Raw genomic sequence first — 576,716 nt, 5'->3', positions numbered from 1 at the left:
AGGAGGAGAATGGGTCTGTCTGGATTGCTCTGCAGAAAGATGACATGGACTTGATGGGTCAAATGGCCTCTTTTTAGCTATGACTATGAAAACCCCTGGGGTTTCTGCGTTCCTCCAACTCTGAGCTCTTGTCCAGTCTTGCACTGCCCTCCACAGACCCCCACCCTCAAATCCCTTCGTCCCACCATTCGTGGCTATGCAGTCAGTCCCAAAGCTCTGGAATTACTTCACTAAATATCTCTACCTCTCCACATCTCTCTACTTTAAGACACTCCTTTAAACTTACCTCTTGGACAGAGTTTTGTGGCCATCAGTCCTCATAGCTCCTTCTATGACCTGGTGTCGATGTTGCTTTATCTGTTTACGCAGCTGTGATGTTTTGGGACATCACACTATGTTAAAAATGTTATTTATGCAAGTTGTTGTTGTTAATAGTGCTAAAGAAGTGGAATTACTGTTTGATGACACTGATACAAAATCATCTGATATACAGGGGATAGTACTTGACTCTAAAAGAAATGGTCTGGATCAGATTCCATCTGTGCAAAATCTGTTCCTGATCTAGATGTGTGGTCCTTTAAGACAACACCAGAGCAAAGAATAGTGAACAATTTGAACGAGAATAAGTTTAGTTACAGTTTGGAAGAGGTATAGATGATTGTCACAAAGCATATTAGGAGAAAATTTCAAGAACAAATCATTTGTAAACTACAGGAGTGGATGGTCACTCATCAACGATGATTGGCAATCATTGAAATTCATCATCTCTCATACATACTAAGAAATCCTTGGACACAACACTAAAAGACACCAAATCTGAGTTTGTATTGCTCTTATCATAAGACCATAAGACACAGGAGCAGATATAGGTCATTCAGCACATCAAGTCTGCTCTGCCATTCAATGAGATCATGGCTGATCTGATAATCTTGAACTCCACTTACCTGTCTTTTCCCCATAACCCTTGATTCACTTACTGATTAAAAATCTGTCTATCTCAGCCTTGAATATACTTAACGACCCAGCCTCTACAGCCCTCTGTGGTAAAGAATTCCACAGATTCACTACCATCTGAGAGAAGAAATTCCTCCTTATTGCTGTCTTAAACGGGAGTTAGGGCTCTGAAATTATGCCCTCTGGTCCTAGACTCTCCTACAATGGGAAACAGCCTCTCAGCATCTATCTGTCAAGCCCCCTAGGAATCTTATATGTTCCTGTAAGGTCACCTCTCATTCTTCTAAACTCCAATGAGTACAGGCCCAACCTACTCAACCTCTCCTCATAAGAAAATACCTCCATACCCAGGGTCAACCTAGTGAACCTTCTCTGGACTCCAATGCCAGTATAGCTTTCCTTAGATAAAGGAAACAAAACTGTTCACAGTATTCTAGGTGTGGTCTAACTAGTGTCTTGCATAGTTTTAGCAAGACTTCCCTATTTTTATACTCCATTTCCTGTGAAATAAAGGCCAACATTCCATTTGCCTTCCCCATTATCTGCTAAACTTGTATGCTACCTTTTTGTGATTCATGCACGAGGACCCCCAAATCCCTCTATGCTGCAGCTTTCTGCAGTCTTTCTCCATGTGAATAATTCTCAGCTCCTCTATCCTTCCTGCCAAAGAGCATAACCTTACATTTTCCCACATTATATTCCAACTGCCAAGTTTTTGCTCACTCAATTAACCTGTCTATATCCTTCTGTAGACTCTTTGTGACACCCTCACCACATGCCCTCCTGCCTATTTTTGTGTCATCTGCAAACTTGGAGATAGTACATTCACTTCCCTCAGCCAAGTCATTAATATATATTGTAAATAATTGTGGCACCAGCACTGATGCCTGTGGCACTCCACTAGTTGCTGGTTGCCATCCTGAAAATTTCCCCCTTAGCCCAACTCTCTGTCTTCTATTAGTTAGCCAATCCTCTATCCATTCTAATACACTAACCCAACACCATGGGCTCTTATCGTATTAAGTAGCCTTACGTGTGGTACCTTATCGAATGCCTTTTGGAAATCCAAATATATTACATCCACTGATTCCGCTTTATCTATCCTGCTTGTTACCTCCTCAAAGCATTCTAATAAATTTGTCAGGCATGTTTTCCCTTCATGAAGCCATGCTGACTCTGCTTGGTTATATTATGCATTTCTAAATGCTCTGATATTACATCCTTTATAATAAACTCTAACATTTTCTTAATGACAGATGTTAAACTAATTGGCCTATAGTTACTTGTTTTTTGCCTCCCTCCCTTTCTGAATAAGGGTGTTACATTGGCAGTTTTCCAATCCTCTGGGAATTTTCCAGAACCTAAGGATTCTTGGAAGATCACTACCAGTGCATCCACTATCTCTGTAGCTACTTCCTCTAATATCCTAGCATGCAACCCATCAGGTCCAGGGGACTCATTAGCCTTTAGCCCCATTAGTTTCCCTAGTACTTTTTCCCTAGTGATAGTTATTGTATTTATTTCCTCCCCCACCTCCTTTTGCCCCTTGATTATTTAATATTTTTGGAATGCTATTAATGTCTTCTACCATGAAGACTGATGCAAAGTATTTATTCAACTCCTCTGCCATTTCTTGGCTCCCCATAATCATTTCCCCAGCCTCATTCTCTAAGGGGCCTATGTTCACCTTGGCCTCTCTCTTCCTTTTTAGATATTTAGAGGAGCTCTTACTGTCTGTTTTTATATTACTTGCTAGTTTACCCTCAAAGTTTATTTTCTCCCTCTTTATTATTTTTTTGGTCATCTTCTGTTGGTTTTTAAAATTTCCCCAATCATCAAACCATTGATTGTAAATGGACAGCATTACAAACCTGGCAACAGCACCCAAGCTCCATAGAAAATAAACTTGCCCACCAGCCAGCCAAAGCCAAAGTTCAGAGAAGAACCTGGAATTTGAAGGACAAATGGTGGATAGAGAAGGCTGGGAAATTCAACTCCTCCTTAACATGTATGTCACACATACCTTTTTTAAGGCAATCAAAGAAATCAATGGACTCTCAACACATGAACCAACACCAGTACAATCCAAAGGTGGCAAGACCCTCCTCACAAACACAGACAGTAACTACACCCACTGGAAAGAGCACTTTATAGGACTCTCAATCAGAACTCCACAGTGGACATGCAGCTGCTCAAGAACCTCCCACAACATACAATCAGAAGTGAGATAGACAATGATCCAAAGCTCAAAGTGATAACTTCTGTCAGCCAGATGAAAAGCAACAAAGCTACTAGCCTTGACAATATTCCTGCGGGAGTATTAAAACATGGAGGAGACATAATGACCTCTCAGAAAAAAAATCTTTTTATGAAGCTCTGGCAGAATGAAGAAATTCCAGTGACCTTAGAGATGCCATGATGATCACAATCTTCAAGAAGGGAGACAAGTCAAACTCTAGCAACTACAGGGGCATAGCATTGCTCTCAACTGTTTGCCAAGTACTAGCTAGTTTACTTATTGTTTGCTACTCGCCAATTGAAGAGGAAGTTCTTCCAGCGACCCTGTATGGCTTCTGATCCACTGCTTCAGGAAAAGTGCAGAGAGCAGAACATCCCTTTGTACATGGCTTTCTTCAATTTCACAAAGCCTTCAATTTGATGAGTTGCACTGTCATTTGGAAGGTGCTGCAGTGATATGGTTGTCCAGCTAGGTTCATAAATATAATTTTTCTCCCACATGCAAACAACAGCATTATGCAATGGTTCCACCACAGACCAAGGACCAAACAGGAATGTGTCATTGCACCAAAATTATTCTCAGTCTATTTGCAGTAACATCTAATGTTCTTGTATTTGAGGTGTCGTTAATGACTATTGTTGGAGTCTTCTGAGGTAGGGTTTAACATTAACTTTATTCAAAACATAACAAAGAATAACTACATCTAGAATCAGGCTTGCCATGAGGCTGCAAGAGACAACCCTGATCATGATAGACATGTGATCTTATACTACTTCCCCAAGATGATGTGAACTCTCATTTACATATTCAGATCAATATTCCGAATCATGGAATGATAACTTACCTGTGCCAGGCTAATGTAATTGCTCTTTTAATAAAGCCTTTACTGTCCACAGTCCCCTTTCAGTATCACCATTAGATTGCAGGTATCTCAGTGAGCTAGTTGCATGGACAAACCCATAAGATTCACTGAACTCTCTGAAGTATTCATTAGCAAACTGTGGGCCATTGTCTGAAATGACGAGGTCTAGAATCCCATGTCTGGCAAAAATTTCTTTCAATGCTGTAATGACAGCCTCAGGCAAATGACCATGTAGGTGTTTTACCTCTATCCACCTTGAATAGTGGTCAACCATTATCAATAAAGGTTTTCTCTCGGAGTTCAAAAAGATCCATCCCGAGATGTTCCCATGGTCTGGATGGAAATGAGGATGCCAGCAGTGGTTTCCTATGCTCCTGCTGATGGATAGCACATGTGATGCAATTGGATACCATTTCTTCCAATGATCTGGAGAACCCTGGCCACCAGACAGAATTACTCACTCTGGCATGACACTTCGTGATATCCAAGTGACCTTGGTATAAACTCTGAGGTATATCGGGATTGTAGGACTCTGGGTATAACCAGTGTCTCATCAGATAGATATTTGGTCATTAGTGAAGTATAGGTCTCCACATCTTCAACAAAATGTATACCCCCTTGTTCCGGCCTCGCTACAGGAATATACAACAATGCATCCACTGTAGTCTGTTTCACATACTTAGTTTCACCTCTCATCAACCTCATACGAAATCTTTGCACCCCTGATGGCATCTTTGCTAATTCCTTTGCATTCAACAGAATAACCAAAGATTTGTTGCCAGTCTCAATTGTGAATTGAGGACTCAAGAAGTAGTCTGCAAATTTCTCTCAAGCCATAGCTAAGGCTTCTTTTTCAATAACTGTGTACCTTTTCCTGTTTCGGACAAAGAACAAAATTCATAGTACACCAGTCTATGTTTACCATTCCTCTGGTTCTGGAAAAGTATAGCCCTCAATACAGTTGATAATTATTCTGCAGCAACAATTGTATGCAGTTCTGGATCATAATGAGCCAACTTTCTGGTGATATTAACATTTCCTTGATCCTTTCAAATTACATCTGTTGGACTTCTTCCCAGCACAAAGCTTGGTCCTGTCTTAGCAGCTGATGTAATGGTTCATTCACGTTTGCTAAGTTGCATAAGATCTTCCCCACTTGATTTACCATCCCCATAAATCGCTGGAGCTCTGTGACATTGAGGAGGTGGAAATTCTTTGATCATTCTAGTTTTCTGAGGATCTGCACTGACCCCTGACACTTGCACAATATGCCCTAGGAATTTAATAGTTGGTTGTGAGAACTCACACTTGTTATTAAGGGTAAGCCCTGCTTCTTATAGACATTGTAGCACAGCTCTCACCCTGGTGTCATGCTCAGTTGTAGTGGAACCACGAATTAGGGCATCTCCATGTGGCAAATTACTCCCTCTAGTGCTTCCAGGATACATGTCATAATCTGCTGAAAAATCTTAGGTGCAGATGTGATACCAAAAGGCAATCTGTTAAAGAATCATATCCCAAATGGTGTAATAAAGGCTGTAAATAATTTGGGTTCTCATCTTAGGGCAATTGCTGAAAGGAGCTATTTGCATCTAGCTTAGTGAAAATTGAACCCTTTCCTAACTTTGCCAGATTCTCATCCACAGGTGGCATTGGATGAATTTCCCTTTCAACAACTTTATTTAACTGTGTGAGATCTACACAGATTCTTAGTAATCCATTTGATTTCAGCACTGGAACCATGCCTGAACGCCAACATGTGGGTTCTGTTACAGGTGAGATTATTCCTTGTCGTAACATTGAGTTAGCTTCCTGCTTTACCTGCTGCTGAAGGGGGCGAGGAACTTTCCTCAGTGTAAACAAACACGCCAGCTTTGCTTTGGGAAGCAAGGCAATGTGATAAGCTGTTTTCAGCTTCCCAAGTCCTTTGAACAATTTTGGAAATTCAGCTCTAAAATCTTTAGACTGCTCTAGGTTTTCCAATTCCTCCACTCTGTAAATTAATTGTAAATCTGCACCAGCTCTTCTACTTAAAAGTGAACATTCCCGGTTCTGGCTTATGTATAAGAATTTGGTGATTCTTCTCTCTTTATATTGAAGTGTAGCATTCATCTTCCTCTGAATTTAAGTTGTCTACCTCCTGGTCCATGGAGTTGTTCACTTGATGGCTAAAGAAAATTTCGTTTCAACAGTTCAGCATCAGAAAGAATCAAAACTCCAGCTCCAGTTTAAAACATATTTTATGAACGTCCACTAAAATTTCAATATTCCAACATCTTCCCATTGACCCTTTAATCCCATCCAGAAATGGCACCTCTAAATCATTTACATCTACAATTTATTGGAATTTATTAACCTATGAAGATTGCACTTTCTGTTTCTGCAATATAAACTCCTTGCTATGACACACTGCTTTGAAAAGACCCATCTTCTTACGAAAATGGCACTCTGCAGTTTTGACAATGGACATCACTTGATTATGGCAGTTGCCACGCCCTCTTCGTGCTTCCCTTGTTTCTCCCACGTTTTTACTCTGAAACTTAACAAACTCCACTGAATTAGTGCTTCTGTGCACATGTGTCTCCCTGTCACCTTGAAGTACTGAATGATAATGTTTCCTAACCTCAGCTTGCCTGGTCAGTTGAATGGCCTTGGATAGTATTAAGTCATCCTTCGACTACAAAAGGTCAGACAAGTTTTTGTTTAAATTCCAGCAATGATTCTATCTTAAATCAATTCTTTGTTTAAGGTGCCATTCTTGCAATTTTTTGCCAATTGGTATAGATCATTAACCTACAAATCGACACTTCCTTGGTTGCTGTGTGCACTTATTAAACTTTGCCAACTGAAAAAATGGTATTTTTCCCAAGGCCAATGTAGGCATTGAGTGCTTTCATTACTTCATCATATGTAACAGTTTTGTTGTTAATTCCTTGTCTGACTAGGGTATTGCCTGCACAACCACCCATTGCATACAGATGTGTACTCACCTGCTCCTTGCCCGGCATCATAGCGAATCCAAATGTGGTGTGGTACCTTGCAAATCTTTGGCGCCAGTTCAGCCGTGCTTCAGCTTGGTTTGGGCCTGCAATTTGCTTGAAACAAACTGGTAATGGCAATGACTTCTCCATTCCATTCTTTTTATTAATCTGGTATTTTTCCATGGCAATAATAGCTGGGCTAGGCAGCAACGCCCACATCCCATGAGCGAATTTAAAAAAAACATGCTATTCAGTCACTGACTTTGTTTCCCTGCTGACCGTTTACCTGCTGCCACCATGTAATGTTCTTGTGTTCAAGGTGTTGTTAATGACTATTGTTGGAGTCTTCTGAGGTAGGGTTTAACATCAACTTTATTCAAAACATAACAAAGAATAACTACATCTAGAATGAGACTTCACCCTTGCCATAAGGCTGTAAGAGAGAGTCCAATCATGAAAGTCATGTGATCTTAAATAACTTCCGCAAAATGATGTGAACTGTCTCAATTACATATTCCCTGCAGATGTGGAAATAACTTACCACACTGACCGTTAACTCTTCAACCTCTACCAGCTGAAGGCTAAAAATAAGACAAAAACCACCTTTGTAAAACAGTATGCTGATGATGTACATGTTAGTGTTCAGTTTGAAGAAGCACAACAGATAGTCCACGTATTCACTGAAGTCTAAGCAAGCATGGGTTTTACCCTGAACACCAGGAAAACCAAAGTCCTCTACCAACCCACTCCGAATGTATCAAATCCAATGTTTTCAATTGGGATTCATAGTGAAGTGTTGGAAAATGTCCCTCAATTCTGTTTGTCCCAAAGAGCTGACATTGATGAGGAGGTGCACCATTGAATCCAGTGCACTGGCTCAACCTATAGTAAACACTCGAGTTTGAGAATTTAATACCAGATGCGACACTAAATTCAAAGTCTATCAGGCAATGGGTCTCCCCACACTATTCCAAAGTGCTGAAGCTTGGACAATTTATGGACACCATATTAAGACCCTAGAACAACATTGTCAACGGTGTCTTCGAAGGATCTTGTGAATCAAGTGGGAGGACAAAAGAACAAACATTTGCGTGCTTCAGGCACATTTATGCCAAGTATGGAGGCCATGATAATCTCACATCAACTAAGATGAATGGGACACATCATCAGAATGCTAGACTCAAGACTGCCTGAACAATAACTCTAGGGAACCAATTCACAAGGTGGGGCTAAAGAAAGTGTTTCAAAGATAATCTCAAAGCCTCAATGAAGGCTTGCTCTATTAACATTAATACATGGGAAGCAGATGCACAATTGCAACGTAAATGGTGATTCATTACTAAAAATGGTGTCAAGGCCTTCCATTCAATGAGAGCAGCCACTAAAAGAGAATGGTGAGAGAGCTGGAAAAAGAGGGCAGCTGCTCGAGCCAACGTCCCATCACTAACTCTAACAGCTGACAGCCGATGTCCTCACTGCGAGAGAGCCAGCAAGGCTGAGATAGGACTCATAAGCCATTTGCGAAACCACAGTCAAAACTGACATCTCACTTCCACCCAGCCATTTGCAAGAAAGAATCATCCTCAATAAGAGAGATTGCAGATAGATTAAGAGAAACTAGCACTGATTTTCCATTAGTATAAAAATGTATGGACTATCCCTATTAAGTTACGAGATTTAATAAACTGCACCTTTACCCTTTATTTAGAATGGAAATGATTGGACAAATTGAAAATGTGATACTCATTTGAGAAGTTTATTTTGTAAATTGATTAATGTATACCAGCAATTTTAACCTTGTTTGTATCTCTGGTCATGATCAAAGCATCAGCCTCAGCGATAAATACCCTACCATCAGAGAATAATCTCTGCAGGAACAGTCTGAAATCAGAAAAATATTGTTAGAATAGGAACATAAGAATGGGAGTTTGCCATTCAGCTCCTTGCATCTGCATTGCCATTCCATTAAATCATGGCTGATTGGGTACTTTAATTCCATTTACCTGCCTTTCCTCCATTTTCCTTGACATCCTTATCTAACAAAAATCTATCAATCTCGGTTTTGACACTTCCTACTGACCCCCAGCACCCACAGCATTTTGGGGGAAGAGTTTTCCAGATTCCACTACCCTTTGTGTGATAAAGTAAATGTCTGATTTCACTCCTAAATTACCTGGTCCTAATTTTAAAATTATGCTGCCTTGTTCTGGTGTCTCCCATTAGAGGATTTTTTTTAACATATCTACCCTATCAAATCATTTTTCATTTTAACGACCTTCTATAAATCGACACTCAGTCATTTCGACCAAGTGGAAATGATTTAGGAAAATATTGCAGTCCAAAAGTCAAAATAAATAGGCAATGGTGAATGATCAGAGACATTGAAAAAATACATTCTGTTCACATTATATTTTTGTTACTTTTACCATGCTGATTTTGAATTACTATCAAAGTAAAGTGATCCAGAATGCATCATTGTTACAGTTAAAAATAAAAAAAACCCTGGAAAATTCTGGAAAACACTCACTAGATCAGGCCGCATCTGTGGAGAGGGACACAGTGCTGCAGTTCACAAGAACATAAGAAATACGAGCAGGACTTAGCCAAATGGTCCCTTAAGCAGCTCTGTCATTCAGTAAGATCATGATTGTTTTCCTCAACTCCACTTTCTCACCTTATCCCCACATCCCTTGATTGCTTTAGTGCCAGCATTGCTGCATCTGACTCAGAAGATTATGGGTTCAAGTCCTACTGGACTTGAGCACAAAAATCAAAGCTGACACTTCAGTGTAGTGGTGAGGGAGTGCTGCACTGGCAGAGGCGCCATGCATTAGAGATGTTAAACTGATGTCCTGCCTGCCCTCTCAGTCAAATGGTACTATTTCAAAGTAGAGCAGGGAAATTATCCCTCAGTGTCCTGACCAATATTTATCCCTCAAGCAATGCCACATAAACAGATTATCTGATCATTATCATACTGATGCTTGTGGGAGCTTGCTGTGTGTGAATTAGCTGCTGCTGCCTTTCTTACATTACAGCAGTAAGTACACTTCAAAAGTCTATCATCTGAGTACAGCATCTTCTACTCCATCTCACCTCAAAGGACAACCTGCTCATTCCAGAAATCAATCTAGTGAACCTTTGTGGCACATCTCTAATTCAAGTATACCCTTTCCTAGGTAAGGAGAGCAAAATACGTAATACTCCAGGTGTGGTCCCACAAGAGCCTTATACAATTGCAGCAAAACTTCCTTACACTAATACTCCAACCCAATGCTCCCACTAAGCTGCTTGGGTGCACAGCCACACAACAGCCTGAAAGGTGTTGCACAGGCCTTGTTCTGTGATAATGTGTGTACAGGCAGGCAAAAACTTTAAAGGGATCATGCTCTACAACTAAATTTTAAAGAGAACATTTCTCCAACCTCTTGCAACAAAGACACTGTTGGCACAGGTAGGGAGATTGGATATTAATTTGAGCTTCATTTGTCAAGTGAGGCTCCATGGAATTTGGGGAGGGGAGATAACTAATGAAATTTATTGAAGGGCCAGATATTGCTACGGTGGTCTACTGTATTTGCTACTCCCAATGTCATCTCCTCTACATTTGGGGGGGGCTAAATATAGACTGGATGACCACTTTGCAGAACACCTTCGCTCAGTCTACAAGGATGACCCAAACCTCCCTGTCACTTGCCATTTCAACACCCCATCCTGCTCTCATGCCCACATGTCCATCCTTGGCCTGTTGCAATGTTCCAGTGAAGCCCAATACAAACAGGAGGAACAGCACCTCATCTTCCGATTACAGCCTTCTGGACTTAACACTGAGTTCAACAACTTCAGACCATAAACTCCTTGATCTTGAACCCATTTTTAACATATTTATTTATTTGTTTTTATTTATTTATGTTTTTTAAAATATATTTTATTCTTTTATTTATTTGTTCATTTGTTATCCTTTTCCTCCAACCGCACCCCCCCCAGCCATTCTTCACTTGTTTTATGTTTTGCTTTCACAGCGTGCTGACCATGCTCTGTTATTAACACCTTCAACTATCTTACCTTTATGCCACTATCAGCACCTTCTCTACGCTTTACTACTACCGTTTATGCTCCCTTTGTCTTGTGTCCATGACATCTTTGTCAATTTCTTCTTACCTGCCACCTATCCCTGACCTTCTATCTCACTCCACCTGCTCCACCCCCTCTTAAACAGTATAAAATCCATCACATTTCTACTTCTCTTTAGCGTTGAAGAAAGGTCATACGGACTCGAAATGTTAACTATGTTTCTCTCTCCACTGATGCTGCCAGACCTGCTGAGTTTTCACAGCATTTTCTGTTTTTATTTCAGATTTCCAGCATCCCCAGTATCTTGCTTTTATATTGTATTATATTGCTACAGTGGGGGCACCTTGCATGTACCCTCTTCATCAGGTTTGTTCATGTTTAACATTTTTTTGCCCACAAAGTTGTTGGAGTGTGAACTGATTCAATGAGGGCAACAAGGCATCTGGGTCCTTAGTGAAGAAAAGGACAGAGTTTGTTCTTAACCAACTGAGATTTAAGGATTATGCAATCAACAGAGGAAGGACTGAGAATTGGACAATGAATTCAAGTGGATGAATTCATTGCCAAATCAGGTACAGAAAGAGAAGTAAAGTGAGGGATAGAAAGGTTGGATTAAAAGGGAGAAAACAGACAGAAAGGTAAAGTAAAAAAATGTAAAACTTAAAGTTTGACATTTTAAAAAATTTCCAACATGAAGGAATGAGACTCCAGTTTTAATTGTTCACTTCCTGTGCCAGGGATGTTGATTTGGCAGTTAGTAACAATTATCACATCATTAAAGAGGTACTTAACCTATTAATTACTCGACTGAACGTGGCCAATTCTGTGGCCAATTTAATGGACAACTAATGTGCAAACACAAATCAGAGTACAGTGTGTGTTTTAATCAATGCGGAAGGGAAGCGCGCAATTTGATAAGATGTCTGAAAGCATTTAATTCAGGGACAGTCTGAAATAGTGCAAGAATGTGCGGAGCCAGTTAAATCCCTGTAATCACAGCTGGGATCCTGAAACCGTATAGCGTCCGTCCAAGCTTTCACATAAGTGATAATTATTGCAGTCACTTTCTGGTCTAGGAGTTAGCCCGTACAAGGAGAATTTTGGCTGCTGGCGCTTTCACAGTCACCAAGAGGTCAGGTTTTTGGAGGGAGGTAAAAAAACACATTGCTATATACAGTGAAATACATGTTTCAATAGCTGGTGATTAGAATCGTATGCGCATTAATAAGTGTATATTGTAATGTAGACAATTAGAGGCTATTGAATTTAAGCCTTAAATCCACCGTTTTTTAAAATACATTTAATTATCTTCTACAAATTTTAATAGGTTTTCAATACTTGATTAATGCATTCACTTAGGACAGTGGAGGTTGTTTATAGGAAGGGGACACCAAGTTGTTTGTTCGTGGATTTGCAGAATAGCGAATTGATTCAGTGCAAACGGTTCTCGATCCTTCGTTGTTATTGCATTTTGCTCTTTTGTAAACGTTTTTTCAATTTCGCGGAATACCTGGATAAAAGACCGTGTGTGATGAGAGAAATTGAGGCTATTTCTTTTCAACTGAGATATGAAACCAACAGCTGACCCGAGCAGGTGCCTCTCCCACTTGCTGTCCAGCATTCATTTGGATTAGGGAGTGAAGAGTCATCGAATCCGCAATCTTCGCAGCAAGTGAGGCTGAGCCCCGGTTTGGGGTTGAAGATTATGTGGACTGAAATCTGCAATCATGTTCAGCTTCGTTTCAGAGTTACATTGAAGGTTACAATGAGGCGCAGAGTTAAATAAGGCCAATAGCTGGACCCTCTAATATATCATAATATATGTGCATAAATATATAAAATCCGTATCAATTTTATGTGAAAATGCAGCCCATTCAAATATCCGATTGTGCTGGTCAGTCTGCCTGTTTTGTCACAACCATTAAGCATTCAGAATAAGGGTTGGCTGATGTCAGAGTCCAATACACTAGGTGACATTAACTAGAGAGAACCTGATTCATTATCGCCCGCAAAGAGGGTTAGACTTCTTGTAATCAAACAGTTCTTAACTCAACTAACATTATCAACTATACATTAGATCTTAAACTTGGCTTGTCGCATCAACCGCCTCTCTACTTTTTAAACTAGCACACTGTTGGCAGAATGATTTCTGTAATTTGAGTTGCCAGATGGGCGGAGTTGGAGACCGTTATCGAATTCACTTGATCAAATTTATTCTATTTATATAGGGGATGGGGGAAGGAGTGCCTTCGTATGAAATTGCGTGACACTGGCCGGATTAACTTTTGTTTCATCAGATTTGCTTTAGCTGACAGAAAATCGAGGACGTCGGCATCTCCCTGGGAGTAAAATAACGCCTCGCTTTTAATCGAATTGACACTGCTCACAATCCAGAGAATTGGGTTACTATCCATTCATTTCAGCCTAGATAGATGGTAGCAAACCGGCATTTGATTTTTCCACGTTTTAAGTTTATCTAACAGCAGTCTTGGTGCCCCCTTTTTCCTCCCCCCACAATAGTTGATTCCTAAAGTGCGCCAGATCTGGCAGTTCGCGCACAGGGGGGACCAATTTAGTGTGAGACCTGATCGCTCGCTTCATTGACAAATTTAGGACATGCCTATAATTCATGGAGCGGTTGACAGTTCCTTTTAAGGTGCTAAAAACAGCAACAAAATATCTGCGAAAACAAAGCTCAGCAAAAAATAAAATAAACATCTTCAATAAACGTGATATTCATTCCGCAGGATCGCTTTCACAAAACTCCCACAATAAAATTTCAGATGCACGCCGTCTCCATTTAGCCTGCCTGTGAGAACCTATATATGGCTTGGGGAGATAGCGGAGATTTAATAACACCGCCCGCGGCCTGATAATATTTAAATGTAATCAACCAAATATTCGCAAAAGGGCACAATATCCGGCATGAATGATAATATTGATGTAAAAGGTTGGGCTAAAATACATGAAATATCGGGGAAAAAAACCTCTCATTTTGCATTCCTGCGGTGAATATTGTTTGGTTTTCGTTTGTAGCACGTTTCACTGTTCATCGATCCCAACGGAGGGAACATTTAAAGAGACGACGACTTCTGGGAGTGAGGCATGGTCAAAATAAAGACAGATAAGAGTAAATATGGCCAAGTATCCTCTAACCACCGTTTCTATATCTATTCGGTTTTAGAAATGGTGAGATGTCGTCCTCTGCTTAAAAAGAGAAAAGACTTGCATTTCTGTAGCGCCGTTCATGACCATAGGATGTTCCAAAGCGCTTTATAGCCAATGGATTACTTCTAAACAGTAGCCACTGTTGTAATGTCAATTTGTGCTCATCAGGGTTCCGTAAATAGCAGTGTGATAATGACCATATAATCTGATGTTGGTTGAAGCATAAATATTGGACAGGACACTGGGGAGAACTCCCCTGCTCTTCTTCCCAAAAATGCCTGTAGGATTTTTGACCTCCACCTGAGAGGACAGACAGGTCCCTGGTTTAAAGTCTCATCCAAAAGATGGTACCCGTCGGGGCAGGGCTTAAGTTAAAATTGATGACCTAGTCATTTATTTCATTGAGATAAAAACAAAAAACTGTGGATGCTGGAAATCCAAAACAAAAACAGAATTACCTGGAAAAACTCAGCAGGTCTGGCAGCATCGGCGGAGAAGAAAAGAGTTGACGTTGACTCGAAACGTCAACTTTTTTCTTCTCCGCCGATGCTGCCAGACCTGCTGAGTTTTTCCAGGTAATTCTGTTTTTGTTTTTTCATTTATTTCATTGCTGTTTGTGGAACCCTGTTCGGTACAAATTGGCTGCAACATTTCCCACATTCAACCAATGTGGTTGACTCTTCCCACATTGCACCAAGGTGGTGGATTCTTGGCTGCCCTATGAAGTGGCCTAGAGAGACATACAGTTCTATCAAACTGTATCTGCCTGTCTTGCCAGTAGTGCCCAGATCCAGAAAATGATTTTGTTTTTAAAGCTGCTTTTTTCTTATGTTCAATGCTTACTTCATTCAAAGTCATCAAAAAATGCTGTCTTCTGCTGTCAGTTACACAGCATCATTGTGGATGTGAAGAAATCCCAGCAATTGGAGGGAATGTACATCGTTTTGTGAAAGGGAAGTTATGTTTAACCAATTTATTGGAGTTCTGAGTCACATGCTGTGGATAAAGAGCAACCGGTACCAGTACTGTACTTAGATTTTTGGAAGGCATTTGATAAGGTGCTACGTCAATGATTATTGCAGAAAATAAAAGCTCATTGTGGAGGCGGTAACATATTGGCATGGATATAAGATTGGCTAGAAACCAGCTTATATTTCACCCCTCTCCTTGGATTCACCCAGTTCTGCTGAAGGGTCATGAGGACTTGAAACGTCAACTCTTTTCTTCTCAGCTGATGCTGCCAGACTTGCTGAGTTTTTCCAGGTAATTCTGTTTTTGTTTTGGATTTCCAGCATCCGCAGTTTTTTGTTTTTATCTAGTCATAAATTGATCTTTTTTCCGGTTGGCAGGATGTAATGAGTGGTGTGCCACAGGGATCAGTGATGCGCCCTCCACTTTTTACAATTTTTTATAAATGACTTGGATGAATGGACAGATGGTATGGTTACTAAATTTGCTGATGAGACAAAGATAGGTAAAATAGTAAGTTGTGAAGAGAAGTAAGGAAGCTACAAAATAACATAGGTTGTGAGTGGGCAAAGACCTGGCAAATGGAGTACAATGTGGGTAAAAGTAAAGTAGAGTAAAAATTTAAAAAAGCATATTATCTAAATGATGAGAGATTGCAGGCTCTGAGATTCAGAGGGATCTGGGTGTCCTAGTGCAAGAATATCACAAAAGGTTAGTATGCAGGTACAGCAAGTAATTAGGAAAGCTAATAGAATGTTATTGTTTATTGCGAGGGGAATTGAATACAAAAGCAGGGAGTTGTATAGGGCACTGGTGAGATCACATCTGGAGTACTGTGTACAGTATTGGTCTCCTGGTTTAAGGAAAGATGTAAATGGGTTAGAAGCAGTTGAGAGAAGATTTACTTGGCTAATACTAGGAATGGGCAGATTTTCTTATGAGAAAAGGTTGAACAGGTTAAGCTTGTATTCACTGGCGTTTAGAAGCATAAGAGGCGACTTGATCGAAACCTTTTAAGGTCCCGAGGGGCCTTGACAGGGTGGATGTGGAGAGGATGTTTCCTCTTGTAGGAGAATCAAGAACTAGGGGGTCACTCATTTAAGACAGAAAGGAGAAATTCTTTTTGAGGGTGGTGAGTCTTTGGAACTCTCTTTCCCAAAAGGCGGTAGAAGCAGAGTCTTTGAATATTTTAAAGGTAGAGCTAGATAGATTCTTGATTAACAAGGGGGTGAAAGCTTATCAGGGGTGGGCGGGAGGCCACAATCAGATCAGCCATGATCTTATTGAATGGTGGAGAAGGCTTAAAGGCCGTGTGGTCTAGTCCTGCCCCTAATTCGTATGATACTTACTAAACACAGTGGAAATAAAAGGACTGTTCAGCAATAAATACAAATTCAATCCAGATAATTTAAGACAGGTCTAAAAACACAAACAATTTATTTTAAAACAAATGCTTTGATTTCTTGATACTCTAGCAAGTGTTTATGTTAGGGCAAAAAATAAGTGCAAATACAGAAGATCTGAAATTTGCATCAGTCCAGTCTACAACCAAAGGTAAAAAATTAATTAACTACTTGGGGAGGAGTGGGAATGGGGGTTTGGTGGTGGGGAGAGCCTTGATTAGAAGTGGTAGGTGGTGAGGGGAGTGGAGAATTTTTAATAAAATTTATTATAACACAGGGGATGATGACAGGTCATGTTCAAATGTACAGATGGGCCAATTACTTTCATAATGACACAGCTGATGGATTTAATTGCTTGAAGTTAGATGTGTTACATGCAATTTAAGTAGTGTCAAGGGATAAATATATTTGGGGTTATATACTATTGGCTGTATTAAGATTTGTGTCTGGATAATGCACAGCAATTAATGGGGAAATACTCTTAATGGAAGGTCAGAAAAGCTATTACTATGTAACAGCAGAAGCTATGTGGCACAGCCCACAACTTGGATTTCGATGTTTACTACCACTATGGTATTGATTGAATTAAGTTGGCAATCTTGGGGGTGGGATAGCTTATTATTGAAATAATTTATTTCAGCTCATTACTTAAAACAATGGCATGGGTATACTTAAAAACTGCATTGTAGTAATAGTTTATTCAACATACCTGGAACTCATGATAACAGGAATAGTGTAACAAAGTGCTGGCATCATGACTGGCATCTGTGTATTCTCCAGCATGGACAGCAAATGATAAAATATGGAGTATGTGCCTGTTACAGAATATGGACTGTATTATATGATATGAAATATGGATCAGTGTATAGACTGTATTGTATAATATATAGAATAACTCCTGGCTGGACTTCCACATGTTACCCTCTGTAAACTTGAGGTCCTCTAAAACTCTGCTGCCTATGTCCTTATTTTCATCAAATCCTGTTCACCTATCACCCCTGTGCCCACTGATCATCATTGGGTCCTAGTTGAGCAATTCCTCAATTTTACACAGTATGGATTAAATTAGAAAATTGATAAATGTATTCGCAGAATCACAGAATTGTAACAGTGCAGGAGGCTGCCATTTGGCCTATTGTGTCTACACTGGCTCTTTGAATGAGCACCTCGCCTAGTTCCATTCTCTTGCTTTCTCCCCTTTATCCTGCACATTCTTTCTTTTCAGATGAGTCTAGTTCCCTTTTGAATTCTTCAATTGAACTTGCCTCCACCACACTCTGAGGCAGAGTATTCCAGACCTTGATCACTCGCTGCATGAAAAATATTTTCCCCACATCACTATTGCTTCTTTTACTAATTATTTTAAATCTGTGCCCTCTCATTCTCGATCCTTTCATGAGTAGAAGCAGTTTCTCCCTATCCACTCTGTCCAGACCCCTCATGATTTTAAATACCTCCTATCAAAGATCCTCTCAGCCACCTTTTCTCCACGGAAAACAACCCTAACTTCTCCAATCTATCTTCATAACTGAAATTCCTCATCCCTGCCCTGCCACTTTCAATGGCTTATACCCCTATTAATAAAGCCCAGGATACTCTATGCTTTATTAACTGCTCTCTCAACCTGTCCTGCCACCTTCAATGACGTATGCACATATACACCCAGGTCCCTCTGCCTCCCTTTGGAGTTGTAGCCTCTATTTTATATACTTTCCATGTTCTTTATACCAAAATGAATAACTTCACACTTCTCTGCATTGAACTTCATCTGCTACCTGTCTGCCCATTTCACCAACTTATCTGTCCTTTTGAAGTTCTACACTATCCTTCTCACAGTTCGTAATGCTTCTGAGTTTTGTATCATCTGCAAGCTTTGAAATTGTGCCCTGTATATCAAGGTCTAGGTCATTAATATATATCAGGAAAAGCAAGGATCCTAACACTGACCTCTGGGGAACTCCACTACAAACCATCCTTCAGTCCAAAAAAATTCCATTAACTCTGTTTCCTGCCACTTGGCCAAATTCTGTATCCATGTTGCTACTGTCCATTTTATTCCATTAGCTATAGCTTTGCTCTCAAGTCTGTTGTGTGGCACTGTATCAAATGCCTTTCGGAAGTCCATGTACACCACATCAACAGCATTACCCTCATCAACCCTCTGTGTTACCTCTTCAAAAAAACTTCCAGCCAGTTAGTTAAACATGATTTTCCTTTAAGAAATCCAAGCTAGCTTTTCTTAATTAATCTGCATTTGTCCTGAATGGTTGTTTCATAATAAAATGTATGACGGAAGATGGAGAGTATACTGCAGGATAAGAACTGGTGTGTGTATTACCAAGTATGGAGTTGGTATGTTAGATTTTCTGCACCATATGGATAAAATAAAAATACAAATGTTGGCAATTGTAAGCAGTTTGGTCTGCAAAGGGAAAAGACAGATTGATGTTCAGGCAAAGAGTCTCCTGGAGGTTCAGGAGCTGAGCTTATACATTAGTGTCAATCTCTTCATCGGATTTCAATGTTTCCTGTTTTTAGTTACAGAATACATCTGTTTGTATTGTTAAATTTATGCTGTCTCAACCATGGCTCAGTGAATAACACTCCCACTTCTGAGTTAAAGTCCCATGCCAGAGATTTGAACACAGAGCCTATGTTGACATTTCTAGTTCCATTACTGAGGGAGTGCTGCACTGTTGGAGTTGGTGTCTTTCAGATGAGATGCTAAGCCGAGGCCCAGTCCGCCATCTTGGGTGGATGTAAAATATCCCATGGTATTATTTCCAAGAGAATGCGGAGAGTTTTCCAGGTGTTTGGAACAATATTTATCCATCAACCAGAATAAACAGATTATCTGGTCATTTATCTCACTGCTGTTTTGTGTGTGCAATGTGGTTGGTGCATTTACCACAGTGGGCATCAAAAGTACTTTATTAGCTATGAAACGTTTGGATGAGATGTTAACCTGAGGCCCCATTTACCAGCTCCCCTGGATGTAAAAGATCCCCAGCGTCCTGTCCAATATTTATCCTTCAATCAACAACACAAAAACAGTCTGGTATTTTCACATTGGGGCTTGCTGTGCACAAGTTGGCTGCATTATAACAGTCCTCTTTTGGCTTTTCCCATGTTACCTGGGTTGCTACAATGTTGGTTCATGATTTTCATAACCATCATTTTTTGGATTTGGCAGGTGATGTTACAGCCAGATGTCCTTCCTGCATCTAACGCTCCCCATTTATCTGGCCTGAGGACCAGCATGGATACACACTGGCTTTCCTGCACCAGTGGCTCGGTTCTTTCTTCCTGGAGTGGGACTTGAACCTGGGGTCTCCTAGTTTACAGGCAAGAGACTTACTGAACTGCTGCAGCATTACAACCCGGTCTATCCTTCAAAAAGTACTTCATTGGCTGTAAAGCGCGTAAAAAGCGCTAAATAAATGCAAGTCTCTCTTTAAAACGTTTTTGGCAGCTCCTGAAGTCGTGAACGGCGAGATTTAAATCCAAGTTTAACATTTCTTTCAACAAAATCAATCCCAAATGATATACTCTGTACAGTGCCAATGCTGAAAACATACAAGGCTGTGTGTGTGTGTGTGAGAGAGAGAGAGAGAAAGTAGGGGTGGGGGACAGGAGAATGGGACTAACCAGACGACTCTTTTAAAGTGCTGGCAAAGGAACAACTATCCGAATGGGCTTCTTTTCTGGAGAATAATTCTAATGTACGATGAATCACCCACCCTGTGCTCGAATTTCCTGTCGTTGTCCCGCCAGATTGGTGAATGAGGAACCGGGCTGTGCTGCCTCTCTAGTCTGGTGCTGACATCCTTGCCTGAGCAAGGCTTTTTGAAATATTATGCAGCGCACACGTTTATCCCAAGCTGTGCGAACGCTTCTTTCTTTATTTAGGTCTTGCATCAGGGTTATCTTCGGATTGGGCAGCTCGGCTCGCTGCTGGCTTTTCTCTCTGCTATGGTAGGAAATTCCAAACTGGGGAAGCCTATCCGATGTCACACTGCCGAGTAGGATTCCCGGGGCCTATCCGGTCCTTCTGATCAGTACATAGCTCAGCTTAATCCAGCCGCGGCCATATCAGAATCAGCAGCCATGCAGCCGGAGATGAGTACCAGACGGATCAGACTCAAAGACAGGTTGCAGACTCTGTCACTCTGTGTGCCCGTGTGTGCGTGTGTGTGTGTGTGTGGCGGGGGTGTATCCAGCCTTGTGTATTCTTCAGCACACTAGCCCGAGACTGTGACTGTCGTCTCTCCCGGCTCAGGATACTGGCATGTACGTTGTGCTGTTTGAAGACGATCCCGACCGAGTTGATAACGTTGGGCGCCCGTTTCCACTCAATCAAACCCGAAGTGCTCGGGTGAGGTGGTCGATTGCGAATACTGGCAGGGCGGTCTCCGCGTGGCGAAAGTTCCCGCTCTTGCCCGTCTTATTTTTCGCTCAGACATGAGTTTGCACAAAAGATTAACAGGGTCTTGCAATTGGCGCCGCACAATTATTGATTCCATTTAACTGGACTGACCAGCTGCAGGCGGTTTCCAGTTGCGTTCCCTGGCATCAATGGTCTAATTCTAGGCCATAGCCCCTTCTAAGCCAGTGCATCCATCAGTAAGAAATAGTCTCCAATTTGTTCGCACAAACTAGTGATGCCATTTGGGCAAGAATGAGCACGAGATTAGGGTTGAGGATGAGAAGGATGATAAACCCAAATCCAATGTCGACTGATCCTGCTTCATCCCAGAATAACAATTAAAAAGTGCAGTGTTATGTCACACCTTGGTGATGCGGGAGTTACTCCGCCACAGTATTGCAAGGTAGCTAAACTGATAATGCACTACCTTGTATCGGGCAAGATCATCACCTTGGCTGTTTTCTAGCTTATCCTGAACTTCCATTTTTCAGGATCTGGCTCCGAAATGCCATTTGATCCTGATCTTTGTGCATTTTACATAGTAGTGGCAGCATTCATTGGTTGAGCCTGAAATCCCTTTGACACTACTCAAAATCTGCCTCATTGAAAAGTAGGAACTTCCAATGTAATTACACAACTGCAGGATTTCTTTGGCTGAATTTACCATACAAGCGACCATATAAACGATATAGATGACTATGGGGGTGGGGGTGTGGTGGGGGTGGGGGGGGGAGGGCGGTGGGTAGGATTAGTAAATTTGCGGATGACACAAAGATTGGCCAGATGGTTAACAGTGAGGTTGAGTGTCTTGGGCTATAGGAAGATATATACGGGATGGTCAAATGGGCAGATAAGTGGCAGATGGAATTTAACCCTGAAAAATAAGGTGATAAACTTTGGAAGGAGTAATTTGACAAGGAAGTATTCAATGAACAGCATGACACTCGGAAGTTGTGAGGAACAAAGGGACCTTGGCTAGTGTGTCCATAGATCTCTGAAGGTGGAGGGGCACGTTAGTGGGGTGGTGAAAAAGGCCATTGGGACACTTGCCTTTATCAATCATCAAGGCATAGATTACAAAAGTAGGGAGGTCATGTTGGAATTGTACAGAACCTTGGTGAGGCCACAGCTGGAGTACAGTGTGCAGTTCTGGTCGTCACACTATAGGAAGGATGTGATTGCACTGGAGGGGGTGCAGAGGAGATTCACCAGAATGTTGCCTGGGATTAAACATTTAAGTTATGAAGAGAGGTTGGATAGATTTGGGTTGTTTTCGTTGGAGCAGTGAAGACTGAGGGGTGACCTGATCAAGGTGTACAAGATTGAGGGGCATGGACAGGATGGATATGGAACAGCTGTTCCCCTTAGTTGAAGGGTCAGTCACAAGGGGACATAAGTTCAAGGTGAGGGGCAGGAGGTTTAGAGGGTATGTGAGGAAAAACTTTTTTACCCAGAGGGTGGTGATGGTCTGGAATGCGCTGCCTGGGAGGATGGTGGAGTCTGTTGCCTCACATCCTTTAAAAAGTACCTGGATGAGCAATTGGCACGCCATAACATTCAAGGCTCTGGGCCAAGTGTTGGTAAATAGGATTAGGTAGGTAGGTCAGGTGTTTCTCACGTGTCGGTGTAGAATCAATGGGTTGAATGGCCTCTTCTGCACTGTTGGCTGATCAATAGAGTCGAAATATTACCAGGACTACTGGAACATTGGAGAAGTTTGTGGCTAAAATTGTGGGTTTTCTTTATTTTTGGAGGAAAATTATAGGCTACTGTGGATAGGTATTGGTACTCTCTGGCTGAACTCGATTGTTAAATTACTTTAGAACAGTCTATTAATTCCCTTCCCAATTCAGAGTTACTCTTCTTCTCACCTAGTTTGTGCTGGCACCCCATCTTCACCCCCTGCACCCTACCTCCGGTCACCCCTGCACCCTACCTCACAGTCACTTCTTTTTCCCGCCAGCCAGTACACATGGGCACACTTCTCTTGCTTCCCACATCACACGAGTAATTTTCTCCTCCTTCAGAACACAAAGGCAATCGCCCTCTGCAACGAGTAACTCACCTCCTGACTCCCCAAAGCCTGTCCGCCATGTACAAGGCATAAGTCAGGAGTGTGATGGAATATTCTCCACTTGCCTGGATGAGTGTGTCTCCCACAACACTCAAGAAGCTTGACACTATACAGGACAAAGTAGTCTGCTTGATTGGCACCACATCCAGAAACATTTGCTCCCTCCACCACTGACAAACAGTTGCAGCAGTGTGTACATCTGCACTGTGGGAATTCACCAAGGCTCCTTCGACAGCACCTTCCAAACCCATGACCACTATTGTCTAGAAGGACAAGGACAGCAGACACATGGGAACACCACCACCTGGAAGTTCCCCTCCAAGTCACTCACCATCCTGACTTGGAAATATAATCGCCATTCCTTCACTGTCGCTGGGTCAAAATCCTGGAAGTCCCTTCCTAACAGCACTGTGGATTTACTTGCACCACATGGATTGCAGCAATTCAAGAAGGCAGCTCGCAACTAGGGATGGAGAATAAATGCTGGCCCAGCCAGTTAAGCCCACATCCTGTGAATGAATAAAACAAAGAGTGAGGGGGAGAAAGAAACACCTCCCTTATAGCAATAGTGGGTGCTTGTGGTAATACTGCTGGATGTTTTATAGGTTAAGAATCTATTTGGACTGTTGCCTGAAAGTGGTGTGTAGTTAGGGGTCTAGTTAAGCAGAAATTTTTTGGGAACTTTTATAATACTATGTTTAACTGTGTAACTGTAGTCTTGTGCATTTAACTTTTTTTCTTCTGTTAATAAATGTTTTAACTTAATCTTTAAAACCTCCAAAGGTGGTAGTGGACTCTACTTCTGACTTCAGTGCATATATCCTCTGGTGATAGATACAAATTTCAAAATTGTTGTGATAGCTTGGCCAAGTTTCCCTTTGGGACTTAGTTGACCTGGCAAATACCACCTGCCATATAACAACTGTGATGAGATAGATATGCAGAGTTTAATCTGTCTTGTAGGTGATGGTACAGAATTTTGAGCAGAAGCAGTGTAGATTGGGCCAGGTGTCCCAACAGCCAGAGCTCCAAGTCTGTAAGCCTGCTTGTAGGATGGTAAAAAGCAAATTGACTTTGCAATTCCACAAGGCAATATCACCTGTTCCATAAACCAGAGGTCCGTGTGACATGACTCCCATCTCTTCACACTGCCTTTGACAAAGGTGGTGTATCCCTTGTCTGGATCCTCAAGATTGTTAAATGTCTCAACCATTAATAATTCAAAGGATGGTTGTGGGGCTCTTTGCCTTAGCAGATGAGCAGACTCCTGTTGACCAGCCTGGGTTATGAAATGCAGATGGCCTTTGTATAACTCTCTTTGAATTTGGCCTGTGCAGCCCACAGGGGAGGTCATTAGTGGGTCTTCAGAGATAATAATGTGCAAGCCTCCCTGATACTGCCAGGTAGATTCCTTTGAGAGTCACAGACATGCATAACTTCAGCCATTTTAGGTCTTTATCCAGTTTTAGAGATAGCAATGAGCATATCTCTATATATATTTTATATTAAAACATACAGGGTGAGGGTTTAGTCGCTCACAATGTTGTTGATGTTTATATCCTTAGCTTCTCCTCTCATTGCATTGAAAATTATTGCTAGATGTTTCTAATTTAATTATGTTTGTTTTCCAGGTTGGCTGGCTTCTCAGTGCATTGACACAGTATCTGTGTCAAAGAGTACTCCTTCAATGCCAGCTTTCCCTCATGCTAGCTGCTGCCTGGCAACTGTATTTTAATTACTCTGATATACATGCTTAGTAACAGCTTTTAAATCATAAATTTTCTGCAAGGTTTACAACATCATCCAGATGTTCAGCATTCATTCCCTGAGAATTTGCTTATGAAACACTAACTTTTTAGTGATTATTTTGCTTGGGGCTCACTCTCAGGAATGCTGTAGCACTTTGCACCATGGAGTGAGGGGTTGGGCCTGCATTATCACATCCTCATATGTTGAGCTTTAAATTTCACATGAGCCACTGAATGTAGGCCAGGCATGTCTCATGATAGAAGAAAGAAAGACTGCAGAACTAAACCTACACATAGTATTAAAGGAACACATTCACTTGCTTCGCTTCTGCCTGTATTCCTTTCCTTTTTTTGGCCACTGGACTGCAAGAGCAACATATAAGGAACAGTAGGTTGAGTGATATGTGGGGACACAGAACAGCATCTCTACCAAGGGCCATAGGCAAAGTGGGGGTGAGATACAAGCGAACACAACTCTCTTACAATGACAAAAACAAAAAAACTGCGGATGCTGGAAATCCAAAACAAAAACAATTACCTGGAAAATCTCAGGTCTGGCAGCATCGGCGGAGAAGAAAAGAATTGACGTTTTGAGTCCTCATGACCCTTCAACAGTCATGAGGACTTGAAACGTCAACTCTTTTCTTCTCCGTCGATGCTGCCAGACCTACTGAGTTTTTCCAGGTAATTCTGTTTTTGTTTTCTCTTTCAATGACACTCAGCAGATAGTATTCAGTGATGGTCGCCATGAGCCCTCTGTCCTCATCAGATTATTTTATATTAACACCTTCATTTACCTTTCTTCGCAAAGTTGTGATATTTCTGCTTGAATGGCCCGTTGTCATACAGTTTTAAGTAACCATCTCTGAAAATGGAAATGTGCAAGGCAAGATGTAGCTTCTGTTGGGAGGGATCAGAAGGGAAGAGATGAGGAAGGAGTAAGAGCATGACACAATGATAACGTCTTGGCTCTTATTTTTGGCCATTGTTAGCCTCATCGAGTCATCATTTGCACAGTTAAAAGGAGAAATTACACTGCTGTATGTTTTCAATTGTCAAAATGTTTTACCTCCAGATGCAAATTCCAATATGAGCTAGGCACCTATTGGCACTATATAAATGCAAGTTGTTGTTGCCTTTGGAATTACAGCAATCCCAAATCAAAATCGTCTTTGCTGGTGAGATCCCCAGTAGGTGCCTGAGGCGTCCTGGCCTCATATAAGTGAAGCCCAAGTTCAATATCAGGTGTGCTTTGGCCTATTTGTTCTGGTGCAGCCATTAGTTCCTTCTTTAAGTTCCTGCTGTTGGCCCACCTCTGTAAACGTTGAGTGTTCAGGCCAGGTATGTCCTTTCTTTCAGAAATAAATCTAAAAAGTTTTCCCACAACAAAAAGTAGAGGTTTTGATAAATAGCATGGCAAATTGCAGAACTGTTCAGGAGCACACAGGTGAAATTATAAATTAACATAGAGGAGTGCAAAGTGATGCATTTTTGGGAACAATAAACAAGAATGGTAGTGCAGACTCAATGAAAAGACACTGAGGAATGTGGATGTAGGGAGACCCTAGTGGCTTCAAAATATTGCCACCTGAAAGTGTGAGCATAGGGAAATAGTCATTAAAGGAGTTAATTGTATTTTTTTTTATAAATAGAAGCACAAAATACAACAAAGATATAATGATAAATTTCTATAAGGCAATAATTTGTTTTAATATCTTTTATATAATAAACTAAGATATGTCCATTTAGGGGTAAAGGATTTTAGTATGAGCCGGAAACCAATCATGGTAGACTTTGATCCCCGAGTATATAACTAAGATCTTGCACCCAGTCTCCAGGTAACATCTTGCAGCAGCCATTGTGCCAGACAACAGAGTTTTTCCATCAGCTATCCTCTTCAGCATTGTGGAAACTCTATGCAGAACAATGTGCCAGTCACTGTGATATTCTTGATGTCCAAATCCAATGCTAGATACCAAACTTACTTATAATGATTGTTTAAAGCCGATCCTTGAGAGGCTGAGTTTGTCTTTGACAATTAGATAAAATGGGCTAATTCATTCACTCAGTAGCATGTGTGGATCCTGATGGGAAGTTGGTAGTGTAACTACCACTATAATCTGAACTGGTTGGTGCAACATAGTTCTACAATCCAAATTTACATGTTGTTAACTGCTCGGAATGACCAACTATTAGGAATAAACAGGGTGGTTAACCTTAAGACTGTTCCTTAATAAGAAGTTATGGTGAAGTAATAAGGAATCATTTGGCTCTGTTGATGAATATTTGTAGAATAGAATCATAGATTGATTATACCACAGAAGGAGACCATTTGGCCTGTCTAGTCTGTGCTGGGTCTCTGAAAGAGCAATTTAATTAGTGCCATTCCCTTGCCCTTTCTCTATAGCCCTGCAAATTCTTTCCCTTCAGATGCTTATCTGATTCCCTTTTAAAAGCCACAAGTGAATCTGCCTCCAGCACCCTTTCAGACAGTGCATTCCCAATCATAACCACTCACTGCGTCAAGAAGTTTTCCTCAGATTGGCAAAAGAACAAAAGGCTTATGTCTGTGTCCTCTAGTTCTCAACCCTTCTATGTGGGGTATTAATATTATTAATCCCTGTATCCTTATGAGAAGCCTATATATTTGAACGGAGGACTTTTTGGTCTATATGGCTCAGTACCACATTGGACAATGTACTTGTCCATTAAGCCATTGTGTGAGCACCTTGAGACCACTTTTAAAAAAGCAGGCATTATGTACATTGATTAATTCAGTCACATCTATGCATTCCACCATCCCCACCATTTCCCTTTATGATCCCAGCTGACGTTACTCTTGGCCAAGTCAGATCCTAGGGTGGAACACTGCTTGATGGACCCTAACTTGTACTTTTTGTTTAGAAATGTGGAGGGCAGCTACTGAAGAGCCACAGGAGTCAGCTGATGAACATTTGACAAAATATTTATTCAACTGGAAAAGATGAACTATATTACAATACTCCTTCACCCACACCTTTACAGATATATTCAGCTTCATAAGGATAACAAGTTACAAAAGCTATCTTATATTCTTATATACACAGTCCATGTAAACCAATAGGTGACCTGTGGTCAGGCACACCACACTCTGAAACTAAGTGACAGATGTCGCCCCAAACAGATGCTATGGATCTCCCATCAATACTCCCCAGACACTTGTCCCACCATCAGCCAAACCAGTCTCACTGAACTCTGTCTTTCACACAAGGGTTTCCAATCTCCACTCTCAAAGAACCCGCTTTGGAATCTTCTCCCAAACAATGCTTTCTCTCTCTCGTATGCCTTTCACAAGGATCCACCTCCAGGGTTTTGAACTCTTTCTGATGTTCCTCTCCCCAGATCATCACATGCATTCAAGCTTTGCCTTCCACGTACTATCTCACGGATACTCAGCTGTGCCAACAGAACCACTGTTTCACAGACCTATAGTAGGGTTACAGGCCTTCGGCTGTCTCCCTGGACCTTTTGGCCTCTTGCAAGCCTATTTTGTTTTAAGTCTGCATCCTGCAGTTTTCTGTCTTTAAACCTGGAGCCTTCCTCTGCTCCTCACTCTTAACTTCACTTAAGAAGTCCTTTTCCAGATTCCTGTTCTTTTCCTTGGACTAGAAGGTCTTCTTTGGACACCCCTTTCTTCTGTTCCTTTGGGAAATCTGCTCTCTGCAGCTTCCTCCTGTTCAGCTTCTCCTAGCTACTGTTTACAGCTGAATTATAACTGCTTTCTTCACCTTAGAGCATAAGCACCATCTGAACTGCTTTCTGTTTCTCTGGGTCCTCTTGCCAGGCAACAGCATAGTTTTTTTTCCTACTTCAAGAGTCATAAAATCTCATTAGAATGAATGTTTACAAACCAACCCACAGATGTGCAGGCAACATTCTTTAAAATGAAACTAGACCCAGGTTTCACTCTTATCCCACAAATAAAACCTATAACTTATTTAAGCTTAAAGCTATAGCTTATTCCTAATACCCACAAATACAACTTATTAAACTATATTTAGTTCCTAACACCTTGCATAGAGGTTGATCACTCTAAATTACACCCTGCTGGAAGTGCTTAGCAAATTCTGCTACCTTAGATTGTTTGTCACTGTGGACCTCTCTCTCAATGCAGAACTCAATACATGTATAGGGAAAGCAGCTACCACCTTTGGCCAACTCACAGGGCGAAATTTTACAGCAGCGGGATTTTATGTTCCCGCTGAAGCCAATGAGGTTTCGAATGTCTCGCTGCATTTTAAGGCCCCGTCCCTGCCAAAACGGGGCCGTAAAATTCTGCCCACAATGTGCATGGAATAACAAGCTGACTCATAGGACCAAGATGCTGGTTTATGAGGCCTGTGTTCTCAGCACCTCGGTGTATGGCTATGAAACATGAATGACTGACAGCTATCAAGAAAGGAAGCTCAACAGCTTTCATCTTTTTGTTCTGTGCATCTCATGGAAGGAAAAAAAAATCTCATGCGGCTGCCCCCTCAAAGGCAAATCTCCCAATTATGTTGGCACTCATCAAGAAAGGTGACTTCACTGGTGCAAGCATGTTCACAGGATGGATGACAGACATATGCCCAAGGATTTTCAATATGGTGAGGTAGCCAGGGCCAGAAGACTACTAGGACATCCAAAGCTGTCCTTCAAGGATGCTTGCAAGTGTGACATAAAGGCCCTAAACATCAATTTTCGCTGCTGGCAGACACTATCCATTATCCACAAGGCACAAGTGTATTGTGATGGAATATTCTCCACTTGCCTGGATGAGTGCAGCTCCAACAACACTCAAGAAGCTCGACACCATCCAGGAAAAGCAACCCATTTGATTGGCACCCCCTCCACCACTGACACACAGTAGCAGCAGTGTATCCCATCTACAAGATGCACTGCAGGAACTCGCCAAGGCTCCTTTGACAGCAACTTCCAAACCTAGAAGGACAAGGACAGCAGACACATGGGAACACCACCACCTGCAAGTTCCCCTCCAAGTCACATACCATCCTGCCTTAGAGCTATATCATGTTCCTTCACTATCACTGGGTCAAAATCCAGGAACTCCCTTTCTAACAGCACTGTGGGTGCTCCTACAACACATGGACTGCAGTGGTTCAAGAAGGCAGCACGCCACCACTTTCGAGAGCAATTAGGGGTGGGAAATAAATGCTGATATGGTCAGCGATGCACACATCTCATGAACAAATATTTTGAAAATTGAGTCACTGACAGAGGGAAATGGACATTGCCTGTCACATGCCACCATGACAATCAGTGGCTACCAGCTGCTTGGCAACAAGCACCAGCACTGAAAACAGACCACAATAACACCTGACAGCCACTTCATATACAGCACTTGTAGCAAAACCTGCCTCTCACAGGTTGGTCCTTCAGCTACAAGCTACCCTATCCTCAATGGATTTGATTTGCTGCATCTTATTGTAAATGGAAGGGTGCTGATGAGTGTTTGATAAAACTGATCCTTATCATATTGTTGCATAAATGCCATTGTCTTTATTGCTGATAGTGTGTGATTTTGTGCTCAGTTTTTAAAATGCTTTCTGTTAGCCTTCAACAAATTTTTTGACCTAAAGTACCTAGTACATTGGATGACAGATTTAGCATTTCTATGTCTCTACCACCTGCTTGGTTCACCTTGAGCCATAAATACTTTTTAAACAGCTCCCGAGCATGCCCACAGCCAATGCTGAATAAAGTGAAACACTATTTGCTGACATCTCTTTAATCAAATCTCTGTCAAAATGATAATTTAAGCAAATATTGTACATATTACATTCCCATCTTTATTGCTATGTTGTTTTCAGTATTTATAAATACTCACAACAGTGCCAGTTCACGTAATAAATCTAAAAATAATTCATGGAAATGAAAAAACATGGAGAGTTTGGAAGTTGAAAAGGAGAAGTGCTGCACATTCTTTTCCCAACGTCTGTCCAAGACCATGTCAGATTTGCAAAATGAAGAGCCTGCAGGCACAAAGAATGTAAGGACATACAGACATTTTCACCAGCAGCGCCTCTGCTGTACTTTGCTGCCACTGTCTGGACACATTTCTCTTTACATTTAAGCCAACATAGATGCCTGATATCTTACAACTTGAAGTAGTTATAAAAACAAAACTGTTTTCCAAAAAAAAAAACACTTACTTCATTTATTTAGCATTGTTCAGGCTGTAAGAGTGTTTTACAGTCAGAGGTACTTTTGAAGTATAAACACTGCTGTAATGAAACATGACAGCCAATATGCATTCAGCAAGGTTCCTCAAACAGCAAGATAATGACCAAATAACCTTTTTTTAAATTTCACTCAAATTCCAACTACTCATCTGAACATTCAATTGCATTTTGAACCATCCCAATGTCTTTGATTTTACTATCCTAACTGGTAGATTATTCCAATTTCTTATCGTCTATTGGGTATAGATTAAAACATGATTCTTGAACAGGTAGTTTGTTTGAAGCAAATTAAATATCCTTTCACTGTCAGCCCTTACCGCTCAGGATTGAAGGTACAACCCAACATTTTGCTCTGGTGAGGTGCAATAGATTTTCACTCTTTGAGGAATAAATACTGATCCCTGAGAAGAACTCCCCTTGCTCTTCCTTGAAAAACGCCATGGGGTATTTTACATTTACCTGAGAGGACAGGCTTGGTTTAACATCTCATCCAAAAGATACCACCTCTGACTGTGCAGCATTCCCTCAGTACTGCACTGGAATATCAGCTGGGATTATGTGCTCAAGTCTCTGGAGTGGGACTTGAACTTCAAAACCCTCTAATTTCTAATCTGTATGTTCGCAAATGTTGTACTCCAAGTTAGTGCAAGAAATATTTTGACTTTCTCTTTGTGACTAATGGATTTCTCTCCCAATTTAGTGGATTATATGTCTGAAGCTGTAACTTTAAGTCTGGTGGTTTTAGCAGAATCCAAGCTGGTTGGTGAAGTCAAAAGCAAGACACAGAACTTTTCTTTACTGAAAGAGTTTATTGACTTTGTTCAGTCTCATACTTGTCCTCTAATACCTAGTGTCCCAGCTGTCCCCTATTTATTTGCTCTTTTAAATAAACAATATACCAATAAAATAAACTAATTAACAAAGTGACAGCCCCTTAAGGGGACACTGTAACAAAGGACAAAACTTTAAAGGAGTCCCCTATTTATATGTGATCAAAGTACTTAATTAACAATGCCCCTCACCTTGTTATGCTCCCAGCTGGTGTTAATACTGGAGAAGTCAGATCCTAGAGTGATAGATTCTAACTTTTATTTCCTTTTAGAAAAAGGAGGTAAGTCACGGAACAAATTCACAGGAGTCTGCTAATGGACTTTTAACAAAGAATGAAACATTTATTAAACAAGAAAAATGAACGACATTACACAAAAAAATGGAAAGCTCTCAATGCAAACATAAGAAAATGATCCAAATATTCATTATTCTTTTATCCCAGCTATCTCTTTACAGTCACATACAAAATCAGAAAGATAAAACAATTTACCATATCTATCTTATACTCTAATATTCAGGGTAAGTATGTGGTACATGTGAACCAATTGTGAACTGACACACCACAATCCAAAGTAAATGACACATGTGACCAAAGCAGATTCTATGGATTGTTCAACAACCCACCCAGACACTTGTTACATTGAGCCAACCGATCACACTGCAACGCTCTTTCTGAGAAGGATTTCCAATCTCCACATTTGAAACTTGCCTGGGAATTCTCTCCCACAAGTTGCTTTCGTTTGGACGGCTTCAAGCAGGATTCACCCCCAGGGTTTCAATCTTCCCTTCTGAGATTCTTTCATCCTGGATCTCCACACACATTCAAGCTTCACCTTCCAAGCACACATTCAGATCTCTGGCCATCTCAAACAGAACACCATTGCTTCAAAGGTAAGGGGTTGCCAACTGTCTGCTGCCTCCTCAATTCTTCTGGGCTTCTCTGGAGCCCACTTTACTTCAAGTCTGCTCCCTGCAGCTCACTCTCTTTAATTTGGATTTAATTGCTCTCCTCTTTTGTCTCAATTTTTTTTAAACTGGATCTATTTCTGATCTCCATCCTTGACCTTTACCTAGGACCTGTTTCAGTCCCACTCCTTTGTTTGGGACCTTCTACTTGGTTTGGGATTGCTCCCTGTCCTGTTCCTTGGGACACCTTCTCCTCTGAAATGGTCATCTGACCTGCAGTTTCATGCTGTTTCACTTTTCTTTTTCTTCTGCGCACGTGCACAGGGCTGGTTCCCAGCCTAAAGGTGTAAAAGTGGACAAACTACACATGTGTGCAGGGTTGGTCCCTGGCTTGAAGACATGAAAGACATCAACTGCACACATGCAGCCCTTTCCCAGCTGACACATGTGCAGAAGTCCCAAGGCCCAATGGGAACTGTAGTTCCTGAACTATGACTCCGATTTAAACTTAAGTTTTTTTTTCCTCTGCTTTTGTTTCATCACAACCTGTGTATCTTAATATAATTACCATTCTATTAACCGATTCACCTTTCTTCCTTTAAACATACTTTATAAACACACACAAATAATTTCAAAACAAAGGAAAAAAAGATTTTCCATATTTCGTATAACCCATCATAATGCTAGATGTCCCTCTAAGACCTCCAACAATTTCTTCAAGCAAGCATTCCTTTTTGTAAAACAGTCCAATAAATGGTGATTTGCGTCAACTCATCTTAGCGAGCTCTCTTCTCTCTAACATCTTTTATGCTAACAAGGCCAATCCTTAACCTTTTCTCAGTCACACTCTTTGTTGAACATACATTATTCCATAGAAAATGATTATTCACATAACCTTCAATGGGCAAACTTTTCTCAGAATACCCCTTGTATAGGATTTCCCACAAAATGTTTGATAAGTAAAATCCCATATCTATTGCTTCTACTAGAGCCAATGTTTCTCCAGCTTAGGTGCTTTTAACCACCCTTTTTATTTTCTTCATTTCTCAGGCAATGGACATCATCTGTTATTTGTTCCCACCAAGAAAATCCTGTTATACTAGAATATCCATCTGGAAGATTGGTATGTGAAGCATTGCTAAAAATGACAAACTTCATATCTTCTGGATCACCCAAGGCTGGAAACTTGTGTGCTTTTCTCTGAATTTAATTTTTAAAATGTTTTATTTGCTCTCAGAACTTCCCCAGCTGTAGCATGTTTCATCATCAGTTCCAATATATCAAAACTAGAATCAGGTATAGTCTGAGTGCACAACCAGTTCAGCTGTCCAAGCAAACTTGGTCTATTTCTTCCTTGGATGCAGGATCCTCTTCTTGTGAGGATCTCACCCAATTAATTGGGATGCGATTGACATTTTCTAAATAAGACTGTTGATTCAAGGTCATTCTCGACTTATTCTGCTTAAAATCTAACCCTATATATTTAAAGGCCCCTTGAAGCCTGACTTCCAATCTTAAAGTCCTCCTTTTATTTTATCTATCACCCATCGCTCAAAATCTGCAGAACCTCCCCACAGAAAATCATCAACATGCATCACAAAGATGCCTGCTAGTTTCTCCTTGTGATACCAATTGAACACCGCTAGGTCTGCTTTTAGCTGAACAGAACCAGTTTTCAACAGGACAAACTTAACTGAGAAATACCACACCCTTGACGTTATCATTCAACCCATAAACACACTTGTTTAATTTTCATAGCTTCCCTTCTATATCGCAGGTTGCTTTAAGTGGTTTCGAAAACACTTCCTTTTGATATTTCTCACTTTGCAAAAATGTAGCTTTTATATCAATCGATTAACATTCCCAGGAATATGTTGCTAAAAGAGCTAAGAAAATCTTCAAGCTCACTTTTCCTGCAGTGGGGAATCCACTCTGACAGCTTGATCACCAAGTCTCTCCCCCAAGCCATTAGTCTGACTTCAGCCAGGAAGTAGCTTTTCTGTGCATACCCACCAGTGTGATATGGCTGGCATCCCCTGTCTGGTATATCAGTGTAAAAAACAAATTCTTTCTAACTCTTTTTATTTGGCATCCTTTATTAACTTCTAATTTGTTAGTAGCCACTAAAACTTCAGTCATAAGGGCTTCTACTGGCATTCCTAGCCTGTTCCATGATCCTTATTCTTGCCAAACTATGACCTCTTACTCCCCCTTCTCTCTCTATCTGGATTAGGCCTAGGCAATCTCTTCCTCCTATGATCAGAGTCCCTTTCAAAAGTCTGATCTTTCCTAGGGCTGTGATCATTTCCTGGTCCACTTTCAGAATTCACATTGTTTTCTGGCTTTCTACATCTTTAGCTCATTTTGCCAATCCATGGGTCTTACCTTCTGTCCCTCATCTTGCACATTCAGCCAATTTGCCAATGGCTTTTCTTGCTCTCCCTATAATGGTGACAACCTTCCATTCACTGGCCCCTACTGGCATATATGTTACTCTACTGCCAACTTTGGGTAGTTGTCCTTTGGGATAAATAGCCTTATCTTGCGCTTCAGTATCACTTCGTTCCTATCCAATCAGCCCTTTATCTGCCATAATCTGCTCCTCATACGTATCTACCATATCTGTATGTGAAGTGCATGGTGCTTCTTCACTTCTTATTACCTGTCCATATCCTGTAAATGTATAATCAGTGCCAATTGGCCTTGAGGAAAGTACCCTAACGGTTTGATTATCATGTTGTATAATTACTGTTCTTCCATCATTGCCTATAACCTTACCTTGGCCTTTTCACTCTTTCTGCTCTTCTATTCATAATATACCATGTCCTCTGGACTAAAATTTACTTCTGATGGTTCTACATGGTGCTGTAAGGCTCGCTGAATTTTCTCTAAAGCTTCAGCCTTGATAAATGCCCTTCTCCATGCAAGGCATTCAAGGGCTTAGGAAAAATTTAACTAGTCGTAGTCCCTTCTAAGGCCTGGAGGTGATCCCCAATCACTAAAGGTATTTTTTGGATTTCTCCCATAAACTAATTGATCAGAACTGTAGCCCCCAACCATATGAAGTGAATTTTTTGATTGACCTCACCAGGGTAGATGTCAGTTTACAGCTTGGTTGGTCAGCTAAGATTTTATGAAGCATCTCATCAATTACTATGTGATTTCTTTCACAAACCCCATTAATAAAAGGGACTTTCTGCTGCTGTGTTCATTACTATGATGTTCATATTTTCACACATACTTTTAAATTCTTCGTTGGCAAAATCCACCCCCCCCACCCCACCCCAACCCCCACCATTGTCATTTAGGAATTTAGCTGGTGCTCCCAGTTCCTATCCATTTTTTCATTATCATATCCACAATTACCTTTTTGTCTTTAATATTACTGTTTGCATACTGAATCTAGTTACCATGTCTATAAAAAGTGTAAGAGAAAAATGTTTTTGTCCTCTTCGCATAGTTTCAAGTCCATTGCTACAATTACATTAAAATCTCTTGCTAATGGGAGACTCACTATATGCTGTGGTGGTGTCCTATTTTTTTTTAAACATACACTGCATTTCTCACAGATCTCTTCTATAAGGTTGGTATATTCATCATCAATTACCCCTGCATCCTTTAGAATTTTTAATCTATGACAAGATGGATGGGCAAACTGCTGATGTCATTTCAAAACAATTTGCCTTTTTTCCTTAAAACTCCTACCCTAGATGTCATCAACACACCTTTAACATGCTGCTTAAAAACATTATGTCTTAAGGGGACCTAATGTCCCGATTGTGTCAACTGTAAATCTACAGAATTCTCAAAAACAATTGCGTTAGTGTGTTCCATATTTAGTTTCATTTCAGCCTTTTTCATAGATGGCTTACTAAACAGTAAGGGTATTTCATTGCTATGCTGATAAAATGGTTTACCCCAACTATTTTATATGGAATCACCACTCTCTAGTAACTTTAATGTGTTATCATCCCCAAACCTGAACTTTCATATTCCCTAGCCTTACCTCAATCTTTACTATTTAGAAAATCCAGGTAACACTTCAACGAATGCACTCCACATACTGTGGACATGCATCCACTTTCTAATACAGCACAAGCAACTAGAACACCCATTACTGGACTAAAGTTTCTGGTGACCAGTACAATTCCTTCTAACTGATCAGTATTGCTTTCTTCCCCTTCTCATGTGTCATTTCAAAAATCTTGTTATTCCATTTCGGACAATGAAACATCGGTTTATCATTCCTCAGTTATTCCTGGGATTCATTCTTCTGCCATGGTTACCCAATTCCTGTCATTTGTTAGAGCTACCAAAAGGTTCTCTATCCTCAGTTGTGTGTTTCTTCTTTTGTACTGATGCTGGCACCCCATGTCCAAACAATCTCAACATTCTGCCATGTCCCATCTTTCGTGTTACTACTGAATGTCCCATTGCAGCCATGAAAGTGGCTAGAAATGAAAGTTTCCTCAGACATTTTTTATAGCTTCAGACATCTGTTCCAAAAGCGTATCTCTTTCTGAGAATCTAAATCCAGTCAAGACCAGAAGCCTATCCGTGTTTGATACTTTAGCACAATCCAACAATTTGAAAGCAAGCACAGAATTAGGGATCTCCAAATTGAATTTCTGCAATCTTGTATATTACCTGTTAAATTCCATGATACATTCTTCTATGGAACAATTGTCCATCCTTCTAAATTTAAAGTCTGAATATGCCTCATAAGCATTTAACAGATCATTTTCCTTATTAATTTTGTCCACAAATATTAAGAGCTTATCCAAACCTCCTTCAGTATCCAATTGATCAGCCTCTAGTTCCAAAAATTGTTCAGACTGATACCTCACCTCCTTCACCCAGTGTCCCAGCTGTCCCCTATTTATGTGATCAAAGTACCTAACTAAACAATGCCCTTCTTGTGTTTCTTAACAATATAATTAACATACTATTAACAGGTGGCATCAATCTTATAAAGCAGATTTCAGAATAAACAGTGGCTCACAAATCCCTACCTACCCTTTACATTAATGGTATAGTTTTCTTCAGGATCTGAATGCTTCAGTAACACTGGTGAAAAGTATCAGTGTATAAAATAAGGCCTTAAGTCAGACAATGAAATATAACTGCAATGGACACCATGTTGGTTGTAACTCCACACCTGTTCTCTGCTGCAAACTCAGTCAACACATTTTCATCACAACTTTTCCTTGCTACTGTTAATGCACAATCACTTCTGGAGATGGCATTTGGATCACAACTTTGGCCCTTAGGTGATATGCTTGAAATTGGCCACATAATATAATTGTTGAACAATGCATGGCATTTTTCCTCACCATGTGTCCATGGTGATCTTGAGCACTTCAGATGTGTCTTGCTCTGTTCTACACAACGCAGCGTCTTCCAATTCTACTATCTAAGAAAAGGCAAGAAAAGGCTATTCACCCAGCTGAATATTCAATTGCATTTTGAACCCTCCCAATGTCTTTGGTTCCATTATCCTAACAGGTAGATTATTCCAACTGCTTTTCACTTATTGGGTCGAGATCATAACATGATTCTTGAACAAGTTTGTTTGAAATAAACTGAATATCCTTGGACTGTCAACTCTTGATGCCCAGAGTTGAAGGTTAAGCCCAATATTTTGCTTTGGTGAGGTGCATTGGACTTTCATTTTGCATTAAGCCGATATTTGGAGTGATGCAAACTTTGTGGCGTCTTTATACTCCAGCTAATAATTTTTTTGCACAAGTGAAGTACTGTTTAACAAATGGCATATTTGATGCCATTAGTCAACGAATTCTAGGTAATTATATAACTGTGATATGAATCATACTACACAAATAGAATAATAGTGGTGTTCAAAATTCAGCATTAGAGAAACAGTTTTTTACAAATGGGCCAATAAACTTGTGCAGACATGGACAGAAACGTGAACTTAATTGTGCAGTGAGAAAAAGCATCGTGTACAATACCAGTATTTTGGTATCATAATATAACCGTTAAATGGACTTACTGTCATCTTGCAATATACATTTTGGCCGTAATAGCCCTGTAATTTTGTTCCCCACTCTTATTATATTGTCCTGTGAGTCGTGTTATTACAGTTTCATCCAAAGATTACATCATGGTCTAAAATTATGTTAATTTTAGCATTATGTTTTATTTGGTACTGCTTTCATTTCATCAAGATATTATTGAATGGTCAGGAGTAACTGCCAGAAAGTAAACTGATCCGAGTTCAAATCAGATTCATACAACACTCAAGCTTTCCATTTTGGGTCGACAGGACTCAAAGCCACCAATTAAAGTGTAGTCATGCTACTCTCTTCAAACACTCCACTATACAGGATTTTAGTACTATACAGAGTACTGTCCATTCAAGTAATATGCTTTATAGTAACTGTTCAGTATGCAAAAGCAATTCTAATTTCCAAATAGAAATTAAATTGGGGTAGAAATTATTTGGTAATCATCAATGTGTTTTACTGCAAACAAGAGAGGAAAGAATACATTTTCACGCATTCAATGTAAAGAGTCATTGTGGAACAATTAAATCAGGGATGCTCAATGTTAATGGTGTGTTAATTTCATTAATAAAGTTAAGGATACACAGGTGGAGAGCATTGATTGATTAAGTAACTTGACCACATGGAAAGAGAGACTTCAGTGACTGGTGGGCACATTGGGGGCGGGAGTGCATCATCACCCCCGGAAATTATATTTTAATTTGATTTTGTAAGTTTCCTTTCACATTCTTGTTTTAGTTACAGTGCCCCACCAGGGGCTGTAACCCCTCAGATTTATTGGTTTTCAGTTTAATTTATTGAATTTTGTTTCCCAAGAAGAGTATAAAAAGAGACTTCAATGACTGGTAGGCACCGCAGGGACTGGGGTGCATCATCACCTCCGGAAATTATATTTTAATCTGATTTTGTAAGTTTCCTTTGACATTTTGTTTTAGTTACAGTGCCCCACCAGAGACTGTCACCTCCTCTCATTTATTGATTTTAGTTTAATTTATTGATTTTGTTATTTTACACAAGAATCTATAAAGAGAGACTTCCATGACCGGTGGACACAGTGGGGTCTGGGGTGCATCATCACCCCCGGAAATTATATTTTAATTTGATTTTGTAAGTTTCCTTTACTATTTTTGTTTTAGTTACAGTGCCCCATCAGGGGCTGTCAACTCCTCTCGATTTTAGTTTAACTCATTGATTTTTGTTTTATTAAAAGAACCTATAAAGACAAACTTCCGTGACTGGTGGGCGCCACAGGGGCTGGGGTGCATCATCGCCCCTGGGAATAATATTTTGGTTTAATTAGTTAAGTTTCCTTTTGATGTTTTGTTTTAGTTACAGTGTCCCATCAGGGGCTGCTTACCTCCCCTTTTTTGTTAAACAAAAACAGAATTACCTGGAAAAACTCAGCAGGTCTGGCATCATCGGCGGAGATATATTTCACCCCTTTCTTGGATTCACTCAAGTTCTGTCGAAGGGTCATGAGGACTCGAAACGTCAACTCTTTTCTTCTCCGCCCATGCTGCCAGACCTGCTGAGTTTTTCCAGGTAATTCTGTTTTTGTTTTGGATTTCCAGCATCCGCAGTTTTTTTGTTTTTATCCCTTTTTGTTAGTTGGACTCATTGATAATTTGCTTTATTCTAAAGAGAATATAAAGAGAGGCTTCTGGAGTGTATCAGCAGCCCTGGAAATGACATTTCAATTTAATTTGATAAATTTCTGTTGAATAATTTATTTTTAGTTACAGTGCCCCTTTGGGAATGTCAACTTGTTAAATAGTTTATATTTGTTTCACAGAAGAGCAGCAAGAGGGATTTGTAAAAACAAAAAAACTGCAGATGCTGGAAATCCAAAACAAAAACAGAATTACCTGGAAAAACTCAGCAGGTCTGGCAGCATCGGCAGAGAAGAAAAGAGTTGAAGTTTCGAGTCCTCATGACCCTTCGACAGAACTTGAGTTCGAGTCCAAGAAAGAGTTGAAATCTCGTCAGGACTTGGAAAAATTTATTAATTTTGCTTCCAATCTCCACCCCTCCATCATTTTCACGTGGTCCATCTCTGACATTTCCCTTCCCTTCCTTGACCTCTCTGTCTCAGTCTCTGGTGATAGACTGTCCACCAATATCCATTACAAACCCACCGACTCCCACAGCTATCTCGACTACAGCTCCTCACACCCCACTTCCTGTAAGGACTCCATCCCATTCTCTCAGTTCCTTCGCCTCCGTCGCATCTGTTCCGATGATGCTACATTCAAAAACAGTTCCTCTGACATGTCCTCCTTCTTCCTTAACCGAGGTTTTCCACCCACAGTCGTTGACAGGGCCCTCAACCGTGTCCGGCCCATCTCCCGTGCATCCGCCCTCACTCCTTCTCCTCCCTCCCAGAAACATGATAGGGTCCCCCTTGTCCTCACTTATCACCCCACCAGCCTCCGCATTCAAAGGATCATCCTCCGCCATTTCCGCCAACTCCAGCATGATGCCACCACCAAACACATTTTCCCTTCACCCCCCTTATCGGCATTCCGTAGGGATCGCTCCCTCCGGGACACCCTGGTCCACTCCTCCATCACCCCTTACTCCTCAACCCCCTCCTATGGCACAACCCCATGCCCACGCAAAAGATGCAACACCTGCCCCTTCACTTCCTCTCTCCTCACCGTCCAAGGACCCAAACACTCCTTTCAAGTGAAGCAGCATTTCACTTGCATTTCCCCCAACTTAGTCTACTGCATTCGTTGCTCCCAATGTGGTCTCCTCTACATTGGAGAGACCAAACGTAAACTGGGCGACCGCTTTGCAGAACACCTGCGGTCTGTCCGCAAGAATGACCCAAACCTCCCTGTCGCTTGTCATTTTAACACTCCACCCTGCTCTCTTGCCCACATGTCTGTCCTTGGCTTGCTGCATTGTTCCAGTGAAGCCCAACGCAAACTGGAGGAACAACACCTCATCTTCCGACTAGGGACTTTACAGCCTTCCGGACTGAATATTGAATTCAACAACTTTAGGTCGTGAGCTCCCTCCCCCATCCCCACCCCCTTTCTGTTTCCCCCTTCTTTTTTTTTCCAATAAATTATAAAGATTTTCCTTTTCCCACCTATTTCCATTATTAAAAAAAAACCCACTAGAGCTATACCTTGAGTGCCCTACCATCCATCCTTAATTAGCACATTCGTTTAGATAATATCACCAACTTTAACTTTAACACCTATGTGTTCTATTGTACTATTGTTGTTGACATCTTTTGATGATCTGCTTCTATCACTGCTTGTTTGTCCCTACAACCACACCAACCCCCTCCACCTCTCTGTCTCTCTATATCTCCGCCCCCCACACACACACCTTAAACCAGCTTATATTTCAGCTCTTTTGCCCTACCATCCATTCTTAATTAGCACATTCGTTTAGATAATATCACCAACTTTAACTTTAACACCTATGTGTTCTATTGTACTATTGTCGTTGACATCTTTTGATGATCTGCTTCTATCACTGCTTGTTTGTCCCTACAACCACACCAACCCCCTCCACCTCTCTGTCTCTCTATCTCTCCGCCCCCCACACACACACCTTAAACCAGCTTATATTTCAGCTCTTTCCTGGACTCGAACTCAAGTTCTGTCGAAGGGTCATGAGGACTCGAAACGTCAACTCTTTTCTTCTCCGCCGATGCTGCCAGACCTGCTGAGTTTTTCCAGGTAATTCTGTTTTTGTTTTGAAATATAAGCTGGTTTAAGGTGTGTGTGTTGGGGGCGGAGAGATAGAGAGAGAGAGAGAGAGAGAGGTGGGGGGGGTTGGGTGTGGTTGTAGGGACAAACAAGCAGTGATAGAAGCAGATCATCAAAAGATGTCAACGACAATAGTACAATAGAACACATAGGTGTTAAAGTTAAAGTTGGTGATATTATCTAAACGAATGTGCTAATTAAGAATGGATGGTAGGGCACTCAAGGTATAGCTCTAGTGGGGTTTTTTTTTATATAATGGAAATAGGTGGGAAAAGGAAAATCTTTATAATTTATTGGAAAAAAAAGGAAGGGGGAAACAGAAAGGGGGTGGGGATGGGGGAGGGAGCTCACGACCTAAAGTTGTTGAATTCAATATTCAGTCCGGAAGGCTGTAAAGTCCCTAGTCGGAAGATGAGGTGTTGTTCCTCCAGTTTACGTTGGGCTTCACTGGAACAATGCAGCAAGCCAAGGACAGACATGTGGGCAAGAGAGCAGGGTGGAGTGTTAAAATGGCAAGCGACAGGGAGGTTTGGGTCATTCTTGCGGACAGACTGCAGGTGTTCTGCAAAGCGGTCGCCCAGTTTCCATTTGGTCTCTCCAATGTAGAGGAGACCACATTGGGAGCAACGAATGCAATAGACTAAGTTGGGGGAAATGCAAGTGAAATGCTGCTTCACTTGAAAGGAGTGTTTGGGTCCTTGGAAGGTGAGGAGAGAGGAAGTGAAGGGGCAGGTGTTGCATCTTTTGCGTGGGCATGGGGTGGTGCCATAGGATGGGGTTGAGGAGTAGGGGGTGATGGAGGAGTGGACCAGGGTGTCCCGGAGGGAGCGATCCCTACGGAATGCCGATAAGGGGGGTGAAGGGAAAATGTGTTTGGTGGTGGCATCATGCTGGAGTTGGCGGAAATGGCGGAGGATGATCCTTTGAATGCGGAGGCTGGTGGGGTGATAAGTGAGGACAAGGGGGACCCTATCATGTTTCTGGGAGGGAGGAGAAGGCGTGAGGGCGGATGCGCGGGAGATGGGCCGGACACGGTTGAGGGCCCTGTCAACGACCGTGGGTGGAAAACCTCGGTTAAGGAAGAAGGAGGACATGTCAGAGGATCTGTTTTTGAATGTAGCATCATCGGAACAGATGCGACGGAGGCGAAGGAACTGAGAGATTGGGATGGAGTCCTTACAGGAAGCAGGGTGTGAGGAGCTGTAGTCGAGATAGCTGTGGGAGTCGGTGGGTTTGTAATGGATATTGGTGGACAGTCTATCACCAGAGATTGAGACAGAGAGGTCAAGGAAGGGAAGGGAAATGTCAGAGATGGACCACGTGAAAATGATGGAGGGGTGGAGATTGGAAGCAAAATTAATAAATTTTTCCAAGTCCCGACGAGAGCATGAAGCAGCACCGAAGTAATGATCGATGTACCGGAGAAAGAGTTGTGGAAGGGGGCCGGAGTAGGACTGCAACAAGGAATGTTCCACATACCCCATAAAGAGACAGGCATAGCTGGGGCCCATGCGGGTACCCATAGCCACACCTTTTATTTGGAGGAAGTGACATTAGTCGTCTCAATTTCTCTGCTCCTCTCACCCATTCTAACCTGTCTCTCTCTGAACTTACTGCATTCCATTCTCTCAGGTCCAACCCTGACATTGTCATCAAACCCGCTGACAAGGGTGGTGCTGTTGTTGTCTGGCGTACTGACCTCTACCTCGCGGAGGCTGAGCGAGTGTCTGAGTGAGGCAGACACTTCCTCCTACCTCTCCCTGGACCATGACCCCACCACTGAACATCAAGCCATTGTTTCCAGGACTGTCACTGACCTCATCTATTCTGGGGATCTCCCTCGCACAGCTTCCAACCTGATAGTCGCCCAACCTCGGACGCCCCGCTTCTATCTCCTACCCAAAATCCACAAACAGAACTGCCCCGGTAGACCGATCGTCTCAGCTTGCTACTGCCCCACAGAACTCATTTCTCGTTATCTTGACTCCCTTCTCTCTCCCCTTGTCCAGTCCCTTCCCACCTACATCCGTGATTCCTCTGACACCTTACGTCACATCAACAATTTCCAGTTCCCTGGACCCAACCGCTTCCTCTTCACCATGGACGTCCAATCCCTCTACACCTCCATCCCCCACCAGGATGGTCTGAGGGCCTTTAGCTTTTTCCTCGAACAGAGGCCCGAACAATCCCCATCCACCACTACTCTCCTCCGTCTGGCTGAACTTGTTCTCACGCTGAACAATTTCTTCTTCAACTCCTCTCACTTCCTCCAAATAAAAGGTGTGGCTATGGGTACCCGCATGGGCCCCAGCTATGCCTGTCTCTTTATGGGGTATGTGGAACATTCCTTGTTCCAGTCCTACTCCGGCCCCCTTCCACAACTCTTTCTCCGGTACATCGATGATTACTTCGGTGCCGCTTCATGCTCTCGTTGGGACTTGGAAAAATTTATTAATTTTGCTTCCAATCTCCACCCCTCCATCATTTTCACGTGGTCCATCTCTGACACTTCCCTTCCCTTCCTTGACCTCTCTGTCTCAATCTCTGGTGATAGACTGTCCACCAATATCCATTACAAACCCACCGACTCCCACAGCTATCTCGACTACAGCTCCTCACACCCCGCTTCCTGTAAGGACTCCATCCCATTCTCTCAGTTCCTTCGCCTCCGTCGCATCTGTTCCGATGATGCTACCTTCAAAAACAGTTCCTCTGACATGTCCTCCTTCTTCCTTAACCGAGGTTTTCCACCCACGGTCGTTGACAGGGCCCTCAACCGTGTCCGGCCCATCTCCCGCGCATCCGCCCTCACGCCTTCTCCTCCCTCCCAGAAACATGATAGGGTCCCCCTTGTCCTCACTTATCACCCCACCAGCCTCCGCATTCAAAGGATCATCCTCCGCCATTTCCGCCAACTCCAGCATGATGCCACCACCAAACACATCTTCCCTTCACCCCCTCTATCGGCATTCCGTAGGGATCGCTCCCTCCGGGACACCCTGGTCCACTCCTCCATCACCCCCTACTCCTCAACCCCATCCTATGGCACCACCCCATGCCCACGCAAAAGATGCAACACCTGCCCCTTCACTTCCTCTCTCCTCACCGTCCAAGGACCCAAACACTCCTTTCAAGTGAAGCAGCATTTCACTTGCATTTCCCCCAACTTAGTCTACTGCATTCGTTGCTCCCAATGTGGTCTCCTCTACATTGGAGAGACCAAACGTAAACTGGGCGACCGCTTTGCAGAACACCTGCGGTCTGTCCGCAAGAATGACCCAAACCTCCCTGTCGCTTGCCATTTTAACACTCCACCCTGCTCTCATGCCCACATGTCTGTCCTTGGCTTGCTGCATTGTTCCAGTGAAGCCCAACGTGACCTGGAGGAACAACACCTCATCTTCCGACTAGGGACTTTACAGCCTTCCGGACTGAATATTGAATTCAACAACTTTAGGTCGTGAACTCCCTCCCCCATCCCCACCCCCTTTCTGTTTCCCCCTTCCTTTTTTTTCCAATAAATTATAAAGATTTTCCTTTTCTCACCTATTTCCATTATATATAAAAAAAACCCCACTAGAGCTATACCTTGAGTGCCCTACCATCCATTCTTAATTAGCACATTCGTTTAGATAATATCACCAACTTTAACTTTAACACCTATGTGTTCTATTGTACTAATGTTGTTGACATCTTTTGATGATCTGCTTCTATCACTGCTTGTTTGTCCCTACAACCACACCCCCCCCACCTCTCTCTCTCTCTCTCTCTATCTCTCCGCCCCCCACACACACACCTTAAACCAGCTTATATTTCAACTCTTTCTTGGACTCGAACTCAAGTTCTGTCGAAGGGTCATGAGGACTTGAAACGTCAACTCTTTTCTTCTCCGCCGATGCTGCCAGACCTGCTGAGTTTTTCCAGGTAATTCTGTTTTTGAAGAGGGATTTGTGTTTGATGCCTTTCACGGCCAGTGGGCACCACAGAGGCAGGAATGCGTCATCAGTCCCTGGAACATTATTTTAAGTTTCCTTTAAAGTTTGTTTCTGCTTTGTTACAGTGCCCATTTAAGGGGTTGTTAATTAGTTCATTTAATTATTAGTTCATTTGTTTATTTTGTTGTTCTATTCAAAAGAGTACAAGACACTTAGCACATTGTCTCCACAGGGTAGTGGTTATCAAGTTCTTCTCACATGTGAAAGGTCCCTGATTCAAAACCAGGTGCAAACATGATAAAGAGAAACCGAGGAGCTGAAATGGCTCAGTGGGTAACTCTCGTGCCTCTGCCCTGGGTTCAAGTCCCACTCCAGGACTTGTTGGCTATGGAAGAACTGAGCCATTGGTGCAGGCAAGCCAGCTCAGGTAGATGGGGAGCGTTGGCTGCAGGAAGGGCTGTAAAACTAATCAGCATTGTGGTGACCCCATGGAACATGGTAACGGCTGAAAGAGGACTGTTGTAATGTAGGAAATGCAGCAGCCAATTTGTGTACAGCAAGCTCCATTGTAAAAATGACCAGGCAATCTGTTTGGTGCTAGGGTGTACTGGAGTGGGAGCTTGTGGTGGTATGCTTGAGACCTTCCAGGACCAGTGGGTGCCACAGGGGCTGGAGTGCATCATCAGTCCCCAAAAGTATTATTTTGATAAATTGAAATTTTTGCTTTTAGTTACAGTGCCCCTTTAGGTGGCTGTCAATTTGTTAATGAGTTTATTTGTTTTACTGGTATACTCAGAGTATGGAGAGAGACTTTTTGTGGTTATGTTCACACCCTGGTGTCTCTGTAGAGGGAGCATGCAGTGTCCACCGTATATATGCTTGAGGCCTTTCACAACTGGTGGGTGCAGGGGTTGCAGTGCATTATCTCCATCCAAAGTGACATTTTAATTTAATTTACTAAGTTTCCATTTTAGTTTTGTTTTTGTTACAGTGCCCCTTTAGGGGCAGTTCATCAGTTAATTAGTTTATTTTGTTCATTTGATGCACTCAACAAAAAAGGTATAAAGACAAACTTTTCATGGTTACATCTGTGTCCCAGGTGAGCCCAGAGAGGCAGCATGTGGTGTCCACCAGTATGCTTGAGGCCTTCCATGACTGGTTGGTGCCACAGGAGCTGGAGTACATTATTAGCCCCCAAAACCATTTTTAATTTAATTTGCTAAGTTTACATTGAAAGTTTTTTTTATTACAGTACCCCTTGAAGGTGCTTTCAATTAGTTAATTAGCTTACATTTGTTCATTTGGTACAGAGAGTATAAAAAAGGACTGTCTGTGAACATTATTTTAATTTAATTTTGATAAGTTTCATGGAGTCATAGAGGTCTACAGCACAGAAAAAGGCCCTTTGGCCCATCAAGTCTGCACCAGTCAAACAAGTACTTAACTATTCTAATCCCATTTTCCAGCACTAGGCCCATAGCCTTGTATGCCATGGCATCGCAAGTGCACATCCAAATACTTCTTAAATGTTATGAGGGTTTCTGCCTCTACCACCCTTTCAGGCAGTGAGTTCCAGATTCCCACCACCTTCTGGGTGAAAAAATTCTTCCACATATCCCCTCTAAACCTCCTGCCCCTTACCTTAAATTTATGCCCTCTGGTTATTGATCCCTCCACCAAGGGGAAAAGTTCCTTCCTGTCTACCCTATCTATGCCCCTCATAATTTTATACACCTCAATCATGACCCCCTCAATCTCCTCTACTCCAGTGAAAATAACCCCAGTCTATCCAGTCTCTCCTAAACTAAAACTCTCCAGCCCAAGCAACATCTTGGTAAATCTCCTCTGCACTCTCTCTGGTACAATCACATCCTTCCTATAATGTTAATTTCAGAATTGCACACAATACTCTAGCTGTGGCTTAACCAGTGTTTTATACAGTTCCAGCATAACCTCCCAGCTCTTATATTCTATGCCTCAGCTAATAAAGGCAAGTATCCCATATGCCTTCTTAACCACTTTATCTACCTGTCCCGCTACCTTAAGGGACCAGTGGACATGTACACCAAGGTCCCTCTGATCCATTCATCGTGTCATCCCGTGTCTTGTTTATCCTGCCCAAGTGCATCACCTCACACTTATCCAGTTAAATTCCTTTTGCCACTGATCAGTCCATCTGAGCAGCCCATCTATATCCTCCTGTAAACTAAGGCTATCCTCCTCACTATTTACCACCCCTCCAATTATCGTGTCATCCGTGAACTTACTGATCAACCCTCCTACATTCAAGTTTAAAGTGTTTATATATCCACAAACAGCAAGGGACCCAACACCAATCCCTGTGGAACCCCACTGGACACAGGCATCCAGTCACAAAAACACCCCTCAACATCATCCTTTGCTTCCTGCCACTCAGCCAATTCTGGATCCAATTGCTAAATTGCCTTGGATCCCATGGGATCTTACCTTCGCTATCAGTCTCCTATGCGGGACCTTATCAAAAGCCTTGCTGAAGTCCAAGTAGACTACGTCAAATGCATTGCCCTCGTCTACACACCCGGTCACCTCTTTGAAAAATTCAATCAAATTGGTCAGACATTACCTCCCCTTAACAAAATCAAGCTGACTGTCCTTGATTAATCCCTGCCTCTCCAAGTGTAGATTAATCTGTCCCTCAGAATTGCTTCCAATAGTTTCCCCACCGCTGAGGTTAGACTGACCGGCCTGTCATTCCCTGGTTTATCCCTTCCTCCCTTCTTGAATAATGGTACCACATTGGCTGTCCTCCAGTCCTCTGGCACATCTCCTGCAGCCAGAGAGGCATTGAAAATTATTGCCAGTGCCCCTGCTATCTCCTTCCTTGCCTCACTCAACAGCCTGAGATAAATTTCATCCGTGCCTGGAGATTTATCTACTTTTAAGCCTACCAGACCACTTAGAACCTCCTCGCTTTCTGTGCTAATTTCTTCAATTATATCACAGTCCTTCTGCCTGATTTCCATACCCACGTCGTCCCCCTCACTTGTGAACACTGACACAAAGTATTCATTTAGAACCCTACCTACATCTTCCGGCTCCACACACACATTACCACTATGGTCCTTAGTGGGCCTTACTCTTTCCCTAGCTTTCCTCTTACTCTTAATGTACTTTTGAAATAATTTTGGATTTTCCTTTATTTTACCTACCAATGTTTTTCCATGCCCCCTTTTTGCTCTCCTAATTTCCTTTTTAAGTTTCCCCCCTGCACATTCTATACTACTGTAGGGCTTCTGCTGTTTTGAGCTCTCGGTATCTGCCATAAGCCTCCCTTTTTCTCTTTATCCAATCCTGTATATCCTTCGACATCCAGGGTTCCCTGGATTAGTTGGTCCCACCCTTTTGTCTTTACTGGAATATGTTGGCCCTGTACTCTCCCTATTTCCTTCTTGAATGAGTCCCACTGCTCAGATGTAGATTTACCTAAAAGTAGTTGCTCCCAGTCCACTCTGGTCAAATCATATCTGATCTTATTAAAATCAACCTTCCCCCAGTTTAGAACCCTGATTTCTGGCCCATCCTTGTCCTTCTATATAACAGTCTTGAACCTAACTGAGTTATGATCATTATCTGCAAAACGTTCCCCCACTGATGCCTCTACCACTTGGCCGGCTTCATTCCCTCAAATTAAGTCCAGGACCGCCCCGTATCTTGTGGGGCCTTCTACGTACTGGCTTGAAAAGCTCTCCTGGATGCATTTTAAGAATTCTGCTCCCTCTAAACCTATCATAATATGATTAACCCAGTTAACATTGGGGAAGTTGAAATCTCCCACTATTACTATCCTATTATTTTTATACTTCTCTGAAATTTGCCTACATATGTGCTTTTTTTATTTCTCTCTTGATTGTTTGGGGGCCTATATTACGCTCCCAGCAATGTGATTGCTCCTTTTATGTTTTTAAGGTCTGTCCATATGGCTTCATTTGAGCAGCCTTCTAAGATGTCATCCCTCCTTACTGCTGTAATTGATTCCTTGATCAATATTGCGATACCCCCTCTTCTTTTACCTCTTTCCCTGTCTTGCCTGAAGACCCTATATCCTGGAATATTGAGCTGCCAATCCTGCCCCCCTCTCAACCATGGCTCTCTGACAACAATGACATCATACTTCCATGTGTTTAATTTGTGCCCTCAACTCATCTGCCTTATTCGTCAGACTCCTTGCATTAAAATAAATACCATTCAACCTTGCCAAACTCCCTAGTGCCTTAACTGGTCTATAATTTCTATGCTTTCTAGATTCACTTGCTCTGTCTTCTAATTTTGGCTGTGCATCTCCCCCTGCTGAGCCTCCTCTCAGGATCCCATCCCCCTGCCAAGTTAGTTTAAACCCTCCCCAAAGCACAAGCAAACCTCTCTGCAAGGACAAAAACAGAATTACCTGGAAAAACTCAGCAGGTCTGGCAGCATTGACGGGGAAGAAAAGAGTTGACGTTTCGAGTCCTCATGACCCTTCAACAGAACTTGAGTTCGAGTCCAAGAAAGAGTTGAAATATAAGCTGGTTTAAGGTGTGTGTGGGGTGGTGGGGGGGGGAGGGGGGGCGCAGAGAGAGAGAGAAGTGGAGGGGGTTGGTGTGGTTGTAGGGACAAACAAGCAGTGATAGAAGCAGATCATCAAAAGATGTCACCAACAATAGAACAAAAGAACACATAGGTGTTAAAGTTGGTGATATTATCTAAACGAATGTGCTAATTAAGAATGGACGGTAGGGCACTCAAGGTATAGCTCTAGTGGGGGTGGGGAGAGCATAAAAGATTTTAAAATATTTAAAAATAATGGAAATAGGTGGGAAAAGAAAAATCTATATAATTTATTGGAAAAAAACAAAAGCAAGGGGGAAACAGAAAGGGGGTGGGGATGGGGGAGGGAGCTCAAGATCTAAAGTTGTTGAATTCAATATTCAGTCCGGAAGGCTGTAAAGTGCCTAGTCGGAAGATGAGGTGTTGTTCCTCCAGTTTGCGTTGAGCTTCACTGGAACAATGCAGCAAGCCAAGGACAGACATGTGGGCAAGAGAGCAGGGTGGAGTGTTAAAATGACAAGCGACAGGGAGGTTTGGGTCATTCTTGCGGACAGACCGCAGGTGTTCTGCAAAGCGGTCGCCCAGTTTACGTTTGGTCTCTCAAATGTAGAGGAGACCACATTGGGAGCAACGAATGCAATAGACTAAGTTGGGGGAAATGCAAGTGAAATGCTGCTTCACTTGAAAGGAGTGTTTGGGTCCTTGGACGGTGAGGAGAGAGGAAGTGAAGGGGCAGGTGTTGCACCTTTTGCGTGGGCATGGGGTGGTGCCATAGGAGGGGGTTGAGGAGTAGGGGGTGATGGAGGAGTGGACCAGGGTGTCCCGGAGGGAGCGATCCCTACGGAATGCCGATAGAGGGGGTGAAGGGAAGATGTGTTTGGTGGTGGCATCATGCTGGAGTTGGCGGAAATGGCGGAGGATGATCCTTTGAATGCGGAGGCTGGTGGGGTGATAAGTGAGGACAAGGGGGACCCTATCATGTTTCTGGGAGGGAGGAGAAGGAATGAGGGCGGATGCGCGGGAGATGGGCCGGACACGGTTGAGGGCCCTGTCAACGACCGTGGGTGGAAAACCTCGGTTAAGGAAGAAGGAGGACATGTCAGAGGAACTGTTTTTGAATGTAGCATCATCAGAACAGATGCGACGGAGGCGAAGGAACTGAGAGAATGGGATGGAGTCCTTACAGGAAGCGGGGTGTGAGGAGCTGTAGTCAAGGTAGCTGTGGGAGTCGGTGGGTTTGTAATGGATATTGGTGGACAGTCTATCACCAGAGATTGAGACAGAGAGGTCAAGGAAGGGAAGGGAAGTGTCAGAGATGGACCACGTGAAAATGATGGAGGGGTGGAGATTGGAAGCAAAATTAATAAATTTTTCCAAGTCCCGACGAGAGCATGAAGCAGCACCGAAGTAATCATCGATGTACCGGAGAAGGAGTTGTGGAAGGGGGCCGGAGTAGGACTGGAACAAGGAATGTTCCACATACCCCATAAAGAGACAGGCATAGCTGGGGCCCATGCGGGTACCCATAGCCACACCTTTTATTTGGAGGAAGTGAGAGGAGTTGAAGAAGAAATTGTTCAGCGTGAGAACAAGTTCACCCAGACGGAGGAGAGTAGTGGTGGATGGGGATTGTTCGGGCCTCTGTTCGAGGAAGAAGCTAAGGGCCCTCAGACCATCCTGGTGGGGGATGGAGGTGTAGAGGGATTGGACGTCCATGGTGAAGAGGAAGCGGTTGGGGCCCGGGAACTGGAAATTGTTGATGTGACGTAAGGTGTCAGAGGAATCATGAATGTAGATGGGAAGGGACTGGACAAAGGGAGAGAGAAGGGAGTCAAGATAACGAGAAATGAGTTCTGTGGGGCAGGAGCAAGCTGAGACGATCGGTCTACCGGGGCAGTTCTGTTTGTGGATTTTGGGTAGGAGATAGAAGCGGGCTGTCCGAGGTTGGGCGACTATCAGGTTGGAAGCTGTGGGAGGAAGATCCCCAGAAGAGATGAGGTCAGTGACAGTCCTGGAAACAATAGCTTGATGTTCAGTAGTGGGGTCATGGTCCAGGGAGAGGTAGGAGGAAGTGTCTGCGAGTTGACGCTCAGCCTCCGCGAGGTAGAGGTCAGTACGCCAGACAACAACAGCACCACCCTTGTCAGCGGGTTTGATGACAATGTCAGGGTTGGACCTGAGAGAATGGAATGCAGTAAGTTCAGAGAGAGACAGGTTAGAATGGGTGAGAGGAGCAGAGAAATTGAGACGATGTTGGTCCCATTCCCGTTCAGGTGCAACCTGTCTGCCTTGTACAGATCTCACTGCCCTAGAAACGGTCCCAATGTCACAGAAATCTAAAGGCCTCCCTGCTCTACCATCTCTCCAGCCACGCATTCATCTGGACTAACCTTCTATTTCCATACTCAGTAGCACGTGGCACCAGAAGTAATCCAGAGATTACTAACTTTGGGGTCTTGTTTTTTAATCTGTTTCCTAGCTCCCTAAGTTCTGCTTGCAGGACCTCATCCCTCTTTCTACCTATGTCGTTGGTACCAATATTTACCATGATCTCTGTCGGTTTGCCCTCCCCCTTTAGAATGCCCTGCTTTAATGTATTTTTTTGTTATGGTTCCCCTTTAAGGGATGGTTCATTAGTTAATTTGTTTATACTCTTTTGAGTAAAATCAAATAAAAAGACACCCACCCCTTTAAGCTGTTGTTCACTTGTTTATTTGATTTCTCAAAAGAGTATAAAAAGAGTTACACTTGAGGATTTCTATGACTAGTGGGCACTGCAGGGGCTGGAGTGCATCTTCAGCCCTGGGAAGGTTATTTTAATAGTGCCCCTTTAAGGAATGGTTAATTAGTTAATTTGCTCATTTGTTTCTTGTTTACTCAGTATAAAGAGAGACTTCTGGGACTCTGGGTGTGGGTGAAGCAGAAGGTAGATATTTGTAATGTTGCATTCTGTAAATAAATCTAGTATTAAGTGAAAGGTTAGCATCAGGCTTCCTACTTCACCATCTGGCTTCAGAATGAATTGACACTCAAGAGTTAGAATTAGATGAACGCAGACATCTTGGAGGGTTGTGGGGCTAGAGGTTACAGAGATAGGGAGGGTGAGGCCATGGAGGGATTTGAAAACCGGGATGAGAGTTTTAAAAATGAGAGGTTGCTTGACTGGGAGCCAATGTAGGTCAGCTGGCACTGGGGTGATGGGTCAATGGGACTTGGTGTGAGAAAGGACACAGACAGCAGAGTTTTGGATGACCTCAAGTTTAAGGAGGGTAGAATGTAGGGGGCTGGTCAGGGGTACATCGGAATAATAAGTCTAGAAGTAATAAAGGCATGGATGAGAGTTTTGGCAGCAGATGAACTGAGGTAGGGGTGGAGTCAAATGATATTACAGAGATGAAAATAGGTGGTCTCAGTGATGGTACAAATATTTGGTCAGTAACATCTCTGGGTCAAATGTGACACCAAGGTTGCAAACAGTCTGGATCAGCCTCAGACAGATGCCAGGGAGTAGGAAGGAGACGGTAGCTAGGGAATGGAGTTTGTGGCAGGGACTGAAAACACTGGCTTCAGTTTTCCCATTTTAAAATATTTATAATTAAGCTACCAGTCATTTTTTATTATGAACCAGAAGAACTTGACATAAATCAAAAATTGCACATGACCTTGTTATTAAGTCTGTGGGCTCATTCACTTCCTATCTCAGTGCAGTAAGGAAGCTTGAAAGCATACAGAATCCTGAAGGAAATAGGTCATACCGCAAGCACCTTTAAGAAATAAAATGAATAATTTTGACCTGTTTTCTAGCTTGTCAATCTTTTGGTAGCAAAACTTTGAAAACTATGTCCATGATTTTAATTGAACGTCATCAGTATTCTTGATATCAAGATCAAATTTTAGTTTAAAGGACTTGTGTGTTAATTATGAAAGGCTTAATAATGTGAATATTGCTTGCTTCACAGCTTTTTGTCATAAAACTTTAATTGGAATTTACAGGAAAAAAGAAAAATTTAATGGTAAAAACAATTCCCATTGTGAATAGGCCATATTGAAATAGAGCCCCCCATGAGTACAACGCTAAACAACCTGAAACATAATAATGTTCAGGAAGATATAGTAAAAGTGTGATGTAGCCATTTTAGGATTCTGTCTGTACTTACAATTTCAAGACCAAATCCTCATTTTGCATATAAATGAGCACATCAATTTTGAGGAAATTAAGTGAGCCAAAGTTTCTGTTTATAGTGGGCATCTCACAGATTTTAAACATACTGCTGTGTTTGCAGCAATAGTATATTAACAAAACAGATCTTCCTCAGCTTCCCTGCTATATTTTAAGTTTGTAATATCTCAGATTTTCATTTCCCTCCTATCTTATTGTCCTGACAGTTTTGAATCCAATGAATCTAAAACATGCTAACCTTCCCCTGTCTAAATCCATCATCATGTCACCACTGATTGGAACATTGCTTCATTGGCTTTCCAGTCCCTGAACTGTAGCAACTTACCAAACTGAAATCTTAGCAAATTAAATTGACCTCCAATCTCAGGGCCATGTTCTGTAACTTCCAATCAATTTGAATCTACAGAAATGTTAAACTTAGCAAGAGGAGATAGATTACATGAATGTCTGCAGCAGAGAAACAGAATAATACTTGCCTACAAGCAGATATGAGCTTTAGACCCACAATTAACTTTGATATTCTGGAACTCATTATTCTTATCACATGACTTCAACATATTTCTTACGCAACTAACAATCAGCATTCATCGTTGAACCAAAGTCCTAAAAGTATAGATAATTATTTACAGTTTAAGATCCAACAGTGAAAATGTTGCTTGTTTGATTCACAGGCAAGGCTGGAGGTTCCAGGAAGATGAATGGAGACAGGCACCTTTGCTTAAATGATAATATTTTACTGATGGATCCATTTCAGTTCAACTTCTGCTGACAGAAATTTTTCTAGAAACTAAGAGAGGCAGAAATTTGCCTTGGATGTTAGCACAAAACAGATGGTATTGTGATAGCCGTCTGTTATACGTCCTGCTCGATATTCTGAATATGGGCTGGCATGTATAACAACTGTTTGCGGTACCATCCAAGACAAATTTCTACCCCCATGTCTCTAGTTTCCCACCTCATGAAAAAACTGCAAGACCCCAAAAAATTACCAATGCAGTTTATTTCATCTTTCGTTTGGTCACTGCCCGTCTCCATGGCCAGGCAGGTGCCTGGCCCCATGACCTCTGCAAAGCCACTCTTGGACTAATTGCTCAGAGGTAGGTGAAAAGCGATTGGGAATCTGCCAGTTACCATTCTCTTGTGATGAAGGATGCTTTCAAAGAAACATGTTTTAACATTTGTTGGAATTGAAATAATCTTGGAAATACTTTTACTTCCAATGAATTTTAAAAATGTAGGAAATGAACTTCAAAATTTATCTGAGGTTATTTTGACCTTTCTGTTTCAAGCTTAGCTTTGAAAGGTAATGAATTTTTTTCCATTTTTAGTCAATTTGTTATGGACAGTTCAATGCTCCCTGCTGGCTCGATTGAGGCTGCCTGAAATTATCTTACTTTGCACCCTGGTAACTGCAAGAAAGAAAAAACTTCTTTTCTATCAGGCTGGGTTGAAATCAAAGTCACAGAATTGAAAGAACAGTGATCTTACTTACTGCAACACCCAAATCTACATCCTCTGTACTTTAAGTGCACAGTTATATTAATATTTTCGGTATTTTAAAATTAATGGGATCTGCAACTACACTTTACAGACACCATAGCCTGGAATTTCACCAAATTGGGATGACTCAGGAGTCCTTGAAAAATGGCAGGCAGGTCCCAATTCCAGGCTTCTTAACCTCATTCCCAGGCTTTCTGATTTTCAGGAGTGCCTTTTAAAGGTGCAGGCTGGTTTGTGTCACGAGCCTACACCCAGCAATTCCTAACTGGCTGGCTCCACTGTAGAGACAGGCATGTCGTCCTCCTCCTCCGCAATTTTCATGGAGTCGCGTCAGCTTTATAAAGAGTTGTGGTTCATAGCACCTCAGAGGTTTCATGAACCATAGTCTGCGTGAGAGAACTTTTTGAAAGGGAAGTTCAAAATGTCCTCATGCTTCCTATGCCAATCTATGCTCCCCCACCCGACCCCATGGCCCCTCATGCCCTCTATGCCAAGCTATGGCACTTCCATGTTCATTCACTCACTATACACTTGATAGAACTAATGAACCCGGAATGCATAATGAGGCTTGGCTGAGAGCCCAGAAATCTATTACTCTGTTGAAGCACCTGAGCCCCAGGAAAACATTGTTTGACAGCTCTGATCTCTGCTGTCAATTGTACAATGTTTATTTACAAAAGTTTGAGGTTTCAATTGCTTGCAGTTCTACTATTGATACTTTAAAGGGTCTGGGTAATTGACGTGTTTGTTGCCCTGTAGTGAAAGGATTTTTTAAAAATTGGAAAGTAATGAATGACTTTTTAAAAGTTTTTTTTTACACATCCTATTGTCACTATAGGTCCATTAGTTCTGTGCAATGTATAGTGGGTGAATGGACATGGAAGTGCCATAGCTTGGTATACGGAGCATGAGGAACCATGGGCGTGGGTGGGGGGCATAGGGAGTGCGTGGGGGGTGAGGGGCCATGAGGGGTGAGGGCTAGAGGGCCTTACTTTTTTAAATTATAACTGGAACAAAGTCCAAGAACACTGAGGCAGACGTTTTAAACAGCCTGCTTTGGCACCCAGCAGCCTCTGTGGCTGTCTCTGACCTCTTTCCCAGGTCAGCTGGCCTGACTCCAGCCTGCACCTGGCATTGCTCCCTGGCAATGAAGATCCCATCTTTGCAGGCACTTTCTCTGGAGACAGATGCATGAAGCTGCTACCCCCCGGGTGATGAAAATCCAGGCCTATGAACCTTAATTCAGCTTATGATATACAAATATTGGTAAATCACATGGAGACAACAGGCGAGATTTAAACTCATTCAAAACCCATCCACTTACAACGGGCCCAATTCATCAAAAGTGGCTGATAAAAAAAAGTTTCAAATTAATATTCTAACACTTCCATTGTACTCCAGTTTCAATGCAATATTACTGTAATGGCCATGTGGAATATGGATAGTGCTAAGATTAGATTGAAAGGCAGCAGTGAGGAATGTGGTGCAAAAGGTTTCTTTGCCACTGTTTATGTAAGGTTATTGTGAGGCACACTCAAGCTGCATTAGAGTTTCAGCAATGTCGGTTACCTTTAGACCATTGACCTGAAAACTAGGTAATTCAGTGACAAGATGCACAAATAAGTTGCATACTTTGAGGTTTGATATCTGCTTTATTATCCCACTACAATCAGATTGTCATGGAAAGTACCAAGGGAATGCCTTGCTCTCCCATTTTCCTATTGGGTGGGAAACCTTTTGGATGCTTGCACTGTTGTTAATTTGGCCTCACTGTCAATGGCCATCAAACCCCACTTTCGCATTAGGAAGATTCTGCATCAGCATCACACAGTCTCCTTGTATTCTGGCAACTCTACTACTGCCTTTGAAACATATTTATGAAGGAGATTGAAGGAGTCAGGGATTTCTTAATATTCAAATCAAATGGAAGAACACAAAAATACCACCAATCTCTTGCAATTGATTTGCAGATCTTTTTATTTTTCGCATTTGACTGACAACAAAGATGGAAATATTTCAGTATTTTTCAACCCTCAGATATATTGGATACTGGATATGGTGGGGCCTTCTCCTTCCGTGGACGTGACATCAAATCCCATTGGACTTCCAAACCATTTGCTTCAGAGGACTCGTGATGGGTGTTGCTTGTATCTGGCTTAGTAACAAGTGGATAGGGTCAGTGAGTGGAATGGAGATTTAAGCATACCAAATCCTGGGAAATGAAGTAGGCTTCCAATTCTCCTATCTGTTGCTTGCTCTAAGCCCTGTTTGCTTTTAACATCATCTCCCTTAGTAATTCAGCATATAACAAATGTGGACTTAGAAAAGATTTATTTTAGCGTCTTCTTTATTTACACTTTGTCAATGTTATATGCAGCAGCAGAAACAACACCTATGGTGTGGATGTGGGGAGGCAACATCCCTTTCAGCTTATATTGTTAACTCCGGGAGGCATTACATGAAAAAGCAACAATTAAATCCCAATAAAGAGATGAATAAACAAACACAAGAGATTTGGCTTGACTTTGCTCTGAAAGCCTCTTCTCTCAGTCCCATGGAAAATAAGGCTTTTATTCCCTTTTAATGAAAATTGAGCCTATAAAGGGCTATATCTTTCCAGACCCCGGGATCTTAATGGGTCGTCTTTAAATTGCATCAAAGTGGTGCACTCCTAATCAAGTTCTAGTATAGCTACAACATTGGCATCTACCCAAAAATGTGGAAAATTACCCAGTTGTGTCCTGTCCATAAAAAAAGGACAAATCCAATTTAGCCAATTACTGGCCCATCAGTCTACTCTCTTACCATCAGCACAGCAATGAAAGGTGTCATAGACAATGCTATTGAACAGTACACTCAGAAATTACCTGCTCATCGATGCTCAGTTTAGGTTATGCCAGGGGCATTCAGCTCCCGACCTCATCACAATCTAGGTCTAGACATGGACAAAAAAGCTGAATTCCAGGAGTGAGGTGAGAGTGACATCAAAGCAGCATTCGAGTAAGTGTGGCATCAAGGAGCCCTAGCAAAAGTCGTTGGGAATCAGATTAGCACAAAGGAAGATTAAAGGGGTCTTTGGGGGTCAATCAGCTCAGTCCTAGGACATCGCTGCAGGAAGTCCTCAGAGTGTCCTAGGCCCAACCATCTTCAGCTGTTTCTTCAATGACCTTCCCTTCATCATAACATCAGAAGTGGGGATGTTTGCTGATAATTGCACAGTGTTCCATACTATTCACAACTCCTCAGATTCTTAAGCAGTCAGTGCCCATGTGGACCTGGACAACATTCAGGCTTGGGCTGATGTGCGGCATGAATGTTATTTACCACCTAAATGCCAGACAATGACCATCTCCAAACTGAGAGAATCTAACCATCTCACCTTGATGTTCAACAGCATTACCATCACTTAATCTTCCAACATCAACATGCTGGGGTTTACCATTGACAAGAAATATAACTGGACCAGCCATTGTGGCTACAAGAGCAGGCCAGAGGTTGGAAATTCTGCAACAAGTAACTTACCTCCTGACTCCTCTTAAGTTTTTCTGCCAACCGAAAAACACAAGCTAGGAATGTGATGGGGTGCTCTCCACTTGCCTAGATGAGTCCAGCTCCAACAGCACTCGAGAAACTTGACACCATCCAGGAAAAAGCAACCCGCTTAATAGACACCCCATCCACCACCTTAAACATTTATTCCCTCCACCACTGGTGCACAGTGCACCAGCTTGCATCATTTACAAGTTGCACCAAGGCAACGCCCAAACCTCTTTCAACAACACCTTCCAAACCCACAACCTCTACCACCTAGCAGGGCAGCAGACGCATGGAAACTCTGCCATCTGCAGGTTCTGCTCCAGGCCATACACCATCTTGAATTGAAATTATATCACCATTCCTTCACAGATACGGAGTCAAAAAACTGGAACTCCAATTCTAACAACCCTGAGTACCTACACGTCATGTACTGCAATAGTTCAAGAATGCAGCTCATCTCTACTTTCACAAGGGTTATTATGGATAAGCAACAAATGCTGGCATTGTCAGTGATGCTCACATCTCATGAATGAACAAAAAACTGTTTTGCCTTCTATTTAATAGCTAAGCATTCCAAATTAATATTGTCTGGTAGTTAGTGTTTTAATATGGATTCAGGAGCCTATGCACTTGGATTTGCCTCAGGCCGTGCTTTATAAAAATAACTTGTTTAAGATTTGATTGGAGAACATGTGAATCAGCAGACCTACTTAGAAGGCTTGTATTTAATCTCCCTTCAGGGCAAATCTATTCATATGGCCAAATAGCAAATATTTAGGCAACAAACATAAAGCAAATGTGAGGTGGAGAAATTTGTGGATGATACTGCACAGGTTTTACTAGGGTTAGTTGTGATTGTCTTCCCTCCTCCTTCTAGAAAAACAACTGATTCCATTGATACAATGACACAATGCATATGCTGCAAGGTGAACCTTGTCTTGCCATCCCAGTATATTGATCACAGCACACTAACAAGGAACACAAATAGGATTAATACAATCATTTTTTTCAAATATTGTGTTATGCTTATTAATCTTTTTGCACCAATATCTAAATGACATAGTGTAAGCATGACCATCTTTCAGGACACCCACAAAGCTGGACCATGGAGCAACTAGCCCTTCCACCCCCACAAACCACGTTAAGAAAAGTCTGGAGTGCTTTCAAGGCTATAATCTCATTTTAGCATTCAAACAACAGCTATAAATAACTCAAGATTCAATCTTGTGGCTTATGATGCTACATGAATCCCAATGAAATACTAGGTTGGACTTAAAACAGTCATACCATTTGCCTGTAATCCACTGCAGATAAATGACTAACCTCGCAGAAACTTTGGATGATGTTTTAATTGTTATTAAATTACTGAGGAAAAGAATAAAAGTCAGAATGCACAATTTGGAAAGGGTAAAATGTCTTTGCACATTGCATTTTATGTGTGAGGGGAACTTCACATCGTGTGACGATAAAACACGTAGAAACATTCCAAAGATAGGAATACAGAAGACCACACAAGTGGGTGAGGAGAACATCATGTTATATGACAAAATATCTTGTAGGCTTTCACAGGTAGAAACAACAATATAATAAAAGCAAAATACTGCAGGTATTGGAGATCTGAAATAAAACCAGAAAATTATGGAAAAACTCAGCAAGTCTGGTAGCATCTGTACAGAGAGAAACAGTTAATGCTTCAAGTCCAATATAACTCTTCTTTGGAACTGGAATGGAAATACAACAGGTCACATTTAATTTATTTTACTATAAATAATGCTGTTTTTATGTCAGTCTATATATGCTATTAAAAATCTTGCGTAACGGCAGTTCCTCATCAGAACCAGCTGTATAAATATTTCCAAATGGAGCTAGTGTTAAAATGTTAACATTTTTCCTGTTACACTCACCTGTAACAATTACCTGTCAATGCACTAGGTGGCATTGTACTTCTCTCAAATTTTAGCTACCATTTTTCTCAGTTTGTACCGTGCAAATTTTATTATGCTTAAAGTTGTATATAAATACAAATTGTTGCTGTACATTATGTGCAATTGCAGTTTATGTGATTTCCCAGCATGTATTCTGAGCATGAGCTCAGAATTAAGAAGTTCCTGCAGGCTCCTTAATAATTACCTGATTTATAATGGAAGATAAATCCCAACAAATATAGTCCCCGTAAGTAATTTAACTGTCAAAGTATGCATTGCAAAAAAGCTGCATCAATAACAGTTGGGAGCCAGCAATGGGAATTGTGATACTTGCAACCAACAGTTGGAAGACAGAAAGATAACCCATTCCAGCAAAAGTTAGGACAACATTTTGGTGCCTGGTTTTACTTGTTCCACCTGCTGGCTCCAAGAATGAAACATTTTCATATTTCACCTTTTCCCCCCCAAGTGTAAATTCTAATTTACAAATAAAGAGTTGAATGAAACACCCGATACATAGTAGTTCTCCTGTCTTTCATGTGAAGCTTGCTAACTACATGGTATGTCCATTATATACCGAGCAAGGAACAGTTAGAGATATGCACCAAAGGTAAAAAGCCCTCACAGTACTGCCAGCACAATATATTACAAAGATTGTAACAGGACTCCAGATGTCACACAAAGTTTAATGCAAATTTCAGTATCATTCTTAATGTCGACCCTGCAAAGTGCTCCTTACTAACATCTGAGACCTTGTGCCAAAATTCGGAGAGTTGTCTCACAGACAAGTCAAGCAATAGCCTGACCAACTCATCCTCACAGAATCATACCTTACAGACGATGTCCCAGACACCATCATCATGATCCCTGGGTATGCCCTGTCCCAACAGCAGAACAGATCCAGCAGAGGTGGCAGCACAGTAGTATACAGTCAAGAGGGAGTTGCCCTGGATGTCCTAAACATCAATTCTGGACCCATGAAGTCTCACAGCATCAGGTCAAACATAGGCAAGGAAACCTCCTGCTGATTACCATGTACTGCCATCCCCCCCAACCCACCCCTTGCCCCAGCTGATAAATTAGTGCTTCTCCATGTTCAACACTACTTGGAGGAAGCACTATGGGTGGGAAGGGTGCATAATGTACTCTGGATGGGGGAACTTCAAGTTCATCACCAAAAGTGGCTCAGTAGCAACACTACAGATTGAGCTGGCTGAGTTCTAAAGGACATAAGTGCTAGACTGGGTCTGCGGCAGGTGGTGAGGGAATCAACAAGAGGGAAAAACATATTTAACCTCATTCTAAACAACCTGTCTGCTGCAGATACATCTGTCCATGACAGTCTCGGTAAAAGTGACCATCGCATAGTCCTTATGGTGATGAAGTCCTATCTTCACATTGAGGATACCCTCCATTGTGTTGCGTGGCACTACCGCCATGCTAAATGAAATAGATTTTGAACAAATCTAGCACTCAAGACTGGGCAATCACGAGGCGCTGTGGATCATCAGCAGCAGCAGAACTGTACCCGACCACAATCTGTAAACTCATGGCCCAGCATATCCCCCACTCTATCATCACGACCAAGCTAGGGGATCAACCCTGGTTCAAAGAAGAGTGCAGGAGGGCAGGCCAGGAGCAGCACCAGGCATACATAAAAATAAGATGTCAACCTGATGAAGCTACAACACAGGACTACTTGTGTGCCAAACAGCATAAGCTGCAAGTGATAGGCAGAGCTAATTGATCCCACAATCAACAGATTAGATCGAAGCTCTGCAGTCCTGCCACATCCAGTCGTGAATGATGATGGACAGTTAAACAACTCACTGGAGGAGGAGGCTCCACAAATGTCCCCATCCCCCATGTGATGGGGGAGCCCAGCACATCTGTGCAAAAGATAAGGCATAAGCATTTGCAACAATCTTCAGCCAGAAGTGCCGAGTGGATGATCCATCTGGGCATCCTCCACGAGGTCCCCAGCATCACAGATGCCAATCTTTAGTCAATTCAATTCAATTCACTCCACATCCAAGAAATGGCTGTAGGCACGGTACACTGGAAAGGCTATGGGCCCTGATAATATTCCGGCAAAAGTAGTGAAGGCTTGTGCTCCAGAACTTGCTGCGTCCTTAGCCAAGCTGTTCCAGTACAGCTTCAATACCAGCATCTACCTAGCAAAATTGCCTGGGGATGTCCTGTACACAAAATGCAGGACAAATCCAACACGGCTATTAGCGCTCCATAAGTCTACTCTCAAGCATCAACAAAGTAAAGGAAGGGGTCATCAACAGTGCTATCAAGCGGTATTTGCTTTGCAATAACCTGCTCACTGATGTCCAGTTTGGGTTCTGCCAGGGTCACTCAGCTCCTGACCTCATTACAGCCTTGGTTCAAAGAAGAACAAAAGAGCTGATCTCCAGAGGTGAGGTGAGAGTGACTGTGCTTGACATCAAGGCAGCATTTGACCAAGTGTGGCATCAGGGAGCCCAAGCTAAACAGGAGTCAACAGGAATCAGATGGAAAACTCTCAGCTACTTGGAATCACACCTACCACAAAGAAAGATGGTTGTGGTTGTTGGAGGTTGATCATCTTAGTTCCAGAACATCACTGCGGAGTTCCTCAAGGCAGTGTCCTAGGCCCAACCACCTTCAGCTGCTTCGTTAATGACCATCCTTCCATCATAAGGTCAGAAGTGGGGATGTTCGCTGATGATTCCACAATGTTCAACACCATTCACGACTCCTCAGATACTGAAGCAGTCCACATCCAAATGCAGCAAGACCTGGACAATATCCAGGCTTGGGCTGACAAGTGGTAAATGACATTTGCGCCACACAAGTGTTAGGCAATGACCATCTCCAACAAGAGAGAATCTGACTATTGCCACTTGACATTCAATGATATTACCATCGCTGAATCCTCACTATCATCATCTTGGGGGGCGGCGGCAGCGGCGGGCGGGTGGGGGGTGGGGGGGGGGAGTGGTGTCACCATTGACCAGAAACTGAACTGGACCAGCCATATAAATACTGTGGCTACAAGAGCAGTTAAAAGGCTTGGAATCCTGTGGTGAGTAAATCATCTCCTGACTCCCCAAAGTCTGTTCACCATCTACAAGGCACAGGTCAGGAGTGTGGTGAAATATACTCCACTTGTTTTGATGAGTGCAGCACCAACAACACTCAAGAAGCTTGACACTGTCCAAGACAATGCAGCTTGCTTGATTGGCACCCTATCTACAAACATTCACTCCCTCCATCACTGATGCACCGTTGCAGCAGTGTGTACCATTTACAGGTTGCACTGTAGGAACCCACAAAGACTCCTTAGACAGCACTTTCCAAACCCACGACCACTACCATTTAGAAGGACAAGAGCAGCAGATAGATGGGAATACCACCATCTGGAAGTTCCCCTCCAAGCCACTCACCATTCTGACCTGGAAATATATCGCTGTTCCTTCAGTGTCACTGGGTCAAAATCCTGGAACTCCGTCCCTAACAGTACTGTGGGTGTACCTACACCAAATGGACTGCAGCGGTTCAAGAAGGCAGCTTACCACTGCCTTCTCAAAGGCAATTAGGGAGGGGAATAAATGCTGGCCTAGCCAGCGAGGCCCACATCCCATGAACGAATAAAAGAAAGTCTACTTGCAGCTCCTTAACTGACCTTCCTAGGAAGAAAGCTAGGATTCTGATCTACAACCAGACCTGTAACTCACCTAAGAATAGAATTCAAGAAAGCAGAGCTATTAGCACTTTTAGTCTTAAAGAGAAATGCACCTGGTAGCATAATACATTATTCTCTACACTCTATACCATTTCTTACCTTATCAAATGGTACATCCCTTACTTAGTATGAGCAGCTCCACTTATTCTATAATGACAACAGATGGATGGGAATTATTACGGTGGAAAAGATTAATCTTGACGTTCAAGGTGACAAATAATCCAAGTAGAATCCCATTGTTCTCTGTCATTAAAAACTCTGTACGATTAGTTTGCAATCATTATCATTGTATCCAAACTGCACTAAGAGTCTGATTCTACTTGTGATGATACAGTATTTTGAAATCATTGTTTTGTTATTTTTGAGTTTCGAGAGTCTGGCAGGTTGTAAAGGGCTGCTATTACTTCTATTGCCCCTTTGCTGGGTGAATCCCAAATCAGAACATCAAGGGACGAATTTTCACTCTGCAAACCTGACTCGGGAGCAAATGCCCTGAATGGTTGTATTTTCATTCCATGGGGGTGGGTGCTAACAGGAGTCAGGCTGCCCACATCAGAAAGAGTTCAGAGGCAGCCACAAGGGGGTGCTGAGGCAGGCTGGATAAAAGATTAACAAAGACAACTAATCTCTTTATAATCATTTGGAGCTGTCAATCAATCTATGAATTTACAGGCCCCCCACTGTGATAAGGATAGGTTGTGGAAGCAGTCAAGCACTAATCCTATAATTCTATAATGACAACCCTGAGGCTTATGTTAACAAACAGTGAAATAGCAAGCACCAGTTTCTCAACTGCAGGTTGGATGTTTCTTTTTTAAAGGTTTAAGGGGCCTGGGGATTTAAATGACGTGACACTTCTACAGAGCTTATCCACTTTTTATGCACATTTATGTCTACTCTTAACAATCCCAAAGAGCACCTTACCTCTCCAAATAACTCCGGCAGCTTTAGACTTTTTCTCAAATGTCTAAAGCCCACGAGGCGTGTTTTGGAAATTTGGAAATTCACTTTTACATGCATTTCTACATGCAAAACATGGATGTACAAAGTATTACCTGTCCCCTTCCCCCATCCCCTGCAGTGAAAATGGTGGATGTCAGGTTTGGGGGTGGACTTTCGGTATCAGGGCTCCAGCGCCATTTTGGTTAGGTCATGGAGTCATTGCTCAGGATATTAATTTCAGCAATTTGACATACCGTTAACATAACAGGAATATTTTAGACAACATTTAGATATTGTCCGTAAAGCTCCATAGCATGCATGATTTAACCACCAAAGACCAAAAGCTCATGGATCCATGCAGCTACTCATAAGAAGTAAAGGATGTACTTATTGATAAGGCAAGAAATGTTATACAATGTAAAGGATAATGTATATACGCTGCCAAAGTGTAGGTGCATGTCTCTTTAAGACTAAAATTGTTCACTGTTTTTTATTCTTGAATTCAAATCTTAGGTGAGTTACAACCCTCCCCCCACCTTCAAGTACTCATTATTCATCTCTAAGCCCAAACCCATGGAGTACTGTGATAACTATTAGACCCATCCTATCATTCAGATAATCACACATGCCATTTCCAGCAAGGTCAATAGATAGAAATCAGGGATGGGAAGCATGGATTGATTCTCCCCTGTAGAAAGCCCAGATTAAATTGCTTCTGCAGCTGCTCCATGTGCAAACGGCTAACTCAGCAAAGATGATGGATTAAATTTAGAATTTTTTTGGTTGATGCGACTAACAATAACAACTTGCATTTATGTAAGCACCTTTAACAATAGAATACCCTAGAAGCCTCAAGAGGCAAAAAATGACACTGAGCCAAAGGAGGAGCTATTAGGGCTGGCAATCAAAAGTTTGGTTACAGGTCGATTTTAAGGCGTGTCTTAAAGGAGGAAAGGTGGAGTGGCAAACAATTAATTTGAGTATTGAAATTTTACACTGAGCCATTGTGGTAGCTTGTAAACATATTTTAATACATACATATCAAAATAATTTTGGAGGACAGCAAAGATACCTTTTTCCTCAGAATCAACCCTTCACATCAAGTTCTCTCTAATAAAACAGTCATGGGTCGATCACTAGTTGTAACAGCGACTCAATTTGGTTTCAAATAAAGTATGTTGACATAGCACTGTTAGAAATCAACAGGTCCATTAGTGCATAATTATAAATCTCACACCTAGCATTTTGTCAATGTTGGCAGACACACCAGACGCCAATAGGTTTAGAATTTAATTTTTTTTAACCTGAAATTCAGTTTTAACTACAGTTCTGTTGCAGCAAGTTTCAATTTTAGAAACATGAATTTAAGTTTCTTGGGGACATAGAAAATGGTCTTACATTCATTGGATGCTCTTCCAAATTAATTAAGAAATACTTATAATGATTTTTCTCCTTAGAACAAGGAAGGTGAAAGGGAAATTTAAAAGAACTGTTGAAAATTATGAAGGGTTTTGATAGATTAATGACAATAACAACAATTTGTGTTTATATGGTGCCTTTAATCTAATAAAACACCCCAAGGCACTTCACAGGGGCCTTATAAAACAAATTATGGCACCAAGCTAGGAGACATTATGGCAAATGACCAAAGCTTAGTCAAAGTGTCTTGAAGGATGAAAGTGAGGTAGAGAAGTTAAGTATCTAAGAAGCTGAAGGCATGATGCTGGAGGTCTAGCAACCTGGTGAAACAGATTTAAGATAATTGCCAAGAAAGCCATGGGTAGATGCAAAGATCATTTTTTTTAAAGCAGCGAGTCGTTATGATCTGGAATGCACAGCCTTCAATTCTGACTTTCAAAAGGGATTTTAAAAAAGCAGAGCTAAGTGGAAGAAGGGGTAATAAGACTCATCCCTTTCAAAGAGTTGATGCACACATGAATGGCCTTCTTCTGTGTTGTAAGATTCTCTACGAAAAGTCTATTGTAAAACTTTTGCACCTTGATGCAATTAAAATTGAGTCATATAAAGAGTTGGCAACAGTTACATTCAAAATAAACATTGAAAAAAAGAAAAACGATACTGAACTCGAGGATACTGCTCCAGCACTTGGCCCTTTAAGCAACACATTCTTCGCAGAACAAAAACAGAATTACCTGGAAAAACTCAGCAGGTCTGGCAGCATCGGCGGAGAAGAAAAGAGTTGACGTTTCGAGTCCTCATGACCCTTCAACAGAACTAGGTGAATCCAAGGAAGGGGTGAAATATAAGCTGGTTTAAGGTGTGTGTGTGTGTGTGTGTGGGGGGGGGGAGGGGGGGGGTTGGGTTGGGTGGAGGGAGAGAAGTGGAGGGGGGTGGTGTGGTTGTAGGGACAAGCAAGCAGTGATAGAAGCAGATCATCAAAAGATGTCACAGCCAACAGAACAAAAGAACACATAGGTGTTGAAGTTGGTGATATTATCTAAACGAATGTAGGGCACTCAAGGTATAGCTCTAGTGGGGGTGGGGGGAGCAAAAAAGATTTAAAAATATTTAAAAATAATGGAAAGAGGTGGGAAAAGAAAAATCTATATAATTTATTGGAAAAAAACAAAAAGAAGTGGGAAGAAACAGAAAGGGGGTGGGGATGGAGGAGGGAGTTCAAGACCTAAAGTTGTTGAATTCAATATTCAGTCCGGAAGGCTGTAAAGAAGATGAGGTGTTGTTCCTCCAGTTTGCGTTGGGCTTCACTGGAACAATGCAGCAAGTCAAGGACAGACATGTAGGAAAGAGAGCAGGGTGGAGTGTTAAAATGGCAAGTGACAGGGAGGTTTGGGTCATTCTTGCGGACAGACCGCCGGTGTTCTGCAAAGCGGTCGCTCAGTTTATGTTTGGTCTCTCCAATATTGAATTCAACAACTTTAGGTCTTGAACTCCCTCCTCCATCCCCACCCCCTTTCTGTTTCTTTCCATTTCCTTTTGTTTTTTCCAATAAATTATATAGATTTTTCTTTTCCCACCTATTTCCATTATTTTTAAATCTTTTATACCTTGAGTGCCCTACCATCCATTCCTAATTAGCACATTCGTTTAGATAATATCACCAACTTCAACACCTGTGTTCTTTTGTTCTGTTGTCTGTGACATCTTTTAATGATCTGCTTCTATCACTGCTTGCTTGTCCCTACAACCACACCACCCCTCCACTTCTCTTCCCCCCCCCCCCATCCCCCCACCCACACACACCTTAAACCAGCTTATATTTCACCCCTTCCTTGGATTCACCTAGTTCTGTCGAAGGGTCATGAGGACTCGAAACGTCAACTCTTTTCTTCTCCGCCGATGCTGCCAGACCTGCTGAGTTTTTCCAGGTAATTCTGTTTTTGTTTTGGATTTCCAGCATCCGCAGTTTTTTGTTTTTACATTCTTCGCAGAGCCTGTCTCAAGACCCTACCGGCCTCCCTCAGTTGCTAAGTTCATGACTCAACATCCCAGGAACGAGTTCGTCCATCTCCGTCACCAGGCCGGAAGCCCCGCCCTATTTGTCCCATCCCCCCCGGCCGATTGGCTGAGAAGCCTTGGTCAGGGTGGCGTGCGATTGGTCAGGGAGCACTGTCAATCACAGCGGTGGGATGGAACATGTTGTCTTCTGACGCGGGATGCGTATCATGGCGGCCGTGGGAAAAGCGTCGGGAGGTGGGCGGTCGTGTCGCTAGTGAAAGCGCAAATAAAAAAATCACCGCCACTGCAAAAAAAAATGTACAGATTGTCACCGGCCGGTAGAATAATGGTTAGGGGCTGGGATCTGAGAGGAATATCGGCGCGGAGTGGCGGTCGAGGCCTGTGAGTAAGGATGAGTTTCTGTGGCCCAACTCCAGTGACTGTTTGTTGCCGAAAAATCCGAAAGAAAAGCGCCGCAAGGGGAGAGCACTGTTGCCGGTCAGTTGCCGGCGGTGTTTAGAGGGTGGGTGGGGAGGGGGGGGAGGTGGTGGGAAGGATTATTGTTAACATCGACTCTTATTGACGGGGGATCGATCCGTCCGTCCGTATAAATGCTTCAGATCGACGATCGTTTGGGTCCCTGACGACGACGAGCAGTCAATCCCGGTCGAGAATGGCGATACGCGCCGGCATTCTCTTACTGACACTGTTGGTATTGCGCAGCGTCCAGGGTGCTCCACTTCCGCAAACAGGTGCAGGTCAGTGCACATTGTATTGATAAAATAAAACTTGGACTGTAGCATATTGTACACGTGCAAAAACAGCAAAATTTAGCTATTGGGTTGTGTGGAAATATACTCTGCAAAAAGTGATGTGTTTGGCCGGTTTGTTTAAGTTGCTCATTTTTAAAAATCAAATGTGTATGTTATAATGGGAGTTGTAACTGGATGCCTCTGCGTGCCTTAATTTTCAATTATATCACTTACTGAAATCCGTAAATGGTATAGGTTACTTCATGGCTAGCTATGGCGTATAGTATTTGTATGATTGAAGATGATAGAGTTTCACAGTTTATTCTCTCTGCCAAACTGATTCTTTGTTCTAATCAAGTGCTGTAAGCTGCCTCCTTCAAAAGTGACTGCCTGCCATTTTGGAAAATCTCCTCAGGGATGAAGCAGTGCCGTCTCAGCATTGTATACAATTTATTCAATGTTAAACTGAACTATGGTCCCAGCTGGACCATATAAAGCCAAATGTACCATTGCTGTGTCAAAGTTTGGAACTGTATGAGTTAAAATCTCTGCTTTTTAAAATTAAAATGTCTTGTTACCAGATCAGTACTGTAAAGTGGCTGAACTGCATCTCAGGATTCGTATCAAGCCATTAACTCAATTCAAATCCAACTTCGTAATTCTGGAACATGTTTTAATTTTTGCTGAATTGGCTGCTTGTATGCTGTTGCCTTTAAATAGGAGTTTAAGTTTTCTCTTATAATATTGGTATTGAGCAGAACTGCAGCTCCCGTGTTTCATTCATGTGAGAGCTGGAATTGATCTCTTAGCAATCAGACTAATTTATGCAGCGAAACAGATGGTTGGAGGTACATTGCACCTTTTTATTTCAAAGCACTAAATATTACAGCGATGATCTACTTTAGTCATTATCCAGATCTTCAGCAAAAAAAAATGGCTCTTGCATTTTTGTTTGGCATATTATGCAGTATTAATTTGTTGAATGACAATTCATGTTGCAATACCAGGGAGTGTAGGGAATGTGTTTTGATTGACAACATGACTAACCATTTTTGAGTTAGGGTGGGAGGCATGAAGCACCTTTCCAGAATGAACATTTCAGAAAAGGTTGATTGTCACAGTTTTGGACAGCTGTCAATGGACCTGAAGGCAGTGGTTTCCTTGTGCAACCTTGGTTTTGGGGTGGAAGACCCAAGGATCTAAAGAACAGTAGGAGGTAACAAAAAATATTGCTAATCCTACATTTAAAATAGCTTAACTTCAAACCATGGAATGAGTACTTGCTTGTGCCTTCTCACCTTTGTGAATAGGAGCATTGGCTGAAAGCTTAAAGCAGCCGCAACTAAAAATATGCAAATGCCACTGTGAAGAACTTCATTCCCCGCTCCCGCCACCTCTACCTATGGTGCTCCCTGGTCAGGGAGCTGTTGGGGATGCAAGGAAAAGATGATAGATTTGTTTTACACAAAAGAGAGAGTAATACAAGTTGCATATGCACATCTATTCACCTTCCTTTACAGTACTCTTCCTTGTTTAAACTAGTTTGTACAATGGATATAAAACCAAAGGAGGCCTTCGCTAGTCATGGCCATTTTTATTTGTTCATAGTTGATTTTTTAAAATCTAGTTGGAATTTAAAAGTGGGCAGATTTTCGGATGAAGTGTGTTCTCTCTTCTCTCCCACCATCAGCTGATGATAAAAGTACCTTGTGTAATTTGGGTGATTTCATGAAATAGCAGTCAGTTCAGTTACTGAGAATATGGATTTGAATCTAGCTATAATTATTGTGACAGGGTTGGAATTAAAAAAAAAATGGAGGGACAAGGAATATGTTTCAAATGTAATGTTGCTTTTAGAGAATGTGCAAATGCAGTTTGGATGGTGGGTGGGTATCCAACATTTGCTTGAAAATCTGTGGTTTTGACTCCCACTACTCATTGATAAAACTTATATGTTTCTAAAGAAATTTCTTTGCATTTTTCACCTCATTTAGTGATTTCTTGAAATTGATAATGCCTTGCTGCTGATTTTTCAATCAGAGGAAATGGTCTTTCCCTATTTGTTATTAAAATACATCATAGTTTTAACAGACTTTTACAATTCACCTTTATATTTTTTGCTCCACTGGAAATACTTCCAGTATCTCATCATAATTATAGTTCCCCATCCTTAGCACCATCAGCGAATCTATATTGTGTTCTTTAGGACCTTAATGGTATTTTATAAAAGGGTACCTGAAGCTGTGGCTTAATTAATATTCATTGTCCTTACTTTGCATTTTAGATTGTTGTTGTCATTTCCCAATGGTTCTTAACTCACATCTCACCCTTCATTTCCTAGAACTAAATCAAGCAATGCTTCTTTCCTTAATAAAAACAGAAAATGCTTGAAATACTCAGTAGATCTGGCAGCATCTTTGGCGAGAGAAACGGACTTAAAGTTTCAGTTCAATGATCTTTCAACAGAGCCATTTGATATCCTTTGCTTCTACAATATCTCTCATTACTTAAAAGCCGTTTTCTGATCCCTTTACCTGAAGGTATTTCCCCGCTGTTGTAACTAAGTCTTCCACTTCTTTCAGTGTAGCTGCTGTTCCTCTCTTAAACGTTGATTTCCCTACATCCCCAGCTACGTTAGCTTAAATCCTTCTCGTTGCACTATTTAATCTCTGTGTCATTGGTTCAAACATGGACTGCAGTACAACTTTTCACTGCTGTCCTTTTGTTTTCCCCCTCCCACTTCCAAACATTTATCCATCCATTCCATGATGTCCTTCAGTCTGTACCCCAACCAAAAAAAAATTTGAATACTACCACTATTCTTGTCTACCTGCCTTGCAATCCCTTGGGTACTGTTTGTTCAACAGTGACATGATTTTGCTTAGGATCATATTACTGAGTTAACTATCAACCTCACACTTGTCTAACAGGTATCTATGGATAGTAATAGTAGCCTAAAGAGTCCTTGAGCCTTTTTGACCTTGCCTCTCTGTTACCCTGGAGGTCACCCATTTTGCTCTTTGCGCATTATTCTGAACTGTGTGGCACTTCACTTGGAGTACTATCCAACTGGATCTCAAAGGTGATTACCTCTACCTTCTGTCCTCTTGCAGTTCAAACTTATGACTATCCTAACTTGTGAAATAGCAAATCGTATCACTTTTATAACCAACTAATTAGCTATTACCATCTGCAATCAGTTCACAATCCTGAGGTCAGATGCACAAAGTATCGGTCTTCGTCTGAAGTCTTGAGATATTTTTAGGCAATCATGGGATATTGGAGTATTACTTCATTGCAGCACAACTTCGTGGACAGCTGTTGGTGTAGCAATCCAGTTGCAGAAGTTTGGACCATGTACTAGATTCTCTGTGCAACATTTACAATCACAGTACTGTAGCAGGGGTGCAGAACAAAAATCCCATAAACAAAAACACTCTTGTCTCTTCTTCTGGAATACAGTAAAACATTTTATTCAAAAGTTCTAGGTTTGCCGATAAATATCAGAAATGCTTGACTAATCCAAAAATGTGGTTACAGCCATCTAAATGATCTTGGTGTTTATTTATGTGCATTTTAGCTTAACATGTTTTTAAACCACCATCAGTTGAATTTCAGGTTACAAGAAGGTGTTAAAATACCTTGTGGTAAAGCAACATGTGACCAAATGAGGAGTGGCACCCTAAACCTACCTGTTTGTTTGCAGCACATTACTAATTCAGCAAATATAACCTGGTTAATAAAATGCCATGCGATAGATGTGTTGGGGAGGGGACAGTGAAAACCATATAGTTATTAGAAAATGATTACAAGTGTTTTTAATCATTTAATTTGTGACATTACTGTATACCTATTTACCATAAATTACAGTTGAACCTGTTTTCATCTTTAGTAGTGGTATTCTTGCGGGCCATCTATTGTAAATGTCAGTGTCCAGTGAATTCAATACTTATTGTTTTCATACTGTTATGAATTCTTAAATGTTGTCCTTTCACCATGTTAGTTTTGGCTTGAGTCCACATAAAAGCCTTAATGGGTGGTCTCAAAGCTACCGGTTTGAATTTCATCTTGACTGACACTGATACTCCAACTTCACATAGAGCAAGCTTTTCTAGCCTCACCCAATATCCTTTTCCATATTGTCCAATTAAATCTTTTTGTCCATTTGTTGAAAATGAACATTGTTTTCATAGGTGCTGGATAGTCATAACTGGAATAAAGGGAGAAAACTGGTTTTTCTTTTGATCAAAGTTTAACAGTTAAAATTCTATAATAAGCTATTTCTTTGAATATCTTTAAGGCAGAGGTAGATAGATCATTGATAAGCAAGGGGATGAAAGGTTATTCGGGGTTATTCGATGCAGAGTTGAGGTTAAAATCAGATCTGCCATCTTATTGAATGGTGGAGACAGCTCGAGGAGTTGAGTGGCCTATACTCCTAATTTGTAAGTTTGTAAATATTTGCATGCCAACAATACTATAGTGCAAATATTGTTAAAAGGTGTCTTTAGACTTGAGATGAACCATTTTTTTAATGCATAAAATTCAAAAGTTTGCAAGATGAGATATCACAAGCCCCTCCGCACCCGGTCTCTTCATGCGCGTGGATAGCTCTGCATGGACAAAAGAGCCAGTAACCTGCCTGCCAGTTCACTGGAACGTGCTGTCAAATGACAATGCGGAGAAAGCAACTTTTAAAGAAAGAAAATCATCAAACTCAGCTTATTATTCTGTGATGAACATTGGAATAGAAGTAGATTAGTTAAAAAAATTTAGGGGAGAGAAGAGGCAAGATATAGCAATTTATAGCCATATGTGAATAAGGCTAAATGACAAACAGCAAATGTCGATGCATCAAGAGTCTGACTGTTTAAAATTTTTTTGCATACACAAAATTTGTATCCTGTTCTTAATATTAACTTTGTTACAAATTCCATTCTTATACTTCATGTATTCCGTTGCAGTGCCTCCTAGATGGTGATGAATCAAAATAAGACGACGGAGGTGTTATCAGAAGGAAAAATGCTGTTCTGATTTGCTATATTGAGTGTTTTTAGGCATACCATTGTCTGTGATTACAGTGCAAGATGTGTAAACTCCTCAGTCAGCAAATAGAATTGTGTACTTTGAACAAGGAGGAGAGAGTTGACTATCGTTCAGCTGACACAGCAGTAGCATAAATTCTTTTTGTAGGCAAGTGGTAGGTCAATGGCTGGTAGGAGGTGGTTGGAGCAGATGAACCAGTCAAGTAAATCACTTTTTTTTTTATTATTTGCTTGTTTTCAGCTGTTATCTTTCTTGCTGATGTTTGCCTAATTCATAGAATGATAGAGCAAAGAAGGAAGGGCCACTTGGCTCCTGACACCATTACAGCCTTGGTCCAAACATGGACAAAAGAGCTGAACTCAAGGTGGGGTGAGAGTGACTGCCCTCGACATCAAGGTAGCATTTGACTGAGTGTGGCATCAAGGAGGCCTGGCAAAATTGAAGTCAATGAGAATCAGGGGAAAGCTTTCCACTGGTTGGAGTCATGCCTTGCGCAGGGTAAGGTGTTGTTGTCATTGTTGAAGGCCAATCATCTCAGTCCCAGGACATTGCATGAGTTCTTCAGGATAGTGTCCTAGCCCCAACCATCTTCAGTTGCTTCATCAATGACTTTTCTTCCAGCATAAAGTCATAAGTAGGGATGTTCACTGTGCAGTTGTTAATGTTCAGTACCGTTTGCAACTCCTCAGATACTGAAGCAGTCCATGCCAATATGCATTAAGACTTGGACAACGTTTAGACTTGGCCTGATAAGCAGCAAGTAACATTCGTGCCATGCAAATGCCAGGCAACAACAATCTCCAACAAAGGAGGACCTAACCAACTCCTCTTGACATAGTGGCATTACCACAGCTGAATCCCCCACAATCAGCGTCCTGGAGGTTACCATTGACCAGAAACTGAACTGGATCAGCCACATAAATATTGTGGCTAAAAAAAGCAGGTCAGAGGCTGGAAATTCTGAGGTGAATAACTCACCCCCTGACTCCCCAAAGTCTGTCCACCACCTACAAGACATAAATAAGGAGTGTGTTGGAATGTTCTCTACTTGACTGGTTGAGTATAGCTCCAACAACACTCTCGAAGCTTGATACCATACAGGTTAAAACAGCCTGCTTGATTGACACCCTATCCACCAACCTAAGTATTCATTTCCTCCACCACTGCATATTGGCAGCAGTCTTTACTGTATACAAGATGCACTGCAGCAGCTCTTCAAGGTTTCTTCGACAACACCTTCCAAACCCGTGACCTATATCACCTAGAAGGACAAGGGCAGCAGATACCACCAGCAAGTTCCACTCCAAGCCACACACTGTTTTGACTTGGAACTACGCTGTTGTTCCTTCACTGTCGAAATCCTGGAACTCCCTTCCTAACAGCACTTAGGATGTAGATGCACCAGATGGACTGCAGTAGTTCAAGAAGATGGCTCACCACCACCTTTTCCAGCTCAGTTGGATGCTGGCAAATGCTGGCCTTACCAGCAACATCCACATCCCATGAAAGAATTTAAAAAAGACCCTTCAGCCTTTCGTGCCTGTGCCAGCTCTTCAAAAGAGCTATCCAATTAATGACCTGACCCTGCCTTTTACATACACCCCTCTGAATTTTCCCCCTCAAGTAGTTATCCAAGTTCTTTTTGACAGTTATTATAGACTCCTCTTCTGCTGCTCCTTCAGGTGGTTGCATTCCAGATCATCATAGCTTACTACTTACATGAAAAATTCTCCCCATCTGCCCTCTGGTTCTTTTGTCAATGACATTAAAGCTGTTCCCTCTGGTTCCTGACTCCAGAAACATTTCTTCCCTATTTATTGTATCAAACCCTTCGTGCAGTCTGTTACTTCCGAATTGTTCTGTGTCATTTCCATGACCTGTTGCAGCAATCACCCCACAGTGCAATGTTGAAAAAGAAGGAAATAATCTTGCAAAAAAAAACGAACAAGAGGGAAATAGAAAAAAGGGGATAAAAAGGGAAAGTGAAAAGTATAAGTGAGGTAGGAAAGGTCAAGCACACACATAGCGGGATTGAGAGACAAGCATCAGTCCTCTAACTGAGACACTTAAACAGGAGGAAGGATGCAGAGGTAGAAGAGAATAAATGTTCGGGAGGTGGTTTGGGGAAGCCTGTCTCTTTCTTTTGGGAGTGGTAGCTGTTGCAGCTTAGCAGACCTGCATTATAAAACATTACACCCTCCAACTCATCATTAGTTATATCGCAGAAGAACTGCTAATGCAGCCAAATAATCTTTCTTGATAAAAATTCCAGTGTGGGGACAGCCAAGGTGAATGTGGCAGACCTTTGTGTCAGTTTGAGAATAATGCCAGGAAATGGCTTAACCATGATGTCTGGCATCTCAATGATGCACATGGTCAGTGTTAGCACACACTGTTTAGCACGACAATAAGCAGCCCTGTATCAAGGCAACGAACAAATTCACACTGCTCAATGTATAAAGAACAATTCACTGGTATCATTGTAGTCAGTGTCCTCTGTAATTTCTCTAGGCCTTGACACCCTTCGAAAAACGTGGCACCAAGAACAGAACACAGTACTCCAGTTGGAGTCTAACCAGTATTTTATAAAGAGTTTGAAGCAGGTTCAAGTCGTTTTTCCCCTCTAGTAGCTTTGAAAAAAAATTCAATTCTAAACTGAAGGATTTGGGCACATAGTGTAGGGTGGCATCAATGTTAAAAAGAATAGAATACTAGAAAATAATGGTCAAATGAAGCCAGGCCTCAGTTTTAGAAGTGGAATTTGAGTTTTTAACTCCTGGGGAAAGATTAGGAAATCAAGTAGTGTGTCTTGATTTCAATTTTTAAAATTCTTTAATTGGATGTTGATGTAGCTGACAAGACCACCATATGTTACCCAGACTTAATTGCCCTTGAGAAGGAATCGCTACAGTTCATCTGGTGTATGTATATGTGCTGTTAGGAAGGAAGCTTCAGGATTTGGTCCCAGTGACAGTTATTCCCTTTGTGTTCCCCTGTGTCTGCTTGTCCTAGGTGGTAGAGGTCACGGGCTTGGAAGGTGCTGTTAAAGAAAGCTTGGCAAATTGCTGCGGTGCATCTTGTACAGTGTATGGTACACATTGCTGTCTCTATGTCAGTGGTGGAGGGAGTAAATATAGGGGATGTAAGAAAGAGCAAGCAGAACAATATATTTGGAGCTTAGGTAAAAAACAAGAAAGGAAAGCTGGGAGTACTGTTAGTCTGATGGAGAAAGGGTGCAATAAAGTTGAAAGCAAAGAGAGGTTAAAATTAAGAAAAGAATTGCTGGTTAGGCAAGCCGTTTGTCATTATTATTTACTTAGGAGCAGTGCGAAGTTCTAGAAGATTCTTGTGAGATGAAGGTCTTTTATAGTGAACTGAGAATGGGATTGCAGTTTGAGAGAAATTTTTGGCGTGAGGAAGGAAAATAAGCTTCCTGGCAGCACCTTCAACAGTGGAGAAACTTTTTATTCATTCGTATTTATTGCCCAACTCTAATTGCTCCCGAGAAAGTGATGGTGAATTGTGTTCTTGAATGTAGTTCAGTGGTTTGGTCATTTGAGGATACTAAAGTGTCGACATTGCTGTGGATTTGAAGTCATATATAGACCAGGTACAGATGACAGATTTCCTTTACTAAATAACATTAGTGAACCAGATGGGGTTTTACAACGATCCTGCAGTTTCATGGTCACCATAAGTGATACCAGCTTTTTATTCAGCCCAGTAATGTAACTACTATATTACCCATACTATTTTGTTTAAGGAATTGAATGTTGATTACAGGACTAAAGGTGGAGCCATTAACACTATGAGCTGGTAGTTTTCAGTTAGACTTGAGCAGCATGAGCAAGCTGTTTCCCTGAAGAATTTAAAGAAACAACATTTTTGTTGCCCCAAGCTGTGAAGGAGATCAAGGTGGGGTGATTCAGGCACTTGTGCTGCTCAGAATTTTGTTCAAATTTTGCCTTGCATTTCCAGTTTCTCTTCCCATTTCTCTATTGGTGGGTTGGGTTATAGCTTCAGTCCCTACTGCTCAGTCCCTCAGATTGTTAAATTGCTCTTTGCTTGGCCATTAATGCCCTGTTAGTATACAACACTCCAGATTTTCCACACAATGTCAAGCTAATGAACAGGATTGTCAGGAAAATGTTAGAGATGTATTTCTATGTGAATGATGACAACTAAAACTAATTTCCTGCTGATTGCTGCCTAGTTACTATCAGCATTAATGAATGTGTTTTTCTGTCCACTACCTCCACATCTCAAACTACAGAAATTAACCAAGATCTTAGCTGCTTGTTGGGCAAGATAGTACCTTAACCTTTAACGTAGAACAACATCCCAGGGTGCTTCACAGAACTGTATTCAGACAGAAATAGACTCTGGGACAGCATGTTTAAACAATAACAGTATCTGTTCTAAGTCACAACACTGCAGGAGGTTGCTTTTTTCCTCATTCCCTCCCCCACCTTGCGCTCAGTCGCATAATGGAATTCGCCTCCCTTACCCAAAATCCAGCCCTGCTTCATACACCCACTCTCCCCTAAATGGGAGGAGCCACAACTCCACCTTTTCTTAGCCTAGCTGCACCTTTCAGGATTGTTACACAGGAGATGATTGTTTCTTTGGTCCTGAGTATGGTTCATAATATTATTTGATGAATTCCCAACTCTTTGTTTAATCCATTTACTTTGTAACTTGAGTGCCTTTTTAATACAATTTTGAGGCCTTTATTTTGCATTTTACAGTAAGCTGCGGTATGCTTTTAGTGCCCTGATTGTATTAGGACAGACAGCTGGTGGTGTAAAACCATTCGTCGGGTAAAAGATGCGGGTGAATATATGGATTCCACACATACCTGACTAAAAATCAAGTTATTAGAATGAAACAAATTCTATTGCATGAGTTGAAATGATGACAATTATAAGATAAACAATGAAAAGAACAGACCCTCTGAGTAACTAGACCATGATAGAAATCAATACAGTAAAGAAAGAACACATGCCTGCCAATCCCCCACCAGTGAGAGTAAGTACCTGAAACACACATCAACAACTCCAAATTCGGAGCACCCAGAACCCATTAAGGACTAACCAGGTGGCAACCACTAACGTAACCCAAAGCGGTTGTGCATAAAGCAACTGTTGTTCCAGTGGTGAACTGGTAACCACAGCTATTAATCCCAAAAGAATCTCTACAAACAAACTCTTATTAACTAATCCAGGAGTAGTAACAAATGCGGGTGAATCAGATATCTGAAGTATGCTTTGGTGACAAGCACCTCCCCTCTCGGGAATGCTAATTTCAGGGTGACTCTTTCTGGGTGGGGATCTGGACCAGGTGTTTTCATAGACAGTCAGAAATTGAGGCAGTCTCCAGACAGCGAAAGAGACTCTTTTGGAATAATTTCTACACAGCAGTGAAGACTGGAATGATAATTATGCTCTATGAATTGATTGTTTTTGTTTTAAAGTTATTCCTTCATTTCAGGATTGCTAACCTGTACACTTCTCATGAAAAATATGCACAGTCCAAGGCCAGCTTTATAAATTCAAATTTGTTAACTTTTTGCAGTATAATTTTTCAAGCATTTTATTGCTTTCTGCAATACTATGGTTTGAGCTAATGTATAATATCCCTAAAGATGGGCAAGATTGAAATACATGAGTGCTGCTCCAACCTCAATTTGTTTGATTAAGCAATAGTTGTATCACTTTGATTTCTCCATAAATTATTGTTGATTAATGATAGCTGAGAAAAGCTTATACCTGTAACATCTCACAAGACAAAATGCTGAGTTAAATGGATGGTTAGACAAAATGGGCAAATTCCCACTGAGGTAGTAAGGTTAAGGCCCATTATTAGGAAAAAATGGGAGTTTTTATTCTGTATGATACCAGCTTTAATATTGTTCACTGATTCTGCAATGTTTGAAATCAGGCAGATCATTTTAACCTTCAAAAACTTGTGGAATAAATGTAATGGCTTACCAGGCATGTCGTCCTCACCAGTTGTGCCTTCGTTTCAATTGCTGCCCGTTCCTTAACGGATGCCTCAATCACAAGACACATTAAGCCAATATCTGAAACTAAATTGAAGAATCTATTGGTGTGAAATAGTAAAATTAAGTCTATTAGAAAATTGCATTTTCTGGAGCTTAAATCTGCTTATTTTTGTTCATCTAACCAAGGCCGTGTTTTTCCCAAGTACAGATTGTATACTGCTGTGCGAAAATATTTAACCAACAATAAACTTGAAGCACAGGAAGATAAGTGGGAGTTAGTTAATGTTGCTCTTGAGATTTTCTAATGTCGTGCATGGTGTGAATCAAGTTCACAGGGTGAAAATTGTTGTATTAGTGAGACTGTTTTAGAAGCTATTTTATGTGTGGATTTCAAGTCCTTTCACAAAAAGATATAGTAGTTCAAATAGCTAGACTCCCAACCTAACATGTTCAGTCACGTGTCCAATTGAGGTGGATTTTTTTCTACCCAAAAATAATTTGTGCCTTTCCTTCCTATTGAGTGGATTATTGTTGCGTAAATCCAGCTGTTTTTAACTGATTTGTATAAATATGTTTGAAGTAATGTATAATTAATCAAGTTATTAAAATCAACATCAGAAAAAATGATGAGTATGCAGATGTTTCCAAGTTCCAATCTGATCCATTTGTGTTCTGTTTGATTTTATAAAGTATATGGATTTAAAAATGTATCATTACTTGTGTGTACCAGGATTCTACTGTTTCCATCATTTAGAATTCACTTGTGGGTGTAGTTTATAGGCCCCCTAACAGTAGCTGTACTGTAGAACAGAGTATACAGGAAGAAATAATTGAGGCTTGTAAGAAAGGTACTGCAATAATCATGGGCGAAGTAAATCTTCACATAGATTGGGCAAATCAGATTGGCAAAGGTAGCCCAGAAGATGAGTTCATAGAGTGTATTTGGAACAATATTTTTAGAGCAGTACGTTCTAGTGTGAACCAGGGAGCCGGCTATCCTACACCTGCTAATGTGGAATGACACAAGATTAATAATTCTGTAGTAAAGGAGCTGCTAGGCAACAGTAATCATACCGTGATAGAATTTCACATTCAGTTTCAGGGTGAGAAGTGTGGGTCTTAGACTAATGGCTTGAATTTAAAGGCAATTACAAGGGTATGAGGGAAGAATTGGCTAATGTGAACTGGGAACATAACTTAAAAGGTAGGATAATGGAGAAACCATGGCAGACATTTAAGGAAATATTTCATAACTTTCCACAAAGATAAATTCCATTGAGAAAGAAAGACTCCATTAGAAGGACACATCTTCCATGGTTACCTAAGGAAGTTAGGGATAGCGCCAAATTGAAAGAAAAAGAAAATTGTGAAGATTATTGGTAGGTCAGAAGAATGGACAGATTTTAGAAACCAGCAAAGAATGACTTAAAAAAAGGGAGAAATTAGAGTATGAGAGAAAGCTAGCAAGAAATATAAAAACAATCAGATTCTACAAGTATTTAAAAAGGAAAAGAGTAACTAAAGTGAACATTTACCCCTTTGTAGGTGAGACTGGAGAATTAATAATGGGAAACAAGGAAATGGCAGAAGCGTTGAACTGGTGTTTTGTGTCTGTCTTCATTGTAGAAGACATAAAAAACATCCCAAGAATATGTGAAAATCATGAGGTGAAAGTGAGGGAGGAACTTAAAGCAATGACTAAGAGAAAGCTACTAGGAAAACTATTAGAACTAAAGGTTGACAAGTCCCCTGGACCTGATGGTTTGCATCCTAGGATCTTAAAAGATGTGGCTACAGCGATAGTAGAGGCATTGGTTGTGATCTTCCAAAATTCCTTAGATTCTGGAAAGATCCCAGTGGATTGCAAAATCGCTAATGTAACACCTCTATTCAAGAAAGGAGGGAGGCAACATGGGGAAACCATAGGCCAGTTAGCCTAATATCTGTCATAGGAAAAATGCTAGGATCCAGTATTAAGAAGGTGATAGCAAGACACTTAGAAAATTAGTAGAACCTAGATGTGGTGTACTTGAATTCCCAAGAAGCATTCATTAAGGTGCCAATGAAGATTACTATGCAAAAATAAGAACTCATGGTGTAGCATGCATGGGGGATTGGTTGACTAATAGGAAGTAGAGAGTAGAGATAAATAGGTCATTTTTGGGTTGGCAAGCTGTTACTAGTGGGGTGCCACAGGGATAGTTGGCGCCCAACTATTTACAATATATATTAATGGTTTGGATGAAGGGATGAATGTGTGGTAGCTAAATTTGCTGATGAGACAAAGATAAATAGGAAAATAAGTTGTCAAGAGGACATGAGACTGCAAAAGGTTTAGGTAGGTTAAGTGATTGGGCAAAAATTTAGCAGATGGAGTATAATGTGGGAAACTGTGAGGAAATGGTCTTTGGCAGGAAGAATAGAAAAACAGTATATTTGAATGGAGAGCTGTATGGTACAGTGGGATTTGGGCATTCTGGTGCATGAGTCACAAAAGGTTGGTATGCAGGTGCAGCAAGTGAGTTCGAAGGCAAATGGAATGTTGGTGTTGCTTGCAAGGGAAATGGAGTATAAAAGTAGGGAAGTATTAGGCCTTAGTTAGACCGCATCTGGAGTATTGCATACAGTTTTGTTTCCTTAATTAAGAAAGGATATAATTGCAGTAGAGTTTAGAGAAGGTTCACTTGATTGATTCCTGGGATGAAGGGGTTATTTTATGAGGAAAGGTTAGGCCTTTACCCATTCAGGTTTCAGAGAATGTGGGGTAATCTTATTGAAACACACAATCCTAAGGGGACTTGACAGGGTGGATGCCGAATGGATGTCCCCCCTAGTGGGGGAGTCTAGATCTTGGGAGGCACAGTTTAAAATTAGGGGTCTCCCATTTAAGATTGAGATGAGAAATTTTTTTTGAGGTCCATTAGTCTGTGGAATTCTCTTTCCCATAGGAGGCGGCGTCATTGAATATATTCAAGCCTGAGTTAGATAGATTTTCGATAGACGAGGGTCAACTCCCTCGACTGGGTTACGGGGATCAGACAGGAATGTATAGTTGAGGCCACAATCAGGTCAGCCATGATCTTATCGAATGGCAGAGCAGACTCTAGGTGCCAGGTGGCCTACTCCTGCTCCTGATTCTTATGTTCATTGACATTTAGAATTTTTATTAAAGCAATCACACTTAAATAGTGCGAGCATACTTTTTTTAATTTAAAAAAGCTTGAGGTATCTGCCATGTAAATCTAGAAACTTTGCAGAAAAGTAGAAACACTATTAAATGAACTAATTGAACAGAAACCAGGGATTTGACCAGCGAACTTCCTGACTCTGATGATTTGACATCCCGCTAGGCATTGCTCTTATGCTCAGCATTTTTGAGGAGGAAGCTTGGAACGTTACTTTTAAGCTGCAGATTAAAGAAGGATAGGGAAGGAGATAAGGTTTTTATAGTGAGCTTGAACAAGTTTTTCAAAGAGGAAGTACTTTTTAATTAAATGGGTGGTTCTGATGTCTTAACTCAAGATTATATCTACAAATTTCAACAGAGCATCTAAGGTTGAGAAACATCCTTTTAATTTGGCTATCAGCCATGAGATCCATGCTTCCTAGTCAGAAGGCTGTGGGTTCAAGTCCCACACCACAAAAATCAAAACTAACACTTCAGTACAGTTCTGAGAGTTGCCGCCTTTTGGATTAAACATTAAACTGAGGCTCCCCTTAAGTGGAAGTAAAAGTTCCCACGGCACTATTTTGAAGAGCAGGGGCGTTTTCCCCGGTGCCCTGGCCAATATTTATCCCTCAACCAATATCACAGAAACAGATTATGTGGTCATTATTACATTGATGTTCGTGAGAGCTTGCTGTGTGCATATTGGCAGCCACATTTCTATGTTACAACAGTGATGACAGTTTTCAAAAGCACAGTACTTTGTCCGTTGTAAAGTGCTTTGGGATGTCCTGAGGTTGTGAAAGGTGCTGAATAACTGCAAGTCCATCTTCTTCAAATTTATGTAATAGTTTATTATAAATGTAGTGTATGGGTTGGTGTTTTATAAGACCCTAAAAGTCCTGCACTGATGGTCTTGAATAAAATGTGTGTATGTATATTATTGCTGAATCTCGATGAGCACTTACTGTAAAAACTTGCTGTTTGAAGCAATATTCCAATTGTTACAGATAATAAGCTGATAGTTATTTGTGTAATTGTCCATCACTACCACTAATAAGATTCCCAGTAGCTAGCCTTCATGTTTGTAAAAATTAAATAGCAAATTGTATTTTCTGGTTAAAAACATATTTTAAACTTATTTGCAAACTTTCCTGATATCTGAAATTTTCTAATTAACGATTGAATCATATAAGCCAGAACTACCCCTGGTTGGAGCTGAGTTAATTAATCTGGGGCAGAAAATACTCAGGTTCTACTCAGCAACGTTAACTATTTCTCTCTCCACAGATGCTGCTGGACTTGCTGACCTTTTCTAGAACTTTTTGTTTTTATTTCAGTTCTCCAACATACACGGTATTTTGCTTTTAGTTTACTCAGATTCTACAGTTGATGTTGGGGTTCATGGGAATAATTAGCCAAGGTTATCACTCCCAATCTACTCCAGTGACCTCAGTTGGAAATACTTGTGCACAGTGTGGGCTACAAAGCAGGAGTGAACTTGGCTATATCGTCCCTGTGGTGGAGTAGCCTACTGATGCTCATTGTCAAGATCCATGCACCATTGGTCACTTCAATGGTAACAAGAACATATGTTTATGTAATGCCTTTAACATGGTAAAACTTCCCATAGCACTACACAGAAATGTTATCAAAGAAAATTTGACACTAAGCCACTCAAAATATTGGGACACTTGAGTAAGACATTGAAAGACATGGAACTGAATCCCAACAAAGAGCTGCTGTTTTCAGAAAAGGGAGAAAATTGAAGGAACTTTTTTTTATGCAAAAAGAAGTATTTGTTTATTTGTAAATATCGAATCTCTGACCTGAATATTCAATGTTAAATCCAACCAGCTTCAAAAACATCCTTGCTGAAATATGTAGAATATAGGAAAGAAAGCAGGAAATGGATCAGGACCATTCTGCTCAATGTTGAAATATTAATACACAAAAAAAATCCCCCACTAGAGCTATACCTTGAGTGCCCTACCATCCATTCTTAATTAGCACATTCGTTTAGATAATATCACCAACTTTAACACCTATGTGTTCTATTGTACTATTGTTGTTGACATCTTTTGATGATCTGCTTCTATCACTGCTTGTTTGTCCCTACAACCACACCCCCCCCCCTCCACCTCTCTCTCTCTCTCTCTATCTCTCCGCCCCCGACACACACACCTTAAACCAGCTTATATTTCAACTCTTTCTTGGACTTGAACTCAAGTTCTGTCGAAGGGTCATGAGGACTCGAAACGTCAACTCTTTTCTTCTCCGCCGATGCTGCCAGACCTGCTGAGTTTTTCCAGGTAATTCTGTTTTTGTTTTGGATTTCCAGCATCCGCAGTTTTTTTGTTTTTATTACAGAATATCAAAGCCTGTTTAAAAGGAGGAAAAACAGTGGTTTATTTTGAGGTCAGTTACACTTAAGAGGACAATTTAAACACTTGCTGGGACAATTAAAGCAGTTGTGTTAATGTGAATTAATTTGCGTGAAGCTATTTGGTTGTTTTGTAGCAGATTAGATGACTGATGTAACATCTGTGGTTTGATCCTTTCAACTGTGGGTGCTACTGCTAATGGCTTGCTGCCATCTTCACAGCAGCCTGTGTTTTGCTTTTAATTGTATTTCAGATTTTTCAAAGAAAAATCTTATTCCAGAGTGTTCCTCCAACAAAATCTGGTGATCTTTTTGGCTTTTGCAGGGATCCTATTTATGATCCTTTAACTTGACTACTCGGTACAAAAAGTGTTGCAAGATTTTGGCTTCTTGTTTGGAAAAGAGGTATCGTTTGACAAAGGCCACTAATTAGTCTGAAAGTGACCTGACTTGAGCAGTTTTTAATTTAACACAGATGCTGCCAGACATTTTGGGTACTTCCAGCATTTTCTGTTATTTATGTATCGGTGCCTGGTGCAGTAATACATATTTGATTTGACAATTTTTTAAGAATGTGGGTAAAATTCTGATTCAAAACTGATTCTTTGGTTAGGTCGGTGCCTTTAAGTAGCTAAAAGTACATATTTTGATTAGAGGATCATTTGCATTCTGACATTCTAAGTGTAGCCTTCACAGCAAAGAATAAAGGACTTGATTTTTTTTAAAGTTTGGTAGGTGTGGCTACAATTTTAACATTCTCAGTATAGAATTAGGGAATATGATCCTAGTTTCTTGAACATTTGTTTTATTATGTAGTGTTGAAATTTAACCTACTTTCAGTTTTTTTCAGAATGCCAGATGACTTAATCAAGATTGATCTCAATTTCAAAACAACATATAAACTAATATTAGAAGTTTTTAAAAAGTTTTTGTTGAGATTTATTCATAATGGCACTAAATTGTACTTGCTATAAATGGAGCATTGCAGACCGCATGAAGGCAGCAAGATGTGTGTATTATGGCATTGCAAGGATTTGTACTTGTGGAATTTGCCTGCAACATTGAATTACTTAAGTGGGATCTTTGTAGATGGATACATGTGGATGTGGGAATGGGTGGGTGGATGTGTGGATATTCGAGAGAGAACATATTTTTAAACAGACTTCATTTGAGAAGGTTAAGGTCCTACAGATATTCAGTAAGAACCCAAAACTAATAAAAATGGAGCACTTTTTGAACCCCTGAACTGAGCCAAATAACTGGTATGTTTTATAATGCACATGGTTGATTAGGGCAATCAATTCAGTGTTTGATCTCACCATTTAGAGTTGTTATATGTAATGCAGTTTGTTGCTTGAATAATCTGAAGTCCTGGAGACATCAAAATACTGGTTTCTTAGCAGTAAATGATTTTCAAAAATCATGATGGAATTAATGCAGTTCTGTTGTCCTGTGCTTTGCAGTATCTTGCCAGCAATCTGACCATTGAGTTTTGCACTTTTTCTGATTTGCTCCTTTATGTATCTACAAAAAATAGATAGGATAGATGTCTTGCTTTGATGGTTTTTGTTTCAGAATAGTTTAACTAGGTAAGAACATTTTTTATATTTTGACGACACAATTTACTTTTAATTTCAAGAGATATATCAGTAGTTACAGATCACATTTTCTCTGCAAACTCTAAAGCCAGTTTTAAATTCTCATCATGCTGTCTGCCTGAAATCAGATCAGAATGATATGCCATAGAAATGTTCCTGTTTAAGGCATGGCAGAGCTCTAGGCCCTTCACACTGCTTAGCAGCCAAGAAACATGAGTGCGAACCTCTCAAGGCTAAGACAGTGTTGTCTAATTGAAATTGCTGATGGATATTTCACCTGCGATACTCCTAAATAAGGTAATGAGCAGGAGTAGGCTAATCCGACCTTCAAACCTGCTCCGCCATTCAATATGATCATGCATGTTCTGATGGTGGTCTTAACCCTACTTTCCTGTCATCCCCTATAACCCTTGACATCCTTGTAGATCGAAATTCTGTCTAACACAGCCCTGAATATATTCAGTTAGCCACAGGCACTAATATTAATAGAAAACCCTTTAATAGATTGATGCAAGAGAAATAAATGTACTTGATGTGTATATTTATTTAACAAACATCTACCATTCAGTAACCAAGGAAGTAAAGCACTCTCAATGGTCAAAAAATACTTGCACCCTCTGCTTTTCGTTTTAGCATTTTACCGACAAATACACAAGGTTGAAGAACACATGCATTTGTGGTGCAAATATGAAACTCAAATCACGTGCTCAACAACTGTATTTGTTTAATTTACTAATTGGAAATTCAATTGGCCATCTCTGGACTCCCAGTTAGCCGTAAGTGACTACTTGCTAATGTATTGGATAACACTGGCCCATGATTAAACTACAATCTTAGCAGATAGATTAAAAAATATATGGAGATTGTTTTGTTACAATGATTTATTTAAAATTGAAGATTGCTTTCTTGGTTCCTGATCTCAGTGAGAAAATAGATTAAAGCTTTTGTGCGAAAACAAATACTGCGGATGCTGTAATACTGAAATAAAAATAGAAAGTGCTGGAAGCACTCAACAATCCTAGGGCACCATTTGTGGAGAGAGAAGCAGAATTAATATTTCAGGTCTGTGACCTTTCATCAGAACTAGGAAAAATTAGACATGTAATAGGTTTTAAGCAAGTGAAAAGGGAGAAGGTAGAGAACTAAATAAAATAAGTGACCAGAAGCTTGAGGTCCTGCTTGTGGACTGAATGGAGGTTTGCGTTTAGTCTCTGTAATGTAGAGCAGACTGCATTGTGAGTAGTGAATACAGTATACCAAATTAAAAGAAGTACACACACTTTTCCACAGAGATAAAAACAAAAAAACTGCGGAAGCTGGAAATCCAAAACAAAAACAGAATTACCTGGAAAAACTCAGCAGGTCTGGCAGCATCGGCGGAGAAGAAAAGAGTTGACGTTTCGAGTCCTCATGACCCTTCGACAGAACTTGAGTTCGAGTCCAAGAAAGAGTTGAAATATAAGCTGGTTTAAGGTGTGTGGGGGGGGGTGGAGAGAGAGAGAGAGAGGTGGAGGGGGGGGTGTGGTTGTAGGGACAAACAAGCAGTGATAGAAGCAGATCATCAAAAGATGTCAACAACAATAGAACAATGAAACTGTGTTTCAATGAAGCCACTTGCAGACTTCGACACTTGACACAGTGTTCAACAATTTCAGGCCATAATGTCAGCCCACATTCTGTTGATTTCTTTTTGCTTGTTTTAGTCTTCCTTTCCTCTTGACTTTTGCTTTCAGATGGCACCTGTACACAAACACACACACACACACACACACACACACACACCGTGCCCCCCCAGACCCCACCGAGACACATAATTTATTTCTTGTCCCAGCGCCACTTCCTCTGACCCTGCACCACCAACCATTTTGTCATTTTGTCAGTTCTGTCGAAAGGTCATGAGGACTCGAAACGTCAACTCTTTTCTTCTCCGCCGATGCTGCCAGACCTGCTGAGTTTTTCCAGGTAATTCTGTTTTTATTTTGTCATTTAACCTGTCCTGTCTTCCACACTATCACAGGCCTTCCCTTTTGTTACATTTCGCCCTCCCCCCTTTTGCTTGCTTAAAATCCATATTATGTTTCTAATTTTTTCCCAGTTTTCTCGAAAAGTCATTGACCTGAAACTCTGTTTCTCTCTCCATGGATCTGCCTGACCTGCTGAGTATTTCCAGCATTTAATTTTTTATCTATTATCCTTGTTTAGAGTAGAGGTAATTTGGGAGGAGACAACTGGATAATAAAAGAGTGACTCGATTCAGATAGTTTTAGCTCGTCTCAGAAATAAGTATCAATATTTATATTGCAAATACTTAGCTTAATTTATATATGCAATGCATGACAGCAACAAAATTGTCCTTGCGTGAAGGGCTTATGACTTAGTAGGGAAAGGTTTGACCACTGGAGCTGGGTTAGAAGTTTATAAAAATTGCTGCCTTCAATATTGATTACTGAAATGTTCTTGAAATATGCCTCCAAGTTGCTGAAACACCCATTATGTTAAGGAATTTTGTGGAGATTGCTTTCAGAACACCAACTATAGAGCCAGAGACTAAATCCCTGTGGTTAAATCATTAGAGTAATTACATACCTTTGCCGTCTCTCCATTAATTACTATGATCCTTTCTTTTTCATGTAATCAGGTAACTGAGTTTGTTTCTGCCAGCTTTGTTGTCAAGCACCCTCTAGCCTGCTGTGAAATGTGGGTCACCATGGACTTGTGGATCGGTCACTTATCATCTTTAGTTCTCCACCTTCCCCCTTTTCAGTTGCTTAAAACCTATTATGTGTCTAATTTTTCCCAGTTTTGATGAAAGGCCAGACTTGCAACGTTAATTCTGCTTCTCTCTCCACAGATGGTGCCCTTGGATTGTTGAGTATTTCGAGCACTTTATTTTTATTTCAGTATTACAGCATTCGCAGTATTTGTTTTCGCACAAAAGCTTCCACAAATACAGTTGTTGGGCACATGATTTCAATTTCATATATGCACCACACGTGCCTGTGTCCTGCAACAGCATCTTGTATAAAGTCCTATATCCTTTGGTACCATTCTTGACATTCAGTTGAACAAAATAGGAAAGGGATGACAAAGTAATGCAGTCACTTTGTTACAAGGGCTTATTCTCCTTTGAATTGAGTTCTTTATTCCTCCGTTGTTTTAGTGATTAACTTTTAATGTTTTAAATGTAATTCTAGATTTTAATAGTACTGTTAAAATGTCTCATGCCATTTTAGACTGACCCTTTGTAGTTGACCTTATGCAACATATAGTGCACAATGTACTGTGCTTAAAGTAAAAGACTTGAGGTTTGTTTGTGTGGTTGATAAATTAAGCTGGAATTATTATGCATTAATGAAAGCTTTATCTGAGCTTTATGGCTCAGAGTAAATGCTCATTGTGGTACTGAGCCACACAGATCAGTAAGGCTTGATCCTGCTCTGTAGCAAATGAGTCAATCTTTGTTTGGTGGCATCTTGTGTCCCGAGACAAGTGAGAACAGAGGAGCAAGAGTAGGCCAGTTAGCTTGGTGTGCCTTTTCTCATTCAGACTGATTGTGGCTGATCTGTTTCATAACTCCATATCCCTGCCTTTGCCCCATATCCCTTAATACCAGTGGTTTAAAAAAAATCTAAATCTAACAATTGATCTAGAATCAATTGCCATTTGTGGAAAAGAGTTCCAAAGGCAACAACCCTTTGTGTGTAGAAGTGTTTCTTAATTTTAATCCTGGAAGGTCTGGCTCCAATTTTTAGATTATATTTCCAAATTTTAGACTTCTGAACCAATGGCAATAGTTCTGTATCCACTCTATCTGTTCCCCATAATATCTGAAAACTTTGATCAAATCACACCTTAACCTTATTCGAGGCATTACAACCCTAGTTTGTATAATTTCTCCTCATAATTTAACCCTTAAGAGATCAGGCATAATGCTCCCTTTGAAGCCTACATAATACTGAGCTGCTCAAAGTTCTGTTGCCAGACAGTCAGCATAATTTTATCTCTGCTGTTTGTATACAGCAGGTCATCAAGTCAGCAACATCTGTGCACTAACATCCCATGTTTCATCATGTGTGCTCAGCCTGAAGGCAAGGCCTTGGCTCATAGTAGTCTTCCATGTCTCTATTCTGTGCCAGTCTTCATTTGCCAATAGCTTCCTTCAATTTTCAAGCCATCCAGCATTAATATTCTGTTCCTTCCTCTTCCTCTCTTTCCTTGAAATCCTCTCTCTGTAATTTCTCTTACAAGACTGTTTCCTCTTAAAATATGCCCTATCCGGACTCCCATTCACTCTCTACAGCACTTCAACATTTGTTACTTTTTCTGTCCAACAGATCCTTTCCGTTCTCCTCCAGACCTATGCTTCAAAGCTATTTAGCAAGTTAGCCCCCTCTTTCCATAAGGTCCAAGTCTCACCCATACAAAACAGCACTCAAATCAAGCTCTTTACAAGTCACTGCTTGAGTTTCTTGTTTGGCATTCCGGTTAGTTTTCTAGCAACCATCTCTACCAAATATGGTCTTTCCCAATGTTATCCTTGTTCTTATTTCTTTATTGTACCTTCCATCTTTTTATGCTTCCTAAATACATGAATTCTTCATCTGTTCCAGTTCTCTTCCTTCTATGAATATGTGAATATTTCTTGGTGATTGTGAGATATGCGTCACTTTGGTTTTTGCCAAAGTTCATGCCTGTTGTTACTTGCCTGTCTACAAGTTCTTGAAAGGTGCCCAGAATAAGGATTACAAGTGTTTTGGCACCTGCAAGTCCAACTGATATCATTCACACTCCAATCTTAACACCCGTTTCTGTGCCTTCAAACAATTCTTTGGTCACTGCTTCTGCATGGACATTAAAGAGGACTGGTGATAAACACCCTTGCCGAACTCCCCTTACAATTGCACAAGTTTCTGACTCCCTTATTGGCTACTCTCACTTTTGCTGTTTGTCCCATGTACAGAATAAAGCCAGGTCAGACATGCGAGGTCTGCTACTGGTATCATTGTAGCCCAGTGCTACCTGTCACAATGGTTGAGATATCAATGACTAAACCGAAACCGACAGTAGAAGGCAATGATGAATCACCACTGAAAATAGCTACAACTCAGGATGGCATCAGCACAAACAAACTCCAACAGCGTAGATGGGAGCCCCTGTCAAAGGATAAGTGATGTTGCGTTCGACAAGGGATGGAGTGCGGCCTCCTATGTTGTCATCCAGTGAAATCTTCATATATGCAAGCTTGGCAGTATCAAAAGAATAGGAACATGGAATTAACAAACAATCAACAGGAATGGAAAACTAGAGAACCTAAAGCAAGAAATGGCAAAGGAGAAATTAAACATCCTAGGGTTATGTGAAGTATGGTGAACAAGTGAAGATGGCTTCATGAATGATGAAGTGAGAATGATATACTTGGGAGGAAATGAAAAGGAATGGAAGTAGCAGTAATGCTAGAAAAGGAAGCTGCCAAATGAATGAGTGAAGTGAAATATGAGCCAAATAGTTTCACTGGCATCAGTCTAAGGGGACAAGCAGTGGCAATTCAGTTATATATGCCCACAAGCGAAAATCCAGATAAGGAAGTTGATGAAATGTATGATAGAATTAAAAATCTAATTGAACAAGAGAGTGGAAAGGGTTATGTGATTGTTTTGGAATTTTGGAATAGAATTGTTGGAGAAGGAAGGGATGACAAAAAAGCAGAACCATATGATCTTGGAAAAAGAAATGAGTGAGGCTAAAAACTGAGATTTTTGCAGTAGAACAAGATTCATGATAATAAAGACTCTTGAGAATTAAGAATCGGCAAGCCTACGGGCATCCTAGAAGATATTATAGATGGAAAATGTTTGACGGTGCAGGAAGATTTCAATTGGACTATGTAACGGTGATGTTAACTGTTAGTCACCATCCACTGATGCATTCTCCATGGTAATGCCTCAACTAATCAGAGTCCACATGCCAGCCAATCAGCACCCTCTTTCATATAGTATAAATATGTTATTTCCCCTGACATTTGTATTTTCTCGCGAATTGTCCTGGTGAGTGCAAGGCAAAAAGCTTTGACAAAAAATGCCCCTCTTTTTTCAGCAGTTCTCAAATTTGGTATTACCAAATGACTATAAGTAAAAATTTGTTATTATAGGTGTATGATTACCTACAAGTGTAATTATAATGATTTACAAAATGTGTGGTAGTTAGAAGGATTGGTTAAAAAAGAAACTGCTCATGGGGGTAAGCAAAAAGTTGATAAAGCTGAATAGGGGTAAACAACCAAATAAATTTGGGAACCACTACAAACAAAGGATGGAACAGAGCACTTAGTTCACAAGGCTTTCCATAGTGCAGCAGGTACTTAATGCTGATGTTCTATGAAAGGCATTTTAAAACAATAAAATAGTGGAGATTTGATCCAAATGAACATCTATGTTGTATGTGCACACGCACAGTAATTCGTTGAAGGGAGGCAGTATTTAGATCAAGAACATTCTTGATATTTCTATTCAATACTTTTAACTCATATCCTTTGGAGCTGTTAAATTTGAAAAAAGGAATCCCTCAACAGTAGGGATAAATTTGATACATTTGATTGAGGATTTATATGCTGATGACAGATTTAGTCTGGGTGCAGGGAGCCAAGATCTGCATTAAACTTATTAAATGGCTACTTAAATGTTGGCCACTATGGACTAATTGGCTCTAAGTGAAACAGAACTTGGTCCCAGGAGGATTGTAAATCATAAACGAGTTAAGTTAAATTCTTTGAATATTATAAATCCAGTTGGAGATTACCCCAATTTCTGTTTTCTGAAAATATTCAAAAATCATATTCTTGAAATGTAATAACTGATTTTAAATGCATTGTGTTTCAAAAAAAAGGCCTCAGCCAGAGTGGCAATGAACACTTTGAGCTAGTGAGGAGAAAGAGAATCCATGGTTCCTGCTCCTTGCTAATATCTAGTAACAGCTATTGAGTTTGGATGTGCAGTGAGGGAAGAATCTAGTTTGACTATGATACCCTCCACACTTGGATGTGCTGCTGACCATAATGCCACATGGCCATTTAGGTCAGGCACTGAGCTTCCTGCATTCATGGAGTTCCATGGAATCCAACATCTCCGACTACTGGCTTTATTGGCCATTCTTCGTGTATGAATTTTGATGGACATTGCTGCTAGGCTCTTCAGCCATGGGGAGCAGTGTAACAGCCGAGTCTACTCTGTCCTTGGTCCACCATCTATGCTTAAGATTGGGGCATCATTAGATCAGTAGGAAATCGTGATGATTGCTGCCAACACCCCTACACCCTACTTCTTTGTGATTAATTGTAATGGTGCTACCACAACACCAGCTGAAGCTGGCTAACTTAGCCCAGATTAGGGACAAACCTGGGACCTGCCTGCACTGTATGGTTCAGTTCCATGCTGAGCTGTGTCACTGATTTTAAAAAAAACGAAGTTGCTTGTTGTTCTGACTAGGAACACAAAGTTGCTTTGAACTCACCCATGACTAGGGTTGCCAACCCTCCAGGATTGGCCTGGAGTCTCCAGGAATTGAAGATCAACTCCAGCTCACTGCTGTGTGCAATCCTGGAGAAAAATAATTGAGACATTAAAAGATAGAGTTTCTTAAAATTTTCTTTGAACATTTCTTTTTACCAGATATAGAATTATTGAAAATGGGGGCAAAAAAGCTGTTTGGCTGATAGTCAAGCAGCTTCCAATTGGATAATGAGCCTTTTTGCTTTGCAATTGACACAGGAACAGTATGTCACAAGTATGGCTACGTTGATTGATTAATGGCTGGAGCACGGGGCAAGTCATGTGATGAAGCCCCCAGGAATACATTTAATCACAGTTAGCAACCCTACCTGTGACTCGTGATAGTTGATTGTATGTGCAGAAGCATGTGGTAATTCAGAGTCTTTGCTTTTTTTCAGGTCTTTGTTCATAATATCTGCATTACAATTGTAGTAATCACTCTATCCCTAAAGAATCTTCTTGGTAATTTGGCTGCTTTTCTTGCCCTAAGTCCTTTAACAATTCTGTGATTCTGGAAAGGCATCTTCTTAACATTCCCTGATACTCTTCTGATCTTCCAAATTTTGCATACATCAACAAACCATTTCCCTTAGATATATCACTTCACAATGAATGACTTTCTAGCCTAGGAGTGTCTGCTGAAGCTTCCCATTTTTTTCCAAACACAATAAATTAACATCAGTTATCATTGTTGTGACAATTTAAATATTTTCAGAAACATATAGTAAAATATAATACTTTCAATGGAACAAATATTCCAATGCATTCCATTATGCCCTTGTGTTCCCATTATTAATTAATCCCCCAAATTTAAAAAGAAAGTATAGTTTTTCCTCTTTCTTGCTTCCAGTCTAGAAGACTAAAGTTCCATAGTTTTCGGCAGTCTTCTAGTAGCTCACCCAAGAGGCCATTCCTCCATGTAAGCCTAGACAGTGAATATTGATGGACTGTTTCTTCAGAGGGTCAACTTGGCAGGGCCTGATTCTGTTCAGATTCCACTATCTATACGTGTGATTTGGAACGGAAGTTGCTGGGTAGCCATTTGGAGTGCGAACCCTATAATTTCCTCCCCTACCCCAATCTACTTCCATGTCACTCCAATCCCAGCAGGTTCTAACTGCTGTTGGAGCTTATTTTCCTCCTTTACCATCCCCACCTCAAACCCAACTGTCTGAGATCAGCTGCCTCAGATCAGAGTGGCGGTGAATTTTAGTACTACCCGCTAAGTTGTTGGGCAACTGAAGCGATGATTTTCCACAAATAGCACCTGAGATGAATGATCCATTGATCTGTTTTTTGGTGGTAGTTGGGAGATGAATATTGGCCACGACTAGGGGAAAAACTTCTCTGGTCTTGAAATTTGCCCTGGGACCTCCTTTTATATTGTTCTGAGCCGGCAATCAAGTCCTTGGCTTAGCCTGTCATCTGAACTTGCCCATGCACGGATGCTAACTTTCGCCAGTATCGTTACATTTACTGCGCTTAGAAAAAGAAATCAGTGATAGTGATAAAAGCAAAATACTGTGGATGCTGGAAATCTGAAACAAAAGCAGAAAAATCTGGAAAAACTCATCAGGTCCACTAGCATCTGTGGAGAGAAAGACAGAGTTAACGATAGTGATGCTGGCTTACACAGGGGCTGCAAGAGCTGATGATGTTTTTTAATTATCCCCAAACAATCCATTTTGAGTTTGGTGCATTTGGTGCAGCGGGTTGAAATCATCTATATTTATTGGGAGTGTATGTGATTTTGGTAACTGGCCTCCTACTTTGTTTACATTTGTTGCTTGCCTCAGTCTTTGGAGGACTATTAATCTGCCATCAAGCCGTGAATGGAACCACCACAGAAAAACTAAGTATTTGAATTTAATTTGAACCTTAAGTGGGCCCTAGCTTTATTGATTATTGATTTTTAAAAAATAGTTGTAGCTTCCGATCTTCTAAACGCTCATGTTAAAACCATCTCAGAAGACCTAGGGAGTCTTGATGGGAATGGTGCTGTACTTGCTAACAAATACAGCAGGAAAGCTCAATTCTGACTTGGCCTCGTGTTCAGTTTTGACTAAATTTAACCTGTGGTAATGTGTGATGACCACCCATTTTGGTTATTGGCTAGCCTTGGGCTGAAGTGAGAGTTCAGATTTAGAGAAGAGTGGAATGAAGAAAGTTAATGACTTAACAAGTCAACCTATCCATTGTACAGTGGATGCTTCTGCCTCTTCATGCGGATCTGTTTCTAAATGTTCGCAAGTTTCCCAGCATTACTTTTTCAGCAGATTATCCTGCTTTATTTACAATATGTTTGTAATGTTAAAAAAGTGTAAAATGCATTATAGAATCATAGAATGATTACGGCATAGAAGGAAGTAATTTGGTCCATCGTGTTTAGGCCAGCTCTCTGCAAGAGCAGCTCAGCTAGTCCTACTCTCCTGCCATGCCCTTTTCCCATTGCCCTGCAAATCTTTTCGCTTCAGGTGTTTACCTATTTACTTTTTGAAAGCCACAGTTGAATCTGCCTTGACCACACACTCGGGCAGTGTATTCCAGATCTTAACCACTTGCTTTGTAAGAAAAAAAAGTTTTTCCTCAAGTTGTCGTTGGTTCTTTTGCCAGTCACCTTAAATTATGTCCCCTGGTTCTTGACCCTTCCGTCTATGGGAACAGTTTCCCCCCATCTACCCTATGATTCTCATCATCTCTATCAGATCTCCTCTCAACCTTCTCTAAATAAACTGTTAGTTAAGAAGATAACTTTACTGTTCATTCAGGTCTTCAGCATAGATCATTAGGCACCGTAAAGACTTGTTGAAGAGCCATTGATGTTTAGATTGATTGATCAACATCGTTTCAATCCATTTGAGTCCATGGCGCAGTAAATATTTTGGAAGTAGAGAGATCATCATTGTTGTTAATTGTGTTACAAAACCACATTTGAAAAGCCTTTAATGTGCCTTTCTCCTTTTGGTTTAAAAAGCATGTCCAAGAATAAAATTGGTGCTTGATTACCCATCCTGATAATGAACCTTTACGATAAGCAGCTTCTGAAAATAGCACTTTGTTTCCTATTTAACAAATACTATGAAGACTAAGGCACGTGCTGCATCTAGTAACTATTATGCGGGAGGCCAATGTAAACAAGTTGCCTTTGGGAGTGCCAGATTTTCAGCCTGTGTTCACAGGTAAATTATGACAGCAAAGTTATGCGCTCAATATTTTAGGGGGAGGCGGGAAATGTTAGAACCCTTTTGATCACTGTGGGATCAGATTTTCTTTGGTTTTACCTTTGGCAACAGTAAACACGAGACACACTTTTGCTCCCATTTCATCTGTGGTACATTTTCAAACTAGCCACTAGGCCAAGGGACTAGTTATTCATCCTGTTTTCATATATATTCCTAAGAGCATAGATTAATTTCTTGATGGGTGTTGACAATAGAGAGATTAATGATGTTTCTTTGCCATTGGGATGTAAATTTGGTGACTCGAAGCATGTTACTGATGAAGGTTCTGTACTATGATCTTCATATGCTGTTTTAATAGGGAGATTCTGTTGTTTTACTGTAGATATATATTTAAGTAGTTTTAATATTTTAAAGAAATTATGGACTTTTGTTACATTTAATGTTTACTCTTTGCCCCTAAAGAAATTTCCACAAGATTGAGTTTAACCTTTCCCTTCTTTGCCAGTAGTACTTAATACAGAATCCCCTGCATTGACCCCACTATGCAACATTTTAAACTCGTATCCGTGAGCAGCGTGATATTATGTTTCTTCTGAGTTGGGCAGAATCACACTTAAAGATCATGCTCAACTCCCTGGTCTTTTTAGACTGCCTCGGCCCATGCCATTTGCACCAGACCATACTGTTCCTATGGGAAAAGGTCAGCAACGATATTATATTCTGAGTATACACAATATACAAAATGTACCTCTCCTCAGTAACATTGAGTAGTTTGTAGTAACCTCGGTATCCAATGCTATAGACTTGCAGGGAACACTAAGCAGGTGCTGGCTTCAGTTCCAGCTCCACTGCAATACGCTGCAAGATCTCTCTGCAGCCAAGGGATGGGTCAGAATAGTCAATTCACAATACGTTTTTCCAGGTAATTCTGTTTTTGTTTTGGATTTCCAGCATCCACAGTTTTTTGTTTTTTTTGTTTTTATCACAATACTCTTCTTTGGATTGCAGAATTATCACAAGCAACTGTTCTTAACTCTTTGCATTTGTAATATGTACTTGATCACTTTTCATGTGAAGGAAATGCTGAGCCCAACAAAGTGCCCCATTCTTTACCCTCCCCTAAATATCTCTGGTGAGAGGGTTTTGCTTTCAGCCTCTGTTGCTGTATGTATGTATGTCTCTTTCTCTCTCCCCTTGGCACGCATGCCCCCTCCTTTACATGTGTGCTTTGTTTCTCGCATTCACACGTTCTCAAGCACACAGAATTAGGCTTTTGTTTTGTCAGTTTTAAAAATTAGGAATGTTATCTTAGTATACAGCTGTTTTCAGCATGTATCATGGGTGTTTCTGCTTTATGTATTTAATACATCAATATATTTATTGTAGTGTGCTGTGCAATCAAAATGAATGAAAAGCTGTTTCTATTTGGATCAGTGTTGTGCACTTAGGTAATAAGTATGTGTAGTTCAAAATTAGTTGTGTCTTTGCACCACATTTAAACATTTTATGTGGACTCAGCAGCTGGTAATGTGAGTAAGTTTTAATTGCCGTAACTTGAGTAATTTGCAAACGAGTCACCTTGACAGTTTATGAATGGAAAGTTCTTGTTTTTTTTTATGCCTTTCCTAACTCAGGTGTTCTAAGAGAAGTTTGTGTAATGTCTTTACCATTGCCCTAGTTGAGTTATGGAACATCAGTTAACACAGAGCAGAGCAAGAACCTGGAATATCCCAGGTGTACGTTCCAGTGCAGTCTTTGTGGAACCATATAATTATCATCTGGATTGCAATCAGGAATTAATAATATACATTATTATTAGCAGACCATTTCCAAAGAATGTAACTTCAAAAGAACCATTTGGTTATTAAGACTGATGTCAGTTGAATGCTGTTTGGACTTCTGCTAATCTGAAATGATGGATCTCTATTGAGGTGCAAGTTTTACCTTTCCTCAACTTTCATTTCCTGGCTGAAGCTGGTGTAGATTTAAAGGTACTGGCCATTTTCTAGTCCAGTGCCATTCTTCATGTGAGCTGAGACAATATCAGGTGTTGGGGAGGTTTGTAGCCAACTATGTTGTTTTACAATCTTCTGCAAGATGTGAGAAATTGTAACATGATGTGGGTACTTTTGGGGAATGGGAATATTTTTGTATTGTAATTACCCCTTCCTTTAGTAATGTTTGGTTCAGAAAATTATATAGTTAATTTTCCTTCCATGCTCACAGAAGTGCGGAGAGATTTGTTGACTACTCTGTCTACAAGCATTAACTTGTACCGTTGTTCTTCATTACATGTTTAAATTTACTTGCTTAAACTTAAAGTACCCTATTTAATTATTAGCTGTGAACTGCTCTTTCAAAATTGGGAGCTGGATGGCATTTCTTTGCTGCCTGACAAGTTTGGACATCAGCTGTAGTGTCCGGTTACATTTGTTTGTCCATTGTAGTTTTTAATGGCATGGCACTAGTTTTTAACTAAATAATGTTCCTTGCAGATTGAGCAAGTTGATATTTTTTGCACAGGACAAATATTAGGTTTTGTGAGAATTTGAAGATTTTTTAAAATCCAGATTTTATACTCTCTGCACCATGAGAAATTGTAACATGATGTGGGTACTTTTGGGAATGGGAATATTTTTGTATTGAAATTATCCCTTCCTTTAGTAATGTTTGAGATATCTGTCCATGAACACGGTGCGTGCCTTTTGAACCTAGTAAAGTTAAAACATCTAAATTCGAGTTTTATTAAACCTAACTTTACTGGATGAATTGCCACATTTACTTAGTAAACCTTATGAGTCAGTTCCACGTAAATTGCCAAGATTCTAGTTCCACGTAAATTGCCACGATTCAGGTGTTATTAGACACACTAGAATTGCCTGCAATAATATGCAAAGGATATCATACTCCCAAACCAGGATAGCAGCATGCAGTCCATGTCAAGAGCTGACTTCAATGCTGTTTTTTTAATGTGTCTCCAAAATGATGCATTCAGGCCAATGTTCAAGCTCTGGAAACTCCTGAAAAGCATAAAATCAAATATGTTTTATGTCACCATCACAAAGCAACAAGAAATCTATCCTCATAAGCACTGTTGCATGATCAGAAGTATTTTAACAAAAGCTACTGACTTGGATTTACAGAAGGTTAAGACCTGCCCTTATTTAACAACTGTTTGGCGATAGCTTAGCTGTTTCATGTGAAACAGCTGTTTTCACTAAATGGATTTTTTTCCTTTCCACTGTCTATCGGGAAATTCCCACTGGAATTCCCAGGACAATCAATTGTGTTGACAAATTGCCAGATCCCCCAGTACCAATGTTTCTGCCAGAATATTAACAGAATCACAGAATTGTTATGGTGCAGAAGAAGGCCATTCAGCCCATCGTGTCTACACCGGCTCTCTGAGCATTTTAACTTAGTGCCAATCTCCTGTCTTTTCCCAATAACCCTGCACATTGGGTGATTATTTAAATAGAAACAATGCCCTCTTGAATGCCTCAATTGAACCTGCCTCCACCACACTTCCAGGCAAGGCATTCCTAACCCTAACTACACTTAGTGTGAAAAAGTTTTTTTTCTCACCTCCCATTTGCTTCTTTTGCAAAGCATTAAAACTGTGCCCTCTGGTTCTTGATCCATTTACACGCGAGAACAGTTTCTCCCTATCTACTCTATCCAGATCCCTCCTGATTTTGAAAACTTCTATCAAGTCTCCTCTTGGCCTTCTCCTGTCTGAGGAAACCAGTCCCAACTTCTCCGATCTTTCCTCGTAACTGAAGTGTCTCATCCCTGGAACCATTCTCATAAACCTCTTCTGCACTCTCTCCAGTGCGTTCACATCTTTCCTATAGTGTTTATTGAGCACAAGTACCAACAGGTTCCATACAGGTTAAGACAGAAAGTCCATGCTAAGACTGAGCTCTGGGTTTAGGATTTAGTTAATTCTCATCACCAGACTTTTCCAGTGGTCCACACAAGTGAATTTATGTGCACAATGTTTTCTCAAAAATTGTTGTGCCACATGTGTGTTATGGTTTATGTGGATTCTGTTTTGCCAAAAGACTCAAAATACTGGAAAGCTAAAGATACTCATGATAAACATGGTCAGATGCATCCACTCTGGTTATATTAATCATAAGTGTCAGCTTGGCTCAGCCAGTAGTACCATTGCCTCTTGAGTTCAAGCCTTGACTTGGCCACATAAGTGCTGTCAGAGACCTGTCTTGGATAAAATATGACCTACTCCAAGAAAATGTAAGTTATCCCATGGTACTATTCAAAGAAGAGGAAGACATTCTCTTGATACCCTGACCAAAATTTCTCCTTAATCCAACAGTGTAATTGGTCATTCATTTATTGTTTGTGGGATCTTGCTGTGTCCACATTTGGTGCCATATTTGCCTACCCAGCCTCAAAGCAGCTATTGATTGTAAAATGCATTTGGGTGACCTGAGGATATGATAGTGATGTGCAAATTCATTCTTCACTCCACCTAGACTGTACATCTTGTCTGCTTATTTTGGATATTGTGCAGTATCATCATCTGTTTTTAACCTCAGAACTAGAAGATCTGCTTGGGGCCAACTGTTATAGAGACTATTAGGTGTGATAAATGTATCGTTTAATTTCAGATCTGTTGTATATAATTTTACATTCTGGTGAATAATCTATAAAGCTTCTTTAAACAAATGATTTATTTAACTATTGGAATTAACTGTGCTATTCTAGATTTGGCAATACAGTTTTATCCAGTTGAATTTTTATATACCAAAGTGTGTTTTTTCTTGGAATATGCATTAAAACGGATGTTGGAAAATGATTGCAGTCCTTTTTTCCAGGGGAAGCAGCTGTTGAAGTCTCCTCGTCACTGCTCATACTGTCTGGGTGCAGCTTAGTTTTCCTCATCATCCTGCTCGTGAACTGTGCATCCTGCTGTAAACAGGCAGAAATAAATTTCAAGGTGAGCACATAGGATGCACCTTAGTTGCTCTGGTTTATTTCTAATGAGCTACCAAGTTATTTATTGATTGTGACAGTGAAGCTGCTCACGCAGTGTGTTGGCAGTATATCACATAAATGGAATTTGGGTTGCATAATCCCACACTGATTAGAGCAGGCTGTTTTAGGAGTATCACTTCACAACTTAGATTTTCAACTCCGCTTGATTCAGATTATTTTTCTGTCATCTGTGATTGCCAGCCATGGGGGCAAGTCTGAGATTATCTGTTACTCATTCCAGTCTACTAATTTGTTTGATTTTTTTTGGGGGGGTTGGGGATCTGTAATTATTGATTTATATTTCACCTTATGCAGGAATATTACTTGTATCAGAAACTTGGATTCAGGTTACATAGGGTGAAACCTCTTCAAACAGGCAGGATGTAGAAATATACGCTGTCTATACACTGTTTGATTCCAGTTTATTAAAAAGCCAGAGCAGAGACAAAACTGATGAAAAATAATCAGAAGGTCAAATAAAGTCAAAAATTTCACTTTAAGAAGTTCACAAATCACTTGTACTGAAGAATTTTTGCCGTGATGTATGACACAAAAGATGTGGTGCATTACAACGTGATTACAACATTGCAGTTTTACTGAAACTAGTGCAAGAAAGTGCATTCTAATGGAAATAATGACCTTTTAAATGATACCAAACCGCACTTACTTGAATTTCAGGAATTTGAAGATGATAATCTTGATGAAGAAAATGATTTCATACCACCAGCAGAAGACACTCCTTCACCTCCAGCACCCACTGAAGTTTACACACTTAGAGTTCCAAATATTGTACTTTCTACTCCAACACAGCTTCAGTCATCTAAGACGCAAGGTATGAGCTGGCCTGCATTTCAGACAATCTTTCACTTTTTTAACAAGATTGATTAAATGGTACTAAGCATTGCTTGACGCGTTGGGAGTTCAGTTCTTGTTTTTAATTGCATACATTGATTTGAAATAAGTTGAAATTTACTGCAGTAATATTTTTGTGAGTTCAGCAGTGAGTCAGCAAGGTTATCTCGGTGGATAGCTGAGTCATGCAGACCAGGAAGATCCCAGGTTCGCCCCTTGGGTTGCACTGAAATAGCTGATTTCAGCTAGGGTGGTGATATTGGTGTTCCAGTGACCTTGCCCAACCTGTGTTAGGGAGGGCCACATTTTTCAGGGTTCCCATTCCTGATTTCCATTAAGAAAGGGCAAATAAGGATGGGCAATAAATGCCGGCCCAGCCAGCAAAGCCCACATCCCATGAATGAATAAAAAATAAATCCATGCTGTTCGTGTGGGGATGTCAGCTGTTGGCAGAATCAAACTTGTCTGTGATGCTTCCAGCAGCTGACTAACCTGCCAATGCTGTGGTGTGCACAATGGTCACTGGAGCAGATACTGCTAGCAATCACCGAGGCCACCAGTTTGCTTTTCCTATGCGAATATTTGGATGAAGTTGCTGACTGAAGTCCCTGGAACACTAGTTAAGAATCCTGGAAAAACCTCTGGATAATCTCAAATTGTTGGTAATTTCAGAATATCATGTAATAAAAGAAAACTTTTGAGTAAAGTTGGCCGTAGAATTGTCACGCGTGTGGCTTTATGCCAGCAAGGAGTCAGCCTCTGAAAGGGAGAATGAGGAAATAGAAGTCACATTGGGTTGGAGGGGGTCTTATTTTTACCTAATCTTTTGTTTTATTCAGGACAGCAAAGCCAATGAACTGGCATTCGTTGCTTGAGTAATTGCTATCAACATCCCTGAAAATGTTAACTTTTGATAATCAAAACTCCTTTAAAGTCAGTTGAATTGTGTGTAGCTTGGTAAATTATACTTCAGAACAAAAGCATTACATTAAGTAGCATTAATGTAGAAAGAAACAATGTGAATATATAAAATAAATACTTGAAAAGTATACTACTCTGAAGTCTGTGAACTTAAATTTCATTGATCCAGGGCAATTTTTCACTATGCCATTAAATATATTAAAAGCAGGGTTGTCAGAAACATCTAATTACGTGAAAAGGCAACACATTTTTATTAAAATTAAAGATTTATCTACAGGAGATAATTATATCAGATGAATTTGAAGCGAATGAGAATGTTCCAATATTTTCTGAACTAAGTGAAGTTGACTGCTTTTGTAAAAGGGCTTCACAGTTCTGCAGTTATGCAGCTTTCAGATATTTCAGATCGTGGCCTAATTCAAATATAAGTGGAAGGCTGGTGATTTAAGAGAGGTTATCCACCAGCTGCATAATCTTTTTCGTCCTATAAATGCAGAAAGTATATTGCATTGATTTTAAAGGCTTGGGCATTCATTTTTGGAAAAAAAATTCCTTTGCAACGTGAATTAGTTTTTCGTGAAAATTCCAGCAGTTGCCTCACTCTTCTAGCCCACCAAGGCCATTAAACTATTCTATACCAAGTTGTGATCTTACAATATATTGGAAGTTGACTTTTTTTGTTCCTATCTTTTCTACAGAATTTTATTCAGGTGAAAGTGTTGAATCTTCACAAAATTGCAGCATGAACAGAAATACAAACCCGCACTTTCCTGGAAGTAGTTATGCTGATAAAAGCATTACTTTAATTGTGTAATTAGGTGGTACGAGAAAACAGCCCGGCATTGAACTATAGAAAATAGCAGTGTGTCACCAGTTAAATGTATGCTAAGGTGCAGGTTGGGCTGATTGAACAAGGCTGTTGCCTTGAACCCTCCATAAACTTGGAGCTCATTCAAAAATTGTGCCTGTATTCTAATTAGCACTAAATCCTATTCATCGATCACCCCACTGTGCATGCAGATCTACAGTGGCACCAAGTCTACAACACCTCCTAATATTAAAATTCTTTGTTTTCAAATCATTCCATGGCCTTGGCCCCCCTTATCTCTTTAGTTTCCTGAGCCCTACAATCCCCTACGATATCTGTGCTCCTCCCATTCTGGCCTTTTGTGCATCTTTGCTTCATTGGCAGCTGTGCCTTCAGATGCCAGGTCCCTAAACTCTGGAATTGCCTCTCTTACCCCTCTCCCTTGGTTTACTACAGTCTTTAATGCTAACCTTCTCGACCAAGCATTTAGTCACCTGTCCGAATATCCTTGTGTGATTTGTTTCAATTGTTGTTTGCCCCTGTGAAGCACCTTGGAATATTTTACTACGTCAAAGGCACTATATAAATGCAAGTTGTTATTGTAAACCAGTAGACATAGGTTATATTTGAATCTGATGGAAGTACTGTTTTTCCTTTTTTTTAAAATCCATGTTGCTTATTGTGGATTTCCTTTCTGGTCCCTAAAAGCCTTTGCTGTGGCAAGGCGTGACATCTTGACTTTTGGCACAGTTTCACCGTAAACATCCCACTGTATGCTATTGTCACTTTGCAGCTTCCTCTTGAGTACATAGGACGTATGTACTTAATTGGAAAGATGGACCATTCTAGTGACTGAAATATTTTTTCCCTCTTATTTTTATCCTTTAATCAAGTTCCTCATTCAAAATATTTTTTCAAAACTTTTTTTTTGGAATTGTTTATAGATATGTTGAAATCAGTAATGATTTGCTCTTATTAGAATCCAAAATTTATAAATAACATGGACCTGCGTAATGTTTCATGCAATCCAAACTTTTGCTTTGCTATTTTTACAGAATGTTGCAGTGGCAAAGTACTGGACACATTTGTAACCGATGTCTGCACATTTCCTTTGTCTTGATCTATTCATCATGGATCTGGAAGTCATCTTTTCTCTTCCTCCCCTCGCGCTTCTCCTACCCTCCCCACACCTTTAGAAATTGTTCAGAACTTTTCTGATATCTGCTGCTCTGTACAATTCATCTAAAACTAGAGGTGCAAATTCAAAATGTGAAATTTGGGGTTTGGAAAATTGTTGAAAATTAAAGTTGAACATCTTGTGTTAGTGCATTTTTATAAATATAGTTGATCATTTTTTTTGCATTTTACAGGAGTATCCAAAGCATCTCTTGCACGTCATCGTCTTAGCTACATCCAAGAAATTGGAAATGGCTGGTTTGGTAAGGTAAGCACAGCTTTTACAAGCTAAAGCTGACAACCCCAAATTGGTTTTAATCGGAAAGTGCTCTACATAATAATGCCCTGGATCTGGGTCGTTAACTGTGATTCAAACATCTGCTAGAAAAGGCAAAATTTGCACCATAAGTGTTGATTGTTCATGTAAATGAAACTGCATATTAAATCAAGTTATAGGATTTTTAAGTTGTTGGAATCAATCCGAGATGTGTAACCATTGAAACTAGGTCTCAAACCTGATTTCCATTTATATTGCCAAGCAAGATTAAGCCATTGAAATTAATTGCAGGTGTCCCAACTTCTGATACGGGCAAGATATTCTTCTAATTATGTCTGAATACGATAACTTTCAAAGGGACAGGGTGCTGCAGTGGGTTATAAAATGTCCCCTCAGTTACACCTCACCACCACCATCTCAAGGGCAACTTGAGATTGGCAATTAATGCTGGCCTTGCCAGCGATGCCCACATCACATTTAATTTTTTTTTTAAAGTCTTCGAGTGCAAGGGTCCTGTGTGGCATTAATGGAGACATACTTAATCCAGTTAATAGTTTCTTAGTGGGCTTATATCCCTTGAATTAATGTGCCAGGAACAGGCAGTATCATTCAAGGTTCGTTAGACAGGGTCAGAGAAAAATTGTCATTGCTGTAGAAGAGGGTTCTCTGTGGAATTTGGGAATTTTTCACTGGATGTGGGTATTGTTGGCAAGGTCAGCATTTATTGTTCAACCTTGATTGTGTTTGAAAAGCTGCCTTAAATTCTAACTGAGCAGTTTTGTAGGCCATTTCAGAGGGAAGTTAAGGATCAACCACATTCCTATGGGTCTGGAGTTGTGTCATAGGCTAGATTGAGTATGGGACTGCAGATTTCCTTCTCTAAAGGACTTCAGTGAACCAGATGAGTTTTTATGACAATCTGGTAGGTTCATGGTTACCTTCTATTGTGGATAACTAGGTTTTTTTTTAAATTTTAGGTTTATTTACTTAACTGAATTTAAATTCCCCAGCTACCGTGCCAGGATTTGAAGCTATGACACAGCCGATGGTAAAGGCCGAGTTGTTCAAATTCCAGAGGGAAACTTGAAACAACTGTCATAATCCATTTTTGCAATTTGTAATTTCGAGATGCGGACTTTGAATTCAGTAGAAATAATCTTGTGGTTTTTATATAAAACTAAAACATTTATTAATTTAACAACAAACTAAACGCATACACATATCTACAAATTACTGCTATAATAACTTTTTAACAAATCCCCAAATTAATCACCCCCAGGTAAATCTCCACTAAGGCAACAGGAACCCATAGACTTTAAATAGACACCAGGCAAAGCACATTTGACCTTATGAATTCCAAATGAGTCTAGTTGGTTGGAGGCATACAGGCTGATTAGGTCTTAAATGCCTCTACCTTACACACAGAAACTCATTTCTTTATACACCTAGCTTTCCCTTTCGAATGTAAATTTTCCATTGTATCACTAGGGCTTTTGAACTTCATCTGTTCTAACAATAAAACCCCTTTCATTGCACCAATTTTATTAGTAAACTGAAAAAATAAGCACATTGTTTGGCTTCTTCTAGCTAGGTTCAAGATTTTACCTGCAATCTTAAATGGTTTATTCAACAAATGCAAATGAACACTTTTTACCTTACTGATCTCCTTATTGTTCACCCAATTAACATCTCAAAACTACTATACATCAAAGCACCCAGGCACAGACCTCCACTAAAATTCTATTTTAATAAATAATTTCCAATAACATTATACACATTAATATCTCTGTGACAAACTTGTGTCTCTGGATCATTAGCCAAAGAATGAAGGTGAATGCAAACTCAGTGGAACACTGTTGATTCTTATGTGATTGAACATAATGTAGCCTTCAAGCCTTACAGACCAGTTCTGAATACATTGGTTGACATTGTGTTGCAGTGCTTAGTGAAATACCTTAAATCCATTATTTTGGTTCTAAAATAAGGTTGCAATACAAATACAAATCTATAAATTTGCCAGTGCAAGCGTTATAAGTAAAAAGTTTGCAGGACTATGGGGAAAGAACAGGAGCAGTGGGACTAATTGGAGAGTTCTTTCAAAGAGCTGGCATGAGCACGATGGGCATTTTGTGTTCTATAATTTGGTGGGTATATAACTTAAATTAAAATATAGGTTTGTACTTGTCATGTTCAGTGTAAACCATTTAATCTTTTTTGAAAAAGCCCACAACAATTTGTTGGCTTTGTAGCATTTTGATTGTTCTGTACGATTTTGATAATATATGTTTACTGGCCTGACATAAATGTAGCTCAATCAAACTGTGTTTTAAATTAAATGCGGAAGGTTCAAGCTCTTAAAATTGATGTTTTTTTTAAATACTTTTTTGATGAGGCACTTTACAGCCTTTGGGACACAATATTGAGTTCAACAACTTCAAGTCATAATCTCTGTCTCCCTTTCCTTATTGTTTTTGGATAGTAGATGATTCTAGTTTTCCCTTCTAGAGCCAAATTTTGGATACTTGTCCTATTACTATTTCCTTTTGCCTTGCACCATCATCCCTTTTGCTATTTAATCTCTCCCATCTCTCACCCCATCTTAGACCTTCCTGTTTGTGCTCCCCACCACCACCCTACCCCCTGCTGACTCTCCCTGTACCACCCCCAACCTTTCCACCCTCTATACTTACTTAAAACCTGTTACACCTCTAACTTGTTCTGATGAGAGGTTGCAGACAAAACATTTACCCTTTTTCTCTCTCCACAGCTGCTTCCAGACCTGCTGAACATTTTCCATTTTTATTTCAAAATTGCAGCACCTGCAGTATTTTGCTTTTGTTTTAAATACTGTGGATTGTCATTAGGTAGATTTTGAGAGTTTGTTTTGTTGTGATTTTCAAATAAGATCAGCATTAGTATTTTTACTTAGGAACTTGTCCCAGTCAAGCAAGGATGGGTCACAGCATTCCTGATTTATGCCTATTTCCTGTTGTTGTCCTTCACTGAGGATGAAGGCTTAGTCACCCAAGCTGTGTGATGTGGACTTGGCAGAGAAATGTACAAACGTCCTTTGTCACTTGCTACAACGACCTTGTCCTTTTCCACATTCTATGTAATCAAGACTGTACATGGGAAATTGGGAACTTCCCGTTTCAGAGAATTGAAGTATATAAAAGTACTTTTCTACATACTTTTGAAAGGTTCTTCTTGGAGAAATCTACGAGGATGCCAGTTTAGCCAGAGTGATTATTAAAGAACTGAAAGCGAATGCAAGCTCAGCAGAGCACCGTCGATTCCTTAAAAATGGAGAAGCTTACAGGTTCGTTGTATTTCACATTTCTGTACTTCAAGTGGGTGTGAAGGTGGGGAGGAATCTAGGGGAATAGGGTAGGAAGGTGTAGTTAAGTTGGAAAATTAGCCATGAAGTTATTGAATGTCAGTAGACTTGTGGTGCGATATGCCTACTCCTCCTGTTTCGCTAAAATTAAGGCTCTGTAATTTTCTGCACAACTTGAAGTCAAAAACTTTTGACTTGCCTACACAGGCATAATTAAGAATGGAAGTGAGGGGAATGAAGGCACTTCATGCTGTGATTCTATCAGACTATAGACATTACTGAAATTAAAATGATTCGCTAGAATTAAAGTTTGTTTTTATAAATTAATTCCTTGCAGAGTGAATAATTTGGGAATGATCTTTGTGCAGTTATGCTTTTTGATATTAAATTCATCCTATAGTAAAACTTCTTTCGTTGGATAAATGTGAAAATTAAGGTGATTTAAACCAGACTTTTGGCTTCTTTCATTCGTGCCTATATTAAGAATGGTACACTTCTGTGTACTTTTCTAATGAATTGAAACTGCTTTAGCAGATGTAAGATATTTGTCAGACTTTTGTTTGGAACTTTCATTGTACGTGTAGAAGTCATATCCCCCCTCATGAAATTGCTTTCGTACCCAAGAGCAAAGTGATAGACCAGTTTTGCAATGACCCATTGTTCCTACACTGTTCTCATCAAACTCATTGTCAAATGATTAACACACATGTTTACTGTAATAAAATGCACTAAAACAGGCTATATTAAATGCTTTGTTTCTGTAATGCGCAATGGGGTTTCCTATTAGATAAAGTGGGGTATTGCAAAGACTGAACAGATGTTGTCCAGGAGGTGATAAACAGAATTGTGCATCGCACATGTTCAGAGTATGGAACCTTTTCTTGCATTATCCTTTATTGAACTTAATTACAGAAGGAAGCAAATGCATGATAATTTTTGTCATCAAAATTACAGTGAAAGTAGTTGAAATATACCCTTACATTTGGATCTTTTTATCACTAGGGACCTCTGCAGGACTCTGTTCACATAAAACCTGCTCTGTAAGCACAATGTCTTGAGGTTTTGTGATATGGTTGTTCTGCAAAAGTGATGCTGGGAGCTGGAATGATATATCAACAAGATTGGTATAATAATCAAAATAGTTTATAAAGATAGATGGAGAGTAAGATGCAAGAATTGTTTTGCGTGAAACCACTTTTGCATGCGAGTCTTAATCATTATTTTTAATTATAGGGTTTTGCAGCACCCAAATGTCCTTCACTGCTTGGGACAATGTGTGGATGCTGTTCCTTATCTGTTGGTGTTTGAATTTTGTCAGCTGGTAAGTAAACAACCAGTTGTTGGTGCATTTAACTTTCCAATATTGTCCGCAACAATGTTTCTAGCGCTTTCCATCCCTTCTAATGGAGGGAGATATTATTTTTCTTCAAATCTGTATTAGGTAGTAGCAGAAGTAGGCTACATGCAGCAAAAAAACACAGTACCAGTCAAAACAGGCTCCAACATGGTTTTGAATCTCTCATACATGTTTTAGGGCTGCATCTGCATACTTCCCATTCTTGAGTGTTGATTCAATCTGTCCTTAAAGCAGCTGGTCAGAGGAGGGGCCTGCTGGATATCTTCCAGTTATGAGACCTGACATGTCAAGTCACAACCAGATGCTTTCTGACCTTAAACAATGTAAATATTCCCATAGGGAAGAGATGTATTAAGTATTTTCCTAACCAACCTTATGGGAAATACTTTGCATTGATGGTACTTTCACCCCAGAGTGATTTGCCTTTTGATGCTTTAGATTTCCCCAATTAACTTGCATTTATTGAACGCTTAAAAGCTGTTAAGCAACGCACATTTAGCCTTCTTAATAATTAACAATTGTTTGCAATTGTTGCTTTTGCATATTCACAGTATAGAAAGTTGAGAATGTAATTAATATATGCAAGAAAGTTATAATTTTGTCGAAGGATCAGATGAGATTGTAACTTAGAAGAAAGCATTTGAGCAGTTTTTGAATGTACTGTTAATCTTAATATGAAATTATGGCCTTATCCATTCTGCCAATTTAATATTCTTCCATCAATAAGTTAAAACTATGTTGAGTTACAAATTATGCCAGAACTGTGAAGCATGAGTCAGTATTGTAATATGAAGGCAATTGTGGGTGTTTGTGCGATTCACAGGATGATTCAGTGAACATTTAAAAAATTCTAAAGTTAAATGTTAAGTGAGGTTCAGATGCAGAAAATACATGCTGATTAACCATTGTGCATTTTTAAAATTTGCCATCAGCTACCTGATGTGTGTGAACTTTATTTTTGAATTATCATAGCAGTCCTATAGAGTGATTTTACTTTCAGTTAAGTGGAACTTGGGCATCACTTGACATTTTTCACATATACTATGTGTGTAAGAATTTGTCATGTCAAATAATACATGATTTTGAAAAAATGAATTTTGTTTTCCATTTTTTTTCGAAGGAGTTATTTGTAACCTTATCCACAGGTGGAACTTTGTCTATTTCAATCATTTTTGTTACGTTCTTTTACTTGCATCTCAGTGACCAGTACAGGACACTGCTGCAACTTGGCATACTCTCTGAATATTATCGTAGGTGTTAGGTTCACGTCAAATGGTGCAATTAGCATTGCGCCAGGTTAAGGGAGCAGTGGGCTGGGTACACTACAATACATCAACTTATATGCAACACTGTAAGTTAACTCTGCTATTGTCATTCTATTTTCCTCTTCGGTTTTGAAGATGAACATACATCATGATTGATTTGCAAATGTGTACAAGTTAGTGGGCAAAAGTAAAAACCGTATGCATAAAAGTAATAATGTGTGCTTCAGTTATACAGGGCATTGGTGAGACCACACTGTGTGCAGTTTTGATCTCCTTATTTATGGAAGGATGTAAATGCATTGGAGGTGGTTCAGAGAAGGTTTATTAGATGGAACGAGTGGGTTGTTTTACGAGGAAAGGTTAGACAGACTGGGCTTGTTTCCATTGGAGTTTAGAAGAGTGATGGATGACTTGATAGAAGTATATAAGGTCCTGAATGGTATTGACAAGGGTGATATGGAAAGGATGTTTCCTCTTGTGGATGAGCCCAGAACTTAGGGCCACTGTTTTAAAATTAGCGGCTGCCCTTTTAGGACAGAGATGAGGAGAAATTTTTTCTTTGAGGGTTGTGCGACTTTGGGACTTTCTGCCTCAGAAGGTGGAGCAAGCGGCGTCTGAGAATATTTTAAAGGCGGAGGTAGATTGATTCCCTTGCTTAACAAGAATCTAAGGTTATTGGGGGTAGATGGGAATGTAGAACTTGAAACACAAACAGATCAGCCATGATTTTATTGAATGGTGGAGCAGACTTGAGGAGCTGAATGATCTACTTCTGCTCCTATTTCATAGGTTAATATACAAACATAACAGCCAAGCGCCAGCTCTAGGTTAAAATATGTGACCTTCAATAAATCAGTGCTCATTTCAGTCTTTGAAGCATAATTGAATCAAAGGTTATTGGGGGTAGTTGGGAATGTGGAATTCAAAACCCAAACAGATCAGCCACAATCTTATTGAATGGCAGAGCAGGCTTGAGGGGCCAAATGGCCTACTTCTGCTCCTATTTTGTATGTTTGTATATTTCCCTCACGAGCTTAATTAAAGCTTTTGTTATGAGCTTAGCAAAACAATTTAATCAGTCTTTGAATTCCTTCCTCTATGGTGAAGATTTCATTGCATTTGTGAAGTCTTCAATATATGAATTAGAAAGCAAAACACTGACCTCGTTTCATGGGATATAATGTTTTTGGTAGAAGACCATAGTTTCCCCTGCTGGTTTCCTTAGGATTGGAACTTGCTTACTTGGATGTGAAGAATTCAGCTTCTTAGTGCACTTCACCCCCAGTATTGAAGGAGATCTTGAATGATATCTGTATCAGGTACACAAAGCAAATCGCACATAAAGATGTTGAGTGCATACCCTGTTTACACAGAATCATTACAGCGTAGTAGGAGGCCATTTAGCTCGTTGTGTCTGCACCAGCTCTCCAAATGAGCAGGTAAACTTGTGCCATTTCCCTGATATCTCCCCTTTAACCCTGTACATTCTTCCTTTTCTGATAACAGTCTAATTCCCTTTTGAATGCCTTGATTGAACTTGCCTCCGTCATGCACTCAGGCAGTGCATTCTAGACCTTAACCACTTGTTGCATGAAAAAGTTTTTGCTCATGTTGCTATTGCTTTTGTTTGGATTACTTATTAAGCCCATGCTTATTCTATTTCTAAAGTCTGTTGAATGCATTAGAAAATAAAACCTACATGGTTTGGTTGTGAAAGAATCGCAAGCTGTAGATGCAGAGTCTACATAATTTAATTCAAAAATGTCATTTTGGAGAGTTAGCAAACCAAAAGAAAGAAGGGGAAGAAAACAGCTAAAAATGACCAGTTACTCTCTTAGCTTATTAGAGTATTGCTGCAGGTGGTGATGATAGCTAACATGAAAGAGTCCATTCTAACCAGTTGATATGTCATCTGAGTATTAGACATAAGTGCTTGAGGCTCTCGAACATTGCCAGTCACAAACATCTGGCTCAAAGGCATCGTTGATAACTGTCCTCTTCTTTTCATTTCTTCCACCTCTTCTTTTAGCAATGTTTATTTACCTTTCCTAAGGCATATTACTGAGCCTGATGCACTTTTGTTGATGTTAAGTTATATAGTCAGCAATTTTTTAAGCACAAAAGTGATCGAGATATTCATTTAAAAAATTTTTTTACACTAAGTTATATGTACCAACCAAGTTAGCAACAATATGCCCAAATCTGTGTGCAACAAAAACATGGATATTGCATACAGGAATTTTTTGTTGTACAAGTTTAGTGTAATAAGCCTTGCACAAGTATGCTGTCTTTTTTTTTACTGCTCCTTAGTAATCAGCCAGTGTTGCACTTCTTTGCAGGGAGGTGGTGGTGGATGATGGTGAGCAAGCAGGATCTTTTTGGGGTTGAATGGGTCCAAGATTATGCACCTGGTGATGGAAGGTGGTCACCAGGTCTGTGGGTTAATTCGGTAACAAACCAAGCATATCCGCAGTTTTCCATGTCATTGGTGGTCCTTCATCTGTCACTCTGGCTCATTAGTGGAACCTGTAGGAGCACTAGGATTCTTGCCCCTTTGCTCCAGAAAGTCTAGTGATTCAACATCCTAATTTGGCTTAACTGAATGAATGGTAGGAAGCTTCAATTCAATTTTACTTTATTTTCCATATGGAAATTCATTTCAGGTACGTTGCTCGTTCATTCAAAAATTACATATAAATGAGTAACAATAAAAGGAAAGAAAATTAACCTATCACAGAAGTCTAACTTTAATTAACTATTCCAATTCATTAAAGTAACTGGTACTTTGTACTAGTAAGTTGAATTGTTTAACTAATTAAACTCCAAACCTGCAGTGGGGATGGAAGGTTCTTGCCAAACTCTGCTTAAGCAAGGATAACTGGGACGTTCGTACAGGGAGAGGAGGAAGGAGAATGTACACTATATGGGTGATAAGAAATTCTACATGAAGATTTCTTGTATTTGTGAATACAAATACTTAATGAATTCGTTTTCTGTGCATATCAAATGCCTGACTGACTGAGGTGGTGGAGGAAACAATATATTCCTGCCTTAATAACAGGACCATGGAACTGTAGTGTGAATTTGGAAAGGATTACCCTACAAATCATTATTATTCAGAAGTGGTTAATTTGTACAATTGTTCCACAGCATTCTTTAATATTTTGCTATGTTAATTGGTCAGCTGCAGTGTTTAATATACCAGTAAAATATGTAACCAGTGTGAACAACTTCTTAAAAAGGTGAATGCAGTTAATGGTAATTCAACTTAAACTGAAGCTGATCTATCTCCTGTTAAACTGTAATGCCATCTGCTGGCTAGATTTGGTGACAATTAATAATATCAGTCATATAGAGTAACAGTTGAATGTGTGGGAACTCAACACATTTATATGGTGCCATCAGAATACTGGGATTGTTGGTGGTCCTGGCATTCAATATCTAGCTGTGCATATGAGGTTTATTTTAAAAAATAGATTCTGGAATGCAGTTGTTTGTCTGACCTCTCATTAGGATTCTGGATCCTTAACTACATTACTGAAGTAACTCAAATAACAGAATGCATTTTCTTTTGTTCATGTGATGTGGGAGTCATTGGCTAGGTCAGCATTTATTGCCCATCCCTAGTTGCCCTTGAGAAGTTGGTGGTGCGCTGCCTTCTTGAACCACTGCGGTCTGTGTGTTGTAGGAACACCCACAGTGCTGTTAGGAAATGAGTTCCAGGATTTTCACCCAGGGACTGTGAAGGAACAGTGATATATTTCCACATCAGGATGGTGTGTGATTTGAAAGGGAACTTGCAGGCAGTGATGTTCCCGTACATCTGCTGGCCTTGTCCTAGTTGGTGGAGGTCACGGGTTTGGAAGGTGCTGTTGAAGGAGTCCTGGTGAGTTGCTGCAATGCATCTGGTAGATGGTACACACTGCTGCCACTGTGTGTTGGTGGTGAAGGAAGTGAATGTTTAAGGTGGTGGATGGGGTGCTAATCAGGCGGGCTGCTTTGTCCTGGACGGTGTTGAGCTGCTTGTGTTGTTTGAGCTGCACTCATCCAGGCAAGTGGAGAGTATTCCATCACACTCCTGACTTGTGCCTTGTAGATGGTGGACAGGCTTTGGGGAGTCAGGAGGTGATTTACTCAACACAGAATTCCCCGCCTCTGACCTACTTTTGTAGCCACAGTATTTAGGTGGCTGGCCCAGTTCAATTTCGGGTCAATAGTAACCCACCAGGATGTTGATAGTGGAGGATTCAGCGATGGTAATGCCATTGAATGTCATGGGTAGATGGTTAGATTCCCTCTTGTTAGAGGTGGTCATTGCCTGGCACTTGTCTGGTGCGAATGTTACTTGCCACTTATCAGCCCAAGCCTGAATGTTGTCCAAGTCTTGCTGCATATGGACAATGACTGCTTCAGTATCTGAGGGGTTGCAAATTTTGCTGAACGTTATGCAGTCATCTTCAAGCATTCCTTATGATGGAAGGAAGGTCATTATGAAACAGATGAAGATGGTTGGGCTTAGGACAGTACACTGAGGAGCTGCTGCAGTGATGTCAGAGACTGAGATGATTGACTTCCAAAAACCACAACCATCTTCATTTGTGCTAGGTTTGACTCCAACCAGTGGAGAGTTTCCCCCCGATTCCCATTGACTTCAGTTATGGTAGGGCTCCTCGATGCCATAATTGGTCAATGTGGCCTTGCCGTCAAGGGCAGTCACTCTCACCTCACCTCGGGAATTCACTCTTTTGTCCACAAGGCTGTAATGATGTCAGGAGCTAAGTGGCCCTGCCGGAACCCAAACTGTGGATCAGTGAACAGGTTATTGCTGAGTAAGTGCAGTTTGATAGAATTGTCGAAGACTTTTTCCATCACTTTGTTGATGCTTGAGAATAGACTGATGGGACGGTAATGGCCGGGTTGGATTTGTCCTGATTTTTGTGGACTGGGCAATCTTCCACAGTGTTAGATAGGTGCCAGTGTTGTAGCTGTACTGGAACAGCTTGACTAGGGGCACGGCTAGTTCTGGAGCACAAGTCTTCAGTACTATTGCCAGAATGTTGTCAGGGCTCATAGCCTTTTCTGTATCCAGTGCCTTCAGCTGTTTCTTGATAATGCGTGGAGTAAATCAAATTAGCTGAAGATTGGCATCTGTGATGCTGAGGACCTCATGACGAGGCTGAAATGGATCATCCACTCAGCACTTCTGGGTAACAATGGCTGCAAATGCTTCAACCTTGTCTTTTGAACTGATGTGCTGGGCTCCCCCAACATGGAAGATGGCGATATTTGTGGAGCTGCCTCCTCCAGTTAGTTGTTTAATTGTTCACCATCGTTCATGACTGGTTGTGGCAAGACTGCAGAGCTTTGATCTGATCTCAAACAAAAATTGCCGGAAAAACTCAGTAGGTCTGAGATGTAAAGAGAAATAAAAATGTGGTGCAATATATACTGTTTAAGGGGGTGGGACAGGTGAAGCTGGATAGAGGGCTGGATGATTGGTGGAGGCAAAGGAGAGATTGCAAAAGATGTCATAAAGAAAAGGTCGAAGGGGTGTTGATGGTGGTGATACTGGTTAAAGGAGGTGCTAATGGTGATATTAAGAGTAGAAAGTAGAATGAGCAAGTGACAGACAGCCCTAGTGGGGGTGGGATGGGGTGGGGGGTGGGGACAGTGTGGGGGAAAAAAGGTCGAAATAGGCTAAAAGGTGGGGATAAAACAGTGCCCTTTTCAAGCGCAACTAGGGATGGACAATAAATGCTGGCCTAACCAATGACACCCACATCACATGAACAAAAAAAAAATGCACTCTGTTATTTGAGTTACTTCAATAATGTAGTTAAGGATCCTGAATCCTAATGAGGGGTCAGACAAACAACTGCATTCCAGAATCTATTTTTTAAAATAAACCTTTCTGATCTGACCTGTTGTTTGTGGGATTGCTTAGCTTTGTCTGTTGCATGCTGCTTCTGCTGTTTGGCACGCAAGTAGTTGTAGCTTCACCAGGTTGACACCTCATTTTTAGATATGTCTGGTGGTGCTCCTGGCATGCTCTCCTGCTTTCTTTATCGAACCAATACTGATCCCCTGACTTGATTGTAATGGTAGAGTGGGGATATCCCGGGCCATGAGGTTACAGGTTGTGGTCATGTACAATTCTGCTGCTGATGGCCCACAGCATCTTATGGTTGCCCAGTCTTGAGTTGCTAGATCTGTTCAAAATGTATCCCAGTTAGCACAGTGGTAGTCCCACACAACACGATGGAGGGTATCCTCAATGTGAAGACGGGACTTTGCCTCCACAAGGATTGTGCCGTGGTCGCTCCTGCCAGTACTGTTATGGATAGATGCATCTGCGACAGGTAGATTAGTGAGGACAAGGGCAAGTAGGTTTTTCCCTCTTGCTGGTTACCTCAGCACGTGTCACAGACTCAGTCTCACAACTATATCCTTTAGGACTCAACCAGTTCGGTCAGTGGTGCTACTGAGCTACCCATTGTGATGAGCATAGAGTATACTTTGGGTGGGACCTGCAATTCCTTTGCCACCCTCAATGCCTCCTCTAAATGCTGCACAAAATGGAGGAATACTGCTTCATCAGCTGAGGAGGGAAGGTAGGTGATAACGGCAGGAAGTTTCCTTGCCCATGTTTGAACTGATGCCATGAGACTTCAGGGGGTCCACAGTCAATGTTGAGGACTTCCAGGGCAACTCCCTCACAACTGTATACCACTGTGCTGCCATCTCTGGCATGTCGGTGGGGCAGGAAATACCCATGATAATGGTGGCATCTGGGACATTGTCCGTAAGGTATGATTCAGTGAGTATGACTATGTCGAGCTGTTCCTTGACTATTCTATGGGACAACTCTCCCAATTTTGGTAAAAGCTCCCAGTTATTAGTAAGGAAGATTTTGGATGGTTGACAGGGCTAGGTGTGCCGTTGTCATTTCTGGTGCCTAGGTCGATGCTGGGTGGTCCATCTGGTTTTGTTTCTTATTGACTTTCCAGTGATTTGATGCAACTGAATTGCTTGCTAGGCTGTTTAAGGGGGCAGTTAGGAGTCAACCACATTGCTGTATGTCTGGAGTCACATGTAGGCCAGACCAAGTAAGGCCAACAGATTTCCTTCCCTAAAGGACATTAGTGAACCAGATGGGTTTTTATGACGCACAACAATGATTTCACAGTCACCATTAGACTAGCTTTTAATTCCAGATTTATTAATTGAATTTAAATCCCACCAGCGGGTGAAATTCCCGCTGTGTCACTGCCTCCCGAAATTGCTTGTCATTTGTAGATGTGTCAGTTGGGGGCAAAATAAAAAATATTCTATGATTCTATTCCTATGTTCTCTGTATTGCAGTGAAAAGTCTGCAGCATATGTCGGAGGTGGGATACAAGATGATACAGGAAAATGATTCACTGACCCACCTTTAATTGCCTCAGTGAAAACATCATACTTACCCCTTGGGAAATGTGCAATAATGGACGCTTTACTTTAATAATGGTCATATACCATCTGTGTGAAGAAGGAAAAATAACTCTTCCTATTTAGGCATTATGTAAAATTGTCAGCAGTCAGTGTACAGCTATAGATACACAACACAATGTGGAAGTGAGTGTTACCTGTATGTTAGGGAATCCATACAAGAAAGGGGACAGCAACAAGACTGATCTTAAAGCTGGGGGCAAAAGCTAGCGAATGGCTCAAAGCTAGAATTCTGGGGGCTCTTCAACCTAAGAAAGCTTGCTCTGGAGGGGCAGGTGTTATATAAACATTAAACAGCATCTTCAGGCACTCTAGAGCAGCAGGGAAAAAAGGATAGAGGTTCAGGGATGCAAAGTGCAAATGTAGCACAGATGTTGAGAACACTGAATTAAACAGCAGGTGATCAACAGCTGGTACATGTTGCCAGGAAGACTGGCATTGAACTAATTTAAGAAACTGCTAGAAGCTGTATTTGGAATTGATTGGGTCCAACTTCTGAAAAGATCATTCAATTGGGTTAAAGGGTCTTCATTTAAGCGTACCTTATGATCTTTCTGGAAGATGAATCTTAGCATGGATTCAGCCAGATTAGCCTAATCCGGTTAATGATTTGTACCATTATTGAGCTACAGAGCTGAAGAAGACTACGCTAAAGGAGGCCACTCCTTTTGAGCTGGCTGCTTCTAGAACAATTCAGAACTAGTCCCATGGTCCCTGTTCCTGTTTCAAATATTGATCCAATTCTCAAAATATATGATAGAATCTGTCTCAGCCACTACCAGTGGGAAAACATTTAATGTTCCAACATTATGCTTGATCTCTTAATCTCGTAATATTTGTCTGTAATAATTATAAATTTCATGACGACTCCACATCAGTGCCTCCAGCCAAAGGAAATAGCCTTTCCTTGCTCAGCCAATTAAACCTTCATTAATGTTAAAAATCTCTATTATATCTTCTGTTAACCTTGCCTGTTTGAGTGGAAATATTCCCAGTTTCTCAAGTTGCTGTTCGTAACTTTGCAGGAGGTTTTTTTTTGTAAGGTTGCCAAGTAGATTTTCAGACTGTGTTAATCACTAATTGATATGGACCTTGTGAAATACTGATATTGCTGATTGTGACAAATAGGATTGAAAATTCTTAAAATATTCTCTTGTGTCAGTATTTTTTTAAGTAAAGGGTCTGCATTTTTAAGAATTCCTTCATTTTTAATAGGGTAGGAATGGGTGTGACAACATTGCAGTCAAGCTCTCAATCAGGTCTATTTATACTCTTTGTATTAATGTAACCCATCATTTAAATAAATTAATTAAATTGAGCAAGCTGTATGAAGTTGAAAAGTTTGACATAAAAGAAAATGTAGTTGGCGTCAATTCTTAAATAACAGTTACATGGTGATAAGCTTGTTCTAATTTTTTAAATTCTGTTGAAGCTGAGTACTAACATTTTTACCTTGCTGAAAAGGTGTTTTAGTTTTGTAGGCAATGAGATTAAGGTGTTTTAAAGTTTTTGGAGGCATCTGATTTATTCTTGAGGGGTAAGTAGTGCTTTTTTGTGCCATATACATTGATTTTGACATTCATTTCATTTTTCTTTCTTTGAGCCACCTCACATGATCTGTATTTACCTTGTCTAGCTAGCCCTGAAATTTACTATGACTGACTGACTGCATTAAGCTAAGCCAAAAATAGTTTTGTGCCTCATACTAGAACCTTGATATTTTGCCAATTGCACTTGCCGGAAATTTTCAGTTGCACAAATTAATGCTCTCTAATTTTGGCAACATTGTAAATTTAGATTTTCCTGGTGCAAAGGGTAAAAGGCTTATGGATCTTCAGATCCATCCTTATAATCCAATTTGAGTGATTATAAGCTGATTCCCTTGAATATGCATTGTACCACTTAAGTGCCCCAAATTCAAGTCTACCATAGATACTTCCTCTGGTTTAGTAGTGTAAGTGCATCAAATGCCCCTTGCCTTCCATAATTGACCAGCTACTGCTCAGGATCTGCTTAATGTTACATAACTCATAAAATCTAAACATTGTGTCCCCCTTGATGTACAAACAGGATAATGTGAACATGTTTGTGCCCCAGCTGAGATTCGTCCTTAGGTGGAATTGATGAAATCTGTGGTAAGATGAGGTGAATGCCAATTGTAGAAACTGTTTTATTTTTAAAAATACACATGACTGAACAATTCTGGGCTGTTCATCGTTCTTCTCAGCGGTTCTTTTGTCAACCACCTTACATCTCTGACCTTTGCTTATTAACCCTTCAGCCATTTCTGTTAATATTTCCCTCTTATGTGTGCTTCCAACTGGGAAAATCTGTACCTTAATTCCCAGTTCACGTCAATGCATATCTTCACATTGTCATTTTAGGCCTGATTGATCCAGATCATTTAACTTTTCTCTGCTTTTAGTAAGTTCTGACTTCAGGAGGCAATGTATCAGATATTGAGTTTAAACTAAACTGGTCATCCGTACCAAAATCAATGACCTCTGAAATGTCCCAAGTTAACATTAATTGGCTGAAACATGCTTGTTCAGGTCCCCATCTGAAGCCTATTGTACATCTCCCAAGTCCTGGTGTATTTTGAATTTGAGCCTTATGAGCTCAGTTTAACTCAATCATAGCATTGTTAACATGTTACAAGCAAAGCCTCTATGATCAGGAATCCTGAAATGTGACATTGCCAAATGGTAAATTACTGATGGATCAAAAAGTTTTCTGTACCATCTTTTATGTGTAAAAAGACTGAAGCCTAATTAATTAAATCCAATTAAAATTAATTTGCACAACAATGGAGTAGACAGTGAAAAAACTTGTGCGAAATTTTCAAGTCTGTATGGAGTGTAAAATGTTAGCCTTTAAAGCACAAAAATGTAAAGCTTTTTAAGTTAAAGAATTGCTCCCTGCATTCATCATATTGCTGAAAAAAGAGACCTGTCGAAGCTTTTTGCCTTGCACTCATCAGGACACTTCACAAGAATACCAATATAAGGAGAAAACAACAATACAGTATAAATTGGTATTCTTGCGAAGTGTCCTGATGAGTGCAAGATGAAAAGCTTCAACATGTCTCTTTTTTTAGCAACGCTAAAAAGTTCTGTACTATTAAACAGCTATTTATCATCTTTCATAAAATATTGGAAAACAATAATTTTGAAAGTCCATCGTGTGTCTCTCGATATAAACGTACTTTGAGAATATTTGAATGTACCATGAATTAAAACTTTCACAATTGTGTTTTAGTGTACTTTAAGTACTTAAAGAATTTTGTGATTAATATACTATTGGATTAATTAGAGTTCACCTAAAATCAAAATGTTGATTTTGTTTATCATCTAGACTTAGTTTATCCTAACTTGGTTAGCACAAAATGTTATTTCATAAGCCAAGGAGAGGTTAAGATTGTGCAGTGAGTTAGCATCCGGAACGGGTGGCAGAAGCAGATTCTTCAATAGGGAATTAGATATATACTTAAGTTTAAAATAAAATGCAGGACTATGGGGCAAGAACAGGGGAATGGGAATAATTGGAGAACTCTTTCAAAGAGCTGACAGAGACATGGTATAATTCTGTGATTAACACTTATTAATTGTTTTTCACATATGAGCTATCATTCATTATAATTATTTAAACTATATATATGTATTTTAGCATAACTTATGGGAGGACAGAGCACTGCACGAATACTACTTTAGTGATGTTGAATTGCTCTTGTTTTCAGAATCAAAAGAGTGTAGAATGGCTTTGAGGTGTTGGCAAGATTTATGGCTGGCAGTTTGCTTTTCCCTCTTATCTAGTTTTTGAGAAAATAGAAACAACAATTCTTCAGTGCAAAGCAAATAAAAAGATATAACCGTTTGAAATAAAACTCTGAGTAAGTTTGGAGGAAAGAACAGCAGGAAATATAATTGAGAAAAGGCATATTATGAGCATAGATCACAGCAGGCTTTCTGGCATGCATGATATTTTTGGCAAGAAGATGGATAAATGATCGACTCTGAGCTGTAAACGACGCTTCTGTAAGAGGAACCTCCTGACTCGGTACATTTTGTTCAAACATGTAAGCCTTCCCATTTGGTGTGTACTGCAGTGCACCAGTTGCTGTTTTGCTGCTGAGTGACAGGCTTTCTTATTTTAGTTGGAAAAATAAGCAGATGTTTGCTGCCATCTAGGGCAAACTGCACTGAAATCTGTTACTTCTGCCCTTTCCTTATCAAAACATTGTCTTGCATTCATTAAAATTGACAAAAGGCAAAAATTCTATATGATTTTGGATAGTTGGAGTTGACATCTTAAAAATTTGGTTTGAAAACCAAATTTTGGTGGTAGCATAGTAGGTATTGTCACTGGACTGGTAATCCAGAGACCGGGGTTTGAATCCCAACATGATAGATGGTGGAATTTGAATTCAATAAAAAAAAAACCTGGAATTAAAAGTCTGATGACCATGAAACCCTTGCCGATTGTCATAAAAGCTCATCTGGTTCACTAATGTCCTTTAGGGAAGGAAGTCTGCTGTCCTTACCTGGTCTGTGACTCCAGAGTTTGACTGAACAGGGCAATTAGGGATGGGCAATAAATGCTGGCCTAGCCAGCAACGTCCACATTTCAAAAGAAAATTTAGCTGAACTTATTTGAACTCTACCCCAAAGAGCCTTGTCGTTAAGGCTAAGATGGACAGATATTTTGGTGTCTCAGGGAACTGAGGGATATGTGGAACAGGCGGGAAATTGGAGTTGAAGCCTAAGATCAGCCATGATGCTTTTTAATGGCAGAGCAGGCTCAACAAGCTGTATGGCCTACTCCTGCTCCTGTTTACGTCCTTGTTTTCTTATGTTCTTAATATTGAAGTACCATAACTTTGGAATACAGTGACATAAGTAAGGAAGTGAAAAAACTTATATTGTCAGATGCACTGTTAAACTGAGGCCCACCTGTTGGCCCAGGTGAGCGTCAAAACTCATTGGTACTATTTGAAGATGAATAAGGAAGCCACCCTGGTATCCTGGTGAACATTTATTCTTTAGCTAACACCACCGAAAAAAACTGGTCACCTATTTCTTGCTGTTTGTGGGGCTTTGCTGAGTGTAATAGGCTGCTGCATTCATTGCAAAAATAATTCAGTTGTCATAAATGCAATCATCAGGTTGCATCAGAGATCACGTTTGAGGGGTATGCAGTACTGTTATGGCTATTGCATCTGCTGGGATAGAACTACATTATAGATAACCACTGGGTAGTACAGAACTTGAATATTGCTGAAAAGAGAGACATGTTGCTGAAGCTTTTCGTTTTGCACTCATTAAAGCAAATGCAAGAATGCCAAATTTCAAATGATCACACCAATTTATACTACAGTAGATAAGGATGCTGATTGGTTGGCAAGTCAACTCTGATTGGCTAGGCATTGCCACAGAGAATGCAGTAGGGGACTAGAGGCTTCCCAGGCTCCTAGGTAATTCAATAAATGTGCAAGACTTGAAAATATTCTTTTTGTTTGCCGAGAACAGGTTTGTGTGTATGAATGCATGTCACTTCTAGCAAGCATAAATGAGGCACATTATGAGCTTGATTGGTTATCTTAAATTGGTTGTTAGTGTAACTCAGACTCAGGATTGTTCAGCAAGTGCTGTCTAATCGCAGAATCACGTCTAACAGTAGACATTTTGTTTTGGGTTTTGTAAGTGCAGGCTGGTAGAGTATGGTCTGTACTCTGCATATTAGGAACAACCGAGGGAACATGCTACTTGCTTCAATCAGCCAATTGTTGGGATGTATGGCCTATGCACTTGGCATTGCACCCGCAGTGAAATTCATTCATGACGTTGTTCAATTGCGTGGTAGGCAGAACGTCTTTTTGACCTGATGGCAACATCCTATTAGTGAAAAATACCTCGTGTTGCCACTGCATAGTAACAGCATGAAACGGTTTGCTTAATCTATTATTCAAATTTTTGAGATACTTTGCCTTTCCAGTTTAAGCAAGCTGTTTCACGCTGCTACTATGCAGTGTTTATATGAGTGGTATTTTCCACTAACAGGATGCTGTCAGTCCAAAAAGACGTTCTCCCTACCACAATTGAGCAATGTCGTGTATGGATTTCAGTGCCGATCTGAAGCCAGGCACGTATGCCCTATATCCCAACAATTGGCTCATCGCACCAAATAGCATATTCCTTCAGTTGTTCGTAGTAGGTAGAGCACAGACCATAGTAAACCAGCCTACACTTGCAAAACGTGAAACAAAACATCTGCTTTTGGGTGTGATTCTGTGATTGGGCAGCACTTGCTGAACAACCCTGAGGGCGCTGATAGATACACTATTAACCAGTAATCAGTCAAACTCATAATGTGGTTCATTTATGCCTTCTTCATGGATCATATATTCACACGCAGTGATCTATTTTCTGCAAACAAAAGGAATATATTCAAGCCTTCTGTTTCTGAATTACCTGGGGGCTTGGGAACTTTCACTTGGCAACACCTCAGCCAATAAGCACCCTTTCCCCCCCTGTAGTATAACTTGTTCTGATCATTTGAAATTTGGCATTCTTGTATTTGCCTTGATGAGTGCAAGATGAAAATCCTTGGCAACATGTGTCTCTTTTCAGCAACACATTATATTTGTAATATCTAGGAAGTCCTTTAGGATTGGATTCTGGAGTGCCATGCAATGTGGTTATATTTCCTTTTTAACCTTACTGAAATTACCCATATTGACTGGTCCAGGTAGAGAATGCCTTGCATTTTGAATTAATTTATTTTCCTGCATCAGAAACTCGCCATCTGTAATCAGAAGTTCAGATACTATCCTCCTTATCTGTATTTCACAAAATGTATTTTGCAATATGCCTCCTTTTGGCACTTGATCATTCCCTGAAGTGCTACAATCTTTTTCCAATTGTTATCTAAATCCTCAGTGCTATCAGAGAAAACTCAGTCTATGTATGTGTATGCTTGAATCTGTGTATCAGGTCTCTAATTATGCTTGAGGAACAGCATGCTTCTGACCACAATTATATACCATGAACAGCAGAAAAGAATGTGCATAAAGTACATTCTGTAAGAATACTGTTGAGGAGCATATTTATCCCACAAGTGAAGGAGATGGTAGTTTGATTGTCAAGGTCACAATGAATTGTACAGCTCTCCTGTTAAGTGGAATAACTATTAAGTAGTCTCGCATGCAATATTCCTTGGAATATTGATAGTTGAAAGGGAACATGAGAGGAATTTCGGGCTAGTGCTATTGGCCTTTTGAACTACAATATGGAACTACCAATACTGTTTGGAGTAATGATGTTACTTGTATAGTCCTCATCATTGGATTATCAAAAAGAGATGGTGGCTGGGAGTTTAGTGAGTTGGTTCACATTACTTTGCTGAATTTGGACTTATCAGGATGAAGGGTTCCAGTGCTATTTCGCATTTTATTTTGGTCTGTTGCTCTTCCTCCCTCGCTCTTTCTCTTTCTCTCTCTCTCTCTCTCTCTCTCTCTCTCTCTCTCTCCCTCCCCCCCACCCAACCCAATTCCCTTATAGAATTAAGTTCAGGCGCAACTAATTGCAGAGGGCCAAAATGCGGTGTGTAATATTGGATAGAGAAAAATTTCATTGCAATTTGCCAGATAATTGTAGGTAACAAAGTCTGTTTAGTGATTGATCAGAGTTTCTCTGCTTACCTAATATGTTGTGCTATCTAAATTTTTGCTATTCACAATCAGTGCAAGAAGAGGCCATTCAGCCCTTGCGCTGGTTCTCCAAATGAGCAATTCCCTTGGTTGGGGGAATGGCGCTCTTTGCAGTGGAGTTGCTTCTATCTGTTATCCAAATTAATCATCTGTCTTTACATTTGTAATTCCAGCTTCCTGCCAATACTTTTTAAACTTCTGTGCTAAATCATAAAAGTCAGCTCCTCTAAAGACAGTCACGGCTGAACAATGATGTCTTCTGCCACTAGAGCCTGTATCTGAAATAGGAGAGCCTACCCAACCATGCCGTCTTAATATAAAAACAGAAAATGCTGGAAAAATTCAGCAGGTCTGACAGCATCTGTGGAGAGAGAAACAGAGTCAACATTTTGAGTCCGTATGACTCTTCTTCAGAGCTAAAGAGAAGTAGAAATGTGATGAAATGTTTTACTGTTTAAGTGGAGTGGAGCAGGTGAAGCTGGATAGAAGGTCAGCGATAGGTGGGGGCTAAGGAGAGATTGACAAAGATGTCATGAACACAAGACAAAGGGAGTGTTAATGGTAGCGGTAAGGGCTAAAGAAGGTGCTGATAGTGGCATAAAGGTAAGAAAGAATGTGTTAATAGCAGAACAAGGGTAAGCACTCTGTGAAAGAACAACGTGGAACAAGTAACAGATGGCCCTTTTGGGGGTGGGGTGGGGAGAGGGGGCAGTGCTTCGGGGGGGAAGGATAGAAAAGGGGATTAAAAATTGGGATAAAACAATGAATAAATAAATGCAAATAAAGGTAAGTAAATAAAAATAAATTAAAAAAAAGAAATTTAAAGGGTGGCAATAGGGGAGAGATTTCATGGTCTGAAGTTTTGAACTCGATGTTAAGTCCAGAAGGCTGTAAACTGCCTAATCAGAAGATGAGGTGCTGTTCCTCCAGTTTGTGTTTGGCTTCACTGGAACATTGCAGCAGGCCAAGGATGGACATATAGGCATGAGAGGAGAATGATGTGTTGAAATGGCAAGCGACAGGAAGGCCTGGGTCATGCTTGTGGACAGACCGAAGGTGTTCCACAAAGTGATCACCCAGTCTGCGTTTGGTGCCCCTAATGTAGAGGAGACAGCATTGGGAGCAGCGAATACAATAGACCAAATTGAAGGAGGTGCAAGTGAAGTGCTGCTTCACCTGAAAGGAGCATTTGGGTCCTTGGACGGTGAGGAGGGAGGAGATAAAGAGACAAGTGCATGAGAAGGGGATGCAGTGTTGGGCTGATGGAGGGGTGGACCAGGGTGTCCTGGAGGGAATGGTCCCAACGGAATGTTGATGGGGGCATGAGGGGAAGATGTGTTCAGTGGTGGCATTATGCTGGAGTTGGCAGAAATGGCAAAGGATGATCCTTTGAATGCAGAGGCTGGTGGGGTGAAAAGTGAGGACAAGGGGGACCCTATCGTGGTTCTGGGAGGGAGGAGAAGGTGAGGGCGGAGGCGCAGGAGATGGGTCGGACATGGTTGAGGGCCCTGTTAACCACAGTGGGCGGGAAACCTCAGTTAAGGAAGAAGGAAGACATGTCAGAAACACCATTTTGGAAGGTGGCATCATTGGAACAGATGCAACGGAGGCGAAGGAACTGAGAGAATGGGATGGAGCTCTTACAGGAGGCAGGATGTGAGGATCTGTAGTCAAGGTAGCTGTGGGCTTGTAATGATTTTTGGTGGACAGTCTATCACCAGAAATGGAGACACAGAGGTTAGGGAAGGGAAGTGTCTGAGATGGACCATGTGAAGGTGATATAGGGGTGGAAATTGGAAGCAAAATTGATAAATTTTTCCAGGTCCAGAGGAGAGCATGAAGCGACACTAATACAGTCACCAATGTACCAAAAAAGAGACTTGTGGGAGGGGACCCAAGTAGGACAGGAACAAGGAATGTTCCACATACCCCTTAAAGAGGCAGGCATAATTGGGGCCCATGCAGGTACCCATAGCCACACCTATTATTTGGAGGAAGTGAGACAAGTTTAAGGTCTTCCTGATCTCTTAGACTGTGGAAATGTCATTGTGTAGCTCAGGCTAAAAACTATGGATCAGACCTATTGAGAAGTAAAACTATAACAGACAAGAATAAATTAGATAAAAGCAAAATACTGCGGATGCTGGAAGTCTGAAACAAAAACAAAAATAGCTGGAAAAACTCAGCAGGTCTGACAGCATCTGCAGAGAGGAACACAGTTAATGTTTCGAGTCCGAATGAATCTTCATCAGAACTAAAGAAATATAGAAATTAGATTTAAAATCTTCCCAGCGTTTAAAACTCTTCTATTCGGACCCAAAATAACAAGTCCTGTTTTTATCGTTACAATTGAACCAAAGAATTTGTGGAAAACTTACTTCACTAGACCTAGACAGTTTTTGGCAACAGGACTGTCAATCAAGACTTGGAACAAAGATACCAATGGCAGGCGGTGCCTTGCATGTGTTTGGCAGGAAACACCTGTGTCTGTTTTAATCAAGGGATGCTGACATACAGTGCACCGAGCTAGCTTTTGAAAGGTAGAGCTTATTTTTGATCATTCAGCACCAGTAATAATAGTCTCCTCTTTCATTAGTAACCTTGCATATGCTAGCATATCACAGGATATATGGAATATGGAGTTTCCATTGTAGAAATGAAATGTGTACCATTACAGCTGTCTTCCCTGGCATTTTTAAACACTGGACCAGCGATCTTTCAAAAAAGAAACCTCTTGCTCTGTGAATTCCATTTACATCTGCTAGCTTTCATCTGATGCTGACCTATAGTAGCAAGCAATTTGATTACTCTGTATTTCAGCAAGTGTATTACATATCAACTAATAATCTTTTGGAATGTTGAACCATGTATTTTACAGACACTTGGATCTTTCGTCAGTTTTGTATGACACTTGCTAATACTCCAACCTTAATTTGCAACATGGAGATATATATAAAATATTGCAATGTCAGTTCGTAGTTTTTAATTTCAGGCTTTTACTTGCATCACCTGATTTTTTCATTTCATATTTTAGGCCTCATATATAGCAGTGACAGTTTATTTTTTATGTTTGTTTAGCTTCTAACTCAGTCGTTTCACCTGTAATCTTCTCCAAAACAATGTGAATCATAAAATTGGCTATAGGCACTGAAAAGCATATATGAAAAATAATTAGGTTGAGGGTGGGCTTATTGAGGAATGCTATACACTTTTCCAAGGACTTTCTTGCTAGCGCAACTCAGCTGCTTCAGCCTTCTACGGTTCTTTCTTTCTTTCCTCTCTGGGCCACAACTCCTCCTCATCCAGAGTGGTGATGGAAAGCACTGTCTTGAAGCTAGTGCCACCATTGACTGCCTGTGATGAATCTGTACCCTTTCTTGTCCACTTTCCTAGGACCCAACTGGCCTCCGTGGTACTCCTCTCTAGCTCTAGTAAGATCACTTGAGTTGGCAACCAAAATCTTTCCCCCCCCCCCCACCACCCCACCAGAAGTCCAACACACTGCCTGTGTCACTTTAGGCTTTGGGATTAGTTTCCTTGGTCATGGATACAAAAGACAGCTCCGGTTTGTCTGTCTTTCTTACTCTCTCCGCCTAATTATTATCCAGAACTTTTCGATATAATTCCAGTATTTGAGATCCTGTTGCTTTCCTGATCCATTTTGATTTTGCACACATTCTTGCAAAAATGAAATTAATAACATTATAACATTTTGCATTCCGCTTAAAGTAGTTTCATGCTATTTTTTGTGAAAGGATTAATGTCAACATAGGCTGCTCTACTGTCCAAAAATAGGAAAGACTTTGGTTACAATGGTTCATAATTTATAACAGTGATTTCAAAACAGAAATGAAGATGTAATTTTAACTGGGTGGTATGTATGAACTCGGGGCTATAATTTTCTGAGCATCTCTAACTCCCAGTCATCACTTTGATAAGCACCAAAAAAGTCTAGCCTATCAGTGATTTCTAGGCCCCATTGTTTTGTTTGTAAGCTCTCCAGTTAACCTTTGCAGTATGCAACCAGATTTATGGTGTTTTTAATGAGACTACTTCACCTCCACCTTTGATGGCCTAGTCCCTAATAAAATCATTACTCTCTCATTCTGTTCCCTGTACAGCCTTCATCTCCACTCCCTTAAGTCCAAGGGAAGCAAACTTGAAGGAAAAGGGCAGATAACTGGTTTAGTCATCCACCTCCAGACCTGGTTGCACCACTTAAAACACTACCGGGTCCTTCTCTTGTCTGCTAAAACTGCTCACTATTCCAAGATTATCCTCGAATGCAAGGATAACCCCCAGCTTTTTTCTATTGCAGACAGTTTTCTTAAACCCTATCCCAGTCCCCTCCACCCTCACCTCCAATAAGAAGTACAAAGACGTCATGGACTTCTTTGTCACTAAGACTGAGACAACCCAATCAGATGCCTTTGCCACATCTCTTCATTTCACTAGCCCACTTAGCCACACTTCTTTTAATGCTTCAAGCCCTGAATTTGCATCTTTCTCTAGTTTCTCTCCTATCTCCCCTCAAGCCTCCTCCGAGCTCTCTTTGTCCATGAGACCCACCCCTGTTCCCTTGATCCTATTCCCTAATCTGGTACTGGATGAGCAGAAACTTGATGCCCAACCTCCCCTCCTGGCCCCCATGTTAGCCGATATTGTAAATAGTTCTCTCTCTTCAGGTGTTGTCCCCCTCTCCTTTTATATCTGCCATCATTACCCTTCGCCTCAAAGAAATAACACTTGACCCCTCTATCCTTGCAAATTACTGTCCCATCTGCAACCTTTCTTTCCTCTCAAGTCCTTGAATGTAATAAAAACAGAAAGTGCTGGAAAAACTCAGCAGGCTTCACAGCACCTGTGGAGAGAAAAAAAAGTTAACTTTTTGAGTCTGTATGACTCTTCTTCAGAACTCCTGATTTTTTTCTCTCCACAGATGCTGTTAGACCTGCTGAGTTTTTCCAGCATTTTCTATTTTTGATTCAGATTTCCACCATTTGCAGTATTTTGCTTTTGTCCTTGAATGTAATGTTGCCTCCCAAATCCTTTCCCGGAACTCCATGTTTAAATCTCTCCAATCAGGTTTCCACCCTGCCACAGTACTGAAACTGCTCTTATCAGCGTCACAAATGGGATCCCATGTGACTGTAACAAAGGTAAACTTTCCCTGCTCGTTCTTCATGACCATCTGCTGCCTTTGACAAGGTTGTCCACACCATCCTTCTTCAAAGCCTCTTCACTGTTGATCAGCTGGGTGGGACTGCTCTCACATGATTTCAGTCTTATCTAATCGCAGCCAGAGAATCATTTGCAATATCTTCACTTCAACCTGCTGCACCACTACCTCTGGTGGCCCCCTTCAATTTCTCATCTACATGCTGCCCCTTGACGACATCATCCGAAAGCATAGTGTTAGTTTTCACATGTATGTTGACGACATCCAGCTCTACTTTACTACTACGTCCACGTCTAAATTATCAGACTGCTTATCTGACACCTGGTACTGGATGAGCAGAAATTTCCTCCAATTAAACACATGGAAAACTGAAAGCAATATTTTCTGTCCCTGTTCCAAGCTCTGTTCCCTAGCTACTGACTCCATCTCCCTTCCTGGTAACAGTCTGTGATTAAGCCAGTTTGTTCGCAAGCTTGGTGTCACATTTGATCCAGAGATAAGCTTCCAACATCATATTTGCATCATCACCAAGACTGCCTATTTTCACCTTCGTAACATTGCTTAGCTTCATACCTGTCTCCTGCTTGAAACCCTTGTCCATGCTTTTGTTTCCTCTAGACTCAACTATTCCAATGCCCTGATGTTCTCCCATGTTTTACCTATTGTAAAGAGGTCATTCAAAACTCTGCTGTCTGTGTCTTAACTTGTAGCAAGTCCTGTTCCCCATCACCCCTTTTCTCATTGACTTGTCTGATCAAGCAACTTCCTGGTTTTAAAATTTTCATCCTTGTTTTCAAATCCACCAATGTAGCTTTGCTCCTCCCTATCTGAGTAATCTCCTCCAACCCCACAACCCTCTTGAGATCTCTGCACTCTAATTCTGGTCTTTTGTGCATTCCAAATTATAATGGCTCCACCATTGGTGGCCATGCCTTCAGTTGTTTAGGCCACAAGCTCTGGAATTCCCTCCCTACACCCCTCTGCTTTCCTCCTTTAAGACATGTTTTAAAATATACCTGGTCAAGCTTTTGGTTATCTGACCTGACAGCTTCTAATATGGCTTGGTGTCATACTTTGTTTTAGAATACTCCTGTGAAGCACCTTAGATGTTTCATTACGTTAAAGGTGCTTTATAAATGTGTTGTTGCCGTTGACCATTTTAATACTCTTGAGCAAGTCTCAGAATGGTGCTGGGAGCATGGAATAAACAACTGTATTTAATCAGAAAATGCTGGGAAAAGCTCAGCAAGTCTTACAGCATCTGTGGAGAGAGAAAAACAGAGGTAATGTTTCAAGTCTATAAAGTCATACGGACTCAAAGTTAATTCTGTTTCTCTCTCCACAGATGCTGTCAGACCTGCTGAGCTTTTCCGGCATTTTCTGTTTCTATTTCAGATTTCTAGCATCTGCAGTATTTTGTTTTTATAACAGTATTTAATCGTGGCACTTTTGCCAGGATGATGGATTTTGAGTCAGGGACACATTGGGATGGACCAGGTACGGAGCCAGCCTTTAGGTCGCCTACTTACCATATAATGAACGCCGGATAAGTATTCTGAGAGCTACAGTGCTGAAACATTCATTGATTAACAAAGTTTTGAACATCTTAATGTACAGTCTTAATTGCAACAGACAGCATCTTTTAAATGTATAACCTGATGCTAAAACTGGGATTGCAATAGGTTCTTGTTGTTTCTCGGTGCTCTTGGTTTTTCCATTCAAATTGCCATCACGTAATGGCAGTGATGGTGTTAAATGATTTTAAATTCTTGTAAAGTATTATCAGATGAAAACGATATACATTTAGTAGGCTTTGGAAAGTCTCTTATTCAGCTAAGAATTGGAAACAGCTTGCATATTTATTTTGTTTTTGTAATGTGCAAGTATAGAAGGAAATGTAGAATAAGTTTGCATTTCTGTAGTGTCACAGCCTCAGGAAGTCTCATGATTTACAGCCAATGAAATACTTCAGAAATATACTACATTAAGCATTAGAGGTGTGAAAGCAAATGCCTATCAGGATACTTTATTTGTTAAATGTAGGCTTCTGTATAGATGCATTAGATATTGCCTCTTACCTACAGCTGGCTACAGGAAATTGGAATCAAGGAATGAAAGTCTTAAAAAAAAAACATATCAATCACTGTGCTAATGTGATTTAATTACCATTTGTCAGCACAGGTTGAGCACAGTCCCGTCTAATGGAATCATCAAACTAACTCAGCTGTTGAATAGAGATCTTCTGATATGAATTGCATATGTGAAAAGTGAAAAGATTACTCCAAGTTCAGAATTGTAACCTCTTTCCATTCCTTTTTAAAAATGGCTTGACTGTGTTTTCGATTTTTGATAAGGAAGTAGTGTATTGAACGTCCAGCATACTAGTATAAGTTTATTTATGCATGTCTCTGATATCCCCCCTAACTTTTCTTTGTTGTTTGCAGCCTGTTCGTTACACTGCCTGGTGTCTTTAAGATTATTGCGTGGCTGTGTATGTGTGCATCTTAAAGATAGTGTTGATCGTGTGTGGTTTGTTTGTTGACTGTATGATTTGTTCCAGATTGCTGCATGGCTGTGCACCTGTGTAGCTTAGAGGAGGGAACATTGCATGTACCTAGGTAAACAAAATAAAAGCTTGCATTCCTGGCTTGGAACTATATTGTCATTCCTTCATTGTTGCTGGATCAAAAACCTTTTAGTGCACTTCCTAACAACATTGAGTGTACTACACCAATGGACTGCAGAGGTTCAAGAAGACAGTTCACCACCACCTTCTCGAGGACAGCTAGCGATGGACAACAAATGCTGAATGTGACAGCAGTGCTCACATCCCATGAAGGAATAAAATGGATAAACCAGTAATCGGATGCTGCCACCTATTGGCCACATGTGATTTTATCAGTTTGCTCATCCACAAAGAGCTTAGTTAGGTTTAAGCTCCATCTGAAGGCATAGCTGCCAGTGGTGGTGATGAAAATTGGGAATGTGCAAGAGGCCAGAATTGGAGAAGTGTACATCTTGAAGTGTTTGTAAGGCTGGAGGATGTTACAAAGATGGGGCAAGGAGACAATGGAGTGTTTTGAAAACAAGGATACTGTAATTAGAGACTAAAATTTGATGACTGGTGATCCTCAGCTTTTTTGAATTTCTTTTGATCTGTATTTAGCATTGCTTTAGACCTTATAAAGACTCTGACTGAACTGTTGTCACATATATCTGCTTAACAGAATATATATTCACTAACTTTACAATCCGTACAAGCTATGAATGAAATGGATTCAAAACCCATTCTATTATAGTAAACCTCACCAGAGTAACAGGTATACTCGCTAATCTAGTATTCTGTTTTCTTTTACATTTCTGACAGTGATTTGATTTCTGAGGCCATTGTTCTACTCTTGATAACCTACCAGTGAAGGATAGAACTGGAGCATAATCTTGATAAAAGTGTATAAATTTATTTACAAAGATACGGATTACAAACACACAACTACGTTTTTGGTCTGTTCCTATTTATAGAAGCACAAGTGAATGTCTAATTAATGTTCACCTGCTGAATACAATTAATATACAAGTTAAAATGAAAGGCATGATCTAAATACATATCTAAATATTTTACTTTCTTTTTTTTACTTGTATTATTGCAGTGTGGCACTGTTGTGTTGCTCTATGATCCCAGTAGAATGCTCCCTGAGTTGGGGGAAGTTGTAGGATATTTCACACACCTCAACCAATTTCAGCTTGCCATGTGAACTGTCTCCAATTGGGCACTAGACTTTTCTCCAATCATCATCTCCCTCGCCTAAGTCAGGCAAATTTGGAGAGCTGCTCTCTAAAGCACCTCTTTAGAGCTGATTGTACCATATTGAATTGCATTGTCACTAGACTAGTAATCCAGAGATCCAGGATAATGCTATGGGGACCTGGCCTCAAATCCCACCATGCTAGATGGTGAAATTTGAAATCAGTAAAAATCTGGAATTAAGAATCTAATGATGACTATGAAACCCATTGTGTATCATGGGTGGAACCTTGGGAATAGGGTGACTCCAATTGGCCCTTGGCAGCTGTTTCCTTCTAACCATCTTCCTGCTATAATTAATAAATGCTTTAAAAATAAAATTGCTAAATTTTCAGGACTCAGTTGGAAAACTGCCAATCCAGGCAGGGGAGAGAGGGAGAGGAAAAGTGGACAAGGGGATGAGGATGGATGGTGACAGGACAGGCAAGTATTGCCACAGGGAGGGCAGAAAGGCAAGAAGCCCAAGGGAGCGGAAGAAACTATGGGGGAAAGCAGCCCAAAGCCCTTGCAGATGGAAACAGTATGTTTAAACGCAAAATGTAGATCTGTAGAACCACCTGGAAAACAGATCTTGGATCTGTGGTGTCACATGGTGTTGGAAGGTAAGTATGCAAACCTTAGTTAAAAGCAATACCCAGGCATGATATTGTAACAAAAGAAGTAACTGACAAAAGGGGCAGTGTGTGCTAGATGCAGAATAAGAGAGGTATTTACTTTGCATTGGGTGTAGTGTCTTCCTGTTGGAGCAGTTACCTCCAGTGTTGGGTATTCAGATAATATTCCATTTCTGGAGCATTACTTGGATTGGAAATGTTTCTCTTAATCACATGATGTTCAAAATGGGAACATTCCAATTGACAGACTGGTCACTCCATTCCCTGATCACACTTTTTCCATAGCTATCTGACACCCTGGTGCGCATATTTCTCTTATCTTGTTATATTATCTGGCATTTGGTACCAGCATTTTGGGTCTATTTATTAAGCTTAGTGATTATTTTAAAATATGAATGTATGCTTTTTAATTCACATATACAATTTCAGTAAATACAAGATATGCCAATTTACATTGCCTACTATTGAGAGGCACATTGGTTTGCAGGTTGGGAAGGAGTCAAAGAGCTTTGGCGATGCTGTTAAGAGCAGGTAGCTCAAGTAATATAGACAATTAATGCTACTTTGTTCCTTGCATTCACAGGGTGACATAAAAGGCTACCTGCATAGCCAACAGCAGGAGCAAAGCCCCCATGGTTCAGAGCTGCTACAGAGGATGGCCTGTGAGATTACTGCTGGACTCGCTCACCTGCACAAGCACAGTTTTGTACACGGGTGTGTTTTTTTTTATTCAACTGCACATGGCAGTATTCTTTTGAGATGATATCACAAAATAATGACCTCCTCTTTGTTTCCCTTGTTTACAAAAGGACAGTTTGAGATAATCTTAAACAATTGGGTAGCAGACAATTTAACAATTATCAAAAAAAATCTGCAGAAATGGGGGGGTCTTGCTTGAAATTTATCAGAAAGCATGGTAGAAAAGCAAGATGCCACTCAGCCCAATATGTTGTGCTCCCTAGGTTCATCTACAAATCCATGTACAGCAACTGTGGAATATTTCTCCTACCTTGGCATCAAGGCTTTTTTTAAGTAAAAGTCAAGTTGATTTACTTTAAGTCTGTTAATTGATGTCAGGCTGGGCTTATGATAACGGACAAAGAGGGATCTCAATTTAAGAATTATTAGTTTGACAAACCGACTTACTAACACATTCTAAGACTATGTAACTCTTGGGTGGTTTCACAGGTTAAGTTATTAAGTGCCCAGGGGCTGGCTTTTAGATGTGGCCAACTTGACCGATCTTACCTAGGCTAAAAGTTCTTGTAATTTCTTTATTGCGATGGGGGTGCAATGGGAAGGTGAGGAACAAAATTTGTGAAATTGGAAATGGTGATGTTTCGTTTAAAGTCCTTGTTCATGGTACATGATGAATAGGTAATCACACGTGCAAACAAAAGGTTGCAATGTTCTTTAGTGTAGACTGTGGTTTGATTTGACAACTAAGATAAATCTTCTACCCAAGAAAACTATACTGAAAAATGTTCCCTAATTTTAAGTCTTTTTTTTCCTACTGCATGGATAACTAGCCAATTAAATGGTGCATTAAAAATGTCTGTGTATTTACTAGTGATGGTTTAATACTGTACTTTCTACGGATAATTATGTTGTCAACCTAGGTGTTGATCTGTGTCATTGGTACTAAACAAGGACAAGAGGTGTGAATCACAGATTTTTTTTTCCAAAACCGTAGTAAGTTCTTGACTGCCAAAACTTACATCAACAAATATTATAGCCTGGACATAAAGAATTTGCTCTTCAGCTAACCTCGTGTATTCAACATAATTGGAATAAGACACAGCCGATTAAATTACACAACTCCCATAAATGTTTTGCCTCCCTGGCCACTACCGCCAAAATATGATGAGCACACAGTTTAATGCAACGGGTCAGTTTACATATGATTTATTAGGGCGAACGAAAGCAGAATTTTCAGATTTACATAGATCTCTCCAAAGCTTAACGGCATTGTTACTACCTGTTGATTGAGTTTTATGTATTTGTACAGTCGTTGATGGCTCTCTTGCAACTTTCTCCAGTCTGTTGCAGCCTTTTTTCCCCAAAGATTGTTTACATTTTTTGAAAACATTTGGTTAACCATTGTTACTGGAACTGAAAGTTTGTGTGAATTAGCCTTTGTGAATAATGTGTTCTTTTATTTTAGCAAGTAAAAGTTGTCTGGTTTTACAGATGTGTTGGGATTTTTGTTTTTGTAAACTGAACAAATTCAGCATGTCTGTCAGGTTCTAATATATCATGCGGTAACTATTCAACCCTCTCCCTGAATGCACAGTTTCTGCCCCCAACCCCCACATCCATCCACTTGTCACAGCATTGATTACTTTGCCATCTGCTCCTGAAACCTGCAGTGGAAAGCCACTCTTCTCCTGGATGTTGGTCCTACTGGGTTGCCATAACAAGTGTTCATTTCTGGCAACAATATCCTGCTGCTGTCTGAGTATGTGGAAAAGCTCCAGCATCAGTGATTTTGTTGCTGGTGGTGAATCAAAGCAGCTAAAGGTTTTTGCTCTGCCCCCTTATACATTGGCCGACTGTTTTAGAGATTACGCAAATTTATTCCAAATGATATAGGAAATGCAGAAAAGGGTTATTCTCCTTGCTTAAAATAACATCCATTTCTTAACAGACAGTTAAGTAGTTTCACTCTAATTTGAGACCTAAATGTGTATTTACTATTTATGTGTAGATTACTAAGTATTACATTTACAAATATATAGAATTCTGTATTATGTAAGCATCTGTTTAGCATACTTATGGAACCATGTACACAAGGCATCCAGTTCACAACAAGGTTTGTTTATAAGATGATTTGCATTATCTATTTAAAGGCTGTATCTTTATTTAAATAAAACCTCTCGATCAAGCAATGGCAGCTTGATGGATGGACGCTGGAGAATATAAAAACCCACTCTCCCCCTATTTGCGGGATGAGTTCCCAGCCCAAGCTGCTAGGATTGAAGTCCTTTCTCTGCTGTCTGTAACATTGCAAGAAATGAGTATGGATCTGAATTCTATTCCTAATGGTTACCGATCTCCAGCACACCATGGCTTATTTGGTTGGCTACAGATTGGCATTGAATCATGGAATGGTCATAGCACAGGAGGAGGCCATTCAGTCTGTTAAACCTATGCCTGTTCTCTGCAACAGTATATCAGCTGGTTCCATTCCCCCACCCTATCCTCATTGCCCTACAATTTCTTTTCCTTTAGTTTTTTTTATTCATTCATGGATGTGGGTGTTGCTGGCTAGGCCAACATTTATTGCCCATCCCTAATTGCCTTTGAGAACGTGGTGCTGAGCTGCCTTCTTGAACTGCTGCAGCCCATGTGGTACACCCACAGTGCTGCTAGGGTGAGAGTTCCAGGATTTTGACCCAGCAACAGTGAAGAAATAGTGATATAGTTCCAAGTCAGGATGATGAATGGCTTAGAGGGGAACTTCCAGGTGGTGGTGTGCCCATGTGTCCTCTGGCCTTGACCTTCTAGATGGTAGCGGTTGTGGGTTTGGAAGGTGCTGCTTAAGGAGCCTTCGTGAATTCCTTCAGTGCATCTCAAGATGTTATACACACCGCAGCCACTGTTTGTTGGTGATGGAGTGGGTGAATATTTGTGGAAGGGGTGCCAATCAAGTGGGCTACTTTGTCATGAATGGTGTCAAGCTTCTTGAGTGTTCCTGGAGCTGCATTCATCCAGGCAGGTGGAGAATATTTCATCACGCTCCTGACCCGTGTCTTGTAGATGGTGGACATGTTTTGGGGAGTCAGGTGGTGAGTTACTCGCCACAGGATTCCTAGCCTCTGACTTGCTGTTGTATCCACAGTATTTATTTGGCTAGTCCAGTTTCAGTTTCATTGGTAACCCCCAGGATGTTGATAGTGGGGATTCAGCGATGATAATGTCATGGGGTGATGGTCAGATTCTCTCTTGTTGAAGGTAATCATTGCCTGGCATTTGTGTGGTGTGAATGTTACTTGCCACTTTTCAGCCCAAGCCTGGATATTGCTCAGTTCTTGCTACATTTGGACATGGACTGCTTCAGTATCTGAGTCATTGAGAATGGTGCTGAATATTGTGCAATCATCAGCGAACATCCCCACTTCTGGCCATATGATGGAAGGAAGGTTATTGATGAAGCAGTTGAAGACGGTTGGGCGTGGGGCACTATCCTGAGGATCTCCTGCAGTGATGTCCTGGAGCTGAGATTGACCTCCTCCAGTCACAACCATCTTCCTTTGTGCTAAGTATGACTCCAACCAGTGAAATGTTTTTCCTCTGAATCCCATTGACTCCAGTTTTGCTTGGGCTCCTTGATGTCATACTCGGTCAAATGCTGCCTTGATGTCAAGGGCAGTCTCTCTCACCTCACCTCTAGAGTTCAACTGTTTTGTCCATGTTTGAACCAAGGTTGTATTGATGTCAGGAGCTGAATTACCCTGGAGGAATCCAAACTGAGTGTCAGTGAGCAGGTTATTGTGAAGCAAGTGCTGCTTGATGGCACTGTTGATGACCCTTTCCATCACTTTACTGATGATGGAGAGTATACTGATGGGGCAGTAATTGTTGTATTGGATTTGTCCTTTTTCTGTACAGGATATACCTGGGCAATTTTCCATGTTGCTGGGTAGATTCCAGTGTTGTAGCTGTACTGGAACAAATTGGCTAGGGGCGTGGCAAGTTCTGGAGCACAAGTCTTCAGCACTGTTGTCAGGACCCATAGCCTTTGCAGCATCCAGTGCCTTCTGCCATTTCTTGAAATGTGGAGTGAATCGAATTGGCTGAAGACTGGTTTCTGTGATGCTGGGGACCCACTGAGGAGGCTGAGATGGATCATCCACTTGGCACTTCTGGCTGAAGATTGTTACAAATGCTTCAGCCTTATTCTTTGCCATGATGTACTAAGCTCTCCCATCATTGAGGATGGGGATATTTGTGGAGCAGCCTCCTCCAGGAAGTTGATAAATTGTCCACCATTCACAACTGAATGTGGCAGGACTGCAGAGCTTAGATCTGATCTGTTGGTTGTGGAATTACTTCGCTCTGTCTATCCCTTACTGTTTATGCTTTTTGGCAAGGAAGTAGTCCTTGTAGCTTCACCAGGTTGACGTCCCGTTTTTAGATATGCCTAGTGCTGCTCCAGGCATGCCTTCCTGCACTCTTCATTGAACCAGGGTTGATCCCCTGGCTTGGTAATGATACAGTGGGGATATGCTGGGCCATGAGGTTACAGATTGTGGCTGAGTATGACCCTGCTGCTGCAGATGGCCCACAGCATCTCATGGTTGCCCAGTCTTGAGTTGCATAGTTCAGTGGTGGCACCACACAACATGATAGAGGGTATTCTCAATGCGAAGACGATACTGTCACGTACAGATGCATCTGCGGCAGGGAGGTTGGTGAGGATGAGGTCAAGTATGTTTTTCCCTCTTGGTTCCCTCACGACCTGCTGCAGACCCAGTCTAGCAGCTATGAGCTTTAGGACTCGGCCAGCTCAGTCAATAGTGGTGCTACTGAGCTACTCTTGGTGATGGATTATGGTGTACATTGGGCAAGAGTGAAAGGATTTTCCTCTGCCTATAGCCTATCCTTTACAAGACCTAAGAGCTGGATGTTAAACACTGGTCATAAAATGTACCATCCCCCAAACGTTGATCTCTCGCACTTCAACGAATATAGCTAAGCTCCTGCCTGTTTCACTTGGAACATCAAAGCTGGTGGCAGATGTAATGCCAAATAGTGTTTTGAAATGCAAAATTTGGAATTCCTCTGCATGAATCTAGAAGAGACCAAATATTTGTATGGTTCATTGAAAAGGGCTGATTTCTCTTTCAAATAAATACACTAAAACAGCTGAAAACTGGAATTCAAGCTACCCATTTTACACTATTACAGTAAACGCTGCCATGTTCAATTTTAACTATTGAATATTTCTTTGACAATATTAATGGAATCATCATAAAAGAATTACTGCTTAGACAGTACAATCTTTAAGATGCTACTTCAAGCTTTTGGTCATCTGACCTAATATCCTTATGTGGCTCTGCGTCCTATTTGTGAAGCATCTTCTGTGAAGCATCTTGGGTCAATTTACTGCATTCAAGGCCCTATTATAAATACATGTTGTTGTTTTAACTACCTTGGGTCCATTCCTTAGTAAGGCTATTTAGACTAAATTGCAAACTAGTCAACTCTGTCACTTCCATTATAGTAATAATTTAGGGTATTAATGCAAAAGCTTCTTAAATGGCACCAAGTCAGGGAACTTTCCACTTGGCTGTACAAAGGAACTCTTAGATCAATATTCTGTTTACAAGATAATTGTAGTTTTCTTGAAAAACAGGATATTTTAAGCAAAAGCTGACCAAATTCCAATTCTGCCTGCTATTATGTTGGAACGTGTACATAATTAAAGTATGAAGTTTTCCCTCATTATACAATTCTCACTTTTGCCACAAGATGGCAGCATTAACTGATCTGCACTTAAATCTACATCAAACATTTATCAAAGTTGTCACTCCAGTTGATTTTATATTTTATTCTCCATGATATGGAGAATGTTTCTTTTGCCTATAGCATGTTCTTTCTCTCAGTTTTACCCTGTTGGCTTCCATGATCCCCCACTACTTTTGCCTTCTACACTTCCGATGTTTTCCCTACCTCTTCAACACTTTTGTTCTACCCTTTCCTCAGCCTGTTGTCCAACAATTGATCCTATACTCACCCTCCTGTCAACTTTAGTCCTACTTGCCTTGTTCCCTCTTCCCTACTTGTTTCCTTTTCCTTGCCCCCTACTCTTCCCTTGTCTGTACTTCCCTCTTACCAATCCACATCACTCCATCCAACTCTCTCCAGGTTAGGCTATTAATGTAATACTTAAAGAAAGCAAGTGGTAGATCCTACTGTTTGGTAGAGAACTGTGAAAATGACTGAAGTTAGAACCAGGACGGTGTGCATGATCCCTCTAAAAGGGCCAGGATGTTGCAGGTAATGTGTATGCAACTTATTTATGTATCCACGTATGAATGAAGTTCTCCCTTGTAGCAGGTGTGGGCCCAAGTCCCATAATAGTGAGAAGGCAAACTGCGAGCAAACGGCAGGAAGAGAGCTCCGGTGATGTACCAGGGGGGTCTGAAGGAGCTGCTAGTTGGGATGGGAAAGTGTGCAGAAAAGGGAACAGTTGGGTAAACTTGCAATAGATCTAGAGAGAAGGTAAAGTGTGTGGTGCTGGGGACCACTGTGTCACCTAGCCTTTGAAAGTTTGAATAATAAATGTAGATATAGTACAGCGTAAAAATAATATTCGGGTGACAGACATAACATAAGTAAATGTGGTACAAAGTCTCAAAGCTTTGAATATTTGAATAGATATGTTCCAACACCACCTAAACTGATGTTCATCCATCCTCTTGCAGTTTGCGGGATCTCACTGTGCAAATTTATTGCCATGTTTGCCTGCAAAGCAATAACTTCAGAAGAACTTGCTGCCTCTGAATTGCTTTGGGATGAGCTGAGGGCATGAAAGCTGCTATATCAATGCAAGTTTCTTCTACCAAAGCAATGGAGATTATTTTTGCTGAATAAGTTTGTGGGTCTATTTCAAGGGATTGAAATGGACCAAAAAGCTTTAAAAATGTGACGATACGACGTTGTGTTTTCTGGCTTGTATGTTACAGAAAACATCATTTTATCTTAACCACAAGATATTATCATGGCTGAAATATAGAATTGAAAATAAACAAGCTTACTCTCTTTAAAACAAAAAAGTGTTCTTATTTGAAAATTGCAGAAACTTTAAATTGTATTGTCCTCTCTTGCTCATTTCTCACATTAACTAATTAACAAAGGCTGTGTGTTCGAGTTCCTAGAGAGCTCCCAATCATGGCTGCCCACGCAAGGAACAAGTAGAAGCTGAGCATATTTCCTCAAGATAAGGGGTAAATTAGGAGGCAGATCTGCTCTGGTACCCTCTTGTACCTTTTAAAGATTGAATTAAACAACTTGCATTTATATAGTCTCTTTAATTTAGTAAAACATCCCAAGGAGTGTCATCAAACAAAACTAAGCTACATGTAAATGTACTAGGACGGGTGTCAGAACTCCTGCCTTTTGACTGCACTGGGTGAGCTTAGGGACATTCCGAAGACATGAAAGGCACTATAGAAATTCAAGTTACTTCTCTCTTGCTTTCCAAACACTTTGTTTATTGTGCCATTCCAATTGAAGTAATGTCAAAATAACAACTTCTGGTCAGTTTGGAGGCATTCTGGCAGTAGCGTTTATTGGCGCAACATTGTAATTTTGTGTATAACCTTGAGAAGATTTTTTGTGATTTACTGCGCTTCTAAGTGGCTTGTTTGCCACGTCTCAAGAAAGTATTACTCATCAAGAACTGCGTGCAATTCAAAATTAGTGTGTCAGTATGCAGTCATTCGCTGGATCTACATGAAATATTTTTATTTCACTGCTAGCCCACAGCGTTCACCCAGTGCAGTAATAATTTGATTCTCTGTATAAGTATTGGAGAGTTATCATTCTTTCAAATGGTCTTTCCAAAAAAAATCACTGCCATCCTTAATCGGTGGTGTTCATGCCAAGGTAGTTATTTTTATGCTTTGTGTTCTTTGCATGGATATTACTAAATAAAGAACTGACAGACTTGTCCTGCATAATGGCTGTTTTAAGTTGTTCACTAATTCTTTGAAAACCACCCAGCCAGATTATTACATCTGAAAATTGATGTTGTCCACTGTGGACCCTGTCTGCTGAAGTCAGTATCCTTGGGGATTTGGTGATTTATTTCTTTGAATAGCTGTTTTCAAACTCTTGTGAAGAGATATGATCTATTGGGGGTGGAGAAAAGGAAGAGAATTAATGATCTGGCCAGAGCAAAAAAAAGGTACTGCAGTTTTATCTTATGCACTATGCGCAACAATAACGTTTCCTATTAACCACTACCCTCTTGAGAATCTTAAATATCTCTATTTTGCGCTTTCTAATGAAGCCACATTAATGTTGAGCAAAGCTAGTATTGGGATAATTGAGCCAGGCTGTGTTCATTTCCATTATGAGGATAATTATTACACTGTCAAGTTATCGATTGAATATGCTCAATACTTCTTACTGACATTTATTTCTCTTCTACCTCCTTCCTTTTCCTCATTTGTGTATTGCTCCTGCTTTGATACCTTCTCCACCTCGTCAGTGACCTAGCATTACGGAACTGTTTTCTCACGACAGACTTGACGGTAAAAATCGGTGATTATGGGATAGGATTCAGCCGGTACAGGGTAAGCAGTTTACTACCTGAGAGTTTTTTGATCATATGCTAGTTATTTTAGTGCTCCTCTTGATGTGTATCTCTTGGTAGTGACTGGGCTTACTGTGATTTCAGGCTAAGTCCTGCATTGTTAATAGCATGAGTCACTCCTTTTATTTATGTACAGCTCCTGCAGCAAATCAAATTGAGTCTGGGTAAATGTGTAAAAATTGTATCAGCAAGTGGTGTTAAGTTACGCTACAAAATGTTGACTTCATTGCAGTGATTTGGTAAATATGAATTTGGAGAATGTCACAGAAAATTTCTACTTTAGAGATAGAGACAATGCTGCTCCTTTTTTGGTCTAAGTACAACCATTTTCCACTCAATTAAAATATCTGTGTTTGGCTCTCAAAATTATTCTTGGTATTGAACTTCTCCTGGACTCAATGCTGTTACTATAATTGACGAGATACAGTTGGTGTTAGATTAATGGTGTGGTCGGAGATGCCTCTAGGGAGCTGGAGCTTAATTTCCAGGCAAGGGTAAATAAAAATCATGTATCAGGTGACTAAAAGGTCTCGTAATGAGTAAACTATGTATTGTGGAGATGGTGTTCTTGGAATCTTAACTAGCATCTCACCTAATGGTACTAAAAACCTTACAAGAGACAAAAAGTGCATTTTTTTTTACATCTTGAGTTTTTTTAGTGCAAAAGTTATTGCAGCATGCAGTTACATCTTCAGATCTTAAGTGTGATCCATTAATAGCTGCCTCATCTGTGTAAAATGATTTATAGGTTGTAGGTAAAAAAAAATAGCATCTGACCAAGCATGTTCTGTGGCCCCTACTGTCTCATTCAGCCAAGTGGAGCAGGGTGTGTAGTGACTAAAAGTATACTTCTAAAAAAAAACCTTCTCTGTTTTATATTTTTAAAAACCACAAGGTATCTGTGCATTTCTGGCCCATTTTCCAGTGTACAAAAGTGCATCTGTTCATAAAAACTGGTTTTAGTTTTTTATGATTTCTGTGCAGTTGGCTGTTGGGTTAAATTTTCTGAGAGAAACAATTCTCTTTGTTTTTAACAAAACAGGAGTTCTTACCCAAGGCAAGATTACCTGCAGTACGAAATGTGATACAAATTATTTTGCTGCAATACAAATGCAGTAGAATTCCCTTCACCACCACCCCCCTCCACCTGCAGCTTTAGCTTCATTTTAATACCTGATTTCTATTGCAGCCCTGCCTCCCAATTCTAGTATTGTGGAAAGTAACTCCCTATCCAGAATATAGTTCTATGGTTATGGTGCTAGAATAGCAAGCCTAATGTAACAAATCATAACTTTAAATTTGAGTAAATCTGGTAATTTGTGGCTTTCGCTTTAAAAAAAAATAACGACCATGGAGATTGCTGACTAGTTCACTAACCTGCCACTCCCTACCTGGTATGGCTCACATGGGACTCCAGTCCCAGACTGTGGAAGTCAGTGTACCACCCCACCACTACATTCTTAAGGTAACTACAGGCTGGACTTAAATACAACCTTGCAGCTGTCTTTCATGTTCTACAGCAGCTGACTTGTATTTCAATGGAATTTAAATATTGGAAATGGTTCCACAGTAAAAATGAGGTTATAAACCTTTTCATGTTAATTGTGGTGGGTCCAATATTTTCTTTTTCAGTGAGCCCTAATGTATATTAAACTTTTGCTTTTTTGCAAGTGTCTTGCAAGTTATGGGAATGTCAGTTGAGATATATGCAGCATGAACTGAGAGTATCTCTTAAATTTGAGTTGTAGAATCATAAAATGATGCAGCCCAGAAGAAGGCCATTGTTATGGTGCCAGCTATTTGAAAGGGCTTTCCAATTAGTCTAATTTCCCTGCTCCTTCCCCATAGTCCTGAAAATTGTTCTCCCTTTAAGTACATTTCAATTCCCATTTAAAAATTACTATTGAATATACTTCCACCAACTTTTCAGGCAGTACACTCCAGATCACCATGACTCCTTGCATAATTATTTTTTCCTCATGTTGCCTCTGGTTCTTTTATCAATTATCTTAAACCTGTGCCCTCTGGTCACTGATCACTCTGCCACTGGAAACCGGTTTCTCCGTATTAACTCAGTCAAAACCTTTCATGATTTTGAGCAACTCTTTTAAGTCTCCACTTGACCTTCTCTTTTTTATCTAAAACTAGGAGGATTATATTGTGAGTAATGATGGTCAATATATTCCTCTGCGTTGGATTTCACCTGAGCTTGTAGGTGACGTCTATGGGAGCATGGTAGTAGCCGAACAGACAAGACACAGCAATATTTGGTAAGCCTACATGGATCACATCTGATTTTGAAGTAAATATGGCAATTTTTAATTGTTCCCTGACCTCTGCATACAAGGGTTATTTAGTACCACCCAAGCAGAAGATCACTATTGACTGCATATAGAAGGACTCAACATGCTGAGCAGCTCTTTTGCATTTTAATCATTCTTGCGGTCACAGCACAAAATTTCATTTGAACAAAAACAAAACAACCTGGACGCGAGGAATCTGAAAAATAAAACAAAATTGTTGAAAACACTCGGCAAGTAAGACAGCATCCTTGTAGGGGGAAAGAGTTATTTTTTTCTATTCTGACCTGAATTGACCTGAAACTTTAACTCTGTTTCTCTCTGCACTGATGGTGCCTGAGCTGCTGAGTATTTCCAGCATTATGTATGTTAGAACCTTTCATTTGTTCTTTCATAAAATGTTTTGAATAAAACATTATTGATTTATATGAAAAAGCAAGTGGTGCAACCTGAATCTGGCAGAATTGTTATGCCAGGTTGTCACTGGTTTGTATCTTGTGCGTTATTTAGTGAGTGATGAAAAAGTGATCTCTCTTTATCTTCCTTTTTACAGGTCGCTGGGTGTTGTGTTGTGGGAGTTATTTGAGAGTGCCAACCAGCCCTACGCGCACCTTTCCGACAAAGAGGTGCTAATCTTCGTTATAAAGGAACAGCAAATTAAGCTCCCCAAGCCGCGGCTGGAGTTGACTCACTCTGACAGATGGTAATTGCTTGGTTTTATAGCTTTATGTATTTTGTTGAAAAGTAATTCCCACTGTTTTACCTGTGTTAGTCACAGGGCTTATGTGGACAAGGCATTGTTGCTAGGCAACGGAGATGCATGATACTTTATCTTGACGTAAAATGCCTGCATACATATTTTTGACTCTGCAAATTTATAAATATATTCAGCAGATCTATGCTTCAGAGTGAATCTGCGTCAATGTAATAAGATTGAAACTACTGTTACACAATTGTGCCTGTGGTAAAATATTTGGTGGAAAAAGTCTCTGTTTAAAATGTAACAGGCAGTGAAAGGTACAATATATTATTCAAGCTGGTGCTTGGAACTTGGTTTCTGGCAATTACATGTTTAGATTGAAAGCCTGTTATACAAAAATGGTTCTAAATCTAAGATGATCTTCTGTTTGAAGCTAAAGTGACACTTATAAATTTTATACTTGGGTTAAAAGAATTAAGAGAATGTGGTTTCAGTGTGAATCTACGCAGAAAATATTGCTTCAGTTTGTGGAGACAATACTGTTCATGCACAGTAAACCTTTTCAAATGGGAAACATGTAGCACATTTGTCGAGTGACACAGCAGTATAACTGCGTTGATTCATAAAAGTGTAAATGGTCAAGGGCTTGCAATGAAATTCTTGCGTGTTAGTATCCATTGGGTCAGAGCACTGTGGGTTGTTGCCAACCTGAGAAACCAACTTGTGGTCAAACTGTGCCCGTACTGTCATCTTGTCCACTATGTGTACTCCATCTGCTCACCTGTGCTATCCCATTGGACAAATCATCTAGAGAGGAAAAAAAGAAGGAAGTTTAATCTCTGACTTCCACAAGCAATCAAACAATCCAGGGGACCACAGTGACTGGGAGTCACATACCCACCATGGTCACCTACCTTATATACATAGTAATGTCAGCCTCACTCATTCATCTCGTTCCCTTGTGAATGTTTGCAGCCAATCTGCACACATTATGTGAACTGGCAGCTTGTTTAGTAAGTCCATGTCTTTCTGGAAAAATAAGTATCTCTTGAATCTAGATTTGTTCTATTGCTTACGTCCCTTCGTCCTTCCAACTTGCCTAAATCAAATAACAGCCACATGAACTGAATCTAATTTTACATTGTTTTCAAGACCTCATTATCCTTGAAGTCTTTGCATTTCTAGACTAAAAAGCCCCAGCTCCCTCAGCCTAACTCGGTAATGAACAGCCTTTAAACTAGTTATCAATCTAGTAGTCCTCCTGGGCCTTTATTTCACTCACCATGTGAGGTGCTGGCAGCAATGCGTTGGCTGCTTTCAGCCACAGTGGCATTGGAGATGCTATATTCAACTTCACCGTTAGGGCATCCAGGGAGGGAAAACTAACCAGACTCGCCACTTAAGGCCATTTTCCAGTGATCCCTACTGGAGTGTCTGCATATAATATATTTATCCTTTGCTCATCTTCTTTCCCTCCCATCACACCTCACTGTCCACGTTCACAAACAAAGATATAACTGTATGAGTGAGCCATGGAGGAGCTTCTCGCATCTTTTGAAGCTGGAGATAAGGAAGCAAAACAGGAGAAATACTAACAGGAATATTTCCTTAGGTATTCCCTTTATATTTCTGCAGCATACAAACCACTATTTTGTCCAAGAAATGATTAGAAAAATTGTTGTCCCGAGAACCCTGCTAGATTAATCCAACCATAGACTAACATCTTAACTGAAGCTTAATATAAAGGCTTGCAGCACGAATATAATGCAATGATCGCTTCTCTAATAACTAAGACCTATCTTACAGGTATGAAGTCCTGCAGTTCTGTTGGCTAGCTCCAGAAAAGAGACCAACTGCTGAGGAGATCCACAGGCTGCTAACTTACCTCCGCATGCAAAGTCAAAAGGAATGTGAAGATGACTTTGAAATAAGATGGAATGCACTGAAGTCCAGCAATAGCAATCGGCAAGCTATGGCAAATAATTCATCTTTTCCAATCCTGGAACATTTTGTTGCTGAGCAACTGAACCAGGAAATGGATGATATCCTCACAGTTACTGAAACAAGTAAAGGACTAAATTTTGAGTATGTATGGGAAACTGCTAAGCTTGACCATTTTGAAGACCACGTGCAGGGAACTGATGGAGCAAAGGTAAACTATCAGAGCATCTTCTATCCCACAGGTGCTTTTGAGAAAAGCAGTTTCTCAGTAATTCACACTCATTCAGACAATAAACTGGCTAGAAAGGAGGCTGATGGAAGTCCACTTGCTGTATCGGGGATTGTTCCAGTATTCAATGCCCATTATCCTTCAGTTGGAAGTGAATATTATATACAGCTGGAGGAACAAGATGAAACTAACTTGGATGCTGATGAAAATTCAGATTATCCCATCGAAGGAGTCCCTCAGGCCAAGGACCCTGAGTCCTTTGTTATCCTCAGAGACTCAGGGGACGAGTTGAGTACAGATGTAGATTTCTTCCCAAGCTACAATCAAAACTTGCAAAAATCTGAAGTAACTGAGGTGATGCTTGGTTCCTATGCCTCTAGCTCTACTGAGAGTCCTCGCCACAATAATATCTTTTATGACCATAGGTTAGGCGAAATGCCTTTTAACAAAGGATTTTTAAACACAGATGCGATCATAATGCTTGACCTCCCTGAACTTAGTGAGACTAAAAGGAAAAGTGCATCTGGTCTAGTTTCAAGTAAAGAAACTCCCATGGAGTCCTTAATTCATCAACCTTCACTTGATGTAAGCACTTCTAGCCCCTTTTTGAAAGAAAGAACAGATACAGTTTATGCAGAAAGCATCAATAATCATGACAGTTTGGGATTACTCCAATCTGAACAATTAACTTCTAATTATCTTTTTCTTAAAGAAAATAAACTTCTACATGACTCTTCACCCAAAGGTGATGTCAGAAATGAGGTGAAAGTTGAACATGCTATGAATAATTTGGCCACTTTATCGGATATTAATGTTGCCTCTGCATCGCACATCACTGCTGACAGTGCAATAGACATGGGGTTAACCAATCAAATTAAGCAATTGTATGGTTCTCAACAGCATGGAACCGCAGGCAGTCTTACTAAAGAAGTTAGTTCACAGAGTGGATCTTTGCAGCCTCTGATAGAAAATAAACGGGCGCTCTGCATTTTCTTAGAAGAGGGTAAAGCCACTTGTGAAGAACAGCAAGTTAACCAGGAGTTGGATGAAGGATGTATAATACACGATAGCTCAGGGTTAGGATGTGACACTACTGATGGCTGCATTTCCAAATGCGATATCACTTTGCCTCAAGAACACTGCCAAAAGACTGCTCAGTGCAGTGAAAGTGCTGCTGCTAGCACGTGCAATAATGCCAAAAAGCACCTAGTTACAGGAGATGTAACCCCTAGAACGGCGGAAGAAAATTCAGCTGATGTCACCATACCAGAGTTGACAAAGCACATGGAAGCAGCAGATGACCCTGTTGCTCTAACTCATAGTCTTTGTGCCCTCACTCCGAATGAAGACAACTTAAAACAGCTTGTGCAAGACATCAACAAAATGCCAGCTGTACATTCGCAGCCTGAGCCCACGTTGGAAACATTAGAAGCTGGCCCCCGTTCTGAAGCTCTGAGTCTTTATGAAAGCGTAGAATTATTATCTTCAGTTCATTGTGTTCGCTCTCCAACAGAGATTCGCAAAACACTAGACACTGTTCATCTATCTGAAGTCTCCAGTGGATCCAAAAATATCGAACTGTTAGCCTCCATTCCTTCAGGACACACATCAGTAGGGGCTTTGAAAACACTGGAGACTAGTGATGTACCTGAATCTTCAATCAATAGTTTTGCAAATACTGAATCTATGGTTTCCGTGCCTTCCTCAGATTTATCAAATCACATTAGCCCTGTGGAAGAAGATAGTGCATCTTTCTTGCACCTTAATTCAGAACAGTCTTCAGAAACACCAGATTCTTTGGACTCGCTAGAGATGCATGGGGTGTTGGGGGCTTTAGAAACACCAAGTACAGTTTCTCAGAAGTTAAAGCCACCTCAGAAACAACCTGACAGTGGCTATGAAACTGAAAATCTGGAATCACCAGAATGGACGTCGCAGTGCTACAATGCAGGCACGTCTCCCACCTCAGCTGCCCTGGATGTTCCCAGTGATGAGTTTCCTAAGGTTTGCCCCTCAAATCCACTCATTGTCATATCCAAGGAGGATGCTATTCCAGCTTTGGATATCATGGATGGGGACACTCCCAAAGAGGCCTCAAACACATTAACTAATGGTCACCAGAATTCCCATAGAGACTCTGCTTATTTCTCAGATAATGATTCTGAACCAGATAAAAAAGCTGACTGTGAGAATGCTGGGAGGAGGAATGAAGAAAGTGATCTTAAAAATGCTACTGGTTGTGAAATTGATCAGGTTGTTGCTGACGATGGTGACAAAGTTGCAACACCATTTGATATCCATGATGCATTGTTAAGTACTGCATCAGAGAAAAGCTTGAATATCAAGAATAAGGAATCGTTACTTTTTTGCTCAGACCATGAAGGAGAATTTCCAAATAACTTTAAAACGAAAAGCTATGATAGAATTAATAAAGTAACCAATGATATAAGTTCTGACCAGTGTTTGGATGACTTGGGTGCAGTTGCCACTGATGGGTCAGTATCCATGCCAGAGGTTTTGTTTAACCCCACAGACTTGAGCACTCAGTTTTCCGAAAATATGAAGGATGACTTTGGAATAATTGTTGAGAAGGATATAAAGAAGCCATTGTCAAAGGGTAATGAAGGAACCAGACTGAAGGAACCTGATGTTGAAGGACGCTACCTTGGCAGGCTAGACACATCTGAATTCTTTGACCTATCTGAGGAACAAGATGGCATGGAGGCTGATGAAGAGGATGAAAACAGTGATGATTCAGAGGATGACTACAGAGGTTATTCTATTAATAGCCCCAGTTCAGAGAGTGAAGATGATGCAGCACATCCAGTGCCAATAGTTGTGACTGAGAATGATGATGGAAAAGCTCTCAAAAGTTTGTTGAAAGACTCAGGACCCAGAGCCACTGATCCTTTAAAAGCAGACCTGAGAAAGAGACGAGTGAAGATGGTGTCATTTTTTGATGATGTCACAGTTTTTCTGTTTGACCAGGTAAACAGTTATTAAATGAGCCTTTACCTCTTTTTCCTTGATGGTTTTGTGACCAATGATGTATGATCATTCTTGAACTTTGCTGTAAATGATAATTCCCATTAATGATAGCAAGTGTCATCCTTTTTTTAAAAAAACACAAGTGCACTGCACTTAAGAATTTTTTTTAAAAAAAGGAAAATATGAATTATTTTTACGATTGATTGACTGCTTGGAAGAGATTTCTGACCTGGAAAGGTCCCATCAGATTGGAAAATAGCAAATGTAGCTCCTCTATTCAAGATAGGAGGGAGACAGAAAGCAGGAAACTACAGGCTAGTTAGCTTAACATCTGTCATAGGGGAAATGCTGGAATTTATAATTCACATGGTTATAGTGGAACACAGAAAATCTCAATGCAATTGGGCAGAATCAGCATGGTTTTATGAAAGGGAAATTGTGCTTGACTAATTTATTAGTGTTATTTGAGGAGGTAATAAGCAATGTGGATAAAGGGGAACTTGTGGATGTGGTGTACTTAGATTTCCAGAAGGCATTTGACAAGGTGTCACATCAAAGAGTACTATACAAAATAAAAGCTCGTGGTGTAAGGGGTAACACATTAGTATGGATAGAGGATTGGTTGGCAAACAGAAAACAGAGGGTAGGCATAAATGGGTCATTTTCGGGTTGGCGAGATTTAATGCATGGAGTACCACATAGCTGGGGCTTCAACTATTTACAATCTATATTAATGACTTGGATGACGAGACCAAATGTATAGCTGTTAAATTTGCTAATGACACAAAGATAGGTGGAAGGTAAGTTGTGAAGAGGACATATGGAGCCTGAAATGCGATATAGGTTAAGTGAGTGGGAAAAGTTTGGCAGATGGATTATAATGTGGGAAAATGTGAACTTGTCCACTTGGCAGGAAGAATAGAAAAGCAGTGTATTATTTAAATGGAGAGAGATTGCAGAACTCTGCCATACAGAGGGATCTGGGTGTGCTGCTACTTGAATCAGGAAAAAATTAGTATGCAGGTACAGCAAATGATTAGGAAGGAAAATTGAATGTTATCCTTCATTGCAAGGGGGTGGAATATAAAAGCATGGATATTTTGATGCAATTGTGTAGGGTATTTGTGAGATCACATCTAGAGTACTGTGTACAGGTTTGTCCTTATTTAAGAAAGGACATAATTGCATTAGAAGAAGTTCAGAGAAGGTTCACTTGACTGATTCCTGGGATGAGGGGGCTAGCCTATGAGGAAAAGTTGGACAGGTGGGGCCTGTATTCATTGCAGTTTAGAAGGATGAGAGGTGACCTTATTGAAACATATAATATCCTGAGGGGACTTGACAGGGTGGATGCTGAAAGGATGTTTCTCCTTCTGGAAAAGACTAGAACTAGGGGACACAGTTTAAAAATAAGGGGTCTCCCATTGAAGACTGGGATGAGGAGAAATTTTTTCTCTGAGGCTTGAGTCTGTGGAACTTTCTTACCCAAAGAGCAGTGGAGGCAGGTCATTAAATAATTTTAAGGCTGAGTGAGTTAGATTCTTGATTGACAAGTGGGTCAAAGTTATGGGGCTAGGAAGGACAATGGAGTTGAGGCCCCAATCAGATCAGCCGTGATCTTATTGAATGGTGGAGCAGGCTCGAGGGTCTAAAAGGCCTACTTCTGCTCCTAATTTGTACGTTCATATACTATATAGCTGAAGCTGCAGAATTTATATGCGTATCACAATTGAAACTGAGCTACTTTGCCTTATACTTGGGGAAAAAAAGATTATTTTGTGACTAAGAGACTGCTTTGCTGAATGAAATGTAGTCAAGATGATCATTACATCTTGTGTACTTGATGTTGAGATGGTGCATGGTTCTTATGCCTCCTAAATAACATACTTTCAAAAAGTTATCGGCCAATTACTCACAGTCTTGGTTCCCTTTCATTGATTACATACAAAATCGAGATAGATAGTGTTCATAATTTAGGTAAATGTATTCCAACTCTCCCTTTCATCCTCCAGAGAATCAACAAATGAAAATTCTTTAGAATAATGCAGCATAGCCTCAATCCCTGTAATCTCAGTTTGACAACCCTTTGAGGTCTCTGTAATCCTCCAATCCTGGTAACTTGTGCATCCTGATTTTAATCACTCCACTATTGGTAGCTGTGCCTTCAGATACATAGGCCTTGAGTTTTGGAAGTCCCTCCCTAAACCTCTCCACCTCCCTTCCCCTCTCTCCTTTTAAGATACTCCTTAAAACCTACCTCTCTGACCAAACTTTTGGTTGCCTGTCCTAATACCACTTTAGGTGGCTTGCAGTTAGATTTTATTTGATAATGCTTCTATGCAGCACTTTGCAGACATTTTACTACATTAAAGATGCTATATAAATGCTAGTTGCACAGGTGACTACCACTTCTTGGTTAAATACCCACATTCTGGTGTATATAAGAAACTGTGTCACACAAGCCTATCATGCAAACTGTTATGCCCGGTACGTTACAAATTTTAAAGCTGTACTTTTTAAAATGGACACTGCAGTATTCAAGATAGCTGACAACAAATTATGTGACTTCAGCAATATCGGCTCCAAACAACCTGAAACTCAATCAAATACCTTATTAAATATGAAAAATCCCATTCACTTGTGAAACTCAAAGTCCTTTTGTTAAGGATGAACTGTAAACAGCCAGGACTGTAACACCAGCCAATTCACCTTCCTGCCTTAGTATAGAGAATAGAGACGTTGAAATTCCATCTGTGTTAGATGAATATGGAGTGAGACTCATTGACTAGGGTGTGATAATAAATAATCATCTTTATTTTCAAATTCACAAAAGCTTGCTGCTGGAAATTACTTAAATTGGGGCAAATCAATCTGAGGGTAAGAACACACACATTAGCCTCACACACACAAAAGCACTTTGATCATGGACAACAATAAAACACACAAACTCTGTCCTTGACAAAACAGTAAAATTAGTTATAATATATGCTGTCATTTTGTGAACAATTTAATTAGTGCTATCCAGTGCTGGTGGTGAGGATGTAAAGAATATCTTCCAGGTGCTGTTTGCTGAAAAATAAATTGGTTAGACTTTTATAATGGAACAAAAAAATTTTTTCAAGGATCTGCATATAGAATTTTTACAATATTCTAAGGAAAATGCAAGGCAAAATAATACTTTTTGCACTTGCAAAAGACAATTTTGGTTGTTACATTGTGATAACTATAAGCCATGATATGCTGTATGTGACATACTTACCATAATTTAGATAATTAACTGACTAAAGTAATGAAGATTATAATATGGAAGACCCTAGATGATTATCAAAGAAAAGTTAAATTGTATTGGTAATGAATTGCAACTGTTGTGGAGACAATGTTTTACAATGGGCTACTGTAATTTGCCATTGCAATAAGCCAGGCTGATGTTTCTGGGTAGTGTCAAGATAGCTTTATGGAGCTATCTGTTTACCATGTTTGTATTGATGGTTTAGCTCTTGACTTTTTAGGAGACCCCTACCAAAGAACTGGGAGAACATTCAGCAGCAGAAAACAGTCAGGTTTCTGATGGTGGCAGCCCCATTGCAACAACTGGCTCCCATTTTTCAAACAGGTTCTCAAACTCTGAGAGCTCCACTGATGAAGAAGGTAAGAATACCTCGATTTTGGTGTAGCTGAATTCTTACAATGCACTGATGAGATGCAACCACACTACAATGTCTACACAGAACATGCAGATTGGCATTCCAAAATGATGTAACTGTGCATATCTTGTTTCTGTGATCATTACATTTTCTATACAAAATCATTATTTAAACTGTAGATGGTGTATATTAGTTTTCAGATACAATTTTTGTGGCACTGCATAAATTTTGATGCAAGTTTTTAAATGCACTTTTTGTTCTTAAATCTTCTATCTTGCTTTTAGGCTGGTTTACACTGCTTAGCCTTCACTCTTCTATAATAAAGTTACCAGTGCTGCTAGCACACACCTTCCAAGCCAGTCTTATTTTATTTGTATTTAACTCATCAGCTGTCAACTATTTATCTGTTCATTTCATGCAGCAAGCTGAACTTTGGATTGTTCAATTTAACCATCTGAACCATTTATACCTCTTTGTAATAAAAGAAAAGTCTTGCATTTATACAGCACCATAGCATCTCCTGAAGATATGCTAAAGTGCTTCACATAGTTTTTTTTATGACTAAGCATGCTGTGTAGGCAAAATGGCTGCCAATTTGCAATCCATAAGCTGCCAAAAATGCAAATGTGATGCCTGACCAGTTGTCTGGACTAGGTGGTGTAGGTTGAGAAAGGAACTTGGCCAGAACACTGAGAGAACTCTCTGCTCCTTTTGGAAAAGTGTCAAGAAGCGTTTAGTGTTCATCAGCGTGGGCAGGCCAGGGCCTTGGTTTAGTACTTTGTTCAAAAGATGGGTAATGATTTTCAACCTTTAAACAGTATTTTTGCTAACCTCTATTCAACTGAGCAATGTCTGATGTGACAATGTAACATTTCTCTCTGTACCCATCTTTAATCTATTTTGCCTGATTAGATGTGTACACACAAAACTTGTGTGATATAAATAGGCCAATATCAATCTGTCTGCTCAACTCCATATTGAGGTGTGTGTAAGGCTACTTAGGCAGAAGACCCAGGATTTTGTATGAGATATTCTTGCAAGTTATTTACTGAAAGTCATTTTTCCACTCAGAAGTAGCTGATTTAAAAATCACAACTCCCTTGTCCTCTTCATCATCCTCCCTGGAACTTGTATGGCTTATTTTTCTTTTCCAATTGGCTTCCCTTTCTCTTATCTTTGCTCTTCCACCATCAGCCCTCTCCCTTTGTTATCCATTGGAGAGACTGAAATCAAATAGACATAAACAAGCTTTATTCCATTGTACAATACTGATAAAATGTCTTGGCTTAAGATATCGGCCCAGAACTTCCATGGGGTAGCAATCACCGTTGGATTGCCACTTTGCTCCTTTTTACTTGGGTAAGTTGGGAGCTGAACATTCCTCATCCAGACTTCTGACCTGGGCCTGGTAGGAAAAGTGCAGTGTATCTGGTTCAGGTGACCTTCTAGTGCAGGGCTGCATTGTCAGGAGAAATTTTTTTAAAAATTCATTCATGAGATGTGAGCTTCGCTGGCTGGGCCAGCATTCATTGCCCATCCCTAGTTGCCATTGAGAAGGTGGTGGTGAGCTGCTGCCTTGAACCGCTGCAGCCCATGTAGTGTAGGTACATCCACAGTGCTTTTAGGAAGGGAGTTCCAGGACTTTGAACCAGTGACAGTGAAGGGACGGTGATATATTTCCAAGTCAGGATGGTGAGTGACTTGGAGGGGAACTTCCAGGTGATGGTGTTCCCATCTGTCTGCTGCCCTTGTCCTTCTAGATGGTAGTGGTCATGTGTTTGGGAGATGCTGTTGAGAAGCCTTGGTGAATTCCTGTAATGCATCTTGTAGATGGTACACACTGCTGCTAATGTGCATCGGTGGTGGAGGGAGTGAATGTTTGTGGACATGGTGCCAGTCAAGCATGCTGCTTTGTCCTGGATGGTGTCAAGCTTCTTGAATGTTGTGGGAGCTGCACTCATCCAGGAAAGTGGAGAGTATTCCATCATACTCCTGACTTGTTCCTTGTAGATGGTGGACTGGCTTTGGGGAGTCAGGAGGTGAGTTACTTGTAACAGGATTCCTAGCCTTTGACCTGCTCTTGTAGTCACAGTATTTATATGGTTGGTCCAGTTCAATTTCTGGTCAATGGCAACCCCCAGGAGGTTGATAGCGGTGGATTCAATGATGGTAATGCCATTAAACATCAAGGATGATGGTTGGATTCTCCTGTTTTGGAGATGGTCATTGCCTGACATTTGTGTGGCGCGAATGTTACTTGCCACTTGTCAGCGTATGCCTGGATATTGTCCAAGTCTTGCTGCACTTGGACATGGACTGCTTCAGTACCTGGGGAGTTGTGAACGGTGCTGAACATCATGCAACCATCAGCGAACATCCCCATTTCTGACCTTATGATGGAAAGAAGGTCATTGATGAAGCAGCTAAAGATGGTTGGGCTGAGGACACTAGCCTGAGGGATTTTGTAGTGATGTCCTGGAGATGATTGAGCTCCAACAACCACAACCATCTTCCTTTGTGCTAGGTACGACTCCAACCAGTGGAGAGTGTCCCCCTGATTCCCATTGACTTCAGTTTTGCTAGAATGACAGATTTCCTTCCCTAAAGGACATTAGTGAGCCATAAACTGATAAGCTTAAGACAAAGGTCTCAGCTACCTTGAGAAGCCAAGGAGAACGTAAGTGGATGAGAGATTAAAGTCCCAGCAGACCGATTGTGTCAGCCTGTTCCTGCCCCACGGAACTCATTTCTTGCTATCTTGACTCCATTCTCTCTGCCCTTGTCCAGTCCCTTCCCACCTACGTCCATGATTCCTCTGACACCCTACATCATATCAACAATTTCCAGTTCCCTGGCCCCAACTGCCTCCTCTTCACCATGGACGTCCAATCCCTCTACACCTACATCCCCCACTGGGATGCTCTGTTGGCTCTCCGCTTCTTCCTCGAACAGAGGCCTGAACAATCCCCATCCACCACTACTCCCCTCTGTCTGGCTGAACTTGTTCTCACACTGAACAATTTCTCCTTCAACTCCTCTCACTTCCTCCAAATAAAAGGTGTGGCTATGGGTACCCGCATGGGTCCCAGTTATGCCTGTCTCTTTATGGGGTATGTGGAACATTCCTTGTTCCAGTCCTACTCTGGCCTCCTCCCACAACTCTTTCTCCGGTACATTGATGATTGCTTCAGTGCTGCTTCATGCTCTCATCTGGACCTGGAAAAATTTATTAATTTTGCTTCCAATTTCCACCCCTCCATCATTTTCACATGGTCCATCTCTGACACTTCCTTGACCTCTCTGTCTCAATTTCTGGTGATAGACTGACCACCAATATTCATTACAAACTACCCTCCCACAGCTACCTCGACTACAGCTCCTCACACCCCGCTTCCTGTAAGGACTCCATCCCATTCTCTCAGTTCCGTCACATCTGTTCTGATGATGCCACTTTCAAAAACAGTTCCTCTGACATGTCTTCCTTCTTTCTTAACCGAGGTTTTCCACCCACAGTGGTTGACAGGGCCCTCAACCGTGTCTGGCCCAATTCCTGCGCATCCGCCCTCACACCTTCCTCTCCCTCCCAGAACCATGATAGGGTCCCCCTTGTCCTCACTTATCACCCCACCAGCCTCCGCAATCAAAGGATCATCCTCCGCCATTTCCGCCAACTCCAGCATGATGCCACCACCAAACACACTTTCCCTTCACCCTACCGGCGGCATTCCACAGGGATCGTTCCCTCCGGGACACCCTGGTCCACTCCTCCATCACCCCCTACACTTCGACCCCCTCCCATGGCACCTTCCCATGCAACCACAGAAGCTGCAATACCTGCCCCTTTACTTCCCCCCTCCTCACCGTCCAAGGGCCCAAACACTCCTTTCAAGTGAAGCAGCATTTCACTTGCACTTCCCTCAATTTAGTCTACTGCATTCGCTGCTCCTAATGCGGTTTCCTCTACATTGGAGAGACCAAACACAGACTGGGTGACCGATTTGCAGAACGCCTTCGGTCTGTCCGCAAGCATGACCCAGACCTCCCTGTCGCTTGCCATTTCAACACTCTACCCTGCTCTCATGCCCACATGTCCGTCCTTGGCCTGCTGCATTGTTCCATTGAAGCTCAATGCAAACTGGAGGAACAGCACCTCATCTTCCGATTAGGCACTTTACAGCCTCCCGGACTGAATATTGAGTTCAACAATTTTAGAACATGAACTCTCTCTCCATTCCCACCCCCTTTCCGATCCCCCCCCCATTTTTTCCAATAATTTATATAGATTTTTCTTTTCCCACCTATTTCCATTATTTTTAAATGTATTTCCATCCATTGTTTTATCTCTACCTTTTAGCCTATTTTGATCCTTCCCTTCATCCCACCCCCACTAGGGCTATCTGCCTTGCTCGTCCTGCTTTCTGTACTTAATTAGCACATTCCTTAGATAATATCACCACTTGCAACACCTCTTTGTTCTTTTGTCTGTGATATCTTTTGGCAATCTCCACCTATCACTGGCCCTCTATCCAGCTCAACACCACCACCCCCCTTAAACCAGCTTATCTTTCACCTCTTTTCTATTTTTACTTAGTTCTGTTGAAGAGTCATACAGACTCGAAACGTTAATTCTGTTCCTCTCTGCAGATGCTGCCAGACCTGCTGAGTTTTTCCAGGTATTTTTATTTTTGTTTTGAGAGATTAGAATAGTTGGCGTGGGGGTTAGGACAGTTGGGGGTGGTGGTAGGGTGATCAGCTAGAAGTAGGGTTGGTAGGTTGGGTGGGGCAGTCAGATGCGGGTGAGAGGGTAGTTGGGGGTTGGGGTGTCAGGACCATAGTTACCCAGGAGTTAGAGGTGGTTTTAATCCTTCTAACTTTTTCTGGGTAACTATTCTGCTAAGAGAGTCGGAACCATCTGAAGCCTTTGATTTAAATCGGAGTATTGAATAGTCCCAAGTGCAGGGTAATTGCTCATTGGAACTTTTAAACTTCCCAGGCATTCCCATGCAGCCCTTGCAGAGGGGCGATGTGTGTGTGTGTGTGTGGGGTGGGGGATTGGGGGGTGTTCCCCCGGGGTGTTCCCCTGGTACTTCGGTACATCTCCTGGGGCATTGTTTTCTTAGAGAATGCATCATATAATTAGTGCATCATCAAACCTAGTGCTTAAATTATTTATTTCATGAATCTATAATTTTTTATCTCTTGGATTATACTGGAATTACATTATCCCTTTCAACGCTAAAAATTCACCACAACTTTGAAAACTTACAGCCAGAATAAACATTGAGATCTTTGTAACTGGATTGACCTGTAGATTGGCTGATTTTTGACACGAAGCTGCATTTTTAATGGTTGGATCTTGCTGGCTCACAGGTAAACTGGCAAATGTATAGCTTACAATTAAAATATGAAAGGGTGCAGTTTATGCTAGTTCTGACTTGTCCTTCCACTCTCACTGCTCTGTTGGCATCCATCCTCCTTGACCTGAGGTTCTACTTGTTCTCCACAGTCCTTCTTTCAGTTCCAGAACATCAGAAGTGGCCTGAAATGGATTGATGGTAACACGGACCTGTAGGCCTAAAATCAGAGCGGGGTGGGTGCAGAACTGTGGTCATTCTTCCACCAACATTAGTCTCCCGTGATGCACTGGTTTTTAGCAGCTAGAGTTTGCCACCCACCCTTTGCAGAGTTTCTCCCAATTACATTTCTTCTGAATTATTGAACTTTGGCCAGATAGTGATTTTTTTTCACCATTTTGAATGTGTTACGTCCTGCTCGATGAAGGGTACTTGAGAGGCATGAGGCCGTGTCCAGTAGCAATTGGGACAACCAAAACTCTGTTCTACAACTGATAGAAAAGAATGACTTGCATTTATATTGCACCTTTCACAAGCTTAGGAAATCCCAAAGCACTTTACAGCCAATTAAATACTTTAATTGGAAGTGCAGTCACTATTAAGTAGGAAACATGGTAGCCAATTTGCTCAAAGCAAGCTTCTGCAAACAGGAGACTTTAACATCATTTAGATTAGGTAAAAATTCAAGCCCAGAGGTTATGGGATAGCGTGCTGATCCATTGTACCACCCACTCATGTTAATTTTATGTTAATTTTATGTTAATTGTTTTTAATTGTATGCAGGTGGGCAGATGAAAACTGCTTGTTGGGATTAGAAGGTGTAAACTTGTAATGCATGACACTGTAGATAAATATAGATATGTGTAAAGATTGGCTCCAGTTCTACCCTTTGCCTGCTGGCATTCTGGAATAAAACAACTCCTATAGAATTTCACTTACAGGGAAGGACATTCCAATTTCATTTTCTCCTTGATTTTTGAAAAAAATCTACTGAAGAAAATATTGACCTAATCTTAGCCATGGTTTCATTTTGAAAATATACTTGGTGTAATATAAATGCAGCACGCTGCTTTCCTCTTTCAGGCGGTGGTTTTGAATGGGAAGATGATTTCTCCGTGTCCTCTTCCGAGTCATCGTTTATCACTCAAACGTCAAATCGCCTTGCTTCCTTAAAACAGTCTCCTCCCTCCTCGAGGTACTTTTCCCCTCCACCATCCTCCAGGGCCTTGGGGCAAAAGTGGACAGATACATCATCGTCATATTCTCGTTTTTCTATCTCTCCGTCCAGCATTGCCAGTTTCTCTCTTACTCATCTCACTGATTCAGATATCGAACAAGGAGGTAAGCCTTATTTTCAGCTATTATGGTATTGGCTATTGCTATGTTTTTTTTTTGGAAATCAGAGCTCAAGTGTAACTAAGCTTCCAGTTGAATTAGTATCATAGGGACATGAACCATGGATAAGAAAAGGTTATCTGGGTCCTTGAGTCTGGTCTTTCCACCTTGTGTATGATCTGTCCTATTGTAGATTCCACCCCTTCAGAAAAGAATTGAACAAATGGATATGTATTTTGGAATGGCCATGTGGGTAGGTAAAATTGGAAAGGGTCTGAGTGGAACATCATGATTTCTATGCTGCTAACATTGTGAAAATCGACAGAGACCTGAATAACGAGATGTAAATATTCGTGGTGTTGAATTCTTGCACTCCCCACCGCACCCCCAGCCCCCACCTCCTTCCCCTCCTAAAAGTCTTTTTTGCCAACTCTAAGACTTCTGTAAGGAGCATTGGCCAGTGTTTTCCTCCTGCATCATTTAGGTAGGCTAACCAGGGACATTATTAATAGAATCATGGAAACTCGGCCTGTGCTCACCATGCTGACCTAGGAGAATGGAGGAAAGAAATCTGATTTAATTGCAACAATCTGCACCCCAGCAATCCTGGTGCTAAGTGAATTCTGGTACAATTCTGTCAGAGATGATGCAACCCTGAAGCTGGTTTGCCTGGCATACGTATTTGCAGAATAGATGGGCTTGTTAAATTAATCCCATTTTATTCCAATTACCTTTGTGCCTTTCCTGTCGAAGGCCTTTGTTCACTTTTCACTATTATTAAGCAGTCATACTAATGTAGGCACATCAAAAATTAGTTGTCAGTTTAATTTTTCTATACTTTTTTCTCTGTCTCGCGAGTCTTTTGCATGTGCATGACCTTATGTTTTCTTGAGTGTAAAAGCACAATAGCTAATGCATTAAAACGTCTGATCTGTTTCACTTCCAGAAATACCATATGAGTCAGTTTTAAATGGCATTAGCAAACAGTTATTATGGATCAGGGGGCACACAGGAAGCACATCTGTTGCTGGACTGAGCATAACAGCAGGTTTCAGCTCCTCAGGTTAATACATCATTGTGAACTTTCAGTTAAAAGATATTGAATTGATGTTGAAACAGCAGGTGCTTGATAGTGCAGTCCATGAACTGCACCTGTATTTGCCTTCAGTAACATAAAAGAAAGTGGCAGTCAGCTTCCCCCTTTATTACCATCTTAATCTTTGGCCCATTCAGGAGTAGATTCCATATGCATTGTACTGAGTTGACAATAATTGTGTAGAACACATTGCTAGAGATGATAGTGATTCTAATTTGCCTTTCATGAACAGGATTTTTCAGATGGTGAGATTTCCTGCTCAGCCGCTTGAAGAGTCGGCGGGGAATGCATCCCCGCCAATCATGGCAGCTGCCACAGCCATGTAACGCTCCGTGGAGTGTTAATGGCTGGAGACGGGGACTTAGTCCTCGCTCTGGCAGAAGTCCCTACTTAGGGAGCTGCTGGCCAATCTGATTGACTGGCAGCCCTGTAGTCCCAGCAGCACCGTGGGCAGCAGTAGCCAGCACTGGGACTTACAAGCAGTCCCCAGATTCTAAATCCTGGAGTACAAGACTAGGTAAATGTGGGGTTGCGGGTGGCGGAGTGGGGCGGGGGGGTGTTCTGTGATGGGCTTGATGTAGTGGGGGGTCTTGATAGAGAGGCAGGGGAAGGGACGGGTTCGGGGAGAGGGTGTTAGGGAGGGAGCACAGGCTGGGGGCAGACCTTGGGTTGGGGGGCCCCGATGTGGAAATCAGACCTGAGTTCCGAGGGGGTGATTTGCAGGTCATCCTCCCTACCCCTGAACTCCTCCCACCAGCCTCAAAATTTAGACCAGGCACGAAGTAGCCCTTGAGTGGCCAATAATTGTCCACTTACGGCTTCAATTTGGGTGAGTTCACATGGGCTGCCCTAAGCCTCATCTGACCCCCGTAAATTTGGAGGTTGGTAGGTGGCAGGAAGGCCACTCAGGGAATTTTACAGGCCTGACCTGCTAAGCTGCTGGCAGAGGACCACTAAATTCAACCCTCTGTGTTAATACAATTAAGTTAACAGAAATGCAAAATGAAAACAAAGGAAAAATCCACAAGATAATATTTTACAAGAAAGCAGTTAGTTGCGAGAATCTGGAATATAAAAATACAAAGGATGCTGCATTTCCTTGGGGAAACATTAGGATTGGGAACACATCATTAAAACTGAATTCCAGGGAACGCCAAGCTCTGATTTACATGATCTGGATTTGACATTTTTTTTACCAAGTAAAGAATTTTTTTATATAGCATTTACTTTTGCATGCATTATAATTGCCTAGGTGACCTGGTGTCACTTGCAAGGCAGAATTACAAAACAATCAACAGACACCTCCCTCAACAGTTCATCCCCGGGTGTGCTATTTAGCCTCCTTCCCCAAAGGGAGCAGCTAAATGGTGGTTTTAAAGAAATAGGCTAGGTAAAAAAAAAAAAAATTGCTCCAGTTCAGCAGTGAAACAATACACCTGTGCTCCAGACCACAGGCTGTTTATGAACAATGTTACAGGAGATCAGCTGATGTTTTATAAATTTCATAATTCAGAAGTTAATCTTGACTGACGTGAATTAAAATTGCTGCTCAGTTTGTGGTGTTGATGACACCGAATGTCGAAGCAGGGTTAATGGAAGCTGCTGCAGCTGATGCTTAATTTCTGCTGGTAAAGGATTGGCTTTCTCAGGAAGTTTTGTGTTCTGTTAATGTACAAATTAAATCCTACATCCGTCATTCTGAAGTCTGAGGCTTTAGTTCCGGAGAATTGTGGATAGTTAGAGTCACCTGTAGGAAGTGAAGCAGATGCAGAACCTAAGATAAATGCATTCTCCTGGCCTTGATTCCTAGTCAGCTATGCTGTTTTAAAAGGCAGATGTGCCTATATAAACAGGTTAAGTGTTCTGGCTGCAGCCACTGTGGCACTTAGTGGGAGTTGTTACATTTATTCTGGAGCTTTATTGAGACGCAAGTTTTTGCTTTTTTAAATGTGTCTCCTTGCAGAATAGTCTAATAAATTACACATTGACTGTTTCCAGGAGCATGATGTACTTTTCTAGATAGTGCTCTACTATCTGAGACCAGGGGCTCTTCAGAAAAGCTCCTTGTAACCTGTAGCATTCCATACATCCCTTTGATATTTTCTAGAACTGCATTGTTTGGTGTGGTTGATCACTTTTGCAAGTTTAAAAGGATATTTTAATTTTGCAGTGGTTTTGCTCTTTGCGAATGGAAACCTCCATTTTTATGGCATCTCGGTGTTGGCACCAGACACATTCAGTTCACTAACTCCATGCTTTCTGCCAGTTGTCGCCCCCAGTCTCAAAGGCTCATGACTGCGCCAACCCTGAATTTGTTCAATCCTTACACAAACTGGTGCCCCTGACATCGCCAGTTTGTACTGATGGTGAGTGGTTCGTGCATGGACCCACAAATACTCAAATGGAGCCTGCCCAAGTGAATTTCCCAGCAGTGCTCTTGCAAATGTGGAGGTAGGGAAGATTTTATCCATCAGTATGGAGTGGATTTAAATCTTGGTCCCAGAGCAAACATGCTGTTTCCCGTGATCATTTGTTTTTACATTTAGTTAAGTTGTAGCCCTGTTTAAAATTAATTTGATAAGTTTTGCCTCCTTGTTTACTTCAAAGGTCTTAAAACTGAACATTTTGGTTTGCTTGTCAAACTCTTTTTGTGTAGTGATATATTATGTACTTCAGAAATTCACAGTGACGATCTATCACAGCACATATTCAGTATATTGGAGAGATTAGGGAATCTGGGATTGCTCTCTTTAGAGCCAAGAAGATTAAGGAGAGCAAAAACAGAAAATGCTGGAAAAATTCAGCAGGTCCAACAGCATCTGTGGAGAGACAAACATAGTTAACATTTCAAGTCCGTATGCCTCTTCACAGAATCGCACAGTGCAGAAGAAGCCCTTTGGCCCATTGAGTCTGCACCGACACACGAGAAACACCTGACCTACCTACCTAATCCCATTTACCAGCACTTGGCCCATAGCCTTGAATGTTATGATGTGCCAAGTGCTCATCCAGGTACTTTTTAAAGGATGTGAGGCAACCTACCTCCACCAGCCTCCCAGGCAGTGCATTCCAGACCATCAACAACCTCTGGGTAAAAAAGTTTTTCCTCACATCCCCCCCACTAAACCTCCTGCTCCCCACCTTGAACTTATGTCACCTTGTGACTGACCCTTCAACTAAGGGGAACAGCTGCTTCCTATTCCCCCTGTTCATGCCCCTCATAATCTTGTACACCTTGATCAAGTCGCCCCTCAGTCTTCTCTGCTGCATCAAAAACAACCCAAGTCTATCCAGCCTCTCTTCATAACTTAAATGTTTCATCCCAGGCAACATCCTGATGTATCTCCTCTGCACCCCCTCCAGTGCAATCACATCCTTCCTATAATGTGGCAACCAGAACTGCACATAGTATTCCAGCTGTGGCCTCACCAAGGTTCTATACAACTCCAACATGACCTCCCTACTTTTGTAATCTATGCCTCGATTGATAAAGGCAAGTGTCCCATATGCCTTTTTCACCACCCCACTAACATGCCCCTCTGCCTTCACAGATCTATGGACACACACGCCAAGGTCCCTTTGTTCCTCAGAACTTCCTAGTGTCATGCTGTTCATTGAATACTTCCTTGTCAAATTACTCCTTCCAAAGTGTATCACCTGTCACTTTTCAGGGTTAAGTTCCATCTGCCACTTATCTGCCCATTTGACCATCTTATCTATGTCTTCCTGTAGCCCAAGACACTCAACCTCTCTGTTAACCACCCGGCCAATCTTTGTGTCATCCACAAACTTACTAATCCTACCCCCCACATAGTCATCTATGTCGTTTATATAAATGACGAATATTAGGGGACTCAGCACAGATCCTTGTGGTACACCACTGGACACTGGCTTCCAGTCACTAAAGCAACCTTCTGTCATCATCCTCTGCCTCCTATAACTAAGCCAATTTTGAATCCACCTTATCAAATTACCCTGTATCCCATGTGCCTTTGCCTTCTTTATAAGTCTCCCATGTGGGACCTTGTCAAAGGTTTTGCTGAAATCCATATAAACTACATTAACTGCACTACCCTCATCTACACACCTGGTCACCTCAAAAAATTCAATCAAATTTGTTAGGCATGACCTCCCTTTGACAAAGCCATGCTGACTATCCCTGATCAAACATTGCCTCTCCAAGTGGAGATAGATTCTCTCCTTCAGAATTTTCTCCAATAGTTTCCCTACCACTGATGTGAGACTCACTGGCCTATAGTTCCCTGGCTTACCTCTACAACCCTTCTTAAATAGCAGAACCACATTAGTTGTCCTCCAGTCCTCTGGCCCACCCCCACGGCCAGAGAGGAATTAGAAATTTGGGTCAGAGCCCCTGCAATCTCCTCCCTCAGCAGTCTGGGACACAAATCATCCGGAGATTTGTCCACTTTTAAGCCTGCCAACACCTCCAAACCTTGTCACTCCCTATATCAATTTACTCAAGAACCTCGCAGTCTCTCTCCCTGAGTTCGATACCTTCATCTTCATTCTCTTGGGTGAAGACGGACGTGAAGCATTCGTTCAACACTCTAGCGATGTCCTCTGGCTCCACCCATAGATTGTCCCCTTGGTCCCTAATGGGCCCTACTCTTTCCCTGGTTATTCTCTTCCCATTGATATACTTATAGAATATTTTGGGGTTTTCCCTACTTTGACCAGCCAGAGCTTTCTCATTTCCCCTTTTTGCTCTCCTAATTACTTTCTTAAGCTCCACCCTGCACTTTCTGTACTCCACTAATGCCTCCGTTGATTTGCTTCCCTAGTACCTGCTAAAAGCCTCTCTTTTCCTTCTCATCGTACCCTGAATATCTCTGGTCATCCATGGTTCTCTGGGCTTGTTACTCCTTCCTATCACCCTAGAGGGAACATGTTGAGCCTGTACCCTCCCCATTTCCTTTTTGAACGCCCCTCACTGCTCCTCTGTAGATTTCCCCACAAGTAGCTGTTCCCAGTCTACCTTGGCCAGATCCTGCCTTATTTTACTAAAATCCACTCTCCCCCAATCCGAAACATTTTTTTGCAACTTGTCTATTTCTTTGTCCATAACAAGCTTAAATTGTACCATGTTGTGGTCACTATCACAAAAATGCTCCCCCACCACCACCTCAGCCACCTGTCCGGCTTCATTCCCCAGAATTAGGTCCAGCACTGCACCGTCCCTTGTTGGACCCTCTACATATTGACCTAAAATGTTCTCCTGTACACACTTCATGAAATCTACTCCATCCAAGTCCTTAACACTGTGTCTGTCCCAATTAATGTTGGGAAAGTTGAAATCACCTAATATAATTACCCTATTATTGTATTTACACACCTCCGCAAATTGTGCACGTATTTGCTCCTCAATTTCCCGCTGACTATCTGGGGGTCTATAATAAACACCTAACAATGTGGCTGCCCCTTTTTTATTCCTAAGCTCTACCCACAAAGCTTCATTCGATGCCCCCTCCAAGCTATCATCTCTCCTTACTGCAGTAACAGACTCCTTAACTAATAATGCAACGCCTCCTCCTCTTTTACCCCCTCCCCTGTCTCGCCTGAAGATTCTATATCCTGGAATGTTGAGCTGCCAATCCTGCCCCTCCCTCAACCACGTCTCACTGTTGGCTACTATATCACAATTCCACGTGCCAATCCTCACCCTTAACCCGTCCGTTTTACCTGTAATACTCCTGGCATTAAAGTAGAGGCCATCCAACCTTGCCTTACTGCCTTGAAACGTAATGCAGCTGTGCTCCCTCTGACTTGATTGTTTTACTGTATTATGATGTGCCTCTATTCTGCTAACATTCTGTGTCCCCTCCCCCTGCCGAATTAGTTTAAACTCCTCACAACAGCACTAGCAAACCCGCCCGCAAGGATGTTAGTCCCGCTCTGGTTCAGATGTAGACTGACCCACTTGTACAAGTCCCACCTTCCCCAGAAACGGTCCCAGTGATCCAGAAATCTAAAACCCTCCCTCCTGCACCAACTTTTAAGCCACGTATTCATCTGCACTATTCTCCTATTTCTGAGCTCGCTAGCACGTGGCAGTGGGAGTAATCCAGAGATTACAACCCGAGAGGTCTTGCTTTTTAGTCTGCTGCCTAACTCCCTGAATTCTTGATGCAAGACCTCTTTCTACCTATGTCATTGGTACCAACATGTACCATGACCTCTGCCTTATCACCCTCCCCCTTCAGGATGCCCTGCAGCCGTTCAGTGACATCCCAGACCCTGGCACCAGGGAGGCAACACACCATCCTGGAGACACATTGACAGCCACAGTAGCGCCTATCTGTTCCCCTGACTATAGAATCCCCAATTACTATTGCTCTTCCTCTCCTCCTGTACAGACAGGCTGCTTGTGGTGCCAGAAGCTTGGCTCTGTCTGCACTCCCTGGAGGAATTCCAAAAAGGAACACTGATTTGCAAGCAGGACCCCAGGGGACTCCTGAACTACCTGCTTGTTTCTCTTGGACTGCCTGGTGGTCACCCATTCCCTTCCTTCCTCAAGTCCCTTCAGTTGCAGTATGACCACCTCTCTAAACGCACTATCCACAATGCTCTCAGACCCGTGGATGCTCCACAGTGGCCCCAGCCGCCGTTCCAGCTCTGAAACCCGAGCTTCCAGGAGCTGCAGCTGGACACACTTCCTGCACACGTGCTGGCCCCGGGCACTGGAAATGCTCCCAGCTTCCCACATGGAGCACGAGGGGCACACCACGGCTTTGAGCCCTCCTGCCATGACTTATCCCTTTAAATTAAACCTTTTAAATCAATTACTCTAGGGCCCTTCTTTCCTGATCCTTGTTACTACAGAATATACAAATCATAAACCACAAAAAGAGCTTAAACTAAGCGATAAAAGTAGTAAATACTTACCCGACCTTACCCACTACTTACCAGTCATTCCTTTCCCTTGTAGCCTCTACTGCTGCAGCAGGGCAAGACCACTCTCTGAAGATTTAAGAAGTTGGATAGCAAAGAAAAAATTGCAAAGCGCATCTCTTCCCCTAATTCCCACTGTGCACCAAATTGCCAATACCCATACTCTGGCTGTGTCTCATTCAGGATGAGGTCTCTCCCCTGTTCGAGCGCAAGCAAGACTCTGTAGAAGAGTTATATGGATTCGAAACATTAACTCTGTTTTTCTCTCCACAGATGCTGGTAGACTGGCTGAGTTTTTCCAGCATTTTTTGTTTTTGTTTCAGATTTCCAGCATCTGCAGTATTTTGCTTTTACCTAAGGCTAAGGGGAGATTTAATGGTAGTGACCAAAATTTTGAGATGTTTTTATACAGCTAATGGGGGAAAACTGTTTCTTGCGGCAGAGTTGGTAACCAGAGGGCATAAATTTAAGGAAATTGTCAAAAGAACCAGGGATGAAATAAGTTTGTTCTTTCCCCAAGTGTGTTATGATTTGGAATGCACCCCTCTAAAGGGTGTTGGAACCAGATTCAGTAGTAACTTTTGAAAGGGAATTGAATAAATGCTTGATAAGAAAACATTTGCAGGACTATGTAGAAAGAGCCAGGGAGTGGGACTAACTGGATAGTTCTTTCAAAAGCGCCAGCACAGGCACAGTGGGGTGAATAGCCTCTTCCTATGCTCTGCTTTTCATTACATCAGGGCCTTTTGGAGCAGATGCTCATTTATTGAGGCTTACATGAGAGTCTGTACATTGGACAATCATTGGCCAAATTTTTAGCTGTACAGCTTATAACAAATCCTTTTTGCATATCAAGGCTATGTGACATTGGCACAACAGTGTGAATAGAACACTTGCATGGATTTGAGTGTACCAGCTGTGTAGTATCTGCTGTAGGAAAACAGCCAGTGAAAAAAAATGACCTAGGAGCTCTGCATTTCATCTCTGTCTCCTTATTGAGTTTTTAAAATTAAAAATAAGCCAGAGTTATCTACCCATTTTTTTTTTAAAGCAGAAAGGGTCATTTTCCACATCTACTCTGATTTGTATTGCTACCAGTTACATCAAGTTCATCTGATATCAAATTCTTGATGAGTCAAAATTTCTTCAGCCAGATGTCAACAAGGTCAAAACCATAATTTTTTTTGTCTCTGGCAGCCACTTACTTTGAATCTAATTCTTGTCAATCCTCCCAGCTGCCACTCAGGCTGAAACATGTGATGTACAAACTAGTGAGTCCCATTAGCACTGAGAATTTCATCACTTTGGCATTTGGTCCCCTTGCCCACATAAAGTGTGTCAGCAAGACCCCACTCACCCACCCTGCATCATTGCCTACTTGCACCCAAAACACATTTAAGTTCTATTAAAGATTCTCTACAAGCTTCTCTCTTTCTCTTCCCTCCACCCAGCCATTGGTGCATATTTTCACAGATGTATATGGGTAGCACCCATGACTGGTGAAACATGCTATTAAGGATTTTTCATTGAGGAGCCTTGGTGAAGGGTCTAGATCCATAATGCATGATGTGTGAAGATAGATGATGATCAAGACAAAATAATATGAAGCCATAGTTTTGTGCAAAAAAGCAATGATTTAAATAACCGTGTGGCACAGTGTATTCCCCTGGATGAAGGTTAATGAAAATTGACAACTTTTTTTTTTAAAAAAAGCAAGTAATGAATTTACTTCCTCTTTCCTGCACCTTCCAACCCTGCATGTAATAAGTAACACTTCACTGCCCCGGTGAAGCTTAATAATGCTGCAGTCTCTAATATTTGTTTTTATCCTTTTGCTGATAGGAAGCAGTGAAGATGGTGAAAAGGATTGAAACACAACGTGGAAAGAAGAGTGCATTGATTTTCAATTTTTTTAATGGTCAGACAATTTGACAGATCAAGCCATTTCAGATTTAAAATAAGATGGATGAATCACCAAATCCTCTTCTAAGAAAATGAAATGTGTCAGTTCACAAAAAGGTATAAAATGTTTCAATAATTCTGTAAGGTATATTAAAGATATTGCATCCTTGTAAGGCAGTAGTCAGTGTCACATCAAGGCAGGTTAAGAGAAGTCTGGGGAAAAAACCTTGAGGCTGTCATGGACACAACACTTGTCAGTCTGCTGTTGAATTCCTTACAGCTTTATATATGATTTCAATTTGGCAGAACATAGGATTGTTAGTTGTTCGATAATATTTATGTTCCCTTTAAAATACTGTAATGAAGAGTTTAAAAAAAATCTGCAATTTTCTGTAAAATGTGTTATAACCAGTAAATGCTTGCTTTTTTCAGAGGTAAGAGAGAGAGTAAATGATAAACTAGATGTCATTCTTTACCTCCTAAAAGGTGTATTGGAGTTTAAAAGGAGGTTTTGTTCCAGAATCTGCATTATGCTATTCATGTAAAATGCATCCAGTGATTTTATAGTACTCTGGTTTTGTCGTTGAGCTCTCTATCACCTCCATTTCAGATATTGCTGTCTAGTGTGGCAGTCTTAGATTCCAGTAAGAATATGGATGGGATGCCTAAAACATTGCTTTATGATTGTCATTTTCAGATGCATACTTTTAGCAGCATGAATATTTCATATGCTTTTTGATAACCGTACCTATTCTCTTAAGACTGACCACAATATATATATATATATATATATACACAGCAATAATGAAGTTTGCAAAGGGTTGCAGTCAGCCAGCCAACAACTGTCTGAAATCAATGTCACTGCTGAATTCTTCTTACATTTTGAACACTACAAATGACGCAATTGGTTTTGAAACAAACATCCCACAGCTGTGTGTACTAACCATTTCTATAGGCAAGCCTTCAGAAATTGAAGAAACTCAAATATTTTTAGGGATGTATCTTTACATTGTAGCAATTGAATGTATATACAGTAAGTATAAGTTATACCTTTCTAAAATTCAAACATTGTTTTAAAATTCTGAGTGCTCCTATTTGCCCTGAGGCTCATGTGAGTGGGGTTTTCGCAATTTTATTTTGTTGTAAGTCACTGGTATCCATATTGCAGGCAAGACGGCCAGCTATGGCCCATCTTCCCTAGCCGGTGGCTTTCAGCAGATGGTAATGTTCCGTGTGTCTGCACCCTTATCCACATTCCACCAATTCTATGATGTTGGTGTTTGTATATTAAAAAAGCTATTGAGACTGAGTAATGGTGTCGTAAGTAGTGTAACCATTAGTGACTAAATGTTGTGCTAAGCGTGGCGTACATATAGCAAAATAGTTACACAAGTATGGCACAAGGTAACAAACTGGGTTGGGTAAATCAATAGTGCTTCAGGTACAGTGTTGACTTTAGAAGAGTGAACATTCGAGAAGAGTAGAAAAGGTCTGACTGTCCCAATAGAGCGATGAATGCCCGTTTAGTGGGTGGAGTCCCAGCTTTACTTCAAACAGAAATTGATTAAATTTGCCCCTTCTGTAAACAAAATCAGACAGAACTACTATAGATTAATTTTTGACCAGATAGATTTAGAGATTACAACAGGAAAAATCAGCTAAGTTTCCTGTTAATTGTTAAAATGTGTTTCCTGTTGACTGATGAGAAACAGTTTTGATGGTCACAAGGAATAGTTTGTGTCCAGAATGAAAAACTGTATTGGAATTGTGAACGGGTAAAATATTTATTATTCTATTTCTCCTCCAATTTTATTTCCTTCCTTTTCCTATGGTGAAGATGTAAAGCTGTGCTAGTAGTGTCCTGCCATTATTACCTCTCCCAGGTTGGCCGTGTGAATGGTAAGCATTGGAAGTCATTCACTGAGGGATCCACCACAGTCGACCCTGCCCTTTCCTCAGTATTCAGGCATGCACACATGCACTTCCAGCTGGGGGTTACTGACTAATGATTAGAAGTTCTTTTGCTGCAGTCCTTACTGCAGTCCACTTCTGCTGTTGGTAGCTGTGTGCCAACTGCTGCTGCAGTCAGCAAACCCAGGGGATATGCTACAGGTCAAATCTGCATCCTTGTGGGTTTCAACACAGCAATCATGTATTTTTATAGCAGTACGGATCCATTCAGTGTTTCTCCTTCTCTAATTCTCCATCCCTGCTCCCTGGGAATGTAACAAACTACCTAGCCTTGTGGGATACCACCACAGAGAAGAAAGCACTTTTTTTTAAACTGGAACGCTCCCATCTTCCGGAAGTCTAGTGTCTTGTAAAAATGGAACAAGAGCCTGCTGTCAGAGAGTGTGAGGTGTAAGAAGAATGAGGAATCCAATTGCACCTTCTATTGAATGATTTCAGAGCAGGGAGGTTAGAATTTTCAGGGCATTGAGCTGAATGTAGGTTTTGACCTCAAGTAAGCCTTGCTGTCATGAGAAATCAGCCTGAGGCATTGATGCTGAAATCTCCTTCTGCCTGGTCTTATGGCTATCATTGATTTTTTAGCAAATATTTCCTCATCTGAGCGATTTACCACTGAAAGCTGTGTTTGTTTCTGAATGTCAGTGGAACAGTAGCCAGCAAAGGCATGCTAGCAGGGAAAATAATGAGTGAAGATAGTTGAGCCAGGGACCATGAGCATCTTCAAGACCACGAATTATGAAGTTATCAAGGTTGCTATTTCACTTTTAACATCCTTATTTGGGAATTGATAGCTGTGGAGTTCATGGTGATAAGGAAATGTCTCAGAAGTGTGCCTCAGTGTCTCCGCTTTAATCCCTCATAATACGAAGAGGGTACCTGTTCAGATTTCCTGTGACAGGATCCACTTAGGATTACCTGATGGATGGACTGTCCACTGGCGCATCAGATTATTCATAGATTTGCACTGCTTTGGAGCCAAGGAGCTATTTCATCTAACGACAAACTCAATTGTTGAATTTGCAATTTAGTACATAAGGGAAGTTAAGAACTTGCTTGGAAGACTTGAATCAGAGAAAGTGCTTACAAATCTTTTTCAGTATCAAAGTGGACTTGAACTGCAGTGAGTTGCAGTCCTGGTCTGTCAGTACTTTTTATGGCCCAATTTTTGCCATGGAATTGGAAAATGACAGCATTTGCAGTGGAAATTCTAATAATCTGAGAAGGCCTTTGGTCCCCAAAATTCAATTTCTGAGGCCTTTCTGGGCAATGCTGGTAGGATCTGTAAAACCAGAAATTAATCCAGTGAAAGACACAGTGAAACAGTTTTTGCACAGGGCTCCTCACAACTGAAACAAGCCAAGGGCTTCAAACACCATCAAGACATTTTGTAGAATCCATAAAAAAGTCATATAAAATCATGTAAAGAAGGCTGCTGTTCGTTTGCAAAAGCATCAGTGACAGATGCAGGACTGAAAATTGTCCTGTAGAAGTGGTTTTCTAGAAAGTAGGTTAGACAAATTATATTTGGCCCAGAAACTTCATCAAATGTGCAGACTTCCCTGTGATATCTATTTGGATTGACTAGTTCGCTCATAATATATGTGGGTGATAATAAAGAGCAAGTGCATGCGTTTTGCCTGAACTGTTACAGTTATTTGACTGGACAGCTGCTTCTATCTAAATTGAACAATATGGAAATGGCCATGGCATCATTTTATCTGATGGGATGATTCACCAGGCCCTGACTCTCTGAAATGAAAATCATTGCAAGTGCTGCAACTTCTCACCCAAGCTTACGAGAATTTATTGATTTAGTGTATTCACCAACTCCACTAATTGGTAGTGAACACTGTCAGACAGAATTAGTAAATAAAAGAAATTGGAGGCATTACATCAAGGGAAACTGGAATTTGAATTTAGTCTTTTAATTAGTGGTAAAGTTATTGCAAGTTCTCCAGATCCTACTGCTGAATTTTCAATGATGAAATCTATAGGATTTTCCTCCCTGATTTGACCAGATCAGAGGATAAGGAGAGTGGATGACCCCTTAAAATGTCAGCTCTAAAGAGATATAATTTTCAACTTCAGTACCGTTAAGCCCTGAGCAGTCCAGTTCAGTGACTGATGGTACATAGGTGTCATGGACAATGGAGCAGCAAAAGATTTGAAGAAGTTAGCATTTTATATGTGGAATGTCCACGTGTTCATTAAATTTTAAAGTAATATTTAAAAGAAGTCTATGAATTGTGAAATTGTTCCACCTCATCAGTATTGCTGCTCCTTTTCTTCAGCTACCTGTCAGGGAACAGTTGCTGGAGTTATGAATTCCAGTCAAACAGTATCCTGTTAATACAGCTTGGGGAGTTGGAGTAAGCAGTTCTCTCACCCAGTAGAAATCTCTAACTTTCACTCATTTGCAGTGCACCTTTCCTCATGGGACTGTCCCACACTGTTGAAATATTTTAAAATATTAAGTTTAAAAAGTGTCTAGGGGCCATGTACTGGCTGTGACTAGTTATACTGCAAGTTAGTGCCTCGGCAAAGCAGAAGCCATGTTGAAAGGGTACTAAAAATTGCAGCATATACTCCTAAGAACAGACCCCGATGCACATCATCTCCTGTCCCGTGTGTTTACCAAGGAAGTCATATTTACTATCTAGAAATGATTACCGCAATCCCTCAATTGTGTTACAACTTGTAACACTTCAAAAGTTACTGTTTACATATTTTAAATTTAAACACAAAATATAGCATGTTGATTTTGTACTTGCATGTGTTTCCAGTACTGTGGGCACTGCCCCCTAGGATGACCTTGTAAAAATTAGGAAAGTTTGTTCATCAGGTGATGGGATAAGCATAACAGCTTTGTATTGAGATTGGGTGCATCGTGGCATGTGTTGGTCAGGAATACTTTGTTAGTTCATTAGTTTGAAAACAGCATATGGACTATATATTTGACAGTGAGAGGAACACTTGTTGAATTTGGATTATACTACTATACCTCATTTGTACATGCATATATATTGTGATGGAATACCCCATTACATTGCTGAGGTACTAGCCAAATTCTAACTTTGAAACTGGTAACTTCACCAATTTCAAATAGCTGTGCAATATCATAACCTTGAACACAATTCTTGTTATCTAACAGCTCATGACAGCTGCAAACTATTACTGGAGAAAAATGTACAAAGCAAAAAGTATTTTCATGTTTCTCGTGAAAAGTACACGATATATATTTTCCAGTGACTCAAAAATGTGTCTGTTTATAAACCCAAGTTCTTCACAACCAAATGTAGAAATAATTTAGGGGGAAAAAAACATTTGGACCTTGGACAGGTAATGCAAACTCATCTGTTTTGTATAAAAATATTAGCCCCAGGGGGTCCCCACAATTTCATGGAAATCTAGAGCGCATTGCCTTATAAAGGCACAGTTAAGGTGAGGAATACGCTTAACTCTATTCTTTATGCTAAGTAAAATTATAACATTTTTCTTTGTTCCCTCATAGTGGCAGTCAGTACCCGTTCCATGCTTATTTCCATTGCTAGTCAGTCAGACGGTTAGTTACTTTTTTTGGTGAGATGCTTAAGTGGCAAAAAAGCATCGTGCAAGTAGGGATGATGTGATCTTTTTAATATTGCCCTCCATCCAGTGGTGATATGGTTATCAAACAGACCACCACACCAAGCTCTTTGGCAGGCAGAAGAGCTGACAAATAAGCACTAGTGCAATGATTTTTCTTGCTGTGTGTGCAGTAGCTTTATTTGGTGCCACGCACCATGAATTTTAACCTCACTTCCAGGTTCCAGTTACTTTGAGTTGTTCAGAACAGTACAGCTTTTGGGCTGTTTTTGTTTTTTTTTTAAATAAATGTTCACTTGGTCCCACCTCCAACAGTACTGAAAGTTTTCAGAATACAGTGCTGAAGATGACCAGGATAAATTGTTGCTAACATATTAAAATTAAGTGCAAATATAGGTTCCAGCATGCAGAAGGTTTTGCCGTGTTACTGCACACATCTAAGATATTTTCGATTGAACAATGCAGTATGGTCCTTTATGTGGTCTGACTAATTCTGTAAACATGAGCCATTGGAATGTGCCTAAATGATCAAAAACTGCATGTTCCTTTAAAAAATACTTTCCTGCAGGGGTTCATGCTTGAAAATTATTTGTACATAGTGAAACACTATCCCCCACCCCATCCCATCTCACTTAAAGTCTAAAGTTGTGTATATTTTTTTGTCAGCAATAGCCTGTTCTACATTATTTTGGATCTACTTAAATCATTGATGAAAATACCAGATTATTTTGTTCAATGTATTGCTTTACCTTGCACATTTGAGAAGTGTAACTTAATGTTTGATGGTACTGGATGTATATAAGTGTTTAATTCTGTCTGTAAATGGGAGATGATGTAACAAAGTCATAGGTACAAGGTTTCCTTTTGTAATTTAATAAAAATATATTATGAAATTATTGATTACATATCAGTTAATGAAAAAAGAAATCAGGTCACTGTCCATGAAATATGTACATTTTGATATGTAATATTTTTATTTTGATTTCCATGCATAGTGTAATTCGATAAATTGTTTGTAATTTAAATGCACTATGGATATTTAATATTCAAAATAAAGTCAAATGAATTAATTTACATACTTAACTTCGTTCAACTTGTCTTTTTTCATCTTGTTCCAGATGTTTTAAATTTTGCCTTCCAATTTAATGATTAGATCATTGTTACTGTCTTCATGACATATCCATAAACTAGTCAGACAGGCTAACAACATGAGAAGACGGCTTCATTTGTAATGTTTAGACTACTGCAGCTGCATTTCAATTGGTGAGGTAAATTTGATCAATACACAAGCTATCTGCCTGAAATCATTCAGGATGTGCTCGGTGTTGCTAAAACTGGTTTTGTGAGTTCAAAACTTGCTTTGGTAATAAAGCAGCTTTAAATGCTGCTGTTGTATAAATTGACATGCAAAGTAGCTTTGCCTGTCATTTTCCTGGCAAATAGATGAGCCAAAATTTGATTTGGGGAATGGGTGGTTACAACGCACTTTCTGTTTTATGCACTTACTGTTGAAGCATTCTTTTTAGAGGATGTAGCATCAAAATTCTGTTAACCTTCTGAGGGTTCATTTTGGGTAAGAATGAACATAAAATTGCAGGTATTCTGCCAAAATTATTCTTAAAGCAACAACCCATAAATTGTCAATTATAGGACATAAGGAATATTTGCATTGCTGACGTGCTTTGACCTAGAATTACATGGGCCATTGTTTGTGATAAGATGTCAGGTAAGTAAATAAACATTGTTAACTTGTAAAATCTTTTTATATATGAGACCATTTTGATCCACATTAATGAAATCCCAGTACTGTAGGAAATAATATGGAACTCCCAATTTACCAGATCTAATTTCTTGGTGACCGAGACACTCTTGAAACACGGAAGCAAATCCCTAGAATAATAGTGGAAAGATCTTGACTATAACAAGCACTGGTTATTCATGAATTTGTAATATGAGTTACCAAATTATATTTCAGTGGTGCACTATTGAAGTACATCTTCTTACACCTACAGCATAAGCTTAAGGTAGTTCAACTTGAACCATTATATGTAAGAGAGGTTGTTACATGTTGAGGTATTCTGTTATGTTTTTATTCCATAGTTAAAGTGGACCATCTCCTGTAACTCAAGAACCAACTAGCAGCACTTAACCGAATGTTACCTGTTGAAAGTACACATTTTGTAAGTACACATTCCTGACAAATGTTTCAGTTCTACCAGTAGAATTGAAAAGCAGTGAAACCATATTAAAGCTGCATCAAACTTTGGTTGGACCACACTTGAAATACTGTGCATATTTCCAATCCCCATATTTTAAAGAAAGGTACAACGAGGCGCAGGACAAGGTGCGAAAACATTTGGCAGGATGGTACTAGAACCCAGTCAGGAAAAGCTGAAAAGGCTGTCAACCATGGGCCGAAACTCTCGGTTTCTTTGTAGTCTCCTTCTTGGAAATGCTTCAAATTCGCACCATTATTAGTTTAGGGACTACTTATCACAAAAATCAATGTTCCATCTTCAGAAAGTGAGCATTTTGTAGAAAATATTGTTATGAATCATGAAATTTCTGCATAAAAACCCAGCATAATTGGCTACCTCCAAGTCCATTGCCAGCCCTACTGAGCTCAGTACAGTGAACACAAAGTATCAATATTGCTCAGACTCAGACTGGATAAGCTTATTGTAGTAATGGACCAGAACATTTATGTGAAGGCCCAGAGGATTCATTGGAGGCATACCCTCTTCATGCCGAGACTTATTCTTCGCGGTTAGGGGTGGAGGGGGTGGATTTCATGCTGCAATGGCATTTATATCTTGCATAGGGAAATGATTTGCATTTCCCAACCTTCAGGACATTGTCAATGAGTCTGAACTGGTTGTGGCAGGTTTTGTCAATGGTGTTATAAGTGGCCATCATTAAGACAGTAGTGTTAGTACTCTCAAGATTGTATGAGAAGCACAACAGAGATCAAGATGGCAGGCTTACGTCAACACTCTACCAGATGATGAGCAAGACCTAATTTACAATCAAGCAGTTGAACTTCAGACTGCCATCCCCAAAGATGATTTCAGTGACATCCTCAACTTAGACACTCATTAGTTGCTACAACAACTTTGTTTATAGCAAAAATAGCGTGACTTTTCAGTTCTTGAGCAGATGCATCAATATGGCAGAATTGCTGATACTTATCTGAGCAACCAGGGTAGCCAGCTAGGATCTTCGTCTTCGCTCCATGCTGCCATGGCTCTTCACTTATGAATGAGTCAACAATGCCAGGCATCTTTCAGCACTTTGACTTTACATGCAGCTTGAAGTAAAGTCATCCTATATCAATACGGAGTTGCAGCCAAGACAGTTTGTTGCCCAGATACAATAAGAGTTTGGCTTCTCTCAGATAATATGTTAAGAACATACGAAATAGAAGCAGAAGTAGGCCATTCGGCCCCTGGAACCTGCTCCACCATCCAATATGAACATGGCTAATCTGCTTGTGTTTTGAATTCCACATTTCCATGTTCCCCTGACAACTTTAGATTCTTGTTTGGCAAGGGAATCTATCTATCTCCAACTTAAAAACATACAACAACCCTGCCTCCACTCCCTTCTGAGGCAGTGTTCCAAAGTTGCATGACCCTTTGAGAGAAAAAATTCTCCTCATCTCTGTCTTAAAAGGGTGACCCTTAATTTTAAAATAGTGTCTCCTAGTTCTGGCCTTGCCCACAAGGGCAAACATCTTTTCCACATCCACCTTGTCAAGATGTTCAGAACCTTATATATACTTCAATAAAGTCACTCTCATTCTTCTAAACTCCAGTGGAAACGAGTCCAGACTGCCCAACCTTTCCTCGTTAGACAACCTGCTCATTCCAGGTATTAGTCTAGTAAACCTCGTCTGAATCATCTCTAATGCATTTACATCCATCCTTAAATAAGGAGGCCAAAACTGCACACAGTTTAAGGTGCGGTCCTCACCAATGCCCTGTATAACTGAAGCATAACAAGTGTTACAGCACAGTAAAGTGTGAGGTGATGCACTTGGGCAGGACAAACAAGGCACGATGAATGGTAGGACCCTGGGAAGTACCGAGGATCAGAGGGACCTTGGTGTGCATGTCCACTGGTCCCTTAAGGTAGCTGGACAGGTAGATAAGGTGGATAAGAAGGTATATGGGATACTTGCCTTTATTAGCCAAGGCATAGAATATAAGAGCAGGGAGGTTATGCTGGAACTGTTTAAAACGTTGGTCAGGTCACAGCTAGAGTTTTGAGTGCAGTTCTGGAATCCGCATTATAGGAAGGATGTGATTGCACTAGAGAGTGTGCAGAGGAGATTTACCAGTATGTTGCCTGGGCTGTAGAGTTTTAGTTAAGAGATTGGATAGACTGGGGTTATTTTCCCTGGAGCAGAGGAGATTGAGGGGGGACATGATTGAGGGGTATAAAATTATGAGGGGCACAGATAGGGTAGACAGGAAGGAACTTTTCCCCTTGGTGGAGGGATCAATAACCAGGGAGCATAGATTTAAGGTAAGAGGTAGGAGCTTTAGAGGGGATGTGAAGAAGAAATTTTTCACCCAGAGGATGATGGGAATCTGGAACTCACTGCCTGAAAGGGTGGTTGAGGCTGAAAACCTCATAATATTTAAGAAGTATTTGGATGTGCACTTGCGATGCCATGGCATACAAGGCTATGGGCCTAGTGCTGGAAAATGGGATTAGAATAGTTAGGTACTTGTTTGACTGGCGCAGACTCGATGGGCTGAAGGGCCTTTTTCTGTGCTGTAGACCTCTACGACTCTTACTTTTATGTTCAATTCCTCTTGTAATAAAGGATAGCATTCCATTAACAAACTTAATTACTTGCTATACCTGCATTCTAACTTTTTGTGACTCATGCACTAGAATACCTAGATACCTCTGCAGCTCAGGATTCTGCAGTCATTTTTCAGTTACTCTGCATTTTTTATTCTTCCTGCCAAAGTGAATAACTTCACATTTTCCCACATTATACTCCATTGCCAGATTTTTTGCCCACTCAGTCAACCTATCTGTCTTCAAACTCCTTATGTCCTCTTCACAACACACTTTCCTACCTATCTTTGTGTCATCTGCAAATTTAGCTACCATGCCTTCACTCCCTTAATCTAAGTTATTATATAAATTATAAAAAGTTGAGACCCAGCACAGACCCCTGCTGGACTCCACTTGTCACATCCTGCCAATTGGAAAAAGACCCATTTATGCATACTCTCTGTTTTCTGCCAACCGACCAAACTTCTATCCATGCTAATATGTTACCCACTGCACCATGCATTTTAATTTTCTGCAACAACCTTTGATGTGGCACCTTATCAAATGCCTTCTGAAAATCCAAGTACAGCATGTCTACAGGTTCCCCTCTATCCACAGAGCATGTTGCTTCAAAGAACTCCAATAAATTAGTTAAGCATGATTTCCCTTTCACAAAACCATGTTGACTTTTCCCAATTACCTTGAGTTTTTCTGCCCAGCTATAACTTCCTTAATGATTGACTTGAACACCTTCCCCATGACAGAAGTCAAGCTAACTGGCCTATAGTTTCCTGTTTTCTGCCTCCCTTCTTGAAGAGAGGAAATATATTTGCTACATTCCAGTCTGATGGAACCTTTCCCAAATCTTGGGAATTTTGGAAATTTAACACCAACACTGCCTCATTAGCCACCTCTTTTGAGACCGTAGAATGAAGTCAGACCCAGAGACTTGTCAGCCCATGGCTCCATCAGTTTGCTCAGGTGTTATTGAACTGACAGCCAGTCATGACTCCAAGACAAAGGGAGGTTTGACAGGATTTACTCTCAATAAGGAAACCGTACAAAGATGGACCTGGTAACAGCATGAGGGCTCCTATAAGCAGAGACTGTGAAGGCATAGCTGGTCACAGAATGTCAACAAGATCTCACATTAACTTGGACAAGATAAGAAAGGAGCATAATGAAACGGATGTGAGGATTGTCATGGACACCATTCAAGATATGGTTAATCCTTTTGATCCTTCCTTGGAGATAGTTCAATTGTATCACATTAGCTCAGGCCAAGTTGCACCAGCACCTGTAGTCAATGCCCTTACAGAGGCCAAAGGAAAGGAAGCAGTCATGACTTTTAGTTAGAAGCAACTACAACCCCAAATGTCAGCTTTCATGACCCTGTCAAGAAGATGAAACTGAAGACTTTCAAGGACATAGGACAATGTACAATAACCAAAGTAGGATGTGGGGAGATTGCTCTGAAAGCAGATTGAAACTTACTTGCCAGACTATTAGTTGTTGGAATAGTGAGAAAAGTGGACACCAATGAGATGCTGGTTTATATGGTGGGAATGTTACCTTTGCATGTAGCTAATCATGATGAAACAACCCTCATCAACGCAAAGTAAGTAAAGCTCTTGCACTTTCTTGAGGGGCCAGTCAACCCACCCCCTTCCATTGATATAATTCCAAGTGGTACAACATGGGTGTGGGATGCTAAGGCATCGATTCAAATCATGAAACCACAATCAACGTTCGGACAATTTGCTGACCAATCATTGAAAATTCTCGTGAGACAAGCGAAGGTGGATATATCAAGAGTGATTACTTTGTTCTGGACACATACAAGACAACAGCATCAAGAGTGGTCAAAGGGAATGGAGATCAGTTGGAGGAACGCAAATCACCAAAGTTTTATCTCCTGGCCAGAAAATCGCAAAACAGTGGACAACATTTTGTCTTGCAATGACAAGGAAAATCTGCTCCAGCTCCTCTCTGAAAGATGGTGCATGTCTACAAGAGAGATCATAGATGACAGAGCATTCTTTGTTGAACATAGAAGTGTTGTGCTTTTCATCAGAATGACAGCAAAACAGATCTGGAGTTGGTACCAATCCCAGTGCTGTTCTCCAACCAAGAGCAAGCTGACAAACGACTACTGCTTCAGTGATTTACAGCCAGTTCCAGTGAGCATGTTGTCATAAAAACTGCTTTTGTACTGTGCTTGACATTGCGCAAGGGCATTAATGCTAAGATCTACTTTTGCATAGGAAGAGGAAAAAACTGCAATTGATCATTGCTGTTTGATCATCACTTTGTAGAGATGTGTGTGCTGTTTTCATTGTGTTTCACTCTTTTTCAGGATGTGATTCAGTGAGTGGCTCTGTATGGAATGGGAAAGGTGAAGTCAGCGAAAGTCCTGATCACCAACAAAGAGTTCTGTGCAACATTTGAGAAGTTAGGGACATCATTTGAAACTCTGCAGTCTCTATGTGAAGAACTAGAGACATATGCTTGTGAACTCTATGGGCAGATTGGATGTTGAGATGTGAAATAGGCCAAATGTCAAATATTCAGGACAGGAAGTAATGCAGAGAGCTGCTTGCCACCAGCAAAAAATCATTGTACAAACATATACAGCGTGCCAATTATTAGCCTGCAATACAATGTCTTCAGAACGTTCCAGAAATCCCATTTCTTAAGGACCATGGGTGGCAACTAGAAAATGATGCACTTGTCATCGACTGGATGACACTTCCTCCGGCACCAGGAAGTATAATGGAGCTTGTACGTTGTTCATGCAAAAAGGTAATAACGTGCAAGGACAATGCTGTTGTCTTCTCAGCAAACTACCATACACCGAGATCTTATTTTTATTCGTTCATGGAATGTGGGCTTCACTGGCTAGGCCAGCATTTATTGCCCATCCCTAGTTGCCCTTGAGAATGTGGTGGTGAGCTGCCTTCTTGAACTGCTGCAGTCCCTGTGGTGTGGGTACACCCACAGTGCTCTTAGGAAGGGAATTCCAGGATTTTGACCCAGCGAGAGTGAAGGAACGGCGATATATTTCCAAGTCAAGATGGTGAGTGGCTTGGAGGGGAACTTCCAGGTGGTAGTGTTCCCATGTACCTGCTGCCCTTGTCCTTCTAAATGGTAGTGTTCGTGGGTTTGGAAGGTGCTGTCTCAGGAGCCTGGAGGAATTCCTGCAGTGCATCTTGTAGATGGTACACACTGCTGCTACTGTGTGCTACTGGTGGAGGGAGTGAATGTTTGTGGATGTGGTGCCAATCAAGTGGGCTGCTTTGTCCTGGATGGTGTCAAGCTTTTTGGGTGTTGCAGGAGCTGCACTCATGCAGGCAAGTGGAGAGTATTCCATCACATTCTTGACATGTGCCTTGTAGATGGTGGACAGGCTTTGGGGAGTCAAGACGTGGGTTACTCATTACACTATTTCTAGCCTCTGACCTGCTCTTGTAGCCACAGTATTTATATGGCTAGTCCAGTTCAGTTTCTGGTCAATGGTAACCTCCAGGATGTTGATAGTGGGGGATTCAGTGATGGTAATGCCATTGAACATCAAGGGGCGATGGTTGGATTCTCTCTTGTTGGAGATGGTCATTGCCTGACGCTTATGTGGCACAAATGTTACTTGCCACGTCAGCCCAAGCCTAGATATTGTCCAGGTCTTGCTGCATTTGGAGGTAAACTGCTTCAGTATCTGAGGAGGTATAAATGGTGCTGAACACTGAGCAATCATAGTGAACATCCCCACTTCTGACCTTATGATGGAAGGAAGGTCATTGATGAAGCAGCTAAAGATGGTTGGGCCGAGGTCACTACCCTGAGGAACTCCTGCAGTGATGTCCTGGAACTGAGATGACTGACTTCGAACAACCACAACCATCTTCCTTTGTGCTAGGTATCACTCCAACCAGCGGAGAGTTTCCCCCCGATTCCCACTGAATCCAGTTTTGCTGGGGCTCCTTAATGCCACACTCGGTCAAATGCTGCCTTGATGTCAAGGTCAGTCACTCTCACCTCACCTCGGGTGTTCAGCTCTTTTGTCCATGTTTGAACCAAAGCTGTAATGAGGTCAGGAGTTGAGTGGCCCTGGCGGAAGCCAAACTGAGCGTCAGTGAGCAGGTTATTGGGAAACAAGTGCCGCTTGATAGCACTGTCGATGACCCCTTCCATTACTTTACTGATGATGGAGAGTAGACTGATAAGGCGGTAATTGGAGGGGTTGCTTTTTGTGTACACAATATACCTGGGCAAGTTTCCACATAGCCGGGTAGATGCCAGTGTTGTAGCTGTCCTGGAACAACTTGGCTAGGGGTGCAGCAAGTTCTGGAGCACAAGTCTTCAGTACTATTGTTGGGATATTGTCAGAGCCTATAACCTTTGCAGTATCCAATGCTTTCAGCCATTTCTTGATATCACATGGAGTGAATCGAATTGGCTGGAGACTGACATCTGTGATGCTGGAGACCTCGGGAGTAGGCCGAAACAGATCATCCACTCAGCACTTCTGGCTGAAGATTGTTGCGAATGCTTCAGCCTTATCTGCACTGATGTGCTGGACTCTTCCATCATTGAGGATGGGGGTATTTTTGAAGCCTCCTCTAGTGAGTTGTTTAATTGTCCATCATCACTCACAATTGGATATGACAGGACTGCAGAGCTTAGATCTGATCTGTGGGTTGTGGGATCACTCAGCTCTGTCTATCACTTGCTGCTTATGCTGCTTGGCAAGCAAGTAGTCCTGTGTTATAACTTCACCAGGTTGACACCTCATTTTTAGCTGTGCCTGGTGCTGCTCCTGGCATGCCCTCCTGATTGAACCAGGATTGATCCCCTGGCTTGGTGGTAATGGTAGAGTGGGGGATATGCCAGGCCATGAGGTTACAGATTGTGTTCAAGTACAATTCTGCTGCTGATGATGATCCACAGCACCTCATGGATGCCTAGTCTTGAGCTGCTAAATCTGTTTGAAATCTATTCCATTTAGCACAGTGGTAGTGCCGCACAACACGCTGGAGGGTATCCTCAATGTGAAGTCAGAACTTCGTCTCCATACCGACTGTGCGGTGGTCACCCCTACCGATACTGTCATGGGCAGATGCATCTGTGACAGGCAGGCTGGTGAGGATGAGGTCAAGTATGTTTTTCCCTCACCATCTGCCACAGAACCAGTCTAGCAGCTCTGTCCTTTAGGACTCAGCCAGTAGTGGTGCTACTGAGCCACACTTGGTGATGGACATTGAAGTCCACACCCAGAGTACATTCTGCACCTCCAAGTGGTGTTCAACATGGAGGAGCACTGATTCATCAGCTGAGGGAGGGCAGTACATGGGTGGTGAGACAGGACATACCCAGGGATGGTGATGTCTAGGACATTATCTGTAAGGTATGATTCCATGAGGATAACTATGTCAGGCTGTTGCTTGACTAGTCTGTGAGACAGCTCTCCCAATTTTGGTACCAGCCCCCAGATGTTAGTAAGGAGGACTTAGCAAGGTCAGCAGGGCTGAGATTGCCATTGTCATTTCTAATGCCTAGGTTGACACCAGGTGGTCCATCCGGTTTCATTCCTTTTTTGTGACTTTGTAGCGATTTGTTACAACTGAGTGGCTTGCTAGGCCATTTACATGTAGACCAGGCCAGGTAAGCAGATTTCTGAAGGGCATTACATCTGCATGGATGGCTAGATTTTTGCTGGATTCAAATTCCACCCCATTTGCCGTGGCAGGTTTCAAACCCTGGCCCCCAAAGCATTACTCTGGGTCTCTGGATCACTAGTCCAGCAACAATACCACTGCACCATCCCCTCCTCCTAAATCTGCTCATATGTAGATTATGAGAATGCCACATCCTTGCCTGAGACTTCTAGGGCTTAGGGGTAGATACCCTCGATTTGGATGATGATGATGATTCATAGATATGCAAATGTTAGGCAAAATAAATAATAATGAACGAGGAAAAAAATATGGGTAAAGAGATCCACCTCTCCCACCACATTAACTACCATTCTCTACCTCCCTCTCCTTTGTGACCCAAGGACTATTTATAGCTAAGTGGGCGAATGTAGGGATGTTGGATGATAAATAAGTACAAGTATCCCTCTGAAGTTTAAATAATCTTGCATGGAAGAAATGGTTGCAATGATAGATTTCTTCCTTCGCTATGGATTGGGAAAATAACTTAGATTGACATATAATTGCACCATAACATAATTCCATACCTCAGGTGTCCTCAGTGATACTTTTTTAAAACCATTTCTTACACCACCCATATCCAAAACTTAGCAGTAGTTGTGATATGCCACCATTGCTAGTGAAAAGAAAGTCCATAGAATTTTTGTTTTTCACAGGTTTTGGAAATTCTTTGGTGCAGTTCTTTGCTTTAGATATGTATTTTAAACACATTTGCAGTGGTTCTAGGTACTTCCCAGATGGGGGGCTACTGTGTAAAATCCAAGTCAAAATCCAGCCAAGAAAACAGGCTTCAGCAAATGGTCTGTTGGGGCTCTTTTCTCTTCAAAAGAGAAGGGTGAGCTGAGGACAAGTCTTTAAAATTATGAAAGGGTTTGATTGGGTAGGCATAGAGACATTTCCAGTTGGGGAGAACAAAATTAGGAGCCATAAATGCAAAGTGATCACTAATAAATCGAAACAGGAAATCAGGAGAAGCTTCTTCACTTTGAGTATAGTTGGAATGTGAAACTTGCTAGCACAGGGAGATGAATAGCAAAGCTGCATTTAAAGGACAGTGGATAAGTCCATGAAGAAGAAAGGAACTGAAGGATATGCTGATAGGGTTAATTGAAGAGGGCTGGGAGGAGACTAGAATATAAACACTAGCATAGGCCATGTGGGTTGAATGGCCTATTTCTGTGCTAAAATACTGTGATATTCTCTGAAATTCAATGGTGTGCACCTGTGGTGAGGAAGGAGCAATATACAGGGGGCATAGTGACAAAATTTGCAGATGATATACAAAAAAGTGAGTACCCTGTACAGATTAAATGTGATAATGACTCTGTTATTTCATTAGAACACAGACTCCAAACGTTGGGCTGGGGGATGGGAGGGGAGAGAAAAGAAAAGCAGCAATGGTAGGGGAAGTGATATAGCTATTGGAAGTATTTGTACCACTAGTGAAATGTGTCCAACATTGTGACCCAGCAAGATTTTCTAGTCTGCTCCTGGGATCGGATCTTGTTTGGATTTGCTAATAAGCAGCTTTGGCCAGGAGAAGCCATATACTAATAGAATTCAAACACTCGCCCCTGCTGCTTCCCTTTCCTGCCATCTGCCCCCTCCTCTCTCCAAATGTATTGCAAGATTTAGCATTGGCCCTTTTCACTAGAAATATTCAGGGACTCTTTTATTGAAAGATAGAGTTGAAAGCCTCAATTGTCCATGTCCTGTGCTATCTACCAAATAAATATTTACATTTAACATTCCCGCTGTAGCTCTTTTCCATTTACTTCTGCGGCTTGTACATAGTCATGTGTTGTTTTTATTTATTTTTCATTGGATGTGGGTGCTGCTGGCAAGGCCAACATTTGTGCTCATCCCTAATTGCCCTTGAACTGAGCAGCTTGCTAAGTCATTTCAGGGGGCAGTTAAGAGGCAGCTACATTGCTGTGGGTTGTAGGCCAGACCAGGAAAGGATGGCAGATAATCTTCCCTAAAGGAAAAACATTAGTGAACTAGATGTTTTTTTATGATAATGGTTTCATGGTCACTATTACTGAGACTAGCTTTCAATTCATTATTTATTAATTGAATTCAAATTCAATCAGCTACCACAGTGGGGATTTAGAACCCATATTCCCAGAGCAAAAGCCTGGGTTTTCTGGATTTCTGGCCCAGTGACATTACCACTACACCACCATTGTCCCCTGTTATAAAGAAAGACTTGCACATACAAAGCACCTTTCATGACCCCAGGATGTCCCAAAGTGCTTTACAGTTAATTAAGGCCTTTTGAATTGCAATCACTGTTCTGTAGGACAGCACCCAATTTGCACAGAGCAAGGTCTTAAACAACAATGAGATAAATGACCAGATAATCTGTTTTAATGATGTTGGTTGAGGGATAAAAGTGGTCCCAGGATGTTGGGGAGAACTCCCCTGCTCTTCTTCGAATAGTGCCAATGGATCTATTGTGTTCACCTGAGATGGCAATTGGGGCCTCTGTTTAACATCTCATCCAAAAGATGACACCGTATGACAGTGCACCACTCCCACGGTACTGCACTGGAGCATCAGCCTAGATCTTGTGCTTGAGTCCCTGAAGTGGGACATGAAGCCAAGGTCTTCTCTCTGAGCCATCTTAATGATGTTGGTGCCTCATACACTAGGGTGTGCCTGTTGCCTCTTGGCAAGCCTTTTTGTGTTCCCCATTGAACCAGGATTGGGCTCTCAGCTTAATGTTTTGGGGCTTCACTGAAGAAGTGGCTGAGCACAGTGGACACAAAAGGTTGTGTGCTCTGACAACATCTAGGTTGCAGTGCTGAAGTCCTGTCGATCAGATCCAGCTGACCTCCTTGCCAAGCTGTGCTAACTGCCACTATGAGTCCAGGTATCTTGCCTAGATCTTCAGACATGGCACTAACAGAAATTGCAGAAAAAAATTGCTTTAGAAGGATTGCTACATCAGGAAAAGGCTGGACAGGGTTAGCAGTGACCTGAAACAAAAATAGAAAATGCTGGAAAAACTCAGTAGGTCTAACAGCATCTGTGAAGGTAAAAAGCACAGTTAACATTTTGAGTCTGTATGACTCTTCTTCAGAGTAAAGAAATCATACGGAATCGAAAAGTTAACTTTTTTTTGTCTCCACAGATGATTTTAGACCTGCCGAGTTTTTCCAGCATTTTCTGTTTTGTTTCAGATTTCCAGCATCTGCAGTATTTTGCTTTAATTATAGCAGTGACCGGATGTTGATTTTCAAAATTTTTAAGGGGTTTCCATTTGTGGGAAAATCAAACCAGGACTATAAATAAGATAGTCACTAATAAATCCAATAGGGAATTCAGGAGAAATGTATTTATATAATGTGGTGAGAATGTGGAACTTGCTACCATATAGAGTAGTTGGGTTGAATGACATGGATGCATTTATGGTTCCCCCAAGGATAAACATCTGAGGAAGAAAGGAATAGAAGGTTTTATATCGAGAGAGTGAGATGAAATAGATCTGGTGCAAAGACAGTTGCTGTAAAACCCCCAAGTTTCAGATGGGATTGTGTGATCTGTCATGTTCACCTGAGAAGGCAGAGCTGGGTTTAACTCTTGAATTAAACCAACCCTGAAGTGGCAAGTGAGTTATGTCGAAAACTTGGAACATACAGGAGCTTGGAGCCCTTACTGAGCCGAAGCTGACAGCACAGTTGCAGGGTGGCTGATCTGGACTGGAGTCACTCAGGAGGAACTCGGATCCTGTTTGTGTAGTGGGAATCCACCCCTCAGCTCTCTCATTGGAAGAGGTTAAACGCGTACGTGTACAAAACCGAGCCTGCGGAGCAGACGATCTTGTTAACCGATCCCAGTCCATTCACATTTTGTTTTATTATTTCTTGGTATCTTTCATCCATAGTACCCATCTTTATCGCAGGTGTGTAAAAACATTTTTTTCAGCCATCTACAGTGTGTTAAAAGATGTATTTAGACCCAGATATTGTTGATTATAATTGCCGGTTTTCTTGTTTCTGCACCTGTTCTTTAATTGCTTTGAACCTTTTAAACTCTGCTTTTTAACTGTTGCTGTTGAATCGTTACGGGAACAAGTATAGAATTATATTTCAAATACGTTTAAATTAGATTTAAATGGAAATATAAGGTGCGAGTTAGGTTTTGCATTCCAAGTAATCATCGAAATATAATTTGAAGTTAGAGTAATGTCTTAGCAGTGGGGCGTAATGCAGAATTTTAGAGCTAAGAAATAATATTTTAATAATTTTAAAATGCAGTCCTGATTATACTGGGGTTGTTGATCCTGCCAATAATCTGGATTTGCTAAATGTTCTTATGTTGTCTGGAGAAAGACAGGTTAATAGTGATTTTAAACTTCAAATGGTTGACTTTTCTGTTTCTAAGGTTTTGCTTTGCAATAGGCACCAATTTGCATTTATTCTGTATTATTTTTGTGGCAGGTTCTGCGTTTTGGGCAGTTTCCGCCAGCCGCACAGACGATGCATCTTCGACGGAGAAGTGGCGTAAAGGAGCAGAGATTGAGAGGATGAAATCCAAGCTGCCTTTCCCCTCGTCTTCATCTTCCTCCGGCATGAAAGGCAGGTTCAGTGGCGGTGGAGGAGGAGGCTGCCCGGAGATGGAGCTGCACCTGGGGGCCGAGGCCACCTGCAGCAAGCGCGACACCTGTTGCCAGGTGCGGAACAGGCGCCCGCGGCTGCGCGGGGTGCGCGGGCACGACGGCTGCCCGGTGAGCGGGGCCGGTGACAGCAGCGGGGGCGCGGGCAGCCGGCGCCGCGGGGGCGCGCCCAGCGCGCGTGAGCGCAACCTGCGCCGGATCGAGAGCAACGAGCGCGAGCGCCAGCGCATGCACAATCTCAACAATGCCTTCCAGGCGCTGAGGGAGGTCATCCCCCATGTGGAGGCAGACAGGAAACTCTCCAAGATTGAGACCCTCACCCTGGCTAAGAACTACATCAAGTCCCTCACCTCCACCATCCTGTGCATGACCAAGGAACACCCATCGGTGCCCAGCCTGTCCCCACCTCCTGACAACCAGGGCGATGGCAATGGCACCAGCCCACCCTTGCGCCCCCTCCGCCACCGCCACCATCGTATCCCCCCCAAGGAAGACTCCATCCGAGCATGAAGCTAGAAGAGGCCAAATCAGGGACACCACATCCTCTCCACCCATCAACTTCACACCTTCCAAACAGACCATTGAGAGCCATCCTAGTGTTGGACTTCAGTCTATTGAATCTTCTCAAAGTAGGGTTACTTTTCGTTTTACCAAGTTTCTCCGTGCTGGCAGTGTCAATCCACCAATTGACCAATAGGAGGGCTTCTACTCCAAAAGAGGTGACCTGGACCTTCTACAAAGCTCTCAACCTGTGCCAATTACTGAAAAGGAACCCGTACAGTGCCTTCCTGGACTTTCAGCAAATGTTCTGATGACACTAGAGTCTTTGCTTTTACAAAGAACAGTTTTCAGTTGGAAAGGAAATTGTATGGCAGACGATCAATGGCTTGTGATGCTAATGGACACCACAGAGGCAAACAATTGTAATTGTGGACCTAATATTGGCCAAAGTGGACAATGATATGAAAGGTTTTATCTAGAATCAAAAGAGTTTGTAGAAAGGAGGGTGCCATGGACCAATGCTTGTGCCAGCTCACTTGGAAGATCGGGCAACAAATCTGTTTTTTTAAATGAATGAGGTGTTTTCTTTCCATATGTATTTTTATTTGTGTTTTATTTGAATATTTAATTTGAGTTTTCTAACTTATAAGGGATAAGGGTAAATAACTTTTGGTACAGGTAGTTAAGGAGCTCAAACCTCTAATCCCTACAAGATCCAGCCCTTGCACACTACACCTTGTGCTGTATCTCATATCCATGGGCTGTTCCGAATCAAGCTTGATATAAACTGAGCATGCGAGCCTCCTCCTTCTGTTTGATAAGCCTATAACACAGTAAACATGAGAAGTTACTGTTTCTGGTGAAATCATTCTTGAACAAGTGTCACTAGAAATGTTGTAGCATCATGATAGAACGGATAGTCTTCCTCCTGGGCTGCTTAATGTCTAAGGAGAAAAGGTAGAATTACAGGTGAGGTCCTAAAACTGTCAGATGAGAACAGAGAACTAAACCAGGGCATTTTTAGATGATTGCATAAAAATTATTTGAAGTGCACAGCAGCCTGGAGCACACCATTTACCATTTGTCTGAGAGGTTGTCTTTTAAAGGGACTGCTCTTAGATATCTGGCTTCACTTCAGCTCTAAGCTTTGAGCTTTCTCACCTCGGTACATGATCCAGAGGTAGAGTGGGCTAGTAGGAGGTCCTTCTCACTGGTCTGTTCCTGACCAAAACCAGCTAACCACAGGTGCAGGATGTGTGGGATCCACAGGGTTGCTGTGCCTGCCTTTCTTCTGCAATATTGCATGTAACCGGGTGGCCCTGGTGCGGTCATTCACCATCGGTGGGCACCGCAACTTGTTCAAGTGTATTATTGATCAGCCAAAAAAAGACCAAAATTTAGTTTCACTTTATTTTAGTAAATATATACATTGAAATAGACTATGTGCATTAGTGGTGGCCTCCTCTTATAGAACATCTACCTACAGTGGGGACTTTTGTTTTGACAGCAGAGTCCAGTAGTATTCTTTTGTTCTATCTCAAAATAGTCCGGGCACTCCATCTGTACTGAGCGACATGCCTAATCAAACCTTCAGATAGGATTTACTGATAGTTCTGAAATATTTTGACCTTTGCCAAATTATACAGAGGCTCCCCATGCCTGGGTTATTTTCTGGTAATCAGCAACAGATTATCACTCAGCATTAAGTGACAATTGATAATCTGTTAACTGTGTCGGATAGTCTGGGCGTTAACATCCATTATGGTGTCGGGAATGAAACTGACAGCTTATGTCATCTTGCGTTTAGAGCACCATTTCAAGTGTTGCAGTTTAAGGATTTCATTAGGAACCCTCCATCCCCCTGAGTGGCCAGTAATTGTCACCTGCAGTTGCACTTGTAATTTCCTTTAGCCAGTTGGAAATTGCGAGCAGAATGGTGCATGACTAGGCAGACTGTCCCAAGACAACCTGTACGATGGGTTGATTCCAGTTGCCAGGTACTGTGCTCTGGTCTGGAGTAGAGTCATTCCATAATTATACTTCAAAAAAATTAGTGAGCAGGGCAATTTTGTGCTAATTTTTTTTTAACCGGTGCTACATTTTTTTCAAAAAGCAAGATTTCCATATTGTTTTGTGCACCCTCAAAAAATGGGTATTTCGCTCTCAGCATCACTGACACCCCCCACAGTCAAAACAGCCGCCATTTTCTTTCTTCCAGCCAGTGATACCCCAAAAATTGTGCAGGAAATAAATGTGTGCTATGCATTCCCACAAAACGCAGCAGCATTTACTTGAACTAATGAGGTGCTTGGCATCAGCGGGATCTGTTACACGTGTGCAATGGGTAAAGTAAAAAGACCTTCTAAGATACTGATATTTAATATTTTTTACATGAACACTTTGGGCAGGGAGGGGGTGGTGGTGGAGGAGAAACTAATCATTTTTGAAAAAAAAAATAGAATTTAACAGATTTTGTTTTTTTAGTGTGCATGTTTGGTTGTATGGTCGATGTGACTTTCTTATTGGGTGTGCAATACAATTTTTGTGCCAAAAACTGGATGGATTTTAAAGAGTCTAGGTTAGTGGTACCTGTTACATGGTTTGAGAAGCCTGTAGCTATCCACCTCTCGTTCATATATGGCTGTCAAGACTCATCACTCCACGGGTTTTTGCATATCCACCTATAAACTATTTGACCTGGCATGTGGACCGAGCTGAAATCGAAAGCTCGCTCTCCGCTTTCCAATGAAGGAAATGCAAGGGAATATTACTGAGATGCAGGGTTATCCCAGCTTCTATACCGAAGGTAAAAGAACCCAGTTAAGATGAAACTATAGTGCTATAGTTTTCCCACCTTACTTCCAGTAGGGGAAACACCACCTCTGCTTATTGTTGAAATCAGGAGCTCACCCATCACTTCATGATGCTCCACTTTACAATCTTTCTGTAAGTGGTATCTGAGTAAGATATTAGTTGGGATTGTGGCTCTCATGAAATAATTAGTAACACAAAATTAGAAGTGTTCCTTCCCTTCCTGACATACTTATTGACTCCATCCCTTTCCATCCTCTTAGAAAGGCTGAACCAGCCTGAAACTTTTGGGCCCCTGTTCCCTTATTGAGGCTTTTCTTGTAGCTAAACTTAATTTCTCTAATGTTCCCAGTTGCTGGTCTCTGATTTTCTGACCTGAGTGAACTCCAACTTATCCAAATCTCAACTGCCATTTGCTGCCCTGGCCCCAGTCTTTGCTAACCCACCATGTGCTCTGTCTTCTAACACACTGAATTTAAAAACCTTCATCCTTACTTTCAAATCCCTCAGCGATCTTTCCCTCAGATTCACCAGAATAATACCTAGGCTTAAAGGGTTAAATTATGAAGACATTTGCAAAAACTTAGCTTGTATTCCCTTGAGTTTAGAAAATTGGAGGGTAATCTAATTAAGGTATTTAAAATAATAAATTTGATTAGACTAGAGACAGCGAAACTGTTTTCTCTAGTAGGGAATCTAGAACCAGGGGACATAATCTTAAAATTAGCGCTAGGCCATTTAGGAGTGGTTTCAGGAAGCTTGTTTTCATATAAGGAGTGGTAGAAATTTGGAACTCTCTCGTTCCAAAAGAATGTGGATCATTTGAAGCTCTCATTAATAGATGATTGTTAGGTAGGTTATCAAGGGATATGGAGAAAAGGTGGATAAATGGAGATAAGTTGAGATACAGATCAGCCATGATATAATTGAAAGATAGAACAGGCTGAAGGGACTGAATGATCTCTTGTTCCTATACTCCTAACATGGCATTTCCTACATTTAAAGGTGCAGTGTAAATAATGCGAGTTATTACCTTTACTACAGTTGAACAAGCACTGAAATTAGCACTGCTTGATAGCAGAAATGGATAGGTCACTTAGGTATCTTCCCATAGAGGCCCCAGAGGAGAACTTGAACACAATTACACCCATGATTTTTTGGCAGGGGTAGGGGGTAAAAGAGTTGAAAGAAAGTAACAACTTGCAGTTCACAACCTTGGGACACCCTGAAACACTTTTGAAGTATTGTTGTAAACTGCCACACTAGGAGCCAATGTCACAGAATCACAGAATTGTAACGGTGGAGAAGAAGGCCATTCGGCCCATTGTGTCTGCACTGGCTCTCTGAGCATTTTAACTTAGTGCCAATTTCCTGCCTTTTCCCCGTAACCCTGCATATTGTTTCAATTTAAATAATCATCCAATGCCCCCTTGAATGCCTCAGCTGAACCTGCCGCCAACACACTTCCAGGCAGTGCATTCCAAAAGTATGCAAAGTAGGTCAGCAAGATTATTAGCATCATTTAAGAGTGCTTAGGGTATGGAGGGGAAACTGAGTTAAAACTGGCAGTTGATTCCATCTTGTGAATGCTAACTGTCATGATGATGCCCTCAAGGAGTTGAGGGTTCAAGAAGTGCCTCCCGTACCACTCTTGTTGAACTTGGGAGCTGGGTGTTCCCACTCCACCTGAAATACCCAGGAATAGCAGCAGGGGTTGGGGGAGTGGAGAGGGTGGGGGGGTGGGGGGGGGGGGGTGCGGTGGTGCAGGACTGAACACACCCATTCACAAAAAGCAAGTGACACCAGCTACAACTTTCTACCTCATGGGTACAGAAACCCAAACTGGTGAGTGTCGCTGTTGTCAGTGATTCAAAAGTAGTAAAACAACACTGACCTTAGAGGTAGTGATGGAACAGGTTTTGTTTATGAAAGTCATTAAAGAAAATCACTTCGCAGTTTCTATAATAATAGGGCTGGACAGTGTGCCCTTGGGTTAAAAATAAAGCCAAGGACAACATTTTCCTTGCTTAATACAAAACTGATAAAGAATTCTGATTGCCAAGTGTTTGAGAATATGTATTTAATCAGTGCTTTTAAAAATTAAATGCAGCAGGCTGGCTTTATTGTGGTAGTGCTGAACATTAGTGCAGCACACAAGATAATAAAGGGTGGCTGCAAATTTCTGTCCCAGTCCCAGTCCCAGTCCCAGTCCCAGTCTGACTATATTCATAGGATAGCAGAAAAGAAATAATCTGTATTTATATAGCGCCTTTCGTTACCTCAGGATATCCCGAAATACTTTAAAACCAATAAGTTACTTTTCCAAGTGTTGTACGAAAAATAACAACCATTTGTACACAGATCATCTGATTTTTTAGTTGTTGGTTGAGATATAAGTACTGTCCAGGACACCAGGGAAATTTCCTGCATTTTTCTGAAATAATGCCAAGCACCTGAGGGGGAAAACACACCCTCAGTTTAACTGAAAGACAGTACCTCCAACAACATGGCACTTCCTCAGTGCTGTGTTGGGAGTATCAGCCTGGATTTTGTACTCAAATGTCTGGAGTGGATCTTGGACCCAGAATTTTTAACACAGAGGTGGGAGTACTAGCCGCTGAGGCAAAACTGACACCTTGCATCTTCCAGCAGGATGGATTGAAAATCCGAGGGGTGAGTGTTTGTCAGACATGCGTGAATTTATTTGATGTGGGAACAGAATTGTTAATGCTGGTATGCTCTTCTGAAGTTAGGGTTCAGGCCCATTGTTGAAAGTGGTTTGGGAGATTTGTTCTGTTTTAACCCACGAGTGCTTGGTGTAGTTTAAAATGGAGAGTGTTTCAATTGGCCTAAATGCTGAGCGATTCCACTTTCAACACAGAAAAGAAATGTAAGTTTGAGACAGGTGCAGCACTGCAGAAAAAAGATTGGCCCTAACTTTGATACATGATGCTGGTGACAGCATTTAACAATACCCCATGTACCCTATACCTACATTAGAATGTAGCATTTCACTGCTTCAAACACTCCTGTAGTTTATTAATTTTAAACTTTCTGACTAGCAACAAATAGATTCCCAACAATTTCGAACTGTCTATAGTACATTCAAATTCCCTGGTGTACACATCTTATATTTTTGCATAATTGATAATACCATTTAACTAAAACCATAAAAACCAAAGTACACATTTAAATGTACTGGAAGATTTTTGAAAGTACTCGCATTTAGGAGTTACTTGAAAAAAATTAGACAGCTATAAAGAGGGAAGTGGGGGATGGGCGGGTGGAAGAGATTATATATTTTCAATTTCTAAGTCCTTTAGTCTTTTCTAAGACTGAGGTACAGCAGCTATATTAAGATGCAACTACAGTTATGCATTGAGGCCAAGTCACTGAATATATTTAAAAAGGAAATAGGTAGATAGATTTCTGGACTCTAAAAGTGTCAAGGGGAATGGGGAGAATGCAGGAATATGGTGTTGAGATAGAGGATTAGCCACGGTCATATTGAATGGTGAAGCAGGCTTGAAGGGCTGAATGACCTACTCCTGCTCCTACTTTCTATGTTTCTATGGCTGCAAAGTTGTGTCAACTTCACAGACACAAAAGTGCAGTTCTCCAACCAGATCACACTCTGACCCCATGGTACATTACAGTAGGAGGAATGAAGCCACTTCCTGTCAGACTCACGTACCAGGGAATACATGGAGGTCTAACTCCAGCTTACTGAAGTTCAGGTGCATTCACAGCAATAATTGATTTGTTTCCCATACCCTCCGCCCCCGCCCCCGCAACTTGTTGCTGCATCCAGTTCTTTTGCTAAAGAAGTGGCAGCCATTGCGTTCTTCTCAAACAGATTTGCACCCAGCCTTTCATGATGTGCGATGATATGATCTATCAATCATTCCAGTTTCTGCAGCATGTGCATATCCCTAGGCCCCAGAACCAGCTTGCTTATTGCTGTGAAAAAGAAAATGCAGCAACAACTTACTTTATTAAAGCTGCTGCATGAATGTAAGACATCCCAAGGTGCTTGACAGATGCACCATCAGTCAAAATTTGACACTGGGCCACAGCTGAAGGTATGGCCAACAGTAGCAGAGCGATTAAACCAGGGATATGCAAGTGTCCATGATTGGAGAGATGGAAGTGTGCAGATATCTGAGGGTTGTAGGACTGGAGGAGTTTACAGAGATGGAGGGGCGGGTGGGGGGATGCGAGGCCATGAAGGAATTTGAAAACATAAAATGTTAAAATTTTAACAGAACTGAGAGGCAATGTAACACTGGTCCAAACAAGCCTGAGACCAGTGGTACTTTCTGTACACATTGCTGAAAGTTAACTTGTGAAGGAATCCAAGTTTTCCCTTTACAGCTGCAGTTTATTTGCAATTTAATTCCACTTGATGCAGCTGTTCTACATTTTGTTGAAAAGCAAAATACAGTGGATCCTGGAAATCTGAAATAAAAACAGGTCAGGAAGTATCTGTGGAGTGAGAGAGAGGGACAGAGTTAACATTTCATATCAATGACCTTTTATCAGAATTGTTCTCTCTCTCCCCCTCTCCCTCCACAGATACTACATTTTGCACATTATTCATTTATAAAATGGTGGAAGTTTTTGTCCTGATTATTGTTTCAGGGAGAGAGGGTGCAGGAGGGGAACAGCAAATTGTGAACTGCACATTTTGTGCAGTTGATCTTGTGAATTCATTACACATTGTAGTTCTTTCCTCCATGTTTAGAGAAGTCGTTTAAGTCTTAAAATGCAATAGGTTCAAATGTATTTTTCAGAAGTAATTTTTGTAGTTTCTGTAGAAACCTGGTACAATAGTTTCCTTTTACACTATGTACAGTTTTAAAACCAAAGATGAGTTTTAAAAGCATCTCTCTCTGCATTTTCATAAAACAATTGTGATTTAAAACAAGAATATTAGATAATGATTTTTTGTTCTGTCATTTATATACTGGTTTCCACACATGATTATAAGATTAAAGAAATTAAAGTATTTTTGTGTGTCATCGTCAATAATTACTGAAAAGCAATTTATTTTCAAAGATTGCTACTTAAGTATGCTGAAAATGGCTACAATCATTTGCAGTCATACTTTAGATGGAGAATTTTACAGTGCAGAAGGAGGCCATTTGACCCATCATGTCTGCCAGCTCTTTGATAGATCTGTTCAATTAGTCTCACTCCCTTGCTTTTTCTTCATGGCCCTGCAATTTTGTTCCCCTTTTGGAAGTATTTATCCAAATTCCTTTAGAAAGTTACTATTGAATCTGCTCCACCACCCTTTCAGGCAGAGCATTCCAGGTATTTTGCTTTTGCCTTAAATCTGTGCCTCAGGCTTACCCATCTTTCCACCAGTGGAAACTATTTCTCATTATCTTTGCAATTGAATCCCCCCTTTAACCTTCTTCGTTTCTATGAAATTGAAATTCATCTTCACAATGCCCACTGATTTTCAACCTCTAACATTAGGAACTGAAAGAAAAAGAAAGATTTATTTTGTGCCTGCACATGACTTCAGGTCATCCCAAAACACTTTACAGCCCATGAAAAACTTTTTGAAGTGTAGTCACTGTTGTAATGTAGGAAATGTGGCAGCCAATGTGAGCGCAGAATTCACCCACAAAGAGCAACATGACAGTGACCAGATAATCTGTTTTTGATGTTTGTTGAGGGATAAATATTGGCCAGCACACCAGGCTGGTCTTCTTTAAAACAAATGCCCACCTGGCTTAACATCTCAGCTGAGAGACAGTACTACACTGGATTTTTATTCCTGAGTTGCTCGAACAAAACTTGAACCCAGAGCCTTCTCACTCAAGAGTCACAACTGTTACCTACTGAGCCACAGTTTGTGATTAGTCTCGCACCTCACTGAAAATGGAACTTAGTCCCATTCTGCCGGTGTGCAGTGCAATCTCTCAGTGACTAACGCGCAAGAGTGAAAAGCAAATCACTCAATTTAACTGAAAAATAAGGAAAGTGATGTAGTTTCAGGTTCATGTCCAAGCAATGTATCATGGAGCAGTATGAAGCAGGTTTGTCACACAATCACCGACATGGCAAAGTCCAAGGCTTGGCCTCCCCATTAGTGGAAGATGCAAGGACAGGCTTGGGGTACGGGTGCAAAAGAAACCCAAAGCAAAGGTCAGTCACACAAGAAGCAGATTTTCTACTACACAAAGTCAGAGAATGGAATTGGTTAAGTGGTGGGGGGGTGGGGGTGGGGAGGGGGAGGAGGTTGGGGCAATCTCAAAAGGAAAAAAATCATTCTCACATGGGGAGGAGGGGAAAATGATTAACTTAGAACAACGCCATTAAGCTATCTGGTCCGACATGTTTGCAGATAAACTGAAGTAACAATTGCACCTGTTACCTCTAATCATTCTCCCATGTGAACTGGGATTAGGATGCAGAAGGACCAGCAGTTATGGTTTGGTAATTTCAGAGAGATTCAAAACAGAACCCTAAACAGGCTGGCAGAATTGCTGCTCTGCTGGGAGTTAACAGGCTTTCTATTTAATATTGTAATTGGTGAATTAAGACAACTATTACCCACATCAATTGAGGGTTACTGATTCATTTACACAGGTTGCAGCACTTCAAGGAAAAATCATAGAGGAAGATTTTTTCAGACCCAAAGGAGCTCACTTATCCCTGAATGAGCTTCAGGGCAGGTTGAAAAAATTGTAATCTCAAGTTTCATATCCATTCTTTCCACAAGTGTTGGTTTGGCACACATTATTCTAAATTTCCGTACTGCTATAAAACAGCTTCAGTTAATTATACAAAGGTTACAATGTTAAACAGTAATCAAACAGTCTACAGAGATGTCAGCAGGATAGTATTTAGTTAAAGTTGATGCCTTTTGAGATGAAACAAATTATTTCAACCCGTGATTCTAATTTTTGAGAGTCAAAATCTCAGTTATACTTAAAATAATTAATCAGAATTTAAATCACAATTATGCTGTAGATTTTTTAGACTATTGGCAGTATGATATAATCAGAGCAAGAAACTTAGTAATAGAAACACTGGTGGACACTGAGGACACAGCACTGGAGTATGGTTAACTGAGCTATTATGTTAAAGTTAATTATTATCAATGTTAAAGTAAGCCAAGACTACAGGAGAACAAAAAGTCTTGCAAATATTTAGGAACAGTAGATGAGATTACAGCTGTCATTGTGTAAAGATCCTATTTAACCCTTTCTAGGGACAATGATAAGTTTTTATGTTTCACTTTGTCCCTCAGTGTCTCTGGTGATTTTGTAACATTCTTTTAAGATAGATGTAAGGTTCAAATAACAATGCTCTTACTTAAAATGGGTTAAAGCCTACCCCTATTTATTCTCATGGCTCACATGTATGGTAATTTGGGCAGGGTAATGTAGGTCATGTGATACTGGTGTACTTCCACCTGAGCAAGGAGCCAATACAACAACTTGTTGATGTATCATATAGCTCCTTTAAAATAGTACTATGTCCCAAGGCACATCATAGGTGCTTAATCGAACAAAATATTACACAGAGCCATATAGCAGATATTAAGACAGATCGAAGAGATTTCAAGGAGTGTCTTGAAAGAGGTAGAGAGGCAGAGAGGCTTAGGGCAGAAATTTCAGTGTTTAGGGTGCAAGCAGCTGAAAGCATAGCCATCAATAGTGGAGTGATGAAAATTGTGGATGCACAAGAGGTCAGAATTATATGATCTCAGAATTAGAGGTCTCAGAGGATTGGAGGGATGTTAGAGAGATTGGGAGGGGTGAGGCCATGCGTGGGCTCGAAGCAAGGATAAGAATTTAAAATTTCAGGTGTTGCTGGACTGGGAGTCAATGTAAGTCAGAGAGCACAAGGGCGATGGGCGATTTGATTAGATTCCGGGCAGCACAGTTTTGGAGAGGAGTGTGGGGGGGGGGGGAGGCGGGATTTGTAAGAGATAAAAAGGCTCTAAAATAGATTTGGATGTTTAACAATTACACTGCTTGACATATTAAATGTCTTTTTTATTATCAGATGGAAGATTATAGGTGCTTGCAACTTTGGTTGATCTAGCAGCTGGGGAGCATTATTATTAAGGCAACAGAACTGAAAGATTAGAACTCATTTTTGAAAATATGAAAATTCATTCAGTAATGGGCTAGAGGGTTTTATACCATGTCATGACAAATGATTAAAATATACTGGTTTATAATATGCACATGGCCTCATAATTTAATCTTATCTAATTCAGTCTCTCTGTCTATATACAAACATATGAAATTAAGAGACAGGAACAGATGAGCTGGTCCCTCAAACTTGTCTCCCACCAAATTGGCTGAAGCATCTTGATGTACAACCTCTTTCAAATTTCCAACCCCCTCCCCACCTCCCCACCCCCTCCCAATTTGCTATCTCACCCCAATGCATATGTTATTTATAACTATACCCAGTGGGGTGGTGGGATAAACTTTTACACTTTACTTGCTGATTTTAAAAGCCCTCAGGTGACCCATTACAGGACTCCTTCATTCTAAAGACCTAAATAACCATCCTAGAAAGAAAGAGGTTATTAGAGAAAAAATTGAATTTATTTAGCGCCTTTCACAACCTCAGGATATCTCAAAGTGCTTCACAGTCAATGAAGTACACTTTAGAAGATTAGTCACTGTTGTAGGGAAATTGTCAGTGTGATAATGACCAGATAATTTGTTTTTAGTGATGTTGGGGGAGGGAATTCCAGGATTTTGATCCAGTGACAGTGAATGGCGATATAATTTCAAGTCAGGATGGTGAGTGGCTTGGAGGTGAACTTGCAGGTGGTGGTGTTCACATATGTCTGCTGCCCTTGTCCTTCTAGATGGTAGTGGTTGTGGATTTGGAAGGTGCTGTCTAAGGAGGCTTGCAAAACTTGGCTTAACTTCTTATCTAAAAGCTAGCACCTCTGGCAATGCAGCACTCCCTCACTACTGTCCCTTTGACAGTGCAGCACTCCCCCAGTACTGAGCCTCTGACAGTTCAGTGCTCCCTCACCAGTGCCCCTCTGGCAATTCAATGCTCCCTGCAACTGTCCTTCGACAGTGCAGCATTCCCTCAGTATCGACCCTCTGACAGTGCAGTACTCCCTCAGTACTGAACCAGGTTGTCAGCCTAGATTTTGTTTCCAACTCACTGTAGTAGGACTGACACCGTGCTATCACCCATAGGCAAAAACAAATGAGTTTGAGATCCATGCATGTATTTTACTAATTATGTGAAGATCTTTGCCCTTCTGATACTCAGTACTGACAGCAGCTACTGCAGTCATCACAGACTACTTATTTCACTCACTAAACATGCTCCCAAAACTGCTCTACTTAGCTTCACTGGGACATTATGCTGAAGGTGTGAATCACAGTACTGCTGTGACATAAGACTCTGGGATAACTAGAGGAAGCAATGCGTGTGTGAAGAGGCCTTTCTTTCAGCTCATGCCAAAGAACCACAGAAAAGTTACAGCACAGGAAGAGACGATTCAGCCCATCGTGTCTGCATTGGCTGAAAAATAAAAAATAAAAACTAGTTGCCCATTCTAATCCCACCTTCCAGGACCTGGTCCTTAGCTTTGCTGGTTACAGCACTTCAGGTACAGATCCAGGTACCTTTTAAATGAGTTGAGGTTTTCTACCTCCACCACCAAACCAGGCAGTGAATTCCAGACACCCACTACCCTCTGGATGAAGAGGTTTTTCCTCATGTCCCCTCTAATCCATCTACCAATCACCTTAAATTTATGCCCCCTATTAATTGACCTCTTCCTGTCTACTCTATCAAGGCCCCTCATAATTTTGTCCATCTCTATTAAGTCCTCAGCCTCTTCTGTTCCAAGGAAAACAACCCTAGCCTAATTCAATCATTCCTCATAGTTGCAATTTTCAAGCCCTGGCAACATTCTTGTAAATTTGCAGTAGCTGATTCTCCACTCTCACTTGGCAATACCATCGCAATGTCACCCTCGGCACTCGCAGACTTGGCCATCACTTCTAAACGCTTGCAAAAGGTGTCAGTTCACTGTAATAATCATCTAATACAATATGTGCCTTCAGCAGGCAACTTAACTGCTTCCGATTGAATTTGAGGTATATTGAGGTTGGCAAATCAGGTTATTGTGTAACAAAATGTGCTTTTAAGCCCACACCATTTTCACAATTGATGCATGCTGAATGTTATAGCCTCGGACAAGAACCTTTGAATAAAATTTATAACAAAAAGTGACATTTGTTGCAAGTATTTAATTTATAGTTCATGTTAATATGTAGCGGTAATGTTTAGTTCTTGGAAGATTATTGTTACGAAAGTAACTAAAATGCTGGGCTTTAGGGATTGCCAGAACACAAAATAAAATGGAAGTTCAGAAGGTTACCCATGTTTGTTTAATAGAGTCAGAATAGAAACAGCAGGTGGGTTTACTTAGCTAGAAAAATTGTAAAAGAGGGATAATTGGCTTGGAGGTCAGTTTGAGGATAGACCAGACCAGGCTATGTTGTCATGGAGTTGGGTGGAGCTTAAGCAGGTTCTCTGATTTCAATTTATTTGTGTGCTTGCTGGGAGAGAGGTAGTTTGTACCTCATGTGGTTTGCAGTCCACAGATAAGCCTTAGGAGCTGTTTGATGCAGTTAGGGATCCCTGAGAGCCATTTATAGCTTGGTGCAGCCAGTGCTAGCTTACTGAAGCTAGTGGTCTGAAAAAGAGTTGAAAGTGTGCCAGTAAATATAGGTGGGAGTTCAGCTTTGTGAATCCCATGGGGGACAATCTCAGGAGAGATTGAACCATCGGGAGGTAAGCAGTTATTGAGGCAATCCAAGTCATTGCGGCTTTGAGGAAATTCAGAGGCTAGATCTTCAAAAGTGATGGGTTAAAATCCCTTGTGAAGGAAACAGAGTTTTAACAAGATTCTGTGACTCACAGTGGTCATTGATGTCTGGGTGGGGTAATAAGGAAATCCATGGGATCCATCTTGGTGGCATCTACCAGTTAATGTGCAGTGTAGTATGTTGACCATTGTTCTCTTGTTAATTCATATTTACATCATGTTAATTCTGAATGTTAGATATTGTGGATTGTTTTTACTTATATATAGTAAAGTTTATTTTGTTTGTTTAAAACCATGATGCCTTGTGGCTCTATTTTCCTAGTGGGTAACTGGGATTTCAAATGCTGTCTACTTTAAACAAAAAAAATTACTGGTTCCTAACCAGGTCATAACACATTGGGGTTCTGTGAACAAAATATATCTAAAATGAAATTTATTGCATAATTGCCACACCCGGATAATGGTTTTCAATTTTTAATTTAAAAAAAATATTTAATGTGATGTGGGTGTCACTGGCTAGACAGCATTCTTAAAATTTCATGGGATAAACCCAGTGTTAAGTACACTAACATCTCTGTAGCTGCCAGGCTGAAAAAAGCCTCCCAGGAAACTGCCTTAGAAAGCACTTACTCCTGCACGGATTTGCATTTTAAACAAGTGATATGGTCAGGGTTTTCAAGATCTTGGGAAATAGGACCTAACTAGTACACAATAACAGAAAATTCTGGAAATACTCAGTAGATCAGGCAGCATCTATGGAGAGAGGAACAGAATTAACGTTTTAGGTCTGTGACCATTCATCAGAACTAGGAAAATCATAAATGTAATAGGGTTTAAGCAAGTGAAGTGTTGGGGGCGGGGGGGGGGAGGGTGCTGCAGGAAGATGGAAAGAACAAAAGGGAAAGTTCGTGATAGAGTGGAAGACAGGAGAGATTAAATGACAAAAGGGTTGGTTTTGTAGCCCTAACGAAAGGGATAATGGGACAAGAAACAAAAGATGTGTTTGCAGGAGGTGTGAATGTCAGAAGGGTGAACAGCTACTGCCCAAAAGCAGTACAGTACAGACTGAGCTGGCTGAGTCCCAAAGGACATAGTTGCTGGGCTGGGCAGGTGGTGAGGAAACCATCAACGGGGAAAAACATACTTGACCTCATCCTCACCAATCTGCCTGCCGCAGATGCATCTGTCCGTGACAGTATCAGTAGGAGTGATCACCGCACAGTCCTTGTGGAGACCAAGTCCCGTCTTCACATTGAGTATAGCATCCATGTTATTTGGCATTAGCACTATGCCAAATGGGATAGATTTCAAACAGATCTAGCAATTAAAAACTGGGCATCCATGAGGTTCTGTGGGCCATCAGCAGCAGCAGAATTATACTCAACCACAATCTGTAATCTCATGGCCCGGCATATTCCCCCACCTCTACCATGACCACCAAGCCAGGGGATCAACCCTGGCTCAATGAAGAGTGCAGGAGGGCATGCATGGAGCAGTACCAGGCATACCCAAAAATAAGGTGTCAACCTGATGAAGCTACAACACAGGACTACTTGTGTGCCAAACATTGTAAACAGCATGCAATAGGCAGAGCCAACTGATCCCACAATCAGATCAGATCTAAGCTCTGCAGTCCTGCCACATCCAGTCGTCAATGGTGGTGGACAATTAAACAACTCACTGGAGGAGGGGGCTCCACAAATATCCCCATCCTCAAGATGGGGGAGCCTAGAACCTCAGTGCAAGCATTTGCATCAATCTTCCGCCAGCAGTGCCAAGTGAATGATCTATCTTGGCCTCCTCTGGTGGTCCCCAGCATCACAGATGTCAGTCTTCAGCCAAGTTGATTCACTCCATGTGATATCAAGAAATGGCTGAAGGCACTACATACTGCAAGGGCTATGGGACCGGACAATATTCAGGCAATAGTACTGAAGACTTGTGTCCCAGAGCTTGCCGCGCCCCAGTCAAGCTTTCCAGAAGGCATTTGATAAAGTGCCACATCAAAAGTTATTGCGGAAAATAAAAGCTCATGGTGTAGGGGGTAACATATTGGCATGTATAGAAACTTAGCTGGCTAACAGGAAGCAGAGACTAGGCATAAATGGGTCTTTTTTAGGTTGGTAAGATGTAACGAGTGGTGTGCTACAGGGATCAGTGCTGGCACCTCAACTGTTTACAATTTATATATATGAATTGGATGAAGGGATGGATGGGATGGTTGCCAAATTTGCTGATGACACAAAGATAGGTAGGAAAGTAAGCTGTGAAGAGGACATAAGGAGGCTACAAAAAGATATAGATAGGGTAAGTGAGTGGACAAAGACCTGGCAAATGGACTATAATGTGGGAAAATGTGAAATTGTCCATTTTGGCAGGAATAATAAAAGAGAGGCAAATTATCGAAATGGTGAGAAATTGCAGAGCTCTGGGATGCAGAGGGATCAGGTGTCTTAGTGTATGAAACACAAAAGGCTAGTATGCAGGTACCGCAAATAATTAGGAAAGCTAATAGAATGTTATCATTTATTGCAAGGGTAATTGAATACAAAAGTAGGGAGGTTATGATTCAGTTATACAGAGTACTAGTGAGCCCACATCTGGAGTACTGTCTACAGTATTGGTCACCTTATTTAAGGAAGGATGTTAATGCTTTGGAAGCAGTTCAGTGAAGGTTTACCAGGCTAATACCTGGAATGGGCAGGTTGTCTTATGAGGAAAGGTTGGACACAATAGGCTTGTATCCGCTAGAATTTAGAAGAATAAGAGGCAACTTGATTGAAACATACAAGATCCTGAGGGGACTTGACAGGGTGGATGTGGAGAGGATGTTTCCTCTTGTGGGAGTATCTAGAACTAAGGGTCACTCTTTAAAAATGAGGGGTCGCCCATTTAAAATGGAGATGAGGTGAAATTTTTTCTCTTGGAGAGTTGTGGGTCTTTGCAACTCTCTTCCTGAAAAGGTGGAAGCAGAGTCTTTGAATATTTTGAAGGCAGAGGTGGATAGATTCTTGCTAAGCAACGGGGTGATAGGCTATCGGGGATAGGCAGGATGCAGATTTGACGTTACAATCAGATCAGCCATGGCGGAGCAGGCTCGAGGGGCCGAATGGCCTATTTTGCTCTTTGTTTGTATGTAAGCTGTTCCAGTACAGCTACATTACTGGCATCTACGAGGCAATGTAGAAAGTTGCCCTAGTATGTCCTGTACACAAAAAGCAGGACAAATCTAACCTGACCAATTACTGGTCCATCAGTCTACTTGCGATCATCAGTGAAGTGGTGGAAGGGGTCATCAACAGTGCTATCAAACGACATTTGTTTAGCAATAACCTGCTCACCGATTCTCAGTTTGCATTCCTGCCAGGATCACTCAGCTCCTGACCTCATTATAGCCTTGATTCAAACATAGACAAAAGAGCTGAAATCCAGAGGTGAGCTGAGAGTGACCGTCCTTAGCATCAAGGCAGCATTGACCGAGTATTGCATCAAGCAGCCCTAGCAAAATTGGAGTCAATGGGAATCAGGAGGAAAACTGTCTGCTGGTTGCAGTCATACCTAGCACTAAGGAAGATGGTTGTGGTTGTTGTAGGTCAATCATCTCAGTTCCAGGAGATTCCTGCAGGAGTTCCTCAGGGTAATGTTCTAGGCCCAAACATCTTCATCAATGACCCTCCTTTCATCATAAGGTCAGAGGTGGGGAGGTTTGTTGGTTATTCCACAATGTTCAGCACCATTCATGACTCCTCAAATACTGAAACAGTCCATGTCCAAATGCAGTAAGGCCTGGACAATACCCAGGCTTGGGCTGACAAGTGGCAAGCAAAATTTGTGCCACGTAAGTGCTAGCCAATGACCATCTCTAACAAGAGAAAATCCAACCATCATCCCTTGATGTTCGATGGCATTACCATCACTGAATCCCCCACTATCAACATCCTGGGTGTTACCATTGACCAGAAACTGAGCTGGACTAGCCATTTAAATACTGTGACTTCAAGACAGATCAGAGGCTAGGAATCATGCGATGAGTAAGTCACCTCCTGACTCCCCAAAGCCTATCCACCATCAACAAGGCACAAGTCAGGAGTGTGATGGAATATTCTCCAGTTGTCAGCTGCAACAACACTCAAGAAGCTTGACACCATCCAGGACAAAGCAGCATGCTTGACTGGCACCCATCCACAAACATGCACTGCCTCCCCCATCAATGCACAGTGGCAGCAGTATGTAGCATCAACAAGATGCACTGCAGCAACTCATCAAGGCCCCTTAGACAGCACCTGCCAAACCCATGACCACTACCATTTAAAAGGACAAGGGCAGCAGACACATGGGAACACCACCACCTGGAAGTTCCCCTCCAAGCCACACATCATCTTGACTTGGAAATATATCACTATTTCTTCACTGTCGCTGGGTCAAAATCCTGGAACTTACTCCCTATCGGCACTGTGTGTGTACCTACAGTACATGGATTTCAGCGGTTCAAGAAGACAACTCACTACCAGCTTCTCAAGGGCACTTAGGGATGGGCAATAAATGCTGGTTTGGCCAATGATACCCACAACCCATGGATGAATTTTAAAAAGTTCATTTTGTTGGAGGCCACTATCATGATAAATCATAAATATTCTTCCTCAGCAGTCAGAGAGTGATGGCTTTAAATGGAGTGCTGGAAACACTAGAACTATGCATGCACGGCGATGGCAGCAAATACCGCCACAAAGAGAAAGGAAACACAGTGGAGGCAGAGGGTTACAGTCTGAAATTGTTGAACTCAGTGTCAAGTCTGGAAGGCTATAAAGTGCCTACATAATCTTTCGTCTTTTCTCATCTTTTGGGCAGCAGCTGTTCATTCTTCTTTAAATCTTGAATTAGACTATTTGCTGGTGAGATTGTGTACAAGAAGCCCTTGCAAACACATTGCCATTACAAGAATGAAATTACCAATAAGTCTGATATCATTCTAATATTATTGGGGTTCTGGTAACATAGTGGTATTGGTACTGTAGTAATAATCTAGAGGCCTGAACTAATGATCCAAGAAATGAATTCAAATCCCACCACAACAACTGGGGGAATTTCAATTCAATTGATTAATAAACCTGGAATAAAGTCTTGTTAATGATGATCATTAAATTACCCATAAGACATAGGAGCAGAAATTAGGCCATTCGGCCCATCGAGTCTGCTCTGCCATTCAATCATGGCTGATAAGTTTCTCAACCCCATTCTCCCGCCTTCTCCCTGTAACCTTTGATCCCCTTACCAATCAAGAACCTATCTATCTCAGTCTTAAATACACTCAATGACCTGGCCTCCACAGCCTTCTGTGGCAATGAATTCCATAGATTCACCACTCTCTGGCTAAAGTAGTTTCTCCTCATCTCTGTTCTAAAAGTCTTCCCTTTACTCTGAGGCTGTGCCCTCGGGTTCTAGTCTCTCCTAATAATGGAAACATCTTCCCCACGTCCACTCTATCCAGACCTTTCAGTATTCTGTAAGTTTCAATCAGATCCCCCTTCATTGAATATAGACCCAGAGTCCTCAAACGTTCCTCATATATTAAGCCTTTCATTCCTGGGATTGTTCTCGTGAACCTCCTCTGGGCCCTCTCCAGGGCCAGCACATCCTTCCTGAGAAACGGGGCCCAAAATTGCTCACAATATTCTAAATGTGGTCTGACCAGAGCCTTATAAAGCCTCAGCAGCACATCCCTGCTTTTATATTCTAGTCCTCTCAAAATAAATGCCAACATTGCATTTGCCTTCCTAACTACCGACTCAACCTGCAAGCTAACCTTAAGAGAATCCTGGACTAGGACTCCCAAGTCCCTTTGCACTCCAGATTTCTGAGTTCTCTCCCCATTTAGAAAATAGTCTATGCCTTTATTCTTCCTACCAAAGTGCATGACCTCACATTTCCCCATGTTGTATTCCATCTACCATTTCTTTGCCCATTCTCCTAACCTATCCAAATCCTTCTGCAGCCTCCCCGCCTCCTCAGTACCACCTGTCCCTCCACCTATCTTTGTATCATCTGCACACTTAGCCAGAATGCCCTCAGTTCCTTCATCTAGATCATTAATGTATAAAGTGAAAAGTTGTGGCCCCAACACTGACCCCTGCGGAACTCCACTAGTCACTGGCCGCCATCCTGAGAAGGACCTCCTTATCCCCACTCTCTGCCTCCTGCCAGACAGCCAATCTTCTATCCATGCTAGTACCGTGCCTCCAACACCATGGGCTCTTATCTTACTGAGCAGCCTCCTGTGCAGCACCTTGTCAAAGGCCTTCTGGAAGTTCGAGTAGATCACATCCATTGGCACTCCTTTGTCTACTACTCGTTACCTCCTCAAATAATTCTAACAGATTTGTCAGGCATGATCTCCCCTTGATGAAACCATGCTGACTTTGCCTTATTTTATCATGCACTTACAAGTATTCTGAAATCTCATTCTTAATAATGGACTCTAAAATCCTACCAACAATTGAGGTCAGGCTAATTGGCCTGTAATTTCCTGTCTTTTGCCTCACTCCCTTCTTAAACAGGGGGGTTACATTAGTGATTTTCCAGTCCTCTGGGACACTCCCTGACTCCAGTGATTCCTGAAAGATCACCAATAATGCCTCCACTATCTATTCAGCTATCTCCTTCAGAACTCTGGGGTGTAATCCATCTGGCCCAGGTGATTTATCCACCTTCAGACCTTTCAGTTTTCCTAGCACCTTCTCCTTGGTAATGGCCACCATACTCACCTCTGCCCTCCCGACTCTCTTGAACTTTGGGGACGTTACTCGTGTCTTCCACCATGAAGACTGACGCAAAGTACCTATTCAGTTCCTCCGCCATTTCTTTGTTCCCCACTACTACTTCTCCAGCGTCATTTTCCAGCGGCCCAATGTCCACTTTTGCCTCTCTCTTACCCTTTATATATCTAAAAAAACTCTTGCAATCTTCTTTTATATTACTGGCTACCCGATTATCATAAAAGCCCATCTGGTTCACTAATGTCCTTCAGAGAAGGAAATCTAGCCTACATGTAACTCCATACAAACAGCAATATGATTGAGTCTTAAATGCCATCTGAAATGGCCTTGCAAGCCACTCAGTTGTACCAAACCATACAGAAAAAGCACTGTGGATGTACCTACACCACATGGATTACAGCAATTCAAGTTGGTTAGCCAACACCTTCTCAAGGGCAATTAGGGATGGGCAATAAATGCTGACCTTGCCAGTGACACTCAGATGAATGAATTTTTTTTAAAAAGTGCTAAATAGGCAATATTTTTCCTATTCTGACGTCCCATTTTACAGTCGCTATACACTTGCCTGAGCGGGTAATTGAGACTTCCAAATACCCTGGCACAATAGCCCTTCAAGACAGCTCTTTCAGCAAGAAACCCATTTCCATTAGATGTATCGGATTTTCAGTAATGAGGCCCTGGATTATTGTTCTTTGCCTGTATTCAGACTTAGGGTTACATTGAGTGGTTAACGAGCACTGTTATGGGTATGTTGCTGAACTCATGGAGATCCATAAAACATTTACAAATGGATTTGGTTTGCATGAGCACATTCTGCGAATGGATGTGACAAGTTGGTTTTTGCTGTGAACAAAGGTTAAAAAAAAGGACACGGTTTTAATGCACACAGCAGGAAATAAGTACATTATATCAAGTTTTGGTAAATCTCTGTAACACTGTATTACACCCAATCTTTTCTACAGCAAGAATATCTACTTACATCACAAAGAACTTAAATCACTTTGAAAGGTAACAAATATAGATAACACATAAAAACAGATTTAAATTTGCTACACGCACATAATTTAATACAAGTGCTTTGTTAACACCATCAAGACCCGTGTAACCTCTATAGAACCATTGATTTATGCAAACTTTCTCTAGCATTTCCCTTTTTAAATGGCTCAGAAAAAAGAATGAATCTTCCAGTAAAATGGTATTCCCAAGTTTGAAAATCAAAATTAAATTGCATTTGTGTTATGGCTGATTTATTTCCATTGAAATATGTCCCACCGACAGAAAAGTTCAACAGACCAGTCTACCATTCTGCTTCTGAATGCATTCAATTCTTCACAAACTGACTGGCTCACCAATGCTTTCAATCACATAAACTAATCATTGCTTTCATATATATTTCTGTATAATAATAGTTAATCACCAAAAATCCATGGAGATATAACATTGAATAATTAAGATGCTCTTTAGAGGGAATACATGCAGAGCAGACATAGCAGAGAAAGTGAACTGGTCCTTCTTTTCACATTATTCTTAAGACTACTCATCTTTTTCAAAATGTGGTAAAGATAATACAGCTGTACAACATAAATAAAATAAAATATAATCTAATCTAAAAGAGGCTGTACTTTCAGTGAAGTTCAGATAATGCACACAGAAAAGCCTATTGGTAAAAGGCTTCAATCAAACAACACAGTTACCAAAAATATCCCTGAACATGATTCTCAAATATCTTGTATGGAATGGTAATAGATCCTAACATTGTTTTATTCATCTAGTACTCTTACAGATCGCTGTAACTTCCCAAAGGTTTGCCTTACATAGAATTTGCAGCACAGAAGCAGGCCATTTGACTCAACAGGTCTATTCAGGTTAACTTACCACCTCCAAACTTACTTCATCTCACCCTATCAACGTATCCTATTATTACGTTCTACCCCATGTTCTTAACTAGCTTTCCCTTAAATACACTTATGCCTTCATCCATCAAATAAGATATGCCCTTCATATATTACTTGGATGAGCCAGAGATGCCAGCAAGAAGAATCCCAAGGACAACAGCCCCTGAAAGCGACTTGTAATGTTGGTAGCACCATTTAGCTTAAAGGCTGGCTCCTGTGATCTTTCCTTTTCTGGTGTACCTTCCACCTGGACATCATATTCTTTTCTCATGGACACGTGGAGAAGAACAACAATCAGCGTGGATAGATATATCTTCTGAGCAATAATCAGAACATAACTGTATACAACTTTCAATCCAAAGCAAAAACATACATATGGTCTGTGGAGGACACTTGCTCTTTGAAATGAACACAGGAACAGGAAGAGGCCATTTAACCCCTCAAGCCTTTTCCGCCATATAATGAGATAATGACTGAACTGATGCCGTAAATTCACCTTTGCCCATATTCCTTATCAAAAATCCATCAATCTCGGATTAAAAATTTACACATGCCCCAACATGAACTACCATTTGTGAAGAAGAGTTCCAAACTTCTAGCCCACTCTTTTTGTGAAGAAATGTTTTCTAGCTTCACTCCTGAAGGATCTGGCTAATTTTTAGACCTAGTTTGCGATTTCCCCAACCAATGGAAATAGCTTTTCCCTCTACGTCCTATCAGTACCCATTAATATCTTGAAAGCGTCATCTCTCAAGCTTCTAAATTCCAGGGAAATCAACTCTAGCTTGAGTAATCATGAATATGACTTTACTTGTGCAGGTAATAACTACTTTTTTCATTAACATGTTCCATATATCACTGAAATCAATTAAATAGCATCCTGTCAGGGAAGACAGGTTCATCCAACAAGTGTGCAATGACATTCTCAATGTTAGCTCTATGTAGTCATCTTACACCATAGAAAACAGATAGAAACAACTCTTAGCTATTTGAGTCCCCACCATCCATGAACCCAACTGCCAAATACAATATAACACAACAGCTCAAGTTCACTCAACAAACAGGTTAGCAGAATAAACTATCAGGTGCTGGATACCATGTTTGCCCCACTGGAATAGTAGATCTCTCCTGTGATAAAGGGTGGTCTCACTGGCAGAAAGGAGTTCAGTATCTCTGACAGATGGTTCTTTCTCAGCTAAGTAAAGGCAAAGAATACTGCCCTATCAACTATAGATTCTAATGAATGAAAAATAACAATAGTTGTCTCCAAAAGGAAGCCTCATCACAAAAACATCTTACTCTGGATGCCAAAATGTTAGAACAGGGCACCAGTAATTTCCAAATGGAGGTTTCAGATTGAGGCTGAAGTAAATGGCAAGACCATCACCAAGGATCTATAAACATCTGCATTGTACTAGTAAGTCCAGTTCCTGAAAAAATGGCTAGGCTTTTGAAAATCACTGAAGCTAAGTCCTGTGGGAGGTCTATCAATTACTTGGGTACGAATAGGTGTAAAGGTGACAAGGCCTCAAGGATACTAAGGATACTGTGTGAAAGGTACTTGGCAAAAATTCTGGAGCAACTGGAACTCAAACAGAAGTGTTTAATATCTTAAGGTTTATTTTCTTGAGCATAATAATGGAGAAGCTGTTGTCTTCTCACCGTTTTTGTAAGCACCAATGGGAGAAGCTTGGTTGAAACTTTTGCTCATTGTTTTGTGACTAGATGGAGTGCACTGGCTATCTAGTAGCACTGACCCGAAAACATAAATGCCTGATATAATCACATTGCACGAGTCTCTGGATAACTGTAGGCAGCTCCCTAGCTGACCCTGAACCAGTTAGAGCGGGATTGCAATTATGTCAATGCTCGGGTGAAGGAGTGGAAGACAGCTTGTCAGCTGATAGCTGGGTTTCAGGCTTCCCGCTGGTTATTACTTTGTCTGGAATGCCTTCAGCCTTGATTGGTTTTGGTTTACCTGATAAAATATTAGCTTTATTCAAAGGGTTGTAAATCATTGGAATTCTCTGTCCCAGAGAGTTGTGAATACTCCATCGTTGGCTACATTTAAGGCTGGGACAGACAAATTTTTACTCTCTCAGAGAATCAAGGGATATGGGGAGTGGGCAGGAAAGTGGAGTTGAAGCCCAAGATCAGTCATGATTGTATTGAGTGGTGGAGCATGCTTGACAGACCATACGGTCTATTCCTGCTTCTATCTCTTGCGTTGAATATTCCAGAATTCAAAAATCTCCAAACAGAATGAAAGAAAGAAGGAAGACTTACATTTATATAGCATCTTTTATGACCTCAGGACATCCCAAAGTGCTTTACAAACAATGTAAAAATATTTTTGAAAAGTACTCCCTCTCGTGTTGTAGAAAATGTGGTAGTCAATTTGTGCACAGCTAGATCCCACAACAGCAATGTGATAATGACCAGATTATGTTTTACTGATGTTGTTCGAGGAATAAATATTTGTCAGGATAGCACAGAGAAATTCTCTGCTCTTTTTTGGACTAGTGGCATTGGAGCCTTTTACATCCTCCTGAGATTTGATCACTTGTCCGAAGCACTCATGCATCTCCTTATTGGTATTCTGAAATTATCTTAGTGACATGCAGGGGATGAAGATTAAGGTTCGTACTCTATTCACATTTCAAAGTGTCACAGGAGGGTGAAGGGTGTCAGCAATACAATTTGCTTTAGTGAATCAGGACCTTAAAGAAAGGTATTAGGGCTTTGGCCAGCTGATAAAAACATGATGAACAGTCAGATAATGAAGCTGCAATAACAACTTAATTTTTGGCTTCAAATGTGAAAATCCACATAACAATAAAGATTAAAAATAACATCTGATCTAAATTAAAACAAAAACAAAAATACCTGGAAAAACTCAGCAGGTCTGGCAGCATTGGTGGAGAAGAGCACAGTTGATGTTTCGAGTCCTCATGACCCTTCAACAGAACTGTCAACTGTGCTCTTCTCCACCGATGCTGCCAGACCTGCTGAGTTTTTCCAGGCATTTTTGGCTTTGTTTTTGTTTTGGATTTCCAGCATCCGCAGTTCTTTACTTTTATCACTGATCTAAATTGATGCATCACTCCAGAGTCAACTTGAAGACATTCAGTGTGGCAAAGATAATATAGATTAACTAAAGATTCAAATAGAGACACACAGTATATGCAGTACATTGTTGAATGGAATATAGCTTTTCCGCTGGTACATTCTCAAATACTATTAGTAGGCATCACAGCAGAGGCTCCCAGTAATTGAACAACTATTCCCTTTACCTGTCCTGTTTTCAATACTTTTTAATGAGATTTCATTTCTTTATGTGCAATAAAAGCTCAAAAGAAAACATTCAAGGCTTCCAAAATGCTTTGCATTGCATGTTATTCTCCAAACAGGGTTTGACTACTGTAATACAGAGTTTATGGATCAGTAGTTCAAAAGGACAGGCTGTTCCTACCATATTGCTTTCATCCTCTTTAACTTGCTGTACTAAAGGACCTCAATGCCACCAGATGAATTATTTTAAAACATCCTCCAATAATTAATAAAACACCCTATGTGAACCGACTTGTGATTTAGCAGCAATATCACATCTAACATTCCCAGCTCCTATTACTTTGCTGCCTTCACCTGGCTGTGCTAGAATCTCCATTTTCCCTGGCAAGTCTTCAATCCCTCACTCTGGAAGGGAGTTATGGGCAAGCCTGAAGTGTGAGGGGATGATTTTAACAGGTGGCAGCTGGTTGGGTTGGACTGAAGTCACTGGAAAGCAAAATTGGACTGGCTGTAAATAGGGATAGGGTGTAAATGGATGATGGAGGGTGTAAATGGGAGTTGTAAATGTGAAGATTTAAACGGGAGGTAAATAGGCCTATAAATTGATGGAGGGTGTAAATCAGGGGAATTAAATAAGTAAAAGCAAAATACTGCGGATGCTGGAAACCTGAAACAAAAACAAAACTAGCTAGAAAAACTCAGCAGGTCTGACAGCATCTGCGGAGAGGAAGACAGTTAACGTTTCAAGTCCGTATGACAGACGAATCAGATAAAGAGTCACTCGGACTCGAAACATTAACTGTCTTCCTTTTCGCAGATGCTGTCAGACCTGCTGAGTTTTTCTAGCTATTTTTGTTTTTGAATTAAATAAGTAAATGGATGGGGTGTAAATTGATGTAGAGGTGTTAATTGTTCTGGCTGTAAATGAGGAGTGTTTTAAATGGGGGGTGGGGTGGGACGAGGCAAAAATTGGTGGGTGTTGTAACTGGGGCTGGGTGCAAAATTGGATGGACTGTAATTCGGGCCAGGGTCTAACTGGGGTGAGTTGTTAAAAATAAGACATTGGGCCTGTGAAACTGTAACTCAAGAGTGGTTCATACCTTCAAGACAGGACAGTAATTGGCAGAGAAAATAGAAAAATGGCCTCACCACTGTTAATTCAGTTTCCCTATAATAACCAATTGTCAATACAGCAGCTGAAACCAAAACTGGGGGTCATAAATGTAAGGCAATCTCCAACAAATTCAATAGAGAATTTTGGAGAAATTTCTTTACCTAGAGAGTGGTGAGAATGTGGAGTTTGCCACCAATGGAGATAAATAGCAGACCATTTAATGGGAAGCTAGATAAACACGTGTGAGAAAGGAATAGAAGAATATGTTGATAGGGTGAGATGAAGTAGTGAGGGAGGAAGGAGGTTCTTGTGGAGTGTAATCATTGATTATAGACCAGTTAGGTGAATGGCCTATTTCTATTCTGTTATATAAACATTAAGATAACATTTGGGTATATATTTATCCTATCTCACACTGTTACAAAAGTTCATTTTCCATGGGAACCTCCCATCATATCCTAATCAACAATCCATCATCACACCAACAGCTGGTGCCATGGCGCCTCATTTTTATCGCCAATCATGTTCGGGTTCAATCAAATATTTAAAGATGGGACTGATTCTCAGTTATGTTCAGATACAGTCTAAAAATCCTTGGAACCAAACATTTACTTTGCCAAAACAGGAATCAAGACAACATAAAATGGCAGTGAATAGTTGAGGCAGTACAAACTGTTTCATTGCAAGATGCATTTTTTCAAATTAGTGGTATAAAACAATGGGCGAGTTGAGGACATACAATACAATTTTAGCCAACCAATTAGACTGCCATTATTTGCAAAATAAACTGTATTGGATTCCCATTGTAAATGGCACTAGATGTATGGAGGTGTATTTGATATTGTTTCTGACAGTTGAACGTGTCTAGATTCAGTAGTCCAAACCTGATTTAGTTTGCATTTGGCCCATCCTTGGTAGCATAAGCCGAATTGATCTAAAAAATTTGATAATAAACATCAGGATTTTCAGTGTTGAAGGATGATTAATGTCACATGGGATAACTCAGAACAAACAGTAGAGAAATAGGTCATTCAGCTCAACTGGTCCATGCATCTCTCATATCCCTCCTTACCTGAACCAATTAATTGTAAAGGTAATTCAGTGACTTTAGCTAAAACACTGCCTGGTCGAACAAGTAGCAACATTCAGAGCTGATGTGCCATTGCAGCATGAGAAGCACCATGACGAATAGACCATCCAGCATAATACTGCAATCAATATTATTGACACTCACCTAATCTAAATACACTACACATCCATTTAGAATGCTGCCTTGATCTAAAGTGAACAATACATGGCAACTAGCCATATATTCAATCTGTTTTAAAGAGCTTCCAGTGGCTGTACCCAGTCACTTTTTCAGCACAGACCCTGGTTGTACACACCTTTTTACAGGCGGACCCTTTCCTGAATCTCAATCCACATTGGTGGATTTATGAAGTTCGGGTCAAGTTATGCTTGGCTCTTTAATAGATTCTAAAGATTCAGGGCACGTGCGAATGTGTCAATGTGATGATGTTAACATTTCCACTGCAAGATCCATTATGGGGCACCCTATCCTGAAAGCAAATTGGATTGATGTTTTATTGGCCTTTTGATCCTGCAGAGACTGGGTTACAGATGGACCGCAGTCTGATCAACAAGGCAATGGAGTGGAATCCAACATATTGTACTAGTTTTGGATATTTCAATGTCATACACTTGAGGTAACTGCACTATGTTTTTTGGTATTGGATTTCAAACAAAGTGAGAGCCTTTTTTTTGCCAAAAGTGCAGTACAACTAGGGTAACAGTTAAACACTGTTAATAGAGAAACTTTACAAGAGCATTCTACTTACTTAAGAAAGGGACGAGTCTGAGATTGATCTGGGAAAGAAGATTAGTAGTTATCCAAACTGATAACAACACCAAACAGAAAATATAACACTTCTGGTATAAACTGTCAGTAATTAACAGCACTTCCATTAAATTCCTGTTGTTCGTTGACCATTAAACTGCTTCTGGAATTATCACCGACAGTTCCATCCTGATTAGGTAATTTCACTGGTGTGTTATCCGGTACCTTAGGAACAGGATTATGAGAAGATTCCACAGAGTTTGCTCTGATTGTAATGTGGTCCCAACCACCCTTTAAAAAGAGAAGAATTTCACAAGTTATCTTAATGGAAGAGACCTCACAGTGTGCAAATCAAACTTAAATTACACGTAGCTAAGGATCATTAAAGTTTTTTTTGTTAGTGATTTAAAACCCTGGGGTTCACAAATATTTTGCGCAGAACTGTACAGCAAAGAAGGAGGCCATTCAGCTCTTTGTGCCTGTGCTGGCTTTTTGAAAGGGTTATCCAAATACTCCTGCAATCCAAACCCCACCTTTTTCCCATATTTCTCATTTTCAAGAATTTGGGTGGACTCATCCCAGATTTGCACTAAGTGCAGAAGCGGGCAGGTAAACGCTGTTTTACCCATTAGCCCCAATGGTGGCTTTTCATGTCGTATCATCCCAAACCTGCTGCATTTGTTAAGCATTCCCAGGAAACATGCTATTTCCATGGTGGGTGGGCTCTCATGCGTCCACCAGACCATTACATCGCTGCTGGATCACGCCGGGCATCACATTTAAAGTGCAGCCGCACACACACCTCTCAGTGCTTCCAGCCTAGGACTGCCGCACGGAAGACACCCTAGCCCTGAAAGGCAAAAAGACTGCAGCTCCCAGGTTTAGTGACGGGTCACTTGAGCACCTCTTGAACGATGTGGAGGCCTGCCCTGATGTCTTCTACCCCTGTTCTAGCTGCAGGAGGGGCAACTGCATCACCAGTCCAGCATGGGAGGCATTGATGGTCAGTGCCAATGCCCTGCAAAAGAGGACAGCCACCCAGTACCACTACAGGATGAATGGTCTCATCTGTTCGAACAGGATAACTCATTCTTCTTATTACATTCAACTCACACATTCACAAATCCATCACACATCCGCAGGAATCTCACACCTCAAGGGACAACACCACTAACTCTCACACACCCCCTCACACCTCCATCAGGCTCATACCCTCTCGAGCTTGTGTCCTCATCCTGTCCATGGCTCCGCTCACCACACAAACATTCCACGCAGTGTCATGTGTCCTGCTCACACACTCTCCATCTGTTTTCATGCAGGAGAAATCTGCTCACATCAGCAGGAAGAGGTCCCAGACTGGAGTGGAGTGGCCCACATTAGGCCCCTCACACACTTTGAGGAGTGTGCCATCGCGCTGACTGGTGAGGACATGGATTGTGCCTGCGCTGATGGTGAGGTCCATGGTGAACACCCTCGTGGGGATCCTGCACCACATCATCCCTCTCTCAACGCAAATGTGAGTGCTCTCTCTCCTGCTATTGACTGCTGCCATGCATTACTTATCTCTACTTTGGTTCACAGGGAGATCTGCCAAGCAACCAACACCCTCAGTCAGCCAGTCCCTCACCTCCAGCTAAGAGGTCACTTTCTTCATTGAAGAGCTGGAAATAAGCATCCTGGAAGACCTATCACAATGCTTACCCACACCCTACACCAATGCAGAGACACACACCTCGGTGGGACCTAGATCTAGAGCATGCTCGAGTTCACAATCTGGTGGTTGCTGCACGGGCACTGCGCAGCAGCAGGAGGCAGGTTCATGCAAGCTCCTCGACACTTGGAGGACTGCTGGGGGTTAGGCATTTGTAAGGTAATGAGCCTCTGGATTTGGCCTTCCAACTCATCTGGGAGAGTCAGAAGGTGGCATGGGAACATCATGCAGAGCTGTTGGAAGCCCTCAACAGAGTGGTACGCGAGTTAGAGGAGTGCATCCGCCTGCTCTCTGATGAAGTAGTGCCTACATGTGCGTCTATGGAGATATCCATGGGGAGGATGGCAGATGCCATGGAGACTCTGGTCCAGCAGAACACAGATGTGCGCAAAGCTGCACTCTGATCCAGTAACCATGGGCGAGTTCATGCAGTGGCAACTTGAGAGGGAAACAGGTCACCTTTACATCCCTTCGGGTGCTCCTTCCCCTCAAGGAGTAAGGCCGGAGCTGCCGGGCACCCGAAGGGAGGAGGAGCGGCAGTTGGTCACCCCTGGGTCATCCACTCAAGAATCTCAGAGGCTTTCCGCTCCCTCTGAGTCTCCATTGCCTGTGAGCTCCTCAACCTTGTCCTCTGTCACCACAAAGGGAGCAGCTGGCCAACAAGTGATTCTGGAGGGAGAAGTGTGTGTGACAGGGCCTTTCGGAGCCTCATGCAAGCACTCTCCCACGCATGTGGATCCTTCACATACCATACACACCTGAGTTTTGAATGCTGCCTGCTGGGGTTTGCTTTCAATTGCCCATCTGAGCTGACCTGCATCTCCGCCCACCCAACGATCTCACTCTCATGCAGCATCTAATCTTGCCCACCATGACTGCCATTTCACTTTCGATTCAGACAGCATGGTCTGGAATCGCTTTTTCGTCACCTTCCCTGTCTTTTCCCCTTTCCCAGTCACCCATTTCTTTTGCCCCATCACTGTTGATGCCCTGGCATCACCTTCCTCCTCCCCTCCGTGACCTACCTGGCACAACCCTTTTCCTTCGGGGATGTCCAGGTGAATGTGTATGTTCCTTTCCTTCCCGAAAATCCACATTCACCTCCCTGACCACCTCCTTCCCACCCCCAGGGTCCATGTCAGCCTCCGAGTCCCCACCAACCACCCTCGCTGTTCCTTCTATCGCTATCGTAGAACCCCCACCCTACTGCCTCACTCTGCCCTTGGTCATTCTTGCCATTTCCTCGTTCCACATCCACTCACCAGGAGGCAGTTATGGACTCATCAGGGCCCTCCCTTGTCAGTTGACCTTGACCTCTTCCCCCCCTTGGAACCACTTCCACCCTTGGAGCCCCTCCTTCCCCCGCTCCCCCAGGTTTCCCTCCTTCAACCCAGTACCCCCCCACAACCCCCACCATGGCCGCAATCCCCCCACTCCCAGACTCTACTGCCGCTTTTAGTCCTTCCCCCTTCCTGACTCATTCGGACACCCTTACTCCTTCCTCCAGCCTTAGTCCTTACCCCTTCCCGACTCCTTCCGCCACTCTTATTTCTTCCTTCAGCCTTACTCCTTCCCCTCTCCAGACTCCTTCCACCCTATGGAATCCCTCCCCAGACTGCCCTCCTTCCCCCCTCTGAACTCCTTCCGTTACACCTTCCACCCCTCCCTTACACCTACCTCCCCAGTTGCTGTCTTCTCCCCTGTTACCCTCTCCTCCCCCTGTACTCTCTTCCCACTCCCAACCTCCCCCCAGACACCTTCATTCCCCACTTCCAATCTCACCTCATCCTGACACCCTTCATTCTCCCCTCCCAACCTCAACCCATCCTGACACCTGTCCCTCTCCCAGTCGATCCTAGACCTTCCTCTCCCAGCCCCCGGTACATCATCCCCCGTGACTTTCCAACTTCCGTGTGCTGCTTCACAGCAGAGCCATGTCCATGGGAATTCACCCAGCATGCCATGGACATTCCTCCAGTGTGCCATTGGTGTCGGGCTCCGGCATCATCTGCTCCTCGGATGTCCATGATATGGGCAAGGCCCTGGCAGTAAATCCCGACTTCTGCATGTCACACTTGTCAAGATGTGTTCTGCACTGGTGCACAATCACGCCGATGTGGACGGATGATCCAGCGGGAGATGGAATTTGTCTGGTGGGCTGGTCTTATAATGAAATGCAGATGGATTACAATGAGATTCCCGACGTCCGCTGGCGGGGAATGCGGTCCACCATTCACAGGCTGAGTGGATGATCGAAAACTGGTTTCAAGACAGTTCTTTAGCCTTCTTGCCATATTGTCTGGTCACACCTCTGAGCACGACCGACGCCAGCAAGCAAGGACAATTCCGCCCTTTATCCAATTCCCTTTTGAAAGTTACATTTGATTCTACTTTTTCATAAATTTTTTGTTTTGAAAGTTTTGGTGTGATAAACTGAGTGGGAAAAATCAGGAAGGGCTTAGCCCTTCCCAAATAAAAGTCAGATAAGTCTGGTAAACCAATTAAAAAAAAAATCGATTGGGAACAATACTCAAATTGAACAAATCAAAGAATAGAGTAAGGTACGGCAGCATGTCTATGAGGCTCAATTGTGGTTCTGAAAGTTCTGTCAAGCACATTTTTGCAGCACAAACAGCAGCAAGGGATAAAGTCAACATGAAGGTGCATGTTTTATGGTAAAGGGAAATGAATTCACGCATCTTAAAATGTGGTCATTTTACACCAGACTATGGTACATCTGACATCGTGAATTGGCTCGATTCATTTCTGTCGGTTGCACCTGTAACTTATGCTCTGTATGTTGAATTTAATTATAAAAGCTGTTCTGTCCTGATATTTGGGGAGAGAGATGTGCCCGCATTGCACATTACATCCACATGTTATATATAATATGCAATAGCCTTAAGGCTGTGATATACATGAGTCACTGGCCCCAAGTTTAGTTGGGAAATCAATTGGAAATTTCGGGGGTTGGTGGTAGATAGGCAAATTCGGGAGGAGACTTTTTTTTAAACTAATCTAAAATTTAAAAAGATATCAGGAATTTATGGTGAAAAACGGGTAAAGAAATTATTTAATGATCCTCATACTTAGTTTACAGGAGTGACTTCTTTAATAGATCTCAGCTTCCTAAAATATTGAAAAAAATAAAACAAATTAAGATTAATGCCCTGAAGCTCTTGAGGCTTCTAGCATCTTTCTGGGCTGGATAACAGAAACTTGCACATTTAATTAAACACCACATTAAAAGGAAATGCCCAAGTGAAATGCATTATTTATGATGATTATATATAAGCATTACTACATCCACATCAATTATAACTTGTTAACTTACTCCGATGCCATAGTCCCAACTGCTACCAATAGGCTCTCGTGGCTGGACACCCATTCGATGGCACACTGTACCACAGCTTAAGCTGTGACTGCCCTGAACTTTATCGGCAACTATCCAAACCTGTGTCAGGGACAATAGTATGTTAATTGTTGGTCGACCTGACCTGAATCAATTCAATTTGCATTTGTATAGCAACTTTATAGTAAAATGTCCCAAGATTTCACAGGCGTGAGTAACAAATTTGACATCAAACTATAGAAGGAGATATTAGGCTAGGTGACCAAATGCTTGGCCATAAAAGGAAGAAGTGTCTTCAACGAGGAGGGAGAGGTTTAGGGAAGGTTTTTTAAAAGTTATTCTTTCATGGGATATAGGCATCACTGGCAAGGCCAGCATTTGTTGCCCATTCCTAATTGCCCTTGAACTGAGTGGCTTGCTGGAGCCAGACCAGGTAAGGACGGCAGATTTCCTTTCTAAAGGACATTAGTGAACCAGAAGGGTTTCTATGACAATTGATGGTAGTTTCATGGTCAACATTAGTGAGACTAGCTTTCAATTCCAGATTTTATAATTGAATTTAAATTTCACCAGCTGCTGTGGTGGGATTTGAACCCACGTCCCCAGAGCATTAGCCTGGGCCTCTGTATTACTAACTCAGAGACATTATCGTTGCACTACCGTCTCCCCCTAAATTCCAGAGTTTGGGACCTAGGCAGCTGAATCCAGGGCCACCAATGATGGGGCGATTAAAATCAGGGATGCTCAAGAGGCCCCAATTGGAGGAGTGCAGAGATATTGGAGGGTTGTAGGGCTGGAGATGTTTACAGAATGATGGGGGAGGAGAAGAGGGTGGATCGAGGCCACTGAGGGACTTGAGAAAAACAAGTATGAGAATTCTAAAATTGAGCTGATGCTGGACTGGGAACCAATCTTTATTGTGTTAACTGAAAAGTTCAGTGCAATTCTATAACCTTATTTCCATATTTTTCTGTTAGAGGGTTGTAGATAAATGTCAAATAAGGTTCCATTCTTTGATGCCCCAAATGTGAAACATGAATATTCGTTAACATTGGATATTAATTTTATACAACATCACTAGCAGATTTAGATAGACCTGACTGAAAGAATAAAAGAACAAAACCACACAGTTACACCACAGTTCTCATTTTTCAAGATCAGTAATATCAATCTATATACCTGAGAATTGAAACATTCTTCTCTTCATAAACATAGGGCCCAATTTCAACTCTGTCTAAGTGAATAGGGGGTTTCGAATGGGTTAAAATTGGGCCCTATATAATCTTTAATCTAGCAATTAAAAACCCCTTTTCCATTTCTTTCTGAGAATGGTATTTGTGAAGTTACTATGTTTTTTATTGCCTGATCCTTGTACCTCTTTAAATTTCTTCCCTGTTATTTTTGCATCACATAATACCCTGACTGAGAGGGCATGGGGCCAGAAAAGGGGATACTTTTCACTGCTTTAGAATTACAAGCATGTTCTTGGTGCAGGTCAACATGACCTCTGATTGTATGTCCCTTCTATTCACCGGCTCCCTAATAGTCCAGATGAGATTTGCAGAGGAAGAGTTATTTATTCTGGGACTTTATTCTCTGGGGGAGAGGAAGAGGAGGATAAGAAGATGGGGTGGGGGGGCCTGATAGAGATCCTTTAAGATTTTCACTGATGTAAACAGTTTGTGCCTGGGAATATTCTTCTGTTGGGTGTAGGCTTCCAGGATGTAGTTTAAAATTGGAGATGGCAAAAAATATAATGTAGGCAATTTGGTTTCAGTAAGACAGTGATAGATTTGTGAAACAGATTACCAGAAAACCTTGACAGGTTTTGAAAAAAGACCCGGAAAATTTCCTATTAGAAAAGGTGATACAGAGTGATTGGCTCTTGTACCATGGCAAGGATGGAAGGTTCGAAAGGGTTGAGTAAATGACCCAATGGTCTTGACGCTAATATGTTTCACTATGAGAACCCATTGCTTAGCAACCCATGATGAAATGCATTGTCATAAGAGGAACACTCTAGACCATTGATCCCAATGACCCAGCAGTACTTTCCTGAAAGTTCACGAATTGAAAATCAGCTCAATTATAAATATAGACCATTGCAAATTAGAATAATTTGTTAAGTCCTTTAGGGAAGGAAACCTCCTGCCTGGGTCTCTATGTGACTTCAGTCCACACCAGTGTGCTTGACCTGCATCTGCCATCTGAATTGGCCTAGCATGCCACTAAGTTATATCAGTTCACCTGCTTGCAAGTAACTAGGAATGGGCAATAAATGTCAACCCTACCAGCAATGTCCATGTTGCCAAGAATGAATTTTAAAAAGTTGTTGCTTAAGGAATCCCAATTTTGTGGAGAAATAGAATTTGTTTCTTTCTTCATAACTTGCAGCACATACAGTATCCTGAACATCTGGAGAGATGCTCCAATAACAAATTTAAAATATTCAACAAATTAACCATTCAACATTTCAGCAGAGTGATGTTGGAGGGAGGATATAATGGGGCCTGGAAAACATGGCACTGGAATTACATCAAAAGGTGAGTCAGGTCTAACCATTCTGGGATCCATGTTAAAATATCTGTGTGCCAAAAAATCCAGGCAACAACTACTTTTATTCATATAGCGCCTTTAATGTTGTAAAATATCCCAAGGAGCTTCACAGGAGTGATTGTCAAACAAAGTTTGACACACAGTCACATAAGGAGATATTAGGACAAGTTGCCAAAAGCTTGATCAAAAGGATAGGTTTTAAAGCAGCATCCTAAAGGAGGAGGGAGGGATGGAGAGGTTTTTCTTTGGGAGAAAGGGGAAGGAGAGATTCCAGAGCTTTGGGTCTAGGCAGCTGAAGTCATGGCTGCCACTGGTGCACTGATTGATATCGGGTATGTGCAAGAGGTCAGAATTAGGGGATACCAGAGATCTTTGAGGGATGCAGAGCTGGAAGAAGTTACAGAGATAGGGCAGAAAGAATTGATTTAGTAGGTTGTTTATTCATTAGGAGCTGTCCTGCCAACAATTCTGTCATGCTGAGAAAGTGGGCCTTAGCAAGGTATAGAAATCAAATAAAATGCCCAATCCATCTTCAGTATCTGGGCTAAGCTGTGTCCATAGAAAGCAGAAGGTTATAACACAGGACCAGATTCATAGATTTCCACCGTATTCCCATTTCTATTTATGTTCACTGGTGTGCAGAAATTCAGAGAAGCTTGCAATGAGATCTTCCTCATTGTCCCCTGAAAGCAGGACAAAGGGTGCAAGCCAATGAAACATACCTCAGCATTGTGCCACTATAAACGCAAATTGTTTATTTTAAGGCTGATGCAGAGTTTAAAGCTGGGCAGTGGCTGAAGCAATGAAAAGGGTGTCAGGAACTTTTTTAACATAGTCAAAAAAGTGAGTGAAATTGACCTTCTTGCAGTCAAAATGCTTGCTGACAGGAACAGCTCATAAAGCAAGTGGGTAAGAGAAAAGTGAAGGAACTGCAGACAGCCAGTAGAGGGCAACGCTGTTATAGGGCAAGGTAAGTGAGGTTGTATCACTGCAAAAGCAAAATACTCTGGATGCTGAAAATCTGAAATTAAAACAGAAAACGCTAGTAAAACTCAACGGGTTAGCAGCAATTGTGGAGCGAGAAACATAGTTAACTTTGAGAGCTGTTAGAAGTTCTGGTCTCCCCACTACAAAAAAATAAAGAGGCACTGGAGAATGTACAAAAAAGATATACAAGGATGATACCAGAACTAGGAGCATACAACCATCAGGAAAGACTGAACAGCCAGAGCTCTTATCACCAGAAACGAGATTGCTGAGGGGCGATCTAATTGAAGCCTTTATAATTTCTGATCGGAGAGATGTAGAGAAAATATTTTCACTTATGGGGGAGATCAAAACTTAAGGCTATAAATAGAAGACAGTCACCAATAAATCCAAGAGGGAATTGAGGAGAAACCTTTTACCCAGAGAGTGGTGAGAATGTAGAACTCTCTACAAAATGGAGCGGGTGAGGTTAATAGCATACTTGCATTTAAAGGGAAGCTAAATAAACACATTAGGGAGAAAGGAATAGATGGATATGCTGATGAGGTTAGATGAAGAAGATTGGGAAGGGGCTTGTGTGAAGCATAAACACAGGCACAAACCAATTGGAATGATAGGCCTATTTCCATGCTGTAGATTCAATGTCATTCTATGTAATCGGAATCACAGAATTGTTACGGTGCAGGAGGCGGCCATTCGACCCCCTAAACAGTTCAAGTCTAAGAATCTTTCACTTTGTTCTAATGAAAGGTCATCAACCTGAAACATTAACTCTGTTTTTCTTTCCTGCCTGACCTGCTGAATGTTTTCCAGCATTTTCTGAGGCTATATGAATTCCCATTACTGGTATGGAATGTAATGTGAAGGAACAACCTAAACTGAGGTTTACACATCAGAGAGGACTAACCTGATCAAGAGGACCTACGGACACTTTGCGAACATTGGTAGAAACATGCTGCCAGCACGATCCTTGAGGATAACTTGGTGCAATACCTTGGCGAAACCATAAATTACCTAGAATAAAAGCACCAATAATTTAGGAAAACTTTTCATCGTGCAGAATAGTCGTGTTCAGTAAAATCTTTGTCTTGTTTATTGATTAATTAAAAATACTTACACTGATCCTTTTCTAATTCTCTTTCATTTAAAGAAAATGATTTATATTACTGCCTGAAATGACAGTGGAAACAGATTCAATAGCTTTCAAAAAAGAATTGGATAAAAATTTGAAGGGAAGAACTTGCAAAGCAATGGGGAAGGAGGGGAGTGGGACTAATCAGATAGATCTTCCAAAGAGCCAGCACAGACATGATGGATAGAATGGCCTCCTTCTGTACAGTTTGTGTACATGATCATTCTATCATGCTATGATTTTTCAAAAGGGTGTTTCTATCCAGTTTCAGTTTCCATTTAGGGGAGAGCTGTAGAGTTTGGGGCTACATTTGGGAATAGGTAAGTGACTGACATCTGAAATAGTGGAGTAGTTACACAAATTACCACTAACCACCAATGCATCACAAAGAAATAGACTATGTGGGGGGGTGACATGTAAGTCATGCAATAGCCCCATGCATTGCAGACAAAGGAAATTTCACCCCTTCTTCCATAGCATGACTTGTAACAATGGTGAATACTGTGGGCAGTCCCTTATGTAGCTGTCTGAAGGCTGTGTTTTCTGCCAGTGCCGCAGCCAATGCTGGGCATGCGCAGTCAATTCTCTTGCTCCCTTACGTCATAGCAAGCGATGGAGTCGGCAGCAACCAGGTCCAAAAATGGCACTGCTCAAGTAATCACAGCTGCATTTTCTCCCCTTGATCCCCTTATAAAGATAAAAATGGTTTTTAATCATTCAAATTTATTTCCGCCTGATGCTTTGTGAAATAATTGGGGTTTACTTAAATTATCATGAAGCTTAACTGATGTTAAACAAAAAACGTCAAATTAATAGATAGAAACATTTGGAAATATATGTTACTTTTACTTAAATCTATGCATAGTTTAATAATTTAAAATTGACAATACTTGCTACTGCCCTGTTTGATCTTTACCCAAAAACTTGTAAACAGTGCATGTTCCTGAAGGCACTGATGTATCATAAACTCTGCTTATTCTCAGTAAGTATTTCACGACTTGAATTTATGAGTGGAATTTTTTAAGTAGTTTGAAATTTAGCCAGGGTCACATTGCACAAACTGTCAATGGGTTGTAACATCAACTGGTTGCCAAAACAAGGCTCTCAAATTTACATATAAGAATATAATAACCAGATACATATTTGCCAAACTGCAATGTAAAACTACTTCATTTTGCGTGCTGATGTCATTCATGCATGTACAGAGGTGTACTGGCAGCTGGGCGCAGCGGAGTGTCATTCACCATCCGCACATGCGTGGGGCAGTGCGCACATAAAACCAGATTTGGTCATTTTGCATTGGCAGGAGTTGCATTGCTATCTGAAACCAATATAAGCTTCAGCTTAATTCTACCCTGTTACATTGTGTGACTCAGATTCTTATCTTTAATATGTATCTTAAAAACATAGAATCATAGAATGCTATAACACAGAAGGAGGTCAATCAGCACATTCTGCTGGCTCTTTGGTAGAGCTATCTAATCAATATGCTCTTTTCCCATGGTCCTATAATTATTTTTCCCTTCGAATATTTATCCAGGTCCCTTTTGAACATAACTGTTGAATCTGCTTCTGCTACCCTTTCAGGCAGTGCATTCTAGATCACAACAACTCACTGTATAAAATAATGTTTCCTTCTTCAACTAGAGTATTGCGACCAGTTCTACGCTACGCTTTAGGAAGGATGTGACGGCATTAGAGAGGGTGAAGAAAAGATTCACGAGAACAGTGGCAAGGGTGAGGAACTTCAATTATGAAGATAAATTGGAGAAGTTCGGACTGTTTTCCTTAGAGAAAAGAAGGTTGGGAGGAGATTTGATAGAGGTATTCAAAATCATGAGCTATCTGGGCAGTAGATAGGGAGAAACTGTTCCCACTTGTGAAAGGATCGAGAACGAGAGAGCACAGATTTAAAGTAATTAGTAAATGAAGCAAAGAAGTGATAGGAGAAGAAACTATTTCATGCAGCGTCTGGAATGTTCTGCCTGAGAGTGTGGTGGAGGCAGGTTCAGTTGAAGCATTCAAAAGAGAGTTAGACTATTATCTGAACAGGAAGAATGTGCAGGGTTACGGGAAGAAGATGGGAAATGGTGCTAGATGAGTTGCTCATTCGAAAGCTGGTGCAGACATGATGAGTCAAATGGCCTCCTTCTGCGCTGTAACAATTCCATGATTCTTATGGTGTCCTCTGGTTAATGATCCTCCTGCCAATGGAAATAGTTTTTCTTTGTTCTAGGGGGTGTGGGTGACACTGGTAAGGCAGCATACAGAACCAATCACTAGTTACCCAAAGGACATTAAGAGTAATTCTTATAGTGTGGGACTGGAATTGTATTACTTTTTACTCTGGGGCCAAGGCTCATAGCATTTTTACTGTGAACTCTCCATTCTGTATCACTGGCTCACATGTGCCCCATCACAACATCTCAAAATTTAACAACTGTAAGACCTTAGGGCCTAGCCAGGTGAAGGCAGAATTAGGGAGAAAGAAGTTGGGAAAGGCACAAAAGACCACAGTTGGAAGAATGCAGAGTTCTTACTGGTTGTAGAGCTGGACATACTATCCCCAAATCTCTCTGCCTCCCCACCTCTCCCTCCTCTATTAAGACTGTTTAAAATCTTTCTCTTACCAAACGTTCGGTCACCTATTCTAATATTTCCTTCTTTGGCTCAGTGTCAGATCTTTTCCAATAACACTCCTTAGAAGCACCTTGGGACATTTTACTGTGTTAAAGATGCTACATAAATGCAAGTTGTTGTTGAATGAAAATTCATCTCCTAATGGACAGGACTGGAATTATGTGTGGGTCAGACCTGGTAAAGGATATCAGGCTCCATTTTTTAATTCATTTACAGGATGTGGGTGATGCTGGCTAGAAAACTATTTCCATTGCATTTATTGCCCATCCCTAATTGAATAGGTGGTGATGAGCTGCCTTCTTGAACCGCTGCAGTCCATGTGGTGTAGGTACACCCACAGTGCTGTTAGAGAGTTCCAGGATTTTGACCCAGTGACAATGAAAGAATGGCAATACATTTTCAAATCAGGATGGTGAATGACTTAGAGGAGAAATTCCATGTAGTGGTGTTCCCATGCACCTGCTGCCCCTGTCCTTCTAGATGGTAGTGGTCGTGGGTTTGGAAGGTGCTGTCTAAGGAAACTTGGTGAGTTCCTGCAGTGCATTTTGTAGATGGTACACACTGCTGGCACTGTGCATCAGTGGTGGAGGGAGTGAATGTTTGTGGATGTGGTGCCAATCAAATGGGTTGCTTTGTCCTGGAAGGTGTCAAGCTTCTTGAGTGTTGCTGTTGATGCACTCATCCAGGCAAGTGGAGAGCATTCCATCACACTCCTGACTTGTGCCTTGTAGATAGTGGACAGGCTTTGGGGAGTCAGGAAATGAGTTACTCGCCTCAGGATTCCTAGCCTCTGACCTGCTCTTGTAGCCACAGTATTTATACGGCTAGTCCAGTTCAGTTTCTGGTCAGTGGTAACACCCCAGGATGTTTATAGTGGAAGGAATCAGCGATGATAATGTTATTGAATGTCAAGGGGCAATGATTAGATTCTCTCTTGTTGGAGATGGCCATTGCCTGACACTGATGTGGCACAAATGTTACTTGCCACTTGTCAAGCCTGGATATTGTCAGCTCTAGCTGCATTTGGACATGGAATGTTTCAGTATCTGAGGATATGCAAACAGTGCTGAACATTGTGCAATCATCAGCAAACATCCCCAATTCTGCCCTTATGATGGAAGGAAGGTTATTGATGAAGCAGCTGAAGATGGTTGGGCCAAGGACACTACCCTGAGGAATTCCTGCAGTGATGTCTTTGAACTGAGATGATTGACCTCCAGCACCACAACCATCTTCCTTTATGCTAAGTATGGCTCCAGCCAGTGTAGTGTTTACCCCCGATTCGCTCAAGCTCCTTGATGCCGCACTCAGACAAATGCTGCTTTGATGTCAAGGGCAATCACTCTGACCTTACTCCTGGTGTTTAGCTCTTTGGTCCAGGTTTGAACTAAGGGCTGGTTGGATTTTTACAATAATTCGGCAGTTTCCAAGGACATTTTCTGATACCAGTATTAATAAATTTGCACAACGTAAGATTGAGGGATAACACTTCATCTTTTGATCAGGTACTTTACAACTTTGTCCTTGAATTCAACAATTGCAGGTCATAACCACCGCTCCCATTTTTTCAGACAGCAGGTATGGTAATGGTTCTGATGTGTTGGCCTATATGCCTCCTCTACACCCATCTTTTGTTTGTTTACTTGTTCCATTATCACCCCCTTTTGTTTAACATTATCGCCATTCCTTTTGTCATTTAATCACTCCTGCCCTCCATCCTATCAGAGACCTTTCCCTTTGTTCTTCCCCTTGTTTTTATACTGCTGAATCTCTAACTATTCCCAATTCTGATGCAAGTTCATTGACCTGAAACATTAACTCAGTTTCTCTTTCCACAGACACTGCCAGCCCTGCTGAGTATTTCTAGAATTTTCTGTTTTGACATTATCATATCAGACTGTTTTTAAAAAATGCAATTTTCCATGGTGGGATTTGAACTTTTGACATCTGGCTTGCTAGTCTAGGACCAGCAGGCTACTGTACCTAAAGTATAGTCACATTTCAAATATCTACATACTAATTATATTTTGAAACGATAGACAGTATGTAGTAGCTTTAATGCTGTTGGTCTATCAATACAGAGTAAATGTTCACACAAGTGTGTCAGTTTACCATTTTCATCCACTGTATACACAGATGTCTGGCCCACAGACACTTGTGTCAGCTTCTGTTTGGGAGGGGGAGGAATGTGGTACCAACAGTCACCTGTAAAGAAAAGAATGATTTGCATTTATATAGTGCCTTTTGTAGCCTCAGGACATCCCAAAATGCTTTACAGTCAATGAAGCAATTCAACTTCTAGCCACTGTTGTAATGTAGAAAACATGGCAGCCAATTTGCGCACAGCAAGCTCCCACAATTTGATAATGACCAGATAATGTTTTTGGTGAGGGTAGTTGAGAGATAAATATTGGTCCCTGGATACTGGGGAGAAATCCCCTATTCTTCTTCGAAAGAGCGGGTGTGGGATCTTTTACATCCACTTGAGAGGGCAGATGGGGCCACAGTTTAACATCTCATCCGAAAGACGGCACCTCCGCCAGAACAGCACTCCCTCAGTATTGCACTGGGAGTGTCGGCCTAGATTGTGTGTTCAAGTCGCTGGAGTTGGGTTTGAACCCTGAATCTTCTGACTCAAAGGCAAAAAGGCTACTCACTGAGCCATAGCTGAAAACTAAAAAAAGAGTAACATACACCATTTGTCAGCAGAATTCCAAAAAATTCATTGAGGACTGCAGAAGATTTACATTGCATTGTCACCTTAAATGCAAACTTCGTTATGTGCAAGTTTAAAAAAAAATCAGGACATTAAGCATTTACGAAAACCTCACTGTAGGGGACCCATACAACAATAAAGTTCAGTTTCTTAAAAAAATTGCTTTGGCAAGATTTTAGCTCCTGAAATATGTGTTTACCTGTGGAGTTTTGTGGGGAGACAGAACCACGGTAGAAAGCTGCTCCATCCCTAGCAATGGCCCAAACCTGGTAATAGGCCCCAATAGAGATTGATACAAACGGTTGATCTGTACCGATGTGCAGCCATGAAACACCCTGAAAGAAAAGTTAGTTTACTATGATATTACGTCAAGTGTTTCATACAAAACCATTTACAGACAGATGGTACCAATTCATTCATAGTTGAAAAAATAATAGTGTAGCACTTGCACCTGAGTCAGAAAGTCATTGATTCAACCTTAATCAAAAGACCTGAGCACAGAATCTAGCCTGACACTATAGTACAGTACTGAGAGATTGCTGCACTATTGGAGGTGCTATCTTTTGGAAGACACTTTTAAACCTGTTCTCATGAAGTCGTAAAAGATCCCATGGCACTATGTGAAGAAGTGCAGGGGAGTTATCTCCTATGTTCTGGCCAATAGTTATTCCTTAACTATTCCTTAACATAATTAAAACAGTTTTTTTAGTCATTGTCATATTGCTGTTTGTGGGAGCTTGCTGTACACAAATTGGCTGTCGTGTTTCCTACACAACAATAGTGTTGAGGCTTCAAAAGTGCATCATTGGCTCTAAAGGACTTTGGGACATACTGAGGTCATGAAAGGTGTTATATAAATGCAAGTTTGTCATTCTTTCTTTAACCAACATGATCAAAAACCGTTGAGCTCATTGCTGTTGTGAGACCTCAGTGTCTGCAAAAACAGTTGTTGCATTTGACTGTGTAACAGTACATGAAACCCTTTGGGATGTGCTGAAACATAAGATCCAATGTTTTATAAATCCAAGGATTGTTTTTTCTCTCACAGAGCAGTGGATATATGGAATAACTCCAGTTAAATTAACAAATGATGCTTCAATTGGCACCTTATAAAAAAAATTAAACACCTCGTTAAATTGCCGGTCAGCAATGGGATTAAAGCAAGGGTATACACATACTGTAATGATAATCAAAGGTGTTGTTGCTATGTGTGGGTTCTTTTGCTTGGGAGAGTTGTGCTAAGGAAGGTTACTGGTTGGCATGAGTAATGTAAGGTGCATGGTTAGGTACTCTAGAGTTCAGCTATAGTTGCTTTTTGTGGGGGGATGGGGAACAGGGAGAAGTTTTCCCAAACTCTTACCCCTAGAGATGAAAGGCCATTTGGCAGGATCCACGATAGGGTGGATTGGACATAGTCAGTGGAGGGAATGGCACAATGGCCTTCACACCTCCATGCTCATTTCTTCTTTTAAGTAGGCTCAAAATAAGTCATTTGAGATTTTCTGAAAGGTACTTCAACTTTTCCATTGAAGTCTAGTTTTAAAGAAACAGCACTATCATAAACAAGAGATTTGTTTGAAATCTGCTACAGGCTAAAATGCATTTTCTTACTAAAGCATTTTGCTTTGTTACTCCCAGCCTACACAAGACGTCTCCTTTATTGCTAATGGCCCACAATGCTGATGCATCGTCTGCCTTCTGTGACACACATGGGATCAGCGAAATGTCCCGGAGAGCGATGGGTGCAACCTCAAACCAGGGACCCGTTGTAACTATTTTGCATTTTCTACGGAATTAAAAACAAAAGTGCAATTAATCCTTTGCAATAGAAAACTGAAATCCAGTCAGCAGAGAGAAATTATTTTTTCAAATAGAATAATTTGCAACATTAATGTAAACAACCCTTTCAATTTCAATCTTTACCTTGCCCATCGTTTGCGTCGAACAAAATCTTTTATTGTCTTCTTTCCATGGTAAGAGCTGAAATGGGCAATATTCATTAATATCACGCCTCATATTAATATGATTACAAGCTCATTTCATATTTGATCTCTTTAAAAATCGTAAGACAAAACTGAAATGCATATTGTAAAAAGGAAATTAAAAAACAAACGTTCAAAAGCACCACCTAAAATAATTGAAAAGATTTTTTAACATGCTGGTGAATAAAAATCACATAACTTGCACTGGCAATCATCCCTTATGTTAATGGACACAGCTACACTCATACATTTTGAACAAGATCCATAAAGTTTACAAATGGAGAACATTTGATTAAACTGCATCTCACAATCCCCTGCAGTCATGCTCTATACTGGGTCAAAATCCTGGAACTCCCTTCCTAACAGTGCTCTGTATGTACCTACACTACGTCATGGAATTGTTACAGTGTAGAAGGAGGCCATTCAGTCCATCATGTCTGCACCGGCTCTCTGAGCATTTTGACTTAGTGCCAACCTCCTGCCTTTTCCCCGTAACCCTGCACATTGGATGATTATTTAAATAGAAACAATGCCCTCTTGAGTGCCTCAATTGAACCTGTCTCCAGACAATGCATTCCAAACCTTAACTACTTGCTTTGTGAAAAAGTTTGTTCTCAACTCGCAGTTTCCTCTTTTACAAAACACTTTAAAACTGTTTCCTCTGGTTCTTGATCCATTTACAAGCAGGAACAGTTTCCCCCTATCTACTTTGACCAAATCCCTCATGATTTTGAAAACTTCTATCAAGTCTCCTCTTAGCCTTCTCCTCTCCAAGGAAAGCAATCCCAATTTCTCCAATCTTTCCTCATAACTAATGTGTCTCATCCCTGGAACCATTCTCATAAGCCTCTTCTGCACTCTCTCCAATGCATTCACATCCTTCCTATAGTGTGGCGCCCAGAACTGTACACAATACTCCAGCTGAGGTCTAACCAGTGCCTTATATAAGTTCATCATAACCTCCCTGCTCTTGTATTCTATGCCCTTATTAATGAAGCCTAGAATACTGTATGCTTTAGAGACAGTTCTCTGCTTGTCCTGCCACCTTTAATGACTTATGTACATATACACCCAGGTCTCTCTGCTCCTGCACATCCTTTAGAATAGTATCCTTTATTTTATATTGTCTCTCCATGTTCTTTGTACCAAAGTGTGTCACCTCAAACTTGACTGCATTGAACTTCATCTGCCACCTATCCGCCCACTCCACCAATGTGCCAATGTCCTTTTGAAGTTCTACACTGTCCTTCTCACAGTTTACAATTCATCCACAAACTTTGAAATTGTCCCCTGCACACCAAGATCTAGATCATTTATATATATCAGGAAAAGTAAGGGTCCCAATACTGACCCCTGGGGAACTCCACTACAAACCTTCTTAAAGCCCAAAAAATACCCATTAACCAATTCTCTCTGTTTCCTATCCCTCAGCCAATTTTGTATCCATGTTGCTACTGTCCCTTTTATTCTATGACCTATAACTTTCCTCACAAGTCTGTTGTGTGGCACTGTATCGAACACCTTTTGGAAATCCATATACACCACATCAACGGCCTTGTCTTCGTCAATCGTCTCTGTTACCTTTTCAAAAGACTCCAGCAAGTTAGTTAGACATGATTTTCCTTTAACAAATCCATTATGACTCTTCCAAATCAATCCACATTTTTCCATGTGACTATTAATTCTATCCTGAATAATTGTTTCTAGAAGTTTCCCCACCACCGGAGTTAAACTGACTGGTCTGCAATTGCAGGGCAGATCTTTATAACCTTTCTTGAACAAGGGGCATTAATGTTTGCAAGTCTCAGGTCCTCCAGCACATCCCCCGAATCCAGGGAACATTGAAGGATTATTGCCAGTGCCTCTGCAATTTCCACTCTCACTTCCTTTCAATACTCTTGGATGCATCTCATCCGGTCTTGGTCTCACATGGACTGCAGCGGTTCAAGGTGACTCACCAGCACCTTCTCAAGGGCAATTAGGGATGGGCAATAAATGCTGGCCTAGCCAGTCACACCCATATCCCGCAAAAGAATAAAAAACTATACACAGCAGTAATTTTCAAAAATAAAAAACTTAAAAATGCTACTTTAGCTTTAAATAAGAATATCAGCACAAAAGACTATTTGAAAGTGCACTCCTTACAGCATTGTGCAAGCTCCATCAAGTGAGGCACGTCATTGCCGAGGAATGACATATCTCCCCTTCTTCTCATGTGAGTAATCGCATTGCTGGGAATGTACAATAGGCCCCCAAACAGTCAGAGAGAAATAGAAGAGCAAATATGTAGGCAAATTTCAGAGAAATATAAAAATAATAGGGTAGTAATAGTGGGGGATTTCAACTTCCCCAACATTAACTGGGCTAGACATAGTGTGATAGGTTTAGAAGGAGCGGAATTCTTAAAATGCATCCAGGAGAGCTTTTCAAGCCAGTGCATAGAAGTTCCTACAAGAGAGGGGGCAGTCCTGGCCGTAACTTTAGGGAATGAAGCCGGGCAAGTGGTAAAGGTATCAGTGGGGGAGCATTTTGCAGATAGTGATCATAACTCCGTTAGGTTCAAGACTGTTATAGAAAAGGACAAGGATGGGCCAGAAATCAGGGTTCTAAATTGGGGAAAGGTTGATTTTAATAAGATCAGATATGATTTGACCAGAGTGGACTGCGAGCAGCTACTTTTAGGTAAACCTACATCAGGACAGTGGGACTCATTCAAGAAGGAAATAGGGAGAGCACAGAGCCAACATATTCCAGTAAAGACAAAGGGTGGGACCAACAAATCCAGGGAACCCTGAATGTTGAGGGATATACAGGATTGGATAAAGAGAAAAGGGGAGGCTTATGGCAGATACCGAGGGCTCAAAACAGCAGAGGCCCTGGAGGAGTATAGAATGTGTAGGGGGGGGGATCTTAAATAGGAAATTAGGAGAGCAAAAGGGGGCATGAGAAAACACTGGCAGGTAAAATAAAGGAAAATCCAAAGTTATTTTGCAAGTACATTAAGAGTAAGAGGATAACTAGGGAAGGAGTAGGGTCCATTGAGGACCATAGTGGTAATATGTGTGTGGAGCCGGAAGACGTAGGTAGGATTCTAAATGAATACTTTGTGTCGGTGTTCACAAGTGAGAGGGATGACGTGGGTATGGAAATTAGGCAGAAGGACTGTGATCTAATTGAAGAAATTGACATAGAAAGGGAGGAGGTTCTAAGTGGTCTGGCAAGCTTAAAAGTAGATAAATCTCCAGGCCCAGATGAAATTTATCCCAGGCTGTTGATTGAGACAAGGGAGGAGATAGAAGGGGCGCTGGCAATAATTTTCAATACCTCCCTGGCCACAGGAGAGGTGCCAGGGGACTGGAAAACAGAAAATGTGGTACTGTTATTCAAGAAGGGAGGAAGGGATAAACCAGGGAACTACAGGCCAGTCAGTCTAACCTCAATGGTGGGGAAACTATTGGAAGCAATGCATTTGACATAATCTGCTTGGACTTCAGCAAGGCTTTTGATAAGGTCCCGCATGGGAGACTGATAACAAAGGTAAGAGCCCATGGGAACCAAGGCAATTTGGCAAATTGGATCCAGAATTGGCTGAGTGGCAGGAAGCAGAGGGTGATGGTCGATGCCTGTGTCCAGTGGGGTTCCACAGGGATCGGTGTTGGGTCCTTTGTTGCTTGTGGTATATATAAACGATTTAGACTTGAATGTAGGAGGGTTGATCAGTAAGTTCGCGGATGACACGTAAATTGGTGGGATGGTAAATAGTGAGGAGGATAGTCTTAGATTACAGGAGGATATAGACGGGCTGGTCAGATGGGCTGATCAGTGGCAAATGGAATTTAATCTGGATAAGTGTGAGGTGATGCACTGGGGCAGGACAAACAAGGCATGGGAATTCATGATGAATGGTAGGACCCTTGGAAGTACCGAGGATCAGAGGGACCTTGGTATACATGTTCACCGGTCCCTTAAGGTAGTGGGAGAGGTAAATAAGGTGGTTAAGAAGGCATATGGGATACTTGCCTTTATTAGCCAAGGCATAGAATATAAGAGCAGGGAGGTTATACTGGAACTGTATAAAACACTGGTTAGGCCACAGCTAGAGCATTGCATGCAGTTCTGGAATCCACATATAGGAAGGATGTGATCGCACTAGAGAGTGTGCAGAGAAGATTTACCAGGATGTTGCCTGGGCTGGAGAGTTTTAGTTATGAGGAGAGATTGGATAGACTGGGGTTATTTTCCCTGGAGCAGAGGAGATTGAGGGGGGACATGACTGAGGTGTATAAGATTATGAGGGGCATAGACAGGGTAGACAGGAAGGAACTTTTCCCCTTGGTGGAGGGATCAATAACCAGGGGGCATAGATTTAAGGGCAGGAGGTTTAGAGGGGATATGAAGAAGAATTTTTTCACCCAGAGGGTGGTGGGAATCTGGAACTCACTGCCTGAAAGGGTGGTATAGGCAGAAACCTCATAACGTTTAAGAAGTATTTGGATGTGCATTTGTGATGCTGTGGCATACAAGGCTATGAGCCTAGTGCTGGAAAATGGGATTAGAATAGTTAGGTACTTGTTTGATTGGCGCAGACTTGATGGGCTGAAGGGCCTTTTTCTGTGCTGTAGGTGTCTATGACTCAGCATCAAGCAATGTGAGGTAATGAAGAGCGCAGCCAAGATACAGTGTAAATTTCCTTTGACAATGCGTGATGATCTGATGACTGAGTTCTGTTAATGCACCTACTCATGCACAAGACTGGAATGTTATGAATCTTGAACCTCTTCTGCCATTCAGTGAGATCATGGCTGATCTGAATGCTAACTTTATCCATCCGTCCTGGTTTCATATCCCTTAACACCCTTGGCTAGCAAAAAATCTATAGATCTCAGATTTAAAATGATTAATTGAGCTGGTATCTAGTGCTTTTAACTCTCTTAATTGGCCTGGCTCTGACTCTAAGGTTATGTCCACTTATCCAACATTCTCTCACAAGTGGGAAAAATTTCTCTCTATCTACTCTAGCAATTACTTTCTCAATCCTATAAACTTCAATCAAATCACGCCTTAATCTTTTATAGTCCAGGGAATATAAACATAATTTATTCAATCTCTTTTCACAATTTAAACCTTGAAGTCCTGGTAACTTTCTGGAAAGGAGTGCAACGCAGATTCACAAGGTCAATATGTACATCTGATGCCCAGAACTGTACATAGTGTACCTGATGTTAGGTCACTGCTTGGAGGTTTAAAGTGGGGTAGAGTGGTTCTCTTATGTGAATAATTTCTGTGATAGATGGCATGGTAGCTCAGTCTAAATTTTGAGTATATTTATTTGGAGCTATAAATCCACCAAGTATAAGCAATAAAGAGTTAAATTCAGACAGGTGTCTCTCCTCACTGTACTACAACAGTTAGCACTGTGCAAGCTAAAAAAATCACCAACACCACATATAAAGTTTAATTCTAATCATTGGTACATTTGAGTACTTACGCAGGGAAGTCAGCTGCATATTGCCATCCTTCCCGATCAGTCCCTCCTGGGGCATTGAAATCAATATACCAATCAGAAACCTGCCAGTGAAGAAACATGGCTTCAAAGAAAGAAATAGGTTAGCTAGACAGTGCCTGTGTGTTTGGGGCTACTCTTGATGGATGAGATTTAATCTTTCAGCACAGATATGAATATGATTGGTTCAAACTTTGAATCTTACAGCATGGGAAATTTCACCATATTAACCTTTGACTGTGCTGCTCTCTGCTGCCACCATCGGTCATCTGCCAGGAGTTACAGAATTAATTATCAACTTCCATTGTATTACCATCAATAACTTGCACTTATGTAGAGATTCTAAGGTAGTAAGGAGCACAGGAGCTTTATTAAACAAAATTTGACATTGAGCCATGTAAAGAGATTTTACGACAGGTGACCAAATGCTTGGTCAAAGGGGTATGCTTGAAGGAGCGTTTTAAAGAAGGCAAGTGAGGTAGAGAGAGCTTAATGGCGGGAATTCCAGAGCTTAGAACCCAGACAGCTGAAGGCACGAGTGCCAGTGGTGGAATTGGAGATGTGCAAGAGGTTACAGAGTTAGGGAGATTATTGCAGGCAAAATCTTTACAGAGCATCTTTACTTGTATCGATAACAAAAATTGCTTCACCTGTCTCACCCCTCTTAAACAGTATATATTTCACCACATTTCCACTTCTCTTTAGTTCAGAAGAAGTCATATGGACTTGAAACATTAACTCTGTCATTCTCCCCACAGATGCTGTCAGACCTGCTGAGTTTTTCCAGCATGTCCATCTTTGGCCCGCTGCAACGTTCCAGTGAAGCTCAACGCAAACTGGAGGAACAGCACCTCAGCTTCCGATTAGGCACTTTACATCCCTCCGGATTTAACACTGAGTTCAACAACTTCAGATCATGAACTCTCTCCTCCATCCTCACCCCTTTTTGATCCCCTTTTCCAATATGTATTTTTAAATATTTATATGTATTTTTCCCCACCTATTTCTATTATTATTTAAAAAATTTATTTCCATTCATTGTTTTATCCCCACCTTTTAGCCTATTTTGATTTTTTTTCCACACCATCCCCTCCCCCCACCCCACTAGGGCCATCTGTCACTTGCTCATCCTGCTTTCTACTCTTAATGTCACCCTTAGCACCTCCTTTAGCCAGTATCACCACAATCAACACTCCTTCGGCCTTCTGTTTATGACATCTTTTGCAATCTCTCCTTTGCCTCTATCTATCGCAGGCCTTCTATCCAGCTTCACCTGTCCCAACCCCCTAAAACAGTATATATTTCACCACATTTCTACTTCTCATTAGTTCTGAAGGAGAGTCATACGAACTCGAAACGTTAACTCTGTCTTTCTCTCCACAGATGCTGTCAGACCTGCTGAGTCTTTCCAGCAATTTTTGTTTTTGTTTCAGATTTCCAACATCCACAGTATTTTGGTTTTACCTTTACTTGTATCATGGCCAAGGTACAAGTTGAAGCTCTGTCTCATTAGTCTGCACAGAATGTGCCTTTTGTGCAAAGTCAATGTTTCACATTACTTGGCTTTATATTGAATAGGATAAATTATTTTAGTCATACATCATTAGCAAGATTTAAAACCTGTGCTTTATTTACATATCTTATAAAAGATTTTATGCAAATTGATGCAAGAGGGAACAGAGCTACTGACTGCTGCCCTCTTGACAGGACAAGAGGATCTGTACCACTGGTTGATGTGATTGAGACAGCTGGCTCAGTGGATGTGAGTGAGGATCAGCAGTCAAGATTTCCAACTTCTCTCAGCTCAGGAAAGGGTTGTGGAAGTGAAGGAAGAAAAATACAAAGTCAGGGATTCTGATTTGCTCCTTGGCAAACTCAGTTGAGAATCTGTGAATTTGCAGGTCAGTCCATCCATTTACCCTCACTCCATGAGTGGCATTTAATTCTCTTTCCCTTCACCACCACTCTGCTTCCAGCCCTTTTCTCTCTGTTTTATTAAAATATTTGTTTATCTTCCAATCTTCAGTTCTGATGATCAGTTATATGCTCAAAAAACATGAATTTTCTCTTTTGGACTTGGCTGTGACCTTCCTACAGTTAAGGTAAACTCTCAGCTTGGTATCAAAGGTTCCTACATCAATAAAAATGGGCAGCAAGGTAGAAAAGTTGAGGGGTTTGGAAAGAGTTCCAGGTTGACACATGAAGACTATCTAGTTAGACAAGGTATAAAAGTCCCTGAGTCCATCTAGAGGAGCAAATCCCTGTGTGTCCAAAGGAGAGCGAGAGCTTGCAAGGAAACTGCTGCAAAAGACAATAGTGTTAGCACTGTGACTTTTACCCACTGTTTAAAAACAATGATTTAAAGCTTGCCAGCAGGGGAAAAGACATCAGTGTTAACCCTGCAATCCTGGAAATAAACACAAATAAATATAGTTATTGTAAATGAAAGTGTTAACAGCCCTTCATTTAGATCGCAAAAATATGCGTCTGACAAACATGGATTGAACGTGTGGAAAGAATGAGAGAGAAGTATAGAAGAATTGACCCTCTCAGCTAGACGTAAAGATCCCATAGCCACTCCTTCAAAGAAGAGCAGGTGAGTTATCCCCAGTGGCCTGACCAGTATTCATCACTCAATGATGTTTCCTACATTACAGCAGTGACTACACTTCGAAAGTTCTTCATTGGCTGTAAAGTGCCTTGGGATGTCCTAAGCTCATGAAAGAAGCCACATAAATGCTAGTATTTATTTTCTTCTCCCTCTAAAGAAGATTTAAAGTAACAACAACAGCTTTTAATGGGTATTAAGGCATTATGATGGTTGTGCATACCCAGGTGCATTGTGAAGGAGGTTTGGTGTGCGCCTTGGTACATTCTTGCAGACCTGATGCATCGCTCCACATGTATCTGTCAGTTGGCAGTCCCCTGTAAAAGAGAAACTTTAGCATAGCTGTTAGTACAGCACGCCCTTCTGTCATAGCACCTTATTCACAGCAACATCTCACGTCTGTTTTGTCATCCATCACCTAGAATTATATGTAGGCCGGAACTTTCCAGCACCCCCCCCCCCGACTCCACCCCCCCGCCACTACGGCGGGTTCCCCCATGGCGGTGCAGGCGAGCCATTGAAATCTCTTTTCACATCAGCAAGACCAGAAGATCCCGCTACTGAGAGGGACTGGAAAATCAAGCCCATAGAGCTGGATTTTTGAACCTTGCCAGTTCTGGGATCAGAGACAGGTGGGAGCTAAGAATTGTCCCACTGGTTGGCATGCCGGTTCCTTGGCTCCATCCTGCCTCTGGGCCCTTTTTGCAGAGCGGGATCAGGGAGCGGCAAGGCGGGTAGCCAATTCAGCTCATTAAAATCCACTTAAGGCCAATTAAAGGAGGCTGACTGGGATTTTATAGTCAGTCTCCAGGTTCCAGCAGGCAGCGGGGCCACTTCAGGTGCCTGGTGGCAGGCTCCTGGTGGCAGACTGGGGGAGGATTGCGCCAGCGTTCCAGCCAAGCCTAGAGGCCTTCCTGGCTACTGCCACATCCAGGCTTGTACACGTGTTCCCCCCATCCCCATTTCCATTCACCACCCCCACCCCCAACTCTCAACAGTGGTGGCCTGGTTGCAAAAGTAAGAGTTGGATAGAAGGCACCTCCATCTTGAAGTCTTCTGTTCCTTGCAAGCTGGAAGGCCTCTGGTTGGTTATCCAGCTTCGAGAGCCTGCCCTGTCATCCTTAATTGGATGCAAGCTTGTCTCCATGCTAATCAAGAGGGTGCTCCCATGAAAGTTACAATGAGTGTCTGTTTCCCCATGGGATCCGAGTTTGGCACCCGGAAGCAGTCCTGACTTTTGTGTTCCACCACAAGAGGGAAGACTCTGTCCATAATCTACAGCACAGTAACAGACTATTATGTTACAGGTGTTTATGGTCTACATGAGCCTCCTCTCACCCTATCAGCACATCCTTCCATTCCTTTCTCCCTCATGTGTTTATGTAGCTTCCTCTTAAATGTGTCTATGCTATTCACCTTAAATCCTCCCTGTGGTAGTGAGTTTCACATTCTCACTGCACTCTAGGTAAAGAAGTTTCACCTGAATTCTTTAATGGATTTATTATTGACTATCTTATATTCATGGCTTGTAGTTCAGGTTTCCCCCTATACGTAGAAACATCTTCTCTATGTATATCCCCATCAAACTCCTTCATAATACTGAAGTCCTCTATCAAGTCAGCCCTTAGTTTACTTTTCACTAGAGAAAAGAGTCCACCTTGTTCAATCTTTCCTGATCATTTTGTGATGTCCAAGTAATTTACTGTTCAAAAACACACGTTGTAACATAATCCTAGCCATTTCTACATATTATGTCACAGCCACTATTTTGATTAGAGCAGGAAAGTTCTTTCCGATGTCCTGACCAATACTGATACTAAATCATCACTAAAATAAGTTAACTGGTCATTATCACAATGCTGTTTGTGGGACCTGCTGTGCACAAATTGGCTGCCATTTTTCCTACATCACAATAATGCATGTTGGGAAGACCTTATATGAATGCAGATTTTTCTTTTCTTTTTCATTCAAGAAATCACCTTCGAAGTATGGGCAATAAAGATAAGTTTCTAAATAAATCCTTGTAATAAGTAAACATTCTAACAGGAACTCAGAACCAAAGTTTTCTACTGATACATTTTAGGTTTGTTTCATACCGACTACTGTATCCGGTAACAGGATTCCAACGTTGGTTTTCATAGATGTAAACACACATTACATCTGACTGCGTATAAATATTATCTGTACTGCTAGCCAGTCCTGAAAAAAATACATGACAAATTAATAAGAAGCATGGATTTAGTTAAGTATAATTTATATATTTTCAGATACTAGGGATAAATGAACTTTGGAGAAACAAAATAGCAAGGTGTAACAGCCAGAGCAGTACATGTGTAAGGTGTAAAATTTCCACAACTGATCAACTGATAATTTCTATCAGTGGGTCAATCTTAATTCAACAACAATAACATGTTCATAGAGCACCTTTAACATAGTAAGATATCCCAAGATGTCTCATAGGAGCAATTGTTAAAACAAATTTTGATACCGAGTGGAAGGATGGTCAGATGGGTTAGATGATTGAAAGTTGATTAGAGATAGGTTTTAAGGAGTGTCTTAAAGGAGGATGGATAGATGGACAGATGGAGAGATTTAGAAATAACCTCCTCCAGCCCTACAATTCTCTGAGAACTTTGCCTTTATCCAACTGTGGTCTTTTATGCATCCACCATTTCCTTCGCTACGTGACTGCCTTCACCCGGCTAGGTCCTAAGCTCTTTCAATTATTACAAATTCTGAGATTATGTGTTAAGGCACAAGTGACCCATTGACGCAGAACAAAGAGCTCACAGTACGAATGCAATGAGCCTTAACTCCAGAATAAAAGTTGAATTTCTGCATTGCTCATTTCCTGATGTGAGCAGCATTAAATGGGGAGGTGCAAAGCAGAGGGTGCCTGCAGGAGAGAGAAGACGTGTACTCTGGTTCCTAACACCTCCTGGCAGACAACCCCGGAGACACTTGGGCAGGCAGCCTGGAAGCATATTGAAAGGCCACCTCAACATAGAGGTGCGGAGTCTAGGTGGACCATAAGTTGTGGGGACAATAAGTTAAATAAGTTAATGACATAAAAGGAAAGTAATTAAAATGAATCACCTTGAAAGAAGCCACCTCCATATCCACCTGTATAAACCCAGGCTGTGTGATCATATCCAATGCCCCATACAATTCCTTGGCTGTTGCATTCAACCAAACGGAGATGTCCTCCAATCTGACGCCAGTACCTACAGAAGATAATTTTAGAATCATTTAATCTTGCAGTACATAAGGGGGCCATTCGGCCCATCGTTCCTGTGTCAGCTGTCTAAAAGAAACTACCTGGTTAATCCCACCTCCCCACCCCGCATTCCTTCCCTCTAGCCCTGCAAATTTTTACTTTTTAAGTATTTATTCAATTTTTTGTTGAAAGTTACTAGAGAATCTGCTGCCACATCCTTCCAGGCTTTGCTTTAATACAAAGCTACACACAAATGCACTTGATCTATTTTACCAGAATCTAAAGTTGTTCTCTTTATATACAGGAGAATGTGAATGTAACATATACTGGTTTGTAAACCTCTGTAGCAGTTTTGAAAAGTTTTGCAGATAGTGAATTGCAAATATTTCATGACATGGTTTCTCACATTTCAATCTGTAATTTTGAAATTAAAAATTATATACAGGTATCTGCACTGCGCATAGAAGCCTATCCATATGGAAAGGAAATCAAATGGACGCCTGACGAAAGGCTGGCCATTACCGCCCACTTTGTGCTCCACCCCCGCCCTCACCAAATGTTAATTTTTTAAAATTTCATTCTTGAGATGTGGGCATTACTGGTGAGGCAGGTACTTACTGCATTTCCCTAGTTCCCCTGAGAATGTGGTGACGGTGGGCTGCCTTCTTGAACTGCTGGTTGTGGTTTTGTACAAGTGAGTGTCTCGCTGGGCCAATTCAGAGGGCAATGAAAAGTAATCCATTTTGGTGTGGGACTGGGATCACATGTGGGCAAGACCAGGTAAGGACAACAAGTTTTCTTCTCTGAAGGACATTGATTAACCAATTTCTTTTCAATAACAGGCAGAATTTTTGGTGGGACCAGAAATTCCTGCCAAAGAAAACAGACCTTTGCTGCTCTGTCAAATTTTCCATCCTGCCTGTGACAAATCCCATGGTGGGCAGGACTGGAAAATCCCACTCCACAATCCAACAGCTTTGTGGCACCCTTTTTCCACATGAATTTCAGTACAAGCTATGCTGAATACATTATTGAAGCATACAGATCATGCACTGCTGTTTAGATCTGGGCAACCTGAAAAAGAAAGGACTTACAATTGGTCACTTGGCGTAGGATGTTGTGCTGCTTCCAGATTTGGGGTTGGCTCACTGACGAAGATGTCTCCTTTACACGTGATGGACCAAAGGGCCTGGTTAGATGGGGGTCCTTGGAGTCCCCTGCTATCACAGCATGCTAAACTCAGGACAGCAAGCTGTAGCACAACACATTATACTGCATTACAAACTATAACTCATAAATATAATACAAGGATGATAGCCACTTTATTTAGTTTGGATGAAACTTAACCTGCTGCAAATGTTGACTAAAACATTCCATTTTCTACTCAAACATCATCAACAACAACATGCATCTATACATTGTGCTTTTAACTGCGCTTCACAGGAGTGTTATCAAACAATTTGACCCTGAGCCACATAAGGAAATATTAGGACTGGTGACTAAAAGTGACAAAAAGGTAGGTTTTAAGGAGCACCTTAAAGGAGGAGAGAGATGTGGAGAGTTCATGGATGGAATTTCAGAGCTTAGGGCCCAGCCAGCCCATGGCTGCCAATAGTAGAGCGGTTAAGATCAAGGATTTGCAAGAGCCCAGAATTGATGATATGCAGAGATTTTGGAGAGATTTGGGCTGACAATACCAATAAAGGCACAACTACTAAATCTAGTGCGCCAGGCAAGTAAAAATCTTTGTTCAGTTACTATATCACTTTTTTAAAGTTTCAAACAATTTAAAATTGCAAGTACAAAATCTGCTTTCGTACCTCATTGTTTTGTGAATAAGGTAATGCAACAAGGAGAGACACTATTTCTTGTATGAGATGCTGATATAATTTTATCAGTGGTTACCAATTTGAAAAGGATTGTTAGAAGTGTTTGAATAGTGCGAGTTCACCTTGGATCTCCAAAACATTTTTGGGCTGAGTTGAACAATAAAATGTGGAATTCCAATTGTTTTCCAATCTCTCAATGATTTGCCTGGTATTTGTGCCATGTAGGTTGGTTCAGGAGAATCATAAGATTGGACCGTAATTTGCAATGGGTGGCTGATATCAAGAGGACAGCAACAGACATTACTCCACCAAAATGTGTTGGGGGAGAGAAGGAACAAATAACAATTCAATCTAGAGAACCATGGGAAAGGGACAGTGCATATAAGGATATCAGGGGTTGCCTGTGATTCTGGCCCAAGCCTTTCCATAGCTGAATAGGATAACAACACTTTCTGTCAACCTCATGGCACTTTGGGTCAAAGATTAGTCAGTGTCCTCAGGACAGGATGAGCAAAAAATTAATTGGGGAAAGGGTGAATCAAATCAAATTATTTCTTCCAGGTATAGACATTCCTTTGCAAAGACTCATGCTGAGGTTGACTTGCCCCACTCTAAAGGGAAGCATTTGCTCCTAGACTTTCCCCAGCTCAGTTGAGAAGAGTGACAAAAGATCATGCCCTGCAAGTCTGCGCCAAAGCAAGTTAGATGCTGAGTTTCAAAGCTGCCTTTGTTTGCTAGTTTTATTGAACATGACCATTGCACAAAGACTTGCTTCTTATTTATACCATATGGTTTTGCTCTGCAGAGAAATTTCAAAAATAAAAGCAAATAAGAATCGTACCACAGACAAGATCCTTGGTTCACATCTAAAAATCATATCATAGACACCGCAGTGGCTCAGGAAATATGTTGATGATGATGAACAGGAATTTCCCAGCTTCAATCTCTGATTCAAGTTGAGTTGACTGCACTTCTCCTTCATAGGGCAATATGTTCCTACAATTCAACATCCACTGGCCAAAGAGAAAAAAAATCAACCAGGGTTTTGTTCCTGATCACTATCCTGTGAACTGTGTTAAGATGTGCACTGATGTGGGCAGCATCAGCCAGAACTGAGTTGCACAAACTATAGGCTGACACTCCTGGTGCCAGAACTGAGGGAATGCTGCAATGTTGGAGGTGCCGTCTTCTGGATGAGATGTTAAACCAAAACCACGTCTGCCCATTCAGGTGGATGTAATGAATTCCATGGCACTATTCAATGAAGAGCAGGGGAGTTCTCCCAGGTGACTTGTCCAACATTTATACTTCAAGTAACATCAGATCATGACACATTAACTGGTCACTTATCCCATTGTTGTTTGTGTGAACTTGCTGTGTCCAAAATGTTTGCTGTGTCTTCATTATAACAGTGACTGCACTTCAAAATTATTTCATTGGCTGTGAAGAGTTTTGGGCATCCTGGGATTGTGAAAGACACTATATAAATAGCTTCTTTCTTTCTTTAGAACTAACACAGAATCTATAAATTCTTCTTTTTATCTTGCATTGCTCCCATCCATTTGAAAAGATATCCATAAGATTAGTATGTAAACTACCAGAATTAGAATTTAGAAACTGTTAACATTTCTAGTCATGCAAGTTAGCTTTAAGGACTTGTTGGGCTCCATATCCTTGATGTCAAAACATCATAAGGTACAGAGCTGGCTGATCCCAGCCACACTGGCAGTGACAGATAACTTTGATCCCAGTTATTACAAGGTATTATAAAATATTTACATCAAAGAAACAGGGCATTCGGCCCCAGTGTCTTTATCATTCCACATTTCAAGAACAATTTATTCTTCAGCTGCTGGACTCAGGCAGCAGGGATCTTTGAAGGCATGATTCTACTGTAATTAAGAATGTTTATACAGGCAGTCATTCCATGGGGTAAAACCCACTGAGCTGCAGGAAATGGTTAGCAGACTGAATCATCCCTCATTTAATCACTTACCCAATCATACATTTCTTGCTCTGTAGCTGTTGCCAGCCTGATTGGCCATCTCTGTTTCGTCCTCTCAGCAGTATAAATAGCAAACAAGTGTTTTGTTTCATTAGCAATCGTAACCAAAATTGTAACTTCATTTGAAAACACGTGAAGGTACTGTGACATTTTAAAGAAAAAAATAAGTCAGACAACTTAAAGCATATTAAAATGTTAGAAAATATATCTACATTGAAGACTCAGAGTGATTATTACAGAAAAAGCAGTGGTACTCATAAAAAGAGATGCATCTTTGATATTTATATTTAAATTTAATGTACTCTCAATGGCTGTGAACATGTGTTTGTTAAATAATTCAGAGTCTAATATCTCGGGTTAGGCTGGTGCAGTAAATAATTTGCCAGTTATATGGGTCTACATCACTGTGCAATACTGCAGGGAGAACACACAACTGCAACTGACCACTCATGGGATAGTGAGAGGGTCTTTTTAAATTGATTTTGTAACTTCTCTTCAGGGTTAATCTCAAGTCTCCCAGGTCACCTGAGGACAAGTTCTCTCATCCACCCTGTGCTAAGCCAGGTGATACAAGATATGAAGGCGTGATTTTACCAGGCAACTGGTATCCAATTCTAACAGTGGGATGGCTGAGACTGACAACTGTCTTTTTTTAAAGCGATAAGGGGTGGAAAGCACATCTGCACTCCAAATTAGCCTTCCATTATGTCCTTTTATTTGCCATTTTCTTGAACATAGGCACTGGAGGAGGCAATTCAACCTCTCAAACACATTTTGCCATTCAATTAGATCAGGAGTGATCTTTATCTTAACTCCATCTAGAACCCTTAATAATCTGCACCCAACAAGAACCTATGAATTTCAGTTACTTTTTAGTTGACTCCAACCTCAACAGCTTTTTGAGGGTGAGAGTTCCAGATTTCCACTATCCTTTGTGTGCATCCTGACCATCACATCGCCTGTTGTATCCAGCCTGAATATTACAGGACAGCAGAAGAAACAGACAGAACTCACCTTCTTCTCATCATTGAATGTGTAGTAAATGAAAAAGATCCCATCCCTTTTCCCGTCATTCCCTGTAAACTGTTCCAGTGCTACCCTGACGTCTATCCATTTCTGGGGCTTTCCATCTCTCCACCACTGCATTGCTCCCTTCTTTATCCATACGGACTAGGTATAACAGAGTGAAATGGAGAAGAGAACAGTTACAAATCATTGGGAGCATGTTTATCCATGTATACATAATAGACAACATTGCCACCATTGTTAAAATTAAGAAACCCATTTCACAAGGCTGGAAAGTCACCTGTGAATCATTGAAATATTCAGCTCCTTAGACGATGTTTAATGCGACAATAATTATAGTGCAATTAATACACCGTGTCAAGAATCTCTTCTGATCTACAAGAGTAACCTTAAGGTTCCATTCTCGGATGAAACATCTTTTATAAATTAATCAAGGAATAAAAGTACAAAGCTAGGAGAAATATTATGATGCAAAAATTAAAATGTTCAATTTGTTCTTGTGTCAGCTGTGGGTAGCACTCTTACCTCCGAGTCAGAAGGATGTGGGTTCATGTCCCACTCCAGACACTTAAGCAGACAATCCAAGCTGGAAGTACTTAAGGAATGCTACATAGTCAGAGGAGCCAGCTTTTGAGTGGGACATTGAACTGAGCCCTGTCTACCCTCTCAAGTGGAGATCCTATGGCACTATTCTAAAGAAGAGAAGGGATATTCTCACAGTGTCCTGGCCAATACTCATATCTCAACCAATATGATTAGAACAGATTGTGTGGTCAGTATTACATTGCTGTTTGTGGAAGCTTATAGTGTGCAGCTTGATTGCAATATTTCCTACATTACAAAAGTGCCTGCACTTCAACAAGTACTGCATTGACTGTAAAGTGCTTGGTGTGCTATGACATCATTAAAGGTGCTATATAAATGCAAGTCTTTCTTTAAGATGCTAGAAGTACCTTACCTGCTCTACTGCTTCCTCATAATGCTTAAAATCCTCCAGCTCCCGTTTGGACCGCTCAGTTAATTGATGAACTATCTGCTTTCGCCAAACTGTCTGCTGGGCACAGCTCATGGGCATCGAGAATGACTGCAGAGAGAATAGCTGTCCTGCAAAATCATGGAAACAAAATATGGCGGACCAAGTCTCTATTTTTTACAGTTGTTTTCAAAATTAAATAGTGGAAAAAAAGGTCAAAATATTCTGCCATTATTATTATCTGAACCTGATTGGAGATTATAAAAGAAATCTGTTTCAGGAGGGTGGGGCTGTGAAATGTAATACTGTTTGTTAGTACAAGATTGAATAAGTATGATAGCAAGAAATGATCTTGGATTAGATGATGTAGAATCCATATGGGTGGAGGTAAAAAATAACAAGGGGAAGAAGACACTGGTGGGAGTGGTCTATGGGCCCCTAACAATATCTATGCTGTCGGACAGAGGATAAATCAGGAAATAATGAGGGCATGTAAAAAAGGCAGTGTATTAATCTTGGGTGATTTTAATCTCCATGTAGATTGGGAAGGTCAAATTGGCAGAGGTAGTCACGAGCAAGAATTCTTAGAGTGTATTCGGGACAGTTTCCTAGAACAATATGTTGTGGATCCAACCAGGGATCAAGCTATTTTGGATCTGGCAATGTGTAATGAGGCAGGTTTAATAAATGACCTTAGCGTAAAAGATCCCCTAGGAAACTGACCATAACATGGTGGAATTTAGCATTCAGTTTGAGAGTGAGAAACTTAGTTTGCAAACATCTGTGCTTAACTTAAGTAAGTGTAATTACAAAGGGATGAGGGCAGAGTTAGCTGGAGTGGACTGGGAAAGGAGTTTAGCAGAAAAGACGGTTGATGAACAATGGCAGATGTTTAAGAAAATAGTTAATGACTCACAACAAAGATATATCCCAGTGAGGAAGAAGGATTGTAGGAAGGGGATAAAACAGCCATGGTTAACCAAGGAGGCTAAGGATAGTATCAAAGTAAAAGAACAAACATACAATGTGGCAAAGATTAGTGGTAAGCCAGAGGATTGGGAAAGTTTTAAAAACCAACAGAAGATGACCAAAGAAATAATCAAGAGGGAGAAAATAAACTTTGAGGGTAAACCAGCAAGTAATTTAAAAACGGATAGTAAGAGCTTCGTTAAGTTTATAAAAAGGAAGAGAGAGGCCAAAGTCAATATAGGCCCCTTAGAGAATAAGGCTGGGGAAATAATAATGGGGAACCAGGAAATGGCAGAGGAGTTGAATGAATGCTGTGCATCAGTCTTCATGGTGGAAGATACTAATAGCATACCAAAAATACCAAATAATCACAGGGCAAAAGGGGGGAAGAAGTAAATACAATAAATATAACGAGAGAAAAAGTACTAGGGTAACTAACGGGGCTAAAGGCCAATAAGTCACCTGGACCAGATGGGTTGCATCCTAGGATATTAAAGGAAATGGCTGCAGAGATAGTGGATGCACTGGTAGTAATCTTCCAAGGGTCCTTGGATTCTGGAAAAGTCCCAGAAGATTGGAAAACTGCCAATGTAACACCCTTATTCAAAAAGGGAGGGAGACAAAAACAGGTAACTATAGGCCAGTCAGCTTAATATCTGTCATTGGGAAAATATTGGAGTCTATTATAAAGGACGTAAGAGCAAAGTATTTAGAAAAGCATAATCTAATCAAGCAGAGTCAGCATGGTTTTATGAAGGGGAAATCATGCCTGACAAATTTATTAGAATTCTTTCAGGAGGTAACAACCAGGATAGATAAAGGGGAACCAGCAGATGTAATATATTTGGATTTCCAAAAGGTATTTGATAAGGTACCACACATAAGGTTACTTAATAAGATAAGAGCCCATGGTGTTGGGGGTAGTATATTAGCATGGATAGAGGATTAGCTAACTAATAGAAGACAGAGAGTTGGGATATGGGAGTGGTGGGGGGGGGGGGGGGGGGGGGGGGGGGGTTATTTTCAGGATGGCAACCTGTAATTAGTGGATTGCCACACAGATCAGTGCTGGAGCCACAATTATTTACAATATATATTAATGATTTGGATTATGGAAATGAATGTACTATCGCTAAGTTTGCGGATGACACAAAAATAGGTGGGAAGGCAAGTAGTGAGGATGACAGAGTCTACAGGGAGATATAGACAGGTTAAGTGAGTGGGCAAAAACATGGCAGATAGAACATGGGGAGAGTTTTTCCTATGGTGGGCTGGGTGGGAGCGGGCGTGGAGCCGATCGCCACCCGCGATCGGCTGCGTGCTGCCATTTTACGTGGGCGGGCCAATTAAGGCCCGCCCTGCGTAACACCTGGCTGGTAGCAGTCAGCACTACCTGTGTGGGCGGGGAGAGGAGGGAGAGACAGGGCCTGCACTTTCTCGCACATGCACGCGAAAGATTGCAGCAATCTCCCTAAGGCACAGAACAGCCTCAGGGAGATTGGATAGATTTTAAAACATTTAAATAAATGAAGTAAAAATTTATTTCAACATGTCCCCACCTGTGACACAGTCACAGAAGCTGGGACATGTTTGTGAAGTTTGGAAAATTTGTTTATTTATTTTATATAAGCTTCAGAAAACCTCATCCCGCCTGTGGAAGGCCGCTCAGGCTCTTCGCCTGCCTGATAGGGAAGGTTCACTCAGTTAATCCCAGGATGGACGGATTTTCTTATGAGGAGAGGTTGAGTCAGTTGAGCCTGTCTTCATTGGAGTTTAGAAGAATGAGAGGCGACCTTACTGAAACATAAGATTCTTAGGGAGCTAGACAGGGTAGATGCTGAGAGGTTGTTTCCCCTTGTGGAGAGTCTAGGACCAGAGGGCGTAATCACAGAGTAAGGGGGTGCCCACTTAAGACAGAGATGAGGAGGAATTTCTTCTCTCAGAGGGTAGACGATCTGTGGAATGCTTTACCGTCGGGGGGGTGTAGAGACTGGGTTGTTAAGAATATTCAAGGCTGAGATAGACAGATTTTTAATCAGTAAGGGAATCAAGGGTTATGGGGAAAAGGTAGCAAAATGGAGTTGAGGATTATTAGATCAGCCATGATCTCATTGAATGGCGGAGCAGACTCGATGGGCCGAATGGCCCTCTTCTGCTCCTCCATCTTATGGTCAGTGGTAAGGTAAAACTGAATGTTTTTCTCCTTAAAACAACAGGGGCAGAACCTTTTGTCCCACATACGGGTGTGCGCCCGACCCAAACGGGAGTAAAAATAGTGTGCGACGACATTGGGTGAGTGTCCTGACATCATTGCACACTTGCGCGATATTTTGCTCGGTGGATGCACGTGGTTGCCGGAGCGGTGCCCACCAATAATTAACAGGCCACTTAAGGCACTTAACAGTCTAATTATCTGTGATTTTACCTTACCCGTGCAATTTTCTGCTTGCCGCATGGACAAAACGGACAGCTGACATTTTCACAAACCTCACCAAGGGTGGGATAAAAAAGGGGTAGCAGTATTGCCAGTGTGAGTAGTGAGCAGTTTTGGAGATAGTTTGCAGCTGGTTGCTTATTGGTTTTTGGCAGCTTCATCTCTGTTTGGGGCTTCATTGTTAACATTTCCAGGCCTCATTTCAGGACTCATTACTGTCTGCCAGGCCCCCAGAGGATTCAGACAGTGTGGACCCTTCCAGGTATCAGACAGCCTTCTTTTACCCTGGTAATGGGGATTGTGGTCTCTGCTGGTGCTACCTCCTCTAAGGAGGAAGAGAGGGGCAGAAGGGAGAGGAGGCTACGCAGCTTCCAGGGGAGGGACCGGTGGGAGGAGAGGCGGAGCCACAACGGATGCAGGGCCAGCAGGTAGTCCAAGACGGAGGGGCCGCAGAAGATGCCACTATCCTGTTGCCACAGTTTACAGGTAGCGATGCAGCTACCTCAATATGTCTGAGGTGCAAAATCAAAGGATGTTCCGCTTCTCAAAGGAGACCGTCGCCTCCTCTTGCCAGATGATTGGGCTTGAGGTCAGCTCCGACTGTGTGGGTGGATGCCCCATGCTAGTAGCTCTGAAGGTTACATTGGCCTTCAACTTTTATGCCTCTGGCTCTTTCCAGGGCTCAGCGGAGGATCTGTGTGGAATCGCCCAATCAGCTGTCCGCAGTTGCCTCAAGCTGGTTACAGAAGCTCTGTTCAGGCAGGTCCTGACCTTTATTCTTTACCGTACAGACAAGGTCAGCCAGGCTGAGTGAACCAGAGGCTTTGCAGTGATTGCTGGGTTCTCCCACATCCTGGGTGCCATCGAATGCACACGTGGTTATCAATGTGCCAGCCAGGTGCCTTCCTCAACAGGAAGGGATTCCACTCCATGAACATGCAGTTAGTGTGTGACCACAGGATGCAGATTCTGCAAGTCTGTGCAAGGTACCCTGGCAGCTTCCATGATGCTTACATCCTGAGACACTCCCAGGTGCAGAAGCTCTTCAGTGCTCCAGCATGGCTGGATGGATGGCTGCTGGGTGACAAGGGCTATCTGTCGAAGAGGTGGCTTATTTTTTAACATATTTGTTCATAGGATGTGGGCATCTCTGGCTAGGCCAGCATTTATTACCCAATTGACCTTGTTCATTGCTGTGGGTCTGGAATCACATGTAAGTCAGACCAGGTAAGGACAGCAGATTTTCTTCCTTAAAGGACATTAGTGAACCAGATGGGTTTTTTATTTGACAACCAGCAATGGTTTCATGGTCATCATTAGACTTTTAATTCCAGATTTTTATTGAATTCAAATTCCACCATCTGCCTAGGTGGGATTTGAACCCAAGTCCCCAGAACATTCCCCTGGATCTCTGGATTACCAGTCCAGTGACAATACCACTATGTCACCACCTCCTCGATGGCTCTCCACCACCCAAGAACAGAGGCAGAGAAGCATTACAATACGAGTCATGCCTCCACAAGGGCAGTGGCAGAGAGGACCATAGGTCTTCTCAATGTGCGCTTCTGATGCCTGGACCATTCAGGCGGAGCATTACAATACCCCTCAGAGTGGGTGTCACTAATCGTGGTTGCATGCTGCACTCTCCACAATCTGGCACTGGCAACAGGAGACCCATTAGAGGAAGGGAATCTTGACGCAGCTGCACAGGCCACAGATGATGACTCCAGTAGTGAGTCCGAAGATGAGTACAGTGAGAAGAAAGCTGAGGGCATGGAGCCAGACTTCGGTAACTTCCAGGGAGGCAGGGACACCTTGATCCAACGCTCCTTCAACTAGGCTACCAAAGATCAGCTTCAAATGCACGCCGGGGCTGCCTCCTCCAACCCAGCTGTTTGAAAGGGCCCTTTCATTTGAACACAAAGAACGCTCACTGCCTGTACAATAAAGTTTGGAGCCACTTACGTCCAGCTTTACATACTGGCATACCCTGCACCAATAAAAGAAAAAGGTGAAGCATATTCAGGCCATGATGATAGAAATAAAATTTATCTCATTTTGACAATTCCAAACTATTTACATAAACTTCTCTGGTCTTCATTCCCAGACGAGTATACATAAATTAATCATAAATGAACATAAAATCACCTGTGATCTGTCCCTCTGGTGCTCATGGTGCCTTTAACTTGCGCTTGCTAGTGCTAGTCTAGGTGCTCCCCTCTCACTGGCAATGGAGACAGCCTGCTGACCCTTGGCCTTGATGACCTTGGCGGTTGTTCTCTGGCCAGTGGAGCTTGTGCTGGGCCCAACTGGGAGGGAAGGGCCAGTGCCACGCCTGACATCTCCCCAGTAGCCGCAGCCTCATCAGGTGCCACGGTCACTGGTGGAGGGGTGGAGGAACTGCTGCCATCATCCAGAGCACCTTGAGAGGAGCCTGCAGGGACAACAGGCAGCTCATGTGCCAATGTGAGCTTGCTGTGGCCCTCCCTGCACACCATTGATGGATGGTTTCCTAGCTAGGAAACCTGAGCAGACCCTCATGGATCTCCGCCAGATCCTCCCACACATCTCGACATCCAGCATTTGCCACCGAATGGACAACTCCAGAGGCTCATCGTCAGCTTTCGACAACATCATCCTGGTCCCCTGCAGTCCTCTGACTGCGGGCACCCTGGGCACTCTCTGCCACCGCCTGTGCCTCAAGTGACTGTGAAGTGCTCTCACCAATGTGCACCGAAATACTAGTTGTCGAACTAATGCCAACCAACGTGCAGGTATCTGCACTGGTGCCTGGTTCAGAGAGCGGGTGTGACACAGGTGAAAATGACGCCCGGTGGTCTTCCGGTGTCAGGGGTGGCTCTTTGGGGTCTGCAGATTGGACACCTACTGGCGAACCTAAAAGGGAGAAGGAGGACATGTCATTAGTTAAAGTCATCACACTGTCACTGTGCATGCCAGGCACCCTCGTGAGACAATGAGATCTGCATCACGGTGCCATCATCTTTCAATGATCAATGGGGGCTCCAGGTTCAAGGCTCCCATCAATGAAGAGACTACACTAGAATAGTTGCACAATCTGAAGTCTGACCTCTATGCACTGCGCACTAGCACCCCCGCCTCTCCATGCCTGGTTGCACGGGGAGCATGCTGGCTCTCCAGCTCCAGGGCATCTTGCTCGAACCGGGAGAGCAGCAGCAGGCTGGGTGGGCCTCCATCTATATGTGCCCTCTTGGCTTGGTTATGGCTTGTCTTCTCCTGAAAGGGCATTGATTAGACTACTATCTACCTGCAGTGCCATTACAGCCTGGCCAGCTCCAGCTGAGGAACACCTTACAGGGCACATCAGAGTCATGGCCCTCGAGCTGCAAGGCACTAAGTCCAAGCAGCCATGGCTCACCCCCTTGGCCAGCTCTGGCGTCATTGACATTTGGCACACAGGCACTAGACCCCTGAGGCCCACGGACGGACGGCCACACCTTAGCACTTCTATGCACTGATCCATGCCAACATGGTACTCACTCTTCCTGAGCGCAGCAGTTCATGGAAGCACTTCCGGCCCAGCATCCATGTGTGCTGCACCACATCTTGGCTGCTCACCGCTGCTGCCACGTACTCCCACGCCCTCTTGGTGAGGTGCGGTGGCCTCGTCCTCCCACCTCTGGGGATAAGGGAGTCCCTCCTGGCAGCCACCTCCTCCAGGAGGACTACGAGGCACTCATCAGAAAAGCACAGGCTGAGTGCCCACCTGACCTGCCCTTCCGCCTGGCATTTGCAGCCTCACTCTATTCCGTCGTTACAATGACAGACAGGCGTCCTTCACTAGCAGCCTTTCTGAGGCTGCCTGGGCCATTTTTGAACTGGTCGCCATTGGACCCTGCGACTGACAGGCCTCCATTCAGCCCTTCCCGGTCAGTGCGGAGCCACACTGCACACTGCGCAGGCCTTAACTGGCAGCATGAAATCGTGGTCGGGGTCTGGTCGTGGGCGGTGGTAGGATTCGCGGCCACTCCCAGGCCTGCCTGCCACGCCCACCCGACAAGGCGAAAATCCTGCCCCAGGAGCATCATCAAAGTTGTGCTTCTGAACTTCAAGATTTCATTTTGTGGGATACATTATTTTGCCAGACATTTAGGATTAAGGTGGCAGCAGTGATTAGGAGAGTGGTTAGAAGATCGGTATAAAAACAATCTTTAGTCCATTTTAACTCATCCATTCAAAAAGACTACAATCGCCATCATAGGAACACAATGATAGTCGTTGGCCATTTAGTCCCTCGAGTTTGTACCACTGTTTAATAAACAGGCCATGACTGATCTGCGACCTAACTCGACATTTTTGCTTTTGCCCCTTATCTCTTAATACCTTCAGTTAACAAAAATCCATCATTCTCAGATTTAAAATCACAGCTGTCCCAGCATCAACCGCCATTTGCAGAAGAGAGTTCCAAACTTCTATCACTCTTTGAGATTGTTCCTTAACTTCAATCCCTAAACACCTGGCTCTAATTTTTAGGCTATGTTCCCTAGTCCAATATGGTGTCTAATTGGTTCTTAAATGATTCCAGAGATTTTGCCTCCATTACATTGCATGAATTTGCCTTCCACTAGTTTCAATCAGTATCGCCTTTGTTGTATTTTCAGCTTAGTTGAAAGCCATTTTTTAGAATGTTGCTGGGCCGGGCGTCAATGTAGGACAGTCAACACAGTGGGTGATGGGTTAACAGGGCCTGCTGTGGGTTAGGATGTGGGATAGCAGAATTTTAGATGACTTCAGGTTTATAGAGGGTGCAAGGTGGGAGGCTGGCCACTAGAGCACTGGAATATTTGAGCCTGGAGGCAACAAAAGCACGGGTTAGGGTTTCAGCAGATGATAAACTGAAGGAGGGACGGAGAACTGTCATATGCATTATTCAGTGAATAAAATATATTAAGGATATACTATGTCACTGAGGAGAGATGCAATTACCATTGGTGCATTATACCTATAAGTGCATGATCACTATTACTGGCTGCATGTGCTCAGGAGCAGTACCGACAACAAGAACAACATAAAAGTGACTCACTACCTGACTGGGTGGTGAACCAGTTCAGCTGGGTGTGAACTCCGACATCGCAACCTCCTCCACTGAGCCAGGCCCAGAGTGGGTGCTCATCAGACACGTAATGCTCTTCAATTCCAAAAGGATAGGTGCCTACGGAAGAAACACTGGATGTTTCAGCCAGATCAGAGGTCATTGTGTTTGAGTCTGAGCATGCGATGACCAATTCAGCACCATCCCGCAGAGCACCCCCATGGTCTGTCAAATATTGAGATCGGGCAACACAAGGTTGAGCAACGGACTGCGTCCATTTTTCTGAAGATGCTTCCATTAAAGGGATGGTCTCAAATACACTCTCAACATCGGCACATTTCTTCTCGATGGCAGGACCGGAAGCAATGTCTCCGTCTCCACTGGCATGAGGACAAATTGCACTCTCACCAATTGTTTCAAGAATGCTTTCAGTTTTCTTTGCCAGTTTGTCCATTTCTGAGGGGAAATCGACTTCGCTGCTCGTGGAAGCTTGGGACAGTAATCTAACTTCATCACCAAAAAAACAGCCAGCGCTAAAATGAAAGGAGAAACAAAGTTAAAAGCATTTATGGGTGATTGGCAAAAGAGCCAGAAGTGAGATAAGGAGAAACTAATTTATACAGCGAGTTGATATGATCTGGAATACACTGCCTGATAGGGTGGTGGAAGTAGATTCAATAGTACATTTCAAAAGGAAATTGGATAAATACTTGAAGGAGGAAAATGTTGCAGGGCTCTGGGAAAAGAACAGGGGAGTGGGAGACTAATTGGATTGCTCTTTCAAAAGAGCCAGCACTGGCACAATGGGTCAAATGACCTCCTGTGCTATAAAAGTTCTATGACATGTTATCTAGAATCAAAGAATACTCAATGAACGTGGAAAGGATTTTTCTGTTTTCTTCACAGGAACAGTTAAATATTATGGAATATTTGACCATTGATGGAAGATGTGTAATCCATCGTCATCGATGACCAGGATATCAAAAGCACAGCTCCTCTTTGTGTCGATTATTAACCGACCTTAACAAGGGTAGAGATAAACATAGTGGCCTGGGTCTATCAGTACTAAAATCGTGCATGTAGACAATAGTAGACCATGGGATTAGTAACAAATATTTCATGTGTCAATGGGTAACATGCCAGGCTGATGTGGTGTTACAATTGCTTACTTGAGATGGTTTCTCAGAATTGTGAGCTGGGTGTTTAATGCAATTAAAGGATTTGATAAGGTAAATATAGAGAGAAAATATTTCCTCTGGTATGAAGGAATCCAAAACAAGGTGGCTTAACCATAAAATTAGAGTCACATCATTCAGTGATGATGTCAAAAAGCAGTTCTTCACACAAAGGGTACTGGCAAGATGCAATTCTCTCCCCAAAATGATGTTGAGATTGGGGATCAATTAAAAATTTCAAAAACCGAGGTGAATAGATTTTTATGGGTATCAGTAATAAGGTTATTGAACCAAGGCGGGTTTATAGAGTTATGTCACGGATCAGCCCTTATTTAACTGAATATATATTTGAGGGTCTGACTGGCCTCCTTCTGTTCCTATGTTCATTCCTACAAGTGATTATTATTTACTTTGTAATTTTTAAGTGGCAATTATGAAACACAAAGTCAGCACATGCTCTAAATCCTTTTTTTTTGATGGGTTACTGTACCTTGCAAGACTGGTAGCACTGCCAGTATGAGAAGCTCGGTCATACTCTCTGTTCACTACGATTACTTTCCAAGCCTTTCCACTATATTCAGTAGGTGTCACTCCGTGACGAAAGTAGATATTACGATCTTCATACCTAATTCCCCATACCTTGGTTTAGAATGGGAAAGAAATTGGGTGTAAGCAATGCATAGTACAGCTTGTTGTCCAATTTGATTTTGACCCAATCAGCAACTCAGTGTTTGGGTACAGTAACATATTGACAGGTGAAATTCAAAGCTGAATTTAGTTAATATAATTATGCAACACTCACAACAATCCTCCTACTGAAAAGAATGATCAAAAATATTTTGAAGATAATTTTAAAAGAATTTAGGAATAAAGTAAAGTAAGTAAATGATACTGTAAATGAAATTTGGGATGTTTAAAACGTGAAAACAAATTGCATTATTAAAATGTATTTGCTTCTGAAGTAGCTGAATATAGCTTTGTGTCATTTTAGCGCTTTAAGTCCAACATTCAACTGGTCTTAAAAAACAAGAGCTCTGTCATAAAGGATGTGCAGCATTATTCATACCTGATCATTTAATCCCACATTCAGCATCACCATTTCTACATTCATACAAATCCATCCTGTTCCCACAGGGTTTTCGGAACAGACACCTCTTCGAAACCAAACCTAGTGACAGATAAACACAGTTTGCAAAGTTACGTATATATTGATAAAGTGCTCAAATTTATGAGGAGTTTTGATAGAGTAGACAGAGTGAAACTTTCCCCTGGCAGGAGGAACGATAACCAAATTTAGGATAAAAGGCAAAATAACCAGAGGAGGGATGGGGAGAATTTTCTTATTTTGTGATTTGGAATTCATTATCTGTAAGGGTGGTGGGAAGCAGATTCAATAGTAACTTTCAAAAGGGAATTGGATATATAGATGAAAAGTAGAAATTTGCAGAGGAAAGGTCTGGAGAGTGGAATTAATTGGATAGCTCTTTCAAAAGAGCCAGCACAGATATGATGGGTTGCATGGATTAAAAACAGAAAATGCTGAAAATACTCAGCAGGTCAGGCAGCATCTGTGAAGAGAAACAGAGTTAACAGTTCAGGTCAATGATCCTTCATCAGAACTGAGGAAAGATAGAAAGATCGTAACGTAAAAGGTTTTGAGCAAGTGGAAGGGGGAAGGGGCAGGAAAAACAAAAGGCAAGATCTGTGATAAGGTGGAGGACAGGACAGATTAAATGGCAAATAGTTTCATGGTACAAAAGCCAAAGGAAGTGGTAACGGGACAGGAAAAGAAACAAAAGGTGTCCAGATGAGCTGTGAATGGTAGGATAACGTCTGAATGCAAAGTGAAAGAATAAAGAAAGAATCAAGAAAAAATTGAACCTGCAACAAAAAAAAACATGAAACAAAATGGAGGTGGGTTATGACCTAAAATTATTGAACTCAAATATTAAGTCCAAGGCTGTAAAGTGCCAAGTCAGGAGCATTATCAAACAAAATTTGGCACTGAACCACGTAAGGAGATATTTGGACAGTTGCTTGGCCAAAGAGGTAAGTTTTAATAAGTGTCTTAAAGGAGGAGCGAGAGGTAGAGAACCTTAGGGAGGGAATTCCAGACCTCAAGATCTAAGTCGCTTAAGGCATGACGGTCAACATTGAGGCAATGAAAATAGAGGCTTCTCAACAGGCTAGAACTGGAGGAGCACAGGTACCTTAGAGAGTTGAAGGGCTGGAGGAGGTTACAGACATAAGGAGCAGACAAGGCCATGGAAGGATTTGAAAACAAGGATGAAAATTTTAAAATCAAGATGTCACCAGATGAAGCGTCAAAATGGATCAGCACGTGCAAGGATGATGTGTGAGCAGGACTTGGTGTGAGTTAGAAAACAGGCTACAACAATCATTGAGAGTGAAATGGACGACACTTGGGGACAAAATAAAAACGTGGGTACTGCCTCAGAACATGGCTGAAATCGCAAGATAATAGGCCAAAACTAGGAGCAGAAAACCAGATACATCAAAGTCAGGTTAGATCAAAAGTATTCATGGGTTCCTATGGTCTTTGATATATAAAAGACTGCACTGCATGATATAGTTCAATTTTGTAATTTATTCCCTTTAATTAGTCTCAATCATTTATTAAAAACATATTTTTTCAATATTAATTTATTATGACAGGTAAGTTTGGTTCTAGAACATGGGAAACTGATAAAGCACCCAAGACTGCAACAGAGAAAAGAAATTCCAAGAGGTACTTCAGAAATGATCCAACAAGTTTTGAACATGGGAATGAGAAAGAGGGCATCCCAAAAAATGATTTTAGAGGAGTGGGCAACATGGAAATAAAGCAAACGTATAAAATTATTTATTTGCATTACATCTGATGATCAAAGCAAAAATAAGTTACACAAAGGCTGGCTATTTCAAAAGAGGTATTTGACAACAACGCATATTCATATGGTGCCTTTAATACAGTCACAAGGAACCAAGGGTCCAGTGAGAAGGAGGAATTGATGGAAATTAGTATTATTAAAACAATAGTGCTGGATAAGTTAATGGGACTGAAAGCTGATAAATCCCCAGGGCCCGATAATCTACATCCCAGGGTACTAAAGGAGGTGGCCATGGAAATAGTGGATGCATTGGTTGTCATCTTCCAAAATTCTGTAGATTCTGGAACAGTCCTGGCAGATTGGAAGGTGGCAAACATAACTCCACTATTTAAAAAAGGAGGGAGGGAGAAAGCAGCGAATTACAGACCAGTTAGCCTAACATCAGCAGTAGGGAAAATGCTCAAGTCTATTGTAAAGGATGTGATAACAGAACATGTAGAAAATATAAACAGGATTAGACAAAGTCAACATGGATTTATGAAAGGGAAATCATGTTTGACAAACCTACTGGAGCTTTTTGAGGATGTAACTAACAGAATAGATAAGGGAGAGCCAGTGGATGTAGTGTATTTGGATTTCCAGAAAGCTTTTGATAAAGTCCCGCATAAGAGATCAGTGTGTAAAATTAAAGCAAATGGGATTGGGGGTAATATATTGGCACTAATTGAGAATTGATTAGCAGACAGGAAACAGAGTAGGAATAAATGGGTCTTTTTTGGAGTGGCAGGTGGTGACTAGTGGGGTACCACAGGGATCAGTGCTTGAGCCCCAGCTATTCACAAGATATATCAATGGAGCAAATGTAATATTTCCAAGTTTGCTGATGACACAAAAATTGGTGGTCATGTGAGCGATGAGGAGGGTGTTTAGAGGCTTCAAGACAATTTAGACAGGTTGAGTGAGTGGGCAAACACATGGCAGATGCAGTATAATGTGGATAAGTTTGGTAGGAAAAACAGAATGGCAGAGTATTACTTAAATGGTGATAGATTAGGAAATGTTGATGTACAAAGGGACGTGGGTGTCCTTGTACACCAATCACTGAAAGCAAGCATGCAGGTGCAGCAAGCAGTTAAGAAGGCAAATGATATGTTGGCCTTCATTGTGAGAGGACTTGAGTACAGGAGCAAGGATGTCTTACTGCAGCTGTACAGGGCCTTGGTGAGACCAAACCTGGAGTATTGTGTGCAGTTTTGGTCTCCTTACCCAAGAAAGGATATTCTTGCGATAGAGAGAGAGCAACAAAGGTTCACCAGACTGATTCCTGAGATGGCAGGATTGTCATATGAGGAAAGATTGGGCTGACTAGGCTTGTATTCACTGGAGTTTGGAAGAATGAGGGGAAATCTCATTGAAACATATAAAATTCTGGCAGGGCTGGACAGACTGGATGCAGGGATGATATTTCCTTTGGCTGAGGGGTCTAGAACAAGGGGTTACAGTCTCAGGATATGGGCTAGACCATTTAAGACTGAGATGAGGAGAAACTCCTTCCCTCAGAGGGTGGTGAGCCTATGGAATTCTCTACCACAGAAAGCTGCGGATGTCAAGTCACTGAATATAGTTAAGAAGGAAGGTCAGATTTCTGGACTCTAAATGCATCAAGGTGTATGGGGAGAGCGCGGGAGTACAGTGTTCAGAGAGAGGATCAGCCATGATTATATTGAATGGTGGAGCAGGCTTGAAGGGCCGAATACCTACTCCTATTTTCTGTGTTTCTATGAGTGCTATCAAATAAAATTTGACACCAAGCCACCTAAAGAGATGTTAGGGTACATGACAGAAAGCTTGGTCAAAGAAGTAGGTTTTAACTAACATCTTAAAGGAGGAGAGGGAGGTACAGAGGTCGAGAGGAATAAGAAGGAATTCTAGAGCTTGGGGCTAGGTAACTGGAAGTATGGCCACCGACAGTGGTGAGATTAAAATGGGGGATGGACAAGAGGCCAGAATTGCAGATATATTGGAGCATTGTATGCCTAGATCTTATAGAGATGGATAAGGCATAGCCGTGGAGGGACTGGAAGACAAAGATGAAAATGGTAAAATCAAGGTGTTTCTTAACCAGGGAGTGGGATGGAGTTGGCGGCAAGGGAAGAGAGTTTGTGGCAGTGATCTGAGACAAAGAAGTTGGTCTTCCCAATATTTATGAGTCTCCATACATCCACAAAATCAAGCAGATTTTAAGAAGCAGAGTGTTTAAATATCAGGTACAATGAACAATTTTATATGGAAGTGAATGCTGAGGATGGATGACATATTGGGGGAGCACATAAATTATGATGTTACCAATACATTTTGTAAACGGGTCATGAAGGCTGACTCACAAGAGGGCCCATAAATTGGCAGAGAACAGATTAAATAAAATGAGAACACACCAGTTGTATTATTCCAGAAGCAGAAGGAGATTATTGAGCATTGTTACTTTCTGGTAAAGTTTTTTGTTTTAATTAATCAATGAGATGTGAATGTCACTGGTAAAGTCCACATTTATTGCCCATCCTTAATTACCCTTGACAAGGTGGTGGTAAACTCCCTTCTTGAATACAGGCTTGCTAGGGCATTTCATAGGGTAGTTAAGAGTCAACCACATTGCTGCAGGTCTGGAGTTACATATAGGCAGATTTCCTTCCCTAAAGGAGAAGTGAAGCAAATAGAGTGCAGCTGAGGAAACCAAATTGGAGTTTGGTGAGTGGGGGAGTTCAGTGAAGGGAGGGAAGGATAGGGTTCATTTTTTTTTCTATATTTCTCACCCTGTAGGAATTGGTTCTTACTCTGCTATAGGGAAAGGAGCTAGCTGTTTGGTGAGTAAGTGGTAGATGGTTAAGTTCTATTCTATCCCTAAGGTTTAAATTAGTACAAAAATTGGTGGTAAAGTTCATACAATATATAAAAAGCAACATAAATAAGTGAATAATATAATTAAGTAATTGTTTAAAACACATTAAGGATGGCAGAGCAGGTGATAGGTCAAGGCTAGAGCATGTGGGAGCTACTAGAAAACACTGTGATCCAGGGCAAACACATATGCAGTAAGTGTTTGCGGCTCGAGGAACACTGGCTCAGAGTCATGGAGCTGGAGACTATGCTGCAGATCAGGGAGGGGGAAAGTTACCTGGATGCTTTGTAACAGGAGGCAGTCACACCACTTAGGATAGGGTCTTTTGATTGGTCAGTGGTCAGGGACGAGAAGGTGTGACTGCGAGTGAGGCAGATAAGAGGACCCAGAGGGCAGGAGTGTAGGAGTCTGAGCTTCTGCAATTGTCCAATAGGCTTGAGCTTCTCTCAGCTTGTTTGCATGAGAGCGGGAGCTGCAGGGTGGATGAGCAAACTGACCATGGCACCAAGAAGCCATTCGAGTGAAGGAAGCAAAAAGGAAGGTAATGGTAGTAAGGGACAGTATAGTGAGGGGGATTTACACTGTTCTCTGCAGCAAAGAGTGAGAGTCCAGATGGCTGTGTTGCCTGCCCGGTGCCAGAGTTCGGGATATCTGCTCTGGGTTGGAGAGGAACTTGCTGTGGGAGGGGGGAGGATCCAGTTGTCGTGGTCCATGTGGGTACCAACTGCAGAGGTAGAACTAGAAAAGAGGTTCTGCCTAGAGAATATGAGGAACTAGGTACTAAATTCAAATGTAGAACCTCAAAGGTTATAATTTCTAGATTATTACCTGAGTCATCCGCAAATTGGCATAGGATCCATAAAACTAGAGAAATGAAATCGTGGTTCAAAGACTGGTGTGGGAGAAGTGTATTCCAGTTTGTGAGATACTGGCACCAGTACTGGGGAAAGTGGGGGGCTATACCGTTGGGACGGTCTACACATGAACCATGCTGGGATCGGTGTTCTTGCAAACCACATAACTAGGGAATAGAGAGGGCTCTAAACTAAATACTGGGGGGTCAATGGATCAAATATAGAAATGTGTTATATCAAAGAATAGAGACAAGGTAAGAGAGGAAAACAGTAATATGGGAAATGAGGGTCTGAGAATGGCAGGAAAGGACAGAGAGTAAAAACCTAAGAATGCACCAAGAATCAAGAATAGATGTTACAAAGATAACAAAAAGACAAAGGTAAAGACTCCATATCTGAATGCGCAGAGCATTCATAACAAAGTAAATGAGTTGAAAATGCATATTGAAGTAAATAAATATGATCTGATAGCCATAATGGAGACTTGGCTGCAGGATGACAAGGATTGGGTCCCGAATAGTGCGGGGTATATAACATTCAAGAAGAATAGGAAACAGCATTTGTACAATAGTTAGAGATGATCTTGGTTCAGAAGATCAGGATGTAGAATTGGTTTGAGTGGAGATGAGGAATAGTAGGGGAAAGAAATCACTAGTGCGAGTGCTCTACAGTAACTAACAGTAACCACAATATAGGACAAAGTATACAACAAGAAATATTTGTACTTGTAATAAAGGGACAGCAAAATCATGGGTGACTTCAATCTACATATAAACTGGAAAAATCAGAATGGCAGTAGTAGCCTGGATGATGAATTCATAGAATGCTTTCAAGATAGTTTCTTAGAACAGCACATTCTGGAACCAGCCAGAGAGCAGGGTATATTAGACTTGATATTGTCTAACGTGATAGGATTAATTTATGACATCATGGTAAAGAAACCCCTAGGTAGCAGCGACCGCAATATCATTGAATTTTACATCCAGTTTGAAAGGGAGAAGAGCGGGTCTAAGGCTAGTATTTTAAACTTAAATAAGGGAAACTATGTGGGCATAAAAACTGAGCTAGCTGAACCTAACTGGAATACTAGGCTATGAGATAGATCAACAGAGAAGCAGTGGCAGTCATTTAAGGGGATATTTCAGAATACTCGGAATAAGCATATTCCTACTAATTTAGAAAAATGCTAAAGGGAGAACCGGCCATCCGTGGTTAACTAAAGAATTTAGGAAAAGCATCAAACTTAAGGAAAAGGCATATAACTGTGCAAAGATTAGATAATTGGTCAGAATATAAAGAATGGCAGAGAATAACTAAAAGTTTAATCAGGAGAAAGACAAGGAGGGAGCAGAGAGTAGGCATAAATGGGTCCTTTTCAGAATGGCAAGATGAATGAGTGGTGTGCGCAGGGACCAGTGTGGGACCTCAACTGTTTACAATTTATATAAATGACTTGGATGAAGGGACGGTTTCCAAATTTGCTGATGACACAAAGATAGGTAGGAAAGTAAGTTGTGAAGGGTACATAAGGAGACTACAAAAAGATAGATAGGTTAAGTGAGTGGGCAAAGATCTGGCAAATGGAGTATAATGTGGGAAAATGCGAAATGGTCCATTTTGGCAGGAAGAATAAAAGAGAAGCATATTATCTAAATGGTGAGAGACTGCAGGGCTCTGAGGTGCATGGAGATCTGGGTGTCCTAGTGCATGAATCATAAAAGAGTAGTATGCACGGACAGCAAGTAATTAGGAAAGCTAATAGAATTATCATTTATTGCGAGGAGAATTTAATATAAAAATAGGGAGGTTATGCTTCAGTTGTACAGGACATTAATAAGATCACATTTGGAGTGCTGTGTACAATTTTGGTCACCTTATTTAAGGGAGGATACAAATGCACTGGAAGCAGTTCTCAGAAGGTTTACCAGACTAATGCCTGGAATGGGCGGGTTGTCTTACAAGGAAAAGTTGAACAGACTAGGCTTGCTGGAGGTTAGAAGAGTAAGAGATGGCTTGATTGAAACATATAAGATCCTGAGGGGTCTTGACAGGGTGGATGTGGAGAGGATGTTTCCTCTTTGGAAAAATCTAGAACTAGATGTCACTGTTTAAAAATATGGGGTCGCCCATTTAAAACAGAGATGAGGCGAAATTTTTTCTCTCAGAGGGTCATCAGTCTTTGGAACTTACTTCCTGAAAAGGTGATGGAAGCAGAGTCTTTGAATATTTTTAAGGCAGAGGTGGATAGATTCTTGGTAAGCAAGGGGGTGATAGGTTATCAGGGGTCGGCGGGATGCAGATTTCAGGTAACAATCAGATCAGCCATGATCCTATTAAATGGCGGAGCGGGTTCGAGGGGCTCAATGGCCAACTCCTGCTTCTTGTTCATATATTAGTATGTAGAATATGAGAGAAAGCTAGCTAGAAATGTAGAAGTGGATAGCAAGAGTTTCTGCAAGTATTTAAACAGGAAAAGAGTAGATAAAGTGAGTTTTGGTCCTCTAAAGAGTGAGAATGGGGAGTTAATGGAAGATAATAAGGAAATGGCAGATGAAATAAACAAATATTTTGCTTCTGTCTTCACTATAGAGGATATAAAAAAACTGGAGGTGGAGGGGGCGAGGAACTTGGTAAAATTACAATCACTAGGGAAGAGGAACTAAGAAAACTGATGGACCTGCGGCTGACAAATCTCCGGATCCAGATGGGCTTCATCCTGAGGGTCCGAGATGGCTGATGAGGCAGTAGATGCATTGGTGTTAATTTTCTAAAATTCCCTAGATTCTGGAAAGGTTCCATCAGACAGGAAAGCAGCAAATATAACCCCTTTGTTCAAGAAGGGAAGCAGGCAGGAAACAGGAAGCTATAGGCCAATTAGCTTGACATCTGTCGTGGGAAAGGTGTTAGTTGATCATTAAAGAGATTATAGCTGGGCACTTACAAAACACAAAGTAATTGGGAAGAGTCAGCATGGTTTTGTGAAAGAAAAATCATGTTAACCAATTTATTAGAGTTCTTGAACATGTGCTGAGGATGAAGGGGAGCTTGTAGAGGTACTGGATTTGGATTTCCAGGAGGTATTTGATAAGGTGCCACATCAAAGGTCACTGTGGAAAATAAATGCTCATGGTGTAGAAGGTAACATATTAGCATGGATAGAATATTAGCTGGCTGGCAGAAAGCCCAAGAATATGCATAAATGTGTCTTGTCTGTTGGCACGATGTGACTAGTGGAGTTCTGCAGGGGTCTGCGCTGGGCCTCAACCTTTTACAATTTACATCAATGACTTAGATGAGGGGAGCGAAGGCATGGTCGCTAAAATTGCAGATGACACAAGAATAGTTGGAAAGTTTGTTGTGAAGAAGACATATGGAATTTGTAGAAGCATATAGATAAGTTGAGTGAGTGGGCAAAATCTGGCAGATGGCATATAGTGTGGGAAAACGTGAAGTTGTTCATTTTGGCAGGAAGAATGAAAAAAGCAGAGTATTACTTAAACAGAGAACAACTATAGAATTCTGAGGTACAGATGTTCTCATGCATGAGTCATAAAAAGTTAGCAGGTCCAGCATGTAATCAAGAAGGCTAATGGAATGCTATCCTTTATTACAAGAGTATTGAATATAAAAGTAAGGATAAAAGCAAAATACTGCGGATCCTGGAAATCTGAAACAAAAACAGAAAACGCTGGAGAAACTCAGCAGTTCTAACAGCATCTGTGGAGAGAAAAAATAAAGAGGTGGAGGGAAAGGAGGGATTGCCAGAGATATCATGGACAAAAGGACAAAGGGGTTTTAACGATAGTGGTACTGGCTAAAGGAGGTGCTGATGGTAGTATTAAGGTCAGAAAGCAGAATGTGAGAATAGCAGGGCAAGGGTAAGCTCTGGAAAGAACAACATGAACAAGTGACAGATGGCCCTTGTTGGAGTGGGGTGTGGGGAGGGGACAGTGGTGGAAAAAAGATTGAAAGTAGGATAAAAGGTGGGGATAAAACAATGAATAAAAATGAAAATAAATAAAAATAAAAATAAGCATGCCCACATGTCCATCCTTGGCCTTCTGCAATGTTCCAGTGAAGTCCAGCGCAAACTGGAGGGACAGCACCTCATCTTCTGATTAGGCACTTTACAACCTTCCGGACTTAACATTGAGTTCAACAACAACAGACCATGAACTCTCTCCTCCATCCTACCCCCCCCCCACCCCACTTTTTTTTATCACTTTTCTCAATAGTCATTTTCATTTTTTCTTATTTTTTGACCACTTATTTTAATTTTTATTTATTTTCATTTTTATTCATGTTTTATCCCCAGCTTTTATCCTATTTTCAATCTTTTTTCCTCACCACTGTCCCCTCCCTCCACTCCACCTCACAAGGGCCATCTGTCACTTGTTCATGTTGTTCTTTCCAGAATACCCTTATCCTGCTATTCTGCTTTTTGACCTTAATGCCACCATCAGCATCTCCTTTAGCCAGTACCACTATCATTAACGCCGCTTTGTCCTTTGGTCCATGACATCTCTGGCAATCTCTCCTTTCCCTCCACCATTACTGGTCTTCTATCCAGCTTCCCCTGCTCCACCCCACTTAAACAGTATAAATTTCATCACATTTTTTACTTCTCTTCAGCTCTGAAGAAGAGTCATACACACTTGAAACATTAACTCTGTTTTTTTTCTCTCCACAGATGCTGTTAGGCCTGCTGAGTTTTTTAAGCATTTTCTATAAAAGTAAGGATGTTATGCTTCAGTTATACAGGGCATTGGTGACACCGCATCTTGAATACCGTGTGCAGTTTTGGTCTCCTTATTTAAGGAAGGATGTAAATGTGTTGAAGGCAGTTTAGAGGAAGTTTACTAGATCGATATCTGGAATGAGCGGGTTGTCTTATTAGGATAGGTTGGACAGGCTGGGCTTATTTCCACTGGAGTTTAGAAGAGTGGGGGTTGACTTGATTGAAGTATATAAAATTCTGAATGGTCTTGACAAGGTGGATGTGGAAAGGATGTTTCCTCTTCTGGTTGAGTCCAGAACTAGGGGGCAATGTTTTAAAATTAGGGGTCACCCTTATAGGACAGAGATGAAGAGAATTTTTTTTCCTCTCAGAAGGTTGAGAGACTTTGGAACTTTCTGCCTTAAAAGACAGTGGAAACGGGGTCACTGAATATTTTTAAGGCAGAGGTAGACTGATTCTTGTTGGGCAAGGGAATCAAAGGTTATCAGGGCTAGATGGGAATGTAGAACTCGAAACACAAGCAGATCAGCCATGATCTTATTGAATGCCAGAGGAGGCTTGATGGGCTGAGAGGCCTAATTCTGCTCCTATTTTGTTTGTTCATGTGTTTGTATGAAGCTGATAGTTTTGTACAGCAATCTCGTAACTATTAATGATACTAGCCTTTTACCCCAGATTTTATTTAATTAATTGGTGGCCATTCCTTCAGCTGCCTTAGTAGGATTGAAACTCATGTCTTTGCATCAGTAGTCCAGGCTTCTGGATTATTAGTCCAGTAACATAAGCACTATTTTCACTGCACCCCTATTATGACAACTATTATCCCCAGAAGGCATTGAAGGACATGGTTAAACGACGTGATGGAATCAGCAGGTGCAATATCTGGGGCTCATACAATCCATTCTTGCATAGTCCAGAAAGTATGGAGCGCACTGATCACCAGTCTCCATAGCAGCAAAGCAACATGGAGAGAACAAACGCAAACCCAATTTTTGAGGCAAATATGTATAACAAATGCTTTTACTACTTTTCTTAAAGTGTCAACCATAGCTTAGTGGCAGCACACTCACTCCTAAGTCACCTCTGGGCACAAAATCAAGGCTGACACTCCCAGCGCAATACTGTGGAACGTTGCACTGTCAGAGATGCTGTCTTTCTGATGAGATGTTAAACTGAGGCTCCACCTACTCCCTCAGGTGGATGTAGAAGATTCCACTGCACTATTTCAAAGAAAAGCAGTGGAGTTCTGCCCTGCGTCGTGGTTAACAGTTATTCCTCCACCAAAATCATTAAAACAGATGATCTGATCATTAACTCAATGCTGTTTCTTGGAGCTTGCTTTTCACAAATTAGCTGCTGCATTTTCTACATAACAACAGTGACTACATCATCAGCTGTGAATGTCATGAAAGGTGCTATAAACCCAGCACCAAGTTCATGGTCTACAGGGCTGCAGTGCTACCTGCCCTCCTGTATGTGTCAGAGACATGGACAATATACAGCAGGCATCTTAAATCCCCAGAAAATATCACCAGCAATGCCTCCACAAAATCCTGCAAATTCAATGGCAGGATAGGCACTCCAATATCAGTGACCTCTCTCAGGCCAACATCCCTAGTATCGAGGCACTGGTTATGGTTAATCAGCTCATTGGGTGGACCAAATTACCTGCATGCCTGACACAAGACTCCCAAAACAAGCTCTCTATTCCAAGCTTTGTCACAGCAAGTGGTTACCAGGAGGGCAGCGGAAACATTTCAGGGATGTACTCAAAGACTCTCTGAAAAAATACAACTTCCCCAACAATTTGTGGGAATCTCTTGCTTGAGACTGCCCAAAGTGGAAAAGAAGTATCTGCAAAAGTGCCAACCATTTCAAATGTCTCCGACAGGGCCAGGTGCGGACCAAGCGCAATCAGCAGGAGGAGTGTCCCAAAATCCGAGCAACTCATCTACTTGCCTCATCAAACACTACCTGCCCCACCTGTGGCAGAGTGTGCAGATCCAGCATTGGACTTTATTGTCACCTCAGGACCCATAACCCAAGCGTGTAAGTAAGTCATCCTTGGTCCCATAAGACAGCCTAAGAAAAAATTATAAATGCAAGTCTTTTTCTATTTGTCTCCTTAGCCATTCCATGTCAAGATGATAAGAGATGCATGTATGCAAATGGTAGGACAGGTTTCTGCACTATTTAAGAATATTGATTGCTTTTAGAAAGCAAATATACTTTGGAATTGTCCCTGGAAGTCCACAGCTAATCCTCGCTGCCACCTACCAACCCCATTCCCCCAACCTTACTGATAGCTCACTGTATAAATGCACCATGTAGTTACAGCACTGACCATGCAGGTCACAAAGGTCCCGAATTCAAGTCTCTGGTGTGTTTTGTTCCCCGATCTCAGCTGAGGAACTCCAATCTAATGCATATGTTATTTACTATATTTGGTTTAAAACATCTACAGTGTGTACTTACTCTTCTGTCCCGTGTGATAGCCCATAGCACATTAACGCCCACTGAGGCCTGAACAAGACCATTTTCAGAGCTTGGTGGTTCAACAATCTTCCAAGAATTCCCTATGGACCAAGTAACAGAAAACATACTTATAGCATTCATGGCAAGGCTTTCAGAACAGAACTGCACAGTGTTGTGGGGCTGTTATTTGATTAACATGCAGCATTTCAATTTATGAATAAACATACTAGAAGGCAGGACTGTGCCCATGCAGAAAGGTTTTGGGAAAGTTAAGTTTGAAAAAATATAAACAGAGATGCCATAACATGCCACATTGAACAGAGGCGCTCTGGCCTTTTCAGTTAACTCCAGTTGTCCAGATTTTCTCATGATTTCACTGATTTGATCTGGCTATCATCAACAAGACCAACAGTTGAACTGTAGTCCTGAGCTGTAGACCCATCTTCCTGTGGAACCTCTGCAAAGTTCATTCACTATGACAGCCAAAACCTGACTTCCTGACTTGCTACCAGGTATGAGAGAGGTGACTGATTGCATGAACTGGCTCAATTGGTGACCGTTCCTCATCATCTTCTACCAGTGTGTCACCTTCAGCCACACTTATATGGTCTCTCCAATATCTCCTGAGTCAAAGGGAATGTCATTATAGTATATCCTTGATGCTATTATGAATAAACAGGCAAAATTTCAGTTACCACATAGTTTCCCTTTGTAGTCAAGCTGCAGCCTTTTAAGAGCTGCTGCTTCATCAGATTTTACCATCTCTAGCCAACTTCTTTGGGTAAGTCATTCTTTTCTCTATAACACAATCAAATGAGGGGGTGGACCCTTTATCTCAAAAGTTAGCACAGTTTATGGCTCGGGCCATGGGTACAATCCCATTTCTTCCAAAGTCAAAAAACTGAAACCATGGCTCCAATAGCAACAGGAGGGTGGGGGAGGATGTAATGGGACAAAAAACCTGGCAAGGCTAGGGTTATGGAGGCTCTGCCAATCTTAATGCAAGGCCCTTGGTTAAATAACATACTGCAGTTTCCAGTCTGACAACTGACCAGATTGACAGTCTGGCTGATGTGTCAGAGTGCAATTGAGCAGCAGGAGGCTGCAATGGGGGCCCTCGGGATGATGTCTGGCAAGTAAGAGTGGCATTTAAAAGTTTGAGTCTACAATTGGTGGAGGTGGAGGAGGAAGGCTGAGAGATGGTGCTGTGGGGACAGGATCTTGTAGTATCAGTGGGGGTATTAACTCACACCCTAGAACCAACTATCCCCACTCCCACCCTCAGTTTCTGCTTAGTGGGGGGGGCAGTTAAAATCAGGACCTGTGTTTTTTGTCCTTTTTGAATTTTTGTGGGCCTGGAGTTTGCAAAGAGCTGTTCTTAGTGTTGTTACTTCATTTGTTGATAAATCCTAAATCATGTGAAGATGCATTAGTATTAACTGCTGCATTATGTATGTGAATGGAAGCATAGATACAAAGTTCATATGTGTCATGTGATGTTCCATGGTGTGGAACTAAATGGCCCATGATGACAAGAATGTTGGCACTTCCGGAATTACATGGACATAGTCTTCAGGGGCCTTTACAGCTTCAAACATCATTATACTTGATAAGAAATAAATTTGTTAGCAGTGTTGTTAACTTCTTTATCAAGTGAGTAGTTAGAACGTGGAACTCTCCACCACATGGAATACATGAGGTGAATAGCATAGATACATTTGAGGGGAAGCTAGATAAGTACATGAGTGAGAAAGGAATGAAGGTTATGTTGATAGGATGAACTGAAGCAGGGTGAGGGGAGGCTCGTACAGTATAAACGCGAGCACAGATAACAACAATGTCAATTGAGTTATTTTTAAATACAAAAGGCAACTTATTGTTCCTGATTCACAAGGCGCAGAGTACAAGGAATTTAAACATGAGCACACAAATGACCACTGGGCCGAATGACCTGTTTCTGCACTGTACACTCTATGCAATTCTAATGTATAGAGATTTCATGGTCTATCAATTCAGCGAGGATCTTAATTTTGACGTCCTACTTCAATATATTAACATTAATCATGGGAGGTCATTCATGCTGAATCACAATTGAAACTCTGTACCTTTCGGGTTCTCTCTGTTTACTCCTTCCCTCACAATTAGCTGACCTTCCCATAACACAGCACACAAAAGGTCATTTGGTCCACAGGTGATCTGAACTACTTCCCCAGGAGTCTGTATTTCAGTCCACGATGAACCCTCAGGATTCTGATCATTTATATTTTCTCTATAAAACACCTGAAAGAAACCAAATGCTAAATTATGCACCAATTAAACGTAAGAGCTACTTATATTTTCTAGCACAAAACATGTCCTTTAAAGGACCTATGTGCCATAAAAATGTCTTAAGAATTTTCTGGCTGCAATGTTTAATTGCAGCACTTAACACCAACTTTGTGAAGAAAAACATACAGATCTTTCTAAAAAGATTGTGATAGGAAAAGGCCAGAAGTTTGGTCCATGGCTTATGTGGAGTTAGTCTTAACATCGGGGTAGGAACACTGCCTTCAATGTCACAGAGCCTGTGGAGGGATGTATTGCAGAGGGCTAGGGAAGAGATTCACACTCTTGATTACTAGCCAGTCACTCCTGATGGAAATGAACATGCATAGGTAAGATCCAGTTTGGTTATGTTGCTTTCACGGATATTTTCCAGCTAAAAACCCGGGGCATGGCCAGTTTTATGGGCATGGGCAAATTTACTATTGAACCAGCCTAAATGGTGGCAAGTGTTGGTGCCTATGGGCAATGTTGTCCTAAAGCTGTGTGGGTGCATGGTTGAATAACAGTCTAGAAGGTACATCGCAGGCCTTCTTTGGTGATAAATAACATGTGTACAGCTGTGCAAAAAATTTAAAGGTACTGTGCTGAAAAAAACAGCCATGCACAACTACGGAATTTAAAAGGGAATGTTGGTTATGAGTGTAGCTCACTTGTGTTTTAAACTCCGGAATCTTTTGCACTATTTCAGTTGGTTCCGCCCAGGTCATGCTGATATTTGCATGGAAAATACATGGCAACTTCAGGCTATGTTTATACACTGAGAATTTTGCCAAAAGGATATCCATGACAGTGCCTCTTTACAGTTCTGAATTTATTGTACCTTTCCTTGTACTGTAACTGCCCAGACTGAAAGATGCCCTAAAGGCTCATCGGTGATTTCCCATCCTCCTACTGCAATATCATTAAAGGGATCTGGCAGTTGCCCAGTCTCTTGTGAGGGAACCTGGAAAGAAAAGGCCTGATTTAAAACACTGCATGTAAAAAGCTTCCATTTAGCTGTTCTATTCCAAGTCAATTAGTTTAAAAGTACATAAATTGTAAAGACACTTTGCATTCGCTACATTAGTTACAAATCTGGATTGGCATTGACAGTACTGTAAAAGCATATCTCTGGAATCAGAGCCTTATGGCATTTTACATCATTAACAACTTGGGTCCTATTGGTTTAATGCTATTTTAACTCTCAGGCTCTGAGTCAAATTGTATTGCCATAATCATGTGAAGAGCAAGAGCTAGTGTTAGCTAAATGGATACCAAACATTCTCCACCAAACTGAGGCACGACATTAAAAAAAAAACCACAGATGTCAACTTTTTTTTATTTATCCATTCAAGGCTGGGTCAGCATTTATTGCCCATCCCTAAATTTCCTTGAAAAGGTGGTGGCAGGAACTGTGTGGCCTGCCAGACCATTGCAGAGAGCAATTAAAAGTCAACCACTCTGGGTCCAGTGTCAGATATAGGCCAGACTGGGTAAGGCTAGCAGATTTTGTTCCTTAAAGGGATATTTTAAGTAGTAGTTTGAAGGTCACCATTACTGGTACTAGCTTTTTAACTCCAGATTTATTTAATTAATTGAATTTTTATCCCCCAGCTGCCGTGATGAGATTCGAAATCATAACTCTGGATTACTAGTCCAGCAACATAACCACTATGCTACTGTACCCAACATTGGCTAAAAGATCACCTACACGTTGCACTATGGAACAATTGTCTTTTTGAGTAAGACAATTTGAAAATTTGAAAGGCGGTGCACTGATGTTTCATATTTTGAGGCAGAGAAGAGCAACTTCCTGCATAACTATTGGACCAGAAGCTGACTGTGGATAACCAAATGAATTGTTCAGATGGGCCTTTCATAGCAAACCACTAGTGTCATTTGGTTTTAAGTTGCTTTTCTCTCAAAACATGAAACATCAGTGCACCGCCTTTCAAATTGTCCTACTCAAAAAGACAATTGTGTTGTAATGCAATACTGCACCCTAATGTGAGAGGGATGAAGAAATACTCTAGAAATACTCTAGACTGATATAAGTGGTTTTTGCTTGTACACAACTTAGATCCTGTGAAAGGATTTGTAACATTCTTTTTGTTATGGAATGATACAGCACAGAAGGAGGCCATTTGGCCCATCATGCCTGTGCTGGTTATTTAAAACTTAGTGCATGAGGCTTCTCTGAAGCAAGCAGATAATATGCATGAAGTTTAAAACTATGTCCCCCAGCGGAACATAGTTGACACAGAATGGGATTCATTCTTTGCTATGTTGGCTGAGGATGTGTATGCACTTTAACCTATTTGAAGAGAAGCTGGTAATGATTTAATCTTTTGCATATATGTTATTATTGCCTAAATTGACAAAAAAAGACTCAGCATTCATTACCCACTAGACACACCTAGGATAACACTTGCAATACCATCCGTGTAGTATGCTCTAAAACTTGAAAACTATGTAGGTTTATAATCATATAAAAAGAAGCAAGAATGGGCACTTGCTGGATACTGAATGCAGAAAATGGGCAAATTCATTCAACTTACTACAAAGTCACTCATTCACAAGTCAGTCCAATTCACCTACTGAACAAACATGTATTCCTGTCATGTGCCTTCCATTTAAAAATCTCACTTTCCAAATTCACGCAAAGGTCCCATTCTGAATTATTATTTGAATCATAACGCTACCTGGAGGATAGATTAGTGTACGAACCTTTGCCCATATGTCGCACGACTTGTATCTTCTGTATCGGATCCATCGCCGCCGACGTACGCAAGAGTTCCACCGCTTGTCTTTTGTGTAAGTGGCAGGAAAATCAATGGCATATGTCCAACCCTGAAATGGCAAACACAAATAGCTAATCTGTTACAGGTTTAAAAATTAGTACCATAAAATCACTGGCATTGGCCAGTTGGGTTGGATGGCCTCTTTCTGTGTAACGTCTATGGAATCCTTAAAACAAAAATGAAATCAATAGAACTGCTATATACAGATATGCCAATGGTCTCTCGAGAGAATCCCTTTTCTCCTAAAAGCCAGGTGGGGATCCACAGGTAATAGGCACCGTTGGCCATTTTACTACATTAAAGGCACTATATATGTATGTGCTGTTGTAGTAAACCAATGATTTGCCAGAATAAGCAACAATGGCTGTATGAGAAGGAGCTCAAATGCATTTGTAGAAATTTGTCAGACTACAGGACAATATAGCAATATTTTCTGCAGTTTAGTGTATGAAATAGTTTTGCTGCATGCAAGTTAATAGAGATATTTCATTGTGTAATGTAAGGAGTTGTATTAATCTCCACAAGTGTTATTAAACAAAGATATTTTATCTAGAAATCTTAAATTTTATTCAGTGATGGGAATACGGCATTTACCACAAGGAACACAAATCTGTAATGCAAGGTACAAATGAGCTTTTAAAAAGATCTATGATTCTGAATTTAATGAAACCTTCATTATTAATGGACCTTGTGTTAAGGTGCGCAGATCATTGAATCAAAACAATATATTTTACTTAATGCTTAATTAGAATCAACCCTTTCTTTTATAAAGGGCAGATCTGGCAATAAGTGGGATGTTATAATTGACCAGGTGACAAATAACAACTATTTATCCACTAGGTTTATTTAAAACAATCACACATACACTCAGGAGCTCTTAATGTTGACTGGTTCAATTAGGTTGTGAGTTCTCAAGAGAAATAAAAATGACAAATATGCAGTTTTATAATTTGCAACTAATTAGAAGTGGTCCTTCACTAAAGATTAAATTAAAATTTAAGCCCTATGTTTGTTTTAAATCCCTCCCTTCACCTCTGGAGATGCAATGCACAATGTAAATAGATCTCTGTCCTCTCAGGTCATTCCTGAAGGACACGCAACCTGAATCACAAGGCTATGGATTCAAGTTCAACTCCAGGGAGTTAAGTATAAAAATCTATGCTGACACTCCAGCACAGTACTGAAGGAGCGCTGCGCTTTTGAAGGTGCCGTCTTTCAAATAAGATGTTAAACTGAGACACTGTCGGTCCTCTCAGGTGGATGTAAAAGGTCTTACTGCCACCATTTCAAAGAAGAGTAGATGAATTATCCTCAGTTCCAGGCCAATATTTATCCCTCAATCAACATCATAAAAAATGCATTATAACATTCCCGTTTGTAGGAGCTTGTTATGTGCAAATGGCTGTTTACTTCATTACAACAGTGACTACACCCCAAAAAGTACTTTGTGGCTGTAGAGCGATTTTGGGACATCAGGAAATATACTTTATAAATGCAAGTTTTTCTTTCTTAAAACCAATTTGAATCCAGTTACCAACACACATGACTCTGTAGAAACAAGGAAACAAAATAATAAAATTAAAAGGAGCTCTTTGATATATCTTGAATACAATTTATACCTTGACATGTGTAATGTTTTATAAAAACCATTTTTTTATTTGACAAGTGGAACATGTACATGGTGGGGATAGCTTGGCCGTATGAGCGCAGAGACACCCTGAAGTATTGGCGAGATGTCACCAACCCAGTGATCCCAGTAATAAAGAAAAGAAATAAAATGTTGTATTTCAAGAGAAAATCTATAACATATAAATCAAGCAACCTGATTTTAAAGCTGGACTGGGTGTGGGAACATAGAATCACAGAGAATTACAGCACAGAAGGAAGCCAATGGGGTTATCAGACCTGCTTTGGTACAAATCCTTAACTGGAACTATCTACATTAATCACATTTCCCTGCCCAACCCCTACATTTTTCCTTGTTAAATATTTATTCAATTCATGTCTAAATGGCCGTAATATCTGTCTCAATAGCCACTTCTGGCAAAGCAATCCATGTTCTAATAATCCTCTGAAAAAAACTTCTAATTTACTATTTGTCTTTCTAACACAGATCCTGAACCTACATCACCTTGTTATGCGAGATTCATTGATTGGAGAAGATGGAGAATCAAAAGAGGATGGAACCTCAATACCATGCATGACAAAGCAGTCTGCTTGATCGGGATTTCATTCATTAACCTAAACATTCACTCCCTCCATCACTGGCATTGCAGTGTGTACCGTCAACAAAGTCCAAAGTAGCAACTCACCTCAAGACTTTTTCCAACAGTATCCCAGATTCTTAATCCCCGGCACCCAGAAGGGCAATGACAGCAGATGCATGGGAACACCACTGCCTACAAGTTACCCTCCAAGTCACACACTAAACCAACTTGGAGCTACATCGCCATCCATGAGTCAGGTTTCCCTGGAGAAATTAGATCAAAAATTGGGCTTTTGAAATGAGGCAAAGGTATTTTTCATTCATTGTTAGGATGTGGGTACCCACTGGCAAGGCCCGCAATTATGTCTCATCCTGAATTGACCTGGAGAAGATGGTGGTGAGCCACCTTGAACAGCTGCAAACCATGTGGTGTAGTACACCCACAGTGCTGTTAGGGATGGATTTCAAGGACTTTAGCCCAGTGACGATGAAGGACTTTTTAAATTCATTCATGGGATGTGGGTGCCGCTGGCTAAGCCAGCATTTATTGTCCATCCCTTGAGAAGGTGGTGGTAAGCTGCCCTCTTGAACCACTGCAGTCCATGTGGTGTATGTACACCCACAGCGCTGTTCGGGAGTGAGGTGGGTAGCTGGAACTCCCTTCCCAACAGCACTGTGGGTGTACCTACATCACATAGTCTACAGCTGTTCAGGGTAATTCACCACCATCGTCTCCAGGTCAATTCAGGATGGGTCATAATTGCTGGCCTTGCCAGTGGTACCCATATCCTAACAATGAATGAAAAATATGTTTGCCTCATTTCAAAACCCAATTTTTGACCTAATTTCTCCAGAAAAGCCCAACTCATGATTCTTTTACTGGTCAGGTTCTGAAAGTTTATCTTGTGGCATTTGAAATAGACTTTGCTCGTCCATCTGAGAGAGTACACAGAGGCAAGGGAATATCCTTGGAAGATTAACGGCAAAATTCTATAAAAGGTTATGGTCAGGGACCTTACTGCAGGTCCTTTTTTACAATTGAGTTTTTTTATTTTTTATATATTTTCTGAGGACCAATATTTAATACTTCACAATTTGATTAACAATTTACTGTTAAGAAATCTGTTAGATTCCAGTTGAAACTATGCTCTGTAATGTGTGTTTATTCCACCACTTTCTGAAGTCACGTGAGGGAATCCAAGGTTGCTGGTCGATCCCTGAACACTACAATAGCCTAGACATCAGGCAAATGAAGGCATGGTCTGGTTCACAAAGAGCTAGGAACTGGCCCATGGCTTTGGTTAGATACCAAGAAAAAAAGGGGTTATCAGTTTGGTAGAGTAGATACCCTAATTATCTTTGCCTGCCTGAACAATGTTACTACAAGTATGTTCATCATAAAGAGACACATATTATACGCTCTTACCCCTTTTTCTGTTGGCTCTCCTCCAATGTTTTCATCCACATGCCAGTCAGATTCCCACTCCCAGTGTTGTGACACAAGTTTAAATTCATCCAGTGGTTGGTGGATCAACCCTGTAACATTGCTCCATTGCCAGCGGTCACTGGGTAGAAGGCGGTTACTAAAACCATCCACAGGATTCCAGCGCTACATAAGATAAACCAAACAAATCTCTGAGGCACAACACAAAGATGCTACGCACTTTTGGAAGGCATGGTTACGGGAGTTTACCTTAATTGTGACTTAGCACAACCATAGATTATTGCTGAAAAAAAGGGACCATCTTGAAGCTTTTCGTCTTGTACTCATCAGCACACTTCACAAGAATACCAATATAATGGAAAAAAAAACAATTTATAATGTATGTACATACAGCATAAATTGTTGTTTTCCCTTTACACTGGTATTCTTGTGAAATGTCCTGAAGAGTGCAAGATGAACATGTTTAACATGTCTCTTTTGTTAGCAATACTCAAGTTCTGTACTAAAAAACTATTAGCAATCATAGATATAAATACTCACCCTCTCATATGATCATATCTATCTCCATGGCTATTGGTAGCCAAATAAGTAACTGAATGAGAAACGTATTCTGTTCAGAGGCCATAATATTGAAATTCAAATTCAGTTGCTATTTAAATGCGAAGACACTTTTATGCTCTTACAGAGCAGTCAACCCCGAATGCCTGGAACTAATGCAGTTAACAGCGCTACCATATATCACCACAACAGATTTGGATTCTAAGAGGGCAGGGGAAAGATAAATGAACTCAAAAAGAGTCCTGGCCAATTTTTCTTCTGCCTCATCTCATTTCTGTGGGATCTTGCTGTGTGAAGAAAATGGCTGGCTCACTTACATCTATAACAAGAGTCACTGTACTTCAAAGCAATTTATTACATGTTAAGTGTTTTGTGATATTTCAGAAATATAGATAAACATGTGTCTTTTTTCAGTGCTATATTGGACACTATGCCCTATCTCAGTCAAGAAGTAGCACTGATAGCAACTAGGAAGGCAGGTCATATGTCCAATTATAAAAGGGGAAAATAAATGCCAATAGTAAATTACAGGCACAAAGACAAAAGTTAACCAACTTTAAGTCTCCATACCTGATTTTCGTAGGTCTCTTCTTGGTAACGGATTGGGACATCGTTTGAATGGACAAAGACGTAGATCTGATGGTCGCATGCAATTCCCCAACAGCACTGCTTGACAGCTGCCAGTCTCTTAAACTGTAATCTTCCATCTTTGCACAATTCCCAGTATTGTCCGGCCGTAGAGAGACTATAAACTCTCCCATGTACATCCACAGCCCACAGAAGGGAGCTAGGCATGGCCACTTCTAGCAAGGAGGAGTGAATTCCATTAGTAAGTTCAACTGTCCAGCACTGAACACCTACCGTCAGTGTATTCCAGTGTTTCTCCCCAGCCCTTCACTAAGCATCAATTTCTGAAAGCATACAACCAGGGACAAGATTCACCGAGTTACCCTGAGCAATCTTTTATCATCTGCCAGAATTGATATTCCAGTCGTCTGTTGAATCTATACTAAATAGGAACAAGCTGGCAACAGCTTTCAATTAAAATGGCACTGAAAACCATTCTGAGATTTCTGTGGTTGTCAATGCAGTTTTGAACTTGAGAGTCCACCATGGAATAATCTTCTGATCCATGTGGAGAAATAAAAATCCCTCCAAACATGGATATCAAGGATTAATGGAAGTCATGGTGCACAAGTTTTTTTCTACAGTAAATCATGCAAGTATGTTCTATTTGGTAGCTCTCATCTGGGAACTACTTTTAAACAATAATGCATATTAGGTAATTTCCCCTACTTTCAACCTGATACACAACTACCGCAGTTAATTTTGTAACTATTCTCTACTGCAGTACAAATCTTATCATTTAAATTAATCAGGGAACATGCATTCCAACTTAATTACAATGGAAAGTGGCATGAAAAAAACACTGATAAACTATTTCCATTGGCTGGAGGGTTGTGAACCACAAGATGCACAGATTTAAGATGTTTAGCAAAAGAACCAGGGATGAGATGAGAAAGTTTTTATGCAACGAGTTGTCATGATCTGGAATGCACTGCCTGTAAGGGCAGTGGAAGCAGATTCCATGGTAACTTCAAAAGTGAATTGGATATAAACTTGAAAATCAATTATTTGCAGGATTATGGGAAAACAGCAGGGGAGTGGGTCTAAATAAAAACAGAAAATGCTGGAAAAACTCAGCATCTGCGGAGAGAGAAACAGAGTTAACATTTTGAGTCCACATGACTCTTTTTCAGAGTGTGTCTAATTGAAAAGCTCTTCAAAGAACTGGCACGGGTGCAATGGGCTGAATGCCCAACTTCTGTGCTGTAAGCTTCTATGAAGTAAAATTTAAATATGATAATTCACGTGATATAAATGAACCAATTATATGACAAGGTAAAACTCCAAATCTTAAATATAAAGTGCACATATATCATGAATATATAATAATTTTCATAATATCATTATAATTATTGTAAAGGTACGTTAATAGTTGGGTTTGGATTGGTTTCTGTGTGTGTAGAGGTGTGTGTGGGGGTTTTAATTGAATTATAGACAGCCGATCTGGGTGCTTTGATGTATCAGAATGGAAACTAGGTTTGAAATGCTAAATACATAAACATGGCTGAAGTTTTAGAATGTGAGGCGTGAAGAACATTTGCATTTTTAGATAAACCAGAGTTGTGAATTTCAAAGAGATGGTAAGGTGTTACACCTAGTCACAGAGGCTAAGCCAAACATGGAGCTTATTTTTCCCAAAGATTACTGATAGTATGAGTGCTATGAAAGATTTATATTATGGAAAAAGTAAAGTTGCAAAGACATATTGGAACAATGGGATTTACATTAAAAAGTGAGAAACATATATAAAGGAGATGTGGTTATGTGTAACAAAAAGGCATTCTAGGATCCAACAGGTGTGAAAAGCCTCCAGCCTCTTTGTACCAAGCTGCTGTCTCCAGGAACCAAAGCTAAGAGAATTCATTTTAACTATCACCGTCCAAGGTATTGTGTGCTTTGCCTGGGTATGGTTAAATCTATGTTGCTTTACTGTTGCCTTAACAGAGTGTAACTGGGAGCTAGATTAATTAGGGGATTTAGGAGTTATCACAGTAGTAATTTATAGACCTATGCATGTGCTTAAAATCATTTATTTTATTAATAATTGTTTAATTTAGTTTTGTAAAATAAACCTCTAAGACTCAGTGGGCTTATTACTAAATTGAAGGCATACATCTTGAAATAAAAAATACAAATTTCAAAAACAGCTGTGGAAGCTGTTTCAAGTTTCGCTCTGGGATTTGAGCAGCTCAGCATTTACCATCTACTGTGCCATAACACAGATCATTTTAGAAAGTAATAACCATCTAGTAACTGTCACAATCATTCAACAGCTGCAATCCTATTAAACACCACAATGATATTGCAGTTGGACCTGGTAAATAACCAGCCTAGCAGAGCATTTTTCTTTCCGTAAATCCTATCTTTTAACCTGAACCATTGTTGTTCAGTGTGATCTGTGGTTTCTCTCTGAAGTCAGTTAATGGACCTTTGAAAAGATCCACGCCTGAACAGCTGCAAGAACAACTGCAGTCTTCAAATGAAGGCTCCAAAATGAGGCCCTAAAATAACCTCCTTTTCAAAATTTACTTTGACTAATGTTATGACCAATGCAGTTGGTAAAGCTGGAGTTATTTAAAAATCCCAGAGAGAAACTTTAAACAACTGTCATAACCTATAAGTTTAAGTGTTATGCTTGAGATGCAACTCTAAATTCAGGAATCAGACTCGAGGTTTTACATTAAACTAAATTAAAATATTTTATTAATTTACACTGGTTAAAATATATACACACACCTACAGATTACTACTATCATAACTTTTAACAAATTCCTAAACTAATCTCCATTAAGGCAACAGCAACCCATAAACTTAAGCAAACACCAGACAAAGTATTTTCATCTTACGAATTCAAAATGAGGTTATTTTCACTTTGGTTCCTTGCAGACACAGTGGTAGGCTTACAAGCTTTGATCTTACATTGCCTCTGCCCTGCACACCCAAAACAGTTGTTTTGTTATACATACCACCACTGATTGAATCCAAATTTCATTGTCTCACCAGCCTCTATGAACTCCACCTTTTAACAATGAAACCCCTTTCATAGTACCAATTTTATTAGTAATATAATCAAATTGTTTGGTAACTGCTAGATAGGCATCGTTTCCACCCCACTTCTTGAATGCTCTATCCAAAAAATGCAAATGCACGCCAACTTTCTTATACACCAAAACTAGTACACATCAAAGCATCCAGACTAGCTGGCTTTAATCCAATTAAGACACACCCACAGACTAAACCTCTATTTTAAAGGAAAAATGTTTTACAATAATATATAAATTAATAGCTTCATGATAACCCCTCATCAGAAATGAACCATCATAATTCTAAAAGACAGCTTCATTTTAATAACTCTTCTCATACTATTACATTATCAGATGTATGTATTAACATAACTATATATATACTTACACATATACACAAGTCCTTGGTATCAACAGAAATCACTCCAGTTCAGTGTCCAGGTTTCTCTAAAAATGTCCCATTTTCCTTTTAGCTTTAAACTCTTGATAACACATCTGCAAACAGATTTTCTCTTCCAGCAATATGTATAATACGCAGATTAAATGGTTGTAATAATAGACTCCATCTGAAAAGCCTTGCACTTTTGTCATGAAATTTGTCCAAAAACTTCAAAGGATTATGGTCTTTATAAACGATTGATTCTGATGAATTGTTTGCAACATAAATTTCAAAATGCTGCAATGCCATAACCAAACTCAAAGTTTCTTTTTCGATTGTTGACTATCTTCTCTGGTGTACATTCAGCTTCCATGAAAAATACCCTATCGGTTTTTCAATTCCAGCGTCATCTTCTTGTAACAGTACAGTCTCAATGCCTATATTGCTTGCATCAACGGCCAACTTGAATTGCCTGGCATAATTGGGTACTGCCAACCCTGGTGTCGTAGTTAATACAGATTTCAAATTATCGAATTACTTCTGACAGTCGTGTCCATTGAAACTTTTTGTTCTTTTTAATAGTTCAGTCAGTGGAGCAGCCCCATGGCTAAAATTTGGTACAAATTTCCGGTAAAACCCACTCCTGCCCAGAAATTTTAAAACTTCTCGCTTTGTTGTAGGCACTGGGAAATCCACGATAGCCTTGACTTTCGCATCTCTCAGAGCCACCTTACCATGGTCTAGATATGTAACTTGCGCCTTTGCAAATGAACTTTTAGCCAAGTTCATCACCAAATTAGCTTGTTGAAGTCGAGTAAATATTTCTTCCAGGTGTTGTAAATGCTTCTCCCATGTCTGACTAAAAACAATTAGATCATCAATATAAACCGCACATCAGTCTTTGAAATGTTGCAGGTGAATTCTTCATACCAAATGGCATGACTTTAAACTGATACAGTCCACTTGGCATTACAAAAGCTAATATCTCCTTTGCTCTCCCCGACAATGGTACCTGCCAATATCCTTTTAGCAAGTCAAACTTTGTGACAAATTTCGATTGTCCCATTTTCTCAATGCAATCTTCCAAACATGGTATGAGATACAAATCCGCTTTTGTCATCGCATTCACCTTTCAATAGTCACACAGTCTGTGTGTTCCATCCGGTTTCGGTACCAGTACTATAGGCAAACTCCAGTTACTGTAACTAGAGTCAATTATATCATTTTGGAGCATGAAATCAGTTTCTTTTTGTACTTGTGAGAACTTTGCCAGATTTAATCTATACAGTTGTTGCCTCACTGAAGATGATATTTCTATACATACACCGTGTAAAGCTAAATGTGTCTTTCCCACATTTCCACAAATAGGTTTGTGTGACTGCAATAACTTTTCCAAATCACTGTGACACTTGCTTGGAAGGTAACTCAATATTGCATTTAAATTTTCAAGCACCCTCTCGTTATCCAATTTGATTGGAGGAAAATGAATTTCAGAGTCCTGCACTTCTACCTCTTTCTTATCATCCACCATCACTAACACCTCTTTTTGTTCCTCTTCCCTGTCAAAGTACTTTTTAAGCATATTTACATGACACGTCCTCTGCTTTCTTCTATCTGGAGTATTTATTAAATAATTTACTTCGCTCAATTTCTTTTCAATCCTGTAAGGCCCACTAAATCTTGCATTTAATGAACCACCTAGAACTGGTTAAAAAAAACTAGTACTTTCTCTCCAGAAACAAAACTGTAAATTTTAGCTTTCTTATCTGCTTTCACTTTCATCACCCTTGCTATGATATCTTTAAATATTCCCTAGCCAGCTCACAAGCTCTGTTCAATCTTTCCTTGAAATTTGATATGTAATCCAGGAGGGTAGTTTATGAATTTTGACCCACCAATTTCTCATGAATCAATTTCAGTAGTCCCCTTACCTCATGACCATAAACTAGTTCAAAAGGGCTAAAACCAATCGATGCATTAGGAGTATCTCTAATAGCAATTGGAATTCCTGTATCCCAATCCTGTGCATAATTCTGACAGAATGCTCTGATCATAGTTTTTAAAGTTTGATGCTCTCTTTCCAAAGCTCCTTGTGACTCCAGATGATAAGCTGTTGACTTAAACTGTTTTATCCCCAAACTGTTCATTATTTCATTAAACAGCTGTGACATGAAATTTGGCCCCTGATCTGATTGTATTTCTTTAGGTAAACCATATATTGTAAAAAATTTAATTAACTCCTTCAAAATCTTCTTAGTTGTAATATTTCTTAAAGGTATTGCTTCAGGAAAACTGATAGACACAACCATTATTGTCAATAAATACTGATCACTCCTTTTTGTCTTAGGGAGTGGCCCTATGCAATCAAACATGACCCTGGCAAAAGGTTCTTCAATTAATCACTGCTTGTGGTTTTCCTGTTACTTAACATATATAGTTCTACAGAATTTGACTACATCCCTATGCAATCCTGGCCAAAAAAAATTCTACCTGTGGAAGGGTCGTGAGGACTCGAAACGTCAACTCTTTTCTTCTCCGCCGATGCTGCCAGACCTGCTGAGTTTTTCCAGGTAATTCTGTTTTTGTTCTATCTTTTTCTGTGTTTTCCTAATTCCTAAATGTGCCCCCATTGGAATTTCATGAACAATCCTCAGAATCTCATTTCTATATCCTTATGGGATAACAATCTGATGCACCTCCCTCCAGCTTTCATTTGCTGAGATGTAATCCACTTTCACATTAATATATTCCCTCGAAGATAATACATACTGGAATACATTTTGCTTCGGTTTCTGAATAAGCTTTCTGATATAAATGTTTTAATTGCAAATCATTTTTCTCTAACTCCACTAACCTCTTTGAGTTAAACACTTCAGCTGAACCATCCTGCATTCCTTCCTCCTGAACAATGTTATCAAATACAGTGCCAGCTAATTGGATTTCGACACCTTCTTCCTGCCTTTGAACTGCCTACTTATTTTGTTTATCTTTTTCTTCCCTTTGGACCTTTGATCTCGTTATAACACAATCAGAAAACAATCCAGGATGTTCCTTCTGTAACAGCTCTGTTGAAAACACTTCTACAGGCTGCTCAGCTTCCATAGGCATCACCCACATTTGCGATCCAGCTATATCATTACCCAGAATAAACTGAACCCCTGCAATGGGCAATTTTTCCACCACTCCAACTGTCTTCCATCTACTCTTTAAATTTACCTTCCACAACGGAATAGATTTAGTAATAAAAACAAAAAACTGCGGATTATGGAAATCCAAAACAACAACAGAATTACCTGGAAAAACTCAGCAGGTCTGGCAGCATCGGCGGAGAAGAAAAGAGTTGAAGTTTCGAGTCCTCATGACCCTTCAACAGAACTGAAATAGTTCTGTTGCAACAGTTCTGTTGAAGGGTCATGAGGACTCGAAATGTCAACTCTTTTTTTCTCTGCCGATGCTGCCAGACCTGCTGAGATTTTCCAGGTAATTCTGTTTTTGAATAGATTTAGTATCTCCATGAACCCCACTTATTATTACCTTCTCCTGCAACACTCCCTTTGAACAACAAATATCACTATCCCGCAACATTAAGGATTGACTAGCCTCGTGTCTCTTAAAATTTTAACATCTTTACCTACTCCACCCTGTACATATGGAAAGACTTTCCCTTCACATAAAAAATCTTTAAACATTTCTCTTGAGTAAACTGTGAACACATTCCCACTACTTTACCTTTCACTAATTCTCCCTGTCTCACCGGTACACAAACCACTGGTTTCTCCTGTACCGGAACTTCAGAACCCACAGTACTTTTACTTCCAGAGCTTTTCTGTACCCCAACAATTCCTACAGATATTTCCTCCTATCTCCAACACACTGACTTTGTGTGCCTCACTTTATTACAATGAAAACACCTCAATTTTTGAATGTCACTTCTACTTTCAGCACCTTCCTTTTTAATCTGAGATAAAACTTCCTGGGAACCTCCAGCTACTCTTTCTTTTCCCTGACTACCTACCTTCCTTTCACCATCCCACTTATTATCCTTTTCCAATTTGAAAGCGTGACAGTAAAAGGGTTTAGCTCCATGAACTAACTCATAATCATCAGCTATCTCTGCTTCTTGTCTTACAGAATCAACCCTCTGTTCCTCCACATGAGTTCTCACTACCGAAGGGGTTGAATCTTTGAATTCTTCCCAAAGAATGGCTTTCCTCAGGGCTGCATAGGTTGTCTCTATTTTTAATGCCCGTATCCACTGGTCAACATTACTTTATCTTACTCTTTCAAACTCAATATAAGTTTGCCCACACTGTTTTCCCATGTTCCTAAATTTCTGCCTGTATGATTCAGGAACCAACTCATATGCACTCAAAATAGCTTTTTTCACCACATCATAATTCACTGACATTTCTTCTGAAAGCGAAGGATATACCTCATGTGTCCTACCTAACAACTTAGATTGTAATGATAATGTCTAGTTTTCCTGAGGCCATTTCATCTGTTTAGCTATCTCCTCAAATGAAATAAAGAATGTTTCAATATCTTTTTCCTCAAACTTTAGAAGAGCTTGTAAAAATTTCAACACATCCCCACTGGGTTCTACTCTAGAGATAAATCCTTCCTAACCTACTGAAGTCTCTTTTCTAACTGCCATTTTCAGTTGGAATTCTCTTTCTCTCTCTTCTTTCCTCCTTCTCCATCTTGGCAATTTCTAATTCCCTTTTAAAAGCCATTTTTCTGTCCTTTGCTTCTAATTCAAGCTTTTTCATTTGTAACTGAAGTCTCACTACCTCCAGCTGTGACTCACTGGTGTCAGATTTCACTTGCAACTGTGCTATACTTTTACCTATATCCGATTTCCTAGCCCCCGCAAGTAGTCCCAATTTTACCTTATCTGCCAACTCTGTTAACTCTGATTGGGTTGGACAAAATAACCAAAAGTAAATTATCTCTTCTACTCCCAGACAAGTCTTAGCAATTGCCAAAGCCATCTTGCAGTTTCACCACTTCTAACATACCCCACCAACTCCTGAATTCAAAGTGCCTCTCGTGCTCATAAGCTTTAAGATTCACCAATTCCTATCGAATCAAGGAGTGAAACATATAATTCATCATGGCACAACCCCCAATTGTTATGACTGATGCAGTCGGTAAACATAGAAAATAGCAGGAGTATGCTATTTGGCCTTTCGAGCCTGCTCCGCCATTCATTATGATCATGGCTGATCATCCAACTCAATAGCCTGCTCCTGCTTTCTCCCCATACCCTTTGATCCCTTTCGTCCCAAGAGCTATATCTAACTGCTTCTTGAAAACATACAATGTTTTGGCCTCAATTACTTTCTGCGGTAGTGAATTCCACAGATTCATCACTCTCTGGGTGAAGAAATTTCTCCTCATCTCAGTCCTAAATGGTCCACCCCGTATCCTCAGACTATGACCCCTGGTTCTGGACTCCCCCACCATTGGGAACATCCTTCCTGCATCTACCCTGTCTAGTCCTGTTAGAATTTTATAGATTACTATGAAATTCCCCTTCATTCTTCTGAACTCCAGTGAATATAATCCTAACCAACTCAGTCTCTCCTCATATGTCAGTTCTGCCATCCCAGGAATCAATCTGGTAAACCTTCGCTGCACTGCCTCTGTAGCAAGAATATCCTTCCTCAGATAAGGAGACCAAAACTGCACACAATATTCCAGGTGTGGTCTCACCAAGGCCCTGTATAATTGCAGCAGGATATCCCTGCTCCTATACTCGAATTCTCTCGCTATGAAGGCCAACATACCATTTGCCTTCTTTACCGCCTGCTGCACCTGCATGCTTACCTTCGGCGACTGGTGTATGAGGACACACAGGTCTCGTTATACATTCCCCTCTCTCAATTTATAGCCATTCAGATAATAATCTGCCTTCCTGTTTTTGCTACCAAAGTAAATCCATTCATAAATCCACATTATCCTGCATCTGCCATGCATTTGCTCACTCATTCAGCTTGTCCAAATCACACAGAAGCATCTCTGCATCCTCCCCACAGCTCACCCTCCCACCCAGCTTTGTGTAGTCTGCAAATTTGGAAATATTACCTTTAGTTCCCTCATCTAAATCATTATTATATATTGTGAATAGCTGGGGTCCCAGCACTGATCCCTGCGGCACCCCACAAGTCACTGCCTGTCAGTCGGAAAAAGACCCATTTATTCCTACTCTTTGTTTTCTGTCTGCCAGCTAGTTTTCTATCCATCAATACATTACACAATCCCATGCGCTTTAATTTTACACGCTAATCTCCTATGTGGGACTTTGTTGAAAGCCTTCTGAAAGTCCAAATGAATCACATCCACTGGCTCCCCCTCATCAACTCTACTAGTTACATCCTCAAGCTGAGTTATTTAAAAATCCCAGAGGGAAACTTTAAACAACTGTCATAATCTATAATTTTAAGTGTTATATTTGAGATGCAACTCTAAATTCAGGAATCAGACCACAAGTTCTCGAGGTTTTACATTAAACTAAATGAAACATTTTATTAATTTACACAGGTTTATATATATACGGCTACAAATTACTACTACCATAACTTTTAACAAATTCCCAAACTAATTTCCATTAAGGTAACAGCAACCCATAGCCTTAACCAAACACCAGGCAAAGCATTTTCACCGTACAAATTCAAATTGGGTTACTTTCACTTTGGTTCCTTGCAGACACAGTGGTAGGCTTACAGGCTTTGATCTTACATTGCCTCTGCCCTGCACACCCAAAACAGTTGTCTTGTTATACGTACCACCACTGATTGAATGCAAATTCTCATTGTCTCACCAGCCTCTTTGAACTCCACTTTTTAACACTGAAACCCCTTTCATAGTACCAATTTTATTAGTAATATTGCTTGGTAGCAGCTAGATAGGCATCAAGTTTTCACCCCATTTCTTGAATGCTCTATTCAAAAAATGCAAATACATGCTATCTCTCATATATCAAAACTAGTACACATCAGAGCACCCAGACTAGCTGGCTTTAATCCAATTAAGACACATCCACAGACTAAACCTCTATTTTAAAAGAAAAATGTTTTCCATGATATTATACACATTAATAGCTTCACAACACTAAACCCCAGCTCAGTTTCCAAACCTCAGCTACTTACTGCAACTAATGGCATAGTTCTTGGTTATTGAAAGGCATTTACAAAAGTACAGTATTTACAGCTATTTTTACTGGTACAGATCTTGTTTTACCCAAGTGATTGTATTTGAGGGTTCAAATGCTGCTTACTGACATACTGCAGCCTCATAATCCATAAAGTATGGTCCATCTAGCCTTACTACATCTCTCTCCTACCTTCAAAAGCCATCTCAAAGCTGGCCTCATCAACCCGTTTTGTAGCTATCTTCTAACTCTTCCTGCTCACTCCAAAATAAATTGCAATAAAAGTTCAAATCACTGTCATTAACTATTAAATGGAGCTACTTTCATTCTATTCTACGTGTGCTCTGCCTGAAGGCAGATCTGTGGCTCATTGTCTGCTGATGCCTCAACCTGAGCTGATTCTCTTGGCAGTTTTTGCGAGTGGTGACCTGCCATTGCCTTCCCGCTCTCAGAGGCAGGTTCCAAGTCCATCTCAGCTGGAACAGGAATAGACCTCACGCTGGTGGTGTTAATCTGAAAAACACACTAGCCATCTAGCCAACTGAGCTAACCGACCCCCAGAACTACTTTATCTTTGACAAAATACTGACTTTTCTGACAATGATAGGTTTCTCGAGCATTTTTTAAAACTGCCATTGTATCTCAGAACAGTTCAGCAGTTACTCTCAAGCCAAAGACCTGAACTTTTCGTAAGCGAACGCAAGTTTGCGCCTTTACAGGGTAAGTGTGGATTGGAGGTCAATCTTTCTCAATGGTTCCTGGTGATCTTCTCAAGACTGAGGAGCAGGTACCACCTGCCAGCCCTCAGTCCAATTCTATCTATACTTATCTACATTTATTGTCTTTCAAACAGGACGTGAACCACTCAATACAGGAAATCATAAAGAACTTTTCAAGAGATTCAACTGGTGGTTATTGTAAACAACAATTTATATTCATGTACTACATTTAATGCAGTAAAACATATCAAGGCGTACTATACTACAGGAGTACTATAGAAGAAAATTTAATACCAAACGAGTAGACATTAGGACAGTTACCAAAAGCTGGATCAAGAGGTAGCTTTTAAGGAACATCTAGCAGTGGAGAGGTTTAGGGAGAGAATTCCAGAGCTTAGGCCCTTGATAATTCAAGGCTGGTCTCTGAAGTCGAAGGAATCACGGCATATGATATTCTCACGTCTTCATCTCTAAATAGGTCACAGTAAACTGAGGGGCCACCTCTAAATCGGTCATAGCCCATTCTTCATGGGATAATCACAGTGCAGAAGAGGCCATTCGGCCCATCGAGTCTGCACCGTCTCCAAATCAGAGAGAGCCCACTCTTGGGAAACGACCTCTAAACCGGTCAGTGGAAATTTTTGAGGGGACCGTCCCTAAATGGGTCGAAGCCCATTCTTGAGCAGACCGTCTGTAAATGGGTCAGAACCCACGCGAGCGATTGGGTCAGAGCCCGCTCTTGAGGGGACTAAATGAGTCAAGGTCTAGTCTTCAGGAGTCTAAATTAATCAAAACCCAGTCTCGGGAAGGGACAGTGTCTAAATGGGTCAGAGCCCAGAGTTGGGAAGAGACCGTCTCCAAACAGATCACAGCTCAGCCTTGGCGAGGGACCGTCTCTAAATGGATCACAGCCAACTCATGGGGAGGGACCGTCTCTAAATGGATCACAGCCCAATTTTGGGGGGGGGGGGGGGTGGGTGGGCGACCATCTCTAAATCGGACCCACTCTCTGTACATGACTCCTCCACCTGGACAGCAACCTCTTGCTGCCGGTTCTGAACTGCACCGTAACAAACACGCTGAGGTAAATTCTCACCATTCAAACCAGAGGCGGCTTCCGGAACCTTCTCTATTGACAACTGAAGAGCCATGGAGGCCCCGCCCCTCCGGACTCCATTGGTCATTGCCGCTCCATTGAAACCTCTGATTGGCTGGTCAACTGTCAGTCAGGCGTGAACGCTACGCGCTGACGCCAGATGCAAATCGTACGTGCGTGTAAAGTTCCCGCCCCTAACAGCTGTTGCAGACGGGGACATTCTAACATGAAGCCCCTAAGGCGGTAAAGCAGTGAAAGGGGAATGACTGAATCTTGGTCAAAAAAAATTAAACGTTTTCAAAGCGAAAAGAGACCGAAAACCTTAAAAAGAAACATAAGCATTAGAGACATGCCAACCTCACTGGCAGCATGAATAGACAATATGGCAAGAAGGTCATAAATCAGTTTTACGCTGTTGTGAAGCCAGCTTGTGATTGTCCGCTCTACCCGTCAAGGCCAGGCCACATTTCCCGCAGCCGCACGTCAGGAACTTAATTTCAATACTTTAGCATCTCATTATAAGGCCCTGCTCGCCAGGATCATCCCCCCACTCAGATCATCTGGGCACATTGGCGCGATTGCCCATAAGCGACGTGCACCTGTCGAGCTGCACTTTGCTCAGGACTTTGAGCTAGTTTGTCTACCTTGCTTCGGGCAGCACTTGCAATCATCAGTGTCAGGCTTCGCAGGCAGCACCACATCACTTTTAGGAGGGCTCACAGGCAGGTCTCTACCAGGCTAGTCGTAAGGCGGAGCTGGATTTTCAATGGCTGCAGGGCTAGGGCTTGCTTAGGGAAGGGGAAGAAGTGGCCTCAGGCAAGGGAAGAGGCTGCAGAGCGAGAGCTGTACTGGGGAAGGGAGATATCCCAGGGTATGTGTGGGGGCACGTTGATCTGTGCAAGATGATGAGGGCTGAAGAGGCAGCCTCCAGATGGAGATGTGAGGGTGTGTGTGAGAGATTGAGTGATGATGTCCCTTGAGCTGGCAGTGAGTGAGATGCCAGTGAATGTGCGATGGCCTTGTGAGTATGTGGGTTTAGAGTGATGAGATGGTTGCCTTACCCTGGTGGCATGGATGAAATCATTCATCCTCTTTCTGAACTGGATGGCCAACCCCTTCTGTGCAGCGTTGACCCTGACCACCACTGCCACTGACTACCAAGCTGGAGTGATGAGATTGTTGGACCTCCAGCCAGAGCAGAGGACATCACGGCAGGCCTCCAAAAGGCATTCCAGTGATGGTTAACTGAACTCTTGGCTTTCAGGGCCATGTCTTCACTGGAGCAGTCCTGTGCTGCAAGCATTGCGAACTGTGTGCGCAGCTGCAGTTTAGATATGGCACCCGGAGTGAGGAAACAGTGAGGTAACGGCCTGGCAGGTGGTTCAGAGGCCGCCCACCAGCGTGGTTCCTGTGGCTGCATAATTAATGAGGTGGGAAGGGTATGGTGCAAATATGGTGCAAAAACCTGCCATTTTGGCCAATGGGTAAAATGTCATTTTTCATGTCTGCTATCACACTTAGTGCAATTCTGGTATGATTCGTCCCATAGGTTAACCAACCCTTGACCTGCTCTTGTAGCAACGGTATTTATGTGTCTGGTCCAGTTAAGTTCCTGGAGGGTTGAAGGTTAGATACTCTTTTTTTGGTGAAACTATAATAGTGGCACTTGTTTGGCATGATTGTTACTTGCCACTCATCAATCCAAGCCTGAATGTTGTCCAGATCTTGCTGCATGTGGGCATGGACTGCTTCATTATCTGAGAACTTTTGAGTGGGATTGAACACTATACAATTCTCAGCAAACATCCCCATTTCTAACCTCAAGTTGGACGGAAGGTCATTGTTGAAGCAGCTGAAGATGATGGGCCTAGGACACTTCCCTGAGGAACTCTTGCAGCGATGTCCTGGGGCTGAGATGATTGGCCTCAAACAACCACTGCTATCTTCCTTTGTGTTAGGTAGTGGAGATTCCCATCCTACACACCACCCCCCCGCCCTGATTCCCAGATCTAGAAATAAAATGGATATATTAAAATATTTAAGATAGTAATATTTGTTGACCAAAAAGCCTTGGTTTACTTTTGACAATCATGTGATTTTTTGTGAGTTTAACTTCTTATTTTTTTTACTATGTTAGCACACATCACTAACCACAATGTAAATGTGGAATTGCAATCAATGGGTCTCTGAGTCTCCTGACTTCTCTGTTATTCTCAGTAACTAAGAAGCTGAGTTAAGCTGCTATCCTGCTTTGTGAACACATGATGCATTAGACCTATAATTAATCCTTACTTATGTAGGGTGATAAAAAATAGCTTATTATTTTAATGGAAAAGCAACTAGTTTTCAGGAGAATTGTTTGTATTGCTTTCTCTGAATTTGTTTGTTATGGTTGTTGTTTAATAATATTCTAAGAAACAAACAAAGCAAAGAAAACAGATAAGTTCTTGATATCAGGATAAAGTTAAATAGTTTCCAAACACATGGAGCTTTTGTCTCAGACATTAAAATCTAAATCTTAAAAATATGTTTTTGGAATTATCTGCCGATTGGACCTTTTAAAGATGAGATATTTGTTGTAGGTAATGTCCCTTTAATATAGTATGTTGGAGGCTGAACTTTTTTTTCAAAAAATCTACTTTATTTGTAACAGTTGTAATGGTACATTATTTAACAGTTCAAATTTGACATTACATAAAGTGCAATAGAGTTTAGTTTCTTTTATTACAGCATGTGGCACTCTAAGGTGCCTCACTACACTTACAATTACAGGTTATATTTATAACATACATTTACATTTCATGTCAAAGCATTCTCTGTTGCATAAAGCCTGAGGGGTTTTACATGGATTCCAGTTCCTCATTGTACCACGACAGGGGGAGCCTTAGGTAGTTGCCTTTCCCTGTTGAGCCTTTGGAGCAGCAGCTACCCCAAGCTTTTGTGCATCCCTCAGCACTTAATCTTGTACCTTGGAGTATGCTGGGCTTCAACACTCAGTTGTGGACTGCTCTTTACACTGGAAGACCAACACATTTCAGGCAGACCAATAAGTGTCTCTCTTGAGCTGATGGTCCTCCAGCAGTAGTTGTCTTAGTGTGCGTCTCCGGGAAGATCCCATGGAGCACAGAGCTGTTTAGGATGAACCTTGTTAAAATATGGCCCTTTAAAATGGAGCATTGGAGGCTGGATACCTTTGAAAGGGCAGTGCACATTTGGTTTAATTAAGACAGGTTGGATCCCTTTGAGTTAGGTTGGGTAACCTTAAATTGTAAGTGTAGAGGCCAGACTCCTCTAAGTTGAGGTGGATGTTGTAGGGCAGGCCCCTTTAAGATGGAATAAAAATCAAAAATGCTTGAACTACTTAGCTGAGCAGGCAGTATCTGTGGAGAAAGAAAGAGTTTATATTTCAGATTAATGCCCTTTCATCAGAATGACCTGAAATGTTAACTCTGTTTGTCTCTCCACAGAGGCTGCCAGAACTGTTGAATAATTCCAGTGTTTTCTGTTTTTATTTCAGATTTCCAGCATCTGCAATATTTTGCTTTTGTATAAGTGCCTCTGTAAGATGGAATGAATGCTGCAGGGCAGACCTCTTTAAGATGGGGTGAATGCTCCTTTTAAGAGGGAATTTTGCAGACTGACTCCTGGCAAAATTGGATGTTTGTTGTTGGAAGATCAGGTTCCTTGAAGGCAGGTTTTAAATTGTAGAGAGGGGCCCTTATTGGGCTGTACTTTGCAGGGCTTTTTTTAATTCTTTCATGAGATGTGGGCATCATTGTAAGGCTAGCATTTATTACCATCCCTAACTGCCTTTGAGAAGGTGGTAGTATAGAATCATAGAATGGTTATGGCACAGAAAGAGGCCACTTGGCCCATCGTGTCTATGCTAGCTGAAAAATAAGCCACCCAGCCTAATCCCATTTTCCAACATTTGGTTCATAGCCCTGCAGGTAACGGCACTTTATATCCAGACACCTTTTAAATGAGTTGAGGGTTTCTGCATCTACTACCCTTGAGTTCCAACTTCTATTACCCAGTGGGTGAAAAAGGTTTTCCTCATCTCCCCTCTAATCTTGCTACCAATCAATTTAAATCTATGCCCCCTAGTCACTGACCTCCCTGCTGAGGTAAATAGGCCCTTCCCATCCACTCAACTCTACAATTTTGTATAACTCAATTAAATCTCCCTTCAACCTCTTCTGTTCCAAGGAGAACAACCCCAGCCTATCCAATTTTCCTTCATAGCTGCATTTCCAGTCCTGGCATCATCCTTGGAAACATCCGCTGTACCCTCTCTGGTGCAATCATATCCTTTCTGTAATGAGATGACCAGAACTGCACATAGTACTCAAGTTGGTCTTGAACTGTTGCAGTCCAACTGGTGTAGGTACACCTACAGTGCTGTTAGGGATCTGAGTTCTAGGATTTTGACTAAGCGCCAGTGAAGGAACAGCCATATAGTTCTAACTCAGAATAGTTTGTGACCTGAGGGAAACTTGCAGGGGGTGGTGTTCCCATGCGTCTGCTGCCCTTGTCCTTCTAAGTGGTAGATGTCACGGGTTTGGAAAGTGCTGTCAAGGGAGCTTTGGGTAGTTGCTGCAATGCATCTTGTAGATGGTACACACAGGTGCCATTGTGTGCTGCTGTTGGGGGAGCGAATTTTTAAGATAGTGGAAGGGATGCTGATCAAGCAGACTGGTTTTTCCTGCATGACGTCAGCTTGAGTGTTTTGGGAGCTGCACTCATTCAGGCAAATGCAAAATATTCCATCATAGTCCTGACTTGTGTCTTGTAGATAGTGAACAGGCTTTGAGGAGTCAGGAGGTGTGTAGACAGTGAACAGGCTTTGGAGAGTCAGGAGGCGAGTTACTTGCCACAGAATTCCCAATCTCTGACCTGCACTTGTAGCACAGAAATTATGTGCTGGTCCAGCAAAGTTACATGTCAATGGTGATCCCCCAGGCGGGGGAATTCAGTGATGTAATGCAGTTAAACGTAAGGGGAGATGGTTAAATTCTCTTTTCTTGTTGATCGTGATTGCCTGGCATGAATGTTGAAGAGCGGGCAGGGGGGCATGTTCCCTTTAAGATAAGATGGGAGGTGGAGCTATTGGAGATGTTTATCTAAAAAGAGGCAGAGAGGAGGCCTCTTTAAGGATTGTTGCGGAAGTCACGCTGCCTGTTGTCATGTGATACGCGTCTTGTGACTTTGTATCGAATTGGTTGGGAGGGGGGGGGGGTTCCCTGGAGTGCGCGCGCCGAGCCCAGTGTAATAAACCTCGGGAGACTGGGCGGCGAGTTGTTTGGTGCCTCCTGTGAGTGCTGGACGGCTGCAGAGACTCACTGTGTCCTCTACCTGCTGTTGGGAACCTCTCCCTACAGAGAAGGTCCCAATCCTTGCCCCACATCCTCGCTCTAGGACTAAGAGCAGCGCGTGTCGCCGTTGGAGGAGGGGGAGGAGGCTCCGCTGTTGCTTCCTCCTGGCTCGCTCTTCCTCTCTCTCCACCCATGGATAATAAGCCCCTCTTGCAGGAGAGGCCGCCCGCGTACGCTGCAGTGTCAGAAGGGGGCTACGACTACGGCCACGGCCAGACCTACGGGAGTATCCCACCGCCTGGATACCAGCCTCCACCGTACTCTTACCCGGCCTCAGGTGTGGCCTCTCTTATATTGTGTGCACAGGCAAATCCAGCCTAATCTGCGGCAGGAGCCGCAGCAAAGTAGTGGGTGAACTGCAGGGTGGATGTAACTGCGTTGAAACTTCCAGTTCACCCGACAGAAATATTCTTCTATTAGTATCAACGCTGGGAGTTTAGCTTGGTAATTATATTTAGAAAAGGGCAGGAAGGGCTGTTATGTTGTGGTCACTGAATTCAGGAAAATGGTGAATAAACTGGAAGAAAATTTGATCTTTAAAGCAATGTTGGCTCCCGCATTTAAGGTCCAGGAGGTTTCACTAGGCTGGTAGTTAATAATAAAACTGGATTAACTTTAATCTTACTATGCAGATTACTGCTTTTGGCTGGATTCTGTAATTTAAGTAAACTAATGGTAACTGCTGTTAACACTGAATTGTTACCTTAATCCCATGTTAATTATTTTAAAGATGAAGATGTTTGTTTTGAAGCACAAGGTTTTTGGTGTATTGGGGGGCAGTGTGGCGCTAGTGTATGGCATTTTCAGGTTTTGATGCAAAATGCTTCCAACTAATGCTCCTTTTGTTTCGTAGGATATGTACCACCGGCCCCTGCAGGTATCCAGCCCCCTGTCTGCCCAGGGCCAAACTACTCAAACACTTACACTATTATCCAGCAGCCAGCTGCAGCTTCAGTTGTAGTGGTGGGTGGCTGTCCAGCTTGCAGGTAACAATGTTGTACAAATTTAAAGTCAAAGTTATATGTGTGAACAAAAGACATTGTAAGAATTCAACTTAAGATTTCAAGGAAAATGTGTGTCCTGTAGGAAGCTGTCAATTTTGTGGTGTCATGATGTTTAAAAAGTTAGAGTTGTATGACATGGATGTTAGTTATCAAAGCACACTTAACCACACAACTTCCTAAAGTGCTTTACAGCCAGTGTAATACTTTAAGTGCAGCTGTTGCAAAGTGGGAAACCCAGCAGTCAATTTGCCATTCTGGTAATACAGTAAATATTGTATCCATAATTTACTGAAGAGTATCTGAACTTAAGTTCCATGTCTATGGTATTACTTCAGGCCCTGTTTTGAAAGGTTTCTTTCTGGGGGTACATTCTTCTGATACAGTGGATGTACAAATGTACAGACTATAGTATAATCCATTACCAGCACTTTGGTAAATGTAGATTTTATTGCCTGGAGATTGGCGTCTGAAATCTCCAGTGTGGCAAGAGAAACTCCCAATGGAATGTTCCCAGTTGCCTAACCTTTTAAAATCTTGAATTGGAATTGAAGTTTCTACTTGCATAGCGCAGAACTGAATAAGCAAAGTGGTTCTGCTGGGTCGTTGTTTTCCAGACTGGTGTAGGAATCTGAGCTTTTTTTGTTTTCCACTCCTTTAGGTTGAGGAACTGGAGTGCACCCTCTTTCCATTCTAGTTTGAGATCTATGTTCAACGACAGACTATTCTGGAATCTTATTGTGCTGTGTGGCTCTGCTGCTCACTGTATAAACAATGACCCTTCAATCTAGCTTAGCCCACCACAGCCTGGTGTAGCAGCATTGTTTTTTTTTAAACTGAGTTGGCTAGACACTCAAATCTTAAATGAAATCTTTCTCCACAGTATAACAAATAAGGGGCCCTGCTGAGCCAGATTAAGCAGATACAGAAATGCAAAGCACCTCTGCAGCAGAGCAGGGTTTGATTAAACCTTTCCTGCAGGAATTGGAAGATTTGTTCTAATGGTATGCAACCTATGGGATTATTAATTTTTAAGCACACTTTTGAGGTCACTGGCCATGGTTTCATTATAAAAAGAGAACCTCGATGTCGAATCATGTTGATTTGGATTTACAAGTATTTACATTGGCCAGAGCAATATGTCTCATTCTTTCTACAACAGAAACAAAGTATAGTGCATGTACCACTAATTGTCATCACAAGTTAATTCCCAAAAAATCTTGGGACAAACATGTCAAGATTCCAACTATTGTGGACTAATTTGATTCCTTAGTGTTGATCTGTTTTTTCATAGCCCACTCAAATGTTCAGATATGTAAAAGCTGTGCCCACGCGTTAATCCACAGCCTTGTCAAGACATGTTGACTTAGTGACATTGAACTTTTACCTGAGTGCTCATGATGCAGTTGGGTGCAATCCTCCAACTGTTAATATTTGGGTGCCCCAGTTTTGAGTCTCTTGCTGTTTTAAAATTATTACAGGCCAGATTCCTCTGGTAGCTTGGCAAGTTTGTCCAGTGAGCTGTACAGATGGGAAAGGCCCCAGATCAGGGCCTCAGGCTGTGATCAGTTTGGGGATAATGTGAAATAGTTTCTCTGCATCTGGCTCATCATTGAGATGTCTTGGACAGTGAGTCTTTTAATGCTTATATCCATCTGCGTGTGAAAGCATTTTTTTAAGCTAAACTTAAAGAAAAACACTTGGCACATCCTTAATTTGACTGATCAAGTGTTAAAAGATTTGCCTAGATGTAGTTGTCAGTCTCTTGCCCCAACCTTGTCCCTTTCTAATTGAGGACTTTGCTCAGTATTGTTATTACCTTTTTTTTTGCAGTTGCACGTTTTATGAATTTTCTTTAACTAGGAAAATAAAACTTGCATTTATATTGTGCTTTGAAAGACCACTGGACGTCTAAATATAAAAACAAAAACTGCGGATGCTGGAAGTCCAAAACAAAAACAGAATTACCTGGAAAAACTCAGCAGGTCTGGCAGCATCGGCGGAGAAGAAAAGAGTTGAGTTGCACGTCTAAATGTGCTTTGCAGCCAGTGATCTTCTTTTGAAGTGTGGTCACTGTTATAATGTAGGGAACATGACAGCCAATTCATCGAGCAAGATCCCAAAAACAGCAATGTGAAAATGACCAGAATTTTTGTGATGTTGATTTGAGGCATAAATATTCTCCAAGACACAGGAGAACTCCTCAGTTCTTCAAAAATGTGCCAAGGTTTCTTTTACATACATCCAAGCAGGCAGATAGGACGTGGATTTAATATTTCATCTGAAAGACAGCACCTCTGACCAATGCAGTACTGAGAGTACACTGCACTGAGTGTGGACTTTTCTGCTTGAGGCCAAAGTGAGACTCGAACCTCAGGACTCAAAAGGTGAGAGTGCTACCAATGTGAGAGCCTTACAGAATCTTAGTGAAAGTAGTAAATGAAATTCTTTGGGCTTGATGATACTTGCCCAGTGTGAAGCCAAGTAGTATATGCCAGAAGGCCCCAGGGTTGATTCCTGGTCTCGGCTGCTAATCAAAGTTTCTGTTCTTGATCATTAACTCCTGATATATGGGTGCAGGATGATTAGGATTGGACTTGGCTGTGATATCATAAAGCATCGGCACAGAAGGAGGCCACTTGGTCTATTGTTGCACTGACCAAAAAATCATCCAATCTAACCCCATTTTACCAATTCTTGGCCCTGTGGCCCTGTATGTTATGTCACCTCGGGTACATATCCAAGTATATTTTTAGTGATGAGGGTTTCTGCCTCCACCACCCTCTTAGGCAGTCTGTTCCAGACTCCTACTATCCTGTAGGTGAAAGAAAGTTCTTCTCCACTCCCCTCTAATCCTCCTACCAATTAACTTTAAAATTGCCCCCCCCGAGTTATATACCTCTGAGGGAAATGGGTCCCTCCTATCTAATTTATTCAGGCCTGTCAAATTTTACACAGCTGAATGAAATCTCCTACCTCTTTTCCAGAGAAAATAATTCCAGTTTATTAAATATTTTAAATTAACAAAGTCTAGTAATGTTCAACCTTCAAGAATGTCCACTTGGAGTACAGCAGAATGCTATGCATGTGAAAGAGAGATTTGCATTTATAGCATCTTTCACCATCCCAAAGCACTTTACAGCCTATGAAGTACTTTTGAAGTGCAGTACTTGGCTGCCATTCTTCCTAAATTACAACAACAATCTCTGCACAGCAAGCTCCCACAAACAGCATGAGACAATGACCAGGTAATCTGTTTTTGTGGTATTGATTGAGGGTTAAATATTGGTCAGGAAACTGGGGATAACTCCCTGCTCTTCCACAAGATATTGCCATGAGATTTTTACGTCCAGCTGAAAGGGAAGACCGGACCTCGATTTAATATTTTGCCTGCAGACTGCAGCTCTGTGTAGCATTCCTCAGTACTGCAATAAAAAGTGGCATCCTGGACCTTGCAGCCAAGTCTCATGGAGTGGGTCTTGAACCCACAACTTTGATTCACAGGTGCATGTTATCCTCTGAGCCATGACTGGTGCAACTGTGCTATAAGAGAAAGAAAATAAATTTTGGCAGTTGCATTTTTTTTTACTGTTGGGATCAAATCTGGTGAAACTTGGCATGTGGGACACTGAAATAGAGCTGGAATTTCAAGGAATTCTAATTGTTCCCAAATGGCTGATTTCCATATAGATTGTATATGTAATCTGTAATATTTGAACATGTTGAAGTTCACAAATGTAAAGTGAGTAGACAGGTTCAAGTTTCAACTGTGCACCCTTCAGAATCTAGGGGTCTATTCCTGAACTTTAGCAGTATCTAGAGAGTTGTTTTCCAGCTTTGTCTGCTTCAGACTTCCTGTTTAATTTTTATCTGTCCTGCATTGACCTCTGACCTCCTGTAATCATTGATTGTTCTCATGAGGTTTACACAATTTGGATTCAGAGCTATTTTCGACTTCCACATACTGACTCACTGTCATGTGTTCTAGATGCCATTTTAAATTGCTTTTCCCCAGAGCCTATGGTGAGGTTTTGAAAAAAAAATCCTTCCCCTTGCTGCCTTCCCTTTATTCCTCCCTTCATTCATTTGCTTTAATCTCTCCTTGCTCCCCTTCTCTCTCTCTTCCTCCTCTGTCCCTTCCTACCCCTTCCCCTCTCCTGTCCCCCGCCTTCTCTTTCCTCACCCTTGCAGCTCCTTTCCCCTGCAACACTCTCCTTTCTTGTTCCCTGATCTCTCTCCCTTCCCTGCCTCGCCCTTTCTGCTTTCTCACCTGACCCCCCCCACTCTGTCTGTTTTGCTCTTGTGCCCTTGCCTCTCCTTCTCTCCTCTTTCTCTCCTGTGCTCTTTTTCTCTCCATGTCCTGCCCCTTCGCTCTCTCATACTCTTTTGTTCCATTCTGTCATCCCTCCTGTTCTTCATACTCCCTTCCCTTTCGCATACTCTCCCTCTCGCCCCTTTTTCCCCCTTTCCCATTCCCTCGTCCGTCTCTTCCTCTCGTTGTCTTCCCCTCACTCTCTCCCTACTTCTCTCTTCTCCCCCCACACCCCCCGCGTTGCTCCTCTTCTCTCTCCACCAAGCCCCCTCGTCCTCACACCCCTGCCCGATTTTCCCTCTCTCTCTCTCTCTCTCTCATGCTCTGTGACTTTTGATCTCTCAGTCTTAATAGTCATGCCAGAAAAAACTTCCTTGTTGATCATCTGACTTCTTGGAAATTACTGTTTAAAATTGAAACCTAAAGTCACATGGCAGAGCATTATTGAATTTACTGGCTTTGGTATTCTCCTGTGCAGTTCATCCTCTGGCTGTGAACGGTGTTTGAATGCTACTTTTACTGGATGACTTAAAAATCAATGTAATTAAATTTAATCAGCATATAACTGTTTTATAGAGTTCTGATAGCTGCGTTAATTTTTTTATTTTGAGCTTCTTGACCAGGAGAAAATGGGAAGTTGTTTGCTAATGATTCTGAATAACATTTCAGGTTTTTGTGTAAATGTTTTCCAAAACTCAGCTGTTTCTTGCTCTCTGTCTGCCTCTCTTTTCTCCTCCCCCCCCCCCCCCTTTTTTTTTCCCCTGTCTTGCCTACCCCAGTATTCCCACAGGAATGGTCTAGCTTTGTCTTGAACATTGTTGGATGGGTAAGGGGTTAATTTCTCATCCTCTTTACCCCCACCCAATCATCCCTTTTCATGCCCCTCCTGCCCTTCCTCAACCCCCAAAATCCCAGGATAGCGCACTGCTTAGATTTTCTAGTGTTCAATTTTTATGGTCAAGTATTCACCCCTTTGCTGTAGGTAAACTTCACAATCATTTTCTGATTCCATTTTCTATTTTGTTTTGTTAACTTTGGGAGAAAGCTGTAGTTTAAATTCCCTCTGCAACTGGTGCTGTGTTGCAGCTGAGCATCCTAATAAAGCTCGTTTCTGTGTTATTTGCATGAATGCATTGTCTGTTTGTGTGTGGTTCTGTTTTTTGTACATTGGCTTGAACTTTGTGGTCTGCTGTGAAGTGACAAGTGCTGATTGCACAGATCTAGTCATCACAGTATACTGGATCTCCCCTTTCCCAATATTCAGTCTGGTATAAATCTAGGAGATCTTCAGGCCAGCAGCAGTGATGTCATCTAGCAGGCTCAACAGCCAATCGCATTGAAGAATTTTCACAGGTAGCAAACCAGGAAGGAAAATGCATTTAACTTTAGATTGGGATATAACACATGGGAAGAAGGTAATAGTTGAAATATCAAACTTAAAATCCAATTTGTTTTCAACTTTTATCACCCGGAAATTTGACATTCCACAAAAATAAACTGGTGTTTTAAGGCTGGAGAGATGGTTCAGCAGTAGTTAAAACCCACATGTCTCATTCAACAAGGGTGCCAACTTTTTTTGGATTTTTTTTTACTATAAAAGGGGAAGTTAACATCTGTTCAAGACTGTTGTCTGCTTGGATTTCAACAGTGTGGAAGAGCAGAAAATCACTAACAGCAACTTGCTGCATTTCCTCATTTAACTTCGCATATGTGGACTCCAGAAGTTACTCTCAATTTTCCCAGTTGTAATGAGGGCAAGCACTTGCTGTTTTGCAGTCATTACTAACTGCAGAAGCCAGGCCAATACGTTGGAACCTTGTGTATATCACATGGAGCTGCTGAGGTAATCGCTGAGCCCTATTGTCTTCCTCCTTTCATTGTAACATGAGGGTTGGAGAAGGAAGGGAATCAGTTTTAAAACTGCTTTACTCAAAAAAAAAACCAACTGCTCTTAAATTTCAAAAGCAAGTAGCTAGATGCTTTAGTGTAAGTACGCACATACTTCCCATTTTCTTGCTGTCTAGAAGCAAACAGAATCTTTATAAACAACCAACACTTTGATCTGAAAAACTAAATACAAAATCTTTGAACTCATCAGATATGAGCATAAATTGCAAACAGAGCAATGCAGGTCTGGCTGCGTGCAATGTTTAATCTTGTGGGCATTTGCCTGGCTCATTTGGGGAGCACATTTTTCCAAGGCAGGAGGTTGTAGTTTCCAGTCCAATTCCAGGACCTGGGCACAAACGCCAGGTCCACACTGTGTGGATGAAGATTAAGAACAGGATTGGGTTTGGCTATGATTCCTTCTGCAGTCAAACAACACATTTACTAGGGTTGCACATGAGTGTTTGGGCGGATGGTGGGAAAGGTATTGCAAGGCAAAACACCTGGAAAACATGCATAAGGAAGACCACAAGATGGCATGGATGGAGAACATCAGAATGTGGGCATGCAGTGGAGAATAGAAATTGGTGGAGAAAGATTGTTCATAATGCAGCCAATGCTTGGAATGAGGACGGATGAAAGACATGATGAATGGCCACTTGGGAGAGGCACACAATGGTGTTGGGTTAGTGCATGTGAAACTCTTCCTAGGAACAGAAGGCCATTCATCCCTCTGAGCCTATCCCACTATTCAATTGGATTATAACTGATTTGTATCCTCCATTTACTTGTCTTGGTTTTATACTTCTCAATGTCCTTGCCCAGCAAAAATCTGCCTTGAAGTTTTCAATTGAGCCTCCAGCCTCAACATTTTTTGTGGGGAGATAGTCCTCTACCTTTTGTGAGAATGAGTGCTTCTTGCCATCATCCCAAACAGCTCGGGTTAAATTTTAAATGTTATGCTCCCTTGTTCTGGACTCCCTCCTCCAGAGGAAATAGTTTCTCTCTATTTACTATCAAATTCGTAAGCATTTAAACACCTCATTTAAATCATTCCTTAATCTTCTATATTCAATGAAATACAAGCTTAGTCTCTCTGCAACTCGTACTCAATCCTGTTATCCCCAGTATCATTGAAACTGCATCTGCATTGCTTGGTGCGAATTGGTTCATATGGTTGTAATGAAATGGGAGATGGGGGTGAATTGGCTTTTTAATTGAATTTATTTTATTTTTAAACAGGGTTGGTGTTCTGGAAGATGACTTCACTTGCCTGGGAGTGTTGTGTGCAATATTATTCTTTCCAATTGGGATCCTATTTTGCTTGGCACTGCGACAACGGAGATGCCCAAATTGTGGAGCCAGCTTTGGCTAACTGGATCAAAGAACCAGCCTACCTGTGGCCAAATTTAAATAATTTTTTACTGTAAATTCTCCACCATTGTGTATAAACTACAGATGACTTGCCTTCATTCTGTGATTTAGTTTAATAGAAATTGAGATGTGATCTTTAAAAAGAAAAGCATGACAATTGAATGCCTGCAAGTGACTAGTACTGATATTTTTTTCCCCCTTATAGTTGAAATGTACAGGCAAAAAAATAGATTCTTCACCTTACTGGTTCCTTGAATTGCAACTGAAAATGCTACAATTAAATTTGCATCCTCGTATTACTGTTTTTTTTAACTAGTGATTTATGTGTCTGGTTGTTGAGCAGAAGTGTCCATCATACATCAGGAATGCTTTTGTCTTTGCCAACTTAAATTGTGAGCCATGAGCAGTTGAACTGTTCTCATTTCTTTGCATCTCTATCTGCAGGTACTGGAAGATCTTAGAATTGTGCAGTGTAGATGGAGGCCATTCAGTTTATTGTGAAAGGGCCATCCAATTAGTCCCATTACCCCTTACTCTTTCCCAATTGTCATGCAATTTTCTTCCCATTTGACTATTGATCCAATTCCATTTTGAAAGTTACGATTGCATCTACTCCACCATTCTTTTCAAACTCCACCATTCTTTTCAAACAGCACATTATAGATCACCACGTATTAAATCTTCAACTCCCTTCTGGCTAGTTTTGCCAATTGCCTTAAATCAATGTCCTCTGTTTCCAGCCCCTTCTGCAATAGGAAACAGTTCCTCCATAAGTACTCTTATCAAAACGACTCATGTTTTGAACAGCTGACAAATCTTGGTGCTCTATTTGAGTTTTATCAATTTCAAATGAACCTAAACAACCCTTTCAAAACCTGCAGGCTCCATATCATCCAAAAGGGGCCATCTAACCAAGAAATGCAAGTTTGAATAGCATTGAGTTGTGGGTCTTTCTATGCCAGGGGAAACTGTTTCCACAATTGACTTGTATTGTCAATACTCGGTCACTGCATGGTGTTTCTGCAGTTATTTCTGTCACAGGATGCTCAAGTCTGACTCCACAGGGCCCCATATTTTCCTCTTCAGGTGTTTGGTTGCACAGCAATTACTGATGTCTTAAGGGTTTTCTTCCACTTGTTCTGTGTACAAATTGATTTTTGCTCTAGTGGTCATTCAGTTGGGGGTGTACCTGGAGTTTGGTTCATACTTGGTGTCTTTGGCTAAAGATCATATTACTTGTGTATAAAAGATCTTTGAATAGAAATTGCAAAGGGTGGTTTGCACTTAGTTCCTTTTTATATTTATCAGTTGGTACAACTTATCTCGTTCATAACTAACAGCATCTCAGAGCCTGACATAACCATAAACTGAAGTCTATTACTAAGGAGATAACAACAAATTTCACAGACTATGTAAAGATGAGGCTGCCTTTATAAATCTAGTTTCAACTACCAACTTTCACCTAGCAGATTTTACCTACCTACGTTTGTAGGTTCCCTCTGTCCAAGTTTTTTAACATCTGCAAATGTAACTTGCTTTCATTGGGTTTATGTAAATTAGGAGTGATCCTGAGCTATTCTACCCATTTGCTCCTCTCCCTGTTGCTGTGCCATCACTGTGCTGGCTCTGAAGAAAATTTAATTGGATTGCTCTTTCAATCAATTCTATGTCTAGGCTTTGCCTAGAGTTCCCATCCCTTCCATTGTGAATAGCAGCCTCTGGGTTTTCATGGAGGGTGTTTTGGAAATCTGTAGCTAGTATTTGAGCTGCAATTTGGGATGTCAATCCAGGCTGGTAATGTTTGAACATGTTGCAGTAAGGGGGTGATCAGATGTTTGTGCTGTGTTGGTACCTTGGTCTAAATGAGAGTGGACTATCATTACCAATTAGTCAGCTTTCTGGTATCCAGTGGGAAACACACTATTTCTTTCAGGCCTAGAGATGATGGGGGTGGAAATTGACCATAATTCTTGCTCATTTCTATCCAGTGGCTGTTACTGGAAAAAATGCATGTAATGAGGGAGGGAGAATGGCAGATGAGGACAAGTTTGGGATTGGTTGTAATGTGCTCTGGTCAAAATCCTACCAGCGATCAATGTCTATGTTTAAGCAGGAAGAATGGCTGTGAACAAAGCACTAGATGGCAGCTGGCTCTATTAGCTGGAAAAGTAGAGAGCATTTTTAAGAGGCTAAGAAAGTTGAGGCCATAATCAGCAGCCACAATTTTGATAGGTTTGGCAATTCACAGCTGGTGGGTTAGGCTGTGTACTTTGGGAAATCTAGTGCTAAAATATACACATACTGTTTACTTACCAGGAGATTGGTTGCAATGGATTTCCTTTCTGTGAAGATGTGATATCAGAAGACAAGGCTGAGTTTTTCTGCCTTGAGTTGCCTAGCTCTGGAATTCTCTATGTAGAGCTCTCCTTTTAAGATGTTCCTTTAAAACCTTGATACTGCTTTTGGTGATTTGTCCTAATATCTCTAGCTTGGTATTAAGTTGTGTGTGTAACAGTTGTAAAGTGCCTTGGATCATTCTTACTAAAGGTACATTACAAATAGATTGTTAAACTTGCTGGGCTATCATACAAGCCTAATGGAGGTGTGTGCGCACACATGCTTGATGCAAGCTCTGCTTTCTCCAATTTAGGATAAGTACAAGGGATTGTAGAATAGTGTCTTCTGTTGCAGCGTAATCTCAGAAATGCCCCAGATATTCAAATTGGGGCATATATATTTATCACATCTACATGCTATTGACCCTGCTGTTTGATAAGACTTTAACTGAGTGTTCAAAATGGCCCAGTAGGAACTTCAGCTAAAAGAGTTCACTATTTAAAATATGGGGTAAAAGCATGCATAATAAAAACCAAATTAGACCAATTACCCTCTACACAGATGTGAATTATACCAACTGGACTAGCTGGAGTTTAGATCCACAATCAAGTGTCCTGGCTTTTTAATCAGTTCCCTTTTAGGGTATAACAGCAGCCCTTTAGTTCTCCAATATAATGTGATGCAGGATTGAAAGAGCATCACTTTTTGCTCATTCAATGCTGTAAGCAACTACTACAAAACATGGAGGAATTCTATTTCCTTGCATTAACGTTAGCACACAGAACAAAGCAATCTCATTTTGATGAAAAGTTAGACTTTATGGTTATAAAAACAAACACTTAGCCTGTACACTTACAGCAAGTCATTTTACTTTTTTGTTTTGCAATAATCAAAGATTTAAAAGTACATAATAGAGGTAAATTATAAACAATTAAATGAAAATGCATGAGAAAAAGTTTAACCCACTAACAGGAAGAATTGCAACTAGTCCTAAGAGCACTTTTAATACAGGAATACTTAACTTTTATTTTAAAACCATAATTGATTGATTATTGCACGTTATAAGACCTTGGCACCATTTTACAGTATGTTTTTCAGCATTAGATCACTTCAACCTATACAAATTAGGCAATAACCTTGTATAATCATACAATCTACAATCTTCTTTGCTGAGTGCTTCCCAAATGAGAAAATAAGATATCAGTTCAAACTATTAGAGCTTGACATTTTCTCTTCCCTGCCCATGCTGGAAGTCAATTTAGTCGGGAGCAATTGTCTTCTGGCATTTCTTGCGTAAATACAGACTCCTAAAGGAAGATTTATCAATAGATTGCCACTTGGAATAGAAAATATCATGAGAAGGGAGAAAAGGTGCATCTTCTAGTATTGCTCAACTAAAGAGATACTAATCACAGAGCTTCATCAATGGCAGTCATGGAGCCATATCCTACAGTGAAAGCAGCTTGCAATTGATAACTAGACCATACACACTTTTTTTGGTTCTACATTAGTATTGCTCCTCTCTCAAAATACATTTCCTTAAAAAAGTATCCATTAAACAGGTATGGCATTCTGTAAATGTGGGGTCAATTTTAACCCAACATTGGGTGGGGCATCAAACCATCATTCCTGTAGATTTCCTGACCGGCGAGTTTGACATTAGCCTCCACCATCATTTCTATTTATCTGACTTATGCTGACAAATACTTCTCATTCTTGAAGTTATCTCAGAAAAAATTTTAATTATGCACCTCCATTTTATCCTTTTCGACCCGGAGGTACCAGTTCAGATGATGTATATTTGGAAAATGCAAACACCGTGCAAAGGCAGTAAGCAACTGACAGTATTGAGAAACTACTTTAATACTTCAGAGCCAGGAATTCTCTGGTATCCTGCAAGTAGTCTGGCTGGTTGTGTTACAAAAGATTTCTGGTCATAAATACACCTATACTGTACACTCCTTAAATACTTCAGACTATATGTATATTCAGATCATATTCAATAAGTATTAACACAACTATTCAAAAATACACAATCATCGATGCACACAAGTGCAATTTAAGGTTATACCATTTTAACAGTAGTTTGAGAGCTCTATCTGTACATCTAAATATAATCAAAAAACTCTGCATATTTGATACAAGAATATATAGTGTGTGTATATATATATATATATATATATATATATATATATATATAAGCATTGTATATTCAGTTATTTTTAAGTATGAAGTTGAGGAAAATGAAAAACTGGGTCTCAAAATGAGAGATGACTTTACTGAGATTTACCTTTGACCCATCTAAATCAGTCTAAATAAATGTGTACTTAAAGCTAGAACTAGTTTTCATGCCAACCCAAGAACTAGTATTTTAAAAAGTAGCCCAGTAGAGTTCCCCTCCCTCATTACTGACAACCAACATTAACTTTTAAAATTTCAACTATTAAACCTTTTGAATATGGTGGTGTAATCTATATAAGATTGGTATTTCAGGCTATGCATGGTTGCCTCATGTCAAGTTTTATCTGTGCTGTTTTAGGAAGGTTTTCTGAAAATGTAAATCTGACACCATGTCTGGTTTGTAAATCAGTAATAGATGCTTTTCATTCTTGCAACACAAATGCACTGGTTGCTGGGATTACCAGCATTTGCAATGAATTTATATTAACAGCTGTATTCTGAATAAGGTAAGGGCAGCAGTTTATGATGGTATACTAAAATCAGTATAATAGTAGTCCTTGTAGATTAGCTTCCAACACTGGTTTTAGCTGATAGTTAATGCAGTAGTTACATATATTACAAGTCCTCGTATCTACAGTGAGCTCCTGGCTACGGGTCAGCAATTGAATCTTAGTCTCAAAATGCCTTTAATAAGCACAATTCAAAGTCAAGGTAGTTACTGGACCAGCGCGGGTCATTTGGTCCCCAAGCCTCAAATGCCCTCTAGGAATATAGAGATAATTAAATTGCAGATTTTACACTGACTCCTGCTTACAATTTGATGACCAGACAAGAGGAAATATACATTGCGTGGCTGAATCAGTTTTTGTTCTCTTCATGATTGGATTGCTATATCTCAGCCACTCTATTGCTTACCCTGCTGAAAACACAAAACAGTTTGCATTCATTTAATATCTTTCTTGTCCTTAAGATGCCCAAATGTTTTACAGACCATGAATTACTTTTGAGGTGTTTTTTTAAGGCAGCCTAAGCAGCTAATTTTTATTCAGTAATGTCCCAGAGATGGAATGACCTGTTCATCTATTTTAGATGGTATTGGTAAATCCCAAACATTAGTGAAATTACTGCCCTGGGATTCCTGTGAAGTACAGAAAAACTCAGGAGCTTTTCATGTCAAGCCAAAAATATATGTATACGATTATCCCCAGAATGACATTGTCCACAGAGTTGTTTTTACGTGCCACACACACAGAAACTGTACAGCTATCAGCAGAATTATTCAAAAACTGGGTTCCTAGGGATCCAAAAAATAAAGCCCTTTAACACACAGCTTCTAAAAACATTTTAGAGACATGACAGAATATCACTTGAAAAAATTAGGAATACATACATCAGCGAAACATTGTGCTCAGAATAGCAGAAGCTGGAAACATTTGTACAAGTTTCCAGAGTGGCATTCACACTATTTGTATTTGCAGAGCTTGAGTTTAAATTTTGCTGATGTTAAAAAAACTTTAGTTGCTGAACTCAAAGTTTTCTTCAGCTTAGTGTTCAACCAGAATTAGCTTTAACAGTCGAACAGCTTCATTAAATTCCTGCTGAGTATTCTAAAGGTTTATAATGCTGTTTCATAACTCTGCAATGTTGTTACTAGAATTTCTGGAAAATACAACAGATGAGTAAAGTTTTGAGAACTCTGTCCACTTGAACTGTGAAACACAAAGCCGTACAATTACATTGTTTGGGAAGACAAGAGATTGTACTTTTAGCTGTACGCTACCAGCTGAAGTACTGGTACTTACAGCCTTGCCAAGGGTGTGGTAGTTGAGAGGCAATAGACGAGCATATTGTTCAGCATTAAACCACATTGCATAATTGAGATTTTTGCTATAGAATATCAGTAGCAATATATCAAATGAGTTATCTCATGATAACACTGCATTGTATATATATATATATATATTTTGCTGGATTATGGGTGACTGAATTATTATTGCGGTCCCTATTACTTCTCCCTCATAAGCTCCTGACTAATGAGATAAACTTGCAGTCCAGAATTGTCTCTTTAGCATTGTATTATAAAGCTAATGATTATTGCTTCATCTCTTCATTTTAAATCACATTTTGAGTATTAAGTGAACACTTTGGCTATTGACCTGCATCACTTCCAGGTGGATGGGTGTTGTGCCACATTTCACGTTATCCTACAAAGGCAGATCAGAGACATGAGACAGGATTGATACTCTGTACCTTTTTAAGAGCACAGTTCACAGATGGATATGGCAAATTCATTCTGTTCCCGTTGACCTTCTGGGAATATTACCTGGGTTTATTCTGGAAGCAGACAGCAGTGGTGTAGTTATCTCAAAAGTAGGGGAAGGAATGCGAAAATGGTGATAGTAAACTTGTTGAAAAGCATCCAGTACAATCTGCCCATCCAAATGTCAGAACGAAAATGGAGCCAGATCTCATTCCTGGGTCTGAGTTTTACCTTTGGGTCAGATATTCTAGTAAAATTAGGTACATGTGAAGGTGATGGTGACCGTTACCCGTTATGCTTGACATTGTTTCATGAATTGTTGCTCCACTGTGACATAAACAAAATACTTACTTGGTTAATGAGTCAGCTGAAGGTAAGTCAGATGAGCTTTTAGTGGGAACTAAATGTGCTCTAATCAGATCCCATCAATTATGATTGCTAGCCGGTCTTCAAAGTCCAAAGGATGCATCCAAACTCCAGGTGAAGTGAGGGGTGGGATAATGCATCGAGTAGCCACGAGGCTCATTTCCAACATCAATGGACTGAACTGTGAGGGAAGGCTAGCAAAACAGGGACTTTGGCCCTGAAAAAACCCAGTCAAAAGGAGGCCTTACAGAAGATGAATGATATGAAAAAGTGCAGAAAAATCGAATCTGAAAAACTACTGCAAAGTAATGTCCAACATTAAGAGGAGATGGCATAGGTTCAAACTGACTAAAGACAAATTTGAAGCTGATTTGCCACTTGGAATAATCAACATTTGTAATAGATATCCAAGTAGGGAAATGGAGGTGAAAATTTTAAGGTCCTTTAAGAATTATTTGGATGCAGTTTTTCTTTATTTATTGGTGATCTAAGATGCAACCTTGCAAAGTTCATTGTGCATCTTAAAACTGAGTTTACAGATATATATCTCACCTTTCCACCTATACATTTCCCATCCTTAGTAAGTCACTGGCTAAAGACACACTTTGAAATCATTAGAAGACACATTCTATTTCAATTGCTCCATATTTTACAGTAGTTGCATTTGGTTTGAACACAGTTTTGATTGTGTTCTTTGCCCCATTTTCTCTGCACCTCTGAGGATGATGGTAATATTGCCACCTGTAGCAACCTGTTATATTTTAGCTAGCATACCTACTGTAACCATTAAGGCAAAACATTTCCATGATTGACAGAAATGGAAGTGGCAAATATCTACAAAATTGACTTCCAATACTTCTAGTCCATGCAGAGATGCACATAACCACCACACTTTCAAACTGAGTGCATAAACTCCAGCAAAATTACAGGGAATATAGTTTAATATGCAAATTCACAGTAATTGGTTAATCTCTGAAGTGCTGCAGTGGATTGAAGTGCTGTTTCTTTACTTCTGGTTACAGGCAATGATCAGACTTCCTTATTAGAATCTTGTAATTCGTTACATGGATTTTATGTGTATGAATTAAGAACGCAAAACACATGCAAACAGAAACATTGCTTTAAGAGATCATCTCAATGGCACTTTCTTGAAATAAAAATAAGTCTACAGTATTAACCTGTTAAATATGACTTTTCTTCCAATTATTAACTCTTTGGTTTATATATTTAAAATGCACCACGAATGATTTCTATCAAGATTTTGGTTTTAGGGAAAAACTCAATTTGGTTGGGCTACAACTACAGGGTGTGCATGCATGTATGCAGCATTTGAAAGAAAATCAGAAATGGAACAGAAAATGTTGGAAATACACAACAGGCCCATCAGCACCAGTAAACAGAAAAGCACAGGTTACTGTTTCAAATGGTATGTGGGGGTGGGGGGGAAATCATTGACAGTTCTATATCCAAAATGTTAATCTCAGTCAAAACTGACCACACCCAAACATTAACACTGTCCTTTATCTCTTTACAGGTGCTGATGAATCTGCCAATATTTTGTTATAATTTTGTACTTGCATATTCATAACTGCTTAAATTTAAATGGGAGGAGAAAAAGAGTGAGAGATCTTCTGAATTTTAGATTTTGAGTGAAAATGAGTTAATGAAGCTCCCAATTTTAAAATGATTCCAGTTAGGTATAAATAAAAGGTTTGGGAGGAAGGGCTTAGAAAAAGGGTTTATGGAGGGTACAAAGTTTATGAAATAAAGTTTTTCTTTTTAAAAATACACACACATATTCATCCCTGAGAGAAGAACTGAATGGGTACAATCAGTTGACATCTATGTCTATGGCTTCCATTGTTAACATCAAAACAAAATATGTTCTAGCCTATCACTAGTTTCAAAAAGCACATGCCAATGAGCATGAGGCTTGTTTCTGCAAGATCAGTCACAGCCTTTATAAACAAGCAACCTCTTGTCATACCTCCCATATCCAGTGAAACAATGAGCAATATGTTAGTTTTTTCTCCCCAAAACAATTGTTTTGGCTAAATATTAAAACATCAAAGTAAATACATTTCTGCTTAAACTATAGTTAACATTCTGGTACATAATGCCTAGTGCATCAGGATTTTGGAAGGCAACAGCATTTTCAAACTGAACTTGTCCTAGCAAAAGTTTTTCCCCTCACCCCATAAAAGAACAGCAACAAGATCCGCTGTAAATGCTGTTCTCTTTCACCAGTAAGATCTTTTGTCCCACCATCATCTGTATAAGAGCATCTTTGCAGTGATTAATTTGGACAATAGCATAAATAACTTACATTAATTGGATAATAAACTGTAGAGATAGCAGTTTGTACAGAAGGCATGATTGCTTACATACATTAATTTAGAATGGCATCTGTTGGTTTCAATTTCATGACTGAAAAAAAGGCTACATTTATAACTTGTATGTTAAATAACTGGTGCTGATCTGTCATTTGTTATTGTCGGTCGGAGCTTTACTGTGGCAAAAGGATTTCCTCCGCTGAAATGGGACAGAGAACAAAGTATTAAAACATTGACATATTACTGACATAATGAAGACAATATTTCACTAAAATCACCAAGGAAGACTTCCTGCAAACATTGTTCTTGTAGTTTTTCCACACAGAAAGTACACTGTGGGTACTAATAGAATCCTAATATAAAATAGTGTGCATTATACAAAAATACAAAGTATTAAACCCACTGTTCCAAAAAAAATTCTCTTAAAAAAATCCATCAATATTTGACTTGCCTGTGATGCCCACATCCCATGAAAGAATAAAATAGAAGTTTTTATTCACATAAATATGAATAAATCTACGAAGCAAGATTGCAGTAATGATCTGAGATTTAAAAAAAACTTCAACTGAGCTTTCCATTGAAATGCTATTTCAAGGCTACAATTCCCTTGGTATGCCCATTTTATTAACTTTGCCAAAGATCGCACACATATATGCCTCCACAGAGATCTGCCACACAGATTGCCTTTCTACTCTGTAACATCATGGATAGAGAGATGTTTAAGTGTCTAAAGCAGTTCCATTGTAAACAATGTGGCCACTGGCTTCAGACCAGGCAGAGAGCTGATCCAGAGGAAGGCAACATGTGCAAGCTCAATAGTAGCACTGACAGGAACATCTTAAAACAAAACCAAAACACTGCAGATGCTGGAAATCTGAAATAAAACAGAAAATGTTGGAAACACTCAGCAGTTCAGGCAGCATCTGTGGAGAGAAACAGAGTTAATGTTTCAGGTTGATGACCCTTCATCAGAACAGATGATGGGTCATTGACCTGAAATGTCAATTTTTTTCTCTCTATAGATTCTGCCTGACCTGCTGAGTATTTCTAGCATTTTGTGGGAACATTTTAAAATTGTAGCAACATATCTCTTACCTGAGGAAAGGTGGTTTCATGATGCCATTCGCCTCTGAACTCTTTAAAAAAAAGGAAATGGAAGTTTAATGCTACATGTTAGCAAAGAAAGGGGAGATGGTATTGAAAATGATAACCACATGCCCTGAGTTTACAATCCATGACAACTAGCGCTGGTAAGCTGCTGCTACTTTGGCTATAAAGATGTAAGAATTTGAATTCACAACCTCAAAATGTCCCAAAGCGCTTTACAGACAAATATAATCACAATTGTAAAATTGGGAACATTATTGTTTAAATCCAGGGTCGAAAGCTATAATTGCTCTCCAGTTAACCATTGAGAGGAAAAATTTAGCCCCTGTGAAATTTAAATAAAAATAGAAAGACTTGCATTTATATAGGGCTTTTCATGACCACTGGGTGACTCAAAGCATTCTACAGCCAATGAAGGCGAAAGGGATCAAAGGATATGGGGAGAAAGCGGGAGCAGGCTATTGAGTTGGATGATCAGCCATGATCATATTGAATGGCGGAGCAGGCTCAAAGGGCCGAATGGCCTACTCCTGCTCCTAGTTTCTATATTAAGTACTTTTTGAAGTGCAGTCACCGTTGTAATGTAGACAGAAAACTTAGCTTTCCCACTAGCCATGTGGGCAAGTGAACTGTTTGATATGGTACAAAAAAAGTAAAGACCCTGCAAGTGCTGATCTCAGTCAGTGTAGTATTGGGTCCATATGACATGAAAAGAAATCCTTTTTTAAAATGGACTTTCTGCTGAATCACAAAATGACTGCTACAAGTCACATGACCACAGGATTGGTCCTTTGTTCTGGAAGCTACCAACAGGAGTTACAAAAACAAAAGAATTCCTCTCTCAGCCTGTGGAATCTCACATCTCATTGTATAGATCCCTTGTAGTCATGAAAGCAGGGGATGTACAGATGAACTGGCTCCCCATCCTGAACTATCACAAACAAGAGAGATCGAAACTCATTATAACAGAAGAAATGCTAATATTCATCTCTCTCCTAAGGGGGAAGAATGGATTCTGGCCAGAAGCACAGAAACTGATTGTTAAGCTGCAATTAACCTATTAATGGGCCATGTCACATGACCCAAGCCTCTGGCCTTTTGGACAGTTATAACATTACATCTTTGGCCTCACAGGCAGTCTGTTGTTTAATATCCAACCGGTGAACACCAAGAAGCAGACCTCCAGGTGGAACAACAGCCTGCTCCTCGAAGCCTGTCTTTGCTGCAAGATTTCCTACCATTGCATGCAGACTTGACCCAGTCTCTGTGTACCAACTTCATCGTGAGGTATCAGCGGCAGCTGTAAAGCGAACTCTACAACTCCAGTCTTCGGCTAGCTGAACTCGAGCTCCTACATGAAAGAACTCCTCTTTGGACTCTGACTCTGGAAATCACTTGAACTAATATTCATTTCTGGGTTCTTGTACAGTTACTATCCATAGATGTAAAGGTCTTTTTTCTGTCTCTCCCCACCCCCCCTTTAGAGTGAGAGTGTGTTTGTGTATATGATAGGGAGGGAGAGAGATTGCGAGTGGGTGGGAGAGAGAGGAGGAGAGAAGGAGGGAGACAGAATGTGTGTGTATATGAAAGGGAGGGGGAGAGACAGAGCGGATGGGTGGGCGGGAGGGGGAGCGACAGAGCGGGCGGGCGGGCAGGCGGGCGGGAGGGGGAGCGACAGAGCGGGCGGGCGGGTGGGGGGGGGAGCAACAGAGCGGGCGGGCGGGAGGCAGGGGGAGCGACAGAGCGGGCGGGCGGGAGGGAGGGGGAGCGACAGGGCGGGCGGGCGGGAGGGAGGGGGAGAGAGAGAGAGAGAGCGGGCGGGCGGGAGGGGGTGAGAGAGAGAGCGGGCGGGCGGGAGGGGGAGAGAGAGAGAGAGAGCGGGCGGACGGGAGGGGGGGAGAGAGAGAGAGAGAGAGCGGGCGGGCAGGAGGGGGAGAGAGAGAGAGAGAGCGGGCAGGCGGGAGGGGGAGAGAGAGAGAGAGAGAGATCGAAACTCATTATAACAGAAGAAATGCTAATATTCATCTCTCTCCTAAGGGGGAAGAATGGATTCTGGCCAGAAGCACAGAAACTGATTGTTAAGCTGCAATTAACCTATTAATAGGCCATGTCACATGACCCAAGCCTCTGGCCTTTTGGACAGTTATAACATTACATCTTTGGCCTCACAGGCACGGGAGGGGGAGAGAGTGAGAGAGAGAGGGCGGGCGGAAGGGGGAGAGAGCGAGCGTGCGGGCAGGAGGGGGAGAGAGAGCGCGCGGGCAGGAGGGGGAGAGAGAGCGCGCGGGCAGGAGGGGGAGAGAGAGCGTGCGGGCGGGAGGGGGAGAGAGAGAGAGCGCTCGGGTGGGAGGGGGAGAGAGAGAGAGAGAGCGCGCGGGCGGGGGAGGTGGAGAGAGAGCGCGTGTGAGTGGGAGGGGGAGAGAGAGAGAGCGCGCGGGTGGGTGGAGAGAGAGAGAGCACGCGGGTGGGAGGGGGAGAGAGAGAGAGAGAGAGCGGGCGGGCGGGAGGGGGAGAGAGAGCGCGTGTGAGTGGGAGGGAGAGAAAGAGAGAATGTGGGTGGAAGAGAAAGAGAGAGAGAAGGCTAGCGGGCAGGCAAGCGGACGAGCAGGCGGGCGGGAGGGAAGGAGCGCGGGCGGGAGTGTGCGCGGGCAGGATAGAGTGAGCGAAAGAGTGAGAGGGCGAGCGAGCGGGAGAGAGAGAGCGAGAGCAAGCGAGCGGGAGGGAGCGGGCGGGCAGGGAGAGGGCGGGCGGGGAGAGAGAGGGGGACAGCGGGCGGGAGGGCGAGAGAGAGAGGGACAGCGGGCGGGAGGGCGAGAGAGAGAGGGACAGCGGGCGGGCGGGAGGGGGAGAGACAGGGCGGGCGGGAGGGGGAGAGACAGGGCGGGCGGGAGGGGGAGAGACAGAGCGGGCGGGCAGGAGGGGGAGCCACAGGGCGGGCGGGCGGGAGGGGGAGCCACAGGGCGGGCGGGCGGGAGGGGGAGCGACAGGGCGGGCGGGCGGGAGGGGGAGCGACAGGGCGGGCGGGCGGGAGGGGGAGCGACAGGGCGGGCGGGCGGGAGGGGGAGCGACAGGGCGGGCGGGCGGGAGGGGGAGCGACAGGGCGGGCGGGCGGGAGGGGGAGCGACAGGGCGGGCGGGCGGGAGGGGGAGCGACAGGGCGGGCGGGGCGGGAGGGGGAGCGACAGGGCGGGCGGGCGGGAGGGGGAGCGACAGGGCGGGCGTGCGGGAGGGGGAGCGACAGGGCGGGCGGGCGGGAGGGGGAGCGACAGGGCGGGCGGGCGGGAGGGGGAGCGACAGGGCGGGCGGGCGGGAGGGGGAGCGACAGGGGCGGGCGGGCGGGAGGGGGAGCGACAGGGCGGGCGGGCGGGAGGGGGAGCGACAGGGCGGGCGGGCGGGAGGGGGAGCGACAGGGCGGGCGGGCGGGAGGGGGAGCGACAGGGCGGGCGGGGCGGGAGGGGGAGCGACAGGGCGGGCGGGCGGGAGGGGGAGCGACAGGGCCGGCGGGCGGGAGGGGGAGCGACAGGGCCGGCGGGCGGGAGGGGGAGCGACAGGGCCGGCGGGCGGGAGGGGGAGCGACAGGGCCGGCGGGCGGGAGGGGGAGCGACAGGGCCGGCGGGCGGGAGGGGGAGCGACAGGGCCGGCGGGCGGGAGGGGGAGCGACAGGGCCGGCGGGCGGGAGGGGGAGCGACAGGGCCGGCGGGCGGGAGGGGGAGCGACAGGGCCGGCGGGCGGGAGGGGGAGCGACAGGGCCGGCGGGCGGGAGGGGGAGCGACAGGGCCGGCGGGCGGGAGGGGGAGCGACAGGGCCGGCGGGCGGGAGGGGGAGCGACAGGGCCGGCGGGCGGGAGGGGGAGCGACAGGGCCGGCGGGCGGGAGGGGGAGCGACAGGGCCGGCGGGCGGGAGGGGGAGCGACAGGGCCGGCGGGCGGGAGGGGGAGCGACAGGGCCGGCGGGCGGGAGGGGGAGCGACAGGGCCGGCGGGCGGGAGGGGGAGCGACAGGGCCGGCGGGCGGGAGGGGGAGCGACAGGGCCGGCGGGCGGGAGGGGGAGCGACAGGGCCGGCGGGCGGGAGGGGGAGCGACAGGGCCGGCGGGCGGGAGGGGGAGCGACAGGGCCGGCGGGCGGGAGGGGGAGCGACAGGGCCGGCGGGCGGGAGGGGGAGCGACAGGGCGGGCATGATGGGGAGCGACAGAGCTGGCGGGCGGGAGGGGGAGCGAGAGAGCTGGCGGGCGGGAGGGGGAGAGAGAGAGCGGGCAGGCGGGAGGGGGAGAGAGAAAGCGGGCAGGCGGGAGAGGGGGAGAGAGGGAGAGAGCGAGCGGGCGGGAGGGGGAGAGAGAGAGCGCGCGGGCGGGACGGGGAGAGAGAGAGCGAGAGCGGGCGGGCGGGAGGGGGAGAGAGAGAGAGCGGGCGGGCGGGAGGGGGAGAGAGAGAGCGGGCGGGTGGGAGGGGGAGAGAGAGCGCGGGCGGGCGGGAGGGGGAGAGAGAGAGAGAGAGCAGGCGGGCGGGAGGGGGAGAGAGAGAGAGAGAGTGGGTGGGAGGGAGGGGGAGAGAGAGAGAGAGAGCGGGCGGGAGAGGGAGAGAGAGATTGGGCGGGCGGGAGGGGGAGAGAGTGAGTGAGAGAGAGAGAGTGCGGGCGGGCAGGAGGGGGAGAGAGAGCGCGCGGGCGGGAGGGGGAGAGAGAGTGAGAGAGCGCACGGGCGGGGGAGGTGGAGAGAGAGCGCGTTTGAGTGGGAGGGAGAGAAAGAGAGAACGCAGGTGGAAGAGAAAGAGAGAGGGCTAGCGGGCAGGCGAGCGGACGAGCAGGCAGGCGGGAGGGAAGGAGCGCGGGCGGGAGTGTGCGCGGGCAGGATAGAGGGAGAGAAAGAGTGAGAGGGAGGGTGAGCGAGCAGCAGAGAGAGAGGGAGGGCGAGCGAGCAGTAGAGAGAGAGCGAGAGCAAGCGAGCGGGAGGGAGAGAGCGAGAGAGCGGAAGCGGGAGGGAGAGAGCGAGAGCGAGAGGGCGAGAGAGAGAGCGGGGAGAGGGCGGGCGGGGAGAGGGCGGGCGGGGAGAGGGCGGGCGGGGAGAGGGCGGGCGGGGAGAGGGCGGGCGGGGAGAGGGCGGGCGGGGAGAGGGCGGGCGGGGAGAGGGCGGGCGGGGAGAGGGCGGGCGGGGAGAGGGCGGGCGGGGAGAGGGCGGGCGGGGAGAGGGCGGGCGGGGAGAGGGCGGGCGGGGAGAGAGAGGGACAGCGGGCGGAAGGATGAGAGAGGGAGAGAGGGACAGCGGGCGGGAGGGAGAGAGAGAGAGGGACAGCGGGCGGGAGGGAGAGAGAGAGAGGGACAGCGGGCGGGAGGGAGAGAGAGAGAGGGACAGCGGGCGGGAGGGAGAGAGAGAGAGGGACAGCGGGCGGGAGGGAGAGAGAGAGAGGGACAGCAGGCGGGAGGGAGAGAGAGAGAGGGACAGCGGGCGGGAGGGAGAGAGAGAGAGGGACAGCGGGCGGGAGGGAGAGAGAGAGAGGGACAGCGGGCGGGAGGAAGGGAGAGAGAGAGGGACAGCGGGCGGGAGGGAGGGAGAGAGAGGGACAGCGGGCGGGAGGGAGAGAGAGAGAGGGACAGCGGGCGGGAGGAAGGGAGAGAGAGAGGGACAGCGGGCGGGAGGAAGGGAGAGAGAGAGGGACAGCGGGCGGGAGGGAGGGAGAGAGAGGGACAGCGGGCGGGAGGGAGAGAGAGAGAGGGACAGCGGGCGGGAGGGAGAGAGAGAGAGGGACAGCGGGCGGGAGGGAGAGAGAGAGAGGGACAGCGGGCGGGAGGGAGAGAGAGAGAGGGACAGCGGGCGGGAGGGAGAGAGAGAGAGGGACAGCGGGTGGGAGGGAGGGAGAGAGAGGGACAGCGGGCGGGAGGGAGAGAGAGAGAGGGACAGCGGGCGGGAGTGAGGGGGAAGAGACAGGGCGGGCCGGTGGGCGGGAGGGGGAAGAGACAGGGCCGGCGGGCGGGAGGGGGAAGCGACAGGGCCGGCGGGCGGGAGGGGGAGCCACAGGGCCGGCGGGCAGGGAGGGGGAGCCACAGGGCCGGCGGGCGGGAGGGGGAGCCACAGGGCCGGCGGGCGGGAGGGGGAGCCACAGGGCCGGCGGGCGGGAGGGGGAGCCACAGGGCCGGCGGGCGGGAGGGGGAGCCACAGGGCCGGCGGGCGGGAGGGGGAGCCACAGGGCCGGCGGGCGGGAGGGGGAGCCACAGGGACGGCGGGCGGGAGGGGGAGCCACAGGGACGGCGGGCGGGAGGGGGAGCCACAGGGACGGCGGGCGGGAGGGGGAGCCACAGGGACGGCGGGCGGGAGGGGGAGCGACAGAGCGAGCGGGCGGGAGGGGGAGAGAGAGAGAGAGAGAGCGGGCAGGTGGGAGGGTGAGAGAGAGAGAGAGAGAGCGGGTGGGCGGGAGGGGGAGAGAGAGAGCGGGTGGGCGGGAGGGGGAGAGAGAGAGCGGGCGGGCGGGAGGGGGAGAGAGAGAGCGCGCGGGCGGGAGGGGGAGAGAGAGAGCGCGCGGGCGGGAGGGGGAGAGAGAGAGAGCGCGCGCGCGGGCGGGGGAGTTAGAGAGAGAGCGCGTGAGTGGGAGGGAGGGAAAGAGAAAGAGTGAACGCGGGTGGGAGAGAAAGAGAGAGAGGGCTAGCGGGCAGGCGAGCAGGCATGCGGGAGGGAAGGAGTGCGGACGGGAGGGTGCGCAGGCAGGAGAGAGGGAGAGAAAGAGTGAGCGGGAGGGAGAGAGCGAGAGAGTGGGAGGGATCGAGCGGGAGCGAGAGGGTGGGAGGAAGAGGGCGGGAGCGGGAGGGCGGGAGTAGAGGGCGGGAGCGAGAGGGCGGGAGTAGAGGGCGGGAGCGAGAGGGCGGGAGCGAGAGGGCGGGAGGGAGAGGGCGGGAGGGAGAGGGCGGGAGCGAGAGGGCGGGAGCGAGAGGGCGGGAGCGAGAGGGCGGGGAGCGAGAGGGCGGGGGAGAGAGGGCGGGGGGAGAGAGGGCGGGGGAGAGAGGGCGGGGGAGAGAGGGCGGGGGGAGAGGGCGGGGGGAGAGGGCGGGGGGAGAGGGCGGGGGGGAGAGGGCGCGGGGGAGAGGGCGCGGGGGAGAGGGCGCGGGGGAGAGGGCGCGGGGGAGAGGGCGCGGGGGAGAGGGCGCGGGGAGAGGGCGCGGGGGAGAGAACGGGGGGGAGAGAACAGTGGGGAGAGAACGGGGGTTGGGGGGAGAGAGACTAAGGTACAGCGGGCGGGAGAGAGAGAGAGAGGGACAGCGGGCGGGAGAGAGAGAGAGAGGGACAGCGGGCGGGAGAGAGAGAGAGAGGGACAGCGGGCGGGAGAGAGAGAGAGAGAGCGCGCGGGCGGGGGAGGTGGAGAGAGAGCGCGTGTGAGTGGGAGGCAGAGAAAGAGAAAGAGAGAACGCGGGTGGAAGAGAAAGAGAGAGAGAGGGCTAGCAGGCAGGCGAGCGGACGAGCACGCGGGCGGGAGGGAAGGAGCGCGGGCGGGAGTGTGCGCGGGCAGGATAGAGTGAGAGAAAGAGTGAGAGGGAGGGCGAGCGAGCGGGAAGAGAGAGCGAGAGAGTGGGAGGGAGAGAGTGGGAGGGAGAGGGCGGGAGGGCGGGGAGAGGGCGGGCGGGGAGTGGGCGGGCGGGGAGAGGGCGGGCGGGAGAGGGCGGGGGGAGAGGGCGTGGGGGGAGAGAGAGAGGGACAGCGGGCGGGAGGGAGGGAGAGGGACAGCGGGCGGGAGGGAGAGAGAGAGAGGGACAGCGGGCGGGAGGGAGAGAGAGAGAGGGACAGCGGGCGGGAGGGAGGGAGAGAGAGGGACAGCGGGCGGGAGGGAGGGAGAGAGGGGGACAGCGGGCGGGAGGGAGGGGGACAGCGGGCGGGAGGGAGAGAGAGAGAGGGACAGCGGGCGGGAGGGAGGGAGAGAGAGGGACAGCGGGCGGGAGGGAGGGAGAGAGAGGGACAGCGGGAGGGAGGGAGAGAGAGGGACAGCGGGCGGGAGGGAGAGAGAGAGAGGGACAGCGGGCGGGAGGGAGGGAGAGAGAGGGACAGCGGGCGGGAGGGAGGGAGAGAGAGGGACAGCGGGCGGGAGGGAGGGAGAGAGAGGGACAGCGGGCGGGAGGGAGGGAGAGAGAGGGACAGCGGGCGGGAGGGAGAGAGAGAGGAACAGCGGGCGGGCGGGAGGGGGAGCCATAGGGCGGGCGGGAGGAGGAGTCACAGGGTGGGCGGGAGGAGGAGTCACAGGGCGGGCGGGCGGGAGGGAGAGCCACAGGGCGGGCGGGCAGGCGGGCTGGAGGGGGAGCGACAGGGCGGGCGGGAGGCGGAGCGACAGGGCGGGCGGGCGGGAGGGGGAGCGACAGGGCGGGCGGGCGGAGGAGAGAGAGAGAGCGGGCAGGCGGGAGGGGGAGAGTGAGAGAGAGAGAGAGAGAGCGGGTGGGCGGGAGGGGGAGAGAGAGAGAGAGCGGGCGGGCGGGAGTGAGAGAGAGAGACAGCGCGCGGGCGGGACGGGGAGAGAGAGAGAGAGAGCGAGCGGGCGGGAGGGGGAGAGAGAGAGAGAGAGAGCGAACGGGCGGGAGGGGGAGAGAGAGAGAGAGAGAGAGCGGGCGGGCGGGGGAGAGAGAGAGAGAGCGGGCGGGCGGGAGGGGGAGAGAGAGAGCGAGCGTGCGGGCGGGAGGGGGAGAGAGAGCGCGCGGGCGGGAGGGGGAGAGAGAGCGCGCGGGCGGGAGGGGGAGAGAGAGAGAGCGAGCGCGCGGGTGGGGGGAGAGAGAGAGAGAGAGCGCGCGGGTGGGGGAGGTGGAGAGAGCGCGTGTGAGTGGGAGGAAGAGAAAGAGAGAACGCGGGAGGAAGAGAAAGAGAGAGAGAGAGGGCTAGCGGGCAGGCGAGCGGACGAGCAGGCGGGCGGGAGGGAAGGAGCGCGGGCGGGAATGTGCGCGGGCAGGATAGAGGGAGAGAAAGAGTGAAAGGGAGGGCGAGCGAGCGGGAGAGAGAGAGCGAGAGAGTGGGAGGGCGAGAGAGCGAGAGGGCGGGGGGGAGAGGGCGGGGGGGAGAGGGCGGGGGGGAGAGGGCGGGGGGAGAGGGCGGGGGGAGAGGGCGGGGGGGAGAGGGCGGGGGGGAGGGGGCGGGGGGGAGAGAGAGAGAGGGACAGCGGGCGGGCGGGAGGGGGAGAGACAGGGCGGGCGGGCGGGAGGGGGAGAGACAGGGCGGGCGGGCGGGAGGGGGAGAGACAGGGCGGGCGGGCGGGCAGGAGGGGGAGCCACAGAGCGCGGGGGCGGGCAGGAGGGGGAGCCACAGAGCGCGGGGGCGGGAGGGCGAGCCAGAGCGCGGGGGCGGGAGGGCGAGCCAGAGCGCGGGGGCGGGAGGGCGAGCCAGAGCGCGGGGGCGGGAGGGCGAGCCAGAGCGCGGGGGCGGGAGGGCGAGCCAGAGCGCGGGGGCGGGAGGGCGAGCCAGAGCGCGGGCGGGAGGGGGAGCCAGAGCGCGGGCGGGAGGGGCAGAGAGAGCGCGGGCGGGAGGGGCAGAGAGAGCGTGGGCGGGAGGGGGAGCCAGAGCGCGGGCGGGCGGGAGGGGGAGCCAGAGCGCGGGTGGGCGGGAGGGGGAGCCAGAGCGCGGGCGGGCGGGAGGGGGAGCCAGAGCGCGTGTGGGTGGGAGGGGGAGCCAGAGCGCGCGCGGGCAGGATGGGCAGAGAGAGAGCGCGCGCGGGCGGGACGGGCAGAGAGAGAGCGCGCGCGGGCGGGATGGGCAGAGAGAGCGCGCGCGGGCGGGATGGGCAGAGAGAGCGCGGGCGGGATGGGCAGAGAGAGCGCGCGCGGGCGGGAGGGAGAGAAAGAGAGAGAACATGGGTGGGTGAGAAAGAGAGAGAGAGGGCGAGCGAGCGAGTGGGCAGGTTGGCGTGCGGGAGGGAGGGCGAGCAAGTGGGTGGGAGGGACGGATGGCGGGCGGGAGGGAGGGAGAGAGAGGGGGAGAGAGGGGGTGCGGGAGGGATAGCGCGGGGGGGAGGGGGAGCGCGGGGGGGAGGGGGAGGGAGAGAGCGCGGGGGGAGGGGGAGGGAGCGAGAGCGAGCGAGAGGGAGAGAGAGAGAGCGCGAGGGAGAGGGAGCGGGAGAGGGAGAGAGCGACAGCGCGAGGGAGAGGGAGTGGGAGAGAGCGACAGCACGAGGGAGAGGGAGAGAGCGAGAGCCAGCGGGAGGGAGAGGGAGAGAGCGAGAGCCAGCGGGAGGGAGAGGGAGAGAGCGAGAGCCAGCGGGAGGGAGTGGGAGAGAGCGAGAGCCAGCGGGAGGGAGAGGGAGAGAGCGAGAGCCAGCGGGAGGGAGAGGGAGAGAGCGAGAGCCAGCGGGAGGGAGAGGGAGAGAGCGGGAGCCAGCGGGAGGGAGAGGGAGAGAGCGAGAGCCAGCGGGAGGGAGAGGGAGAGAGCGAGAGCCAGCGGGAGGGAGAGGGAGAGAGCGAGAGCCAGCGGGAGGGAGAGGGAGAGAGCGAGAGCCAGCGGGAGGGAGAGAGCGAGAGCCAGCGGGAGGGAGAGAGCGAGAGCCAGCGGGAGGGAGAGAGCGAGAGCCAGCGGGAGGGAGAGAGCGAGAGCCAGCGGGAGGGAGAGAGCGAGAGCCAGCGGGAGGGAGAGAGCGAGAGCCAGCGGGAGGGAGAGAGCGAGAGCCAGCGGGAGGGAGAGAGCGAGAGCCAGCGGGAGGGAGAGAGCGAGAGCCAGCGGGAGGGAGACAGAGAGAGATAGCGGGAGGGAGAGGGAGACAGAGAGAGATAGCGGGAGGGAGAGGGAGACAGAGAGAGATAGCGGGAGGGAGAGGGAGACAGAGAGAGATAGCGGGAGGGAGAGAGAGACAGAGAGAGATAGCGGGAGGGAGAGAGAGACAGAGAGAGGTAGCGGGAGGGAGAGAGAGACAGAGAGAGATAGCGGGAGGGAGAGAGAGACAGAGAGAGATAGCGGGAGGGAGAGAGAGACGAGAGAGATAGCGGGAGGAAGAGAGAGAGATAGCGGGAGGGAGAGGGAGAGACAGAGAGATAGCGGGAGGGAGATAGAGACAGAGAGAGATGGCGGGAGGTAGAGAGAGAGAGAGAGAGATGGCGGGAGGGAGAGAGAGAGAGAGAGATGGCGGGAGGGAGAGAGAGAGTGATGGCGGGAGGGAGAGAGAGATAGAGTGATGGCGGGTGGGAGAGAGAGATAGAGAGAGATAGCGGGAGTGAGAGAGAGAGAGAGGGGGCGCAGGAGTGAGAGAGAGAGGGGGCGCGGGAGTGAGAGAGGGGGTGTGGGAGAGAGCGTGGATGGGAGGGAGAGAGAGACAGAGTGGATGGGAGAGAGGGCGGGTGGAAGGGGAGAGAGAGAGAGCATGAGCGGAAGGGGTGGGGATGGGAGAGCGAAATCAGGTGGGAGGGAGAGAGTGCAGGCGGGAGCGAGAGTCGGGGAGACAGAGCATGTGCTAGTGGGAGGGAGAGAGACAGCACAGGCGAGTGGGAGGGTGAGAGAGAGAGGACAGGCAAGTGGGAGGGAGAGAGAGAGAGCTCAGGCGAGTGGGAGGGAGAGAGAGAGAGAGACAGCGCGCGAGTGACATGAGAGAGAGACAGCGCACGAGTGGACATGAGAGAGAGACAGCGCGCGAGTGGGAGGCAGAGGGGTGGGAGAGAGAGGAGTGGTGGGAGGGAGAGAGAGAGCGAGATCAGGTGTGGGGGGGAAGGGTGGGAGGAGGGAGGTAGCATGGGCGGGAGGACGGGAGGGAGTGAGCGAGAGCGGGAGGGAGAGAGAGAGCGAGAGAGAGAGCGAGTGAGAGAGCGTGTGAGCGGGAGGGGGAGAGCGTGAGAGCGGGAGGGGGAGAGCGTGTGAGCGGGAGGGGGAGAGCGTGTGAGCGGGAGGGGGAGAGAGAGAGAGAGCGGGAGAGAGGGAGAGAGAGAGAGAGCGGGAGAGAGGGAGAGAGAGAGAGAGCGGGAGAGAGGGAGAGAGAGAGAGAGCGGGAGTGAGGGAGAGAGAGAGCGGGAGTGAGGGAGAGAGAGAGAGAGCGGGAGTGAGGGAGAGAGAGAGAGAGCGGGAGGGAGAGAGAGGGCGCGGGAGGGAGAGAGAGGGCGCGGGAGGGAGAGAGAGGGCGCGGGAGGGAGAGAGAGGGCGCGGGAGGGAGAGACAGGGCGCGGGAGGGAGAGACAGGGCGCGGGAGGGAGAGACAGGGCGCGGGAGGGAGAGACAGGGCGCGGGAGGGAGAGACAGGGCGCGGGAGGGAGAGACAGGGCGCGGGAGGGAGAGACAGGGCGCGGGAGGGAGAGACAGGGCGCGGGAGGGAGACACAGGGCGCGGGAGGGAGACACAGGGCGCGGGAGGGAGACACAGGGCGCGGGAGGGAGACACAGGGCGCGGGAGGGAGAGAGAGGGCGCGGGAGGGAGAGAGAGGGCGCGGGAGGGAGAGACAGGGCGCGGGAGGGAGAGACAGGGCGCGGGAGGGAGAGACAGGGCGCGGGAGGGAGAGACAGGGCGCGGGAGGGAGAGACAGGGCGCGGGAGGGAGAGACAGGGCGCGGGAGGGAGAGACAGGGCGCGGGAGGGAGAGACAGGGCGCGGGAGGGAGAGACAGGGCGCGGGAGGGAGACACAGGGCGCGGGAGGGAGACACAGGGCGCGGGAGGGAGACACAGGGCGCGGGAGGGAGAGAGAGGGCGCGGGAGGGAGAGAGAGCGCGCGGGAGGGAGAGAGAGCGCGCGGGAGGGAGAGAGAGCGCGCGGGAGGGAGAGAGAGAGCGCGGGAGGGAGAGAGAGAGCGCGGGAGGGAGAGAGAGAGCGCGGGAGGGAGAGAGAGAGCGCGGGCGGGTCAGAGGGGGAGAGCGGGCGGGTCAGAGAGTGGGGCGCGAGCGGGCAGGTCAGAGACGGGGGCGCGAGTGGGCGGGTGGGTCAGAGAAGGGGGCGCGAGTGGGCGGGCGGGTCAGAGAGGGGGGGGCGCGAGTGGGCGGGCGGGTCAGAGGGGGGGGCGCGAGCAGGCGGGTCAGAGAGGGGGGCGTGAGCAGGCGGGCGCGTCAGAGAGGGGGGCGCGAGCGGGCGGGCGGGTCAGAGAGGGGGGCGCGAGCGGGCGGGCGGGTCAGAGAGGGGGGCGCGAGCGGGCGGGCGGGTCAGAGAGGGGGGCGCGAGCGGGCGGGCGGGTCAGAGAGGGGGGCGCGAGCGGGCGGGCGGGTCAGAGAGGGGGGCGCGAGCGGGCGGGCGGGTCAGAGAGGGGGGCGGGTCAGAGAGGGGGGCGCGAGCGGGCGGGCGGGCGGGTCAGAGAGGGGGGCGCGAGCGGGCGGGCGGGTCAGAGAGGGGGGCGCGAGCGGGCAGGTGAGAGAGGGGGGCGCGAGCGGGCCAGAGAGGGGGGCGCGAGCGGGCGGGTGGGTCAGAGAGGGGTGGCGCGAGCGGGTGGGCGGGCACGTGGGGGCGCGAGCGGGCGGGCGTGTCAGAGAGGGGGGCGCGAGCGGGCAGGCGGGTCAGAGGGGTGGCGCGAGCGGGTGGGTCAGCGAGTGGGGGTGCGAGCGGGTGGGTCACGGGGGGCGCGAGTGGGTGGGTTACAGAGGGGGGGCGCGAGCGGGTGGGCGGGCACGGGGGGCGCGAGCCGGCGAGCGTGTCACAGAGGGGGCGCGAACGGGCGAGCGGGTCACAGAGGGGGGCGTGAGCGGGCGGGCGGGTCAGAGGGGGGGCGCGAGCGGGCGGGTCAGAGGGGGGCGCGAGCGGGCGGGTCACAGGGGGCGCGAGCGGGCGGGTCACAGGGGGGCGCGAGCGGGCGGGTCACAGGGGGGCGCGAGCGGGCGGGTCACAGGGGGGCGCGAGCGGGCGGGTCACAGGGGGGCGCGAGCGGGCGGGTCACAGGGGGCGCGAGTGACATGAGAGAGAGACAGCGCGCGAGTGGACATGAGAGAGAGACAGCGCGCGAGTGGGAGGCAGAGTGGTGGGCGAGAGAGGAACAGCGGGTGGGAGGGAGAGAGAGAGAGCGAGATCAGGTGTGGGGGGGAAGGGTGCGAGGAGGGAGATAGCGTGGGCGGGAGGGAGTGAGCGAGAGCGGGAGAGAGAGCGTGTGAGCGGGAGGGGGAGAGCGTGAGAGCGGGAGGGGGAGAGCGTGAGAGCGGGAGGGGAAGAGCGTGAGAGCGGGAGGGGGAGAGCGTGAGAGCGGGAGGGGGAGAGAGAGAGAGAGCGGGATGGAGAGAGAGAGAGAGAGCGGGAGTGAGGGAGAGAGAGAGAGCGGGAGGGAGGGAGAGAGAGAGAGAGCGGGAGTGAGGGAGAGAGAGAGAGAGCGGGAGTGAGGGAGAGAGCGGGAGTGAGGGAGAGAGCGGGAGTGAGGGAGGGAGAGAGAGAGAGCGGGAGTGAGGGAGGGAGAGAGAGAGAGCGGGAGTGAGGGAGAGAGAGAGAGCGGGAGTGAGGGAGAGACAGGGCGCGGGAGGGAGAGACAGGGCGCGGGAGGGAGAGACAGGGCGCGGGAGGGAGAGACAGGGCGCGGGAGGGAGAGACAGGGCGCGGGAGGGAGAGACAGGGCGCGGGAGGGAGAGAGAGCGCGCGGGAGGGAGAGAGAGCGCGCGGGAGGGAGAGAGAGCGCGCGGGAGGGAGAGAGAGCGCGCGGGAGGGAGAGAGAGCGCGCGGGAGGGAGAGAGAGCGCGCGGGCGGGTCAGAGGGGGAGAGCGGGCGGGTCAGAGGGGGAGAGCGGGCGGGTCAGAGGGGGAGAGCGGGCGGGTCAGGGGGGGGCACGGGTGGGCGGGTCACAGAGGGGGACGCGAGCAGGCGGACGGGTCAAAGAGGGGGGGCGCGAGCGGGCGAGCGGGTCACAGAGGGGGGCGCGAGCGGGCGGGCGGATCACAGAGGGTGGCGCGAGCGGGCGGGCTGGTCAGAGGGTGGCGCGAGCGGGCGGGCTGGTCAGAGGGGGGCGCGAGCGGGCGGGTCACAGAGGGGGGGCGCGAGCGGCGGGTCAGAGAGGGGGGGCGCGAGCGGGCAGGTCAGAGAGGGGGGCGCGAGCGGGCGGGTCAGAGGGGGGGCGCGAGCGGGCAGGTCAGAGACGGGGGCGTGAGCGGGCAGGTCAGAGACGGGGGCGCGAGTGGGCGGGCGGGTCAGAGAGGGGGGCGCGAGTGGGCGGGCGGGTCAGAGAGGGGGGGCGCGAGCAGGCGGGTCAGAGAGGGGGGCGCGAGCGGGCGGGCGGGTCAGAGAGAGGGGTGCGAGCGGGCGGGCGGGTCAGAGAGGGGGGCGCGAGCGGGTGGGTCAGAGAGGGGGGCGCGAGCGGGCCAGAGAGGGGGGCGCGAGCGGGCAGGCGGGTCAGAGGGGTGGCGCGAGCGGGTGGGTCAGAGAGTGGGGGCACGAGCGGGTGGGTCACGGGGGGGCGCGAGCGGGTGGGTTACAGAGGGTGGCGCGAACGGGCGAGCGGGTCACAGAGGGGGGCGCGAGCGGGCGGGCTGGTCAGAGGGGGGCGCGAGCGGGCGGGTCACAGGGGGGCGCGAGCGGGCGGGTCACAGGGGGGCGCGAGCGGGCGGGTCACAGGGGGGCGCGAGCGGGCGGGTCACAGGGGGGCGCGAGCGGGCGGGTCACAGGGGGGCGTGAGCGGGCGGGACACAGGGGGGCGCGAGCGGGCGGGTCACAGGGGGGCGCGAGCGGGCGGGTCACAGGGGGGCGCGAGCGGGCGGGTCACAGGGGGGGCGCGAGCGGGCGGGTCACAGGGGGGCGCGAGCGGGCGGGTCACAGGGGGGCGCGAGCGGGCGGGTCACAGGGGGCGCGAGCGGGCGGGTCACAGGGGGGCGCGAGCGGGCGGGTCACAGGGGGGCGCGAGTGACATGAGAGAGAGACAGCGCGCGAGTGGACATGAGAGAGAGACAGCGCGCGAGTGGGAGGCAGAGTGGTGGGAGAGAGAGGAACAGCGGGTGGGAGGGAGAGAGAGAGAGCGAGATCAGGTGTGGGGGGGAAGGGTGCGAGGAGGGAGATAGCGTGGGCGGGAGGGAGTGAGCGAGAGCGGGAGAGAGAGCGTGTGAGCGGGAGGGGGAGAGCGTGAGAGCGGGAGGGGGAGAGCGTGAGAGCGGGAGGGGGAGAGCGTGAGAGCGGGAGGGGGAGAGCGTGAGAGCGGGAGGGGGAGAGCGTGAGAGCGGGAGGGGGAGAGAGAGAGAGAGCGGGATGGAGAGAGAGAGAGAGCGGGAGTGAGGGAGAGAGAGAGAGCGGGAGGGAGGGAGAGAGAGAGGGAGCGGGAGTGAGGGAGAGAGAGAGAGAGCGGGAGTGAGGGAGAGAGAGAGAGAGCGGGAGTGAGGGAGGGAGAGAGAGAGAGCGGGAGTGAGGGAGAGAGAGGGCGCGGGAGGGAGAGAGAGGGCGCGGGAGGGAGAGAGAGGGCGCGGGAGGGAGAGACAGGGCGCGGGAGGGAGAGACAGGGCGCGGGAGGGAGAGACAGGGCGCGGGAGGGAGAGACAGGGCGCGGGAGGGAGAGACAGGGCGCGGGAGGGAGAGACAGGGAGCGGGAGGGAGAGACAGGACGCGGGAGGGAGAGAGAGCGCGCGGGAGGGAGAGAGAGCGCGCGGGAGGGAGAGAGAGCGCGCGGGAGGGAGAGAGAGCGCGCGGGAGGGAGAGAGAGAGCGCGGGAGGGAGAGCGCGCGGGAGGGAGAGAGAGCGCGCGGGCGGGTCAGAGGGGGAGAGCGGGCGGGTCAGAGGGGGAGAGCGGGCGGGTCAGAGGGGGAGAGCGGGCGGGTCAGAGGGGGAGAGCGGGCGGGTCAGAGGGGGAGAGCGGGCGGGTCAGAGGGGGAGAGCGGGCGGGTCAGAGGGGGAGAGCGGGCGGGTCAGAGGGGGGGCACGGGTGGGCGGGTCACAGAGGGGGACGCGAGCAGGCGGGCGGGTCAAAGAGGGGGGGCGCGAGCGGGCGAGCGGGTCACAGAGGGGGGCGCGAGCGGGCGGGCGGATCACAGAGGGTGGCGCGAGCGGGCGGGCTGGTCAGAGGGTGGCGCGAGCGGGCGGGCTGGCCAGAGGGGGGCGCGAGCGGGCGGGTCACAGAGGGGGGGCGCGAGCGGCGGGTCAGAGAGGGGGGCGCGAGCGGGCGGGTCAGAGAGGGGGGCGCGAGCGGGCGGGTCAGAGGGGGGGCGCGAGCGGGCGGGTCAGAGACGGGGGCGCGAGCGGGCAGGTCAGAGACGGGGGCGCGAGCGGGCAGGCGGGTTAGAGAGGGGGGGCGCGAGCAGGCGGGTCAGAGAGGGGGGCGCGAGCGGGCGGGCGCGTCAGAGAGAGGGGGCGCGAGCAGGCGGGTCAGAGAGGGGGGCGCGAGCGGGCGGGCGGGTCAGAGAGAGGGGTGCGAGCGGGCGGGCGGGTCAGAGAGGGGGGCGCGAGCGGGTGGGTCAGAGAGGGGGGCGCGAGCGGGCCAGAGAGGGGTGGCGCGAGCGGGCAGGCGGGTCAGAGGGGTGGCGCGAGCGGGTGGGTCAGAGAGTGGGGGCGCGAGCGGGTGGGTTACAGAGGGGGGCGCGAACGGGCGAGCGGGTCACAGAGGGGGGCGCGAGCGGGCGGGCTGGTCACAGGGGGGCGCGAGCGGGCGGGTCACAGGGGGGCGCGAGCGGGCGGGTCACAGGGGGCGCGAGCGGGCGGGTCACAGGGGGGCGCGAGCGGGCGGGTCACAGGGGGGCGCGAGCGGGCGGGTCACAGGGGGGCGCGAGCGGGCGGGTCACGGGGGGCGCGAGCGGGCGGGTCACAGGGGGGCGCGAGCGGGCGGGTCACAGGGGGGCGCGAGCGGGCGGGTCACAGGGGGGCGCGAGCGGGCGGGTCACAGGGGGGCGCGAGCGGGCGGGTCACAGGGGGGCGCGAGCGGGCGGGTCACAGGGGGGCGCGAGCGGGCGGGTCACAGGGGGCGCGAGCGGGCGGGTCACAGGGGGCGCGAGCGGGCGGGTCACAGGGGGGCGCGAGCGGGCGGGTCACAGGGGGCGCGAGCGGGCGGGTCACAGGGGGGCGCGAGCGGGCGGGTCACGGGGGGCGCGAGCGGGCGGGTCACAGGGGGGCGCGAGCGGGCGGGTCACAGGGGGGCGCGAACGGGCGGGTCACAGGGGGGGCGCGAGCGGGCGGGTCACAGGGGGGCGCGAGCGGGCGGGTCACAGGGGGGCGCGAGCGGGCGGGTCACAGGGGGGCGCGAGCGGGCGGGTCACAGGGGGGCGCGAGCGGGCGGGTCTCAGGGGGGCGCGAGCGGGCGGGTCACAGGTGGGCGCGAGCGGGCGGGTCACAGGGGGGCGCGAGTGACATGAGAGAGAGACAGCGCGCGAGTGGACATGAGAAAGAGACAGCGCGCGAGTGGGAGGCAGAGTGGTGGGAGAGAGAGGAACAGCGGGTGGGAGGGAGAGAGAGAGCGAGATCAGGTGTGGGGGGGAAGGGTGCGAGGAGGGAGATAGCGTGGGTGGGAGGGAGTGAGCGAGAGCGGGAGAGCGAGCGTGTGAGCGGGAGGGGGAGAGCGTGAGAGCGGGAGGGGGAGAGCGTGAGAGCGGGAGGGGGAGAGCGTGAGAGCGGGAGGGGGAGAGCGTGAGAGCGGGAGGGGGAGAGAGAGAGTGGGATGGAGAGAGTGAGAGAGCGGGAGTGAGGGAGAGAGAGAGAGCGGGAGTGAGGGAGAGAGAGAGAGCGGGAGTGAGGAAGAGAGAGAGAGAGCGGGAGTGAGGGAGAGAGAGAGAGAGCGGGAGTGAGGGAGAGAGAGGGCGCGGGAGGGAGAGAGAGGGCGCGGGAGGGAGAGAGAGGGCGCGGGAGGGAGAGACAGGGCGCGGGAGGGAGAGACAGGGCGCGGGAGGGAGAGACAGGGCGCGGGAGGGAGAGACAGGGCGCGGGAGGGAGAGACAGGGCGCGGGAGGGAGAGACAGGGCGCGGGAGGGAGAGACAGGGCGCGGGAGGGAGAGAGAGCGCGCGGGAGGGAGAGAGAGCGCGCGGGAGGGAGAGAGCGCGCGCGGGAGGGAGAGAGAGCGCGCGGGAGGGAGAGAGAGCGCGCGGGAGGGAGAGAGAGCGCGCGGGAGGGAGAGAGAGCGCGCGGGCGGGTCAGAAGGGGAGAGCGGGCGGGTCAGAGGGGGAGAGCGGGCGGGTCAGAGGGGGGGCATGGGTGGGCGGGTCACAGAGGGGGACGCGAGCGGGCGGGCGGGTCACAGAGGGGGGGCGCGAGCGGGCGAGCGGGTCACAGAGGGGGGGGCGAGCGGGCGGATCACAGAGGGTGGCGCGAGCGGGCGGGTCACAGAGGGGGGGCGCGAGCGGGCGGGTCAGAGAGGGGGGTGCGAGCGGGCGGGTCAGAGGGGGGGCGCGAGCGGGCGGGTCAGGGGGGGCGCGAGCGGGCATGTCAGAGACGGGGGCGCGAGCGGTCAGGTCAGAGACGGGGGCGCGAGCGGGCAGGTCAGAGACGGGGGCGCGAGCGGGCAGGTCAGAGACGGGGGCGCGAGCGGGCAGGTCAGAGACGGGGGCGCGAGTGGGCGGGCGGGTCAGAGACGGGGCGCGAGTGGGCGGGCGGGTCAGAGAGGGGGGGGCGCGAGTGGGCGGGCGGGTCAGAGAGGGGGGGCGCGAGCAGGCGGGTCAGAGAGGGGGGCGCGAGCGGGCGGGCGGGTCAGAGAGGGGGGCGCGAGCAGGCGGGCGGGTCAGAGAGGGGAGCGCGAGCGGGTGGGTCAGAGAGGGGGGCGCGAGCGGGCCAGAGAGGGGGGCGCGAGCGGGCGGGTGGGTCAGAGAGGGGGGCGCGAGCGGGCAGGCGGGTCAGAGGGGTGGTGCGAGCGGGTGGGTCAGAGAGTGGGGGCGCGAGCGGGTGGGTCACGGGGGGGCGCGAGCGGGTGGGTCTCGGGGGGGCGCGAGCGGGTGGGTTACAGAGGGGGGCGCGAACGGGCGAGTGGGTCACAGAGGGGTGCGCGAGCGGGCGGGCTGGTCAGAGGGGGGGCGCGAGCGGGCGGGTCACGGGGCACGAGCGGGCGGGTCGCGGGGCGCGAGCGGGCGGGTCACGGGGCGGCGCGAGCGGTCGGGTCACGGGGCGGCGCGAGCGGGCGGGTCACGGGGGCGCGAATGGGCGGGCCACGGGGCGCGAGCGGGCGGGCCACGGGGCGCGAGCGGGCGGGTCACGGGGCGCGAGCGGGCGGGTCACGGGGCGCGAGCGGGCGGGTCACGGGGCGCGAGCGGGCGGGTCACGGGGCGCGAGCGGGCGGGTCACGGGGCGCGAGCGGGCGGGTCACGGGGGCGCGAGCGGGCGGGTCACGGGGGGGCGCGAGCGGGCGGGACACGGGGGCGCGAGCGGGCGGGTCACGGGGGGGCGCGAGCGGGCGGGTCACGGGGGCGCGAGCGGGCGGGTCACGGGGGCGCGAGCGGGCGGGTCACGGGGGGGCGCGAGCGGGCGGGTCACGGGGGGCGCGAGCGGGCGGGTCACGGGGGGCGCGAGGGGGCGGGCCACGGGGGGGCGCGAGCGGGCGGGTCAAAGGGGGGGCGCGAGCGGGCGGGTCACGGGGCGCGAGCGGGCGGGTCACGGGGGGGGCGAGAGCGGGCGGGTCACAGGGGGGCGAGAGCGGGCGGGTCAAAGGGGGGGCGCGAGCGGGCGGGTCAAAGGGGGGGGCGCGAGCGGGTGGGTCACGGGGCGCGAGCGGGCGGGTCACGGGGGCGCGAGCGGGCGGGTCACGGGGGCGAGAGCGGGCGGGTCACGGGGCGGCGCGAGCGCGCGGGTCAAAGGGGGGGCGCGAGCGGGCGGGTCACGGGGCGAGAGCGGGCGGGTCACGGGGGGGCGCGAGCGGGCGGGTCAAAGGGGGGGCGCGAGCGGGCGGGTCACGGGGCGCGAGCGGCTGGGTCACGGGGGCGAGAGCGGGCGGGTCACGGGGGAGCGCGAGCGGGCGCGTCAAAGGGGGGGCGCGAGCGGGCGGGTCAAAGGGGGGGCGCGAGCGGGCGGGTCAAAGGGGGGGCGCGAGCGGGCGGGTCACGGGGCGAGAGCGGGCGGGTCAAAGGGGGGGCGCGAGCGGGCGGGTCACGGGGCGCGAGCGGGCGGGTCACGGGGGGGCGAGAGCGGGCGGGTCACAGGGGGGCGAGAGCGGGCGGGTCAAAGGGGGGGCGCGAGCGGGCGGGTCAAAGGGGGGGCGCGAGCGGGTGGGTCACGGGGCGCGAGCGGGCGGGTCACGGGGGCGCGAGCGGGCGGGTCACGGGGGCGAGAGCGGGCGGGTCACGGGGCGGCGCGAGCGCGCGGGTCAAAGGGGGGGCGCGAGCGGGCGGGTCACGGGGCGAGAGCGGGCGGGTCACGGGGGGGGCGCGAGCGGGCGGGTCAAAGGGGGGGCGCGAGCGGGTGGGTCACGGGGCGCGAGCGGCTGGGTCACGGGGGCGAGAGCGGGCGGGTCACGGGGGAGCGCGAGCGGGCGGGTCAAAGGGGGGGCGCGAGCGGGCGGGTCACGGGGCGCGAGCGGGCGGGTCAAAGGGGGGGCGCGAGCGGGCGGGTCACGGGGCGAGAGCGGGCGGGTCAAAGGGGGGGCGCGAGCGGGCGGGTCACGAGCGGGCGGGTCACGGGGCGCGAGCGGGCGGGTCAGGGGGCGCGAGCGGGCGGGTCACGGGGCGCGAGCGGGCGGGTCACGGGGCGCGAGCGGGCGGGTCACGGGGCGCGAGCGGGCGGGTCACGGGGCGCGAGCGGGCGGGCCTCGGGGCGCGAGCGGGCGGGCCTCGGGGCGCGAGCGGGCGGGTCACGGGGCGCGAGCGGGCGGGTCACGGGGCGCGAGCGGGCGGGCCTCGGGGCGCGAGCGGGCGGGCCTCGGGGCGCGAGCGGGCGGGTCATGGGGGGGCGCGAGCGGTCGGGTCACGGGGGCGCGAGCGGGCGGGTCACGGGGGCGCGAGTGACATGAGAGAGAGACAGCGCGCGAGTGGACATGAGAGAGAGACAGCGCGCGAGTGGGAGGCAGAGTGGTGGGAGAGAGAGGAACAGCGGGTGGGAGGGAGAGAGAGAGAGCGAGATCAGGTGTGGGGGGGAAGGGTGCGAGGAGGGAGATAGCGTGGGCGGGAGGGAGTGAGCGAGAGCGGGAGAGAGAGCGTGTGAGCGGGGGGGGAGAGCGTGAGAGCGGGAGGGGGAGAGCGTGAGAGCGGGAGGGGGAGAGCGTGAGAGCGGGAGGGGGAGAGCGTGAGAGCGGGAGGGGGAGAGAGAGAGAGAGCGGGATGGAGAGAGAGAGAGAGAGCGGGAGTGAGGGAGAGAGAGAGAGAGAGAGTGAGGGAGAGAGAGAGAGAGAGCGAGGGAGGGAGAGAGAGAGAGAGAGGGAGTGAGGGAGAGAGAGAGAGAGAGCGGGAGTGAGGGAGAGAGAGAGAGCGGGAGTGAGGGAGAGACAGGGCGCGGGAGGGAGAGACAGGGCGCGGGAGGGAGAGACAGGGCGCGGGAGGGAGAGACAGGGCGCGGGAGGGAGAGACAGGGCGCGGGAGGGAGAGACAGGGCGTGGGAGGGAGAGACAGGGCGCGGGAGGGAGAGACAGGGCGCGGGAGGGAGAGACAGGGCGCGGGAGGGAGAGACAGGGCGCGGGAGGGAGAGACAGGGCGCGGGAGGGAGAGACAGGGCGCGGGAGGGAGAGACAGGGCGCGGGAGGGAGAGACAGGGCGCGGGAGGGAGAGACAGGGCTCGGGAGGGAGAGAGAGCGCGCGGGAGGGAGAGAGAGCGCGCGGGAGGGAGAGAGAGCGCGCGGGAGGGAGAGAGAGCGCGCGGGAGGGAGAGAGAGCGCGCGGGAGGGAGAGAGAGCGCGCGGGAGGGAGAGAGAGCGCGCGGGAGGGAGAGAGAGCGCGCGGGAGGGAGAGAGAGCGCGCGGGCGGGTCAGAGGGGGAGAGCGGGCGGGTCAGAGGGGGAGAGCGGGCGGGTCAGAGGGGGAGAGCGGGCGGGTCAGAGGGGGAGAGCGGGCGGGTCAGAGGGGGGGCACGGGTGGGCGGGTCACAGAGGGGGACGCGAGCAGGCGGACGGGTCAAAGAGGGGGTGCGCGAGCGGGCGAGCGGGTCACAGAGGGGGGCGCGAGCGGGCGGGCGGATCACAGAGGGTGGCGCGAGCGGGCGGGCTGGTCAGAGGGTGGCGCGAGCGGGCGGGCTGGTCAGAGGGGGGCGCGAGCGGGCGGGTCACAGAGGGGGGCGCGAGCGGCGGGTCAGAGAGGGGGGCGCGAGCGGGCGGGTCAGAGAGGGGGGCGCGAGCGGGCGGGTCAGAGGGGGGGCGCGAGCGGGCAGGTCAGAGACGGGGGCGTGAGCGGGCAGGTCAGAGACGGGGGCGCGAGTGGGCGGGCGGGTCAGAGAGGGGGGCGCGAGTGGGCGGGCGGGTCAGAGAGGGGGGGCGCGAGCAGGCGGGTCAGAGAGGGGGGCGCGAGCGGGCGGGCGGGTCAGAGAGAGGGGTGCGAGCGGGCGGGCGGGTCAGAGAGGGGGGCGCGAGCGGGTGGGTCAGAGAGGGGGGCGCGAGCGGGCCAGAGAGGGGGGCGCGAGCGGGCAGGCGGGTCAGAGGGGTGGCGCGAGCGGGTGGGTCAGAGAGTGGGGGCGCGAGCGGGTGGGTCACGGGGGGGCGCGAGCAGGTGGGTTACAGAGGGGGGCGCGAACGGGCGAGCGGGTCACAGAGGGGGGCGCGAGCGGGCGGGCTGGTCAGAGGGGGGCGCGAGCGGGCGGGTCACAGGGGGGCGCGAGCGGGCGGGTCACAGGGGGGCGCGAGCGGGCGGGTCACATGGGGGCGCGAGCGGGCGGGTCACAGGGGGGCGCGAGCGGGCGGGTCACAGGGGGGCGCGAGCGGGCGGGTCACAGGGGGGCGCGAGCGGGCGGGTCACAGGGGGGCGCGAGCGGGTGGGTTACAGAGGGGGGCGCGAACGGGCGAGCGCGTCACAGAGGGGTGCGCGAGCGAGCGGGCGGGTCACGGGGCGGCGCGAGCGGGCAGGTCACGGGGGGGGCGCGAGCGGGCGGGTCACGGGGGGGCGCGAGCGGGCGGGTCACGGGGCGGCGCGAGCGGGCGGGTCACGGGGCGGCGCGAGCGGGCGGGTCACGGGTCGGCGCGAGCGGGCGGGTCACGGGGCGGCGCGAGCGGGCGGGTCACGGGGCGCGCGAGCGGGCGGGTCACGGGGCGGCGCGAGCGGGCGGGTCACGGGGCGGCGCGAGCGGGCGGGTCACGGGGCGGCGCGAGCGGGCGGGTCACGGGGCGGCGCGAGCGGGCGGGTCACGGGGCGGCGCGAGCGGGCGGGCCACGGGGGGGCGCGAGCGGGCGGGCCACGGGGGGCGCGAGCGGGCGGGCCACGGGGGGCGCGAGCGGGCGGGCCACGGGGGGCGCGAGCGGGCGGGCCACGGGGGGCGCGAGCGGGCGGGCCACGGGGGGCGCGAGCGGGCGGGCCACGGGGGGGCGCGAGCGGGCGGGTCACGGGGGCGCGAGCGGGCGGGTCACGGGGGCGCGAGCGGGCGGGTCACGGGGGGCGCGAGCGGGCGGGTCACGGGGGCGCGAGCGGGCGGGTCACGGGGGGCGCGAGCGGGCGGGTCACGGGGGGCGCGAGCGGGCGGGTCACGGGGGGCGCGAGCGGGCGGGTCACGGGGGCGCGAGTGACATGAGAGAGAGACAGCGCGCGAGTGGACATGAGAGAGAGACAGCGCGCGAGTGGGAGGCAGAGTGGTGGGAGAGAGAGGAACAGCGGGTGGGAGGGAGAGAGAGAGAGCGAGATCAGGTGTGGGGGGGAAGGGTGCGAGGAGGGAGATAGCGTGGGTGGGAGGGAGTGAGCGAGAGCGGGAGAGAGAGCGTGTGAGCGGGAGGGGGAGAGCGTGAGAGCGGGAGGGGGAGAGCGTGAGAGCGGGAGGGGGAGAGCGTGAGAAGGAGAGCGTGAGTGCGGGAGGGGGAGAGCGTGAGAGCGGGAGGGGGAGAGCGTGAGAGCGGGAGGGGGAGAGCGTGAGAGCGGGAGGGGGAGAGCGTGAGAGCGGGAGGGGGAGAGCGTGAGAGCGGGAGGGGGAGAGAGAGAGAGAGTGGGATGGAGAGAGAGAGAGCGGGAGTGAGGGAGAGAGAGCGGGAGTGAGGGAGAGAGAGAGAGCGGGAGTGAGGGAGAGAGAGAGAGCGGGAGTGAGGGAGAGAGAGAGAGAGCGGGAGTGAGGGAGAGAGAGGGCGCGGGAGGGAGAGACAGGGCGCGGGAGGGAGAGACAGGGCGCGGGAGGGAGAGACAGGGCGCGGGAGGGAGTGACAGGGCGCGGGAGGGAGTGACAGGGCGCGGGAGGGAGAGAGAGCGCGCGGGAGGGAGAGAGAGCGCGCGGGAGGGAGAGAGAGCGCGCGGGAGGGAGAGAGAGCGCGCGGGAGGGAGAGAGAGCGCGCGGGCGGGTCAGAAGGGGAGAGCGGGCGGGTCAGAGGGGGAGAGCGGGCGGGTCAGAGGGGGGGCACGGGTGGGCGGGTCACAGAGGGGGGGCGCGAGCGGGCGAGCGGGTCACAGAGGGGGGCGCGAGCGGGCGGGCGGATCACAGAGGGTGGCGCGAGCGGGCGGGTCAGAGAGGGGGGCGCGAGCGGGCGGGTCAGGGGGGGCGCGAGCGGGCATGTCAGAGACGGGGGCGCGAGCGGGCAGGTCAGAGACGGGGGCGCGAGCGGGCAGGTCAGAGACGGGGCGCGAGCGGGCAGGTCAGAGACGGGGTCGCGAGTGGGCGGGCGGGTCAGAGAGGGGGGGCGCGAGTGGGCGGGCGGGTCAGAGAGGGGGGCGTGAGCAGGCGGGTCAGAGAGGGGGGCGCGAGCGGGCGGGCGGGTCAGAGAGGGGGGCGCGAGCGGGCGGGCGGGTCAGAGAGGGGGGCGCGAGCGGGCGGGGCGGGTCAGAGAGGGGGGCGCGAGCGGGCGGGCGGGTCAGAGAGGGGGGCGCGAGCGGGCGGGCGGGTCAGAGAGGGGGGCGCGAGCGGGCGGGCGGGTCAGAGAGGGGGGCGCGAGCGGGCGGGCGGGTCAGAGAGGGGGGCGCGAGCGGGCGGGCGGGTCAGAGAGGGGGGCGCGAGCGGGCGGGCGGGTCAGAGAGGGGGGCGCGAGCGGGCGGGCGGGTCAGAGAGGGGGGCGCGAGCGGGCGGGCGGGTCAGAGAGGGGGGCGCGAGCGGGCGGGCGGGTCAGAGAGGGGGGCGCGAGCGGGCGGGCGGGTCAGAGAGGGGGGCGCGAGCGGGCGGGCGGGTCAGAGAGGGGGGCGCGAGCGGGCGGGCGGGTCAGAGAGGGGGGCGCGAGCGGGCCAGAGAGGGGGGCGCGAGCGGGCGGGTGGGTCAGAGAGGGGGGCGCGAGCGGGCAGGCGGGTCAGAGGGGTGGCGCGAGCGGGTGGGTCAGAGAGTGGGGGCGCGAGCGGGTGGGTCACGGGGGGCGCGAGCGGGTGGGTCACGGGGGGGGCGCGAGCGGGCGAGCGGGTCACAGAGGGGGCGCGAGCGAGCGGGCGGGTCACGGGGCGGCGCGAGCGGGCGGGTCACGGGGGGGGGCGCGAGCGGGCGGGTCACGGGGCGGCGCGAGCGGGCGGGTCACGGGGCGGCGCGAGCGGGCGGGTCACGGGGCGGCGCGAGCGGGCGGGTCACGGGGCGGCGCGAGCGGGCGGGTCACGGGGCGGCGCGAGCGGGCGGGTCACGGGGCGGCGCGAGCGGGCGGGTCACGGGGCGGCGCGAGCGGGCGGGTCACGGGGCGGCGCGAGCGGGCGGGTCACGGGGCGGGTCACGGGGCGGCGCGAGCGGGCGGGTCACGGGGCGGCGCGAGCGGGCGGGTCACGGGGCGGCGCGAGCGGGCGGGTCACGGGGCGGCGCGAGCGGGCGGGTCAGGGGGCGGCGCGAGCGGGCGGGTCACGGGGCGGCGCGAGCGGGCGGGTCACGGGGGCGGCGCGAGCGGGCGGGGTCACGGGGCGGCGCGAGCGGGCGGGTCACGGGGCGGCGCGAGCGGGCGGGTCACGGGGCGGCGCGAGCGGGCGGGTCACGGGCGGCGCGAGCGGGCGGGTCACGGGGCGGCGCGAGCGGGCGGGTCACGGGGCGGCGCGAGCGGGCGGGTCACGGGGCGGCGCGAGCGGGCGGGTCACGGGGGGCGCGAGCGGGCGGGTCACGGGGGGGCGCGAGCGGGCGGGTCACGGGGGCGCGAGCGGGCGGGTCACGGGGGCGCGAGCGGGCGGGTCACGGGGGCGCGAGCGGGCGGGTCACGGGGGGGGCGCGAGCGGGCGGGTCACGGGGGGCGCGAGCGGGCGGGGTCACGGGGGGCGCGAGCGGGCGGGTCACGGGGGGGGCGCGAGCGGGCGGGTCACGGGGGGGCGCGAGCGGGCGGGTCACGGGGGGGCGCGAGCGGGCGGGTCACGGGGGGGCGCGAGCGGGCGGGTCACGGGGGGGGCGCGAGCGGGCGGGTCACGGGGGGGCGCGAGCGGGCGGGTCACGGGGGGGCGCGAGCGGGCGGGTCACGGGGGGGCGCGAGCGGGCGGGTCACGGGGGGCGCGAGCGGTCGGGTCACGGGGGGGGGCGCGAGCGGGGGGGTCACGGGGGTGCGCGAGCGGGCGGGGCACAGAGAGAGGGTGCGTGCGGGCGGGGCACAGAGGGCACGGGCCGCTGGGGGAGAGGGCGCCAGCAGCTGGGGGAGAGGGCGCGAGAGAGAGCGGGTGGGAGGGGGAGAGGGAGCGGGTGGGCGAGAGAGGGCACGAGCGGGTGGGGGGAGAGAGAGACAGAGGGTGCGAACGGGTGGGAGAGAGAGAGGGAGAGGCGCGAGCGGGCTGGAGAGTGGGCGCAAGCGGTTGGGAGGGAGAGAGGAGGTGAGCGGGTGGGAGGGAGAGAGAGAGGACGCAAGTGAGAGAGAGATGGGGCGAGCGGGGAGAGAGTGAGACAGTGGGCATGTGCGGGTGGGAGAGAGAAAGAGAGAGAGCGCGAGCGGGTGGGAGAGAGTGATTCAGTGGTCGCGAGTGGGTGTGTGAGAGAGTGCATGTGAGAGAGTGTGTGTGTGTATGTGTGGAGTGGGAAGTTGTGAACACTCCTCCACTTTTTGAATGTGAAATAAACTAACCTTCTGAGTTAATCAAAATGCAAGTTTGCTCTGAGTTACAAGTAAATTGGATCACTGAGGGTTTGGGAAAACATGCTACAGCATATTTTAGGTGTAATTCAAAACACCTTCTGCTTACAGACAATTGGAGTGAGGAAATAAGTAGTTTGCCTGTCTCTTTCCTGTCTGTACAGTAGAAGGAGTGCTACAGTTCTCCTTTTGAGTTAGGCAGGAATGTGCAAAAGGATATTAACAGAATTCCCCACTGCTTATCCAGCAATCCTTACCGGAAAGTTTCTAATTTGGACAGGGAGACCTTGAGTATGGTCAACAGCCCGTCAACAATCTCTGTTTAGACACGCAAGAATAGCTGCCTGGATGGTGCTGCCAACCTTTTTGGAAATGTACATCAGTAGTTATCATAAGAGACAATATGGTAGGTCAGGGGTGGCAGGGGGTGCAAATTTATGCACTGGGGTTTAATCATGTAACCTCTACATATAATTTTATTTTTGAAATGGATTCAAACAGATGGCAATACTATAGATCATTCCACATATCAATGTTCTGATCCACATAAATTATAGCACCATCACTTCAGTCACTTCCACTGGCAGGGAGCTCCTATTAAACCAAGGTTATCCTATAAGCATTTCTTATCTAAATAGGCGTCAACTTGCAAGCAGCTCCTAACTCATTAAGGTTAATCTTGAAAAAATAAATAGTGAAATATGTGAATTTCTTTCATCAACTAGGCTTGTTCCTCCACATCTTTTTTTTAAAAAAACAAATAGTTTCAGGAGAATTATGATATTTCTGATCTTTTTGTTGCTAAAATATCATTGTGGTGCCCAGATGTAAATTACTGAAGCTGAGTGTTTGGGGATTTGAATTAGTATTACGGAGGAAACCTTCACCTAGAAAAGATAATGGTAATTCAGTTCCCTAAGTCCAAGTCAGTAGCCCAAGTGACGCCACTGATATTTGCTGTTCAAATAAAAACAAATTCAAAAAGGATACCAAATTATAAGACCTGATTGTCAAAGCATTTTTAAAATTTTATTTGGTGGAGTACGTGTTTTAATGAAAGTAGGCCAAATTCATTCCTATGTCGCACGTTCCAGTTAGGAAATACAGAAACAGGCGGCTGCTTAAGGACAGTTCCTCCCCTCTTGCAGTATAGGTTGTAATCACAGGAGGGCAGCATTTAACAGGAAAAGCACCATGTAAATTAGCTTTCTGTAACAAGAAGCAGCAAATCAACTTCACAGACATTAAAACCTATTTTTCCACAGCAGCTTGCAATGAGTTTTAACAATTTCCTGGTCCTAACTGTCTCCTCTTCACCATGGATGTCTAATCTCTCCGCACCTCCAACCCCACTAGGACAGTCTGAGGGTTCTCTGCTTCTTCCTTGAATGGAGGTCAAAACAATTTCCATCTACTATCACCTTCCTCCTCCACCTGGCTGAACTTGTTTTTGCATTGAAAAACATCTCCTTTAACTCCCTTCACTTCCTCCAAATAAAACATGTTGCTATGGGAATCTGCATGGGTCTTAGCTATGCCTATAAAAACAAAAAAACTGCGGATGCTGGAAATCCAAAACAAAAACAGAATTACCTGGAAAAACTCAGCAGGTCCGGCAGCACCGGCGGAGAAGAAAAGAGCTGATGCCTCGAGTCCTCATGACCCTTCGACAGAACTGGAACTAGCTATGCCTGTCGTTTTGTGGATATGTGGAACATTGCTCGTTTCAGACCTACTCAGGTCCTCTCCCTCATCTCTTTTTTCCAGTACATTGTTGACCATTTTCTGCTCTCGCCCTGAACTTGAAAATTTCATCAACTTTGCTTCTAATTTCCACCCTTCTCTCATCTTAACATGGTCCATTTCTGACTTTTCCCTTCCTCAACTTCTCTGTTTCCATTTCTTGGGACAAAGCTATCAACAAACATTTATTAAAAACCCTCTGACTCCCATAGCCTCCTCAAATACACTTCCTCACATCCTGCTTCCAGTAAGGGCTCCATTCTATTCTCCCAGTTTCCGTGGGTTCTGATGTGTCTTCCTTATTTTTCCTCAACCAAGGATTCCCTCCTACTGTTGTTGACAGGATCCATTCCCCCACCTCTGCTCTCACCCCTCCCTCTCCTTCCCAGAACTATTATAGGATCCCCTCTGTCCTCACCTTCCACCCCACCAGCCTTTGTACACGAAGGATCAACCTCCACGATTTCTGCCAGCTCCAGGATGATGCCACCGTCAAACACTTCTTCCCCTTTCAGCATTCCGAAAGGATCATCCCTTCGTCCACTCCTTAGTCACCGCAACACCATCACCTCCCCTTCCATGCAAGTCAAGAGATGCAACACTTGCTCTTTTACCTCCTCTCTCCTGATTGTCCAAGGCCCCAAGTGTTCTTTTCAAGTGAAGCATTGATTTAAAGTGTACTTCTTTCAAATTAGTATACCGTATTTGCTGCTTACAAATACAGGAGGTGGTCATTTGGCCCATTGTGTCTGTGCTGGCCCTTTGATGGAATAATTCACCTAGTGTCACTGTCCTGCCTTTCCCCTGTAGTCCTACACATTTTTCCTCTTCAGATAATGATCCAATTCCCTTTTGAAAGCCTCAGTTGACCCTGCCTCCATCAGGCTCTCAGGCACTGCATTCCAGATCCTTATCACTCGCTGCATAAAAAAGTTTGTGTGTCGCCATTGCTTGTTTTTTTTAACCAATTACCTTAAATCTGTTTCCTCTGGTTCTCGATCCTTCCACCAATTGGAACAGCTTTTGTCTATCTACTCTGTCTAGACCACTTATGATTTTGAATACCTCTACCAAATCTCCTCTCAACCTTCTCTTTTTCCAAGGAGACCAGTCTCAACTTCTCCAATCTATTGATGTAACTGAAGTTCCTCTTTCCTGAAACCATTCTCATGAATCTCTTCTGTACCCTCTCTAATGCCCTCATATCCTTCCTAAAGTGTGATTCCCAGAAGACCATAAGACATAGGGGCAGAAATTAGGCCATTCAGCCCATCGAGTGAGCTCCGCCATTCAATAATGGCTGATAAGTTTCTCAACCCCATTCTCCCGCCTTCTCCCTGTAACCTTTGATCCCCTTACCAATCAAGAACCTATCTATCTCGGTCTTAAATACACTCAATGACCTGGCCTCCACAGCCTTCTGAGGCAATTAATTCCATAGATTCACCACTCTCTGGCTAAAGAAGTTTCTCCTCATCTCTGTTCTAAAAGGTCTTCCCTTTACTCTGAGGCTGCGCCCTCAGGTCCTAGTCTCTCCTACTAATGGAAACATCTTCCCCACGTCAACCCTATCCAGGCCTTTCAGTATTCTGTAAGTTTCAAACAGATCCCCCCCGCCCCCCCATCCTTCTAAACTCCATCGAGTATAGAAAAAGAAAGTGGTGAAAGAAAGAATGAGAATTCTGCATCTCTCCCATTGTACAGTGAAGAGGCAGGGTCAGACAGAAAGTATTTGCTGTAAAGCAAGCACCAGGTATGAAGAGCCTGAGCTAACATTTAGGTACTAAAATCTGCATTCAGTGTGGCAGAAAACACACAGAGGCCCAGTCAGCTCAATGATTATGGAGCAGAAACTGAACTGTGTAAAGATATTGATTGAACGGGTGTTTTCCAACAAAATGGTTTAACTCAGCAGGCATCCATCAGGCTCCTTGTGAATTTGAATAAGCCGGATAAAGTTTTAATTTGCCTTCGGGTAACGCTTTTCTTTAACTCATGAAACTGGACTGGTGTGAAGGGCCAAATGGCACCCCGCCTGCTAGATTCTATGAAATTGAAGTGAATAAGGCAGAACTTCACCAATATAAAGAAAAATCAGCGCTGAGGACTAGATGAAGACCATTTAGGACAGTGTGTGAGTCAATGATAGATAGATAAGACAAAGATGGAAGTACTTTGATTGTGTGAAGAAGATGGAGGTGTCTACAATGTGATCAGAATTCATGTGGAGGATCTTACAGATGATAAAAAAACACCCGGTGTTCAAGTTTTACATTCTCTATAAATTCTAGAATTGAAACTAATAAGTGGACACAGTACCCCAGTTGAGTCCGAACCAGTGACTTTTACAAGTTTAACATAACTTCATTGCTTTTGTACATTTTGCCAGTGCTTCCCAAACTTTTTCCTGGTATGACCCCATTTTAATGCCCCAGACTTTGTGTAACCTCAAAGAAAATTTGGGGTGTACAAAAGTTATTAAGGGTGGGTGGGAGGTTTTTAACCTGCAGAATGGAGGGGTAGAAGTTAAGTTGAGCATAGTGCTAAGTGTTTAAACTGCAGGGTTTTTACCTATCTTTTCACTGGCTTACTTTGCAGCAGGAATCAAGCCTCAAAGATCTGTCCATTAGGCCAAAGCCACCATTGGAAAAAAAATGAGGATTTAAAGAGGCCTCACAGCTGTTAGCATTCAGTCCGAGCTCCATGGCAGCAGCCTTAGAGCTCGTGACCCCAAAATTTTGTCTCACAACTCAGTTTGGGAAGCCCTGCTCTATGTCTCTATTGATAATGCCCAGGAGGCTATATGCTTTATTAACCACTCTCTTAACTTGTCCTGCCACCTTCAATAATATATGCACATATACACCCAGGTCCCTCTGCCCTTGCACCTTGTAGCCTGTTCTACAATGGGGAGACCAAAGGCAGATTGGATGACCACTTTGTGGAACACCTCCATTCAGTTCTCAAGCATGACCCTGAGCTTCTGGTCACCCGTTGTTTTAATTTTCCACTTCGCTCTCATTTGTTTTTGGCCTCCTGCCGTGTTCCAATAAAGCTCAACATAAGCAGCTAGAACAGCACCACATCTTTTAGCAGACACTTTACAGTTTTTCAAATTCAGCATTGAGTTCAACAATTTCAGACTGAATTCTCTGCCTCCATTTTGTTTCGTTTCCCTTTGTTGGTTTCGGTTTTCCACTTGTTTTTATTTTTGGATGCTGGCTGCTCATCATTCTGTCATTCACGCCTCCTCAGGACATTTCTGGTTTCTTTATTTATCCCATTACCACTCCCTTTGGCTCTCCACCAGCAAATCTTTTGTTATTTAACCTCCCTTGTCTTCCACCCAAAAACAGACCATCCCTTTTGTTCTTTTTCAACCCTCCCCCTTTCACTGCCAGTCAGAGATCTTTAAAATAAAGAGACTACTAACTGAATAAATAAATTAATAATTTAATTATTAACTATGTGCTAAAAATCTCCTAAAATGTTCTTTCCATGCATTGCAATGGAAGGATTTTCTGCACTCTTGCAATTCTTTCAAAGGCACACGTGTATTCGTCCCAAAACTATGAACTCTACCATGTAGAAGGACAAGTGTAGTAGGTGCATGGGAACACCACCAACTACAAGTTCCTCTTCAAATCACACACCATCCAGATTTGGACATACAACACGATTCCTTCATGGTCACTTGGTCAAAATCCTGAAACTCCCGAAGTAACTGCACTATGGAAGCACCTTTACCACACGGGCAGCAGCAGTTCAAGGTGAAAGCCCACCTCCATCTTATCAACTGGGGATGAGCATTGAGTGCCAGCCTCGCTAGTGATGTCCATATCCCAAGAGTTATTTAAAATAAACCTTGTAGGATTGCAGCATCATGGCCTATGCCACATTGACTGACTTTATATCAGTTCAATAAATATTCCAAACAAATGGTTTCAAAGACAAAAATGCATAAAATTCAAGTCAAACTGACACATACTAAAACATAAGTACAAAGTAAACTGTAATGGGTCAATGTTGAGAGATGATCAGGCATTCTGTGAGAATCGTTATCTCATAAAAGTGTTCCTTGGCTTCTAAGATAATTGCCTTAACACCTAATTTCAATCTATTTCCTTAAAAGTGGCCTCTGTGTTGGGATAATATGGTGCCAGAAACTGCCACAAATGAATTAATTGCAATGTCCAAAGCTTAAATGGCATGACAAAGAGGTGAGAAAGATTACTTATCTTGTAGGATTGTCTTCAACAAACAAAAAACATTCTCCGCACAATACTGGAGTGAACTTGACATTCAATTGTTTTGCTGAAACCACACAGTTGGGGACATCTCTAATGTGTTTTCAAAGCCTTTGGCCGGTTGGGACCAGGTCCACAGGAGCTTGTGGTGAGAGGTTTTCTGGCCCATCTGTCATCAGCTGCATGGCATGTGGCCCTTAATTTCAAAGGAATGGTACTATTGATGCTCCCCATTTCAGCCTGACTGAGTGCCATTCCTATCTGTAACAGTTGCTGTTGCAGCTTCAAATGGGAGTGAAGAGACACAAAGCCAAATCAGGTAGTTGAATAAATTCCCCATGAGTCATGGACCATATGCCCATGTCTGTGACATTCACTGTAGTTGTCGGTCATTGCCTTAGGCTGAAGCCATGAGACCCATTGTTTGAACTTGATAAAGGACTCCAGGATTAGGGTCTGATGTTTTCCCTTCCATACCTAAAGCGCAGCTGCAATATGACCATTGCATAAACAAAAGACTGATGTGTAGCAGGTCAGCAGAATAGATAATAGATTGGACATCTCTTATTCAATTTGTCAGGTACCCCAGCTCAAATTCTCTTGATGGTGAGAAGTGGTATGTCACTTCCCAACCACAACTCCCCTCGCCAACCCCCAACAACTAAAAAGTCAAAGGCTAGAACAAAGGCCCCACTCCAGGTACAGGTATGCCAAGTGACAATTTCAAGAGTCTTTCACCCCAATGTTGGACCAAACAGCCAAAACGATTCAAGATATTTGCCAGAGTCTGAGTCAATTTCAGTATATTGTTATATAGTGAAGCAAAAAGGGTATATAAAGACTGCATCGCTGCACTGGGGGTAAGCTTCACCAGTTCCAAACTTGCAAAGTTTAGAGAATTCCAAAATCTGAGCTAAAGGATATGTGCTTTGCAAGTGTAGGAAGTGTAGGGGAGCCCATCCTTTGGACACCCTGGGAGTTACAGGGAATGCATAGAGGATAGACTCAAGAAGATGCATTTTGATTGTAGTCATGGGGGAGAAAGACAATGACCTATAGTAAATTAAGAGAGATATACACCCCACTCCATGACATAAACCATCCTTGAAAAGAACCTGCAACTCCCAGACTGAAGTTTCAATGTAAAAGTCATCCAGGGGAGCAAGATTCCCACATCTGCAAAGGAAACTTCCAGATCACAATGGCCAACAACTTCAGTTTATAGGTTGGAAGTGAGGGTGGGGCAAGGGTTGGAGGGAAAAGAGAACAGAAGGTTCGTTCTATTGATTGTAGGTCTCAGATGAGGGCATACTGAAATGCCTGTGTTCAGATTGCTTGTCATCGCACTCAAAGAGTGATGAACCAGATAAGATTTCAGAAGACAAATTGCACTAATGGAACTATACACCAGTATGGCTGACTTTCAGGAAAAGGAAGAAAGGTATAAAAAATACCCGAGTAACGGGACACAGGAATATGGCAACTGATTCTGCTAAAAAAATACATCTTCAATATATTCCTTAAATTAAATTCCATGGTATGCAATCAATGGATTTTTGGAAGGTACACTAGCTAAAGGTTATCCAAACATGCCTGCTAGATTGACTGTGCACTGTTTTTACAAAATCCAGTAAAGAAGCAATAACTCTCAGGGAACACGATGGTCAATTTAGCAAAGTCTTTCAAATGGTGAAAACATAATTAAATTCTATATTTTCATCATTTGAAAGACTTTGTTAAAGCGATCATTGTGTAGAATTCGGTCTGTCTGCAAGCATGACCCAGACCTCCCTGTCGCTTGCCATTTCAACACACCACCCTGCTCTCATGCCCACATGTCCGTCCTTGGCCTGCTGCAATGTTCCAGTGAAGCTCAATGCAAACTGGAGGAACACACCTCATCTTCCGACTAGGCACTTGACAGCCTTCTGGACTGAATATTGAGTTCAACAACTTTAGATCATGAACTCTCTCCTCCATCCCCACCCCCTTTCTGATTTCCCTTTTTTCCAATAACTTATATAGATTTTTCTTTTCCCACCTATTTCCATTATTTTTAAATGTATTTCCATCCATTGTTTTATCTCTACCTTCTGGCCTATTTTGATCCCTTCCCACCACCCCACCCCCACTAGGGCTATCTGTACCTTGCTTGTCCTGCTTTTTACCCTTAATGTCACCTATTAGCACATTTCTTAGCTAATATCACCAGCGTCAACACCTCTTTGTCCTTTTGTCTATGACATCTTTTGGCTATCTCCACCTATCACTGGCCCTCTATCCAGCTCTACCTGTCCCGCCCCCCCTTAAACCAGCTTATATTTCACCTCTCCTCTATTTTCCTTAGTTCTGTTGAAGAGTCATACGGACTCAAAACGTTAACTGTATTCCTCTCCACAGATGCTGTCAGACCTGCTGAGTTTTTCCAGGTATTTTTGTTTTTGTTTTTGTTTTGGTTTGGTATAGAATTTAATGGCTTGGGGTTATGAGGAACTGGGTACTTTATTCCCATAGCCCATGCTTTTCTACATTTAAAACTACTAGTTAATGTTTAATGTTGAAAAATTTGGTTCTCATTTCAAACAGAGTCACCTGTTCATGTCACATGAATCTTCTGCTGAACTTCTAGCTAGCGGCTGTGCCAAGCACTTCTTTTCAATTGCAATAAATCCTTTATGGATTGATAAAACAATTACAGGCAAAGGACGTCTTGATCCAAATATCAAAACTCCAAGTTCCCAGCCTAATTGATCACTACGACATAATGCAACAGCTGCAGTTTTTACACATTTGTTTCTAATAGCTTTTTAAATATTGAATTCTGGATTTGCATGCCCAACATTTCCAAAATTGTTATATTACAATCATTGCATCTCAAATCACTGTAACAATGATCCCTTTTCCAAAGATAACTCACGTGTCTACAGTAATGCTTGTAAACATTTTACAAAATAGAATTTATATTTTTTGTAAAGTTTGCATGTTCCAGATGAGTAATGTCGGCACTTGGGAATATTTCTATTTTGGGCACTCAATGTTAGCATAAAGCATTTCTAGGTCGTACACAGGACAAGTCAACCCTACACTCTCTTCTCATAAATATGCCTCAAATCAAGGCTGAAAAGAACATCTCTCGTACCAGTGAGAAATTCTATATTTCATTGCATTAATCATCCTTCTCAACGAGATTGCCAATCTGTGTCAAATTACACTTGAAGATCACCAGTCGCTAACACTTTGATCTACTCTACTCCTGATGGAAAGCAAAACCAAAATTTCATCCATAATATTACATAATTTATTTTGCTAGGTAAACATGTATTTGCATGGAGAAAATTTGTGCAAGACAAACTTGAACATTTTACACAGAAATATAATGGCAATATTTTCATATATTTAAGTGCACTTGTTGAAAAAAAAATCCATGTCAGAATAGGTGAAAGTAACTTGCTTTCTCCATACCATACTTCCAGAATAACAAGCTCTACACACCCTACCACAGCAGATTTATTTTTAATTTCATATCCAAGGGTACGAATAATTGAGAAGAAACCAAATATGAAGACTGGTTTAAAAACAATTATTTGTTGATAAAATCCGAAACTAAATTCCAGTTATTTTGTCTCCTAAAATCTAAATCAGAATTCCTTCAAGCACTATTGTTTTTACTGGCATTCAGCAATTAAACATTCTTGATAGCCAGGCTCTCTACTCCTAAAGTGCAAGAAGGTTCAAACCATTTTCAATCTGGCATTACATGTCGGTAAAATCGGAATACTGCTATCAATTCTGTTTCAAAGTAATAAAGTTTTACAATTCACTCCTTGCTAATGCAGTGATTGTACAATTAACTTTTATGAATGTAAATAGGCAAAATGCTAGGGGCAGTGAATATATAGCAGTGTTAAATAGTGACATTTGCAAAATATCTAGCAGGTTTGGGCTTCATGAGAATGTTCCAAGCCACTGCACATTGGCAATAGCTAAATTAAACAGTTTTTAGGTCACAGTGATTGTGAAGAAGTAGATAATAGCAAGTAAAAAAAAAATTGATGCACTTGCCAGCCATTTTCAAAGGAAAAGTAAAGATATAAACCAATAAAGGTCCCAGATGGTTCAGTAAGCTGACACAAAGAGTAGCTAAACCATACGAACCTGTAAGGACCTAATGTTTGGACCCTGGATCTATGCTGAGTAAAAGCTACAATTGAACTCAGTTGCCTAGGATTATGGAGGTTAAAAATCAGGCTGGGAAGGGGAGGATTTGAAGAAGGTGGGGGGGAAAAAATTGTTATTATCAGAACTCTCTCATATAGCTGGCTCTCAGCAATACAGAGGTCTGGGAGCAGGTCATTCATCCTTCAGTTGATGCAAAGCCCAAAGAATTTGGATGAAAGGTAGAGGTTAAGGCCTTGATAAATATGGTAATGTACATTATTCACTATCTGAGAACTGTTAAACTGAGAACAATACCATTCTTCAATTAGTTACAGGGAAGTTCAACACCAGTCTAGGTGACTCAACAATTGACATTAGCACCTTTTTGAGACTATCTAGTCTTTGACCAGCAGTTCCCCCAATGGTTTGGTGAAGATTGCCATCACTAATCTCCTTTGCTATTAACCTTTTATTTTCCACCACAAAACATATCAGGGAGTGGAGGCTATACCAGCAGCCTGAGACAAGCTTGTAGAGAATCAGCAGAAGATACTTTTATCGTGTCCATCTTCTGTTCACTGAAGTTCACAGGATGTTAGTTCAAACTCTTTCTGGAGATTCCGTTTCTAGACTCACTGCCATCTTTATTTGGTTTGAAATTAAAAATCTTGGTGATATTTTCCAAGTCAACGGAAAGTAACAGCTGGTACAGTGTATAACAGGCTGCCTATACACTAGGAACCTTTTTCAGGCTGCTGCCATAGACCAATTTCATCCTCATGGTGTTTGCCATGTCAAAGGAACCTCGATGCCATAATTAATCATATCCAGAAGCAGGAACTTGCCTCAATGCAAGTGGAGGTTCTATCTTTTATGACAACAGCAGTCAAATTAGGGAGAATTACATTTAGTTTCCATCACTTTCCTTTAGAATAACATTTGACTTAATCTTGAGAAGTCTTATAATTTAGATCAAAATGTTGAATAACTCTGTACATTTCTCCAATTCTACTTTGTAGTACACTGCCTTTCAAATGTCTCATGCTATTTTATAGAAACATGCACAACTTGAAAGCTACAAGCTGAGGGGAATGGTAACATACTGATTATGTCACTGAATAATAACCAAAAGTGCAGATTAATACTCTGGGTTCACTATGGCACTATGGGTAATTAAATGTAATTAATAAATCTAGAATGTAATGCTAATCTCATTAATAATGATCATTAAACCACCAGATTGTCATAACAACCCATCTGGCTCACTAATGCCCTTCAGGGGAGCCCATCCTTACCCAGTCTGGCCTACATGTGTCTCCTGATCTAAAGTAATGCGGTTGACTCTGAAATAGCTTAGCAAGTTACTCAGTTGTATAAAACCGCTACAGAAAAGTAAAAGAATAATAAAACTGGACATACCACCTGGCAATGATTTAAGTACCTAGGCATACTCCAAAGTTCTCTTCATTAACATCTGGGTAGTTGTGCCAAAATTGGAAGAGCTGTCCCACAGACTAGTCAAGCCACAACCTGACATAGTTATACTCACCAAATCATACCTTACAGCCAATGTCCCATCCCTGGGTCTGTCCTGCCGATGGGACAGGACATAGCATACCAAAGGTTTATAGTAAGGAGGGAGTGGTTCTGTGAGCCCTCAGCATTGACTCTAGACTTCAAAGTCTCAGGGCATCAGATCAAACATGGGCAAGGAAACCTTCTGCTGATTACCACCTTCTGCCTTCCCCCAGCTGGTAAACTGGTGAATGCCAATTCAAAGAAGCACTAAGGGTTGCAAGGATGCAAAATATACTCTGGTTGGGGATGGGGAGGACGGGGGGCAGTATAATGCCCATCACCACTGCTGATCACACGTCTCTGAAGGATATATCTACCAGACTGGGCCTGGGACAAGTGTTGAGAGTAAAAACCGACTTGACTTCATCCTCACCAATCTACCGGTTGTAGATGCATCTGTCTGTCTATGATAGTATTGACAGAATTGACTACTGCTTAGTCCTTGTGGAAATGAAAACCTGTCTTCACACTGGGGACACCCTCCATCATGTTGTGTGCCATTACTACTGTGCTAAATGGGATAGATTCAGAACTTACCTAACAGCTCAAAACTGGGCATACATGAGGCATTGTGGGCAACCAGCAGCAGCAGAATTGTACTTAACCACAATCTGTAACCTCATGGCCTGGCATATCCCTCACTCTACCATTAACATCAAATCAGGGAACAAACACTAGTTCAATGAAGTGTAGGAGAGCATTCCAGGAGCAGCACCAGGCATACCTGAAAATAAGGTGCCAATCTGCAACAGCGCAGAATTACACAGCAGAAGCAGAATGCTATAGATAGAGCTACAAGATGCCACTACCAACAGATCAGATCAAAGTTCTGCTGTCCTGGCACATCCAGTCATAGACAGTTAAACAATCAATTGGAGGAAGTGGCTCCAAAAATACCCCCATCCTTAACAGAGGCCAGCACATTTGTGCAGAAGACAAGGCTGAAGTATTTGCAATCATCTTCAGCCATAATTGCCGAGTAAATGAGCCATCTCATTCTCGTCCTGAGGTTCCCCACCATCATAGATGGTAGTCCTCAGACAATTAGATTCACTACACATGATATCAAGAAATGGTTGAAGGCACTGGATACAACAAAGGTTATGGACCCTGACAACATCCTGGCTGTAGTACTGAAAACTTGTGCTCCAGAACTAGCTGTACCCTTAACCAAGCTATTCCAGTAGAGCTACACCTCTTACTCAGCAACCTGCACACCTATGCTTGGTTTAGGTTCCACCAGGACCTCTTGGCTCCAGACCTCATTACAGCCTTGGTCCAAACATGGACAAAAGAGCTGAATTCCACAGGTGATGTGAGAGTGACTACCCTTGACATCAAGGCAGCATTTGGCCAAGTGTGGCATCAAAGAGCCCCAGCAAAACTGACAAGTTTTTCCACATTTTTCCACATTATACTCCATCTGCCAATTTTTGGCCACTCACTTAACCTATCTATATCCCTTTGCAGACTCCTTATGTTCTCTTCACAAGTTACTTTCCTATCTATCTTTGTGTCATCAGCAAATTTAGTAACCACACATTAGATCCCTTCATCCAAGTCATTGATATAGATTGTAAATAGTTGAGGCCTTGACACTGATCCCTGTGACACTCCACTCATTACACCTTGCGAACCCAAAAATGGCCCCATTTATGCCTACTGTTTCCTGTTACCTAAACAATCCTCTATCCATGCTATGTTACCCTACACCATGGGCTCTTATTTTGTATAGTAATCTTTGATATGGCACCTTGTCAAATGCCTTTTTGAAATCTAAGTACACCACATCCACAGGTTCCCCATTATCCATGTTGTTTGTTATTTTTTCAAAGAACTCTAATAAATTAGTCAAACACTATTTCCATTTTACAAAATCATGTTGATTCTGCCTGATTGCATTGAGATTTTCTTAGTGCCTTGCTATAACTTTCTTAATAATAGATTCTAGCATTTTCCCAATGACAGATGTTAGGCTAACTGGTCCATAGCTTCCTACTTTCTGTCTTGCTGGGGAAAATTCTCCACCATTTGGAGTTATTCCTAGAACAAAGGAAGATGGCTGTGGTTGTTCCCTTCTTGAATAGAGGGGTTACATTTGCTATTTTCCAATCTTAAGGAACCTTTCTAGAATCTAGGGAATTTTTGAAAACTACAACCAGTGCATCTACCATCTCAGCAGCCACTTTTAAGGCCCTAGGATGAAGTAGATCAGGACCTGGGGACTTGTCCGCTCTTAACTCTAATAATTTTATCAATACCCTTTCCCTGGTGATTGGAATTGTTTTAAGCTCCTCCCTCCCTTTCACCTCTTGATTCACAATTATTTCTGGGGTATTATTTGTACGATCTACAGTAAAGACTTACACAAAATATCTTTTCAATTCACAGTCATTTCCTTTTTTTTCCATTATTAATTCCCCAGGGACACACTCTATAGGACAACACTCACTTTACTTACTCTTTTCCTTTTTAAATACCTGTAGAAACTCTTACTGTTTTTATATTTCTAGCTAGCTTTCTCTTGTACTCCAATTTCTCCCTTATTCTTTTAGTCATTCTTTGCTGTTTTTTAGATTATGTTCAATCTTCTGACCTGCCATTAATCTTGGTGGAACTCTACACTTTTTCTTTCAATTTGATACTATCTATAACTTCTTTAGTTGGTTATATATGGTGCGTCCTGCCCCTAGTGTTTTTCTTTCTCACTAGAATGTATTTTTTCTGCCCTTTATGAAAATTTCCTTAAATATCTGCCACTGCATCTCCACTGATTTATCCCTTAACCTAATTTCCCAGTTCACTTTAGCCAGCTCTGTCTTAATATCCTCATAATTGCCCTTATTTAAGTTTAAAACATTAGTATTAGTCCCACTGTTCTCTCCTTCAAACTGAATACGAAATTCAATCACATTATGATCACTGCTAACTAAGGTCACCTTTGCTATGAGGTCATTAAGTAATCTTGCCTCGTGGCACTTTACCAGATCTAGAACAGCCTGCCCTCTTAGTTTTTTTGTTTTTATTTTTGCCCTCTGGTTGGCTCCAGAACATGCTGCTCTAAGAAACTGTCCCAAAAACAATTCTATGAACTCAGATCTCATCTTACCTTTGTCAATCTGATTTCTCCAATCTATATGTAGATTAAAATCACCCATGATTATCAATGTACCTTTCTCACAAGCTCCCATTACTTTTCCCTATAATCCCCATCCTTCAGTGTGGATATTTCTCCAACAGGCAGGAATCTGGCAGCTTTACCAATGCTAAAATCTCCACCATCAGCAGCTTAGTGGGGGTGGGGGGGGTTGGGGTGTGGTTACCGTTGACCAGAAACTTAATTGGACCAGCCACATAAATACTGTGGTTATAGGAGGTCAAATGCATAATTCTGAGGCAAGTAACTCACCTCCTGACTTCCCAATGTCTGTCCACCATCTATAAGGCACAAGTCAGAAGTGTGATGGAATTATCTCCAATGGCCTGGATGAGTGCAGCTCCAACAACACTCATGAAGCTTGAGACCCATCCACCATCATAAATATTCATTCCATCCACCAACTGCGCAAAGTGGTAGCAATGTCTACAAGATGCACTACAATGTAGTATAATAGATTAATAGAATAGTTATGGTAATGAGTTAGTGATCCATATCAGGTAACAGCGACAACAGAATTCGGGTGCTAGAGAGTCTACAGCAGCTGGAATAGCCTGTATTCAAGAGGGATGTATCTAATTAGCTCATTATGTATATAGTGTATACAGTGTAAATAAAGCAGTTTGAAGTAACCATGGGAAGAAAACCTGTTAGAAGAAAGAATCTGAAAATCTACCTATGAGGGAGTCACACAGGAAAGCAGCAGCCATGTCAGCACTGCAGTCGCTGACCCGTTTGAAAGTCTCAAAGACCTGCAGAGATGCTAACATTAGAATTTGTGGAGAAAAAACTTCCTAAGGTATTGAGCACCAAAGAGCAGAAGCACCAGGTTAGTTCATTCCTCTATGCCGTAGGGCCAATCGCTGATAATGCCCTCCTGAGACCGGAGGTAGAAGAGACTTCTGCAGGCTTCGAAACTGTCCTAAAAGCGTTTGATGCCTGTTTTACTCTAAAACAGAACCTTGTTGTAGAGTGAGTGCAATTCAGAGATCCCAAAGACCAGGGAATCTGTCGAATTGTTTCTTACTGACCCGTATAAGTTAGCTAATTATTGCGAGTATGGAACATTGAAAGATAAACTTATTCGCAACTGCATTGTTGGAGTCTGTGATGAAGAGCTGTCTAATGCTCTGCAGGCAAAAGATGACCTCTCACTCCATCAAGCGCTTCAATATGTTACTGCAGGCTGAACTTAGGGAGCAAAATCGGCCTCTCCCCAATACACATTGAGGCTTCGGACATGTCTACTTCTCACTTAGGCTCAAAGGCAGTAGCCCCGCTCACTCAAAAGCCTGCCAAATTGGGCAAAAGGGTGGGAAACCCTACAGCAGCCATCTTGAGGTGCTTACTTACAGCGCAAAGAAGCAGTACAGATGGCAATATTGCCCATCAGGGGTACAGAATGTTTCCAATGTGGGAAGACAGGACTTTTCAAGCAGTTCTGTAAGTTTAAAAATTCCACTAAAGGAAGAAAGCAACATATTAAGTATGACACGCAGATCACGCAAAATATTGGGCATAAGGAAATAAATGCCATCACAGATTTCCTTGGGGAAGGACCATGAACAAGATTTTTGGTCCATCACTTTGGAAGTTAAAGGCTTTAAAACTGACTTTAAGCTTGACACTGGAGCTTGTTTTTCAATACTGGCTGATCATTTGCCATGGCTCAACACAATTCCTGCCCAGCCATCAAACATTAGACTTCAAGACAAAAACAGAATTACCTGGAAAAACTCAGCAGGTCTGGCAGCATCGGCGGAGAAGAAAAGAGTTGACGTTTCGAGTCCTCATGACCCTTCGACAGAACTTGAGTTCGAGTCCAAGAAAGAGTTGAAATATAAGCTGGTTTAAGGTGTGTGGGGGGGCGGAGAGAGAGAGAGAGAGAGAGAGAGAGAGAGAGAGAGAGAGAGAGAGAGAGAAGTGGAGGGGGGGGTGTGGTTGTAGGGACAAACAAGCAGTGATAGAAGCAGATCATCAAAAGATGTCAACAACAATAGAACAAAAGAACACATAGGTGTTAAAGTTGGTGATATTATCTAAACGAATGTGCTAATTAAGAATGGATGGTAGGGCACTCAAGGTATAGCTCTAGTGGGGGTGGAGGGAGCATAAAAGATTTTAAAATATTTAAAAATTATGGAAATAGGTGGGAAAAGAAAAATCTATATAATTTATTGAAAAAAAAAGGAAGGGGGAAACAGAAAGCGGGTGGGGATGGAGGAGGGAGGTCAAGACCTAAAGTTGTTGAATTCAATATTCTGTCCGGAAGGCTAAAGTGCCTAGTCGGAAGATGAGGTGTTGTTCCTCCAGTTTGCGTTGGGCTTCACTGAAACAATGCAGCAAGCCAAGGACAGACATGTGGGCAAGAGAGCAGGGTGGAGTGTTAAAATGGCAAGCGACAGGGAGGTTTGGGTCATTCTTGCGGACAGACCGCAGGTGTTCTGCAAAGCGGTCGCCCAGTTTACGTTTGGTCTCTCCAATGTAGAGGAGACCACATTGGGAGCAATGATTGCAGTAGACTAAGTTGGGGGAAATGCAAGTGAAATGCTGCTTCACTTGAAAGGAGTGTTTGGGCCCTTGGACGGTGAGGAGAGAGGAAGTGAAGGGGCAGGTGTTGCATCTTTTGCGTGGGCATGGGGTGGTGCCATAGGAGGGGGTTGAGGAGTAGGGGGTGATGGAGGAGTGGACCAGGGTGTCCCGGAGGGAGCGATCCCTACGGAATGCCGATAAGGGGGGTGAAGGGAAGATGTGTTTGGTGGTGGCATCATGCTGGAGTTGGCGGAAATGACGGAAGATGATCCTTTGAATGCGGAGGCTGGTGGGATGATAAGTGAGGACAAGGGGGACCCTATCATGTTTCTGGGAGGGAGGAGAAGGCATGAGGGCGGATGCGCGGGAGATGGGCCGGACACGGTTGAGGGCCCTGTCAACGACCGTGGGTGGAAAACCTCGGTTAAAGAAGAAGGAGGACATGTCAGAGGAGCTGTTACGAATAACACTTCATCTTCCGACTAGGCACTTTACAGCCTTCCGGACTGAATATTGAATTCAACAACTTTAGGTCTTGACCTCCCTCCTCCATCCCCACCCCCTTTCTGTTTCCCCCTTCCTTTTATTTTTCAATAAATTATATAGATTTTTCTTTTCCCACCTATTTCCATAATTTTTAAATATTTTAAAATCTTTTATGCTCCCTCCACCCCCAGTAGAGCTATACCTTGAGTGCCCTACCATCCATTCTTAATTAGCACATTCGTTTAGATAATATCACCAACTTTAACACCTATGTGTTCTTTTGTTCTATTGTTGTTGACATCTTTTGATGATCTGCTTCTATCACTGCTTGTTTGTCCCTACAACCACACCCCCCCTCCACTTCTCTCTCTCTCTCTCTCTCTCTCTCTCCGCCCCCCCCCCCACACACCTTAAACCAGCTTATATTTCAACTTTTTCTTGGACTCGAACTCAAGTTCTATCGAAGGGTCATGAGGACTCGAAACGTCAACTCTCTTCTTCTCCGCCGATGCTGCCAGACCTGCTGAGTTTTTCCAGGTAATTCTGTTCTTGTTTTGGATTTCCAGCATCCGCAGTTTTTTTGTTATTAAACTTCAAGATCCAGGTGGAATGAGTCTGAAGGTAAAAGGGCAGATCATTGTCACTCTTCACCACAAGAGGCAACAGATCACAGAGATCTTCTATATCTTGCATAATCAAAGCATCTCTTTACTCAGCAGAAATGCGTACATCCGATTGGGAATTCTGCAAAAAGTGGACAAAATCCCACAATCAGACAACTGGACTGAATTCCACCAAGAATTCCCACAGCTCTTCCAGGGGCTCAGTAAGCTCAAACATGAATACCATGTTACATTGCTTCCAGATGCTATGTTGATATGCCTATTTATACCCAGGAGGGTACTGCATCCACTGCTGCCAAAAGTTAAGAGGAACTCCACAGCATGTTACATAGAAGTGTCATATCACCTGTTCCAGAGCCAACCTGGTGGAGTTCAGGGCTTGTCACAGTCCCCAAACTGAATGGTCAGCTCAGGCTGTGTGTTGACCGTACACAATTAAGCAAAGCAATCGAGAGAGAGGTCCATCTATGGCATCAGTGGATGACAGCTTGGCAAAACTTGCCAACAGCACCCTCTTCACTAAACGTGACACTAATAGTGGGTTCTGGCAAATACTCCTCGACCAAGAGTCCAGGCTGCTAACAGCATTTATCTTTCCATTCGACTGCTTCTGTTTTAATCGTCTTTACTTCGGGGTATCATCAGCTCATTGGAGACATTCCAGTGAACCATGTCCAATATTCTCGAAGATAAACAAGGAGTCATTTTCCACATGGATGGCGTCCTTATTCATGGAGCCACAAGACAGGAGCACGACCACAGAGTTTGAAGGTTCTCAGAGCCCTACAAGAGGCTTAAATGAGAAATTTGCCAAAACTACTATTAAATTCTTGGGGCACATCATTCAAAAATAAGGTGTAATGGTAGACCCTCAAAAACAAAAGTCATCAACAACTTTTCACAACCCAAGTGTGATCCTGATGTCCAGAGTTTCCTCAGGATGGTTAATCAAATTGGAAAATTTATTCCAAATTTAGCTACCATTACCGAAACTTTAAGAAATCTTTTATGCAAGGGCCAACAGTGGATCTGGGGAATTGAACAAACCAATGCATTTCAGTGAATAAAGGAAAGACTCACCTCTTCAGATGTGCTAGCACGTTATGATCCAACTTTGTCCACAGTGGTGGCTGCAGATGCATCCTCAACAGGCCTTGGAGCTGTACTCATTCAAGTCCAGAAGAATGGCAATAAAGAGCCTGTGCCTCCAGGGTGTTGACAGAAACAAAGCAACATTATACAGCCATAGAGAAGGAAGCATTGGTAGTGACATGGCCAGTGGAGAGATTCTCTCACTACCTGATGGGTTTACCTTTCCAAATTGAGACCTACCATGAATCATTAATCACCATCTTGAATTCCACAGAGATCATCAAAATACCTCTGTGCATCCAAAGGTTCAGGCTTCAGTTGATGTGTTACCAGAACACAGCTGTGTATGTGCTAGGGAAATTGCAGACCACAGTTGATGTCCTATCCAGAGCTATGGTGGATCAAACCGTTACCCAGGACTTCATACTTGTTTTCGAGGTGGAAACATTCTTATTAATTAAAACAAACTCCCTAACAGTCTCTGCACGGAAGCTGCAAAAGGTTCGAGAAGCATGGAAGGAGGATGTGGAATGTGCCCAAGTCTGCAAATTTCGCCAAAAAGGTTGTTCAAAATGCAGTCCCACTGGCTAGCTCCTACTGAAGTGTCATGAACAACAAAAGCATCTAACGATAGTGAATGATCTTCTGGTCTTCAACCATCGCCTGGTCATAACCAAGATGATGCAAGAGGAGATTTTCCATAGAAACCATGGTGATAAGTGTAGAGCATGTGCGCAGTCATCTGTGATGGCAACCAGGCATTTCAAAGGTCATCCTAGATTTTGTTTTGTCCTGCCACACTTGCGAAAATAATAGCCAGCCACCCATAGAGCCTCTATTACTTTCTTGCTTCCTACATAGACCTTGGCAGAAACTGGGACTTGACCTCTTCGACTTTCGCAGAAAAACATACCTTGTTACCACTGGACTATTATTCCTAATGGTTGAAAGTGATTGTGACACGGGCGTTAAAGAACATATTCTCCACAGACGGCTTTCCAGATGAAAATGTTTCAGATAATGGGCTGCAATTTGTCAATGAACACTTCAAAAAATTTACAGATCACTGTGAAGTCACCCATATTACCAGATCTCCTCTCCACCCACAAGCCAATGGAGAGGTTGAAAGAGCTGTGAAAACTATTAAGATGTTAATGACTAAGAATTGACTGGAATTCAGCCCTGCTGCACTACAGAGCTACACCTTTAGCTAATTAATGGGTTTTCACTGGTGGAACTGCTCATGGGTCAGTGCCAGTTCCTTTGCTGCAACAGAACTTGCAGCCCAACATTACAGTAGCTGACCATAAAAGAGTGAGGAACATGGAGACTGGCCTACATGAAAAGCAAAAGAACTGGTGTAACTCCAGGCAGAGTCAAGACTCCAGCCCCAAGTCAGAAGGTCTTGATTCTGGACTGAAAATCTGAAGGCATAGTCCTTCAATGAATGGAACACCCATATTCCTATCTCATCCAAACACCAGGAGGCACTTTGAGAAAACAAAAGCACTGATTTCATTGGCACCTACAAGAACAAAGGTGTTCGATTACCTCATGATTTCAGATGAAGATTCGAAGGATAGATGAATCAACTTGGGGAATGCTGACCCATCTAATGACCCAGTTCAAGATCACCAATCCTGCTCTGTGGTCAAAATGAGATCAGGGAAAGTTTTGAAGGCACCTCAAAAGTTTAACCTGTGAACTTTGCAGGAGGTGGTGGTGGTGGGGTAGAGATAAAGTAAGTAGTTTAACATTATTAAAGTTGATACTAAACATGGGGGGAGGTGTAGTATAATGGGTGAATAGAATAGTTATGGTATTGACTTAGTGATATATACAGTGACATCAGTAGTTGGGTGCTAGACACTCTGTATAGCAGGTGCAATACTCTGTAGTCAAAAGGGATGTGCCTAATTAGTAGCTCATCATGTACATAGTGTAAATAAAGCATTTTGTAGCAACCTTCCTGAGTCAGACTACAGTTACTCAAGATAACATGGACCATGCAACCAACATATGAAACATGCAGCAGTTTGCCAAAGCTCCTATGACAGCAGTTTCCATACCTGCGACCCCTACCACCTAGAAGGACAAGGGCAGAGACACACAGAAACACCACCACTTGCAAGTTCCTTTGCAAGCCACACATCATTCTGACATAGAACTATATTGCTGTTCCTTCATTGTTGTTCGGTCAAAATTCTGGAACTCCCTCCATAACATCACTATGAGAGCAGCTAAACCACTGCAGTGATTCAAGAAAGTAGATCACCACCACCTGATCAAGGGTAATTAGGGATGGTTAATAAATGCTGGCCTTGCGAGTATCAAACTCACTCCTAGGATTAATAAGAAAAAAGTTAAATGAGCTGATGACAATTTAGATAGAAAAGAACTTGGTAACCTTTCATTAAAAATTTTAAAATAAGAAACACTTTTTCTCTGGAAGGATATTACTTATATAAAATAAAAAATACATTCAATGTCCTAGTTTGATGATTTTTTTGTTTTTAATAAAACGGTATTTTATGTTACATTTTTAATTTGTCCTCTGGACGTAAAAATACCTTAATGCGGTTACTGAAAATAGCATAGGTAATGAACAGCTGCTGCTTCTAATTATGACACATGAGAATATAAAAGTCATTAACCAGAACCCAAATGTTGCAGCTTTACATAATATTTCACACAACTGATGTGAAAGGACTTCCAAATGGTCTGTAACAGGGTAGTATAGCTTAGGAACACATCTGCCATCCTTCCAGGCAGCAGCATGGTGCAAGCTGACTTGAAGGGGAGTGGAAATTAACCTAAACCTTTTAAATGTAAAATCTAGAATCAATTCAGGATTCAGCCTTACTAAAACTATTTCATAAGTACTAATGGAGAATGATTTTCTGGTTTACTGAAGTCAACACTCACTGAACTATATAACATTTCTAGGTCTGTGTCTTGATCTGTTTATAAATACTCAGTTAGTACTGGAACAGGGAAAGAGAGCAAGAAAAGCCTGTAATTGATTAATTACAAATACCATACTACCAGTACTATTGAACTGAGATCTGTATTCCACACCACTAAAATGCATGTACATTGGGCATCTCAATGAAACGTTAAAGCACAGGAGGGGGCCATTTGGTTCATCATATCTGTGCTGGCCCTTGGCTAGAGCAATCCAAAATTAAAAACCTCACTCACTCTCCACAGCTTTATGCAGTTTCAAATATTTATCCAAATTTCCACTGAAAGATGCAGTGGTCTCTGCCATAAACATTTCCTATGGCAAAACCTTTCAAGCCCCAGCAACTTTCTGCATAATGAAATTGCTTGTAACTTCTCAATGTGAATTAAATCCCTGTCACTGACCCCACAACTGGAGGAAATAGTTTTTGCTATTCACTAACAAAACACTTCATAAGTCCAAAGACTTCCATTAAATCTATCCTTAGTCACCTTTGCTCCAGCGGAAATAGTCCCAGTATCTCAAGTCTTGTGTTGTCATCAACTAACTTCTTACCCTTGCCACATTTCCTTTCATATCATATGCCTCAGTTTTTCTAACAATTAGACTCTCTATTTCATCTGTAAATGGTCTCCAACTTGTCTTAAGCTTAGAAAATCACTATTACTTCCTATTATTACTTGCTGGCGTTTTTCATATTCCCATTAAATCCTTCTCATCTCCCTTTTCACCTCTCTAATAAACAAGCTATACTTTTCATGATTTTCTTTATATTTTAATCCTAATTTTCAGATACCTATTAAGTTTCAGTTTAGTTTTAATCCCTTTATCTATTGAATTCTATACTCTCATGTATCCCCTTTTTACTAGCAGGGAACATATTTATTCTGTACTCTATCCATCTCTACTTTCTGTAAATCTGTTGTCTGTATTTACTGTGCAGAAAAGAACACAACATTCTATGTACTTGGCTATGCATTAAAGTTTGCCATGAAGTTGATTTTATCTTAGTTTAAATATGGACAACTTGGAGCCAGGAACTGTACTGAAGTTTTATGGAGCTCCCTAATTTGCAAATTACACATTAAACTCAAGTATTGGTTCCACAGATTTATTAAAGCAAGTCAAAACTCACAAATGGTCAACTTTGATCTGATGGCTATCAACCTTCTCAACATAAAATGTGTTGAAGGGATGGAATTCTGGTCAGTGTTAATTTTGCGCTCACGTCTCTGGAGTGGAGCTTGGACTCACAACCCTCTGACTTAGAGGCGAGAGTGCTACAACTGAACCACAGCATACATGTAGGAGATTGTATTATGCTTTCAGTATGGAATTTTGGAGAAGCTAGTTTTGCTTTTGTATTACTGGCACATAACATGAGACTTCAAGAAGAAAAATGACAATAGTTCTGGAATTAAATACAAGAACAACCTTATAATCATTGATATTTTATATAAAAGGTGGTTGGTATGTTTGATCTTTGATGGGTACTTACTGAACTTGTATTGTCTGGTTGGGGTATGATTCCTCTGCTTGGGGCACTGCTGTAAGAGTGGAATGATACTTCCTTGTTGTGATGTTTAACTGGATCTGAGATGTAATCTGGAGGAGGGAGGACAACATTTGACCTCTCTGCAAGATTCAGAATGCTCATACTCCGCACTGGAGCTGTGCTAAACCAAAGATATAAAAACAAAAATTACAAAGTGCTGATTTCCATTAATACGGGTGTAGTATAAAAAAGTGATGTGGTAGAAAATGTTAAAACAATCAGAGTTTACTACTGATCCAACAGTCCAGCAAGATAAGTTATGAAATAATATATACATGCTACAGAATTTCAGATCAATCAACTGCAGATCATGCTTTGATAATTTTGACAGTAGTTCTTTTATGTCAATCTCTAAGTTCTAATACAAGAGCACATCAACACAGTCAGTCATGGTTATGCAACTGTGTCTTAACTAATATTAATTTCATTATTTATCTTTAGTTTGCTAAGGTCTTGGTGTAATTTCAATGAAAAATTAACTCTGGCTGTTTCTACTACTTATACTGCTTTTTATTTTATTACCCTTTGATTACTGAAGTTTCTCCCAGTGTCACAATCATCATTGTGCATCTTGAGATCGATCATATACTCAGGTGCATATTGTATGCAAAATGTACACTACTTATATGGGCAAAAACCTTCCTTTCCATGAAGAAATAATTCTTGTAACTCCAAGCTGGAGTCAACTAACCAGGGGAGGGTGTCACATTGCTTCACATGAGACTTTCAATTAGAGTTTTGTCAACCTAACGTGCTGTCCTGTCAAATTAAACATTGTTTTCGTAAGTTCCTGAAGGAGGTCATAGAAGTTATCACAGAGAAAAATGAGACACAAGTGATTAACACAGCAACAGAATGAAATAGGTTTCTAATGGAATCATACAGCACAGAAGGAGGCCTTCCAGTCCATTGTGTCTGTGCCGGTGATTTGAAAGCACTATCCAATTAGTCCCACTCCCCCTGCTCTTTCCCCATAGTCCTACATTTTTTTTTCAAGTACATATCCAATTCCCTTTAGAAAGTCACTACTGAAATCTATTTTCACCATCCATTCAGGCAGCGTATTCCAGATCATAACTTGTTGTTTCTACTAATAGAACGTTTCTAGTTGGGCATTAAGTTTTTGAACCTTCAAAACATTCTTCGGGGAACTGGGAGGCACAAAGAATTAGATGCTGGCATTTTATCCCTGTAACTGATGGGATAAAAGTCTCCTTTTTCTGCAAGGGATGAGTTTAGGCAAGGTGTGTTTCATAACAAATGGAAAATATTTATACTGGTATGGTGTGACATGGTTGATCTTCTGAGATTGAGGATGAGTGTAATGTTAAGACTCCTCTCTGTATCTGGCTGTGCTGTACCTGACTTGGATTGCTTATGGTGACACTGGTGCCTGCAGTGAGTAACTCGCCTCCTGACTCTCCAAAGCCTATCCACCATCTACAAAGGCATAAATCAGGTGTGATGGAATACTCTCCACTTGCATGGATGAGTGCAGCTCCAACAACACTCAAAAGGCTCAACACTGTCCAGAACAAAGCAGCCTGTGTGGTCAACACCCCGCCCATCATCTTAAATATTCACTTTCTTCACCACCAGTGCACTGTATCTGCAGTGTGTACTATCTGCAAAATGCACTGCAGCAACTTGCCAAGGTTTCTTTGACAGCACCTCCCAAACCTGCCTCCTCTACCACCTAGAAGGACAAGAGTAGCAGGCATTCGGGAACACCAGCACCTCCAAGTCACACAGTATTCTAACTTGGGATTATATTGCCATTCCTTATTGTCACTGGGTGAAAAACCTGGAACTATCACCTAAAAGCATTGTGGGAGTACCCTCACCACATGGACTCCAGCAGTTCAAGGCAGCAAATCACCACCATCTTCACAAGGGCGATAAATGCTGACCTTGGAGTGACACCCATATTCAGTGAATAAAAACTAAACAAACTGGTTTATGCCAGTGTTTATGCTCTACATGAACATCTTCCCATCCTACTTCATCTAACCCTTTTAACTGTTGTTTTTGGGCTGGTTTGCTTAAGCTTGTTTAAACATGTTTGTTTAAGACTGCAGTACTGCAAGACTGCATTTTTCAGATGACAAATGGCAGGATTATAGTTTTGAATGATTTGCATGGTTATCTGAACTGCTCAAACATATCACAGCCTCAACACAAGCCTAGCCACTCCTCAAACCAAATGTGAAAAGTATTCTTCACGTCAACATCACCCTCCAGCCACCGCAGAACTTTCAAGTTGGCATTTAAACAGTAGATTGCATCTTTATATCATCCAAGGTCAGAAGAAGAAAGCCAATAATTATCAACATTTCCACTGAATTGCAGCTAACAGACTGCAATTTTATTGATTAATGAAAATGATGACAAAAAAACCAACAAGCCGATGTCAGCCAAGATCCATTGAAATACAAGTTGGAAACAGAGAAAGAGTTAAGATTACCAAATGCTCAAGAGAAGCATTCCTTTAAAAATCAATGTCCTATTAACTGGAATGAACTGCATTATCTTATGATGTTTGCGTACTCGGGAGATTGAAACACAGTGACAGATGAAATGTCCTTGACATGATTACTCATATTAAGCCACCTCAGTCAAACACCACTATCGCTACCAAATCTGTTTGGTTGTATGATTCAGATATTCAAACTGAGATCCTAGGATGTTATTTCTGCTGTTGTACACTAATAAAAAAAATTATACAGATGACAACAGCTTTCCTCTGGATAGCTGGGACAATCAGCCAGGGTATATCATGGCAAGCCAATCTGCCTCTGCTTGTTCTGTGTCCCTGCTGAAGATGAATTTGAAATTAATCACTTCATGCTTCTCTGCATTAAACTTCAACTGCCAATTGCCCTCTCATTCTACCAACTTGCCTATGTCCTTTTGAAGTTCTACACTATTCTCCACACAGTTCACAATGCTTCCAAGTTTCATATCATCTACAAGTTTTGAAATTGTGCCCTATGCACCAACGTTTAGGACATGAATGCATATCAGCAAAAACAAGGGTCCCAATACTGAGCCCTGGGGAACTCTACTACAAACCTTCCTCCAGCCCGAGAAACATTAATAACTACTACTCTCAGTTTCTTGTTACTCAGCCAAATTTCTACTTTGTTTGTCTTACAGGGACCTCTGGATTTGTTTGCCCTACCTTTCTCTTTTGAGGGAATATACCTTAAGTATGTCCGAACTCTCTCTTCTTTGAAGATAGCCCATTGTTCAGCTACCATTTTTCCTGCCAATCTCTGACTCCAACTTATTTGGCTCATATCTGTTCTTACCCCATTGAAGTTGGCTTTCCCCCAGTTAATTATTCTCACCCTGGATTGTTTTTTGTCCTTTTCCGTTGTCAGCCAAAACCACATGCTCCAATGATCACTGTCCCCTAAATGTTCTCCTGTTGACACTTGATCCAGTTAGCCCACCTCATTCCCAAGAACCAAGTCAAGTGGTGCCCCCTTTATCATTGGACTGGCAACATACAATGCTTAGAAAATCTTCCTGAACACACACTTGGAACTCTTGCTCTTCTCTGGCCTTTACACTGTTACTATTCCAGTCTATATTTGGATAATTAAAGTCCCCCATTATATCTACTCTATAATTTTTGCACCTATGTAATTTCCTTGAAAATTTGTTCCTCTATCCTTCTCACTAGCTGGTGGCCGATAGACCACATCAAGCAATGTAACTGCATCTTTTTTGTTCCTTAGCTCTAGCCAAATAGAATGCACGTAGCATTCATAACAAAGTAAATGAATTCATGGCCCACATTGAAGTAAATAAATATAATCTGATAGCAATTACAGAGACGTGGCTGTAGGATGACAAACATTGGGTCCTTAATATTGAAGGATAAATGACATTCAAGAAGAATAGGAGGCCAGATAAAGGTGGAGGGGTAGCACTGTTAATCAAAGAGGGCATTGGTGCAATAGTTAGAAATGACCATGGTTCAGGAAATCAGGATGTAGAATTGGTTTGGGTGGAAATGAGGAATAGTAGGGGAAAAAAGTAATTAGTGGGAGTGGTCTACAGACCCCCTAACAGTAGCCACAGTGTAGGGCAAAGTATTCAAGTGAAAATATTGTGTGCTTGTGATAAAAGGGACAGCAATAATCATGGGTGATTTTAATCTACATAAACTGGAAAAATCAGATTGATAGAAGCCTGGATGAGGAGTTCTTAGAATAGTTTCTCAGTGAAACACGTTCTAGAACCAATCAGAGAGCAGGTTATATTAAATTTGGTATTGTGTAACATGACAGGATTAATTAATGACCTCAGCATAAAGGCACCCCTAGGTAGCAGCAACCACAATATGATTGAATTTTACATCCAGTTTGAAAGGGAGAAGAGAACTATGTGGGGATGAAAGCTGAGCTAGCTGAAGTGAACTGGGAAACTAGGCTAGAGGATAGATCAATGGAGAAGCAGTGGCAGACATTTAAAGGGATATTTCAGAGTATTCAGAATAAGTACATTCCTACTATAAAGAAAAATTCTAAGGGGAGGACCCATCATCCGTGGTTAACTAGAAATGTTAAGGAAAGCATCAAACTTAAGGAAAAAACGTACAACTCCACAAAGATGAGTGGCAGGATAGAAGATTGGACAGAATATAAAGAGCAGAGAATGACTAAAAGGTTAATCAGGAGAAAGAAATTAGAATATGATAGGAAGCTAGCTAGAAATGTAAAAATGGATAGCAAGAGTTTCTACAGGTACTTAAAAAGGAAAAGAGTAAGAGTAAAGTGAGTGTTGGTCCTCTAGAAAGTGGCAGTGGGGAGTTAATAGTGCATAATAAGGAAATGGCAGAAGAAATGAACAAATATTTTGCTTCTAGCTTTCACTGTAGAGGATACAAAAAACATTCCAGTAATAGCTGCAAATCAAGAGGTGAACTGGAGAAAGGAACTTGGTGAAATTTAAATCACTAGGGAAATGGTACTGAGCAAATTGATGGAGCTGCAGGCTGGCAATTCTCCAATCCCGATGGACTACATCCTAGGGTCTTAAAAGAGGTGGCTAATGAGGTAGTTGATACGCTGGTGTTAATTTTCCAAAATTCACTATATTATAGAAAGGTTCCATCAGATTGGAAAGTTGGAAATATAACCCCTCTATTCAAGAAGGGAGGGAGGCAGAAAACAGGAAACTATAGGCCAGTTAGCTTGACGTCTGTTGTGGGGAAGTTATTAGAATTGATCATTAAGGAGGTTATAGCTGGGTACTTAGAAGAGCTCAAGGCAACTGGGAAGAGTCAGCATGGTTTTGTGAAAGGAAATCATGGTTAACCAATTTATTGGCATTTTTTGAGGGAATAACATGCGCAGTGGATAAAGGGGAGCCTTAGTCTTCGATTTCCAGAAGACATTTGATAAGGTGCCACATCAAAGATTATTATAGAAGATAAAAGCACATGGTGTAGCAGGTAACATATTAGCATGGATAGAAGATTAGTTGGCTGGCAGAAAGCAGAGAATATGCATAAATGGGTCTTTTTCTGATTGGCAGGATGTGACAAGTGGCGAACCACAGGCATCTGTACTGGGGCCACAACCTTTTACAATTTACATCAATGACTTAGAGGGGAGTGAGACATGGTAGCTAAATTTGCATATGACACAAAGATAGGTAGGAAAGTATGTTGTGAACAGGACATGAGGCTGCAGATGGATATAGATAGGTTGAGTGAGTGGGTAAAGATCTGGCAAATGGAGTTTAATGTGGGAAAATGTGAAGTTGTTCACTTTGGCAGGAAGAACAAAAAAGCAGAGTATTACTTCAATGGAGAATGGCTGCATAATTCTGAGGTGCAGAGGGATCTAGGTGTTCTAGTACATGAGTCACAAAAACTTAATATGCAGGTACAGCAGGTAATTAAGAAGGCTAATGGAATGCTACCCTTAATTACGAGAGGGATTGAACATTAAAGTAAGGATATTATGCTTCGGTTAAACAAGGCATTGGGGAGACGGCACCTTGAATACTGTGTGCAGTTTTGGTCTCCTTATTTAAGGAAGGATGTAAATGCATTGGAGGCGGTTCAAAGGAGGTTTACTAGATTGATACCGGGAATGAGTGGGCTGTCTTATGAGGAAAGGTCGGACAGACTGGGCTTTCCATTGGAGTTTAGAAGAGTGAGGGTTGATTTGATTGAAGTTTACAAGATCCTGAACGGTCTTGACAAGGTGGACGTCGAAAGGATGTTTCCTCCTGTGGGTGAGTCCAGAACTAGGGGACACAGTTTTAAAATTAGGGGTCACCCTTTTAGGACAGAGATGAGGAGAAATTTTCTCTCTGAGGGCTGTGCGACTTTGAAATTCTCTGCCTCAGAACGTGATGGAGGCGGGGTCATTCAATATTTTTTAAAGGCAGAGGTAGATTGATTCCCTTGTCTAACAGGAGTCTAAGATTATCAGGATTAGATGGGAATGTGCAAATCGAAACACAAGATCAATCATGATCTTATTGAATGACAGAGCAGGCTCAAGGGGCCAAATGGTTGACTCCCGTTCCTATTTATGTTCTGATGTTCTTTCTCCAGCACTGCAATGTTCTTCTTACCACCAATACCACCACACCAGCCCCCCCTTCCACTTTTTGTCCATTCTTATTTTTCCTGAACACCTTCTATCCAGGATTATTTAGCACCTAATCCTTCCCTCCTTAGAGCCAAGTCTTTATTATAGCCACATCATCATATTTCCACGTGGCATCTGTACCTGTAATTCACCAGTCTTATTTATACATTCCATGCATTCACATACATGCACAGTAACCCTGACTTAGATGTTATTACTTTTTCGCCTTACTCTGACCCCACCTATTAACTTACTATTCTCTATTCTAGTGCTATTTTTCCCAGCATTCTGTGCACCTTGGTATTCCTCTCTGATATTATCTCCTGGTTCCCACACCCCTGCCAATTTAGTTTAAATCTTCTCCAATAGCAGTAGTAAAATGCTCTGCAAGGAATTCAGTCCTGGCTCTATTTAGGTGCAATCCATTCAGCCTATCCAGGTCCCATCTCCTCCAGAGCCAGTCCCAATGTTCCAAGAATCTAAAACCCTCCCCCGGCACCGTCTTTCCAGCCACACATTCATCTGTTTTATCTTTCTATTTCTATACTCACTTGCCTGTGGAACTGAGAGTAATCTGGAGATTATGACTTTTGAAGTCCTGCTTGCTAATTTCCTACCCGGTTCCCTAAATTCTGGCTGCTGGACCACATCCCTCTTTCTGCCACTGTTGTTTGTACCAACATGGACCATGACTGCTGGCTGTTCACCCTCCTTCCTCAGGGTGCTCTGCAGCCGCTCAGTGACATCCTTGATCCTGGCACACATACCAACCTGGATTCACATCTGTGGCCACAGAAACACCTATCTATTCCCTTATATCTTCCTTTGGCTTAAATTGTAGTAACTCCCCTCACACTGAACTCATTGCAAAGACATGCCGAAAACCGACCTCAAATTACCATACATCAGGTTGCTCTTATCACTGATGATAGGTGATAACATTGAAAGAGGGCAGGCACTGAACTTAAGGATAAAAATGTTTCACAAGTTACTTTGGAGTGGAAAAAGAAATTGGTTAACTGACAACAGGGAGGGAGAGGGAGATAGAGAGAGCGCATTTAGGATTCCATACATTTACAAATTAAATTGAACACAAATGAAAAGCATTGCCAAAATATATTCAGACAGTTCTTTTCAACACAGAATTTTTACATCAATCACATTCTGAAACTGCAGGCATGCATTTGTGACAAGGCATGCTTAGCATTGGTCCCACTGATACACAAATAATACCTAAAAATTGTTTTTCCAATTACAAAAGATGGACACTATTATTCCAGTGGTTTATGCCTCCAGTAAAACATTACTTGAGCTACCCTTTTTAACAAGAACAACGTAAGACCAGCTATGGGAGTGTCAATCATATGGCAACTGTAACAAATGCAAAATACTAGTGCCTCCAATGTCCAAATTCATTTGAAGAATGCAGCAACCTCAATAACTATGCTGTAAAAGTCAAAATTCCTAGTCTATATTCCCATTACACATCATTCAGATGCATTAAAAATGATTTTAAGTATGGAAAACAAAAGGTTTATAAAAGCATTGTGAGCCCAAATAAAGCCGCTCACTGTTTATGAAAAGCAAAGCATAGTTGCTCGGTGTGCATTCTTTGTATTTGGAAATGTATATCACTACCATGGACTTGAATTTTCATGAGATATTACAACAGAATTCCTAGATACTGAAAAAATGTTGAATCATACTGATAAAGCACTAGATCTTGGAGAACACTATCTTTTAATTATAAAATTGTATTTTGCAAATTTAAAAGGTGCCAAAGAAAAATTACACAAAGTTACTTTGAAGTAGCCACATGGAAGGGTTATGAAACTAGTCACTCTTAGCACATATTCACATACTTTATAAAGAGGGGCTAGAGATCCACCAAAAAAGGATACTGGTGGTATCTGTGGTGAATATTTTGCTATAATAATTGTTTTGGAGAGGATGTAGGGGAGATTTACCAAAAAGGAACCATGGATGAGGGACTTAAGTTTTTGGAGAGATTAAAAAGCTGGAATGATTCTCCTTAGAGTAAGGAAGGTTAAGGGGTGGGGGGAGGGATTTGATAAAGATGTTCAAAATTAAGAGGAATTTTGATAGAGTAGATGGAAAGAAACTGCTTCCACAGGCAGTAGGATTGATAACCAGGGAACACAGATTTAAGATAACTGGCATCCATTGGGTAAATGAGGAGAAATATCTTATGTTGTGAGTTGAAATAATCTGGAATGCACTACCTGATTAAATTTTGAAAGCTGATTCAACAGTAATTTTCAAAAAGAATTTGGATATATACTTGAAAAGGAGAAATTTGTGGAGTTGTGGAGAAAGAGCAGGGGAGTGGGACTAATTGGATAACGCTTGCATAACAACGTCATTCTGTGCTGTATGATTATATACTTATGCTGATAGAATGCAAAGGAAATTATGGGACGCCATAGACCTGCCTACGCCCCCACACACACCTCCCCACCACTGGCTAAAAAGTAAGAGGGGTGGCCCACCTACGATACTGCTCCTGCCCCGCAGCCATTTAATGCTGGGAGAAGTTTTAATTGGCTTAAGGCGAGACTTTGGCCCCTATCTTGGGAGGGTGTTCCACCTTAAGTGCTGCTGGCCAACAGCTATGTAGACCAAGCAATGCCAGATGAGTGGTGGCCACTCCTGGGACTACAAACAGCTCCAGAAGGAAGTGTACTGCAATGGAGCCAGACATCAAGGTAAATCTGGGCTATCGCCATGGCCAGGCTCCAGTGGTGGGGGTTTAAGAGGCCAGAAAGGCTGCAAATGCCCATCGGAGGTCCCCCAGCTTGCCTGACACCAGCACTTGCAGCTAAAGCTGCTTGGTGTGTTTTCCCCCTGCCTTGGGTAAAATAGCAGCAGGGATAGGCTGAGGCCTTTAAGAAGGCCCCAGTAAGCCCAAGGGCGGGTGGCTTGATACCTCTACACCGTGCCCCGTAAAATTTGAGACAGGTCGGGGGCAGGTGGTTAGGTGGTGGGAAGGCCACATGCTGCATTTTACGAGCTTCCTGCCTTCAAACCCCTCAGTGAGGTAGTGTAAAATCCAGCCCATGATATATATCAACAGTCCCTCACAACATTAAGCTATATATTATACTGTATGATAAAGGATGTACTGTCTGCTCACTACAGTATTGCAGAGCAACAACTTACAAGGCTCTGAAAACCAACACAGTCTCGTTTTATGTTAAACACAGGTGATAACATTCCAGCTAGCTAAAATATGATTGTGAAATTCTGTTTTGGTTCTGTCTTATCTAAACTTAAGTGAAATAATTTAATTGTAGGAGTTACAGGTTTGTAAAGACTACCTAAAATTTTGTAAAAGAGAATTTAATGAAACAAGACCAATTCTAGGATAAAAGCAAAATACTGCGGATGCTGGAAATCTGAAACAAAAACAGAAAATGCTGGAAAAACTCAACAGGTCTAGCAGCATCTGCGGAGAGAGAAAGAGAGTTAACATTTCGAGTCCATATAACCCTTCTTCAGAGCTGAAGAGAAGTGGAAATGTGATGAAATTTATACTGTTTAAGGGGAGTGGAGCAGGTGAAGCTGGATAGCGATAGGTGGGGACAAAGGAGAGGTTGACAAAGATGCCATGAACTAAAGGACAAAGGGAGTGTTATTGGTAGTGGTAAGGGCTAAAAAAGGTGCTGATAGTGTCATAAAGGTAAGAAAGCAGAATGTGATAATAGCAGAACAAAGGTAGCATTGTGTGAAAGAACAACATGGGACAAGTAACAGATGGCCCTTTTGGGGATGGGGTGGGGGGAGGGGGTGGCAGTGGGGAAAAAAGGATAGAAAATGGGATAGAAGGGGGGGATAAAAAAGGGGATAAAACCATGGATAAATGAATAAAAATAAAAATACGTGGATAAAAAATAAAAATGAATGTAGAAAAAAGGGGATTAAAAAGGGGGTGAGGATAGAGGCGAGAGTTCATAGTCTGAAGTTGTTTACCAATTCCAGTGTTATTAACTTTTTCTTAAAAGCTGAATGTATGCTTTAGTGTTCAAATAATTGCGTTTAAAAAATTCCAACATTGTTTACACTTTGTACAAGTTTGCTTTATCAAGCTAATTTGGCCAAATTGGCTTGAAGAGATGTAATCAGATTTACTGGAATGCACAATGCAGAGAATACAGGGAGTTAGGTAATTTGTCCAGCATGATGGTATGTCTAAAATCTTTGTAATTGTTGTTTCAGAGACATTCATTTAGAACTTTCAAATGAACTTTTGTCGAGAACGTTACTGACTGTGGGCAATATACAACTATAACAGTACCACTATGAGTGAGTTATTGTATTAACATTGTGGTAATTTTGGTCTCCTTACCCAAGGAAGGATATTCTTGCCCTAGAGGGAGGCAACAATGGTACACTAGACTGGTTCCTGGGATGAGAGGATTGTTCTTTGAAGACTGATCGACTAAAGTAGGCCTATATTCCCTAGAGTTTAGAAGAATGAAAGGTGGTCCAATTGAAACAAAATTCTTAAGGGCTTGACAGGATAAATGCAGAGAAATGTTTTCCCTGGCTAGGGAACAGTGGGGGATAGTCATTAAGATGAGGAGAAATTTCTGCACTCAAAAGTTTTGAATCTTTGTAATTTTCTACCTCAAAGAGCCATGGATGCTCAGTTGTTGAGTACATTTAAGACAAAGGCCAATAGATTTTTGGCCACACGGAATTAAGGGATATAGAGATAAATTTCACTATAACATAACTAACACTTCCTGGCCTAAGTGGCAAGGGACAGACTGATCCAGTCTGATAATGGAATAGAGCAGGGAACAGAGGTGGGAGCAGAGTGCACCATCCTCCTGCCTCTTTTGCTTTAAAAACTGGATTTTTGAATATGGGTGACTTCAATAACACTTCTAGGTTTTGAAATTGCACTATATTCCAGCTTGTTACACAGCTAGAAATGTGTGCTTAAAAGTTAGCTGAAAAGAAAATCTTTAAAATCAGATTCCATTTTCTAGCTTAGTTCCAATGACAAACTGACACTTCCCCCACTCTTCTTCGAAATAGTGGCATGGGATCTTTTACAACTACCTGACACAGCAGACAAAGGCAGCACCTCCGACAATGCTGCATTCTCATCAATACAGCACTGGATTGTTAGCTTAACATTTGTGCTCAAGTCCTGCAGTGGGACTTAAACCCACAAACCTGTGATTCACAGGTGAGAGTAATACCCACTGAGCCACTGCTCATGCACAAAGCTTTTGCTTTGGATTTATAATGCTTCTATGAAGTGCCTTGGGACATTTTATGTTAAAGGAGCTATATAAAGACAAGTTGTTGTTGTTGCTGCTAGACCTTGTCAGAATTAATAGCAACAGGTATCTTTCTACTTAATTACAAAACAGTAGATGTGGCATCACCATTTCAGGAACTGGTTTAGCAATGGATTATAAGGCAGGAATGCATCACACAATAACAAATGTTTGGGTTTTGCTATGAATAATAATCCTTCTAACATCAGGGAGAAGCATGAAGAAGCCAATGATACTCAATGCACTTCACTGTCAACAGCAGTTCCATCACTGTAAGCAAACAGGGCAGTGCTGATGTGTGAGAGTGAACTGCACTGAATGATAATACATGTACCTGTTTGTGACACCAGCATAAACATTTGGGCCAGGATTTTCCCCTCGGCGATTTGGGAGCGGGGCCAGCTCGCCGAGGGGAAAATGATGAGGGATGACCTCGGGAGGAATCCCCAATGTCATCCCGGTCCATTTAAATTTTTAGGAAGGCGGGCGGACAGCGAAATCAGCTGTCCGCCCGCCGACCTGTCAATGGCCAATTGAGGCCACTGACAGGCTAGTTAAGATAATTAAAGACCTGCCCATCCAACTTTAAGGCTGGCGGGCAGGCCAAGAGCCCCAGCAGGCTCCAGATTATTCATGAAACTTCATCCACTGGTGGGATGAAGTTTCATGTCCGTTTTTTAAAAATGTAATAAATTTTAATTGCTTATTATTAATATGTTCCATCTTGTGTGACATTGCCACATGAGGGGGACATGTTAATAATTTTAAAATTTTTCTATTTTTAGAGTTTATTTACCTCTCACGAATCTCCCTGAGACAGGACTTTGCCTCAGGGAGCAGTGTGCTCTTATACGTGCATGCGAATGAGTGCACTTTGACAGTTGGGGATTCCCTCCCCCCCCCGGGCAGGCCACTGGGTGGGCCTTAATTGGCCCACCCACTCAAAATGGCGGCAGGCCCCGTTTCAGTGGCGGGGGTTGGCTGTCCGCTTGCTGCCGAGCCGGTGGGGCCCGCATGCCATCTGAGGGCAAAATTCTGCCCTTGATGTCTGGGGTATCCTTCTCTTTTTGGCAAAGATAAATTAACGCTTACATCCTGTACAGACAAATGAAACAGTCGGCAGTTTCAGTCTTTAGAGCAACAACTGTGTATGCATGCATGTAATTAATAATTAAATTGTTTATGTTTGGAGCTGTTGCACAAATCAACCTGTAATATAAACGGGACAGTTTCTGCAGACATTATAGTAGTTCAAATGAACTCTTACCTAGCCTTTCATGTTCTATTCGCTGTAAACTTGAGGCCATCTGTTATGGACAGGGACGAGAAAGAACTGAAACTCCCTTTCCCTTCCCTCGCTGTTCATAACCAGCGAGTTTTTGAAAAGGAACGTGTGCATGTTTCTTAACCTCCGAGCATATAGCTTACTTGAGTAGTCAGCAGCATAGAAACAAAGAAAATAGGAGCAAGAGTTGGTCATTTGACCCTTCGAGCCTGCACTGCCATTCAATATGATCATGGCTGATCCTCTATCTCAACGCCATACTCCTCCTCACTTTATAAATAAACAGAATTATTTATTCACATGTTCACCCCATAAGTCTAATGCTACATCACTCACATGGCACTCAAACACTCGAAAAAAACTGTTAAAGAAATGATGCACTTATGCAAGTTATAAGTTTGTAATTCATATGTTTGGCTCGACTTAGAAAGAACACTTAAAGCAGGCCCAGTGAAGAAGGTGTTTCACTCCTGAAAAGTAGTCTCGGAGGGTTCAATAGCTGGAGTTGTACATCAGAATTGTAGCAGGATTTTCTCGCAGAGATGAAGTTTCAGCAGGTCACAAAGTTAGGTAACCACAGTTTTCTTATCAGGAGATCAAGCTTTATGTACTGGTGGTTTTGAAAAGGAGCAGGATGGGAGACTAAGATTTTGAAGTCTCCAGGCTTTAAAAGGCAAAGATGATGCTGTCCTGTCTGCTGCTGTCTCTACAGCTGTTGTTTGCAAACTGACTGATTTCTCCCTGGTTTTTGGGATAACAAGGTTTGTTATCCAAAGACAGTTTCAGTCACATGATCAATACTTCTACTGTCCACCTAGAATGGTTTGAAATTGGAAACCATTGCTACACAACTGAGAATGGATAGGGGTTATTCACACTTAATTGGTTTCTCTACAGTTCCCTTTATTGAATTTCGTCTCTGGAGACAGGGAGTATGAAAGTCTATTGATTTTGAGTTTTGGACGAGTTCACAAACAATAGATGGTGTGAATTCAGATGGCTTTTGTCTTGGTAGGTCCTTTCAGGGAGGCCTTGTGGCGCAGTGGTAGGTCCCTACCTCTGGGAGAAGGTTAGTAAAGACAGTTTGTCTGTGGGAAATGAGAGATGAAAGGTAAAGGTACCACTTGCATGCAGGACAATGAGTAGGTTGGAGGGGAACTTCCAGGTGGTGGTGTTCCCCTGCATCTGCTGCCCTTGTCCTTCTAGATGGCAGCAGTTTTGGGTTTGGAAAGTGCTGTCTAAGGAGCAATGGTGAGTCCCTGCAGTGCATCTTGTAGATGGTACACACTTGTTGCCACTGGTGGTGGAGAGAGTGAATGTTTGTGTATGGGGTGCCAATCAATTGGGCTGTTTTGCCTTGGATGGTGTCGTGCTTCTGAAGTGCTGTTAGAGCTGCACTCATGCACTGGAATGCACTGCCTGGGAGGGTGGTGGAGGCGGGTTGCCTCACATCCTTTAAAAAGTACTTGGATGAGCACTTGGCACGTCATAACATTCAAGGCTATGGACCAAGTGCTGGTAAATGAGATTAGGTAGGTAGGTCAGGTGTTTCTCACGTGTCAGTGAAGACTTGATGGGCCGAAGAGCCTCTTCATCCAGGCAAGTGGAGGGTATTCCACAACACTCCTGTCTTGTACCTTGTAGATGGTAAACAGGCTTTGGGGAATGAGGGGAGTTACTCACCACAGGATTCCTAGCCTCTGACTTGCTCGTGTAGCCACAGTATTTATGTAGCTAGTTCAGTTCAGTTTCTGGTCAATTTTAACCCCCAGGATGTTGATAGTGGGGATCCAATGATGCTAATGTCATTGAATGTCAGGCGGCGATGGCTAGATTCTCTCTTCTTGGGGATTGTCATTGCCTGACACTTGTGTGGCACGAATATTACTTGCCACTTGTCAACCCAAGCCTGGATATTGTCCAAGTTTTGCTGCATTTGGACATGGACTGCTTCAGTATCCGAGTCATGAATGCTGCTGAACATTGTGCAGTCATCAGTGAACATGCCCACTTCTGATGATGGAAGGAAGGTCATTGATGAAGCAGCTGAAGATAGTTGGCCCTAGGACACTACCCTGAGGAATTCCTGCAGTGTTCAAAATTGAGGAGTGCTGATTTATCAGCTGAGGGGTGGGTGTTACATGGTAATCAGCAGGAGGTTTCCTTGCCCATGTTTGCCCTGATTCCATGAGGTCCAGAGTCGATGTTGAGAACTCCTAGGGCAATTCCCTCTCAACTGTATACCACTGTGCCGCCACTTCTGCTGGGTTTGTTCTGTCCCACTGGTAGGACATACCCAGAGATAGTGATGATGGTGCCTGGGACAATATCTGTAAGGCATGATTTCGTAAGTATGACTATGTGAGACTGTTACTTGACTAGTCTGTGGGACAGCTCTCCCAATTTTGGCACAATCCCCCAGATGTTAGTAAGGTTGACAGGGCTGAGTTTGCCAGTGTCGTTTCTGGTGCCTAGGTTGTTGTCACATATAGGCCAAGGATGGCAGATTTCCTTCCCTAAAGGACATTAGTGACCCAAATGTGTTTTTATGACAATCAGGAAAGGCTGTGTTGTCATTATTTGACTTTTAATTCCAGATATTTATTGAATTCAAATTCCACCATCCACTGTGGTGAGATTCGAACCTGAGTATCCAGAGCATTATCCTAGGTCTGTGGTTTATTTGTCCAGTGACAATACCACATGCCACCACCCCTTTCCTAAGTTCCCTTACTGTAAAGTGCAAATGAGATAGCAGCTTTTGTGATGCTGGATGGTTTATATTAATGCAAAGTAATGCGCTTTGGTATGAAAAACGCACCAACAACATTTCAGAGACCAACAAGCAAAGTGATTGAAGGACTAAGCAGTTGTGCTGTTTATATTATAATAAAAGCAAAAAACTGCGGATGCTGGAAATCCAAAACAAAAACCAAAAATAAAAATACCTGGAAAAACTCAGCAGGTCTGACAGCATCTGTGGAGAGGAACACAGTTAACGTTTCGAGTCCGTATGACTCTTCAAACAGAGGAGTTGCTGTTTATATTGATGACTTAGTGGTATTCAGTCAAACCTGGGAGGAACATCTATGACATTTAAAGGAACTGTTTGACTGACTACAGGAAGCTAATTTGGGTGTAAATTTAGCTAAAATTGAATTTGCGGAAACAAAAGTACATATTTAAGCCACGCTGTTGGACATGGTCAAGTGACCTCACGAGATTGCAGAGTTCCCAGTGCCTATAACAAAATGAGAAGTTTTGAGCTTTCTGGGCATGAGTAGATTCTATTGGAAATTCATGCCAAATTTCAGCAGTGTAGTTGCTCCATTGAATAGGCTATTTGAAAAGAACAGGAGATTCCAATGGACACAGGAGTATCAGACTGCATTTGACAGCTTGAAAACTGTACTAACCACTACACTTGTTCTAGCAGCATCTGATTATAGAAAGCAGTTTAAAACGGCTGTTAACATCCATGAAGTGGCTGTTGATGTGGTGTTGCTACAGTTAAATGAACAGGGATTTGAGAAGCCAGTAGGATATTTCTCATGGAAATTGAATGTACATCAGAAGAAATATTCAACTATAGAAAAAGAGACTAAGTTTGGTGTTAGCTTTGCAGTATTTTGAGGTGTATGTTGCAAACAATTCTTCAGAGACATTTACACATACCGACCGCAATCCTTTGAAGTTTCTCAAGAAGTTTTGAGACAAAAACACCAGACTGTTTCGGTGGAGTTTATTACTGCAACTGTTCAATTTAAAAATTATACATGCGGCTGAACAAGAGAATTTAATTGCAGATGCGCTGTCAAGAGCTTAAATTCAAAAGGACTTGGATGTTGGGAAATTGAGAATGGACTGGAATGAACTCTACAAAAAACTTGTAAAATTTTCATGGTTGATATATGTACACCATAGTGTAACAGTTTTTTTTGTATAGATAAGTATAGTAAATGATACGAAGTGAGTTGAGAAAATGAAAACATCTTTTTGAAGTATGATGTTTCATTTTTTTTCCATTGAAGGAGATGTGATGATGGATTTTTAAAAATATTTTGGGAATATGGTGGTATTCTTTAAAGGTGTGCGTGCATCCATGATTAATTAAACTGGGGAAGGTTAGTAAAGACAGCTTATCTGTGAGAACTGAGAGATGGAAGATAAAAATGCTAGATGCATATGTTTGTAATGAGGAGCTATGGTGAAGTTGAATGTACGAGTCAATAAGTTGGGTTTTAAAATTTGCATTAGATGATAGGTAGGGACTTGACTTTTCAGCTGTTAAATTTCAAAGGGGAGTTCAGAAGTAACAAGGGACTTTTACAACATACAAGGGAAGGTTATTAAATTTTATTGACCCGAAAGTAGAGACAATAAGAAAACGTGAAATATTTTTAAATTTGGAAAAGTTGAGTTAGAAGACATGCTCAGAACAATAAAATGTAAGGTGAAAGGAGAAAAATATATTTAAGGAAAGATGTTTAGTTGAGATGTGTGGCTGTGTGGGGTAGATGTCCTGAGATCAGATCTGTGCTGGGCAAGGGTGAGAGGGTTGTGAATTTGAAGCAGCCATCGAGTTTTCAAGGCAGAGAAGTCTTTGTTTTCAGAAAGCGGTCTGTTTCTGAACCATTCTTTTGGATATCCACAACAGAGTGTCATGAAGCTATTAATGCATATAATATTATTGGAAAATATTTTTCTTTTAAAATAGAGGTTTAGTCTGTGGTTGTGTCTTAACTGAATTAAAGCCAGCTAGTCTGGGTATTTTGATATGTACTAATTTTGAGATGTGGGGTGAAATCTGGCACCTAGCTAACAGAGACCAAGCAATATGCCTATATTATTAATAAAATTGGTACTATGAAAGGGGTTTTATTGTTAGAAGAGGTGGAGTTCAAAGAGGCTAGTGATACAATGAGAATTTACATTCAATGAGACGTGCTGGATATAACTGATGGCAGTTTTCGTGTGAGCAGGGCAGCGGCAATGTAAGATCAAAGCAGTTGTAAGCCTCCAACTGTCTCCACAGGAACCAAAGTGAAAAGAACCTCATTTTGAATTCGTAAGGTGAAAATCCTTTGCCTGATGCCTGGTTAAGTCTATGGGTGCTGTTGCCTTATGTAGATTAGTTTGGGAATTTGCTAAAAATTATAACAATAGTAATTTGTAGCCAATATGTGTTTAATGTGTTGTAACTTAATAAAATATTTCATTTAGTTTAAAATAAACATCTTGAGAACAGGTGGTCTGATTCCTGAATTTAGAGTTGCATCTCAAACATACCACTTAAAAATATAGCTTATGACTGTTGTTTAAAGTTTCCCTCTAGGATTTTTAAATAACTCAGCTTTACAAACTGCTGGGTCATAACAAGAGTGGAAGAGAGTGAGAAGTTGTGTGGTATACCTTTTACTAAAGTGACAGCAGCCTTGGATAATAGTACTGAATTCTTATAATTAAAAATCTATAAGGAAGCTGTTGTCAAGTAGTTTTTGACCAAGTGGGTTTTTTGGGGGGATGTTTCATAAAACTGTTTTAACTGAGAGTTTCAATATTGTGTGCTTAAGTTTTTTTCTTCTTGTTAATAAATCTTATAATGTTAAAATCCTAGAAGTCTTACTGGGATTCTATGCTTCTGGGATCAGATCCTTCCCTCATTTCAAAATACAAAAAAAAGGTTATGATCAGTAAGTCAAGTTTCCCTCTGGGATTTGGCTTGCTCCACAAATAACAAAGCCTTTACTGGCATAACTCAATTTAAAACTCTGCCGCCAGTGTCCTAACACGCACCATAATCCTGTTCATTCTTGTGCAGGCTGACTGGCAATGGCGCCCAGTTAAGCAACACCTTGATTTTAAAATTCTAATTTTTGTTTTCAAACCCATCCACTGCCTTGTCCCTCCCTTTCTCTAATCTCCTTTAGTTGTACAACCATCTCCTCCCCTCACCAAAATTCCTCAAATTCTGATCGCTTCCACATCCTCAATTTTAACTGCTCCTCAATTGGTAGGCATGCCTGTAACTCTTTTGAGTACAAACCCATTTCCATCTGTTTCAGATGAAGTTACATTGTTTCATAGTTTGCCATTGTGAGATTTGAACTCTTGATCTTGGGGTTAACAAACCCAGTACCATAACCACTTGGCTATTTAGGCCAAGCCATGGCATGCCTGTAACTCTTTCGAGTACAAACCTGTTTCCATCTGTTCAGATGAAGTTACATTGTTTCATAGTTTGCCATTGTGAGATTTGAACTCTTGATTTGGGGTTACAAACCCAATACCATAACCACTTGGCTATTTAGGCCAAGCCATGGCATGCCTGTAAATGGTATGTTAATTGTATTGAGGTTAAGGATATACAGGTGAGGGGCATTGATTGATTAAGTATCTTGAGCACATAAAATAGAGACTTCTGGGACACTGGATGTTGGTTAGGGTGGGGCAGACATTTGTACTGTTTCATTCCACAATAAATAAAAAAATGGTGTCTGGTTTCCCCACTTCATCAACCGGCTTCAGAACAGATTAACAACCTCTCCCTAAATCTTGCCATCTTTTTATCTTGCTTTCCGCTTGTAATACACACTTCACAAAAATCTACCTTTTTGGTCAAGCTTTTAGTCACTGGCCTAATGTCTCCTTATGTGGCTCAGTGTCATATCTTGTTTTATAATGTCCCTGTGAAGCACCTTGTGATAATTATTAAGTTAAAGGAGCTATGTAAATACAGGTTGTTGTAACTCTGCAATATAACATATTTAAACTGCAGGGAATTGTTTTGGGTTTATACAGTGAGATAATTCCAGAACACCAGCAGCAACACAAACAACTGTGCAAGCTGGAGTAATTTACCTTCATTGGGTCCTGTCTTATGAGCTGTTCTTGACACATGACACCAATGTAAAAAAAATAGGCACAGCAAAGTTTAGCAAGTGCAAGACCAGCACAATTCTTTATCTGGTAAATTATAGCCAAAACCCATTGCAATTGCTCCTATCACACCTCCTCGATGTTTTGGTAGTAATCTGGTTTGACAACTGTGATTATGGCTAGTAACAGTGCACGTCATCTGAAACAAAATCCATAGTTCCTGTAGATCTTTGCTATATTGGTACTAATAGCAAGACTTTAGATGTGTTACTAATACACAATTTCTATTTAAATACAAATCGGACACCTTTTGAATCATAAAAACAAAAAACTGCGGATGCTGGAAATCCAAAACAAAAACAGAATTACCTGGAAAAACTCAGCAGGTCTGGCAGCATCGGCGGAGAAGAGGAGAGTTGACGTTTCGAGTCCTCATGACCCTTCGACAGAACTTGAGTTCGAGTCCAAGAAAGAGTTGAAATATAAGCTGGTTTAAGGTGTGTGTGTGGGGGGCGGAGAGAGAGAGAGAGAGAGAGAGAGAGGTAGAGGGGGGGGTGTGGTTGTAGGGACAAACAAGCAGTGATAGAAGCAGATCATCAAAAGATGTCAACAACAATAGTACAAAAGAACACATAGGTGTTAAAGTTAAAGTTGGTGATATATATCTAAACGAATGTGCTAATTAAGAATGGATGGTAGGGCACTCAAGGTATAGCTCTAGTGGGGGTGGGGGGAGCATAAAAGATTTAAAAATATTTAAAAATAATCCACCTATTTCCATTATTTTTAAATATTTTTAAATCTTTTATGCTCCCCCCACCCCCACTAGAGCTATACCTTGAGTGCCCTACCATCCATTCTTAATTAGCACATTCGCTTAGATATATAATCACCAATTTCAACACTTATGTGTTCTTTTGTTCTGTTGTCTGTGACATCTTTTGATGATCTGCTTCTATCACTGCTTGCTAGTCCCTACAACACCCCCCCTCCACTTCTCTATACACACACACACACACACCTTAAACCAGCTTATATTTCACTCCTTTCCTATTTCTACTTAGTTCTGTCGAAGGATCATGAGGACTCGAAACGTCAACTCTTCTCCGCCGATGCTGCCAGACCTGCTGAGTTTTTCCAGGTAATTCTGTTTTTACCTTTTGAATCATGTTAATTGATGCCAGAGGACTGGAGAATTTCAAATGTCACACCCTTGTTCAAAAAAGAGTGTAAGGATAAGCCCAGGAACTACAGGCCAGCTGATGAGGAAGCTTTTAGAAACAGTGGGCAGAATTTTGCCCTCATAGGGCGGGCAGGCAGGCAGCAGAACTCCGCAGCCGAAATGGGGCCAGCTGCCATTTTGAGTGGGCGGGCCAATTAAGGCCCACCCAGCAGCCTTCCTGACAGGAAGTGCTATGTGCTTCCTGTGCGGGGGGTGGAGGGATTCCCCATCTGTCAAAGTGCGTGCGAAAGAGCACACTGCTCCTTGAGGCAAAGTGCTGTCTCAGGGAGCTTACTGACAGGTAAGAAAAGTCAAAAAATAGAGAAATATTAAAATTATTAACATGTCCCCCTCATGTGACAATGTCACACCAGATGGGATATGTTAATAAGAAATACAAAGTTTATTACATTTTTTAAAAACGGATAGGAAACTTCACCTCGCCAGTGGATGAAGTTTCATGAATAATCTGGAGCCTGCTGGGGCTCCTGGCCTGCCCGCCAGCCTTAAGCTTGGATGGGCAGGGTCTTTAACAAGGTTAATTAGCCTGTCACTGGCCTTAATTCGCTGATTTCGCTGTCCGCCCACCTTCCTGAAGATTTAAATGGACCGGGATGACATCGGGGGTTCCTCCTGATGTCATCCAGCGTCATTTTCCCCTCAATGAGCGGGTCCTGCCCCCAAATTGCCAAGGGGAAAATCCTGGCCAGTAATTCAGGACAAAATTAATAGTCGCTTGGGCAAATGCAAATAAGGTTAAATAAGGAAAGGCAGCATGGATTTGTTACAGGCAAATTACGTTTAACTAAGGTAACAGAGAGGGTAATGGGGTTAATATGGTGCACGTAGACTTCCATAAGATATTTGATAAAGTGCCATATAATGGACTTGTGAACAAAGTTATGGTTTATGGAATAAAAGGGACAGTAGCAACATGGATATAAAATTGGCTGAGGAACAAGAAAGAAAGGTGATGCATGGTAATTTTTTGGACAAGGAGGAAAGTTTGTGGTGGGGTTTCCCATGGGTTGGTGACAGGACCCTTGCTCTGATGATATATATTAATGACCAAGACTTTGCTGTGCAAGAAGGCACAATTTCAAAATTTACGGTGATACAATACCTTGAACTTTGAGGAGGATAGTGTAGAAATTCACAAGGACATAGACAGGTTGGTGGAATGGCCAGGCAAGCGGCAGTTGAAATTTAATGCAGGGACGCGTGAACTGATTTGTTTTGGTAGGAACAATAGGGAGAGATGATGTAAAACAAAGCTTACAACTCTAAATAGGGTGTAAGAACAGGGGATCTAGGTGTATATGTGCACAAATCATTAGGTGATAGGGCAGGTTGAGAGCATGGTTTAAAAAAAAAACATATGGGATCCTGGGCTTTATAAATAGGTGCATAGCTTACAAAAGCAAGTAAGTCATGACAAACCTGTATAAAATACTGCTTGGCCTCAATTGGAGTACTGGATCCAGTCGTGGGCACCATACTTTAGGAAGGTTGTGGAGACTTTAGAGCACGTGCAGAAAAGATTCATGAGAATGGTTCCAGGGATGAGGAATTTCAGTTATGCCAATAGATTGGAGAAGCTGGGTCTGTTCTACTTGGAGAGGAGATGGTTGAGAAAAGATTTAATAGAGATATTCAAAATCATGAGGTATCTGGATAGAGAAGATGTGGAGTTACTGTTCCCACTGATGGAAGGATCGAGAACCAAAGGACAATGATTTAAGTTGATTAGCAAAAAAAGCAATGGTGACATGATGAAAATCGTTTTTTGCGCAGCAAGTAGGGTTTGGGATGTACTGCCTGAATATGGTGGAGGCAGATGCAATTGTGACTTTCAAAAGAGAATTGGGTCATTATCTGGAGGAAAAATTTGCAGGGTAATGGGGAAAAAGGTGGGTAAATGGCACTAGGTGAACTGCTCTTGCAGAGAGCCAGCACAGACACTATGGGCCAAATGGCCTCTTCTGCGCTGTGAGAACTCTTTGATTCTATTATTTTGGATAGATATTGTCAAAACCTTGATTGCAAAAGATGATGGAAAGAGATCATGACAGCATGTGCTGGAGCTAGCATGATGTTAGCAGACATTTTCAGAGAGGCACTGCCAAGGGTCAGATGGCAAGTCTCCTACCTATTTGACCAGAGCTGATGTGCAATATAACAAGATAAACATCCTTCATTCGAGAATTCAGATCACACACATCCCTGCCCCATTGGAGCCAATGGCAAATTTAAGAGATAAAAACGTTTCATGTCACGGGATGTACCAGCCTGTAACATATTCCAGGTTTCACTGAGATAGGGAAGTGGGAATTTCTGCAAATATCCTGACCACTTTTGTGTTAGTCGCCTTGAAAGGATAAGTACAGCCCTTACAAGGCTGATTGGAAACTCTGACTGCAGGCTGGGACCTGTCTATCTAGGTTGATGCCTATTTCTGTGCTGTTCCATCCCACTGGAGTTATGGTGAGTAGTCATAACAACTGAGTAAACTGGGGCCCAAATCTACGTCAGTTTATAACCAGGAGTGAAAAAGGATGCCCATCTCACTTGAGAGCAATGGTTACCAGCTGGAGACAGGTCTGTTTTTCCGAGTCAGGACATCCAGAATGATAAAACCCCAGAAAGATAAAATCCCAGAAAGATCAGGATAAACCACATAGTACCTTTCAGAGTGGTTTCTAACATTTGTTAAGTTTTCAAAGGTAAATTGAATATCCCTTTTTTACCCTATCCCATGTGTTTTTTCCCTCCACCCTGGAAATAGTGCTTCATTAAGCATGGTTACAACATGAAATAATGATGTTTTAATACAAAATGATTCTTGTCTCATTCTTGTAGAATGGAGCTTGGAACAGCAGTCGATCACAGATTTCTTATAGTAATAGGATTGCTGATCCAGAAGTAGGTACTCTGTATTAAATTTAGAATTACAATTATTACAGCTTCACCATCATATGTTTTAAAGAAATATATTTAACAGTTCAAAAAGTAAAATGTACCAAAAAATTGGTATAATTTCCATACTTTCTATAAGCCTGGGAGTTAATAATGTCACATGATTTTATTATATGTTAGTTTTCATAAAATATCTAGTGAGAGTTGCCAACAAACATCAAACATGAACTGAACAACAAACTATTAAATACTTCTGGTTTCACCCAAAAATGCCACAAGTAGCAATTCAAACTTCTGACTATTAACGAGACACACAAGAATTTGTCACCAACATGGTTATTGAAAGATCTTTAATAGTACAGTTGCTGCAAGATACATCACCTGGGTGTAGACGACATATCTGGACCTTGTTCCAATGGCCTGGTGTAGGAGGTTGGAAACCAACCTCTCCTGTGCGAGAAGTAAAAATATATGTTGGAATTAAATGAGAACATCAAAATTCTACAGATAATGCTAACAGCTTTGACATTCCTCTGTATAATTTTCAAGAACAGCTGTAGAAGGACTTGAGAAAATTATTCGCCATTTGAAGATTTTGGGATTTAAATACAGAATTCCAAAACTGAACTGGTCTCTAGATTTGATATGTAAAAAATCTTTTTGTAAAAAATTTGGATCTGGCATGACCTATCCTATTCAAATGAATCCATGGATTTACAGTGGGATGGTTTACAGGTTTTTTTCCCCGCTTCTGTGCATGGGCTGTTGCTAAATTGCAATAAGATGTTGTTGAGGTAGGATGTTGTCAAGATTGTCTTGGTGCTGGGAGTAACTCCAGCAAATATTTCTATGTATAATGAGGCCTCGGTGAATGTTTTGTAGCCTCTGGAGGTCCTTCAGCTTCTTCCCACTCAAAACCAAACAATTTGATTTTCAGAATTTGACCCAAACAAAATTTGAAAGAACTTGAAATTACCCAAGTGTTCATTCCTGCCAATTCAAATTACAGGAATTTAATCTGCTTCAAGAAAAGAAGGGGCTATTTTATAGTCTACAGTTAGAAACCAAGGCCACGATAGTTATAGAGAGGTGGGGGGGAATGGGGTCATAATGGTCGGGAAACTCGGAAATGCAGGTAACTCAGAGGTCCTTCAAAATTTAACATTGGGGTTAAAAAATCATTGGGGAGGTGAAGGTGGCTGAGCACCAGATCATCAGGTTGCACAAATGGAGCCCAATTGCAGAGCACAGGGAGGCGGACAGGAGTTGTGAAAGGCAGTCATTAAATTTACAACTGTGCTGTCAGTTGAGGCACGCAGCCTCATTAAAATATTTAAATGAGGCACCAGCTTCTGGAGACGCAGCTTGCTTGCACCCAAACTGCCTCCATTAAAACTGGAAATGGATATGCTGGAGGTAGGTTGGTGTCCAGCTCAGATTTTAAATTTTCAGTCACCATCCACCCCACCCTCTGCCTGTCCTGGGAGTTTAAAGCTCATTCCTCTGCACCCCCCAAAAGTAAACTGATTCAGAGCATACATACAAGTCTCTGGAATTATACACCTGATGCAAGATGAGGCAAAAGAGCATAGTGAACAGCTGTCAGTGACTTACAAAATAGCAATCCAATAGTGGAGTTTAAATAACATCAGAATGCTCAAACAGTTGGTTAGTTATCTGAAATTTAAGGACTAGATTAACATTCAACAAGTTGCTGAGCGATCCAGTTTTAAAAAGATTGTATTCAGTATCCATTACATTAGTTTGACAGCCAATTCCTTTGACATTGCAGGTGTTTGAATATAGTGCGCTGAGACAGATATTCTAAAGCGTGATTTTCAATAGTGATTTACAGAAAAATTCACAATGGGCAGAATTTTGACCTCGGCGGATGGTGGCGATTGGTAAGCTGACCACCGCCCGCGATCGATGCCGGAAGGTGATTTCACGCTGCTGGCCCGCCTAGCGTAAAAGTCAGCTGGATAACCTCTGAGAAGGGGCGGGCGGGGTCCAATGGCGACCCAGCAGCCAATTTGAAAGCGGCATAGGCAGGCCCAGGGAGGTGGCCTGCGTTGGAGTTGCAACAGTGACATGGCTGTGACCTAGGAAAGAGAACCCATGTGAAAGGTGAGGTCAGCGGTGCAGTCAGCCCCGCGCTTCTCAGATGAATGCCTTGCTACCTTCCAGGAAGAAATGACTGCCAGAAGAGACACCCTTGTCCCCAGAGATGGGAGGAGGCGGCCACTGCACCTCACCAAGAAGGCATGGAAAGAGGTGGCAGCACGAGTGAGCAACCACGACGCAGTGCAGTGCACCTGGGTGCAGTGCCAGAAACGCTTCAATGACCTGCTGTGCTCAGGAAGGGTGAGTATCGTGTTGGCATGGGTCAACGTGGAGAAGTGTTAAGGGCTGGCCATCCCCCTGTGGAGCTCAGGGTGCTAGAGTCTCTGAGTGCCACCTGTTAATGGTGCTGGAGCTGGCCAAGGGGGTGAGCCCTGGCTGTTTGGACTGAGTGCCTTGCGGCTCGAGGGCCACGACTCGGATGTGCCCTGCAAGGTGCTCCTTACCTGGAGCTGGCCAGGTTGCAATGGTGCTGCAGGTAGAGAGTGGACTAATCAATGCTCCTGTATCTTTTCAGGAGAAGACATCCCATAATAGTATTGAGAGGTCACGGACAGGCAGGGGACCTCCACACCACCACATCCTCTCCTGCTATGAACAGGAGGCCTTGGAGCTTACGAGGCGCCATGCACCTTGGTTGACCGGCCACGGTGAGGTTGGGGTGTCAGGTGAAGGTAAGAGTGCGTGCACTGAGGTGAGGATTTTGGCTTGTACAACCATTCTAGTATACTCTCTTCATTGATGTGAGCCTCAAACCTGGAGTCCCCATTGATAAGTGAAAGACGAGGGCACTGTGATGCAAATCTCTGTTCTCTCACCAGGCATACACCGTGACAGTGTGATGACCTTAACTAATGTCCTTCTCCCTTTTAGGTTCACCAGCAGGCATTCTCACTCAGGACCCTGAAGGCCCATCCCTGACACCAGAGAACTACCATGCTCCTCACACACCTGCGTCACACCCGCTCTCTCAAGCACTTCACATGAGGTGCACTTCATATGAGGTGCAGGCGGAGGCAGAGTGTGCCCAGGATATGAGCAGTTGGAGGACTGATGACCAGGACAACACTCAGTCGAAGGCTGATGATGGGTCTCTGGAGTTGTCCATTAGGCAGCAGATGCTGGACATCCAATGGGGTGTGAGGGATGATCTGGCGGAGATCCATGAGGGTATACGTGCCATGGTCTCCGTTTTGGAGGAGTCTCTGCAGACCATGAGCACTGCGTTGACCCTCATGGCCGAGAGCAATGTCTCGTCCATGGAGAGAGTGGCAACTCACATGGATATGTTACTCCAGGGACAGAATCAGGAGTCCCTGGGAATGCGCTCAGACCTGCAAGCCCACACATAGGCAATGACCTCAGCTGGTCAGTATCTGTGTGTGAGATGGATGGGGCACCCAGTATCCCAGCTAGGTGCCCATCCATCAATGGTGAGCAGGGAGATCCAGAATGACCTAATGTTGGTGCACAAGCTGCCTGTCATCTCTGCGGGCTCCTCTCAGGGTGCTCTGGATGATGGCAGTAGCTCCTCTGCCCCTCTGCCAGTGACCGTGCCATCTGATGAGACTACAGCAACTGGGGAGATGCCAGCCATGGCACTGGCCGCTCCCTCCTAGTTGGGGCCAACACAGGCTCCATTGGCCAGAGGACGACAGCTAAAGGCATCAAGGCCAACAAGACAATAGTCAGCAGGCTGTCTCCAGTACCAGTGCCAGTGTGGGGGGCAAGCACCTACACATAGCACCCATAAACACAAGTTTAAAGCACCTTAAGCACAAGAGGGCTGGTCACAGGTGATCTTTTGTTCCCCCATTTTGCTTTTCATTTTTTAATGGTGTGACTACCAACACCAATTAAAGTTCAGTTCAAGAATCTGCGGGTTCCATCATTAAAAGACATTTGATTTTGTGTTATTGGCTTGAGTATGCTTCATTTGTTTTGTAGGTGCAGGGTAGACCAATATTTAATGCTGGATGTGGGTCACTTGAAACTTTATTGCACAGGTACTGAGTATATCTTGGCGGCCAAGGAAATGCTTCTTTCTGGGATCTGGGATGGAGGCAGCTGCCCTGGCATGAGGTGGTAGTTCTTATTTGATAGTCTAGCTGAAGGAGCATTGGATCAATGTGTTCCTGGTGTCCCTGCCTGCCTGGAGGTTACCCAGGTCTGCCTCCACACCCTCAGTGTTCTCCTCACCGTGCTTGTACTTGGAATCATTACTAGACTCACCACCTGCCACCTGTGGATGTGTCAACCTCCACTGTGTCCCCCCCTTGCCAGTGCCAGATTATGGAGAGCACAGCATGCAACTACTATCAGTGACACCCGCTCTGGGGAGTATTGCAACACACCTCCTGAACAGTCCAGGCATTGGAAGCACATCTTGAGAAGACCAATGGTCCTTTACCGCCACCCTTGTGGAGGCGTGGCTCTTGTTGTACTGCTGCTCTGCCTCTGTTCTTGGATGGCGGAGAGGAGTCATGAGCCACCTTTTCAAGGGATAGCCATTGTCACCCAGCAGCCATCCATCCAGTCAGGCTGGAACATTGAAGAGCCTCGGCACCTGGGAAAGTCTCAGGATGTACGCATCATGGGAGCTGCCAGGGGACCTTGCACAGCCCTGCTGAATCTCCATGTTGTAATCACCAGTATCTGCATGTTCATGGACTGGAATCCCTTCCTGTTGCCGAAGGCACCCGGTTTACCCGCTGGTGACTTGATGGCCACATGTGTACAGTCAATGGCACCCTGGAGGTGGGGGAACCCAGCAATCACTACAAAGCCTCTGGCTTGCTCAGCCTGGCTGGCCTCGTCCATGCGGAAATGAATGAAAGTCAATGCATGCCTGAACAGAGCTTCTGTCACCAGTTTGACGCAACTGTGGACAGCTGATTGGGAGACTCCACACAGATGCCCCACTGAGCCCTGGAAAGACCAGTAGGCATAGACGTTGAGGGCCATTGTGACCTTCAGCGCCACTGGCATGGTGCATCCACCCACACAATCGGAGCTGACCTCAGGCCCAACCGTCTGACAAATGGAGTTAACAGTCTCCCTGGAGAGGCGGAGCCTCCTTCGACATTGTACCTTAGACATATTGAGGCAGCCGCATTGCCGCTTCTAAACCCTAGCGACAGAACAGTATCATCTTCTGCGGCCCCTTCCGCATTGGAATTCCTTCTGGCCCTGCGCCCCTTGTGCCTGCATCTCTCCTCCCACAGGTCCTGCCCTGGAAATTGCATTGGGACACATGGACTCCTCTCCCTTCTGCCCCTCTGTTCCTCCTCAGAGGAAATGCCTCCAACGGAGGTCACAATCTACATTACAGGGTAATGGAAGGGTATCTGATACCTGGAAGGGCCCACACAGTCTGAATCCTCTAGGGGCCTGGAAGTCACTAATGAGTCCTGAAATGAAGCCTAGAAATGCTCAGAATGAAGCTCTGAATGGAGATGAAGCTGTCCAGTTGAAATAAGCAACCAACAGCACATGATCTCCAAAACTCCTCAATACTCACATTGACAATGCTGCTGACCCTTCTTATCCCGCCCATGGATGAGCTTTTGCAAATTGTAGGCTGCCCACCTGCCTGTTTTGCCCAGGCGACAACCAAGAAAACGCACGGGCAGCGTTAAATCGCTGACAATTGGGGTGTCAATGGCCTTAATTGACCTCTTAATTAATGGTGGGCACAGCTTCGTCTCCCGCACGGGCCCGCCGACCGAAATGTCACTCAGTTGACGTCAGTACGTTGGCCCAACGTCAATGCAGGTCATTTCAAGCTCGGCTGAGGTGAAAATTCTGCCCAATCTGTATTTTCGTTGTGCCATCAATTCAACACACAATGATATGCACCAATAGGAATGCATATACACAATAAGCATCACTGAAGCCCAAAACTTACCAATATTGAACAGGCTAAAGCAGGAACAAGGAACTGACCTTTAACATTACATTCACTTGATCCGTGCTAAAGTTATTTTTTGTAGCAAGTATGTAATTCTGTGGCAAGTGCTCAGTGGTTTGCATTTAGGAAATAGATTTGTCATTGTTGCTGGGTCAAAATCCCAAAAACACTGTAGGAGTACCTTCACCAAATGGACTGCAGTGGTTTAAGAAGGCTGCCCACCACCAGCTTCTCATGACCCTAGGGATAAGTAATAAATGCCAGCTGTGCCAACTAAACCCAAATTCAGACAATAAGTAATAATTAAACAAACAGACCAATTTTTTCGGTAGCCTATTATAAACATTTGTGAAACAACATTTTGAAGTCATGATTAATGTTAGTCTGGAACAAAAAAAGATTGAACCAATTGGCCTACAAAATGATGGTATTCTGCATAAAGTTATGCAGTTAAATATTGATAAAATGACTAGTGAAACAATAAAAAGGCAATATTTACAACAGTGTAAGTAAAACTATTTTTGAAATCAAAACAGAAGGGCAGAAGATTATACATTTAAAATGAGTTTGGTAGGTCTCATGTATTAAAAATTGTGTTTACTATTAAGCAGCAAGCATGAGAAGTAGTCACTGCAATATATTATTGATTACATTTCCTGTTCATGCCCGATTGTGGTAAATCATCAATGATCAAGCCTGAACAGAATATAGTATGTTGCAGAGTTTTCTGCTTAACAAATACAGTGAGTTTTGCATAATTGTCTTATTGCTGTAAACAGTTACAGGCACATTTTTGCTTCAATGATCATGCATGTGGGAAAATTCCACTCATTTTTATAGCCTGTGGATACATTCAGTAACCTTGCTAATGCAGATTGACTGCCCTTTTTATAGTAAAATACAAGAAATTAGAAAACTAAAAGAACAATGTGCATTCTGATGAATAGCAGTGCTCAACTCATGTTGAACTGTAGTTGCCTTAATCCATGTTAACTAAGTACAATTTGCTACTTTATCCATCACCTGAGCCTATTAAAATTGTCATAACTTAAAGATAAGGATAATTTGTACACCAGCAAGAAAGCATGAGAAAGATGGACACTATCACCAAGGCTAACCATCACCTGCTCAAGGGCAATAAAATGCTGGCCTTGTTAGTGACATTCACATCCCAGGAACAAATTTTAAAAAACTTGTTCCTGTAGATGCAAGGGGGAGGGGGGGCAGGGTGGTGAGAAACTGTGGGTGAGGAGCGGGGTGGGGGTAAAAGATACTTCAAACTCCTGTTAACATAACAAGCTGCAATTCAATGAAGTCAGTCTCCTTACAACTCAAATTATGAATATAGAAAAAAGCAAGTCATAATTACTATGGTTCTAATTGAAAATAATTTATTCTGTACAAATAGGATGATATTCAATATTTTATTCATATTCAGGGCCTAACTATATAAGACAGGTGCTTTTCATTTGAATCTAGTTATTGAATGAGAATAGTTATGAAGATGACCATAGAGGTAGAAGATGAAGGCACAAAATTAACAAGCTTCCAACAAAACAATAGAACACATTCCCCTCCACTAGCAGGAATATAGAACAGAATGCTATTTATAAAATGCTGATTTTCTACTTTAAATTACAATTAAGACACACTGAATTCAGGCCTCAAGGTTCCCTTACTCGAGTGGCTAGGTGGCATTTCAAACTGCTGCAGAGGCAACGTGGTGGATGCCTCTTCATGTGCCCGTACAATTGTGAGCTTCTTGCCTCAGTTATGGAAATTTGAAATTTGGGACAGGTCAACATCAGTGGCCATCAGCTGCTGGGTATTCTAGGACCACAGCTATGGAGCTATTGAGTTTAAAGCTAGGTTGAAGGTTGGATGAGAACAAGCTTTAGAAATAAATAATTTATTAAGGTTGAAGGTATTGTGGAGTGAGATGGTAGTCTACAAAATGTATGCAGTTTTAAAAGTATATATTCTTTTCACTTTGCCCTTTAACACAATTTACATATATGTGCTCAATAACGTAGTTAAAGGTAACAAGGGATAAGGTTCTAAGGCAGATAGATGGAGTTGAGATACAGGCATGATCTAATTGTATGGCAGAGCAGGCTCAAGGGGTTGAATGATCTAAAGTAAAAAAGACTTCCATTCATATAGCACGTTTCACGACAATGAAGTAATTTTGAAGTGTAGTCATTTTTGTAATGTAGGGAACATGGCAACCAATTTGTGCACAGCACGCTCTCACAAACAGCAATGTGATGATGATGAGCAATCTGTTTTTGTGATGTTGGTCAGAACACCAGGAGTGACTCCCTGCTCTTCTTCGAAATACTGCCTTGAGATCTTCTATGTCCACTCAAGAGGGAAGACGTCTCTCAATTTAACATCTCATCGGAAAGATGACACGCCTACCAAAGTAGTACTCAATCAGTACTGCAGTGGGGTATCAACCCTGATTTTTATGCTCAAGTCCTGGAGTAAGACTTGAACTTGGAAGCTACTGATTTGGTGGCAAGAGTCTTAACAACTGATTCATGGCTGAGACCTAGTCTACTCCTGTGCCTATGTTCCTAAAGTGAAGTAAGTACAATATTTATTTTGTAATGATTTCAAAAACAAAGGGGCCTTACAATTTGTTCATGTCATGTTCTCCGTACAGCCAGCCATCTTTTTCCTCTGGTATAAGAAGTGTTAGCACATCACCTTCGGCGAAGCTTAACATATTCTTGTTATTTCCTGCTGTGTGGGGAAAAATGCTTTTCACCTTTGGCCTCTGAACCATGTTCAATCCAGTTGCAACAGAAATGGATCTCATTAGATTGATGTCCTCTGTGGAAAGTTAAATCAAATTTATTACTTCGTTATTTCCTTCTTAACATTCATATTATTTGCACCTGGAGTGTCTAGGAATGTCACAACTACAACATACGCCAAATACAAATTCAAATGTCAGATTGGAAAGTTAAAACCAGTTAAGTACCCTTATTGTATCACGTTTAGGGTGCAATTTATTCCATTATTAGTCTGTAAATATATAAAGTTCAAGTTTTTTTTGAAGTTAACAAAACAGGTATCAGGAAAGTACGGACTCAGAATCCAAACATTGTCCCATCATTAACACCCACTATCTGTTGAATCCATTTTGAACAGTTCAAGAGTTGAAAAGTGCTGAATTAAGTGGCAGGCTAAACTATATATCCAGAAGGAAGTTATTTCTTATGTTTTGCTCTTACGCTTTCTTCAACACCTAATTATATCTCCTAGAATTTTCTATGATGATTTTCTACAAATTATTTCCATTTTCTCCAGCATTATAAAAGCTGGAGCTGCATCCATCCCCTTTAACTTCCATCCACTTCTCTAAGAACGGAATTAGCTTCTTTCATTACCCAAGATTGCAGATTAGAAACTTTTGATAATCAGATTTAATGACAAAAACAGCTTTCAAGCAAATGATCACCTCCGAGAGATAATCTCACTTTGCTTTGCTTCATGCTGGTTGAAATAACTTCTGTTGGTGCAAAACCTATTTTTAAACCAAGAAAAAATCAAAAGCTATCGTGCTCATTGAACCAGCATGTATTCAATTTCTAAAGACTCATCTATCAACATTTTTGAAATCACTAAAAAAAATCTCAGTGGTAGTTGGAGGCTGGTAAATAGTGTTCTATGCATGTGGTTGAATGCATGGAGCTTTGCCTTCTTTCATTATATTGTGACATCGAAAGTCAGTATAACCAGAATTCTTTGCTTGCATCACTGTTCAAAACCCAAATACACATGTCACTTGTATTGAAAAAGGATCAAATCAGGTAATATTACTTAGATTGCAGTAAAACCTTACACTTAGCCAACATTTGTTAAGTTCCATTTCTTACCTAACACATCAGTGCTTCTCTCAACGGAGGTCATGCGTTGAGTAGTTGGGTTGTTGAACATATCTGGCAGAGGACTTTTCTGAACTCTCCCAGGAGGAGCTGGTGGTATTTTTAAATTATTCTGTAATGCAGGGTCATGTACCTAGGAAACCATTTTATCATTATTGGTTTGTTCATGTACAATGTTTGGAGTGTTGCACTTAAGTAGCTTCTCGGTTACAGTTTCTTTCTTTCTTATGGTTTCAAGTTATGAACCAGGTCACCAGAGTGACAACAAACTAATATGCATCCATATTAAATAAAGGATTAATTTAATCTGCTTAACCATAGACTCATCAGCCTGGTGTTAATAACTGAAAAAAACAATGAAATTAATTATCAGCAACATACATATACATGGTAAAGGGAAGATACTGCCTGACTAGCCTCCTGGACTTCGGGAGAAAACAAGTGAACATGGCATACTTGAATTTCTGGAAGCCTTCAGGGAAAGTCCTTGCAAAAGACTGAAGGCAACGGGAATTCAAGGAAAAATCTGGATGTGTAAAAGAAATTGACATAAGAAAAGGAAATAGTGGATGTTTGTTAGGGATTTATGTACCAAAGGGGTGCCCTAAAGCAGATGGAAGAGAGGGGTTTGGGGTGTGGTGGTGGATTTCAGGGTGTAGGGTCCAGATGGCTGAGGACATATGCAATATTGGGGCGAAGAGATGGGGATGCACAAGAGATCAAAGTTGAAGGAACAGAGTTCTTGGAGGGTTGTAGGATTGAAGGAGCTTGCATAGGGGAGCAAGGCCATAGGAGGGATTTATGCACAAAGCTGAGGTGTTGAGGGACTGGAAGCCAATGTAGCTGAGTGGGCACAAAGGATGCAAAGAAATGCCAAAAATGAAAAGAAAAACACAAAAATTTAAGCCAAGTATCAGAAATACATAGAGGGCAGAATTTTTCAGTCGGCGTGCAGGGGTGGACCCGACATGCCGATGCGTAAAATAACGCGCGATGACATCGGGCATGTGCCCCGATGTCATTGCGTTGTCTTACGATATTTCATTTGGCGGGTGTGTGCTGGAATTGGCTGCACACTGGCCGATATTTAAATGGCCTATTAAGGCCATTAAGGAAGTAATTAAAAACAAAAAAACTGCGGATGCTGGAAATCCAAAACAAAAACAGAATTACCTGGAAAAACTCAGCAGGTCTGGCAGCATCGGCGGAGAAGAAAAGAGTTGACGTTTTGAGTCCTCATGACCCTTCGACAGAACTTGCAAGTTCTGTCGAAGGGTCATGAGGACTCGAAACGTCAACTCTTTTCTTCTCCGCCGATGCTGCCAGACCTGCTGAGTTTTTCCAAGGAAGTAATTAAGGTCATTGTTGATGCTGCCCGTCCAACCTTAAGGTTGGCAGGCAGGCGAAAAGGCCAAGCAGCCTTCATGTTTTTTAGGAAACTTCATCCACGAACGGGATGAGGTTTCCTAAAGCTTTTATTAATTAAATAATTTTTTTTCTGAAACATCAAAACATGTCCCATTTCATGTGACACAGTCACATGAGGGTACATGCTTAATTAAATTTTTACTCCATTTATTTAATAATTTCAAAGGTGCTTCAACCTCCCCGAGGCAGCTCTGTGCCTCAGTGAGATTGACACGCTCTTTTGCTAGCATGTGCAGAAGAGCTCTGCCCCAGCTCTCCCTCCTATCTCCACCCGCACAGGTAGCGCTGAGTGCTACTGCTCATGTCTTACACTGGGCGGGCCTTAATTGGCCCACCCACGTAAAATGGTGGCGTGGAGCCGATCGCAGGCGGCGGTCGGCTCCACGACCACCCAGCCTGCTGACTGAAAAATTCAGGCCTATATTATGTTTATTGGGGGGATGGTGGTGTAGTGGTATTGTCACTTGACTGGTGATCCACAGATCAAGGGTAATGCTCTGGGGATCCGGTTTGAATCCTACCATGGCAGCAGAATTGGAATTAGAATTCAATAAAAAAATCTGGCATTATAAGTCTGATGATGATGAAACCATTATGGATTGTCATAAAAACCCATATGGCTCACTAATGTCCTTTAGGGAAGGAAATCTGCTGTCGTTACCTCATCTGGCCTACATGTGACTCTTAAATGGCCTAGCAAGTCACTCAGTTGGATAAAACCGCTAAAGGTCAATGAAAAGAAATGAAACCTGACAGCATCAACATAGACACCAGAAATGACAATGCAAAATCCTCTTTACTAACATCTGGGGGCTTGTACCAAAATTGGGAGAGCTGTCTCACAGACTAGTCAAGCAACAGCCTGACAGTCATACTTACAGAATCAAACCATACAGATCATGTCCCGGCACTACCATCACCTCCCTTCGGTACGTCCTGTCCCACTGGCAGGAGAGACCCGGCAGAGGTGGTGACACAGTGGTATATAGTCAGGAGGGAGTGGCTGGGAGTCTTCAACAACGACTCTGGCCCCCATGAAGTCTCATGGCAAGAGGTCAAACATAGGCAAGGAAACCTCCTGATTACCACGTACCATCCACCAATCAGCTGATGAATCAGTACTCCTCCATGTTGAACACCACTTGGAGGGCGCACTGAGGGTGGCAAGGGTGCAGAATGTACTCTGGGTAGGGGTCTTCAATGTCCATCACGAAGAGTGGCTCAGTAGCACCGCCACAGACTAAGCTGGCTGAGCCCTCATCAACCTGCCTGTCGCAGATGCATCTGTCCCTGATAGTAATCAGTAGGAGTGACCACCGCACAGTCCATGTGGAGACGAAGTCCCACATTCACATTGATACCCTCCACCATGTTGCATGGCACTACTACCGTGCTGAATGTGATAGATTTTGAACAGATCTAGCAACTCAAGATTGGGCATCCATGAGGGGCTGTGGGTCAACAGCAGCAGCGGGTCTGTACTCATCCACAATCTGTAACTTCATGGCCCAGCATATCCCCCACTCTACCATTACCCCAAACAAGGGGATCAACCCTGGCACAATGAAGAGTGCAGGAGGGCATGCCAGAAGCAGCACTAGGCATACCTACAAGCGAGGTATCAGCCTGGTGAAGCTAAAACACAGGACTGCTTTTGTGCCAAACAGCATAAGCAGCAAGTAACAGACAGAGCTAAGCGATTTCACAACCAATGGATCAGATCAGTACTGCCACAACCAGTCGTGAATGGTGGTAGTCAGTTAAACAACTCACTGGAGGAGGAGGCTCCACAAATATCCCCATCCTCAATGATGGAGGAGCCCAGCACATCAGTGCAAAAGATAAGTCTTCAGCCAATTCAATTCACACCACGTGATATCAAGAAATGGCTGAAGGCACTGGATACTGCAAAGGCTATGGACCCTGACAATATTCCTACAATAGTACTGAAGACTTGTGCTCCAGGTCTTGCCGCGCTCCTAGCCAAGTTGTTCCAGCACAGCTACAACACTGGTGCCTACCCAGCAATGTGGAAAATTTTTCAGGTATGTCCTGTACACAAAAAGCAGATCAAATCCAACCGCACCAATTACCAGTCCACTCTCGATCATCATAAAGTGATGGAAAGGGTCATCAACAGTGCTATCAGCAATAACCTGCTCGCTGATGCTCAGTTTGGGTTCTGCCAGGCCATTCAGCTTCTGACCTCATTACAGCCTTGGTTCAAGCATGGACAAAAGAGCTGAACTCCAGAGGTGAGGTGAGAGTGACTGCCCTTGACAAGGCAGCTTTTGACCGAGTGTGGCACCAAGGAGCTGTAGCAAAATCGAGTCAATGGGAATTGGCATAAACTCTCCACTGGTTGGAGTCATACCTAGCACAAAGGAAGATGGTTGTGGTTGTTGGAGGTCAGTCATCTCAGTTGCAGGACATCACTGCAGAGTTCCTCAGGGTAGTGTCCTATGCCTAACCATCTTCAGCTGCTTCACTGACTTTTCTTCCATCATAAGGTCAGAAGTGGGGATGTTTGCTAATGGTTGCATAATGTTCAGTACCATTCCCGACTCCTCAGATACTGAAGCAGTCCATGTCCAAATGCAGCACGACCTGGATAATATCCAGGCTTGGGCTGACAAGTGATAAGTAACATTCATGCCACACAAGTGCCAGGCAAAACTATCGTCCCTTAACATTCAGTGGCATTACCATTGTTGAATTCGCCACTATCAACATCGTGGGGGTTTCCATTGACCAAAAACTGAACTGGACTAGCCGTATAAATACTGTGGCTACAAGAGCAGGTCAGAGGCCAGGAATCTTGCAGTGAGTAACTCACCTCCTGACTCCCCAAAGCCTGTCCATCATCATCAAGAGTGTGATTTAATACTCTCTACTTGCCTGGATGATTGCAGCTCCAACAACACTCAAGAAGCTTAACACAATCCAGGACAAAGCAGCCCACTTGATTGGCACCCGTTCCACAAACATTCACTTCCATCACCACTGATGAATGGTGGCAGCAGTGTACCATCTACAAGATGCACTGCAGAAACTTACCAAGGCTCCTGAAGTAGCACCTTCCAAACCCATCTAATAGGACAAGGGCAGCAGATATATGGGAGCACATGGAAGTTCCCTTCCAAGCCACACACCATCCTGACTTGGAAATATATCGCCTTCACTGTCTCTGTGTCTGTATCAAAATCTTGGAACCCCCTAACAGCACTGTGGGTGTATCTACACCACATGGACTGCAGCAGTTCAAGAGGGCAGCACACCACCACCTTCTCAAAGGTAACTGGGGATGGACAATAAATGCTAGCCAGCGATGCCCACATCCCATAAATGAATAAGAAAAAAATATTGATAGCTGCAGACAAAGTATAAAACACAGGATACAAAAGACAGAATTTCCTTCTTCAGTGTCCCTGTGATTTTCCAACAGCTGCAACTTCTTTTTTTGCTTTTAGGTCCCTTAATGTTCCAGGCAAACAAAATTTTCATAGGAGTTTCCTAAGCAAACTATGTGACTAGTCATTTACAGATCAACCTTCTGCCTTGCAATACTGCCACACCATTTTTCATAAATCCTACATTATCTAGAGCCATCACACTGATGTGCTACTTCTAACATCCTCTAGAAATGTTTGATCAAATATTTATTTTGAACTAATGCTTTCCCTTTAGAATTCTACTAGTTATTCAACTCCATAACCTGCCCTAATTGCAGAAAAGCGCCAGTACCAAATTATGTGCACTTGAATGTTAAGATTTTTTAAGGAGTCCCTTCAAGAAAGATATTTATTTTTGAACATTTTCCAAACAAAAATCCTTAAATTACAAGTAATTTCCAGCAAAAGTCACACCAATAAATAGATGTCATCAGCATCTTTTCATCTGCGTTATGATGGACATTTGGCAAATCAAATCTGTTGGGGAAAGAGTACCTTTATGAATCAAACATTGTTTATTAACCTGTCAGTAAAAATGGACATATGCAAGCTCATTGTACCTTTTTCAACCAGAGTGTTTTGAGGACTGTAGATGCAAACATACTATTTTGTTACAGAAGCATTCATACCAACAGTATCTCTATGTGTCTTTATTACAGGTGTTTTAATAACAATGGCTGTTGTCTCCTATTTGATACTCTTTAATCCAATTGCTGTTTGTATAGAGTTACACACCAGGCATTCCTGAATAGAATAAATATTTAAATCATATTGCTTTCTCACATACTTTTCTTTCTTGTACATGGATTAGTCAGTGAAGTGTCATTTCACTCTTAGCCATGCTTTAAATCCAGTCCACTCCTCTCTCCCAGCTGTAAGAGTTTAGTGCTGTTAATTTGGCACTTCAAACCAATTTGCAGTGTAGCTTGCCAGCACAAATTTGCTTACAATTGGTTAAAACAATGTCAATCTTGGAGAGGCCATGAGAAGTGGAGAAATTAACACCGACGCACTCAGGATTAGATATGAAAATCCTGCCTCACCTTCAAATTCATATTCTTTTGCATCTTTTTAAACCACACCTACCTCACCCACATCCACAACTCCTCCAGCATGATTCTGGTTTCCCGGTCCTGTACACTGGAACTTCATCCCTAAACTGCTTGTAACTGCTCATTCTACTTTCAAAGGTCTAAAACACTTTTGCTTTACCACGCTTTTTCCTACTGCCCCTTCTATTTTTATTTTTGTCTTCTGCATTGTAAAGACTAAGAGAGGAACATGGCAGACATACAAGAAGCTTTTGCTGTTGAATGGAATTGTGCTAACTAGGGCAGAGTTTATAAATAAATGATTTTCCCCCCTCCCCAAAATCAGTCACTCACAGTGTATCGTCCCATCAATGGAGAAGGTTGAGGAGTTCTGGATATATATGATGGGGGACTGTCATCTTCACCCAAAAATTCTGGCACCTTTGTGGCATCGAAACATTTCTCCTTCCATCTGTTTAGTTTGGCACTAAGCATTCCATTGACCTAAAGTAAAAAAAAAAATAATGGTCATGAAATGAAAATTATAATTTAAGATAATTTTAAATCGAGAAGCACAAGGAATGGATTCTATAGCTCATGATCCATGCTGTGCACACACCTGCATCCATATATTCTAGTTACTGCCTTTTTGGAGAGGGAAATGAAATTTGAATTGTGGATGCATGATTTTTCAGTTATATCAGAAGTGGCACTCTGGGTAACTCTTATGCCCGGAGGATAATCTACCCTTGAGCTTCGTAAATCGTGAAGTGCAGCTATTTTCAGTTCCATACAGTATCATGGCTTCAAAGTTTGATCACAATGTTAGTCCATTATCATTTTATTTTTTAAAAAAGTGCACTAATTCAGCATGCTTTCAACACTTCAATCATGCAGACCTTTTCATGGTAGTTGCTCAGGTCTTGGGAAAAGCTGCAATGTTTGTCCACTAGGAAGCAGAACCGTCTCTTTTCTTCAAGTAGGGCCTCTTTGCAACCTTCAGTAATGAATCTCTGAATTTCATTTTCCCTTGTGCTGATGGTTGCTAAAAACTGGGAAAATATACACAAATATCAATTTTCTCTATTTCAAAATCAATAATAATTTTTAATCAGGTCATACCTATTGTGATTCTGGTTTCTTCCAAGATCTGTCAGGATATTTATGACAATTTTATTATAGAAAGAATTTGGAGAGTTACTTTTAATGAAGACTTCTTTTTAAAAAATGCATGATGTATTCTCATGAATTAGAAAAGAGATAGTAACTCAAATGGTAGCTGCTAATACCAATGGTTGTATTTCAGAAATTAAAGATTTCTTCCAATTAAATTGAAGAGCAATATTAAACAATCAGAAACTGGCACCTGAAAATTGAAGTGTGTGTGAGGGGCATGAGAAAAAATCTATCAGGGACAATCACAGCTGGAATATCATCTTTTTGGAACTCATTTAGGATAAAGGCAACATGATTTGCAGTCATTAGATTTAGAACAGAAATACTGCTCCAGTCACCCCTCATACATTTTACATTTTTTTTTGTTGTGATTGCAAGAAAGATTTTCAACATGGAGCATAAACAAATGCCTCTGTAAAAAAAAAAACATTTTTTCTAGTCATTGGTGGTATAACTTCCCCACTTTATTTTCAAATATACCAATTTGTACATGATTTTTACTCCTTACTCTGAAATCCATTAATAGAAAGCAATTTGAAGGCAAGGTACGTGCAGCCGAACTGTTTCCTGGTTTTATTTCAAGGACAAACAGATGACAGTGATGCAAACCTGCACCTTCTTTATAATACGGATATGTTTCCATTACCTGGAGCTGTCAAGTTATGATGAAGCTTACATTTTAGGGGAGGAGGGTAGTTATTGGAGATTAACGGTAAAAACATCACTCAAAACAGTCCAAATGCTAAACAAGAAGTGGAATTATGCCTATAAAAACTCAAACTTTATTAAAAACATGAAGTTTGATAGCATATGCAAATAAAATAGGGATTCAATGTTGCTTCCAGAGTGAATTAAACAGAGTGCCAATCTCTTGCTCATTGCTAAATAAACTAGCAGAATTCGATCAGTGTTCGATCTGAAAACCAAATCTACATTTGTTAACTAAGGAATCATGCCAAAGAAACATAAGGACTTCCACTTTATTAAAGGATAAAGACACTTCCTCATTGCAAAATAGTAGTGCTGGAATCCACGTTATTCACAAGAAATTGATATTTACACAAATCAGAATCTGTTAAAATTGGAGCTGGTCTGATAGACACTTCTTTAAAGGAAATTGGTCTGACATTTTGAAGGAACTGAAAATTTGACAGAGCTTTTGCTTGTCGTAGGTATAACAAAGACCCTCAAAGATAGAGTTGCAGTATAATAGGCTTATTTAACTATGGACTATATGAATTTGATTAAGGAACCATAGTAGCATCTTAGCAAGTAGCTATAATTAGTGTTTCATTATTATTTTTAATTCAATCTTGAGATGTGGGCGGCACTAACAAGGAAGGCAATTTTTGCCCATGCTTAATTCTCTTTGAGAAAATGTCAATGGCAAACTAGATTTACACGTTCATTATCATATTGATGAATTTTAATTGGAGAGGGCAATATGGAACTACCAAAATTGAGTTAGCATTGTTGGCAACCACATAAAAAGCTGAAAAAATGGGAAGTAAATTAATGCGAAATAAAACTGTACTCAATGCAGTCATTGATAATACTGTTCATGTAGCTTAACACACATTAAAGGTATTTTTTCAAAAATGACATTTGCTTAATTTGAGGTAATTTAAGAAGCATTCAACGTGGAGAATGATCACTTATACAATAGGTAACTTGAATGTGCCATAACGTAACGTCTTAGAGGCCTTGCGGGAAAAGGAGATGCTGGATCCTGTCGGATGGTACCCCAAGCAGACTGTCAAAGTCATTTGGCAGAATGCCTCATCGCCAGAGCTTTCCAACAAGCACCAAGATGTAGTTCGGCTGGTGGTGAGAAAGGCCATCCCCCATCAGATCCTTCCAATACGCCAGGAGTCTCACCCCCTCTGCACCTTGCCCTCGAGGTGGCTGTGGTGGGGACGAGACCGTTGTTCACCTCCTTGTGGATTGTGCCTTTGCATAGAAGGTCTGGAGAGAGATGCAGTGGTTTCTGTCGAAGCTCATCCTGAGCAGCGCGGTGACACAGGACTCTGTGCTCTACAGGCTGTTCCCAGGGGGGGACACCGAGGCAAACATCAACTGCAACTGGAGGATCATCAACTCGGTGAAAGATGCTCTTTAGTCTGCCCGAAACTTGGTCTTCCAGTGCAAAGAGTTGTCTCCAACCAAGTGTTGCAGACTGGCACATTCCAAGGTCCAGGACTATATGCTGAGAGATGCACTAAAGCTTGGGGCAGCCATCACAAAGGCGCAATGGGGAAAGGTCACTGTCTAAGACCTTTCCGCCATAGTGCACTGAGGGGCTGGGAAAGGTATAGACCCCTCGGGCTGTACGGCTCACAATGAATGTATGCATTGAATGCTAATTGTAGTATAAGTGTATTGAAGCACCTCAGAGTGCAACATGATGTATTTTGATAACTTCAATACCATTGCACTGATTGTCTGTAATGACCATATTGAAATGATTGTAATATTCATTGATTGTATTGAAGCACCTCATGATCCATGTGTAAAAGTTGAATCTGATTGCACTTTTTGTGATGGCGATTTAGAAATCTTTTGTAATTTTCTTCCCAGATGTTTTATGAATAAAGTATATTTTTCAAAAAAAAATTTGAATGTGCCATAGAAAGGTACGTAGCAAAATAAAAGCACAATTGTAGAATCTTGCATCACAGAAAGGGGCCATTCAGCCCATCATGCTTCTGCAGGCTCTTGAAAGAGATATCCAATTTAGTGCCACACCCCTGCTTTTTCCCAATAACCCTGAAAATTAGTTCTCATCAGAACCATGATAGGGTCCCCCTTATCCTCACTTATCACCCCACCAGCCTCCGCATTCAAAGGATCATCCTCCACCATTTCCGCCAACTCCAGCATGATGCCACCACCAAACACATCTTCCCTTCACCCCCCACCGCCCCGTTGGCATTCCGTAGGGCCCATTCCCTCCGGGATAGCTTGGTCTACTCCTCCATCACCCCCTAAAGCTCAACTCCCTCCCACTGCACCTTCCCATGCAACCACAGAAAATGCAACACCTGCCCCTTTACTTCCCTCCCTCCTCATCATCCAAGGGCCCAAACACTCCTTTCAAGCGAAGCAGCACCTCACTTGCACTTCGCTCAATTTAGTCTACTGCATCCACTGCTCCCAATGTAGTCTCCTCTACATTGGAGAGATCAAACGCAGGCTGGGTGACTGCTTTGCGGAACACCTTTGGTCTGTCCGCAAGCATGATCCAGATCTCCCTGTCGCTTGCCATTTCAACACCATCCTGCTCTCATGCCCACATGTCCATCCTTGGCCTGCTGCAATGTTCCAGTGAAGCTCAACACAAACTGGAGGAACAGCACCTCATCTTCCAATTAGGCACTTTACAGCCTGGACTTAACACTGAGTTCAACAACTTCAGATCATGAACACTCTCCTCCATCCCCACCCCCATTCTGACTCCCTTTTTTCTAATAGTTATATATATTTTAAAATATATTTTTCTTTTCCCATCTATTTCTATTATTATTTTTAAATTTATTTCCATCTATTGTTTTACCTCCACTTTTTAGCCTATTTCGATCCCTTCTCCCCACCCCACCCCCACAAGGGCCATCTGCTACTTGCTCATCCTGCTTTCCACCCTTAATGTCACCATTAGCACATCCCTTAGCTAATATCACTGCCGTCAACACCCCTTTGTCCTTTTGTCTATGACATCTTTGGCAATCTCTCCTTTGCCTCCACCCATCACAGGCCCTCTAACCAGCTCCACCTGTCCCACCCCACTTAAACAGCTTATATTTCACCTCATTTCTATTTCTCTTCAGTTCTGATGAAGAGTCATTCGGACTTGAAACGTTAACTCTGTTTTCCTCTCCACGTGTTATATTGCATTGGCCAAATATCTGCCCATTTCACCCATCTGTCTATCCTCCTGAAGACTGCTACTACCCTGCTCTCTATTTACCATTCTCTCAAGTTTTCTAACATTCGCAAACTGAATTTGTAGGTTCCCATACCCAAGGCCAGGTTATCTTTAAATAACAAAATAAGAAGTCCTAATGACAACCCCTGGGAAATCCCACAGCATGCCTATCTCCAGTTCGAAAAGCATCCATTCACCGCTACTTTGTCACCTAACATTCAGCCAGTTATGCACCCAAGTTACATTATCCCTTTCAAACTATTTGTTTCTATTTTCTGAATTCTTACTCTCAGTAAACAAACATTTGCCCATTTTCAAAAGAGCGGATGAAATATTTTTCTTCAAATAAAGAGTTTTTTCTCACCTGCAGGAGGAGGCCATTCAGCAATTTGTGCCAGTCGAAACTCTACAACTGGAGTGATATATTAATCTTGTTGCCTTGTTTTTTGCCCCACATCTTGTCATACTTTTCCCATTTTAATAATGGTCTCTACCTCAATAGCTACTCGCAGTAAGGCATTCAATGTTACAATAATCTCCCTGGCAAAACTTTTTTTTCTAACTTCCCCCTTCATTCTTCTAACAATCCTCAGTCTATAATAACCTTTTGTTATTCATTCATGGACCGGCAATATTATTTATTCATTATTTATCCTCTCAGAATATTGAAGTATCCATTCCATCTTTAGTTTCATGAATTCTATAAGCTCCGGCAATAAAACCCCTAATTTGTCAGAACCTGATTCCTGTATCATTTCAGTCAATCTTCACTGTACTCTTTAAAATGGTTCCATTATCCACCTGATGATGGGATGCCCATAACCTCACATGGCACTCCTCTGTGGTTCAACCCATGTTTTACATTTAATACTTCCAAGTATAAGTCTGGTTGCCTATTCATGGCTGTTAAACATGTCACCTTTTAAAAAATTGTTCTTTTATATTTCAGTGCTTTAATTGATTAACACAGATTAGGAAAAATCCCTGGTTTAATCCCTAATAGATATTGTTGGTGGAATGCAGCAGGGGTTTCTCAATCAGCCTCAGCTAGGTGCCTGAGTTAAGAAGGAGAATAAAAGTCAGTTAACTTTCCCGTGCTTGAATGTCATCCAGAAATCCTTGTTGGAAGTGTGTTTGTATGAATGTTGGTGGAGGACAAAATCAAACTCAACTGTGATGGCTCCAGCAGTTGAACTACCAGTGCTACTTACTACTGCAGTACACAAAAGGATAGTCATTTGGCCACAGTATCGTAAGAAAGATTGATTCTCGTGGGACTGCATCCAAGTGGTTGGTTTTGAGGGTGGTGAATTAGTGGAAAAGGAGGACTTCATTGTTTGGCCCTGTATTTACCAAATTTCAGCAGTCAAAGTGTGAAAAAAAACATAGTGGGGAAGAGGCAGAACTGGCCAAAGGGATCCCCTTATGATGTTCATACTTTTGTTGTTGTAGTCAGCCTATTTTTCAAACTATCTTTTTCCCTGCCAAGTCTCTGCTACACTAAACCAAGAAACAGCAAATGGCACTACGTTAAACAATGGTCAACTGTATTTAATCATGTGGCTCCTTCGTTTTACTTCAGTCTAATTATTATGTAGGGAGGGGATATTAATTTCCTGTCTTTTAGCTAGATTCTGATCCCTGCTGATAAAGTACAGTTGGTTTATCCAATTCCACTTTATCACCTACAATAATCACAGTTTGAGAAAAGTTATTTTAGCAGTGTACAAGCAGCTTAATTTTGCATCTAACCATGCCGTGGCTGACCTAGGAATGCTTGATGCCAGCACTGGGTGCATGAAAAGCAAATATTTTGTTACCACCGCTAGCATCTTTTATTTTAATGACCAAAAAAAAACACATACAAACAAAAATGACTTCAACAGCAATTGACACATGACACAGTATCTACACATTTGAAAAAAAAGGTAATAAATCGCAGATATCTCTTCAACAGGCTAAATAGTATAGGCTCAAATTTACAGTTTCAATTACTATCACTGAAAGATACATCACTCTGAATAAACTGAGGTCTTCCATCAAATCAAGGAATAAAGCCCAATTAATTGTGAAGGTAACCTAAGTTCTACATGAAAAGTGTTGAGAGTGTCTCAAACAGCTGTCAATGAACACAAGGCCTTAACTTACACCTTGTGTATGAAGTAGATCCAAGTTCAATTACAGTAAACACAAAATAAAGCATTTCACCAAAGTAATGTATTTAGTTGTTAAATATAAATTACTTGACATATACTCATTTCTTTTATTGTTCAAATATAGTTAGAAACCATTTCTCTCGCCAAAAGTGTCCAAACATTTAACAGGTTTGCGCAAGATAGAAGTCACATGGAAACTTCTTTATTTTAATTGAACACAAGCATAACGCCCCTCAGTTGAACAAAGAACAATGTGTCCAATATATTAGCCACCAGTGGCTATTTGGGAATCCAAACGTGGCTAATTGTATTTCTGGTTAACAAATAAAAATGAGTAATACACAATGTTGTTGGGGGGCTTGCACAGCATATGCATGTGTACTTTAACCTTTTTGTGCATTTGCTGGTAAAATGGTAAGACAAAAAGGAGGACAAATGACTGTCTTTTTAATCATTGAACATTTTACTTCCTTGGTTACTTGACAGACGTTTAAGTAAATATACAGATGCAAAATACATTTACCTGTATTGTGTGACTGCAGCAAAATAACAAAACAATGTGCATGGTTGAAATGATGTCATTGTAGCCACAACAGTGGCTAGTCAGCAATTTCTATTGGAAAACATGGACATAAAACAGCAATACTACCATGGTGACGGAGGAAGCCCAAGTCCCTTCTCCAGCTGAAAGAAACCCACTGGGAGTCAGAAGGATGTTTCTGAAAATAACAAACTGGATGGCGGAGTGAAAGGGGAAGGATTAAAAAAAATAAACAAGTTGCAATTGATGAAAATCAGCAAGAAATTAACTTGAATGTATATAGGACCTTTAATGTAAAGAAATACTCCAAGTCACTTACATACAAATTCGGGGGTGTAGGCCACTTGATCCCCTGAGCCTGCTCTCCATTCAATAAGATCATGGCTGATCTGAATGTAACCTCAACCCCACATTCCTGCCTACCCCCAACAACCTTTTACCCCTTGTTAATCAAGAATCTATCTAGCTCTGCCTTAAAAATATTCAAAGACTCTGCTTCCACCGCCTTTTGAGGAAGAGAGTTCCAAAGACTCTCAACCCTCAGAGAATTTCTCCTCATCTCTCTCGAAAGTGAGTGACCCCTTATTTTTAAACCGTGGCTTCAGAAAGAAGAAGAAAAATTTTAAATCTGATATGTGGGATGCAGGAAACCTGTGTAAGTCAGTGAGGATAGGGCTGAGATGGTTGATCGGGTCTTTAGGTAGAATTGAACACATGGAGCAGATTTTTTTGGGTGAGTTGCAGTCTATGGAGGGTACAAAGCCCCCAGTGAGAGCATATGTTGAGTTTGGAGGTGATAAATCAATAAAATTTTCAGCAATGGAGTGCCTGAAATAGGAACTGAGGTGGACTATGTTGTGGAGAGGGAATAGGAGATGGGGTTTAATGTTCAGTTTAAATAAAACACCAAAATTACAAACAATGTTGGTTTAGCCTAAGTGTGTATGAGGACAGGAAGGAATTACCGACAAGGGAGAAGAGTTACATTTACAAAGTATAGCTTAATTATTCTTTAACATATTTGATTTTCTCAAAATACAGCATGCTTGGTTACAGTGAATGTTATTATCCTGATTGCCAGTTGCTGAAGGAAGAATCCAAAACCAGTTTTTACTTGGGATAGATTTATTCAGAGTGAAACATTTCAGGTATATACCCCCTGACACCACTTAACATGTGTCAGTAAGTGTCTCTTTAATTTTTCTTTTTCTTTTTTTTTATTCTTTCAGCCCCACTGTGCTCAAGTAACCATCCAATCAATGCCCATCACCTGTAGGTACTTAACTTCAACTGATACAATTAAAAGTACATTCCTGTTAAAGAATTTACCTAGTAACTTAAATGATTACTAAAACAAATTGATCAGCACAGTAAAAGACAGCAAAATCCTTGAAGTGTACTGCTATGCTGACCACTCTCATACATGTTAAACAGTTGAGGAAATGGTGCTGAGCCTCCATTCACCAATGTTAGCAGTTGCAGTTTTCTCTATTCATTGTCCTTGTCTCAAAACTTCTACCTTGAATGAAGCGACGACAGGCTGTTTCAAATGATAGGAAGCAATGGTGCAATCATTGGGAACTTCTTTATATCAGTAGTAGGACCCTTGTGCTGGCAATTCCTGACAATTTACTAAATCAGCTAAAATGAACAGTGGGAAGTTGTTTACCAAAATTTGGTAAAATCTACAAAATTTATTTTGGGTTGCCCCTGGATACCAGCAATACAATCACCCACTAACAACAAACTTAAAGCAGCTATGGAGTCACCCTTTGGATCCAGTTATACTAATTTAGGAACAATTAACAACTCTTTAGTAATACATTACCCTTTTAAAGGTTGGATTGTGCAGGTGAACAATATTACAAGTTAAATAAAAACAGAAAATGATGGAAATGCTCAGCAGGTCAGACAGCACTTGTAGAAAGAGGGAGGTAGGGTTACCATTCCAGGTGTATGGAACATAGGAACAGGAGCACGCCATTCAACTCCTCAAGCATGTTCCACCATTCAATGAGATCATGACTGATAAGGCTCAAACAAAAAGGTCATCGACGTGAAATGTTAATCTACACTTTCCTCTCTCTACGGATGCTGCCTGACCACTGAGAATTTTCAACATTGTCTGTTTTTAATTTCAGATTTCCATTATTTTGCTTAATAATACAGTTCAGACAGCTGTCCTTCAACATAGGAAAGTTGCCACTCGAATGATCATTACAACCAAACTGCACTGATTACAATAAACAACTATAATTGTGTGGTTTCTGATTTCAGAAAGTAGACTTTTGATTGTCAAAGCAGGTTATCACGTCAAATCACAGGTCAAACATGGGAAAATAAACTTCCTGCCGATTACCGCCCTCCCTCAGCTGATGAATCAGTGCTCCCCCATGTTGAACACCACTTGGAGGAAGCACTGAGGATGGCAAGGGCACAGAAAGTATTCTGGGTGGGTACTTCAATATCCATCACCATGAGTGGCTCGGTAGCACCACTATTGACCAAGCTGGCCGAGTCCTAAAGGACAGAGCTGCTAGACTGGGTCTGTGGCAGGTGATGAGGGAACCAACAAGAAGGAAAAATATACTTCACCTCATCCTCACCAACCAGCCTGCCCGCCCCAGATACATGACAGTATCAGTAGGAGTGACCACCTCACGTTTGTTGTGGAGACGAAGTCCCACCTTCACACTGAGATAGCCTCCATCGTATTGTGTGGCACTACGAATGTGCTAAATGGGATAGATTTCAAACAGATCTAGCAACTCAAGACTGGGCATCCATGAAACTCTGTGGGCTATCAGAAGCAGAATTGTACTCGAACATAATCTGTAACCTCATGGCCTGACGTATCCCCCATTCCATCATCACCATCAAGACAGAGGATCAACCTTGGTTCAATGAGAGTACAGGAGGGGATGTCAGGAACAGCACCAGGCATATCTAAAAATGAGGTGTCACCCTGCTGAAGCTATAACACAGGATGACTTGTGTGCCAAACAGCACAAGCAGCAAATGATAGAGAGAGCTAAGCGATCCCACAACCAATGGATCAGATTTAAACTCTGCAGTCCTGCCACATCCAGTCATGAATAGTGGTGGACAATTAAACAACTCACTGGAGGATGAGGCTAATATCCTCATCCTCAACGAGGGGGGCGCCCAGCACATCAGTGCAAAAGATAAGACTGAAGCATTTGCTACAATCTTGAGCCAGAGGGGCTGAGTGGATGATCCATCTCGGCCTCCTCTGGAGGACACCAGCATCACAGGTACCAGTCTCCAGCCAATTCAATTCACTCCACGTGATATCAAGAAACGGCTGAAGGCACTGGATACCGCAAAAGGCTATGGGCCCTGACAATACTCCGGCAATAGTACTGAAGACGTGCTCCAGAACTTGCCATGGCCCTAGCCAAGCTACAACTATGGCATCACCGGCTATGTGGAAGATTGCGCAGGTATATCCTCTGCACAAAAAGCAAGGCAAATCAAACCCAGCCACTTATCACCCGGTCATCAGTAAAGTGATGGAAGGGGTCATCAGCAGTGCTATTAAGCGGCACTTGCTTAGCAATAACCTGCTCAATGATGCCCAGTTTGGGTTCCACCAGGGCCACTCAGCTCCTGGCCTCTTTTCAGCCTTGGTTCAAACATGGACAAAAGAGCTGAACACCCGAGGTGAGGTGAGAATGACTGCCCTTGACATCAAGGCCCCACTTGACCAATGTGGCATTGAGGAACCCTTGCAAAACTGGAGTCAAAGGGAATCAGGGGCAAAACTCTCTGCTGGTTGAAATCATACCTAGCTCAAAGGAAGATGATTGTAGTTGTTGGAGATCAGTCATCTCAGCTCCAGGACATCACTGCAGGAGTTCCTCAGGATAGTGTCCTCAGCCCAACCATCTTCAGCTGTTTCATCAATGACCTTCCTTCATAAAGGTCAGAAGTGGGGATGTTCGCTGATGATTTCACAATGTTCAGCACCAGTCATGACTCCTCAGATATTGAAGTAGTCCATGTCCAAATGCAGCAAGACTTGTACAACATCCAGGCTTGGGCTGACAAGTGGCACACAAATACCAAGCATGACCATCTCCAACAAGAGAGAATCTAACCATCGCCCCTTGATGTTCAATGGCATTACCATCACTGAATCCCCACTCTCAACATCCTGGGGGTTACCACTGACCAGAAACTGAACTGGGCCAGCCACATAAATGCTGCAGCTAGAAGAGCAGGTCAGCGGCTAAAAATCCTGTGGTGAGTAACCCACCTCCTGACTCCCCAATGCCTGTCCACCCTCTACAAGGCACAAGTCAGGAGTGTGATGGAATACTCACCACTTGCCTGAATGAGTGTAGCTTGACATTGTCCAGGACAAAGCAGCCTGCTTGATTGGCACCACTTCCACAAACATTCACTCCCTCCACCACTGATGCACAGTAGCAACAGTGTGTACCATCTACAAGAAACACTGCAGGAATTTATCGAGGCTGCTTAGAGAGCACCTTCCAAACCCACAACCACTACCATATAGAAGGACAAGGGTGGCAGATAGATAGGAATACCACCACCTGGAAGCTCGTCTCCATGTCACTCACCATCCTGACTTGGAAACATATCGCTGTTCCTTCACTGTCGCTGGGTGAAAATCCTGTACTTCTTTCCTAACAGCACTATGGCTGAACCTACACCACATGGACTGCAGCGGTTCAAGGAAGCAGCTCACCACCACTCAAAGGCAACTAGGGATGGGCAATAAATGCTGGCCCAGCCAGCAAAGCCCACATCCCATGAATTAATAAATTAAGTAGAAGGATTCCACTGCACCATTACAATACAAAATCAACACACTTTCTTTCTCTTGACCTAGAAATACTGGTACATTCTTCAATATTTATCACTGAAAAAATATACAAGATGCTAGTTTTACTCCATTTTGTAGCTTATAATAGGTCAGCCATATCCTGATGCCAACACAGATTCTTCACAAGTGGCCACCTCCTTGCTTCTCTACCTCAGGGACACTTAAATCAATATTAAATATTCACATCACTGCCCATGTTAATTATGAACTGCACATGATTTTCAGAGAAACAAATATGAAAGGTTTTGCATTGAAGAACTCAATTCTGCAAAGCAGTATTAGCTATGACCCAAAGAAGTACATGCCTCACCACCAAATCATAGTTGCACTGTTGAAAGTGAACAGATTAGATTCTGTACATTGGAAGAGATAGGTGACAGCAATGGGATAGGAATTAAACTGTCAGTTTGTACATAGAATAATAAGCTAATACCTACCTCCATTTCTTTATTTTCATATTTGTATGCATTTTTTGTTCCTTGACTTTTTCTTCTAAGTTTTTTGAGTTCTGCTTGAGACTTCTCAAGGGAATCCAATTTAGTTCTATGTTCTGTTTGGTACTTTTTAAGAGTTGCCTGTAAACAAAATTACATCAATGTGTTAATATGCAGTTTTTTGGACTCCCAAAAAACTTCAGTTGATCGGGCTATCTTGCAGAGCAATAGCAGTGAATTCTACTTGGTTTAAGATTTTACAGGGGTTCGAACCTAGGAATAATTAATGTTGGCCTAATTCACAAATCTGCTGAAATCCAGATAAGCATTAATTTAATCTTTTATAGCTATTTCCATTATGCATTCTTAGTCTTTGCTACTCTGCCTTTTTAATATTAAAATAACAACTTGCAACAAGTCCTGTTCGCCTATCACTCTGTCCTCACTGAACTGCATTCACTCCCTGTTAAGCAGTGCCTTGATTTTGAAATTTGCAACCTTGTTTTCAAATCCCTCCACAGTCTTGCATCTCCCTATCTTTTTAATCCTCTTCAGTCCCACAACTCTCAGATATCCACTCCTCTAAATCAGGCCTCTTGATCATCTCTGATTTTAATTGCTCCACCAATGGTGGCCATACCTTCAGCTCTGGACCCTAAACTCTGGGCTCTGAGACACTAAATCTCTCTGCCTCCCTACTTTTCTTTCCTCCTTTAAGGTACTTCATAAACCTACACTGTGATCATGCTTTTGGTCATCTGCCCTAAAATTTCCTTACGTACCTCAGTGTCAGATTTTGCTTTATGAAGCTCTTGTGAAACGCCTTGGGGCATTCTGTAATACTAAAATTGTTATATAAATGCAAGTTGTTATTGGAGTATTAATACAACATCTGAAAATTAAATTGAATAGCATTCCAGTGATCATGAAGTAGTTTTCATTTTTTGGGTTAAAAGTGGATACGCTGAGACAAGAATATAAAAGTGGCCATATAAAAGTGCTATGTTTTTTGTTGTCTTAGTTCTTCCTGCAAGTTCAACTACCTTAAAAACCAAAGAAAAACAGCCCCAAAAACCTCAAATTGAGACAAACACAAGTTTATATTTGTCCTCTAATGTTAATTAATCTAATCATCAAATTTTTGCTGGATTTATTTCTATGAAAATAAAATGTGCTTTGCTAAGCTATATTATGACAGCCTTGGCACCTCTGTTTAGGTATACTTGAGCTTTTATTATCCAAGACATTCTTCAGTTTTTGGCTTGTTGCAGTGGTTAATTATATGCTCAGGGAAATTATGGCTGTTTGCATCACTTTTGAATTGTCTGTAAATTGGCTGCTTGCTTGCATTCTGTAAACACACCATTAATATTTCAAACTTAAAACTAGTTGGGTGGGATTAAAGAAAGGATATGTGCTTTTGGTGTCACAAGATCCAAAACATATTGGATAAATATTCAGTATTGAGAAAGTTGAAGGACTTTTTAAAAAATAGAGGTTATATCTATATTTTGCAACAGAAGTGGCATCATCAGTAATCAAAACTTTGTACAAGTTACAGTTGTAGAATAAAAACGTTAGATACCTACATTCATGTATTTCACATCTTGATCAGTTTTTTTCTCCAATTCACTTATGATATCTTTGTGAAATTTCCTAAACTTGAAGATGAAAAATCAGAGCTTTTAATGAAAAACTACAACAGCAATAAGAAGAAAAATAAACTAACTAAACAGTGGTAACATAGCTTATAACTTAATGTAATATTTCCCCACATTCAGTAACCATTGATTTTCTAGCTAATGGTTGGACAGCAGTTGTGGGGGCTGATATTCATACAAAATCCCAAAACTGTTCTAGGCAAAATTTAAAGGAATGGCAATGTAAATTTCTCAGTAGCTTGGTTTGGAGCTTTATGGGTGACCAAAACAAAACAAATTCCCCCATACATTTTAGAGCTCCTTGAGCCCCTGAATTCTCTATTCAAAGGGTTGGTGGGCATCCTGCTTTCAGGACTCCTTTGACATCAATTTGTAACTGGGCAACAAAAGATCTACTAGTGGCTTAAAATTAATCAATCTTACTTTTCAAATGCTTGGGAAATACCTTGCATTATCTAAGCAACCTCCTACAATTAAGTTGCTGAGCGCCGGAACCCAGAGAACTGAGATCTGGGAATTATCATGCAACAGAACCAGGCTATTGCAGTTTAACTTATAAAAGTATGATAACCTTGAAGCACAAGCTTAAGTTGCAACAGAACAGTAATGCCATTTAAAATTATTTCAAAGACTGCAAAACTAAAATGTTTAATATATACGTACATTATCTTCCATATCTATGTTGATTTTCTTGTGTACTTCGGAAATCTCCATTAGGACTTGTCCTGTGGGTCAATTGGAAAATAGGTTTAAGAAGCTGCTTGTTTTTATTAAATAAGATATTTGCACATAGTATTCCCCATTGTAAGTGATCATTAATTCCAAGTCTATCTTTGGTGTTGAAAGCAGAGACAGCTACTTCCTAACCTCCATCAACTAGATCATTCAACATCAACTACTGGGTACTGCTTAAGAAAGACAATCCACATTTGCTTTTCTGTACCTATCTTTCCCCATTTGGAAGGAGCTACAGGTTATACTTAGTCTGGCTGAGATTGGGAACTAGACAGAGTATCAATATTGAATCAGTATTTTCTGACAGTCAGTAGGCTTGATTTTTAAGCCCCTAGGTGGCCAGGATTGGAGGCAGACAAGTGCTAAAAATAGCACTGCTGGCTGGCCTGCTGATTCCCTGGCTCCATCCTGCCTCCAGGCCATTTTGCTTAGGCAGGATGAGGAGGTGACGGGTAGCCGATCCACCTCATTCAGGGTGACTTAAGGCCAACTGGATTTTTCAGTTGGCTTACGGGTCTCCACAGGCAGCATGTGCCAGTTTCATTGCTTGAAATGACCTCTCAGTGGCTGACAGGCTTAGAGCCCTTGCCTACCTGCCTGGGTGCAAAAGCCATTTTTAATTTAACTTTCAAAAAGTAAGAGAAGGGGGTATCTCCATTTTGGAACACCCTCACGAACATACCTTCTATCACAGCCTGCAGCTGCTTTCAACTGAAAGGGTCTCTGATTGGCCCTCCAACTTTGAAAGCCAGCCTGCTGTCCTTAACTGGATGAGCCTGCCCTCTGGTCAGCAATTGGCTGCTCAGAGGAAAATTGCATTGAATGACTATTTCCCCACACATTGCAGGCTTCTTGATCCCTACTTGAGCTTGGTGAAGGGATTGAGGAGCCCTCAGATGAAATTCTGCCCAGTATAACTGTTCTGCCAGTTTATCTAAATGATTGTGTACATGATGATCTGAGAACATTTCGACAATTTGAAAAAAGTAGTCCTATCCAAGTGGTTTCATTTTAAATAAGTCTTAGGCTCTTGAGGCAAACAGAGCAATGGGTGTAAATGTATTTGCGAGTAACTACAGTCTAGTGTCTGGGGGTTTATGTAACAGCTTTAGTAGGTCCTGAAGAAATTTGGTTGAGGTGAAGCTTGCCTTTCAGTTGTTGAAAGGAGATAATTTGGCCTCCGTTGATAAATTGGTTTCACTTAGTAATTTCTTTTCACTCAAGACTTGGAGTTAGCTATGGTGCAAATGCCTGGAATTCTCAATTTTGCCTTACTGAGATGATGTACTGATAAGTCATGCAGGATTTCAGAGAGACGGGCCTCTTTTCAGACTGACAGTATTGTTGCTATTATTGAGATTTTCTTGGAACTTTTCAGTCTCATTAAGGGATTACAAAGGGGACAACAGTATATAGGCCAGGTGTTTTGGTGCATTCCCTGGCTACATGCAAGTTATTACTTCTGCCACTCAAGGTGGGCAAAGGTAATTTTTTTTGCCCCTGTCATTTAGTCTGTTTGTAAACAACATATCTTAAAACTAATGGAAATATTTCAACAAAACTTGGTATACCTAAGGCATGACTTAAGGAAGAACTGATGAATTTTTGGTGAAGATGCGGAAGCGGGTCCTGGAATTATTTAAAGAATCCGTTAACATTGGGAAATAGGACGAATTGACTTTAAGAATGCCCTGGGTTTTTTTAAATTTAGAATGTTGCTGATTTTTTCAGAATGCTGTGGATTGTCTCAGCTGTTGTGGTGAAATTTGTCACAGCTGTCAAAATATGAACAGAGTTTTCAAAGCTGCTTGTTGAACATGGATTGGCCTGAAGCCTCCTCAGCGAGGTAGATACACTTGAAAAAAATATTTCTTTTTTCAGCTTTGTAGTTACAGCAAATCAACCAGGCAGAGAAAAGCATCACGAAGAGCGGGGTAATTGTAATAACATTGAGTTAACACAGTGGGGAGTCTGTGGTCTACTGAGTGCCATCTTCACTTGTTATCTGTCACTACTCATCAGAAGATATATTTTCCCAACCTCCATGCAAAGTTCAACTCGACCTGTGTGACATAGGCCAGTCAGAATGGACAATGTACCAAGTGTGGTGAAGCTTTAGGGATCTTTGAAAGGCCTGGTGCCTTTTCCTGAAGTCTACTTACCCATACAGCCTTCCCACACTCCAGTAGCAGCCCTTCCAAGGTGGCAAGAACAACTGAGAAAAAGTGTTTTCCTCCGTTTGATTGGGCCCCTAAAACTCCACATAATGGAACAAACAACTCTCTAAGTACCTATGGAAGTAGAACCTTGACTAACTCCCAGGCCCAGGCAAACCTAAGGAATTCCACCAGCTAGCATGAAACTTAAAAGCTTGTAGTTCCCAGAATGGACTAACAATACAAAATTTCAATATCTCAATATATGCAAGCACTAGGCAACAAAACTGTACAGTGATTTCATGAACGCATTAATTTGTCTAAAGAATTTTTTCACGAGGCTGCAATCTTCTGCAATTTATTATGTCACATGCATATAAGAAGTTAGAGGTTCACTAGACACTCCCTAGTGCAATCTTCCCTATTTGCCTAGCAACAAACCAAGACTGTTTAGTAAACATCAAGCTTTGTCCACTGAGTAAAAAGTAGGGAGTTCCAATGAAAAGAGCTGGCAGAAGGTGAGTGATTGAAGCAACAGTGGATTATAATTATCGTACATATCTATGATTACTCATAAATGATTAATGTAACATCCCAATGAAAGAGGAGTATTGTTTGTTCAATAAATTTCCTCAATGCTTACCAGGGGAAAAATACAAAATTTCAATGATATTTTAAAGTAAATTTTACCACCTCCACAGTGATCTGCAAAGACAAAGGCTCTTGTTTCCAGGCACACCCTCCTGGTATTTACCCAAAGTTAAGTGCACCTACGTCACAACTATTACTGCAATCAATGAGGCAGCTTTAGGATATGTGGAATTTCTCCCCTTGGTGATGAGTCAAGGTTAAACAAGACCTATCTCCATTCAGATAAGGATAACAATCTTTTTAAAAAAGGTGAATATTTGTACAGCTTTTTTCCTTTTTTAGGTAATGAGACATTTTCTTATAATTTTAATTTGTACCAATGCCATAACATATTGTCTATTGTATTTTTTAACCTATTTAAAAAGTATTGGTGTCTAAGACAATCAATTCCAAAAATTTATCATATACTAAAAATCATTTAGGGAAAGTTTATCTACATTTAAATCTAAAGGAATTGGAACAACTGGGAAAATATAAGCATTTCCCAATTATATTTTAGTAGCCCCAGCCAGTTAAAATTTAAATTATCCAATTAATTATGGCATTGCTACTAAACACTGAAAGAATATTAAAGGGTAACTTTACCTTCGCTTTTTTATGATGCACATTATATTCTATTTTTAAAGAAAACTTAGTAACAAGAAATTACATAGGTACATTTATATAGCATCTTTCATGACCTTAGGTCAGTGCAAAGTGCTTTACAGTGAACAAAATACTTCTGGACTGTAGTCACTGCTCTAATTTAGGAACACGAAGACAAATTTGTGCACAAAGTTCCCATAAATGGCATCATGATAACTAGATAATCTACATTTAGTGATGTTGACTGAGGGATAAACATTGTTCAGAACACAGGATAAATCCACTGCTCTTCTTTAAAATAATGCCATTTCACATCCACCTGAGGTGGCAAACGGTTTCCCGATTTAACATCTTATCCAAAAGATTTTACCTCCAACAGTACAGCACAGCATTCCTTCAGTACTACATTGAGTGCGTCAGCCTAGACTTGCTGTGCTGAAGTCTCTGGATTGGATTTGAACCCATCAGAGGAGAGTGCTACCCACTGACCTACGGCTGATCGGTTCTCAGTTCACGGAAATTTTTTTCTTCAACACCTGGAATTAGTCCAGTCAAAAAGAAAAACAACTGCAGATATAAGTTAAAATACCCCAAAGCTTTAAGTTACACCGGAGGCTAGTTTATAGTGAGCCGCTAACATTAACAGTTGGGTTTTGTGGCAGCGCCTGAAGCTGGATTCCTAAACTTGGTTTTACCAACTGCTACTTCCATCAATATTCCAATACTTGAAAGGATATAACTACTGTTTCTAATCTGTCAAATGTTCACCAAAGAACAAAAAAATTGGAAGCATAAGCCAGTTAAGAGGGTTAATGCATAAACTAAGTTATAAAGATCACTGAGATAAAGACAAAAAACTGCGGATGCTGGAAATCCAAAACAAAAACAGAATTACCTGGAAAAACTCAGCAGGTCTGGCAGCATCGGCGGAGAAGAAAAGAGTTGACGTTTCGAGTCCTCATGACCCTTCGACAGAACTAGGTAAATCCCAGGAAGGGGTGAAATATAAGCTGGTTTAAGGTGTTCGGGGGGGGGGGGGGGGTTTGGGTGGGGGGAGAGAAGTGGAGGGGGGTGGTGTGGTTGTAGGCAAAAGCAGTGATAGAAGCAGATCATCAAAAGATGTCACAGAGAGCAGAACAAAAGAACACATAGGTGTTGAAGTTGGTGATATTATCTAAATGAATGTGCTAATTAAGAATATGTTTCCAGAAACATGATAGGGTCCCCCTTGTCCTCACTTATCACCCCACCAGCCTCCGCATTCAAAGGATCATCCTCCGCCATTTCCGCCAACTCCAGCATGATGCCACTACCAAACACATCTTCCCTTCACCTCCACTGTCGGCATTCCGTAGGGATCGTTCCCTCCGGGACACCCTGGTCCACTCCTCCATCACCCCCTACTCCCCAACCCCCACCTATGGCACCACCCCATGCCCACGCAAAAGATGTAACACCTGTCCCTTCACTTCCTCTCTCCTCACCGTCCAAGGGCCCAAACACTCCTTTCAAGTGAAGCAACATTTCACTTGCATTTCCCCCAACTTAGTCTACTGCATTCGTTGCTCCCAATGCGGTGCGGTCTCCTCTACATTGGAGAGACCAAACGTAAACTGGGCGACCGCTTTGCAGAACACCTGCGGTCTGTCCGCAAGAATGACCCAAACCTCCCTGTCGCTTGCCATTTTAACACTCCACCCTGCTCTCTTGCCCACATGTCTGTCCTTGGCTTGCTGCATTGTTCCAGTGAAGCTCAACGCAAACTGGAGGAACAACACCTCATCTTCCGACTAGGCACTTTACAGCCTTCCGGACTGAATATTGAATTCAGCAACTTTAGGTCTTGACCTCCCTCCTCCATCCCCACCCCCTTTCTGTTTCTTCCCCTTTCCTTTTATTTTTTTTTTCAATAAATTATACAGATTCTTCTTTTTCCCACCTATTTCCATTATTTTTAAATATTTTAAAATCTTTTATGCTCCCCCCACCCCCACTAGAGCTATACCTTGAGTGCCCAACCATCCATTCTTAATTAGCACATTCGTTTAGATAATATCACCAACTTCGACACCTATGTGTTCTTTTGTTCTGCTGTCCGTGACATCTTTTGATGATCTGCTGCTATCACTGCTTTTGCCTGCAACCACACCACCCCCCTCCAATTCTCTCCCCCCCGCCCCCCACCCCCACCCCCACCACCTTAAACCAGCTTATATTTCACCCCTTCCTGGGATTTACCTAGTTCTGTCGAAGGGTCATGAGGACTCGAAACGTCAACTCTTAATTTAATCATGTAAATCTCTAAGCAGAAAACAGAATGCTTCCTTTCACATTGAAAATTTTCCCCTTCAGTTAGATAGTCTAGATAAGCAGAAGTCAGTATCAATACTCACCATTTTTTAAAGTCATTACAATTTTAACATGATAATTTTTAGACCACCTTGCACAAACAGTTGTAAATTTCAAACTCCTACTCAGTTTCTAACTAGTCTCATTGTATAACTGCATTCCTAAAAGATGTGATTTAAAGACTCAGTTGACAAGCAGAGAAATTGGCTTGCTGTCAATTTAGGGTTTGCTTTCACTGTGCCACAATTATGTGAAAATTGAGCTGTGTGGGGGTGGGAGAGGAGGAGAGGGAAGAGGAGGAGGATATATTACATTAGTGCAGGGAATGAAACATATGAATTAGGAGCAGGAGTAGGCCATTTGGCTCCTTGAGCCTGCTCCGCCATTCAAGAAGATCATGGCTGATCAAATTTGAACCTCAACTTCACATTCCTGCCTATTTCTGATAACCTTTCATCCCCTTGTTTATAAAACACCCAAATTCTTTAAATATCCATTAAGTTAATCATCACAAGTAATCTCTTTAGGCTGTCACAAAGTTAAGAAATCCTGTGATGGGTTACTTGCTTTGTAATTCCTACAAATAGCAAGTAGATTGATTTCAATGTTTAATATCTTTATGGGGGTAAAATGGAAGGCACAAATCAGATGTTAAAATATACTCTGGGGTAATGCATCGTAACGGCCCTATCATTAAATACTTTCACACAAAGATGACCAGCGACAGAGAAAGCAGGCTTTCTCTGATGTCTAGATATTATAGATTCTAACAAATAGCGTATTCCTACAGTCAATCTTAATAATGCTATAAAGATGGTCCAACCAGAAAGCCATCATCTGGGCAAAGTGTTTTAATTTAAAAGCTAAATACTGCGGACGCTGGAAATCTAGAACAAAAACAAAAATACCTGGAAAAACTCAGCAGGTCTGACAGCATCTGGGGAGAGGAACACAGTTAACATTTTGAGTCCGAATGACTCTTCATCCGAACTAAGGAAAAATAGAAAAGAGGTGAAATATAAGCTGGTTTAAAGGCCGGGGCTAGGGGGTGGGGGGGGGTGTGTGTGTGTGTGTGTGTGTGTGTGTGTGTGTGTGTGTGTGTGTGTGTGTGTGTGTGTGTGTGTGTGTGTGTGTGTGTGTGTGTGTGTGTGTGTGTGTGTGTGTGTGTGTGTGTGTGTGTGTGGTGGTGGTACAGGTAGAGCTGGATAGAGGGTCAATGATAGGTGGAGATTGCCGAAAGATGTCATAGACAAAAGAACAGAGAGGTGTTTGACGGTTCTGATATTATCTAAGGAATGTGCCAATGGTGACATTAATGGTAGAAAGCAGGACAAGCAAGGTACAGATAGCCCTAGTGAGGGTGGGGGGGGGGGCGGGGTTGGGAAATCGAAATAGGCTAAAAGGTAGAGATAAAACAATGGATGGAAATAAATTTAAAAATAATGGAAGTAGCTGGGAAAAGAAAGATATATATAAATTATTGGAAAAGGGGGGGATCAGAAAGGGAGTGGGGATGGAGGAGAGAGTTCACGATCTAAAGTTGTTGAACTCAATATTCAGTCCGGAAGGTTGTAAAGTGCCTTGTCGGAAGATGAGGTGCTGTTCCTCCAGTTTGCCTTGAGCTTCACTGGAACATTGCAGCAGGCCAAGGACGGACATGTGGGCATGAGAGCAGGGTGGTGTGTTGAAATGGCAAGCGACAGGGAAGTCTGGGTCATGCTTGCGGACAGACCAAAGGTGTTCCGCAAAGCGGTCACCCACTCTGCGTTTGGTCTCTCCAATGTATAGGAAACCGCATTGGGAGCAACAAATGCAGTAGACTAAATTGAGGGAAGTGCAAGTGAAATGCTGCCTCACTGGCCCTCTGTCCAGCTCTACCTGTCCCACTCCCCCTTAAACCAGCTTATATTTCACCTCTTTTCTATTTTTCCTTAGTTCTGATGAAAAGTCATTCGGACTCGAAACGTTAACTGTGTTTTAATTTTAAGTTTGATTATGAGGATACTCTCCGATAAATACTTGAAAGGAATGGCCATTGAAAGGTTTTATCCTGGATTTTTAAAAAATTCTCTTTTAATACCAATATTACTAAATGAAAGATGGCAAAAGTCCTGTGTGCCTATCATCTGTACTTGCTGACCTACACTGGCTCCCAGTCAAACAACTTGAATTTAAATTTTCATTCTTGTTTTCGAATCCATCCATGCCCTCACCTTGCCCTCACCTTCTCCCCCCCCCACCCCCCCACCCCCAAGTGTAGCCCTTTAATCTTCCCAGATATCTGTGCTTTTCTAATTCTGACCTTTTTAACCAAATTTAATCGCTCCACCATTGATGGCCACACTTTCAGTTGCCTAGGCTTGAATAACCTCCCTGCACCTCCATACCTTGCTTTCCTCCTTTAAAACATTCCTTCAAACCTCTTTGGCCAAACTTTTGGTCATCTGACCTAATATCTCCTTATGTGGCTCAGTGTCATATTTTGTTTTCTTATGCTGCTGTGAAGTACCTTGGGATATTTTACTACTTTAAAGGAGTTTTATAAATATAAATATTCAAGAAGAGAAACGAGTCCAATAATACAGGAGTCTCCTTGCTGCCTATCACAGGAAAGATCATTGCAAGGATCCTCCTCAATTGCCTCCTCCCAGTGGTTGAACAGCTCCTTCCAGAGTCACAACACAGTTTTGGCCCATCCAGAGACACCATAGACATGATCCTCACTGCACAGTAAATCCAAGGGACAGCACCAACTGCTGTACATGGCCTTTGCAACCTCATTAAAACCACTGTCAACTGTGAAGTCTTATGGCTTGGCCTCCTCAAATTTGGCTGCCCTCAGGAATTTGTCACAATCCTCCACCTACTCCACCATGACATGCAAGCCATGATCCTCACCAGAACCACCACAGGCCCTACCTCAGTGAATATTGAGGTCAAACAAGAATGTATCATCACACCAACCCTCTACCTTCCTGTAGCAATATTGCAACTCACCTACAGCAAATTACTCACAGGCATGGAGATAGTTTACAGATCATACAGGAAACTGTTCAATCTATGCCACCTTCAATGCAAAACCAAAATCACTCCAACTTCAGTCACTGAGCTTCAGTATGCAGATGATTGTTGTGTGCACTCACTCAGAAACTGAGCTCCTGGTCATTGTCAACTAATTCGCTGAAGCATATGAGAAAATTGGCCTTTCACTGAACATCCGGAAAACTAAGCTCCATGGGGTGGGACATGTCATTCATATGCCTGATAACAGACTCCTGAAGCAACTGTTCTACTTGGAACTTAGTTGCGGCAGGCAGGAGATTCCCAGGAGGATAACTTTAGGGATGTCTTCAAAGCATTTCTGAAGAGGCCAATCATCCCTGCAGACTCATGAGTGTCCCTGGCTTGTGACCATCCAAAATGGAAAAGGCACCGAACACATTGAGAGACTTCATTGGGAACATGCAGAAGCGAAGTCAAGACATTGGAGAGGGTGCACAAATCTCTCGACAACTCATCTGCCCGACCCTCCAAGCACTACCTGTCCGCATGTGGTGGAGTTTGCTGATGGCGTATTGGACTTATTAGCCATCTCTGAGCTCAATGACCAGAATGGAAGCCAGTCATTTTTGATCCTGAGGGACTAAACCAAGAAGATGGATATACAAATAAGTTGCTATTGTTTTGCTTGTTTAAAGTTTAACCCTTCAGGACTGATAATTCATGGCGAAAATGAGAAACAAAAATATATTGCTTGGGCAAAACAAATGACGACTATAATAAAGAGATTTTACTGGAGAGCTACTCTATTATATTACATCTAATTGAATTGTGGATATTTAATCTTTAAAGAGTAGCTTGTTTGCTGGATAAATAAGTCTTTAAAAAAGATTTGCAGATTTTACAAGGGTATTCTGACTCACTAATTATACAATAGAAATTAAGTAATTCCTATGATTAGGAAGCCCTACTCAAATAAACTTTGATCATATCCTGCAAACAGAGGGAGTAACATTATGGAATGAGCACACTAAATGTGCATAACCTCCAGCGAGATTATACATTAAAGAAAAATCAGATTAATAAACTATAAAAGTTAGACCATTGGTAACATATGGAACACCAAGCAGTAACAACATAGAGAAATAAGCACAGGTTCACCATCCATGTAAATCTGACTGAACAATCTTCAACAGAAGAATTTCCTTATAGTTATGGTAAGGCTATTGCCAGTAATATTTTAATCAATAAAATGTTTTGCTGATAAATGAATATTGAGTAACACTATCACCATGTCCCAGCTTTCTGATTGATTCCTGATAAGAAAAGGAAAGATAATACCACCTGGCTAGCATGGACCAATCAGATTCCTGACTCATAAGGAAATAAACCAGTCACACAAGTCCAACTCATGGAATCCATCCAGCTCTATTGAGGCTCCTTCACTATCAGTAAACAATACCACAAGGAACTTAATAAGTGAAAAGAACTGTCCAAAGAGGTTCTTATTATGCTTAATTTGGCAGTAAAATATGAAACTAATTTTTCAACAAACAATTCAGAAATAATTGATCTGATTATTTTGTTTGTAAAATAAAGGCAGAAATGTGAAATATTGACCTGGTGGTTACGGTTGTTCTATTAAGTTGTCTTTCACCATTATCCAGGATGAACAGCAAATACCAAGTGCTTATATATAAAAGATTGAAATTTATTTTCGATATAGCTGAACTACCAGAGATGTGTAAATGAGCTAACGCTATCACCAGTTATGTATGAGGAGAATAACTAGCCTACAGCAATAACAATAAGTTACCTAACTGTAGTCATGAGTTGAATACTTTGAAACCAAATTGTTGCCTATTTTAGAAGGAGCTTGTTAGGGGCTGGGGAAATCTGGCAAAGTAATTTAAGTTTTGATTGGAGCAAAACACAATGCGCCAACTGCTTAGTGTCTGTCAGTGCTAGCATGTCACCTCTGAACCAGAAGGTCAAGGGTTTGTGTCCCATTCTAGAGTCTTGACAACAAAATCCATTTGCGCACAATCAAGACCCACAAACAGCAATGAGATACATGATCAGATAATCTCTTTTTAGCAGTCTTGGTTGAGTGGCAAATGCTGGCCAGGGCACCAGCAGAATAGTACTGCTATTCTTTGGGACTTTTTATATATACTTGAATAGGCAGGGTCTTGGTTTAATGCTTCATCTGAAGGGCAACATCCCTAACAGTAGAGCACTTCTCAGGATTGCACTGAAGTGCCATCCAGGATAATGTGTTAAAGACTCTGAAAATGGGGATTGAACACATGGGCCAGGATTTCCTGGTCGGCGAGTGGGGGGTGGGGACTGCTCGCTGACGTGTAAAATGATGCGCAGTGACGTCAGGCGGAACTCCCGACGTCATCGCGCCCCATTTAAATTTTCAGGTAGGCGGGGGCTCAGCAGAATCAGCTGTGCGCCTGCCGACCTGTCAATGGCCAATTCAGACCATTGACAGAGTCATTAAACTAATTAATGGACCTGCCCATCAAACCTTAAGATTGGCAGGCAGGCCAGGAGCCCTGGTGGGCATTAGAAAAGGCATGAAACTTCATCCACGTGTAGGCTGAGGTTTCATGTAGGTTTTAAAAAAATGTAATTAAATTGCATGTAAAAATTATGGATATGTTCCAACTCATGTGACAATGTCACATGTGAGGGGGCATGTCAGGGTTTTTTTTTCTCTGTTTTTCAGATTTTTAATTGTACAGGTGATCTCCCTGAGGCAGCACTTAGCCTCAGGGAGATGAGTGTGCTCTTTTGTGCGCCCACGTAAAATGTTGGCACGCTCTTCAACTTCCCCCCGACAGGGGGAAAATTTTGCCCATGAACTTTTGACTCAATGTTGGAAATATACGGTAGGTCTGTCAAGGGTTGAAGATTTGCATTTTCCTTTCTTTAAAAAAATCTTACATTTATTTTGGATATCCAGAAATGTTTGTTGTTAATAACTTAGGTTGCAATATTTACTATTATAATTATATGCCATTATAAAGTGTAGGGCAAAAAAAAAAGTCTTAAAATATCTACCCTATTAGTCATCTCTCAGCAGATTAGATGAATTGGGTAGGGCCCATAATAAAGCATATTGTATGTGTTATGTGAAAAGAATCTATCCTGTATTTTCCAATTAAATGAACTCACAATACTATCAAAAACATACCGGGTTTTTACTTTCAGATTTTCATGCAAATATAGATTTCCCCTGCATAATTTCTCTACTGTCTTCAAAGTATAACCAAGATTTCATATATAAAAATTCTTTTGCACTTTACCCTGAGCCCACCACAAATTTAAACTTTACATATGTGACCTGAGGTGCCATGGTACATAAACTTTCAGCCCTTATTTTAAAGTATGCTTCATATGGTGCAGTTCATTTATTTTATCTGAAGGTAGTTGGGAATTACTTTGTTAATACTGCAGCGTAGGTGCTATTTCTTAAAAAGCAATACATCAAAAAACATATTGCTGTTTGTTGATTCTGTTCAATACTAGTGCTCATTATTGAGTATTCTTTTTGAAATATTACCGTGGAATAACTGGAAGTTGCTTATGTTTGTCTGAAAGCACATAATGTATCTGAAACAGAAATACAAACATGCATGATTACTAGCCAACAATTTAATTCAGTTCAAATGTTGTAAACACCTAGAGCGAAATTCAGTTTATTACAGTTATTTGGACCATGAGATTAGATTACAACCTTGAAACATTCCCTCTTATCATTTATAACAGTTTCCACTACACAGGGGACCTTATTTCATCAGTTTTCCTCCTAGTACCAATGACTATCAGTGTTCGCTATGTCCTTGATGTGCAATGAAGCTCACACAAGATTAATAAATGTGACATGACCACTGAAGGCTTGAAAGTGATCTGCAGTGGATTACTCGACAATTCTGTGTCCAATATGTGTCACATAGTAATAAATAGTGAATTGTGCCCTCAAAGATGAGAGAGCACTTAGCAGGCTAATTATATAGAAAAGGAAAAATAGCTTTAGACTGTCAAAATCTAAATATGAAACATTTGCAATTGGGACAAGAAAATATTCCTTTTAGAGTATAAAAATAGCATGGAATGAGTGAAGATCTTTTTGTAATAAGATTTTTCATTCCATAGACAGCATGCTCTTAGTTCCACTATGAACTCTACTGAACCCTTTTACATAGAACCCATTTGGACTGATTACTCTTATGTGGTGTTTATAATCCACAATAGTCCCCTCCCATTCAAACTACCTCATCTCAGCCTTTCAGCATCTTTCTACTCTCTTTTATCTCATGTACTCAAAAATATTTGCCTCAACCACTTCCTGTGGTAGTGAATACCATTTTATATGGCACCATGCTGATTAATCTCCCGAGAAAGTTCTGTGAGGTTGTTCCTGCTTTCCTCCCACAAAGGAAAATACACTGAGACACACCAAACGCTTCAGAATAATTAAGCTTTATATCATCATTATCCAGCCTACAGAGCCTTCTATAGAAAAATCGCATAATTTTAGTTCAGGAACCATCATGATTCACATGTCATTTCATAAAACGTTAACAGCACTAAAGCAGGCCATTTCACCTAACAGATTGGCACAGGTGCTTTTCTCTGCTAGTCACTAAATCTAAACCCTTTCTCCTGCTTGTTCCGATCCTTTAGTTTTATTTGGCAAGATATTCCATAATCTAACCACCAAAATAATTAATTAATCTCTATCCTCTCCTTGAATTCTTTTTGTGATCAGCTTGGGTGTTGATGTTTACATTGTCTAACTGTTGCATAACACACAAGAATCAGGGATAATTGGAGGCACAACACCAATGATGCTGTTCAACTAATATAGGTGCTAATTAGAAAATGTCTCCTTCAAAATTCAACTCTTTATTTAAATAAAGGATTGAAAGTACAGTAAGACTCCCCTTTGCTCCTGTTTAATGCACTTGCTGTAGTTCCATTTAGAAACTAGGTACAATGTGTATGTTCAGACAAAATAATCCAAATTTAAATAACAGTATCACAGCTCTGGATAAAAATCCAGTCAGGAATTCACCGCAATGATGCTTAGTGACAAATGCCACTAGCCACACCATCCTCCAGTGACAAGTTCATATCACAATTTGCTGGTCAAGATAATTTCAATGTGTTGCAGTGAACGTAACAGCAACTCAGAAGTAGTACAGAAAATGGATATGTCTGCAACAGTGGGAAAAGTATTCTCTCCTAAAACAGCTCACCTCAAATTTCAGCCATAGTACACCGAGAGGCTGGAAACTCTAAATCCCCTCGGTTGTATGCTTGACATGGAATGTATATTGTAAATATCAAGAGTACTGAAACTGTATTGAGGCACCTCAGAGTAGGACATGCTGTTTGGAGAAAAGTTGAATTTTATTGCACTTTCTGTATAGATTTTGGGAAAAAATGGTTGCAAAGGAAATGCTTTCTGTAACAATTAACACAGTTAAACTAATTACCTGATAAATAGCAATGCAATGCATATTTTAAATTCAACGGCCCAGAATTTGTTACAAAATAATCTTGCATGGTTTTTTTTTAACATCTTGCATGGTTTTAACAGTATATGCAGGTCACAACGATTTATTGAAAACAGGTGAAATGCAGCAACAGAAATCAATGCAACTGCCAATCACTGGATACAATATAAAGAGTAAATAGAGTCATACAGCATACAGCACAGAGAAAGGTAACTTAATAATAACAAACTGCCTAGGGGATGGGATGCATCTGAGTACACATGATTGACCAAAGGCAAAAACTGAGTGAAGCTGAACTACTGAAGTCAAGACAAGCACAGCCTCACGATTCTTTAAAATCAGTTTAAATCAGATTTGTCTAATCAACAACGCTGTTAAGGTCCTGGACAGTTTTCCAAAGTGGAAAGTGTTTTCAAGGCCAATAAAATTGCAAAGAAGTGATGTAAATATTATACAATTAAATTATTAATTTAAGGTGTTGAGCATTTTGTTGGGCTACTGTTTATAATCAGCAGTGTGAAAACAATGTCATCCCTTCCTGTGCTTATACTAACTAAAATCCCGAGTGAGCCGTCTCAAACATGAGCTGACCGATACTGAAACAGCAGTCAGCACAGGGGGATTCCAACCCCGCCACCACCCCACATCAGACCTGTTAATCTGGAAGATAAATAATTACTTTTTTTAATCAGTGCCTTCAGTCCAATTGAATGGATCACACATATGGTCTTAATATTTGAGCCAGTTTATTCAAATTAAGGTTTATTTACAGTATTAATGCTCTGCATTTCAAAACCAAAATATTCATGACTTTTCCTGTTCCTGTGATTATACCAAGAATATTGAGACCTCTCATGAGATTCATTAATCATCTAAAGCACAGTAATGATCACACTAACATTCACTCAGCAAACTTGGTCTGAGCTAAGTACTGTACCTGGTACAGAGGGATCTGGGGGTTCATCTTTGAAGGTGACAGGATTGAGAAAGTAGTTAGCAAAGCATTTGGGATTTGGGTTTCATTAAAAGAGGTTCAAAAGCAAAGAGGTTATGCTTAACCTTTATAAAGCTCTGGTTAGGCTATAACTATAGTATTTTGTCACCGCACTTTAGGGAGGGTCTGAGAGTCCTTGAGAGGGTGCAGAGGAGATTTACCAGAATGGTTCCAGGGATATGGGATTTTAGCTATAAGATTAGGTAGGAGAAGCTGGGGTTGTTCTCCTTAGAGCTTGAGGGGTGATGTAATGGTGGTGCATAAGATTTTGGCAAGTTTAGATCAGATACACAAAGTAGTAGTTCCCATTAGCTGATGGCGCAAGGACAAGGTGATGCAGATTTAAAGTTTTGGGCAAGAAATGCAGGGGGATGAAGAGCGTTTTTTATGCAGCAAGTGCTAAGACCTGCAGCTTGCTGCCTTGTTGTAAGGGTGGTGGAAGCGGAGATGATCAATGATTTCCAAAGAAAACAGGATAGGCACCTGGAGGAAATAAACTTGCAGAGCAATGGGGATAGAATGGAGGAACAGGACGGACAGGATTGCACTACAGAGAGCCGGCAAGGACTTGATGGGCCAAATAGCCTCCTCCTGTGCCAAAATGACTGACTGATTTTAGTGGGAAGCAGAGCTATGATAATTAGCTGTTCAACTTTATCAACAAGAGTCTGTGAAGCAGTGCAAATTTTCAAATTGTGGAATGGTGTAGATAGTGCCATAATTTCCTGGAATTTCTGAATCATAATAATGGTGTACACCACAGATGCAACATGAACATGAACAATTTTATGGCAAATTCAGGCCCAGCAAGTCTTTCGGAAAACCTGAAATGCTCAGGTAAAAATTTTGTTGAAAGCATTTAAAAGGGCACATAAGGAAATTCAACAGTTAAACATGTCATTGTGAAATGTACTTTTTTTTTTGTTTTGGTTAAGCCCTTAATTCTACACGTGTGAAATTTTAATTACCAAAGAAAAAATGGGAAATGAAGAAATGGCATGCAATTTTTTTAAAAAGCATCAAGCGTTCTAATTTTTTAATCACAATCCAGGAGCTCCTGTTTGGAGTTGGGGGTGTGTGTAGATACATGGACATTGAGGGAAGGTAACCATAATCTTGGCTGCTAATGCCTCTATAAAAACCTGCTTTCATCAATTTTTTTACTTGAGCATTTCAGGTTTTCCCCAAAAGCTTAGACTTACTGGGCTTGGATTTGCTGTAAAATTGCACCATGTTAATGGTGTATCTATGGTATATATCATTATTATGGTGCAGAAATTTGAGGAAATTACAGCGTGAGTGACTTACATCACTACATACGCAATGCCATAACTTGGGAATTTTGCTTCACTTCACAGACTCATTTTCCATGGAAATTAGACCCCTGGCATGCATCAAGGTGATTAGGTGTAGACATATATGACTGAATCTTGAGGAGAGGTAAAAGGAGAACTTTTTAAAATTCATTCATTAGATGTGGACGTCAATGACTAGGCCAGCATTTATTGCCCATTCCTAATTGCCTTTGAAGTGGTTGTGGTGAGCTGCCTCCTTGAACGACTGAAGTCCGTGTATTGTGTATGTACACCCACAGTGCTGTCAGAGAGTGAGTTCCAGGATTTTGACCCAGCGACAGTGAAGGAACAGTGATATATTTCCAAGTCAGGGTGGTGAGTGGCTTGGAGGGAAACTTCCAGGTGATGGTGTTCCCATGAGTCTGCTACACTTGTCCTTCTAGATGGTAGTGGTTGTGGGTCTGGAAGGTCTAAGGAGTCTTGGGCCAGAATCTTCGGGTTGGCAAGCGGTGGCGGGCCCCGCTCACCAACACAAAATGACACGTGGTGATGTCGGGCGTGCGTCCCGATGTCATCGTGCATCATTCAGATCTTCAATTCGGCGGAAGCGCATCGGAGTTGGCTGCATGCCCACCGGACTGTCAAAGGCTTACTAAGACCATTTAAAAACTAATTAAAGTTATTAACTGAGCTGCCCATTCAACATTAAGGTTGGCAGGCAGGCGAAGAGTCCAGGCGGCCTTCACATTTCTCATGAAACCTCATTCATGGGCGGGATGAGGTTTCATGAAGGGTTATAAATCAAATAAATTTTTAAATTAAAGTTCATTGATATGTTCCAGCTCATGTGACACTATTACACGAGAGGACGTCTTAAATTTTTTTTTCTCTTTATTAAAATTTTTGAAAATCAAACTAACACTCCTGAGGCAGCTCTGTGCCTCAGAGATTTCTGCGCTCTTTCACGTGCATGCGCAAAAGAACGCAGGCCCCAACTCAGCCTACTCCCCCTGCCCACGTAAAATGGTGGTATGCAGCAGATCATGGGCAGCGATTGGCCACACACCCGCTTGCGCCCGCTCCCGCTCAGCACCACCGATGGGAAGAAAATTCTCCCCTTGGTAAATTCCTTCAGTGCATCTTGCAGATAGTACACACTGCTGCCACTGTGTGTCGATGATGGAGGGAGTGAATGCTTGTGGATGGGGTGCCATTTAAGTGAGCTGCTTTGTCCTGGATGGTGTCAAGCTTCGAGTGTTGTTGGAGCTGCACTCATCCAGGCAAGTGGAGAGTATTCCATCACAGTCCTGACCTGTGCCTTGTGGATGGTGGACAGGCATTGGGGAGTCAGGGGGTGAGTTACTTACTGCAAGATTCCTAGCCTCTGCCCTGCTCTTGTAGCCACAGTATTTATATGTCTAGGTCAGTACAGTTTCTGGCCTGAGGGAAAACAGACAGATAGTATACTCCAATCTCATTATATTTTAGTGGATAAAATCCAATTTCACAAGTCTAGTCAGACATTTTTTTTCCAACAGTGAGGTTTCCGACAGATCTAAGTACAAAGTTTTCATTTATTACAAGAAACAATTACAAGGAATCACTTTGCTGTAGCCAAGTTGTAATATAGCCATATATGACAAGCTGAACTATTTGTCTGTAAGGTATTGCATCCACAATAATTTCCTCTTACCTTGATGAATCACCCTGATTTTCATATTTCCTATTCTATACACCTTTGGTAAATATCATTATAACAACATAAATTTAAGGCGGCTATTTCAGAAACAATTATGTTGCAGACTATTACATTTAAGTTTCCAGAATACACAATTTTCCATGCATCAAAATTTAAATAGTCAGTTTGCATTTTACTAAAACATTTCTCAATCCCTGGATTATATGCTATTCAAAACTTAAATTTCATTGAAATATTTATTTCAGCACAGCACTTTATGTTCATTCAAATGAGCCTCTAGGTGAACTGGTGTCACCATAGCTTTCAATTTCCTATTTATATGACTGAAAGTCAGGTCAGTGTTGATGTAGGAATATGTTGATGTAGTGTTGTATGTCATATAAGGGGTTAATTCTAAGTGTGATATGCTAATAAGACAGTATACATCATAGGAAGTGATGCAGTGTCTCATGATCTTGCTCTCTCGTACAATCTTGTGGTGTGATGTAGCTCAGAGTAAGACATGTTCCAATAAAGTTGAAGTTTCCTTACCTCAGCAGGCTCTGTAAATATTCTGTGTTAGCACAATGAGACCAAGGATATTAAATTGTGGCAGTATGTGAAAGAACAAGTATGGAAAAATCTCTGTCATTACTGGAAAGCTTTGAACAGGTTGCAGGTCTCAATCAGGCAGAACATGGCTGAATTGGCCCTGAAGATTTGCCAGGTATCACACTACATTGGGCCTCGTGGCAAGCAGGTCAATACACTATTATATGTGATGGATAGCTGGCAGATGATAGCCTAGTCAGGCAAGGGATTGACGAAGAGAAAGCTACATACAACGAAGTAATTAAAGCACTCGATGCCTACTTCAATCTGCAAAAGAATACCATTGTCAAGCGGGCTAAATTTAACAAGTGTACCCAATGACAAGGGGAAAGTATTGATACATTTATAAACAATCTGTGTAGTTTTGGAGATCTGTGAATATGGCAGTTTAAAAGATGAACCAATCAGGAACAGAACTGTTGCCAGAGTCTTGGGTGAAGCATTGTCTGACCACTTGCAGTTGAGAGATAATTTAACCTTAACAAAGTCAATTCAACTGATTAGACAAGTTGAGGTCAAGAAGTAAAATCAATTGGTGATTCAGGTCGACAGGGAGAACCATATCCCAAAAACAACTGACTAAATGGAATATGTTAAATTTAAAACCAGCGAAGTGGCCATTCAAAAGCAGGTGGGGGAAGGAGATATTTGCGACATATAGAATCCCAGGCCTTTGATATTCGACAATGGACTGCAGCTTGCCAATAAATACTTTAAAAAGCTCACGGCATTGTATGGATTTGTCCAAACGACCAGATCACCAAGATAGCCTCAAGCCAATGGTGAGGCTGAAACAGGAGTGCATACAGTGAAAGCATTGCTGAAGAAGAACAATGACATCCAACTTGCACTTTTGAGCTATTGTTCAACTTCATTCCAACATGATTTAGCGTCATGTGAACTCCTAATGGGAAGATGACCGAGAACTGAACTCCCCACTCTCCCACACACACTCATACCACAAGTGCAAGCTAATGGCTTGGACAAAGTGAGGGATAAAGTAAGTATCATTCCAGTCAGATGTGGAGCTATGACAAATGTCACAAAGCACATGACCTGCCAGACCTCTAACCAAGGGAGGCAGTTTGGATCAGAGGCCAAGCTCCTTATGGATAAGTGGCTGAACAGATACAACATCAACAGTCCTACCTCATTCAGACTGAAAACAGTACAATGAGACAGAACAGATGTGCACTATTTGCCACACAAAAGCAACCTCCTGCACAATCAAAGCAGTCATCCACCCAAATGGACAAATCAGAGATGCTGTGTTCATAGAGAGATCTATATTATTGAACCCAATTTACCAATTCTTCTGCTCAGCAAAGCCTGAGAGAGCACATGCAAGGCTCAAATCCCCAACCTCCTCCAAGGACCTGTTAAGGTCGACTAATAAATCCACCACAGCAGTTTTCTCTTTTAAAAAAATGGAAGCTAGAGAGTGGGGTTAGATGTAGCATAATGGAGAGAATCAGAGACTTAATGGAAGATGTAGCATAAGGGGTTAATTCTAACTGATATGCTAAGGAGACAGTATACAGCTTAGGAAGTGATGCAGTATCTCATGATCTTGCGCTCTCTTGTACAACCTTGTGCTGAGATGTAGCTCACTAAGGTGTATTCCAATAAAGTTTGTTTTCCTTATCTCAGCAGGTTCTGTAAATACTGTGTTTGCACAACGAGACCAAGGATATTATACGATAGAGTCCCTACAAATCAACAAGGTTGCAGAACCAGAGGCTGTCATCCTGTCAACTGATTACTCAATAATCTATTGAGGACTGGCTATCAGCATATCAAGGTTTCTATCATTAGGTTTCCTAAGATGAGCAATGCTGATATTTCGTGTTCATGCCTTTGGCACCTCCATTTCAAAGCAGTGTGTTGACTGATTCAACACAAAAACATCATGAGATTTGTTGGTTTATATTTAAAAGATCAACTATCACTTATAAAGAGGAAATCTTCAATCCTGGATGGCTAGCTGGCTGGCAGAAAGGGTGGGTAAACCAACTGGAAGTTGCAATTGGAGGCCCAGTCCATTGCAGTAACCAGGGCTCACTTAAATGCTGTGCCCCCCAAATGGGCATCCAGAATTAGCTTGCTTTGGATTAGTGCAATACCCCAGCTTCCAAACTATCCTATCGCAGCAGTGGCTTTGGGGGACACAGAAGTAAGGCTATGGGGTAAGAAGCTCAGGACAGCTCTGACTCAAACAGTTGCATGGCATCTGAAGGACCATTCCTGCAAAGATTCTTCACAAAAAATAAAGGCTGGCAACCAAAAGCGTGGGTGGGAACTCTGCTTCTGGTTTGACAGCTTCTGCTGAGCAGTATATTCCCGATGGATGCTCTGCTCTAGAGGCCATAAAAATGGCTTTGGGATCCTATCTACAAAATACCGTTAATATAAATATAAATTCATAAATGAAAGTCACATGGACACATTAGCTACCCAGCTTTAAGGTAGTGGTAGGATGGAAATGAATAAATGGACAGCTTTGATTTCCACGAAAAGTTACAGACCTGAAACATTAACTTTTTTCTCTCCTCACCGATGCTACCTGGACTGCTGAGTGTTTCCAGCATTTTGTTTTAATTTCAGATTTCCAGCATCTGGAGCATTTTGCTTTTGATTTCAACTCCTCTACTGCCTGGAGTACACCAGACCAGCAAGATAAAAATCACCTCTGAAATTTTGTTGTAGATTTATCGCCAGCAAATGAAGCTGAACTAAAGGGTCTCGGATGTAGTTTCTTTTAACATATTTCCTTATATCCAGTTCACGTCTGGTCACAGACACTGGCCAGCAGTTTTCCATTGCAATCTCCGACCCCCACTAATTTTCTTGCTGCACTCTTTTTCTCTCCTGATGATAGTAACTTTTGCCGGGGTCTAGTTCCACTGATGCTGGCAGCCTCCAGTAGCTGACGCAAATAATGCCTGCAAACGGTTCAAGTAGTGGACAGGGGCCAGCTATTCAATATTGGGATCATCGCAATACCCAGTACTCAAAAAAAACCTATTATAATTGGAATTTCTGGATTGCAGTCAAGAACAAGACCTTACCCCTTAATTTTATTCCTGGCTTTTGCTGAGATCAGTTTTTTTCAGTAGAGACCATGAATTTTATCTGGGACCTTCTTTTCTGCACAACTTACTACCAAATTATGCACAGGCATGGTGGCATCATTCTATTCTATGATAACCAAGTAATGCCTTTATTCATGAAACAATAAGGGGAGCATTATACATGAAATAGAATAATTTCCAATTTACTCATATAAACTGCCTCATCTTCCTTCAGAGGAAAATCCATTAAAGTTGGTCCCACCTCCACAGAACTGCATGCGTCTCAGCTGCCAGTGGAATCAGAAAAACAACGATCATGTAGCAATTCAAAATTCAGACTACAACTGCTCCATCTAGGCTGACACTTTAGTGCAGTAGTGAACAAGTGCTGCACTGTCAAAGGTGCCACCTTTTGGCTGAGACATTCAATCTAGGCTCCGTCTGCCCTCTCAGTGAACATAAAAATTCCCACAGTACTTTATGAAAAAGGGCAGGTTATTGTGACCAATATTTCTCTCTTAACTGACATTACTAAAAATAACAGATTACCTGGTCACATATCTTGTTGTTTATAAGATTTTACCATGCATAAATAAGTTGCTGCATATTCCAACATTACATCAGTGACTAAACTTCAAGACTACTTAATTAGCTGTAAAGTTATTTGGGAAATCATGAGGCAAAAGGTACTAGATAAATACAAGGTTTTTTCCTCTTTGGCTGCAGACAATTTTACCTATCAACCCACGTTTAGGCCTCTAAAGCTGTTTTTAAAACTTCAGTGGTCTATATGGAAAATCACCAGTCACTCATTTCAACTTTCAAACAATTGCACATGACGCTTGTGCACGCGAAATTATTTTTTGCAACAGCGCTTGTGAATCCATTCCAAAATGCAAAAGGAGTGGAGTTCATGACAACAGCTGCCTTGCGGAGTTGCTTCCTGAAATAATCTTGCAATACAAAGACAGCGATAGACAGTTTGCTCAGGTATTTATGTTGCTGATAGTCTGCATACAATGTGAGAAAAATCACACTTCAGTGTTTGCAATGAGGCACAAGGCATATTAACAAAACAAGAAAAAGCAAACAATGGCTTTAACTTGAGTTATGTCACTGTGAAAACGTAATTCTCAAGTGTTCAGGCTAATATTGTAGAATATTCAAGACAAGTGAAAGGCAATGGGAGTGAAGATGTGTAGTGCCATGTTGCAGTGAACAGCTAAGTGATGCTATAATATTTGCAATTACCTAATAGGCACTGCAAACAAAAATAAACTTTAAAAACCTAATTAACAACCAAAATAAAATTGGGTGCGTTTTTTATTCTTTCATGGAAAGTGAAGGTTACTAGCAAGGCCAGCATCTGTGGCTGATCAAAGAGTGCCCTCAAAAAGATGGTGGTGAGCTGCCTTCTTAAACTGCTGCAGTCCATCTGGTGTAGGTACACCTTCAGTGCTGTTAGGAAGGGGGTTCCAGGTTTTTGACCCAGTGATAATGAAAGAACAGCAATATAGTTCCAATTCAGGATGGTTTGTAGCTTGGAGGATGACTTGCAGCTGGTGGTGTTCCCATGCATCTGCTGCCCTTGTTCTTCTAACGGTAGAGGTCGCAAATTTGGAAGATGCTGTTGAAGGAATTTTGGTGAGTTGCTGCAGTGCATCCTGTTTATGGTACACACTTCTGCCAGTGTGTGTTGGTGATGGAGGGATCAAATGTTTAAGGTGGTGGAGGGGTGTCAATCAAGTGGGCTGCTTTGTCCTGGATAGTGTTGAGCTTTTGAGTGTTGTTGGAGGTGTACTCGTTGGGCAGTATTCCACCAGACTCCTGACTTGTGTTTTGTAGATGGTGGACAGACTTTTGGGAATTATACACTGCAGAATTCCCAGCCCGACCTGCTCTTGTAACCATAGCATCATGGACAGGATTTATGCCCTCTCTTACTGCCTGTAATCAGTATGTTTTGTATGGAAAGAAGTGTGCCCTTTCTTAGCCTTGGAGTATCCCAATTAAATAATTCAGCAGAAAGCTTTTGAGAGTTTAAAATAAATAAGGTTATTTAATCTCTCACTTACCATGAATTAACGCAACGTCACAGACTTGGTCTCATGTGCATGCTTACACACACAAACAAACATTGTTTACAGACAGTGTACTTTTATAGATTACAGTTAATTCAGTCTCTGATTTATGATTTCCACTCTCCTAAATGGCAAGCCTGTGGTTTCTTGAATAGATTTGATGATTTAAAACTGAAGTGATGGTCTTGTGAAGCGAAGGATTCACAGATGGTTATCAGGCTTCTTGTAGCTGAAAATCTGGAAGGTTGATTCTCAGGTGAACTTTGAAACTGGAACAGGTTAAGTACTTTGGCTGCTTGGTGACTTGCAGCTGATTTCAGAGTCTGGTTCTCATATTGGCTGATGATTGATGGTTTTGATGGGTCCTAGGATAATAAGGGTGTAGTCCCTGAGACCAGCTTCAATCACGGGTGCTGGATTAATACCTCTGAGGCACACCCAGTCTAAGTTTGGATGGAGTAGGGCAACATGTTATAATGGGGACTTGACAGTGGCCATTGAGTTTTGATCTTCCCTTTTGTCCAGTATGAAACATGGAAACAGGCAGTCTGGAAACTCCATGATCTTTAGGTGTTGGCCCATCCTTAAACAATGAGATGTGTGAATTCCACAAATGGCTGTGAGTTACCCTCACCTATTTCCACACTTGATTACGTATTCACCAGACACCTATACTGTTGGTAGTCCAAATGCTAAAAGTCGCATGACTTGCAGCAGACATCTTAGCAGTTTGTTTCTGTTCAATTTTTAAAAGTATTGTCTGAAAGTACATAATATGACATGCTGGCACCAAGCATGGCAACAGTATTTATATGCTGGTCCAGTTAAGTTTCTGGTCAATGGTAATCATAGGATTTTGATGGTGGGGCATCTAGCAGCGGTAATGGTTCCTCTCTTGCCTGCCATCTGCTCTAGGGATTGTGGTAACCATCTGAGTGGTTGGCTGGTCTGTAACAAAAGCAGAAGAGCCTGTTCTGCAAAGAGAGAAGGCAATTCAGAACTGAAGTCCTAGTCAAGAGAATCCTTCTTGGAGTTCTCGGGAACTTGCAGTTCTGTATAATTTATGACAGTAGTTGTCTTGACATCTTCTGCCATTTTGAGGAGATTCAGCGCTACACAGGCATCTCTGCTCAAGAGAGAAAAAGACTGGTTATGGATGATGCACATCAGCTCAAAGATTTGTTTGCCACCATACCTTAATGGTTCCAGAATCATGCCTATAACTGGAAGTCGGATTCAAGCAGGCCCATAAATTGCTATGTTGGTTGCTTGTAGCCAGAAGTCTCTTCGTCCAATAGGACTATAACACTGACTTCCATGCCCAATTTAAAGTTTGTGGGATGGCCATAACTGAGATGTCCACATTCCAGAACAAAAGTCCAGGATTTTTGACCTCACCCAAGAAGCATGATTGTCTCTCCTCTTGGTGTGTTATCTTGACCTCTTGAATCCTCTTGGGATTTTCTGTGTGTTTTGGCATTGCACAGCTTCCCAAAGTGTACTATTCAGTTATATTGAAAGCATTGGGCTGAAATTGCCAGGCATTGATCACACCTGTGGGGACGCATTGCTCCCCAGCGCTGGCATGGTCGCTCTCCTGGTCAGTTAGGGTATTGTTTCTCTTAGCCTGAAGTGTCCCTGTTTCTCTGCTGTTTCACTGACTAGACAGTAGGGTTTACTTTGTACCATGGTTTGCTTTCTTCCTTAATATGGATCTGTGCTGCAAACAGATTTCAGGTTGCTTGCAAATCTGGATGACTTTCTCATGGGATGGATCTTCCTTCGCTTTAAAAATGTTTGAGAGCGTGTCGTCTGCCACTCCTACAGCTATTCCATCCCTGATTAGCTCAGATTTCAAATCATTGTAATCACAGCCTTCAGCCATTCTAAACAGCTCAGTAATGAAAGAGCGGACAGGTTCTCCTGGCTGCATTAATTAAATTGAGCCCTTTCAAGGATGTTGTTACTTCGGAGGTTAAAATAAGCATCAAATGATTTTAAAACTTCATCAAATTTTTCAGATGATTCATTAATTCCTTGTCTAGCTATTGTATTGCCCACTATTGAGCCTAATGAATAAAGCAATGCGTTAACTTGTACAGCTCCTATCTTTTTATCCCGACCCAAAGCAATCATATATTTAAAGAACCTCTTTCTCCAGAGTCCCCAATTTTGAGATTGATCTTGGACTTGGATAAGTCCAAAATGATCTGAAAGAGTGGGTTTCTGATCAATGGTTAAAATTTTTAAATTGCAGGTTCAGTTTTGAGAGATTTCTGAAAATCCAAGATGGTACCTCTGTACCCTTCTTCACAAAGGGTTTTCCCACTTTTGCCAGTTTTGGCAGGCTCCAGCAATAATTGTGTTCGTGATCTCAGTGTTAATGTTTTTTCAACAAAGGCTGTCTGGATTGACTGGTTTGACTATTCCCCACTTCAGATCAATGTTCTCAGGTCTTTAAAGTGTCAAATCCCAGCTTTTCACAGAATCTTTATAGTGCAGATGGCAACCATCTGGCCCATCAAGTCTGCACTGGTTCTCTGAAAGAGCATTCCACCCCGTCCCTTATCCTGGTAACCTTGCACATTCTCTTTCCTAATAGCCATCCAATTTGTTTTTGAATACCTCGATCAAACCTGCCTCCACCACCCTCTCAGTAAGTTCATTCCAGACTCCAGCCAGACTCTGGGTGAAAAAAAATTTCATCACATTACTTTTATTCCTTTTGCCAATTATTTTTAATCTGTCCTCCAGTTCTTGATGCTCCCTTGAGTGGGAACTGTTTTTCACTATTTACCCTGTCCATACCCTTCAGGATCTTGAATACCTCTATCAAGTCTCCTTAGCCATCTTTTCTCCAAGGAAAACAGTCCCATCCTCTCCAATCTATCCTCATAGCTACAGTTCTTTATCCTTAGAATCATTCTTGTGAATCTCCTCTGTACTCTCTCCAATGCCTTCACATCCTTCCTCAGGAATGGTACCCAGAACTTGAAAAGAGTTGACATTTCGAGTCCTCATGACCCTTCGACAGAACTTGAGTGAATCCAAGAAAGGGGTTTTCACCCCTTTCTTGGATTTACTCAAGCTCTGTCGAAGGGTCATGAGGACTCGAAACGTCAACTCTTTTCTTCTCCACCGATGCTGCCAGATGTGCTGAGTTTTTCCAGGTAATTCTGTTTTTGTTTTGGATTTCCAGCATCCGCAGTTTTTTTGTTTTTAACCCAGAACTTGATGCAATACTCCAGATGAGGCCTAACTGGTATCTTATGCAAATTCAACATGACCTCTTTACTCATGTGCTCAATGTCCCTATATGCTTTATTGACTGCTCTTTCAACATGCCCTTCAATAACTTATGTTCATTCACACCGAGGTTCCTTTGTTCCCGCACCTCCTTTAGAGTTTCTCCCTTTATTTTATATGGTCTCTCCATATTCTTTCTGCCAAACCTCACATTTCTCTGCACTGAACTTCATCTGCCACTTGTCTACCCAATCCACCAACATGTTTATGTTCTTTTGAAATTCAAGGCTATCCTCATCACAGTTGATAACATGTCCAATTTTGAAATCATGCCCTGACCAGCAAAGTCTAGATCATTAATGTATCAGGGAAAGGAAGGGTGCCAGCACTGACTCCTGGGGAACTCCACTACAAACCTTCCTCCATTCTGAAAAAATTCATTACTCTTCGTTTACTGTCACTCAGCCAATTTCTTATCCAAGTGCCTATTCTCCCTTTTATTCCATGAGCTAGAATTTTGCTCGGTTGTGTGGCATTGTACCAAATGCCTTTTGAAAATCCACATTAACAGTGTTGTCCTTATCAAACTTTTCTGTTACCTCCTCAAAAAATCCAGCAAGTTAGTTAAACATGATTTTCTCTTAACAAATCCATGCTGGTTTTCCTTAAATATCCTGCACTTGTTTCAGTGGCCCCAGAAGTTTGATTTTGCCCCCAGAAGTTTCCCTACCACTGAAGTCAAATTGACTGGTCTGTAGTTGCTGCCTTTATTTTTGCAGCCGTTTTTTGAACAAGAGTGTAACATTCACAATTCTCCAGTTCTCTCGCACCACCCCTGTGTCTAAGGAAGACTGGAAGATTATCACTAGTGCCTCTGCAATTTCCACTCTCTGCAATTTCTCACTTCCCTCAGTGCCCTTGGATGTATATCATCCAATCCTGGTACCTTGACAATTTTAAGTAAAGATAGCCTTTCTAAGACCACTCCTCCTCAATTGTAAATTCTCCCAGTGTACCAGTTACCTCCTCTCTCACCTCAGCCTAGGTTGCACATTCTTCATTTGTAAAGACAGATGCAAAGTACTCATTTAATACCTCTGCTATTTCTCCTGCCTCCATGTGCAAGTCCCCTTTTTTGTAAATCCCTAATCGCCCGACTCTTTCTTTTCTCGCCCTTTTATTATTTATACACTTATAAAAGACCTTGGGATTCCCTGTTACATTAGCTGCCATGATCCTTTCACGCTCTCTCCTTGCTTTTATTAGTTTTTTCACTTCCCCTCTGGTCCTGCTATATTCAGCCCGATTCTCCATTGTATTTTCTACCCGACATCTGTTGCACTCGCACTTCTTCCTTTTCATCTTCACCCCTATCTGGCTCATCATCCAGGGCACTCTGGATTTATTTGTCCTACCATTCCCTTTCAAAGGCATATACCTTGACATGCTTGCCATAGTTTTTCTTTCAAGGTAGCCCATTGTTTAGCCACTACCTTTTCTGCCAACATTTGATTCCAACTCACCCAACTCAGATGCATTCTCATCCCATCGAAGTTGGCTTCCCACATGTTAATTATCCCTGCTCTGGATTGTTCCTTGTCCTTTTCCATGGCCAATCTAAACCTTATGATACAATGGTCACTGTTCTCTCTACCAGTGTACTTCTTGGCTGTGGTGTAACCACCTCTCTAAACACACTAACTATGTAATCCTCAGCCTTGCAGATGGACCACAGTGACTCCAGCCACCGCTCAAGTTCTACAAACCGGAACTCAAGTTTCTGCAGCTGGTGATAGTTCCCGCAGATGTAGTCATTGAGGGCACTTGGTGCCTACGCAACGTCCCACATCCCATGGATGCACATTCCACATGGCTGAGCTGCATTTACATATCTTAAACTTTATAGAAGGTGTTTGTTACAGTATGGTATAATAAAATAACTCACCTGTCACTCGCCAATCACCTCCTCCATGCTGAGTCTGGAAAGGCCTACACTTACATACCAATCAACTTATGGGACTCCTGTGATGTCACTTATTGATTTTATCTGTAAACTCCTAGCTCTCTCTCTCCGCTGTTTTATGGGTTCTCTCTGCAAACTCCTGCTGCTTTATGGGCTCTGTTATGTTGTTTAGAAAGTTTAATTACTCTCTTAATAAATTTAAAATAATTCCTTTGTATACTACACTTCTTTCCCCCATGCATCAAATTACCATGTGAACCTAATTCACTGCTCACTCAGTCTTCTTCTCACTCAGGCATAGTCACCTGTCTCTTCACATATCCCTACTGATGCAATCTAGGTATTGAAGCTGGACTTCCATGGGTTCCAATGGAGTCTTCTGCTGCAGTGAGGAATTTAATTTCTGCCTTCAGCTTCCAAGTTTTCCTTTGGAGCTTTTCTCTGGCTATTTCCTTTACACCTTCACTTCTAGAGCTTTTCTTCAGGTCAGAATGCTCCTTTTATTTTTTCTTCAGTTTTCCAGAATCTTAATTTTCTTCTGCTGTCTCTGCAAAGTTCTGAGATATTCCATTCACTGCCACCATGTTGTAAGGTGTCGGGCACGGTTAGGTGGGTCTTATTAATGTATTTGTAGTCTTAGGTAGTTCAACAACAAGTATTTATACATAGATATACATAGATACAGTAAAGGTCCAAATTAGGAGCAATGCTTGCTCCTACACACGGCTGTGTCCAATACTACATTGACCCCTAGGTGAAGGTCATGTGTTCTCTTATATCACTGTGGGCGGTACTGTACTCAATCCCACCTTTATCCACCAGACCCTTATACTACAGGTATGACTCCAACCAGTGGAGAGTTTTCCCAGATTCCCATCGACTTCAGTTTTGATTAGTCTCCTTGATGCCACACTCAGTCAAATGCTGCCTTGATGCTTAGGGCAATTACTCCCATCTCACCTGTGGAATTCAGCTTGTTTATCCATATTTGGAACAAGGCTATACTGAGGTCAGGAGTCAAGTGACCCTGGGGGAACCCTACTGAGCATTGGTAATAGGTTATTGCTATATAAGTGCTGATACCTTTGATTACTTTGCTGATGACTGAGAGTAGTCTGAAAGGGTGGCAATTGGCTAGATTGGATTTTTGCTGCTTTTTATGACAGGACATTCATGGGAAACATTCCACTGTTGGGTAGATGCTGTTGTTGTAGCTGTCCCAGTATAGCTTGGATGTGGAGCTGATGACTGAGAGTAGTCTGAAAGGGTGGCAATTGGCTAGATTGGATTTTTGCTGCTTTTTATGACAGGACATTCATGGGAAACATTCCACTGTTGGGTAGATGCTGTTGTTGTAGCTGTCCCAGTATAGCTTGGATGTGGAGCTTTGTAAAAAAAAAATTGGTACACCACTGGAAATAAATTTTCTTGTTTTAAAATCCAATCAGCAAACAGAGATTTAGTAATGGAATTGGAATCCTAACCATTCCAGGTAATTGCATTTAATGGGTGGGGAAAGGCTAGCCATTGGCAGAGATAAAAACAAAAAACTGCGGATGCTGGAAATCCAAAACAAAAACAGAATTACCTGGAAAAACTCAGCAGGTCCGGCAGCATCGGCGGAGAAGAAAAGAGTTGACGTTTCGAGTCCTCATGACCCTTCGACAGAACTCTGTTCTGTCGAAGGGTCATGAGGACTCGAAACGTCAATTCTTTTCTTCTCCGCCGATGCTGCCGGACCTGCTGAGTTTTTCCAGGTAATTCTGTTTTTGTTTTAGCCATTGGCAGACCTGGCAAGAGATATAGCAGTGAAATTCCAGTCAGGGTGGCAAGGTATCAGTAGGCCTCAGTGTCTACTTTCACCTTTTGGGCTGGGATTCATGTAGGATAGGAAGCCGAGAGCAAAAGAAAATAAGACAGCACATAAAAGCGCGAGATTGATTTCATTGCTATGTACATTCTGCATCCACCTACTAAAATTCACTGTGTGGCTCATGAATAGTAAGGAACCACTTGGAATAGATAATGGAAAATTAGAGACAGAAAGAAAGCAAGAGTCTGTGCCTTCAGGAACCAAAGGGAAGGCTAGGAAATTTGAAAAATAGAATCAGTATTTTCTGAGTTATGTTATGTAAACTTTAATAGTTCTTGGTCTGCACTGATGCCTCCTTATATTTTGAACTGATAGAACTTGCAGAGTATTTTTTAATTGATAAAAATAGTGAACAAATCAGGATTGTCTATCTAGACTTGAATACTTTTCTCTATAGATTTTAATCAGAACTGGAAGATTTCAACTAAACCCTGCCTACTACTAAATACACTTGTAGGTAGATGAACTACCAAAGTCAGCTACAGCTTACCATAAAACCATCCATAAAAAAATTATGCTTCACAATGTAAACATTTAATTGCATTTTGAAAGACTGAATACACCATAACACTTGCCCTAAAACAATCCAATGTATATTATTGACTCTTGTTTCATTCTACAAGCACTCGTGGAAATTGTGCCACATACTACATTGCTTACTTTTTTCCAGTAATTCTTCAAGCTGCTGTGATGTTAATCTGTAACTATGTTTTTGAAGTTTGGTACAAAGATTATAAATAGTGATTAAAGAACCTATTAATTGATTTGAAGAGCAGAGTCAATAACTGAGGGAACATTCCTTCCCTAACCAACACCACAAAGCAAAAATTAACTGGTCATTCATTACAATGTTATTTGAAGGATCAGTTAAAACTGTCTCCTGGCTTGCCTGCATCATAACACTTTCATTTTAAAATAAATTGAAAGTATGTGACCAAGATGTTCCTGACTTAAGATACTTTACAAATGTGACTCATTCTTTTATCTCCCAGCAAAGAAAGTTTATATGTGGATTGAGATACATAATGCACCCACTGGTTCACATGCACCTTACCTAGCTCTTTGGAGACTGGTGACTGAGAACTCAGCTCTCCTAATTTTGAAATGCCATCAAAGTATGTCTTGCCTGCAGCCACCATAGCTGTTAAAATAAGCAGAAAATAATATTTTAACAAACTGTAGTTATTGGTTTAGAACACATTAGTTACAATATTCTTATTTTGTTCTAAGAGAAAACACCAAGTAACTGTAAATCAAAACTGGAATCATATCAAATAGACTGTTGTATTCAGGTAACTCACTTTTGCATGTTCCATGGTTACTGGTAACAATATTTTACACCCTTTTCTACCTCTCCACATTCCAAGAGTAAAGGTGTAAGTGAATCTGACTAGGTTGGTCAAAACGGATAAAAAACCAGCTTTGAAAACCTGTTAGAAATAGGAATAGCAAAATATCCATAGTATTTCACTTGAGTTGCTCATGTGTTATGCTCTTATGATGTGTTTTTCTGAAAGCTTTTGGATATCTGTCCTAATACCTCCCTATCTGGCTCGGTACATTTTCATTTGATAATACCCCTGTGAAGTGCCTTGGGATGTTTTGTGTTAAAAGTGCTATATAAATGCAAGCTGTTGTAGTATCAAAGTTGCACTATTTGCATTCTTTTGTTATGTACTAAATTATAGCACGGTACATTATCAATTCAAGAACCAGAGTTCCTAGAGTTTGTTTTAAAGAGGTTAAATTCAGAAAACAAAGCTTAACTGTTTTCTTGAATTATTACTGTTCAGTAATAATGTAAAAATAGAAAACCAGTTGATGCAGCATTTAAATTAAAATTTCTTATAGTTTTCTTTAAAAAGCACGTGAAATGGTACAATTATCACCCTTTCCAATCACAATTAATAAGGTAACACATCCATCAGATCATCTGGAAGTAAAATTGGAACATAAATTGATAAAGATCAGAGCAAATTCCTTTGACCAAGGCAAATCTCAAATTTCTCTGCATGTTTTCTATTAAGGCCATTTGGCAACTTATTTTAAACAATACGAAAAGGAAATGTCAATTTTTAAGGGCTGGGTCCCCTTTTAGGCCGACTGGGACTAGAATAATTATTGTCCAAGAGTTTATAAGAATTTAAACAAGAGTTTTTAACTGTATGGTATAATCTAGAGCCTGTAGACTTAATTGGATAGTTTCCCTATGGACTAATAATATTGTGAAAAAGTATTATTGAAAGAAATTTAAAATTAAGCCTGTCTAAAATTTCCAATCTTTAAAGTATGTCATTTATTATGTTTTTTTAAAAATTAAGTCCAGTTTTCTAATTTTGTCCAACAATGACAGCATTAAACCTAGTTTGAAATTTTCAGACTTTTTCCCTAGGTTTTCACTGCAGCTCAATTATAATTGGGAAGGGACTTTTCAAACATTAGCAAGATTAACTCCTGAGAGCAAACTACAAGAATTAAAATGTCTCCTTTGGCAACAGCCAGGAAGAGTAGTTTACATCTCCTTCAACCATGAGAAGTGCTAGCTTCTTTCAAGCACAGCCAATTAGGATTAGATATTCCTTGAACCAATGATTGTACAGTTTAAATGCAGGGTAGAAGTCCATTTCTGTTTTAGGTAGCAGAGTACACAATCTATTTGATGCTAGGATCCTATCTTGCACCCTTCAGCGGAAGGGAGAAATGAATCAACAATGAATCAACTATTTGCACCTTTCTGCAATGAATCTGGATGAGCTCACATTCAAAATCAAGCCACAGTTACTCTATTTGTGATTTTTATGCCAGAAAATTAGTTCCGGTAAACTATCTCTATCACCTTTGGAACATAAAATAATTTCTGATCCTGTGTCCCAAGCCAGCACAGTAGAGAGAAAACATAACCAGTCCCCATGACTTTCTGGGTGCAGTTACACAACAGGTTTTATGTTGATGTGAAGCAGTCTCAGATTTGTATCAATGCTATGTAAATTGGGTGTTAAAGCTTGAATTGCATTTAAGTGAAAATCCAAGGAGTCTCATTTCACTTTGTACCAGTGTAAGTCAGGCCCTGGCTCTAGATTCAAACTAAGTTTGTTATAGCTGTAAAATTGATGCAAAGCAAAACCTCCGTAGTTGTAGCATAAATGCACCATTGATAACTCTCCAATTCAGTGCTAAAATCCAGTCTTGGTCACTAAAACTGGAATAATACCACTATTAACAAAGAGAGAAGTTTTTCATTCCAACTATGTAAATATAATTAAACTTGTCATGGAAGCAAGGCAACACCATTTGATCTATTTGTTCCTTAATAAAATGCCACCATTCTGTCAAATTTCACAAGATCAAGTTTAATCCCAGGTAATTTACTGGATTAAAATGCATTATATTAATAAACTTCAATTAACTCAGATTTACAAGATTTGAGGAGAGCTACACATTAGATTACTCATACTGACCAACTGCCAATGCTAAGCTTTCCCAAAGAAGTATATTAGTTTGTCCATGTAAATACTTGGTCAGACGTCAGAATACCTTGTTCAGATTTGGTCTCTCCACATGAGTGGGTGATGGTAAGGCTTTGGAAAAGTGTGGACAGGAGGGTCACAAGATTCATTCCTAGCTTGTAGCATCTTAGTTATGAACAGGGACTACAGGAACTGGGACTCAAAGCTTCAGGGAAGCATTGGTTTAGGTGTGATCCGATCGAGGTAATAGGATGTTGAAGGGAATGAATCACGTTCGAGTAAGAAAGAAAGACTGGCACTGTTATAGTGTTTTTCACAGCTATTGGGTATCTTAAAGTGCTTTACAGCTAATGAAGTTCTTTTGAAGTGTAGTCACTGTTGTAATGTAGGAAATGCAGCCACCAACTTGCACACAGCAAGCTTGCACAACAATATTGTGATAACAACCAGGTGATCTGTTTTAGTGATGTTGGTTGGGGGATAGATATTGGCCAGGACACCAGGAATAATTCCCCTGCTTATCTTTGAAATAGCATCTTGGGATCTTTTACACCACCTCAGAGAGCAGATGGGGCCTCAGTTTAATATCTCATCCGAAAGACATCACTTCCAGCAGTGTATTACTCCCTCAGTACTGCATTGAATTGTCAGCCTAAACTCAAGTGCTCAAGTTCTGGAATGGGACTCGAACCCACAATGTTTCGTGCCAGAGGCAAGAATGCTATCAACTGAGCCACAGGTAAATGGTTTGTTTCAAGTAAATAGGTTAGGGAGGACCAGGGGTCACAAATTTAAGTTCTTTAAAGCCAGAATTTAGGTTAGATCTCAGGAGGTGTTTTCCCAGAGAATAGTGGACCTCTGGAACAGACTGCCAGCTTGTATGGCATTCATTTAATTGCTGAATTCCATCAAGTGAGAACTGGACCTGTTCCTAGCTGGGGCAGAGATCACCTTGTATAAAAGGTAGGCACTGCATAGCATTATCTGTGCCAGAGTGATTTCCTTGACGAGTTTTGATTACTTAAGCAGCATTTGAGGGAGGAGCACCAGAGCGGTGACCTCAGGGCACAGAATAACTGAAGCCAAAACTGAACAAGTGATGGCACAGGGAAGCTGTGACCTGATTGATGCAGATTTCCTACCAACCAGATTTGTAAAAAAACCACTGCAAAGCTAATTAATAAATTAATTAACTAAGTAGAGATGGCTGGGCAGGTGATGTGTTGTAGCTGTATGATATGGGAGCTGGCAGATCCCGTTGTGAGCCGCAGTGACCACATCTGTAGCAAGTGTTGGTTGCTGGAGGAACTCTGGCTCAGAATTGATGAGCTGGAGTCCGAGCTCCGGACACTGCGGCACATCCGAGAGGGCGAGAGTTACCTGGACGCTTTGTTTCAGGAGGCGGTCACACCTGGTAGATTAAGTACCTCAAATTCAGTCAGTGATCAGGATCAGCAGGGTGTGACTGCAAGTGAGGCAGGTGGAGGGATCCTGTGTTCAGGAACAGAGGAGCCTCAGCTCTTGACCTTGTCCAACAGGTATGAGGTGCTTGCTCCCTGTGTGGATGAGGAACAGGGCTATAGGGAGGATGAGCCAGCTGACCACAGCACCATGGCACAGGAGGCCATTCAAGGGGGGGGAGCAAAATGACAAGTGGTAGTTGTAGGCGATTCTATAATTAGGGGAATTGATAGCATCCGCAGTAAGCAGGATCGAGAATCCCGCATGGTATGTTGCCTGGCCGGTGCTAGGGTGAGGGGCATCTCTGACCGGCTTGAAAGGATATTGGAGAGGGAAGGGGAGAATCCAGTTGTTGTCGTCCACGTCGGGACAAATAACATAGGTAAGACTAGGAAAGAGGACCTATCTAGGGATTATCAGGAGCTAGGAACTAAATTAAAGAACAGGTCGTCAAGGGTTATAATCTGGATTACTACCCGAGCCACGTGCAAATTGGCATAGGGACGTGAGAATAAGGGAAATAAACACGTGGCTAAAGGAGTGGTGCGGGAAAGAGGGGTCCATTTTGTGGGGCACTGGCATCAGTATTGGAACAGATGAGATCTGTATCGATGGGATGGTCTCCACCTAAACCGATCTGGAACCAATGTTCTAGCGAAAAGGGTAAATAGGGTGGGTCAACAGGACTTTAAACTGGTGGGGGGGGGGTGGGGGAAACTCCAAGAAGTATGACTAATGGGAAACAAAGCAGCAGGTTAGCGTGTGGGAGGTGGATTCAACGTCATAGAAAATTATGAAAAAACTGAAAAGAAAGGAGAGCCCAGGAGAGGCTATTAAAGTCTCCAGAACACAAAACAGGACAGACTGTTTGGAGAGGGCTAGGCATCTAACTTCAAGCACATCAGATAAAGGGACGACAATGAAAAAAGGGACGGGAAATACAGGACTGAAGGTGTTGTATCTGAATGCTTGCAGTATATGAAATAAGGTAAATGAGCTTGTTGCGCAGATTGAAATTGGCAGGTATGAGGTGGTGGGCATCACGGAGATATGGCTGCAAGGGGATCAGGACTGGGAGCTAAATATCCAAGGATATACATCCTATCGAAAAGATAGGCAGGTTGGCAGAGGGGGTGGGGTTGCTTTGTTAGTAAGAAATGAAATTAAATCGATAGCAAGAAACGACGTAGGGGCAGATGATGTAGAATCTGTGTGGGTAGAGTTGAGGAATCACAAATGTAAAAAAACCATAATTGGAGTTACGTACAGGCCTCCGAACAGTAGCCAGGATGTGGGGCACAAGATTCACCAGGAGATAGAAAAGGCGTGTAAGAAAGGCAAGATTACAGTGATCATGGGGGATTTCAATATGCAAGTAGACTGGGAAAATCAGGTTGGTAGTGGATCCCACGAAAAGGAATTTGTGGAATGTCTACGAGATGGCTTTCTGGAGCAGCTTCTGGTGGAGCCCACTAGGGAACAGGCAATTCTAGATTTAGTGATGTGTAATGAGGCAGATTTGATAAGGGAGCTTAAGGTGAAGGAACCCTTGGGAGGAAGTGACCATAATATGATAGAATTTGCCCTGCAATTTGAGAGGAAAAAGCTGGAATCAGATGTAACGGTATTACAGTTGAATAAAGACAACTACAGAGGCATGAGGGAGGAGCTGGCCAGAATTGACTGGGAAATGAGCCTAGCAGGAAAGACAGTGGAACAGCAATGGCAGGAGTTTCTGGGAGTAATTTGGGAGACACAGCAAAAATTCATCCCTAGGAAGAAGAAGCATACTAAAGGGAGGACGAGGCAACCATGGCTGACAAGGGAAATCAGGGACAGCATAAAAGCTAAAGAGAAAGCATACAATGCGGTGAAGAGCAGTGGGAAACCAGGGGATTGGGAAGTCTACAAAAACCAACAGAGGACAACTAAAACAGAAATGGGGGGGGGGGGGGGTGGGGGGCGGAGAACATTAAATATGAGGGTAATATAAAAGAAGATTGCAAGACCTTTTTTGGATATATAAAGGATAAGAGAGAGGCAAAAGTGGACATTGGGCCACTGGAAAATAACGCTGGAGAAGTAGTAGTGGGGAACAAAGAAATGGCAGAGGAACTGAATAGGTACTTTGCATCAGTCCTCACGGTGGAAGACACAAGTAACATCCCCAAAGTTCAAGAGAGTTGGGGGCAGAGGTGAGTATGGTAGCCATTACCAAGGAGAAGGTGCTAGGAAAACTGAAAGGTCTGAAGGTAGATAAATCACCTGGACCAGATGGATACACCCCAGAGTTCTGAAGGAGATAGCTGAAGAGATAGTGGAGGCGTTAGTGGTGATCTTTCAGGAATCACTGGAGTCAGGGAAGGTCTCAGAGGACTGGAAAATCGCTAATGTAACCCCCTGTTTAAGAAGGGAGTGAGGCAAAAAACAGGAAATTACAGGCTGATTAGCCTGACGTCAGTCGTTGGTTAGATCTTAGATTCCATTATTAAGGATGAGATTTCAGAATACTTGGAAGTGCATGATAAAATAGGGCAAAGTCAGCATGGTTTCATCAAGGGGAGGTCATGCCTGACAAATTTGTTAGAATTCTTTGAGTAGGTTAGACAAAGGAGAGCCAATGGATGTTATCTACTTGGACTTCCAGAGGGCCTTTGACAAGGTGCCGCACAGGAGGCTGCTCAGTAAGATAAGAGCCCATGGTGTTAGAGGCAAGGTACTAGCATGGATAGAAGATTGGCTGTCTGGCAGGAGGCAGAGAGTGGGGATAAGGGGGTCCTTCTCAGGACGGCGGCCAGTGACTAGTGAAGTTCCGCAGGGGTCAGTGTTGGGACCACAACTTTTCACTTTATGCATTAATGATGTAGATGAAGGAACTGAGGGCATTCTGGCTAAGTTTGCAGATGATACAAAGATAGGACAAAGGACGGACAGGTAGTATTGAGGAGGCGGGGAGTCTACAGAAGGATTTAGACAGATTAGGAGAATGGGCAAAGAAGTGGCAGATGGAATACAACGTGGGGAAGTGTGAGGTTATGCACTTTGGTAGGAAGAATAGAGGCATAGACTATTTTCTAAATGGGGAGAGAATTCAGAAATCTGGAGTGCAAAGGTACTTGGGAGTCCTAGTCCAGGATTCTCTTAAGGTTAACTTGCAGATTGAGTTGGTAGTTAGGAAGGCAAATGCAATGTTGGCATTTATTTCGAGAGGACTAGAATATAAAAGCAGGGATGTGCTGCTGAGGCTTTATAAGGCTCTGGTCAGACCACATTTAGAATATTGTGAGCAATTTTGGGCCCCATATCTCAGGAAGGATGTTCTGGTCCTGGAGAGGGTCCAGAGGAGTTCACGAGAACAATCCCAGGAACGAAAGGTTTAACATATGAGGAACGTTTGAGGACTCTGGGTCTATACTCGATGGATTTTAGAAGGATGAGGGGGGATCTGATTGAAACTTACAGAATACTGAAAGGCCTGGATAGAGTGGACGTGGGGAAGATGTTTCCATTAGTAGGTGAGACTAGGACCCGAGGGCACAGTCTCAGATTAAAGGGGAGACCTTTTAGAACAGAGATGAGGAGAAACTTCTTTAGCCAGAGGGTGGTGAATCTATGGAATTCATTGCCACAGAAGGAGGCCAGGTCATTGAGTGCATTTAAGACCGAGATAGATAGGTTCTTGATTGGTAAGGGGATCAAAGGTTATGGGGAGAAGGCGGGAGAATGGGGTTGAGAAACTTATCAGCCATGATTGAATGGCAGAGCAGACTCGATGGGCCAAATGGCCTAATTTCTGCTCCTATGTCTTATGGTCTTATTTTCTCAGATTCCACTCCCACCCACCACTATGTAAGGCCTGGGTTTTTAAATTTGGTTTTTCACCTCCCAGGGGATCACATGATTGTGGGTGAGATAGGAGTATATATTGTGATGGACTAATGTGCAAAAATGTGAAATTGTCCATTTTGGCGGGAAAAATAAAAAAGAAGCACATTATCAAAATGCCGAGAGACTGCAGAGAGATCTGGGTGTCCTAGTGCATGAATCACAAAAGGCTAGTATGCAGGTACAGGAAGTTATTAGGAAAGCTAATGGAATGTTATCATTTATTGCGAGGGGAAATCGAACACAAGAGAAGGGAGGTTATACTTCAGTTATACAGTGTATTAGTGAGACCACATCTGGAGTACTGTGTACAGTATTGGTCACCTTATTTAAGGAAGGATGTAAATGCGTTGGAAGCAGTTCAAAGAAGATTCACTAGACTAATACCTAGAATGGGCCGGTTGTCTTATGAGGAAAAGTTGGACAGGTTAGGCTTGTATCCACTGGAGTTTTGAAGAGTAAGAGGTGACTTGATTGAAACATAAGATCCTAAGGGGTCTTGACAGGGTGGATTTGGAGAGGATGTTTCCTTTAGTTGGGGAATCTATAACAAGGGGTCACTGTTTAAAATTAAGGGGTCGCCCATTTAAGACAGAGATGAGGAGCAATTTTTTTTTCCAAGAGGGTTGACTGTCTTTGGAACTCTGCTTCCACAACCCTTTGAGGAAGAGAGTCCTTGAACATTTTTAAGGCAGGGATGGATAGATTCTTGATAAGCAAGAGGGTGAAGGGTTATTGGGGGTAGGCGGGAATGTGGAGTTGAAGTTAAAATCAAATCATCCATGATCCTGTTGAATGGTGGAGCAGGCTTGAGGGGCCAAGTGGCCTACTCCTAATTCGTATGTTTGTATGTGTACGTGGGGCAGGCTGGATGAACCAGAGAGCCTTTTACTGCCAGTCATGGTGCGCCTGTTTGTAAAATGGAATAAAAAGACCAAACCGCTTTTGTTACCTTGAATCTTTAAAAAGTAAAATTTCAGACTAAGTGAGAACATAAGCATACAAAGAAATAAAAAAGGTTTCCTAGATAGGATTTTCCAACCAACTAAATCTAAGCAGAGTAATGTCATCATATGTGAAAACAATCCAGTTAGATGCACACAAAATAATGGATACTGATGGATAATTTTTTTTGTATACAGTCAAAAGCATTTCTCATTTTGATCTTCAATTCATCACTGACCCACCTGAATGTATAGACTTTGTTATTCCTTTTGTATAGGAAAGGTGAACACAGACTATTGGTCATGCAACCAGCAACAGTAAATATTATATTGGACATCGGACGTGGCGATGCAAATTACTAGAATAAAAGATACTTTGTACTCATAAGGATATGCAAATAAGAAAAGCAGAATCTTTTAGTAATTCCAAAATAAACTCATCAGAAAGATATGGGCCAGAATTTTCCCCATCAGCGATTTGGGGGCAGGGCCCGCTCACCGACTGGAAAATGATGCGGAATGACGTCAGAAGGAACGGTCCCTTTAAATTTTCAGGAAGGTGGGCAGACAGCGAAATCAGCTGTCCACCCACCAACCTGTCAATGGCCAATTAAGGACATTGACAGGCTAATTAAGATTGTTAAAGACCCTGCCCGCCAACCTTGGCCATAAGCCCCAGTGGGCTCCTGATTATACATGAAACTTCATCCACTGGTGGGATGAGGTTTCATGTCCATTTTTAAAAAGTGTAATAAAGTGTGTGTGTTTCATATTAACATGTCTCATCTCGTGTGACATTGTCACATGAGGGGGATATGTTAATAATTTTAATATTTTTGGAGTATTTTTTTTGCCTGTCAGTAATCTCCCCGAGACAGCACTTGGTTTCAGGGAGCAGTGTGCTCTGTTGCACGCATGCGTGAAACAGCACACTTTGACAGATGGGGAATCCCTCTCCCCCACACAGGAAGCGTATAGTGCTTCCTGTCGGGCAGGCCACTGGGCGGGCCTTAATTGGCAGGGGTCGGCTTCCACCCGCTGCCAAGCTGGTGGGGCCCGCATGCCCACCAAGGGCAAAATTCTGCCCATGGTTTCTGTCACAATTAATTAACTGAACTTTTTTAACAAGACAAAGTCCATTTTGCTACTTCCAAAGTACTCATAATTGAACTTAACAGAGCTGTTATCATTATGATTAGCTTCTTTGTGAACCTTACTTTCTGGAACAATTGTTCATTGTCACCTCACCCTGTTCACAATGCAAACTAATGTTATGAGACCTTTGGGACTAGAATTCAGATTCTCTCCGTCTCTTCAGGTACCATGCCCTAAGAGGGTTTTGGTGACCATGGACATGTAAGTCCTTGGTGATGTTTGGCAAGGTACTGCAGTGGTTTGTCATTGTCTTCTGCAAATTCTGGCTGACCTGGAGATTCTCCTGCTCTTACTGCATGCCATTGTCGTATTGGAAGGATTTGATAATCAACCAGTCTGGCCATGTTATAAATGCACCTTCCTTGGCGATCAATTTCTGGGATGGGTCTTGAACCCAGAACTTCTGGTTCAGAGGTAGGGATGCTACCCACTGCGCCATAAGACTCCCAGAATTCAGATTAACTTGGGCAATGTTACCAATATAAAAGAGAGGAAATTGTAGACAGGGTATTGTCTAAATCCAAGTGATAAGATTATCTGTAGAATGTGTGTCCACTTTTATTAAACTTTAATATTTTTGAATAAAAATTAACAGCAAATATACAATACACCAATGACAAATTGATTTTATGATTTTCCTGGGCAAAACGTTCTTCTGGTGCAGTTTTCCCTCAAGTTAAAACTGGAGACAATATGCATTGGGGAACATATACTGACGTGGTCTTCAGCCCCAGGATTTTATGGTTGTTTTGCTATCATAAAAATCAAAAACACTGCACTGATGTAAAGTGATGGCATGCAAAATGTTGAAATGCAAATGGCACATGGATGCAATGGTTCAGTATCATGTTTCTTTCTTTACCAATTTTGTGCGCAATCTTAATGCATGTGCAAACAAAAAACTTATGTAAACATCAATTTCTGCAACAAGGCAAATGTTTTACTGTAATCATACCAGCAGGATATGGGAACACAAGTAGTACAGCATGTGACACCATTATTATTTAGCAATTGGGTACAATGTTCTAATTCACAAGGGACTGCTGTACACAAGTTATAAAATCACAAATACAAACAATATAGGCATTACATGTTAGTATTATTTAATATTTTGCTCACATGATAAAATTACTAAAACTATCTCAAGTAAAGATTATAAATCCATGCAAGGTGGGCTAGCGACACCGAACAAAAGAATGCTGATGCTACTCATTCATAATTGCATATAAATTATTTTTGAACTAGCTCCTCCAGTTGTGATTCCCTCTTTAACGGAAATTTAATCAGTAGCGATCAACTGCTAGCATGTGCAGGATCTTAAAAATGGCTGCAGAAGCATGCATTATAATCTTTCAAAATTCCTTAGATTCTGGAAAGGTCCCAGCAGATTGTAAAGTAGCAAATGTAACATATTTATTCAAGAAAGTAAAGAGACAGAAAACAGGAAAGTATAGGTCAGTTAGCCTAACACCTGTCATAGGGAAATTGCTAGAATCCACAATTAAGGAGGTTTAGAAAATCATAATGGGATTAGGCAGAGTCAACATGGTTTTGTGAAAGGGGAATTGTGTTTAACTAATTTATTAGACTTCTTTGAGGAAGTAATAGGCAAGGTGGATAAAGCAGAACTTGAAGATGTAGTGTGCTTGGATTTCCAAAAGGCCTTTAAGAAGGTGCCACATCAAAGATTATGATGCAAAATAAGAGTTCATGGTGTAGGGATAACATATTATCATGGATAAAGGATTAGTTAGCTAACGCGAAGCAGAAAGTAGGGATAAATGGGTCTCTTTCAGGTTGGAAGCTGTAACTAGTGGAGTACCACAGGGATCAGTGTTGGGGCCTCAACTATTTACAATCTATGTCAATGACTTGGATGAAGGGATCTAATGCATGGTTGCTAAATTTGTCGATGACACCAAGATAGGACAGCAAGTTGTCAAAAAGAGATAAAGACTCTACAAAGGTACATAGATTGGTTAAGTGAGTAGGCAGAAATTTGGCTGATGGAGTATAATGTGGGAAAATATGAACTTGTCCACTCTGGCAGTGTTACAGGCAGGAGAACGGGGCAAAACTAAACTCATTTATTCTCTGTCTGTCAGCTGAGGTAGTTTTTATTTTAAAGAAAAGGCTGTGGCACGGATTTCAAAAACTCTGCTTGTGTAGTCAAATTTTAAAGTCACTCGCAGCAAACTCTCTTAGGATTAAATGGGAAGTTAGTTTATTCACACATTCAAACCCAGAGGTGATCGCAACTCCACACACACACAAGTATATAGTAAGGGGATAGGAAAAAGAGGTTTTACACAGAAATGGATATCAGTTCACGTGATTGCCAGAGTGCAGAAAGTCCAAATCCAGAGGTGGGGCTCCCTCATGGAGAAGTTCCAGTTCAGGAGGGTTCCTGGGTGAAGATAGAAGTACGGAATTCCTTTAAAGATGATGGCATCGCAGTGAGATGAGATTGACAGTCAGAGGCTTGGTCTGCTTGGCAGGCAGTAGTTAGTGGCTTCCAGATAAACAGGCTTTGAAGAGGGCTTGTTGCAGACTGCTTGGTCAGCCAGGAGTCCTGCTGTCGTGTGTTTGCAGGTTGGAGTTAAACCAGCAGGCTGCCTGTTTCTGAGTTCTCAGCTGCATATAGAGATTTCAAACCTGAGTCATATGACCTCCTTCCTCCACAATGATTTCATAAAGGGCTGTTTATCTGGTGTCTGGATCTGGCTTTTGGTGGCTTATAATGTCACAGTCATTAGCCTCTGAAAGAGTCATTATCCATAATGATGACCCTGTTTCCAGATGGCTATTGTCTCAGTAGGCTCTTGGACTCCACTAGAGGGGTAAGCTTATAAAGGTGAAAATGATGTCCATCTCCTTTCAATAGTTCCTTTTAGAAACGGACTTTGACAGTCCATGTGTGAGATTCTATGCGCAACATGTCAGGGCATGTCTCCAGCGCAAGCTATATAATGCCTTAGTGGTCATCTTACAATTCCAGACATCAGGTGACTTGTGATGGCCATCTTTTGGCTTAACAATCATTTTTAAATAAGCAAAAAATAAAATTTGATTTACAAAGTTTATGATTTCTTTCATGTCTTAGGGGCATGTCAGCAGGAATAATAGAAAAGCAGTATACTATTTAATTGGAGAGAGATTGCAGAATTGACGGTACAGAGGGATCTGGATGTCCTGGTACATTTAACTCGCAAAAAATTAGCGTACAGGTGCAGCAAGTGATTAAGGAGGCAAATGGAATGTTGGTGTTTATTGCAAGGGGGCTGGAATATAAAAGTAGGAAAGTTTCACTGCATCTGTAGAGGATCTTGGTGAGACCACATCTGGAATACTGTGTACAGTTTTGGTCCACTTATACAAGAAAGTATATAATTGAGTTCACAGCAGTTCAGAGAAGGTTCATTCAACTCATTCCTGGGATAAATGATTTATCTTACGAAGAAAGGTTGAACAGATTGGGCCTATATCCATTGGAGTTTAGAACAGTGAGAGGTGATCTTACTGAAACATAAGATCCTGAGGGGACCTGATAGGGTGGATACCAGGCAGATGTTTCTTGTGGGAGAGACTAGAATTAGGGGACACAGTTTAAAATAAGAGGTCCCCCTTTTAAGACAGAGGTGAGAAAATAATTTTCCTCAAGAGTGTCGTTTGTCTGAAGAATTCTCTTCCTAGAAAGCAGAGGAGGCAGGGTCATTGAATTTACTCAAGGCTAGGTTAGATAGATTTTTGATAGAGAAGGGAGTCAAGGGGGGTGGGGGGGGGTGGGGGTGTAGGGGAGAAAGGGCAGATAGGAAGGCAGAGTTGAGACCACAATCAGATCAACCATGATCTTACTGAATTTTGGAGTAGACACGAAGGACTAAATCGCCTACTCCTGCTCCTCTGACATGTGTTTCTATGCACGTATGATTCTATGCAGTTGACTTTAGGAAGGTGCAAGGAATTAGTTGTTTTGTTGCTGCATCATCAAATGTAAATATCACATCTATCAATTAACTCTTCTTTCCCTGAGCTCTAGCCCCTCTTTTGAACATACTGACTGACATTAGGTCATAGTTTTACTCATCACCAACACTCCTCAAATACCACCACCTGCATGCCCATTCCTTCACATGTAAGCCTCAATTGAGTGTGTTGACAGGCTTTTGAATTTTAGCCTAAATCTGTCTCTACTCAAAACAGTCTTGAAGTAGCAGCTTTGAAACATCATTACTTTGTAATTGTAATAGTCAATGAAGTAACTATTGAATTTCTCACTAACTAGAGAATTGCTGATGGGATTGACCCACTTACTCGCCTGCTATCCGACCTAATGCTATGGTTTTGATGCGCAGTTTCAGCGGTGACAATTGTAACATAAGAAATAGTCTGGTAAATTTTTCAGACATATAAATCAACCTGGAAAGTAGTACACCGTTTTTAATTAGAACTGGGGAACTTAGAGAAAAAACAAAAATGATAATAGAAAAAAAGTGTGCTGAAAAAGTGAAAGATACATAAAGCCATAGATTAAGTGAGGAAATAAAGACATACAAAAGAGAATTCAGGCATACAAAATAACAGAGCTAGTAGGCATTACAGAAAGATTGGCCAGGAATTAGGCAACTGTAAATAATAGTTTATGTAGCTATTTGAGGCTTTTCAAAAACCTATTCCCCCAGCTGTAGAATATCCAGCAGCACTTCTTCAGGTTTTTTCATATGAACATAAAAAGCTATGCTTTAGATTGATACCTTCCAAAAAGCAAAATACTGCAAGTAGCATTATTTCTGCTGAAATTATCCCAGTTGCTCATTTCATCCTTACTTGTTATTTTAAAAGTAAATCTTTCATCTACTCATCAGATTTGCTTCTTCATGCCTTTGGTCTACCTTTATTCCTTACCCATTTTGTTTTCCCAGGTTCATAGACAATTTGGCCAATATGTCTACCTTAAATTATTTTAGTATGCATAATACTTTTGTGAATTTAGTTTTGTGAAAGTATGTGGAGTCCTTCCTTGGATGTACACTGATAATATAGGGATAAGCTAGTTGTTTTGCTTCTTGGAAACCTTTCAAGGATTTTGCATTTATACTGATGATTTTCAGATGCAGTCATTGTGTCAAGCCAATTACACAAATGTTTAGGTTCCAAACTTAATTAGATTTTTAAGCAGCTTTTCTGCACCTCAATTACTAGTCTTGGTAAGCAAACATTTTCCCTCAGCATACTTTAATTTTAGCTACACTGGTAGGAAAGCCAATGGGAAATATGAAATATTTAAATTTAGCCTGCATGACACCACACCACTGAAAATGTGCTATGGGAGATGTTTCACAAAATGAAAAGATTCATCATTTGAAAGAAATTTATGAAGACCAACAGTGGAGCAATGTATTAATTTGAACATAGATGCACACTTCATTGTATTCTAGAAGACAGCATTTAAATACTCGCATGATATTTTGCTACATATAATTGCAATTATCCAATTCCTGCAGAGTGAAAAGTAGCACTAAAACCATCTAACATTATTGTTCCAAATTTGTTGATAGATTGTGGGCAATGCTGGAATGCAGTGCAATCTGGAGCAGGAGCAAATTAAATACATAGGTCACTTCAGCACATGTACAGCAGCACAGAAAGACAAGCACTAAGTTGACCAAAGAAAATCGACACTGAGTAAAATGGTTGGCAAGGAAGAGAAAATTGTTATTTACATAGCATCTTTCAGGCCTCAGGTGTTATAGCCAATGACGTATTTTTGAGGTGTAGTCACGGCTGAGAATCATATGTACACACATGCGCAGACAGGAGATATGGATTTGGCACTTGTCATTCACCTGCTACTATAATGGTAGGATAATAAAAATTCTTGGAGATTATGCAGAGGGGAACAATTGCAAATTTTTGTTTTTAAACACAAAAAGCCCTAGTATGTGACCCAAATTAGTACTGAATAACCTTTCTCTTATGAGTTCTTAGTATCAGTACGCTGCTGTTCTTGCTCCATACCCAACGAAGAATCAAAGACTGACGTTTGCCAAGGTATTAAGAGTAACATCCTCAGAACAAAATCAAAAATTGATCCAGATCCCATAAGCTCGTCCAAATCGAATGGCTTTTGTTATTTGTTCTCAAAGTGAAAATTGGATTCAGTATTTCATGTACATCACACCATTGGAGTGAGCATGCTGATACCACGAATGTTATGCATGCACCTCTTCAAACTCAATTTTTGAAGAGGTAATCACTTTTAAAAAAAAACTAATTCACTGACAAATAAGAAAATTCTGGCAATTTATTGGTCAAAATTGGTAAAAAGAAATATTTTAATTATCGTTACAGATAGGTGTGTAAGCTCTGAGATGGGTAAAATTGAACGATAGAGATCTGACAGGTAGAGGAGGAGTCAAAAGGAGAGGGGAAAAACGTATCAGTGTGAAAGGGAGAAAGAATAAAGATGAAAGGGCAGAAAACAATTGCTAGAACTGTGATCTCAATCAGAAAGTTGGTCCATTGCCTATAAACACATATTTTCCAGAATGTTCATATCTCCACAGGTTGTTCCCCAACCTGTGGAATAAATGTTGCTGCACCATACCAGACAATGCAATTTTTGAGGGCTCTTAACTGATTTTCACTACCATGGTATCAGAGTTATTTGCATGGGGTATTTTTAGTTCATTTTCCTTGTAGTGAGAGGTTAAGTTTAAAGTTTAAACTATAGATAATAGGAACACAAAAATAATTTCTTCGTTCCTAACAACTGAACACAAATACTTTTAATTTTTAAGAAGTAAAGGAAGGGAAAGCTTGCATATCTGTTTATATAAACTGACCACCCAATTTCTCAAATTCATTGGAAGGCAGAATATGGTATCTACGTAAACTATTCCCATGCTATCCACTTTCCTATCAAAAAGCTCCATTTACTTTTGTGCAGTTCCTAATGTAACTCAGAGACAAAAACAAAAAACTGCGGATGCTGGAAATCCAAATCAAAAACAGAATTACCTGGAAAAACTCAGCAGATCTGGCAGCATCGGCGGAGGAGAAAAGAGTTGACCTTTCAAGTCCTCATGACCCTTCAACAGAACTAGGTGAATCCAAGGAGAGGGGTGAAATATAAGCTGGTTTAAGGTGGGGGGGTGGGGTGGGGGGAGAGAAGTGGGGGGGGTGTGGTTGTAGGGACAAGCAAGCAGTGATAGGAGCAGATAATCAAAAGATGTCACAGACAAAAGAACACAGAGGTGTTGAAGTTGATGATATTATCTAAATCATATTATCTAATATTATCACCAACTTCAACACCTCTGTGTTCTTTTGTCTGTGACATCTTTTGATTATCTGCTCCTAGCACTGCTTGCTTGTCCCTACAACTACACCCCCCCTCCACTTCTCTCCCCCCCCACCCCCCCCAAACCCCCCACCCTAAACCAGCTTATATTTCACCCCTCTCCTTGGATTCACCTAGTTCTGTTGAAAGGTCATGAGGACTTGAAACGTCAACTCTTTTCTTCTCCGCCAATGCTGCCAGACCTGCTGAGTTTTTCCAGGTAATTCTGTTTTTGTTTTGCCCCTAATGTAACTGTTGTCTCCCTCAGCCTTTTCTTTCTGCCAAAATGTACAACAGATTTATTTTTTTCTCACGTAGTGTCTTGAACCACTTTATAGGTGAAGGAACATTGGACATTAAGCAGGAGGGTAGAAGAAAGAAAGTGAAAATGAGTTCAGGTGTTAAGCTGAGAGGAGGGATCTTATTAGGAGGCCTTTAAAGCAGTGAGAGAAGTGGTAAACAGACATGATTGGAGAAGGAATTCTAGGAAGCAAATAGCATAATTGCTGAAATAGCAAAGGAGGTGTAGAATAAAGATACAAGTTTCCTATTAAATTAATGAATGGAGGACAGATTACCACCTGGTTTCAGATTTTAAAATTCACATTCTTGTTTATGTATCCCTCCATGGTCTCATCTCTCCCATCCCTCAAACTCCTCCAGCCCAAAAACACTCATATCTGTACTCCTCAAATTCTTGTCTTTTGACCATAATTGATTTTAATCGCTCCACCATTGGCAGCTGTGCCTTCATCTGCCTGGGCCCTTAAGCCCTAAGAATTCCCTTCCTAAACCTCTCCACCTTGCTTTCCTCCTCTAAGAGACTCCTTAAAACTTACTTCTGACTAAGCTTTTGTTCATCTGCTCTAATGTCTCCTTACAAGGCTTGGCCTGCTGCATTGTTCCAGTGAAGCTCAACACAAACTGGAGGAACAGCACCTCATCTTCCGACTAGGCACTTTATAGCCTTCCGGACTGAATATTGAATTCAATAATTTTAGATCATGAACTCTCTCCTCCTTCCCCACCCCCTTTCCAACCTCCCCCCTTTTTTGCCAATAATTTATATAGATTTTTCTTTTCCCACCTATTTCCATTATTTTTAAATGTATTTCCATCCATTGTTTAACTCTACCTTTTAGCCTTTTTCGATTCCTTCACCCCACCCCCACCAGGGCTATCTGTACCTTGCTTGTCCTGCTTTCTACCCTTAATTAGCACATTCCTTAGATAATATCACCACCTTCAACACCTCTTTGTCCTTTTGTCTATGACATCTTTTGGCTATCTCCACCTATCACTGGCCCTCTATCCAGCTCTGCTTGTCCCACCGCACCCCCCCCCCTCCTTAACCCAGCTTATATTTCACCTCTCTTCTATTTTTACTTAGTTCTGTTGAAGAGTCATACGGACTTGTTCCTCTCTGCAGATGCTGCCTGCTGAGTTTTTCCAGGTATTTTTATTTTCATTTTTGTTTTGGTGTCATATTTTGTTTCAACCATGAGTGCCCTAGGATGTTTTATCACGTAACCGATGCTTTATAAATACAAGTTATTGTTTCACTTCACTTGATTTGTTGGTTGCAAGTTGCCTAGTTTACTCTACTTGTATGAATAAAAGTTGAAGTCCACAGCAAGCCATTTTTCCAGGACAGACTGGCCATACAAGTGATAAATATTTGGTAAATTTAGGTTAGCCTAAAAATCTTTTGCAACTTTGTTGGTTTAATGTGAGCATGCTGAGCAGCAAAACACTAAAAGGTATTCAAGCCAAAATGTTAGAAGAATACAGTAAATCATAACAGAAGCACTTCAACCAATAGATTGCTCCGAAAAACCAAACAAAATTGATGACGTTTGCAAAAGTGTATACAGAAGATAATATATTAACATGAAATGACAAGTTTGATTACTTTTACTGCATCCATTATAAATGTACAGAAAGATAATTTACTGTAACAGTAAAACTACAGGCCCATCCATACCAAAAAACTCCAAAAGGCATTCAAGAATTATACCCTGAATTTCTGAACCAGCTAACACTATTCCTAACTACAGTCATCCCCACATTAAACAACAATGCCTACAGGTTATATGGTAACGTGGAAAAGAACTCAGTTTTCTACTGGAGAAATATTTTTTTTACTACTATGCTTAGCCTCAGCAGCTGTGCTTTCTCCCAGGTCTCTTTTTGCCCTACTGATGGCATTTTTAATATGTTTCTATAATTTCTTGTATTCATCTCCGTAGACACTTTCTTTCTGCAGGTTTGTCCCTTTTAATCTCACTCTTAAATTTATTTGCTGGTTCACTTAGAATCACGTTTGCTTAATTTTGGACTGTTTTTATCATGCACTCACAGAATTATACCTTTTAAGTGTTCCATTGTCTTCTCTTGATGTGTCACTGAACAAGCACTCCCAATTTATTTGCTTTTGTTTCCTTATTTAATCAAATTTAGCTCAGTTATGTGCCTGCCTCCTGATCTTGCATATTTCTGGCTCCTAAATCATGTTAAAATTTTATCATCTGTGGTCACTGACCCCCAAGAGGTGATACAATTTTCATTTTGTAAGTGACTCTCTGGGTCACTTACAAATATCAGGTCAAAATGAATATTGCCATGTCTGGCTTCCTTAAACATTGTGTCAATAAAACTGTTTAATGTGAAACAACTTGGGTTTTTCCGTTTATTTGGTCGATTGAAGACTTACATCAAAATAACTTTTCCTGTTCTCACATATTCTTCTTATCTCCTTATAGAGCAAATTTGCCTCCTCCTTATGCTAACTTGCTAGCCTGCAGCATATCTCCAGTACTAGCTGTATTTTTTTTTTGGCATTAATGATATCTATCCAGAGTCCTTCACCTTATAACTTTCCAATACTTACAAAATTAACTTACTTTATCTCCTAGGTATGCCTGACATATAGGGATGCACAATCTCCATTATGTTGTCCATTCTTGTCTTTTTTATACAGTTGAACATTATATTCATTTTCGTCCATTGGATTTAGCCATGTTTCTGCTATTCCCACCACATTGTAATTTCCTATTGCCACAATAACCTCCAGTTCTGCCATCTTAACTTCCATTGTTTCTAGTGTTTCTGTGTGTACACTGCATTATAGAATTATTATATTTCAAGTTTCCCTATGTTTGGCCAATCTTGGTTTTTAGTCCATATCACTCTCTCTATCTGTATCTATACCTATGCGGTTACTGCCTTTTACCCCCCATGTTCTGTTTCACCTGGGATCCTGTATCCTAACTCCTCTAGCCACTGCACCCCACCCCCCCCCCAACCCCACCCCACCCCACCCCTGACCTGTCTAATTTAGCTAATTTTCAATTGGGGATGTCCATGTTCTTTGCAATTTCTTTTGTCCTTACTTGGTTTAATTGTAACCCATTTCTGCTTTACAAGCCATTTTTATTTTGGAAGGATTCCCAGTTAATTATGAAAGTGACAATGTTGTTCTCACATCATTCTGCCAGCCACATCAATTATCTCCTCAATTCTTCAGTGCATTCCCCTCCTTCCATGATACCAATAACCATTATTGTGTCTTTGAGCCAAGCCTCATTTGTAGCTATTATTTCATCCTAGGTCATTGCAGAACCATAAAATAAGATTTACTGTATCTTTCATAAAAATGGAGTCAAAGCTTAAGATCACCATAGATATTATTGGTGGCATATTTACTTCAAATAAACCCGTAAGCAGGGATCTTGGTTCACTTGCAAAGCAAAAAGATCAGGTAACATTTGTGTTCACGTACCTGCACTTTTAAAAGTTTTGAAAATGCAGAGTTTGGACAGAATGAACAACAAAGCTTTCAAGCATTACTAACAAACAAAGCTTTACTAGGCAGCATCTCTATCCAGTCTACAGTGTCTGTAGGAATATCACTGCCTGAAGCCTATAAGCAGTGCCTGGAAGTGTAGTGCCACGAAACTTAAGCATGAAGTGCAGAAAGCAGCATACTTTAATGAACCATCACATGTACAGAAATATTTAAATTGAATACTTACCACTAACAGCTTTTTCATAATTTTTGCCCAAATTTACGAGATTCCGTAATCCTGGATTAAATTGTTCCATTACAGTCTGAGGAAAAACAAAAAGAATTTAAGGTAGATCTTAGTTGTATTACTTTCACCATTTTATAGCATAGCAGACAGAGCCCATTGAAATGTTGGGTGAGATTATTTGCATGACTTTGGCTACAATGAATTTGAATTAGCTTGGATTTATAAATAGGAACAACTCCAGACACCTTGTGAAATGATCCATGAACATATGAACATGTAAACAAGATTGGGCACCTGTATTTCAGCTGTAAGCACAGGTGACGCTTTGCAGTTTTCTGTAGTGGCAGCCAGAACTGGCTCACCGTCTTTCATTCCCAAAGTAAAATGTCACCAAACAATTTTTTGACACAATAGTTACAAAGTTTAACCACTGCATTTTGAAGGAACATTTGTCACAGCAATTTCAAGTGCTTGACACATTGTGCATTGATACAATTTTAAACCTTTAATATCCCAAAATAAAACTAGCCAAAGGGAAGAAACCTAAAGGCCTATGCTGCTCACAAAGAATACCACCATGCATATCTTATTACTAGCTTCTCAATGAATTTGAAAGCGACTTTAAACTGATGTAATTAATGCATCAGAAATAACAAGATAGAACTGATCAAAAAATGACAGTATTCCACTCTTTTGGATATCCACAGGACATATAGAAACATAGAAAACAGGAGCAGCAGTAGGTCATTCGGCCCAGAAATTTAAGCAGCAGTTTCTGCCAAAAAGAAATAATTAGCAATTCAATGTTGCAGATTTTAGGCAGTGCCATTTCGTTTAAAAAAAATCAACCAGGACAGGGTTCAATTGAGATTGGACCAATCTCTATGGTTTGATCTCCCTATCAATTCTCTTGGGCATCAATCAAGTAGGCAATTTCCAGGCTGTTATTTCTCGAAATTGGGTAGGTTGGGGGAGTGGGACAAAAGCAATTCCCTGAACCAATTTGATTCTTCTGTTATTGTTTTTCGCCAAGAAACATGAAGTACAAATCATTATACTATTTTTAGTAGAGCAGTTCCCTAGAAAAATAAGCAGATCCTAATCAAACCAAGCTTTTTGTTTGAAGTTTCTTTCAATAAGCACACTAAGTTCTGTGCTTCACTAATGTCAGTTGTCACCTATCTCTCCTGGGTTATCACTCCTCTTCACAACTGTATCACATCTTTCCCAAGCCATCATTAACTTACAATGTATATAAATAATTGGCACCAAAACTCCGCAATGACTCCTGTAAATAGACTCCTAAGTTGTCTACTTTGTTAATTATAGTATATAATTGTATTCCGGCTGAAACAATTTCTAACTGGAAAGTTACTGCCCTCTTCAGTACTTCAGGTCTACTCTTCATCAATTTGGCATGCACCAAGTGGTATCATTGCTGTACATCAGAAAACTGTTTTCAATAAAATAGGTTTCCACAGTCCTTTTGATATACTGGACAGCTCCAGTATGTTGTGTCAATACACTACAGTGCACTATTTACAAAACAGGCTGCTGACATCAAATCAGCTGATTGCAGAACTTCACCCCTACCATACATAATAATGGCAACAGGCAGATCTCCATGTCCTTGGAGAGATTATCTATGCCAAATATGTGACCCCTTTATAGTTCAGGAAGAATACTATGACCTGGAATATTGAAAAACAGACACGCACAAACATCAAAACTGAACTAACAATGATGCCATGCAGTTTTCAGTTCCACCCTCCCCCTGGCTTAGCGAGAGCAAAACAGCGTTACAGTGATCTACCTAGGTTGTAGAGGTGAGTTTTGAAGCTGGGAGATTGAGATTTTCATTCTGAATAGCCAATATCAGGATGTAAATGTATGTACACAAATTTCTGACTAGCTTATCTAAACATGGTTTTTACTTACCTATTACAGATCATCTTACAAAGTATTTTAAATCTACTGTGTTGATTTAATACAGATTCTGCAATACGTATAAAGTCTTCTGGATGACAATGAACCAAAATTGTAAAATTAGTCAATGATACCATCTGACATCGATTTGTGCTTAGTTTAAGCACACTTTTGGGGAGGGGAGTACTTTCTGTAAAAGGGAATAAAGATCCATTTCTTATTGAAAAAATATTTTCAAAATCTCAGTCGTGGCTTATTATGCTCTCTTGAAGATTGTCCTTGATAAGCTTTAAAAAAAATCTGCCACACAATGAAGCCCATTTGCTATTTCTCCACGTCTGCAGGACACACCCAGCTTAAAGGGTGTGAACAGGTAGGAGCAGCACCACTCCTTGCAGGACGAAGATACCCAGCCCTCGGTGACCTTTCGCCAGTTTCTCCAACAATAAAAAAATAGGAAATCCACCGAGCAATCCTGATGATTAACAAAGGATTTCTTTTTCAGACAGGATTGAAAGATTAGCCGATACTCTTGTGTGCACTCTTGCCACCTTAAATCATTATTTTAAAAAAAAACTTTTTCTGTCGATTACCAAGTTGTCTTTTGTTATGAGTTGCTGGAGAAGTCCGGTCGCAGACCCTCTTCCCCTCCCCTCCCACATACCCCAAATACACACCTGGTGCCCTCACCTGGAACTTTTCTAGTGCCACTGATACAGGTAAGACGTGGAAAGGCGCCGGCTGATGCTGTTCAAATAGTAGACAACATTTAAGCATTATCTCTTGCTCAAAGTATTTTTTTTCTCTTTCCTCACCTTATAGGTGCTCTCCGTGAGCCTGTTGATATCCTCGGCTTTGCGAGACATGGTTTCCCCTGGCAACGACCCCCCTCAGGAAATTTTAAAATAAAAAAAATCCTCAAGATAGTTTTTTTTGTGGGGGGGGGGGTGGAGCGGGTTGATAATGATTAAATTTTCTTTTCTCTGGTTATCGGTCTTTTTGCTGAGGTAAATGCTTTGCCGGTCCCAGCCGCCTTCGCCGCTCGAGCTCCTGTCAAACTTTGGCCCCGCTCTGTCCCCCGATGACGTCACCGAATATAGCCCCACCCCCAGGCCCTGTTTGCGCAGACGTCACTCCCCGCCCACCGGACAGGTGTCCCGCCCACCTCCCTCACTGCGCAGGCGTCACCCCCCGCCCCTCTCCGCGCAGCCGTACGCTGCTCGCAGTGCTGCTTGGGAATTGTAGTTCTTTGATCTCTTAACGCCCCCCTACCCCCCCCCACCTCAGAATCCCCCTTTAGGCACTACGCTCTAAGAAGGCGTTGGAGCCCATGGACTTCCACTGGACTGGCCCATGATTATAAAACAAAAACAGAATTACCTGGAAAAACTCAGCAGGTCTGGCAGCATCGTCGGAGAAGAAGAGTTGACATTTCGAGACCTCATGACCCTTCGACCGAACTGAGTGAATCCAAGAAAGGGGTGAAATATAAGCTGGTTTAAGGGAAGGGGAGGGGGGAGGGGAGGCGGTGTGGTTGTAGGGACAAGCAAGCAGTGATAGAAGCAGATCATCAAAAGATGTCACAGGCAACAGAACAAAAGAACACATAGGTGTTGAAGTTGGTGATATTATCTAAAGGAATGTGCTAATTAAGAATGGATGGTAGGGCACTCAAGGTATAGATCTGATGGGGGTGGGGGGAGCATAAAAGATTTTAAAATATTTAAAAATAATGGAAAAACGTGGGAAAAGAAAAATCTATATAATTTATTGAAAAAAACAAAAGGAAGTGGGAAGAAGCAGAAAGGGGGTGGGGATGGAGGAGGGAGTTCAAGACCTAAAGTTGTTGAATTCAATATTCAATCCGGAAGGCTGTAAAGTGCCTAGTCGGAAGATGAGGTGTTGTTCCTCCAGTTTGCGTTGGGCTTCACTGGAACAATGCAGCAAGCCAAGGACAGACATGTGGGCAAGAGAGCAGGGTGGAGTGTTAAAATGGCAAGCGACAGGGAGGTTTGGGTCATTCTTGCGGACAGACCGCAGGTGTTCTGCAAAGCGGTCGCCCAGTTTACGTTTGGTCTCTCCAATATTGAATTCAACAACTTTAGGTCTTGAACTCCCTCCTCCATCCCCACCCCCTTTCTGTTTCTTCCCCCTTCCTTTTGTTTTTTCCAATAAATTATATAGATTTTTCTTTTCCCACCTATTTCCATTATTTTAAAATCTTTTATGCTCCCCCCACCCCCACTAGAGCTATACCTTGAGTGCCCTACTATCCATTCTTAATTAGCACATTTGTTTAGATAATATCACCAACTTTAACACCTATGTGTTCTTTTGTTCTGTAGTCTGTGACATCTTTTGATGATCTGCTTCTATCACTGCCTGTTTGTCCCTACAACCACACCAGCCCCCTCCACTTCTCTCCCCCCACCCAAACTACCTCCCCACCCCCCTCCCCCCACCCCCACACACACACACATCTTAAACCAGCTTATATTTCACCCCTTTCTTGGATTCACTCAGTTTGGTCGAAGGGTCATGAGGACACGAAACGTCAACTCTTTTCTTCTCCGCCAATGCTGCCAGACCTGCTGAATTCTTCCAGGTAATTCTGTTTTTGTTTTGGATTTCCAGCATCCGCAGTTTTTTTGTTTTTATATTTTGGCCCATGATTATGCTGGGTGACCAGGAAACTCCCGCTCACCATCACGTACATTGGAAGGATTAACAGGTTGAAGATCAACCTGTTTGGTCACATTATAAACGTACTTTCTGGGCCATCAAGACTGGAAGTGGGAATTGAACCCAGAACTCCTGGCCTAGAGGTTGGGACTCTATGACTGTGCACAATCACTTATTTATAAAGCGCAAGCAACATTTCAAGTCACTTCACAAGTGAATATTATAAGATGAGACATGGCACCAAATCAACTTAAGGAGTTATTGAGGACAAATTACCAGAAGCTTGGTCAAAGAGATAGGTTTTAAGGAATGACTTAAAGGAGGATATGGAGAAATGGAAGATTTGGGGAGAGAATTCCAAGCTCAGGGCCTTGGTAGCTGAAGCATAGCCATGAATGGTGGAGCAATGAAAATCTAAGAATCTCAAGAGACCAAAATTGAAGGAGCACAATTATCTTGGAGGATTAGGGCTGCAGTAGTTTACAGAGATAGGGAAGAAACAGGCCATGGAAAGGTTCAATAGAATCAGAGAATGATGCAGCACAGAAAGCGGCCGCTCGGTCCATCATGTCTGTAATTTGTCAGACCTATCCAATTAGAGCCACTCTCCTGTCCTTTCCCCAGCCATATCAATATTTCCCATTCATGTGTTTATTCAATTGCCTTTTGAAGGTTACTATTGAATCTGCTGGCATCATCCTTTCAGGTAACTCATAATGACTCACAACATAAATAAGACACTGTATGAATGTAAATTTGCTTTCCTTTCTTTCCAAATTTCAGCTTTGGAATTTCTCAATGGTGAATAATATTTCACAGTGGCCTGTTACATGTCTTACATATTAGACACAGGAAGGTATCTACTCTTTTTCAAATATAAAAGCAGAAAAGTTTGGAAATACTCAGTAGTCTGGTAGCATCTGTGGATAGAGAAACTTAACATTTCAGGTTGATGACCTTGCATATTTTTATCAATGAGGACATTTAAATTAGTGGTCAAAATGACTAAACTATAAAATTTAAAGGGGCACCAACAAATTCCAAATTATAATAAATGGACAAAACTTATCAAATTATCATCTTGTTTACAGTATCCATAAAAAGGAACTTGCATTTATACAGCACCTTTCATTACCTCATAATGTCCTAAAGCACTTTACAACCAATAGTAAATGTCAAAGTGTAGTCTTTGTTGTAATGGAAGAAATTGCTATCAATATCCACCAGTCATGAAACACTTCAAGTGGACCACAAACTCTTTTGGCCAGTGGATGACAACAGCTTGCATTATATGGAACCATGGAATCAAGCAGCACAAAAAGAGGACGTTTAGCCCATCTTGCCGATACCAGCACTCTGAAAGAGCTATTCAATTATCCCCACACCATTTGCTCTAGCCCATAGCCTTGCAAATTTTCTTCTTTGAGTATTTATCAATATAGACAACAACAACTTGCATTTATATAGCACCTTTAACAAAGTAAAACTTTTCTAGGTGTTTCACTAAGGTGTTATTAGTCAATGAATCGCACAAGGAGGTATGAAGACAGGTGACCAAAACTTGATCAAAGAGGTAGGTTTTAAAGAGCATTTTAAAGGAGAGAGAGGTGGTAAGGTGTATGTAGGGAGGGAATTCCAGAGCTCAGGGCTCAGGCAGCTGAAGGCACGGCTGTTAATGGTTGATCAATTCAAATTGGGGATACACAAGGGATCAGAATTGGAGGAGTGCTGATATCTGGCAGGGTTGTAGGGCTGGGGGAAATTACTGACATAGGGAGGGACAAGGCCATGGTGGGATTTGAAAACAAAGATTAGAATTTTTAAATTGTCAAACTTGGGCCAATGTAGATCCGTGAGCAGAAGATGATATGTGAATGGTGAGAGAATGAGGATACAGACAGCTTTAGATGAGTTCACACTATTGAATGGTGATGTATGGGAGGCCAGCCAGGAGAGCATTGAAATAGTCAATGTTAGAGGCGACAGTGCCATGAATGAGCATTTCAGCAATAGATGTGTTGAGGCATGGGTGGAGATGGGAAATGTTCCAGAGGTGGAAGAAGGTCTTAGTGATGGCACGGATATTTGGTCAGATGCTCATCTCAGGGACAAATATGACATTGAGGTTGCAAGCCATCTAGCGTAATTACAGATTGTTGCCAAGGGGTGGGATGGTATCGATAACTTTGGAATGGATCTTGGAGTGGGAAACAGAAACAATGTTTCCAACATTAGTCCTTCCAACATTTAGTTGGAGGAAATGTTATGTTCACCCAGTACTGAATGCTGGACAAACAGCATGACAAAGCAGAGATGGTGGGGGTGGTAAGGTGGGGGAGACAGTAGCATAGTGGTAATGTCATTGTTCTAGTAATCCAGAGGCCCAGTCACAGGCTAATGCTCTGGGAACACAGGTTAAATCCCACCTCGGCAGCTGGAATTTGAATTCAGTTAATAAAATCTAGAATATAAAACTGGTCTCAGTAATGGTGGCCATGAAATGATTGCTGTAAAAAGCCATCTGGCTACCTAATGTCCTTTAGAGCAGAAATCTGCCATCCTTACCTGATCAGGCCTACATGACTCCAGGCCCACAGCAATGTAGTTGACTCTTAAATGCCCTCTGAAATGGCCTTGCAGGCTATTGTGTTCAAGGGTAATTAGGGATTGGCAACAAATACTGGCCTTGCCAGTTATGCACACATCACATTAAATAATAAAAAAAAACTGGGTGCGTTCAGTCCATGTATAGAATCTGAAGCTCTGTTATCACATAATGTAGTAAAATTTCCCTCGCAGCATTACCAAACTGATAGCACTGGCACTGAGCCACATAAGGAGCTATTAGGATAGGTTCCGTGAAAAAGATGGGTGTTAAGCAACATCTTGAAGGTGATAGGGAGGCTTAGGAAGGGTAATTCTATCCTTTAGGGCACAATCATTGATGCTGGAACGATTAAGAGCGGGGGATGCATTAGAGGCCAGAATTGGAGAGGTGCAGAGATCTCAGAGGGTTGTGGGGCTCGAGGAGGTTACAGAGATAGGGAGAGGCGCAGCCATGGAAGAATTTGAATTCAAGGTTGTGCAAAGTTAAAACTCCAGATATACATTCTTTTCTGATGAAGGGCCAACACCCGGAACATCGGCTTGTCTGTTTCCCCCACACGCCCTGACTCAACTGCTGAGTGTTTGCTGCATTTTCTGTTTCTGTTTCAGAGTTCCAGCATTTGAATTTTATTATAAAAGCAAAACACTGTGGATGCTGGAAATCTAGAACAAAAACAAAAATACCTGGAAAAACTCAGCAGGTCTGACAGCATCTGCGGAGAGGGATACAGTTGACGTTACGAGTCCGTGTGACCCTTCATCAGAACTAAAAAATATAGAAATGAGATGAAATATAAGCTGGTAGAAGGGGGTTGGGACAGGTAGAGCTGGATAGAGGGCCAGTGATAGGTGGAGGCCAAGAAGACTGTATCGTCAACTGTATCCCTCTCCGCAAATACTGTCAGATCTGCTGAGTTTTTCCAGGTATTTTTGTTTTTGTTTTGAATTTTATTAGTTTTGTTTGCAGTTTTAATTTACCTCATAACAGGGATGGGCTTTCCATTATGAGAAACTCCTTCAATTTATAGATTTTCATAGACTAACACTGAACAGAAGAAGGCCTTTCAGCCCATCAAGTCTGTGCTGGCTCTTTCAAAGTGCAATCCAGTTTGTGCTCCAATTATAAATCTTTAAAATGTTTCTTTTTAACATTGTGCTGAAGAGGGCTTTTGCCTTCAAATGGAGAAGAATGTGTTAAAAATTGTTCAACTTGTTAGGCTATATTTAATTTTAAGGAGACAGATTAGGAAAATTGGTCTAATTTGAGAAAATATCTCTACTGAGTAACCAGGGACAATAGATGGATAGATTGTTCGTGGGTAAAGCTAGCAAGTGATATGAATTGAAAATGTGGTTGAGTTACAGATCACCCGTGATCTTACTGAATGGTGAAACAGGCCCAAAGGGCTGAATGGCCTCCTCCTATTCCTGTGACACTTTAATGTTTACATTTTAAACAGCCACACCAAGTACAAATGTAAGCACATTAGAATGGGTGGCATGATGCAAAAAAAAAACTACAAATGGTGTAGCCTCAATTCGTAAGGCAGAGTTCCATGTTAAATTTCACCTGTCCTCTCTCTGTATATAGGGTGATTGATCTGCTGTGTTTCCAGCATTGTTTGATTTGTTTCTAATCCACATGAGTTGTTAGTTCATTTGTTTGGGGTTGGTAGAATTGGGGGTGGGGTGGGGGGGGGGGGTGCGGGGTGCAGGAGGGCGCGGTGGCGAAGTAGGTGTCCTCCTCTTATGGGCTGCCATAACTTCAATGGAAATCCCAACTAGAGATTTATAATAGGGTTTCTGGCAATCTTCTGCCAAAACCCTTCTGCCAAGGGAAATTCTGACTGGTTTGCTTTACGTGTTTGGGAGAATGGTACATTATCCTTACTTCCCTTTGTAAAAATAAGCACAGCAATTGATGATCACTTAATTTTATCACAATGGCCATTTGGCCCATTGTTCTGGTGCCAGCTCTCAAGATCTATCCAACTAGTCCCACTTTGCCCCTGCTCTTTCCCCAAAGCACTACAAATGTTTTCCTTTTTCAGTATTTATCCAATTCCTTTTCGAAAGTCACTATTGAATCTGTTTCCACTGCCCTTTCAGGCAGTCCATTCCAGGTCACAACAATTGACTGCACAAAAATAAAACTCACCTCATCTCATCTGAAGTTGTAAATGTAAAATATTACACATCAAACCCTTGACCTCTACCAACTAGAAGGACATGGACAGCATGGGAACACCACCACCTGCAGGTTCCCTTCCAAACCACACAGCATCCTGACTTGGAACTATATCATTGTTCCTTCACTGCCACTGGATCAAAATCCTGGAACACCTTTCCTAACAGAGCCGTGGGTGTACTTACACCACATGGACTGCAATGGTTGAAGATGGTGCCTCACAACCATCTTCTCAAGAGCAATTAAGGATGGGCAATAAATGGCCTGGCCAGCAATGCCAGCATCCTGTGAAATCAAGAAACTCCATCAAAAGCAAATGATCTGGCCACTTATCTCATTGCTGTCTGTGTGCAAACTGGCTGCCACACTTCCGACATTACAGACATTATAAAGATGACTGTTTCAGTGGTCCTTCATTGGTAGTAAAGCACTTTGGGATGTCCTGAGGTTGTGATGGGAGCTATAGAAATGCAAGTTCTTTCTTTCTGTAAGTTGTAAGTTATCTGAAACCGAATCTCATCAGCTGCATTTCAAACGTATTATTCTAGCCAACCACAGGACAAAGCCTGGAATGCCAAACATCATGAAGAATTGAAAAGGCAAGAGGTGAGGCAAATCAGGGAGTGTTGATTGAGTTCTGTTGAAGGGTCATGAGGACTCGAAATGTCAACTCTTTTCTTCTCCGCCGATGCTGCCAGACCTGCTGAGTTTTTCCAGGTAATTCTGTTTTTGTGTTGATCAGATGATGCCAAGGTTGACTTCTGAAGGTGCAAGAGGATTACGGCTCGCTCTATATCAAAGTTACTGGGCCATGTAGTCCAAATGTCTGAACAAACTGGAAAATCCACATCAAGTTGGACCAACAATACAACTATAGATGTCACAGGGCCATGTGACTCTCAGGCCACCAGTAACACCAGTAATAGGATCCACCTATTCTCAACACAAAATATTTGGATAATACTGAAAATGCTGGAAATCTAATATAAAAACAGAAAATGCTGGAAAAACTCAGCGGGTCTGGCAGCATCTATGGAGAAAGAAACAGAGTTAATGTTTTGAGTCCATATGACTCTTCAGAGTCAAACAGACACGAAACGTTACCTCTGTTTCTCTCTCCACAGATGCTGCCAGACCTGCTGAGTTTTTCCAGCATTTTCTGATTTTAGTACAAAATAATTGAAACCTATTTCTGCATAATATGGCCTGACTTTGTCCAGGTCTATTTGCACTCGTGGCAGATGTGGCCAATCACTACATGCAAACATTCAACCAACAAGCTGCTGGTTTTCCTAAGTATAGGCTTTTCTGTTAACTCCATATCCAGGCAAAGCTTAAATGACAAATATTTATAATACAGATTTTGTGTCTGGTTATTTCCATTGCACATCACACATGGTTATGGATGCAAAAAGGTCTTTAATTAAAAGAGTGAAATCAATTTAACTATTTCATGCTGGGGTCTTGCCAGCAATATAATATTCATTCAAACCAACCTGGAACCTGAAATTTACAAGCAATTTTCTGAGTTGAATTGACCCCAGCAATTTACAAGCATAAGAAACATAGGATATCAGAGTAGGAGGTGGCCATTCGGCCCTTTGAGCCTGCTCCATGATTCACCAAAATCATGGCTGATCTTCTACCCCAACTCCATCTTCCCGCCCTATCCTCATATCCTTTCATTCCTTTAGTAGCTAAAAATCTATCAAACTCTCTTGAATATGCCCAATGACTGAGCATCTGCAGCTCTCTAGGGTACAAAATTTCAAAATTTGACACCCCACTGAGTGAAGAAATGTCTCCTCATCTCAATCATAAATGGTTGAAGCCTATCCTGAGACTGTGATCTCTAGTTCTAGACTCTGTATACATTCATATATACAAGCATCTTCAATGACCTACATTCCCAGTGAGAGTGGCATTACTGGGGCAGGTCTGATGAACAGCAGCATAACACACTCCTGCTCCCAATCCTGGATGACTGGTGAGCAATAACACAGGAAATCTGCCAAGAGAAAGAACTTGCATTTCTATAGCGCCTTTCACAATCTCAGCATCTACCAAAGCATTTTATAGCCAATTAAGTACTTTTGAAGTGTAGGCACTGTAGTAATGTAAAATGTAGTAGTGTAATCAAAAAGGATGCTGAAGACAGAGAGATTGGAGTGGGAGTGGGGCGGAGAATTAAAATGACAGGCGACCAAATCTCAGGGTCACACTTAAGGACTTGGAGACATGACTACGACTTCAGCTATGTATCGTAATCTTGGCAGAGAGACTAGAAACACAGGAAAATCACAATTACTGTGATTCAGGCATGTTTTTAACCTCAGACTATTACTTATATTTAGTTTAGTTTAATTTATGACATGGCTCAAAAATAATTTATTGCCATTATATAGCACAATGAGTGACCTTTTCATTTTACCTCACAGGTTTATAACACTAATATGACCAATCAGAAAAATATTTCTTCTTCTTTAACCCAAATCTTTGCTTTATCATTGAATATTCTTCTCAGCCCCTCAACTCACGCATATGAAAGACTTGTATAGTAATAAGGAAGCCCTGATAAGTGACCTGAACAATAGATGTTATTGGCACTTTAAGGATTAAAATGTAACCACATCCAAAGTTTTCTAGATCCAGTTTAGTTCCCCAATATGGCCATGTAGGAAGTCAATAGCTTTCAAAATCATTGAATTCCCTTTCTTACTTCCCTCTTCTCATTATAGCTTCGTGGCATTTGTCATGGCTCAGTGGGTAGCACTCTCACCTCTACCAGTCAGAAAGTTATGGGTTCAATCCCCGTTATAAAAACCTGAGCAGAAAATCTAGTTTGATGCTTTAGAGGGGCTGCTGCACAGTACAGGGGTGATGTTAAAAGACATGCCCTCTCTGGTGGATGAAAAGATCTGTGGCACAATTTTGAACAAGGGCAGAGTTCTTCCTTCTGTCTTGGTCAATATTTATCCCTGGAAAAACATCACACACAAAAAAAGTAATTCCTTTGCATGTTGCTGTTTAGGGGATCTGGCTCTGTGCAAACTGGCAGCCACACTTCTCATGTTTTCCACAGCACCCATATTTAAAAAAGCACCTCATTGGTTGTAAAGCGCTTTGGGATGTCTTGAAGATGTGAAAAGCACTGTAGAAATGTAAATTATTTGTTATGCATTCCCTTACATTTTATCATTAATTGTATGTGTGTGTGTGTTTGCAGTCAAGGGCTGGGGGGTGGAGGGGGGGGTGGGTGGGTGTTGGTGGGTGGAAGTGGGGGCATGGTATTTAAAAGTTAAGTGAGAAAATTGTTTCACTTTTTGTCAAACCTCAATATATATAACTCTTTTTATGAAATGTAGGGAGAACAACCAGTGTAAATTCTAGGATTATCGCTTAATTATTTATGGATTATGGATATTAGACGAGTTCTGAAGCCTACTTACTGAACAAGGCTACTTTGGTGGAATACTTAGAGTTTGTGAACAGGTCCATCTATTCTGATTTGAGCTACATTCGCAAACAAGGGTGAAAGTACTTGCCTCGAAACATTTAATTCTCCTACTTTCTCTCCTCTGTTGAAGATGCCGAGTGACAGTTTCAGTGGCTGGCATGGAACCCAGGCGTTTGCCCGGATAATCTGTGGGATCTTGCTGTGCGCAGAATTACCAGTAGGTGCCATTGGCGGATAAGACACCCGTTGACAGTTCGGTTTTGCACACTTGCCTCTATCAAGCAGGTACCTCTTTACACTCAATGCACTTTCCCCCACAAGTTGCTTTCTCTTTCAAATACAAATCCCCAGTGACTTCTTTCAAATTGTTCCATTAATTTGTTTCAATAAAAAAAATGCCACACCATCTTTGTTCCACCTTAGGGGAAATAGATACAATTTAATAGATGATAAGGACATCAGTCCTAATTTACAATAAATTAAAAGATATACATTTTACACAGTAGTGCCAGACAGGCAAAAAAACCGACTGCTAATGTGTCTCACAGATGGAGTTTTTGGATTTCACTCTGTTAAATTCTAGGTTTGCTGTTTTGTTTGTTTTGTTAAATTCACTGATCTGAATCGCAGTTTAATCCCATTATTTTTGGGCAGTAATCTGGGTCATTAAGTGAGTGGAATGAATTGCAAACGTTGCTGCCATCTAATGGCCAATTTATTTTCTCAGTGCCCTATTTTTATGCATTTACATAGCGCATTTCACGACATCCCAAAATATTCTACAGGCCAGAGGCGTACTGTTTGGAGTGTAGTCACTGTTGTCATGTTGGAAACAGCAGCCAATTTGCAGAAAAATAGAAATGTAACAATGACCGCATCATCTGTTTAAAGTGTTGGGTGAGGGATAAATATTGTTGGCCAGGATATCGGGGAGAACTCTTCCGCTTTTCATCAAAATAGTGCTCTAGGATCTTTCACATCCACCTGAGGTAGCAGACAGTGCCTTGGTTTGACATCGCATCTGAAGATGGTACCTCTGACAGTCAGTACTGCACGGGGAATGCCAGCCTGGATTTTTGCTTGAGTCTGTGGAGTAGGACTCAAATCTACGACCCCCTGACTCAGAAGTGGGCATGCAACCCACTGACCCTGGCTGGCATGAGTGGTTGGTAATTGGCGGGATTGGGCATGCTCATTGGCACCTCAATCATCTCTAAATGCTTCCCCCAGGAAGAGTGGATATCATCAATAGGAGCGGCACGTCTGGCAAAATTCATATCCGAAACAAATAAATGGGCATTTAAATCAGGAAGGATGCAATCAGGACTCTCATCTCCAGCTTGTTCTTGTGCCCCCTGGGACTTGAAACCTGCCCACATGTGGGCAGCTGATTCAGCGGGCAACATTTGACCTTCCCGCGCTGGCAGGTTTGTAGCTGGGTGGAGTGGCTGTAAAATTTCTCAGATGGCCTTCCCACTGAGCTCCTGCCCACCCTCACCTTTCTGCAATTTTATGTTGGGACGGGCGAGGCCTAGGTCGCCCGCCCTTGCCCCATTTGAGGCCCTTAAGTGGCCAATTATTGTCCACTTAAGGGCCGTTTCCAGCCCAGCCTCAATTTTCAGGCTGGCAGGAGGGGTTCAGGGGCAGGGGGCAGCCCGAAAAGTAACCCTGTTCAGGCCTCGGGCGGGAGAGGTGGGGTTGCCTCCATCACCAGCTTCCTTTTAACATCAGGCATCCCACCCCCAACCCCCAAAGGGACTGGCCCCTGCAGGTCCTCCCTCCCCCCCACTGAACTCTCCACTGACAACCCCACCCCTTTCTGCCCATCCCGCTGAGTGTCACTTCCCCAGTCCACCCTGAGACCCCCAAAACTTACCTGGTCCTAGACCTCGGGGCTTAGGCTCTGGGGACTGCTTGCAGCCCCAGTTCTGTCCGCAGCAGCTTCTGGCATTGCAGGGACTAGAGAGCTGCCAGCCAATCAGATTCCGCCCACATGAAGGGCGGTAGTCCCACCTCCAGCCAACTAACACTTGTTAGAGTGTTAAATGGCTGCGGGGCAGGCAGTATCGGAAGGGATGTGTTCTCCACTGACTCCTTGGATGGCAGGAAGGCAAACCCCGCCATCCTAAAAACCCTGGTCAGCGTTTAAGTCTACTAAAATGTCACTTGACCAGGGTTCTCCTCCTGTTTTCCTGTTTTCAATGCACAAGCCAAAAGTGTTCAGCAATCTCTGCTTCTCTGAATGGGATAAGGCTGACGACTGACAAGGATATCTGAATACTGAGTTAGACCTGGTTGCTGTGGTCAGGAACTGTAGTTTCTCTCAGCGTTCCTAGGGTTTGGAAGGCAAATAAATTATGCAGGATTCCAGTGGCTATAGCTGGTGTGCAGATGCATGCTTGTGCACCCATGTGGGTGTGTGGTTGGGAGAGGGAGTGGCCTGTGGGTGGGTGTATGTGCAAACATGGATGTGTCTGTGTAGATGGGCGCAGGTGTGTGAGTGTGTTGGTGTGTATGAGTGAGTGTGAATGTGTGTATTATTGTATGTGTGTGAGAGATGTATATGTGAATGTAGGTGGGTGGGAACATGTGTGTGCAAGACAGTGGGTGGAATTTAATGCCCTCCACCCAGATTAGTTTGGAGGTGGGGCGGGGGGAGGGGCATTTAATCAGACGTGAGGCTGGGTGGTGACACTGCGGCCTTCATGCCTCTGCCCCGATTAATTTCTGGTTGGGTAGTCTCATGGATAGCCTTCCCATTCCAACTATTGGGCTTGTTTGCGGGATCCTGAGGGGCGGGTCCCGTTGTCAGGCACTCAGTGCCTAATCAAGGTACACAGCCTCAGGAAGGGGTGGGGGAGAGGGCATTGAAAGCTCTTCCGCACCTACCACCCTGTGATCCCCAACTGCCCTTATTCTTCTGTGGCCCGTTCCTGGGCCTCCAGTAGGTGTATCGCTGACAGTTGCCACCACTCCTGCTGGTGCCTGCCTGCAATGCTGGCCTCTGAATAGTGGGCAGCTCCTGAGGGCTGAACTCCCGTCCCTGGGGACCTTGATCCCGGGGCTGGCATTCATTATGGTGGTCCCTCCTTCCCCAAAGGAGGTGATGTGGGCTCTCAGTGTCTCAATGACTCTCCAGCAAGACCCCCATCGCCTGCATTAATACCACCCAATGTGTGTTCAGGTTAAGTGTGTATGTGTATTTTCCTAACAAAAACAAAAACAGAATTACCTGGAAAAACTCAGCAGGTCTGGCAGCATCGGCGGAGAAGAAAAGAGTTGACGTTTCGAGTCCTCATGACCCTTCGACAGAACTTGAATTCGAGTCCAAGAAAGAGTTGAAATATAAGCTGGTTTAAGGTGTGTGTGTGGGGGGCGGAGAGAGAGAAAGAGAGAGGTGGGGTGTGGGTGTGGTTGTAGGGACAAACAAGCAGTGATAGAAGCAGATCATCAAAAGATGTCAACAACAATAATGCAAAAGAACACATAGGTGTTAAAGTTAAAGTTGGTGATATTATCTAAACGAATGTGCTAATTAAGAATGGATGGTAGGGCACTCAAGGTATAGCTCTAGTGGGGGTGGGGAGAGCGTAAAAGATGTAAAATAAATAAATAAATAAATAATTTTTTTTTCCTTTTTCTCTTTTTATAATGGAAATAGGTGGGAAAAGGAAAATCTATATAAGTTATTAGAAAAAAAAAGAAAAGGAAGGGAGAAACAGAAAGCGGGTGGGGATGGGGGAGGGAGCTCACGACCTAAAGTTGTTGAATTCAATATTCAGTCTGGATGGCTGTAAAGTGCCTAGTCAGAAGATGAGGTGTTGTTCCTCCAGTTTGCGTTGGGCTTCACTGGAACAATGCAGCAAGCCAAGGACAGACATGTAGGCAAGAGAGCAGGGTGGAGTGTTAAAATGGCAAGCGACAGGGAGGTTTGGGTCACTCTTGCGGACAGACCGCAGGTGTTCTGCAAAGCGGTCGCCCAGTTTACGTTTGGTCTCTCCAATGTAGAGGAGACCACATTGGGAGCAACGAATGCAGTAGACTAAGTTGGGGGAAATGCAAGTGAAATGCTGCTTCACTTGAAAGGAGTGTTTGGGTTCTTGGACGGTGAGGAGAGAGGAAGAGAAGGGGCAGGTTTTGCATCTTTTGCGTGGGCATGGGGTGGTGCCATAGGAGGGGGTTGAGGAGTAGGGGGTGATGGAGGAGTGGACCAGGGTGTCCCGGAGGGAGCGATCCCTACGGAATGCTGATAGGGGGGGTGAAGGGAAGATGTGTTTGGTGGTGGCATCATGCTGGAGTTGGCGGAAATGGCGGAGGATGATCCTTTGAATGCGGAGGCTGGTGGGGTGATAAGTGAGGACAAGGGGGACCCTATCATGTTTCTGGGAGGGAGGAGAAGGCGTGAGGGCGGATGCGTGGGAGATGGGCCGGACACGGTTGAGGGCCCTGTCAACGACCGTGGGTGGAAAACCTCGGTTAAGGAAGAAGGAGGACATGTCAGAGGAACTGGTTTTGAAGGTAGCATCATTGGAACAGATGCGACGGAGGCAAAGGAACTGAGAGAATGGGATGGAGTCCTTACAGGAAGCGGGGTGTGAGGAGCTGTAGTCGAGATAGCTGTGGGAGTCGGTGGGTTTGTAATGGATATTGGTGGACAGTCTATCACCAGAGATTGAGACAGAGAGGTCAAGGAAGGGAAGGGAAGTGTCAGAGATGGACCACGTGAAAATGATGGAGAGGTGGAGATTGGAAGCAAAATTAATACATTTTTCCAAGTCCCGACGAGAGCATGAAGCGACACCGAAGTAATCATCGATGTACCAGAGAAAGAGTTGTGGAAGGGGGCCGGAGTAGGACTGGAACAAGGAATGTTTCACATACCCCATAAAGAGACAGGCATAGCTGGGGCCCATGCGGTTACCCATAGCCACACCTTTTATTTGGAGGAAGTGAGAGGAGTTGAAGGAGAAATTGTTCAGCGTGAGAACAAGTTCAGCCAGATGGAGGAGAGTAGTGGTGGATGGGGATTGTTCGGGCCTCTGTTCGAGGAAGAAGCTAAGGGCCCTCAGACCATCCTGGTGGGGGATGGAGGTGTAGAGGGATTGGACGTCCATGGTGAAGAGGAAGCGGTAGGGGCCAGGGAACTGGAAATTGTTGATGTGACGTAAGGTGTCAGAGGAATCACGGATGTAGGTGGGAAGGGACTGGACAAGGGGAGAGAGAAGGGAGTCAAGATAACGAGAAATGAGTTCTGTGGGGCAGGAGCAAGCTGAGACGATCGGTCTACCGGGGCAGTTCTGTTTGTGGATTTTGGGTAGGAGATAGAAGCGGGCCATCCGAGGTTGGGCGACTATCAGGTTGGAAGCTGTGGGAGGGAGATCCCCAGAGGAGATGAGGTCAGTGACAGTCCTGGAAACAATGGCTTGATGTTCAGTGGTGGGGTCATGGTCCAGGGAGAGGTAGGAGGAAGTGTCTGTGAGTTGACGCTCAGCCTCCGCGAGGTAGAGGTCAGTGCACCAGACAACAACAGCACCACCCTTGTCAGCGGGTTTGATGACAATGTCAGGGTTGGACCTGAGAGAATGGAGTGCAGTAAGTTCAGAGAGAGACAGGTTAGAATGGGTGAGAGGAGCAGAGAAATTGAGACGTCTAATGTCGCGCTGACAGTTCTCAATGAAAAGATCAAGAGAAGGTAAGAATCCAGAGGGAGGGGTCCAGGTGGAGGGAGAATATTGGAGTTGGGCAAAAGGATCCGTTGAACTGGGAGAGGACTCCTGCCCAAAGAAGTGAGCCTGGAGACGAAGACGGCGGAAGAAGAGTTCAGCATCATGCTGAGCCCGAAATTCATTGAGGTGAGGGCGTAAGGGTATGAAACTAAGTCCTTTGCTGAGCACTGAATGTTCAGCATCGGAGAGGGGAAGGTCAGGGGGTATAGTGAATACACGGCTGGGGTTGGGATTGGAAGATGGGGTGGGGACGGAGGGACAGGCCGGGGTGGAGGGTCCTAGATGGGTGTTGGTGTCAATGAGTTGTAGGAGCTTGTGTTCCTTAGCACTTGAGAGAAAGAGAAAAAGTTTCTTGTTGAGGTGTCGGATGAGCCGAAGGATAAAATGAAACTGGGGACATGCGCAGCTTTGAAAAAGGGTACGGCGGTGCTGCTGGAGGGAGGGGTCGAGTGTGTTCATATGGCGGCGCATGGCACTGAGTGTGGATTTCAGAATGTGACGGGAACAGCAGTCCGAGAAACGTTTTATGTCCTGGAGATACCTGTAATCCTGGGTGGGTTCGAAACATGAGGGGTGGAATTTCAGTTGAAATCCACGTGGGGTAAGTCGGAGATGGAGACAGTCACTGAGAAAGGAGATGTGGCTGTGAAAGCGGGTTTTAGTAGACACCTTGTCAAACACCAGGAGGGAAATGGAAAGCAAGGAAGGTGAGCAGGGCAAAAGAGAGATACGGAAATCTTGTCGCAGAGAGGAACAGAACTTCTTCAAGGAGGTAGGCATTTCTTGAAGAGCAGTGGCAGTCATTTTCCTGCCAGTTTCACACTGCAGTTATGGTAGGTTTTCTCAGACTAACCTCCTGACTTGAAAGCTTGCTCTCTGATTTTATTAGTGGCATGAGTTTGTTTATTGTAAATTAGTTATCACCGTTGCCAAAATAGCAGAAGGGATATTAACATACAACAGTTGATGCATCAACATTTTAACTCTTTTAAAAAGTTATTAATTTCATGCTATTTGGAGTTGTGCCACCAGAGGGCAGCTGATTTCCACCAGAAGATACTACACCATAACTAAACTGTTTGCTGTGTTACAGTGACAGCACTGTTAAATTAAAGTAACAACATATTTAGATGAAAAGTTTAACTTTACAGCCAGTTTCCAAAACATTTGAACATTCCTAGTTGCAGAATGACAGTTTTAAATGTGAAGAAGTAACTTAGCTTCTCATTGCGGAACACCTTCGGTCTGTCCGCAAGCATGACCCAGACCTCCCTGTCGCTTGCTGTTTCAACACTCCACCCTGCTCTCCTTGACCTGTTGCATTGTTCCATTGAAGCTCAACGCAAACTGCAGGAACAGCACCTCATCTTCCGACTAGGCACTTCACAGCCTTCCGGACTGAATAATGAGTTCAACAACTTTAGATCATGAACTCTGTCCTCCATCCCCACCCCCTTTCCGATCCCCCCTTTTTCCAATAATTTATATAGATTTTTCTTTTCCCACCTATTTCCATTATTTTAAATGTATTTCCATCCATTGTTTTATCTCCACCTTTTAGCCTATTTCGATACCTTCCCCCCAACCCACCCCCACTAGGGCTATCTGTACCTTTATTATCACATTCCTTTAGATAATATCACCAGCTTCAACATCTCTTTGTCCTTTTGTCTATGACATCTCTTGGTTATCTCCACCTATCACTGGCCCTCTATCCAGCTCTACCTGTCCCACCACCCCTTAAACCAGCTTATATTTCACCTCTCTTCTATTTTCCCTTAGTTCTGTTGAAGAGTCATTATGACTCGAAACGTTAACTGTGTTCCTCTCCGCAGATGCTGTCAGACCTGCTGTGTTCTTCCAGGTATTTTTGTTTTTGTTTTAGCTTCTCATTTATTTATTTCATTCATTTTAATAGACTAAATTCATTTGCAAAAGAATCTGTTGAACCAGAAAATTGTGACATCTGATCTTTAGGGGGCCATGTCAGCAGTATATGAAGGGAAGGTTGTCACCACTCCTTCGTCATCGCAAGGTGGGAATCCTACAACCCCTTCCTCAGCAGCACTGTGGAGTGTGCGAAGCACATATTGAGCCCAGGACACCGTGCTTCGAGATATGAGTGCTAACTTGGGTATTTGGCGCAGGTGGGAATCTCTCTGGTAGTTTTTTCTCAAGCAATAATTTAGATTAGCAGTCATACCCTGACTTAGAACTTTAAAACTGTTATCCAGTTAAGAAGCCTAGTTAACAGAAACTCTCTAGCAGTGGCAGTTATCTGTCAATCAACTGATAGTGTTAATCAATGTAACAGGAAGCTGACTTAGCAGTTGCAACTTGGGTGTGAGTCATCAGCTCTCTATAAAAGCAGACAGGGTTTTCTACCACACAGTGTGGGAGCACAGAGTGAGCTGAGAACATAATATAAATGCTGAAATCGGAATTTGGTACAGAGGGGGAAAGAGGTGCTGCTTTTTATACCTTTTTTTCAGTCTCTAGTAGCTGCTGAGTGTTCAAAGGCATTAATTAAATGAACAGATAGGTGATTGGCTGGTGATTTTTAAGATTTCATGCCTCTAAACAATGGCAGTAGTTTAAACCAGTACTAGAGAGATATAAGTATTAAATTTATAGCTTAACCAGTTAAGCTACTTTATATAACTACAGATAACATTTTAGTCATATTCCTAAAGTTTAAACCTAAATAGTCAAATAATACACAATAAAGATGGCAGGGCAGGTGATGTGTTGCAGCTGTAACACGTGGCTGCTGGTGGACCCCGGTATGATCCATGGTGTCCACATCTGCAGTAAGTGTTTGCAGCTCAAGGAACTTCAGCTCTATGCTGATGAACTGGAGCCCAACCTTTGGACTCTGTGATACATTGGGACAGGGAATATTACCTCAATACGTTGTTCCAGGGAGCAGTCACAACCTTTAGGCTAGGTACTTCTGATCTGGTCCATATTTAGGGACAGGAGGGTATGACTGTGAGTTAGGCAGATATGGAGACTCAGAGGTGGCATTAGAGGAACCTCAGCCCTTGCACTTGTCCAGCAGGTTTGAAGTTCTTGCAGCCTGTGTAGATGAGGGAAGGGACTTCAGGGAGGATGAGCAAACTGACTACAGCACTGTGACGCAAGGAGCCATTCTACTGGGGGGAGCAAAAAGGAATGTAGTTGTGGTGGGGGACAATACAATTAGCAGGATAGATACTATTCTCTGCAACCGAGTGCGTGAATCCCAAGGGCTATGTTGTCATGCCCTGTGCTAGGGTTCAGGACATCACCTCAGAGCTGGAGAGGAACTTGGACTGGGAGTGGGAAGGATTCAGTTGTCATGGTCCATGTGGGAACCAACAACATAGGTAGGACTAAGAAAGAGGTTCCGCTAAGGGAGTATGAGCAGCTAGAGGCTAAATTAAAAGCAGAACCACAAAGGTAATAATCTCAGGGTTACTACCTGAAACATGAACAAATTGGCATAGGGTAAATGTGATGAGAGTTTAATCTAGGGCTCAAAGATTGGTGTGGGAGAAATGGGTTTCAATCCATGGGGCACTTTCACCACTGGGGGAAGAGGGAGCTGTACCATTGGGTCGGCCTTCACCTGAACCATGCTGGGGCCAGTGTCTTGGTGAGTCATATAACTAGGGCTAGAGAGGACAATAAACCAAATAGTGGTGGGGAGGGTTCACATGAGGGAGATGAAAAATGACAAGGCAATAATGCAGGGTCGTGATAGGGGAAAAAAATTCTCCTCCTCTCCATCTTAAATGAGAGACCTCTTCTTTTTCTACAGTGTCCTCTAGTTCTAGTCTCTCCCATAAGGGGAAACATCCTCTCAGCATCCACTCTGTTGAGTCCCCTCAGGATCTTATATGTTTCAATAAGATCACCTCTTATTCTTCTGGACTCCAATGGATACAGGTGCAACCTGTCCAATATTTCCTCATAAGATAACACCCCCACCCCCAGCCCGCACTTCATCCCAGGAATATGGGTAACGGTAACCAGAGTGTGGCAAGAAGGGACAGAGTTTACAAACCAAAGCATGCAACAGCAAATATGGTCAGAATAGGGAGAAATGGCTTTAAACTAACATAGGGGGAGGAAGTTTCCGGAGAAGTGAAATTTAAAAATGCAAAGATAAAAGTTGAGGCAAGAGATAAGTAAACAGATGTGGGTAGAGACAAAGCTGAGTGGGACAGGAATGGACAGGAATGGCAACAGTGCATCAGAGAGTAAGGTCCATGCAGGGAATAGTAGAAAAGAGATGAAGTCACTTTATTTGAATATACAGAGCACCTGCAGTAAGATAGATGAACTAGAGGCACCAATAGAGATAAAAGTTTAGTTTTAATTGCCGTTGGGAAATAAACATTCCAGGGCATACAACATTTCCAAAAGACAGGCAGAATGGACAAGTTGGAGGGGTATCTCTGACAATAAAGGATGATTATAAGGACATTAATGAGAAAGGATTTGAGCTCAGAAAATCAGGAAATAGAATCAGTATGATTGGACATTAGGAATAGCAAGGGTCAGGAAACACTGGTGGATATAGTTTATAGCCATTCTGTTTTTGGACAGAGCATTAAATAAGAAATTACTGGAGCTTGTAATAAAGGTAAAATAATACTTGTGGGGGGTTTTAATCTTCATTGAGACTGGATCAATCAAATTGGCCAGGGTGGTCTAGAAGATGAGTGTCAAGGAGATATAATAATTCTCATAATGTTATTAGAATCTGTTGTAAAATAGAGAAATAATAGGATGTGTCTACAGGCAGAATATTGTGTTTGTCAGGCGGGTGTTCGTCAGGCGGATGTGCACCCGATCTGAGCGAGCATAAAAGGATGCATGATGACACCAGGCAAGTATCCCGATGTCATCGTGCACTTGCGTGATATTTCAGTCGGCGGACGCACGTGGGAGTCGGCAGCTTGCCTATCAACAATTAACAGGCTCTTAAGGCTATTAAAGCAGTAATTAAATGAAATTTTTCGTTGCCCATCCAACCTTACGGTTGGCGGGCAGGCGAAAAGGCAAAGTGGCCTTCGGATTTTTTGCAAAACCTCATCCACGGGCTGGAAGAGGTTTCATTCAGTGATTAAAAAATAAATAAAAAATTTTCAAACTAATTTCTAACATGTCCCTCTCATGTGATAGAGGGGACATGTTATTAACATTTTAAAATTCTTTATTGTTTATTTTCAAAATTCCTGTACACACGAACCTCAGCACTTGCGCTTCTTTCTTCACAGTGTGTGTGTGTGTGTGTGTGTGTGTTCTATGAAGAATGGTTTGGTTTGAAATAAGTAACCATAGGTGTTTTCAAAAGAGGGGTGAAATGTCTCACCTAGCCAGGTGAGACAGTGTTTATTTTTCCCAAAGATTACTGGTAAAATTTAATGCTAAGAGAGGGTTTTATTATCAGGGAGATAAAGTCCAAAGACATAGTGAAACAATGGGTATTTGCATTCAAAGAGGAAGATATGAATAAAGGAGCAAATGTTGTCTCTAAGGGAAGACATTTTAAGATCTTACAAGTGTGAAAAAGCCTTCAGCATCTATGCCTCAAGCTGCTGTCTTCAAAGGACTGAAGTTAAGAAAACTCACTTGGAATTCAACTTGTTCAGGATATCATGTTTCTTTTCTGTAGTCTTTTAAAATCTATGTGTTTTACTGTTGCCTTAATGAAAGTGTAACTGGGAGTTAGATTGATTAGGGGATTTAGAAGTTATCATAGTAGTAATTTTTAGATCTATGTATTTAAAATAATTTCTCTTATTAATAAATGTTTAATTAATTTTTGTAAGAACCTATAAGACTTGGTGGTCTTATTACGACTGAATTCAAGGCATGCATTTCGAAACTTATACAAACTGCAAACAAGTTGTGGCAGTTGTTTCAAGTTTCCCTTTGGGATTTGAACAACTCAGCATTTACCATTGGCTCCGATTTACCATCGGCTGTGTCATAACAATGAGTTTGTAGAATGCTTTCATGAGTTTCCTGGAGCAATAAATTATGGAAACAATTAGGGATAAAAATATTTTATATCTAAAATTGTGCAGTGAGGCAGGGTTAATTAGTAATGCCATAGTAAAAGATCCATTGGGAAATAGTAATCACAATACAATTGAATTCCATATTAAGTTTGAAAATGACATACTCCGATCACAAACTAGAATCTTAAACAAAGTCTGAGGGAAGAGCTGGCTATGGTTGATTGGGAAAATAGAATGAAAGGTATGGCAGTAAATAAGCAATTAAGGAAACAATTTGAAATGTTGGACATAAATACATTCCATTGAAAAACAAAACTCATGGAGGAAGATCCATCCATCTGTATACATTCTGATGTTCAGAGAGACCTGGGTGTACTAGCATACAGGTACAGCAAACAATTAGGAAAGCAAATGGCATGTTGGCTTTGATTGCAAGGGGATAGGAGTACAAAAGTAAAGAAATCTTACTACCATTCTGTGATACTTTGGTGAGACCTGGAATACTGTGTGCAGTTTTGGTCTCAATATTTAAGGAAAGATATACTTGTATTGAATACATTAGATTGCAGTGGTTCATGAAGGTGACTCATCACCACCTTTTCAAGGGCAATTAGGGATGGGCAATAATGTATCTTTTATTTGTTCATGGGATGTGGACGTCGCTGGCTAGGCCAGCATGTATTGCCCATCCTTAATTACCCTTGAGAAGGTGGTGGTGAGCTGCCTTCTTGAACCATTGCAGTCCATGTGTTGTAGGAACACCCACAGTGCTATTGCTGGCCTTGTCAGCAGTACCCACATCTCATGGATGAATAATAATAAAAAAAACAAACTAATAATATTGTAATAACTTTGGAGAAGACTTGGATGATGGCATAGTTAACCAACTCTATTACTTGAGAATCGTCATTCTGATATTTTACCAAGTTTATTTAATCTATTTCACATTCCGTCACCATTTAGTTGGTTTTATAAAGGGAATAAATCCACCACCTAAGAGTTCTATTAGGAATTGCCACACTCGCTGTGATGCATGAGTTACAGGGTTAAGGTCCTCACAGTTTCTCTGAGCCTAGGAGTGAGAGCCTGCGGCGCAACAATTATGGCCCTGTGGTATAGCAATTATCAAACCATCCAAAAAGGTCAGTGACGAGAAGACAGGTTAATCTGGCCTTGGATTTAGATTATATCTCTCTAACTCTCACTCTCTCTGCCCCTCTCACTCTTTCTCCACCCCCTCCCTCTTCCTCTCCCTCCCTCTTTACCTCTCTCTCTCTCTTCCTCTCCCTCCCAAACACTCTCTCTTCCCCTTCTCTGTCTCCTCTTCTCTTCCTCTTTCTATTTATCTTTTACACATTTTTTTCTCTCTCCTTCTCTGTCAATCTTTCTGTGTCTCTCTCCATCTCTTTCTCTATCTTTCTTTCCCTCACCCACGCTCCCTTTCAAAACTCTCTGCCTTTCTCTCTCTCTTCCCTTCTTGAGCTCTTTCTACATATCTTTCTCACTGCCTCTCTCTCTCCCTCTCTGTCTATCTCTCTCTCCAAGTCTCTCTATCTCTTTCACTCTTTCTCCCGTCTCTGTCACTTTCTGTCTCTCTCCCCTCTCTCTCCACCTCCCCCATGTCCCACACTGTTCTCTCACAGACACTATCCTTTTCACGTAGCCATCTCATAGACAGGGGCTCCCTTCTGCAGCTTCCCAACATGGGTACCATTCCAGAGCTATACCTTGGTGTTTCCAACACAGGAAATTGCACTAAAACAGGAGCCAGCCATTTGGCCCAAGGGGCCTGCTCTCCAGTTTCATCACTGGCTCTATCCCTGAATAATACGTCCCATTTCAGGGACATGAAACAAAATCCAGACTGACAATCCCAGTGATTGTTGAGAGAGTGCGGGACTGTTGGAGGGGCCATTTTCTGAAAATGTTAAATCGAGGCTTTGTCTGCCCTCTCAGGTGGGCATAAAACAACCCACAGTGATTAATCTGAAGATCACCTTACAGTTGGATGTAGAAATGATGGAATAAAAACGGAAAATGTTGGAAACACTAAGCAGGTCTGGTAGCATCTGTGGCAAGAGAGGCAGAGTTAATGTTTCAGATCAGTGACCTTTTATCAGAAGATTGTTGACCTTTCATCATAGAATCATAGAACAGTTACAGCATAGAAGGAGGCCATTCAACCTGCCGTTTCCGTGCTGGCTCTCTGCAAAAGCAACTCAGCCATTTTCATTTCCTTGTCCTTTTCTTGTAGCCCAGCAATTTTCTCCTCTTCAGGTGCTTATCAACTTGAACCTGCCTCCATCGCACTCTCAGGCAGTGCATTCCAGATCCTAACCACTCACTGTGTAAAAAGGATTTTCCTCGTGTCACCATTGCTTCTTTTGTCAATCACCCTAAATCGGTGTCCTTTATTTCATGGTCCTTCCACAAATGGGATTGGTTTCTCTCTATCTACTCTGTCCAGACACATCACGACAGGCACCTCTATTTAATCTCCTCTTAATCTTCTTTTCTCTAAGAAGAACAATCCCAGCTTCTCCAATCTATCTTCATAACTGGTGCCCCTCATCCCTGGAACCATTCTCATAAATATTTTCTGTACCCTCTTTGAAGCCTTCCTAAAGAATGGCACCCAGGATTGGACACAGTACTCCAGTTGAGGCCAAACCAGTGTTTCATAAAGGTTCATCATAACTTTCTTGCTTTTGTACTCTATGCATTTATTTATAAAACCCAGGACCTTGTATGCCTTTTTAACATTTTTCTCAATCTGCCCTGCCACCTTCAATGTTTTATACACATATACCCACAGGTCCCCTGTTTCTGCACCGCCTTTCGAATTTTACATTGCTCCTCTTCATTCTTCCTATTAAAATGAATTATTTCACACTTCTCTGCATTAAATTTGATCTGCCACTTTATGTTCTTCTTTCTAAAGCCTTGTGCACTGAGCTCCTTTGCTGGGCTTTTAGAAATGCACACCAACGCCACCAAAAAGACGACTCCAGGACCATTTTTAACTGAGCAGCAGGGAAGAGGATGGAGCCATTTTGTGACCATTTGATGAACCGTGTGGAGCTCAGCCCAATATCGGGTGTCCCTGAGGCTGCCAACCCAATATCATGTGCCCAACTGGCCAGCAGCAAGGAAGGCTGAGACGGCATGGGGAGGGGAGGGTATAAGTTGTACAGAGAGAATTCATCCCCTTGATCATTTTAGAGGGTTTGGAAATAATGATTGATGTTCAAAATAAAAAGCAATGATAGTTAAGGACATTCATCTGTTTTCTTTTAAAAAGAAACGTTATGAGAAACCACTGAATGATTAGTTGAGAACAAGAGAACTACAAGTAGGATGTGATCTGTACGCTAAAGTCTCACATTTGTGTGTCAAGGTGAGAAATGTTCCTGCAGTTGCAGAAATGGTGACGTAAAAGCTAATTTCAACTCGAGCAAAGCTTATTACATTTTGACACTTCCCGCAGATTGGTAAATTGATTCTGGCTGGGATGTTGGGAGATCACAGCGCCCGCAAGCTCTCTATTATGAGGAGCATGAGTGTAACAGGAAGTAAGACATACAGATGTGTCAGCTTTGCTGATTGTCATTTGCAGTAATGACCCTGTAGTTGGTTTTCTCATATACTGGCGTGATATCGTAGCAAAGGACATTGTAAGTAGCTGTCATGGACTTAACAACACAAAAAAAGCCCTGTCTTCACAAATCAAGCTTTCAGAGAAAACACGAGCATTACTTTTTTAGTTTAGGTGGAAAATCTTTGAATTTTTGCAGGTGGCTTCTTCATACTGTGCTCAGCTTAAACAGCTGCTCACTGAAGGCTGAGGTTTGGCCTCGTATAGTAGTGGAAAATAAGCAGGTAGGGAGTTGGCAACCCATTCTACACTCCACCCTATTTTCCTTTCATAGAGTTTTGTAATGAATAAGGAGGCCATTTGGCCCATTATGCCAGTGCTGAAAATTTGAAAGAGCTGTCAGATTTAGTCCCATACCCCAGCTTTTTCCTCTTCAAGGGCATGTCCAATTGCCTTGGAAGCTACATGACATTAAGAATTCTCAGAAACAAAATTGGCCATGGTATTAAGGAGGCTGTCAGTTCACCAAAAGTATAAGCCCCTTGGCCTAACTTCACTCCCAAGGTGTAGATTTTGAGTTGGCATGATAATGTAAATGGGTGACAGTGAGTTGGCAGATCGCTTTACATCACTTCCCATTTTCATTTCCATTTAAGTCATTTAAATTGTGCTGGGGACCAGTTAGCTCAGTGTGTTGCTTAATAAAATCTGCCACACAGGTTCGATTCCTTTCCCAGCTGAGGTAGTTCTTGTGGCCTGCCTCTATCACTTGTCCCATTGTGACGTCATGGCATCATTGAGCCATGATTAGCAAACCTCAAACAACGAGGATATAACATGAAAAGCGGGAGCGATAGTGTGCTGCTGACTCACCATCATTTGTTTAATACTGTCGCACAAATTTGAGATCAACCAAGTGGAGTGTGTTTGCAGCATTGACTGTGTGGTGGTAAATCCTGTTCTAGGTCTACTGATAGTTCTGCAGGAGTGAACAGTCCAATGATAATCGATTCATGATGATTGCACGCACGCTGTTTATCATCTTGGGCCTGGAACACAATATCACTGGCTGACGCTCTAGTGCAGTACTGAGGGAGTGCTGCACTGTTGAGAGTGCTGTCTTTCAGATAAGATATTAAACCGAGGCCCTGACTGCCCCCTCAGATTAGTGTAAAAGATCCCACGGCACTGTTTCAAAGAATAGCAAGGGAGTTATCCCTGGTGTCCTGGCCAATATTTATCCCTCAACACCACAAAAACAAATGATCTGGGCATTATCGTATTGCTGTTTGTGGGAGTTTGCTGTGTACAAAATAGCTGTTGTGTTTCCTACATTACAACAGTGACTACACTTTAAGTGTACTGCATTGGCTGTAAATGTCTTTGGAATGTCCTAAGATTGTGAAAGGTGCTTTATAAATTCAAATGTTTCTTTTTTGAAAGTTTGGCTGAAAAGTGGCTATTAACAGGAGAGGGAACTGGTGAATTGGAAGGGTGGATGGGTTGAATAGGGTCAAAGCAGGATCTTGCCCTGAAATGAAAAGGTTTATTTGAACCATCTGTTAATGGTTGTAGTGAATGGTGCAGCTATTCAGAAGTTAAAATGGAATACATTTGGCTCTCACTTGACAGTTGAATTAGCTCTGAATATTCCAGGATAGAGCTGGCTGGATTAGTCAGTGTAGTCTTATTAATTAGGCCTTTTAAAGTTAAAGCTATTTGAAGGATGAAGGGATCGTACTTCATACTTTAAATTAGCTCTCTTAATAAACACTTTCTCCCTTAAGGCTAAGAGCAGATAATGGATTACGCTTGAAACATCGTAAGGTTGTGAAAGGTACTATATGAATGCAGGCCTTTCTTTAAACCTACCTGGTGTTAATTTTATGTCAAAGTAACCCATTAAAAATTATATCAATTGACCAATCTTGGCCAAATCTAGTGTGCTTTAAATTGCTGTGCAGTGACCAGGCATTGGAACCTTTGCACGTGCAAATTCACCTTTCGGATGAAAGTTACCAGGATACTGGTGGCGCCCCCTTGCTCCTCTTCAGCTAGTGCCATGGGATTTTTTATATCCCCCAGGGAGATCAGATAGGACCTGGGTTTGACATCATTCTACAGAGTGCATCAGTCATCAATCATTATGAACCTCGGGAAATGTATACTGGCCTTGGAAAAGGAATACAATAAAAGTTTGCCAGAAGGATGCCAGGGCTTAAAGGGTTAAACTCTGAGGACAGGTTGCATATTGCTCATATTTCCTTGGGAGATTAAAGGGTGAGCTAATTGAGGTGGCTAAGATGATTAAAGGAGCTGAGAGGGCAACTGCTTCCTCTTGTGGTGGAATCCAGGACACAGGGGCATAACCTTTAATTTGGAATTAGGCCATTCAAGAATTAAATCAGGAAACACTTTTTCACACACAATGTTGTAGAATTCTAGAACTCTCTCCTTCAAAAAGCTGTGGATGTTTGGATGGCGATTGAAATTTTCAAGACTGATATTGTTAGGTTTTTCCGGCTAAGTGTATTGAGGGATATAGAGCTAAGGCAGGCAAATAGAATTAAGTGAGAGAGTGCTCGTGGCCTAATTGAATAGCTGACCAGGTTTGAGATGCTGAATAACCTCCTACTGTTGCTATGCTACTCTACATCCATTTACTCAGTCTTCTGGCTGAAGCTTGCCAATTTGTAGCGTCCGAGAGATTGAGAATCACAATTTCATCACAAATCCAACAGCTTTATTGCCAAAGCTTAAACTTGAAAACAATACAGTGATTTAAAATATACAGCTACCCCGTCCCCTAGTTAGTCCGGATAGGTTGACTGCAGGCCAATTGGATCCAATCTGACTCGGTCTGATCTGCTTCCAACATGACTTCTCCAGTTGATGGTCTTGCTCCCGAGGCTTACAGAGGCAGGGTCAGGGTTAGGGATGAGGAGCTAGCTAAGTCAATGAGTTATGGGGTGATGGGCGAGCTGGACCTAGTGCAGGACAAGAACAGGGTAGCAGGATTTTGGACAATTTGGGGCTCATGGAGACAGAAAGATGGGAGACCAGAAAAGAGGGATTTGGGGGAATTGAATTTGGAATTGACAGAGGCATGTGTCAAAAGTTTCAATGGCAGTCAGCAATAGAACAGAAAAAGCTGTTCCTATCACAATCCTTTGTCTATCAACCAGGATGTTATATGAATCAGTGCATGAATGTATGACAGAACACAATGATTGTCTCCATGACAACCTTGTTTAGGAAATACTCTGAAGTGGCTGATTGTTGCTGGGATTAGATACCAGCGTTTCAATGCTGAAGCCTTGGAAATATTCCATCTCAGACAGAGGATTTTTAATCTAATGCATTTGAGGTGAGGAGTTAGAAATGGTCAGCTAGGAAAGGGGTGACGGAGGAAAGAGGAAAAGTTGGAATCTATGAAGAAGGCAGGAAAGGAGGCCAGAAAGGAGGGTGTTGGGATGTTTAGCATTTTCAAACACCCCAAGAAATGTCAATGATTTTTATGACTGGGCCATGACATTTCAAAAGATCCTGCCTTAGAATTAGATTGCTTGATAGACCTTGGAAACAACTGATGTTTTTCTTAGCTGGCCTGTTCAAACCCATGAACATTGATTAGTTAAATATTTATGGAGCTATTTTGCTAAATGGAAAAGTTATTAAAATCACAATATCACTGGGACATAGTGTTTTGCAGTTTTTGCCTGGCAAAATTGTTTGCTCTCTTCATTTGATCTCTTTGTGTTTCAGGATTAATTGAAATGATAATGTGAACAACATTTGTATTTAATAATTTTGAATCTTAGTTTGAAGGTTTCAGCTGTGACTCAGTATGTGGTACTCTCACCTCTCAATGAGAAGGTTTTGGGTTCATATCCCACTCCACACCCTTGAGTAAATGGCCCAGGCTGATACTCCCAGGCAATACTGAGGGAGTGTCGCACGAGCAGAAATGCTGTCTTTGGAGGAGACTGAGGCCTTGATTGCTCTCTCATGTGGACACAAAAGATCCAACGGCACTATTTTGAAGAAGAGCTGGGGAGTTCTCCAGTCTTGGCCAATATCAGACCTCAATCAATATCAGAAAACAGATTTTCTGGTCATTATTACATTGTTGTTTGCGGCAGTTTGCTGTGTGCAAATTGGCTGTTGTGTTTCCTACATTACAACAGCAACTTCATTTCAAGAAGCACTTTCATTGGCTGTGAAGCACTTTGGGACATGCCATGAAAGGTGCTATAGAAATGCAAGTTGTTTCTTTTATTTCTATAAACCTTTTTATGTTGTTCAGTTTGGTTTTGCATACTCATATACAAATACTGCCTCAGGAAAAAGATTCTGCCTATGATTTTGATCTTAGACAGATGGGATGAAGATTCCCCTGCCTCATGGCTGTCAGATCCAGAGTTTTGGGAGGGTCTGGATTGAGCTCCTGGTGGAAATGGGCCCCACAATAAGAGAGGCAGTCCCATAAAGGGCACAGGTGTGGGAGATGGAATACTGTTAAACTAGGTAAATCTCCAGGATTGCTCTGGAGGAGTCTCCAGGAGTTGAAGATTAATCTCCCAGGACATAACTCTGAGCAAAGCCCAGGAGAAAAATCAACGCATTAGGAAATAAAATTCTATGAACATTTCTGTTTATTAGTTACAAAAATACCGGGCTTGGAGGGAAATAAGACTGTTTGATTGACAGTTGAGAATCATCCAATCAGGTAATGATGCTTTCCGATGGGTGTGGAAAGTAAGGGGGAGGAGGGCACCGTGAGGATGAACTTGTCGGGGGGCCAATAATGTTTTGGGGGGTGGGGTGCTGGCATGGGATAGTTTTGAGATCACAGTCATCTACTAAAACCTCCAGGAGCATGTCCAGATTCAGGAGTGAGGTGTATTACCTTAGGTTGGAATAGATGATGTCCATTCTCCAGCACTGACCTTGAAAAGCACAAGATTCAATCAAAACAAAGAAACGTTTGCAGAGATTTTGAAACTATGAACTGCTATATCATCAGTTTCAACCTTCACCTAATTCCCTCACAGGACATTTCCCTCGGGTTGTCACCCACTGGTCTCAAAGTACAATTGCAAAATACATTTTTTGTGAATCAAAATGTTTTGCAACTTTGCACAGTAAGCTTTTATTTGATCCGAGAATGTATGAAGTATTTGTCTTTATTTCAAAACTTGCCGCAAGGTGTTTCACATTGCAAACTCAGCCTGTCTCAATCTCTGAACCAATTAGCAGTTGAGATTAAATGAAATTAAGTTGCTGAGTGTTCAGAGCCGAGTTTGTTCCAGGCATGTTGAGCCTTTACGCTGCATTAGTGTGATCTCTCCAGGCCAGATAGGCAACTGTTTCAACAATTAAAGGAGTGATTCCATTTTCTGCCATTCTCAGACAAAAACACAAATGTTCTTAGCTATGGGGAGGGTGGGGGTGACCTGTGTGGCGGTGACCAAGGTTGACTGTGGAATTTGGTGGATCATTCCGGTTCCTCCCAGCTCCACAAAACTAAAAAAACATTAACCCAGAGTCAGGATGAGTTGGAAATCTTCTCTTGTGCCACTGCCTAACAGTCTACGCCTCTCCCTCTCTCCTCCTCGTGCCCCCCCTCCCCTGTCCATCCTTTCCATCTCTCCCTCCCCTCCCTCTCTCCCTTCCCCTATTTCTTCCCCTTCCTCCCTCTTTCCATCCCCCTTCCCACCTCCTCCCTCCTCACTTCCACTCCCTCCATCTCTTTCCCCTTCCTCTCCTTCTCTCTTCCCCTCCTTTCCTCTCTCTTCCCCTCTCTCCCATCCCCTCCCTCGCTCTCTCTTCCCCTCCCTCGCTCTCTCTTCCCCTCCCTCGCTCTCTCTTCCCCTCCCTCACTTTCTCTTCCCCTCCCTCACTTTCTCTTCCCCTCCCTTTTGTCTTTACTTTCCCCTTCCCTCTCTCCTTCCCCTGCCTTCGTCCTCTTTCCCTCTCCCCAGGCTTGCCTGTAGGCCTCAGCACCCAGGTGAGCAGTATCCAGGTGCCTGCAGCTTGTCAGGTGAGGACAAATTTATTGGAGTTCTTGGGCCTTTCCATTCTGCTGCTAACCCATTTGCTTTCCATTACTGGTGCCAAGTTGGCTACTGGATTCCTCTGTCAATGGGAAGCTGTTGGATATATTGCCGGTTGAAAAAAAATCTGTCATCCACGAGAGTGAAATTAAAGATAATTTGATACGCTGAGGTTTCTGTTTCTGGGATAGTTCAATAAGACTGATATGAATAATTTATCAAGGGATCTTTTCATCGCTCTACATGCTGAATCCCACCCTCAGCTTTCAGCAGCTGTATAAAGACTGTCAGTGTTTGTAACCTTTCCTGTTACATGTTGTGCTGATGCCAAAACACTCACTGGAGTGCTGGGCATTGACCTTTTTGAGGTAGACAGAAGCAATTCATTAATGAAATAAGGCCAGACCGAGCAGAGCCCTTGAATGCTTTTTATGCTATTATTCCGCCTGCGTTGAAAAATATAATGGGGAAAAGATGCACAAAGGAAGTGTTAAAAGCCACAGAGGGAGCTAAGTGCTTGAAAAATGTAATTAGCTTGGCACCAGCCCTGTAGTGTATGCCGAACTACACAAGTTAGTTGAGGCCAGGGCAAAAGTTTCCAGCAGGTCTTAACCAAAGAGAAGCTGTTTCCAGAGCCTAATGGGACACCTTGGGGACTGTTAGTGGATTTCCCATACTTTCAATCACAACCAAAAGGTTCTTAGTCCTGCAACAATAACCTCCACATCATTCAGGCCCAAGCGGTTTTAAGCAACAAGCTTTAATGTACACTGGCTAATAACAGTATTGGTTTTTACACAACTGTTCTACAGCAATATATTAAATGGTGAACAATTAATGTAACATGCTTGCCTTTAAGAAGTTTCACTCAAGCTGACCATCTTCGTGAATGGATTTCTGTGCCCTGAGAGCACTCTCACATGGAGAAGAAAAATGTCCCATTACTATTCAGTTACCTTGGGCTGTGTCCTCAGACACCACATGCAAAGGTGCATATTCGCTGAGGCCACATATTGAGGTGTTTACCCCACTTCTAATCTCTCAGCTTAAACTTTGTCTTACAAACTTTGTTTTTCCTCCTTTAAAGGTGTGGGCCAGGTTGCCGTATAGGCTGCTTCATATCTGGTGTCTCAGCAACTGCCCCTTATCATCAGTATGGGCCATCTCTTAACCTGAGTATTTCTCATTCTTTGTCTTTTGATTTTCCAAACTCTCTTTGTTCACACATTTCGCCCATTCCTCCACTTTTGCCCTCTGACTAAGATACTGCAACAAAAGCATGCTGGTTCATTATTTAAACCATTAAAAAAATATTCTAGCATCAATGTTTTAGAATCTTCAAGATGCTATGTAAATGCAAGCTGTTGTTGTTAATGGATTTGCATGGTTGGGAGGGACATGCAGAGCCATCAACATCAGGTAAATCCAGGGTGTGAGATCTGAGAGCTGTGGGGTATTACTCTGCACCAGGTCAGAGAATGTGAGCAGTGTGTGTTGCATGCAAGGCAGGCAATGTTGGTATGTGACTGTACTTCAGTTCCATGTGTGCAAAGAACTAACAACATTGTGAGCAGGCCACAGAAACATGGTCCCCCACTTGTGTCATGATGCAAAGAAAGCCAACACTCAGTTCGGTTTTAAAGTGGCATTAATCATAGAATCGTACAGTACAGAGGGTGGCATATCCCACAGCCATGCATATATTTCCTTTTCAAGTAATTATCTAACTCCATTTCTTGAACATTACTATTAAATCTGCAGCAGGCAGTGCATTTTAGATCATGACAACTTGCCTTGTAAAAAAATTCCCCTTATCTCCCCAGCATGCTAATTACCTTAAATCTGTGTCCTCTGGTTACCGATCCTCTCATGTGTAGAAACAATCTCTGAGCACTGTCAAAACTCTTCACAACTCCTCTAATTCTTTACTTAACATTCTGTGCTTTAAGGAGAAGAACCCTAGCTTCTCCAAGTAACTGAAGCCTTTTACCTTAAATATCATTCTGGTAAACTCCCCTGCACCCTCTCCAAGGCCTTGACATCCTTCCTGAGGAATTCTGTCTACAATTGCACACAATACTCCAGCTGGGGTCTTGGATTCTGAATGACTGCTGTCAATGTCATAAGGTAATAGAAAAAGCAGATGGGGTGTGGTATGTATTGCTTGGAGAGTACAATATCAAGCTAGGCACTGTACAGCACAGGCAGCTAATCTATGTTTTCACAAGATGAATTTCACCCCTTTGATTCATAGTTCCTCCTGTGCCCTCCATCATTGCTTCTGCCTCCTTCTACCTGTCAACTTCTGAGCAGCCTGCGGATCCAACACTTTCTCCTTCACCTTGTGGAATGGAAGGAGGCCGACTGTATGAAGACTATGGAGAAAACCCAGTGTGGACTGACAGGCACAGATTGCTAAATCTTGGAGGTTTGCAGCACATTCCGCCAGCAGCAAGACTGGTGCTGCTAGTCTTGGAGGCATATTAATTTTGTGTTTGTTAGAGAGACAGAGAGTACTCCCTTGTTTCAAGGACCTGATGCTAAATTGGACAACCCTTGTAGTTGGGGGGCAGCATCATTCTCTCTTGTGCCTTCGATGGTTAGTGCTGAAGCCACAGCTTTGTTGTGAGAAACATCATCACCTTCATTGATGAATCAGTATCTGCACAGGGGATAGTGTGTGTTTCAATTATAAGGACAGCAGACTTCTTTGGTGTATGTCTGTGAGAGGTCTTTATTGAACAGCTCTTAAGATGTCTGTTCCCAGAGGCAGAGTGCCTCACGGTAGAGTCACATGACTATGGTAAGCCAGTTAGTCAGTAAAGCATTGCATTTCCAAAACTCAAACAGTGTGAATTAATGATCACTTTGAACACATGGTTCCTGTGGATAGCTTGGTTGTACAAAGAGGATGCTATTTTGTTATCAGACTCATGGTATAGCAGCTTGAATTTCACTTTCATTACATGGTGATTTTCAGCACTATTATCTCTGTAGGTACCGAATAAAGAAACAACATAGGGGCACAATTGACTTCATCATTCATAGAATTACATAGCATTGAAACAGACCATTCAGTCCAACTGGTCGTTGTTGGTGTTTTTTCTCAACGTGAACTTCCTCCAACCTTCCTTCATCTCATTTTATAATCTTCTAATCCTTCCTCCCTCATGTGTTTATCCAGCTTTCCCTAAAATGTATCCATGCTATTCACTCAACTACTCCATATGGTAGTGAGTCCACATTCTAAACACTCTTTGGTGAAGAAGTTTCTCCTGATTTCCCTCTTGGATTTATTGGTGACTATCTTGTATCTGCTATCTTACCCCTTGACCTTCTCTTTTCTGAAAAAAAACAGTCTCTCCCATCCCTGACTCTTTATTAATCAAGGTTAAAGACACATATGCCCCATACATACTCCATACCCCTAAAATAGGACATTGGATAATAGAAGGATTCAGTGATCCACTTTGTTTAAAATCACAAAAGAATTTAGATAGAGTAAATCAAAAGAAATTGTTTACAATGGCTGAAGGGTCAGTAACCAGAATTAATGTATTAAGAACTGAAAATGTTGGAATTACTCAGCAGGTCTGGCAGCATCTGTGGAGAGAAAAACAGAGCTAACATATCAGGTCTTTGACCTTTCATCAGAACTTCTGTATCGGATTGAATGGCCTGAATTTGCTGAGTTGGCAATAATTGTCGAATTGTCGCTTTGCCCCGTGAATTTCCCTGAGTGAATGCTACTGTGCATTTCTTCCGGGACCTTGAGAGCTTGGATTCCACAGAAAAGTGATAGGCAGTATCCATCGGGGAAATCTGTCAGAGTGCAATCAGAGTGGGCCAAGGGGAGTAGAGTAGGGTGAAGACAGGACATGCCCCCCTCCCCACTTTTATGGCACTAGCTGTTGTGAGGTAAGTTTAAAGGTCCGGTCTTTGAATGTTAGTGAATGAATGTTTGTGAATGGATGAGTGAATGGGTCAACAGATGAATTGGCGAATGAGTGAATGGGTAGGTAGGGAGCATTTGGGTCAGGAGTTGTGGTTGGGTCAAGTCAGGGGGGGTTATTGGGGACATGGGGGTAGCCAGGTGGTTGGGGAGATGATTGTGGGGGTCAACTGTGCAGTTATCCAGATGTTAGAGTGGGTTTTAATCTGTCTAACATTTCCTGGTTACAATCCAAGGTAAGGACTGCAGAACTGTCCAAAGTGTCTCACTCTAGCTGAGAGTGGAAGACATTCGCAGAGCGTCCTGGTAAGCAGGAGAATTGCCCATTGGAAGTTGAAACTTCCTGGACAATTCCCATGTAGGTCCTTGTGTCAGGATTTCAACAGAGTCTTGACGCACATCTTCAGTCGTACATCTGGTCTCCGATGACCTGATGACTGGAAGATTTGACCCAATGTATTTGGCAAAAGAACAAGAGGCAATATGAGAAAAAAACTTTGTTAATGAAAAAAATGGCTAGAATCTGGAATACACTGGCTGATAGGCTGGTGGAAACAAATTCAATAGTAGCCTTGAAAGGGAATTGGATAAAATATTTGAAGGCAAGATATTGGGGAGGTAACAGGGGAGTGGGACTAAGTGGGACTAACTGAATCCTCTCCAAAAGTGATGGTGCAGATTCGATGGGCCAAATGACCTCCTACTGTGCTGTATTATTTTATGATCTTATGATTATCCTGCCTCTGAGCTTTTTATGATCTCTGAAGAGACCGATAATTTTTAAAGAGAAATTTGAAGTTCCAGTTAATAGCCTAAAGGATGACATGTCAAGATTTCAAGTTTTAAAACTACTGTATCAAATGACTACAAAAACCCGATTGACTATAAGCTATTTTTCTTTTGTAGGCAACTTATAATTTATAGACAGCACCTCCCAAACCCACAACCTCTAGCACCTAGAAGGACAAGGGCAGCAGATGCATGGGAACACCACCACAAGCAGGTTCCCTACCAAGCCACACACAATCCTGACTTGGAACTATATCGCCATTCCTTCAGTGTCACTGGGTCAGCACCCTGGAATTCCCTCCCTAACAGCATTGTGGGTGTATCTACACCACATGGACTGCAACGGTTCAAGAAGGCAGTTCACCGATACCTTCTCAAGGGCAATTAGGGATAGGCAATAATGCCCACATCCCATGAAAGAATAAAATATAAAAAAGATAAATGTTTCCATTTTACTTACTACACATCGCACTTGCCACGGAGTTACAGTTCTTACAGCAAATGGTTAACAGTTGCTCCCAGCTTCCAATGGGTTGCTTCCTTTTTAAGTTCCCAGCTGGGTAACTTCTAATCCCAGAACTATCTCTCATGGTGAGGATTACTTTATACATTCCTTCCTCTAACTCTAAACTAGGCAAATCTTCCAGCCTCCTTAACTCCTCATGAATTCAGTTTTCGATCTGAGCACAAGCTCCCACCCATGTTCTGTGTGGTGGATGATAGAGACAGCCTTTTTTTGCTTTAGGTGCAGGCCTGACAGTTTCTATATCTTGTTCTCTACCTCTCAGTTGGCTGTTGATCATACAAAGCAAACTGCAACTGCTGTTGTGATATTTCTGGGTTTATAGGGAAGCCTATAACCTGATCTTGAAATGACTTCCTTTAACCTCTTCTCCATGGCAATGGGAAACACATTAGCTTTGTATTAGTAGAAATGCTGTTCAAAATGTTATTTTTGATCCCAACTTCCTTTCATCTTTGAAGTAGAGAGAGTTTGTAGCACAACTGTTCATAACTTGATACTTATAACATCTTTCTGGGACTTTGGGACTCAGGATCTACTCATTGTAGACATAGAAACTGTTGTCATTGTCTCCAAGCATAAATACCTTGCACCTCCCTCTCAATAAAACAATTTGAGTTCCTTTTATCTCTAACAATTAAACCACCCAGGCTTACTGTTAGGCAGACTCCATCACAGGTCACATGACCCATTTCATTTACCTTACATTTAAAGCTACAGTTTCAAACTATACTAATCTTATAAACCAAAAGATACAGTCCTGAAATATAATAACCTTATAAAACTCACAATTGTAACAGTTACTGATGCTGAGTCTTTGTAAATCCTGGAGGCAGCCCTTGTCTAGTTACCGATTCTAATGCTGACACTAGCTCTGAGGACATAATGTCACTGATAGGTGGCACGTATGACAGGGGATACTTTTTATTCCATACATTTTCAACAGCTTTACCACTCCAGAGAATATCTACTTGGCAGAACAGATAACAAAAGGTTGCATTACCATCACAAATACTCCTGAAGAAAAGTGACATTGTCTGATTAATGTGGAACTGAAAAAAAGGAACAGATAAAGCAGTTTGGAGAATGTTCTGCTGCTGAGAGATTTTTGTTGTGATTAGTTATTGTTTTTAATGTCAGCGAGCATTACCTGTTAAATTTTGCATTGAGAACTCCCTTGAAAACTCTGTGAGTAACTGCTGTTGAATTAAACCTACAGATAAAGCAAGAACTTGCATTTATATAGTGTCTTTCACAGCATCAGGATGCTTTACAGCCAGTGAGTTACTTTTTAAAGTGTAGACAGTGTTGTAATGCTGGAAATGTAGTGGCCAATTCGTATACAGGAAGATCCCATAAACAGCAATGTGATAATGACCAGATCATTTGATTTTAGGTATTGGTTTAGGGATAAATATTGGCAGGGTCATCATAGAGAATTGTCCTGCTCTTCTTGAAATAGTGCCATAGGATCTTTTGCATCCACTTGGTAGAAATAGGCGGAGCCTCGGTTTACCACCTCATGAAAGATCGCATCTCTGGTTATGCAGCGCTCCCTCAGTACTGCACCAGGAGTCTCAGCCTGTGTTATGCGCTCAAGTTTCTGCAGTGGGACTTGAACCCATAATTTTCTAACTCAGAAGCCAGGCTGCCCAGCTCAGACACACAGACTGGGTGAACAGGGATAATTTTAAACGCAGATCAGGTACACAGGCATCATTACACGCAAACCCAGTATGCAGGAATTATTGTACACAGACTGGATACACAAAGATCATTGTACATAGTTTGGGATTATAGGCAACTGCTCGCTCACCAAGGGCCATTGCTGGCAATCACTAAAACTGAAAATTGGTAGTTTACAGAACTCGAGTTAATTAATTAATTCGATGTGAGTTTCTATAAAGTGCATTTCATTAGAGAGATTCAATGGATGGCAAACATTTAAGGGATTATTTCTTAAACAATTTTACAGTGTTGACCCTTAATCAAAAGTGACAGTTCTGTGGCTAAATCTCAGTGTGTGAGAGATTTGTCACTGTGCTGAAGATAATGATATATTGACTATATGAATGGAGGGATCTGGTTATCATTTGCTGAGTGTCATCCTGCATCAACTCAACATGTTTCTTGACATCAATCATGTTGAAATATTGGGCTGCAAGTGCAATCATACCAGAATTTTCAACATTGGTGCAATCAATTTTAGACTTATTGCATTTATCTTTTGTCATTCTTTGCACTGCTTCAGTGATATAGGTGAGTGGACAGCCACTGATTTATTTGTGGCCAATGTATCCTGAAGGGATGATGCTAATCTGAATTCTGTAAAAGGCTATATTATACATGTGAAAGTTTTCAAAGGATTCTTTAGGGTTTTCTTCATCCAATAGAATAAATATCAGCTGGCAGTTTATTGCATAGTGATGTGCTTGGTGCTATTTTGTGGCATCAGTTCCCATCATTTCATGATTATATTCAAATCGCCAGAGATTAGGGAAATGACCATCTCCAATAAGTGGGAATTTAACTACCGCCCCTTGACATTCAATGGCATTACCATTGCTGAAACCCCCACTACCAACATCTTTGGGGTTACCATTGACCAGAAACTGAACTGGACTAGCCATATAAATACTGTGGCTACATGAGCAGGTTAGAGGCTAGGAATTGTGCAGCGAGTAGCTCATCTCCTGACTCCCCAAAACTTGTCCACTATCTACAAGGCAGAAGTCAGGAGTGTGATGGAATATCCTCCACTTGCCTGGATGAGTGCAGCTCCAACAACACTCATGAAGGACAAAGCAATCCGCTTGATTGACACTTCATCCATAACTATTCACTCACTCCACCAATGATGTACAGTGGCAGCAGGGTGTACAAGATGCTCTGCTGGAACTCACCAAGGCCGCTTAGCCAGCAGCTTCCAAACCCGTGACCGCTACCATTTAGAAGGACAAGGGTAGCAGACACATGGGAAAACCACCACTTGGAAGTTCCCCTCCAAGCCACTCACTATCCTGACTTGTAAATATATCGCCATTCCTTCACTGTCACTGGGTCAAAATCCTGGAACTCCCTCCCTTACAGTACTGTGGGTGTACCTACACATGTACTGCAGCAGTTCAAGAATGCAGCTCAACCCTATCTTCTCAAGGGCAATTTGGGAAAAACAGACACAAAATTAAACTGAGATACATAAGGAGATGTTAGGATTGGTGACCAAATGCTTGGTCAAAGAGCTAGGTCTTAAGGAGCATCTTAAAGCAGGAGAAGAGATACAGAGAGGGAGAGGGGTTTACAGAAGGAATTCCAGAGCTTAGATACTCGATGGCTGAAGTCATGACTAACAATGGTGGGAAGCAACAATTGGAAGGTCTGCAAGAGGCCACAGCAAACTCCCACAATCAGCAATGTGACATTGACCAGATAATATGTTTTTGTGATGTTGATTGTGAGATAAATATTGGCCAGGACACCCGGGATAATTCCCCTGCTCTTCTTTGAAATAGTGCCATGGGATCTTTTATATCCACCCTGGGCTCACTTAGGGCCTTGGTTTAATGTATCATCTGAAGGACAACATCTCCAACAACCCAGCACTCCCTCAGTAATACACTGGAATGTTAGCCCAGATTTTTGTGTTTTAGCCAGAGTCAGTGCAGACTCAATGGGCCGAATGGCCTCCTTCTGCACTGTCAAGATTCTGTGATTCTGTGACGTGCTGGAGTGGGGCTTGAACCCAGAAACTTGTGATTCAGAGGCAAGTGGAACACAGAGATCTTGCCGGGTTGTAGGACTGGAGGAGATGACAGAGACAGGGAGGGAGTGAGGTGATGGAGGGGTTTAAAACGTTGAAACATAAAAAAATTAATGATACAGAATTGGACTATTCTGCCCATTATATCCATGTCAGTAAAAAAGAGCTTTCCAGCCTAACCCTACGTTCCAGCTCTTAGTCCATAGCTCTCTAGGTAATAGCACCTCAGGAGGATATTCAAGTTTTTAAAAAATATGATAGGGATTCCGAAATTTTAGGGTATTCAGAACTGAAAGGGTTAATGTGAGTCTGGGGAAACAGTACCACCCATATGATGATGTAAAACTAGTATTAGCCTCATAATAGTCTAAATGAAGAAAGCTCATGGCTTGGACTGAAGAAACCTACTGTCTTGTATATCTGTTTATAGTTATGTTCTACAATTAATAGTTACTGTTCAGACTCTGTGCTTCTGAACCTCTTAGACAACCACAACAACATACAACATGGTAAAAGCAGGCAAAGGACCCCAAAATCTCCAAAAATAAAAATGGAAAAATCTGCAGCCTGACTTAAAAAGTAAATGTGCCAAAATTGAGGACTTCGATGTTAACAGTTGGAAATTGCCAGAAAAGCTCCATAACAGAGACATGGAGGCTGAGAGGCAGAGAAGAAATCAGCTCAAGAAGGACTGCACCAAAGGAGGCCTGTTGAAAAGGCAGAATCAAAGAACCTAGCGATGATCAAGGAAGGGTGAGCAAAATTCCAAAAGTCTTAAGGAAGCTTCTAAGCAAGGCGCAGTAAACGGGCAGCACTGGGAGACAGTTCATTTTTCAGTGTGGAGCCCCTGTCCATAGGCGGGGCCATAATATGTGGCAACTGCATTGTGAAAGTAAAAGGAAAAATAAAAAATCGGCAACTAAATTCAATCCACCAACAACGGCAAAGTAACTGACCGGCCTTAATAATTGTTTTAATGATTTTTTCAGTTAATCGGAGAATGTCTGAAAAGTCTCAGTAACTGTGTGGGTATAGTAATCTGAGGTGCAATGCACCTTTTTTGAATGGCATCTTCATTAATCCCACATACTAATTGGTCTCTTAACATGTTATTGATCAACATCCCGAACTCACAGTGCTCTGTCAGTTGTTTTAAGGCTGCTACATAGCAAGCGACTGTGTTTCCAGGGGCATGACACCTCGAATTAAATTTAAAATGCTGCCTTGTTACTGAGGATTTCAGCTGAAAGTGGCTTTTCACAAGGTTTACCAACTCATCAAAGCTCTTGGAATCTGGGGCGTTGGGTGCCGTTAGACTACGAATTAGGCCGTATGCTTTATTGCCACATGTCGATAAGAGGATCGTCCGCCTCTTCTCCTCCTCGATATGTCGTTGGCCAAAAAGAAAAACGCGAGGCATTCAGTACAATGTGACCAGTCATTGGTGGTCCAATCAAACAGTCCGATACGGCCAAACTGTGGCATACTGGAGGGAGATAACTTTGACGACTATGTTAAGGGCTGTACCATAATCGGCCTGCAAGGCAAGGCAAGGCAAGGCTGATTCACTTCAGTGGAATTTTCGTGGCTTTCCTTGGTGTCGACTGGTCGTCTTTTGCCTTGACACCAATTGTTACATTCCTTCTGTCAGGTCACTTTGCTTACGAACACGGTTGCATGCCTATCTACCGGTGTACTGGAGATGCAGAGATCAATACAAGATGAAGCGCATGCTGTTTATTTATACAAGTAACAGAGCTCTAACACAATATGTACTTCTCCAACCAGACCTGACTCTAAACTACTGATTAACATTGTAGCCAGTGCTACACAGCCATTGGGTAATACGTGGTCAATCTGCTCACATTCTCTTAAAGGTGTATTACATCTCAGATGACCACAGGGGAAAACTCGATTACTGCAGCACCATTTTCAACATTTAAAGCTAGCCTTTCCTGAGCTGAAAACAATGATGGATTCAAAATTTACTTTGCCAGAATGATTTGGATTGATTGAAGGGCCAGACCAGACACAGAACTGAACAGTATGGAAGAGGAGATTTTAAGATGCAGAACTGCATCAGGATTAAATAATAAATCAGAGGCTGAGCAAGTTAATAAGTTATTGTATTCAATTGGTGCAATTGCTGATGATCTGATAGCCAGACAATGCATTAATGAATCACCTGACAAATTTGAAGAGGTAATTGAATCCTTTGACAGTTACTTAAACCTGTGGAGTAACAAAATTTTGGAAAAAGCAAAGTTTAATAGAAGTGTTCAAAAGCCTGGAGAACCTGTGGACACCTTCATCAATGATTTGTGTCCTTTGGCTGAAGGCTGCGAATATGGTGATTTTAAGTTTGAGCTGATATGAGATCACATAATAGTTGGGGAAACTAACGATACCCTTTCTGACTTGCTTCAATCCAGAGGTCTAACTTTGGAGAAGGTGACACAGATTGTCAGACAATCTGAGGTCTGTCAACAAAATGCATCCATATTGAGAGGGGAAGATAAACCATGGTAAAGCTCATTAAACACCAAAATACAAAAGACACTCGAGGGCAAAGAAGACAGCTTGCAATTAAAACTCAAGGTGGCGGAAAATCATGCCAGCGCTGTGGCACCAAAAAGCCTCATAGCTGCGAAGTATCCTGCAAGCGCGGCAGAACGCCCCCACTGGGAAAATCTACAGATCATAAAACTCTGAACATACAGAGGATCACCAGTGAATCTGCATGAAAAGCCACCGAAGAAATAGAAGAGTCACACCAAGGTGAAGGACAACAATGCTTCCTAGGTGAGATTAAAGATCCCAGATATATCCTCTGAACTACTGATATATGCATCAATGGGCACATTACTAATTTTAAATTAGACACAGGAGCAAGTGTGACAGTGCTGTCCAATAGAGAACCGTGGCTAGCTAACCTCTGGCTACAGACAACAGACACACCAATAAATAGCCCAGGAGGGATCAGGCTACCAGTTAAAGGCATGCTTCTAGAACTGCTAGAATGGCAACAAGCAGATACTAGAGATGCTCTATGTGATTTGCAATCAGGGATTTTCTCTCCTGAGCCCTCAACCTCATCAAAACAGCGGAAGATATCAAGGAACCAATAGTAATTGATCATACCAAGTTGGAGACCCTCAAACCGTTCAATGGCACTGATGACATTGACTGGGAGTTCAGTACAGAATTTTTGACACTCTTTGCTGAGGCGGATGATCCAGTTCCTTTCCAAACAGATGAAGGTAACCTTCTTCATTCTGAATAGGAAACAGGCCAGCTGGATCAAGTACCTGAGTGCGACTTTGACTCTTCATCACACAGCAAACTGTCAGAGAGGAACGAAGTTGAAACTCAGATGTTGGAGTTGCTGGTACAGTCCCACATTCATCTGTCAATATTGACCCCATGGTAAGTGCATCCATACCAACCCACCACCAGAACTGATAGCCCAGGATGCAAATGACCCAATGGTTTCAGAACTAGAAACAAAACTGAATCAGATGAGGTCCATCTTTTCTAAGTTAGAGAATACTGACCTTCCTACACATTGGGGTTATTGCAATTGGAGAGACAGAAAGACGTTAATCAAATGTTTTCCTCACCTCAGAAGGCCACAATCCTGGATTCCCCAAAACTTCACGAACCAAGGGCTACACAGAGTCATTGCTCTAAAGGCAGAGCATGGTGGACAAAATCATTAAAAAAAAACAGCATCAATTCAATGAACAAGCGTAAGGAACATAGTCAAAGTAAAGAAAGGGATTAACCCATGGCATCTGACCTTAAAGGGAAACTATTGGCAGAGAAAAGTACAACAGCAAGGAGAGGAAGAAAAGGATCAAATGTGGAACCTTAAACAAACAAAACACTGCAGCTTCTACTGAAGAACAGCTAGGTCAGAACAAAGAAATCCAAGTTGAGATTACTAATTCTCCAATCTTCAAAAGAACATGATCAAGGAGAGTCGTGAAACCTCCAGACCGTTTAAACCCGTGAAGTCAGAGATTTTGGGGGAGAAGGGGTAGCATGTAAATATAACTGTAAATATATTTGGGGGGGAGGTGTAATATTAGGGTGTTCAGGACTGAAACGTTTAATGAGGGTCTGGGGAAACAGTACCGCCCACATGATGTAACCATTTACTAGTCACATGACTAGTAGTCTGGTCGTCGTCTGAATGGAGAAAGCTCATGGCTTGAACTGAAGAAGCCTCCTCTTGTACATAGTTATGTTCTACAATAAATAGTTACTGTTCAGACTCTATTCCTCTGTACCTCTTCCTTAGACAACCACAACAACATACATCAGTTTCAGCCTCTACCACCCTTTCAGGCAGTGGGTTCCAGACCCACTCTACCCACTGGGTGAAAAACATTTCTCTTCAGCTCTCCTCTAGTCCCTCTACCAATTACTTTAAACCTATGACCTCTGGTTATGGACCACTCTGTTAAAGGAAGTAGGTCCTTCCCTGTCCACTCTATCTAGGCCCCTGATAATGTCTGAATTAATTCTTCCCTAGACTATCCAATCTTTCCTCATAGCAAAAATTTTCTATTCCTGGCAACATACTTGTAAATTTTCTCCGTGCACTGTCCAGTGTGATCACATCCTTCCTGTAATGTGATGACTAGACCTGTATGCAGTACTCTAGCTGTGGCCTAACTAGCATTTTATACACTTCTAGCAGCCTGGAACATTGTATGGGTGGAATCGGTGTCTTTATGTTGAAGCATTTATCTCAAAATCAGGAGAAGGCAGAAACACAGTGTCCCTAAGGTATAAAGATCTCTGCTGGATGTCACCTGCAACACAGGACTCCAGGGAAAAGTCAGATCCTTCTATTAATTGTGTAATTTTCTGACATTCAAAACAAAATGAAGCAGAGTGTAGCATGCCTCTTAGAGAGACTTTTCAGAAGCAAAATACAATCACTGTAAATATTTGCAGAGGGCAGAAATCTGAAATTTAGCCTCTTATCTCCGCTTGTAATGGGTTAGACTGAGAGAAAGTCTTATGAAAGAATTCTAAAAGTGCTGCAGCAGGAGCAATTTATTTTCTAACTTCTCTGATCTATGCATTGCAGTATATGTCGCATTTTTATGTGGAGTGTAACTTCATTAGGGCTTTGAAAAGCCTGAAGCCTCTTTCCTGCACTGTTCCATTTTCTGTGATTGATCTCAATATTGTTTATTTCTGTAAGAAGATCAGGAAAACCCTCCACTAATTATATGGTGGCATGCAGAGATTTTTCATAGGCTTCTGAAGCTTCATGTTCGTGTTAATTTATGCAGTGCGTCAGCCTTGGTTCAGTGGGTAGCAATCTTACCTCTGATTCAGAAGGTTGCCAAGAAAAAACTCAGGAAGATCAAGAAGAAAAGGTGACATGGGTGGGGGAAGTGTGATTTGTGTTGGAAACCTGTCAGATTTGCATCTGGAAAACATGCCTAAGGACCTGGGCCTCACTGGGAGCTGGGCTTTGTTTCCATTAAATCAACCAACTGCAGTCAACAGTTGGTTCATGCAGGTTGGATCCTCAAGAAATTTTCTGACTCTGAACTATGAGGCTAGCCTACAGGCCAGCTTAGGGGTCGGGAGCTGGCAAAGATGAATGGGGCGTGGTAAAGGAAGGTTAACAGAAGGGAGAAGAAAATGAATAGGCAGGAGTAAGATGAACAAGATGGTGAGGTGAATGGGATGGTGTGGTGGTGAGAGACCAGACTGGTGATGACCTGCAGCACAGGTGTGCAGCCAGGAGAGGCATTCTGCAGTACTAGGGTTAATGTGTGGGACTGTGTAAATAGTACCTCACATAATGATGAGGTAAGAGAACACATGACACCGCTTCAACAGTGTAACACATAGTCATGGATAGCTGTACACTGTTCTGTTGTATAAATCAAACCTGTTGCTGTTTGAGCATACCAATGTCTCAGTAATCATTCTGAAGCTAGACTATTCAACATGGTGGCAGTGGTGATGGACTCCAAAACACTGAAAATTCAATTTTAAAGAAAATTAAATGTCAGACCTGTAAGAGTGAAGCCAAAATTGCAGAACTCTGTAAAACATAGTTGAAGAACTCCAAAGCTGCTCCACAGATGGAGTGCAGTCAGGAGGATTCAGAAATCCAACTTTCAAAGTAATTCAGGGCTGTAGCACAGCACATGGTAGTCTGTGAAGAAAATCCCGATCCAGCGATCGTAGGGTTTGAGTTGGAGAACCAAGAAAGGTTCGTGGAACTGGTGAGCGGCCCTTAAAAAGGGTAAAACATTGAGTTTGATTGCGCACTGGACAGGCAGCACTGGAAAAACCAGATCCCAAGCGAGGGCGGATTACAGAAATCACTGCAGTTCTGATCCGAGGTCAGCGCCATTACACATGGTGGCCGTGTGGCAGCACAAAAGAAAGAAAAGAACGACTGCAAATAGTTGATGCCTCGGGGAAGGCAGTGAAGAGATTATTGAAATAGCTTAAAGCAAAGCAGGTTTTAACAGTTTTGCAGCGTTCAAGATATGAATACCAAGCCTAGCTGAGAGATCCCTCCGAGAGAGAGAATGACTGCAGCGGGTCTCGGTGAGAGGCTGAATAGCGTGGGAAAGCTTCAAATGCTGGAAAGAAAATTTAAAACTTTGGGTAAACCACCTATAAGCTTAGAAAAGCCATGTATCTTAAAGTTATGTTACCTGAGAGGTTTGAACACATGGAAAGACCAAATCAAACTCCAAACTGGGCACTTTGGAGAAAAAGATTCTTGAGGTTTTGAATTGCTTCAAGATTGGACAGTAAGTCTGAAGCTGAACAGGTCAACACATTACTTTATCCATAGAAAAGGTAGCAGATGAGAGCGTAAATATGACCTCTGGTAAATTTGAAGAAGTCTTAAAAGCCTTTGATAACTATTTCAACCTGAGGAGCAATAAGATTCTGGAAAAAGCCAAATTCAACAAAACGGTTGAGAAACCAGGTGAAGCAGTAAATGCTTTTATTAATGACCTTTACAGGCTGGTTGAAGGATGTGAGTATGGAGACCTAAAATCAAAATTAATACAAGACCACATTGTAGTGGGTGTTTCTGATGAATCCCTATCAGACTTATTGCAATCAAAGGAAGACATCACCTTAGAAAAAGCAATGCAGCTGGTGAGGCAAACAGAGGTCTGTTAAACAAACAGAGCAATACTGGGAGGTGAAGAAAAACTTGGCTAAGGAAACCTCCAGTGATCATACAGTTCCTTAAACCCAGGAATGTAAAAGAAGCATCAGAAAAGAAGGTACAATTTGGAGGGCAAGTACAAGACACCATAAATCCGGCCAGCCACCGTGGCATCAAAAAGACCCACAGGCACAAGCAGTGTCCTGCAAATACTGCAGAATGCTTTCTCGGCAGAAGAATTGGCCATTTCGGGAAGATGTGCTGAAATAAAACCTCTAACTTCATAGGTTTCAAAGAAAGAGTCTTCACACATAAGGCTATTAATAAAGTTGAACAATTTCTGCCGGAAGAGGAACAAAACTATTCCCTGGGTGAGATCAATGACCCCAATCTTACATTCTGGAATGCAGATAGAAATGTCAATGGATATATCACAAACTTTAAGCTAGATATTGAAGTGAATGTAACGGTATTGTCAGATGACAAACCATGGTTACCAACGCATTCCCTGCAGCCGACAGAAACCCAGCTCTACAATCCAGGAGGGATCGAGCTGAAAAATCAAACAGGATAAAACCGCGCGAGGAGGGTGGAGACACAAGGTAAAAGAGCGCGAGGAGAGCAGAGGAGACACAGGATAAAAGAGTCCGAGGAGAGCAGAGGAGAAACAGGATAAAAGAGCACGAGGAGAGCGGAGGGGTCAAAGGATAAAAGAGCGTCAGGAGAGCAGAGACACAGGATAAAAGAGCACGAGGAGAGCGGAGACAAAGGATAAAAGAGCACGAGGAGAGCAGCAGAGACACAGGATAAAAGAGCGTGAGGAGAGTGGAGGAAAAGGATAAAAGAGTGAGGAGAGCGGCGGAGACACAGGATAAAAGAACGCGAGGAGAGCAGAGACACAGGATAAAAGAGCGCGAGGAGAGCGGAGACACAGGATAAAAGAGCGAGGAGAGCGGCGGAGACACAGGATAAAAGAGCACGAGGAGAGCGGAGACACAGGATAAAAGAGCATGAGGAGAGCGGCAGAGACACAGGATAAAAGAGAGTGAGGAGAGCAGCGGAGACACAGGATAAAAGTCCGTGAGAGCGGAGACACAGGATAAAAGAGCTAAAGGAGAGCAGCAGAGACAGAGGATAAAAGAGTGCAAGGAGAGCGGAGACACAGGATAAAAGAGCATGAGGAGTGGGGCAGAGACACAGGATAAAAGAGCATGAGGAGATCGGCAGAGACACAGCATAAAGGAGCATGAGGAGAGTGGAGACACAGCATACAAGAGCGCGAGGAGAGCGGCGGAGAAACAGGATAAAAGCGCGAGGAGAGAGGATTCACAGGATAAAAGAGAGTCGAGGAGAGCGGAGACACAGGATAAAAGAGCACGAGGAGAGTGGAGACACAGGATAAAAGAGCATGAGGAGAGCGGTGGAGAGACAGGATAAAAGAACGCAAGGAGAGCGGAGACACAGGATAAAAGAGCACGAGGAGAACGGAGACACAGGATTAAAGAGCATGAGGAGAGCGGTGCCACAGGATAAAAGAGCTTGAGGAGAGTGGAGAAACAGGATAAAAGAGTGCGAGGAGAGAGACGGAGATACAGGACAAAAGAGCATGAGGAGAGCAGAGACACAGGATAAAAGAGCGCGAAGAGAGTGAAGACACAGGATAAAAGGACGTGAGGAGAACGGAGCAAACGCAGGACAAAAGAGGACGAGGAGAGCGGAGGAGACACAAGATAAAAGAGCGTGAGGAGAGCAGAGACACAGGGTAAAAGAGTCTGAGGAGAGTGGAGACACAGGATAAAAGAGCGTGAGGACAGTGGCGGAGACACAGGACAAACGAGCGCGAGGAGAGCAGAGACACAGGGTAAAAGAGTCCGAGGAGGGCAGAGAGACAGGATAAAAGAGCATGAGGAGAACGGCGGAGACACAGGATAAAAGAGCATGAGGAGAGTGGTCGAGACACAGGATAAAAGATCATGAGGAGAGCGGAGACACAAGATAACCGAGCGCGCGGGGAACGGCAGAGACACAGGGTAAAAGAATGCGAGGAGAGCAGAGACACAGGATAAAAGAGTGCGAGGAGAGTGAAGACACAGGATAAAAGAACGTGAGGAGAACGGAGCAGACACAGGACAAAAGAGCACGAGGAGAGCGGCGGAGGCACAAGATAAAAGAGCGCGACGAGAGTGGAGACACAGGATAAAAGAGCATGAGGAGAGCGGAGACACAGGATAAAAGATCATGAGGAGAGCAGCAGAGACACAGGATAAAAGAGCGCAAGGAGAACAGAGGCACAGGATAAAAGAGTGTGAGGAGAGCGGAGACACAGGATAAAAGAGCACAAGGAGAGCGGAGACACAGGATAAAAGAGTACTAGGAGATAGAAGGAGACACAGGATAAAAAAGCGCGAGGAGAGCGGAGATACAGGATAAAAGACCGTGAGGAGAGTGGAGACACAGGATAAAAAAATGCAAGGAGAGCGGAGACACAGGATAAAAGAGCGCGAGGAGAGCAGAGACACAGGATAAAAGAGCACGAGGAGACCGGAGATACAGGATAAAAGAGCATGAGGAGAGCGGAGACACAGGATAAAAGAGCTTGAGGAGAGCAGAGACACAGGATAAAAGAGCTGGAGGAGACCGGAGATACAGGATAAAAGAGCATGAGGAGAGCGGAGACACAGGATAAAAGAGCTTGAGGAGAGCAGAGACACAGGATAAAAGAGCTGGAGGAGAGCGGAGACACAGGATTAAAGAGCTTAAGGAGAGCGGAGACATAGGATAACAGAGTGCGAGGAGAGAAACAGAGATACTGGACAAAAGAGCATGAGGAGAGCAGAGACACAGGATAAAAGAGTGCGAGGAGAGTGAAGACACAGGATAAAAGAATGTGAGGAGAACGGAGCAGACACAGGACAAAAGAGCACGAGGAGAGCGGCGGAGGCACAAGATAAAAGAGCGCGAGGAGAGCGGAGAAACAGGATAAAAGAACACGAGGAGAGCAGAGACAAAGGGTAAAAGAGTCCGAGGAGAGCGGAGACACAGGATAAAAGAGTGTGAGGAGAGTGGAGACACAGGATAAAAGAGCATGAGGAGAGCAGCAGAGACACAGGATAAAAGAGCGCAACGTGAACAGAGACACAGGATAAAAGAGCGTGAGGAGAGTGGAGACACAGGATAAAAGAGCACGAGGAGAGCGGCAGAGACACATGATAAAAGAGGGCGAGGAGAGCGGAGACACAGGATAAAAGAGCACAAAGAGAGCAGCGGAGATACAGGATAAAAGCGCGAGGAGAGTGGAGACACAGGATAAAAGAGCATGAGGAGAGCAGAGACAAAGGATAAAAGAGCACGAGGAGAGCGGAGACACAGGATAAAAGAGCACTAGGAGAGAGAAGGAGACACAGGATAAAAGAGCGCGAGGAGTGCGGCAGAGAGACAGGACAAAAGACCGTGAGGAGAGTGGAGACACAGGATAAAAAAATGCAAGGAGAGCGGAGACACAGGATAAAAGAGCGTGAAGAGAGCAGAGACACAGGATAAAAGAGCACGAGGAGAGCGGAGACACAGGATAAATGAGCGCGAGGAGAGCGGAGACACAGGATAAAAGAGCTGGAGGAGAGCGGAGACACAGGATTAAAGAGCTTGAGGAGAGCGGAGTCACAGGATTAAAGAATGCGAGGAGAGAAACAGAGATACTGGACAAAAGAGCACGAGGAGAGCGGAGACACAGGATAAAAGAGCACGAGAAGAGTGGCAGAGACACAGGATAAAAGAGCATGAGGAGAGCGGAGACACAGGATAAAAGAGCGCGAGGAGAGAGACGGAGACACAGGAAAAAAGAGCGCCAGGAGAGCGGCGGAGACACAGCATAAAAGAGCGCAAGGAGAGCGGTGGAGACACAGCGTAAAAGAGTGCAAGGAGAGCGGTGGAGGCACAGGATAAAAGAGCGCAAGGAGCGCGGAAAAACAGGATAAAAGGGAATGAGGAGAGCGGAGAGACAGGATAAAGGCACGCGAAGACAGCGGTGACACAGGATCAAAGAGCGTGAGGAGAGAGGCGGAGACAAAGCATTAAAGAACGCGAGGAGAGTGGCAGATATTCAGGGTAAAAGAGCACGAGGAGAGTGGAGACACAGGATAAAAGAGCAGGAGGAGAGCGGAGTCACAGGACAAAAGAGCTCGAGGAGAGCGGTGGAGACACCGGATAAAAGAGTGCGAGGAGAGTGGAGACACCTGATAAAAGAGTGTGAGGAGAAGAGACACAGGATAAAAGAGCGTGATGAGAGCGGAGACACAGGATAAAAGAGCACAAGGAGAGTGGAGACACAGGATAAAAGAGCACGAGGAGAGCGGAGTCACAGGATAAAAGAGCTCGAGGAGAGCGGTGGAGACACAGGATAAAAGAGCGCGAGGAGAGTGGAGACACAGGATAAAAGAGCACGAGGAGAGCGGAGACAAAGGATAAATGAGTGCGCGGAGAATTGCAGAGAAACAAGGTAAAAGAGGGCGAGGAGAGTGGAGACACAGGATAAAAGAGCAGAAGGAGAGCCGAGACACAGGATAAAAGAGCATGAGGAGAGCTGTGGAGACACAGGATAAAGGAGCGCGAGGAAAACAGAGACACGGGATAAAAGAGCGTGAGGAGAGCGGAGACACGGGATAAAAGAGCATGAGGAGAGCGGTGGAGACACAGGATAAAAGAGCGCGAGGAGAACAGAGACACACGATAAAAGAGCATGAGGAGAGTGGAGACACAGAATAAAAGAGCACAAGGAGAGAGACGGAGACACAGGATAAAAGAACGTCAGGAGAACGGCGGAGACACAGCGTAAAAGAGCACAAGGAGAGCAGTGGAGGCACAGGATAAAAGAGCGCAAGGAGTGCGGAAACACAAAATAAAAGGGAATGAGGAGAGTGGAGAGACAGGATAAAGGCACGCGAAGACAGCGGTGACACAGGATAAAAGAGCGTGAGGATAGAGGCGGAGACCAAGCATTAAAGAGTGCGAGGAAAGTGGCAGAAACACAGGGTAAAAGAACGCGAGAAGAGTGGAGACACAGGATAAAAGAGTAGGAGGAGAGCGGAGTCACAGGATAAAAGAGCTCGAGGAGAGTGGAGACACAGGATAAAAGAGCTTGAGGAGAGCGGAGTCACAGGATAAAAGAGCTCGAGGAGAGCGGTGGAGACACAGGATAAAAGAGCACGAGGAGAGTGGAGACACAGGATAAAAGAGTTTGAGGAGAGTGGAGTCACAGGATAAAAGAGCTCGAGGAGAGCGGTGGAGACACAGGATAAAAGAGCATGAGGAGAGTGGAGACACAGGATAAAAGAGCGCGAGGAGAGCGGAGACAAAGGATAAATGAGTGCGCGGAGAACGGCAGAGACACAAGGTAAAAGAGCGCGAGGAGAGTGGAGACACAGGATAAAAGAGCAGAAGGAGAGCCGAGACACAGGATAAAAGAGCATGAGGAGAGCGGTGGAGACACAGGATAAAGAAGCAAGAGTAGAACAGAGACACGGGATAAAAGAGCGTGAGGAGAGCGGAGACACAGGATAAAAGAGCGCGAAGAGAGAGACGGAGACACAGGATAAAAGAGCGCGAGGAGAGTGGCGGAGACACAGGATAAAAGAGTGCGAAGAGAGAGACAGAGACACAGGATAAAAGAGCGCGAGGAGAGCGGCGGAGACACAGGATAAAAGAGTGCGAGGAGAGAGATGGAGACACAGGATAAAAGAGCACGAGGAAAGTGGAGACACAGGATAAAGGAGCGTGGGGAGAGCGGTGGAGGCACAGGATAAAAGAACGCAAGGAGCATGGAGACACAGGATAAAAGAGTGCAAGGAGAGCGGAGACACAGGATAAAAGAGCGTGAAGAGAGAGACAGAGATACAAGATAGAAGAGCACGAGGAGCACGGAGACACAGGATAAAGGAGCAAGAGGAGAGCGAAGACTCAGGATAAAAGAGTGTGAGGAGAGCAGCAGAGATAAAGGACAAAAGAGCACGTGGAGAGCGGTGGAGACACAAGATAAAAGAGTGCGAGAAGAGCGGAGACCCAGGATAAATGATTGCGAGGAGAGCAGAGACACAGGCTAAAAGAGCATGAGGAGAGTGACGGAGACACAGGATTACTGAGCACGAGGAGAGCAGAGAAACAGGATAAAATAGCGTGAGAAGAGCGGCGGAGACACAGGATAAAAGAGCATGAGGAGAGTGGTGGAGACACAGGATAAAAGAGCGCGAGGAGAGTGGAGACACAGGATAAAAGAGCAGAAGGAGAGCTGAGACACAGGAGAAAAGAATGTGAGGAGAGCGGAGACACAGGATAAAAGAGCATGAGGAGAACAGAGACACATGATAAAAGAGCATGAGGAGAGTGGAGACACAGAATAAAAGAGCACGAGGAGAGTGGCAGAGACACACGATAAAAAAGGGTGAGGAGAGCGGAGACACAGGACAAAAGAGCACAAGGAGAGAGACGGAGACACAGGATAAAAGAACGCTAGGAGAACGGCGGAGACACAGCGTAAAAGAGCACAAGGAGAGCAGTGGAGGCACAGGATAAAAGAGCGCAAGGAGTGCGGAAACACAAAATAAAAGGGAATGAGGAGAGTGGAGAGACAGGATAAAGGCACGCGAAGACAGCGGTGACACAGGATAAAAGAGCGTGAGGATAGAGGCGGAGACCAAGCATTAAAGAGTGCGAGGAAAGTGGCAGATACACAGGGTAAAAGAGCGCGAGAAGAGTGGAGACACAGGATAAAAGAGCAGGAGGAGAGCGGAGTCACAGGATAAAAGAGCTTGAGGAGAGCGGAGTCACAGGATAAAAGAGCTCGAGGAGAGCGGTGGAGACACAGGATAAAAGAGCACGAGGAGAGTGGAGACACAGGATAAAAGAGTTTGAGGAGAGTGGAGTCACAGGATAAAAGAGCTCGAGGAGAGCGGTGGAGACACAGGATAAAAGAGCATGAGGAGAGTGGAGACACAGGATAAAAGAGCGCGAGGAGAGCGGAGACAAAGGATAAATGAGTGCGCGGAGAACGGCAGAGACACAAGGTAAAAGAGCGCGAGGAGAGTGGAGACACAGGATAAAAGAGCAGAAGGAGAGCCGAGACACAGGATAAAAGAGCATGAGGAGAGCGGTGGAGACACAGGATAAAGAAGCACGAGTAGAACAGAGACACGGGATAAAAGAGCGTGAGGAGAGCGGAGACACAGGATAAAAGAGCGCGAAGAGAGAGACGGAGACACAGGATAAAAGAGCGCGAGGAGAGTGGCGGAGACACAGGATAAAAGAGTGCGAAGAGAGAGACAGAGACACAGGATAAAAGAGCGCGAGGAGAGCGGCGGAGACACAGGATAAAAGAGTGCGAGGAGAGAGATGGAGACACAGGATAAAAGAGCACGAGGAAAGTGGAGACACAGGATAAAGGAGCGTGGGGAGAGCGGTGGAGGCACAGGATAAAAGAACGCAAGGAGCATGGAGACACAGGATAAAAGAGTGCAAGGAGAGCGGAGACACAGGATAAAAGAGCGTGAAGAGAGAGACAGAGACACAAGATAAAAGAGCACGAGGAGCACGGAGACACAGGATAAAGGAGCAAGAGGAGAGCGAAGACTCAGGATAAAAGAGTGTGAGGAGAGCAGCAGAGATAAAGGACAAAAGAGCACGTGGAGAGCGGTGGAGACACAAGATAAAAGAGTGCAAGAAGAGCGGAGACCCAGGATAAATGATTGCGAGGAGAGCAGAGACACAGGCTAAAAGAGCATGAGGAGAGTGACGGAGACACAGGATTACTGAGCACGAGGAGAGCAGAGAAACAGGATAAAATAGCGTGAGAAGAGCGGCGGAGACACAGGATAAAAGAGCATGAGGAGAGTGGTGGAGACACAGGATAAAAGAGCGCGAGGAGAGTGGAGACACAGGATAAGCGAGCGCACGGAGAGTGGCAGAGTCACAGGGTAAAAGAGCGCGAGGAGAGTGGAGACACAGGATAAAAGAGCGTGAGGAGAGCGGAGACACAGGATAAAAGAGCACGAGGAGAGCAGAGACACAGGATAAAAGAGCACGAGGAGAGCGGAGACACAGGATAGAAGAGCACGAGGAGGGAGACGGAGACACAGGATAAAAGCGCGTGAGGAGAGCAGTGGAGAGACAGGATAAAAGAACGCAAGGAGTGCGGAGACTCAAGATAAAAGAGCATGAGGAGAGTGGAGACACAGGATAAAAGAGCACGGGGAGAGCAGAGACACATGGTAAAAGAGTCCGAGGAGAGCGGAGACACAGGATAAAAGAGCGTGAGGAGAGCGGCGGAGACACAGGATAAACGTACACGAGGAGAACACAGAGACAGGGTAAAAGAGTCCGAGGAGAGCAGAGACACAGGATAAAAGAGCATGAGGAGAGTGGAGACACAGGATAAAAGAGCACGAGGGGAGCGGAGTCACAGGATAAAAGAGCTCGAGGAGAGCGGTGGAGACACAGGATAAAAGAGCACGAGGAGAGTGGAGACACAGGATAAAAGAGCACGAGGGGAGCGGAGTCACAGGATAAAAGAGCTCGAGGAGAGCGGTGGAGACACAGGATAAAAGAGCGCAAGGAGAGAGGAGACACAGGATAAAAGAGCGCGAGGAGAGCAGAGACAAAGGATAAACGAGTGCGCGGAGAACGGCAGAGACACAAGGTAAAAGAGCGCGAGGAGAGTGGAGACACAGGATAAAAGAGCAGAAGGAGAGCCGAGACACAGGATAAAAGAGCATGAGGAGAGCGGTGGAGACACAGGATAAAGGAGCGTGAGGCGAGCGGAGACACGGGATAAACGAGCGCAAAGAGAGAGACAGAGACATAGGATAAAAGAGGGCGAGGAGAGAGGAGACACAGGATAAAAGAGCCCAAAGAGGGCGGTGGAGATAGAGGATAAAAGCGCGAGGAGAGCGGAGACACAGCATAAAAGAGCATGAGGAGAGCAGAGACAAAGGATAAAAGAGCACGAGGAGAGCAGAGACACAGGATAAAAGAGTCCGAGGAGAGAGACGGAGACACAGGATAAAAGAGCACTAGGAGAGAGAAGGAGACACAGGATAAAAGAGCGCGAGGAGAGTGGCAGAGAGACAGGACAAAAGAGCGCGAGGAGAGCGGAGACCCAGGATAAAAGAGCGTGAGGAGAGCAGAGACACAGGATAAAAAATTGCAAGGAGAGCGGAGACACAGGATAAAAGAGCACGAGGAGAGCAGAGACACAGGATAAAAGAGCACGAGGGGAGCAGAGACACAGGATAAAAGAGCGTGAGGAGAGCGGAGACACAGGATAAAAGAGCTTGAGGAGAGCGGAGACACAGGATAAAAGAGCTTGAGAAGAGCGGAGACACAGGATTAAAGAGCTTGAGGGGAGCGGAGACACAGGATAAAAGAGTGCGAAGAGAGAAACAGAGATACTGGTCAAAAGAGCATGAGGAGAGCAGAGACACAGGATAAAAGAGTGCGAGGAGAGTGAAGACACAGGATAAAAGAATGTGAGGAGAACGGAGCAGACATAGGACAAAAGAGCATGAGGAGAGCGGCGGAGGCACAAGATTAAAGAGCGCGAGGAGAGCGGAGACACAGGATAAAAGAGCGCGAGGAGAGCAGAGACAAAGGGTAAAAGAGTCCGAGGAGAGTGGAGACACAGGATTAAAGAGCGTGAGGAGAGCGGCAGAGACACAGGGTTAAAGAGTGCGAGGAGAATGGAGACACAGGATAAAAGAGCATGAGGAGAGCGGAGACACAGGATAAAAGAACTTGAGGAGAGCAGCAGAGACACAGGATAAGAGAGCGCAATGTGAACAGACACAGGATAAAAGAGTGTGAGGAGAGCGGAGACACAGGATAAAAGAGCACGAGGAGAGCGGCAGAGACACACGATAAAAGAGGGCAAGGAGAGCGGAGACACAGGATAAAAGAGCCCAAAGAGAGCGGCGGAGAAACAGGATAAAAGAGCGTGAGGAGAGCGGCGGAGACACAGGATAAAAGAGTGCGAGGAGAGAGATGGAGACGCAGGATAAAAAAGCATGAGGAAAGCGGAGACACAGGATAAACGAGCGTGAGGAGAGGAGAGCCACAGGGTAAAAGAGTCCAAGGAGAGCAGAGACACAGGATAAAAGAGCGTGAGGAGAGTGGAGACAAAGGATAAATGAGCGCCCGGAGAACGGCAGACACACAAGGTGAAAGAGCGCGAGGAGAGTGGAGACACAGGATAAAAGAGCAGAAGGAGAGCTGAGACACAGGAGAAAAGAATGTGAGGAGAGCGGAGACACAGGATAAAAGAGCATGAGGAGAGCGGTGGAGACACAGGATAAAAGAGCGTGAGGAGAACAGAGACACATGATAAAAGAGCATGAGGAGAGTGGAGACACAGAATAAAAGAGCACGAGGAGAGTGGCAGAGACACACGATAAAAAAGGGTGAGGAGAGCGGAGACACAGGACAAAAGAGCACAAGGAGAGAGACGGAGACACAGGATAAAAGAACGCTAGGAGAACGGCGGAGACACAGCGTAAAAGAGCACAAGGAGAGCAGTGGAGGCACAGGATAAAAGAGCGCAAGGAGTGCGGAAACACAAAATAAAAGGGAATGAGGAGAGTGGAGAGACAGGATAAAGGCACACGAAGACAGCGGTGACACAGGATAAAAGAGCGTGAGGATAGAGGCGGAGACCAAGCATTAAAGAGTGCGAGGAAAGTGGCAGATACACAGGGTAAAAGAGCGCGAGAAGAGTGGAGACACAGGATAAAAGAGCAGGAGGAGAGCGGAGTCACAGGATAAAAGAGCTTGAGGAGAGCGGAGTCACAGGATAAAAGAGCTCGAGGAGAGCGGTGGAGACACAGGATAAAAGAGCACGAGGAGAGTGGAGACACAGGATAAAAGAGCACGAGGAGAGCGGAGTCACAGGATAAAAGAGCTCGAGGAGAGCGGTGGAGACACAGGATAAAAGAGCGCGAGGAGAGTGGAGACACAGGATAAAAGAGCACGAGGAGAGCGGAGACAAAGGATAAACGAGTGCGCGGAGAATTGCAGAGAAACAAGGTAAAAGAGGGCGAGGAGAGTGGAGACACAGGATAAAAGAGCAGAAGGAGAGCCGAGACACAGGATAAAAGTTCATGAGGAGAACTGTGGAGACACAGGATAAAGGAGCGCGAGGAAAACAGAGACACGGGATAAAAGAGCGTGAGGAGAGCGGAGACACGGGATAAAAGAGTGCGAAGAGAGAGACAGAGACATAGGATAAAAGAGGGTGAGGAGAGAGGAGACACAGGATAAAAGAGCCCAAAGAGGGCGGTGGAGATAGAGGATAAAAGCGCGAGGAGAGCGGAGACACAGCATAAAAGAGCATGAGGAGAGCAGAGACAAAGGATAAAAGAGCACGAGGAGAGCAGAGATACAGGATAAAAGAGTCCGAGGAGAGAGACGGAGACACAGGATAAAAGAGCACGAGGAGAGCGGAGACACAGGATAAAAGAGCACTAGGAGAGAGAAGGAGACACAGGATAAAAGAGCGCGAGGAGAGTGGCAGAGAGACAGGACAAAAGAGCGCTAGGAGAGCGGAGACACAGGATAAAAGAGCATGAGGAGAGCAGAGACAAAGGTTAAAAGAGCACGAGGAGAGCAGAGACACAGGATAAAAGAGCGTGAGGAGAGCGGAGACACAGGATAAAAGAGCTTGAGGAGAGCGGAGACACAGGATAAAAGAGCTTGAGGAGAGCGGAGACACAGGATTAAAGAGCTTGAGGGGAGCGGAGACACAGGATAAAAGAGTGCGAGGAGAGAAACAGAGATAATGGTCAAAAGAGCATGAGGAGAGCAGAGACACAGGATAAAAGAGTGCGAGGAGAGTGAAGACACAGGATAAAAGAATGTGAGGAGAACGGAGCAGACATAGGACAAAAGAGCATGAGGAGAGTGGCGGAGGCACAAGATAAAAGAGCGCGAGGAGAGCAGAGACACAGGATAAAAGAGCGTGAGGAGAGCGGAGACACAGGATAAAAGAGCTTGAGGAGAGCGGAGACACAGGATAAAAGAGCTTGAGGAGAGCGGAGACACAGGATTAAAGAGCTTGAGGGGACCGGAGACACAGGATAAAAGAGTGCGAGGAGAGAAACAGAGATAATGGTCAAAAGAGCATGAGGAGAGCAGAGACACAGGATAAAAGAGTGCAAGGAGAGTGAAGACACAGGATAAAAGAATGTGAGGAGAACGGAGCAGACATAGGACAAAAGAGCATGAGGAGAGCGGCGGAGGCACAAGATAAAAGAGCGCGAGGAGAGCGGAGACACAGGATAAAAGAGCGCGAGGAGAGCAGAGACAAAGGGTAAAAGAGTCCGAGGAGAGTGGAGACACAGGATTAAAGAGCGTGAGGAGAGCGGCAGAGACACAGGGTTAAAGAGTGCGAGGAGAATAGAGACACAGGATAAAAGAGCATGAGGAGAGCAGCAGAGTCACAGGATAAGAGAGTGCAACGTGAGCAGAGACACAGGATAAAAGAGTGTGAGGAGAGCGGAGACACAGGATAAAAGAGCACGAGGAGAGCGGCAGAGACACACGATAAAAGAGGGCAAGGAGAGCGGAGACACAGGATAAAAGAGCCCAAAGAGAGCGGCGGAGAAACAGGATAAAAGCGTGAGGAGAGCGGAGACACAGCATAAAAGAGCATGAGGAGAGCAGAGACAAAGGAAAAAAGAGCACGAGGAGAGCAGACACAGGATAAAAGCGTGCGAGGAGAGAGACGGAGACACAGGATAAAAGAGCGCGAGGAGTGCAGCAGAGAGACAGGACAAAAGAGCGCGAGGAGAGCGGAGACACAGGATAAAAGAGCATGAGGAGAGTGGAGACACAGGATAAGAAAATGCAAGGAGAGCGGAGACACAGGATAAAAGAGCGCGAGGAGAGCAGAGACACAGGATAAAAGAGCTCGAGGGGAGCGGAGACACAGGATAAAAGAGCACGAGGAGAGCGGAGACACAGGATAATAGAGCTCGAGGCGAGCGGTGACACAGGATAAATGAGCGTGAGGAGAGCGGAGACACAGGATAAAGGAGCTTGAGGAGAGTGGAGTCACAAGATTAAAGAGTGTGAGGTGAGAAACAGAGATACTGGACAAAAGAGCATGAGGAGAGCAGAGACACAGGATAAAAGAGTGCGAGGAGAGTGAAGACACAGGATAAAAGAACGTGAGGAGAACGGAGCAGAAGCAGGACAAAAGAGCGTGAGGAGAGCGGAGACACATGATAAAAGAGCGCAAGGAGAGCAGAGACACAGGGTAAAAGAGTCCGAGGAGAGCGGCGGAGAAACAGGATAAAAGAGCGTGAGGAGAGCGGCGGAGACACAGGATAAACGAACACGAGGAGAACAGAGAGACAGGGTAAAAGAGTCCGAGGAGAGCAGAGACACAGGATAAAAGAGCACGAGGGGAGCGGAGTCACAGGATAAAAGAGCTCGAGGAGAGCGGTGGAGACACAGGATAAAAGAGCACGAGGAGAGTGGAGTCACAGGATAAAAGAGCTCGAGGGGAGCGGTGGAGACACAGGATAAAAGAGCGCAAGGAGAGTGGAGACACAGGATAAAAGAGCGCGAGGAGAGCAGAGACAAAGGATAAACGAGTGCGCGGAGAACGGCAGAGACACAAGGTAAAAGAGCGCGAGGAGAGCGGAGACACAGGATAAAAGAGCAGAAGGAGAGCTGAGACACAGGATAAAAGAGCATGAGGAGAGCGGTGGAGACACAGGATAAAGGAACGTGAGGAGAGCAGAGACACGGGATAAAAGAGCACGAGGAGAGCAGAGACACAGGATAAAAGAGCGTGAGGAGAGCGGAGACACAGGATAAAAGAGCTTGAGGAGAGCGGAGACACAGGATAAAAGAACTTGAGGAGAGCAGAGACACAGGATTAAAGAGCTTGAGGGGAGCGGAGACATAGGATAAAAGAGTGCGAGGAGAGAAACAGAGATACTGGTCAAAAGAGCATGAGGAGTGCAGAGACACAGGATAAAAGAGTGCGAGGAGAGTGAAGACACAGGATAAAAGAATGTGAGGAGAACGGAGCAGACATAGGACAAAAGAGCATGAGGAGAGCGGCGGAGGCACAAGATAAAAGAGCGCGAGGAGAGCGGAGACACAGGATAAGAGAGCGCAACGTGAACAGAGACACAGGATAAAAGAGTGTGAGGAGAGTGGAGACACAGGATAAAAGAGCACGAGGAGAGCGGCAGAGACACATGATAAAAGAGGGCAAGGAGAGCGGAGACACAGGATAAAAGAGCCCAAAGAGAGCGGCGGAGAAACAGGATAAAAGCGCGAGGAGAGCGGAGACACAGCATAAAAGAGCATGAGGAGAGCGGAGACAAAGGAAAAAAGAGCGCGAGGAGAGCAGAGACACAGGATAAAAGTGTGCGAGGAGAGAGACGGAGACACAGGATAAAAGAGCGCGAGGAGTGCAGCAGAGAGACAGGACAAAAGAGCGCGAGGAGAGCGGAGACACAGGATAAAAGAGCGCGAGGAGTGCAGCAGAGAGACAGGAGAAAAGAGCGCGAGGAGAGCGGAGACACAGGATAAAAGAGCGTGAGGAGAGCGGAGACACAGGATAAGAAAATGCAAGGAGAGCGGAGACACAGGATAAAAGAGCGCGAGGAGAGCAGAGACACAGGATAAATGAGCACGAGGGGAGCGGAGACACAGGATAAATGAGCTTGAGGAGAGCGGAGACACAGGATAAAGGAGCTGGAGGAGAGCAGAGAAACAGGATTAAAGAGCTTGAGGAGAGCGGAGGCACAGGATAAAAGAGCTTGAGGAGAGCGGAGTCACAGGATAAAAGAGCCCAAAGAGAGCGGCGGAGAAACAGGATAAAAGAGCGTGAGGAGAGCGGCGGAGACACAGGATAAAAGAGTGCGAGGAGAGAGATGGAGACGCAGGATAAAAAAGCATGAGGAAAGCGGAGACACAGGATAAACGAGCGTGAGGAGAGGAGAGCCACAGGGTAAAAGAGTCCAAGGAGAGCAGAGACACAGGATAAAAGAGCGTGAGGAGAGTGGAGACAAAGGATAAAAGAGCACGAGGGGAGCGGAGACACATGGTAAAAGAGTCCGAGGAGAGCGGAGACACAGGATAAAAGAGCGTGAGGAGAGCGGCGGAGACACAGGATAAACGAACACGAGGAGAACACAGAGACAGGGTAAAAGAGTCCGAGGAGAGCAGAGACACAGGATAAAAGAGCATGAGTAGAGCGGAGACACAGGATAAAAGAGCACGAGGGGAGCGGAGTCACAGGATAAAAGAGCTCGAGGAGAGCGGTGGAGACACAGGATAAAAGAGCACGAGGAGAGTGGAGACACAGGATAAAAGAGCACGAGGGGAGCGGAGTCACAGGATAAAAGAGTCCGAGGAGAGCGGAGACACAGGATAAAAGAGCGTGAGGAGAGCGGCGGAGACACAGGATAAACGAACACGAGGAGAACACAGAGACAGGGTAAAAGAGTCCGAGGAGAGCAGAGACACAGGATAAAAGAGCGTGAGGAGAGCGGAGACACAGGATAAAAGAGCACGAGGGGAGCGGAGTCACAGGATAAAAGAGCTCGAGGAGAGCGGTGGAGACACAGGATAAAAGAGCACGAGGAGAGTGGAGACACAGGATAAAAGAGCACGAGGGGAGCGGAGTCACAGGATAAAAGAGCTCGAGGAGAGCGGTGGAGACACAGGATAAAAGAGCGCAAGGAGAGAGGAGACACAGGATAAAAGAGCGCGAGGAGAGCAGAGACAAAGGATAAACGAGTGCGCGGAGAACGGCAGAGACACAAGGTAAAAGAGCGCGAGGAGAGTGGAGACACAGGATAAAAGAGCAGAAGGAGAGCCGAGACACAGGATAAAAGAGCATGAGGAGAGCGGTGGAGACACAGGATAAAGGAGCGTGAGGTGAGCGGAGACACGGGATAAACGAGCGCAAAGAGAGAGACAGAGACATAGGATAAAAGAGGGCGAGGAGAGAGGAGACACAGGATAAAAGAGCCCAAAGAGGGCGGTGGAGATAGAGGATAAAAGCGCGAGGAGAGCGGAGACACAGCATAAAAGAACATGAGGAGAGCAGAGACAAAGGATAAAAGAGCACGAGGAGAGCAGAGACACAGGATAAAAGAGTCCGAGGAGAGAGACGGAGACACAGGATAAAAGAGCACGAGGAGAGCGGAGACACAGGATAAAAGAGCACTAGGAGAGAGAAGGAGACACAGGATAAAAGAGCGCGAGGAGAGTGGCAGAGAGACAGGACAAAAGAGCGCGAGGAGAGCGGAGACCCAGGATAAAAGAGCGTGAGGAGAGCAGAGACACAGGATAAAAAATTGCAAGGAGAGCGGAGACACAGGATAAAAGAGCGCGAGGAGAGCAGAGACACAGGATAAAAGAGCATGAGGGGAGCAGAGACACAGGATAAAAGAGCGTGAGGAGAGCGGAGACACAGGATAAAAGAGCTTGAGGAGAGCGGAGACACAGGATAAAAGAGCTTGAGAAGAGCGGAGACACAGGATTAAAGAGCTTGAGGGGAGCGGAGACACAGGATAAAAGAGTGCGAAGAGAGAAACAGAGATACTGGTCAAAAGAGCATGAGGAGAGCAGAGACACAGGATAAAAGAGTGCGAGGAGAGTGAAGACACAGGATAAAAGAATGTGAGGAGAACGGAGCAGACATAGGACAAAAGAGCATGAGGAGAGCGGCGGAGGCACAAGATTAAAGAGCGCGAGGAGAGCGGAGACACAGGATAAAAGAGCGCGAGGAGAGCAGAGACAAAGGGTAAAAGAGTCCGAGGAGAGTGGAGACACAGGATTAAAGAGCGTGAGGAGAGCGGCAGAGACACAGGGTTAAAGAGTGCGAGGAGAATGGAGACACAGGATAAAAGAGCATGAGGAGAGCGGAGACACAGGATAAAAGAACTTGAGGAGAGCAGCAGAGACACAGGATAAGAGAGCGCAATGTGAACAGACACAGGATAAAAGAGTGTGAGGAGAGCGGAGACACAGGATAAAAGAGCACGAGGAGAGCGGCAGAGACACACGATAAAAGAGGGCAAGGAGAGCGGAGACACAGGATAAAAGAGCCCAAAGAGAGCGGCGGAGAAACAGGATAAAAGAGCGTGAGGAGAGCGGCGGAGACACAGGATAAAAGAGTGCGAGGAGAGAGATGGAGACGCAGGATAAAAAAGCATGAGGAAAGCGGAGACACAGGATAAACGAGCGTGAGGAGAGGAGAGCCACAGGGTAAAAGAGTCCAAGGAGAGCAGAGACACAGGATAAAAGAGCGTGAGGAGAGTGGAGACAAAGGATAAATGAGCGCCCGGAGAACGGCAGACACACAAGGTGAAAGAGCGCAAGGAGAGTGGAGACACAGGATAAAAGAGCAGAAGGAGAGCTGAGACACAGGAGAAAAGAATGTGAGGAGAGCGGAGACACAGGATAAAAGAGCATGAGGAGAGCGGTGGAGACACAGGATAAAAGAGCGTGAGGAGAACAGACACATGATAAAAGAGCATGAGGAGAGTGGAGACACAGAATAAAAGAGCACGAGGAGAGTGGCAGAGACACACGATAAAAAAGGGTGAGGAGAGCGGAGACACAGGACAAAAGAGCACAAGGAGAGAGACGGAGACACAGGATAAAAGAACGCTAGGAGAACGGCGGAGACACAGCGTAAAAGAGCACAAGGAGAGCAGTGGAGGCACAGGATAAAAGAGCGCAAGGAGTGCGGAAACACAAAATAAAAGGGAATGAGGAGAGTGGAGAGACAGGATAAAGGCACACGAAGACAGCGGTGACACAGGATAAAAGAGCGTGAGGATAGAGGCGGAGACCAAGCATTAAAGAGTGCGAGGAAAGTGGCAGATACACAGGGTAAAAGAGCGCGAGAAGAGTGGAGACACAGGATAAAAGAGCAGGAGGAGAGCGGAGTCACAGGATAAAAGAGCTTGAGGAGAGCGGAGTCACAGGATAAAAGAGCTCGAGGAGAGCGGTGGAGACACAGGATAAAAGAGCACGAGGAGAGTGGAGACACAGGATAAAAGAGTTTGAGGAGAGTGGAGTCACAGGATAAAAGAGCTCGAGGAGAGCGGTGGAGACACAGGATAAAAGAGCATGAGGAGAGTGGAGACACAGGATAAAAGTGCGCGAGGAGAGCGGAGACAAAGGATAAATGAGTGCGCGGAGAACGGCAGAGACACAAGGTAAAAGAGCGCGAGGAGAGTGGAGACACAGGATAAAAGAGCAGAAGGAGAGCCGAGACACAGGATAAAAGAGCATGAGGAGAGCGGTGGAGACACAGGATAAAGGAGCACGAGGAGAACAGAGACACGGGATAAAAGAGCGTGAGGAGAGCGGAGACACGGGATAAAAGAGCGCAAAGAGAGAGACAGAGACACAGGATAAAAGAGCGTGAGGAGAGCGGCGGAGACACAGGACAAAAGAGTGCGAAGAGAGAGACAGAGACACAGGATAAAAGAGCGCGAGGAGAGCGGCGGAGACACAGGATAAAAGAGTGCGAGGAGAGAGATGGAGACACAGGATAAAAGAGCACGAGGAAAGTGGAGACACAGGATAAAGGAGCGTGGGGAGAGCAGTGGAGGCACAGGATAAAAGAACGCAAGGAGCATGGAGACACAGGATAAAAGAGTGCAAGGAGAGCGGAGACATAGGATAAAAGAGCGTGAAGAGAGAGACAGAGACACAAGATAAAAGAGCACGAGGAGCACGGAGACACAGGATAAAGGAGCACGAGGAGAGCGAAGACTCAGGATAAAAGAGTGTGAGGAGAGCAGCAGAGATAAAGGACAAAAGAGCACGTGGAGAGCGGTGGAGACACAAGATAAAAGAGTGCGAGAAGAGCGGAGACCCAGGATAAATGATTGCGAGGAGAGCAGAGACACAGGGTAAAAGAGTCTGAGGAGAGCGGAGGCACAGGATAAAAGAGCTTGAGGAGAGTGGAGACACAGGGTAAAAGAGCACGAGGAGAGCGGAGACACAGGATAAAAGAGCAGGAGGAGAGCGGAGTCACAGGACAAAAGAGCTCGAGGAGAGCGGTGGAGACACCGGATAAAAGAGTGCGAGGAGAGTGGAGACACCTGATAAAAGAGCGTGAGGAGAGACGAGACACAGGATAAAAGAGCGTGATGAGAGCGGAGACACAGGACAAAAGAGCACGAGGAGAGTGGAGACACAGGATAAAAGAGCACGAGGAGAGCGGAGTCACAGGATAAAAGAGCTCGAGGAGAGCGGTGGAGACACAGGATAAAAGAGCGCGAGGAGAGTGGAGACACAGGATAAAAGAGCACGAGGAGAGCGGAGACAAAGGATAAACGAGTGCGCGGAGAATTGCAGAGAAACAAGGTAAAAGAGGGCGAGGAGAGTGGAGACACAGGATAAAAGAGCAGAAGGAGAGCCGAGACACAGGATAAAAGTTCATGAGGAGAACTGTGGAGACACAGGATAAAGGAGCGCGAGGAAAACAGAGACACGGGATAAAAGAGCGTGAGGAGAGCGGAGACACGGGATAAAAGAGTGCGAAGAGAGAGACAGAGACATAGGATAAAAGAGGGTGAGGAGAGAGGAGACACAGGATAAAAGAGCCCAAAGAGGGCGGTGGAGATAGAGGATAAAAGCGCGAGGAGAGCGGAGACACAGCATAAAAGAGCATGAGGAGAGCAGAGACAAAGGATAAAAGAGCACGAGGAGAGCAGAGATACAGGATAAAAGAGTCCGAGGAGAGAGACGGAGACACAGGATAAAAGAGCACGAGGAGAGCGGAGACACAGGATAAAAGAGCACTAGGAGAGAGAAGGAGACACAGGATAAAAGAGCGCGAGGAGAGTGGCAGAGAGACAGGACAAAAGAGCGCTAGGAGAGCGGAGACCCAGGATAAAAGAGCATGAGGAGAGCAGAGACAAAGGTTAAAAGAGCACGAGGAGAGCAGAGACACAGGATAAAAGAGCGTGAGGAGAGCGGAGACACAGGATAAAAGAGCTTGAGGAGAGTGGAGACACAGGATAAAAGAGCTTGAGGAGAGCGGAGACACAGGATTAAAGAGCTTGAGGGGAGCGGAGACACAGGATAAAAGAGTGCGAGGAGAGAAACAGAGATAATGGTCAAAAGAGCATGAGGAGAGCAGAGACACAGGATAAAAGAGTGCGAGGAGAGTGAAGACACAGGATAAAAGAATGTGAGGAGAACGGAGCAGACATAGGACAAAAGAGCATGAGGAGAGTGGCGGAGGCACAAGATAAAAGAGCGCGAGGAGAGCAGAGACACAGGATAAAAGAGCTTGAGGAGAGCGGAGACACAGGATAAAAGAGCTTGAGGAGAGCGGAGACACAGGATAAAAGAGCTTGAGGAGAGCGGAGACACAGGATTAAAGAGCTTGAGGGGACCGGAGACACAGGATAAAAGAGTGCGAGGAGAGAAACAGAGATAATGGTCAAAAGAGCATGAGGAGAGCAGAGACACAGGATAAAAGAGTGCAAGGAGAGTGAAGACACAGGATAAAAGAATGTGAGGAGAACGGAGCAGACATAGGACAAAAGAGCATGAGGAGAGCGGCGGAGGCACAAGATAAAAGAGCGCGAGGAGAGCGGAGACACAGGATAAAAGAGCGCGAGGAGAGCAGAGACAAAGGGTAAAAGAGTCCGAGGAGAGTGGAGACACAGGATTAAAGAGCGTGAGGAGAGCGGCAGAGACACAGGGTTAAAGAGTGCGAGGAGAATAGAGACACAGGATAAAAGAGCATGAGGAGAGCAGCAGAGTCACAGGATAAGAGAGTGCAACGTGAGCAGAGACACAGGATAAAAGAGTGTGAGGAGAGCGGAGACACAGGATAAAAGAGCACGAGGAGAGCGGCAGAGACACACGATAAAAGAGGGCAAGGAGAGCGGAGACACAGGATAAAAGAGCCCAAAGAGAGCGGCGGAGAAACAGGATAAAAGCGTGAGGAGAGCGGAGACACAGCATAAAAGAGCATGAGGAGAGCAGAGACAAAGGAAAAAAGAGCACGAGGAGAGCAGACACAGGATAAAAGCGTGCGAGGAGAGAGACGGAGACACAGGATAAAAGAGCGCGAGGAGTGCAGCAGAGAGACAGGACAAAAGAGCACGAGGAGAGCGGAGACACAGGATAAAAGAGCATGAGGAGAGTGGAGACACAGGATAAGAGAATGCAAGGAGAGCGGAGACACAGGATAAAAGAGTGCGAGGAGAGCAGAGACACAGGATAAAAAAGCTCGAGGGGAGCGGAGACACAGGATAAAAGAGCACGAGGAGAGCGGAGACACAGGATAAAAGAGTGCAAGGAGAGTGAAGACACAGGATAAAAGAATGTGAGGAGAACGGAGCAGACATATGACAAAAGAGCATGAGGAGAGCGGCGGAGGCACAAGATAAAAGAGCGTGAGGAGAGCGGAGACACAGGATAAAGGAGCGCGAGGAAAACAGAGACACGGGATAAAAGAGCGTGAGGAGAGCGGAGACACGGGATAAAAGAGTGCGAAGAGAGAGACAGAGACATAGGATAAAAGAGGGTGAGGAGAGAGGAGACACAGGATAAAAGAGCCCAAAGAGGGCGGTGGAGATAGAGGATAAAAGCGCGAGGAGAGCGGAGACACAGCATAAAAGAGCATGAGGAGAGCAGAGACAAAGGATAAAAGAGCACGAGGAGAGCAGAGATACAGGATAAAAGAGTCCGAGGAGAGAGACGGAGACACAGGATAAAAGAGCACGAGGAGAGCGGAGACACAGGATAAAAGAGCACTAGGAGAGAGAAGGAGACACAGGATAAAAGAGCGCGAGGAGAGTGGCAGAGAGACAGGACAAAAGAGCGCTAGGAGAGCGGAGACCCAGGATAAAAGAGCATGAGGAGAGCAGAGACAAAGGTTAAAAGAGCACGAGGAGAGCAGAGACACAGGATAAAAGAGCGTGAGGAGAGCGGAGACACAGGATAAAAGAGCTTGAGGAGAGTGGAGACACAGGATAAAAGAGCTTGAGGAGAGCGGAGACACAGGATTAAAGAGCTTGAGGGGAGCGGAGACACAGGATAAAAGAGTGCGAGGAGAGAAACAGAGATAATGGTCAAAAGAGCATGAGGAGAGCAGAGACACAGGATAAAAGAGTGCGAGGAGAGTGAAGACACAGGATAAAAGAATGTGAGGAGAACGGAGCAGACATAGGACAAAAGAGCATGAGGAGAGTGGCGGAGGCACAAGATAAAAGAGCGCGAGGAGAGCAGAGACACAGGATAAAAGAGTGTGAGGAGAGCGGAGACACAGGATAAAAGAGCTTGAGGAGAGCGGAGTCACAGGATAAAAGAGCTCGAGGAGAGCGGTGGAGACACAGGATAAAAGAGCACGAGGAGAGTGGAGACACAGGATAAAAGAGTTTGAGGAGAGTGGAGTCACAGGATAAAAGAGCTCGAGGAGAGCGGTGGAGACACAGGATAAAAGAGCATGAGGAGAGTGGAGACACAGGATAAAAGTGCGCGAGGAGAGCGGAGACAAAGGATAAATGAGTGCGCGGAGAACGGCAGAGACACAAGGTAAAAGAGCGCGAGGAGAGTGGAGACACAGGATAAAAGAGCAGAAGGAGAGCCGAGACACAGGATAAAAGAGCATGAGGAGAGCGGTGGAGACACAGGATAAAGGAGCACGAGGAGAACAGAGACACGGGATAAAAGAGCGTGAGGAGAGCGGAGACACGGGATAAAAGAGCGCAAAGAGAGAGACAGAGACACAGGATAAAAGAGCGTGAGGAGAGCGGCGGAGACACAGGACAAAAGAGTGCGAAGAGAGAGACAGAGACACAGGATAAAAGAGCGCGAGGAGAGCGGCGGAGACACAGGATAAAAGAGTGCGAGGAGAGAGATGGAGACACAGGATAAAAGAGCACGAGGAAAGTGGAGACACAGGATAAAGGAGCGTGGGGAGAGCAGTGGAGGCACAGGATAAAAGAACGCAAGGAGCATGGAGACACAGGATAAAAGAGTGCAAGGAGAGCGGAGACATAGGATAAAAGAGCGTGAAGAGAGAGACAGAGACACAAGATAAAAGAGCACGAGGAGCACGGAGACACAGGATAAAGGAGCACGAGGAGAGCGAAGACTCAGGATAAAAGAGTGTGAGGAGAGCAGCAGAGATAAAGGACAAAAGAGCACGTGGAGAGCGGTGGAGACACAAGATAAAAGAGTGCGAGAAGAGCGGAGACCCAGGATAAATGATTGCGAGGAGAGCAGAGACACAGGGTAAAAGAGTCTGAGGAGAGCGGAGGCACAGGATAAAAGAGCTTGAGGAGAGTGGAGACACAGGGTAAAAGAGCACGAGGAGAGCGGAGACACAGGATAAAAGAGCAGGAGGAGAGCGGAGTCACAGGACAAAAGAGCTCGAGGAGAGCGGTGGAGACACCGGATAAAAGAGTGCGAGGAGAGTGGAGACACCTGATAAAAGAGCGTGAGGAGAGACGAGACACAGGATAAAAGAGCGTGATGAGAGCGGAGACACAGGACAAAAGAGCACGAGGAGAGTGGAGACACAGGATAAAAGAGCACGAGGAGAGCGGAGTCACAGGATAAAAGAGCTCGAGGAGAGCGGTGGAGACACAGGATAAAAGAGCGCGAGGAGAGTGGAGACACAGGATAAAAGAGCACGAGGAGAGCGGAGACAAAGGATAAACGAGTGCGCGGAGAATTGCAGAGAAACAAGGTAAAAGAGGGCGAGGAGAGTGGAGACACAGGATAAAAGAGCAGAAGGAGAGCCGAGACACAGGATAAAAGTTCATGAGGAGAACTGTGGAGACACAGGATAAAGGAGCGCGAGGAAAACAGAGACACGGGATAAAAGAGCGTGAGGAGAGCGGAGACACGGGATAAAAGAGTGCGAAGAGAGAGACAGAGACATAGGATAAAAGAGGGTGAGGAGAGAGGAGACACAGGATAAAAGAGCCCAAAGAGGGCGGTGGAGATAGAGGATAAAAGCGCGAGGAGAGCGGAGACACAGCATAAAAGAGCATGAGGAGAGCAGAGACAAAGGATAAAAGAGCACGAGGAGAGCAGAGATACAGGATAAAAGAGTCCGAGGAGAGAGACGGAGACACAGGATAAAAGAGCACGAGGAGAGCGGAGACACAGGATAAAAGAGCACTAGGAGAGAGAAGGAGACACAGGATAAAAGAGCGCGAGGAGAGTGGCAGAGAGACAGGACAAAAGAGCGCTAGGAGAGCGGAGACCCAGGATAAAAGAGCATGAGGAGAGCAGAGACAAAGGTTAAAAGAGCACGAGGAGAGCAGAGACACAGGATAAAAGAGCGTGAGGAGAGCGGAGACACAGGATAAAAGAGCTTGAGGAGAGTGGAGACACAGGATAAAAGAGCTTGAGGAGAGCGGAGACACAGGATTAAAGAGCTTGAGGGGAGCGGAGACACAGGATAAAAGAGTGCGAGGAGAGAAACAGAGATAATGGTCAAAAGAGCATGAGGAGAGCAGAGACACAGGATAAAAGAGTGCGAGGAGAGTGAAGACACAGGATAAAAGAATGTGAGGAGAACGGAGCAGACATAGGACAAAAGAGCATGAGGAGAGTGGCGGAGGCACAAGATAAAAGAGCGCGAGGAGAGCAGAGACACAGGATAAAAGAGCGTGAGGAGAGCGGAGACACAGGATAAAAGAGCTTGAGGAGAGCGGAGACACAGGATAAAAGAGCTTGAGGAGAGCGGAGACACAGGATTAAAGAGCTTGAGGGGACCGGAGACACAGGATAAAAGAGTGCGAGGAGAGAAACAGAGATAATGGTCAAAAGAGCATGAGGAGAGCAGAGACACAGGATAAAAGAGTGCAAGGAGAGTGAAGACACAGGATAAAAGAATGTGAGGAGAACGGAGCAGACATAGGACAAAAGAGCATGAGGAGAGCGGCGGAGGCACAAGATAAAAGAGCGCGAGGAGAGCGGAGACACAGGATAAAAGAGCGCGAGGAGAGCAGAGACAAAGGGTAAAAGAGTCCGAGGAGAGTGGAGACACAGGATTAAAGAGCGTGAGGAGAGCGGCAGAGACACAGGGTTAAAGAGTGCGAGGAGAATAGAGACACAGGATAAAAGAGCATGAGGAGAGCAGCAGAGTCACAGGATAAGAGAGTGCAACGTGAGCAGAGACACAGGATAAAAGAGTGTGAGGAGAGCGGAGACACAGGATAAAAGAGCACGAGGAGAGCGGCAGAGACACACGATAAAAGAGGGCAAGGAGAGCGGAGACACAGGATAAAAGAGCCCAAAGAGAGCGGCGGAGAAACAGGATAAAAGCGTGAGGAGAGCGGAGACACAGCATAAAAGAGCATGAGGAGAGCAGAGACAAAGGAAAAAAGAGCACGAGGAGAGCAGACACAGGATAAAAGCGTGCGAGGAGAGAGACGGAGACACAGGATAAAAGAGCGCGAGGAGTGCAGCAGAGAGACAGGACAAAAGAGCACGAGGAGAGCGGAGACACAGGATAAAAGAGCATGAGGAGAGTGGAGACACAGGATAAGAGAATGCAAGGAGAGCGGAGACACAGGATAAAAGAGCGCGAGGAGAGCAGAGACACAGGATAAAAAAGCTCGAGGGGAGCGGAGACACAGGATAAAAGAGCACGAGGAGAGCGGAGACACAGGATAAAAGAGTGCAAGGAGAGTGAAGACACAGGATAAAAGAATGTGAGGAGAACGGAGCAGACATAGGACAAAAGAGCATGAGGAGAGCGGCGGAGGCACAAGATAAAAGAGCGTGAGGAGAGCGGAGACACAGGATAAAGGAGCGCGAGGAAAACAGAGACACGGGATAAAAGAGCGTGAGGAGAGCGGAGACACGGGATAAAAGAGTGCGAAGAGAGAGACAGAGACATAGGATAAAAGAGGGTGAGGAGAGAGGAGACACAGGATAAAAGAGCCCAAAGAGGGCGGTGGAGATAGAGGATAAAAGCGCGAGGAGAGCGGAGACACAGCATAAAAGAGCATGAGGAGAGCAGAGACAAAGGATAAAAGAGCACGAGGAGAGCAGAGATACAGGATAAAAGAGTCCGAGGAGAGAGACGGAGACACAGGATAAAAGAGCACGAGGAGAGCGGAGACACAGGATAAAAGAGCACTAGGAGAGAGAAGGAGACACAGGATAAAAGAGCGCGAGGAGAGTGGCAGAGAGACAGGACAAAAGAGCGCTAGGAGAGCGGAGACCCAGGATAAAAGAGCATGAGGAGAGCAGAGACAAAGGTTAAAAGAGCACGAGGAGAGCAGAGACACAGGATAAAAGAGCGTGAGGAGAGCGGAGACACAGGATAAAAGAGCTTGAGGAGAGTGGAGACACAGGATAAAAGAGCTTGAGGAGAGCGGAGACACAGGATTAAAGAGCTTGAGGGGAGCGGAGACACAGGATAAAAGAGTGCGAGGAGAGAAACAGAGATAATGGTCAAAAGAGCATGAGGAGAGCAGAGACACAGGATAAAAGAGTGCGAGGAGAGTGAAGACACAGGATAAAAGAATGTGAGGAGAACGGAGCAGACATAGGACAAAAGAGCATGAGGAGAGTGGCGGAGGCACAAGATAAAAGAGCGCGAGGAGAGCAGAGACACAGGATAAAAGAGTGTGAGGAGAGCGGAGACACAGGATAAAAGAGCTTGAGGAGAGCGGAGTCACAGGATAAAAGAGCTCGAGGAGAGCGGTGGAGACACAGGATAAAAGAGCACGAGGAGAGTGGAGACACAGGATAAAAGAGTTTGAGGAGAGTGGAGTCACAGGATAAAAGAGCTCGAGGAGAGCGGTGGAGACACAGGATAAAAGAGCATGAGGAGAGTGGAGACACAGGATAAAAGTGCGCGAGGAGAGCGGAGACAAAGGATAAATGAGTGCGCGGAGAACGGCAGAGACACAAGGTAAAAGAGCGCGAGGAGAGTGGAGACACAGGATAAAAGAGCAGAAGGAGAGCCGAGACACAGGATAAAAGAGCATGAGGAGAGCGGTGGAGACACAGGATAAAGGAGCACGAGGAGAACAGAGACACGGGATAAAAGAGCGTGAGGAGAGCGGAGACACGGGATAAAAGAGCGCAAAGAGAGAGACAGAGACACAGGATAAAAGAGCGTGAGGAGAGCGGCGGAGACACAGGACAAAAGAGTGCGAAGAGAGAGACAGAGACACAGGATAAAAGAGCGCGAGGAGAGCGGCGGAGACACAGGATAAAAGAGTGCGAGGAGAGAGATGGAGACACAGGATAAAAGAGCACGAGGAAAGTGGAGACACAGGATAAAGGAGCGTGGGGAGAGCAGTGGAGGCACAGGATAAAAGAACGCAAGGAGCATGGAGACACAGGATAAAAGAGTGCAAGGAGAGCGGAGACATAGGATAAAAGAGCGTGAAGAGAGAGACAGAGACACAAGATAAAAGAGCACGAGGAGCACGGAGACACAGGATAAAGGAGCACGAGGAGAGCGAAGACTCAGGATAAAAGAGTGTGAGGAGAGCAGCAGAGATAAAGGACAAAAGAGCACGTGGAGAGCGGTGGAGACACAAGATAAAAGAGTGCGAGAAGAGCGGAGACCCAGGATAAATGATTGCGAGGAGAGCAGAGACACAGGGTAAAAGAGTCTGAGGAGAGCGGAGGCACAGGATAAAAGAGCTTGAGGAGAGTGGAGACACAGGGTAAAAGAGCACGAGGAGAGCGGAGACACAGGATAAAAGAGCAGGAGGAGAGCGGAGTCACAGGACAAAAGAGCTCGAGGAGAGCGGTGGAGACACCGGATAAAAGAGTGCGAGGAGAGTGGAGACACCTGATAAAAGAGCGTGAGGAGAGACGAGACACAGGATAAAAGAGCGTGATGAGAGCGGAGACACAGGACAAAAGAGCACGAGGAGAGTGGAGACACAGGATAAAAGAGCACGAGGAGAGCGGAGTCACAGGATAAAAGAGCTCGAGGAGAGCGGTGGAGACACAGGATAAAAGAGCGCGAGGAGAGTGGAGACACAGGATAAAAGAGCACGAGGAGAGCGGAGACAAAGGATAAACGAGTGCGCGGAGAATTGCAGAGAAACAAGGTAAAAGAGGGCGAGGAGAGTGGAGACACAGGATAAAAGAGCAGAAGGAGAGCCGAGACACAGGATAAAAGTTCATGAGGAGAACTGTGGAGACACAGGATAAAGGAGCGCGAGGAAAACAGAGACACGGGATAAAAGAGCGTGAGGAGAGCGGAGACACGGGATAAAAGAGTGCGAAGAGAGAGACAGAGACATAGGATAAAAGAGGGTGAGGAGAGAGGAGACACAGGATAAAAGAGCCCAAAGAGGGCGGTGGAGATAGAGGATAAAAGCGCGAGGAGAGCGGAGACACAGCATAAAAGAGCATGAGGAGAGCAGAGACAAAGGATAAAAGAGCACGAGGAGAGCAGAGATACAGGATAAAAGAGTCCGAGGAGAGAGACGGAGACACAGGATAAAAGAGCACGAGGAGAGCGGAGACACAGGATAAAAGAGCACTAGGAGAGAGAAGGAGACACAGGATAAAAGAGCGCGAGGAGAATGGCAGAGAGACAGGACAAAAGAGCGCTAGGAGAGCGGAGACCCAGGATAAAAGAGCATGAGGAGAGCAGAGACAAAGGTTAAAAGAGCACGAGGAGAGCAGAGACACAGGATAAAAGAGCGTGAGGAGAGCGGAGACACAGGATAAAAGAGCTTGAGGAGAGTGGAGACACAGGATAAAAGAGCTTGAGGAGAGCGGAGACACAGGATTAAAGAGCTTGAGGGGAGCGGAGACACAGGATAAAAGAGTGCGAGGAGAGAAACAGAGATAATGGTCAAAAGAGCATGAGGAGAGCAGAGACACAGGATAAAAGAGTGCGAGGAGAGTGAAGACACAGGATAAAAGAATGTGAGGAGAACGGAGCAGACATAGGACAAAAGAGCATGAGGAGAGTGGCGGAGGCACAAGATAAAAGAGCGCGAGGAGAGCAGAGACACAGGATAAAAGAGCGTGAGGAGAGCGGAGACACAGGATAAAAGAGCTTGAGGAGAGCGGAGACACAGGATAAAAGAGCTTGAGGAGAGCGGAGACACAGGATTAAAGAGCTTGAGGGGACCGGAGACACAGGATAAAAGAGTGCGAGGAGAGAAACAGAGATAATGGTCAAAAGAGCATGAGGAGAGCAGAGACACAGGATAAAAGAGTGCAAGGAGAGTGAAGACACAGGATAAAAGAATGTGAGGAGAACGGAGCAGACATAGGACAAAAGAGCATGAGGAGAGCGGCGGAGGCACAAGATAAAAGAGCGCGAGGAGAGCGGAGACACAGGATAAAAGAGCGCGAGGAGAGCAGAGACAAAGGGTAAAAGAGTCCGAGGAGAGTGGAGACACAGGATTAAAGAGCGTGAGGAGAGCGGCAGAGACACAGGGTTAAAGAGTGCGAGGAGAATAGAGACACAGGATAAAAGAGCATGAGGAGAGCAGCAGAGTCACAGGATAAGAGAGTGCAACGTGAGCAGAGACACAGGATAAAAGAGTGTGAGGAGAGCGGAGACACAGGATAAAAGAGCACGAGGAGAGCGGCAGAGACACACGATAAAAGAGGGCAAGGAGAGCGGAGACACAGGATAAAAGAGCCCAAAGAGAGCGGCGGAGAAACAGGATAAAAGCGTGAGGAGAGCGGAGACACAGCATAAAAGAGCATGAGGAGAGCAGAGACAAAGGAAAAAAGAGCACGAGGAGAGCAGACACAGGATAAAAGCGTGCGAGGAGAGAGACGGAGACACAGGATAAAAGAGCGCGAGGAGTGCAGCAGAGAGACAGGACAAAAGAGCGCGAGGAGAGCGGAGACACAGGATAAAAGAGCATGAGGAGAGTGGAGACACAGGATAAGAGAATGCAAGGAGAGCGGAGACACAGGATAAAAGAGCGCGAGGAGAGCAGAGACACAGGATAAAAAAGCTCGAGGGGAGCGGAGACACAGGATAAAAGAGCACGAGGAGAGCGGAGACACAGGATAAAAGAGTGCAAGGAGAGTGAAGACACAGGATAAAAGAATGTGAGGAGAACGGAGCAGACATAGGACAAAAGAGCATGAGGAGAGCGGCGGAGGCACAAGATAAAAGAGCGTGAGGAGAGCGGAGACACAGGATAAAGGAGCGCGAGGAAAACAGAGACACGGGATAAAAGAGCGTGAGGAGAGCGGAGACACGGGATAAAAGAGTGCGAAGAGAGAGACAGAGACATAGGATAAAAGAGGGTGAGGAGAGAGGAGACACAGGATAAAAGAGCACGAGGAGAGCGGAGACAAAGGATAAACGAGTGCGCGGAGAATTGCAGAGAAACAAGGTAAAAGAGGGCAAGGAGAGCGGAGACACAGGATAAAAGAGCCCAAAGAGAGCGGCGGAGAAACAGGATAAAAGCGTGAGGAGAGCGGAGACACAGCATAAAAGAGCATGAGGAGAGCAGAGACAAAGGAAAAAAGAGCACGAGGAGAGCAGACACAGGATAAAAGCGTGCGAGGAGAGAGACGGAGACACAGGATAAAAGAGCGCGAGGAGTGCAGCAGAGAGACAGGACAAAAGAGCGCGAGGAGAGCGGAGACACAGGATAAAAGAGCATGAGGAGAGTGGAGACACAGGATAAGAGAATGCAAGGAGAGCGGAGACACAGGATAAAAGAGCGCGAGGAGAGCAGAGACACAGGATAAAAAAGCTCGAGGGGAGCGGAGACACAGGATAAAAGAGCACGAGGAGAGCGGAGACACAGGATAATAGAGCTCGAGGGGAGCGGAGACACAGGATAAATGAGCATGAGGAGAGCGGAGACACAGGATAAAGGAGCTTGAGGAGAGTGGAGTCACAAGATTAAAGAGTGTGAGGTGAGAAACAGAGATACTGGACAAAAGAGCATGAGGAGAGCAGAGACACAGGATTAAAGAGTGCGAGGAGAGTGAAGACACAGGATAAAAGAACGTGAGGAGAACGGAGCAGAAGCAGGACAAAAGAGCGTGAGGAGAGCGGAGACACATGATAAAAGAGGGCAAGGAGAGCGGAGACACAGGATAAAAGAGCCCAAAGAGAGCGGCGGAGAAACAGGATAAAAGCGCGAGGAGAGCGGAGACACAGCATAAAAGAGCATGAGGAGAGCGGAGACAAAGGAAAAAAGAGCACGAGGAGAGCAGAGACACAGGATAAAAGTGTGCGATGAGAGACACGGAGACACAGGATAAAAGAGCGCGAGGAGTGCAGCAGAGAGACAGGAGAAAAGAGCGTGAGGAGAGCGGAGACACAGGATAAAAGAGCGTGAGGAGAGCGGAGACACAGGATAAGAAAATGCAAGGAGAGCGGAGACACAGGATAAAAGAGCGCGAGGAGAGCAGAGACACAGGATAAATGAACACGAGGGGAGCGGAGACACAGGATAAATGAGCTTGAGGAGAGCGGAGACACAGGATAAAGGAGCTGGAGGAGAGCAGAGAAACAGGATTAAAGAGCTTGAGGAGAGCGGAGGCACAGGATAAAAGAGCTTGAGGAGAGCGGAGTCACAGGATAAAAGAGTGCGAGGAGAGAAACAGAGTTACTGGACAAAAGAGCATGAGGAGAGCAGAGACACAGGATAAAAGAGTGCGAGGAGAGTGAAGACACAGGATAAAAGAACGTGAGGAGAACGGAGCAGAAACAGGACAAAAGAGCGTGAGGAGAGCGGAGACACAGGATAAAAGAGCGCGAGGAGAGCAGAGACACAGGGTAAAAGAGTCCGAGGAGAGCGGAGACACAAGATAAAAGAGCATGAGGAGAGCGGCGGAGACACAGGATAAACGAACACGAGGAGAACAGAGAGACAGGGTAAAAGAGTCTGAGGAGAGCAGAGACACAGGATAAAAGAGCATGAGGAGAGCGGAGACACAGGATAAAAGAGCACGAGGAGAGTGGAGACACAGGATAAAAGAGCACGAGGGGAGCGGCGTCACAGGATAAAAGAGCTCGAGGAGAGCGGTGGAGACACAGGATAAAAGAGCACGAGGAGAGTGGAGACACAGGATAAAAGAGCACGAGGGGAGCGGAGTCACAGGATAAAAGAGCTCGAGGAGAGCGGTGGAGACACAGGATAAAAGAGCGCAAGGAGAGTGGAGACACAGGATAAAAGAGCGCGAGGAGAGCGGAGACAAAGGATAAATGAGTGCGCGGAGAACGGCAGAGACACAAGGTAAAAGAGCACGAGGAGAGTGGAGACACAGGATAAAAGAGCAGAGGGAGAGCCGAGACACAGGATAAAAGAGCATGAGGAGAGCGGTGGAGACACAGGATAAAGGAGCGTGAGGAGAGCAGAGACACGGGATAAAAAAGCGTGAAGAGAGAGACAGAGACATAGGATAAAAGAGGGCGAGGAGAGAGGAGACACAGGATAAAAGAGCCCAAAGAGAGCGGTGGAGATAGAGGATAAAAGCGCGAGGAGAGCGGAGACACAGAGATAAAAGAGCATGAGGAGAGCAGAGACAAAGGATAAAAGAGCACGAGGAGAGCAGAGACACAGGATAAAAGAGTCCGAGGAGAGAGACGGAGACACAGGATAAAAGAGCATGAGGAGAGCGGAGACAGAGGATAAAAGAGCACTAGGAGAGAGAAGGAGACACAGGATAAAAGAGCGCGAGGAGAGTGGCAGAGAGACAGGACAAAAGAGCGCGAGGAGAGCGGAGACCCAGGATAAAAGAGCGTGAGGAGAGCGGCGGAGACACAGGATAAACGAACACGAGGAGAACAGAGAGACAGGGTAAAAGAGTCTGAGGAGAGCAGAGACACAGGATAAAAGAGCATGAGGAGAGCGGAGACACAGGATAAAAGAGCATGAGGAGAGTGGAGACACAGGATAAAAGAGCACGAGGGGAGCGGAGTCACAGGATAAAAGAGCTCGAGGAGAGCGGTGGAGACACAGGATAAAAGAGCATGAGGAGAGTGGAGACACAGGATAAAAGAGCACGAGGGGAGCGGAGTCACAGGATAAAAGAGCTCGAGGAGAGCGGTGGAGACACAGGATAAAAGAGCGCAAGGAGAGTGGAGACACAGGATAAAAGAGCGCGAGGAGAGCGGAGACAAAGGATAAATGAGTGCGCGGAGAACGGCAGAGACACAAGGTAAAAGAGCACGAGGAGAGTGGAGACACAGGATAAAAGAGCAGAGGGAGAGCCGAGACACAGGATAAAAGAGCATGAGGATAGCGGTGGAGACACAGGATAAAGGAGCGTGAGGAGAGCAGAGACATAGGATAAAAAAGCGTGAAGAGAGAGACAGAGACATAGGATAAAAGAGGGCGAGGAGAGAGGAGACACAGGATAAAAGAGCATGAGGAGAGCAGAGACAAAGGATAAAAGAACACGAGGAGAGCAGAGACACAAGATAAAAGAGTCCGAGGAGAGAGACGGAGACACAGGATAAAAGAGCATGAGGAGAGCGGAGACAGAGGATAAAAGAGCACTAGGAGAGAGAAGGAGACACAGGATAAAAGAGCACGAGGAGAGCAGAGACACAGGGTAAAAGAGTCCGAGGAGAGCGGAGACACAAGATAAAAGAGCGTGAGGAGAGCGGCG

General features: G+C 43.3%; 4 protein-coding genes across 9 annotated transcripts; 2 read left to right on the top strand and 2 right to left on the bottom strand.

Moving 5' to 3' along the window:
* Nucleotides 1-70,909: 70,909 nt before the first annotated feature.
* lmtk2 (lemur tyrosine kinase 2) lies at nucleotides 70,910-198,179 on the top strand. Of its 3 annotated transcripts, XR_005945281.1 has the most exons (16): nucleotides 70,910-71,100; nucleotides 104,859-104,980; nucleotides 105,697-105,850; nucleotides 108,970-109,043; nucleotides 112,253-112,371; nucleotides 113,623-113,710; nucleotides 140,383-140,513; nucleotides 149,020-149,104; nucleotides 151,273-151,394; nucleotides 151,978-152,127; nucleotides 153,931-157,282; nucleotides 160,792-160,930; nucleotides 167,364-167,621; nucleotides 177,463-177,639; nucleotides 185,179-185,258; nucleotides 198,023-198,179. XR_005945281.1 is itself a non-coding variant. In XM_041206120.1 (14 exons), exons 1-14 carry the CDS (start codon nucleotides 71,016-71,018, stop codon nucleotides 177,489-177,491), a joined length of 4,902 nt encoding a protein of 1,633 aa, XP_041062054.1. In that variant the 5' UTR covers nucleotides 70,910-71,015; the 3' UTR covers nucleotides 177,492-184,156. The 3 variants fall into 3 exon arrangements, 2 of the variants coding, with proteins under 2 accessions (XP_041062054.1, XP_041062053.1); XM_041206120.1 differs by lacking the exons at nucleotides 185,179-185,258; nucleotides 198,023-198,179 and having other exon boundaries at nucleotides 70,910-71,094; nucleotides 177,463-184,156; XM_041206119.1 differs by lacking the exons at nucleotides 185,179-185,258; nucleotides 198,023-198,179 and having other exon boundaries at nucleotides 177,463-184,156.
* A 27,052-nt stretch (nucleotides 198,180-225,231) lies between these two features.
* tecpr1a (tectonin beta-propeller repeat containing 1a) lies at nucleotides 225,232-307,269 on the bottom strand. Its single transcript, XM_041205776.1, has 26 exons — nucleotides 307,254-307,269; nucleotides 294,827-295,059; nucleotides 293,681-293,863; nucleotides 289,975-290,097; nucleotides 288,089-288,211; nucleotides 287,049-287,223; nucleotides 284,944-285,044; nucleotides 272,216-272,317; nucleotides 271,640-271,788; nucleotides 269,969-270,507; nucleotides 261,486-261,631; nucleotides 260,516-260,671; nucleotides 259,493-259,642; nucleotides 256,762-256,919; nucleotides 255,547-255,674; nucleotides 254,547-254,649; nucleotides 252,674-252,767; nucleotides 249,828-249,907; nucleotides 244,281-244,337; nucleotides 243,969-244,143; nucleotides 242,557-242,692; nucleotides 241,754-241,846; nucleotides 236,777-236,883; nucleotides 232,309-232,428; nucleotides 227,265-227,554; nucleotides 225,232-226,360 (listed from the first exon to the last, which is right to left on the bottom strand). The coding sequence occupies exons 2-25, from the start codon at nucleotides 295,049-295,051 to the stop codon at nucleotides 227,369-227,371; spliced, it is 3,609 nt and encodes a 1,202-aa protein (XP_041061710.1). The 5' UTR covers nucleotides 295,052-295,059; nucleotides 307,254-307,269; the 3' UTR covers nucleotides 225,232-226,360; nucleotides 227,265-227,368.
* A 5,198-nt stretch (nucleotides 307,270-312,467) lies between these two features.
* On the top strand, nucleotides 312,468-321,498 carry bri3 (brain protein I3). The gene is made up of 3 exons (XM_041206810.1): nucleotides 312,468-312,905; nucleotides 313,482-313,614; nucleotides 321,071-321,498. The coding sequence occupies exons 1-3, from the start codon at nucleotides 312,761-312,763 to the stop codon at nucleotides 321,201-321,203; spliced, it is 411 nt and encodes a 136-aa protein (XP_041062744.1). The 5' UTR covers nucleotides 312,468-312,760; the 3' UTR covers nucleotides 321,204-321,498.
* Nucleotides 321,499-328,805: 7,307 nt separating this feature from the next.
* baiap2l1a (BAR/IMD domain containing adaptor protein 2 like 1a) lies at nucleotides 328,806-495,679 on the bottom strand. 4 transcript variants are annotated; one of them, XM_041206417.1, is made up of 14 exons: nucleotides 495,421-495,679; nucleotides 492,680-492,755; nucleotides 471,446-471,532; nucleotides 439,232-439,293; nucleotides 438,497-438,568; nucleotides 436,911-437,048; nucleotides 424,705-424,857; nucleotides 424,160-424,309; nucleotides 417,886-418,027; nucleotides 416,638-416,836; nucleotides 408,349-408,417; nucleotides 383,680-383,857; nucleotides 331,775-331,815; nucleotides 328,806-330,878 (listed from the first exon to the last, which is right to left on the bottom strand). In XM_041206417.1, exons 1-14 carry the CDS (start codon nucleotides 495,469-495,471, stop codon nucleotides 330,806-330,808), a joined length of 1,491 nt encoding a protein of 496 aa, XP_041062351.1. In that variant the 5' UTR covers nucleotides 495,472-495,679; the 3' UTR covers nucleotides 328,806-330,805. The 4 variants fall into 4 exon arrangements, 3 of the variants coding, with proteins under 3 accessions (XP_041062351.1, XP_041062352.1, XP_041062353.1); XR_005945304.1 differs by having other exon boundaries at nucleotides 330,788-330,878; nucleotides 383,680-383,852; XM_041206418.1 differs by lacking the exons at nucleotides 492,680-492,755; nucleotides 495,421-495,679 and adding an exon at nucleotides 451,619-451,668 and having other exon boundaries at nucleotides 471,446-471,533.
* Between the last annotated feature and the right edge of the window lie 81,037 nt (nucleotides 495,680-576,716).

This window comes from Carcharodon carcharias, chromosome 15 (genome assembly GCF_017639515.1).
Source record: "Carcharodon carcharias isolate sCarCar2 chromosome 15, sCarCar2.pri, whole genome shotgun sequence".
In the NCBI taxonomy this organism is placed as follows: Eukaryota; Metazoa; Chordata; class Chondrichthyes; order Lamniformes; family Lamnidae; genus Carcharodon; species Carcharodon carcharias.
The sequence above is the reverse complement of the archived record's forward strand: the minus strand, read 5'-3'. Positions and strand labels throughout refer to the sequence as shown.

Bases quoted from the DNA above. Each gene is read 5' to 3' on its own strand.
- bri3 (XM_041206810.1), top strand. From the start codon at position 312,761: ATGGATAATAAGCCCCTCTTGCAGGAGAGGCCGCCCGCGTACGCTGCA. The intron at 312,906-313,481 runs GTGTGGCCTCTC...TTTGTTTCGTAG, and splicing joins GTACTCTTACCCGGCCTCAG to GATATGTACCACCGGCCCCT. The intron at 313,615-321,070 runs GTAACAATGTTG...ATTTTTAAACAG, and splicing joins GGTGGCTGTCCAGCTTGCAG to GGTTGGTGTTCTGGAAGATG.
- lmtk2 (XM_041206119.1), top strand. From the start codon at position 71,016: ATGGCGATACGCGCCGGCATTCTCTTACTGACACTGTTGGTATTGCGC. The intron at 105,851-108,969 runs GTATGAGCTGGC...TGCATTTTACAG, and splicing joins TCAGTCATCTAAGACGCAAG to GAGTATCCAAAGCATCTCTT. The intron at 149,105-151,272 runs GTAAGCAGTTTA...ATCTAAAACTAG, and splicing joins TAGGATTCAGCCGGTACAGG to GAGGATTATATTGTGAGTAA.
- tecpr1a (XM_041205776.1), bottom strand. From the start codon at position 295,051: ATGCCTAGCTCCCTTCTGTGGGCTGTGGATGTACATGGGAGAGTTTAT. The intron at 271,789-272,215 runs GTATGAATAATG...TTCTAAACCAAG, and splicing joins ATGTGGGATTAAATGATCAG to GTATGGGGAATTAGGTATGA. The intron at 255,675-256,761 runs GTAAGTCCTTTC...TATCTTCTGTAG, and splicing joins CCTACGCCAAGTGACCAATT to GTACTGGCGTCAGATTGGAG.
- baiap2l1a (XM_041206417.1), bottom strand. From the start codon at position 495,471: ATGTCTCGCAAAGCCGAGGATATCAACAGGCTCACGGAGAGCACCTAT. The intron at 418,028-424,159 runs GTGAGTGACTGA...ATGGTTTCCTAG, and splicing joins CATTGATGGGACGATACACT to GTACATGACCCTGCATTACA. The intron at 408,418-416,637 runs GTAAGGCCCCTT...CTTCTCGCACAG, and splicing joins GAACATGACATGAACAAATT to GAGAGGTTGGTTTCCAACCT.